Source organism: Hyperolius riggenbachi, chromosome 1 (genome assembly GCF_040937935.1).
Source record: "Hyperolius riggenbachi isolate aHypRig1 chromosome 1, aHypRig1.pri, whole genome shotgun sequence".
NCBI lineage: Eukaryota > Metazoa > Chordata > Amphibia > Anura > Hyperoliidae > Hyperolius > Hyperolius riggenbachi.
In genome coordinates, this window is record NC_090646.1 from 620,857,527 (window position 1) to 621,370,414 (window position 512,888).

Below are 512,888 nucleotides of genomic sequence, written 5' to 3' on the forward strand. Positions count from 1 at the left end.
AGTATTAGTAGCTAGGTACAGTTGCCCCCAGAATAGGTTAGCCAGGTACAGTGGCCCCCAGTAAAGGTTAGCCGGTTACAGTTGCCCCCATTATAGGTTATCCAGGTACAGTTGCCCCCAGTATAGGTTGGCCAGGCACTCTCTTCATTTCCTGTTTCACTTCTTATCAGTGAGGGTCACACTGTAGTCACTTCCTGTCTGAGTCAGGACACTTACATACCTGATATTTAACTCTTTCAGGCAGAGAAAGAAAAAAAGGAACACAGCATAGTTATTTGTGTGCTAGGCACTGTACATACCCATGTCTATCTTATCATGTCACATGTCACTTCGGGTATCCTTTAAACATCAGGTATGCAAGTGACAGTTCCTGTCTAAATAAGGACTGGGTCAGACTACAGTGTGGCCCTCCCTGATAAGAAATTACAACTATAAAACACTTTCCTAGCAGAAAATGGCTTCTGAGAGCAGAAAAGAGATTAAAAGGGTCAATAGTTCATAGATTTTAGCTCTGGCATACTTCAATGAATGTGTCATTGAGCAAAAATAATAAAACGGTAAAAACGTAAAAAGCAGACTTAATTATAAAATAAAACTGTGGAATATCTTAAAAAAAACAAACACATTTTTAGGAGCAGTGGGATATATACAATTGTTTATTTTATTAGTTTATTTTCACCTCAGGTGTCCTTTAAAGGGAACCTAAAGTGTGAGGGCTATGGAGGCTAACATTTATTTCTTTTTAAATAATGCACATTTCCTGGCTGCATGCTTGTTTCAGGTGTCTGATTTAGACCTTAATGACCAGACAGATCAGCAGGACTGCCAGGGAACTGGTATTGTTAAAGCAGGAGGATAGGCCAGGAAACAAAATGCATATATAAGTAGATGAATGCTTGATTTACTTACAAAACAGATGTATTGTACTGTCCATTTTTTTTTATTTAAGTGAATTTTATATAGTAAATGAAGAGAATTCTATTCCTGGCAGGGGCCATGTCATTTTCCCTAAGAGTGAAGCCAAATCCTGATGCAATTTCCTCCCTTAAGTTTTTTTCTTTTCTCCTCCAATCTGCAGTGTCATAGCTAGCTTACTTGTAAACACGTGTGAGCACATGATCATGTTGTAGCCTTAGCCTGTCATACTGAAGAGTGCTCAGACCAATCGGTTCGAAGCAGGAATGTGGGAGGGCAGATCACAAGCTTCCCTCTCTCTCCGTCTTCGGCATCAGCGAAACAATGGAGCTCAGCTGACTGAGATAAGATAATTACAGCAGATACATTCTGAATAGATTGCAGAGCTTTCACTGCAGGGTGAGATTCACAGTGCAGTGCATTCACAGTGCAGTGTTTATATGGAATTTTATTTTTTGTCTAACGATCCCTCTTTGAAAAGAAAATAAATACGGCAGCTCCCATAGGTCTTACACCTTGGGTTCTTTTTAAGGGATGGCGGAGGGGGTACATGCTGTATTTTGTTGCCTTTTATTGAGTAGAGATGTGGCGAACATCTCTAAATCCATGGGCCTCTTACTACTTCCGGGTCGCAATGACCCGGAGTAGTACGCCTGCGCTGCCCGGCGGAGCGCGTCCTAGATCGCGCTCCCGTTGCCGGGCACTCTCTGCGCATGTGCGTGACGTCATGAGTGACGTCACGCTCATGCGCAGAGAGTGCCCGGCAACAGGAGCGCGATCTAGGACGCGCTCCGCCGGGCAGCGCAGGCGTACTACTCCAGGTCATTGCGACCCGGAAGTAGTAAGAGGCCCAGAGAGGTTCGCCAGGCGAACTGTTCGGCCCAACACTATTATTGAGTTGAACACATTCAGCATCATGGAAAGCTACACAAGTAGCACAGCGCAGGTTCCCCTATCAACATTCGCATTACATCAGTGCAACACATGATGCTATGTAGTCGGCATAAGTAATGGAAAAATTGTTAGGGCTTGTTTCCACCAGGGGCAATTCTCGTTTCGATGCACGCAAATTCAAACAAGGATACACAGCCTTTTGAAATCAATAAACTGCCTCTGAATTCCTGTGTATGGGGGAAAAAAAGATGGTTAGCAGCAAAAAAAGACCTCACGCTTGTGAATCCCCATTCGGATTCATTCTTGTATCAGAGCAAGTGCCAGCAGGACTAGTGGAAACAAGCCCTATATGTTCTTCTGTATTTACCTTTGGTGTTATTAAATTCTATGTTTACCTCTTGTTGTTGCAACATAATGCAATATATCACTTATAGCCCAAGATTATTGGACGACACAGGAACAAAGTTCAACACAATCACAAGACATTCTTGTCAGGTAACTCATATGCATGTAAGAAGCACAAAGTGCACAGCACATTACAGACTGTCAATGCGGAAGTCCAGTCAAAAAGTGTACCGAGGCAAACCTTGGGGACAAAATCACATGACACACTTAAAGTGAACCCGAGGTGATAGTTATATGGAGGCTGCCATATTTATTTTCTTTTAAGCAAAACCAGTTGCCTGGCAGCCCTGCTGATCCTCTGCCTCTAATATTTTTAACCAGAGACCCTGAACAAGCATTCAGCACATCAGAACTGCCAAGATTATCTGCATGCTTGTTTCAGGTGTGATTCAGACACTACTGCAGCCAAATAGACCAGCAGGGCTGGCAGACAACTGGTATCGTTTTTTAAAGGAAACAAATATGGCAGCCTCCATATCACTCTCACTTTAAGAACAAGAAAGTCTCTGGATCCTATAGAGGCTTTTCATGCCCTTGAGCGGACATGAAAAGCCTCTATAGGATTCCCCCCCCCTCCCCCCCCAAAGAAATACGACAAAGGCTTGTCATACTTCTCTTTAGGTGTCTGGCCCCCAATGTTTCAGAGGGTCCCGGGCAGCGCTGGAGTTCCGGAGGGCATAGAGGGGATCCTCTGGAGGAGTAACATAGTTATTTGGGTTGAAAAAAGACATCTATCCATCGAGTTCAATCAGAAAATAAAGTCCGGCCAGGAGTTAAAGGACACCTGAAAGAAGCATAAAGTGGCTGCCCTATTTATTTGCTTTTTAAAAAATACCAGTTGCCTGGCTGTCCTGCTGATCTCTTTTGATGCAGTAGTGTCTAAAACACACACCTGAAACAAGCATGCAGCTATTCCAGTCAGATGTCAGTCAGAGCACCTGATCTGCATGCTTGTCTGGGATCTGTGGCTAACGGTATTAGAGGCAGAGGATCAGTAGTCCAGCCAGGCAATCTGCATTGTTTAAAAGGAAATAAAATATCAGCCTCTATATTCCTCTCACTTCAGGTGTGCCTTAACCTCCTTGGTGGTAAACCCGAGCTAGGGTCGGGGCGGAAATCAGCAGCTAAGAGCGGTAATCCCGACCTCTGCTCGGGGTAGCTGCCGGAGGCTGTATGCAGAGCAATGCTCGAAGCGGGAGTGTTTCTACATACCTCCCGGGGATCCCGATGTCGGCTGGCATTCTTCTTCCTCTCCTCCGGGGCTCTGCTTCCTGCTGGTCAATTTCACTTTAGAGTTGCAGCACCACCCGGAGGATGGAGGCATAACTGCAGCGCTGGAGCCAGGGAGGTGAGTGATTGCTGGAACTGCTGCAGATCTCCCTGGCAGCATGATATTTTCCAGGTTTTGGGGTTTGAAAGGGTGCAAAAAAAAAATTGCACCACTTTTGCACCCTAAAATCCGGAAAGAATCATAACGCCAAGGGGGATAAGGCAGTAGCACGGGAGCAGTATGTTCTCTATCTACTGAAGAAGGTTGGTTCGGAGGCCAAGTCTGCTGGAGCGTGATTTCTCTGGTTACTATAGATAGGACTAATAACTGGTTTTTAAATGAACAGCTTTAGTTAATAAGAAAGCTTCATTTCTTATCACTTCAGAGCAGTGAGAATAATGAAAGGAATCCTGAGGGAAGAGCAATATGGAAGGAGACATTACTGGTGGCTGATCTGGTGCCTATAATACAGCACATTCAGTGACAGGAAAGCAGGCCACTAAAAAGTTTATAGAAAGGATACTTTGAGGAGTAGCAGTTTTCATATAACTAGAGTTATATGAAAGTTTAGAGGACATCTGTTGGTAAAGTAACTGAGTAGCAGTTAAAACAAACCTAAGTTAAAATAAACATATGAGATGATTAATTGTGTTATACTAAAGGTAACTATAACATTGAACCCAGTCTTGTATGTTTATGTCCAGTCTAAGTACTACATTTTAAAACTGGATGATGCCATACAGCAGCCATGACAAATTGGCCTTGCTGAGCTGAAAAACAAACAGAAGTAATGACCCTTTTCATTTTCCAGCACAAAAACCTTATCAGAAGCCTTCTCTCGCTTACATATAGCTGTTTTTGGCTTTTATTTGCTGTCCAGGAAATAGGGCTAAAGTTGACAAGCTGTTCTATAAGCTAACTTGCTGTACTGGAAAAATGAAAGAGACTTCAGACAATTTATTAGTAGAGCTAGTACTATAGTTACTTACATTTATCTCCTCATATCACTTCAGGTGTGCTTTGAGAATACCCCCACAAACACACTGAGAAATGGTTAATATTCACCTACCCAAGATGTCTCTGGGGTCCATTTTGCTCTGGTGAGGTTGTTATATCAGTAAAGTCTGGGCAGCACGGTGGCGTAGTGGTTAGCTCTCTCGCCTTGCAGCGCTGGGTCCCTGGTTCGAATCCCAGCTAGGGCACTATCTGCAAAGAGTTTGTATGTTCTCTCCGTGTCTTCATGGGTTTCCTCCGGGCACTCCGGTTTCCTCCCACATTCCAAAAACATACGGATAAGTTAATTGGCTCCCCCTAAAATTGGCCCTAGACTACAGTACTTACACTACATAATATAGACATATGGCAATGGTAGGGATTAGATTGTGAGCTCCTTTGAGGGACAGTTAGTGACAAGATATATATATACACTGTACAGCGCTGCGTAATATGTCAGCGCTATATAAATACTAAATAATAATAATAATAATAAAGCTGCTATGTTCTCTTTTTCTAAGATGGCTACAACTTAGTTAGCTAAGGTATTTTTTGACTGGTAGAGCCATTACTTAATTCTAATTCCTCCGATTTTCTTACTTCTTGCTTTTTTACTGGCAGCAAGTCTATAGACTGAAGGTGCCTGCCGCCTATTAACAGTGCAATATTTTCCTCAGATGTAATTATTCAATATGGTCAAATTGTACAGAGAACAACTCAGTATGGGTAGAAAATCAATGTGAAATGATTCTATGGTCGATTGGAACACAGAAATTTGTCAATGGGAGTTTTGAATTTTCTGATCGTACCTGTAGGAAGTGTCCTTGACACTTTTACAGGAACAATCAATAATCACAGTTGTGCTCATCAGCTTACATGCCCTCTTAAAGAGTAACTGTTAGCCCCCAAAGTGAAATTTAAATCTCTACAGCAATGTTTTATTTAGTATTAAAGTGATCCAAAAATCCAATGCAGAACTTAAAAATCAATATAATTTTGTTACTATGTAGCCTTTTGCCCAAGCTAATGACGCAAAGCCGCATATCTGATACTGATGAGCAGGGGCGTTTCTAGGGTCCCTGGAGATCAGTGGCACCTGTGGGCACCAGGAGGGGAGGGCAAAAAATGGGCGTGGCCATGCGGTGAGTGGGCGTGGCCATGGGTGGGGCCAAATGTACATGAACTTAGCAGCGGTGTAAGCTACGGATAACGGGCCTGCCCATCGAAATATTGGACGGAGCCCCCTGTCCTTTATTTCGATCATTTACAATCAGTATAGGCATAGATCAAAGATGTATACGCACATACAATTTTGATTGGTCAATCACTGACCCCCAATTTCCCACCCCCGTGCAGTAAGTGGGCCAACAGACAATGAATTTTATGAACAGAGCTAAAATTGGCTAATCAAAATTGTATGTGTGTACCAGGCTTTACAGCTAATACTGTACATACTGAAAGTAGCAGGGATCAGCATACAATACAGCTGGTTTACAATCAATAAAGGCACAGAGTAACACCTTACACTGTACACACTGGAGGTAAATCAGCACACAGTGCAAGCACTAGAGAACAGCGTATACTGTACATACTGTAGGCAGCAGAATTCAGCACACTGCAGCTAGCGTGCCAAAAATATGACGATCACGTTGTGTGGCGTGCTTATCGCGCCACACCAAAAAATGGGTGGGCCATGGACCAGAATATAGGTGTGGTAACGGGTGGAGACAAATTTACATGAACCTAGCAATGGTGGGACATCAGATTAGGACAGTGGTGGCGAACCTTTTGGAGGCCGAGTGCCCAAACTGCAACCCAAAAGTCACTTACCGGTATCTATCGCAAAGTGGCAACAGCAATTTAAACTAAATACTGTACAAACGTTTTAACTCATACATGAACATTATGGAAAATCCAAGTTGAAAATAAACTGTGAAGATAAACAATTTCATCCATCCTACTCCTGAAAAATGTATTCAATTTTTTAGAACCTCCCAGTTTTATTTTCTGTTTTAAAACGCTAAAAAAGTAGGTTTAATGCTATTGTCTCATATGATAAGGATTCAGCTTTTCCCATAGTCTCGCAGTTAGCAATCATGTGACCCCCAACAAGACATATTCAGCAATCATGAGGCCCCCAACAAATCAGGAGGCCCCCAACAAGACAAATTCAGCAATCATGAGGCCTCCAACAAATCATGAGGCCCCCAACAAGACAAATTCAGCAATCATGAGGCCCCCAACAAGACAAATTCAGCAATCATGAGGCCCCCAACAAATCATGAGGCCCCCAACAAGACAAATTCAGCAATCATGAGGCCCCCAACAAATCATAAGGCTCCCAACAAGACACATTCAGCAGTCATGAGGCACATAAATAGACAGCATTTCACATAAATAGGCAGAATGCCCCCTTAATATGGTAGCCCCCCCAAGTTAGGTAGTGAGTGACAGGGACCCCCAGGTTAGCTAGTGAGTGACAGGCGCCTCCAGTTAGGTAGTGAGTGACAGGGACCCCGATAGTGAGTGACAGGGAGCACCTTTAGGTAGTGAGTGAGTGCCAGGGAGCCCCTTTAGGCAGTGAGTGAGTGCCAGGAAGCCCCTTTAGGCAGTGAGTGAGTGCCAGGAAGCCCCTTTAGGCAGTGAGTGAGTGCCAGGAAGCCCCTTTAGGCAGTGAGTGAGTGCCAGGGAGCCCCTTTAGGCAGTGAGTGAGTGCCAGGGAGCCCCTTTAGGCAGTGAGTGAGTGACAGGAAGCCCCTTTAGGCAGTGAGTGAGTGACAGGAAGCCCCTTTAGGCAGTGAGTGAGTGACAGGGAGCCCCTTTAGGGAGTGAGTGAGTGAGTGACAGGGAGCCCCTTTAGGGAGTGAGTGAGTGCCAGGGAGCCCCTTTAGGGAGTGAGTGAGTGCCAGGGAGCCCCTTTAGGGAGTGAGTGAGTGCCAGGGAGCCCCTTTAGGGAGTGAGTGCGTGCCAGGGAGCCCCTTTAGGGAGTGAGTGAGTGCCAGGGGAGCCCCTTTAGGCAGTGAGTGAGTGACAGGGAGCCCCTTTAGGGAGTGAGTGAGTGACAGGGAGCCCCTTTAGGGAGTGAGTGAGTGCCAGGGAGCCCCTTTAGGGAGTGAGTGAGTGCCAGGGAGCCCCTTTAGGGAGTGAGTGAGTGCCAGGGAGCCCCTTTAGGGAGTGAGTGAGTGCCAGGGAGCCCCTTTAGGGAGTGAGTGCGTGCCAGGGAGCCCCTTTAGGGAGTGAGTGCGTGCCAGGGAGCCCCTTTAGTGAGTGAGTGAGTGACAGGGAGGCCCCCTCTCTAGCCGCCGCCGCTCCCCCCCCCCTACCTCTCAGCAGACCTCAGGATCAGCGGCGACCCGACCAGATGTACGAGCGGGCGCTGGACGCACCCGCTCGATATGCGGAAGTGATGTCACTTCCGCATATCAGTGCGGGCGCTGGGTCCTAGCGCCCGCACGATTGGTCGCCGGCTCGCCGCCTGATCCTGAGGTCTGAGACGCGGCGGCGGCGGCTGGAGGGAGCCGCTGACAGAGGGGGCAGCGGCGGCCGGGAGATCCGTGGCACCCCAGGAAAGATTGGGGGCACGTGCCCCCCTAAAACAGGGCTAGCGACGCCCCTGCTGATGAGCATGCAGAGCATGCCTATGTCTGCCCGACCCCCTCTCCCCCCTCTCCCCCCCAGGACCAGGTGCCGATCTATTCGCACCACAAACAGCTGACCGCTCTGACAGGGAGAGAGAGCGGCAGCACTTCCAGCGCAGCCACGCAGAGCAGCCGCCGCCGAGTCACATGTGAGACATGTGAGAGAGATGCACGGTGGCGGCTGCTCTGCCGTGGCTGCGCTGGAAGTGCTGCCGCTCTCTCTCCCTGTCAGAGCGGTCAGCTGTTTGTGGTACGAATAGATCGGCACCTGGTCCTGGGGGGGAGAGGGGGGTCGGGCAGACATAGGCATGCTCTGCATGCTCATCAGTATCAGTTATGCGGCTTTGCGTCATTAGCTTGGGCAAAAGGCTACATAGTAACAAAATTATATTGATTTTTAAGTTCTGCATTGGATTTTTGGATCACTTTAATACTAAATAAAACATTGCTGTAGAGATTTAAATTTCACTTTGGGGGCTAACAGTTACTCTTTAAAGGGGTTCTTCCGCGAATGAGGAAAAAAATAAAAAGTGGTTTATGCATAAACTATTAAACATCCTTCTAAAATAGTGTAAAAAGTTTTTTTTTAAAAAATGAATGGTTTCATCAATACAACATGTATTGTAAATAGTGACGGATGATGGCAGGGAGGCTAATCCATTTGTTAGGGGTGTTTTTTTTTTACTTTCTTTTCACAACCATAACTGCTGCCTATGTAGTTTTCAGTGGTATAACCCACTTCTAGCAGGAATCGCTGTTATAGCCCTAACCGCTGAGCTCTGCTGAGCTGCTGAATATGTGTTTACATTGTTGCTAGGGAACCAGACCCCGGAGCAGAGACTCGTTTGTAAAGAGTCATAAGCTCCTGGGAGAATCAGTCCCATCTACACCATATGATTCTTTGTCAGATTTGATTCATTGATATGATTTGATTCAATCCGACATGTCCGATTCATGATTCGATTCAATTTGAATCGAATCATGAATCGGACATAAATAAATCGAATCAAATTGAATCGAATCAAATTGAATCGAATCTGACAAAGAATCATATGGTGTAGATGGGACTGATTCTCGCAGCAGCTTATGATTCTTTTCACAAAAGCAGTCTCTGTGCTGGGTCTGGTTGCCTAGCAACAATGTAAACACATATTGAGCAGCTCAGTGGAGCTCAGCTGTTATAGCTGTTAGGGCTATAAGGGTGATTCTAGCTAGAAGGGGGTTATACCACTGAAAATTATGTAGGCAGCAGTTATGGTTGTAAATGAAAGTTAAAAAAAAACACCCCTAACAAATGGATTAGCCTCCCAGTCTTTCATACATCACTGTTTACATTACATGTTGTATTGATGAAACCATTCATTTTTTTAAAAAACTTTTTACACTATTTTAGAAGGATGTTTCATAGTTTATGCATAAACCACTTTTTTTTTTTCCTCATTCACGAAATAACCCCTTTAACCATTTTTCATAGAATATCATTGATACCACAAAATCTTTCCTTTCACTCAGGGTTAGTGGTTGGCTGAAGCAAATTTTTTAATTTTTTTTTAATTTTTAAATCATAATCACTACACAGACTACCCAAATGACCTTGATCCAAAGTTTACATAGCCCCGTTCTTAATACTGTGTACTGTCCCCTTTAACATCAATGACAGTTTGAAGTCTTTTGTCGTAGTTGAGGATGGGGCTCTTTATCTTCTCAGATGGTAAAGCTGCCCATTCTTCCTGGCAATAGTTTGTGGCCAGCTGGATGGTGTTTGCGGGTGACGGTGGTATAGTGCTTGAACGTCCAATTACGTGCATCTGTATTGAAATGTGAGCAGAGCATGGTCAGTCACTCAGCTACTCCCCCTCCCCCCACTCCTTCTAATGTGTTAGTTTTACTTTCTCTACTGTGTGCCAAGAGAAGATTTTGTTTTTCCCGCACTGAACACACAGAGCAGTTTTCTTGTCTGTGCCAGAGAAGACAGCAAGACTCATCAGAAGGGTAGGGATCAAAGAGACAGTAGCAGAGTCTGGGCAAAGCTGCAGATCCCAACTTAATATTGGTATATTTCACTGGCTCACCTGTTCAGCGGGCTGGATGAGGAAGAGGAGAATGTTAGCAAGGAAAACACACATCACAACACCTACAGGCTTTGACGGTGGATTCATTTACTTGGATTCACAAGAGGGTCTCTTCAAATCAGTCGTTACTTCTTTCATGCTGTCTTTCAGGAAGTTTTTGAAACTGATGCAATAACGTTAGACATAAAAAATCCCGAAAGAGGAAAGAGAACTTGCGACAGACAAAAGGTTTATGAGGAACTAAACAAGCTGTTGTCACACTGACTGAGGAACTCAGATCCAGTTGTAATTTGTGCGCAACTTGGAAAAGGGGAGTAACTAGAGTGGAGCAGTCCCTGTGATCCCAGGGGGGCCAGAACTGTGGGGGGGGGGCCTAACTACTAATCCTCCCTTCCTCTGATACCGGGGTCCATCCTACAGATCAGGTGGTTTTGTGGCTACACTTGTTATGGGTGTGAAAATCCCACTTGTTTTATGACCCTTGTGAGATGGGCCCTAAGGCCATAAAGGGTATCAAGGGAAGGGGTTTAACCACTGGGCGGGGGGCTCCAAAGTTTGCTGGGGGGGCACCATGAATTGTAATTACACCCCTGAGGGGTTAATGAAATGCTGATTGTAACTGATGTGACTCCAAGCTTTACTATTATGTTCTCATGAACATGTGTATGACTGCAACAGAACAAGCAGTAATTCTGTAATCATTCGGGGGCACGCACTATGGCTTGATATGACCCTGGGTTGCAATATTTGGTCTAGGGTTGCTCGATCTGCTTTTCAGCATCATCTAATGCTCTCCTGCCATGATAAATCCACCCCTATGTGTAGTCAAATCCTTGTGTTATATAATACACACATTTTTTTCATACTTTATTGATTAACTATAACATTCTGTATATAACCTGTAAATCAATATTAATATGGTATATATATTTATATAATATACACAGTACAAGAATCAATATAAATGAATTAGCCAGTACCAAGGCCGGATTTAAGCCAAGGTCACATAGGCCTTAGCCTAGGGCACAACAGGATGGATGGGCAGCATGCTATACTGGGCAGGGAGGGTCAGCTGGCTACCTATACTGGAGGGAGGAGAAAGGGTCATCTGACTAACTATACTGGAGGGGGAACATCATCTGGCTACCTATACTGGAGCGGTCATCTGGCTACCTATACTGGTAGGGGGGCGGCTGCTGACAGTGGCCTTGGGCGGTAAAGAGTACAAAACCGGCTCTGGCCAGTAAATGCAGCCAAATCACATTCTGCTCTGCTTAGGGCTGTTTCACACCAAGATCGCTTTTACCGCTGACTCACTGCGCTCAATAGCTCTTTTACTCTGTTGCATTATTTTGAAACCATAAGGGGCTTAAAGGGAACCTAAAGCAAAGCAAAAAAAGTGTAACTTACCTGAGCTTCTTCCAGCGCCCAGCAGCCATACTGCCTTCTTTCAGCTTGGCGGTCGCTGCGCATGCACGGGCTGTGCGCATCCTTGATCGAGCTCCCATTGCTGGTGCGTTCTGCACATGCGCAGTAGTGATTTTTACGTACTGTGCATGCACTGAATGCTCCCATCAATGGGAGCATGATCAGGAGGCTCGCGGACCGGGGCCTCGCATCCTGCTGAAAATGGGGCGCAGCGGGTGACAGGAGCATCGTAGAATCATGGCGCGGGCACAGTACGGCTGCAGGGGGCTGGTAGAAGCTCCAGGTAAGTTAAACTGTTTTTTTTGTTTGTTTTAGGTTTCCTTTAACCCCAGAAACTGAGCAGCTAAATGGAGCATTTAACTATTCGTTTTAACGTCCCTGGCGGTATGATTCCTTGTGATTCTAGGGTCTAAAAGCGGAACAATTTTTCCATATGCTTTTAGACCCTAAATACACGAAAAAAATCCTACCACGAGAGAGTCTGCAGCAGCCGCCGCACTTACTGGGTTCTACGCTGGGCTCTAGCGTTGCAGTTTTCCCTCCATCCTCCGGGTGGCGCTGTAACCCTATAGTGAGATTGCCGGCTGTCGTCATGACTACAGACGGCGATCTCACCAGGGGGAAGCAGAGCCTTGGAGAAGAGGAAGAAGAATGGCAGCTGACGTCGGGATCCCCCGGAGGTGAGACGCCCGCTGCACACATTGCTTTACATAGAACCTCCGGCAGCTACCCCGAGTGTAGGTCGGGGTCAGCGCTTTGAGCTGTGGCTTTCCGCCCCGACTGTAGCTCGGGCTTACCATAAAGGAAGTTAAAGAGTGGAACATCCTTTTCAACTACCATCTACAATTCAGCACTTGATTTTCTGCTCCCATCTAATGTGATACCGGTGAGTTGTAGCAGCCCACTCTCCTTTTCAAGGTTAAAGAGCCACTCTGTATTGCGGCTGGGCGCACTGCAATGCACCACATATGCGATGTTCACAGTGCGGCACCAGCATTGGTGTAATAACTGCGTTGTAATGTACAGCATGCAGTGAGTTGCGGCAAAACGTGCGCAGTAACAGTGACAGTGAAGCATCATTGACTGTATGCAACATAACATGTGAATAATGCTGGATACACACGGTGCGTTCGCGCACTCGATTTTCCCGTCAATTCCCGTCGATTCGTTTATTTCCAACATGTCCGATTTGGATTTCGATGGATCGTTAGGTCGATTCGCATGCAAAGTATGCCGAATCGACCTAATGATCCATCGAAATCCAAATCGGACATGTTGGAAATAAACGAATCGACGGGAATCGACGTGAAAATTGAGTGCGCGAACGCACCGTGTGTATCCAGCATTACATGCAGCACCACTTTCCAGATCCTCCTGCTGTTACAGGGATCCTGAGGCTGGGTTCACAGGGGTCAGTTGCATGATGCGTGCGTTATAATGAGTGTGAACTGCAATGGAGACTTGACATAGGCTTCAATACAAAGCCTGCATGCAGCAAGTTAAAATAATGTGATCAGTTACAACGCAGTACAGTGAACAGGCCCATAGCATTGTATGGGCAGTAAGTTGCATCATTATTCTGCAATGCAACTGAGCACTGTGAGCCTAACCTTACTGCTGGGAAAACATCACGAGTTTGTTCAGCAGATAAATGACTCGATCATTTCTGACAGGTCCAATCTGATTTTGTTCATTTTTCTGATCACTTCTATACAAATCGATCAGAAAAACGTTTGAAAATCAGATTGGAGCTGTCGAAAAAATTGTCTATTGAGCCATCTATCTGCCGAAAATACTCATTGGCCTTGATTCACTAACCGGCGCTAAGCTGAGCCTTAACAGTTTATGGGCGTTAGGTGGTTTGCGCCCACACATCGCGCACAGCACCGCGCACATTGCGCGCAGAGCGGTGTACCAATAATAGTGCGATAATAGTGTTCATTTGTCAAGAAAACCAAATACTTACCACCTGCAAAGTAAAAATTAGTGACTTTACCTAAAATAAAGACACCACCACTGTTTTGGACAAAAAAAAAGGCTGCAGCCCTTTATTAAGGCTTAAATAAATTAATATAATTAACCAAAACTTGTGGGATCAAAAAACCCCAAAATTTAAAACTTCCATCACTTCAACTCCTCTCCATAAACTGAACTGTTTATTCAGGAACAACAAAAAGGTCTTAGTTGCTTGGCCCTGTAGCCCACAGCAGCCTTCTCAAACAGCTGATACCCGCCCACTTAGCAGTGGGTGTCACATCCCACATAAAGGTGCTCACAACAAAATAAATTAAACAAATTGGGGGGAGGGGGATGAGATGCAAACCTCTTGATTGAAGGCTGTCTACCCACAGAGTGAAATGTCAAGTGACCACTAGCTCTATTTATTGGCTTTCAACCTCTGACACATAAAACAGCTGACCAATCCTGATCCACGGTCAGTCAGAAGGGTTCTTCTTCAGACATCCCACCTGTTAGGCAGATAAACTCCGGTTCCATGAAAACCTGTTGAAAGGGAAAGAACAAAACACCTACCCCACCAGCACCAGCTCCACACCAAAATACAGGATCAAATCATCTCATAATCACTTACAATGTCATCACCGTGAGGTGCCTGTGTTATACACCATGACACCTGTACACTGTGCTGTACTGTTCATTCATCAGGAAAACTAAACACTTACCAGCTGCAAAGTAAACATTTGTGACTTAACCTAAAATAAAGACACCACCACTGTTTTGGACAAAAAAAGGCTGCAGCCCTTTATTAAGGTTTAATTAAATTAATATAAATAACCAAAACTTGTGGGATCAAAAAACCCAAAAATGTAAAACTTCCATTACTTCAACTCATCTCCATAAACAGAACTGTTTATTCAGAAACAAACAGTTCTTAGTTGCTCGGCCCTGTAGCCCACAGCAACGTTCTCAAGCAGCTGATACCACCCACACAGCAAGGGGTGTCACCTCCACCAGACAGGCCATTAAAGGTCTGTCCCATCTGTCACAGGAGCCCTGGTGGCTGGAATGCGAAATGCCTTCCAAACGCTTCCAGCGCACTTATCGTGCAAACTGTGGTCGCAGTCAATGCGCAGAAACTGTTGGGAATTGGCTGCAGACAAACCAGAAGGAAGCCTGTGGGTTTCGGAAATACACTTTACACACTATTTCAGGGTATATCTGCCACCACCACTGGTATGGGCCAGTGGTCCCTACCGACTGACTGACTGATCCTGCAAATAAAACGGTTAAAACACGCTGTATCCTGTCTAGATATCAATAATAGTAGCGACTCCTCAGAGACCTGAGTTCAGTTTTTGTGTATGGCTGTATAGCAGGTGTAGCGGAACAGTAAACGACTTTGAAAAAGTCTTTATTTACGTGTAATATAAATAATTAATATATACAGAAAATCGTTAAAATCAACAATTATAGAGCCAAATGATAACACAGTATAAAAGAAACTAAAAGGAATAAAAAATACTTAGATTTGTGGAAAGAGGTCCTGTTGTGGGAAAAACTTGTAGAGTTCCTTTTGTTTCAGTTCAAACTTCAAAGTTCAGACCAGGTGGATGCCAGCATATCCTCAAGCTGGCACAGATGTGATCAAGATGGTGTTTCAAGGTGGAGGACACTTGCGTTTTAGCCTGTCAATAGTTTTATCACCCATCGCTGCGGGGAGTGGCTATGACAGGCACAAGTCCAGCCTCGGGAGGATGGAGCAGGGGCTGTCCCATCCTTACAGACCCTCAGACTGGCAGAATTCTAGTTCGGCCCGTCTTGGGGTGCACGTGGGGGCAGGTAACGCCTATACCGCATAGTCACACTCAGCATGATTTTACGAATCCTAGGACATGAAATATGACAGGTCTATTATGAGAATTTAACACCCGTCTCTTCAAACCCATATTGCTATGAGAGTTTAGGGGACAGAGTCCTGGGAATTTCACAGAACCAGCACCGGGACTCATGCTACAGTTTCCCCACGTTTGGCGAAGCTGCCATCTCAGAAACCCCAGAAATATGACAGATCTGGGAAGTTATGGATTATGCTATGAGCCTCAGGTCATTCAGGGTGTGTGCTGGCAGCTGGCTTCCCTTTGATCCTTACCAGGGAGCAAGGTGTCAAGACCTCCCGGGGATTCGTAGCCTGCCTACACACCGCATCCGCGCAGCTGGTGCCTCAATCATTTTTTTTCCCCCTCCTCTCCAGGGGCACCCTCCTCCTCACCCACGGGAACCCTCACCCTCCTCCTCATCCACAGGCAGGGTATATTGTCTATATTTTTTACATTTAAAGGCCCATTGCAGTTTTATTAAAAAAAATATAAAATTCATATGAAATGTATGCTTGACCAGGGGTGTGTCAGGGGTGTGGTTGGGGTGTGGCCTAAGTGTCCCGCTTTCTCATTTCAAAATGTTGGAAGGTATGCCTGGTCTTAATTTTCATAATAAAATTCTTTGAGGGGGCTTCCCAAATTTTCCAGGGGATTATTTAATAAAAAACGATTTTACAGGAAGGAAAGATTTTTTTCTTTGATATTACTAGATAAATGGTAACCTAATGGGGAGACTTCACATACTAGTGCTTCCCTATAGCAGGTTCCAGCTATGCCTGGTCTGACAGCAGGGATGTGTTTCAATAATATTGGGAATGAGCCCCAGATAAAGCAAAAAAGGGAGCTCTTGTTAATATAACGATCCACACTTGAGCACACCACTATGCTCAGCGTAGTACCAGGTTTCTGTATAGGAGGATCGGTTTGAATAAAGTGAAGCCACAAACCAGCAATCTGCTTCCAAATTTTAGTTTCACACTTTATAATATTCAAAAAATCTTTTTTCTTCAAAAGGTAAAAAAGTTTTTTGTAAACAGCAATAAAAATATTTTGTGGTGCAAACATAGAGAATCAATGTGTTGAGCAGATCATAGACACTGGCCTCAATTCACGGAGCTTTATCAAACACTTTATCAAACGTTTGATAATTTACCTCATGGGTAAAATCTAATTTTTAATTGACTGAGGTGTTATATATTTATCAAATATTTTATCGATAAAACATTCAATAAATCTATAACACCTCAGTGAATTCAAAATTAGATTTTACCTATGAGGTAAATTATCAAAGATTTGATAAAGTGTTTGATAAAGCTTAGTGAATTGAGGCCATTGTGTACTTTGATGAGAAAAGTATTTCAAAAAAAATTAGTTCAGGCGACGACACTAGTCCGTTTCGGGTTGTTAACCCTTCGTCAGGCCTTTACAAAGCATAGAGAAAATCTTAACCAAAGAATATATATAGTCTAAATGAATTTATTTAATTCAGGGGTATCTGTTCCAACCAGACACAACTCGGCACCTGACTGATGGCTGGCATGGGGAGAATCAGCTGCAAACACAGCAGCAGGGATGACAGAGGTAGCAGGAGCAGCAGAAGATACATTAGAGGCAGACTCACTTCCAAGCCAGGATGCTGCTGGACCGTTGCCAGGAGAAAGAATAGGAGGAGGGAGAGAAGAAGGAGGGGGAGGAGGGGGATTCTGCAGCCTGCTAACAAGCTCTCTCACTGAATACAAAAATTCAACAATAGCAGCATTGGAATGACATAACTCACCAGGCTCCTGCTGAGGCACCTGAGCAATGCCAACCACTTCTTCACCTCCCGATTCATCAGCTTCATCTCCTCGGGAAGCAAGGATGGATGAGCAGGAGGAGAAATGATCTGGGGGAGTGGCCCATAGAGGCTGGAGGACGGCCTGGTAGTTGCCACAGCCTGCTTAGAGGGCTGAGAGGATGAAGGGGTCTTGCGCTGTGGGACTTGTTTCTACGCTGGCCAAAAGACACCTGTGAACTGGTCCTGCTGGGGTGAGACGACTGCTGGGAGCTGGATCTGGAGTAGGGTTGCCACCTCATCCCTTTTAAATACTGGCACATATGAATTATACATGCCTTGTGGATAGTTAGAGGCAGTTTAGGCACTGATTATGTGTGAGTAGCTCCAGAATCTGTATAATTCATGTGTGCCAGTATTTAAAGGGATGAGGTGGCAACCCTGATCTGGAGGTGGGCGGTGGAGGGGAGGAAGGACGCTTGCTGGTCTTGGAGCGGGTAGACCGGCTATGCTAGGAGTGAGGGCGCTTCCTGGTTGCTTTCCACGGGGGCCCGCCCCTTATGCGTCAGAGAGTGACGCACTATCGCCACTGCTAATAGGAGCCAGGGCCTCCCGCACCGCAAGGCAGCCCTGAGCGGTCACTGGGCAGACGATCGCTGGGGCTGCACATTAAAGGAGCAGATGCAGGCAGAGAGGGAGATGCAAAAGAGCTGGCGGCAGGCTGAGAACTGACTTGGGATCCACCGATTGGCTGCTTCTTCTTCTGAGGCGGGGAGCCACCCGGAGAGATCGCTAGAAGAGCAGAAGGTAAGCGAGAGAGAAGTTCCTTCACCCACTCTTCACTTTCCTGGGCACACCATTGCAAACAAACTGCTTCCAAAAGGTCTGACATGATCTCTGTGAAGCTGGCCGCTAACGGTCCAATTTCTAGCGAAAAATCGTTCGACCGATCAGAAATTCTGATCGGAAGTGAAATATTGTAATACATCGTTCACTACACCATCAACGAGCCAATGTTTGCTTCCTATCTATCACAACCAACAAGAAAATCCAAATTTTGGTTCCACGAAAATTCATTCGGACGACATTTTTTTCACTCGTTCATAATCGATTGTGTCCACCAACGGAGATTATTTACAACCAATCCAATCAGAATTTCTGATCGCTCAAACGATTTTTCGCTAGAAATTGGACTGTTAGTGGCCACCTTGAGAGAAAAACGAGGAGCAAACCTCTTGATTGAAGGCTGTCTTCTCACAGAGTGAAATGTCAGGTGACCACTAGCCCTATTTATTGGCTTTCAACCTCTGACGCCATAGGTCAAACATCTGACTTAAGGTGGCCATACATGGTACAATGTATCATTTTTTTTCGATTAGATAATTTAGTTTGATTATTGTGTTAGATCGAATATAAAGATTTTTCCAGCATGTCCAATCTGATTTTTCTCGAAAAAACGGGATCATCGTTTGAATTTCTTGATAAAAAAAAATATATTTTCAACTTTCATTCAATTCAATCATTTAAATCGAATAAATGGGATAATCGAACGTTTTTATTGTACCATGTATGGCCACCATAATCCTGATCCATGGTCAGAAGGGTTCTTCTTTAGACATCCCACCTGTCAGGCAGATAAACTCCGGTTCCATGACAACCTTTTGAGAGGGAAAGAACATACACCTACCCCACCAGCACCACACCAACAGACAGGATAAAATCACCTCATAATCACTCACAATGTCATCACCGTCAGGTGCCTGCGTTATACACTATGGCATCTGTACATTACACATGCCACAGACCAGGGCGTAATTACATAATGAGTGACGGAACACAATTTCAGAACAAGGCAGATATTTACACTGCTGCCTTCAGGAGTTCTTCCAAATGACAGTAGCACAGCATGAGAACTCAGCAGCACAGAGCTCTCTGCCCACATAAACCATCTCTGACACCCAGAGCACCAATCACAGCTTGCAGGGGGAGGAGAGCAGGGAAGCCTCACCCCTCTAGAGAAACTTCACCAGAGCAAACTCTAAACAGCAGCTCAGAAGTGTCTGCTCTGACATCAGAGAGAGCATGCAGGAGGCCAGCAAGGATGCCTAGAGTCAGTGCCTTTCTCTGCACTTCACTGTCTGCAGTCCTGGAGAGCACCACACACATCAGGGAGGTTCTGCCAGTCTGAGAAGTCCTGATCTCTTCATTACCCTTTGCCATTTCTGGGATTTACACCTGGCATAGACACACCTGCATGAAGAGTGGACCTGCAAGAAGACCCCCTGTCCAGCTCAAAGATCTGAAGACCACAATACAGCTCAAACATCATAAACCCTCCTTATCCAGATCAAGACTCTCATTCTTCTTACAAGTCCTCAAAGATCAGAAAGCCTCCTTTTTTATCCAGATCAAGAACTTTGTTCTACTTACAAGACCCCAAAGATCATAAACCACCCTTTATCCAGATCAAGACCCTCATTTTGCTTACTGATCTGAAGACCCCATCCAGCTCAAAGACCATAGATGTCCATGGCTCTGAACCTGAGCACGTTCAATGGCAGCGATCACTATGGGCAGGTGGTGGCCCCCAGCAGCGTGGGCAGGCCCCCCACCATCCCGGCGGTCATGTTCATTCTTGGAGTGGTGGGCAACCTGATCGCCATCATCGTGCTGTGCAAGTCCCGCAAGGAGCAGAAGGAGACCACCTTCTACACGCTGGTGTGTGGGCTGGCCGTCACCGATCTGCTTGGCACCTGCCTGGTGAGTCCGGTGACCATTGCCACGTACGTACAGAACCGCTGGCCGGGGGGCCATGCCCTGTGTGAGTACAGCTCCTTCATCCTGCTCTTCTTCAGTTTATCCGGGCTCAGCATCATCTGCGCCATGTCCATCGAGCGCTACCTGGCCATAAACCATGCCTACTTCTACAACCACTACGTGGACAAGAAGCTGGCCGGCCTCACCCTCTTCGCCATCTACGTTTCCAACATTCTGTTCTGCGCCCTGCCCAGCATGGGGCTGGGGAAGAGCACGCTGCAGTACCCGCAGACCTGGTGCTTCATCGACTGGAGGACCAACGTGTCCAGCCACGCCGCCTACTCCTACATGTACGCCGGCTTCAGCTCCTTCCTCATCCTGGCCACCGTGCTGTGCAACGTGCTGGTGTGCGCCGCGCTCATCCGCATGCACCGCCAGTTCGTGCGCCGCACCTCCCTGGGCACCGCCGACACCCGCATCTCGGACTTTCGACGCCGCCGCAGCTTCAGGAGGATGGCCGGAGCGGAGATCCAGATGGTCATCCTGCTCATCGCTACCTCTGTGGTGGTGCTGATGTGCTCCATCCCTCTAGTGGTGAGTCCGGGGAACAGTAGCCCCATCTCTGCTTTCTGTAGTTAGTGTGTGCTTCTTTTACTTTTTGGGACTAGAGGCAATATAGGTACCAGCATGCCAGAACTGCCTATTTCAATGTAGAAGTGCAGGTTCCTGCAAGCCAGGGCTACCTACTCTAGTATAGATGTATTTCAACAGTGCAGGTTCCTGCATGCCAGGGCTGTCTATTCTAGTAAAGGTATTACAGGTACCTGCATGCCAAGGCTGCCCATTCCAGTAGAGCTATTGCAGGTTCCAGCAAGCCAGGGCTACCTACTCTTGTATAGAAGTGTTTTAACAGTGCAGGTTCCTGCACTCCAAGGCTGTCTACTCTAGAAAAGGTATTGCTGGACTTCAGCTTGCCTATTGTAGAGGGCATTGTGGGACTGCAGGTTCCAGCATGCCAGGCTACCTATCTAAGTGTTGAAACACTCAACATCTACAGTACCTTATCCACCTGTAGATGTAATTGTAGAACTAAAGGTCCATGCGTGCCAAGACTGCCTATTTCAATGTCAAAGTATTGTAGAAGTGCAGGTTCCTGCTTGCCGAGTTTGCCTATTCCAGTAGAGGTATTGCCGGTGCCAGCTTTACAGGGCTACCTACTCTAGTGCAGAGGTATTGCAGGACTGCAGGTTCCAGCATGCCAGGGCTACATATACTCTTCCATTCTGTAAAAATCTGATCAAATGTTCTCATTTGAGGAAAATATTATACCGTTTATGGGAACTTTCAAAGTGCAGGTTTCTGCATGCCAAAGCTGCCTATTCTAGTAGAGGTATTGCAGGTTCCAGCAAGCCAGGCTGCCTACTCTTGTGCAGAGGTATTGCAGGACTGCATGTCTCAGCATGCTAGGGCTGCCTACTCTAGTGTGGAGATACTGAACATATCAAAGCACCTGATCCACTTGTAGATGTCATTGTAGAGGTTCCAGTGTGCCAGGACAGACAATTCATACACAACTACCTAGTATGTGAGGGGTGGCTATGCCAGGGTAGAGGTACTGGGTCATTACTCCGTATGCTAGGGCACCTTATTCCATTGTCAGGGGGGCTGACTATCCTGGCATAGAAATACTCAGTACTCAAAGTGCCCGGACAAGGTATGCCAGTGCAGTAGTACATGGGCACAACATATCCCAGCATGCCAGGGCAGGACATCAGGATAGCTGACTAGCAAGTTCATTACTACAAGCTAGTGAAATGAAGGCTGAGAATAAAACTGCTACATATTTGCATATGGCAGAATATTGCTGTGTAAAAGTATAGGAGGACTACATGTCCCAGCATGCAATGACAGGGCAGTGACAGCAGAAACATTGCAAAGCGCAGAGCTAAGCACTGGACATGCACCCTCATTTTACATACTCTTGCATGAGCTTGATGGTGTAATTACTGTTATTTGAATTAGTACTATTATTATTATTTTTTAGTATTTATATAGCGCCGACATCTTCCGCAGCGCTGTACAGAGTACATTATCTCATCACTAACTGTCCCTCAGAGGAGCTCACAATCTAATTCCTGCTGTAGTCATATGTCTGTGTATGTATCGCCATCTAAAGCCAATTTAGGGGGAAGCCAATTAACGTATCTGTATGTTTTGGGGGTGTGGGAAGAAACCGGAGTGCCCAGAGGAAACCCTGCAAACAGGGGGAGAACATACAAACTCCTTGCAGATAGTTCCCAAGCTGGGATTCAAACCAGGGTCCCAGCGCTGCAAGGCAAGAGTGCTAACCACTACGCCACCGTGCTGTAGCAGTTTTCGCCATTATCCTCATCATACGCAGCGTACATCCCATGTGTAGTTGTGTTGTAATAATGTGATTGGAAATCTATGGAAGAGCTATGACCCTCCAGCATGTCTTGACTGTATGTATGCAAAGTAACTGAAAGAATCCATTACAGACAGGCGAAATCTATTTCTTTACTTGTAATTGAGCAGATCGCTTTAAAGGGAACCTGAAGTGAGAAGTATATGGACAGCTGTGTGCTTGACACATGGTCCTCATGTTGCTCCCCTTTGCAATGCTGATCCGTTCATTAATATTGAAATTGGGTGGTGCTGTGCTGTCGACCAAATATGGCACATAAGTGGCAAAGTCAAACTGCGCTGTCTATGCACAGTCTGGTGTCCCTGCGGATCACACACCGTAGTAGACATTGCTGTGTACAGCAGAAAACGATTAAGATAAAATGAGGCAAGATAGCAGTTTCGGCCCACTGCTGATGATCACTTGGCTTTTTTAGTAAGAATTGGTGGGGGGGTTGCATCCACCACGCCCCTAAAATCTCTCCAGCCCCTAGGCAACTGCCTAGTTTTGCCTTGTGGATGATGTGGCTTTGCTGTAGAGTACCTGGCTGAGGCATGCTGTGAAGTGTTGCTACAGAGAAGCTAGGGCAGCACAAAGTACCTATCACAGCGCTATGTTACACGGGTGCAGTCTCTACAATCTTTATTTAAAAAATCTGAAACTTTATTAACTCCAGTATAGCTTGTGTAGCAAACATTCTAATTGTGCCTCCGATGCTTTAGAATCTATGTATTCAACCCTCTCTGCTGTTGAGAGTGCTTACACTCTAATGGTAGCCATACATCCAGTGATGATGGGCAGATTCGACCAAGAGACAAATCTCTCTCTGATCGAATCTGATTACAGAGAGATCTGTTGGCTGCTCATACACCAGCAGACTGATTCCCCATCAATTTCAGCATGAAATCTATCGGGGATCGGCCGAGCTGCTGTCCTAATATATAAATGTGTATGTACTGCGTGCATTTATACGTTACCTGTCGTGTGTCACAGTGCTCGTCCGTCTTCAGAATCCGCTGCTCTTCCATCGCCGCATACATGCTGCCGGCGTGCTTTGCGCTGGTGGCATGTATGGGGCTAACGTAATAGTGGGAATTCGGAAGCCGCGACACGGGACAGGTAATGCATAAATGCACACATTGCACACACATTTATACATTCTGGGAACAGCGCGGGGGGTTTGTCGCTCGATATTGCTTGCCATTACTGCCTTGCACCTAACCGGCCTCATGTCCGACCGATAAATGCAACCAATTTCTGCCTGAAATCTGTCACATTATCGGTCAGGCATGCACTTGGCGGCAGCAATTTTCTGTCATTTCTAACAATCGAATTGGATGGTCGATTGGCTGCCAAGTCGCTGGATGCATGGCTACCTTTAGGGTGCCCACTAATGATACAATCTTGATTGTACAATCTCACCATCACTACGCCTCTTGATAAAGTGCAGCACTAACACAATGTGAAGTGTATACTAATCACTGCCTGCTATACCTCCGCACATGCTGCATGCTCTGCACTCTGCATCCGCCCTGCCCGTCTGATCATTGTAAATTCTCACCTATGCTACAGTTCACACTACATGCCGACAGACGTCACTGCTCACACCACCAGCCCTTATCAGCATTTCTGCACTGCTATGCCAGCCACACACTGACAGACAGATCTGTAATAGATATCCAAGTGTATCATGGGGGGTTGAATGAAGCAAATGTGCAGATGTGGTCAGATGTTTGCTGCACGTGGCAGGGTGTTTAATTAAAGTCATCCCACTGAAACATCAGAGTTTCGCTGTATGTGTTTATATCAGCGATCATCTTCACTGTTAAAGGGAATCTGAAGTGAAAATAAACTTATTAGATAATGATTTGTATGTGTAATACAGCTAAGAAATAGAACATTAGTACCACAGATTGTTTCCAGGACAGGAAGAGTTAAGAAACTTCAGTTGTTATCCATGCAAAAGAGCTCCTTTGAGCTCTCCGACTTATTAAGAAATAGTGAAAGACAACTTCAGATAAGATTTTACTGCAGAAAAAGGTCAAAGGTTCATTAGCTCTGCTCTGTTTCATAGTTTAAAATGCAGAGTGTAGTTTGTAAACTGCAAATATTAGAGAATGATGCAAAGTTATAAAAAAGCTATATAACTGAAAATAAAAATATGAGACTCTTTTCTTTCCTACTAATGTTCTAATAATCATCTGTACTACACATATAATTCATTATATCACAAGTTTTTTTCCGCTTCAGTGTCACTCAGTGAAACAGAGAAAAATGCACCCTGTTTATTCAGAATCCAGCAGCCATTCTGGAACTTTACCAACAGACAGTGGTGTTAAGGGCAAGTGCAAAGAAAACTGGCAAAAGTGGAGCAGTTGCCCAGGGCAACCAGTCCGAATCTTTGTTTCCTTGAATAGCTGAATGACGATCGGTTGCTTGGCGACTTTGCCAGTTTGGCTCCAGTTTTCCTCACACCTGTCTGTAGATCCAGAATGGCAGTTTGTTTTCCTGATGACAGCGGAGGCCCCCCAGTGTTTTGTCACACAGCGAGGTCACATTTTACAACATCTCCCGTTGTTTTTCCTGGCCATAATGAGTAATCGCACAGGGCAGGAGGCAGAGCGGTTACAATTACTTTACATCACAATCGTCATCCTCAGACTGGAGTTTTAACATTTTTCGGTTAACCAAGAAACCCAAAGAATAATCATTTACTCCTTTAAGGATATTTGAGCACATTCTAGTGAGAAAAACACGGGTGAGACACACACTGCCTTCTCATACGTCTCTGGAACTGGCTTGTAACTGTTAGTTTACCAGATGCAGATATTGCAGCAGTGAGGCTGTGGGGAGTCTATATTATTTACATTAAAATTTACATTAAAATTGTTACGCAATTTTTAATAAAATCAAGATGTGCACATTCAGTCCCCTACTCACAAATGACTCGAGTTACAACGTTTCGGAGATACAAACAAACTTGCCTTCATGTACAATATATACAATACTGGTTAGTTATTGCATATTATTGTTGTTAAAGCGGATGTGAAGTCAGAACTTCCTCTCTGCTCTAAAAGATATGCAACAGCATATTTAAAAGAAAAACACTTGTTTGTTACAGCTGATAAATATCCTACAATAATTCTGCATTGTGTCTACTTCCTGCTTTCATGGAAGCAGACATAGGGTTAACATCCTGTATTTACAAATTAGCAGCTCTGCCGAGATTCCGGAGCTTACACAGCTGAGAGATCAAATTACAACTTGTGATTAGACACAGATGAGGGGGAATTAGACAGGTTAAACTCTCTAAATACATACAGGGTGCACTTCTCTATGTTTTCCTTCTGTCCTGTGCAAGAGTTCAGGTCCACTTTAAATGTCACATTATACTATAAACTGTTATAAGTAGTTTAAAACACTTTAAAAGTACATTGGAAACAACCAAAAAATATAGTTTATGTTATATGTCCAAATTCAAAGTTGTCCAAAAATAAATCGTTTATTCACGTTTCACCATGTGTAACGCAAGACTCGACTTACAAACAAATTCAACTTACAAACAATGTGGCATAACGGAACTTTTTAGTATGTAGGGGCCCCCGGGTATCTTTTTCAACACAGCTATACACAAGTATGTAAATAGGGGTTAGATTCACATAACATCGATAATATTACTGAGCACACGCAGCGCACCCCAATATCACCCTTACTAATGCCAGTTAGTACCACGAGTTACACTATTAGCAGGACTCAGGGAATTGTTGCCATAGTAACGAGTCACACTAATAGCGTAACTTGCGGTGCTTACAGGCGTTAGCAAGGGTAATATTACCCTGCCCTGCGTGTGCGCGGTCATATTACTGCGGTTTTGTGAATCAGCCCCTATGTAACAGTAACTTTGTCAGCAGATTTCCTTCCTTTTGGGATTCATTAAAGGAGAACTGTAGTGAGAGGTATATGGAGGCTGCCATATTGATTTCCTTTTAAGCAATACCAGTTCCCTGGCAGTCCTGCTGAGCTATCTGCCTGCAGAATCAAACCAGAAACAAGCATGCAGCTAATCTTGTCAGATCTGACAAAAATGTCAGAAACACCTGATATGCTGCATGCTTGTTCGGGGTCTAGGGCTGAAAGTATTAGAGGCAGAGGATCTGCCGGTTAGCCAGGCAACTGGTATTGCTTAAAAGGAAATCAATATGGCAGCCTCCATATCACTCTCACTACAGTTCTCCTTTAAGGCTGTGCAGGCTTTTGAAGTATCCGTCGTGCCTACGGGGCACTCAGTGATGCAATTGTGGGCTCTGATCACTAAAAATGTGGGGTAAAGTGTAACCGTTTTGTTTTCTCATGTTGCACCAGCTTGGAATTGCTGACATTCACATTGTATATCCAGTCACAGGCATCTAGCAGGGAAATCTAACGGCACTTTATTAAACGGCTAGCCAATTTGATCAGATTAATGGAATCAATCCATTTTTCAAAACGATTCAATCAATCTGATCGTATCGGTTAGCAGGTGTTCATCTATTACTGGTTCAACCGTTCGTTTCCCGTCGTTCAGAACATTGATCAGAAACGATCGATCATCTGCGAGATTGGATCGTTAATGGATGCATTTTCCCTTCCGTTGGTTAGGTCCAAAAGATCGTTTTTGACCGATCACAGCGATTGTATCAGACGGCCAATAGTTCAGTGAATTGAATCGTTAATGGGCACCTTAAAAGCGGACCTGAATTCAGAACTTCCTCTCTGCTCTAAAAGATACGCAGCAGCATAATAACCTTTAAAGAAAAACATTTCTTTGTTGCAGCTGATAGGAATCCTGCCATAAATTCTCAATGTGTCTACTTCCTGCTTTCATGGAAGCAGTCATAGGGTTAACATGCTGTGTTTACAAATTAGCTGCTCTGCCCTGGCAGAGGAGATTCCTCAGCTTAGAGATCAAATTACAGTTGTGATTAGTCACAGATGTGGGGGAATTAGGCTAAACACTCTAAATACATACAGAGTGCATTTCTCTCTGTTCTTCTTCTGTCCTGTGCAAGAGTTCAGGTCCACCTTAACATGAGGATGAGGAATGTGTCTGAGGGATGTTCTGCAAGATCTTCCACTTTACAGCAATTTTCAGCTCACGAGAAAGAAGAAAATCTATTCAAATGACCAACACCGCCCATGTGAATTGAGACAGGTACTCTTTAGCATGCAGAACTGTACAATTGTCTGCAGAATGGTCACATTCCATAGTGTCTGTACAGCCACAGCAGCAGCCTGTGCCCTCAGTGCGCAGGGAATGCTCGAAGCACGAGAGGGTAGAATAAATAATAAATACCTGTTTACAGAGCTGATTATACCCTGTGGCACTGTCCTGCCCATTCACTTGGCTTTCTAAGCAGCCCTGAGGCTGAACTGCAGGCACAAATTAAGCAGAAGCAGGACAGAGCCCAGTGACATGTCATTGCTGCCCCGGCAGAAGAAGTCAAGCTGGCTCCGCTGTTGGGTAATCAGCAGAAGCCTGTTATGTTAATGTGATTGTACAACTAATTTCCCTGTTCTGCCAGTTTGCCAAGATAATAGGAGCTCCACCTCGCAGACATGAGCGGAGGTGTGGGCGAGTTCGGGATTGCCCTGCGTTGGCGCTGGGAGAATGTCTGCAGTTCCTCAGGCAAGAGGGCTTAGAAAATAAGATTATCTACTCTTTGCCCTTTTATGGTACATCAACGGTTAAACATATATGGGCCTATTTATAAGTCAGCAAAAATATTGTCACTTTTCCGTAAAGTCTAAGGATCACCCTCTTTATAAAAGTGGTAATCAGATAATGATCACATTTTATAAAGGTTTAAGGTGACCACACACGATACAATAATCTGATGTTACGACAAATCGATAAAAAAACTGATTTCCCTAAAAATCAAAAGCTTTTTTTTAATTAGAGCAAGAATTTCCATTGAATTTCCTTTTTTTTAGATAAAAGTCGATCGGGAGTAGTGGATTTTTCTGATCAATTTTTATGAAAATTACAAACTGATGTCACCTGTAAGGGATCTGGAGCTGATCCACTTGGGCGACATCGCTGGACTGAGCTGCACACACGTGTGCTAGATGTGTAGCTGACAACGTGCTGTGTTGCTATAAGGGGTGGCAGGAGGACGAATGGCAGCACGTGCGTGACATCACACAGCGGGCAGGGGAGCAGCACGAACAATGGGATCGGCGTCGCTGGGGTTGTGTAGGTCCGTCCAGCGGATCGGTTGTGGGTCCCCGGCTGCCGTACACACGTCAATGTACAGTATAGATATAGAAAATGTTTTTGATGCTGAAACCAGAATAATTACCATAAATGTGGATATCCTGAATAATTTACTGCATTCTACTATATGTCACTACATTGCCTCTTCAAGGAATCTGAACTATGGTAAAAGAATGTCATATTTTACTCCCTTCAGTCCTTTGCCTCCAGTATCTCATATGAGTACCTTTATATCCCCCCATGTGTGTAGGATCTACAACTATTTATACGTAATCACTTGTCCTGCTTGTTTTTTGTTTTTTACTGATATGCTAGAAATACTGTTTGCATTCCCCTAGTTCTACCCCAACCCTCTAGGGGTCACTGTTGGGAGATAGGAGGTGAGCTGTCTAGTCAGCATAAAAGAAAGTTAATCCCCAAACAGCAGCCTCTGGTGGTCGGAGAAAACAGGAGCAAGCATGTTGTTGTTTACTGTTCCCCGTGGCTAAAATCTGTATGACAATCACACACATGTTTGCTTTCATAAACATGATTAAGGGGAAAAGTCCTCATTGGTTTAAAATGTTCCTGCAGTGAATGTTATTTATATTGTTTATTGATTTTTATAACTGGCGTATGCGATGGCACTGATTGTAATGGAGATGGAATTAGTCTCCACATTTCTTGCTGCAGGAATGTACAGGCATAAGTGAGTGTACCACACCAGCACAATGCCCTCATTCATGCCCGGTATTGCCTTTGGTTGCCTGAGAATTCCATTGTTATGAGTCTGATCTGACTCTGCAGAATTCCCAGCCAGACTGTTTTGGTTTTTCTTTGTTATAGCGATATGTGTGCTGCGTGGCCGTTACCATGTGAAGTACAGGGGAGATCAATGGAGTATCACTAATTTGCTCTCCATTTCCTATGCCCCTCACATGTCATTCCAATCCTTTTCGCATGTGTAATTTCAACACTTCTCAAGGGCTTCTCAAATTTTCTAAACCTCCCTTCCTTCTCCTCTTAACCCACATGCACACTCTCAACAAAAGTCTTTTAAATGCATAATTATCAAACAACTTGAAGAATTTGGACAACTTTTGTCAAGACCACAAGGCGTTATCACTGATAAGAGACGACCAATGACTGATATGACGCAGCTCAGGACAATCCAACAGTTTGAAAGACTTTTGTTGAGTGTGTGTATGAGCCTTTAGGCTTGCCTCCACCTTTGTCATATTCAAACAAGATTTAAAGAGAACCCGAGGCAATCCTGAAGCAAAAAAAAATAAAAAATGAGATACTTACCTAAGAAGAGCTTTTGGGTCCTTCATAGGTGTCTTACACCTTCCTCCAGACCAGCACCACTGCCCAGGACCTTCTAGAGCAGAGCTTCCCAACCATGTCCTCAAGAACCACTAACAGTGCATGTTTTGTGAAAATCCACAGAGGTAGTTAATCAGCTCTGCTGAGACACTAATTACCTCACCTGTGAATGTTTGTGGTTTTCTGCAAAACATGAACTGTTGGAATACCTGAGGATAGGGTTGGGAAGCCCTGATCTAGAGGTCGGCATCTGCGCTCCTCTTCAAGAACAAGCTTGGGTGTGCTGCACCTACCCTAGTGGATGAGCAGCTCCGGCTCAATCAGGCGCTGTACGGCCGCACTCATGCATGGTCAGGAGTGCGACCATTTAACATATCCAACAAGCTCTTGTCATATATTTGGGAGTGGGCATGAACAGTGGGGGGGGGGGGGGGGGGGAGGACACGGGAAGCTTCTGCAGGATCCAGAGGCTTCCCTTTTCTTAGGTAAGTATTTGTTTGTTGGGGTTTCAGGTACTCTTTAAAATCCAATCTTTTCCTCCTAGTCCAAATCCTTCATCTCTAATGAATCAATTGCCCTACCTATTATAATTTATATATGCATCCTCTTAAAGGATACCTGAGGTGACATGTGACATGATGAGATAGACATGGGTATATACAGTGCCTAGCACACAAATAACTAGGCTGTGTTCCTTTTCTTATTTCTGTGCCTGAAAGACTTGAAAACCAGGTATGCAAGTGACAGTTTCTGTCCGGGTCGGAAACTGGTTGGACATAGCATAACCCTTACTGATAAAAAATTATAGCAGAAACTGGCTTTTGAGAGCAGGATAGAGATAAAATGGGTCACAAGTTCATATATTATAGCTCTGGCATACCTCAACAATGAAACAGTAAAAACGTATAAAGTAGATTTAAACATAAAATAAAACTGTGGGATTTTTCAAAAAGTCATTTCTAGGTGTAGGAGGATAGATACAATTGTTTATCTCATCAGCTTATTTTCACCTCCCTGTTTCCTTTAAGCTATGTACACACCCTGCCATCTATCCCATTAAATTGTTGCTAAGCTATTTTGAAAGGACAAAAAGGAGGAACTTCCACTTGACACTGACAAACTTACTCCTCACCTTCTTAGCAAAAATACCGGCCTGCATTCAGTTCTCCAGAGAATAGCTCAGAAACAAAGACTTGTTCTAGCTGGAAGCTACTTTACATGCTATGTTTTATTATCCCTTTTCTGTTGCTCAGATTTGCTGCGGGGGTCCTTTTAATGTTTGTTTTGGAGGCTAATTTGTTATGTGGAGATGAGGTCTGTTTAAGGCACCATGGTATGACAACTATAGAAGAATTCTTAGTACCGTGAGTTAACACAGTTGATGAGTTAAATTACCTTTAAGTGCTGTAATCAGAGTCATTAGCCCGGTTATCCCGCTCTATTCTGCAGTGCGCTAAACAGATAGCGTGTTGTGGCATGCCAGTAAGTAGGGCACTTCTCGAGCTTCTTTGCTAGTTATCATCAGTCTGCTTATTAGTTTAATGGAACTACCTTTTGGTTTCACAGTAGAACGTTGACCACATTTTCAGCCATACGCCGTTTCCACCCATAGCTGAGTAGCTATTTGTATTTTTACATGTCTACGTTAGTCAGGAACGATCATTAAAAGAAAACATATTGCACAAACAGGATGTGGTTCTTATCACGGGTGGCTAAATATTAATCAAGTTACTTTAATAAAAAAAAAGGAAATAAAGGCCCTTATCGTTCTACCGCTTACCATCTCAAATATCCTTCTATGTGGCGCACCATACAAGTGTCCAGTCATGACTGAGCTCTGCTGCTCAACTCGGCCACCTCTATCGCTCGCTCCTCTGATACTGCTCCTCTCTCAGTCCCACATCTAGTTCTGGCTGCCAATTACCATGTTTCCCCAAAAATAAGACATTAATGTCATATTCATTTTTGCTTCAAAAGTTTTGCTAGGTCTTATTTTCAGGGGAAGTCTTATATTTCTATGAACACGCAAGTTCCTGTGCTGTGTGTCCTCCTACCTTCCCCACTGTGCCACCTCTTCCTGTGCTGAATCCACCTGTTGTGCTGCTGTGTCCCTCTTGTACCTTTAGCGTCCTCCTGGTGTCTCCCTCTGTAACCGTGTCTTCCTCTATCTCCTGTCCTTCTGTATCCCTTGTTCCCATGTCCTCCTGGTGTCCTCGGATGTCTCCCTGTATCCTGCTCTTACCCCGAGCTCCATGCCGTGTTGTCTCCCGTGATCGCCGATATCCCCCTCCATCCTCCTCTTACCCCGAGCTCCATGCCGTGTTGTCTCCCGTGATCGCCGATATCCCCCTCCATCCTCTTCTTACCCCCAGCTCCATGCCGTGTTGTCTCCCGTGATCGCCAATATCCCCCTCCATCCTCTTCTTACCCCTAGCTCCATGCCGTGCTGTCCCCCGTGATCGCAGATATCCCCCTCCATCCTCTTCTTACCCCCAGCTCCATGCCGTGCTGTCCTCGTTGATCTCCAATATCCCCCTGGATCCTCTTCTTACTCCAAGCTCCATGCCGTGTTGTCTCCCGTGATCGCCGATATCCCCCTCCATCCTCTTCTTACCCCCAGCTCCATGCCGTGCTGTCCTCGTTGATCTCCAATATCCCCCTGGATCCTCTTCTTACTCCAAGCTCCATACCGTGCTGTCCCCCGTGATCGCCGATATCCCCCTCCATCCTCTTCTTTCCCCCAGCTTCATGCCGTGTTGCCTCCCGTGATCGCCAATATCCCCCTCCATCCTCTTCTTACCCCCAGCTCCATGCCGTGCTGTCCCCCGTGATCTCCGATATCCCCCTCCTTCCTCGTCTTACCCCTAGCTCCATGCCGTGTTGTCTCCCGTGATCGCCAATATCCCCCTGAATCCTCTTCTTACCCATAGCTCCATGCCTTTGTGTCCCTAAGCCTCAGCCTATGGGGAAGAAGTAAGGCAACTTGTGTTTCTAATGGAGCTGATGGTGTGCAGTGGTCGTCCCAAAGATGGAAGCTAATTTACCATTAGCCTCATTCCAAATCAGTAAGGATTTCCAAAAATGTGAAAATCAGGCTTATTGCTCATCATTGCTAAATAAGTTTCCCAGGGGTATGACAGTAGCCCCTTTGACCCCTTTGACCGCAGTTTTAGGGGCATACGTATTGTTCAGCGTTAATTACTATTTCTCCTCCAAGTCATAGCAACTTGGAGAAATAAGCAATTCGGGGGCTGGCGATCGGCAGATCACCGAATAACCTGTGCACTGGACGCGGACTATGGCATTACTGCTATAGCCGTGCCGTCATCTGGCGCCCTGCACCTAGATGACCGTGTTTCTCTGGGGGGGAGGGGGCGGTAGTCTTGTATATAATTAATGAAGAGCAGTAGTGGTTCATTATATATTACCTGCTCCCGATGGCAGGACAAATCCTCTACACTCCACCATAGCTGTGCTGTGCAGCCAATCGCCTTGCGGCTCCAGTCTCTGCATGTCATGTGACATGCATCAAGATTGGATCCGCGGTGCGGCAGTGTGCTGGAGTTAAGGGGATCTGCACTCCGCCAGGAGTAGGTTATATATAACGCTCTACTGTCGTTCTGCGTTACGTACAGGGCCAGCTGATCTCTGCGGGGGGGTGGGGGATGCAGGGCAGTATTTGGCAGGTACGCCCCTAACTCTTCCCATGCAGTTCAGGGGTCCTTGGCTTGAATCCCACCAGGAACTTTTATCTACTAATTAAAATGTGAAAAGGTTATCAGAGCCCATCCCTCAGCCTGTTCCGCGCTGACCGCTCCATGACTTCTCCTTGCGGACAAATATTAACCCAGCCGGATGATAAGAGAGCTGGATAATGATAGTCCCATTTACTGATGTGATTAATACAAGTGAAATAACTGGCCGGCGATATGGTGCCTCTGATAGGAGCAGCACATGTTGCTGGCGCTGTGTTTACCCACATAGCCTGCCAGCTGTGACAGCTGTGTCAATCTGTCTCTTTGTCAGGGAGCAGGGCAGAGGCGAGGGCTCGGGGCCTGCAGGAATACTCAATAATCAGGCAGGGCTCAGGAGAAAATACAATTTATGTGTTGATGGCTGTGCTGAGCCGAGGACACCTCAAGGGAAAGGTTAACATTTAACTGTGAATATCTGGAATTAAATGGACGTTGGCGTGGCACGGCCCCTACCAGCCTGTTCTCAGCAGAGCTTTCTTCCATGACTACTGGATCTCTTTGGGCCATGGCAAAACATCACAGTGCCTCCTCAGTAGCAATACAGCTGATAGCTCAGTATGGATTTTTCTCCTGAGTTTTCTCCTAGGAGATAATGTTTCATCTTTAGAAGAACTTTTCAGTACTTTGCTATTGAAAAAGTTCAAAAAGTAGATAAAAAAGTACTATCGAAGTTATCGTGAGTATTTTCTTGCTTGCTAGTGGTTTAAAAGGCATTTTATGACAAGGTGGGAAACTATCACCTAGGAGAAAAAGTGAATTGCCTATAGGCCAGTGTGTCTCCTCCAGGTCCCTGCTGGTGAGATCCATGTAAAGGTGAGTGCACATGACCAACTGATGTGGCCTGTCAGGGTATCAGGAGCTAATCCCCTTGGGGAACATGGCTGGGCCGGGCTGCACACACGATGCGCTGTGTTGCTATGTGGGGAGGGGGCGGGAGGACAACGGAGGGACGACGGGCAGCGCATGCGTGACCTTACGCGGCGGACAAGGAAGCGGCGCAAACAATGGGATTGATGGAGGATCGCTGTTGCTGGGGGTTGAATAGATCTGCACGGCGAATCTCTTGTGGGTTGGGGATAGCCAGCTGTCGTACGCACACCAATGTACAGTATAGGTATAGTAAGTGTATTCGATGCTGAAACCAGAAAAATTACCATAAATGTGATTATCCTGAATAACTGACTGCATTCTACAATATGTCACGGCCTCTTTTAAGGAATCTGAACTAAGAGAGTGTCACTTGACTGGTTGCAGTGCTTGTAAACAGGGCTGTGGAGTCGGTACAAAAATCATCAGACTCCTCAGTTTATGAAACCTCCAACTCCGACTCCAGGTACCCAAAATTGCTCCGACTCCAAATCCACAGCCCTGCTTGTAAAACCCCTTTCCACTTTTTTATGCTACAGTCCCACTGTCTTGTATCCCACCACAATACAGTGATTGGCAACTGTACCACCAGGTGGCAACTTGGGTATTGTAGGTTTAGAGCTGGACTGAGGTGGACTCATGTAACAGCTTTCCAAATCGTTCTGGGGATATTTCAGAGCCGCCGGAAGCAAGGGAGGATCTGATAGCGGGATTAAACTCTGACATAATATTCAATAAAAACATGTTTTCCTACTTTTTATTACTCATACAATTACCATATTTGCTTTTGTGCACAAGTAATATTATTCATTTACAAATTACAAGTTCCCAAAGTACAGTTTATGTGCTCTGAAAGCTGCCATTGTATTTTATTGCACAGCTGCTGTATTTATATATCTAATGCCTGGTACACACCATGCAATTTCCCATCAGAGTTCGGGTAGATTCGATTATTTCCGACAGGTCCGATCTGATTTCCGATTGTTTTTCTGATCGATTTTCCTATCACTTCTATACAAAATCAATAAGAAAAATGATCAGAAATCAGATCGGAGCTGTCAGAATTAATCGATTCAACCCGTCTATCAGACAGGAAATTGCTCAGTGTGTACCAGGCATATATGTACCCAGTGAGAGTTCTCTGCTGTTTTTCCCTTGTACTATCTGTGCAAGCTGATACACTGCACAGCAATGTTTACTAATAGTAGCATCTAAGCTAAACAAGATAATGTTATCACTTGTGTTCATAAGCTTCCCACTGAAAAAGAAAGTACTTGGTTTAACTGTTTGAGTGCTGTTCTGCTACCATTTTTTTCTGGCAGTAAGTTTAATGCTGGGAACAAATTATGAGTTTTTACAGCAGATTTACTGGCCGATCGATTTCCATTCTCTTCTATGAGAAAAATGATCAGAAAAACGATCAAAATCAGATCAGACCTGTCAGAAATGATCGACTGAGCCATCTATCTGCCGAAAAACCTCATTGTGTATTCCCAGCATATGGCTGTAAATAATGTTTTAGAGCAAAGTAGAAATGCAGAGTTCCATACCACTTTAAACAGAACCTGTTAATTAGTTCTTTGTATTGGCCATAGGTGCATACAGTAAATAAGCTGTAGCAAGGAACCAAATGTCTGCCATAAATCTTACAAAACAGGTTTGTTCTTTAACAATACACATTGTTGCAATGCTGTTCTTTAGACAAAGGCCAGTGGATTTACATTAGCCTGAGTGCTGTTACCTCCAGGCGAGATGCTGGTTTCCCCTATACATTTGTATATATGGCTTAATTGTTTGTCTAGTTAGACATTCGGTTGTCAGGAGCTGGAAAAACCAAACTGTGTAGCCCTAAACAAGTCATATCTACTGTACAATCAGCAACTTACATGAGAGATACCTGCAGCCTCCGCCCATTGATGAGTTGATGGGGAAGCTTGCAGGACAAGCTGGACAGAACTGACCACAAGTCCCCTCTCACAAAAAGAAAGGAGTTTTAAGCAGTGTTGTATAAGAAAAACACCTGTCTCGGCCAATCTGCGCGGCTGCCAGGGAGATACGTAGAGGGCGCACTTCTTTTGCGCAGACTGGCTGAGGTTACAGGACTCGGTACTGAAGAGGGAGAAGATGGAGGACGGCGGTGTGGGAGCGATCTGTGCGCATGGGGCTGGAGGAAGCCCCGGGTAAGTAGAAAACTTTTAGTTAAACTCAGCTCTGGTTTCCTTTAAGATATGGAATAGTTGAGGCATACTTGCATGTAAGCACCGGCTGGTATGCTTTCCTTACTTTCAAGGGCGTCAACCGCTTTGATTGTTAGACCTGCGAATAATACCTTGATTCAGTCGGGGAGGGAGGGGCAGGAAAAAAGGGCACATGCGGCAAGTGGACTAAATAGGCGCCGCTATAGGTGCCAATAGTGGCTACTACAACAGGCAGCAGGGGGCACCAGAGAGTGGCAGGATGGACAAGGAGAGCCCGGACTCGGCAGCAGGTAGCTACAGCTGTCAGGGTGCCAGCAGGTGGCACATGGGCAGTAGCACTTCATGGGGCGTATCAGAGCCGGAGGGCTTCCACTTTACAACCTCACATATTTTACACTTTCATAGTAAAATATGGGTATTTAATACCAATGTTTTACTATTAACGTTACTGGACACCCAGGCACCCAGCAAGGGCACCAAAGCATCAAGCTAAACTGGTGCTGCATTTGCAAGCTGAAATGCAGGGAGATCAGGCAAGTGCTCTGCTGCTGGCCGCCTGTACAGCAGCCACCTTGCTCTCTGTGCACGTTTGCATTGCGGCCGGTGGCTATGGACTTGGGCAGCATTGGAGATGGAAAGGAAGAGGAAGCTTCTGCACTGGAGAGGAGCGGAGAAATGAGTGACACTGATGGCTGCTGCGGTGTGAAGGCGAGCTGGCTACCTATACTGAAGGGGGGATGGGAAAAAGAGCGATTAAGGGAGTCATCTGGCTACCTATACTGGGGGAAGGGAGGTGTCATCAGGCTACCTATACTAGAGGGAAGGGGTCATCTGGCTACCTATACTGGAGGGAAAGGGTCATCTGGCTACCTATACTGGGGGAAGGGAGGTGTCATCAGGCTACCTATACTAGAGGGAAGGGGTCATCTGGCTACCTATACTAGAGGGAAGGGGTCATCTGGCTACCTATACTAGAGGGAAGGGGTCATCTGGCTACCTATACTAGAGGGAAGGGGTCATCTGGCTACCTATACTAGAGGGAAGGGGTCATCTGGCTACCTATACTAGAGGGAAGGGGTCATCTGGCTACCTATACTAGAGGGAAGGGGTCATCTGGCTACCTATACTAGAGGGAAGGGGTCATCTGGCTACCTATACTAGAGGGAAGGGGTCATCTGGCTACCTATACGGGGGGAAGGGAGGGGTCATCTGGCTACCTATACTAGAGGGAAGGGGTCATCTGGCTACCTATACTGGAGGGAAAGGGTCATCTGGCTACCTATACTGGAGGGAAGAGTGAGGGGTCATCTCGCTACCTACACTGAAAGGGGGCGGTTGGTGACAGTGGCCTTGGGCAGTAAAGAGTACAAATCCGGCCCTGTGGACTCCCTTTTTTCCAGACGTTCTTTTTGCACCGGGGAGGGGGGAGTGGGCTGCCTTTTTTGGCCATTCTTCCCTCTGGATTGAGGTGTGTCAAGAAGCACAGCAGGCTGAGCTTGATAGAAGCAAGCATGTCTTTATTTTTTCAACCATGATAATGATGTACCTTGATAGTGTTGCTTGAAGCCTCTCTGCTTCTGTAGAAGTCGGTAATACTGGATGCAGAATTTCTAACAAGTCTAGACGAGAAAGTAGTTATGGAGCTGTTGATATGCAAATACTTCCTATGTATATGATGATTAGAGCCATACCATTCAAGCAGTAGCATGTAAATACAAATCCATTCTCTACCGTGACACACACTAGTTCTATTCACTCTATTATAGCTGATGTAAACTCTACCTCAAAGCGGACCTGAAGTTTCTCTCTGCTCTAAAAGATAAGCAACAGCATAATAACCTTTAAAGAAAAACATTTCTGTGTTACAGCTGATACAAATCCTGCAATAAATCTGCAGTGTGTCTACTTCCTGCTTTCAATGGAGCAGACATAGGGTTAACATCCTGTGTTTACTAATTAGCTGCTCTGCTGTGGCAGCCAGCTGACACAGCTGAGAGACCAAATTACAGTTGTGATTAGTCACAAATGAGGGGGGATTATACAGGCTAAACTAAATACATACAGGGTGCATTTCTCTATGGTTTCCTTCTGTCCTGTCCAAAAGTACAGGTCCACTTTAAAAGGGTTCTCAGGGGGGGCTTACCTGGGGTTGTAATGTCCCGCGCTGTCCTCCAACGATCCGCCGTTCCCCACCACCGGTCCCGGTCTCATCCAACTGTGGTGGCACGCTGAGTGCGAGCTCGCTCCCGCGCGCATCAACGGGAGCTTACTGCGCAGGCGCAATACAAGAAAACCTCATACCGCGCCCGCGCAGTATACTCCCGATGACGCGCTAGAGCGAACACTATTTGTTTTGTTAGACGAATAGCAGACCAGGACCTGCGTCAGGGAACAGCGGATCGTTGGAGAACCCCTTTAAGGATAAGGCTTTGCTGATGCGAGAGTGACAGTGCCTGGTGCTGCCACCAAAACCTGAAGAGGAAATCTTCAAATGACAGCATGAAAAATGTCTGGGCACCTTGAGGCCGCAAGTGATTGCTACTGAAGCGAGTCTTCCTGAAGCCAAGTTGCCGTCTCTGCAAGCTCTGATGGCGTCCCACTGCCTCCTTCAACAGTCAGGCCACTTTCACAGTTAGAAAATGTTCCAACACAGACTAACGCACAGCAATACTAAGTCTGTGCGACATTCACAGTGCACACGTTGCGTTTGTGTGTAACGTGTAGCGTTATTAGAAAGTGCTGCATGCTGTGCGTTTAGCAATGAATCTGCTGCGTTATTTGTGTTGCACATGCTCAGTAATGTTTTTTTATTTAAAACGCATTCGCCGTTTTCGTTCCATCACTGTGTGACGAAAACGGCGCACCAAGAGACGCATAATGAAAATTTTCAAGTTAAAGTCTATATGCGTTGCGTTAGGGCCACGTTGTGCGACCTTAACGTCGCACTGATACGCAACGTCCTACTGTGAAAGAGGCCTACGTTTTGAATCAGGAACCTAGAGATACATAAGAGTAAGCTTTTGACTCAGTCTGACGAAGGCTCATAAGCTGAAAGCTTACCCTTTTTTATCTCCAAGTTAGCCAATAAATGGTATCATCCTGGTTCAAAACTTCTTGCTTTAACTGATGGCTAACACGATGCAATATTCTACTCCTCCTTCCGTGATTCCTTTAGTATAGTAGATACACTGTAAAGCTACACACACATGCCTAATTACCGTTCATCCGTGATTGTTTTGGCTAACCGTTGAGGAACAACTGATGTACATACACAATACTTGGCTATCTGCCATGCTGCCTGTTCTGTTCTATGGAGCGCCCACTCCAGGAACTACAACAGCAATTGCAGTTGAGCTAACAGAGTCCAGCGTTTCGGATCACGGAATTAAGGGGCAACGGCATGGGACATCACCCAGCATCCGTCAGGCTTTTGTCATAGTTTGGTTGAAAAAAAGACATCATCTATCAAGTTCAACCAGAAAAAAACAAAACCATCCTGAACCTGCACATATCCTAGTTGATCCAGGGAAAGGTGAAAAACCTTTACGAGGCCTGGGCCAATTACCCTTGAAAGGGAAAAATCCCTTCCCGACTCCAAATGGCAGTCAGATAAATCCTTGGATCAACTCTCCCGGGAATTACCTAATAATTATAGCCGTGGATGCCCTTCAATGCAAGGAAAGCATCCAAGCCTCTTTAAATGCAGATATAGAGTTTGTCAGGCATTAGATGCCCAGTATGCATTTATTAACAGTAATAACCAGAGCAGGAATATATATTTCCTGAATTTACAACCTGATCTGGAAGCCCATCTGGGAGTGTAATTACATTTGTCTGTAATGCGTCTGTTATTCTGACTCCGTCATCTGCCCGTCTTATAGAAATATTCCAGCAGAAAACATCTCGCTGTGAATGGCGGAGGGGACTCCGCACACAATATAAACGGTTCGTATGGAATTTATGCAGAATTAGAATGACGCTGTTCACCGGCGAACGTGTTGGTAGCTTATGCTGGCTGTGCTCTTGCCAGTTCTGCTAGTGATTCCTCTTCTTCTGCCCCCCATCCCTCCCTCCTTAACAGAGAGGAAAATGCACCCAGGCGTCAGGTGCTCAGCGATTGTTCTGAAGTTGCCCAAAGCCACAAGCAGCCGCTCCTCTGTGGTGGATGGTAGACAACAGTCCATACTATTATCCTGTGTTGTGCTGCCTTAAGCACCAGTGAACGATGAGGTTTCTTAACACAGGCACAAGCACTTCTGTTTCCTGAATTGTTCTGCAAGGAAAGCCCTAGTTCCGCAACACAAACTGCCACTTCATAGAAAGGGTGACATGGGGGATTACAGCAAACCTGAAGCTAAAATAAACTTATGAGACAAGAAGTGTAGTACAGCTAAGAAATGTAACATTAGTAGCAAAGAAAAATGTCTCAGATTGTTTTCAAGTACAGGAAGATTTTAAGTTGTTATCTATGCAGAAGAGCTTCTCTGAGCTATTTGACCGAACTTGGTCCAGTACAGTCCGGTTTTCTGAAGCACTTGAACAGCCAAGAAACGTAAGAGCCAGCTTGATACAAGGTTTTACTGCAGGAACATTCAAAAGGTCATTATTTCTGCATAGTTTAACCACTTGAGGACCGCGGTGTTAAACCTACTAAAGACCAGGCCATTTTTCTTCTATTGGGCCACTGCAGCTTTAAGGGCTTTCAGCACACAAGTGATCCCTCCCCCTCCTCTCCTTTCCTCCCTACCAACAGAGCTTTCTTGGAGGGATCTGATCGCTGCCCCCAATGTTTGTTTGTTTTTTTATAAATATTTTTCTTATTTATTTTAAATTGCTATTTCTTTAATAATTTTCCCTCCCTCCCTCCCCCAGTCAGCCTATCACCGCCGATCACTTCTGTGTCTCCCAGGGGGACAGGCGTGTCACACGGCTGTCCCCAGTACAGCGCTGCCTTAGACAGTCTCCGAGCGGCGATCACCGCCGGGAGACTGAAGGTGGAGCGGAGCTCCGCCTTCCAAGCGGAGATGCGCGCGCATCAGTGTGCGCTCTCCTGCTAGTCCCATAGAAGGCCGTTCACGCCAATCATCGTGAAGCGTTCCTGGGGCTGCCGCCATGTTCACGCCAACTGGCGTGAAACGGTCGGAAAGAAGTTAATAGCTTAAAAGACAGAGTGTGGTTTTAAAACTGCAACTCTGACAGAATGATGCAATGTTATTGAAAAAAAAGCTATATAACTGAAAATAAAAAAGAGACTCTTTTCTTTGCTACTAATGTTCTATTCATTATCCATACTACACATACAATGCATTATATCATAAGGATTTTTGCTTTAGGTTTGCTTTAAAGTGTACCTGAAGGGGGACAAGTGCCCAATTTGGGTACTTGGCTCAGTAGAGGGAAGCCTCATGGTCCCCCAGAGGCTTCCCCCATTTCCCTACACCTCCCCCTTCCAGCACTGGGACCCCGAAGCTTTGTCAATGGAGCACGGCCACACTGGAGGCTGCCATATTTATTACTTTTTAAACAATGCAGATTGCCTGGCTGCCCTGCTGATCCTCTGCCTCTAATAGCCATAGACCCAGAACAAGCATGCAGCAGATCAGGTGTTTCTGACAGAACTATTCTTCTCACTTCAGCTGTCCTTTAAAGGCTCTACACCAGCAGGTCTGGATGGACACCTTGTTCACAAGGTTGTAAGGACATGACTGTACGTCTCTCTACTGCCCTGTCCCTCACTGAGGGTGAAATGACTGTTTAGCCATGGAAGTGAAATGTGAATACCTTTGTAAGAAATCGCTGCTATTTTGCCCTAAAATTCCCTGATGGATCAAATATCTCATCATATCCTCAGGCATGTGGTCTTCAGGGACCTGGGCCAGAACTGACCAGGCCATCCATCTAGATCAGCTGAGGTCATAAAAGTCAGAGGACAGAAGGGTGAACTGTGATCTTTTGCCGCCAGATGGAATTTCAAAGATGTGAAGAGTATCTAGAGACTGGAGGAGCAGCCAGGACTCCACCATGGTATCTGTAACCCACAAGAGCTGCTCCTTATCACAGCCATTAATTAACATTCCTCAGCTTGCCAGTTTCCATTCCAGGCACAGAGATACATGCCATACAAGTGAAGCTTCCCAACCGAGGGATATACTCACTATTGGCCCGTGAAACGTATGCGCAAAGACAGCGCATGTAAAGTTCCCAGCATATTATGCTATTATTATTAAGTATTTATGTCAATATTATGCCAACATCATACAGACAGAGTATATTGTCTTGCAACTTAACTGTCCCTCAGGGCTTGTTCACACTGCAGACGTTTTCGTTTTTTTTTTCCGGCTGCGTGCGGTTTTTAAAGACGCCCCTCGACCAAGTGGCCAATGAATGTCTATGAGAAGGTTCATATCAGCGCGGGTCGTGCTCTGTGCGGCTAGGAAAGCGGTGCGTGTTCCATTTTCAGGGTGATTCCGTCTTAATAGAAGGTATAGGAGAATCGGCGAATGCGTTCAAACACGCGCAATAAGGCGATTGTGCTCGCGTTTTTAAGAATAAATACATTGTATTTATTCTTTTCCGGGTCAAAGAGTTCACTTCCTGACTTGCATCAAGGAGCGATATACAAAACCGCTCGGAAAAAAACGCTTAGAAAACCGCTAAGTACAAAAACGGATTGCCCACCCAAGCACCGCGAATCGGAAAAAAAAGTCGCCTCAAAAAAACGCAGCCCGACGCAGATGGACACGCAAACGGAACGCAATGTGAGCAAGGCCTCAAAGGGGCTCACAATCTAATCCCTTCCATAGCCTATCCATTCTAATCTCCAATCTAATCCCTTCCATGTCTATGTATGTATTGTGCAGTGCATATGTCGTAGTCTAGGGCCAATTTAGGGGGAAGTCAATTAAATACAGTATATTTATTTATTCACTTATTTATAAAGCGCCATCATATTATGCAGCACTGGACGTTAGTTAAGGTCACAGACAATATTTAGGGGTGAGATACAGCGATAAGACAATACATATATGTTTTTGGGATGTGGGAGGAAACCTGCGTTCCTGGAGGAAACCCACGCAGACTCAGGGAGAACATACAATTTCCTTGCAGATAGTGCCCTGGCTGAGATTTGAACTCGGGGACCCAGCGCAGCAAGGAAGGAGAGATAACCACTACGCCACTGTGCTGCCCAATGCATGCAATGTAAATTACACATTACGCAGTTTGTGTAACAGGCATTACATACACAATGCATACATTACTTGTATAACATGCATTGCATTGCACACGTCACACAAGCACCATGTGTGTAATGTGAATGACGCATGATATACAAACTGCGTAACATGCATTACGTGCTCTATGTAACGCCCAGTTCAACTTATAAGGTAGCTCAGTAGGCGCCATGTCAATGTCATAGATCATATTCTCACCTTGCAGCACTGGGGTCCCTGGTTTAAAGAGGACATTTTAAACCAGGAATGAACTTATTCCTAATCAGTAGCTGATACCCTCTTTCCCAATGAGAAAACTTTACCTTTCTCAGCTAGATCATCAGGGTGCTCTGTATGGCTGATATTGTGGTGAAACCCCTCCCACAGTGTGATGTCATGACCAAGGTTCTGACCGTTTGCTGTCTGTGAACCTCGTTGCATTGTGGGAAATAATGGCTTTTTACACCTGCCAAGCCAGCAGTATCTCCCTCTGTGCATAGAACTCTCAGTAACAAACATTCCGTACAGATCACCTGGCAGAACTAAAGATGTCACCACCAAAAGATACGTTTCAGAATGTAAATCAGGGAGAGGAGAGATTTTACAATGGGCAAACACTGACTAAATCATCTATAAGGGCCTATTCACACTTAGAAACGCAAAACGCCGGCGATTTTTGCCAGTGTTTTGCAGGAGTGATTTTTCTGCAATTTCATGCGGAAAAATCCCTGAACACTGTGGCGATTTTTCCGTGATCGCGTTTAGCGCTTCTATAGCACTGAAACGCGATCGCCGGGAAATGGCCTGAAAATGGTGCAGGCTACGCGTTTGCGTTTAGCGTTTTTGGGCGATTTGCGGCGATTAGCGTAAATCGCCCAAGTAAGAACATGCCTATAGGGTTTCATTACACTAGCGCTTTTAAAAAGCGCCAGCGTTTCAGCGTTTTGCCGAAATCGCGGCAAAACGCTCTAGTGTGAATGGGCGCTCAATGAATATTGTAAAAAAAAAAAAAGTAATTTTATTCTTTATGCTATTTTCACTACCAGGGCCGGCCCGCTCATGAGGCGGGGTGAAACTTTTGCCTCAGGCGGCAAAATTCCAGGGGCGGCACCCGCCCGTCCGTGGGTGCGGGGAGCCGGCCGCCGAGCTGGAGGGGTCGCTGGCAGGACGGGGGTATTGGGCCTAGCGGCGGGGAGGGGGGTCGGACCCCCCCTCCCTCGCCTGGGTCCCCCGTGCTCCTCTCCCCTCCAGCCTTAAATACAAGCAGCCGCTATGTGTAAGAGGCACGGGCGGGTAGGACTCACCTCTTCCTCGTTCCAAGCGTGCGCTCCACTGACGTCACTTCCTGCAGCGTTGCGGAATTTTTTTTTTTTTGCCTCAGGCGGCAAATAGTCTAGGGCCGGCCCTGTTCACTACAGTTCCTCTTTAAATCTAGGCCAGGTTTTAATGTGTTGAGCGGTCAGCGTGTATATATGACATCCGCACTGAGGCAGCGACGGCGGAAGTAATTGGAGTGAATGGGCGACGCAGAAATTTCATCAACAGGAGTGCGGACCGACAGGAATCTCAGTGATGCACTTCCTGCCCAGGGAGAGCGTCACTGAGCCGGGGGAAGTACTATGCATATGACCCTGTCGACGCGCGCTCTACCGCAGGATCATATGTCAATTTTTGCGATGCAGCAGGAGCATTGCATCCCCACCACAACGCAAAAAATAAGTGTTAAACTGGCCTTTAAAACAGCAATTGTAAAACTAGTAAGCTGTACGATTTGCTACAAATCTGTTAGTCTGGCTCTATATTCTTGGCTTACAAGGACAGGTCTAGAATCATATATTCTAGATTCTCTCATGGAGGTGAAAGTTACACAGACTTTTTGTTCTAAAAAGTCAAATTCACGCCTTGCAAAACTTTCTGAGTGGAAATACATAGACGCATAGTAACTGCAGACTGTGGGCGTCAGTAATATGCATAACAAGCAGGATGCAAAGGTTTGGAGCTTGCACGGGATTCTTATCTGTAAGCAAACATCCTTGAGATGGGTGGAGTGTGATAAGTGATATTTTCTCACTTCTGTTTGTGTAGGGCATTGGATGTATAGTCACATTGCGAAGTACATTGCAGCAGAGCCCACGTGCATCACTCCCCGCAATGATCACTTTCATTTAATTAAAATGCTATATTTTCCATGCCTTGATTGTACAGAAACTGGCTTGGAGGAGGCGCCACCTACTGGTCAGAGCAAGATATCACAGTCATTTGGCAGCTGCATTGACTACAGTTTCGTATCTCTAGAGATTTACAGGAAACGTATTGGACCATGTTAGACATAAGTAAAAGCAGAAAGTTTTAAAATCAGGATGATACCATTTGTTGGCTAACTTAAAAAAATATAAGAGTAAGCTTTCCACTAATAATCCTCCTTCGGACTCAACTCCTGTCTCCTGGGTCTGAAGAAGGCTTATTACAATAACATTTCTATAGCGCTTTTCTCCTATAGGTCTCAAAGCGCTTATTAGCCACAAGCCTACTCTTGTTTTAAGTTAGCCAATAAACGGTATCATCCTTTCTCAAAACACCTTAAGGCTCGTACCCACGTCCAATAAAAGTGCACGGCCAACCCGACTACATTACCGACCGCACCAACCAACTGAATGACCAGTAACTAGCGAGGATCGCTTGATGCCAGATACATGTGCTTGCCGGTTGCTTGAGCAGCTGGCCAAAAAAGTAATCCCCCCCCATCTAATACTTACCGAACCTCCAGAGATGTCTTGTAGTCTTCCTGCAGCTCCTAACGACATTGGGTCGGGTGGCATGCCAGCTTCCATGCACGGATGCCGGAAAGCCACTAGGAGCTGCAGGAAGTCTACAAGGTGTCGCTGGAGGCTCGATAAGTATTTAATGCCTCCAAATCTGCCCCAATTTACCCCCCCCCCCCCCCCAGACACACACACACACACAAAACAGTCCCAGTTATTCCTCAGGCATGCCTGCTAGTTGAGACTTCTGGTTGCCTGAGTTCTGAACAACAGGAACGTTGCTGTATCTAAACGCTTCTCCATGTTTTCAGGTACCAATTTTTTTTTCATTTCCTGTAAGATTTAGCCACAATTTTTTTTCCTCGGTCTGATTGGTGAATAAATCTTCGTCTGGTATTTCTTTAGTACTTAAAAGACATGCCTAGAGCCTCTTTCCATTCATCTATATTTAGAGCGCAGACGGGATTCCGCCCAAGTTGAAAAGGTGATCTTATTTCATCCCGTTGGGATAAATGGTGTGTTTGGTCTATGGCAAATAAAGTCAGCCAAGCAGATGGTTATGCGTCATGCCAGTCAATATTGTAAAGTTGAAAACACCCATAAAATAAAGCCAACTTGTACGCATTCCATAGGTTGTGTATATAACGTATATGGATGGTTTTGCTCCAGAGATAATGGTCCGTCACACCGTATAAGTAAATATAAAGCATGTGCGCATTATCTTTATTCTTTTCCCTCATCAGTAATCAAAAGCATGATGTTGTTTTTTCCTTTGCTAGAGTCTACATCTGCTCTTTTTAGAAGATTAATTTGTGCTATCTTTATGTCTTCTCCAGGTACAAGTGTTCATCAACCAGCTCTACCAGCCACCCGTAGAGAAAGATATATCCAAAAACATGGATCTCAAAGCCATTCGGATTGCCTCCGTCAATCCCATCTTGGATCCGTGGATCTATATCCTGCTTCGGAAGACTGTACTGAGCAAAGTTATTGAGAAGATCAAGTGTCTCTTCTGTAAAATCGGAGGTGGCAGGCGTCCACACTCTGCAGGAAGTTTCAATTGCACAGACGGGAGGAGGGCGTCTTCAGGATTGTCTAGCCATTCCCCATCTTTTGTTTCTAGAGAGCTACGGGAAGTTAGTTCAACATCCCAGACTTTACTTTACCCTCTCGAACTGAGTGACGGTAGCTTTAGAGGGAGCACCATCTTACCAGGAGCCACCATGTCTATTAATCTTCCTGGAGCCACAGACAGGACGTTACGTGGTTCCGACCAGTCAGTGTCATCCCAAGGACCAGAATCTGAGCAGGTACTGCTTGTGGATGAGACTCAACCAAAGAGAGTCACTCAGAATGGCAACTCTCCCAAGGGAAACCCACTTCACGTCACTTTTCCTGATGAAACATTAAATGTATCAGAGAAATGTATCTAATGACTTCAGGTAGTCTGGTTTCACAACCAGCTTTTAGTAAAATATGCTATTAGCTGATGGTATAAAGCCAACATGCCATTTAAGAGGACGCCGTCCTGATGCAAGATCTCCTGGTCTTCACAAAGTGGTACTCTGCTTTCAGTTGTTCCTAAGGTGTTTAAAGAGCGGATGGGAAGCAGCACATAGGAGTAGACAATGTTCAGGTTATTGAAACCATTAATTCTATTCTTGGTAGTTTGTCATGTTCCACTGGCACTTTTGAAGACTGAGCAGGCCAACTTTCTTCGGAAGTTGCCTTTCTTTGAGGGACAGAAGATCAAGTGTCTTATAAACCTATTGACACCTTTTCTTGGACAAATCAGATTTTTGTCCGACAGATGATGAATGTTGTGTTTAGCTAAGCTTTAAATAATGTGAAATTTTTATGGATGGCTATATATGTGTGGAATCTGTAATGTATTTATTGTCTTCTCTGTGAGAAGGGTATCAGTTTTCAATGTCTACTAAATGTTAAAAACGGCAGGATCTTTTTTTTTTGTTAAGATTCCGCCAGACAGCTTTTAATTGAATGTTGTAATACAGATTTGCACTAGATTGACCTTTATCAACAACCTATGGATTGACAGTTACGGCCAGTTAGTGGAGTTCGTAAGTGTCAACACTGTACTATGACATTTTCTCTGCATAGACAGTAGAGGTGACATCATTTTGAAATAAAGGACAGCTTTACCCATTGTTATACAAAACGTGACAAGCCAGATGATCATTCAATCGACCAACGAACGTTTCGGGTCCCCGGCAGTCCCATTTGTCAAAGTTTCCGACAGTGATCACTGTGATCCTTTTGTCAGATACCTTGACAAAAGGTACCCACCGTGGCCCCAAAACATTTGTTGGTCGATTGAATGGACATCTGGCTTGTCACGTTATGCATAAATAACTGAAATTGCTGAGTGTGCGGACCTTTTGCTTTGATCATTGTGGGCCCAGCACCTCGACTACCATATGGTGGGCGACTCTCTCATGGAACCTGTTGTTATTCATGTTGTACAGTTTGTATTAGTTAAGTACTTACCGCTACTTATGAAGCTAGGGCAAAAGTTTCAAAGATGAACTCTGGGTAAATATAATAAAACATCCATTTAATCCAGTTATTTGATTTATATCCAAGCATAAGTACCTGAATAAGCCATTGCACTAGACTTGTATTGTCCTCTTAGCAGACGGGGGAGGAGATGGGGGTAGCAAAGTTCTGCCAAATTTACATGGAGGGGTTCCTTACCGCAAGAGAAACAATAATGATAATTTATATTAAGAGTAAAAGTCTCTGGATCCTAATGTGGCTTCCCATGGCGTTCCTGAGTCCCCCACTGCCGCTCATGGACCCTCTAAAGTTTACCTACAAGGGCTTGTCAGTAATCTGATCGGGCCCCGCTCCTTAAGCATGAGCGCAGAGGTATTGCACCTGCCTGAGTATGGCCACGCCTGCACAGTAAGCTGAAGCCACTTGTGCATGTTTGGCTGCGCTGGTGCTAGAAGAAGAGCATGGCCCCGATCAGCTGGAGGATCCCAGGCAGCAGCCGAGGACCGGAAAATAGAGTGGGAAGCCTCTAGAGGATCCGCAGGCTTCCCTCTCCTTAGGCAAGCATGTCTTTCGGAACCCGAGCTGTGGATTGGGTTCTTATTAATCATCTGAGGTTTGTCAGTCAGTGAAGACCTATGTCCACCAAAAAAGTTAGTGCAGTTATGTCTTTGAACGATATAATTGTGGTGTGACAGGAGCACACTGCTCTCACCTTTCTACAAATACCTATTGAACTTTAGAACGGAAGTCTGGTCAACCTCAAGCAGACATTTTGGAGAACATCTCAGCAGTCAGCACTGTGCTAAGTGAGTCAGCTTTATCTTATTATGCTCTTGTGTAGGATCTACTGATGTTAGCATTCAACATATCATATCAACACAAACATCTAGACTAGCGTCTGAAGCCTCAAGTGCAACTTACTGCCTAACTGTAAGAAGGACACTTATCAAGGGTTATGTAGGTTCTCGAATGGGTCACCACTTACGTGTTTGCTAAAATGACTATGTCAATAATAAAAGCCATAAACAAGAAAAGCAGATCTTTTCATTTTGTGAATAAGATTATGATGCCTTCAAAGATTCAAAAACCTGATAAAGGTACCAGAGATAATTTACTAAAGTATCCAACTTTAAAATAATTGTACATTCCCTCCCTCACATGCTCAGAGTGAGGAATAGTCCAAATGTGTTTCAAATGATGAGTGACTCTGATCTCCGGCAGTGCTGTGCAGTGTCATGTGTCACTAGCGAGGAAATGGCACGTGAGACGTACTTGTGCACATACTGTACCTATCTAGGACAACCAGACACAGAGATCCAATCACTGCAGCCCAGTTCCCCTTCCTCCATTCCATGCTGGCAATATCCTAAACTTTTGCAAGAAGTTGTTTTGGGTTGGACCAAGCACAATGAAAAAGAGGCGGCACACCTCTGGCTGCAAAACATTGCTTTGTATTGCGGAACAGAAGCTTCTGTTCCGCAATGCAAAGAAACATTTTGCAGCCAGTGGTGTGCCGCCTCTTTTCATTGTGGCTGGTTCCAGGACCATTTTGAGCAATACGGGCAAGGCCTGGCACCGGCAGTTTACCAGGTTTCATACACCTGAATAGCTGTTGCCGTTGTACCATACACGTGGTTGGTTTTGTGTTGGACCTCTGTTCAAATGCAGATATCACCACCAGTAGGAGACAAGTGCAAATGGGCTTTATAAGAAGTGATGATAATAGTCAAAGCTTGGTAATTGAGAACAGCCAATCACAATTAACTTAGTAGCCAAGATGCCTCCTAAATTGGACCCCAATTGGTTCTTGTGAGTTACTGCACTTTGTGCTGTATTGCCGAATAATCCCAAAAGTAGTATATACACTCACAGCAGTCATTTACAGTACAGGTTCCGCTTGCATTCAATCTTACCATTTGGTAAGATCCAGTAATCTGTAGTGCAAATCTTGCATTTATGGACTTTAGCTGTGCTTTAACACACTGGCATGCCATTCCCATTAGTTACACTGATATGACAAAATAATTCAAGTTAGTCTGCATGCACTCTGTCTCTGTGTGTGTTGAGTTGCTGAGAACAATCTGCACATGGAGGCTACTGATTGCAGGAGAAAATTTACAAGCAGGATGGTGGAAGAGGGAACAATTTTCAAACAGGGATCAAGACACAATGCAGCTAGTAGTTTACTATCAATATAAGCAAAATAAACTGCTTATATTGTACGTACTGTAATTGGCATGCCTGTATCTTAAAATGTGGCTACTATTAAAAATGCAGATATTTTCCAGTAATTATCAAGACCCCATTTTAATACATTTTAATCACATTTTAAAATAAGTGCACTGACAGCTTAAAGTGTACCCGAGGTGACATATGACATGATGACATCAAAACATATTAATAACCAGGCTTTTTCTCTTTTTTGATTTTGTTGTCTGAAAGTGTTAATTTTCAGGCATGGAAGTGACAGCTTCTGTCTTGTCATTACCTTGCTGGGAATATGGTAAACTTCACTGATAAGCAAATTACAGCCATAAAGGTTTTCCTGGCAAAATACAACTTCTGAGAGCAGGGGGGATAAAAAAATATGTCAGTAGTTAATATATTTTCACTCTGGGACTCTTAATAGGCTGCCACTGAGCAAAGACAACAACATATTCAATCTACTTTGTAAATGTTTAAATATAAAATGAAACAATGGGAAGTCATTTTTAGGAGTAGGGTGACAGATTCAAGTATTTATTTCATCAGTTTATTTACACCTCGGGTTTACTTTAAGGTTGGTGTGCGGTTAGATGGGCAGATTCTGCTGGCAAATGAGCTATAGAAGTGTTATAAATCCAACCCAGCCAATTGCTTTTTCTCTAGGTGGTGCTCTAGAAATGTTCATATGTAGGACAGATCATTGCAGAATTCTGCAAGTTAATGGTCAGGCCGTGTTCATCTGACATCTACGTTGCAGATTCTGCACATTGGGCAGTGGACCTACAAGCCCTTCTTAGCGTTTCCTTGTGAATCTATCACGCAAGATGTCACCAGAGCTCAATACTTTGGCTTGCAAGAAGTTTGTGTTTCACTTCCCATGTAAGTTGGAAAACTCCGTCTTTAAAGCAGTGGTCCTCAAACTAAGGCCCGTGGGCCGAATGTGACCCCCCCCCCCCCCCCCCCCCCAGGGTTTGTCACCCCAAACACCAAATTTATAACTTATAGATGTTGCCCACAGCACTTTTTAATATCAGTATATAGAATATCAGTGCTGGCACCACATATCCACATACTGTAGAAGCCAGTAAGCAGTCATTCGCTGGCATCCAATTCTGCATCAGGTGACACTGCTATCCAATTGGACGGCAGGTTGTCACCTGGGTATGCTTCACTGTCTGGTGCACAAAGACGTTCTTCAGGCGCTGCATGACTGAATGGCTACTGCTGGGAGGTCTCCTCCAGGCAAGATTGAGGGGTGAAATCAATACGTAGACTCAATGCAATGTTTTTCAGCATCATTTTATGTATGTTCCGCCCCCTCAGCCGTTTGAAGTATGTTGACCTCGGCCCTTGACAGAAAAAGTTTTGGGACCCCTGCTGAAGTGAACCAGAACAATGTAAAATGAGCATTTGGTGATGCGGTATATGATCACGGGTCACCTCTGGTGAAAGGTGCATGACAGAACCCATTATTGTTCCAGAGATATGCCCTAGAGCAGGGATGTAGATTTCCAGTCCTCAAGGGCCGAGGCACTCACACATTTTTGGCACAGCTCAAATTAATTGAGAGGAGTGAATCAGGAGAGTTGTGGTTCATCACGTAGAAGACATTTCTTCACTAGTCCATTCTAAACACTGGCATGGATTTGGCCTATGAGGACTGGAGTTTCACACCTGTGCCCTAAAGAATGAAATGCAAATTAGCCATGTTCATAGGAGTGTCAAGAGGAAGCTGCCCAATATCAGGAGAAAGCCCATCCCCACTGGCTGCAAGCCTCCCTGTTGGTACGATAATGTGATAGATGGCTTTACTGACCAATGGAAAAGCTCAGGAGCTCAACGCTCCAATCCTACCCTCTGCCCAAATCTCTGTTGCCTCTACCTGGGTTTTCTTCAGGATTACTTAAAGAGGAACTTTAGCGAAAAAAGGGAAAATAAATAAATAAATATATTGCAAAGTAAGAAGTTAAAAAAATAGAAGCGAGATCAAGAAATTATTTATAACCGCCATTTAATTTGTTCATATTGTTTGAGCCACCATTAGCCTGCATGTCATCATCTTTATTACTGGCAGACATGAAAAAAACAGCACCAACTGCCATTATCTATAACCACACCCACTAACAATGTGATAGGCTAAAAGGTTGTTTTTTATAGATATACATATGCACAGAGGGAGATACTGATTGCTTGGCAGTTGAAAACAGCTGTTATTTCTCACAATGCAGCAAGGCTCACAGACAGGAAATTGTCAGGACCATGGTCCTGACTTCACACTGTGGGAGGGGTCTCACCACTATATCTGCCATGCAGACCCCACTGATGATCTATTGGAGAAAAGGTAACGATGTATTGTGTGGAAAGGAGGTGTCGGCTACTCATTGGGTTTAAGCTCAATCCTCGGTTAAAGTTCCTCTTTAAGCTACAGTTTTCTCTACATTATCTTTTATCCTTGGTGTGGCGTCTTTCCATGGTCTCCGTTACTGTCTGATTGGTTGTCTGCGGTGGAGAGTAGGTACTGGCTCCTCCTCACACTGAGGTCACTCAGATGTACTGAGCACTGGTCCTCCCCTCTTCATGCATTCTTACAATGCTGTACAGAAAGTACTTAAAGGAATTCCATCAATGAGCATGTCCTGTAGATGTATGTGGCCAAGTGAGCTGCTTTCTTGTAATTTGCATTCTGAATCTGTATTTGTAAAAGTGTTGTATTGACTGATTGTTTTATGGGGTTTCTGGGGGAGGGGACAGGGGGGTAAGCATAATAAAACAACATTGCTGACAGCATTTGTATTTGTGTATTTTGTAACACACAACAGTGATTTCTTAAAATGGGAAGTATCCGGGTAGCCCCCAGAGAAATGGATAGAAACTGAATGGGTTTATTTAAGGATTCTTATTCCTCGTTCTTCAAGCTATTCTGGAAAGGTAACAAGCAATAAGGCTGCAATCCGCTTCCACACACCCAAGACATGCCACTGCTGCCCCCTACCCAGCTCTCTTAATTACATCATAGTCAGGCCTTTTCGCCAATGCAGAAGCCAGGAAGCTGTCACATAGGGAGGGGGAGGAGTTTGTAGAATGCATAGCCTTTAGGTTGTCATTTGATTTGCAGCCACTGCGGCCAGGAAGCAATCTACTTCAGTGACGCTTTAAGGTGTTTCAACAGTTTCCATATTTGTTTGTACATTTGGTCTACAGCCATCTGCGCAAGCTATCTAAATTGTCACAATTGTCACTATAAGAACAGCTCATACTATCCATACTTGGGGTGACATGTGTCTCTTAAAAATAGATAATACAAGTACAGTGTTTTAATTACCAGGGCCTTACTTGAAGAGGAACTCCAGTGAAAATAATGTAATAAAAAAGTGCTTGTTTTTACAATAATTATGTATAAATGATTTAGTCAGTGTTTGCTCATTGTAAAATCTTTCCTCTCCCTGATTTACATTCTGACATTTATCACATGGTGACATTTTACTGCTGGCAGGTGATGTCACTGGAAAGAGATGCTGCTTGAATTTTTGGCAGTTGGAAACAGCTGTTATTACTACACTGCAACAAGGCTCCCACAGTGTGATGTCAGTACATCAGTGCTGTGAGGCGCTGACATCACACTGTGGGAGGGGTTTCACCACAATATCAGCCATACAGATGTCCCTGATGATGCGTTTGTGAAAAGGAAAAGATTTCTCATGATTGGGATGAAGTTCAATTCTTGGTTACGGTTTCTCTTTAAAGAGAATCTGTAACCTGAAAACCTCCTATAAATAAACATACCAGCCTGTGGGTTTTCATCTCCTGTCCCGCTCTGTCACATTTTTGCTGCTCCCCACCAGGATCCTTGCCCAAAAAAAGCAGTTTTATAAACAAAAAATATGGCTGCCAAACAGGAAGTTCATCAAAATACTGCATGTTCCTGTAAACTGCATTACAGTTTCCATGAAAGGTTATATTATTGAACAATAAATTCAGCCTTTAAAGTTTATTTCATAGTTTAGAAGAAGTTTTACCTTGTAAAGAATGCTGCAATCTTTAGTAGTGATTACTGATAGCAGGTCCGTGTCTGCATTCTGCAATAGTCTATGAGCTATGAGCTATGCTTCCACAATTATCAGCTTTTATCAGTAGATGATACAGAGTTACAGAGAGCAGGGAATGTGTGAGCTCTGCTTTTCACAGTTTTCAGTGTCAAGACTCCAAGAGACTCAGAGCAGGGCTATCAGTGTAACCTCCTCCTGTCTGTTAACAATTACAGCCACTACCTCTTTGGGCCAACAAGTCTGACAAAGGAGAGTAAATTTAATTTATTACAGCAATGGAGCAACGAAAAAAAGTCTGCAGTGAGCCAGAGCACTTTAGAATAGATATAGGAACTTGTAGGATAGTAGAAAAAAGGCTGAACATTATGTAACAGAGTCTCTTTAAGTTATTTTGAATGCACTTTAGCAAAAGTAAACTGGCAACTTCCTGCTGTAAAATAAACCAAGGTCTGCACTGCACAAAGTATACCTGCTAATTGCTATACCATAGATTTACTTCTTCTAATGTTTAGGATCCACCAATGTCTCAAATAGAGAAACATGGAAAAAAAACAGCAGATGAAGCATGTCTGTCAGGTACGTGTGTCAGACACAGGAAGCTATTCTTTACATTGACCAGCCATGGCTGCCTGTCCGCACATCGCTGTGAGAGGTATTTATACCATTCAATCTAGCGGGCTGTTCCACTTCACTCCATCATTTGTGTTATGGCTGCTTGCAACCTTCCAGCGCGGTGAAAAATTATTAGGATGACGCCATAAACATCCAGAGGGGAGACCAGACTGGACGAACGTGAACGGGGCCAGCTGCCGGATCCTGACAGATTTTCTATAGGCGATTTCAGACATTGGCCGGCCATTCACTATACAAAAACCAATTATTGCTCTCACGGTGTGAAATTTCCATCACCCTCGAAAATGCTGCATTGTAGACAGTGGAAAAAAAATAAAATTTCAGCGTAGAGCAAATATGGCCTTTCAGAAGAAGAATGTAGACTGGCTTATCTATAATCACACACACCGGGCCCCATCCATTTAGCTTTTTCTTCTGAGTTTTCTCCTAGGTGATATTTTCACTTGTTAGCAATAAAATGCCTTTTAAAGAGACACTGAAGCGATTTTTTTGTTTTATGATATAATGAATTGGTTGTGTAGTACAGATAATTACTAGAACGTTAGTAGCAAAGAAAATATTCTCATATTTTTATTTTCAGTTATATAGTGTTTTTTATAACATTGCGTCATTCTCTAATATTTGCAGTTTACACACTACTCAGCATTCTAAATAATTTTACAGAGCAGGCCAGTGAACTTTTGAACTGTTCTCTGCAGAAATCAAAACAATACAGTGCCAAACACTTGCGATAACAAGCTTCAGAAGACATAGCTCTCTGCGACTTTGAAAGTCATGGAGCTCAATGGCTTTTTTGCATATTAAACAACTGGAGTTTCTTAACTCTTCCTGTACTGGTAACAATATTAGACTTATGTCTCTGCTCCTAATGCTTTATTTCTTAGCTGTACTACACATACAAATCAATGTATCATGTTTTTTTTTCACTTCAGTGTTTCTTTAAGCCACCAGCATACAAGAAAATAATAATTTTGACAGCACTTTTTTCACCTACTTTGTGGTACTTTTTAAATTGTAGAGTGCTGAAAAGTTATTATAAAGTGTAGCTGAGGCGACATGTGACCTGATGAGATAAACATGTATGTACAGTGCAAAACATATCAATAACCAGGCTGCCTTTCTTTTTTTTTCTTTTTCTGCCTGAAAGAGTTAACCTTCAGGCATGCAAGTGACAGCTTCTCTGTTTTTGGACCCTTGCTGGATTATAGAGTAACCCTCACTGATAAGAACTTACAGTTATAAAACTGTTTCATAGCATAGAGGAGCTTCTGACTGCAGGGGATAGATACAAAGGTCAACAGTTCCTATATTCTAGCTCTGGGACACTTTATAAACTGCCATTGAGCAGAGGTAATAGAACATTAAATCTACTTTGTAAATGTTTAAACATAAAATAAATCCATGGGATATCTTTAAAAAACATTTTTTAGGAATAGGAGGATAGATACAATTGTTTGTCTCAACAGTATATTTTCACCTCTGGTTCACTTTAAACTGAAGTTGAAAAATTATCTCCCAGGAGAAAACTTAGGAGAAAAGGTGTATTGAATCAGGTCTATTGTGTTTTTTCTCTGTTTTCAATGGTGTAAATTTCACTTCATGATATCGGAGCAACTTTAGACAACTACATTTTATCAATAACAAAAGAGATAAATATATAGAGTATACTCAATATCCAAAAAGAAGGGAAACAAAAGACCTACCCACATCAATATATGATGTCCACGTCTGATAGTGTATCCTTGCTGGATGGAACTGCAGCCAAACCCAGTTTAAGATCAATGTAACTTTCCATTAAGATTGGTTCAGACGCATCACATCGAGCAATTAAGCCGTACTTTTATTTTCCAAATATAAAAAGACACTTGTACATTACTTACTTCTTGGGCAGCACTTCAAACTATCACAACACCTGAAGAGTACCAGAATGGGTAGGATGGAGGTGCGGAGGAGGTCGATGTTTCGCCCCACAATTGGGGCTTTTTCAAGACCGATAAGCACAAGAAGAGCCGCTTTAGGTTTGTGAGCCTTTGTACCGGCTCCACCCAATACCACAACTGCGCTGGCCTTTAGCCAAAACCACTCCCTTCATCTCCCTGCCGAGTCACTGTCAAGCCATGTCCCCACTAACTGATATATTGTGGGGAGGTCACTCATTGGTTGGAAACAGCCACACCTCTCCTCCCATCTGCAGGAAAGGGAAAGGTGAGTAGTATGCGCATCACACTGCCACCTTGAAGTGACCACACAATACTAGAGCACTGGGATAGGATGTTAACCCTATGCCTGCTTCCATGAAAGCAGGAAGTAGACACACTGCAGATTTATTGCAGGATTTCTATCAGCTGTAAAAAATAAATGCTTTTCTTTAAAGTTTACTATGCTGTTGCTTATCTTTAACAGCAGAGAGGAAGTTCTGTGTACAGGTCCGCTTTAATGTAGCAATAGTTGGGGAAGGCGGGGAAGTCAGATTTAGGCGAAGCAAAGATTCTAAAAAGTGTTAATTGGCATTAGGTCAGTTAGTTTCAGAAGTTCGACGAGGAGAACGCCAGCGCATACCACTAAGGCTGCATCTGAAATGACCACCAGCTCAGTGTGCAGCACCTAAATAGATTATATTATATATATTACTAGCCGACCCGCAGCATAGCATAAGAGGGTAGAGGGCAGGAAGGGGGTAATGGGCACAGCAGCGGGGAGGGGGGTTGGACCCCACCTCAACTGGGTCCCCCATGTGTGCTCTACCTCCAGCTTAAGCTCAGCAGGAACCCCCCTCTCTCCTGGGTCCCCCATGTGCACTCCCCCTCCTGCTTAATCACAGTAGCAGCCGCCACTATTAGTAAGAGGCAGCGGGCGGGGATGACTCACCTCTTCCGTGTTCCATCGCGCGTTTCACTGTCGTCACTTCCTGCAATGCCGCACACTGTATTGGCGTAATTTGCCTTTTTTAAACAGAAGGAAATCTGAAATAATTCAGCTATAAGTGAACATTTGTGGTTACCCACAATGCACTGCTACTAAATATGCAAATTACCCCTTTTCCCCCTTGGTAAGCCAAGCAAGCATCCAGAGCTGCTGGTGTATAGCAAGCATATAGCTTTAAACTTTATACAGTAATATCAAACCCACATGTAAACAGCCTGTATCAGACTTTTGGTCCTCAGCAGTACATGGCAGGTATAGATACAGCTGTATGAGATAGGGCTTGGACCAGTACAACAGAGTAATTAAGCAGCTCAGGGTGACCCAAACCACTCGGAATGCATAGGGGGATAAAAGGGACCAAAAAGACCTCCTACTAAAAAAAGCAAAGCTTGGTGTAATTTGCCTTCCTAAAACAGAAGGAAATATGCAATAGTTCAGCTATAAGTGAACATGTGTGGTTACCCACAATGCACTGCTACTAAATATGTAAATAATTCCTTTTCACCCTTAGTAACCCTTAGTTGGGGTATAGCAAGCCTATAGCTTTAAATTTTACACAGCCATATCAAACCCACATGTGACAGCCTGTTTCAGACTTTTGGTCCTCATCTATACATGGCAAGGATTGATATGGCTGTATGAGATACAGCTTGGACCAGTACAACAGAGTAACCAAGCAGCTCAGGGTGACCCAAACCACTCGGAATGTATAGGTGGATAAAAGGGACCAAAAAGCCCTCCTACTAAAAAAAATCAAAGCTTGGTGTAATTTGTCTTCTTAAAACAGAAGAAAATCTGCAATAATTCAGCTATAAGTGAACATTTGTGATTACCCACAATGCACCACTACTAAATATGCAAACTATTCCTTTTCACCCTTGGTAAGTGAAGTAAGCCTATAGCTTTAAGTTTTACACAGTCATATCAAACCCACATGTGATAGCCTATTTCAGACATTTGGTCCTCATTAGTACATAGCAGGGATTGATATGGCTGTATGAGATAGGGCTTGGACCAGTGCAACAGAGTAACCAAGCAGCTCAGGGTGACCCAAACTACTAAGAATGTATAGGAGGATAATAGGAACCAAAAAGACCTTCTACTAAAAAAAATCAAAGCTTGGTGTAATTTTCCTTCTTAAAACAGAAGCAAATCTGCAATAATTCAGCTATAAGTGAACATTTGTGGTTACCCAAAATGCACTGCTACTGAATATGCAAAGGAATATGCAAATTATCCCTCTTTGCCCTTGGTTTGATATGACACTACTTCTTCTTCTTGCTTGGACCGGCCCTGGGGGCAGGGCGCTACTTCTTCTTCTTGCTCGAAGGTTGAGGCACTTACTCTATTATATATATAGATATACTATAATATACTTTGCACGCAAACCATATTGGAAGCTAAAGTTCCTCCTAGTTTAATAAATGTTAGCACTTGTCTTGGATGCAGGGCATGCATTTTTCAGTTTGGCAGAGGCGGTGTATGCCTGTGCGATTAACCATTCAATTGCAACATGTGATTAGGGATGCACAGCCTTTCCCCCTACCTTTCCTTAACTATGTAACTATGCAACTGTCAGGTTAGCTGCTCCCAGCCCCTCCTCCTGAGTTTCCTGTTTGCATGATAAGTAGTAGCAGATTTGCATATGATTTGCATCTGAATTGAATGCGAAGTGTGCAGAAAATCTATTTAGGTGCTGCACACTGAGCTGGTAGTCATTTCAGATGCAGCCTTAGCGGTATGTGCTGGCATTCTCCTCGCTGTTCAACCAAATGTAAGTTACACATTTTTTTGCTTAGCTGCTCCCAAGGTTTTAAATTTAGGTTAGGTCACTTGCCCGGAGATTTGCCTCACCGTGGCGCAAGCGTCTAGTATAATATACTTTGCATGCAAACCATATTGGAAGCTAAAGTTCCTCCTAGTTTAATAAATGTTAGCACTTGTCTTGGATGCAGGGCAAGCATTTTTCAATCTGGCAGAGGCGGTGTATGCCTGTGCGATTAACCATTCAATTGCAACATGTGTTTAGGGATGCGCAGCCTTTCCCCCCACCTTTCCTTAACTATGTAACTGTCAGGTTAGCTGCTCCCAGCCCCTCCTCCTGAGTTTCCTGTTTCCATGATAAGTAGTAGCAGATTTGCATATGATTTGCATCTGAATTGAATGTGAAGTGTGCAGAAAATCTATTTAGGTGCTGCACACTGAGCTGGTAGTCATTTCAGATGCAGCCTTAGTGGTATGTGCTGGCGTTCTCCTCGCTGTTCAACCAAATTTAAGTTACACATTTTTTTTGCTTAGCTGCTCCCAAGGTTTTAAATTTAGGTTAGGTCACTTGCCCGGAGGTTTGCCTCACCGTGGCGCAAGTGTCTAGTATAATATACTTTGCATGCAAACCATATTGGAAGCTAAAGTTCCTCCTAGTTTAATAAATGTTAGCACTTGTCTTGGATGCAGGGCATGCATTTTTCAGTCTGGCAGAGGCGGTGTATGCCTGTGCGATTAACCATTCAATTGCAACATGTGTTTAGGGATGCACAGTTTCAGAAGTTGTTATTATTACATTCCATGTTAGAGATCTCATGAATTAGATAGTTTATAATAATCCTAAAGATAGTTCTGATTCATGCTTATGTCATCTTTCGTATACACGTGTGTCCTTCTACATCTGGTAATGGCTTTGTTGTGAATGTGGAATTGCTGTGAACAACATTGTAGTCTGTATCTCTGAACAACATTGTAGCCTGTATCTCTGAAAACATTTATCTTTACTATCTATAGACTTTCACTAACTGTATGTATGAGAGCTTTATCTTTTACTGTAATCCTAGCTATATGCTGAAACTAATTTAAGTGGAATTACTGGCATAACATAAAATACTTATTTTCCAACTCCGTATTGCCCATGCAGTTATCCTACTTGCTTTAGTCCACAGGTAATGTCATCTGTGTTAGGGCTGGTTCACACTGGGGAGCCCTTCAGAACTTTGGTGATTGCTTGCAATCAGCAAAGCGCTATGACTAATGTATCCCTATAGGTGCATACACACGTCGGATTTTTCCAAACGACCGGTCGTTTGGACGTCAAATCGGGTGTGTGTACAAACAGTCGTTCAACTGATAATCCTGGATTTGACCGATCAGCCAAGTGGATCCGTCAAAACCAGTCTTACCAGCTGAACGACTGTACACACGCCCGATTTGACGTCAAATAGAGAGAGGGTAGGATGTTGAGACCGCCTGTAGCCTTGGGCCCTCCTGTAGTGGCTGGGCCCTCTGTGTAGTTTCACTCTTGCCTCGGTGGACTGTTGTACAGTTTGTATTTAATAGGGGTTACCTTGTTGGAGGAAACAGTCCATGTTCCCGTTGAATGTGTGGGTGACGTGTGTATGGTGGGTGGTGAAAATGATAATGCTGTCACTACAGATTGCTTGTTGCTCTGTTTTACTTATATTTGACAGAGGCATGTACTGGGATTATAGCCTAGTGGAGCAGACACTATTTTGGCCACCTATGGTTGAACCCTAAGTCCCCGGTATCCGGCACTGGTGGGTATCGCCTGATGCCGGATACATGTGCTTGCCGGTTGCTTGAGCAATGGGCCGAAATGGTGCTGCACTCACTCCTGAAATACTTACCCTATCGAGGCTCCAGCGATGCCTGCCAGTCTCCCTCTATCTCCTCAGGGGTTCGGATCGGCTTTCCGGCTTCCCCAGTGACTCGCATCGGGTCATGTGACACTCTGGCTTCCGTACAGAGATGCTGGGAGGTGCTAGGAGCCCGTGGGGAGATAGAGGGAGGCTGCTAGCCATCGCTGGAGGCCCTGTAAGTATTTCAAAGCCTGCTCGCACCCACAGAAAGCCCCCCAAAAGAGGTCCCCATTACCCCTCAGGCATGCCGTTTAGTTGAGACTTCTGGTTGCCTGTATTTCAGATAACGGGGACTTTGCAGTAGAAACAATTTCACACTGCCTCTAGTGGTAGATCCTGGTAATAAACTCTGAGTAAGCAACAATCATTGTCAAAGAAAAATGAAGGAGGTATCCCTGAACCTCACCTTACAAAAGAGTCCACTGATTATTTTCTATTAGTCGGTCACTCCAGGATATAAAGAAGAAGAAAGAAAAGTGATGACAAAAGCTGCAATTCCATTCGGCCTTTGCCATAGTTCTGGTTCTTCTGATCTCCGATGGGTGTCATCCTTAAAAGCGTACCCAAGTCGAGACTCGGGTACAAAATTAGATACTTACCTAAAGAGAGGGAAGCCTAAGGATCCTATTGAGGCTTTCCTTGTTATTCTGATGTCCCTCGTCGTTGAGCGCAGCCCCCCGAAGATTCGCGACAAGGCATTATCCCTAATCATATCGGGGCCACGCATCTTCACTTCTCATAGCGTGCCCGCCCAGTAGCCGTGCAGGCCCGCACATGTACAAGTGGCTTCATGCTACTGTGCATGCTTGGAGGGACTTGCACGGCCGCACACATGACAGAGGAGCGCGGCCCTGATCTGGAGGGAAGCCGTGCTCAGCGACGGGGGACATCAGAATACAGAGGGAAGCCTCAATAGGATCCTGAGGCTTCCCTCTCTTAAGGTAAGTATCTGATTTTGATTCCAAGCTTCGACTCTGGATCACTTTAAGCCAGAAACAGCCCTTGTGACAGTATGATTAGTACAACAGCCAGATCGTATTGTTGACAGTTCAGTGAAAGGTGACAGTGATTGTTTGTTCACGTAAAGGTGCTCTGCAAGTTTCTCTTTGCCTTCCTTAATGTGCCTTTCAATGTTTTGACACCTGCAGATTACCAGTGATGAGAGGTTACTGGACAACTGAGGCTAAGAATGCCCCATGTAACCGGATTATTCCACATCACTGACCTGAATCCCGATCTGCTGAAAACAGAAGATCAGCGGTAAATACTGACGGACACAATCACTTCCAGGATACGGAGGGCTAAAATGACGCTTCTCCCTGTCAGACAGTCCCCAGAGAAGCCGAGGATCAGTGCTGCAGCTATAAGCCATACAAATAAGCAGCACTGCGTGTATGAACAAGCTTTAAGGCATCAAATGAGGACAATTACGTAAAGCTGTCATTTCGACAACTGTCCCTCAAGCCATAGAACTTTATTGGCAGTGTTATTTTGACAACGGTGTGTTTTGGAGCTCAGGCTCTGAGCTTAGAGTTTAAAAAACAGAGGATGTAGAGAGCTGAATGCATAATAAACTGCAGGCTTGTGTACTTTGTACACTTTAAAGAACAAATTCCAGATAAGTCCTTCTACTATGGTTGTCTTTTTTTTTTCTAATATAGTTCTGGTAATCCGGTTGCCCCATACTTCTCAACAGGGCTGATTTTAGTTACAATGGGGCCCGGACAAAATTAATCCGATGCCTGCAACCGCCCGCTATTTTGCAACCAACGTTTGCATAACGGACGGTCTCAGCGCCCACTATTTTACTGGGCACCTCTGGCACCCAAATTTCCCCTCATTTGTATGGGCTCCTATGGCAGCACCCAAAATTCTGCAGCACCTTTTGCACCCAAATTTACTATCTCCGTAAGATTGCTGCATTATTATTATTACCAGGCTGTCAGGGTTCGTAATGCTGACTTCCTGTGTGCATGGCAGATGCGGCTAGACTAGAGCTAAGGAGTCCGTAGGATTGTCCATCCTGTCATAATGACACAGCAGCAGTCACGTGATGTGAATATTTCCTTCATGTGACTGAGATACTGTTACCATAGGGAGGGTCACCTGGACAACCCTATTAGATGGTTCTTGGCCAATAGTTGGGGCTATCTCTGCTGAGAATCTAGTGTGTGTCCCGCAGCCCTCAGTACCCCTTTGGTACCTCAGGGATTGATCTGCCAAGAGTAGGCTGACTCTGCCAAGTATAGGCGGAGGACATTGGTCTCCTACTCACGCCACCCACTCTGTGCTGTTCCATTGTGCACCGTGCCATCTGCCCCACCTTCCTAGCAACATAAGGTAGCAATGCGTCTGTACAGACGTGGCCCTGAACTGTCCTCCGAGGGATCTAGTCCCCACCCACCCCTGCTGAGCAGCAGTCCAAGTACATGTGTACAAGGCTTTTAAATACAAATTAAAGAGGAACTTTAGTGGTATGGGAAACAAATAAATCAATACATTGCAAAGTGAGAAGTTAAAAGATAGAAGAGAGAACAAGAAATAGTTTTTCACCATGTAATTTGTTCATATTGGTTGATCCACAATGAGCTTGCATGTCGTCATCTTTACTACTGGCAGACAAGAAACAATCTAGACAGAACCAAGCATTATTATTTTTAACCACACCCCTTGAAAGTGCGATAGTCTTAAAGTTTTTTTTTATAGATATACATACTGTATGTACAGAGGGAAATATTGGTTGCTTGGCAGTTCAAAACGGCTGTTATTTCCCACAATGCAGCAAAGGTCACAGACAGGAAACTGTCAGGACTATGGTCCTGACATCACACTATGGGAGGGGTTTCACCACAATATCAGCCACACAGACCCCACTGATGATCTACTCGAGAAAAGGTAAAGATTTCTCATGGAAAAAGGGGGTATCAGCTGCTGATTGGGATAAAGTTCAATCCTGGGTTAAAGTTCCTCTTTAACAATAGATAAGTTGGTATAGTGTGCATAAAATGACTGCTTCCATCCCAGCGAGTGCCCATTTATCTGTTAAACCTTTCCTCACATATCTGCTATCTTTTATCAGGTCTGGTGACATCATCTGCGTGTCATTTCCTCCTGTCCCTTTCTGTCATTCTTTCCAGTCTTAACTCTACTAGACATCGTATCACTTTGACACAAGTTTGCTTTAAAATTTAACAATAATGTAGTGAAAGACAGCATTGTACTTTAACAACAGCTCGCCATGACTTCACTACTGTAAAATCCCAATAATCCCAACTGCTATAAATCCTGCCTGACTAACTGTAATGATCTAAGCTTGTTAGGAGCCTTGCGGTCAGAAAGTAACTATCGACTCTGCAGCAATAAGTGAAAGTTGTGATACCATTAGAAGCCTGAACAAAAAGCCAGTGTCCACCACCATAGCCTCTCCGAACAAATCTATTGGCATAGTTCCTTATTCAATATTTATAGCTTTATTGATTGTCACAGAGACAGAGGAAGAAATGCTGGGTAAATCATTTGCCAATTATATCTTTCGAACAAACAAAATCTGTTCATTTGTTGGAAAACGTCAGCGTGGACGTTGGCTAGATCAATGCTTTGTCCATATAAGATGTTCCTTGGGCCGTATTGTATGCATCGTGTGGTACAGAGTTACCTCTAATGTTCCTGTCAGAAAGATGAGACTGAGGAGTCATCTTCGCTGCAGTGTAGACAGAAAATGAGCTTTTGCCCTTCAAATGTTCTTCTGTATATTTTATTTCATGTCTTCTCATTACTCACCCTGTACCTGTCATCCTCCATTCCCTTCTTCCAATTTACAAACAGGACCAAAAAAAGAAAAAAGTATATCGCATTGCCACTCATAATTGATATCAATGTTATGGTCACTTAATGTTGTCCTTCAAGTCCACGTCCTATTTCCATCGGCTGGAAATAATATAATGCCTTCTGAAACTTCTGCATCTCAAAAATGTGACAACGTGATGATTTTATCCCACGTGGTGCAGTGACATCATAATGCCAAGCACAAATGACAAAACTGGTGGGTCTTAAAGCAAACCTGAAGCGGAGATAAACTTATGAGATAATGTATTTATCTTTATTCATATATATATATATATATATATATATATATATATATATATATATATATATATATATATTATTTTTTTAATTATTATATATATATATATATATATATATATATATATATACATATATATATATTCATATATGTATTTATAATTCTATGTATAGTACAGCTAAGAAATAGAACATTAGTAGCAAAGAAAAAAATCTCACATTGTTTTCCAGTACAGGAAGAGTTTAAAAAAAAAACCTTCATTTGTTATCTATGCAAAAGAACTTATTTGAGCTATTTGACTCATTGGGTCTAATACAGTCCTGTTTTCTGAAGCACTTTAACAGCCAAGACACAGCGAGAGACAGCTTGAGATAAGGTTTTACTGCAGGAAAGTTCAAAGGGTCATTAGCTCTGCTCTGTTTTATAGCATAAAATACTGCGTGTGGTTTGTAAACTGCAAATATGGCAGAATGATGAAATGTTATTAAAAAAAAGCTGCATACGTTAATGGCCTGCGGCGTAACTCAAAATAAAAATATGAAACGCTTTTTCTATTGTTCTATTTATTATCTGCACTACACCTACAAAACATTATAAGTTTTCACTTTAGGTTTGCTTTAAAGAACAAGCTACATCAGAAATCCTTATCTAGGCAGTGGCCATCTTGCTAAGCTAACACTGACATCATATCCTCCCTGACTCTTGTTCCCCCGATCCCTTCTCTTGCTCATTGTGTATTCATTAGCTGCCCTCCTCCCAGAGTCTTCAGACACTCCCACAGAGGTGTATACTAGGAACTGCACTGTCTTTTTTTCTTTTCTTCTCCAATCGCTGAGTCACCTCAGCCTTGCTTGTAAACACAAGTGAGCAGAGGATCATGTTTCAGATAGGCTAGGCAGGGAAATAAATGGAAGAGGAGGAATATATTATAGATAAAAAGAACCCCCAGCATTCAACTCTTTGGCACTGACTACTAAAGGGCCAGTGCTCCTAAAGTATGTGATAACTCCAAACCATAACAGCAGAAAAAGTTTTGCAAGTTTTGAATGCAGGATTAGCATCTCTATCACTTCATACACTCAGACCAGTTGCTGTTGAAATTTGATTTTTATGGTGACGATACCGCTTTAAAGAGGAAATGTAGTGAAAAGAATGTAATGGATATTTTTTTTTCTTTTTTTACACTATTCATTTATAAATTATTTAGTCAGTGTTTGCCCATTGTAAAATCTTTCCTCTCCCTGATTACATTCTGAAATTTATAACAGGTGTTGTTGTTTTTGTTTGTTTGTTTGTTTGTATTTGCATCTGTTAAGCAACTGCCAAGACAAATTCCTTATAAGTACAAACTTACTGGGCGAAATAAATTGATACTGATTCTGACATCTTTAGTCTTGCCAGGGGATCTCTGTGCATTGAACTTTCAGCAAGTGCGCTTTCACATCTGAGAAGTCATGCAGGAGCCGATGTCCTGCATACGTTAATGGCCTGCAGCGTGAAGTTGGGGGAAGTTGCGGTGGAGTGGCTGTAGTTCTAATTTACCCGACGGGAAAACGCAGCGGCCGGACGTTACGAAGCTCCCAGATGCATTGTGACGTAATGCTCTGGAACACATTTTCACATGCGTGTGAAAACTGAAATGTGAAAGTTAACATGAAAGTCAAATAGACTTTCATGTTACCTTTCTAAATGCAAACTAGAAGCGATTAGTCAAAACACTGGGATCAGCCCCTAGTGTGTAAGAGCCCGGAGCGAACATTCCGCAGAGGGAGATATGGCTTGCTTGGTAGTTGGAAACAGCCATCATTTCCCACAATGCAATAAGGCTACACAGTAAACTGGTCCTGACATGACACTGTGGGAGAGATTTCACTACAATATCAGCCATACGGAACCCCTGATGACTTGTTCAAGAAAAGGCATAGCTCCCAACTGCCCCTCTTTTGGAGGGACAGTCCCTCTTTGGGAACCCTGTCCCTCTTTCTTCCTCATTTGTCCCTCTTTCAGGACTAATGTACAAATCTATCTAAATTGATGTATTTTTCTAGTGAAACGTGTTTGATTGACTCTAAACTTTATTCCCATCCTTTACATTGATGTATTTTGAATTTTCAAATGTTAATATGATGGAAAATGAACCAGGATAGAAAGGACTAGTGTGGTTTGACTTATAAAACAACATGTTTTTCTTATGAAATCTTTATGGTATGCGTGATTAGGGGTGTGCAAGAGGCGTAGTTAGGGGCATGGCAGGGGCATGGCTTAAAGAGAATCTGTATTGTTAAAATCGCACAAAAGTAAACATACCAGCGCGTTAGGGGACATCTCCTATTCCCCTCTGTCACAATTTCGCCGCTCCTCGCCGCATTAAAAGTGGTTAAAAACAGTTTTAAAAAGTTTGTTTATAAACAAACAAAATGGCCACCAAAACAGGAAGTAGGTTGATGTACAGTATGTCCACACATAGAAAATACATCCATACACAAGCAGGCTGTATACACCCTTCCTTTTGAATCTCAAGAGATCATTTGTGTGTTTCTTTCCCCCCTGAGGGGTGAGTTCATAGCAGAACCACAACACTGAAGAACTTGGCAGCCTTCCAGACACAGGCTGACAAGTCTGACAAGGGAAAGATACATTGATTTATTACAGAGACTGTGATAGTACAAAGTGCTGCAGTAAGCCAGAACACATTAGAATAGCTTTTGGAACTTGTAGGATGATAAAAAACAGGATGCAATTTTTGTTACGGAGTCTCTTTAAAGGGAAGGTTCAGGGACTAGCTAAAAAAAATAAAAATCCATTTCCACTTACCTGGGGCTTCCTCCAGCCCGTGGCAGGCAGGAGGTGCCCTCGGCGCCGCTCCGCAGGCTCCCGGTGGTCTCCGGTGGCCGACCCGACCTGGCCAGGCCGGCGGCCAGGTCGGGCCTCTTCTGCGCTCCATGGTGCGTTCCACGCCGGCGCGCTGACATCATCGGACGTCCCCCGGGCTGTACTGCGCACCGGAGACCACCGGGAGCCTGCGGAGCGGCGCCGAGGGCACCTCCTGCCTGCCACGGGCTGGAGGAAGCCCCAGGTAAGTGGAAATGGATTTTTATTTTTTTTAGCTAGTCCCTGAACCTTCCCTTTAAGTGTCCCTCTTTCTCATCTCAAAAACTTGGGATGTATGAAAAAGGGAAAGATTTCCTGTGGGACAGGTGGTATCAGCTACGGATTGGAATCAGAATCAGAATCAGAATTTTATTTTCCGCCATGCACGACTGGGTCGTGCTCGGAATTGGGCTTGGCACGAGCAGGGCATAGAAACAGTAAATGACACACACCAGAGATAGCAATACTTCAAAACAAATCAAATACAATACGGTCTGGTACAGTAATTACATAACAGCCATTTCCAAAAAAGAGTTCTGCAGTGCAGGCATGCTTAAAAGACTATTCCAGCTAGTGAAGCAAGCAGCCTAAGGAGGGGCCGCTCTTCTTTTGGTGGTGGGGGATGGGAGTGAGTCCAGAGAGTTCAGTGATTTGACAGCTGAGGGGAAGAAGCTGTTCCTGTGCCTTGAGGTCCTGGTGTAGATGGCCCGATACCTCTGGCCTGAACGGAGACAACAGAAAAAGCGGGAGCCTGGGTGCGAAGGATCATTTGCGATCTGCAAGGCTCTGGAGCGCAGTCTGGTGTTGAAGAGTAGGTCCAGTGGGGGAAGTGGTTTTCCGATGATCCTTTCCGCTGATCTGATGACTCTCTGTAGCTTGTGTCTGTCGCTAGCAGAGGAGCCAGCGTACCAGACAAGGATAGAAGAACAGATGACGGATTTGATGGTGGCTTAGTAGAAGCTCGTCAGAAGTTTCTGGTTCATGCCGAAGTTCCTCAGTTGGCGGAGGAAGAATAGTCTCTGCTGGGCTTTCCTCTGGATGCAGGTGGTGTTGGCCTTCCACCTCAGATCGTTGGAGATGGTTGTGCCTAGGAGACGGGCGCAGGGGACTCATGCGACTTCCGTGCCGTCGTTGTGGATTGGGGGTGGTGTGGGTGCACGCTTCCTAAAGTCGATGATCATCTCAACGGTTTTTGCGGTGTTGAGAACCAGCCCGTTTTCCTTGCACCAGTTGCAGATTTTTTCAACCTGATGACGGTATGCCTGCTCATCGTTATTGGTGATGAGGCCCACAATGGTGGTATCATCTGCAAATTTGATAACCTTGACAGAGTTTTCAGTGGATCTGCAGTTGTTTGTGTACAGGGAGAACAGGACTGGTGACAGGACGCAGCCTTGTGGGGCCCCTGTGTTGGTGGTCCTTGTTTGGGAGAGGGTAGTACCTAGCTTGACGACCTGTGTTAAAGTACCTCTTTAACCTCCCTGGTGTTCAATTTTTGCGGACATGTGCCCGCGGGAGGGAAATTTTTGTTACAAATTTGTTTTTTATATAGTAGCTAGCACTAGGCTAGCTACACATGTGCCCCAAGTCCCCCGGCACTGCTCTGATCCCCCAGATCGCCGCTGGCTATATTTACCCAGCCGCGATCCCGCAAGAACCGCAACTTCCCCGAACAGCTTCTGTCGTCGCTATGGCGACAATCGGACATGACGTCTGACATCATCATGCGCAGTCCCGATGCTCCCCATAGCGACGCCTGGAGGTTATTGGAGAGGCTGCGCCATCGCGGGTTCCTGGGGGAGGTATGTATAAGGGCAGCGATCGGGGATCAAAGGGTGCCGGCGGCGATCGGGGGACACATGTAGCTAGCCAAGTGCTAGCTACATGATATAAAACAATTTTTATATAAAAAAATAAAAAAAAAACCAGGGCCATGCGATCCTCTGCGGCGGTATGGACGAGCTGAGCTCGTCCATACCGCTCAGGTGGTTAAAGCCCATTTTCACAAAATAATTTCACAAGTAATTTTCTCTCCATACTCTCTCCCACTTTCCCATGTAACACAAAGACCTCTCCACACTCAATGTATAGATTTATGGAGTGGTGACACTACTTGTATGTCCCTATCTCTGCAGGCAGCTGCTGTCCTCTATATGTTGTTACCAACAGCATGCCCTGTTTAATCAGTAGGTGCCATCTTGGCAGCAAAAGGTGCTGTGTAACATGAGCAAATGTCAGAGCCTTAAAAGTGCATACACAACGTTGATTAATGTCGCCCATCAGGGATTGGGACCTGATCTTCTTGGGTGACATCACTAGGCTGGGCTGTACAGAAGCGAAGTCAGCTGTATAGCTGACAATGTGCTCTGTTGCTGTGCAGTTGGCAGAGAAGAGATAATTGACTGGTGCATGACGTCACGCGGCGAGCTGGGGAGCAATGTGCTCAAAAGAATGGGCCACCGCTCGGCTACTGTACACACGCTTGATTATCAGCTGAGGTGGCGACTTTGATCAAGCATGTGTATGTAGTTTAAGTGGCCACTGGTCTTCACTGCAAGTAACAACCAGGTCGTGACCTTCAGGGCTACTCCCACCAGTGGCAGGATGGCAAACCCTGCAGTGCGGAGAGGGTGAGACTGGGCTCAGAACAAGGGAATAAATAGCTGACCGGATAGAATTTGAGATTTGCCAGACTAGGCCTCTGTAGCTGACAGACAGGAGAGGACCTAGGTTAACCTCATGGTTTCAAGGACGTTGGGACAGGACCAAAGGTGAGTTTTGTTTGACTAGATAGACTGGTAGAGTGAGGTCTGAGGTAACGGCTGAGATGTGGGTTAAATGGAGCAGGCTGGGAACCAGACCGACAGGTTGGCAAGACAGTGTTTACTGGAGTAAGCTAGAGAATGGACTGACAGGACATGTCCACCCACTGTTCACAAAGGGGTCCTGAGCCCCTTCACAGGCTACTTCCTGCTATTTTCTAATCCCCCATGCATTCACTCGTACTCAAGGTGGAAGGGGTTGAAGGAGAGATATCAGGAAGTTTTCTCTTAGCTATCACCTCTTCATAGCCTTAAAAGGCATCTGTAGCATACCTCCCAACTTTTTGAGATGAGAAAAAGGGAAACTTAATCCATGCCCCTGCCACACCCCTGATCACGCCCCCACCACGCCCCTATTCATGCATACCATAAAGATTTCATAAGAAAAATATGTTTTTTTATAATTCAAATCACACTGGTCCTTTCTGTCCTGGTTCATTTTCCTTCATAGTATCGTTTACAAAATTAGTAATGTATAAATTTAAAGGATGGGAATAAAGTTTAGAGTCAATCAAACACATTTTTTAGTATAGAAATATATATATTTATAAAAAAAGAGGGACAAAGTCCTGAAAGAGGGACAAATGAGGGGGACAGAGGGACAGGGCACCCAAAAAATGACTCCCTCTGAAAGAGGGACAGTTGAGAGCTTTGCTGTATTGAGAGTATTGATAATATCTATTAATTGCGCCACAGTCCACAGAATATAATATGTTTAGATGATAATCAGTCTCTGGGATCGCTGCAGGAATTCCAACAGTGTTACAAAACTTTAAATAATACTGCTGCGCTCTCCAGAGTCTGTTAGATATAATAATTAATCAGGAGAAAATCACCCTATGTGGAGATTTGTATCATTTTTAGGAATGGCGACTAAAACAGTGCTTTAATTATTGAATTTCCTGCAGCAACCTCAAGAGTGGATGGAACATTCTGATTGAAACATTGAGGACTATTTGTAAGACAGTCTGTCTAAATTTTCTCCTGATTAATTATTATATCTAACAGACTCTGGAGAGCGCAGCAGTATTATTGAAAGTAGTGAGAGTATTGCAGTTGTTTGTTCAGAGAAGCAGTAATAGAGGGGTTTAGCTCTGTGAACATGCTTCTGAGGAAGTGGTTGTTATATCACTACACACCTGCACAGAACTGTGACAAGGAAAAATCGAATTCAATCAAAATCAGCCAGCTGTGGCTACGCACACCCCCCTTGTCTTGCTCCTGCAGCTGGGGGTGTACTGCGCAGTACTGTGCAGGCGCAGAACTCTCCTGAGCACAGCAGCGCGCTGGGAGGTGTTGCGCATGCACAGAAGCACACGACTGTCCCTAACTGGACAGATTGTCGGAGGGATTTACTAGACAACAGAGAGGACGGCGAGGGACTCCACACACTTAATGGGGCTGGAGGGAGCCCCAGGTAAGTATGAATACCCCTAAACCATCCATCTCAGGTACACTTTAAATCCACAATAATAATAATCCTCTAACTTTTCAGCAGTCTTTATATGTTCTGTGTCCCAGACAAGGCTGCCAAAAATTTGCCACTTAAAGCAGACCGTTTCACTTACCAGGGGCTTCTGCCAGCCCCCTGCAGCCGTCCTGTGCCTACGAAGTTACCAAACGATCCTCCGTTCCCTCTGCCATGGCTAAGTTTCATTTCTGGTTGTCGCTGTACACTGCGCCTGCGCCTGGCCACGCGCGTCCTCGTTCACGCTCCCGTTGCCAGGAGTTTACTGCGCAGCCGCAGTGGAGATTTTCTCGTATGCAGGGCACTCCTGGCCATGGGGGCGCATACGAGAATGTGCGTGGTCAGAGCCGTGCAGTCACAGCGGACGTCGACTTAGAAGTCAGTGCGAAGAAAAGTGAGCTGCAGCGGGGGAACGGAGGTTCATTTGGAAATGGCGCGGGCACAAGATGGCTGCAGGGGGCTGGCAGAAGTCCCAGGTAAGTGAAACTCTTTGGTTTGTTTGTTTTTTTTCAAGTCTTCAGTTCCGCTTTAACAGCAGAACATTTAGTAAATAAATGAATAAGTAAATAAATCTAGCTGTACCTGTCTCACAATGATCTTCACTGTTCTACAAATTCACTAACTTGACCCTAATGTAGGCATTGTTTAATATGAGGGTGGCATCTGATTTATTCAGACTTGCTTTGCACCAGTAAACATCCGCACACACTGAGGGGAGTATATAGCTCGGGCTGACGCAGTGGAACTTTAGGGATACTCTGTTAAACTCTTTGCTATACAATAGGACAAGCACATGGATCAGCTTCAGTGGAAGGATAAACACAGGTGAAGCTTCCATCCATCCAGGTCTGTGTCTCTGGCATACAGTGATACATATGTATTTACATAACAGAGCTCCGCTCATCCCTCATCTGCCGGCCTGCTGATCCACCTGCTCCGCTGGTCTATCCGCATGCCTTGCAGTCCTCTCAGCCCCGAGATTCACCCGCAGCCGGATGGGAAATGCAGCCCTACCAGTTCAGAGGAATTTTTAATTACGTATCATTAAAGCCCTTATTCAGGCACTTGTATTTTTACCACAGCATTTCACAGAATTGCAAATTAAAATAAATAAATAAGTAGTGTAAAAAATTTTCATATCTGCAATATAAAAATGTAGAGGTCTATTTATAGTTGAGAGGTCTCGCTCTATCTCCGCTGGAGTCCAAGGGGGAAGATGGTACTACGCATGCCCTGCATCCCAAAGGTAAATACCGCCCGTGTGCTGCAGGCGCCAGTACACCTGCGCGCATCATATTTTGCTGCACAGAAAGACTGGGGAGCCTCATTTGGATCCAGAGGCTTCCCCCTCCCAAGGTAAGTACCCCATAGGAACACTTTTTTTTCTCTTTAATCGATCTGCCACATTAAAAAATCCAACTTATGATCGTGTCTAAATTACGTGCGATCGTAACTATTGAAAAATCTGCCACGCCGATCAATCACCATTAAGAAAACTATCAATAATGCTATCGGGATTGATCGGGCCCACCAGCTTCTGTCTTTTTCTAGTTGTACGTTTAATGGGCACCTTAACGTGTACCTCAGGTGAACCTTGGGTCAAAAAACACACACTGTACTGTACTTACCTAAGGAGAGGAAAGCCACTGAATCCTAGAGGGTTCCCGTGTCCTCCTCGCCTTGCCATCTTTTGCAGGGACCTTCTGGTGGTTCTGGGTCGATCTCCTTTTCAAGCACGGCCGTGGCTGGGTAGCAGCACAGAGCCGCTTGTGCACAAGCTGCTCCGGCTTACTATTAGGGATGCTCATTCGGATTCCGCGGAAATACAATTTCCGAAATTCCGATCGGAAATTGCATTTCCGCATCGGAATGCGAAAATCGGTAATGCAAGTGCGTTAGGCAGATTTCCGCCGGAAATTTCCGCCGGAAATCGCGAAAATTCTGCCCGACTTTAACATCGTTTTTCTCAAAAACTATAACGTCTTTTTGAAAACTTTTTTTTGCATCTTGTTCAGAAGATTCTGTTTAATAAACCCTTAAAATTTGGTGTTTCTAGGACATACGGGGGCTTTGCTATTAACCTCTAAAGTCGGCGGATTTTTACTGTAATGTAAAATGCAGAAAAACTGCTTCTGCCTATACATCTGCATTTTACATTACAGTAAAAATCCGCCGACTTTAACGGTTAATAGCAAAGCCCCCGTAAGTCCTAAAAAAGATGCAAAAAAAAAAGTTTTCAAAAAGACCTTATAGTTTTTGAGAAAATCGATGTTAAAGTCGGGCGGAATTTCCGCGATTTCCGGCAGAAATTCTGCATTGGAATGCGGAAATTGGTAGCGGAAAGCGGAATCGGTATTTGGCAATGGCGGCATGCGGAATTACCGTGGAATCGGAAATTGGCATTTCCGACCATCCCTACTTACTATGCAGGCGTGGTCATACGTACACAGGCACATAACGATCTTCAATACCACAAGCTCTTGTATTTATTTGGGGGTCCACAAGCAGCAACAGAACTCTAGAGGACGGCTTGGAAGCCACTAAAGGCTTTCCTCTTCTTACGGTAAGTTTTTGAGGTTCACCTTGGGTAAACTTTAAGATGTAGCCCTATAACCTACTATTGAATCGATCATCTTCTCTACATCATGTTGCTGTGTGGGCATTCCTCTCTGCTGTGTGACGGTACTTCATGTATGTCACATGCCTTGACCAATCAAATTCCACCTTGGCAGATTGCTCCATTTTCAATCTGCATATTTTGTTTAATCCTGCCCCAGTCCTGAATTTTTCGCATCTCATCAACCATATTATATATTTTATCGGTAGTGATGAGCTGAAATTTCTCGTTTCCGTAATTACGAAATGAGATTTACAATTATGACACAAAATTGTAATTCGTAATTATCATAAAATTCATAATACCTAAATCTTGTGTTTTAATTTCGCATTGAATCGTAATTTTGTGTTTAATTTCATGTTACTTGTAATTTCTTTGAAAACAAGAAAATTACAGAATAGTAACACAAAATTGTAATTTCACACGAAAAATCATCCCGAAAAATACTGGTATTATGAAGATTTTCGTAATTCTAAAAATGTTGTCACAAAAATGGTGGTAATTACGAAAATTATTGTAATGACGAAAATTCTTGTATGGTCGAAGTCAAATATCACTTCATTTTTTTCCATTAAGTTCCTAATCGTAATTATGAAAATTAGGCTACATTTTGCGAAATTGCAATTAGCACATTACGGTCTTCTCTATTTATCAACACATTTTTTAAAACTATATTTGTAGTTCTGTGAAATGGAGGTATAAACATTGTGCATGAATTACGACCGTACCCAAGTTAAATTCTTGCTACAATTACTGATCTCACCCAAACTGCCCCGAGCTGTTTTTCTGCCCCGGAGGAAGCATTAGGAAAGAATGTGCTGAACTCCTGATGTAAATGTTGTGGGGTGTTTCCTTAGAATTCTACACGAAGATCGCTCCTGCTCATAAAGAAGAATCATTAACATTATTTGCAATTCTGTCTCTGTTTACTGACACCACCACAAACTAGTTTCCCTACCAAGACTTTTTGAATACATGTAATAAAGGCGCCTGGAAAAAAAGGCGCAGCGGATAACTGCTAGTAGAATATTAGTAAAATTTCTTCTTTATTCTGATAGTAAAATATCTTTAATCTTTACCAATACTTTACTATGACCTAAGCGTCACAGAATATGTTGGCGCTTTATAAATCAATAATACACAGAACCCTCTCTCTACTGATGCCTAACCCTTAACCTCTATCGATACTTTACCCCCAAATCCTCCTTCTACCGATACCTAACCCTTCCTTTACTGATACCTAACCCTTAACCCTCCCTCTACCGATACCTAAACCTCCTTCCACTGATGCCTAACCATTAACCCTCCCTGTCCTGATGCCTAACCCTTACCCTCCCTCTACCAATACCAAACCCTTCCTCTATCAATACTTAACTATCCTTCTTCTGATGCCTAACCCTTAACCCTCCCTCTACCAATACCTAACCCTTAACCTTCCCTCTACCAATACCTAATGCTTAACCCTCCCTATACTGGTGCCTAACCTTTAAACCTTACCTCACCTGATGCCTAACCTTTTACCCTCCCTCACCTGATGCCTAACCCTTAAACCATTCCCTCACCTGATGCCTAACCCTCCCTTACCTGATGTCTAACCCTTAATCCTTCCCTCACCTGATGCCTAACCCTCCCTATACTGGTGCCTAACCCTTAAACCATTCCCTCACCTGATGCCTAACCCTCCCTCACCTGATGTCAAACCTTAACCATCTCTCACTCGATGCCTAACCCTTATCCCTTGCCTCACCTGATGCCTAACCCTTAATCCTTCCCTCACCTGATGCCTAACCCTTAATCCTTCCCTCACCTGATGCCTAACCCTTAACCCTCTCTCACTTGATGCCTAACCCTTATCCCTTGCCTCACCTGATGTCTAACCCTTAGCCCTCCCTCTACCGATACCTAACCCTTAACCCTCCCGGTGATGCCTGTCCCTTAAACCCCTCCTTCCTGGTGGCGCCTAATCGCCAATTGCAAGAAAAATAGCTGAAAAAATCAAGAAGTGGGTACGGGCCTTTACAATCTTCCATTGGGGCCAGATCCTATGGCTGAGAACCAGGGGGTCTGGCCATGGGGAGGGCAGGCAGCAGCATTCACGGGTTCATTTTTGGCCTCTGAACAAAAAACCTGCAAGAGATGAATTTCCAAAGGATTGTCATTCCGAATGAATAAGCCATACATGTAACTGGAGCAGTTTATATACTGTATATCTTTTAATGTGACATCAGCCTTAATAAAACTGCTTTTATTGAAGATTTATATCGCTGAGGAAGAGCCGAGAGGGGAGATCCTGGCTGCCAGGAATAAATCTCGTTCCTGTTTCTGAGATCCTCCTCATTACGTGATGGAAGGAGAGGCCCAGTGGCATGGCATGATTTCACAGTAACATGTGAATCGGGAAGAAATACAGTCACTATAAACAGCCTCAGCCATAAAGTCACTCCGGAATATTTATGCGTTTATTCTCTGGGATGGATCGTGTGATTTCCTAACTGTTTTCGTTTATTTTTCCACTCCCATCTTGATAAGTGGTTTGGTCATATTTCATAACAAACATGGGCAACCAGCATCAGCGTAGGCACCTATGAATACCCAATGTGGACAGGGGCATAACTACAACTAATAAGGCCCCCCAGTAAAATTTTGATGGGGCTGCTTAATGCATCTTCTTGGTGACCCTCATAACATAAGGGCCCATCTTACTAGGGTCATAAAACAAGTGTGGAATACAGAATACTTTATGTCGCCAAGCATGACTGGGTCATGCCTGGAATTACTTTTGGCACAAAAACAGCTCAAATACAAGATAGATGAATAGGTACATAGGGCTTGTTTCACTAAGACAAATAGCATGCCTTATCAGAGTTAACCTGCCTTATCAGTTTACACACCTTATCCGAGTTAACATGCCTTATCAGAGTAGCATAGCGAGCACTCCGAACTTATACCTTCAATGATGAGAGCTCCATTCGTCCTGCCCTGAGCTCCTGCGGGTCCAACCACTTTAAAGGTCCTTATCCCCGCACTTTGACTGGCCGAATAAGCTGCCTTTCAAGTTTCCTGTCAAGTGACAGGCAGCCAATTGGGCCAATCAAAGTGCGGGGATAATGTCCTTTAACGGAGAACTGTAGTGAGAGGTATATGGAAGCTGCCATATTTATTTCCTTTTAAGCAATACCAGTTGCCTGGCAGCCCTGCTGATCTATTAGGCTGAAGTAGTGGCTGAATCACACCAGAAACAAGCATGCAGCTAATCTTGTCATATCTGTCAAAATTGTCAGAAAATCCTGATCTGCTGCATACTTGTTCAGGGTCTATGACTGAAAGTATTAGAGGCAGAGGATCAGCAAGATAGCCAGGTAACTGGTATAGCTTAATTGGAAATAAATATGGCAGCCTCCATACACCTCTCTCTACAGTTCTCCTTTAAAGTGATTGGAGCAATCGCTGTACTACTCCGCCACATTCCATGCGCGCCAGCTTAATTACACTATTACGCGGTGCAGAGTGGTACTGAAGGGGATCGGAGTGCCATAGCCTGACATCGTGCTGGACTAGATCCGGCAATGTCACCCCTAGCAGCAAGCCCAGAAGAGCCCATGTAATATTTAAATGAAATGGTGCAGCAGCAGAGGGCGGGGCCAGCAATGATCAAAGTGCCAGAAATTAGTCTGAGACTTAGTTGTAAAAGGCTGACGCTATGTCGGATATTATCCGTCAACGGCGCCCAGCGGCAACCATGTTTTCCTGTGTTGGACTATGACCTACATTGGTGCTGAACTGGAAAGTGCCAGTGTCGGACACAGTCTGAGATGGGATTGGAAAGGGTTAATTGTAAATGCCACTTATCATTCCCATTACATCCAGAGTGGCGTGGCGCGATTGAACGTCATGTGGCGGTCAGCCTGCTGCGGCACCAACTCCAAGGGATATAACGAGTTTAACCTAACTAGCCATAATTGTTTCTTCAGGCATCATTAAACTCAAATTGAACTTTGCTAACAAAAAAAAAAAAAACAAGAACAAAAACCTTACTATAAACTCACACTGCATGGAATGTTTCCTCTCTAAAGTGTGGCCGGCGTAGAACTCTCCAACTCATTGCACCAGTCATTAGCAACACTGCAGGAGTACTAGGGTCTGATGCACTATACACCTCTAAAGTTGCCCCATGCTGCCTATTAATGTCAGGCCGGTTCAAGGTCTGATGAGGCACGGGGCAAAGGTAACCTGCCCCCCCCCAGATAATTCAGCCCCCAGGGTCCTTCGAACAAGCTGCTGCCCTCTAATCTTCCCCCTTAAAGTGTACCTGCGATGGTTCACTAGAACTAATTTATAATTACTTGGAGCTTCCTCTAACCCCATAAATAATGTGGCCTCCCTCGCCTTCCTCCTCGGCCCCTCCGTGTAGCCACTATGACTCCTGGTAATCTAGGGAACTTGCGGTCTTGTGAGCATGTGCAGGCTCAGAGTGCTGCAGGGGGCACACACGCCGCCGAGCATGCGCAGAAGCCCACGACCGGCAGCGGAGACAGACTGGTTTACCGGGAGTCGTACCGTCCGAACTTAGGGGCTGGAGAGGATGGTGAGGGAAGCCACAGTGCATATGGAGCTGGAGGAAGCCCCAGGTAAGTATAAATTAGAGCTAGTGAACCATCTCAGGTACACTTTAACTCTTATGTGTTCCCCAGGGCCCCAGCACGATACCAGCATGTATATTAACTGTCCTGGTGCTCAGCACTCTGCTCCCACCTTCTTCCTGCTGTCTGCCTCTTGTGACCAGCACATGTTATACGTAAGTTTGAAGACATGCATAGGTCACAAGAGGCAGGCATCGGTAAGAAGACAGGGAGCATGTACGAACGGAACAATGTTCCAGCTGCCAGGACAGGCGAGATACCAACGCTGCAGGGTTCCCGGGGAGAACGTAAGAGTTAAGGGGTAGGTCAGGGGACCAGCAGCTCAGGGGGCCCGTCAACAGTCGGTGGCCCAGGGGAAATTTTCCTCTTTGCCTTAATGCACAGGTGTGGAACTCCAGGCCTGGAGGGCCAGATCCATGCCAGTGTTTAGGATGGACAAAGAAAGAGAGGAATGTGTTCTACCTGATGAACCACACCTTTCCTGATTCAGACCCATCAATTCATTTGAGCTGTATCAAAAATGTGTCAGGACCTCGGCCCTCGAAGGACCAGTTTGACACCCCTGCCTTAATGGAAGCGTCAGCCCTGACCAATGTTACCGGTACTAACACAGAGAGTGCACCATCAAATAACGTTAACACGCACGCTGCTGTGGTAAGGCAACTTTACTGGCGTATATAGTGTATCAAACCCTTTGTAACTAAGTTGCAACAGCTGAAGTAGTCTATTGATCGCCAACAAACTGACACTCCCATCTGATAATTTCAGTCAGGAACCTCAAAGGAATAGTATTTTATACTAGGCCCAAGGCCCGTTTAAAAATGGGCGCTAGGCTCTTGCCGCATAAGCCGCGCGCTGCACGGATGCGCGCAGGCACCCCCCCCGGCCCCGTCCTCCTCTTCTCCCAACGGCTACACAATTATTATTATTATTGATTTATAAAACGCCAACATATTACGTGGCGCTGTACAAAGTAAGAAACAAACATGGGGTACATAATACAGACAATGGTGTACACTAATATACAAGACTAGCCGACCCGCGGCGTAGCATACGCCGCATAAGAGGGTAGAGGGCAGGAAGGTAGTGATGGGCACAGCAGCGGGGAGGGGGGTTGGACCCCCCTCAACTGGGTCTCCCATGTGCACTCCCCCTCCAGCTTAAGCTCAGCAGGAACCCCCCCCCCCTCACCTCGGTCCTCCATGTACACTCCCCCCCCCCCTCACCTGGGTCCCCTATGTGCACTCCCCCTCCTGCTTAAGCACAGTAGCAGCCGCCACTATTAGTAAGAGGCGGGCAGGGATGACTCACCTCTTCCGTGTTCCATCGTGCGTTCCACTGTCGTCACTTCCTGCAATGCCGCACAATGTATTGGCGTAATTTGCCTTTTTAAAACAGAAGGAAATCTGCAATAATTCAGCTATAAGTGAACATTAGTGGTTACCCACAATGCACTGCTACTAAATATGCAAATTACCCCTTTTCCCCCTTGGTAAGCCAAGCAAGCACCCATAGCAAGCATATAGCTTAAAATTGTACACAGTCATATCAAACCCACATGTGACAGCCTGTTTCAGACTTTTGGTCCTCATCAGTACACAGCAGGGATTGATATGGCTGTATAAGATAGGGATTGGACCAGTACAACAGAGTAACCAAGCAGCTCAGGGTGACCCAATGTATAGGTGGATAAAAGGGACCAAAAAGACCTTCTACTAAAAAAAAATATCAAAGCTTGGTGTAAGGGCCTGTTCAGACTATGGAATCTATTCATAAAAAAATTGTGGCGAAAAAACTCCTGGAGGGAAAATACCGCAGCGGTATTTTAGACTTCTGGGTGGTTATTCATAAAAATGTTGGCAGCTGCGATAGCAGAGCGGAGCTCTCCCGCTGAAGGCTGGCGGTAAGCTGTCGGAAGGCATGCGGAAATACTTAAGCCGGCATAGTCCCTCCGTGCGCTGCTCTCTCTGGGAGGTCTGTCCCATTCACTTGTATGTAATCCGAACTCTTCTCGCTACATCCGAGGAAGCGGTATTTCCCGTCCACATACCGCTTCCTCTAATCTTTATGAATGGCCATTTTGTTACTTTTTTCTAGATAAATATAGAAAAACACTGGAGAAGGCGGAAATTTCTCGCTCTGCTGGGGGATCGTAGATTTTCATGCGGGAACAGCTTTTATGAATGCCCACTTTGCTAAATGGTCGGGAAAGTCCGCTGTTTTGAGCGGAAAACTTGCGGTAAAGTTTTATGAATAGAGCCCTATGTGCGTTTCTAGCCGTTTTTCCAGAACGTGTACAGGCAGACTTTCTGCATAGAAACGGCTACTAATGTTTTCTAATGGCCTCGTTCACATGTATGCGTATGAGACGCATACGTTTCTCATCCACATTGCTGCATGCAGTTCTGTGCGTCACGCATAGAAACGGACGCAATGAAAGTCTATGGACGTGTATCAAAAACGCGTACTATTGCGTTTTTAGCATACGTTTCCCTCTGCGGTTCCCATAATTCCTCTTTTTCCCCCGGGTCACGTGTGTGTGCAAAACGCAATAGAAAACGCATTCGAACGCAATAAAAACGCATGCATTTTTCAACTTGTGTTTCTTTTGATTTATACGCGTTCTACAAACGCTGACAGCCTGAACAGGCCCTAATTTGCCTTCTTAAAACAGAAGAAAATCTGCAATAATTCAGCTATAAGTAAATATTTGTTATTACCCACAATGCATCGCTACTAAATATGCAAATTATTCATTTTCACCCTTGGTAAGTTAAGCAAGCCTATAGTTTTAAGTTTTACACAGTCATATCACACCCACGTGTGACAGCCTATTTCAGACATTTGGTCCTCATCAGTATATAGCAGGGATTGATAAGGCTGTATGAGATAGGGCTTGGACCGGCACAACAGAGTAACCAAGCAGCTCAGGGTGACCCAAACTACGAAGAATGTATAGGAGGATAAAAGAGACCAAAAAACCCTCCTACTAAAAAAAAAGCAAAGCTTGGTGTAATTTTCCTTCTTAAAACAGAAGCAAATCTGCAATAATTCAGCTATAAGTGAACATTTGTGGTTACCCACAATGCACTGCTACTAAATATGCAAATTATCCCTTTTTGCCCTTGGTTTGATAGGACACTACTTCTTCATCTTGCTTGGACCAGCCCCTTCTTCTTGCTTGGACCGGCCCTGGGGGCGGGGCACTACTTCTTCTTCTTGCTTGAAGGTTGAGGCACTTACTCTATTATATATATAGATACATAATTAGTGACAAAATACAAAAAATGATACAGCATACAGAATACAACATACAGAAGTGGTAATGACAGTGATAAAAGTAACATGATGAATAAAATGTATAATGGTTACCAAGACACAATAGGGGAAGAGAGCCCTGCCCTTGCGAGCTTACAATCTAAAGGGAATGGGGGGAAACAAGAGGAGGGGTAGTATACGATAAAATATATAAAGGCAGTGTGTTTTAGGATACCTAGTAGGAGTGCAGTCTGGTCTTAGGACAAAGGGAAGTGGCCTAGGGCAGCGCATATGCTTGTCGGAACAAATGAGTTTTTAGAGAGCGTTTAAAAGTAACAAAGGTTGGCGAGTGACGGATGTGTTGTGGGAGGGGATTCCACAATGCGCAGTAGCCAAAACCCACGGACACAGGGACACATGGGGTTTTATTATATAGGATAGCATGGTCCAAACGACAAGCTAGCAGAAAGGATCACTCTTATATCTGCATGTTAGGTATGTGGCAGATGGAATACAGAATGCTCATATAAGAAAAGAACATACCTTGTCTGTAGCTCAGGGCACAATCTCTGCCCAATCTGACCACTAACCATCAGCTCAATTGATCCAAATGTAGCATTAAGGTGGCCATACAGCTACCAGTTTTGCAGCCCGATTGACCGTTAGATTTGATAATTTTATTAAATGAGATGACAATCGGTACCGCAACATCTCCACCGGCTGATGATTTAACCACTCTGCGACCGCCTAACGCAGGATTGCGGCCATGGGTCCTCCTAACGCGGGTCCTCCTAACGCGGAATTGCATCACCTCGTGATGTGCAAGATTAGCAGGGAACAAGCGATTGCTAAAGCGCCCATTCCCTGCAGGGGGACACAGGAGGCCGCCGTAATCACAGAAAAAGGAGAAAAGCGCTCTCTGGTGCATTAACTTTTTAATATTGCTTCTTGCACAAGGAAAAGAGTAAAACTTACAATGTTAAATGTAACACAAAGCTCATCACAATGGCCTCGATTCATAAAGCATTCCCGCATTCGGAAATGCAAAAAAACGCTCACTTTACCGACCACACACCAAAATATGCATTCATAAAGGCTTTTTCCGCATGAAAAGCCGACATTTGCGAGCAGAGTGATCAATCACCGCCTTGCGCGGTGATTATCACAGCAACAGTAACAAATGTCAATTCATAAAGATTAGAGGTAGCGGTATGCGGACGGGTATTACCGCTACCTCTGATGTGGCGAGAAGCGTGCGGAATCCGTTGCAGTGAATGGGACAGACCTCCCAAGCAGCTGCAGAGAGAACACCGCACGGAGGGATTCCGCCTGCTTCCCCTGTTTCCGCATGTCTCCCGACAGCCTAACGCCTGCCTACAGCGGAGTATCTCCGCACGTATATCACAAGTAGCTAAATTTTTATGAATTACCACCCTGAAGGCGGAAATACCGACAGCGGTGTTTCCCCGCTCGACTTTCCCCGCTCGCAGGCAGTTTTATGAATCGAGGCCATTGTGTGTATATCACCGTGTCCTAGATGTAATATCACCGATCTGGCCACCTCCACTCTATGGCCAGTAGTTGTGGTAATCCTAGGGATCCAGTCACGCCAGCGGGATAAGGTACACGGGGGATAGTGGCAGCTGCCCTGCGCCTAGGACGTCATGACGCGTTTCGGCGTTCCACGTGACGTGATCAGCCTGTCAGCCCGTGATCATCACGGCTGACAGGTTTTGGATTCCAGCTATGGGAGGAGATTAAAATGTAAACAGTGCTGCAATCTCCCGCAGCATTGTACAAGTGACTTGTCTCTTCACTGTCCCTCAGATGGGCGCACAGTCTAATCCCTGCCACAGTCCTATGCCGTGTAGGCATAGGACCGTGTACCGATCGCCGTCTAGGGACAATTTAGGGGGATTAAAGGGGGGGATTAAAATAGAGCTTTAAAAAAACAAACATTTTTAATCATTTAAAAAAACTAAAGGTTGCAGGTTTGTGGCAAGAAAAGGAGGTAAGATTAATTTGGCTGATAAGTTGTATGAGTGACCAGTAAACTGTTACAGCTGCAGTGTGCTGAGTTGTAAAAAATCGCCTGGTCACTAGAGGGGTGTAAACCTGTGGTCTTCAGTAGAGTTGGGCCGAACCTCCGATTTTCGGTTCGCGAACCGGGTTCGCGAACTTTCGCGAAAGGTTCGGTTCGCGTTAAAGTTCGCGAACCGCAATAGACTTCAATGGGGATGCGAACTTTGAAAAAAAAAATTAATTATGCTGGCCACAAAAGTGATGGAAAAGATGTTTCAAGGGGTCTAACACCTGGAGGGGGGGATGGCGGAGTGGGATACATGCCAAAAGTCCCCGGGAAAAATCTGGATTTGACGCAAAGCAGCGTTTTAAGGGCAGAAATCACATTGAATGTTAAATGACAGGCCTAAAGTGCTTTCAAACATCTTGCATGTGTATACATCAATCAGGTAGTGTAATTAAGGTACTGCTTCACACTGACGCACCAAACTCATCGTGTAACGCACCGCAAACAGCTGTTTGTGTAGTGACGGCCGTGCTGGACTGGTGCGCACCATGGCGAGAGTGCAGGTTTTGGTGGCTTTACAGCCCATATGGTCAGTCACCTGGCTGATGTAGCTGAATGACAGAACAGTGACTGTCCAGCTGATCAAATTTGGTCTGACCACAATGAGGCAACGACCTTATTATCGTGGGTGTGCCCCCCGAGACACTCATCTAGGCGCCGGTCATTGCTCCATTGTGATACGCAAGCCCCTTCACCACGGCAAGGTAATGATCACGAAGGGGAATGGGCGCATGTTCATGCCTTTTCTTTTGTTGTTGCAGCTGCCCGCAGTGCAGCCAGAAAAATTAGGCAGTCATGTACACGCACCCAAAAAATTATTACAGCGGCCGCTGCTAGCAGCGGCCTAAAAAATTCAGCAATCCGCCTGGAGTCCCGGACCCTGTTGGTGGTGGCGGAGAAGGTAGTGAAGCGGCCTGCAGGCAGACATGCTGTGTGGAGGGACTGGGAGCGACTTAGTCTTCTTGGGGCAGGCCAGGCAGCCAGTCACACGGCGTGCAGGCAGAGATGCTGTATGTGCGGGGACTGACTTAGTCTTGGGGCGGGCAGCAGCCCTCCGGGATCCATGCCTCATTCATTTTTATAAAGGTGAGGTACTTAACACTTTTGTGACTTAGGCGACTTCTCTTCTCTGTGACAATGCCTCCAGCTGCGCTGAAGGTCCTTTCTGAGAGGACGCTTGCGGCAGGGCAGGAGAGAAGTTGGATGGCAAATTGGGACAGCTCTGGCCACAGGTCAAGCCTGCGCACCCAGTAGTTCAAGGGTTCCTCATCGCTGTTCACAGCAGTGTCTACATCCACACTTAAGGCCAGGTAGTCGGCTACCTGCCGTTCCAGGCGTTGGTGGAGGGTGGATCCGGAAGGGCTACGGCGAGGCGTTGGACTAAAGAACGTCCGCATGTCCGACATCACCATGAGATCGCTGGAGCGTCCTGTCTTTGACTGCGTGGACACGGGAGGAGGATTAGTGGCAGTGGTACCTTGCTGGCGTTGTGCCGTCACATCACCCTTAAAGGCATTGTAAAGCATAGTTGACAGCTGGTTCTGCATGTGCTGCATCCTTTCCACCTTCCGGTGAGTTGGTAACAGGTCCGCCACTTTGTGCCTGTACCGAGGGTCTAGTAGTGTGGCCACCCAGTACAGCTCATTCCCCTTGAGGTTTTTTATACGGGGGTCCCTCAACAGGCAGGACAGCATAAAAGACGACATCTGCACAAAGTCGGATCCAGTACCCTCCATCTCCTCTTGCTCTTCCTCAGTGACGTCAGGTAAGTCAACCTCCTCCCCCCAGCCGCGAACAATACCACGGGAAGGTTGCGCAGCACAAGCCCCCTGCGACGCCTGCTGCGGTTGTTCTCCTGCCGCTGTCCCCTCCTCCTCCTCCTCCTCCCCCAAAGAAACACCTTGCTCATCATCCTCTGAGTCTGACTCATCTTCTGCACATGACCTCTCTTCTTCCTCCTCCTCCCCCCTCTGTGCTGCCGCAGGTGTTGAGGAAACAGCTGGGTCTGATGAAAATTGGTCCCATGCCTGTTCCTGCCGTAACGGTTCCTGGTCACGCTCATTCGCAGCTTCATCCGCCACTCTACGCACAGCACGCTCCAAGAAGTACGCGTAGGGAATTAAGTCGCTGATGGTGCCCTCACTGCGGCTCACCAGGTTGGTCACCTCCTCAAACGGCCGCATGAGCCTGCATGCATTTTTCATCATTGTCCAGTTGTCGGGCCAGAACATCCCCATCTTCCCAGACTGTTTCGTTCTACTCCAGTTGTAGAGGTACTGGGTGACGGCTTTCTTCTGTTCTAGCAGGCGGGAGAACATGAGGAGGGTCGAGTTCCAGCGAGTGGGGCTATCGCAAATGAGGCGTCTCACCGGCATGTTGTTTTTACGCTGAATTTCTGCAAATCGTGCCATGGCTGTGTAAGAGCGCCTCAAATGCCCACAGAACTTCCTGGCCTGCTTCAGGACATCCGCTAAGCCAGGGTACTTTGCCACAAATCTTTGAACCACCAGATTCATGACATGTGCCATGCAGGGTATGTGTGTCAGCTTCCCCATATGCAAAGCGGCAAGCAGATTGCTGCCGTTGTCGCACACCACGTTGCCTATCTCCAGGTGGTGCGGGGTCAGCCACTCATCCACCTGTTTCTTAAGAGCAGCCAGGAGAGCTGCTCCAGTGTGACTCTCCGCTTTGAGACAAGCCATGTCTAAGATGGCGTGACACCGTCGTACCTGGCATGCAGCATAGGCCCTGCGGAGCTGGGGCTGTGTAGCTGGAGAGGAGAACTGCCACTCAGCCAAGGAGGAGGAGGAGGACAGCGAAGAGCATGTAGCAGGAGGAGAGGAGGTGGCAGGAGGCCTGCCTGCAAGCCGTGGAGGTGTCACAATTTGGTCCGCCGCTTTCTGCTTGCCATCGTTCACCACCAGGTTCACCCAATGGGCTGTGTAGGTAATGTAGCGGCCCTGCCCGTGCTTGGCAGACCAGGCATCCGTGGTCAGGTGTACCCTTGACCCAACGCTCTTCGCAAGAGATGACACCACTTGCCTCTCAACTTCACGGTGCAGTTGGGGTATGGCCTTTCTGGAAAAATAAGTGCGGCCTGGCATCTTCCACTGCGGTGTTCCGATGGCCACAAATTTACGGAAGGCCTCAGAGTCCACCAGCCGGTATGGTAACAGCTGGCGAGCTAACAGTTCCGCCACGCCAGCTGTCAGACGCCGGGCAAGGGGGTGACTGGCCAAAAGTGGCTTCTTCCGCTCAAACATTTCCTTCACGGACACCTGACTGCTGCTGTGGGCAGAGGAGCAGGAACCGCTCAAGGGCAGAGGCGGAGTGGAGGAGGGTGCCTGTGAAGGTGCAAGGGAGAGAGCGGCATAAGCAGATGATGCACCTGAAGGAGGAAGAGGAGAAGGAGGGTGACTTTGCTTTTGTGTGCTGCTGCTGCTTTTGCTCAGGTGGCCATCCCATTGCTGTTTGTGCCTTTTCTGCAGGTGCCTTCGTAAGGCACTTGTCCCTACGTGAGTGTTGGCCTTTCCACGGCTCAATTTTTGTTGGCAGAGCGAACAGATGGCTTTGGTCCGATCTGAGGCACACACATTAAAAAATTTCCACACCGCTGAGCCACCCTGGGATGTGGGCACCTCAGCAGCTGATGCTGAAGGGCAAGTTGGCTGGCTGTACATAGGTGGCGAATCTGGCGATACATGGTGCCGGACTCTGCCACCAGCTGTTTCTGACGAAGAGCTGCCCCAGCTTCTTTCAGCAACTTCTATCCTCCTACTACTCTCTGACTCCCCCTCTGAACTGTCCCCCTCTTCATCTCCTCTATTGGGAACATACAGAGGATCCCTATCATCGTCATCATCGTAATCATCCTGCCCAGCTTCGCTTGCCTCAGAAAAATCCAAATGTGTAGGTCCTTCATCCTCCTTACACGTTACATCCATAGTGTTGTCGCGTAACGCAGACATATGAGCTGGTGAAAATTCATCTGGCTGTAACAATGGCTGTGCATCAGTGATTTCACCACCACTAAATAATTCTTGCGAAGTGTCAAATGCAGCGGAAGTGGTGCTAGTAGTAGCGCTGGTGGCTGAGCAAGATGAGGTGTTCTGTGTCGCTAAATACTCAACCACGTCCTGACAATCTTGGGAGGTGATGGGACGTGCCTTCTTCCGAGCACTGTACTGTGGGCCAGGTCCACACGAAATTACATTTACACGACCTCGCGCAGACCTGCCGGGTGGCCTTCCTCTGCCTCTGCCACTACCTCTTCCTCTTCCTCTACCTGTTTTGTCCATATCGGGTATGCACGGAGTGGTATATCACACTGCGTGCACTCACGTAGGTAGGTGGGTTCACTTAACTGCACAGGTATGCGCACTGATGCGGTGGGTTCACTGAACAGTACAGGTATACAGTGGCGGGTTCACTGAACACAACAGGTATGCAGTGGCGTGTTCACTAAACAGGTATACAGTGGCAGGTCCACTGAACAGAACAGGTATACAGTGGCAGGTCCACTGAACAGAACAGGTATACAGTGGCGGGTCCACTGAACAGAACAGGTATACAGTGGCGGGTTCACAGAACAGGTATGCAGTGGCAGGTTCACTGAACACAACAGGTATGCAGTGGCGTGTTCACTAAACAGGTATACAGTGGCAGGTCCACTGAACAGAACAGGTATACAGTGGCGGGTTCACAGAACAGGTATACAGTGGCGGGTCCACTGAACAGAACAGGTATACAGTGGCGGGTTCACAGAACAGGTATGCAGTGGCAGGTTCACTGAACACAACAGGTATGCAGTGGCGTGTTCACTAAACAGGTATACAGTGGCAGGTCCACTGAACAGAACAGGTATACAGTGGCGGGTTCACAGAACAGGTATACAGTGGCGGGTCCACTGAACAGAACAGGTATACAGTGGCGGGTTCACAGAACAGGTATACAGTGGCGGGTCCACTGAACAGAACAGGTATACAGTGGCGGGTTCACAGAACAGGTATACAGTGGCGGGTCCACTGAACAGAACAGGTATACAGTGGCGGGTTCACAGAACAGGTATACAGTGGCAGGATCACTGAACAGGTATGCAGTGGCAGGATCACAGTACAGGTATGCAGTGGGCTGAGGGCTCACTGAACAGAACAGGTATGCTGTGGCAGGATCACTGAACAGCTATGCAGTGGCAGGATCACAGTACAGGTATGCAGTGGGCTGAGGGCTCACTGAACAGAACAGGTATGCTGTGGCAGGATCACTGAACAGGTATGCAGTGGCAGGATCACAGTACAGGTATGCAGTGGGCTGGGGGCTCACTGAACAGAACAGGTATGCTGTGGCAGGATCACTGAACAGGTATGCAGTGGCAGGATCACAGTACAGGTATGCAGTGGGCTGAGGGCTCACTGAACAGAACAGGTATGCTGTGGCAGGATCACTGAACAGGTATGCAGTGGCAGGATCACAGTACAGGTATGCAGTGGGCTGAGGGCTCACTGAACAGAACAGGTATGCTGTGGCAGGATCACTGAACAGGTATGCAGTGGCAGGATCACAGTACAGGTATGCAGTGGGCTGGGGGCTCACTGAACAGAACAGGTATGCTGTGGCAGGATCACTGAACAGCTATGCAGTGGCAGGATCACAGTACAGGTATGCAGTGGGCTGAGGGCTCACTGAACAGAACAGGTATGCTGTGGCAGGATCACTGAACAGCTATGCAGTGGCAGGATCACAGTACAGGTATGCAGTGGGCTGAGGGCTCACTGAACAGAACAGGTATGCTGTGGCAGGATCACTGAACAGGTATGCAGTGGCAGGATCACAGTACAGGTATGCAGTGGGCTGAGGGCTCACTGAACAGAACAGGTATGCTGTGGCAGGATCACTGAACAGGTATGCAGTGGCAGTATCACAGTACAGGTATGCAGTGGGCTGAGGGCTCACTGAACAGAACAGGTATGCTGTGGCAGGATCACTGAACAGGTATGCAGTGGCAGGATCACAGTACAGGTATGCAGTGGGCTGAGGGCTCACTGAACAGAACAGGTATGCTGTGGCAGGATCACTGAACAGCTATGCAGTGGCAGGATCACAGTACAGGTATGCAGTGGGCTGAGGGCTCACTGAACAGAACAGGTATGCTGTGGCAGGATCACTGAACAGGTATGCAGTGGCAGGATCACAGTACAGGTATGCAGTGGGCTGAGGGCTCACTGAACAGAACAGGTATGCTGTGGCAGGATCACTGAACAGCTATGCAGTGGCAGGATCACAGTACAGGTATGCAGTGGGCTGAGGGCTCACTGAACAGAACAGGTATGCTGTGGCAGGATCACTGAACAGCTATGCAGTGGCAGGATCACAGTACAGGTATGCAGTGGGCTGAGGGCTCACTGAACAGAACAGGTATGCTGTGGCAGGATCACTGAACAGGTATGCAGTGGCAGGATCACAGTACAGGTATGCAGTGGGCTGAGGGCTCACTGAACAGAACAGGTATGCTGTGGCAGGATCACTGAACAGCTATGCAGTGGCAGGATCACAGTACAGGTATGCAGTGGGCTGAGGGCTCACTGAACAGAACAGGTATGCTGTGGCAGGATCACTGAACAGCTATGCAGTGGCAGGATCACAGTACAGGTATGCAGTGGGCTGAGGGCTCACTGAACAGAACAGGTATGCTGTGGCAGGATCACTGAACAGGTATGCAGTGGCAGGATCACAGTACAGGTATGCAGTGGGCTGAGGGCTCACTGAACAGAACAGGTATGCTGTGGCAGGATCACTGAACAGCTATGCAGTGGCAGGATCACAGTACAGGTATGCAGTGGGCTGAGGGCTCACTGAACAGAACAGGTATGCTGTGGCAGGATCACTGAACAGCTATGCAGTGGCAGGATCACAGTACAGGTATGCAGTGGGCTGAGGGCTCACTGAACAGAACAGGTATGCTGTGGCAGGATCACTGAACAGGTATGCAGTGGCAGGATCACAGTACAGGTATGCAGTGGGCTGAGGGCTCACTGAACAGAACAGGTATGCTGTGGCAGGATCACTGAACAGCTATGCAGTGGCAGGATCACAGTACAGGTATGCAGTGGGCTGAGGGCTCACTGAACAGAACAGGTATGCTGTGGCAGGATCACTGAACAGGTATGCAGTGGCAGGATCACAGTACAGGTATGCAGTGGGCTGAGGGCTCACTGAACAGAACAGGTATGCTGTGGCAGGATCACTGAACAGCTATGCAGTGGCAGGATCACAGTACAGGTATGCAGTGGGCTGAGGGCTCACTGAACAGAACAGGTATGCTGTGGCAGGATCACTGAACAGCTATGCAGTGGCAGGATCACAGTACAGGTATGCAGTGGGCTGAGGGCTCACTGAACAGAACAGGTATGCTGTGGCAGGATCACTGAACAGGTATGCAGTGGCAGGATCACAGTACAGGTATGCAGTGGGCTGAGGGCTCACTGAACAGAACAGGTATGCTGTGGCAGGATCACTGAACAGCTATGCAGTGGCAGGATCACAGTACAGGTATGCAGTGGGCTGAGGGCTCACTGAACAGAACAGGTATGCTGTGGCAGGATCACTGAACAGGTATGCAGTGGCAGGATCACAGTACAGGTATGCAGTGGGCTGAGGGCTCACTGAACAGAACAGGTATGCTGTGGCAGGATCACTGAACAGCTATGCAGTGGCAGGATCACAGTACAGGTATGCAGTGGGCTGAGGGCTCACTGAACAGAACAGGTATGCTGTGGCAGGATCACTGAACAGCTATGCAGTGGCAGGATCACAGTACAGGTATGCAGTGGGCTGAGGGCTCACTGAACAGAACAGGTATGCTGTGGCAGGATCACTGAACAGGTATGCAGTGGCAGGATCACAGTACAGGTATGCAGTGGGCTGAGGGCTCACTGAACAGAACAGGTATGCTGTGGCAGGATCACTGAACAGCTATGCAGTGGCAGGATCACAGTACAGGTATGCAGTGGGCTGAGGGCTCACTGAACAGAACAGGTATGCTGTGGCAGGATCACTGAACAGCTATGCAGTGGCAGGATCACAGTACAGGTATGCAGTGGGCTGAGGGCTCACTGAACAGAACAGGTATGCAGCCAGGAAGAAGTTAAGCCTAACTAATCTTTCCCTGAGAGACAGTCTGCAGCAGCTCGCCCTACTCTGACTAATGCAGGCACACGAGTGGCCGTAATGGCCGCCGCTGCCTGCCTTATATAAGGGGGGGTGGGGCTCCAGGGGCTAGTGTAGCCTAATTGGCTACACTGGGCCTGCTGACTGTGATGTAGAGGGTCAAAGTTGACCCTCAGGTGCATTATGGGGCGAACCGAACTTCTTCCGCAAAAGGTTCGCGTGCGGTACCCGCACGCGAACCACCTAAGTTCGCGCGAACCCCGTTCGCCGGCGAACCGTTCGGCCCAACTCTAGTCTTCAGCTGGTTAATTGATTTGGGGACAAAATCGGTCAAATGCGTTAATCGGACATGCTGGAAAGATCTTGGTCAAAAGTACTTAGTGCATAGTGGAGACAATGTTCTATATCACGACGGCCAATGAAGGGGATGGGCCCCAAGTGTAACTGCCCCTCTGTCTGTGCAGATTAAAATCTCCTGTCCTATGTGGCACCAGGCGCATGTGTGTGACATCACGAATGCACTGCATGATACGCACATCATGTGGTGTCACTCAGGGGGGACAGTGGAGAAGGATGGGAGTCATGGCAGTGGGACAAGTGAGATTTTTTTTTAATCCTTTTATTGAAAGTAAAATGAATTCAATACTCAAGCCCTAAGGGCTGGTTCACACGTTTTGAGGTTTTTATTCATTGCTCGCCAGGCCCGGATTTACATCACAGGAGCCTAAAGGCCCAGATGTCCTGGCACCCTAGACTTCGCCCTACATGGACCTACGGCCACCCGACAAACCTCACTACAAGTGTGCTCTCAGGCCCAATCTCCCTAACTTCCCCTGACCGATGTAGGTACAGTGGGATGCGAAAGTTTGGGCAACCTTGTAAATCATCATGATTTTCCTGTATAAATCGTTGGTTGTTACGATAAAAAATGACAGTTAAATATATCATATAGGAGACACACACAGTGATATTTGAGAAGTGAAATAAAGTTTACAGGATTTACAGAAAGTGTGCAATAATTGTTTAAATAAAACTAGCCGACCCGCGGCGTAGCATACGCCGCATAAGAGGGTAGAGGGCAGGAAGGGGGTAATGGGCACAGCAGCGGGGAGGGGGTTTGGACCCCCCTCAACTGGGTCCCCATGTGTGCTCTACCTCCAGCTTAAGCTCAGTAGGAACCCCCCCCCCCCCTCACCTGGGTCCCCCATGTGCACTTCCCCCCCCCTCACCTGGGTCCCCCATGTGCGCTCCCCCTCCTGCTTAAGCACAGTAGCAGCCGACACTATTAGTAAGAGGCAGCGGGCGGGGATGACTCACCTCTTCCGTGTTCCATCATGCGTTCCACTGTTGTCACTTCCTGCAATGCCGCACACTGTATTGGTGTAATTTGCCTTTTTAAAACAGAAGGAAATCTGCAATAATTTAGCTATAAGTGAACATTAGTGGTTACCCACAATGCACTGCTACTAAATATGCAAATTACCCCTTTTCCCCCTTGGTAAGCCAAGCAAGCATCCAGAGCCGTTGGTGTATAGCAAGCCTATAGCTTAAAATTTTACACAGCCATATCAAACCCACATATAATAGCCTGTTTCAGACTTTTGGTCCTCACCAATACACAGCAGGGATTGATATGGCTGTATGAGATAGGGCTTGGACCAGTACAACAGAGTAACCAAGCAGCTCAGGGTGACCCAAACCACTCGGAATGTATAGGTGGATAAAAGGGACCAAAAAGACCTTCTACTAAAAGAAATATCAAAGCTTGGTGTAAGGGCCTGTTCAGACTATGGGCTCTATTCATAAAAAAAATTGTGGCGAAAAAACTCCTGGAGGGAAAATACCGCAGCGGTATTTTAGACTTCTGGGTGGTCATTCATAAAAATGTTGGCAGGTGCGATAGCAGAGCGGAGCTTTCCCGCTGAAGGCTGGTGGTAAGCTGTCGGAAGGCATGCGGAAATACTTTAGCCGGCAGAGTCCCTCCGTGAGCTGCTCTCTCTGGGAGGTCTGTCCCATTCACTTGTATGTAATCCGCAGGCTTCTTGCTACATCCGAGGAAGCGGTATTTCCCGTCCACATACCGCTTCCTCTAATCTTTATAAATGGCCATTTTGTTACTTTTTTTCTAGATAAATCTAGAAAAACACAGCAGAAGGTGGAAATTTCTCGCTCTGCTGGAGGATTGTAGATTTTCATGCGGGAACAGCTTTTATGAATGCCCACTTTGCTAAATGGTCGGGAAAGTCCGCTGTTTTGAGCGGAAAACTTGCGGTAAAGTTTTATGAATAGAGCCCTATGTGCGTTCCTAGCCGTTTTTCCAGAACGTGTACAGGCAGACTTTCCGCATAGAAACGGCTACTAATGTTTTCTAATGGTCTCGTTCACATGTATGCGTATGAGACGCATACGTTTCTCATCCACATTGCTGCATGCAGTTCTGTGCGTCACGCATAGAAATGGACTCAATGAAAGTCTATGGACGCGTATCAAAAACGCGTACTATTGTATTTTTAGCATACGTTTCCCTCTGCGGTTCCCATAATTCTTCTTTTTCCCCCCGAGTCATGTGTGTGTGCAAAACGCAATAGAAAACGCATTTGAATGCAATAAAAACGCATGCATTTTTCAACTTGCGTTTCTTTTAATTTATACGCGTTCTACAAATGCTGACAGTCTGAACAGGCCCTAATTTGCCTTCTTAAAACAGAAGAAAATCTGCAATAATTCAGCTATAAGCAAACATTTGTTATTACCCACAATGCACTGCTACTAAATATGCAAATTATTCAATTTCACCCTTGGTAAATTAAGCAAGCCTATAGTTTTAAGTTGTACACAGCCATATCACACCCAGCCTATGTGACAGCCTATTTCAGACATTTGGTCCTCATCAGTACATAGCAAGGATTGATAAGGCTGTATGAGATAGGGCTTAGACCAGTACAACAGAGTAACCAAGCAGCTCAGGGTGACCCAAGCTACTAAGAATGTATAGGAGGATAAAAGAGACCAAAAAGCCCTCCTACTAAAAAAAGAAAAGCTTGGTGTAATATTCCCTCTTAAAACAGAAGCAAATCTGCAATAATTCAGCTATAAGTGAACATTTGTGGTTACCCACAATGCACTGCTACTGAATATGCAAATGATTCCTCTTTGCCCTTGTTTTGATTGATATGACACTACTTCTTCTTGCTTGGAGCAGCCCCTTCTTCTTGCTTGGAGCGGCCCTGGGGGCAGGGCGCTACTTCTTCTTCTTGCTTGAAGGTTGAGGCACTTACTCTATTATATATATAGATTAGGCAGGTGCATAAATTTGGGTACCACAAAAAAGAAATGAAATCAATATTTAGTAGATCCTCCTTTTGCAGAAATTACAGCCTCTAAATCAGTGGTCCCCAAACTAAGGCCCGCGGGCCGAATGTGGCCCCTGAGGCTTTTGTACCAGCCCCCCACATACAAAATGTTTTACTTATAGATGTGGTCAGCTACATCTTTAACCACTTCGCCATATCTGGACGCATATATCCGTCCAGATAGGCAGTGGTGCTGCAGCCGTGTGGTGCGCGCGATCGGGCGCCCCCGCTGCCTCCCGCTGCCCCCCCGATCAGTGAATGGGAATATAATTCCCATTCACCGATCCAAGTCCCCGGCAGAAATACCGACGCTTTCTCATCAGAGAGCGTGGTATTTCTGCCCCCAGGAAACAACTTCTCTTCATTTTAGTTCCTAGATGCGACATCGTTCGCATCTAGGAACTTTTTGAATGTGGCCATCTTGTGGCCAAATAGTAAACTGCACCCACATACCTGTATTGAATAAAAAATACATTATTTTACATCTAAAATTGGCTATTTACCTCCCAAACTAAAATTACCCAAATACATTTTTGTATTAAAAAAAATAATAAAAAAAATTACAATTAAAAAAAAAAAAACTACATAAATAGTTACCTAAGGGTCTGAACTTTTTAAATATACATGTCAAGAGAGTATCTTATTACATTTTTTAAAATTATAAGCTTGTAAATAGTGATCGACGCAAATTGAAAAAATGCACCTTTATTTCTAAATAAAATATCGGCGCCATAAATTGTGATAGGGACGTATTTTAAATGGTGTAATAAGCGGGACAAATGGGCACATAAAATGCATGGGTTTTAATTACTGTAGCATGTATTAATTTTAAACTATAATGGCTAAAAACTGAGAAATAATGTTTTTTTCCATTTCTATCTTAATCTTCCTGTTAAAATGTATTTACAGTAAAGTGGCTCTTAGCAAAATGTACTACCTAAAGAAAGCCTAATTAGTGGCGGAAAAAACGAGATATAGATCAATTAATTTTGATAAGTAGCGATAAAGTTATTAGCGAATGAATGGGAGGTGAACATTGCTTGGATGCATAAGATTTTCGAAGCTGTAGGCTGAAGTGGTTAAATATTAGTTGTCCGCATATAGAATAGCAGTGCTGGCACCACCCATCCACATGGAAGCCAGAAAGCAGTAATTCGCTGGTTTCCAATCAAATTCCACATCACGTGTCCATTTGGACTACAGGTTGTCACCTGGGTATGCTTTACTGTCTGGCCCACAAAGACTTCTACATCATTTTATGTATACTCCGGCCCCCCAGCAGTCTTAAGTATGTTGACCTGGCCCTCGATCCAAAACGTTTGGGGACCCCTGCTCTAAACGCTTCCTGTAGGTGTCAATGAGAGTCTGGATTCTGGTTGAAGGTATTTTGGACCATTCCTCTTTTCCAAACATCTCTAGTTCATTCAGGTTTGATGGATTCCGAGCATGGACAGCTCTCTTTAACTCAGACCACAGATTTTCAATTATATATTTAGGTCTGGGGACTGAGATGGCCAATCCAGAATGTTGTACTTGTTCCTCTGCATGAATGCCTTAGTGGGTTTTGAGCAGTGTTGAGGGTTGTTGTCTTGTTGAAAGATCCAGCCCCGGTGCAGCTTCAGCTTTGTCACTGATTCCTGGACATTGGTCTCCAGAATCTGCTAATACTGAGTGGAATCCATGCGTCCCTCAACTTTCAAAAGATTCCCAGTCCCTGCATTATTTACTGTAGGTTGCTGTGTTCTTTTTTCTCCATGCATAATGCCCCTTGTTATGCCCAAATAACTCAATTTTAGTTTCATCAGTCCACAGCACCTTATTCCAAAATGAAGCTGGCTTGTCCAAATGTGCTTTAGCATGCCTCAAGCGGCTCTGTTTGTGCTGTGGGCGGAGAAAAGGCTTCCTCTGCATCACTCTAGCATACAGCATCTCCTTGTGTAAAGTAGAAGTCGACAGTTGAAATCTCTGAGACAGCTTTCTGTATCCTTCCCTAAACCATGATAATGAACAATCTTTGTCTTCAGGTCATTTGAGAGTTGTTTTGAGACCTCATGTTGCTACTTTTCAGAGAAAATAAAAAGAGGAGGGAAACTTACGATTGACCCCATTGGATTCACCTGTGTATGTAGATCAGGGGTCACTGAGCTTACCAAGCCAATTTGAGTTCCATTAATTAGTTCTAAAGGTTTTGGAATCAATAAAATGACAACAGTGGCCAAATTTATGCAACTGCCTAATTGTATTTAAAGAGGAGCTGTTAGGTATAAGGTCTCAGAGAAAATAAACACATATATCAGTAGCTAAAGATTGGCTGTACTTACATTACATATGCATTTCACTGTCCACGTTTGGATTTCACAGAATTTTTATATAGTATATGCAGAGAATGATGCTCCTGACAGCCCATGGCAGGTTCCATGTTTGTGAAGCCAAATGTGTCGTCATGTCCTGCCTGCTTCTGATCACAGAACAGCTCGTACAGAATAACACAGTGTGCAGTGAATATTAATGAGCCATGTGGCTAGGAACAATAGCGGACTCCTGCAGAGTACTCTTCCCGGAGATTTATCTGTGCTGTGAGTTTAGAAGCTGCTGAAACTTGATCCCGTCTTCTCCTTAGCAGCCGAGGGGAGGGCCCCAGAATGCTTTGCAGTATGGAATGCGGCTTGCGTCCTCCTTAGGAGCTTAGCTTTGGTGATAAGCACACATTAAATGTAAGAGAGATTTTTATCTTTAGTAATGTCTTTTTGGCTTCTGTCTAAACTGTTTAACACAGGAGAATAGAGGTTTAAATTAGCTTCTGCAGCCTGACAGTTACTCTTTAAACAATTACTGTGCACGTCCTGTAAATCCAATAAACTTCATTTCACTTCTCAAATATCAATGTGTGTGTCTCCTATATAATATATTTAACTTACATTTTTTATCGTAACAACCAATGATTTATACAGGAAAATCATGACGATTAACAAGGTTGCACAAATTTTCACATCCCACTGTAGCTACAGGTGCCCCTTAATACTGAGGATAGCTCTGGCTACCTAATACTAAGTATCGAGGTGGCACCAACTGAAGGGAGATCTAGTCAGCGGTATACCGAGGCCAGGGTAAATACACTCCGCTCAGGACTTTACATAGTTAAGGCAGGAGGAAGGTACATGGGGAGGGGAGGGAGCAGCCTTTCCATCATGAGGCGCCTGTAGGCACGTGCCTACAGTGTCTTATGGTAAATACAGCCCTGTTGCTCGCATTTCTCAAAACGCTGTAAAAGCATTTGTGTAATGAAATCAAATGTGAGTGTTTTCACATGAGCAATAAGCTTTCTTTCCCATCGCAAACGTGGGTCCTGCACCATTTTCAGAGCATTTGCGCTTCAATGTAAGGTATTGGAAAATCACAAATCACTTTAAAAGCGTTTTGAACATTGATTTTGTGGGCATTTTTCAAGCAAATTTACTTTAAAAGGCATTTAGTTCTGGGTCAGAGTGCACTTCACACAAAAAAAAGTATACAAAATTGCTTGAAAATAAAGCTCCTCTCAAAAATATCCCATGATAGTGTTGCCCGTCCACTTCTTCCATAATTCCAAAGATACAGAGGTTAGGATCCATAAGAACGGCAATACTACCAATCTGAGCCAATCTAGAAACCACTTGTGCCCAGAAGTGGCCATCATGATCTTTACATCTACAAGTGTAGCCACAAAAAACACCTGATCTGAAGTATAGTTCCCTGAATTGGAGGAAGGAAATTGTAGTAGTTGCCCCGCCGCCCACAATCTCAAAGGCCGCTCCCCTCTAGATATGCCCCTGTCAGACTTGCCACATTTAGGATAATCAGGATTTTCCTGTATGTTTTTAGTCCTCACGGTGACAAGAGTCCAATAAACTGGAGGCTAGATATGCACTCACCTAAAGGATTATTATAAACACCATACTAATACGGTGTTTGAACCCTTTCTCCTTCAGAAGAGCCTTAATTCTACGTGGCATTAATTCAACAAGGTGATTAATGCATTCTTTAGAAATGTTGGCCCATATTGATAGGATAGCATCTTGCAGTTGATGGAGATTTGTGGGATGCACATCCAGGGCACGAAGTTCCCGTTCCATCACATCCCAAAGATGCCCAATTGGGTTGAGATTTGGTGACTGTGGGGGTCATTTTAGTACAGTGAGCTCATTGTCATGTTCAAGAAACCAATTTGAAATGATTCAAGTTTTGTGACATGGTGCATTATCCTGCTGGAAGTAGCCATCAGAGGATGGGTACATGGTGGTTATAAAGGGATGGGCATGGTCAGAAACAATGCTCAGGTAGCCTGTGGCATTTAAAGGATGCCCAATTGGCACTAAGGGGCCTAAAGTGTGCCAAGAAAACATCCCCCACACCATTACACCACTACCACCAGCCTGTACAGTGGTAACAAGGCATGATGGACCCATGTTCTCATTCTGTTTATGCCAAATTCTGACTCTATTGAGACTCATCAGACTAGGCAACATTTTTCCAGACTTCAACTGTCCAATTTTGGTGAGCTTGTGCAAATTGTAGCCTATTTTTCCTATTTGTAGTGGAGATGAGTGGTACCCAGTGGGGTCTTCTGCTGTTGTAGCCCATCTGCCTCAAGGTTGTGCCTGTTGTGGCTTCACAAATGCTTTGCTGCATACCTCGGTTGTAGCGAGTGGTTATTTCAGTCAACGTTGCTCTTCTATCAGTTTGAATCAGTTGGCCCATTCTCCTCTGACCTCTAGCATCAACAAGGCATTTTCACCCACAAGACTGCCACATACTGGATGTTTTTTCCCTTTTAACACCATTCTTTGTAAACTCTAGAAATGATTGTGTGTGAAAATCCCAGTAACTGAGCAGATTGTGAAATACTCAGACCGGCCCATCTGGCACCAACAACCATGCCACGCTCAAAATTGCTTAAATCACCTTTCTTTCCCATTCTGACATTCAGTTTGGAGTTCAGGAGAGCCCTAAATGCTTTGAAGCAACTGCCATGTGATTGGTTGATTAGATAATCGCATTAATGAGAAATTGAACAGGTGTTTCTAATAATCCTTTAGGTGAGTGTAGAAGTGTATTAATCTGTTATTGGCCGCAGGAGAAGACAATTTAACTGACATATAAATATCTTTCCGGTCATCATCTTGTATTTGAATGTTGGCCTGACCCCATTTCTTGACCCCAGACTCTTCCTGACCAGCGGTCTCTGTACCCAGAAGATGGGTGTACAGATAAAAGATAGGCCCTTGGCCCCTTGTGTATTAAGAACCCCAATCGGGAAATCCATAATAGCAAGGATAGCAGTACCAAATTGAGCGCATAGGACAGGTGAGATTTTATACTGCAAAGGCACCAGGTGGGGCATTTACACTTGGGAAGGGGGACAGGCAGGCAGGTGGCGGTGTCGCTATGCCGATAGATCTAATTCTAATAAATCTAATGGAAATCGGCCTGCATTGTGTGAACAGCCAACCAATCTCTATCCGGTCACATTTGATCAGAGAGAGATCTGTCTCTTGGTTGATCTGCCCATCAATTTAGCATGAATCAGTTTCCGTTAGATAAGTGATATGACACGCATTCGAATAGATGGGGCTGACACACGATACCGGCACACGTATAGGCCCTCTGTGGCTTATCCTTCGTCACTTGCCGTAAATCTTCATTTGCTTAGCAACACACTTATTACAAAGTAGTTGTCTTTGGCAGCTTAGCTGTTTGAACACAAAGGCTATCAGCTAAAGCTTTCTGAACAAAGCATTAGGCTGTGTTCCCAGTCAGCAGGGATTCACCCTAATGTCGGAAATAGAAGTGATTAAAATGTAATTTTACCTTTTGTTGAGAAATAAGCAAAACTTTTAGCTCCACTTTATATAACTGTAGCAATTATGGCAGCTGGCTGGTATTATTATTTTAGACTGCTTACCTTGTATACTTTGAATGAAAAACGTTCGGCTGCTGCACAGAGATTGTGTAGCCTGGGGGTTCCTGTGCTCACTGCAGGTCACTCAGTTTGTGAAGGTGTGGAAATCAGACAACAGTTCCTGCTCTGTGACATGAATTATGATACTGTAAATGGGGGAAAGTACCTGGGCTATTTGTGTTGGCAACAAGAGCAACAGAGTACAGATTCCAGACTTAACAGTTTTGGAAATTGAAAATGGGTAAACTGCAATTACACAGCAATGTTTAGCTAAAGTAGCAGTTTCACTTCCAATATTAAAGTAACCCTGAATTGGAAACAAAAATGTTAGATACTTAGCTCAGTTCTTGGAAGGCTCTCAGTGGTCCAGAGGCTTCCTGGGTGTAACAGCGCAAAATGGCGTTAGAGATTTTACGGCACTATAGACCGCAATAGGAATTACGGCTATAGTGCCGCAACATTGACTTCTTTCCCCAGTGTCAATGTTGACCTGGAGGGGGAATAGTAATTAAAGCCGCCGGGACTTTTGCAGGAGCAGGGTGAGCCATCTTTCAGCTTTACCATGTGCCCAAATTTCACGGCACAATTTTTATATGCACATCTTCCTGGGTCCTTCTACAACACACCAAACCAGCGCTGGGTCCCTCTTTATCCTCTGTCTGTGAGCGCAGCAGTGGACAAGCGAATCAGAATCATTATATTTGCCAAGCATGACTGGGTCTGGACTGGGAATTGGGTTGGCACATAGAAGGACACAGGAAGGAAATAGGACACACAATATACAGCAGAGTAAACACAATATACAGTGTATAGTGCATAATATACTGCAGTGAGCACAGGATACATTGAGTATCCAGAGACAGTCAAACTGCAATCATTGTTGAGCAAAACTACAATTAGAGTGTAATTAACGGCCAGCGACCGAAACGTTGGCGGGAACAGGGGGGCATGAAGGGAGGGTGTAAAAAGAGTTCCGGAGGCTGACAGCGGAAGGGAAAAAATTGTTCCTGTGACTAGAGGTCCTGGTGGAGATGGACCGAAACTTCCGGCCTGATGGGAGACTACTGAAGAAGTTGTGGCCTGGGTGTGTGGAATGACAGCATGTATGGACTGTACATTGAGAAAACTGCTTGTGTACGAGTTTTTACCTCAGTAGAAATCTATTTCACCTGCTGGGTCGAATATGTATAGAGGGACCCAGTGCTGGAATGGTGGAATATAGAAGTATCCGGGATGCCTCTGGACTTTTCAGAGACTTCCCACTACTGAGGTAAATATATGACTTTTGGGTTTTATTTCACTTCAGGATTTCTTTAAAGAGAACCCGAGGCGGCAATTAAGAAATAAAAATAGATACTTACCTAAGAAGAGGGAAGACTGGATCCTCCAGAGGCTTACCACATCCTCCTGAAGACCACCGCTGCTGCCCCGGGACCCTCTTTATGATCGCTCCTCTTGGTGCACGAGCACGGTCGTACCACGCCCCTTCACCTGGTAGTATAACAGAGCTGCTCGTATACAAGTGGCTTCAAGCAGAATTTGGTCATTACTGTTTACGTTAGTTCTGGGGTGCCAGCGCTGGACTTGACCACTGTTCCTTTCTCTGTATAGGTATATAAATAAGCCGACACCCTATATTGATACACTCGTACAGGACTGATAGTGTCCGAGATCGTGGAACCTGAGATGCTCATCAGGGCATATGGGGGAACCTCAGGAGTATTCGTGAACTTATCTCCGTAAGTTGAAGTCCAATTGGAACATCTGAAAGGTCACCTGTAGCGAAGTATTCACCGTACTCATTAAATGTTATATATTTTACATCCAAGTGCTGTCTTTGAGTTATTTGTGTGTGCTTTGAAGCCACAATCCCACAATGAATAACTAGGCACTTTGTTTAACTAGTTTCACAAGTTTTGAGAATTATCAAGACATCATGAAAAAAATAATTTGAGAATCGGCTCCTAATGGAGTTGATGCGCAAAAGGCCAACAACATTGCACATTGCAACGGCAATGTTACTGGCCTGTACTGAACCTAGTAATGCTCGTTGCGCCGATAATGTTACCATAGCTAGGCACATAAACAGTGTACGCGCAGTACGGGGGTAGCGCATGCTGCACTACCACCACAGGTACACTGTTTATCACTATGGTAACGCCCTTGCGCTATTGGCGCAATGAGCAATACTAGATTCAGTACAGGCCGGTCACATCGTCGCCCCGGTGAGCAGTGCTATCGGCCTTTTCTGAATCAACCCCACAAGTTGTACTGTTAGCTACAATAACTGAAGCATATACATGTGCAGTTGTTTAAAAAAACATGTTTAATACTTGCATCTGCTTAGTGACCAGGAATTATACTCAGCCTTGATGCTGAACACAGCGCACCCCTGAGCCTTCACACCCAGCACGTCGCAGCACCTGTTCTTACACGTTTAAATACACGTAAATAGCTTAATAAGTAACTGAACTTGTAAAGTTAAGTTCAGTTATTCACATCTGCCCACATTCCTTATAAGCTGATTCTTTTACTTTTACCTTGGTAGCTTCCGTTCCTATATATAAAATAAAGGGATAGGGAACCAGTTACAGCCTGGCTGCGGTAGTAAGTATATAATCAAAAAAACTAGAGATGGGATGAAGAATCCATTGGATTCCTGGAATCTTTAAGATTTGGGACTTGAGTATTCAAATCCTACTCTCCATTTTCGCAATTCGAATCCAACAAATCCAGCAGTGACGACTGTCGACTGGTGAAGTTATACCGCAGTTGCCAGAGAAAGACCCAAATAAACGTGAGCGCAAAAGAGATAGAGACCGGCAGCCTCACAAGCTGCTGCTGCTGGAGAGAGCTCCGACACCTGGCAAGCTTCTACTGCTGAAGGAGAGACCTGCCACCTCACAAGCTGCTGGAGAGAGGCCCCGCCACCCGACAAGCTGCTGCTGGAGAGAGGCCCCGCCACCCGACAAGCTGCTGCTGGAGAGAGCCCCGCCACCTGACAAGCTGCTGCTGGAGAGAGGCCCCGCCACCCGACAAGCTGCTGCTGGAGAGAGCCCCGCCACCTGACAAGCTGCTGCTGCTGCTGGAGAGAGGCCCCGCCACCTGACAAGCTGCTGCTGGAGAGAGGCCCCGCCACCTGACAAGCTGCTGCTGGAGAGAGGCCCCGCCACCTGACAAGCTGCTGCTGGAGAGAGGCCCCGCCACCCGACAAGCTGCTGCTGGAGAGAGGCCCCGCCACCCGACAAGCTGCTGCTGGAGAGAGGCACGGTCACCCGACAAGCTGCTGCTGGAGAGAGCCCCGCCACCTGACAAGCTGCTGCTGGAGAGAGGCCCCGCCACCCGACAAGCTGCTGCTGGAGAGAGCCCCGCCACCTGACAAGCTGCTGCTGCTGCTGGAGAGAGCCCCTGCCACCTGACAAGCTGCTGGAGAGAGAGGCCCGCCACCTGACAAGCTGCTGGAGAGAGGCCCGCCACCTGACAAGCTGCTGCTGCTGGAGAGGCTCGCCACCTAACAAGCTGCTGCTGCTGCTGGAGAGAACCCCGCCACCTAACAAGCTGCTGCTGCTGGAGAGAGCCCCGCCACCTGACAAGCTGCTGCTGCTGGAGAGGCCCGCCACCTGACAAGCTGATGCTGCTGGAGAGAACCCAGCCACCTGACAAGTTGCTGCTTCTCCTGGAGAGAACCCCACAACCTGACCAGCTGCTGCTGCTGCTGGAGAGAGGCCTGCCACCTGACAAGCTGCTGCTGGAGAGAACCCCGCCACCTGACAAGCTGCTGCTGCTGGAGAGAGGCCCACCACCTGACCAGCTGATGCTGCTGAAGGAGAGAGGCCCGCCACCTGACAAGCTGCTGGAGAGGCCCGCCACCTAACAAGCTGCTGCTGCTGCTGCTGGAGAGAACCCCGCCACCTAACAAGCTGCTGCTGCTGGAGAGAACCCCGCCACCTGACAAGCTGCTGCTGGAGAGAACCCCACCACCTGACAAGCTGCTGCTGCGGGAGAGAGGCCCGCCACCTGTCAAGCTGCTGCTGCTGAAGGAGAGAGGCCCGCCACCTGACAAGCTGCTGCTGCTGCTGGAGAGAACCCCGCCACCTGACAGAGACAGACCTGCCAACTGACAAACTGCTGCTGGAGAGAGATCCACCACCTAACAAGCTGCTACTGGAGAGAGGGTCGCCACCTGACAAGCTGCTACTGGAGAGAGGCCCACCACCTGACAAGTTGATGCTGCTGGAGAGAGGCCCACCACCTGACAAGCTGATGCTGCTGGAGAGAGGCCCACCACCTGACAAGCTGATGCTGCTGGAGAGAGGCCCGCCACCTGACAAGTTGCTGCTGAAGGAGAGACTCGCCACCTGACAAGTTGCTGCTGAAGGAGATACCCGCCAACTGACAAGCTGCTGCTGACAGAGACAAACCTGCCAACTGACAAACTGCTGCTGGAGAGAGATCCACCACCTAACAAGCTGCTGCTAGAGAGACACCCGCCACCTGACAAGCTGCTGACAGAGAGAGACCACCACCTGACAAGCTGCTGACAGAGAGAGACCACCACCTGACAAGCTTCTGCTGCTGAAGGAGAAAGACCACCATCTGACAAGCTGCTGAAGGAGAGAGACCCGCCACCTGACAAGTTGCTGCTGGAGAATCACCTGCTTCCTGACAAGCTGCTGGAGAGAGATCCATCACCTAACAAGCTGCTGCTGGAGAGAGCTCTGACAAGCTGCTGCTGAAGGAGAGAGCCCCGCCAGCTGACATGCTGCTGCTGCTGAAGGAGAGGCTCGCAACCTGACAAGCTGCTGCTGCTGAAGGAGAGACTCGCCACCTGACAAGCTGCTGCTGCTGGAGAGAGACCCGCTACCTCACAAGCTGCTGCTGCTGACGGACAGAGACCCGCCACCTGACAATGTACTGCTAGAGTTGCAATCTGTGTTCTGCAAAGATATCCAGTGGAAGAGTAAAATCCAAATTTCAGGAACTGAAAGATAAACATTAACTATCGAAATTACCACTACTGCCTACAGCTTCACATTGAAGCCTTCTGACTGACAGAATCATTTCCCCATTCGGAGACAAGGATAGCCCAGCCTCAGATGAACCAGCTGTTGTTAGGAGTCCTGCATCAATTTGTAGTACAGCTCCTAGTCCAGGATCAGCAGATTCCTCTTACACAACGCCTGTTCAACAGCCCTCAGTTAAACGCAAAGCAGAACCAACTAGTACTAGTAGTAACCAATGGACTATGACAGGATTTCTTGACAAAAATCACCAAACACTATCCATAGTAGAAAGAAAAAAAAAAAAAAAAACATCTAACGGCAAGGATATGTCATCCCAACCAGGAAACACTTTGCAGAAAAGGTAATTCCAGAGATGTTCAAGTAAGAAAAAACAGAAGTTAAGAAACTTTTAGGGGAAAAAAGTTTATTGGAGTCACAACAGACATGTGGACATCAACATCTTTTGTCGATTAACTTAGTTTGACAATTTACTTCTGAGATGGAAACTTTGAGTATCATCACTTGTGCTTAGAAGGTATTCACTTTCCTTATGTTTTACGTACCAGCACTGGCAGAAAAAAAGTTGTGTGTTTCATGAGATAATAGTCGTAATGTGGTATTAACTTTACGACGCAGTCCCTTTAACCCCCTTACCGTTCCAATTCTGACGGCAAGGGGGCGGCGCAGCACTTTTTTTTTTTTTTTTAATCGTGTAGCGAGCCCAGAGCTCGCTACATGATAGCCACTGACAAGCGGCATCCCCCCTCCCACTTCGATCGCCTCCGGCGATCAGAGTAAGCAGGAAATCCCGTTCATAACAGGATTTCCTGCAGGGCTTGGCGACGGGGCGGGATGACTGGACGTCGGGACGCCAGAGGGAATCCTGATCCACCCCTAAGCGCTGCCTGGCATTGATTGGCCTGGCTGCGCAAGGGGTCTGGAGGGGGGGGGGGGCGGCGCGGCGGGTAGCGGCGAATCGGCGGCGATCAGGATATGCACGCAGCTAGCAAAGTGCTAGCTGCATGCAGTAAAAAAAATTGTGAAAATCGGCCCAGCGGGGCCGGAGAAATCCTTCTGCACAGGTTACCCCGAGCTGAGCTTGGGATAACCGGCAAGAAGGTTAAACACTTGCCATGCCTAGCTTATAGGTTTCAATCAGAAAAGATGGTTTACTGAACAAGAGTGAAATGAAGGAAATGATGGCATTCTGCCAGAGTACTGTGGGACATTACAAGGACTCTTAACCCCATGAAAGCCTTACAAGCCTTTCAAGTGAAGTTAAATCATCATTTGCTACAAGATAAACCAACTGGATGGAACTCCCAGCCACACATGTGCTCTCTCATGGAACAAATGCCAGCTGTTTACTATCTGCTTCAGACTTACATTTTCAGGTAGCTCTTAGTGCTTGGCAATAGACAATTATAGAAGTGATACTTATCCTTGATGTGCTCAATAGAGCTACTTTTGTGGCCAGTTCAAGCCAAATGAGTCTCAGAAATAATTCCTTTAGTATAGTACAATCCGGGCTCTACAAAACTTCAATCAACTGAAGGTTCCATACAGAGATTCAGAAATGATTTGCTCGCATTTATAATAAGATGCTAACAGTCTGTTGAGACTGAACATTTGTATGCTCTTGGTACTATACTGGATCCCCGGTTTAAAAGAAATGTATTTTCAAACACAGAAAACCTTGAGGAAGCTAAATTAACACTGGCCATTGAAATTTCAGATATTGATATGCAAGGAGATGCAATTGATCTACATTCTTTAGAACAAGGACTAGGAGATACCATTAAAAAAAACATCACCAACTGGCCAACATGAAGGACATAGTATGTGAAGTTACTATTTTCAATTGATGATACCATCTACCAGCACTAAGCCGAGTTACGGTTTATCTCCTGAGGATGAAATAAATGCCTACTGAGCAGAACCACTGCTTACCCCATCTTAATATCCTCAAACACTGGAAGGGGAATACAAAATATCTGAATTTTGAGGAAAATCTCTAAAAAGTTCCTAATCAAACCATCGTCAGCAGTAGCTTCAGGAAGACTATTCAGCACATCAGACATCATAGTTAATAAGAAACAAAGTAGGCTGGACCTAGAGCTAGTTCAAAAGCTAGTTTCATTAAATATGGTGGAACGTTTGGGGACCCCAGTGCTGTACAGATGCACAATGTCAGCAGTAGCTTCAGGAAGACTATTCAGCACATCAGACATCATAGTTAATAAGAAACAAAGTAGGCTGGACCTAGAGCTAGTTCAAAAGCTAGTTTCATTAAATATGGTCTAACGTTTGGGGACCCCAGTGCTGTACAGATGCACATCGTCAGCAGTAGCTTCAGGAAGACTATTCAGCACATCAGACATCATAGTTAATAAGAAACAAAGTAGGCTGGACCCAGAGCTAGTTCAAAAGCTAGTTTCATTAAATATGGTGGAACGTTTGGGGACCCCAGTGCTGTACAGATGCACTTCTAGGCCCTCAACATTTATACAGTGTTGAGTCTCCAAGCTGTCGTCCCAGTGATGGCATCACTGTGGGTGGCAACCATTACAGGTGTAATTACAGCCATAAAATGCTTTCCTGATAAGAACAGCTTCTGAGTGTGTGTGGGATAGATAAAAAAGGTCAATAGTTCATATATTTTTGCTCTGGGACAAGGAACAACTGTGTCATTGAGCAGAGTCAATAATACATTAAATTTACTTTTTAAGTTTTTAAACATAAAATAAAACTGTGGGATATCTAAGAAAGAATAGGATAGATACAATTGTTTATCTCAGTTTATTTTCATTGTTGGTTCAATTTAAAGCGTACCTAAAGGGGAAAAGTGCCCCAGGTCATATTTACCTCAGGAGGGGGGAACTTTTGGATCCTAAAGAGGCTTCCCCCGTCCTCCTCAGCAGAGGGAATCCAGCACTGGCTCCTGTGCAGGGGCACTAGCAGCTTTCCCTTGGGCTCTGGCAAAAATAGTCTAGCCTGATTGTGTCTGCTCTTCTGCATCGGCGCCAGACTTGGCTATTTCCACCAGAGGCGGAGCGGAAAGCCACTGGTGCACCTACATGCAGCTGCATGTGTGACTGTTTTCTTTTTGGGAAGACTGCCAGCACTAGAATGGAGGGATGGGGCAAGCCTCATTAGGATACAGAGGCTTCCCCCTCCCGAGGTAAATATCTTACTATCTTATTTTTTTTTATTATTTAGGGCAAAAGTGAACCAGAGACAAAGCACCCTCATGTATTTTACCATATACTGTATATCAGTGGGAACATTAGAGAAAACACCTACCTTGCTCTCTGTTTCGTCCTTCACTGCTCAGCCTGCTTGTTATCAGCCCTGATAAAATCCCCGACTGAGCATTCAGTCTGGCTTTGCTCAGGAATCATTATAGCTGAGTCTGTCTTCTCTGATGTATTTTCAAGCCCAAGCCTGCCCCCTGCTGGCTCTGCTTTCCCCTTTCTGTATACTTGCAGCATCACAGAGAGCAGTGATGAGATGGGAGGAGCTGCTAATGTAAGGGTATATTGAAAAACTTTTTTTTTTAAAATCTATATTTGTTAGTCATAAGAGGTTTTTATAATAATAATAATAATAATATGCTTTTCTGATGAACTGTGTTTTGCGTGGAGTTTTATTAAAAAAAAAACCCACAAAAAACGGCACACCAGAGCGGCGAAAATACCAGGTATAGTATTTCTTTTGGAAAATCTATTGGGGGATATGTTTATGTTGTGCCAAAGCGTTCATTTCTGGTTTTCTTTAACCTCCCTAGCGTTCTGGACAGACGCTAGAGGGCACTGCTCAGGCCCCGCTGGGCCGATTTGAATAATTTTTTTAAAAAACATGCAGCAAGCACTTTGCTTGCTGCGTGTCCTACCCGATCGCCGCCGCACCGCCGCTACCCAACGCGAAAGAGGCCCCCCCCGCAGACCCCGTGCGCAGCCTAGCTAATAGCCGCCAGGCTGTGCTTTGGGGTGGATCGGGAGTCCCTGTGACATCACGACGTCGATGACGTCACTCCGTCCGTCGCCATGGCGATGGGGGAAGCCCTAAAGGAAATCCCGTTCAGAACGGGATTTCCTTATGGGCGTGATCGCTGGCGGCGATCGGAAGGGTGGTAGGGAGTCAGCAGCAAGGGGAGAATCATGTAGCTAGCGCTAGGCTAGCTACATGATATAAAAAAAAAAAAATCGGGAGAAAAAAACGCCCAGCAGGTTAAATGGCTCACACTCAATTCCTGTGAACTTCAAAGTCCAACACCTTTATGTAAACACACTTCTACTGTAATGCAGGGATGATGGAAAATGTAGTCTGGCATGTATTGGACCTACACACTTTGCATCACACCACTCCAGGGAACATAGGAAGCATGCTTTACTGCAGTAAACAAGCACATTTGGCCCATGAAACAGACGTTATTTCCTCCATTTTGCTTCTGTACCCCAGGGATGGCCAGTGATATGCTAAACCTTCCGAGTGGTTGATAATTTTATGCAAATTTACCTATCTTGGAGATGCACCAATCAAATGCAGCAGCTGGAATTACTGGCATCTTACTGGCCATCCCCACTGTATACTCTGTTTACTTATCAACCTGTTGCTATTAAAATTTTCCTTTGCCAGCTTTGGATATAATTAGGCTTTATCTATAGACTCACTTACATAAATTTCCACACAAAAAAATACAACTTTGCATTATACTCTCTAAGCCCAATCCTGGTAAAGTTCAAACTCATTGCATACTGTCTATACACCATCATTGGACTTTTAATATTGTAACACAAGCAATAATAGTGTTCAGCTTTTACCGGCTTGGGACTGCCCATTTTACAAATGCTGGTCCTTGATTTGTTGTTTCAGGTTACTGCATATCATAACTCTTTGTGTGTTATTAAAACATCTCAAACACATTAGGTGCTATATTATCGAGCTTTGATGTAAGAGGCAGACTCAGCAGACGTGGCGGTGGTGGCGTCGTTTTGCTTTTTACGCTGGCACGTCACACTTCCTGAAGAGGAAACTAGGACGGAAGTATCCCTGGAGGCCATTTTCTGCCTCTGTGATATGGCATCACAGGCCGCCACCACCTCATCACTCTCAAAGTCATAGTCCGGGATTGAATCAATCGAGGTGTCTGGGTTCGGAGTCTCCTCTTCTTCCACTTGTCTCTTCTGCTGGAGAAGTTGCCGAGCCCAGTTCAAGTCTTCTTCCCATAGTTCTGGGTGTGAGGGACACAGGTGAAGACCAATCTGGAAACTTCGTATGGCCTACAGATAGGAAGGAATAGACAAAGCACATTAATAATGGACAATGGAAAGAAGCTTGCTAAAGTTATAAAGGTGCCCATGCATCACTCGATATTGCGGCCCGATCAACTTTCTGATTTGATCATCTTGAATTGAGATGAGACGCCAATCATCCAGTGAAGTACTCACTGCTGGACAGGAAGTACATCACTGAGATTCCTGGTTATTCCCTTCATATTCCCATCGTCCGCGTACGCGGGCCGCACCACTGCCGCCAACATCTATGCGTCGCCCATTGACTTACATTACTTCCGCCAGTGCTGTGCCACAATTAACTTCTGTCCAGAATCAAATTAAAGGATCGATCGGACATGCTAGAAAATCTCTTCCAACAAATACTTGATCAGCTGCGTGACAGCAACGGTGTTCAATGTCTTGATGACCATCGTACCTCAGCCGGTATTTCTCCAAATCTAAAGTGCCCCCCCCATGTGCAGCGTAAGTCTCACCCATCTGCCCCAACCACTCCTGGCCTCTACTGTGTCCGACGTCAACGTGAGCGCCAGTACCACGTAGAACTGAGGCATGTTGCACCTGGCAGTGTTGTCCCCAGAATTTTTTTCCAGCCGGGTGGCATGAAATAGTAGCCGGGTGGCATGAAAAATTAGCCGGGTGGGGCAATATGAAAAATGCAGGGCCGGGGCTTCTGTGCGCAACCTTGCTTCTAGTATAGGAGGAGGTGAGCCGATGGCAGCCGGGTGCCCATCAAAACTAGCCGGGTGGAGCACCCGGCTAAAAGAGCCTGGGGAGAACACTGCCTGGTGCCATGTGGTAGAGGCACTCGCGGTATCAACAAACACCGGAAGAGGCCAACAGTTGAGACTTTACTGAGCATGTGGACAGGCGTGGGGGGACACTTTGATACTTAGGGAGCAGACAGGCAGGTGGCAGAGTCGCTAAGCCAATTTGTGATACACTTTATGCATCGGAAATTAGTGTGGGGTTTAAGCGCGGGGAACAGATCCCTCTCTGATCAGATTCAGTCACAGAGGCATCTGCCCCATGGTCGAGCTGCCCATACATCAATTGAACATATATAGTCAGAAGTTTGTCTGCAGTGGAGTTGAATAAGGAAATAAGGAAGAGAATCTCTTGTACGCGCTGCTACTGACAACTGACAGTAACAATGAGCATATTGCTGAGATACGGCAAGATGACATGGGGCCCTGTACACTGCAGGAGAGGGACATAATGACAGGGCTAATAAATCACCAGATCTACTGTTGTTTGTTCCAATGATGAAGGTGTTAGTGTGTGATAAATAAAATGGCAGGCGTGGTCACATACTATACACCATGAGCACCTTTTCAGATACACTTGGTTTGTTTTTTTAAATGATAAATTAACTGCCATTGGGCTTTCAAAGTTTAACTGACTCTCTGGCACAGAATTTCAGGCATGGACCCCACCCACATTACATGCCAAATTCTCTTCACACGCAAATATAGGCAGGGCCAGACTTCTGCAAAGGCCGAAGCCAGGGGCCCCTGCTGCCCAACAAGTGGGGGCGGACTTGGGGGATATGGGATGCTGGATGTGGCAGATGGGGAGCAATGCCTGGTCACGTGCTGTGGGAGGGGGTGTGGCAGAGGTCAGACCTGGCAGTTATGTAAACTGCTAAATGTCTTTATTTGCAAAGAAACCCCTTGGGTATCTCTGCAAGGTAGTGTTATCTTCTGAAAGAGGAGGCTAGCCAATCAGATTTTCAGTAGTCCTTTCAATCAGGATGCATGAGGGAAGTCTGGCCAGGAGGGGGAAGGCGTGGCCAATGTGAAGGGGAGGGAGGTGATGACAGGCTCTTGTGAGCCACCCTCCCTCACAAATTTACCTCAGGCAGCAAAAAGTCTAGAACCGGCGCTGCGTATTTTATGTAGGGGTTGAAGTGAAAATTAATTTATGAGATAATTACAGTACTTCAGTGTATATGTATGGATGATAATCCACACTCTGCCTTATTAAACTAAAAGAGAAAGAGTAGGCATGACCCTTTTAACTTTACTACATTTAAACCTCATTAGAAGCCTTATCTCACTGTCTCTCAGCTGATTTAGCCTGTATTTACTTTTCAGGAAACCTGACTGAATTCCAAAAGCTGCTGAACAAGCTCTTTTGCATGGGTATCAACTCAAGTTCTTTAAAGAGAACCCGAGGTGGGTTTGAAGAATATTATCTGCATACAGAGGCTGGATCTGCCTATACAGCCCAGCCTCTGTTGCTATCCCAAACCCCCCTAAGGTCCCCCTGCACTCTGCAATCCCTCATAAATCACAGCCACGCTGCTGACAAACAGCTTGTCAGAGCTGGCTGTGTTTATCTCTATAGTGTCGGTCTGCTGCTCTCCCCACCTCCTGCAGAACTCCAGTCCCCGCCTGCATCCCTTCCCTCCCTGCTGATTGGAGGGAAGGGACGGGGGCAGGGACCGGAGCTATGCAGGAGGCGGGGGAGCAGCTGAGACTGACACTACAGATGTAAACACAGCCTCACAGCACGGCTGTGATTTGTGAGGGATTGCAGAGTGCAGGGGGATCTTAGTGGGGTTTGGGATAGCAACAGAGGCTGGGCTGTATAGGCAGATCCAGCCTCTGTATGCAGATAACATTCTTTAAACACACCTCGGGTTCTCTTTAACACCTGCTGTACTGAAAAACAGAAAGGGACTTCAGAGAATTTCTTACTAGGGCTAGTATTTTATGTATCCATATTTATCTAATCATGTCACATGCCACTTCAGGTGTGCTTTAAACATCATGTATAGTCAGCAAGACATAACTTATGAGACTGTTGTTACTAAACATTGAAGCTGGACAGGGCTTTGCATTGGGTCTGTGCAGCCTGCTGTGTTGCATATGATTTACTATCACAGCGTGAGTCACAAAAAGGCTTACATAACCCCAAATTTAGCTGAATTAACGGTGTTGTCTCAGCTGAAATTATCTTTTGTCCGGATAAAAGCCATCCCACCCCAGAACCGATGAGGTTACCTGATTTATGGGGAGAGCTGCTTTCTCCGCACGGAAAAGTTCAGGGATGTTAATTACAACTGAGAGATACACTACTATTCAGCTTAATCCCTGGCTTTATGAATCGCTCTCGCAACAATGCTGTGTCCCTAAACAACATAAAAATTAAAGTTTAATGTGAATAATAAGCCGTAGCATTAGAACACAATGGCAGGCAGCAGTCGCGTCGCTCCAGATGACACGAGCCGCCTTCTGACATATTCTCATGGTAGTGACATCTACAGAACAATGCTTGGCTGCAGTCCTCTATTGTTATGGTAGAAGGCACATTCCTGACATGTCGCAGAGCTACAGAGCAGGCATCATCTTATTACCATCAGCCATTGCATGCAGCCACTTTCTGCTTTCACCACATGGGTAAAAGCACGACCTGTGGTTGGAAGCTCACAGGAGAAGCAGCATGTTTTGTAACAGAGGACCGAGAGCCAGCGCTGCAGGAAGTGTAAATAAATGAGGCGTAAAAGAGGCACTGTAGTGACATATAGTAGAATGCAGTACCTTATTCAGGATACCTACTTTTATGGTAATTTTCTTGTTTTCAGCATCAGAAACACTTCCTCTAGCTATACTGTATATTGCTGTATATTGGTATGTCGCTCCACCCTCCCAGTGATGTTTAGCCTAGGCTGTTTAGCTATGCAGAATTTTTAAGAATTTAAGTATTATATGATTGAATTCGTAGGCTTACACAAAACCAGCCAAGGTTAAAGAGTTTATCAGTTTTGAGGCCAGACTAGCTGGCGACGAACAACATAAATATGAGCCATTGTTATGAAAATATTCTCATAAGAACATTAAACAAATGGCCTCTTTAGAACAAGATGACAGTTCTTAGAACTAGGTGATAGGTCGGGCATGCGCAGTAAAGACCGTGCCTGTCATATCACGAGGTTTTATCAGCCACTAGGAGGCGATGAGTTCCTGCTCAGATGATGTCACATTTAACTCTTTGGTGGTTGGTACTAAAGCAGCTGATGGGCTCCAGAGAGGAACTTCTAAATACTGCTGCTTCTTCTGAGTCTGGCTGATGACTCCCACCCTTTACTTTTATTTGTAATGTATTGTCCTATTATCTAACTGTTTGCTGTATATAGGCCTACGGGCTACGTAGTATAGATTCTTACAGAATTCTCCTCCCAGAGAATTCTGGAGACCAGGGGCCATATGCAATTCACTTTTTCACCTGACTTTTCTCCTAGGAGATAATTTTTTATCTTCAAATTAACCACTTAACATCTCAGTCGTTTTCAGCTTATGCATCCGAGCAATGTTCACCTCCCATTCATTAGCCTATAACTTTATCACTACTTATCACAATGAACTGATCTATATCTTGTTTTTTCCGCCACCAATTAGGCTTTCTTTGGGGGGTACATTTTGCTAAGAGCCACTTTACTGTAAATGCATTTTAACAGGAAGAATAAGAAAAAAAATGAAAAAAATCATTATTTGTCAGTTTTCAGCCATTATAGTTTTAAAATAATACATGCCTCCATAATTAAAACCCACGTATTGTTATTGCCCATTTGTCACGGTTATTTCACCATTTAAATTATGTCCCTATCACAATGTATCGCGACAATATTTTATTTGGAAATAAAAGAGCATTTTTTCCGTTTTGCATACATCACTATTTACAAGCCTATAAAAAAAAAATAGAGAGAAATATTTCATCTTTACATAGATATTTAAAAAGTTTAGACCCTTAGGTAAATATTTATGTGTTTTTGTTTTTTTTATAGTAATGTTTTTTTTGTTTTTTTTTATTAAACATTTTATGTGGGCATTTTTGGGAGGGTGGGTTTTAAAAGTGTTTTATTTGGGGAAATATTGGTGTATTGTAATGTTTTTGGGCATTTACTTGTAGTTTTACATTTTGGCCACAAGATGGCAATCTCGATTTTTTTTACATGACGTCACTCTAAGCGTACAATGTACGCTTAGAGGGACACAGCTTCAGAAAGAGCGAAGCTTCCGAGAGAAGCTGTCGCTTTTTCAGCGGGGGAGAGGAATCAATGATCGGGCTCCCCAGCCCGATACATTGATTCCGTGGCTACCGACTCCGCGGCCGGGAGTGCGCGTGCACGCGCGCGATCGGGCGCGGGAGCGCGCCTGTCCTCCTTGACGTTTTTATACGTCAAGGAGGACAAAGTGGTTAAAATAACTTTCCAGCACTTTTTAACTAAAAAAGTACCAAATAGCAAATTAAAAAGTACTATCAAAATTATTTTGAGCATTTTCTTGCTTTATGATGGCTTAAAATGCATTTTATTGACAATTTTAAAAATATCACCTAGGAGAAAACTCAGGAGAAAAAGTGAATTGCATATGGGCCCAGGTTTATTTTCTGCTGGCTTCAGTAAACAAACATTCCGAAGAGATCACCTGGCAGGACAGCTCTTGTAATATTTTTCATAATGTAAATTGGGCAAACATTGACTAAATAATTTAAAAATGAAAATTGCTAAAAAAACAAAAAAATATTTTATTCATTGGGTTATTTTCACTAAAGTTCCTCTTTTACTTCCTATTCCAGGCACCAGAATACCCACAGATAGCTCATGGTGACCCAGAACCACTAGGAGTGTTTGAGGAGCTAAAAGAGACTGAATGGTCCTTTTACTAAAAAAAAGCAATGTTAAAATGTTGCCTACTTAACCACGTATGTGGTTTGCGATGGATTATCTACATCCTGCAGGACTTCAGTTCCTGCCCCAAACGTCCTCTGGGCTGTACTGTGCAGGCGCAGAGCTACTGCGCCTGCGCAGTACAGCCCGGAGGACGTCCGATGATGTCAGCGCGCCCCCGTGAGGCGCATTTTGGAGCGCAGAAGAGCCCGACCTGGCAGCCGGCCTGGCCAGGTCAGGTCGGCCACCGGAGGAGACCGGGAGCCTGCGGAGCGGCGCCGAGGGCATGTCCTGTCTGCCACGGGATGGAGAAAGCCCCAGGTAAGTGGATTAGCATTTTTTTTTTTCATCCACTCTGAACCTTCCCTTTAAGGAAATAACTTACATAGGGCTTGATGCTAGCATGCCTTATCAAAGTTAACATGCTTTATCAGAGTAGCATAGCGAGCACTACGAATTTATGCCTGCTAATTGGCAATGGCACTCCTCCTGCCCTGAGCCCCTGCGGGTTCGTAGTGCTCGCTATGCTACTCTGATAAGACGTGTTGACTTTGATAAGGCGTGTTATTTGTTATAGTGAATCAAGCCCATAGATTGAACAGCCAGTAAGGTCTGTTTCTCTGCGCTCCTTTCCTAGGAAACTCTCTAGCTGGATATTCCTGATATTCAGTGTCTGGCCTCTTCATAAACAGACCGATAAGGAAGGCATTTACCTTCATACTATCAGAACATTACAAATGATTGTTTGGTTAAGCAGATTCCCACCTGCCAAACAACAGCACCACTTCCTCCAGCAGCAGCTGCACCACAGTATTCAGAGATGCAATTAATTTCTCCTGTAATTCTATATTATTTATAGCCAAAGTCTGGCTCGGATTATATTTATACTGTGATTACTTCCTCTACATACAATTCACATAAATGCTTCCTTCTGTAGTCACTGAATGACTGCATTCAGGGCTGGATTTTCCATAAGGCAGTGTAGGCACGTGCCTACAGGCGCCTTATGTGGGAGAGGCGGATCCTGCTCCTCAGATCACTGAGCTCAGGAGCTTACAGTCTGATCCCTGCCTTTATCACTGACCTCAGGCACTTATACTCTAATCCTTGACTCGTGTCCCTAAGGATGATATGAGCCAGTGTTTAGAGTATAAGATTGTAAGGACAGTATTAAGCTGGCCATACACTAGGCCGATTCCCCGCCGATCGACAGCAGATTCGATCACTGGGATCGAATCTGCTGTCACATCGTTCACGCTACACACTAAATTTCGATCTATTTCGTCCCGAAATAGATCGATCCTGTCGATCGCTCCGTGCGGGAAATTACCGTTGATTGCCCGCAGGTAGGGAGCGTGTCGCTAGCGGCGTTCGAGTGCCCGACAACCGACGCAATACAGCTGCAATACATTACCTGCTCTGCCGGCATGACTCCCCAGGTCTCCGCTGTCTTCCTCGCTCTGGACTGGTCTCCGGGTCCGGCATGCTTCACTGAACTTCCTACTGGGACAGGAATTTTAAACAGTAGAGGGTGCTCTACTGTTTAAACTTCCCCCAGACAGGAAGAGGTGAAGCATGCCGGACCCGGAGACCAGACCAGAGCGGAGAAGAAGACAGCGGAGACCTGGGGAGTCGCACCGGCGGAGCAGGTAATGTATGCAGGGGGGGGGGGAACGGCGGCAGCACCACCACAGATTGTGAACGGTTTCATGCTGAAATCGATTCACAATCTGTTTGCAGTAAAGGCAGCCATACGATCCCTCTCTGATCAGATTTGATTGGAGAGGGATCTATCTGTTGGTTAAATCTGATGGCAAATCGACCAGTGTATGGCTACCTTTAGAGTTCAGAATATTTTTACTTGGGGTGTGGCCAGTGTTCAGGGGCGGAGCTTAGGGTGCCAGAACGCCTGTGCCTACAGGCATCTGAGTTGTAAATCTGGGCCCTGACTGCATTACCTTGTATTGCCAGGCTCCATCTGGAGCTAGTCAACCTGAAGCAGATGGAGCAGCTATCGCCTGCGTGAGTAAAGCAACCGTGGCTGGGAGCATTCTAAGCACACCACTTCAGAAGTGCCACTCGTGTCAGTATCAGGACCCCATAATATAGTGATTCTAACTTCTAGCATTGATGGGGTCACATAACATCAATCCTTTACTAACTCCACAGGCTACCCATAAAAGAGAATCCTCTTCAAAATTAGCATGCTAACATTCAAACCCTTACATGGATACCTGAAGGATTTGTTGCAACTGTGTCATTCCTCTCACAATCTCCGATCCACAGGATCCTATAACTTTACCACCCCCAGATTACAACTACAAAACCTTTGGAGCCAGGGTCATCTGTCATGCTGCTCCTACCCTTTGGAACAACTTGCAACACCCAGTCAAGACAGCTCCAACCCTGGAGGAGTTTAAATCAAAACTGAAAAGCCACCTGTTTAGCATGGCATTTAAGACTCCTAACTTTCTACCCTGTAACACATCACTATGTGCTGGTTGAAGACATGCTTGTGTGCTTTAGGTCCTACGGGAGAAAAATGCTTAAAGTGAACCTCCGGACTAAAAATCTACTCAGCAGAACTGAAAAGGCTTGGTGTTTGTTTAACAGTTTCACAGCATCAGAACTTTGTTTTTCTTACCAAAGCATCATTTTTAGCTGCATTTTTAGCTAAGCTCCACCCATCAAAGAGACCTGCCTGGGCTTTTTCCCCTGATGCTGTGCAAAGCATGATGGGATTTCCTATGTTGTTATTCACATTGCCTAGCAACTGGGAGAGGTGCTCAGGACACAGGACAGTTGGAACTGTGTCTCATGCTCCCTGTCACCTCCTTTCAACCAAAAAGATGGCTGCCATCATGAAATCAAACATTTGCCTGTTCTTTTAAAACAGGGTGGGTAAGATATTATATTACCTATCTATTTTAATTAACATAACTAATGTAACTTAATGACAGTATGTTTGTTTAGGCTGAAGTTCCTCTTTAACAAATGTTTTGTTAATGTTAGTTCAGGTGTGCTTTCTAGTGTACCTGTAGCTGGAAAAGTGACGCATTTAGTTACGTACCTCAGTAGAGGAATCATCTGGATAATCCTAACGCTTTCTGTCCTCCTTGCAGAGGCGGGACAAGGTCCTCCAGCACCCAAGGCTGAGACACCAAAGTGCGCCCCTCCATCCCTCCCACCCCAGCCATCACACACTGATTGCTATTAGACTAAGAGGTGCCACAGGGCCCACAACCTCCCCAACACCCTAATATCTAGTTATCTGGCTTGCAGTCACTGCTATGTATCCCCTTTTCTTATTTCTTTCTGCTTCAAACACAATTTGGAATGATAGCTGAGTGAGTTGTGCACCCCCTCCTACACTGCGCCCTGAGGCTGGAGCCTCTCCAGCCTATGCCTCGGCCCGGCCCTGCCTCCAGCGATCTAGTGATGGGCAGAAATGGATTGAAATGGGACTGATGAAATGGGGCCGTAATAGGGCGCTATCATGGTACAATTTTTTTTTTTTATTCGATAATTTCATTCCATTTTTCCATTAGATCGAATATAAAGATTTTTCTAACATATCCGATCGAAATTTTATAGAAAAAAATATAATCGTTCGTTTTTCTTGATCGAACAATTAAGATTATTTGTGACTTTCATTTGATTGGTTTGTTTTTGTCGAATAAACGGGAAAATTGAAGGTTTTTATTGTACCGTGTATGGGCACCATAAGCATTATAGCAATTTTTGCACACTGCATATGGTCACCTGGCTTTCTTAGTAAGATTTGGTGGGGGCTAGCATCCACCGGGCCCCCTAGACTGTCTCCAGGCCCTAGGCCACTGCCTAGGTTTGCCTTATACATGATCCAGCTCTGGTGCTGGGTTCCTGTGTACCTCAATGACATGGCTTGTTTAAAGTCGCACATAGCCGCACTCCCGTGCCTGAACAAGCCCGGCCGCACCTGCGCAGCAGCCTGGAGCGCCTTGAGCATGGCTGTTTCCAGAGGGTTCCAGCGCTGGATCGGTGGTTGCAAGGAGGACGTGGGAAGCCTCTGGAGGGTCTGCTGAGGTACGTATGTGACTTTCTCTCCTTTCCACAGGTTTGCTGTAAAACCTGTGATCTCTGTGCTTGTCGTACACGTGTCAGAGGAGATCCAGCCCTGTGTTGTGTGTGTTGTGTTGTTATACAGCAATAACCAGCTGCAGCTCCATCATGCCTAAACGGGAGCTCAGCAAACACAGGACTTCCCAGTCACAGTGCGGGAACTGTGTGTAAATATTGTCAGACACAGAAGGCATGGAGCTGGGAGAGCAGCAGAGAGACACACATGATGCTCTGAGAACCGCTAAGCCGATGATTCACTTCCCTGGATCATTAGACACACATCTGCAGATCATTACTAATACCAATAACCCCTTCAGGGCCATGGCAAGGCTTCAATTTTACTACTTCATCACTTTCCTACTTTTTGTGATTTCTATCTGATTTTTCTCTCATGTCGAAGTCTTTAACAAATAATTTGCATATTCAGTAGTGGTGCATTGTGGGTAACCCCAGTTGCTCACTTGAAGCTGAATTATCGTATTCTGTTTTAAAAAGTTAAACTGTAAGGAAAAAAAACCCCTCTGGGGGATACTTACCTGAGGAGCCTCTGGATCATAATGAGGCTTCCCCCATCCTCCTCTGCCCCGGCTATCCAGTGCTGGAAGTCCCTGGAACCACAGGCGACAAGGGTGTCGGCTGTGGCGCAGTAGCACCTGCCATATTTACCTTCTCCCGAATCCAGCACAGGCCCAGCAGCAGCTGTAGAATCTGGCTCAGGTGGAAATAGCCGAGCTTGATCGGGTCCACTCTACTGCTCCAGCGCTGGATCGAGGTAGATAAATATTTACAACAATCATTTAAGGATGCATGAGGCCACCCTAAAAAAGGAAAGAATTACTCACCTTGGGCCTCTTCCAGCCCCTAGAAGACTCTTTGTCCAGCACCGAAGTTCCTCCATGCTTCTGGCTGCCGTTGTCCCTCCATAAGATCCTGACCCACGGCTGGGTGGTGGTCTTCAGCTCCTCTTGTAATCGTGCTCCCGTTGCCGGGAGCGCTCTGCGTTTGTGCACTTCAAGTCTTTGTGAAGTGCGCAAGCACAGAGCGCTCAAGGCAACGGGAGCACGTTCAGGAGCGGTGTGCGACGTGCAGAAGACCATGACCCAACCGCGGGTCAAGATTTCACAGAGTGGACAGAGGCTGCTAGAAGCACAGTGGAACTTTGCCACTGGACAGATAGACTTCTTGGGGCTGGAAGAAGCCCCAGGTGAGTAAAGCTTTTCTTTTGTAGGGTGGCTTCATGTATCCTTTAATATAAAGAGAACCCGAGGCAGCATATAGAAATCCTAATAAGACCCAGAGGCATGTCATGTGCACAATGGCATGTCTCTGTGTCATTCTATCGCCACTGCCAGCCCCCTCTGCACTCTGCTGTCCCCCCTGAAAAGATCGCCAGGCTAGCGACAATCTGCTTGTTGCTAGCCTGCTTTGTTTATGTGAGGCTGTCAGTCAGCCTCCTCTGCATCGGCCCCTCGATAACATGCTCCCCCAGCCACTCTCCGCCTCTGTTAGCTTCCTCCAATAGGAAGCCAAGCCGCAACCCAGGAAGTACTCCTGGGCTTTTCAGGGGGAACAGCAGACCGCAGGGGAGGGCTGGCAGAAAAAAAAACGATAGCAGGGGTATAGCAATAGGGGGTACAGAGGTTGTGACCGCATAAGGGCCCTTGGGCCAGTATTAGCTCTCTATTGGTCCTGTGCTCATAATAGTCACTTCTATAGATACTTTGAATAGCGCGGTAATCATTAACAAACTGTTCTCCATCCCCTTCTTGCACCTCTGACACTGTAGTTGCCATTGGCAGGTTTTGGTGCGCCGTATCAATTGTTATGTCTAGATTGCTTTGGGGATCCAATGTAAAACCTGCATCGGGGCCCACAGCGCCTTAGCTACGCCACTGGGCAATAGAATGACACAGAGGACTTGATTGTGCACATGAAATACCTCTGGGTCCTATTAGGATTTCAATATGCCACCTCGGGTTCTCTTTAAGGTCAACAGTAACTGAGTGTGTGTACGAGGCTCAAAGGGAACCCGAGGCAAAAAATAAACTGAGAAACAATTGCATCTAACCTCCTACTACTATTTATTTTTAGATATCCCAGTTTTATTTCATGCTTAAAAACCTAAATACAGTAGATTAAATCTTTGATTGTCTCTCAACTATTGACCTTTTTTTATCTATCCACTGCTGTCAGAAGCTGTTCTCTGCCAGGAAAAGCGTTTTATGGCTGTAATTCCTCACCAGTGAGGGTTATGCTATTGTCAGACTGGGCACCGACTGGAGAGAAAATGTCACTTGCACACCTGAAGGAAAACAAAAGTTTACTTTCTTAAAACAGAAAGAACTAGCCAACCCGCGTCGTAGCATACGCCGCATCTATCTATCTAATAGAGTACGTGCCTCAACCTTGAAGCAAGAAGAAGTAGGCTTTCCATGAGAAAATGTATGCGTGCTCAAACACCAAGTTTAACCCTAGCAAGTCTGGCTTTGCAAATCCGGCCTAATTGGCTATTCATGAGACAATGCTCATGCAAATATGCATTTGCTTTCGCATGCCAAACTATGCAGGGTCAAAAAACCAATACTGCAAAGTGCTCTCTCGCTGCCTGGGAACCACAGCGGCACCCCGGAGTGGGAGGCTGGGTGGCGCAGCCCCCCCCCACAAGCGTGGCCAGCGCTGGGGAGAGCCGTCCGCACCCACCTCCTAATATTAAAAACAACCACTTACCTTAACGTCCATTGGGCTCTGCTACATGCGCATTAATTTTCTCATGGAAAGCATTTTGTGCAGTTTGTATCCTTTGGAGGCAGGTGGTGGATGGCTTGCTCTGGTGGTGTGAACCCTGGAGTGAGTGCGCATGTCCTCCAAGCCCCCCCCCCCTGGAGTGCTGTATGTGAGCCAGCCCTGAGCTCTAAAGCTCGGGGTGACCCATGCTTCTCTCCTTTCTCATGTGGTGCCCCCAAATTAATGCGCATGTAGCAGAACGCAATGGACGTTAAGGTAAGTGCCTGTTTTTAATATTGGGAGGTGGGTGTAGACAGCTCTCCCCGGCGCTGGCCACACTTGGGGGGGGTCGTCCACGCCACCCAGCCTCCCCCTCCGGGGTGCCGCTGTGGTTTCCAGGCAGTGAGAGAGCCTGGGACCCTGCGGTCTCCCCAGTTGTATAAAAAGGGGGCATTGGGAATCCTCCCCGTGGTGCTCCTGGAGGCCTGGAGCACACCAAAAACTGCTAGCAGATCCGCAAAATGCTAGCAGATTTTGAAACGCTTTTTCTTATTTTTCTGTAGCATTTCACCTAGCATTTTGCGGTTTTGTAAAGCGTTTTTGGTGTAGTAGATTTCATATATTATTACAGTAAAGCTGTTACTGAACAGCTTCTGTAACAAAAACGCCTGCAAAACCGTTCTGAACTGCCGTTTTTCAGAGCGGTTTGCGTTTTTCCTATACTTTACATTGGAGGCAGAAACGCCTCCGCAATCCAAAAAATGCCTCACCTCGGGAGTATGTGTTTCAGCAAAACGCCTCCCGCTCTGGTGTGCACCAGCCCATTGAAATACATTACCCAAGCGTATCCGCAGCCGCAAGTGGATCGCAAAACGCTGCCGAACCGCTCTGGTGTGCACTAAGCCGGATAGTGCTAATGTAGCATGTAGCAGGGTGACTGCTTTGTGGTATTGGTTTGTGCATGCATTTGCATGAGCATTGCCTCATGAATAGCCAATTAGGCCAGATTTGCAATGTCAGACTTGCTAGGGTAAGGCCTCTTTTCCATGGACTGTGAATAGGCAATGAAATGGCTCTCAAACTCTCACAACTGCTCACTGCTGCCTGGTAACTGCTCACTGCTGCCTGGTAACTGCTCGCTGCTGCCTGGTAACTGCTCGCTGCTGCCTGGTAACTGCTCGCTGCTGCCTGGTAACTGCTCGCTGCTGCCTGGTAACTGCTCGCTGCTGCCTGGTAACTGCTCGTTGCTGCCTGGTAACTGCTCGCTGCTGCCTGGTAACTGCTCGCTGCTGCCTGGTAACTGCTCGCTGCTGCCTGGTAACTGCTCGCTGCTGCCTGGTAACTGCTCGCTGCTGCCTGGTAACTGCTCGCTGCTGCCTGGTAACTGCTCGCTGCTGCCTGGTAACTGCTCGCTGCTGCCTGGTAACTGCTCGCTGCTGCCTGGTAACTGCTCGCTGCTGCCTGGTAACTGCTTGCTGCTGCCTGGTAACTGCTTGCTGCTGCCTGGTATCTGCTCACTGATGCCTGGTAACTGCTTGTTGCTGCCTGGTAACTGCTTGTTGCTGCCTGGTAACTGCTCGTTGCTGCCTGGTATCTGCTCGCTGCTGCCTGGTATCTGCTCGCTGCTGCCTGGTAACTGCTTGCTGCTGCCTGGTAACTGCTCACTGCTGCCTGGTAACTGCTTGTTGCTGCCTGGTATCTGCTCACTGCTGCCTGGTAACTGCTTGTTGCTGCCTGGTAACTGCTTGTTGCTGCCTGGTATCTGCTTGCTGAGCACACAGCTCAACAGTCCGTGGGAAAAGAGGCCTTAAACTTGGTGTTTGATCACGCATACATTTTCTCATGCAAAGTACTTCTTCTTCTTGTTTGAAGGTTGAGGCACTTAGTCTATTATATATATATATATAGATTTGCGATAATTCAGGTTAGAGTGAGCTTGAGATGCCTCCCAGTGCATCACTGCTGAATATATGCAAATTAACCATTGTTACCCTTAGAAGCTAAACACACCTCCAGAACTGCTGGAATGCAATGATGTGTCAGCTTGTTAATTTGTACAGAGCCATAATAATCCAACATGCATACAGGCTGTTTCGGATTGTTTGATCCTCATCAGTGCATGGCATGGATTAATTTGGCTCTATGCAGTAGGGCTTGTAACACCGAGAGATACAGACTAACCAGCAAGCTCATGGTGACCCAGAACTCATTGGGAGACATCTCAAGCTCACTCCAACCTGAATTATCGCAAATTCTTTCTGTTTTAAGAAAGCAAACTTGTGTTTTTCTTAACATCTTAGTAAGGGGGCTTTTAGGACCATTGTAGTCCCTTACACACTCCAAGGAGTTCTGGTGCACACCTGGAGGTTAACTCTTTTAGAGAGAAAAAGAAGAAAAGGAACACAGCCTAGTTATTTGTGAGCTTGGCACTGTACACACACGTCTATCTCATCATGTCACTTTAAATCTATGGAGCTATCGTATCCTTACTATACTGTAATAAGACTTGTACAGCTAGAGGAACTCTGAACAAATATTAAATATGATATTGATCACAACATACTTTAAAAAAGGGAATTGACAAATTATGGAAAGATTTCACTTTGAAACATTCCCTCATAATACATTATAACCGTATCTTCCTTCCATCTCCCCGCACCCTAACATCCCACTGTTCCCCCTATTCTGTATTCTCCTTTTCTTGGTACTCTTTCCTTGTCATCTATCATCTGCAATCTTCATTCGATTTATACTTTTTTCCTCTTCAAAGTATTTTGTGTAGTGTTACATTCTGCTTATTTCATTATGTATGTGCCTGCATACCTCTCTGAGTTCAGTATAGGTTTGTTTGTTGTATAATAGAACACACCTTTGATGATCAGTGGTGTTTTCTGAATACAATGTTGGACCATCAAATGTTTCTCTTCTAAGGATTTGTTTTGAAAACAACTTCATAAGTCAAGTGTGTACTGTATACACAACACAAGACAGAAAGAGCTGATATCATACTACAGAAAGCATTTGGTTGGCACCACTACAGCGGATGGCCCTCTCGCCTTGCAATGCTAGGGCCACCACTGGTTCAAATTTGGGCCACATCTTTTTTTTATATACAATAGTCAAATGTTTTAGTCAGTGTTAGGCCATTGTAAAATCTTTCTGCTCCCTGATTAACTAAGAACTCTTTGCACAGAAGGCGATACTGCTTGCTTGGAAGTTAGAGGCGCTAGGTGTGTACTAGACTTCTTGCTGTGTGATACTCCTTCTGCCTGAGGAAGCGGGAATATACCTGTGAAACGTGTTGCCTGTTATAATTGGAGTACGTGAATACATTTTTCGTGCTGAAAAATCGACAGCTTTTCTGTCTGTTTGCGGATGGTGAGTCCAGTCCACCACTGCCCCCCTAACATTTTTAGCATATTTTATCCTTTTGGCGCCTCTGTTCACGTTCTACAATACCAGTGTCCACTCCGTGGTGGAGGGGTGTTTATACCCTTTTTTCCTGATCTACAGAGAGCGACATCTTAGTCCTGAGTGGGGACGGGCCTAATCTTCCCACCTGCATTTACAGTGGTTGCCTATGTGGTAACCCTGGTTTGTAAGTATAATTGCTTACTATCTACTTTTCCCCTTTCTCCGATACATACTACACTATATTGGGCTCTCGGTTTGCCCTTTTTTTTCCATATTTCAGAAAAGGAAAAGATTTCTCGTAAGAAAGGGGGTATCGACTACTAACTGGGACGAAGCTCAGTCCTGGGTGAAAGTTTCTCTTTAAAGGATACCCGAGGTGACATGTGACATGATGAGATAGACATGTGTATGCACAGTGCCTAGCACACAAATAACTATGCTGTGTTCCTTTTTTTTCTTTCTTTGCCTGAAAGAGTTAAATATCAGGTATGTAAGTGGCTGACTCAGTCCTGACTCAGACAGGAAGTGACTACAGTGTGACCCTCACTGATAAGAAATTCCCCTTTTTACCTCTTTCTCGCTCTCAGAAGCCATTTTCTGCTAGGAAAGTGTTTTATAGTTGGAATTTCTTATCAGTGAGGGTCACACTGTAGTCACTTCCTGTCTGGACTGAGTCAGCCACTTACATACCTGATATTTAACGCTTTCAGGCAGAGAAAGAAAAAAAGGAACACAGTATAGTTATGTGTGTGCTTGGCACTGTACATACGCCTGTCTATCTCATCATGTCACATGTCACTTTGGGTATCCTTTAATGACTCGCAAGGTGCCCCTGCTGGGTCAGAGCATCGTCAGGTGAGGCAGATTTTACCGTGTCCAAAGTCCTCCGGATCTGAGATTTGGTAATGAAAGTCAGAGACTGGGGGTTTGGGGAGTCCGATCAGGAGAGCAGTGACACAGTTGGCATTGTTTTTAGGGGGCACTTGTGGAAATTGAGTATTCTAGTATACTGTAAAGGTGCCCATACACCTATCGACTTGGGTGCCGATTGATCATTTGATTCAGTAATTATCAAATCGGATGAAAATCGGTGCCGCCAAGTCCATGCCCAGTCGAGGTTGCGACCAATATCGGGTCGTGCTGCAAGATATCGGGCCATCATGGATGATTGGGTGCGGGGAGCGATATTAGGATGAGCAACGAACACGCCGACACGGTCCCCCCCAATGTTCAATGTGCCCCACCCCCGATGCACTCTATACATCACCTGTCCGCGGCTGCCGCTGCCTCCGGTCTCCTTCCTCCATCCATACAAGTGCCCCACGTGGTTGCCGTCGTACGCGGGCACGTGTGTGATATCACACATGTGCCTATGTTACTCCGGCAAACACGTGGGGCACGTGTATGGACGAAGGATGGAGCCCAGAGGCAGTGGCGGCTGCGGACAGGTGATGTATAGCGTGCACTGGGCACCATGGGGGCACAATGAACATCAGGGGGGACAGTGTCGGACCAACAAAGCAGCAGATGCGGCATCACAATGCCGATTCCAGATCGATTTCAGCATGAAATCGATTGGGAATCAACCTGTGGTGTACAAGCAGCCGACAGATCTTTCTCTTATCAGATTTGATTAGAGAGAGATTTGTCTCGTGGTTGAATCTGCTCATCATTGCTAGATGTATGGCTGCCTTTCGACTGGTCAAACTGCAATGTAAAGGTGGCCATACACTTATAGATTTGCAGCAGATTTGACCATCAGATACATTTCTGTCAGGTTCCTGTCAGGTCGAATCTGATGTGTGCCACACACTAGGAACAGATTGGAAATCTATCTAAATGCATTATTGGACCATTAGACCCAATGTAACTCTATGTGCCATGGATCTGCTACCAGCAGCAGATCGACCTAGATTTTACATCCTATCAGATAGATCAAATCTATCAAAATCGATTGAAATCGGCTGCAAATTGATCAATAGATTTGATCAGAATCGAATTCTGATGCTATAGAATCGGTCGATGGCTGAAATCGACCAGTGTATGGGCCGCTTAACTGCATCAGCAACCTCCCCCTGCCAGGTGTTAAAAGAAGATAAACTTTCTGAATGTTTAACAATGTGTAAAGATCTGCGCCAAATGGTTAAAATATTTTATGTTCTCATAACTACATTTTATGTATGGCTGTAATATTGTGTTACAAACTTTCTTATTCTTTGTGTTAAATATTCTTTGAAAATGTAATAAAAATGATTGAAATATAAAAGAAGATAAACTTTCCGCTTTCAGCTCGTACAAAACCCCTTAAGTCATATATGTACGGATAGCTGAGAATCAGCTCTAACGAATGGTGCCACTTTCGGTGGGGAAAAAACGAAACTCACTCTGTACGAGGCGCCGAACGCCCGCTATCGCGGCTCTATCGGCCATCTTACTTCTGTGCTGGTAATATTTTTCTCTCTCCTCATTGGAGGGATTGTTAGCTGGGGGCGTGCCAGAACAAAACAAGCAGCTACCGGCTACAGTTCCCGGCCAGGCAGGTAGTTGCCATGCTGTGGATGTATGGACACTGCAGCCCGCTGCTCATTGTGGCTCTCACTATTCGTGTCAGTTCTCATATAACTATGCTGCTGACAGTGTAGTATTGTTATACTGCTTTATGTAAACAAGTATATCCAGCTCGGGGAATAGTCAACTTTAGGGGACCCACCTTAGACAAATTTACCTCAGTGATATACCATTACAAAGCTCAGAAACAGTTCGTGGACCAATGGGAGCTAGTCTACATGTAGTCACGCCCCCCCCAGCACCAGCATTTCTCCAATCAGGATGAAGCACACATCAAAGCAAATGGCTGCTACAAACGGAAGCGCGGCGTTTCGGGGCTATTTATTTCTCCACTATGTATCACAGCCTGAAAAGGTTAAGATATTTCGATAGAGGAGATCCCGAGCTTTCTAACGATATAGCACATGTGGGGGTAGTGGCTGCTGGAAGGCGGACATTCGTTGCAGTATACACGGGGGTCAATTTGTCTATGGGGATTTGCGGTGGGTCCCCTAAAGTAGACTAGCTCCGCATCCAGGCCCTGTAACAGCACTACATGCATTCTCAGCAATCTTTGGTCTAATAATACTCATTAAGATGCATTATCTGATAATTACAGTCTTAATAGATCCCAGTGAATAACCTTCCTAAAGAGAAACAAACCACTCACGTGTGAGTGCTCTGAGATGAGTGCCTATTAATTGACCATCCATATTCATGTAATTACAGACATCCTGAGGTGTTGTATCCATATTCATGTAATTACAGACATCCTGAGGTGTTGTATGCCCTGATCTCTATCTGCAGTGTGACTACAAACAAGACATTTCAGTTTCTATGGTTAGTAAACAACTGATTTCAGTTTCATATGACCTGCAGATAAGCTGAGTCACATGACAGGCTGCAGTCTCTTTCATTGGCTCAAAGACATGCATAAAGGTGGCCATACACTGATAGATTTGCAGCAGATTCGACCATCAGATACATTTCTGTCAGATGCCTGTCAGGTTGAATCTGACAGGAATCTATCTGATGTTTGCCACATACTAGTAACAGATTTCCAATAGGTTTCAGAATGAAATCTATTGAAAATCGATCTAAATGCGTTATTGCACCATTAGATCCAATGCAACTGTATGGGCCATAGAGGCCTGCTGGCAGCAGATCGACCGAGATTGTCCATCCTGTCAGATAGATCAAATCGATCGAAATCAACCACAAATCAATCCGATCGATTTTATCGAAACAATCGATGGCTGAAATTGACCAGTTTATGGGCCCCCTTAAGAGTATTCCCGTAGTAACGATCCAATTTATAGTGTTTAAGTGATCAGATAATTCTGATCGAAAGAAAAATCGTTTACTACACCATCAACGAACCAATATTTGCTTCCTATCTATCACAACCAACAAATCCAAATTTTGGCTTGACAAAAATTCAACTGGATGACTATTTTTATAATTGTTCGTAATTGATTGTGCCCATCAACTGAGATTATTTACAACGAATCCGATCAGAATTTCGATCACTCAAAAATGTTTCACTAGAAATTGGACCATTAGTGGCCACATTAAAGCGGATCCGAGATGAAAAACTATAGCAAGTGACTTGTCTATATATCTTATCTAAAGTTTAGATGGTTTACACAGTAAATCTAGCTGCAAACAGCTTCAACGGTATATGATTATTTCTTCCTGTGATACAAGAGCAGCCATATACTGCTCGTCATCATTATACAGGCAAGCTGCCCTGCATCTCCACCCTTCTCTTCTCCTCCACTCTCCGCCCCCTTGCCTCCTCTGAAATCTTGTGCATGCTTCAGCAAAATCCTCCTCCCCAGGCACAGCTCCCATGAGCACTTGCAGCATGGGACTCAGAATGCCTAGTTGCTGGAGGAGCTGGTGGCGTGGCTACATTCATTTACATACAATCAGGTAATAAATAAAAGCATTTGGGGGAAAATGCCCAATAAACTATATGTAAGAGGCAGAAAAATGAAGGCATCAAAAGTTTGTTTCACATCCACTTTAAATGCTGTAGCCATGATGCACAGCATATGTATCGTGTTGCCACTGCATGAGTTGGGCGCACAGGAGGCATCAATAGCAGAAATATTTGGTAATTGCACTGTATCAGTGCACTATGGTTCTGAGATCAATCCCCCCAAGCCTACAAAAGTCATAGCTCTCCTACAATGTGTGCTGTTATACAAAGTGATAACAGGAACCATCAGAAGGGAGTGAAAGAGTTACTTGGAATGGACTAGGGGAGAGGAACTGCCACTTCCTCCCTCTACCCATATTTGACGTTAAGCTCAATCGGAGATTACGACTGAGCAGTGCGGGTCCACTGGGAAGACTGGAGGGTGCGGATGGACGTAAGTCAGGATTAAAAGTATGTGAAAAAACATTCAGTTCAGGCATACTTTAACCACGTCAGCCTTCAGTGTTTTTTTCACCTTATGCATCCGAGCAATTTTCACCTCCCATTCATTTGCCAATAACTTAATCACTATTTATCACAATGAATTGCTCTAGATCTTGTTTTTCCACCACCAATTAGGCTTTCTTTGGGTGGTACATCTTTTTTTCTAAATGCATTTTAAACGGGAATATTAAGAAAAAAATTCATTATTTCTCAGTTTTTGGCCATTATAGCTTTAAAATAATGCATGCTACCATAATTAAAACCCACATATTTTATTTGCCCATTTGTCCCGGTTATTACACCATTTAAACTATGTCCCTATCACAATGTATGGGGGCAATATTTTACTTGGAAATAAAGGTGCATTTTTTCAGTTTTGCGTCCATCGCTATTTACAAGCTTATAATTTATTTTTTAGGGAGGACATGAATTTTTTATTTTTTGTTCAGAAAGATTGCAGCTTCTCATAGAAGCCATTGGTCTTTCTAACGGTCACTTAGATCAATAAATGGGAACTACATTTAGAAAAGGTGTGTCAAATGCAGGTAATGTTATTTTTAGAATTGTCAGAAAGCAAGATGGTGGCACCCAAGTCTCCACCACACTCTCCATCCTCTTCTTAGCAGTGGCAATTTTTAGTTATTATTATAGTCGAGTGCTAAATAACCGTTATAGAGCTGCTAAATAACCGTTACAGAGCATGGTTGTCTTCTCCTCTGCTTTCACCTCTCTCAAACAGTCTTTGTCCTTGGAAAGCCAGTTAGCCAGTTATGGTGGTCAATACCATGCCATTATTATACATACAGTACAGAGCTGGGGCCCTGTGGTTTTTTTAGCTACTCAAGTGGCTAGCATAACTGATAAATAAATCAGAAATAAATAAATAATCAGAACTGAGGAGCTAGCTGGCTGAACTGCACGTTCTCAGGAAGACAACCATGTTCAGTAACTTCCCTTCTTGTCACGTGTGTCACGCTGCAGGACACAGCATCTGGTATAATAAAGGCCTCTGTAAATATTTGTACTGTATATCAAGCAGGTTTGAAACAGACAGACACCAGTTAAGGATCCTGCCAGCTTTGATAAGCATGCCACAAGTATATGACAGAAGTACGGCAAATTTACTGATCTGTTCAAAATGTTATTTAGTGTTTGAGTTGGAGATTAAAGGATAATTAAAAGAAAAACTCCATATAATGAAAAAAAAAACACATTTTCAGTGTGTGCCAGAAAATGTTTTGTCCTTCAATGGTTGACTGACAGCTCCAAACACATTAGAACGAGTGGGTTAATCCTTGTCTGGGAGCTTAAAGGACAACTGTAACAAGATATATATGGAGGCTGCCATATTTATTTCCTTTTAAGCAATCCCAGTTGCCTGGCTATCCTGCAGGGAACACCCACTCTGTCGCCAGCACCATGGATACTGGAGGGAGCTTTGGATCACATGACAGACTTTTCAAAAGGGAATTTCTCTGGAACAGCTGCATCAAATAAGAAAACAGTTTGAGTTAGACATTGTGGTGTTTTCCTTTAAAGAGAATCTGTATTGTTAAAATCGCACAAAAGTAAACATACCAGTGCGTTAGGGGACATCTCCTATTACCCTCTGTCACAATTTCGCCGCTCCCCACCGCATTAAAAGTAGTCAAAAACAGTTTTAAAAAGTTTGTTTGTAAACAAACAAAATGGCCACCAAAACAGGAAGTAGGTTGATGTACAGTATGTCCACACATAGAAAATACATCCATACACAATCAGGCTGTATACAGCCTTCCTTTTGAATCTCAAGAGATCATTTGTGTGTTTCTTTTCCCCTGCAGCTCACTGAAGCTGATTGTTTGTTTACTCTTGCAGACAGCTCTGCCCAGTTGTCTGTAATTCTGCAGTATGTGACTCATCAGTATGTGAACAGAGGATTTATCCAGCTTGTAAAAGATAAGAGAGCAGAGAAAAGCTGGCTAATGTAAATAACACACACACACAGGGGAGTGTGCATAGAGGGGGCATGCATAGCAGATCACACTGAAGAGTTGGCAGCCTTCCAGACACATGATGACAAGTCCGACAGGGGAAAGATAAGCTGATTTATTACAGAGATGGTGATAGTATAAAGTGCTGCAGTAAGCCATAGCACATTATAATAGGTTTAGGAACTTGTAGGATGGTAGAAAACACAATGACATTTTTGTTACAGAGTCCCTTTAAAGGGACTCCGAGTAGTGAAAAAAAACAAATCGGAACTTACCTGGGGCTATCTCCAGCCCACTGTAGGTCGGGAGGTCCCCCGGCGTCCTCCTGGCTCCTCTCCCGGTCCCTCCGCAGAAATCACGACCGGCGACACCGGAGCTGAGTGTTGTTATGACACTTCCTGAACGACGGCGCTCGTCGTCATCACGCCGGTCGGCGTGACAGTACTGTGAATGCGCAGTTTTCTAACTGTAAACCGAGCATGCGCAGTACTGTCATGACGGCCGCCGTGATGACGACGAGCGTCATCGTTCAGGAAGTGTCAGCCCGACACTTGGCCCGGGTGTTGCCGGTCGTGATTTCTGCGGAGGGACCGGGAGAGGAGCCAGGAGGATGCCGGGGGACCTCCCGAACTACGGTGGGCTGGAGAAAGCCCCAGGTAAGTTCCGATTTGGTTTTTTTTCACTACTCGGAGTCCCTTTAACCGATTGCTATGATCTGCCTGTTGCCTTCGTATGTCAGACTGGTTGTTAAAAGCTTCCTGCGCAAAATTTGCCAAGATGATTTACTCTTCTTGCCATTATCCCAAGTACATCACACTGTGCAGGTGCTGCTTTGTAATTCTATTGCTTAAACAACACATGGTTGTTTCTTAGTTCCAGCACTTACATGCATAGTTTGACTGTGTTGCTATGCCAGCAACAAGGTCTGGTTCTCTTGGTTACTTATCTGGCAGTGGGTCATTACGAGTTAGTTCAACTATTACAGGGACCGTCTACATCACAGGTGTTGAACTCCTGTCCTGGAGGGCCAGATCCATGCCAGTGTTTAGGATGGACTGAGAAAGAGAGGAATGTGTTCTACCTGATGGACCTCACGTTTCCTGATTCAGACCCATCAATTCATTTGTGCTGTGTCAAAAATGTGAGGACCTCTGCCCTTGTAGGACCGGTTTGACACGCCTGGTCTACGTGAATGTATAGACTACGAAAGGCAAGGGGCAGTCCACTGAGGATAATGTATACAGGAGGGCCTGTTCCAGTCAGATGCCTAACTACAGAGGGAAGAGATCCTGCAGCTGCAGAAGGGCTCATAGATGTGCAGGCCACAGTTTCTTACCTCCTGCTTCCAATACAGGGGCCGATCCTCCAGAGAAAGTGTTATTTAGACCACACCTGTTATGGGTGAGAGGAGTCATGGTAGCAGCACTTGTTTTAGGATCCCTGGCAGATGGGCCTGGTAACCACCATGGGAATGGTGTGTGAATTTTGGCGGGGAAACAATCAAAACTGGGAGGCACAATGATTTGTAGTTACACCCCTAATTCCAGTTCTCAGCAGTGATCATTTTTCTATAATATACAGAGCCGGCCCTACCATGAAGCAACCTGAATTACGTGAGTCATGGCTGCAGCATGTAGGAGGCAGCACATGGAGCAGAGAATGGAGAATGTCAAAGAGGCTGGTGGTGATACACAGCAGCAAACAAGGCACAGGGAGGGAGAGAGATATGGAGCAATGTGGTGAAAGAGAAAACGGCCAGTGGATGAAGACATGCCCACCGGCAGGAGGAGGCACACAACAGTTGCACAGACTCTGTGTGACAGTTTGATAGACAGTAAGAGAAGGACGTGACATGGAGGATGAAGTGGTTGATGGTCAGCAGGAGGAGACAGGAGGGCGAGTATGTAATTGCCAGCACCGCTTTGCTGGGGTCTGAGTGACTGTGAGTGACTGTGCCTGTCTGAGCATGTGCAAGATTATTCTGCTTATGTGCACTTTTGCTGGCCACCGTCCACCGGGGCTTGCCTTTTGGGTCATGCCGCCCCCTGGTCAGTCCAGCCAGCCAGCCACACTGCAAGTGAGTTAGGTGTACAGGAACAAAACGGGCAGCCAGAAGAGGTTTGGGAGAAGCTCAGCCAATGCAGCATTTATATGGTGGAGAAAAGCTGGCTGTCACATGGTGTGCCTGGGCGTGTGCTGCATTTCCATTCCTGGGGGGACTGCTGCATTTAATTTGTGGTCTGACTGTTGCATATGTGGGTTGATTGCTGCAAATTTCTACTTGGGGTCATTGCTCCAATTTATATGTAGGGTATTTTCTGCAATTCAAATGTGGGTTGATTGCTTCAATTCATAAATGGGGCAATGGCTGCAGTTTACAAGTGGGTTAATTGCTGCTGGATAAAAATATTTCTGATTCAGATTCTGATTTCTGATTGCTGCAATTTACATTCCTGGCCAAAAGTTTTCAGACTGTCAAAAATATTGGAAATTAGAAAAGTTGGTGCTTAAGTTTTTATAATAGCAATTTGCATATACTCCTGAATGTTATAAAGAGTGTTCAGATGAATTGCATAGTCCTTCTTTGCCATGGAAATTAACTGAATCCCCCAAAAACTTTTCCACTGCATTTCATTGCTGTCATTAAAGGACCTGCTGAGATCATTTCAGTAATCGTCTTGTTAACTCAGGTGAGAATGTTGATGAGCACAAGGCTGGAGATGATTATGTCAGGCTGATTGGGTTAGAATAGCAGACTTGACATGTTAAAATGAGGGTGATGCTTGAAATCATTGATCTTCCCTTGTTAACCATGGTGACCAGCAAAGAAACGCGTGCAGCCATCATTGCGTTGCATAAAAATGGTTTCACAGGCAAGGATAAGATTGCATCTAAATCAACAATTTATAGGATCATCAAGAACTTCAAGGAAAGAGGTTAAATTTTGGTTAAGAAGGTTTCAGGGCATCCAAGAAAGTCCAGCAAGCGCCAGGATCGTCTCCTAAAGAGGATTCAGCTGCGGGGTCGGAGTGCAACCAGTGCAAAGATTGCTCAGGAATGGCAGCAGGCAGGTGTGAGCACATCTGCACACACAGTGAGGCAAAGACTTTTGGAAGATGGCCTGGTGTCTAGAAGGGCAGCAAAGAAGCCACTTCTCTCCCAAAAAAACATCAGTGACAAATTGATCTTCTGCAGAAAGTATGGTGAATGGTCTGCTGAGAACTGGGGCAAAGTCATATTCTTCGATGAAGCCCCTTTCCGATTGTTTGGGGCATCTGGAAAAAAGCTTGTCAGGAGAAGAAAAGGTGAGCGCTACCATCAGTCCTGTGTCATGCAAACAGTAAAGGATCCTGAGATCATTCATGTGTGGGGTTGCTTCCCATCCAAGGGAGTGGGCTCACTCACAATTTTGCCAAAAAACAGCCATGAATAAAGAATGGTACCAAAACACCCTCCAACAGCAACTTCTTCCAACAATCCAACAACAGTTTGGTGAAGAACAATGCATTTTCCATCACGATGGAGCACCGTGTCATAAGGCAAAAGTGATAACTAAGTGGCTCGGGGACCAAAACATTGAAATGTTGGGTCCATGGCCTGGAAACTCCCCAGATCTTAATCCTATTGAGAACTTGTGGTCATTCCTCAAGAAGCGGGTGGACAAACAAAAATCAACTAATTCTGAGACACTCAAAGAAGTGATTATGAAAGAATGGGTTACTATCATTCAGGATTTGGCCCAGAAGTTGATTGAGAGCATGCCCAGTCGAAATGCAGACGTCCTGAAAAAGAAGCGCCAATACTGCAAATACTGACTCTTTGCATAAATCTCATGTAATTGTCAATAAAAGCCTTTGAAACATATGAAGTGCTTATAATTATATTTCAGTACATCACATAAACAACTGAAAGAAAAGATCTAAAAGCAGTTTAGCAGCAAACTTTGTGAAAACTCATATTTTTGACAGTCTTAAAACTTTTGGCGAGGACTGTATATGTGAGTTGATTGCTGCAAATTATATGTAGATTGATAGTTCCAGTTTATATGTGCGGCAATTGCTGAATTTCATGTGTGGCATTTGCTTCACTTCCTATGTGGGGCAATTGTAGCATTTCATGTGTGGGATACTTGATGAATTTCATAAGCAAGGTGACTGTATTTCATAAGGGGGAATAGGGAGGGTGCCCTCACAATGTTTGCTTTGGGTAGCAAAAAATCTAGAACTTGCCCTGATAATCTAGATAGAAAATTATTTACCCCCAATCTGATACTTAATGGTAAAACAACTTCTAAATGAATCAAGATGTCCAGTGGAATTTGATTACCTTCCTCTAAATACCCGATCACCAGGATAAAACGTTCTTAGACATCTATAGTGACTGTTGTGCATACTACAATCCTTATCCTTCTGTAACTATTAATGACCTTTTCGGTGTATTGTTTTAGCAGGGAAAGGTGGAGATTGCCTTCACGGGAACAGTCTGCAGAGATACCTTACATTCATTTACTTCTACCAGTTAATTTGATCCGCGTAATTAAACACTTTGTTCTAGGACCAAAACAATAGTCACATTCGCTGGAAGCAGAAGTCTGGCACATAGCAAGGTATCTGAGCGCGTACACCGAGTACTGCTGATTCCAGCAATGGGCACAGACAGACGAGGTCCACTGCAGCGGAACTCACAGTCTAGGCCCAGAAGCCATGGAGCTCCCATCAGAAATACATCAGCTCTGCTACTTACATTTATAAAATAGTAAAAATATCATCATATATAAATAGACAGACTGATTGTTCTACAGTTTGCTAATTAAGCAATACTAGCCGACCCGCGGCGTAGCATACGCCGCATAAGAGGGTAGAGGGCAGGAAGGGGGTATTGGACACAGCGGCGGGGAGGGGGGTCAGAACCCCCTCAACTGGGTCTCCCATGTGTGCTCTACCACCAGCTTAAGCTCAGCAGGAACCTCCCCCTCCTGCTTAAGCACAGTAGCAGCCGCCACTATTAGTAAGAGGCAGCGGGCGGGGATGACTCACCTCTACCGTATTCCATCGTGCGTTCCACTGTCATCACTTCCTGCAATGCCGCATACTGTATTGGTGTAATTTGCCTTTTTAAAACAGAAGGAAATCTGCAATAATTCAGCTATAACTGAACATTTGTGGTTACCCACAATGCACTGTTGCTAAATATGCAAATTACCCCTTTTCTCCCTTGGTAAGCCAAGCAAGCATCCAGAGCTGCTGGTGTATAGCAAGCATATAGCTTTAAATTTTACACAGTCATACCAAACCCACATGTAGAAAGCCTGTTTCAGACTTTTGGTCCTCATCAGTACATGGCAGGGATTGATACAGCTGTATGAGATAGGGCTTGGACCAGTACAACAGAGTAACCAAGCAGCTCAGGGTGACCCAAACCACTCAGAGTGTATAGGGGGATAAAAGGGACCAAAAAGACCTCCTACTAAGAAAAGCAAAGCTTGGTGTGATTTGCCTTCCGAAAACAGAAGGAAATCTGCAATAATACAGCTATAAGTGAACATTTGTGGTTACCCACAATGCACTGCTACTAAATATGCAAACAATTCCTTTTCACCCTTAGTAACCCTTAGTTGGTGTATAGCAAGCCTATAGCTTTAACTTTTACACAGCCATATCAAACCCACTTGTGACAGCCTGTTTCAGACTTTTGGTCCTCATCTGTACATGGCATGGATTGATATGGCTGTATGAGATAGGGCTTGGACCAGTACAACAGAGTAACCAAGCAGCTCAGAGTGACCCAAACCACTCGGCATGTATAGGTGGATAATAGTGTTGTCCGGATCATGAACGATTCGGATCTTTGATCCGAATCTCTTTTGTGAGTCGAATCATCCGGATGATCAAAATGAACAGATTCGGATCAAAAGGGGTGGAGCCAGGAGCGGCATGCCCCCCTCTCTCAGCGGGCAGCGGGTCCTGGAAGCAGAGCGGAGATGGATCGCTCAGTTGGAGGGGAGCCAGCCAGCCTTGCAGGGACAGGTAGTTGGGAGAGGGGACATGGGTGCCACTGCCAGATATGTGTGGAGCACACTACTGGCTGCAATGTGCTGCTGATTATAGGCTGGCTGTTGTAGTTGTGAACAAATGGGAAACTTTTGGCTGAGAAGCACAGCTCAGTAACTCTGCAGACAGCTTGGAACACAGGCACTGTGATTGCTGTGCAATATGATCCTCCTGCACTGCTCTAAACAGCTGCACTTATCTTCTCCCTAAATTTATGATGTGTTCAAGGTGAGAAAAGGGGAATGCTTTCTTTCACTGTGAGACGTTTGCATTCAGAGTATACAGATGAACATATAGGTGAAATATATGTAAAGCATATGATTGCAATTGGGTATTGTGTGCAAAAAAGCATTTCTGCTCTCTGCTCACCCCTCTTCGTTCACCTCCTCCCTTCTGTTCACTCCCTGCCCGTCTCTGTCCACCATCCCCCCTTCTCTATCTGTCCACCCCTCTCCCCTTCTCTGTCCGTCCATCCACCCTGCCCTTCTCTGTCTGTCCTTCCACCCTCCCCTTCTCTGTCTGTCCACCCCCCTCCCCTTCTCTGTCTGTCCACCTCCCTCCCCTTCTTTGTCTGTCCACCCCCCTCCCCTTCTTTGTTTGTCCACCCCCCTCCCCTTCTTTGTCTGTCCACTGCAGGGAAAGTCCTGGCCTGCTAGTCGTTTCACCCCCCCCCCCCCCCCCCAATGCTTCCCTAGTAAAATGATCCGAGATTTGGATCAAAGATCTTTTCAATGATCCGATTCAAATCATCCGAATCATTGAAAAGATCCGAACTTCGCATCTCTAGTGGATAAAAGGGACCAAAAAGACCTTCTACTAAAAATATCAAAGCTTGGTGTAATTTGCCTACTTAAGGGCTGGTGCACACCAAGCGGCTTTTTCAGCGTTTCTGCAGCCGCTTGCGGCTGCTGATCCACTTGGTCAATGTATCTCAATGGGGTGGTTCACACCAGAGCGGGAGGCGTTTTGCAGAAACGCATACTCCCGGGGTGAGGCATTTTTTGGATTGTGGATGCGTTTCTGCCTCAATGTTAAGTATAGGAAAAACGCAAACCGCTCTGAAAAACGGCAGTTCAGAGCGGTTTTGCAGGCATTTTTGTTACAGAAGCTGTTCAGTAACAGCTTTACTGTAACAATATCTGAAATCTACTACACCAAAAACACTTCACAAAACCGCAAAATGCTAGCTGAAACGCTACAGAAAAATAACAAAAAGCGTTTCAAAATCTGCTAGCATTTTGCGGATCTGCTAGCGGTTTTTGGTGTGCACCAGGCCTAAGTGAACATTTGTGATTACCCACAATGCACTGCTACTAAATATGCAATTATTCCTTTTCACCCTTAGTAAGCCAAGCAAGCCTATAGCTTTAAGTTTTACACAGTCATATCAATCCCACATGTGCCAGCCTGTTTCAGACATTTGGTCCTCATCAGTACATAGCAGGGATTGATAAGGCTGTATGAGATAGGGCTTGGACCAGTACAACAAAGTAACCAAGCAGCTCAGGGTGACCCAAGCTACTAAGAATGTATAGGCGGATAAAATAGACCAAAAAGCCCTCCTACTAACAAAAAGAAAATCTTGGTGTAATTTTCCTTCTTAAAACAGAAGCAAATCTGCAATAATTCAGCTATAAGTGAACATTTGTGGTTACCCACAATGCACTGCTACTGAATATGCAAATTATTCCTTTTTGCCCTTGGTTTGATAGGACACTACTTCTTCTTCTTGCTTGGACCAGCCCCTTCTTCTTGCTTGGACCGGCCCTGGGGGCGGGGCGCTACTTCTTCTTCTTGTTTGAAGGTTGAGGCACTTACTCTATTATATATATAGATGTGGGACTAAAAGTCCATAAAATAAAGAGGCACTGTAGTGACATATGGTAGAATGTAGTCAATTACAGTAAAAACCCCGTTATCCAGAACTCAGTTAATAAGAAGACTCAGAAAACAATCCTGGCCTTGCAGGATGCATAAACCTCTGTTAGATTAAAGAAAACCTGTAACGACAAAAAGTTCCCCTGAGGGGTACTCACCTCGGTAGGGGGAAGCCTCCGGATCCTATCGAGGCTTCCCCCGTCCCAGTCTCGCTCTGGCCCTCCGAACGGCGGGGATGTAAATATTTACCTTCCCGGCTCCAGCGCAGGCGCAGTATCGGCTCTCTGCTCGGAGATAGGCAGAAATAGCCGATCGCTGTTGGGCCGCTCTACTACGCAGGCGCAAGTCTCCTGTGCCTGCTCAGTAGAGCGGACCCGTCGGAGATCAGCTATTTCCACCTATCTCTGTGCTGAGAGCCATAACAGCGCCACCCACTGGAGCCAGGGAAGGCAAATAAATTTAGCTTGTCAGGCTTGTCGAGCGTGGATTGCGGGTCGCTTCGGGGGAGCCGGTGCTGGACTGCCTGCAGCTACAGGGGAAGGGGAAGGACTCTTGAGGAACCAGAAACTACACTTATCAGCCAATCCCTGTTGGTGTCGGTTAAAGGGGGTTTTACTAAATTCATAATACCCAATATTACGTTAATTATCCTGGTTTCAGCATCAGAAACTTTTCCTATATCAATATATTGCAGCATATTGGTATGTAGCGCCATTCTCCCAGTGATTCCTAGCTTAGGCTGATAAGATATGCAGAATCCCCCTCACCCCAGCATTCGGAAGACCAAGTACATTTCATACTGGCTTTAAAACTCTTAGTAGCCAAACACTCCACAGAGATTACCTGACAAAACTGAGGATTTTACCACCTGTGATAAATTTCAGAATGTAAATCAGGGAAAGGAAAAATTTTGCAATGGGCAAACACTGACTAAATCATTTATAAATTGATATTATGAAACAATAAGCAGTTTTCTTTATTGTGGTATTTTCACTACAGTTCCTCTTTAAGGATCCATCACCCAAAATACACATTGAGCATTATTATTAATGCAGGCCCCCCCAACTGTCCCGAATACTGCGGGACTGTCCCGATTTGGTGTGGGGGCACTCCCACTATCCTGCGCCACCCCCAATTGTCCCGGTCAGCTGGGCAGAGAGGGGGAAAAAATGATTGAGGCGTCAGCCGCAGGCATGCGGTATGCGGGATGGGTGGCCGCCATTAGATTCCTCCTAATGTGCCCCCCAATTTCCTCCCCTTGCAAAATAAAGTAAACAGCGGAGCGGGCTGTCATTTAATCTTACCATTGATCCTCGCTTACCAGGGAGCAGGAAGAAGAGAAGAGCCAGATGCCGGTACGTGAGGAGCAATGGTAAGATGACAGCCCGCTCCGCTGCGCACTTTACTCTGCAAGCAGGGGGGAAACTGGGAGGCACATTAGGAGGAAGGGAGGGAGGAATGTGATGCCAGACCCACATTGGCACGGCTGGTGCCTTGATCATTTTGTTTTTGCCTCCTCCCCACCCACAGCCACCCTCACCCTCCTCCCCACGCACGGCACCCTCACCCTCCTCCCCACCCACGGCACCCTCACCCTCCTCCCCACCCCCGGCACCCTCACCCTCCTCCCCACCCACAGGCACCCTCACCCTCCTCCCCACCCACAGCCACCCTCACCCTCCTCCCCACCCACGGCACCCTCACCCTCCTCCCCACCCACGGCACCCTCACCCTCCTCCCCACCCACGGCACCCTCACCCTCCTCCCCACCCCCGGCACCCTCACCCTCCTCCCCACCCACAGGCACCCTCACCCTCCTCCCCACCCACAGCCACCCTCACCCTCCTCCCCACCCATGGCACCCTCACCCTCCTCCCCACCCACGGCACCCTCACCCTCCTCCCCACCCCCAGCACCCTCACCCTCCTCCCCACCCACAGGCACCCTCACCCTCCTCCCCACCCACAGCCACCCTCACCCTCCTCCCCACCCACGGCACCCTCACCCTCCTCCCCACCCACAGGCACCCTCACCCTCCTCCCCACCCACAGCACCCTCACCCTCCTCCCCACCCACGGCACCCTCACCCTCCTCCCCACCCACAGCCACCCTCCCCACCCATGGCACCCTCACCCTCTTGCCCACCCACAGGCACCCTCACCCTCCTCCCCACCCACAGCACCCTCACCCTCCTCCCCACCCACGGCACCCTCACCCACAGCCACCCTCCCCACCCATGGCACCCTCACCCTCCTCCCCACCCTCACCCTCCTCCCCACCCACGGCACCCTCACCCTCCTCCCCACCCACAGCCACCCTCCCCACCCATGGCACCCTCACCCTCCTCCCCACCCACAGCCACCCTCACTCTCCTCCCCACCCACAGCCACCCTCACCCTCCTCCCCACCCACAGTCACCCTCCTCCCCACCCATGGGCACCCTTACCCTCCTCCCCACATTGTTTATTTGGTTTTGGGAAGTTATATTAATTAAAAAATGTTTCTTAAAAAAATATTTTTGGTGGGCGTAACTAGGGGGTGTTGGGGGTGTGGCCTAAGTGTTCCGCTTTCTGATATGAAAATGTTGGGAGGTATGTTAATGTGTATTTACATAGTGGTGACGTCTTCTGCAATTTAAAGTAATGTTCCTCACAGATAGGAGCTGCATTCTAATCTCTACTATAGTCATAGTTCAGTGTGCCTGTCATAGTCTAATGTTTGGGGGAAGCCAATTTACTTATATGTATGTTTATGGGATGTGTTAGGAAACATGAGTAGAACCTAGAACCTTCATGCAGATAGAGTCCTGGCCCGGATTTGAAGGCGAACCACTAAACACCAGGGGAATGTAAGGGACAGAGGGAAAACCTGTATAGGATGGAGGGAAAACCACTGGACATCCGGGCTCACTATATGGGGGGGGGGGGGGGACTAGACAGCAAGTAACTGTATCGGGGTGGGAAAGGGGCAACTAGACAAAAGATAACTGCACACAGAAGGGGGGCACACTAGACACCAGGGAATTGTATAGGGGAGGAATGCACTACTAGACATCAGGGATCAATGTATACGGTAGGAGGGGTGCACACTAGACAGGGATCTAGACACCAAATAACTGTATAGGGGAGGGGGGGGGCACACTAGACACCAGATTTAGGACACATGTCCACTGGGCTGTTGCTTCCATTTCAGAAACTGACCTGGCACCCATGCTGACGCGAATTCGCATCCGCATCTCTTTGCTGTGCTGTGCGTGGCTATGGGGGTTTCAGAAAACTGCAGCACACATCATTTTTGGTTTTTCCTGCAAGCAATTCAAATGCAGCCACATGCGGAAAAGGGCCACAGTTCACAGCTATTAGAAATTGGCCCATACTGTGGTAATTAAGCTAGGTGGTCACCGAAATAGCTCTGTAGTGCGCGAAGGATAGTGGCTGGATAGTGTACTGGTTAAGGGCTTTGCCTTCGACATGGGAGACCAGGGTTCGAATCCTGGCTAGGGTCAGCACCTCTTCAGTAAGCAGTCCTTGGGCAAGACTTCCTAACACTGCAGGGTGGCCCCATAGCGCGTCCCAGTGGCGGCAGCTCTTGAGTGCTGAGTCTGGCAGGAGAAAAGCGCTATACAAATGGTAGGATTCTTATTAGAATTACTAACTCTCAAACCTCTGTAATGTCCTGTGTAATGTGGTAGCATAAAACAACACAAGGCAATTGTCGTAATACACAAAGTCTAATACTAGTAATATAGTATCAGGGGCGTAGCAATAGGGGTTGCAGGGGTAGCGACCGCCTCGGGGCCCTTGGGCCAGAGGGGCCCTCCCTCAACTACAGTATTAGCTCTCTATTGGTCCTGTGCTCATAATAATCACTTCTATAGATACTTTGAATAGTGGTAATCATTAACAAGCTGTTCCCCATCCCCTTCTTGCACCTCTGACACTGTAGTTGCCATTGGCAGGTTTTGGTGCGCCGTATTAATTGTTATGTATAGAGTGCATGGGGGGCCCCATTGTAAAACTTGCATCGGGGCCCACAACTCCTTAGCTACACCACTGTACAGTATATTAAAGTCTAATGAAATAACCCCATGTATGGGCACATCTATTATTGCTCTTTTGCTCTCAGCGCTCAGCTTACTATTACTAGTTAAATAACATCTTCCAGTCATTCCCACACTCCTCCAGGATGCCTGTGAGTTTCTTCTCTTGTGGTCAGATCACTTAAACCCGGCTGGCAGAATGTTTGGCTGCTCCATCCAAGGAACCTCAAACACTTCTGGGAAACTAAAAGCCTAACTGCGGCCACACGCTGGTGACGGGGAGCTGTCAGCTGACAATGGATCGCCTAAGTGCTCCCGCTGGGAGAAGCGCCAGTGAGCATTACCAGGTTAGAGATGGAACAGGACTCACAGCTGGCTTCTAGCTATTGGTTCAGCAGCTGAGAGAAATGGCTGCACATAAGGTGTAAATGAGAGAATAAAACTCGTACAGAGACTCTTTAGACAAAGCACCCAACTTTCCCTCTTTTGAAGGGACAGTCCCTCTTTAGGAACTAAATCCCTCTTTCTTCCTCATTTGTCCCTCTTTCAGAACTCATGTACAGATTTGTGTAAACATGTATTTTTCTACTAAAAACGTATTTGATTCTAAATTTTATTCCTATTCTTTAACCTGAACCCGAGGTGAGAGGGATATACAGTACAGACCAAAAGTTTGGACACACCTTCTCATTCAAAGAGTTTTCTTTATTTTCATGACTATGAGCATTGTAGATTCACACTGAAGGCATCCAAACTATGAATTAAAACACATGTGGAAGTATAGTAAGTACATAACCAAAAAGTGTAAAACAACTGAAAATATGTCATATTCTAGGTTCTTCAAAGTAGCCACCTTTTGCTTTGATTACTGCTTTGCACACTCTTGGCATTCTCTTGATGAGCTTCAAGAGGTAGTCACCTGAAATGGTTTTAACTTCACAAGTGTGCCCTGTCAGGTTTAATAAGTGGGATTTCTTGCCTTATAAAAGGGGTTGGGACCATCAGTTGCGTTGTGGAGAAGTCAGGTGGATTCACAGCTGATAGTCCTACTGAATAGACTGTTCGAATTTGTATTATTGCAAGAAAAAAGCAGCTAAGTAAAGAAAAACGAGTGGCCATCATTATTTTAAGAAATGAAGGTCAGTCAGTCCGAAAAATTGGGAAAACGTTGAAAATGTCCCCAAGTGCAGTCTCAAAACCCATCAAACGCTACAAAGAAACTGGCTCACATGCGGACCGCCCCAGGAACGGAAGACCAAGAGTCACCTCTGCTGCGGAGGATAAGTTCATCCGAGTCACCAGCCTCAGAAATCGCAGGTTGACAGCAACTCAGATTAGAGACCAGTTCAATGCCACACACAATTCTAGCAGCAGACACATCTCTAGAACCACAGTTAAGAGGAGACTGTGTGAATCAGGCCTTCATGGTAGAATATCTGCTAGGAAACCACTGCTAAGCACAGGCAACAAGCAGAAGAGACTTGGTTGGGCTAAAGAACACTAGGAATGGACATTAGACCAGTGGAAATCTGTGCTTTGGTCTGATGAGTCCAAATTTGAGATCTTTGGTTCCAACCACCGTGTCTTTGTGCAACGCAGAAAAGGTGAACGGATGGACTCTACATGCCTGGTTCCCACCATGAAGCATGGAGGAGGAGGTGTGATGGTGTGGGGGTGCTTTGCTGGTGACATGGTTGGGGATTTATTAAAAATTGAAGCATACAGAACCAGTATGGCTACCACAGCATCTTGCAGCGGTATGCTTTTCCATCCGGTTTGCGTTTAGTTGGACCATCATTTATTTTTTAACAGGACAATGACCCCAAACACACCTCCGGGCTGTGTAAGGGCTATTTGACCAGGAAGGAGAGTGATGGGGTGCTGGGAGGCTGCGCCATAGCGGGATCCCTGGGGGTGCGCATAACGGCGGCGATCGTGGGTGATCGGAGCACAGCGGCGAAACTTGGGGGGCATGGTTAGCTAGCCAAGTGCTAGCTTAACCATATAATGCACATTTTATTTTAAAAAAATCCTCCGGTAGCCATGTGATCCAGTTGCAAGGGGACCCAGAGCTGTAAGGGGGGGGCAAAATACTACTGCACTTCCTCCGATAAAGGGGTCGATCCTTCAGAACAGGTGTTTTTATGGCTAAACGTGTAATGGGTGTGAAGATTATGATATCCAAGTTGGTTTCAAGACCCTTGCAAGGTGGGCCCCCAGGCTGTGAGGGTCACCAGGAGTAGGCATGGGAAAGGGTGTGAACATTGGGGGGCCCTACTGGATGCCCATGATGATTTGACGTTACAGGGGTAGTTCAGGAAGTCCCCCTCCATAATACCAGAATTAGGGGAGTGTAGGAGGCGTGATTATTTTAAACTAAATGCGTGTTACTCAGTGAGTAAGGCAGCTCTAGGATCAGACATTGCACCGTCACTCTTCTCCTGCCATCATTAAGGTGAACCTGAGCCGAAGCTCGGGCTGAAAAGAAGTTCTTACCCTGAAGAGAGGGAAGCCTCAGGATCCTATTGAGGCTTCGCTCTCTTGTCCGCAGCCCCCCGATGCAGAGCGCGGACCCCCTCCGGATCGGGGCAGCTTACTGTCCGCATTAATGGCCGCGCTGTAGCCTCGCAAGCCTGCCCGCTCATGCGCAGGTAGCACAGAGTCCGCCACTCTGGCTTACTGCGCATGCGTGGCAGGCGATTGTGCGGCCATGTACAAGGAAGAGGAGCTGCGCATCCCCGATCTGATTAGCAACAATGCCTTGTCACTAATCTTCTGGAGGGCTGCGCTCAGCGATGGGGGACAGCAGAGCAGGGAGGGAAGCCTCAATAGGAACCTGAGGCTTCCCTCTCTGCAGGGTAAGTATCTGGTTTTGTGTATCCGAGCTTTGGCTCGGGTACACTTTAAAGGGACTCCGAGCACCTCTCATGGGCATGCCTTTAAGCCGGACGACTTCCAACAAAGTTGTGCTATGACCCCTCGGGAGGAGCCTCTTGCAACGGCCATGCGTGTCACTTCCTCTTCCTGCTTCATTTAGTGATGCACTTCTCTAACAGAAGACAGGGGTGACCCGGAAATTATAACATAGCCAAGATGGCAGACGCGATTTTTAAATTGAACTCGAAAACTATTTGGTGTAGAACGACGATTCAGGCATCAAATTAAGAGGAGAGCACAAGCTACAAAAAGGTATGCGTCTTTAAGTACTTTGCAGTACTGGTCGGAGTCTTACTTACATACCCATGAGAGGTACTCGGAGTCCCTTTAATCACTACTTCCTCTTCTACCTACTGCCTTCCCAAAACATACTGCAGCATCCTCGGTCCTACGATCCTCAACCTCATCAACCCCAGCAGCAACACGCTGCCACATGGAACAGGGGGCGGGGCAGCCGCAGGAAGGGGCAGAGTCATAATTAAATCTTTACAATACCCCCTCATACTCTGTACAGCGCTGCGTAATATGTCAGCACCATATTAATACTAAATAATAATCTATTTATCCATTTGTTCAGAGGATTATTGGCAGATGATCTGTACAACAAATGGGTAAATTGCATTTTCAAAAAGCGAGTTGGCAACGGCACCTCTCCTACATCTCAGTTCACGTTTCCTTTAACTGCTGGTTTCAGTAACACTTATCGTCCCTAAGAAGCAGGACATGTTCTTCTTGCCTGAGAGATACAACAGTTGAGGGTTATTTGTCTGAAGTGTTGTATCCACATGATATCGTGTGGAGACCTGCCCTGATCTCCCGTCACAGATAGCAGTCACACGATATTTCATTTGCATTGGAAGGCGGGTTTGCTCTGTACAACATTGGCGGATGTACCCGGCACGCGGCATGATCTGCATACACAGGCGGGCATCAGAAATGGTTGGGAAACTCGAGATGGAGATCAGCAGAAGATGCTAAGCAGGAAGAGGATAACACACGTACCTGCAGGAGAACAAGAGCTGTTGTGTAATACAGGTAATCACAGGAAGTGTCATATAACTGAAGTCAAAAGTTTAGAAAAACAGGAAACTTCACTTAAAAAAAAATGTCATTGACAGACAAGTCATTTCATAATAGAATGTTGTTACAGGGAATCTGAACTGAACCTAAATATTCAGTCTTTTACTTACCTGGGGCGTCTCCCAGCCTCCCGTGGTCCATGAGCTCCCTCAGCATGAATAGATTTGAAAAAGTCGCAAGCTAATTTAGGCGTGACGTTAAATAATGATATTGCTAAAAATAATAATAATATCGGTAAATAACAATTTAAGTGCAACAATACATAACAAAAATGGTAAATAATGTAATTGCGGTATTACAGTATTAGTACATTTACCGATAATGTTGACCCTAAATATTACCTAACTTCTCCTTACCCTCGCACAGATCCATCCCCTGGTGGTGCCTAACCCTGAGACCCCCCTGGTGGTGCCTAATCCTAAGACCCCCCTGGCGGTGCCTAACCCTAAGACCCCCTGGTGGTGCCTAATCCTAAGACCCCCCTGGGGGTGCCTAATCCTAAAACCCCCCTGGTGGTGCCTAATCCTAAGACCCCCCTGGGGGTGCCTAACCCTAATACTCCCCTGGTGGTGCCTAACCCTTAGACTACCCTGGTGGTGCCTAACCCTAAGACCCCCCTGGTGGTGCCTAATCCTAAGACCCCCCTGGGGGTGCCTAACCCTAAGACCCCCCTGGTGGTGCCTAACCCTAAGACCCCCCTGGTGGTGCCTAACGCTAAGACCCCCCTGGTGGTGCCTAATCCTAAGACCCCCCTGGTGGTGCCTAACCCTAAGACTACCCTGGTGGTGCCTAATCCTAAGACCCCCCTGGTGGTGCCTAATCTTAACACCCCCTGATCCCCGCTGACAATAATTTGATAACTTTCAATTTAATTGCAGCCACCCGCTAAATAGCTTTCTTTTTTTTTGTATTAAAAGTGCTTTATTGAAGAGCATAAAACATCAAGTGCAAACATTTAGCACTAAGTTGAAAACAGTGAGTCAGGAAAAAAAAACAAATGCTAGACAATAGCAAAACATTAACCCTTTGCACTTGTATGTCCCGCATAGCAGGACATCGCTAATTTCCCGTTGCACTCGTAAATATAGCGGCGGTTTGCAGGCACATCAGTCCCCCAACAATGCCCGATCTCCCTCCTCTAGTGTGCCCCAGCATGTAGACTACATGCCCACACCGTTAGTACCCCCCTGGCTGAGACCGGAAGTGCGCGATCAGCGCTACCAGGAAGTGACCAATGCATTGAATTTTCCTTGCATTTTCCTTGCTGATTCTATTGCAGACTTCTTGCAAAGTTGCATAGAGGATCAATGGCATCCTATGCAATGGACGTGGAGGAGCGTCTAAATAGTAGCCAGCATTTCATGTTACTATGTTATGTTCCATGTTAACCACTTAAGGACCACGTGGATTTTTAATGATCGGTGCTGCGCGGGCTCTCCAGCCCGCAGCACCGATCAGGTAAAAGGCAGGGCGATCAGACTTCCCCCCCTTTTTTCCCCACTAGGGGGATGTCCTGTAGGGGGGGTCTGATTGCCGCCGGCTGCCTGTGATTTGCGGAGGGGGGGCTCCTCAAAGCCCCCCTCCGCAGCGATATTGTGCGCTCCCTCCCCTTACCTCCCTCTCTCTTCCCCTGTGTGAGGCGCAGGACGGATATCCGTCCTGCGCCGGATAGGATAGGCTTCAGCCTATCAAATGACGGCGATCCCCGGCCAATCAGAGGCCGGAGATCGCCGATCTCCGTCACGGCGCTGCTGCGTAGCAGCGCCGTATTGATGTAAACAGCGGGGATTTCTTCCCCGCGTGTTTACATTACGTGTGCGAGCCGCGATCGGCGGCTCGCACGCTGTTCACGGAGACAGCCTCCGTGAACTAGCATGGAAAGGCCGCTCGATCAAGCGGCCGTTTCCATGGGAAACCACTAACGACCCGCCGACGCCTATCGGCGTTGGTCGGGCGTTAAGTGGTTAAGATGGCAGAGAGAGTAAGAGGGAGAGTGCATTTCTGTAAAAAAAACTCCGAGCAGAAACGACTCCCTTTAGGAAAAAACTCAGAGTGGAAAGGGTTAAACAAATACACACAGGCGGTAGCATAGGGGAGGTGCTCCACCTGAAAAATGGGGGACTTAAAACCACCCTAATGAGATTCCAGGGGGCACCACAGGTATCAAGTTTATAAAAGTCACTTATTGGTCTGCAACCAACCTGTAGAGGGAAGACAACAGGAAGAAAGAAACAATACTACAACGGTAGGAATAGAACAACAAGGGTCCTGCAGCGTGAATACTCATCAGAGCCAGTGAAATATGAATGCAAAAGGTGGGCCAGGGGTTATAATCTGACCAGCAACATATACAGACCAGAGCCGTATCACAGATGTCTGTCAGATTTCCAGCTGTCCCATATTAGATCATATCTAGGCAAGTTTTCAAAACTGTAGTAAAAAACTCTATCCATGAGCATGAACATATCCAGTCTCTGTTTAACCAGAGAAAGAGCAAGACTGGGTGTTTTCCACTGGAAGGCAATACACCAATGAGCAGCTAATAACATGTTCCTGTATATTGTGCGGTGAAAACCAGGAACTTCCTCATTAGGAGTATACTAGAGAGCCTGAGAAGCAGACAGAGAGACCTCGAACCCAAAACCCCCGCGAATCATAGATTTCCATTCGTCCCAAAACTTGAGCGCCTCAGGGCATTCCAACGGCTTTCTATAATACGATAAATAACAATTGCGCCCACATATATCGATAAATAACAATTGCGTCCATTTTTGGCCGCAACTTTTTAAACTGCTCCTCTCAGCATCCCCTCCATTCTCCCGTTGGTGGCTCTGTTAGATGGACGACCCAAACGGCAGTGGCTGCGAGGCCTTGTCCGTGCACCCGTCTTGATCACACTCCCGTCGCCAGGAGCAGTTTGCGCAAGTGTGGTTCATTCCTCACAGAACTGCGTGTGCGCAGAGCACTCCCGGCGATGGAAGCGTAATTAAGCCAGATGAGCAGACTGGGCATATGCAGTGGCACCGAATGCCGTTCTAGTCGTCCATCTAATGGAGCAGCCAGCAGGAGAACAGAGGGGACCCCAAGAGACCTCACAGACTACGGGAGTCTGAGAAAAACTCCAGGTAAGTAAAAGACTGAATATTTAAGTTCAGTTCAGGTTCCCTTTAAAAGAGACATTTATATTTCAGTCAGTAGCTGACTAGGATTTTCAAATCAATACATACAGCTGTGGTAACAGTCCACCATCTGGTGACCAACACAAAGAAAAATCCCGTCAGGCTGGGAGGGTCACAAGGGCTTGGCAAGGGAAAGGGCACATGCGCCTTAGCTGGTCACAGGCCAGCTTTGGGGGGAGGGGAGGGGGGGGGGGGGTTTGCCGCTGCTGGCCAGAGGGACTAAGATGCATGTTGTGGGCATGGAGAAAGCCACAGGACGGTGGCAAATCGCGATAGCAGCGGTGGGGGACCCGTGGAGCAACTTTCTTACTGGTAGGATCTTTACCACATTGGTGGTTTCTGTCTTTGACCACTTTCATTGCAATCTGCACTTTACTAGCATATCCACAGCTCTGTGGTTTCTCACTTTTCTTTCCCCTCTCATTCCCTCATTCACTCCTTGTGTCTGGACTTTTTTCCACTATTGTTTATTATCAGACATTTACTGTTTATATATTGAGGTCATGTATTTGTCATCCTCAGTGTTTGCAATTTGATGGTTATGCGATTTTGCACATTGCACATTGCACCTTGTATCTCCCCTTTTTCCCTCCTCCCCCCCCCCCCTACCCCTCTGGGTAATATGCACATCCATTGACCACTACCACAATCAAGCCCTCATTTTTTCACACCCCAGGTGGTGTGTCATTAGCACTCATTGCACTTTAATATCCTCCTGGTTCTCCGACAATTTGGGTTCATATGCTATTCCCCACCTGGTTTTAATTGTGTTTTTAATTGTTTATTGATGTATAAATAAAGGATGGACTTTTTGCAACATTTTTTGTGTACGGATTTGGTGCGGTTCTTTGAGGTCATAGCTGTTTTCTTGGATTGATATTGTATCTAATTGGCCTTTCTGCACATTTCAATGCACTGTATATTTAGCTAATACCAATTGTTTGCTTATGGATGGTGCTCCACATGTTTTGTTTGGTTCAATGCATGTTGTGGGCACATCAGGACTCCAGGGGGCTGCAAGAAGCCCCAGGTCAGTTTAACTGCTTTGTTTTTGTTTTTTTCACTTAAAGTGGACCTAAATTAAAAATACAAGATTTCAGAAATAACATCTATTTTCTAAATTATAATAATAAATAGAAGCCGTTTTTCAGCTTCATGGTGACAAATATAAAATATTTTACATTTATTGGAGGAACCCCTCCCTTCCTTTCAAATTGTCGGGACAGAATGCGGCAGACTGGTGGAGTAGGAGGTGTCCAGCAAAGGAGGAATTACTAATGGCTGCCACCTGTATAACCCTAGTTATGAAAAGAGAAGGGTGAAAAGCATGCACTGAAATGCTCATAGGCTTGAAGGAGTGTTTATTTATCTTTGTATGTGTCAGAGTGGTGCAACAAAATATTTTGAACTAAAAAAAAAAAAGTTTGGTTTGGGTCCGCTTTAAGAGATTTCCTTTAAAGTGAACCCAAGCCAAAGCTCGTGTTTAAAATCAGATACTTACCATGAAGAGAGGGAGCTTTAGGATCTTATTGAGACTTCCCTTAGTTGTCGGTAGCCCCCACTTGCTGAGCACGGTTGCCCTCCACATCGGGGCCACACAGCTCCTCTTCCTCTATCATGGCCGCGCAGTGGCCGCACGAGCCTACCTGTGCATGCACAGTAGCACAGAGCCCGCTGCTCCGGCTCGCTGCGCATGCGCGCACAGTTGATAGAGGAAGAGGAGCTGTGCAGCCCCAATGCCTTGTCTCTAATCTTCGGGGGGGCCCTTCTCAGCGACGGGGAACATCAGAGCACGAACAGAAGCCTCAAGAGGATCTTGAGGCTTCCTTCTCTTAAGGTACACTTTAAAGTGAATCTGAAGCTAGGTGTGTAAGAGACTATCTTGCTGCACATATGCCTTTAGCATCAACAGCAGGAAGCAGAAATTACTTTGGTATTAATGAAGACATTTCCAGAGTTAATGAGAAAGCTGCACATAGAATTCTTGCCCTGGTTGAGCATTCTCTAGCTCTAGCCCAGTAATGTGTCAGCTCTGCACGATTTCAAAGAAAAATATTAAAACAAGGCAATGTCCAGATAAAGCAAAGGCTGATATATTCTAAGAATACACGCCTCTCCAGAAATAGCGCAGCAGCCTGATGCACGGAGAGATAGTGCAGGCTTCCAGGAGTTACTTCAGATATCGGTTCCATGTGACAGCACAGAGGGTGAGGCACACAATGCACTACTGTACTGAGCGACCTTATCACACTGTGCTGAGGAGGCAACGTGGGGAAGGTCACCAGGTGCTAACTCTTCCTGAGATACCTGCTAATGTATGTACGAGGCACAGAACAGAGTGTCACCAGCCCGCATGATCTATTCACGGGACGTCTCCAGAAAAGGACACAACATTACCTGACTGTTTTCCTTGTGAAAAAAATAAATGCACAAGGAAATACTTTTTGTTTTGAACATTTTTTTTCATCTTTGTGACAATTCTGAATCAAGTCAAAGCCAGATTTATACTTTTTCCACTCCTAGGCCAACTTTCTTGCATCTCCCCTTCCATGTGCAGCACCCCTCCTATTCCTTGTGCAGCCCCCTGCCATGTCTGACATCCATGTACAGCAGCCTCCTTCAGTTCTATACAGGTCCCTTGGGCAGCAGCTCTGTATGTCCATATTTTGCTCTTTATCTGCAACCTTTGCATTCCATTTACTGCCTCTTCTTCTATATGCAGCACTCCCTCTTCCACGTCAAGCCGCCCCTTGGTCAGCAGCCACCCAAGGCCCAGGCCTTTCCTAAAATCCGGCCCTGCTTAAAGTGAACCCTAGGTTAACCTGAGGTATTAAAGTACATACTTACCTGAGAAGAGGGAATCCTCTGGATCTTATGGAAGCTTTCCACACTGTCCTCCGGACCCCTGTTGCTGAGATTTCAACTAAGGGTTTTTGGTAGGAACATTGGGGCTGTGTTCCTCTTCGCGCACGAGTGTGGCAGTATTGCGCATGCACGAGTACGGAAGCACATGCGCAGTATGCCAGAGGCGCCGTGCTACTGTGCAGGAGCAAGCATGCTTGTGCAGGTGCAGCATGGCCAAGTCGGGAGAGGAGAATGGACCCGATGTTAAGAGGAATACAGCCCCAATGTTGTGGTCTGAAACGACCAAAAGTTGATCGAACTGATATTTTGCATTGATTCCCTGAAGATTCGATCGATCTGCAGGGAATCAATTCAAAATATCAGTTCGATGAACTTTTGGTCGTTTCAGACCACAACATTGGGGCTGTATTCCTCTTAACATCGGGGCCATTCTCCTCTTCCGACTCGGCCATGCTGCACCTGCACAAGCATGGTTGCTCCTGCACAGTAGCAACCAGAGTCAAATCTGAAAATCGATAAATGGGCACCATCCAGGATACAAACTCTAGTCTCCTATGTCAATGTCGGTGCCCTTAAAGAGGAGCTGTCAGCCATACTATCTCAGGGAAAAATAAACACATATATAAGTAGTTAAATACTTGCTTCTTACATAACATATGTATTGCACTTCCCACATTTTGATTTTAGTGATTTTTCTATAGTAAAAAAAAGAGGAAATCCTGCTTAGGATTCTCCACTTTAACTGTGTCTATCTTGAAGCCAATCCTGATGTCATTTTCTCCCTTACTCTCCTCTGCCTGATTGTGTATGCATTGCCCGCCCTTCACTATAGAAAGTGCATTGTCTCAGCATGGGAAATATTGCCATATCAGCGAGGAGCAGAGGTGTGGGAGGGAAAAACAGGAGGGAAAGAGGCTTCAGCCAATCTGGCTGCATTATTTAAGTCTGAGGGGAAAGTAAAGAAGCAAAAAAAAGACAACCCAGCATGCCCTGCAACTTCCTTTGAGCGACGATGTACAAAATAAGAGTCAGGTAAACTAGGGAATGATCATTTAACAACAATAAAAGTAATAGTGATTTTAACTTTTGGATTGCCTCATTACTTGTTTACCAGATAAAAATAAAGAATTGCTTTTTAATTCCATGCCCGACAGTTACACTTTAAAGTGTACCTGAGACAGGAGTGGGGGAAAAATTCATACATAACCGGGGCTTCCTCCAGCCCCCTTCAGACCTTTGGCTCCTTCGTCGTGCTTTTGAGCCACCTCAATCCTCCACCAGGGTCCTCTGAAGTTTCTCCAGTCGGTGCATGGCATTTCTGCTGCGCTTTTGCTGCCATCGCGCTCCCGCTACCAGGAGTGTTCTGCGCATGAGCAGTAGTACTGTGTAGGCCCAGTATGCTCCCAGCAACAGGAGCTTGATGGAGGCATGCGCGTGGCCAAGCCGCACATGTGCAGTACGACCAGACTGGAGAAACTTCAGAGGACCCTAGCGGCGGACCGTGGTGGCCTGAGAGGACAGCGGGGGAGACAAAGGCCTGAAGAGGGCTGGAGGCAGCCACAGGTAAGTATGAATTTCCCCCACCATGGTGTCAGGTTCCCTTTAACCAGTACACTATCCAGCCACTCATGAAGGGAAATCACTGCAGTCACAAGGGCGTAGAAACACCCCCACAAATGAAGCTCTTAAAAAACAACTAAAGCTACAAAAAATGCAATAACAGAAACAGCTTGACATCCAGTATTTTTATGAAAAGAAAACAAGTCAGTGTTGAACATGCTGGTTAAGTAAAACATCTGCTATTTTAATAACTTATCAGTATACTGCAGGAATTTCCAGCAAGCGGGGTGAAGACACTTGGTACTCTCGGCATGTGATCTGTTTCTTTTGGTCAGGGAGATTGTTTTGGTTAAGTGTTTTCGAGAGCATTACTTTCAGAAATGAGCAGCAAGGAGATGGGTTTTTCTCAGTAAGCGGATAACACTAAGACCTGAAATATGAAAACAGGTTTGTACGTTGTGCTTTGGATTTAGATGATCATTTAGATTGTATACATGAGGCTGGGAATTGCTGTACAGGCCAAGGAACAGTTTGTCTCGCCCCCCAGTCGTTTTTGGCACAGTTTCGGGGAACCGATATACAAGAACTCCTCAGCCCAATATGTATTGGCAATAATGGAGCAAGCAAGGTTAGGGTCAGGGGAGGTTAAATTGAGTATGAAGTTGTAAAAAACAAGAACAGATACTTACCTACTTAAGGTTCTGGGTCCTAATGAGCCTTCCCTTTCCTCTCACGGTCCCAGCGTTCCAGCACTGGATCCAGGGGCGTAACAATAGACCCTGTAAGGGATGCAGCCGTAGTAGGGCGTAGTAGGGCCCAGAAGCCGCAGGGGGTCTCGTATTGAGAGACTGACAACTAAGGGAAGGACAAAAAAAGCTTCTCAACAATTGTTCTAATGACTGACTCTGCTCAGCCACTGATAAGGAATCATACAAAGTTTTATAGACAAAGATTTGTAGACAGTCCCTATTCAGCCCGGGAGCCCAGTGATTTCTAGTTACGCCCTTGACTGGATCCCTAGTTCATATCTCCCGCCGTGGGAGGCTTTGGAATTCTTCAGGAGCCCAAGTGCTCCCGCCCAAATTTCTGGTACCCTTTTTTGAATGAACGTGAGGCTGGGAGCCTATATGTGAGTATCTAGCCCTACCTGCCCTAACTGTAACCCAAAGCCTAAAGGTGGCCACACACCATACAATTAAAAGATCCAATTTTTCACCAATTCGATAATTACGATCGGTTGTCCTGAAAAATCAAGAGCTTTTCTTTGTTTTCGATTGATAAATCCGATCGGATTTCCCACTTTTTTCGATTTTTGAAGATTGGGTATGTTGGAAGTTTCAGACCAACATTATCAAGAATGCTGATTATAGCCAATAATAATAATACACAGCCCCCCGCACAATCCCCGTGGCAGCCAGTGATATCTAATGCGGAGCGCTGCAGAAGTGCAATTACCGATCTAGCTGGCGCGTCCTCCATCTTCTCCAGTCTTCAGCCAGTGCAGTGTAACGCTATCAAACACAGCACCGGCACGCTGCAAGTCTCTTCCATACTTCCCGGTGTAGTGCGCTCTCCCTGCCTATTGGCCACGATACCTCTTCGGGTGGGACCAAGAAGCCCAATCACTACGCATTGCAGGGCTGGCAGCCAATCAGGATTGAGGTATCGTGGCCAATAGGCAGGGAGAGCGCACTACACCGGGAAGTATGGAAGAGATAGGACTTGCAGCGTGCCGGTGCTGTGTTTGATAGCATACACTGCACCGGCTGAAGACTGGAGAAGATGGAGGACGTGCCAGCTAGATCGGTAATTGCACTTCTGCAGCGCTCCGCATTACATATCACTGGCTGCCACGGGGATTGTGCGGGGGGCTGTGTATTATTATTATTGGCTATAATCAGCATTATACTGGCTCTGGCTGTGCACCGATCGCTACCGAGGGACATGTCAGCAATAACTTTAATAGACATAGACTTGCACTGGCTGAATGGATCGCTGCCACGGGGATTGTGCGGGGGGGCTGTATATTATTATTGGCTATTACAGACTCGCCCTGGCTGTGCACCGATTGCTGGCGGACTGTGCAGGGACATGTTGTCAGCAATAACTTTGATAGGCGATAGACTTGCACTGGCTGAATTATGGATTTAGGTTTTATGATTAGAGGTCATTTGTGTTAGGGTACGGTCAGCCTTGGGAGGAGATAAAGCAAGGGCAAGCTTCTGCTGCATCATCCTGGGCAGATCTACTCCACACTAGGCACCTCATCACTTGTTTGTACTCCACATTTGCCCAGAGGCACATAAATAATCCCCAAGGCTGTCTATTTAGGTCTCCCTCATTCCTGAATTGTCATTCCCTTTACATCTGCACTTGTAGCTAGTGTTGCAGGGATTCCTTTTTCAGGGATTAGTGTAGCAGGAGTTGGTATAGCTTAGATAGACAGCTTGGGGGGTATAAACTTCGCAAGATGCCCCTGCAGCATAGATGCAACCAGGTTTAAGTATATCTTTCTTTTTCCTGGATTTTGTCCTCTAAAACTAGGTGCGTCTTATGGTCCGGAGCGTCTTATAGTCCGAAAAATACGGTAGGTGTGTGGTACATTGGTCAGATTTCTGAATTGTTACAATCAGTCAGAAATTGATTGCTATTCTTGAATTGAACAGATATTTTAAAAATGGTATAGTGTGTGGCCACCTTAATACCTTAAAGGGAGTCTGAAGTCCTTTAAAAAAAACCAAAAAAACAGACACTGGATCCCCCGTCAGCAGATGGGTCGGAGACTGCTGCTACCCAAGGCTTCCGAAACCCGAGTGCTCCCAAAGACAGGCCGGTCCACACTGCACATGCGCAAGCTCGCACTCCCAGGCAGCCCAATGGGACATACTGCGCGTGTGCAGCATGTCCAGGTCAAAGGGCTCCCGCTGCGCCGACCATGATATACAGAACGTGAGGCACAGCAGGCGAACCATAGAAGATGCTGGGCCGCGGAGGGTGCGGTAAGCCTATGTGCACCTCCCCACCCACACAAGGTGTCATTTTTAGATTTAAATGAATGCTAAGTTATCCTTTAAAGGGAACCTGAAGCGAGGAAAATTATTTAAAATAAACACATGACGTAGCTGCAAATGAATATTACATACTAATCTCACCGTCAGTTCCTTTCAGAAGCTCACCATTTTCTCCTTACAATGATTGCTTCCAGTTCTGACAAGATTTTGTCAGAACTGAAATATACCAGTTGCTGCCAGTTATATATCAGCTGCTGTCAGTTACAACTGAATGTGTAAGGTAATGTCCATGGTTCCCTATGGCTCAAGTGGGCGATATTACAGTTTAACAGTGTGCTGACCAGGAAGCTGTTGTGGGGTAATGGCCATTTTTAAAATGGAGGATGGAGAAATCCATTGATCACATTGGACAAATGGGACGCAGGAGAGGAGAAAGAGATTAAGTAGAAGACTACACAGGAGGCAAGTATGACCTGTGTATGGTTATTTTGACTTTTTCTTTTCAGTACAGGTTCTCTTTAAAGAGAACCAGAGATGAAGCACCCTCTTGTATTTTACCTTATAAATCAGTGGGAACATGACAGTAAACACCTAATCTGCTCTTTGTTTCATTGTTCTCTGTTTAACCTAACTGTTATCACCTCTGATAAGAATCCCCAACTGAGCACTCAGTCTAGCTTTGCTACGGAAAAGATTATAGCTGAGTCTGTCTTCTCTGGTGTCTTTTCAAACCCAAGCCTTCCCTCTTGTGGCTCTGCTATAATGACTCAGCTATAATTATCCCCTGCAAAGCCAGACTGAATGCTCAGTCCTGGATTCTTATCACAGCTGATAACAGACACTTTTAGCAGTGAGCATGGTAAGTGTTTTCTCTAATGTTCTTAGGCTCCCTGCACACTGCAAACCCGTTTTCCGATTCTGATTCAGATTCCGTTTCCGATTTTCAATTCTGATTTTCCCTGAATACATTCAACAAAAAAAGGGATCAGAAAACGCAGCATGCAGTAAAGATTAAAAATCTGAATCAGAATCGGATGTAAAAACCGATTAAAAAGCGAAATCTGAATCGGAAATGCATGCAGTGTGCAAGAGGCCTTACTGATATATATGGTAAAATACACAAGGGTGCTTCATCTCTGGTTCCCTTTAAGCTGTAATATTGCCGAGCCATAGGGAAACATGGACATTTCCTTGCATATCAGTTGTCCTTTCAGTTGTAACTGACAGCAACTGATATATTTTAGTTCTGACAAAATCTGGTCAGAACTGGAAGAAATCATTGTTTGAAGCAAATGGTGAGATTCTGAGAGGAATTGATGGTGAGATAAGTATGCAATATTCATTTGCAGGTACATCATGTGTTTATTTTAAATATTTTTACTTAGATCAGGTTCACTTTAAGCATTAAATTATTTTGCCATAAAACAAATTTAGGTTACATAAAGAAGACATGCTGACTATAAGACAAGCAGCGCTCTCATCCTACGTAACAGCACTGTCCTACTTTGCAAATAACATTTACTTTGATATCCCGCCATAAGTTAGACGAGCTCGCACCCCAAACGCAGGTTTTGTTTTTGTGTATCACTCGGTTGCCTAGCAACGCATTCCCGCAAGACTCCGCTGACGTTCGATCTCCATAGCTCCAATCAAGTCCAGCTCTGCTGACAATTTATGTGCACAGCAGTATGGATCGTCTGCATTGTATCGCTTTGATCAATGCTCTGAACAGGAGCTCAACATCCTTATTATGTTCTAGTGTCGGCTTGTGATATATTTCCAGCACATGTTCTGGAAGATAATGTATAGAGACCGGCAAATATGTGGCACCTACATTACACATCATCCCACTGCTTCCTTCCTGCAGCTTATGAAATATTACAGCACAAAAGATATAAAGTATACAGGCTAGATTTCTCCATAAAAAAACTCCAACACATTTAACCTTTTTCAAGGAATTTTAAAGGACTGCCATAACGTTTTTTTTATGTAAAATACACTCTGCACATACAAAAAAAGAAGTACATTTCTTCCAGAGTAAAATGAGCTAAAATTATTTTTCTCCTATGTTGCTGTCACTTACAGTATGTAGTAGAAATCTGACAGGTTTTGGACTAGTCCATTTCCTCATAGGGTATTCCCTGGAAAGTGTGGGTCTTACTGAACTGGAACCACCAGGTTTATGAGTCACTTTGACTTAAAGAAAACCTGTAACAAAAAAAAAAAACCTTCCCTGGGGGTTACTCACCCCGGGTGGGAGAAGCCTCCGGATCCTATTGAGGCTTCCCCCATCCTATTTACCTTCCCGGCTCCAGCGCAGGCGCAATATCGGCTCTCCGCTTGGAGATAGGCGGAAATAGCCAATCGCTGTCGGCTCGCTCTACTGCGCAGGCGCAAGTCTCCTGCACCTGCGCGGTAGAGCGGACCCGACAGAAATCGGCTATTTCCATCTATCTCCATGCGGAGAGCCACAGCAGCGCCCCCGCTGGAGTCAGGAAAGGTAAATATATCAGCATTTATCAGCACTTGTCAGGCTTGTCGAGGGAGGATCGCCGGACACTTTGGGGGAGCCAGCGCTGGACTGCCTGCAGCTACAGGGGATGGGGGAAGCCTCATTGGGATCCTGAGGCTTCCCCCTCTCGAGTTGAGTACCCCCCAGGGGAACTTTTTTTTTTGTTACAGGTTCTCTTTAAGTAGAGACTGTGGAATCCACCTTCCCCAGTCCTACCCATATATCTATATTAGTCTATGGTTTGCAATGATGAAGGCCAACCTAGCTTGAAACAGTTGTACGTTGGACCATGTGACTCTGTAAAATTAGGTATAAATGAATGGTTTGAAGGCGTGCAGCCTCTCACTCACGTAAATCTAAGTAACTGCAAACCAGCCCCATTTCTAGGGGCGTGCAGCCCGTGCGGCCGCGCTGAGCACTGAAGGGCGGGGGGCATAATGAAGGGGGAGCCATAGTTGCGGGGAGGTCGGCCCGACTTCTCCCTCCCTCCCCTCTCCCCGGGGGCCGCCCCCCGTGCTTCCCCCTCCGCTGCAGAGTTAGCGCAGGGAAGCCTTGTATAGAGCAACTCACCTCCCTGCCATTCTAATCGCCAATCACTTGCTGGTCTCTGCATAGCCGCTGATACACGCTCTACTTCCTGCTAATCAGGAAGTAGCAGGACGCTATTGCGGGCTAGAATGTGGAAAAAGATACACGTGACTCAGGGTGCGCAGGTGCAGTTGCCGTCCTTGAAAGTCGACGGTAAGGAAATCAGCTGGTGGCGAGAGAAAGGAGGATCGTGAAGGACCGGCGCGGGACAGGAAGGCTGCACGGGGCTGGAAGAATCCCCAGGTAATGCAATCTTCAGTTTAAGAAGACAAAATTATATTTGGAGAGCTAGAGAAACGGAGATGATGCAATGTCTCCTGTGGGGACACATCACTATGAGGACACGCCCAAAGCAGCAGTTTAAACCATGATTTTGAAGAGTTTTATTAATGCTGGAAATATGTGCTGTGTAACATTTGGAGAGGGGAGGGGGGAATGATGTAAGAATAATTTTGGAAAAGACCCTCACACTTTATTCATGAGTTAACCGCTTCCGGACGGCGGTGATTGAAATCTATGTGCATGCGGTTCTGGATGCGCGCCTGGCTTGTAAGGCAGGAAGAGATTATTTGCATATTAAGGAGTCTGTGTAGGTCTTGGGTGATCCTTTCCCAAGGGAGAGGGCCATACTTGGCCTATAGAGAAGGTGAGACCGGGAGCCCTTATGGTGTAGTATCGTTAGGATGAGTGAGTGAGCAATAATGTGGGTAATACATACTTACAAAGGTGGGTTGCAATCCTGCAACCACTGCAAGTGCATGCAGAAAAAAAAAATGTTTCCGCTCGGTATCCCGGAACCCTCTGGAACTGGGCGGTCGCTCTCCTCCTATAATTCTGTCCACTGGTGGACAAAACCGCCCAGTGGTGGGGATAGCACCTCAAAGGGGTGTTAGATACACAAGTAGAAGCATGTCTTCTTTGGAGGTAAGAGACCTCCTTTATTACTATTTTGATACTGCTATAATATACTTTTGGGCGCCTCCACCGACAAGCTTCTATTTGCATATTAAAGGGAAGGTTCAGGGAGGGTGGCTAAAAAATAAAAATCAATTTCCACTTACCTGGGGCTTCCTCCAGCCTGTGGCAGGCAGGAGGTGCCCTTGCCGCCGCTCCGCAGGCTCCCGGTGGTCTCCGGTGGCCGACCCGACCTGGCCAGGCCGGCTGCCAGGTCGGGCTCTTCTGCGCTCCAAGGCCCGGCACTTCTGCGTCCCACACCGGCGTGCTGACGTCATCGGACGTCCGCCGGGCTGTACTGCGCAGGCGCAGAACTACTGCGCCTGTGCAGTACAGCCCGGAGGACGTCCGATGACGTCAGCGCGCTGGCGTGGGACGCAGAAGTGCCGGGCCTTGGAGCGCAAAAGAGCCCGACCTAGCAGCCGGCCTGGCCAGGTCAGGTCGGCCACCAGAGACCACCGGGAGCCTGCGGAGCGGCGGCGAGGGCACCTCCTGCCTGCCACGGGCTGGAGGAAGCCCCAGGTAAGTGGAAATTGATTTTTATTTTTCAGCCACCCTCCCTGAACCTTCCCTTTAAGGAGTTTAGGTGTGATGCATCATGGGAAACCACAGTTGCTCATTTAACCACTTCAGAACCATAGGCTTTCCCCGTTTTCTGTCCACCAACAGAGCCGATCAACTCAGCGTTACTTTTAGTAAGAGGGCTTTTCAGTCTCTTTTAGCCATTTATTCTTTCCTAGCAGTTCTTTGGGTCACCATAAGCTATATGGGTATTCCGAGACAATAATAACGTTAAATTTATGTTTCAAGCTTTTACACGTAAAATATGACTATTGGATTGTAGGAAAAGCCTATTTAGGAGTAGGACCATAGATACAACTCTTTATCTCACCAGTTTATTTTCAGTTCAGGTTTGCTTTAAGCCCTGATCACACACAGGTTTTTTTTACGGGGGTTATGATTTGAGCATTAACAGCATAAAAATTCTGTAATTATGAGCTTATCAGACCGTTAAAAAGCCAGGCATACATAATGCTAAAATATGTGTTGTGCAGATTGTATTCGCGTACTGCATATCATTTATACGCTGATGTGTAAAATTACATTCCCCGCTAGTTAAAATTTTAATTAACCTATCAAGAGGTTGTTTTAGACTTTCAGGACAATTATTAATTTAAAATGAAGCAGTTCTTATACCTTTGCAGCCAGTCTGTGATGGTTCATAAGCTAATGTGATCTCCACGATCGCTACCACAGACAGGAAGTCAAACTCATAATAGCTTGCCCAAACTTTTTTTACTTTCTTTTTTTTTCAATACCACACCTTGGATTTCACACCTTGGAGTATCAGTGAGTGAAGGGCGTAGCAATTTTCTTTTTTTCCCTGCCTGAGAGAGTTAGGGCCCTTTTCCAGTAGCGTGGAAACCGGGCCGAATACGCAGAATTTCCCTGCAGGCAAATCACGTGGGGAAACTCTGTCATAGGACACAATGGCACCACTGGCCAAATCGCTTCACTTAGCGATTCGGCCGACACTGTCATCAGTTTCCATACGGGGGGCTGTGAATCCCATAGCCGTGCATGGCACGTCTTATAGGATTTGTCAACGTTCCTGTAGACGAGGAAGTGCTGCCGCCATCTCCCAGCCGTGCCCGGCACTAGTGGAAACGGGCCCTTAATATTCAGCTATGGGACTGACAGTTTTTCTCCAGTCGGGACCCAGTCAGCTCACTGATAACAAATTACAGCTATAAAACACTTTCCTAAGTAGATAACTGGGCTTCTGACCGCAAGGAAAAATATAAAAAAGTCAATAGTTCAATGAATTTTTGCTCTGAGACTCTTGAGATGCTGCAATTGAGCAGAGACTTTAAAACATTAAATCTGCTTTGTAAAAGTTAATATATAAAATAAAACCTTGAGTTCTCTTTAATGACATTTCCCACTTCAATTCACTAAGCATTACTGCATTGAGTAAAGGCCCGTTTACACTAGACACGTTGCTATGCAGAAACCACTCTGAATCACAGCGCAAGGGAACTGCAACCAATTCACGTCAATGGAGTAGTTTCCATTGAAGTGAAATTACCTACGCAATACGGCGAGGTAAAATTATGGATAGCATGCTGCAGTTTTCCGCAGCACGCATCCGAGTCCACATAGCCGCCGACGCTCAGTCGGGGATTTTATCAGGTCTGCTAAGAAACAAGCTGTGCAGTGCAGATTGAAACAGAGAGCAGGGTAGGTGTTTTCTCTAATGCTCCCACTGATCTATATGGTAAAATACATGAGGGTGCTTCATCTCTGGTTCACTTTAAGCAGAAAACAGTTTGATTTTGTGAAATGTCAAATCACTAAGGCGGTTACCGGATGCAAAAGTTAAATTATTAGTGACTAGTGAGGTAAATTACCGCCTCGTAAGGTAAATACCCCAAATGAATGTAAATTCACAAAGATTAGAGCATGCAATAAAACAAGTGAGACGTTTGGTATTTATCTCCAGCCTGGAGCTGTCAGTAACTAAAGGTATGTACACACGTCTGATTTTATGCCCGATTGTCGTTCAAACCGGACTATGGAAACAAATTGTCATTCAAACAAAAAGTTGTTCAGACTCCTTACAGATGACAAAACGTTTGAAATGCTAATTACAGCTAATTTACATGTCATTTGAATGGTCAATGGACTGGATAGAACATTGGACCAGATCAAAAGACTGATCAAACGACTTGTTGTTTGAATGTCTATTAGTGTCAAAGTAATAGACTTTTCAAACAAGCCGTTGGTACACATGTATGGCCCTGTCATTTGAACGACAGTTAGTCCACGGATCCGCCAAGCGGATCACTCAAAACTGCTGCTATCAATCTAACGATCGAACGTACACACGTCCAACTGTCGTTCAGCTATATCAGACGTGTGTACGTACCTTAGAGAAAGCGTAACCAAGAATTGAACTTCATCCCAATCAGTAGCTGATACCCCCTTTTACAATGATAAATATTTTTATTTTCTCAAATGGATCTTCAGGGGGCTCTGTATGGCTAATATTGTGGTGAAACCCCTCCCACAGGTCCTGACAGTTTCCTGTCTGTGAACCTCATTGCTTTGTGGTAAATAGCTGTTTACAGCTGTTTCCAAATGCCAAAAAAGCAAGCAGCATCTCCTTCCACTGACATAACCTGCCAGCAGTAAAAATGTCACCATAATATGATGTGATAAATGTCAGACTGTACAAAATTGAAGTTTTCCACATTTTGTCACATTACTGCCACAAACATGAATCAATTTTATTGGAATTCCACATGAAAGACCAACACAAAGTGGTGTACACGTGAGAAGTGGAACGAAAATCATACATGATTCCAAACATTTTTTACAAATAAATAACTGCAAAGTGGTGTGTGCATAATTATTCGGCCCCCTTTGATCTGAGTGCAGTAAGCTGCCTATAGACATTGCCTGATGAGTGCTAATGACTAAATAGAGTGCACCTGTGTGTAATCTAATGTCAGTACAAATACAGCTGCTCTGTGAGGGCCTCAGAGGTTGCCTAAGAGAATATTGGGAGCAACAACACCGTGAAGTCCAAAAAACACACAAGACAGGTCAGGGATCAAGTTTTTGAGAAATTTAAAGCAGGCTTAGGCTACAAAAAGATTTCCAAAGCCTTGAACATCCCACGGAGCACTGTTCAAGCGATCATTCAGAAATGGAAGGAGTATGGCACAACTGTAAACCTACCAAGACAAGGCCATCCACCTAAACTCACAGGCCGAACAAGGAAAGCGCTGATCAGAAATGCAGTCAAGAGGCCCATGGTGACTCTGGACGAGCTGCAGAAATCTACAACTCAGGTGGGAGACTCTGTCCATAGGACAACTATTAGTCATGCACTGTACAAAGTTGGCCGTTATGGAAGAGTGGCAAGAAGAAAGGCATTGTTAACAGAAAGCATAAGAAGTCCCGTTTGCAGTTTGCCACAAGCCATGTGGGGGACACAGCAACCATGTGGAAGAAGGTACTCTGGTCAGATGAGACCAAAATGGAACTTTTTGGCCAAAATGCTATGTGTGGCGGAAAACTAACACTGCACATCACTCTGAACACACCATCCCCACTGTCAAATCTGGTGGTGGCAGCATCATGCTCGGGGGGTGCATCTCTTCAGCAGGGACAGGGAAGCTGGTCAGAGTTGATGGGAAGATGGATGGAGCCAAACACAGGGCAATCTTGGAAGAAAACCTCTTGGAGACTGCAAAAGACTTGAGACTGGGGCGGAGGTTCACCTTCAGCAGGACAACGACCCTAAACATAAAGCCAGGGCAACAATGGAATGGTTTAAAACAAAACATATCTATGTGTTAGAATGGCCCAGTCAAAGTCCAGATCTAAATCCAATCAAGAATCTGTGGCAAGATCTGAAAACTGCTGTTCACAAACGCCGTCCATCTAATCTGACTGAGCTGGAGCTGTTTTGCAAAGAAGAATGGGCAAGGATTTCAGACTCTATATGTGCAAAGCTGGTAGAGACCCTAAAAGACTGGCAGCTGTAATTGCAGCAAAAGGTGGGTCTACAAAGTATTGACTCAGGGGGCTGAATAATTACGCACACCCCACTCTGCAGTTATTTATTTGTAAAAAATGTTTGGAATCATGTATGATGTTCGTTCCACTTCTCACATGTACACCACTTTGTATTGGTCTTTCACGTGGAATTCCAATAAAATTGATGCATGTTTGTGGCAGTAATGTGACAAAATGTGGAAAACTTCAAGGGGGCCGAATACTTTTGCAACCCTCTGTACTAGATAGTAACAGAGTTCCAGGGTAACAATTGGTTGTGGGGTATACAAACACAATTACATTGGTCATAGTGCTCCTCATTAATTATTGTAGTATTCGGAAGTAGACACACTGCAGATTTATTGCAGGATTTGTATCAGCTGTAACAAATACATTTTTTCATTAACCTCCCTGGCGGTAACCCCGAGCTACGCTCGGGCTACCCGCCGCAGAGGATCACATGGCCCTGGGAGGATTTTTTAAAATAAAATGTGCTGTATATGCTTAAGCTAGCACTTGGCTAGCTAACTATGTCCCAAAAAGTTTTGCCGCTCTCCACCGATCCCCCCCCCTCCGATTGCCGCCATAATACGTACCCCCCAGGGATCTCGCAATGGCGCAGCCTCCCAATTAGCTCCAGGCTTTGCTATGGGGAGGATCGGTACTGCACATGACGTCGCTGACGTCAGACGTCATTGTCCGATCGTCGCCATAGCGACGAGTGATGCTGAATGGTGAAGCCACGGCTCTCGCGGGATAGCAGAGGGGTAAATATTGCTGGCGACGATCGGGGGGTTTAGCTAAGTGCGGCGGGGCTTGGGGGACATAGTTAGCTAGCGAAGTGCTAGCTAAAACATAAAAAACACATTTTATTAAAAAAAAAAAAACGCGAGGGAGGTTAAAGGTTATTATGCTGCTGCTTATCTTTTAGAGCAGAGAGGAGGTTCCAAGTTCAGGTCCGCTTTCATCCGCCTGTATAGATAGCTGGTCTTGCCTTCTTCTCCATATTCCTCACACATCAGGCTCCTTTCAGTAATGTTACCTCGTTAAAAAGCTCTGCACCTTTGTCCTATAATTCCACTGCACCACCAGTTACCACTGGATGACAAAGCTTTTACTGTGGGGTCATGTTTGCTTTAGACGTGTTAAGATTTATTGGAGAAAGTTACACCTCGTATTTATAGATCACAGGGGCTGTGTTAAAGAGAATTCCTCCGTTTCGTGCTCATTCTCCGTAAATTCTATATAGCCAAGTTATCGATTAACTAAGTCCATGCACTGCAAGTATTAAGCGATCCAACGCGATTAATATCCAGAGTGTAAATATGTGGCCAGCATATGGAGAGCAGTCTGGCGTGGCCGTCATTTTATGTTTGTTGACTGAGAGCTCTGGAGATCCCAAAGCCATTTGGAAAAGCCCTGCTACAGATAACAGCCATCGTTACGTTCAGCTTCCGTTCCTGGTCACCCCTGTTCCTGGACATGGAAAAGCTGTTATTACTTGTCACAAGATCCTCCATATCTCCTACTGGACGTCACACTATGGTCTTATTTCACTAAGCTTTATCAAACACTTAATCGAACGTTTGATAATTTACCTCATGGGTAAAAGCTAATTTTGAATTCACTAAGGTGTTATAGATTTATTGAACGTTTTATTGATAAAACATTTGATAAATCTATAACACCTTAGTGAATTCAAAATTAGATTTTACCCATGAGGTAAATTATCAAATGTTTGATAAAATGTTTGATAAAGCTTAGTGAATTGAGGCCATTGTAATCACTTTACAGCGGAGAAGCAGCCAGCAAAGCTTCCCGAAGAAAATTATTTTTGTAGTGATAGATAGGATTCTTCCAACAGTGTGTATTTACCGGTTTATGCAGGGGCGGAAGTACAATGAAGCCACCTGAATCATGTGATTCAGGTGAAATCTCGGTGCGACATTTACGGGTGCCGCGTTTCACCCAAAGGAGAAGTGGCGCGCGAACAGTGCGACGTTAAGGTCGCACCGCGCAACTTTTTGGCACACCGCACGGCGTGCGCAAAAGCTCTTAGCGCACACACAGGCACTTTAGGCGTGCTGAAGGGCTTTTCACAAGCGTGGTAACACTTAGCACCGCTTTATGAATCAAGCCCATACTACCTTCTTCATCCACGCATCCCCATCCTTATACAACCGGCGGCACCTGCTGCTCTTCCCTATGACATCATAAGCAGGCGAGGTGTCGATATTTGCCTCTTATCGAAGCATGCTAGGGTAAAATCCCGGGAGATCACCATAGCCACTGAGAGGGGAAGCTTTGGCATGCGACCAATCAGGCAGGGGAGCGGACACCAGATTGGCCAATCATAGTCCCCCACTGTGTGTGTTTGTGGGGGGAGGGGGGGGAGGGCACATCCTGCAAGGTTTACTTGGGGCAGCAGAAAGTCTAGAACAGGCTCTGATTTTATGTATGATCTTACTGTGCTTCTCTCACCAGCTTCTTCATTGGTAACATAATATTCCATTATGATTCCTGAAACAAGCTGTTCCTTTTTCACCTGGCTAATATTTGCCCAAAGGACCCCTGCACAAAGAACGTCCCATTTAAAAAGTTATTAGTGGATAATTCATAGTAAATCTATTACCTGATGAAGCGGGGCAGAGCCAAAGCGAAATGCATTGTAATACCTTTTTAATACTATAAAACACAAAGGGCTTGATTCACAAAGCGGTGCTAACCTACTTAGCACGTCTAAAGTCTTTAGACGCGCTAACCAGGGTGCTAAGTAGGTTAGCACCGGATTTCTCAATCAGATTGCGCGCTAACTTTGCGCACGTAAAGTTTTATGCGCGCAAAGTTGTACGCGCGCTAAGTCCCATAGGCTTTAATATGCACTTCACGCGGAGCGCCCTGTGCTCTGTGCAGTACGCGCGTAAAGTTTTACGCGCATGAAGTTTTGCGCGCATAAAGTTTTATGCGCGAAAAGCTTGTTTAGACGTGCTAAGGGGGTTTTCACAGGCGTGCTAACAGTTAGCACCGCTTTGTGAATCAAGCCCAAAGTGTTACTATTAAATACCATGCCACTATCTCCCAGTTGTTACATGCATGTAGCAGACACCTCCTGCATGTGAGGCTATTTGTCATCTACAGCGCAACTCTGCACCAGGATTGGATCGCTGACTGCCCGAGCCTGGTCCCCCGGGCTGAAGTGAGACAAACACAAGCACTGACTGTTCCTTATCCAAACAGCCTACGAGAACCAAGTGAGACCTGACTATTCGGCCAGTGGCTTTTTTCAGTACACACTGTGTGCGCTCCTTTCTTGTCCTTTGATGGTTTCAGTGGTGGTTTTAGCAGCACCAGTGAGTATGTGATATTACCAAATGCCACTATCGAAGGGAGAATCCATCCTGTAACAAGTTTTTCTTCCCTAGTTGTTCGTTATCCACCCAGTAGTACGGAGTTGCTCGGGCTCAGCAGAAAAAGTGGAGCCTGATTGGCTCTGTGCTGCTGCACATCCATTCACGGATGGAAGCGCAGCCACACACACGCTTTAACATGTGTGTCACAGGGAGTGGTCACAGCGTTTGATTGGTGGAGGCCAGGCGGGTGGTGGAAGCCTCTGGATTATCCAAAAGCTTCACTGTATGGGGCACTTATTTCTCTTCAGGTTCCCTTTTTAGGAAGGAACTGTAGTGAAAATAACAATGAATAAAATTGTTTATTTTTCACAATATTCGTTTATAGATTATTTAGTCAGTGTTTGCCTATTGTAAAACCTTTCCTCTCGCTAATTTACATTCTGAAGTTTATCACAGTCGGCCACATGTTTAGTCCTGTCGGGTGATCTGTATGGAATGTTCATTACTGAGAGTTCTATGCACCGAGGGAGATATTGAATGCTTTAGAGATGGAAAAAGACGTTATTTCCCATAATGCAATGAAATTCACAAACTGCAAACGGTCAGGACCATGGTCATGACATCACACTGTGGGAGGTGTTTTCTCCACAATATCAGCCATACAGACCCCCCTGCTGATCTATTTGAGAAAAGGTAAAGATTTCTCGTGGGAAAGGGGGTATCAGCTACTGATTAGGATGAAGTTCAATCTATGGTTACAGTTCCTCTTTAAGTAACCAAAGCGCATGACTTTCCATTGACCGTAGAAGAGAAGGCTTCAAATATTTCATTCCCATTTCCTACCGAGCTCCTGTGATTTATCCAGCTGTGAAGAGCTGAGTACTGAAATAATTTCTGCAGCCTTTCAACTATGTTGTAATAGCTACATTACTCTGAACCAATGAAAACCGAGCAGGACAATCAAACAGGATTAGAGCCTCTTTTAAGAGTTCGTTTTGCCTTCAGTACGTCAATCAGCAAAGAGATGCGATTTAATTCCAGTGATCGTTAAACGTACAGAGAGGCTACCGAGACAATTACAGCTTCTGGCAAAAGTTTTCATCAGATATTTGACACTCAGGATCGGATGTACAATGAATGGGAGCGTCTTCCATACAAAAGGCTTCAAAATAACACTCTGTACTGACGATGGCTTCATGCAAGTCAACACAATCACGGTCCTCTTACAGCTGCAATGAACAAAAGCAACGTTTATTTTCTATTAATCGGGGCTTCAAAGTACGCCGAGATTATAGTCCATTAGAGTATTCTGAACGGAGCTAATGTGTGGCATCTTGTGGCCTTACGTCTTCTAATGCGCCATGATATGCATTATTGGATGAGACTGACATAAACTGAAACTCGTTTATCGATCTGCAGTTGCCGGTTGAACAGCTTCATTCACGGTTATCTGCTGGTCATGAAAACGAACAGGCCGCCACATTCGTTTTGTTACCAGCCCCTACAGCTGCTTAGTATTTCACAGGCTCGGATTTACATCACGGGAGCCTATAGGCACAGATGTCCTGGCACCTTAGCCTTCACCCTCCATGAACCTACAAACACCCGCCGAACCGCAAGTGTGCTGACAGGCCCAACTGTCACGTCTCCATTACTTCCCTTGCCCGTCATAGGTAGCTACAGGTGACCCTTAGTATTAGGTAGCCAGAGGTACCCTCAGTATTCAGTAGCTAGAGGTGCCCTTGAATATTAGGTAACTAGAAATGCCCCTGGCTAAAGGGGAGATCTGGTCAATGGAATTTAGATACATGGCTGAAGACAGCCTGGGTCTTTAAGCAGTCAGACCCATGTGTGGTCATTTGGGAAAAAGGGGCTGGCTATGAGCATCATCACATGGGAGTGGGCGGAGACAATTGGCCCTAATGGATTAAACTAACCCAGAAGCGAGTGAAAAAGGAATAGATACCTATGGAGAGGGAAAGCTCTGAACCCCATAGAGCCTTCCTGGTCTTTGGTAGGTCCCCTCGTTCTACTGATGTCCCCTGTTCAAATTTCATACCTTTGGGATGCCTTGGCTGGCTTTAGAAAAACTCATATCCCCGAGTGCTTCCAAAGACGAATGCATCCATGCTATGCATGCACAAGGCTGGACTCCAGCATGTGCAGTATGGATCTGCTCATCTTTGGAAGTATTCCTATCCCCAGGGGCATTGCTAGCCCCAAAGATCAGTGGCACGTCCCCGGATCTATTCTGTGGTGCCCCTGATGTCGGCCAGGCAAAGTCATACCTCCCAACTTTTTGAGATATGAAAGAGGGACTTAAGCCACCCCCCTGATCACGCCCCTGATCACGCCCCCGCCACACCCCTAGTCACGCATACCAAAAAGATTTCATAGCAAAAATAAGTTGTTTTATAATTCAAACCACCCTGGAATTTTCTATCCTGGTTCATTTTCCTACGTATTAACATTTGAAAATAAGAAAAATATCAATTTAAAGGATATAAATAACATTTAGAGTATGCTACAGTCATTTTTTTCAGTAGAAAAATACATATATTAACATAGATCTGTATACGAGTCCTGAAAGAGGAACACATGAGGAGGAAAGAGGGACAGAGGGGTTGGGTTCCCAAAGAGGGTCAGTCCCTCCAAAAGAGGGACAGTTGGGAGCTATGCAGAGTAGAGGCACCACAGCACCCAGAAGGGCACTAGAGTGAGGTGGGTTCACTCAACAGTAAAAGTAGTTAGATGCAGTGAGGTGGGTTCACTGAACACAACAGGTAGTTAGATGCAGTGAGGTGGGTTCACTGAACAGTAAAGGTACTTAGATGGGCAGCACGGTGGCGTAGTTGTTAGCTCTCTCGCCTTGCAGCGCTGGGTCCCTGGCTCGAATCCCAGCCAGGGCACTATCTGCAAAGAGTTTGTATGTTGTCTCCGAGTCTGCATGGGTTTCCTCTGGGCACTCCGGTTTCCTCCCACATTCCAAAAACATATGGATAAGTTAATTGGCTCCCCCTAACAAAATTGGCCCTAGACTACAGTACTTACACTACATAATATAGACAAATGGCAATTGTAGGGATTAGATTGTGAGCTCCTTTGAGGGACAGTTAGTGAAAAGATATATATATACACATTGTACAGCGCTGCGTAATATGTCGGCGCTATATAAATACTAAATAATAATAATAATAATAATAATAATAATAGTGAGGTGGGTTCACTCAACACAACAGGTAGTTAGATGCAGTGAGGTGGGTTCACTCAACAGTAAAAGTAGTTAGATGCAGTGAGGTGGGTTCACTGAACACAACAGGTAGTTAGATGCAGTGAGCTGGGTTCACTCAACACAACAGGTAGTTAGATGCAGTGAGGTGGGTTCACTGAACAGTAAAGGTACTTAGATGGGCAGTGAGTGGGTTCACTCAACACAACAGGTAGTTAGATGCAGTGAGGTGGGTTCACTCAACAGTAAAAGTAGTTAGATTCAGTGAGGTGGGTTCACTCAACACAACAGCTAGGTATATGCAGTGAGGTGGGTTCACTCAACACAACAGGTAGTTAAATGCAGTGAGCTGGGTTCACTCAACACAAAGCTAGGTATATGCAGTGATGAGGTGGGTTAAGTAAACACAACAGGTACTGGGTATATGCAGTACTGGTTAGTACAATGTGCAGCTCCCTGTCACACACACAGGTAGTCACTGAATGTGCTGGGCTGCTAGCAGTGGCACACACACTATCAATTAGCAATGCTGTGCATGCAACAAAAGTGTCAGTTTGACACACAGGAAAAAAAAAAAGTACAGGATGAGCTCTGAAAAGAGCTGTTGAGGGGTGCTATAAAAGCAATAATAATCAGCCAGGAGCAAGCTAAGCATCCAAGAACCTAACTAATATGTCCCTAGAAGAACAAGTCTGCAGCAGCTGTCCCTAGTCTGTCTCTAGCAAGCACACGAGTGAGGCTAATGGCCGCCGGAGCCTGCCTTATATAAGGGGGGGGTTGGGGCTCCAGGGCTTAGTGTAGCCTGAATGGCTACAATGTGCCTGCTGACTGTGATGCAGAGGGTCAAAGTTGACCCTCGTAGTGCATTATGGGGCGAATCGAACTTCCACAAAAGTTCACATGGTGCAGGTGAACGCGAACCACCAAAGTTCGCCTGGAACCGTTCGCAGGCGAACCGTTCGCGACATTTCTACAGGGCACCACACAGTACGCAGCATGCCCCACAGAGGCACCACAGCACTCAGCAGGGCACCACAAAGTACCCAGCATACCCCACAGAGGCACCACAGCAGCCACCAGGGCACCACACAGTACCCAGCATACCCCAGAGGCACCACAGGACCCAGCAGGGCACCACACAGTACCCGGCATGCCCCACAGAGGCACCACAGCACCCAGCAGGGCACCACACAGTACCCAGCATGCCCCGCAGAGGCACCACAGCACCCAGCATGGCACTACATAGAACCCAGCATGGCATTACAGCACCCAGCATACCCCACAGAGGCACCATAACACCCAGCATGGCACCACAGCACATTGCAATGGGGTATGCTGGGTGCTATGGTGCCTCTATATGGGCATATTGAGTGCTGTGATGCCTTTATGGGGGCATGCAGGGAGCTGTGGTTCTTCTATTGGGCATGCTGGGAGTTGTGGTGCCTCAATGGGAGGCCCATGGGAGCATGGGAGGGGACCATTAGAAAGTCAGGGAATGCCATGGGGGGGGGGGGGGACTGGAAGCAGACCAGCTCACCCAGCAGAAAGCCAGACCAGCCAGGTAACTGCCTAGTTATGTTTAAGTGACACTGCCTATTTATGTGCTATGCTGCATTTGCATTAATGGAGAGGGGGGGGAGGGCTTCATCCAACATTTTGCTGGGCAGGCCTACTTAGACCGCTGTTAAGTTCATGTTAAGTTGGCTCCACCCATGGCCACACCTATTTTCCGGCTGGAGTGCCCAAAAGTACCCCGGATCTCTTAGGATCCTAGCAACACCCCCACGTATCATCAAGTGCTTCCGAAGCCCTTCACGGAGTTCTAAAGTGATATTCCACCTTCAGGTCAAATAACTTCAATGGGGCACAACGGTGGAAGGAGGGCATGGAGAGAGGTCCAGGAAGGCTCTATGATCCAGAGCCTTCCCTCCACATAGGTAGTTATCTATTATTTTTCCTCTTGTCAGGGTTGCTTTAAATCAAATTTGAGAATTTTGCTGCGGAACTGCAGTCTATGTGCAAAGTTTGGTTGATACCTATTTTCTCAGAAACTGATGAGCTGGTGCGGCCAGTGTAAATTTACATATATAATGGTAGCGCAGAATTGGCCATAAACACCTGATACATCTCAGTGGCATAAATATTCTTTATTGCACAAAGTCAACACTGTGGGTATACACCTTACCGACTCAAAACACAGACAAAAGTTAAAAACCTATTTCTGCGCAAAAACTTGGACAATTAAAACCGAGGAGCCACCTCCGCACTTCCCCAAGTCAATATTCTAGGCTTGCGTGCATGGAGTCTGTCGATGACACTGTTGCTCCATGCATTCAAGCCCAGTCCGCCCACACATACACACCACCTCTCACCATACACCCGGCAGCTGCCTCCCCCTAATGGGGACACGTCTTGTAGATCTTGGCAATGGTTGGCAAGCAAGCATTAATTTGTTAGCAGCAGTGTAGGCATTAGTGCTGTCAACTAGGGCAGTGTCATCCAGACATCATTCCTCCAGTAGTTTATGCATTCATAATATGTTATACTTGCGGTAAGTCCAGGATGTGGTACATCACAGATCAGTTTTGCTGTAATCTCTCCCCTCCTCCTCAGTGACCTCTGGTTTTGTCGGTCTTGGTAGCAAGTTAAGCTTCCCAGGTCCTTTTTATGTGTGTTTAGAAGGCCATCTTTCCAGACCGTCCTCAAGGTACATCGGGGGATGGGGTACCTTTCACAGCCGTCTACGCACTCAATCAGTTCAGTTTAGGCAGGGCACACACCTCCACTTGCTTTGAAAAAAGGTGGCTGCTGAGCGCTGAGGTGTGTGCCCTGCCTAAACTGAACTGATTGAGTGCGTAGACGGCTGTGAAAGGTACCCCATCCCCCGATGTACCTTGAGGACGGTCTGGAAAGATGGCCTTCTAAACACACATAAAAAGGACCTGGGAAGCTTAACTTGCTACCAAGACCGACAAAACCAGAGGTCACTGAGGAGGAGGGGAGAGATTACAGCAAAACTGATCTGTGATGTACCACATCCTGGACTTACCGCAAGTATAACATATTATGAATGCATAAACTACTGGAGGAATGATGTCTGGATGACACTGCCCTAGTTGACAGCACTAATGCCTACACTGCTGCTAACAAATTAATGCTTGCTTGCCAACCATTGCCAAGATCTACAAGACGTGTCCCCATTAGGGGGAGGCAGCTGCCGGGTGTATGGTGAGAGGTGGTGTGTATGTGTGGGCGGACTGGGCTTGAATGCATGGAGCAACAGTGTCATCGACAGACTCCATGCACGCAAGCCTAGAATATTGACTTGGGGAAGTGCGGAGGTGGCTCCTCGGTTTTAATTGTCCAAGTTTCTGCGCAGAAATAGGTTTTTAACTTTTGTCTGTGTTTTGAGTCGGTAAGGTGTATACCCACAGTGTTGACTTTGTGCAATAAAGAATATTTATGCCACTGAGATGTATCAGGTGTTTATGGCCAATTCTGCGCTACCATTATATATTGCTTTAAATCAAAGCCTTATTATAACAGCTGTAACAGCTATTCCTGCCAGCAATGGATTACACCAATGAAACTAGGTAGGCAGTAGTTATGTTTGTGAAAAGAAAGTAAAAAAAAAAACACCCCTAACAAATGGATCAGCCTCACAGTCTGTCATCTGTTACTGTTTACATTACATGTTGTATTGATGAAACCATACATTTAAAAAAAAAACAAAAAACGTTTTACACTATTTTAGAAGGATGTTTAATAGTTTATGCATAAACCACTTTTTATTTTTTACCTCATTCGCGAAATATGTCCTTTAAGGCCTTTTGTGGCAACAGAAGATTTACAGAAGGTGAGTTTGCCTTTTTTTAATGTCAATATGCACCCCCCAGAGTGAATGCTCTATCTTCTATGTAAACACATCGTACAACATCCGGCTCCTCTTTAACAGACTGATGTTCCCGGTTCATCGGAATATGCTGTGTCTACTCACCATGGCAATTTCCCCTAATCCCAGCTGTGCTCGTCCCAGCGTCTGCCAAGCCTCCACAAAGTGCGGCCTCCTCTTCACCGCTGTCTCAGCAGCTTGCACGGCTGGGAAGATTTCGTGAAGACACAGAAGAGACTGCAAAAAAACAAAACAAAACACATAAAACACGCTGATGAGACCGTGACCAAGCTTTAACCTTTGGGAGGAAAGGATGCTGTTTTAATGATCTCCCATTGAAAAATGTAAAAATCTGTAATGAGTCTCTGAAGATGAGTCACGCTGGATGCTATGTCACAGCACATCGGGGAATAGGCAGGAACAGTACGCGGAACTCAGCGCTGAGCACTCACAGGACACGCGTCCCCCATGTGCTTATTGCCATTTATTGAGGAGCTTTATGAAGTTGATGAAGAAATAACTGGGGGCCACAGTGTGGCACGCTACCACATCCTCGTAAAGGGAAGCTTCTGGATGTTCTCATGGAAAGCAGATCTCACGGGAGCAATCTTCAAGCTAATGGCTAAAGGCTCAATTCACAAAGTATTACCGCATGTGGTAAAGCGGAAAACACCAGATTTTACCAAACATTTTGTCAAATGTCAATTAAGGGTACACAAATTCAGAAATTCCTTTCTATCTTTTAAAGGTAACTGAGTGCTCATAATTGTAAAAAACAAGAGGAGCAGGCATGTGTAGGAAGCAGTCCCCATGCCCACCGCTCCCCCGTTCCTCTCCGTCCCCCTCCGTTATCTTCTGAAGGTCCCGATCCAGGTCAACCAGGTTGGTAAGTAGTGCGCAGGCACTGCCTGCTGATGCGCACTACATAGTCAGGACGTCATGAGCAGAGCACTTCCGGCCAGTGTCGCGTGATCAAAGGCACGCAGCGCCTGCGCATAACTCACTGACCCAGAAGTAGCTTCGGGGGGCCTTTAGAAGATAATAGAGGGGGACAGAAGAGGACTGCTTCCTACACATGCCTGCCCCCCCCCCCTTTTTTTTTTTACAATTTACGAGCGTTCACATATCCCTTATATGCATCTCTAGTAACCTGTAGTCACCAGGTGCTCAACAAACCCACAGGTGACCATCACCACATACAAGGAGAGGGCATCACAGTAAAATCATTTTTTTAATGGTTTTAAAAGCATTTATGAGTTTTCCAAAACAAAAATTTGTTAAAAGAAATCCTAAGTGTTAAAAAAATGAGTTTAACTTACCTAGGGGCCTCTTGCAGCCCCCCTGGAGTCATCCTGTTCCTGCTCCATCCTTCTGTGACCCTCCTGCCAGCAGCGGTGATCCCCGCAACGCTGGCTGGCCACGTGCCTCCTCACTGCGCTCCCGATACTGGGAGCGTTCTGCGCATGTGCCATATGCGACATTCACTACTGCGCATGCACAGAGCGCTCCTGGCAGTGGGAGTGCGATCAGGGTGTGCTGCTCAGGGCCGCACATGTGCAGTAGCCGCCACCTGGTGGCAACCAGCCAGCTTTGCAGGGGTCGTCGCTGCTGGCTGGAGGGTTTCAGAAGGACAGCGTGGGAACAGGGTGACTCCAGGGGGCTGCAGGAATACGCAGGTAAGTTAAACTCATTTTTTATATATTGAACTAACCCTTTAAATTCACTTACTGCACACAGGATCCAAATGCATAAAATTGCTACAAACAATACAAGCACTGCAACAGTGCTTACTGCAGGATCGCCCTCAGTGGCTTGCTGTACAGTAGTGTAGAAAAGTGGGCGATAAATCATTCTGTACTACTGCGCAGCAAGACACTGACAGCGATCCTGCAGTGGCCGCTGTTGCAGTTTGTGTATTGTTTGAAGCGGTTTTATGCATTTGGGTGATGAGACAATCGTTTTTTGGCTCTTCCCTGCTTCGGCGACTGATAGGAATGGGCCAGTACTCTCTATAAAGAGCAGTAAAATATGAATGCACTATGTAAATAAATAAAATTACACTCATGAATGTTAGTAACCACAGTACTAAAATTTCACCATCATGATCATTTTAATGTGTCAACGTACGCTATGCCCCACTGCATTATGGGAAAATGACAGTGCAAGTTGTGATAATTTTCAAGTGTCAACGTACGCTATTCCCCACTGCATTATGGGAAAAAGACAGAGCAAGTCGTTATAATTTTCCTGTGTCAGCCTACGCTATGCCAAACTGCATTATGGGAAAATGACAGAGCAAGTCTGACTGTTTTCCTTGCGACAACAAGATCAATTCTTTCTTCATATAACCAGCTTCATTTGTCAATAACAACTTAGCTGTCCAAAGCCAAGAAGCAGATTAAAATTTTCCAAAGAAGAAATGAATCTAATTGCTGACCGCTAGTGGTACAAACAGTCCTCGTAGTCAGAGGAAGCAGACTTTGAAACAAACCGCCTGCTATGTTTATACATTGCTTTATTTCAGTCAAAAAACAACCTCTACATTATCACGTCTGTAGTAGCAGAAATCACAGCAATTTCTACATTTCTGATGTTTGTTAGCAACCAGTGAACGTTTACATGCGTCTGCTCATATGGGAACAATTCGTTTTAAGGGTCTGTCGCCCACGCAAGTTCCTTATTCTTACCATGCGAAAAGTGTAAGGCCTCTCCCTGTCTGAACTCACTGGTACATGAAATATATGTGCTGTTTATTAGAGTTCTCATTAAATGTAAACAAAAAGCTACTGTTTCATTTCAGACTTCCCAGACAATCTTGGCATAAAATGGATTTTTTGGGGACTGTTCGCTAATGTCAGAAAATTTGTGTTAATGGTTTTACCTTTGGGGCAAACCTCATTTTTTTTAACCAAGCTTTGCTTAATGGCTGTGTGACAAACAGAGCTAATCCCTGGAAAGGTCGCAAAGGCCATGGCTTTGGGCGCTGAAAAAGCAGAAGTGCAGAAGGGCGGCAGGACTTGGGGAGAGATAAGAGGCCACACGTCAAAATAAATCATCCCTCCTGTTCCGATGCCGCCCTGCTTTGCTGCACACATAGCGTGAATTCCAGAGCTCTGTGCATCTTACTTACCTCCTGGTGTGTGATAAGACAGTGCTATCTCCTAATGATCCAGGAACATACAAGCTTCAGTTTAGTGCCAGGGTTGTAGAGAAGAATTTCTAATCGGTAAGATTTACTGTATATTCATGGGAATATCAACTTCACTTTAAAACTCAAGCTGAGCTAAACAGTATAGCTGGACAGACGCTTTTAATGACTTGAGCCATTTCTTCATCCCCCCCCCCCCCCCCCCTCCAGGCTCGTAACGGACCTTGGGCGCTGGAAAGTACAAATTCAGCCCCCTGGTGACAAACATTTCACAGAAACAAGGGTGTGTACACACATCCATTCATCCAATTTTTAATGGCTGAGTGGCCAAATATACCACTTCCAAGTAGAGATGGGCCGAACCTCCGATTTTAGGTTCGCGAACCGGGTTCGCGAACTTTCGCGTAACGTTCGGTTCGCGTTAAAGTTCGCGAACCGCAATAGACTTCAATGGGGATGCGAACTTTGGAAAAAAAAAATAATTATGCTGGCCACAAAACTGATGGAAAAGATGTTTCAAGGGGTCTAACACCTGGAGGGGGGCATGGCGGAGTGGTATACAAGCCAAAAGTCCCGGGGAAAAATCTGGATTTGACGCAAAGCAGCGTTTTAAGGGCAGAAATCACATTGAATGCTAAATGACAGGCCTAAAGTGCTTTAAAACATCTTGCATGTGTATACATCAATCAGGTAGTGTAATTAAGGTACTGCTTCACACTGACACACCAAACTCACCGTGTAACGCACCGCAAACAGCGGTGGGTTCACTGAACAGGTATGCAGTGGTGGGTTCACTGAACACAACAGGTATGCAGTGGCGGGTTCACTGAACAGTACAGGTATACAGTGGCAGGTTCACTGAACAGAACAGGTATGCAGTGGCTGGTTCACTGAACAGTACAGGTATACAGTGGCAGGTTCACTGAACACAACAGGTATACAGTGGCAGGTTCACTGAACACAACAGGTATGCAGTGGCGGGTTCACTGAACACAACAGGTATGCAGTGGCGGGTTCACTGAACACAACAGGTATGCAGTGGCGGGTTCACTGAACAGGTATGCAGTGGCGGGTTCACTGAACAGTACAGGTATACAGTGGCGGGTTCACTGAACACAACAGGTATGCAGTGGCGGGTTCACTGAACAGGTATACAGTGGCGGGTTCACTGAACAGGTATACAGTGGCGGGTTCACTGAACAGAACAGGTATACAGTGGCGGGTTCACAGAACAGGTATGCAGTGGCGGGTTCACTAAACAGGTATACAGTGGCGGGTCCACTGAACAGAACAGGTATGCAGTGGCGGGTTCACTGAACACAACAGGTATGCAGTGGTGGGTTCACTGAACAGGTATGCAGTGGTGGGTTCACAGAACAGGTATGCAGTGGTGGGTTCACAGCACAGGTATGCAGTGGTGGGTTCACAGAACAGGTATGCAGTGGTGGGTTCACAGCACAGGTATGCAGTGGCAGGTTCACTGAACAGGTATGCAGTGATGGGTTCACAGCACAGGTATGCAGTGGCAGGTTCACTGAACAGGTATGCAGTGATGGGTTCACAGCACAGGTATGCAGTGGTGGGTTCACAGAACAGGTATGCAGTGGTGGGTTCACAGCACAGGTATGCAGTGGCAGGTTCACTGAACAGGTATGCAGTGATGGGTTCACAGAACAGGTATGCAGTGGCAGGTTCACTGAACAGGTATGCAGTGGTGGGTTCACAGTACAGGTATGCAGTGGTGGGTTCACAGTACAGGTATGTAGCCAGCCAGGAACAAGTTAAGCCTAACTAATCTTTCCCTGAGAGACAGTCTGCAGCAGCTCGCCCTACTCTCACTAACGCAGGCAGCACACGAGTGACCGTAATGGCCGCCGCTGCCTGCCTTATATAAGGGGGGGGTGGGGCTCCAGGGGCTAGTGTAGCCTAATTGGCTACACTGGGCCTGCTGACTGTGATGTAGAGGGTCAAAGTTGACCCTCAAGGTGCATTATGGGGCGAACCGAACTTCCGCAAAGGTTCGCCAGCGGGACGCGAACGCGAACCACCGAAGTTCGCGTGGAACCGTTCGCCGGCGAACCGTTCGGCCCATCTCTACTTCCAAGTAATATGAGATCCAACAGATTTTGATAAGCTAGTTAAGTATGTAACCGCTCATACTACATGGAAGTAAAAAAATAGATCATTCATTAGCCAATAAAAATTTGATATGTGTACGCATCCTAAAAAGTTATGACACAGCTATGATAAACTCAGAAGCCTAGTGCAAACCTTTAATTTTAACTGGCCAATTTTACCACCTCCATGTAGTATGAGGTTCAACAGATTTTGATTACTGAGCAGATTGTGTAGGTAAACTGTCATGGAGGTGGTAAAATTGGTCAGTTATTAGTTAATCACCAGGCTAGAGTCTACTTAATGTCCCTCACTGAGGTCCATGCGTCTTGTATTCCATGAATGCCAAACAAGTTGTTTCTATGTAAACTTCAGCACACTTGGAAACCAAATGATGAACTTTCTTTGGTTGAAACTTCAATGTCCACTGAATAGTAATGGGCCGAACCTCCGATCTTAGGTTCGCGAACTTCCGCGGAAGGTTCAGTTCGCGGAAAAGTTCACGAACCGCCATAGACTTCAATAGGGAGGCGAACTTTGAAAAATAGAAAAAATTATGCTGGCCACAAAACTGATGGAAAAGATGTTTCAAGGGGTCTAACACCTGGAGGGGGGCATGGCGGAGTGGGATACATGCCCAAAGTCCCGGGGAAAAATTGGGATTAAACGCAAAGCAGCGTTTTAGGGGCAGAAATCATATTGAATGCCCCTATATTGAATGCTAAATTGCAGGCCTAACGTGCTTTAAAACATCTTGCATGTGTATACATCAATCAGGTAGTGTAATTAGTGTACTGCTTCACACTGACAGACCAAACTCACTGTGTAACGCACCGCAAACAGCTGTTTGTGTAGTGACGGCCGTGCTGGACTACTGCACACCATGACGAAAGTGCAGGTGACGGTGGCTTTACAGCCCATATGGTCGCCCGGCTGATGTAGCTGAATGACAGAACAGTGACTGTCCAGCTGATCAAATTTGGTCTGACCACAATGAAACAACGACCTTATTATCTTTGGTGTGCCACCCCCACCCGAGACACTCCTATAGCCGGAGGTCATTGCTTCATTGTGATACGCAAGCCCCATCACCGCGGCAAGGTAATGATCATGATGGGGGATGGGCACATGTACATGCCTTTTTTTTTTGTTGCAGCCGCCCGCAGTGCAGCCAGAAAAATCAGGCAGGCATGTACACGCACCAGAAAAATTAGTGTAGCGGCCGCTGCTAACAGCGGCCTAAAAAATTCTGGAATCCGCCTAGAGTCCTGGACCCTGTTGGTGGTGGCGGAGAAGGCAGTCAAGCGGCCTGCAGGCAGAGATGCTGTGTGTGGGGACTGACTTAGTCTTCGGTCATGCAGTAGCCCTCCGGGATCCATGCATCATTCATTTTGATAAAGGTGAGGTACTGAACAATGTTGTGACTTAAGCGACTTCTCTTCTCAGTGACAATGCCTCCAGCTGCACTGAAGGTCCTTTCTGAGAGGACGCTTGCGGCAGGGCAAGAGAGAAGTTGGATGGCAAATTGGGACAGCTCTGGCCACAGGTCAAGCCTGCGCACCCAGTAGACCAAGGGTTCATCGTCGCTGCTCGCAGTGTCTACATCCACACTCAAGGCCAGGTAGTCGGCTACCTGCCGGTCCAGGCGTTGGTGGAGGGTGGATCCGGAAGGGCTACAGCGAGGCGTTGGACTAAAGAATGTCCGCATGTCCGACATCACCCCGAGATCGCTGGAGCGTCCTGTCCTTGCCTGCGTGGACTTGGGAGGAGGAGGATTACTGCCAGTGGTACCTTTATTGCGTTGTCCTGTCACATCACCCTTAAACGCATTGTACAGCATCATTGCCAGCTTGTTCTGCAAGTGCTGCATCCTTTCCGCCTTGTGTTGAGTTGGTAACAGGTCCGCCACTTTGTGCCTGTACCGAGGGTCTAGTAGCGTGGCCACCCAGTACAGGTCATTCCCCTTGAGTTTTTTGATACGGGGGTCCCTCAACAGCTACTTAGCAACTTTGTTTACCTATTGGACTCCTTAAGGTAAGATTTGCCTACTGGAGATTTTACCTCCACCCAAAATTATGTATTTTTACTACAGTCTAATACGGAGGTTCCATAGCTACTCATCCACTCAGATACTTACGATAAGGTTGGGTGACTAACATATGATACAGCACTTGTCAGGGGAATACCAACTGGCCAATTGCTATGGCACCTGGACTTGTGCTCCTAAAGACTAAATTCTACCAGACATTTTTCCTCCAGTTCTGGAACCAACTGTGACACAGCAGGACCCAGTTAGTGACAGTGGAGAGCTCTCCTCTAGTGGAAAGGCATAGCATGCACCCTTACCAGGTTAGGATATACCAAACGTAAAGTGGCTTCCAAGGTACTTTTGTTAGACTCCAGATCCTTTATTGCATGCTCTAGAAGCCCTGATCCCAACGTCAGACAAAAGAGGGGCATTTTTACTATGACAAAATGGTTAAGGTCAACTTATATTTGCTCCAAGCTGTTCACTAGAAAGAATGTTCAACTGTATGCCAGATCACCAACTTTGATATGTATTGGTTATGTAACTGCTCATTCTTTCCATGCTCAATAAAATTATGTTAAAAAAAGAGGGGCATTGACTTCTCTAGACTTGGAACTGTCTTGCCAGTTTTGGTCCTCCTCTAATTAGTAAGTACTTCTCAGTTATAAATAAGTATGGTCCTGCCTAGAAAAACTCACGGAGAAGCATTTGATCAGTTTGTTCAGCTGATCAAATTGTAAGGTTCAGATTTCCTGGTCATGATCATGTGTTAAACCAGGAAGTCGTCACAGCAAATCAGAATCTTATAAATCTAACAGCTGATCAAACTGATGATCACAAGCATTTCCATGAGTTCTCCTAGACATGACCATCCCCGGTTATAAATACCAGAGCCATTACGGGTTTACAAGTGGTAGAAAGAGGCACAGCAGAGGTCAGATCAGTCATAGGATTTTAAAGAGGAACTCCAGTGAAATGAATGTAATAAAAAGTGCTTCATTTTTACAATAATTATGTATAAATGATTTAGTCCGTGTTTGTCCATTGTAAAATCTTTTAAATCCCGGATTTACATTCTAACATGTATTACATGGTGCCATTTTTACTGTTGGCAGGTGATGTAGCTGCTGCATGCTTTTTTGGCAGTTGGAAACAGCTGTAAACAGCTATTTCCCACAATGGAACAAGGTTCACAGGCAGGAAACTGCCAGGAGTACCACGGTCCTCAGTGTTTCTTGTGGGAGGGGTTTCACCACAATATCAGTCATACAGCGCCCCCTGATGGTCTGTTTGTGAAAAGGAATAGATTTGTCATGTAAAAAGCTTTCTCATGTAAAAAGCAGGTCCCCCCTCAGTATACATACCACATGAAATGGTGCACGGTCCCTTAACAAAGGAAAACACACTGTTATAACTTTTAAAAGTTTATGTCTTTCCATTAGAGAAATTGCAAAGGAAGCCAAGGTGTCATTGAGTACTGTGTACTTTGCTTTCAAACAGGCATTGGAAAACTGGAGGAGATTCTGACAGGAACCTGTCTGGCAGACCCAGAGGCACGATATAGATAACAATGAGAATGAATAATCCCGTGTCACAGACATCTGACAGGACAGCTGCTTCTAGCAACACATAACAGTTGTGGAAGTGCACACCTCTCGCTTTCAAATGTCAAAACAAGACAAGACTGCGTTGCAGTAATAAATCCATTGCTACAATAGCAAAACAATATAAAAAATAAAAAAAATGCTTGCCTGGGCAGGGAAGACTGCCAGAGGTCTGCAGAATGCTTTTGAAGTAGGTGAAAGGATGACTCCTTAAAGGACAACTGAAGTGAGAGGGATTTGGAGGCGGTCATATTTATTTCTTTTTAAGCAATACCAGTTACCTGGCTATCCTGCTGATCCTCTGTCTCTAATACTTTTAGCCACAGACCCTGAACCAGCATGCAGCAGAACAGATCAGGTGTTTCTGACATTATTGAAAGATCTGACAAGATTGGCTGCATGCTTGTTTCTCATGTGATTCAGACAATACTGCAGCCAAAAATACCAGCAGGGTTGCCAGGTAACTGGCACTGCTTAAAAGGAAATAAATATGGCAGCCTCCATATTCTTTTCACTTCAGTTGTCCTTTAAGAGTGTGAAATCCACTGTCAAACACAGAGGGGGGGGTGTTTGATAGCATTGCCTCTTCTATTGGATGCAGAGCCACGGACTTGACAGTCCCCCTGAATCAAAAGGTCAACCATAGCGCTCTGCAGTACCATCTAATCTACACCTAGTGACAAGGTATTCTTTTATTTCCTATTGTTTACTTGTTTCATGCTTTAAGTCTCCTGGCTTTCTAAACTGCATAACATTCAATAAATAAAAATCAGGATAATCTAGCTTAGTAATTTCTAATAGCAAGCCATGAAACCAATTAGTATCTCTGATTCATTTTTGGCCTAAGTTTTGTGTTGGGTGCTACTTTAAATAAAATGGGGTTTTAAGAAGCTGGTAATGGAAAGTGCTACACTGATAATGTATACATTATAAAACGTATTACACAATAAGGAAGCCCTATCCTTAGGTAAAGTTCTATTTCTGAGTAGAGGCCCTATCTTGATTAGAGTTCTTTTTGGGTAGGTGGCCCTAAGTTGGGTAGAGTTGTTTTCTGAGTAAGGCCCTACCTCGGGTAGAGTTATTTTTTTGAGTGGGTGACTCTACCTCGGGTAGAGTTCTTTTTTGAGCAAGGCCCTAGCTTGGGTAGAGTTATTTTTTGAGTATAAACCTTACTTTGAGTGAAATTATTTTTGGATAGGTGGCCCTAAGTTGGGTAGAGTTGTTTTCTGAGTAAGGCCCTACCTCGGGTAGAGTTGTTTTTTGAGTAGAGGCCCAACCTTGGGTAGAGTTCTTTTTTGGGTAGGTGGCCCTACCTCGGGAAGAGTTGTTTTTTGAGTAGAGGCCCAACCCTGAGTAGAGTTCTTTTTTGAGTGGGTGGCTCTACCTCGGGTAGAGTTCTTTTTTGAGCAAGGTCCTACCTTGGGTAGAGTTCTTTTTTTGAGTAGAAACCTTACTTTGGGTGAAATTATTTAGTTTCCTAGAAGACCTACCTCAGGTTGAGTTCTTTTTTTTTTTAGCAGAGGTTCTTCCTTGGGTAGAGTTCCTTGTTTTTAGTAGAAGCTTTACTTTAAGTGAACTACTTTTGCTGAGTAAAAACCCTATCTTGGGTTGAATTCCGTTTTGAATATAGCTTCTTCCTTGGGTAGAGTTCCTTTTTTAAGTAGAAGCCCCACTTTGGTTAGAGTTCTTTATTTCAATCCATCTAACACTTTCTACATTTGCCCCCCCCCCCCCCCCCACCACACACACACACACACACACACACACACACACACACGCACACACGCACACACACTTACACTAGTACAGGTACTAACCCCCCCCAAATGTCATCCTTAACAACCTTTAAAATCACTGCAATTTCACCACTGTACTTCTTTTAGTCATCTCATGAAGCTGGGCTGCTGCATCATCCGGTAGTTACTTATGGGATGGAGCATGGTGCTTATGCCACTTGCCTTTGCTGACTTAGGAGAAGGCATGACTGTTACAGCCAAGGATTTCACACTAGCATATAAAGCAGTAGTGGACATGGCTTTGTAATTGAGTTGGCAGGAACATCGCAAAGGTGGGAGCAACATGAAGGTTTCTGGGATGCAACACAGGAGGTTGGGAGTCCGGAATGCTGCTGCGACCCCAATAGGGTCTCAGTGGTCTTGGTTTCGACAGCTGTCCGAATGAAGAGTGGGGTTATAGGAGTGTGAAGCTGAGGTTCCTCAGAGGTAAGTATGAGAAGGAGGGATGGGGATATAGTATTAGGTTAGTTAGGGAATGAGAGAGGAGTGTAAATATTCTTTATGACATGCTCTAAAATGATTACATCTCCAAAGCACCGAGCTGCCAAGAAAAGAGAAATAATAAAAACCCTCAAAAACACACTCCTCTCATTAATTTGACAAGAGGCAAGAAAATAATAAGGTTACGAAAAAGTAAGCATGTGTGATTTACAAGGTGATACAGGGGTTACAGGCAATGATCACCAGCCTTTGGATTAGTGTCTTCCGTTTATACACAGTTTGTCCCTTCACTCCTCTCTTGGTCGCAGATCCGTGGTACGCTCTGCCCTTTGCCATTTATTGAACAATCACATAATGTAAAACCAACACAAATTAATCTATTATGTTCGTCATCGCAGAAGCCCTTTTCAGACAATGAGAAAGTATAACTGAGTTAAAGGAAGGGCTGATGCCAAGCAAGGAGGCAAGGTGCTATAAAGCAGAGCAATAACAGCTGGAATAAATCCATAGGAAAATCAATCACCCCAGAGGATTATGAGATTTAGAAATTTAGAAAGACGAGGGCCGGCGTCGCTTACAACACAAAAAAACTATATTTGCAAGCGTCTGAGGATTAGTATTATAATAAATCACATCACCTCCGAGCCACACTGGCAGCGTGGCAAGCTTTCTGTACATGGACGGCTGCAGGGGAAGTAAAGGCGAAAGTTCAGCTTCAGTGGCTAATAGGGATTAAGCGCATTTGTCCTCATTTGCCTGGCCTGTAAGTAAATAAAACAGACATTAACTACATGCACTTCTTCACTTCTCACTGTTTGGGGACTAGCAGCTTCCTCTATTTGGAGAACACAAAATTCTCTTCCAGCCACCAGAGGGCGCAGAGTAGGTTTGGAGACAGCTTGTCTCCATTCACTATAATGTCTAGAGTGAAAGTAAGTCAAACACCCTGAGACCTCTAGTGGCCAGAAGATTTCTTTATCCTTTTTTTGCCAGAAGAGAGGAAGCAGGTGGCTAAAACCCTAGGAGGGGGAATACACTGAACCTTTCACGTAATTCAGAGATTTGGAAATTTAGAAAGACGAGGGCCGACATCGCTTGCAACACAACAAACAATATTTGCAATATTACAATAAATCACATCACCTCTAAAAGAAGGAGCCTCACTGACAGTGTGGCAAGCTTTCTGTACATACACTCCTGCAAGTTAAGTACAGGTCAAAGTTCAGCGTCAGTGGCTAATTGGGATTTAAGCGCATTTGTCCTCATTTACCTGGCCTGTATGTAAATAAAACAGACTTTAACTACATGCACTACTTCACTTTCACTGCTTGGGGTCTAGCAATCTGCCTCCTCTATTTGGAGAAAAAAAAATTCTCTTCCAGCCACCAGAGGGCACAGAGTAGGTTTGGGGATAGCTTGTCTCTGTTCACTATAATGTCTAGAGAGAAAGTAGCTTTAAACAACCTGAGACCTCTAGTGGCCAAAAGATTTAATTTCCTTTTTTTCCAGAAGAAAGGAAGCAGGTGGCTAAAACCGTAGGAGGGGGAAAACACTGAACTTTTCAGGCAAGATGAACATGGCTATCTTCTCCTTTTAAAAGCACATAGACCCCATTTTGATTGTCAAATAAGGCTTCTACAGCTGAGGGTCCTTTCACACTGGTGCGGTGCAGTGGGTTATTGTACCGCACCTCACCACTATGCCAATGAAAGCCTATGGGTGCTTTCACACAGCATGCATTGTGGTGCACCGTAAGTCACTGATCTACAAGAAGCGCATAGCTACGTCGCCACTCATTCTCTTTGACAACCTGTGGCGACGTGTGGCAGACTGGAAGTCGTGTAAGCCTATGGAGACGCAGGTTTTCTTAAAAATTTACGCGGTGGTGTTGCAGCTCCAATGCACAGAAGTGTATTTTCCGTGCACTTCCGTATTTCTGAAACAGGAAGTGAGCGCCACTTCCTGTTTGGCTGTTCGCCAGAAGGGGAGTACCGCATACTAACGCGGTAATCCCAGAAGGCCTTTTTTTTTGTCTGTTTGCAGTGTGAAACCGGCCTGAAGGTTCTGATTTTAAAAAGTCAGAGCGTGTGAAAGATTTAATAGTAATCTCATTATAAGGAGCTGTTGCTTGCCTTGCATTATCCTGCTGCAAAGACTGCAAGAACAAAGTAAACATAAGAAGAATGCAGTCTATAGTTTTGAAACCTTTGGTAAAGGAAAGGGCTGGTGAAGGGGCTCTTGACCAGGTAGAGAGATAAATACACCTTGAACTACAACACATGCAACACTCTCATCTTGCTTTATGTGATACACAAGATGGGCCACATGAAACAGAGGTGGATTTGACAGGTAGCTAGATAATCTTGCATGCATAAGAATTGGCCGGTATACCCCGTTACATTTCCCTGACTGCATCAGCTCAGCGTTAGTGGGCAGAACAGGGAGCTGCAGACACTATATAGGTATAGGTAGCAAGGTAGCTCCACCCCTAGTATAGGCATCAAGAGAGCCCTCCGAATATAGGTATCAAGAGAGCCCTCCCAGTATCGATATCAAGAGAGCCCTCCCAGTACAGGTAGCCAGAGAGCACCCCAGTATAGGTAGCCAGAGAGCACCCCAGTATAGGTAGCCAGAGAGCACCCCAGTATAGGTAGCCAGAGAGCACCCCAGTATAGGTAGCCAGAGAGCCCTCCCAGTATAGGTAGCCAGAGAGCACCCCAGTATAGGTAGCCAGAGAGCACCCCAGTATAGGTAGCCAGAGAGCACCCCAGTATAGGTGGCCAGAGAGCACCCCAGTATAGGTAGCCAGAGAGCACCCCAGTATAAGTAGCCAGAGAGCACCCCAGTATAGGTAGCCAGAGAGCACCCCAGTATAGGTAGCCAGAGAGCCCTCCCAGTATAGGTAGCCAGAGAGCACCCCAGTATAGGTAGCCAGAGAGCACCCCAGTATAGGTAGCCAGAGAGCCCTCCAAGTATAGGTAGCCAGAGAGCACCCCAGTATAGGTAGCCAGAGTAGTGCTGGGCGTAATGGAAAAAACTACGCTTACGGATCATTACGCGTAATTTTACGCTATTACGCATTACGGGATTACGCTTACGGCCTAGACATTTATCTACGGTTCATGTCTGTAATTACGCATGGCCCTTACGCAATTACGCGTAAGAATACCGTAATGCAGGTTGTTACGTTATTGCCTTACGCATAATTTCCTACTAGCAATTAATGCGTAAGGCAATGCTCCCAAGCGGAAAAGTTGACGCATGGATCAATGTTAGGTAGCCGCCGACTTTAAGGGTTAATAGCAAAGCCCCCCTTAATTGCCCCCCTTAATTAAGGACTTTTTTCGTGGTTATGTTTTTTGTTCAATTAAAATAAAATAAAAAGTGTTTGTGTATTTACTTTTAACTCTTAAAGGAAATGGGTAAGAGGTACAAGTACCCCTATACTCATTTCTCCTGGGAGGGGGGGTGGGCATCTGGGGGACCCCTTTTTAAAGAGGACTCCCAGATGCCACCATGAACCCCCCCAGGAAATCGCGGCCTCCACCTCCACCGCCCATCGGAGGTGGAGAAGAGCCCCCTGTCCTTGGATTGGACAAAGGCTCGGAGGGGGAGGGGAAAGCTTGGCTGCCCCTCCCCTTCCGAGACCCCCCAATCCATGGACCATGCGGGCTGGTATAGTCAGGGTGCGGAGCCCCACGCGGCCGGTGCTCCGCATTCTGGCTATCCCAGCCTGCATGGGGGACAAGGGGTTAAAGAGGTCTGGGAGGGGGGACCCCACGTTTTTTTTTTTTATATTTCCCACACTCAGAACGAAGTAAGTAAAACTCTTCCCACTTGGGGGAATCTATGAAAATAATACACTATTGTTACCTGTGCAAAAAAAACTGACATTTTCCGCATTTAAAGGGGCACTATGGTTAAATTCTTTGTTTTTAAGTCACTGTAATATTTGTAGGTGTATGTAGAGCATAGTAGGTTACATGTAATGAGGCAGGTGACATTTTTTTTTTACACTGACATACTGCTTGATTACTTTTAGAGTCACGTCGGCAGATTTAGCTTACCGGCGCGACTCAGGGCAATCCATTTAGTTGTAGGAGGCATCTGTACCTGCTGAGTTTTGTCGTTACTGGTTACCCCTGTGTGCTGTGCTGTATGGCTTGTTCCTAATCTCAACCGCACAATCTGCACGTTACACAAATCCCCCATCCGCCGTAAAGAGCAGAATTTCATCGGCTGCGCACACTGGACTACATCATCCCTCCTTGGTGGGACGCAACTGCCGTGTGAGGAGGAACGCTGCGCAGCAAGGACCCCTGTAGCGAAGCTGGCAATGAAACGGACACCTATTGTTGCCAGCTTCGCTACAGGGGTCCTTGCTGCGCAGCGTTCCTCCTCACACGGCAGTTGCGTCCCACCAAGGAGGGATGATGTAGTCCAGTGTGCGCAGCAGATGAAATTCTGCTCTTTACGGCGGATGGGGGATTTGTGTAACGTGCAGATTGTGCGGTTGAGATTAGGAACAAGCCATACAGCGCAGCACACAGGGGTAACCAGTAACGACAAAACTCAGCAGGTACAGATGCCTCCTACAACTAAATGGATTGCCCTGAGTCGCGTCGGTAAGCTAAATCTGCCGACGTGACTCTAAAAGTAATCAAGCAGTATGTCAGTGTAAAAAAAAAATGTCACCTGCCTCATTACATGTAACCTACTATGCTCTACATACACCTACAAATATTACAGTGACTTAAAAACAAAGAATTTAACCATAGTGCCCCTTTAAAAGACATTTTTGCCCTTGAAACTTAAACATCGATTTTCTCGAAAACTATAAGGTCTTTTTGAAAAAAAATGTTTGCCTCTTATTCCCACTGATCCCCTTAATATACCCTGGGAATTTGGTGTTCCTAAATTTTAAGCAGGCTTTGCTATTAACCGTTAAAGTCGGCGGGTTTTTAAATGTATATATTTTTCCTTTGAAACTTTAACATCGATTTTCTCAAAAACTATAAGGTCTTTTTGAAAAAAAAAAAATTTCCTCTTATTCCTTCTGATCTCCTTAATATATTCTCCAAATGTGAGGCTCTTAGCACTTAAGGGGGCTTTGCTATTAAACCTTAAAGTCGGCGGCTTTTTTATATTATACGGGAGCGTAATATTACGCGATTACGGCAGACTGTGTAATTTCAATAGGAGTTTACTGTCTTACGCGTAATTTGTTAAGCGTAATAACGTAACCTACGGTCTATGCGTAATTAATTACGTGTAATACCGTAACCTTACACGTAACGCTTACGGTGCATTTGTAGTGAATTACGATGCGTAATTACGCTAATGCGTAATTTCGGCCCAGTACTGAGCCAGAGAGCACCCCAGTATAGGTAGCCAGAGAGCACCCCAGTATAGGTAGCCAGAGAGCACCCCAGTATAGGTAGCCAGAGAGCACCCCAGTATAGGTAGCCAGAGAGCACCCCAGTATAGGTAGCCAGAGAGCACCCCAGTATAGGTAGCCAGACAGCACCCCAGTATAGGTAGCCAGAGAGCACCCCAGTATAGGTAGCCAGACAGCACCCCAGTACAGGTAGCCAGAGAGCCCTCCCAGTATAGGTAGCCAGAGAGCACCCCAGTATAGGTAGCCAGAGAGCACCCCAGTATAGGTAGCCAGAGAGCACCCCAGTATAGGTAGCCAGAGAGCACCCCAGTATATGTGGCGAGAGAGGCTCCCCTTCCTCACTTCAGAGTATATAGCAGAGGGGTCAAGTATTTCACCACTTCATACTTGTGGGGGGTGGAGCATTGAGACAGTTTAGGGGAGAAGCTTCATGGCGATTTGGGGGCGCAACTTCTCAGAGATTCCTCAAGCCCTTTGGAGAAGAACATTGTGGCCCCCTAATCAACAGCTCAGGGCAAAGGCTGCCCCTGGTCCCCACACTGCAGTACACCCTCCCCTTGCACAACAAAGACATCACACACTCTTGCAGCTGTACTATTATCTGTTTATACTTCTATATGCAATATTCATTAGAGGAGAGCATCACTCTCATCTGGCTTTGAAAGTGCTTAAGGAGTAGGATAGAAATAGGAACTCTTGTAAGTATATTTCAGGGATAACAATAACTGCTTGAGGCACTCAGATGGCTGTTGTCAGACAGATGCATAGACCAGGCATGTCCAACCTTTAAAAAAAGGTTCACACACTGGAAAAGCTTCTTGTAGATAACTAGGTATAAAACAGATAAGATGCAAACCATGACACATCGATTAGCTTGCAATGAGTCGGAGGCATAAACTCCTCTACACGTATATCTGGATGATATATAGTACGAGGCAGAGGTGGAACTACAAGTCATGAGGTCCCCAAGCAAAACTTTAATGGGGACCCCCAATGGTCACACCTTTCCCTTGTCTAGCCCTGTTGACGCTCACAGACTGGGGGCCCATCTCACACAGGTCATAAAACAAGTGCGACCAGCATGATCCTCAGACTCATAACAAGTGTAGCTACAAAAACGCCTGATCTAAAGGATGGACCCCTTTTATTGGAGGGAGTGAAGAAGTAGTTGGGGGCCCCTCAGAGCTCTTCCCCCCCACATACACACGTGGATGCAGGGGATGCTCCCCTTTAGTTACACCCCTGAAGAGGCCATTTCAGTGAGCAGAACAGTTCCAGTCCCAAGAATGTTCTTCTCTTTTGCCCGCTAAAAAATAAAAGGAATAAGGTCTGCTGTTGTAACATTTGTTGATCGATCGTTATGGTGACCGTTTGGGGAATAAATCTGCCCAGTTTAACTTACCTTGAGCTTTTTTCATCCCCCTGTAGTCCTTCAGGTCCCTCCCCATCATTCCGCTCTGGTCCATTCAGGAGCTGTGCCTCCTGCAAATCTGGCTGACTGAGCAAGTCATGGGCTACTGCGCCTGCGCCTCCCAGGTCCCGCCCCTGCTCGATAGCACTCCCATAGCCAGGAGTGTTCGGCTCATGCGCAGTTGCAATAATTATGAAGTGCAAAAGCGCAGAACGCTCCCGGGCACAGAAGCGTGATCAAAGCGGGGACAGCTGCTTAACGGATCAGACCAGAAGGACAGAAATGGACCCGAAGGACTACAAGGGGCTAGAAAAAGCTCAAGGTAAGTTATACTGGGCAATTTATTTCACTTTAGGTACCCTTTGCGCTCGGCTATTTCTGCCGGAACCAGGGGCGTAGCAATAGGGGTTGCAGAGGTTGCGACCGCATCGGGGCCCTTGGGCCAGAGAAGCCCCGAGGGGCCTTCCCTCAACTGCAGTATTAGCTCTCTATTGGTCCTGTGCTCATAATAATCACTTTTATAGATACTTTGAATAGTGGTAATCATTAACAAACTGTTCTCCATCCCCTTCTTGCACCTCTTACACTGTAGTTGCCATTGGCAGGTTTTGTTGCGCATATTAATTGTTACGTATAGAGTGCTTGGGGGGCCCCATTGTAAAACTTGCATCGGGGCCCACAGCTCCTTAGCTGTAACCCATCAAAAAGCCTATACTGGAGCACCAAAGGTGAATATTAAGATGTGTTCTGTTCGGGGGCTGCCAGCGCTGGATTGCCGAGGCTTAGAAGGATGAGGGAAGCCTCATTAGGATCCAGAGGCTTCCCCCTCCAGAGGCGAGTACCCCCCAGGGGAAGTTTTCTTTATTACAGATCTGCTTTAAGAAAAGAAACCAAGTTTTTTGTGCTTTCTATTAGGATCAGCGCAGGAATGATTTTTGGCTCTGTGCTTTCAGTTTATAGCCTCTTGAACATCTCCATTATGTCTTGTCCAGCCTCCACTAAATAAATCCTGAAACCTCATGGATATATTATTAATATTTTATGGCCTTTGCATCACCTCTGGCTCACTTGAATAATGAATAACACCTCTATTAAAAATCAGCGTAGGGGCAAATGGAATATAAACTAGAACAATATAAATGTCATGCTGAGCCCTAATGGTGGCTGCAAACAGATTAAACCCAGAATATGAATCGAGAATAGATGCTGGATGTTCTGCAGATTCACTGCTCAGACTTGGAATTATGCTTGAGCACCCAGAGCACCCCCCCCCCCCCCCCCTGCACGTGCCTGACTACCTGAGATTAACACAGTTCTCTTCAACTAACTCTATTGAAAGACAGATTTAATCCCATAATGGGAGCACATACCAAATGTTACGCTGACCATACGCAACCCAATCTGTACAGGGGAGCCGCTGAATATACACATTGTATTTTAAAGTGAAGTGACACCATATAAAACTTTTCTGGAAGGTCACAATGATGACTTCTGCTCACTTTTGGACCTCAACAGACGCAGGTTTTATATGTCCCTGAGGGAAATAAATACCTAAAAAAACACATCTATAGAACAAAAAGGCAGTTGTAATATGCACGGCGTGGACACAGTGCTGCATGCGCATTTTATAAATGCCGACCACTGTGCTCAAGGTGGGAGAGGAAAGATGGGAGGGGGGTGCGCATGGCGAGGGCTATGCAAAGAATTGGGGGATTACTGGTACTTAGCAAAGAACAGGGGAGCCTCTGATCCTGTAGAGACTTCCTGTGTCCTCGTCTTTCCTCTCCTGGCACGAGCACGGCCGTGCTGCACCCATGCAGGCATGGCCACACCTGCACGGTGCCAGCTTACTGCACAGATGCGCCCATACTCGAGCAGGTGCAGTGCAGCTGCACTTGTGCCTGAGGAGCAGTGGACCAATTGGGAGACCAAGGGGCGACGTGGGAAGCTTTTAGAGCAGGGGTTAAAAACCTTTTTGGCTGAGAGACTCATAAACGCCACATATTTTAAAATGTATTCCCATGAGAGCCATACAATATGTTTCAAACTGGGACAGTGCGCATGCCCAGCAGAGGGCTCATGTCTCTGTTGCTATGGTGAAGTGTATACAGTTGATCTTCTGGGCAGCGGAAGCATCCAACACGTCTTCAGCTTCTCTCGGGTTTCAGCAATTTCCAGGAGAGCCAGACAGGAGAAATACCAACTAACAGCTTGCACAATTAGCTAGCTGACTTGGGGGTTGATTCACTTTGTAGGACATGATCCCCACACTTTGGCCCAATAGGCTGCCTGGCAATTAACAGGCAGCGTATTGAGCCAATCAAAGTGTGGGGATCTCATCCTACAAAGTCACTGGACCTGAAAGGATCCAGGGTGGGACATTTGGAGTGGCCGTTAGTTTTGGGGTAGCGCAAGTAAGTTAGTAGTGCATGCTACAGCAGTAGCGCGCCTTCTTTGAAAATGTTACTTGCGCTGCCACACTAACCTGGGCTGCTTGAGCAGTGTAGCTTAGGGAATCAACCACTAACTGTGAGCCAGATGTAGCCAGAGGCATAGGTTCCCTACCGCTGCTTTATAGGATCCAGAGGCTTCCCTCTGCTTAGAAATACTTTACTTAGTTATACATTTGGGCACACTTTAAAGCAGATCAAATGCAAAAAAAAAACAAAAAACTCCATAATAAAATGTAATCCTGTAAAGTGTCTACAAAATACGTAATGAATATTGCCATTTACATTACAAGAAAAACTCAGGATTTCTTTATCCTAGAAGATAGATTGGTACAATTGTAGAAATCCATCATTCATCAATATTAAAGAGGAACTGTAACCAAGGGCTGAACTTCATCTCAATCAGTCGCTGTTACCCTTTCTAATGAGAAATCATCAAGAGGGGGGGGGGGGGGGGGAGGGGAAATGCCTCCCACAGTGTGATGTCTAGGTCCTGACAGATTCCTGTCTGTAAACCTTGTTGCATTGTGGGAAATTTCCAGCTGCCAAGCAACCAGTATCTCCCTCTGTGCATATGTAACAACAACAATAACAATAATATTTATATAGCGCTTTTCTCCCTGGGGACTCAAAGCGCTGTGACCCTGCATTATGCAGTCTCAAAGGCTAGGGAAAAGAGGTGAGTTTTTAGCCTTTTTTTAAAGCTGTCCAGAGAAGGAGCCTCTACTACTGATTGTGGAAGTGAGTTCCATAGAGTAGGGGCTGCATAGGAAAAGGCCCGAGCACCAAATGTTAAGTGTATCCTGGGAATAACCAGCTTCATCTTGTTGGCAGAGCGGAGGGTGCGTGGAGGGGCATAAAGTTCCAATAGATCCGCTATGTATTTGGGTCCCATGTGGTGTAGAGCCTTGAATGTCAGCAGGCAGATCTTAAAATTGATTCTCCATTTTACTGGCAACCAGTGAAGAGTTTGCAGTACTGGGGTGATGTGTGAGCTGCGGGGGGTATTGGCTAGGAGTCTGGCTGCAGCATTCTGTACTAGCTGTAAGGGGCGCAGCACCTTATCTGTAGATCCGATTAACAGGGCGTTGCAGTAGTCTAGGCGGGAGGATACAAATGCGTGAACCAGGGTAGGTAGGTCTTCAGCTGGGATAAGGTGTTTGATTTTCGCTATATTTCTTAGATGGAAGAAGGAAGACTTGACGACAGCTGATACCTGCTGTCTGAGTTTTAGATTTCCATCCAGGATCACCCCAAGGTTTCGCACAGAGTCTTTATACTGTACAGTATCTCCCCCAATTGCTAGTTTGAGGTGGTGAGCGTTTTGAACTTTATCCATCATGTGTGGACCACCTACCACCAACACCTCTGTTTTGTCAGAGTTCAGCCTCAGCCAGCTGGTGTTCATCCAATTTTGTAAATCCACTAGACACGCATTTATGGATGCTGATGGGTCTTGGGTTCCAGGCTTGAAGGACAGATACAGTTGTGTGTCATCTGCATAACAATGGTATCCTAAACCATAGTTCTGGATTATTTTGCCCAGTGGGAGCATGTAGACTGCAAAGAGTAATGGTGATAGTACAGAACCCTGTGGAACTCCATAGGCAAGTGGCACTGGATTAGAGTAGTGTGTGCCCAGACATACTTGCTGTGTCCTGCCAGATAGGAAGGTCTGAAACCAGCTAAGAACAGTACCCCTTAGGCCACAGTAATTCTTCAGTCGCTGGATTAGTATTTCATGATCCACAGTATCAAATGCTGCTGACAAGTCAAGAAGAATCAGAATTGAGCAATCACCCTTGTCCCTTGCAGTAAGTAGATCATTCATTACTCGGACTAATGCTGTTTCAGTGCTGTGCCTTTTCCTGAATCCTGACTGAAAAGTATCAAAGATGTTGTTATCTGTAAGCCTGGCTTCTAGCTGGTTGGCGACTGCTTTCTCGATAACTTTTGATAGGAATGGTAAGTTCGCCACAGGTCTGTAGTTGGTTACAGAATCAGGATCTAGTGATGGTTTCTTCAGGAGGGGTTTTATGATTGCTTTCTTTAGTTCTTCTGGGAAAAGTCCACTTTGCAAGGAGCACTGAGTGATTTTGTGAAGTGCTGGCCTGAACAGCGCTGGGCACTGCATTAAGGATCCAGTTGGGCCAGGATCCAGGTCGCAGGTAGTGGGGCGGAGACTATGAATGAGAATTCCAAAATCTTCTACACTCAGAGTGTCAAAGACTTGCCATGGTGGTACGGTAGTAGGCATATGCAACGTCCAGTGGTCAATTGATGTTGTTGGTGTAATGCTGGCACGGATGGTAGACACCTTGTTTGTGAAGAAGGCAGAGAATTCTTCACACCTTTCCCTGGAGTATGTGGTTGGGGCTTTTAGGCAGGAAGGATTGCAGAGTGATTCCACTGTGTGGAAGAGTTGAGCAGCTCTGTTGTTGGCTGTAGATATTTTGTGCAAGATAAAGTCTGATTTTTTCTTGGTTATTGCTTGTTGGTATTGTCTGAGGTGTTGAACTAGGCTAGATTTGTGCTCCCCAGTCCCTGATTTACGCCACTGTCTTTCTAGTCTGCGCCCTTTCTTTTTTAGATCCATGATGGTTTTGTCAAACCAATTAGCTTTCTGCTTTTTGGTTGCTGATTTGGTGCGCCATGGGGCAATACTGTCAAGTGTTTCATATATCGTGTTGTTGTACTGGGTTACTAGAGAGTTTGGGTCCATTTGACTGTGGAGCAGATTTGTAAAATCCAGGTTGGCAGTTATCCTCTCCGGTGTTAATTTACTCAGGGGACGGGTTTTGATTGTTTCTTTAGGGAGCTGCTTGATAGGGTGATGTTCAATAGTAAACTGTATTATGTGATGGTCTGACCACACCACTGGGGTTACTGTTATGTTACTAATGTCCATTCCGAGGTGGAACAGTAAGTCTAGCGTATGCCCTCCTCTGTGGGTAGCTGATTTTACAACTTGTGTGAAGCCTAGTCCACCCATGAGATTTATTAGTTCATTTGCATCTTGTGATTGAGTGTTATCAGCCCGGATGTTGAAGTCACCAAGGATGATCCATCTCGGATAAGACAGAGCCAGCATGGCCAGAAGTTCTGGGAATTCCTGTAGGAAAGGGTCAGCATCTCCGGGGGGACGATAAACCACTAAAATTTTGAAGCCTTTACCAGCTGAGATCTGGGCACCTATACATTCAAAGGACTTTGTTGAGCCAACATTCAGGGCCCTGAGCTGCAGAGTTGTTTTGCCACAAATTCAGAATCAGAATCAGAATCACTTTTATTTCGCCAAGCACGACTGGGTCGTGCCCGGAATTGGGCTTGGCACTTGAATACAGGGCATATACATAGAAACATCTGAGACATCAGAACATAGGGCATAATAGACATCAATACAACACACATATATACATAAACCACAATTCTCCATAACTAGGTTGGTTACAGGCAGAAAGTCTACAGGAGGAGAGCATGAGCAGAGTTAAAGTTCAGCGAGTTTACTGCTGAGGGGAAGAAGCTGTTTTTGTGTCTCATGGTCTTTGTGGAGATGGACCTATACCTCAGGTACCTCCTCCCCAAGGGGAGCTGATTGAAAAACTGGTGACCAGGGTGTGAGGGGTCCTTGGCAATCTTCGTTGCTCTGGAGCGTAGTCTGGCATTGTAGAGGGAGTCCAGGGCAGGGAGTGAGTGCCCGATTATCTTTTCCGCTGACCTGATGACCCTCTGTAGTTTGCGCCTGTCACTTTCAGTGGAGCCAGCATACCAGACAAGGATGGAAGAACAGAGGACGGATTCGATGGTTGCGGTATAGAAGCTTGTCAGGAGTTTCAGGGACATGCCGAACTTCTTCAGTTGGCGGAGAAAGTAGAGCCTCTGTTGGGCTTTCCTCTGGATGGAGACAGTCCATCAAATTGCTAATTGCTACACCCCCTCCTCTGCGGTCTCGTCTTCCCTCACTTAGGACTGAGTAATTGTATGGGATGGTTGCTTCCAATGTGGGGCCCGCATTGGCATCAATCCAGGTTTCAGTGATGCATGAAAAATTGCATGTCTGAATAAGGTCCGCAATAATGGCTGTCTTATTGTTTATAGAGCGGGCATTGCAGAGCAATGCGGTGACTGCATGGGGCTTAGCAATGGCGACTGGGTTCACTGCCGGGGTGTTACTGCATCTCTGACTAGGGACATGGTAACTTCTGCTACTTTCAGCCTCTGATTTCCAGTAAACATCACTAGAGATCGCTGGAAAGTTCTTTCCCTTGAATGGGCCTGGGTCCCTGAAGTTGGACTGAGACTGACTGTGGCACTTTTTATGGGCCTGGCCGCCTTTTTTACCTCTGTGCGTTTTATTTAAAATCCCTAGAGATTCCAGCAAATTAGCTTGTTTTTTTCCAATGTGAGATGCAGCTCTCAATGGCCTGAGAGATAGTAATGGCCCGTACTCACGGGCTGCAAAACTCGCCTGTCGCCAGCACACGTGAGCGTGTGGGCGACAGGCCGGCGACAGCTTCTCGCCAGGTCCCTCCGCGTACACATGCGGAAGAGGGACCAGCGGCAAGGCGGAAGCTGTCGCTGACGTTCCTCCTCCCCCCGCCGGAAGCTCACCGGAAGGTCTGTGAACCTCAATGGAGGTTGCTGTCGCTAGTCCGCGTACTCACGCGGACTAGCGACAGTTGCGGCGGGGGGGCAGCGGCGACTGTCGCCATGCGATTGAAAGTTTCAATCGCATGGCGACATAGCGACGGGCGACAGTTCGGGGGCGCGCGCGCGTGCGACGGCCCATACTCACGGGCGACCTGTCGCCGCAACATGCGCGCGCCGCGTGTTGAGGCGACAAAAGTCCCTCGTGAGTATGGGCCATTAGAAGCTGGCTGTATAGATTAACATTGCTCTTTGGGAAGGAATGGGTTAAGTAAGCTCTTCCTTTGATTGTTGTTGTTTATCAGTGGGGGGTAGACAAAAGCAAATGCTGGCCTTCAGAATCTGCTAGAAGAGGTGTGAAAAGTCCATTGATATGCAGAAGCATGGGGCCTACTAAGGTTTACTTAGAAAGGCAATGGAGTCAATATAATTTCAGCCTCTGAATGCATTTAACCACTTAACGACCGCCCCCAGCCGATGGGCGGCGGCAAAGACCGGTCCCAAACGACCGCAATACGCCCATCGGCGGGGGCGGCTGCGGGAGTGGCTATGCGGCGATCGCGTCATTCGTGACGCGATCAGCCGCCGGGGACTGGCTCCGCCCCCCGTTCGCCGTAACCCGCCGGCCGTTCGGAAGCGCCGGCGGGTTACTGGCATCCGGATCGCCGCTGCAACAGTGTATAATAGGCTTTGTAATGTATACAAAGCCTATTATACTGGCTGCCTCCTGCCCTGGTGGTCCCAGTGTCCGAGGGACCACCAGGGCAGGCTGCAGCCACCCTAGTCTGCACCCAAGCACACTGATTTCCCCCCCCCTGCCCCCTGATCGCCCACAGCACCCCTCAGACCCCCCCCTGCCCACCCCCCAGACCACTGTTTGCACCCAGTCACCCCCCTAATCACCCATCAATCACTCCCTGTCACTATCTGTCAACGCAATTTTTTTTTTAAGTCCCTAATCTGCCCCCTACTCCCTCCTGATCACCCCCCCACCCCTCAGATTCTCCCCAGACCCCCCCCCCCAGACCCCCCCCCCCCCCCCCCGTGTACTGTATGCATCTATCCCCCCTGATCACCTGTCAATCACCTGTCAATCACCTGTCAATCACCCGTCAATCACCCCCTGTCACTGCCACCCATCAATCAGCCCCTGATCTGCCCCTTGCGGGCAATCTGATCACCCCCCCACACCAATAGATCGCCCGCAGATCCGACATCAGATCACCTCCCAAATCCATTGTTTACATCTATTCTCTCCTCTAAACACCCACTAATTACCCATCAATCACCCCCTATCACCACCTGTCACTGTTACCCATCAGATTAGACCCTAATCTGCCCCTTGCGGGCACCCAATCACCTGCCCACACGCTCAGATTGCCCTCAGACCCCCCCCCCTTATCAATTCGCCCGTGCAATATTTACATCTGTTCTCCCCTGTAATAACCCACTGATTACCTGTCAATCACCCATCAATCACCCCCTGTCACTGCCACCCATCAATCACCCCCTGTCACTGCCACCCATCAATCAGCCCCTAACCTGCCCCTTGCGGGCAATCTGATCACCCACCCACACCAATAGATCGCCCGCAGATCCGACATCAGATCACCTCCCAAATCCATTGTTTACATCTATTCTCTCCTCTAAACACCCACTAATTACCCATCAATCACCCCCTATCACCACCTGTCACTGTTACCCATCAGATTAGACCCTAATCTGCCCCTTGCGGGCACCCAATCACCTGCCCACACGCTCAGATTGCCCTCAGACCCCCCCCCCCCTTATCAATTCGCCCGTGCAATATTTACATCTGTTCTCCCCTGTAATAACCCACTGATTACCTGTCAATCACCCATCAATCACCCCCTGTCACTGCCACCCATCAATCACCCCCTGTCACTGCCACCCATCAATCAGCCCCTAACCTGCCCCTTGCGGGCAATCTGATCACCCACCCACACCAATAGATCGCCCGCAGATCCGACATCAGATCACCTCCCAAATCCATTGTTTACATCTATTCTCTCCTCTAAACACCCACTAATTACCCATCAATCACCCCCTATCACCACCTGTCACTGTTACCCATCAGATTAGACCCTAATCTGCCCCTTGCGGGCACCCAATCACCTGCCCACACGCTCAGATTGCCCTCAGACCCCCCCCCCTTATCAATTCGCCCGTGCAATATTTACATCTGTTCTCCCCTGTAATAACCCACTGATTACCTGTCAATCACCCATCAATCACCCCCTGTCACTGCCACCCATCAATCACCCCCTGTCACTGCCACCCATCAATCAGCCCCTAACCTGCCCCTTGCGGGCAATCTGATCACCCACCCACACCAATAGATCGCCCGCAGATCCGACATCAGATCACCTCCCAAATCCATTGTTTACATCTATTCTCTCCTCTAAACACCCACTAATTACCCATCAATCACCCCCTATCACCACCTGTCACTGTTACCCATCAGATTAGACCCTAATCTGCCCCTTGCGGGCACCCAATCACCCGCCCACACCTCAGAACGCCCTCAGACCCCAGCCCTGATCACCTCGCCAGTGCATTGCTTGCATCTATTTCCCCCCTCTAATCACACCTTGAGACACCCATCAATCACCTCCTGTCACCCCCTAGCACACCTACCCATCAGATCAGGCCCTAATTTGCCCCGTGTGGGCTCCTGATCACTCGGCCAAACCCTCAGATCCCCCTCAGACCCCCTTCCGATCACCTCCCCAGTGCATTGATTGCATCTATTTTCCCCTCTAACCGCCCCCTGAGACACCCATCAATCACCTCCTGTCACCCCCCTAGCACTCCTATCCATCAGATCAGGCCCAATACATCCTGTCATCTAAGAGGCCACCCTGCTTATGACCGATTCCACAAAATTTGCCCCCTCATAGACCACCTGTCATCAAAATTTGCAGATGCTTATACCCCTGAACAGTCATTTTGAGAAATTTGGTTTCCAGACTACTCACAGTTTTGGGCCCGTAAAATGCCAGGGCAGTATAGGAACCCCACAAGTGACCCCATTTTAGAAAGAAGACACCCCAAGGTATTCTGTTAGGTGTATGATGAGTTCATAGAATATTTTATTTTTTGTCAAAAGTTAGCGGAAATTGGATTGTTATTGTTTTTTTCACAAAGTGTCATTTTTCACTAACTTGTGAGAAAAAATAAAATCTTCTATGAACTCACCATACCCCTAACGGAATACCTTGGGGTGTCTTCTTTCTAAAATGGGGTCACTTGTGGGGTTCCTATACTGCCCTGGCATTTTAGGGGCCCTAAACCGTGAGGAGTAGTCTAGAAAACAAATGCCTCAAAATGACCTGTGAATAGGACGTTGGGCCCCTTAGCGCACCTAGGCTGCAAAAAAGTGTCACACATGTGGTATCGCCATACTCAGGAGAAGTAGTATAATGTGTTTTGTGGTGTATTTTTACACATACCCATGCTGGGTGGGAGAAATCTCTCTGTAAATGGACAATTGTGTGTAAAACAAATAAAAAAATGTGTCATTTACAGAGATATTTCTCCCACCCAGCATGGTTATATGTAAAAATACACCACAAAACACATTATACTACTTCTTCTGAGTACGGCGATACCACATGTGTGACACTTTTTTGCAGCCTAACTGTGCTAAGGGGCCCAAAGTCCAATGAGTACCTTTAGGATTTCACAGGTCATTTTGAGACATTTGGGTTCAAGACTACTCCTCACGGTTTAGGGCCCCTAAAATGCCAGGGCAGTATAGGAACCCCACAAGTGACCCCATTTTAGAAAGAAGACACCCCAAGGTATTCTTTTAGGTGTATGATGAGTTCATAGAAGATTTTATTTTTTGTCACAAGTTAGCGGAAATTGATATGTATTGTTTTTTTTTTCACAAAGTGTCATTTTCCGCTAACTTGTGACAAAAAAAAAATCTTCTATGAACTCACCATACTCCTAACAGAATACCTTGGGGTGTCTTCTTTCTAAAATGGGGTCACTTGTGGGGTTCCTATACTGCCCTGGCATTTTAGGGGCCCTAAACCGTGAGGAGTAGTCTAGAATCCAAATGCCTCAAAATGACCTGTGAATAGGACGTTAGGCCCCTTAGCGCACCTAGGTTGCAAAAAAGTGTCACACATGTGGTATCGCCGTACTCAGAAGAAGTAGTATAATGCGTTTTGGGGTGTATTTTTATACATACCCATGCTGGGTGGGAGAAATCTCTCTGTAAATGGACAATTGTGTGTAAAAAAAATCAAATAATTGTCATTTACAGAGATATTTCTCCCACCCAGCATGGGTATGTGTAAAAATACACCCCAAAACACATTATACTACTTCTCCTGAGTACGGCGGTACCACATGTGTGGCACTTTTTTGCACCCTAAGTGCGCTAAGGGGCCCAAAGTCCAATGAGTACCTTTAGGATTTCACAGGTCATTTTGCCACATTTGGTTTCAAGACTACTCCTCACGGTTTAGGGCCCCTAAAATGCCAGGGCAGTATAGGAACCCCACAAATGACTCCATTTTAGAAAGAAGACACCCCAAGGTATTCCGTTAGGAGAATGGCGAGTTCATAGAAGATTTTATTTTTTGTCACAAGTTAGCGGAAAATGACACTTTGTGAAAAAAAACAATTAAAATCAATTTCCGCTAACTTGTGACAAAAAAAAAAAATCTTCTATGAACTCACCATACATCTAACGGAATACCTTGGGGTGTCTTCTTTCTAAAATGGGGTAATTTGTGGGGTTCCTATACTGTCCTGGCATTTTAGGGGCCCTAAACCGTGAGGAGTAGTCTTGAAACGAAATTTCTCAAAATGACCTGTGAAATCCTAAAGGTACTCATTGGACTTTGGGCCCCTTAGCGCAGTTAGGGTGCAAAAAAGTGCCACACATGTGGTATCGCCGTACTCAGGAGAAGTAGTATAATGTGTTTTGGGGTGTATTTTTCCACATACCCATGCTGAGTGGGAGAAATATCTCTATAAATAGACAATTGTGTGTAAAAAAAATAAAAAAATTGTCATTTACGGAGATATTTCTCCCACCCAGCATGTGTATGTGTAAAAATACACCCCAAAACACATTATACTACTTTTCCTGAGTACGGCAATACCACATGTGTGGCACTTTTTTGCGGCCTAACTGCGCTAAGGGGCCCAAAGTCCAATGAGCATCTTTAGGCTTTACAGGGGTGCTTACAATTAGGCACCCCCCAAATGCCAGGACAGTAAACACACCCCACAAATGACCCCATTCTGGAAAGTAGACACTTCAAGGTATTCAGAGAGGAGCATAGTGAGTCCGTGGCAGATTTCATTTTTTTTTGTCGCAAGTTAGAAGAAATGGAAACTTTTTTTTTTTTTTTTTTTTTGTCACAAACTGTCATTTTCCGCTAACTTGTGACAAAAAATAAAATCTTCTATGAACTCACCATGCCTCTCACTGAATACTTTGGGATGTCTTCTTTCCAAAATGGGGTCATTTGGGGGGTATTTGTACTATCCTGGAATTTTAGCCCCTCATGAAACATGACAGGTGCGCAGAAAAGTCAGAGATGCTTGAAAATGGGAAAATTCACTTTTGGCACCATAGTTTGTAAACGCTATAACTTTTACCCAATCCAATAAATATACACTGAATGTTTTTTTTTTTATCAAAGACATGTAGCAGAATAACTTTCGCGCTCAAATGTATAGGAAATTTTACTTTATTTGAAAAATGTCAGCACAGAAAGTTAAAAAAGTCATTTTTTTGACAAAATTCATGTCTTTTTTGATGAATATAATAAAAAGTAAAACTCGCAGCAGCAATCAAATAGCATCAAAAGAAAGCTGTATTAGTGACAAGAAAAGGAGGTAAAATTCATTTAGGTGGTAGGTTGTATGACCGAGCAATAAACCGTGAAAGCTGCAGTGGTCTGAATGGAGAAAAAGGCTCTGGTCCTTAAGGGGCGAAAAGACTGTGGTCCCGAAGTGGTTAAAGTATTTGTACAGTCTGCAAAAACGGATTGCCAGCTGAAAGATATTACTTCTGTTTGGGGAAGGAGGATGAATTCCCTTACCTTGGGAAGAAGACTTGGGAAGGTAGGAGATCTGCTTGCTGTGTTGCATGGACATGCTTTTTATTGTGTTGGTTTGTTTGAAGCTGTGGACCTCATGAGTATCCAGTATCCATTTATAGCTACAGTATAAAAAAGCAACCTTTTAGCCTATCCTAATGTTAGTGGGTGTGGTTATAAATAATGGCAGCAGTTGTGCTGTCTAGTTTTTTTTTCATGTCTGCCAGTAGTAAAGATGATGATGTGAAGGCTGATTGTTAATAAAATAATAAGAATAAATTACATGGCGAATATCAATCATTTCTTGATCTCCCTTTTATTTTTTAACTCCTCACTTTTCAATGCATTGATTTATTTTTTTCCCCTTTTCACTGAAGTTCCTCTTCAACTGTGGCAATCAAATCAAATTTAAAAGAAAAAATATATTTATTGTAAATGGGACTATTTATTACATATTTTCTGTGAGTCCTACAGCAGAAAAGCGGTTTGTTGTTGTTGTAGACACTTTGCAGGATTAACTTTTATTGGCGTTTTGTTTTTTTCAAGACTGATCTCCTTTAAATAAAATAATGATATTGCCCATTGGTTAGCCATAAGACATTTAGCATATTGCTTCAGAGACCGCGCACCGCACACCAATCACCTTTTGAAAAGGTCACTCGCATACGTTTATAATTTCATCTTCTCCGTGAAATGTAAACTCTCATTACTTCCTCTTGAGTGATCTGCATGCTTTCCGCTCATAATTTCACAGAATTTCCAGGTGTTATAACTCATTTGCAGATTGACGTGAAGGCAAAGCCCTGCACACTTCCCGGGTCAAGCAGCGCTGAACAAATCATTTGTACTTCTTAAATTATGGAAATAATGACAGCAGAGGAGATACATGCAGGTGAACGCGTGAGTAGCGTGCAAGGGAAGTGAGAACCATGACTGTGGAAGGCGGTGAAGACTAGGGCTGCACCATAAATTGTTTAAAAATCTAAATTGTGATGACGATAACGTAATTGCGAAAAGCAGCGATTTTTGATTGCATATATTTTTCTGCGTCCCGCTGCAACCCGCTGCGTATAATTACAGTGCAACTCACCTCCTGGGATCCCCCACAGCCTCTTTGTACTTACACTCCCAGGCGTCAGTTGTGTTGGTAACAGCGCCCCCTGTGATGATGTAACCGCATGTCATCACAGGGGGCGCTGGTATCAATGCGGTGGACAACTGGAAGAGGAAGAAAATAGAAGCTGCCGGTGTCATCCCGGAAGGTAAGTTGTTACTATGCCCGCTGTCCCCTGCCGCTACACCTATGCTGCCTGGCTACCTATACTGGAGGCACCTACCTAGCTAACCTATACTGGGGGCAACTATACTGGCTGTGGCTACCTACACTGGTGGCAACTACCTAGATAACGTATAATGTGGGCAAATACACTGGCTACCTATACTGAAGGCACCTACACTTCTGCCCATAATTATTCATACCCCTAGAAAATTTTGACCTAGTTACTTTTATTCAACTAGCAAGTAATTTTTTTGATGGGAAATTGCATGGGTGTCTCCCAAAAGATAAGACGATGTACAAGAGGCATTATTATTGGGCAGCACGGTGGCGTAGTGGTTAGCTCTCTCGCCTTGCAGCGCTGGGTCCCTGGTTCGAATCCCAGGGCACTATCTGCAAAGAGCTTGCATGTTCTCTTCGTGTCTGCGTGGGTTTCCTCCGGGCACTCCGGTTTCCTCCCACATTCCAAAAACATACGGATAAGTTAATTGGCTCCCCCTAAAATTGGCCCTAGACTACAGTACTTACACTACATAATATAGACATATGGCAATGGTAGGGATTAGATTGTGAGCTCCTTTGAGGGACAGTTATTGACAAGATATATATATACCGTATTTTTCGGAATATAAGACGCTCCGGCATATAAGACGCACCTAGGTTTAGAGGGCAAAAATCAGGAAAAAAAAAAAAAACTAAACCTATGTGCGTCTATACTGCAGGGGCGTCTTATGGACATTTATCCCCCAAAAACATTTTCTAAGCTACTCTATCTACACTACACTGCCCAGTTACACTACACTATGCCCTATTTCCCCATCAGTTACACTACAATACACTATACAGCAATACACTACACTTAAACTAAACTACACTGCACTAAACTACACTGCACAAAACTACACTGCACTACACTGCACTAAACTACACTGCACTACACTGCACTGCACTAAACAACACTGCACTACACTGCACTAAACTCCAATTAACTACACTACACTACACTACACTACAATACACTACAATACACTTTCATACATTACCTGATCTTGCAGCCGCGATCCTCCCCCCGGCTGTCGGCGATCCTCTTCAGCATCCTCCTTTCACCCTGGGTCCCGCAGTGCGATCCTCTTCAGTGGCAGCGGTAGGCAGGGGCACTGGCCTACCGCCTACCGCCTACCGCTGTGCAGAGCCGCCGGGGTCCGCTGGGCCATCTCCATAAACACTTCCGGGGTCCGCTGGGCCATCTGCATAATCGCCGCTGGAGTCCGCTGGGTCCTCTGAATAATAGCCGCTGGAGTCTGCTGGGTCGCCGCCTCCATACACGCAGCCATCTGCACTAGCCGCGCACGTGCGCCAGGGGTCATGCATGACGTCATGCATGACCCCTGGCGCACATGCGCCGCCGACAGCCGGGGGGAGGATCGCGGCTGCAAGATCAGGTAATGTATAGCGGCATTTCAGCTTCCCTGCGCACTCTGCATTGATTTTTTTTTGTATCTTTAGAATATAAGACGCACCCACATTTCTCCCCAAAATTTGGGGAAGAAAAAGTGCGTCTTATATTCCGAAAAATACGGTATACATTGTACAGCGCTGCATAATGTCGGTGCTCTATAAATACTAAATAATAATAATAATAATTATTGTGAAAAAAAACAAACATTTCTCAGCTTTTATTTACATTTGAGCAAAAAGTGTCCAGTCCAAAATTATTTATACCCTTCTCAATAATCAATAGAAAAGCCTTTATTGGCTATTACAGCAATCAAACGCTTTCTATAATTGCAGACCAGCTGCATGTCTCCACAGGTATTTATGCCCATTCATCTTTAGCAATGAGCTCCAAATCTTTCAGGTTGGAGGGTCTTCTTGCCATTACCCTGATTTTTTTTAGCTCCCTCCTCAGATTCTCAATTGGAATCAAGTCAGGACTCTGGCTGGGCCACTCCAAAATGTTAATGTTGTTGTTTGGTAACTATTTCTTTACCACTTTTGCTGTGTGTTTTAGGTCATTGTCATGCTGAAATGTCCACTGTTGCCTAAGGGCAAGTTTCTCTGCAGACTGCCTGATGTTGTCGGTAAGAAATCTCATGTATTGCTCCTTTTTTATGGTGCCGTTTACTGTGATTAGGTTCCCTGGTCCACTGGCTGAAAAACACCCCAAAGCATTAGGTTCCACACCACCATTTTTGACAGTGGGCATGGTGTTCGTTAGGTTTAATGCTTCTCCTTTTTTACGCCAAATAAAGGAAACATCATTCTGACAAAACACTTCAATTTTTGTTTCATCTGTCCATAACACAGAAGACCAGAAGTCTTCTTCTTTGTCCAGATAAGCATTTTGCAAGAGCCAAGTGAGCTTTTGTGTGCCTTATCTGGAGAAGTGGCGTCCTCCTTGGTCTGCATCCATGGAACCCAGCAGTGTGCAGTGTCCACTGGATTGTCTGCCTTAAGACATTGCCACCAGCAGAGCCCAGATTCACCAGGATGGCCTTGGTGGTGATCCTTGCAATTTTCCTCCTGGCCAGCACAGGTATCACTTTTTGCCTCTGACCACGTCCTGATTTTGCACAGTGTGGAACATCTTGTATTTTTGTAATAATAGTTTGCACTGATACCACTGGAATTTGAAAACATTTAGAAATGGCCTTGTAGCCCTTGCCTGACTTGTGAGCAGCCACAATGCGCAGCCGCAGGTTCTCACCGAGCTCCTTTGTCTTAGCCATGACAAACCAACTGCAGAGAGATGCTGTTTTTCACCTGCTGAGTTGATTAAAACAGCTGTTCCCAACTAATCAGGGTAACTGGGATGCTCTAGAACAGCTTGGACTATTTGTAATGGTAGAGAACTTGGGATTTTCACACAGACTGTGACAGTTTGTGAAGGGTATGAATAATTTTGGACTGGCCACTTTTTGCACAAATGTAAATAAAGGCTGAGACTTTTTTTTACCCCACAATAATGCCTCTTGTACATCGTCTTATTAACTTTTGGGAGACAGCCATGTCATGTCCTGTCACACAAAATTTCTTGCTGGCTGAATTAAAGTAACTTTAAGTCAAAATTTGCCAGGAGTATGAATAATTATGGGCAGCACTGTACCTGGCTAACCTATACTGGGGCAACCACACTGGCTGTGGCTACCTACACTGAAGGCACCTACCTGGCCTGGCTAATACATACTGGGAGCAACTATACTGGCTGTGGCTACCTATACTGGAGGTACCTGTTAGGCTAACCTATATTGGGGGCAACTATACTGGCTACCTATAATGGATGCACCTACCTGGCTAACCTATACTGAGGCAGCTATCCTGGGTGCATTGAAAATTTAGTGCTACAGCTTGTTTTGAAGAAAATCGTGAATTAAATTGAAATCACAATTTTTGAGAGAAAAATCGCAATTTCAATGTTTTCCTAAAATTGTGTAGCCCTAGTGAAATCAATAAAAGGCAGCATGCTTACGAGATTTGCAGGCGTTTTGCTGCATAGTGAGAAACTGTGCTGCTGATACAATGTGGCAGTCAATGCTTGGGAATCATGTTTTTTTTTTTTTTTTTTTTGTGTTTGTCCATGTTCCTGTTACATCCCATTCCCATACACGATTGCAGGACTTCACTGGGCTGCCCCCACTTTCTGGAACTCACTCCCACCAGTCATCAGACTTACCCCCACCTCAATACCTTCCAACGAGCCCTCAATACTCACCTGTTCATGCTCGCCTAACCCCCCACATCAGTACCATAATACATTCTGCCGGGCACCTCTCAACCGACACACCTATCGTCTCTACCACACCCTCCAGCCCCCCCCCCCCCCCCCCCCCAGTGTTTCCAACTTGGTTATATAATTTCACTGTCTAATGCTGGGAATACGCGAAAAATGATTTTTTTTTTTGGCAGATTTATTTCCGATCAATTTTCCAATCTTTTTTTGATTGTTTTTCTGATCCATTTCCATTTGCTTCTATGGAAAAATCGATCAGAAAAACAACTGAAATCCAGTCGGACCTGTCGGAAATTATCTATCGAGACATCTTTCTGCCAAAAAAACTGATGTTGTATTCCCAGTATTACACCCCTCTAGCGAACTAGAACAGACTCTATTTTAAACAAAGTTACAGACTACCCAGCAAGCTCATGGTGAACCAGAACTCCCAGGAGTGTGTAAGGGACTACAATGGACCAAAATGCCCCCTTACTAAAATGCTATGGAGAACAAAAGTTTGCTTTCTTAAAACAAAATATTTGCAATAATTCAGGTTGGAGTGAGATCCGAGATGTCTCCCACGACGATGCATCACTGCTGAATATACTGTATGCAAATCACCCATTGATGTCCCTGTAAGCTTAACACACCTTTAACTCCGCATTTTGAACAAAGACACTAAACTACTGTTATCAAATACATGTGCATGATCTTGTTATGTTGTAAGTTCCGTGTATGTCCTACTTGTGTGTTAACCCATTTATCTGTTGTGCAGCGCTGCGTAATATGTTGGCACTTAATAAATACAATAAATAATAATAATGTTCAGTTTTTCTCTAAAAAGTTCAGACAGCTTTCTGCTTTTTTCCCACACACCACGTGCACTTACAACTATGTCGTATTTTGCTGCAAAACAATAAATCGTACATGAAAGTGAAAAATCAAACACGATAAAAATGTGATTACAGATAAATTGCACTTGTTTCAGAGAGTGAGGTTCAATCCCTTCTTATTTGGGTAGAAGGCCCAGTTCATAATGTATAGTGTCCATATTATTCTGCTCTGTGAGTAAGGTATGCCCATGACTCATGTAAACTCTTAGGCTTCTTGCACACAGGGATGTTACAGGCGCACGTTAGTGCAGCCTGTAACGCTCCCCCAACGCACAGCAATGTAACACAAGTGGGCTGTTCACACTGCCCACGTTGCGTTACATTGTAACGCAGCAAAGTGCTGCATTCTGTGGCGGCTAAGCCGCAGTTAGACTGCTTGCACATGCTCAGTCATGTTGGGGAGGAGCGGAGAGCGGCCAGGCACATGGCTAATTAATATTCACTGCACTCAGTGACGTGCAGTGTTTACTTCCTGGAGCGGCCACTCTGTGCGGCGATTGGCTGGGCGGGACCACGTGATGCCGCATGCGTCCAAGAGTGCGCATCACGGACGCCAGAGTGAGCTGCACAACGCGGCTCACTCCGACGTCCACACCAGAGAGCACCAGGCGTTAGGGGCACGTTATGTGCCCTATAACGTCCCCTAAATGCAACATCCTGGTGTGTGACTAGCCTTAAGTGACTCCTTTTCCTTCTTCTTCTTCACTTCTTCTTAAACTGTCCAAAACACAGTTGACAAATTTTGAGTGGAATGCTGTCCCTTTGTTTATTCCCTTGGTATTGGGGCATAAGAAGAGATCATTGAGCCATGTCTCCTTTACTTATACTCGCCAGCCGACAGAGGAAGATGGATCCAGTGACATCTCCCTGAAGGCACAAATTTCACAAACCAACTTCCGTCCAGCAGGTATGCACCACGTTACGTGACATTACATGCCGGGCATGAACAGGAAGTCAAGCGATCACGGTACTTTGCGCAGAGTCGGGGATCTTACAGATCTGATTCACCCTGATGGTAGTTATCGCAAGCATTGCTAAACGCCATTCATGTGCCTTTACCCATGTCCCAAAATCATGGAAATAAACGCTCGTCACTCAAAAAGTACCAGTCGTTGGAAAAATAACCTCCAAAATCGCGTAGCGAATACGGACCTTTAGTTTGAGCTATACAGTATATTATAGTGACTGCAAAGTCATCTTTGATGTTTATCTTTTTTGGACTGTATTTTGTACCATTCTTATGCAACATAGCACTATATATATATATATATATATATATATATATATATATATATATATATATATATATATATTATTTTTAGTATTTTTTTATTTCAGAATATTCCTCCTAATTTCTAAATAAACATTTTATTCTTAGAAGTATAGTTTTAAAGGAAATGACAATACATCAGAAGAAAAATTATGCAGTGATGAGTGATTGCAGAACTTGAATACCGGTAATTCAAAGAAGACAAATGTTTAACTAAAGAATGTTCAGAAATCAGCATTTGGTGGAATGGCACTGATTTGCAATCACAGCTTTCATGGGTTTTGGCATGCTCTCCACCAGTTTTTCCCAGCTTAGCTTTGCTTGATGGCTTGTGACTATCCATCTTCCTCTTGATGCAGTTCCAGAAGGTTTTTATTAGGGTTCAAATCTGGGTATTGGGCTGGCCAAGAAACTCTCTGATCCTCCATCCAGACCTTGATTCCCCTGGCTGTGTGGCATGGAGCATTGTTCTGCTGGGAATTCCAATCCTCAGATTTGGGGAACATGGTCTTAGCAGAAGGAAGCAAATGTTTTTTCTAGTGGCTTGATTCATGCATCCTTCACACAGATTCCAGATACCCAATTCCAGAATTGCTGAAGCACGCCCAAATCATCACTGATCCTCCTCCATATTTTACAGTTGGTGCAAAATAGAGTGAGTTGTAGGCTTTTCCAGGCTCTTTTTAGCCATGGAGTGACCAGATGTTGAGCAAAGCTGAACACTGGACTCATCAGAAAAAAAGGTACCCAAGCAACTCAGGGTGACCAAGAACCACTAGGAAAGTAAGGGGACTAAAAGAGACCAAAAATAATTTACTCTGTAGTGATTGTGACGGATTCACCTGCACCAGATGCGCCCCTTGCATAAAACTGCGTGCACAAAGGCGTGCTGTGGAATACCTATTTCCGTTTCCGTTTTGCTTTAAAAAGGAAAATGTGTCTATAAAAGGTGTTTACACTGTACATAGGAAGGGTTGTAAAACTGCCCTCACGGGGGAAAGCTATAAAACCATTACTTCTTCGTAGCAAGCCTGTTTCCTTCACGTAATAATTCCTCAGACATTCTCTGATCCATTTTCCAAAGAATACTGATAAGGGGGTCAGGGACCCAGAAATCAGAGCCCTGCCCTAAACCAATAGTTGACAAAGCTGCATTCCTCCCCATATCCTTTCAGGGCTCGTTTCCATATGCACGCTTTTAGCCACGCTTATGGAAACGTGATTGCAGGGGCATCAGAGAGTACATAGGCTGCACTCAAATGTTTTCATTAGGGATGGGACGAATCCACAATTTCTTCGAATCTGAATCCGGATCCGAATCTAAAAAGGTTCTCGAATATCTCGAACCTTTCGAATCCCGAATCTAACGAATCCTGCACATAAGAATTGTGCGATCCATGGTATAGTTGCCCGCAGTATAGGTACCCAGGCATAGGTGCCCGCAGTATAGGTAGCTAGGTAAAGGTGTCTTCAGTATAGCTAGCAAGGTATAGGGGCCTCCACTATAGGTTGCAAGGTATAGTGGCCTTCATTATAGGCAGCAGGGTATGGGGGGCTTCAGTATAGGTAGCACGCTATGGGGGGCTTCGGTATAGGTAGCAGGCTATGGGGGATCCAGTATAGGTAGCAGGCTATGGGGGGATCAGTATAGGTAGCAGGCTATGGGGGGCTCAGTATAGGTAGCAGGCTATGGGGGGCTCAGTATAGGTAGCAGGCTATGGGGAGCTCAGTATAGGTAGCAGGCTATGGGGGCTCAGTATAGGTAGCAGGCTGGGGGGCTCAGTATAGGTAGCAGGCTGGGGGGATCAGTATAGGTAGCAGGCTGGGGGGATCAGTATAGGTAGCAGGCTGGGGGGGATCAGTATAGGTAGCAGGCTGGGGGGATCAGTATAGGTAGCAGGCTATGGGGGGATCAGTATAGGTAGCAGGCTATGGGGGGATCAGTATAGGTAGCAGGCTGGGGGGATCAGTGTAGGTAACAGGCTGGGGGGATCAGTGTAGGTAGCAGGCTGGGGGGCTCAGTATAGGTAGCAGCTGGGGGGATCAGTATAGGTAGCAGGCTATGGGGGGATCAGTATAGGTAGCAGGCTATGGGGGGGGATCAGTATAGGTAGCAGGCTATGGGGGGATCAGTATAGGTAGCAGGCTGGGGGGGCTCAGTATAGGTAGCAGGCTATGGGGAGCTCAGTATAGGTAGCAGGCTATGGGGGCTCAGTATAGGTAGCAGGCTGGGGGGCTCAGTATAGGTAGCAGGCTAGGGGGATCAGTATAGGTAGCAGGCTGGGGGGATCAGTATAGGTAGCAGGCTGGGGGGATCAGTATAGGTAGCAGGCTATGGGGGGATCAGTATAGGTAGCAGGCTATGGGGGATCAGTATAGGTAGCAGGCTGGGGGCTCAGTGTAGGTAACAGGCTGGGGGGATCAGTGTAGGTAGCAAGCTGGGGGGCTCAGTATAGGTAGCAGGCTGGGGGGATCAGTATAGGTAGCAGGCTATGGGGGGATCAGTATAGGTAGCAGGCTATGGGGGGATCAGTATAGGTAGCAGGCTATGGGGGGATCAGTATAGGTAGCAGGCTGGGGGGCTCAGAATAGGTAGCAGGCTGGGGGGCTCAGTATAGGTAGCAGGCTGGGGGGCTCAGTATAGGTAGCAGGCTGGGGGGATCAGTATAGGTAGCAGGCTGGGGGGGGGGGCTCAGTATAGGTAGCAGGCTGGGGGGCTCAGTATAGGTAGCAGGCTGGGGGGCTCAGTATAGTTAGCAGGCTGGGGGGCTCAGTATAGGTAGCAGGCTGGGGGGGCTCAGTATAGGTAGAAGGCTGGGGGGCTCAGTGTAGGTAACAGGCTGGGGGGATCAGTGTAGGTAGCAGGCTGGGGGGCTCAGTATAGGTAGCAGGCTGGGGGGGGGGGCTCAGTATAGGTAGCAGGCTGGGGGGCTCAGTATAGGTAGCAGGCTGGGGGGATCAGTATAGGTAACAGGCTGGGGGGATCAGTGTAGGTAGCAGGCTGGGGGGATCAGTGTAGTTAGCAGGCTGGGGAGATCAGTGTAGGTAACAGGCTGGGGGGATCAGTGTAGGTAGCAGGCTGGGGGGCTCAGTATAGGTAGCAGGCTATGGGGGATCAGTATAGGTAGCAGGCTATGGGGGGATCAGTATAGGTAGCAGGCTGGGGGGCTCAGTATAGGTAGCAGGCTGGGGGGCTCAGTATAGGTAGCAGGCTGGGGGGCTCAGTATAGGTAGCAGGCTGTGGGGATCAGTATAGGTAGCAGGCTGGGGGGGCTCAGTATAGGTAGCAGGCTGGGGGGCTCAGTATAGGTAGCAGGCTGGGGGGCTCAGTATAGTTAGCAGGCTGGGGGGCTCAGTATAGGTAGCAGGCTGGGGGGGGCTCAGTATGGGTAGAAGGCTGGGGGGCTCAGTGTAGGTAACAGGCTGGGGGGATCAGTGTAGGTAGCAGGCTGGGGGGCTCAGTATAGGTAGCAAGCTGGGGGGGGGGGGGGGGGCTCAGTATAGGTAGCAGGCTATGGGGGGGATCAGTATAGGTAGCAGGCTGGGGGGCTCAGTATAGGTAGCAGGCTGGGTAGCAGGCTGGGGGGATCAGTATAGGTAACAGGCTGGGGGGATCAGTGTAGGTAGCAGGCTGGGGGGATCAGTGTAGTTAGCAGGCTGGGGAGATCAGTGTAGGTAACAGGTTGGGGGGATCAGTGTAGGTAGCAGGCTGGGGGGCTTAGTATAGGTAGCAGGCTGGGGGGGGGGGGGGGCTCAGTATAGGTAGCAGGCTGGGGGGCTCAGTATAGGTAGCAGGCTGGGGGGATCAGTATAGGTAACAGGCTGGGGGGATCAGTGTAGGTAGCAGGCTGGGGGGCTCAGTATAGGTAGCAGGCTGGGGGGGGGGCTCAGTATAGGTAGCAGGCTGGGGGGCTCAGTATAGGTAGCAGGCTGGGGGGATCAGTATAGGTAACAGGCTGGGGGGATCAGTGTAGGTAGCAGGCTGGGGGGATCAGTGTAGTTAGCAGGCTGGGGAGATCAGTGTAGGTAACAGGCTGGGGGGATCAGTGTAGGTAGCAGGCTGGGGGGCTCAGTATAGGTAGCAGGCTATGGGGGATCAGTATAGGTAGCAGGCTATGGGGGGATCAGTATAGGTAGCAGGCTGGGGGGCTCAGTATAGGTAGCAGGCTGGGGGGCTCAGTATAGGTAGCAGGCTGGGGGGCTCAGTATAGGTAGCAGGCTGTGGGGATCAGTATAGGTAGCAGGCTGGGGGGGCTCAGTATAGGTAGCAGGCTGGGGGGCTCAGTATAGGTAGCAGGCTGGGGGGCTCAGTATAGTTAGCAGGCTGGGGGGCTCAGTATAGGTAGCAGGCTGGGGGGGCTCAGTATGGGTAGAAGGCTGGGGGGCTCAGTGTAGGTAACAGGCTGGGGGGATCAGTGTAGGTAGCAGGCTGGGGGGCTCAGTATAGGTAGCAAGCTGGGGGGGGGGGGGGCTCAGTATAGGTAGCAGGCTATGGGGGGGATCAGTATAGGTAGCAGGCTGGGGGGCTCAGTATAGGTAGCAGGCTGGGTAGCAGGCTGGGGGGATCAGTATAGGTAACAGGCTGGGGGGATCAGTGTAGGTAGCAGGCTGGGGGGATCAGTGTAGTTAGCAGGCTGGGGAGATCAGTGTAGGTAACAGGTTGGGGGGATCAGTGTAGGTAGCAGGCTGGGGGGCTCAGTATAGGTAGCAGGCTGGGGGGCTCAGTATAGGTAGCAGGCTGGGGGGGGCTCAGTATAGGTAGCAGGCTATGGGGGGATCAGTATAGGTAGCAGGCTGGGGGGATCAGTGTAGGTAGCAGGCTGGGGGGATCAGTGTAGTTAGCAGGCTGGGGGGATCAGTGTAGTTAGCAGGCTGGGTGGGCTACCTTACCTACACTGCAGTAGGAAGCTGGGTCATATCCTCCTCCTCCCGCTCCTTGCAGCCTCCTCCGCTCCGCTTGCCCCCCTGCATAAATAAGCAGAAGCAGCCTCTCACCTCCAGCGTGGAGTGCAGTGCAGCAGACTTCACTTCCTAGTTCCCCCTAGTGGCCGCCTGACCGGCTCTTACTGATGACGTAGTAAGAGCCAGTCACTAGGGGGAATAAGGAAGTCTCCAGGAGGTCTTGCCGCTGCGGGCTCCACGCTGGAGGTGAGAGAGGCTGCTGCTTCTTATTTATGCGGCGGGCGAGCGGAGGAGGCTGCGGGGAGCGGGAGGAGGAAGCGGCGGATGCGCGGCGATGCAGCGTCGGGATTCGGCGAGCGGAAAATGGCGTCGGGATTCGAATCCACAAATCTCGAATATTTCCTAATATTCGAGGGATTCGTGGATTCGCTGGATTCGTCGTCCCCATCCCTAGTTTTCATACATGTGCTGTGATTTCACCACTTAATCACAGCACATTGCTGCACCAGTTTGGCATGATTGCACCATGATCCCATTCATTATAAATGAATGGGATCGCTAGCGCCACTGGGGGAATCACGTGATGCAATGCAGAGCCACGCTGACGCACGGCCACTTGCGTTGCAATGGAAAAGAGCCCTAACATTGATGTGCAACTGAAAAACGGACACAACTGCATTGGAGGGCTCAGGCCCTTATTGTTTGTGTCCTGCCGATTGGAGTCCACTTACCGGATAAGGCTGCCATGAATGACATACAGACACAAACCAGGCAATACATTAAGTACTCTGGTCATTATGTCGCTACGGCCCAACGTATACACATAACTAACAAACAAGACATCTGACCCAGCAACACATGAAAATATGTCTTAATCACGTTTCTTTTCTGCTGACAGAAAGACTATCAGGAATGTTCTGCGTCTAATTACACATCTTGTAATGATGCCTTGAATGCCATTTTTTTTACCAAGCTAAAGTTAACAAACAGAACACAGGACACATAACCATGAAATGAATGACTCAGGCTCTCAAACCACTACAAGTAAGAGACAAAGGCTCCTAGTGAACTTTTAATCCTCATCTGATTAGGTTCACCTTAGAGGAAACCTGAAGTTAAAGTGGATCCGAGATAAACTTTTACTCATTGCATAATTGTGTTCCTTTCATATAGTCTATAGGGCCTTCCTCAAGCCAAACACTTTTTTTTTTTGTTTTAATACTCTAATTGGCTATGAACTAAACAAGCCTCGCCCACAGCTTTTCCAGTGCCTTGGCCACTCAGTCCCATGGTAGCACGGATATACACAGAAGGATCCGCAGACCAAGTACTGGTAGAAAAACGCTGATGTTCTTTATTCAAAAATTCCACATGGCAATAGCAATAAAACCACAAGGCTCAACTGACGCGTGTCGGGCTTACAATCTGCCCTTAGTCATAGTTAAAGGGTTTATGGGAGCTCAGTCTTGGCAGTAGGAGGAGGAGGATACTATCCAGAGATTTCAGAGGCAGAGGGGAGGAGGAGAGGGGACTGAATTTACACACAGGCAAGCTAATAGCATCTCCAGCCCTCAGTCTGTGACAATGTGACAAACAGAACATGGCTGCCCTCGTAACACAGGAATAAATAATCATATTCTGTTGAAGCTGTTTGCAGCTAGATTTGCTGTGTAAACTATCTAAACTTTAGATAAGATATATAGTTTAATTATTATTTTAGTTTTTCATCTCGGATTCACTTTAAAGTGAACTTATGAGATAATTGAATGTATTTTACTAATGTTAAAAATACCACTAGTAACATAGAACTGAGCATCATATTTGTATTTTCAGTTTAACGCCTTCATTTTTAAGACTGCATTCTTAAATTTACCTGAGATGACTAATAAAAAAAAACCCATACATACCTGCAGCGGCGTCTTAAGGGGCGTGCGCCAAGACCTGGGGCGTCAGCGTGCCGGCAGGGGGGGAGGAATGACAACTGCCTCCCCCCCCCCCTGCAGCCTCAGTGTCCCAGCTTGTGGCCGCCGTGCACCCCGCGGCTACCCCTTATCCACTGTCTAATTCACCTTCTTCCTGTCCAGCAATGCAGACTTCCTCACACCTCTGGGCTCTCCCACTAATGCTGGCATCACTTCCTCCATGAGTTTAATCACGTGATGCAGGAAGCGGTGTCAGGCAGGCAGTAGGGGAGAGCTGAGCAGTGACAGGAGGTCTGACAGTGGACTCCAGGAACTGGGTAAAAACAGTGCGTCTTCCACTGCACTATACTCTGCATACTGGGGGCAACTATTCCAGGCTTCCTACACTGGGGGTAACTATTCCAAGGCTACCTATACTGCGGGCAACTATTCCAGGCTACCTATACTGTGGGCATATAGCTTCCTATACTGGAGCAACTATTCCAAGTGAGCTATACTGCGGGCATCTATTACAGGCTTCCTATACTGCGGGCAAATATTACAGACTTCATATACTGCGGACAAATATTCCAAGCTACCTATACTGTGGGCAAATAGCTTCCTAAACTGCGGGCAAATATTCAAGGCTACCTATACTGTAGTCAACTTTTCTAGGCTAGCTATACTGCAGGCAACTATTCCAGGTTTCTATACTGGGGACAAATATTCCAAGCTACCTATACTGTGGGCAAATAGCTTCCTAAACTGCGGGCAAATATTCAAGGCTACCTATACTGTAGTCAACTTTTCTAGGCTAGCTATACTGCAGGCAACTATTCCAGGTTTCTATACTGGGGACAAATATTCCAAGCTACCTATACTGTGGGCAAATAGCTTCCTAAACTGCGGGCAAATATTCAAGGCTACCTATACTGTAGTCAACTTTTCTAGGCTAGCTATACTGCAGGCAACTATTCCAGGTTTCTATACTGGGGACAAATATTCCAAGCTACCTATACTGTGGGCAAATAGCTTCCTATACTGCGGGCAAATATTCAAGGCTACCTATACTGTAGTCAACTTTTCTAGGCTAGCTATACTGCAGGCAACTATTCCAGGTTTCTATACTGGGGACAAATATTCCAGGCTACCTATACTGTGGGCAAATAGCTTCCTATACTGTGGGCAAATATTCCAGGCCACCTATACTGCAGGCAACTATTCCAGGCTACCTATACTGCGGGCAAATAGCTTCCTATACTGCGGGCAATTAATCCAGGCTACCAATACTGCGGGCAACTATTCCAGGCTAGCTATACAGCGGGCAACTATTCCAGACTACCTATACTGCAGGCAACTATTCCAGGCTACCTATACTGCGGGCAACTATTCCAGACTACCTATACTGCGGGTCACTATTCCGTGATACCTATACTGCAGGCAACTATTCCAGGCTACCTATACTGTGGGCAATTGTTCCAGGCTACCAATACTGCGGGCAACTTTTCCAGGGTAGCTATACTGCGGGCAACTTTTCCAGGCTACCTATACTGTGGGCAACTCTTCCAGGCTACCAATACTGCTGGCAACTTTTCCAGGGTAGCTATACTGCGGGCAACTATACCAGGCTAGCTATACTGCGGGCAACTATTCCAGGCTAGCTATACTGTGGGCAACTATTCCAGGCTAGCTATACTGCGGGCAACTATTCCAGGCTAGCTATACTGCGGGCAACTATTCCAGGCTAGCTATACTGCGGGCAACTATTCCTGGCTACCTATATTGCAGGAAACTATTCCAGGCTACCTATACTGCGGGCAACTATTTCAGGCCACCTATACTGGGGGCAACTATTCCAGGTTACCTATACTGCGGGCAACTATTCCAGGCTACCTATACTGCAGGTAACTATTCCAGGCTAGCTATACTGTGGGCAACTATTCCAGGCTAGCTATACTGCGGGCAAATATTCCAGGCTACCTATACTGCGGGCAAATATTCCAGGCTACCTATACTGTGGGCAACTACTCCAGGCTACCTATACTGCAGGCAACTATTCCAGGCTACCTATACTGCGGGCAACTATTCTAGGCTTCCTATACTGCGGGTCACTATTCCGCGATACCTATACTGCAGGCAACTATTCCAGGCCACCTATACTGTGGGCAACTCTTCCAGGCTACCAATACTGCTGGAAACTTTTCCAGAGTAGCTATACTGCGGGCAACTATACCAGGCTAGCTATACTGCGGGCAACTATTCCAGGCTAGCTATACTGTGGGCAACTATTCCAGGCTAGCTATACTGCGGGCAACTATTCCAGGCTAGCTATACTGCGGGCAACTATTCCAGGCCACCTATACTGTGGGCAACTCTTCCAGGCTACCAATACTGCTGGCAACTTTTCCAGGGTAGCTATACTGCGGGCAACTATACCAGGCTAGCTATACTGCGGGCAACTATTCCAGGCTAGCTATACTGTGGGCAACTATTCCAGGCTAGCTATACTGCGGGCAACTATTCCAGGCTAGCTATACTGCGGGCAACTATTCCAGGCTACCTATACTGCGGGCAACTATTCCAGGCTAGCTATAATGCGGGCAACTATTCCAGGCTAGCTATACTGCGGGCAACTATTCCAGGTTACCTATACTGCAGGCAACTATTCCAGGCTACCTATACTGCAGGCAACTATTCCAGGCTAGCTATACTGCGGGCAACTATTCCAGGCTAGCTATACTGCAGGCAACTATTCCAGGTTACCTATACTGCAGGAAACTATTCCAGGCTAGCTATACTGCGGGCAACTATTCCAGGCTAGCTATACTGCGGGCAACTATTCCAGGCTAGCTATACTGCGGGCAACTATTCCAGGCTACCTATACTGCAGGAAACTATTCCAGGCTAGCTATACTGCAGGAAACTATTCCAGGCTAGCTATACTGTCGGCAACTATTCCAGGCTTCCTATACTGCGGGTCACTATTCCAGGCCACCTATACTGGGAGCAACTATTCCAGGCTACCAATACTGCTGGCAACTTTTCCAGGCTACCTATACTGCGGGCAACTATTCCAGGCTACCTATACTGCAGCAACTATTCTAGGCTACCTATACTGCGGGCAACTACTCCAGGCTACCTATACTGCAGGTAACTATTCCAGGCTAGCTATACTGCAGGTAACTATTCCAGGCTAGCTATACTGTCGGCAACTATTCCAGGCTTCCAATACTGCTGGCAACTATTCCAGGCTTCCTATACTGCGGGCAACTATTCCAGGCTAGCTATACTGCAGGAAACTATTCCAGGCTAGCTATACTGTCGGCAACTATTCCAGGCTTCCTATACTGCGGGTCACTATTCCAGGCCACCTATACTGGGAGCAACTATTCCAGGCTACCAATACTGCAGGCAACTTTTCCAGGCTACCTATACTGCAGGCAACTATTTCAGGCTACCTATACTGCGGGCAACTATTCCAGGCTACCTATACTGCAGCAACTATTTTAGGCTAGCTATACTGCAGGCAACTACTTCAGGCTACCTATATTGCAGGCAACTATTCCAGGCTACCTATACTGCGGGCAACTACTCCAGGCTACCTATACTGCAGGCAACTATTCCAGGCTAGCTATACTGCAGGCAACTATTCCATGCTAGCTATACTGCAGGTAACTATTCCAGGCTACCTATACTGCAGGCAACTATTCCAGGCTATCTATACTGCAGGTAACTATTCCAGGCTAGCTATACTGCAGGCAACTATTCCGGGCTACCTATACTGCAGGCAACTATTCCAGGCTAGCTATACTGCAGGTAACTATTCCAGGCTACCTATACTGCGGGCAACTATTCCAAGCTACCTATACTGCGGGCAACTACTCCAGGCTACCTATACTGCGGGAAACTATTCCAGGCTACCTATACTGCAGGCAACTATTCCAGGCTAGCTATACTGCAGGCAACTATTCCATGCTAGCTATACTGCAGGTAACTATTCCAGGCTAGCTATACTGCAGGCAACTATTCCAGGCTAGCTATACTGCAGGCAACTATTCCAGGCTAGCTATACTGCAGGCAACTATTCCAGGCTAGCTATACTGCGGGCAACTATTCCAGGCTACCTATACTGCAGGTAACTATTCCAGGCTACCTATACTGCGGGCAACTATTTCAGGCTACCTATACTGCGGGCAACTATTCCAGGCTACCTTTACTGCAGGCAACTATTTCAGGCTACCTATACTGCAGGCAACTATTCCAGGCTACCTATACTGAGGGCAACTATTGAAGGCTACCTATACTGTGGGCAATTATACCTGGCTATCTATACTGCAGGCAACTATACCAAGCTACCTATACCGGGGGCATCTACACCTTAATTACCTGCCGTGGCACTCTCAGCACCTCGTGGATCCTCAGTTATCGCTCCTGGAAACTTTGGGAAGTTGGTGCAGTGCGGCCGCGTGTGCTCCACCGTCATGCTCCCATGGGAGCGTTTTACGTCTGCGCAGAAGTACTGTACAGAACGCTCCCGGCGATGGGAAGGCGGCGTGGCACATGGCCGGGCCGCACGAGCACAGTAGGCCCTGACTCCTTAAGCTACCGGGAGTGATAAAGGACGATACAGGAGGAAGAGGCCGGCGGTAAGGGAAGGATCGGGTGGAAGGAGGCTGGAGGAAGCCCCAGGCATGTATGGTTTTTTTTTGTCATCTCAGATTCTCTTTAACAGCAGCATGACAGTTTGATGTTAAATCTGCTTTGTTGAGCACCAAAACAAACAGAAATAATATTCTTTGAACTTTTTAGCATTAAAACCTTTTCAGATGCACTTTATCAGTCAGATACAGATTTTTTGGCTTCTATTTACTTTACAGTGAATCTTACTCCCTGTTTAACAAGCTAATTTGCATAGATAACTTCTCTAGTTTTTTAACACTTGCTGTACTGGAAAACAGAAAGGGTCTTCAGAAAAGTTCCTTATAGGGCTAGTACTATATATACATATGTAAACCTCATCAAATCACATGTCACTTTAGGTATGCTTTAAGAACATAGAAATGGTATTACTGATACTGCATAACCTAGTGACAGGGCCAGTTCTTCCATGAAGCAACGTGAACCACAAGCTTCAGGGCGGCAACAATTAGAGGTCGGTAAGAGTCGGCACCCCTCCCCAAATGTCCCCCTCCCTCTGAACTCAAAGCCCTTGCGAGCTAGCCACTAGAGCGGGCCAGGAGGGGTGCATGTGTGCGCAGAGACACTGACGCACAGCTTGCAGGGGAGGACGGGGCCAGGAGGGGTGCATGTGTGTGCAGAGACACTGACGCGCAGCTTGCAGGGGAGGACGGGGCCAGGAGGGGCGCGTGTGTGTGCAGAGAAACTGACGCGCAGCTTGCAGGGGAGGGCGGGGCCAGGAGGGGCACGTGTGTGTGCAGAGAAACTGACGCGCAGCTTGCAGGGGAGGACGGGGCCAGGAAGGGCGCATGTGTGTGCAGAGACACTGACGCGCAGCTTGCAGGGGAGGACGGGGCCAGGAGGGGTGCATGTGTGTGCAGAAACACTGACGCGCAGCTTGCAGGGGAGGACGGGGCCAGGAGGGGCGCGTGTGTGTGCAGAGAAACTGACGCGCAGCTTGCAGGGGAGGGCGGGGCCAGGAGGGGCACGTGTGTGTGCAGAGACACTGACGCGCAGCTTGCAGGGGAGGACGGGGCCAGGAGGGGTGCATGTGTGTGCAGAGACACTGACGCGCAGCTTGCAGGGGAGGACGGGGCCAGGAGGGGTGCATGTGTGTGCAGAGACACTGACACGCAGCTTGCAGGGGAGGACGGGGCCAGGAGGGGCGCATGTGTGTGCAGAGACACTGACGCGCAGCTTGCAGGGGAGGACGGGGCCAGGAGGGGCGCGTGTTTGTGCAGGGAAACTGACGCGCAGCTTGCAGGGGAGGACGGGGCAAGGAAGGGCGCATGTGTGTGCAGAGATACTGACGCGCAGCTTTCAGGGGAGGACGGGGCCAGGAGGGGGGCATGTGTGTGCAGAGAAACTGACGCGCAGCTTCCAGGGGAGGACGGAGCCAGGAGGGGCGCATGTGTGTGCAGAGACACTGACGTGCAGCTTGCAGGGGAGGACGGGGCCAGGAGGGGCACGTGTGTGTGCAGAGACACTGACGCGCAGCTTGCAGAGGAGGGTGGGGCCAGGAGGGGCGTGTCTGGGTGCAGAGACACTGACGCGCAGCTTGCAGGGGAGGACGGGGCCAGGAGGGGCGCGTGTGTGTGCAGAGACACTGACGCGCAGCTTGCAGGGGAGGACGGGGCCAGGAGAGGCGCGTGTGTGTGCAGAGACACTGACGCGCATCTTGCAGGGGAGGACGGGGCCAGGAGGGGCGCGTGTTTGCACAGACACTGACGCGCAGCTTGCAGGGGAGGACGGGGCCAGGAGAGGCGCGTGTGTGTGCAGAGACACTGACGCGCAGCTTGCAGGGGAGGACGGGGCCAGGAGGGGCGCGTGTGTGTGCAGAGACACTGACGGCAGCTTGCAGGGGAGGACAGGGCCAGGAGGGGCGCGTGTGTGTGCAGAGACACTGACGCGCAGCTTGCAGGGGAGGACAGGGCCAGGAGGGGTGCGTGTGTGTGCAGATGCACTGACGCGCAGCTTGCAGGGGAGGGCGGGGCCAGGAGGGGCACGTGTGTGTGCAGAGACACTGACGCGCAGCTTGCAGGGGAGGACGGGGCCAGGAGGGATGCATGTGTGTGCAGAGACACTGACGCGCAGCTTGCAGGGGAGGACGGGGCCAGGAGGGGCGCATGTGTGTGCAGAGACACTGACGCGCAGCTTGCAGGGGAGGACGGGGCCAGGAGGGGCGCGTGTTTGTGCAGAGAAACTGACTCGCAGCTTGCAGGGGAGGACGGGGCCAGGAAGGGTGCATGTGTGTGCAGAGACACTGATGCGCAGCTTGCAGGGGAGGACGGGGCCAGGAGGGGTGCATGTGTGTGCAGAGACACTGACGCGCAGCTTGCAGGGGAGGACGGGGCAAGGAGGGGTGCATGTGTGTGCAGAGACACTGACGTGCAGCTTGCAGGGGAGGAGGGGGCCAGGAGGGGCGCGTATGTGTGCAGAGACACTGACGCGCAGCTTGCAGAGGAGGGCGGGACCAGGAGGGGCGTGTCTGGGTGCAGAGACACTGACGCGCAGCTTGCAGGGGAGGACGGGGCCAGGAGGGGCGCGTGTGTGTGCAGAGACACTGACGCGCAGCTTGCAGGGGAGGACGGGGCCAGGAGAGGCGCGTGTGTGTGCAGAGACACTGACGCGCAGCTTGCAGGGGAGGACGGGGCCAGGAGGGGCGCGTGTGTGTGCAGAGACACTGACGCGCAGCTTGCAGGGGAGGACAGGGCCAGGAGAGGCGCGTGTGTGTGCAGAGACACTGACGCGCAGCTTGCAGGGGAGGACGGGGCCAGGAGGGGCGCGTGTGTGTGCAGAGACACTGATGCGCAGCTTGCAGGGGAGGACAGGGCCAGGAGGGGCGCGTGTGTGTGCAGAGACACTGACGCGCAGCTTGCAGGGGAGGACAGGGCCAGGAAGGGTGCGTGTGTGCAGATGCACTGACGCGCAGCTTGCAGGGGAGGACGGGGCCAGGAGGGGCACGTGTGTGTGCAGAGACACTGACGCACAGCTTGCAGGGGAGGACGGAGCCAGGAGGGGCGCATGTGTGTGCGCAGAGACACTGACGCGCAGCTTGCAGGGGAGGACGGGGCCAGGAGGGGTGCATGTGTGTGCAGAGACACTGACGCGCAGCTTGCAGGGGAGGATGGGGCCAGGAGGGGCGCGTGTGTGTGCAGAGAAACTGACGCACAGCTTGCAGGGGAGGGCGGGGCCAGGAAGGGCACGTGTGTGTGCAGAGACACTGACGCGCAGCTTGCAGGGGAGGACGGGGCCAGGAGGGATGCATGTGTGTGCAGAGACACTGACGCGCAGCTTGCAGGGGAGGACGGGGCCAGGAGGGGCGCATGTGTGTGCAGAGACACTGACGCGCAGCTTGCAGGGGAGGACGGGGCCAGGAGGGGCGCGTGTTTGTGCAGAGAAACTGACGCGCAGCTTGCAGGGGAGGACGTGGGCCAGGAGGGGCGCGTGTTTGTGCAGAGAAACTGACGCGCAGCTTGCAGGGGAGGACGGGGCCAGGAAGGGTGCATGTGTGTGCAGAGACACTGATGCGCAGCTTGCAGGGGAGGACGGGGCCAGGAGGGGCGCATGTGTGTGCAGAGACACTGACGTGCAGCTTGCAGGGGAGGACGGGGTCAGGAGGGGCGCGTGTGTGTGCAGAGACACTGACGCGCAGCTTGCAGAGGAGGGCGGGGCCAGGAGGGGCGTGTCTGGGTGCAGAGACACTGACGCGCAGCTTGCAGGAGAGGACGGGGCCAGGAGGGGCGCGTGTGTGTGCAGAGACACTGACGCGCAGCTTGCAGGGGAGGACGGGGCCAGGAGAGGCGCGTGTGTGTGCAGAGACACTGACGCGCAGCTTGCAGGGGAGGACGGGGCCAGGAGGGGCGCGTGTGTGTGCAGAGACACTGACGCGCAGCTTGCAGGGGAGGACGGGGCCAGGAGGGGCGCGTGTGTGTGCAGAGACACTGACGCGCAGCTTGCAGGGGAGGACAGGGCCAGGAGGGGCGCGTGCGTGTGCAGATGCACTGACGCGCAGCTTGCAGGGGAGGACGGGGCCAGGAGGGGCACGTGTGTGTGCAGAGACACTGACGCGCAGCTTGCAGGGGAGGACGGAGCCAGGAGGGGCGCATGTGTGTGTGCAGAGACACGGACGCACAGCTTGCAGGGGAGGACGGGGCCAGGAGGGGCACGTGTGTGTGCAGAGACACTGACGCGCAGCTTGCAGGAGAGGACGAAGCCAGGAGGGGGGCATGTGTGTGCAGAGACACTGATGTGCAGCTTGCAGGGGAGGACGGGGCCAGGAGGGGCGCGTGTGTGTGCAGAGACATTGACGCGCAGCTTGCAGGGGAGGACGGGGCCAGGAGGGGTGCATGTGTATGCAGAGACACTGACGCGCAGCTTGCAGGGGAGGACGGGGCCAGGAAAGGCGCGTGTGTGTGCAGAGACACTGACGCGCAGCTTGCAGGGGAGGACGGGGCCAGGAGGGGCGCGTGTGTGTGCAGAGACACTGACGCGCAGCTTGCAGGGGAGGACGGGGCCAGGAGAGGCGCGTGTGTGTGCAGAGACACTGACACGCAGCTTACAGGGGAGGACGGGGCCAGGAGGGGCGCATGTGTGTGCAGAGACACTGATGCGCACTTGCAGGGGAGGACGGAGCCAGGAGGGGCGCATGTGTGTGTGCAGAGACACGGACGCACAGCTTGCAGGGGAGGACGGGGCCAGGAGGGGCACGTGTGTGTGCAGAGACACTGACGCGCAGCTTGCAGGAGAGGACGGGGCCAGGAGGGGCGCATGCGTGTGCAGAGACACTGATGTGCAGCTTGCAGGGGAGGACGGGGCCAGGAGGGGCGCGTGTGTGTGCAGAGACACTGACACGCAGCTTGCAGGGGAGGGCGGGGCCTGGAGGGGCGTGTGTGTGTGCAGAGACACTGAAGCGCAGCTTGCAGGGGAGGACAGGGCCAGGAGGGGCGCGTGTGTGTGCAGATGCACTGACGCGCAGCTTGCAGAGGAGGACGGGGCCAGGAGGGGCGCGTGTGTGTGCAGAGACACTGACGCACAGCTTGCAGGGGAGGACGGGGCCAGGAGAGGCGCGTGTGTGTGCAGAGACACTGACGCGCAGCTTGCAGGAGAGGACGGGGCCAGGAGGGGCGCATGTGTGTGCAGAGACACTGATGTGCAGCTTGCAGGGGAGGACTGGGCCAGGAGGGGCGCGTGTGTGTGCAGAGACACTGACGCGCAGCTTGCAGGGGAGGACGGGGCCAGGAGGGGCACGTGTGTGTGCAGAGACACTGACGCGCAGCTTGCAGAGGAGGGTGGGGCCAGGAGGGGCGTGTCTGGGTGCAGAGACACTGACGCGCAGCTTGCAGGGGAGGACGGGGCCAGGAGGGGCGCGTGTGTGTGCAGAGACACTGACGCGCAGCTTGCAGGGGAGGACGGGGCCAGGAGCGGCGCGTGTGTGTGCAGAGACACTGACGCGCAGCTTGCAGGGGAGGACAGGGCCAGGAGGGGCGCGGGTGTGTGCAGAGACACTGAAGCGCAGCTTGCAGGGGAGGACAGGGCCAGGAGGGGCGCGTGTGTGTGCAGATGCACTGACGCGCAGCTTGCAGGGGAGGACGGGGCCAGGAGGGGCACGTGTGTGTGCAGAGACACTGACGCACAGCTTGCAGGGGAGGACGGAGCCAGGAGGGGCGCATGTGTGTGCGCAGAGACACTGACGCGCAGCTTGCAGGGGAGGACGGGGCCAGGAGGGGTGCATGTGTGTGCAGAGACACTGACGCGCAGCTTGCAGGGGAGGACGGGGCCAGGAGGGGCGCGTGTGTGTGCAGAGAAACTGAGGCGCAGCTTGCAGGGGAGGGCGGGGCCAGGAGGGGCACGTGTGTGTGCAGAGACACTGACGCGCAGCTTGCAGGGGAGGACGGGGCCAGGAGGGATGCATGTGTGTGCAGAGACACTGACGCGCAGCTTGCAGGGGAGGACGGGGCCAGGAGGGGCGCGTGTTTGTGCAGAGAAACTGACGCGCAGCTTGCAGGGGAGGACGGGCCAGGAAGGGCGCATGTGTGTGCAGAGACACTGATGCGCAGCTTGCAGGGGAGGACGGGGCCAGGAGGGGTGCATGTGCGTGCAGAGACACTGACGCGCAGCTTGCAGGGGAAAACGGGGCCAGAAGGGGCGCATGTGTGTGCAGAGACACTGACGTGCAGCTTGCAGGGGAGGACGGGGCCAGGAGGGGCGCGTGTGTGTGCAGAGACACTGACGCGCAGCTTGCAGAGGAGGGCGGGGCCAGGAGGGGCGTGTCTGGGTGCAGAGACACTGATGCGCAGCTTGCAGGGGAGGACGGGGCCAGGAGGGGCGCGTGTGTGTGCAGAGACACTGACGCGCAGCTTGCAGGGGAGGACGGGGCCAGGATAGGCGCGTGTGTGTGCAGAGACACTGACGCGCAGCTTGCAGGGGAGGACGGGGCCAGGAGGGGCGCGTGTGTGTGCAGAGACACTGACGCGCAGCTTGCAGGGGAGGACGGGGCCAGGAGAGGCGCGTGTGTGTGCAGAGACACTGACGCGCAGCTTGCAGGGGAGGACGGGGCCAGGAGGGGCGCGTGTGTGTGCAGAGACACTGACGCGCAGCTTGCAGGGGAGGACGGGGCCAGGAGAGGCGCGTGTGTGTGCAGAGACACTGACGCGCAGCTTGCAGGGGAGGACGGGGCCAGGAGGGGGGCGTGTGTGTGCAGAGACACTGACGCGCAGCTTGCAGGGGAGGACAGGGCCAGGAGGGGCGCGTGTGTGTGCAGATGCACTGACGCGCAGCTTGCAGGGGAGGACGGGGCCAGGAGGGGCACGTGTGTGTGCAGAGACACTGACGCGCAGCTTGCAGGGGAGGACGGGGCCAGGAGGGGCACGTGTGTGTGCAGAGACACTGACGCGCAGCTTGCAGGGGAGGACGGAGCCAGGAGGGGCGCATGTGTGTGTACAGAGACACGGACGCACAGCTTGCAGGGGAGGACGGAGCCAGAAGGGGCACGTGTGTGTGCAGAGACACTGACGCGCAGCTTGCAGGAGAGGACGAAGCCAGGAGGGGCGCATGTGTGTGCAGAGACACTGATGTGCAGCTTGCAGGGGAGGACGGGGCCAGGAGGGGCGCGTGTGTGTGCAGAGACACTGACGCGCAGCTTGCAGGGGAGAGCGGGGCCAGGAGGGGCGCGTGTGTGTGCAGAGACATTGACGCGCAGCTTGCAGGGGAGGACGGGGCCAGGAGGGGTGCATGTGTGTGCAGAGACACTGACGCGCAGCTTGCAGGGGAGGACGGGGCCAGGAAAGGCGCGTGTGTGTGCAGAGACACTGACGCGCAGCTTGCAGTGGAGGACGGGGCCAGGAGGGGCGCGTGTGTGTGCAGAGACACTGACGCGCAGCTTGCAGGGGAGGACGGGGCCAGGAGAGGCGCGTGTGTGTGCAGAGACACTGACACGCAGCTTGCAGGGGAGGACGGGGCCAGGAGGGGCGCGTGTGTGTGCAGAGACACTGATGCGCAGCTTGCAGGGGAGGACGGAGCCAGGAGGGGCGCATGTGTGTGTGCAGAGACACGGACGCACAGCTTGCAGGGGAGGAAGGGGCCAGGAGGGGCACGTGTGTGTGCAGAGACACTGACGCGCAGCTTGCAGGAGAGGACGGGGCCAGGAGGGGCGCATGCGTGTGCAGAGACACTGATGTGCAGCTTGCAGGGGAGGACGGGGCCAGGAGGGGCGCGTGTGTGTGCAGAGACACTGACGCGCAGCTTGCAGGGGAGGGCGGGGCCAGGAGGGGCGCGTGTGTGTGCAGAGACACTGACGCGCAGCTAGCAGGGGAGGACAGGGCTAGGAGGGGCGTGTGTGTGCAGATGCACTGACACGCAGCTTGCAGGGGAGGACGGGGCCAGGAGGGGCGCGTGTGTGTGCAGAGACACTGACGCGCAGCTTGCAGGGGAGGACGGGGCCAGGAGGGGCGCATGTGTGTGCAGAGACACGGACGCACAGCTTCCAGGGGAGGACGGGGCCAGGAGAGGCGCGTGTGTGTGCAGAGACACTGACGCGCAGCTTGCAGGAGAGGACGGGGCCAGGAGGGGCGCATGTGTGTGCAGAGACACTGATGTGCAGCTTGCAGGGGAGGACTGGGCCAGGAGGGGCGCGTATGTGTGCAGAGACACTGACGCGCAGCTTGCAGGGGAGGACGGGGCCAGGAGGGGCGCGTGTGTGTGCAGAGACACTGACGCGCAGCTTGCAGGGGAGGACGGGGCCAGGAGAGGCGCGTGTGTGTGCAGAGACACTGACGCGCAGCTTGCAGGGGAGGACGGGGCCAGGAGGGGCGCGTGTGTGTGCAGAGACACTGACGCGCAGCTTGCAGGGGAGGACGGGGCCAGGAGGGGCACGTGTGTGTGCAGAGACACTGACGCGCAGCTTGCAGGGGAGGACGGAGCCAGGAGGGGCGCATGTGTGTGTGCAGAGACACGGACGCACAGCTTGCAGGGGAGGACGGGGCCAGAAGGGGCACGTGTGTGTGCAGAGACACTGATGTGCAGCTTGCAGGAGAGGACGGGGCCAGGAGGGGCGCATGTGTGTGCAGAGACACTGATGTGCAGCTTGCAGGGGAGGACGGGGCCAGGAGGGGCGCGTGTGTGTGCAGAGACACTGACGCGCAGCTTGCAGGGGAGGACGGGGCCAGGAGGGGCGCGTGTTTGTGCAGAGACACTGACGCGCAGCTTGCAGGGGAGGACGGGGCCAGGAGAGGCGCGTGTGTGTGTGCAGAGACACTGACGCGCAGCTTGCAGGGGAGGACGGGGACAGGAGGGGCGCGTGTGTGTGCAGAGACACTGACGCGCAGCTTGCACGGGAGGACAGGGCCAGGAGAGGCGCGTGTGTGTGCAGAGACACTGACGCGCAGCTTGCAGGGGAGGACGGGGCCAGGAGGGGCGCGTGTGTGTGCAGATGCACTGACGTTCAGCTTGCAGGGGAGGGCGGGGCCAGGAGGGGCGTGTCTGTGTGCAGAGACACTGACGTGCAGCCTACAGGGGAGGACGGGGCCAGGAGGGGCGCGTGTGTGTGCAGAGACACTGATGTGCAGCTTGCAGGGGAGGGCGGGGCCAGAAGGGGCGTGTCTGTGTGCAGAGACACTGACGCGCAGCTTGCAGGGGAGGACAGGGCCAGGAGGGGCGCGGGTGTGTGCAGAGACACTGAAGCGCAGCTTGCAGGGGAGGACAGGGCCAGGAGGGGCATGTGTGTGTGCAGAGACACTGACGCACAGCTTGCAGGGGAGGACGGAGCCAGGAGGGGAGCATGTGTGTGCGCAGAGACACTGACGCGCAGCTTGCAGGGGAGGACGGGGCCAGGAGGGGTGCATGTGTGTGCAGAGACACTGACGCGCAGCTTGCAGGGGAGGACGGGGCCAGGAGGGGCGCATGTGTGTGCAGAGAAACTGAGGCGCAGCTTGCAGGGGAGGGTGGGGCCAGGAGGGGCACGTGTGTGTGCAGAGACACTGACGCGCAGCTTGCAGGGGAGGACGGGGCCAGGAGGGATGCATGTGTGTGCAGAGACACTGACGCGCAGCTTGCAGGGGAGGACGGGGCCAGGAGGGGCGCGTGTTTGTGCAGAGAAACTGACGCGCAGCTTGCAGGGGAGGACGGGCCAGGAAGGGCGCATGTGTGTGCAGAGACACTGATGCGCAGCTTGCAGGGGAGGACGGGGCCAGGAGGGGTGCATGTGCGTGCAGAGACACTGACGCGCAGCTTGCAGGGGAAACCGGGGCCAGGAGGGGCGCATGTGTGTGCAGAGACACTGACGTGCAGCTTGCAGGGGAGGACGGGGCCAGGAGGGGCGCGTGTGTGTGCAGAGACACTGACGCGCAGCTTGCAGAGGAGGGCGGGGCAAGGAGGGGCGTGTCTGGGTGCAGAGACACTGATGCGCAGCTTGCAGGGGAGGACGGGGCCAGGAGGGGCGCGTGTGTGTGCAGAGACACTGACGCGCAGCTTGCAGGGGAGGACGGGGCCAGGATAGGCGCGTGTGTGTGCAGAGACACTGACGCGCAGCTTGCAGGGGAGGACGGGGCCAGGAGGGGCGCGTGTGTGTGCAGAGACACTGACGCGCAGCTTGCAGGGGAGGACGGGGCCAGGAGAGGCGCGTGTGTGTGCAGAGACACTGACGCGCAGCTTGCAGGGGAGGACGGGGCCAGGAGGGGCGCGTGTGTGTGCAGAGACACTGACGCGCAGCTTGCAGGGGAGGACGGGGCCAGGAGAGGCGCGTGTGTGTGCAGAGACACTGACGCGCAGCTTGCAGGGGAGGACGGGGCCAGGAGGGGGGCGTGTGTGTGCAGAGACACTGACGCGCAGCTTGCAGGGGAGGACAGGGCCAGGAGGGGCGCGTGTGTGTGCAGATGCACTGACGCGCAGCTTGCAGGGGAGGACGGGGCCAGGAGGGGCACGTGTGTGTGCAGAGACACTGACGCGCAGCTTGCAGGGGAGGACGGGGCCAGGAGGGGCACGTGTGTGTGCAGAGACACTGACGCGCAGCTTGCAGGGGAGGACGGAGCCAGGAGGGGCGCATGTGTGTGTACAGAGACACGGACGCACAGCTTGCAGGGGAGGACGGGGCCAGAAGGGGCACGTGTGTGTGCAGAGACACTGACGCGCAGCTTGCAGGAGAGGACGAAGCCAGGAGGGGCGCATGTGTGTGCAGAGACACTGATGTGCAGCTTGCAGGGGAGGACGGGGCCAGGAGGGGCACGTGTGTGTGCAGAGACACTGACGCGCAGCTTGCAGGGGAGAGCGGGGCCAGGAGGGGCGCGTGTGTGTGCAGAGACATTGACGCGCAGCTTGCAGGGGAGGACGGGGCCAGGAGGGGTGCATGTGTGTGCAGAGACACTGACACGCAGCTTGCAGGGGAGGACGGGGCCAGGAAAGGCGCGTGTGTGTGCAGAGACACTGACGCGCAGCTTGCAGGGGAGGACGGGGCCAGGAGGGGCGCGTGTGTGTGCAGAGACACTGACACGCAGCTTGCAGGGGAGGACGGGGCCAGGAGGGGCGCGTGTGTGTGCAGAGACACTGATGCGCAGCTTGCAGGGGAGGACGGAGCCAGGAGGGGCGCATGTGTGTGTGCAGAGACACGGACGCACAGCTTGCAGGGGAGGAAGGGGCCAGGAGGGGCACGTGTGTGTGCAGAGACACTGACGCGCAGCTTGCAGGAGAGGACGGGGCCAGGAGGGGCGCATGCGTGTGCAGAGACACTGATGTGCAGCTTGCAGGGGAGGACGGGGCCAGGAGGGGCGCGTGTGTGTGCAGAGACACTGACGCGCAGCTTGCAGGGGAGGGCGGGGCCAGGAGGGGCGCGTGTGTGTGCAGAGACACTGACGCGCAGCTAGCAGGGGAGGACAGGGCTAGGAGGGGCGTGTGTGTGCAGATGCACTGACGCGCAGCTTGCAGGGGAGGACGGGGCCAGGAGGGGCGCGTGTGTGTGCAGAGACACTGACGCGCAGCTTGCAGGGGAGGACGGGGCCAGGAGGGGCGCATGTGTGTGCAGAGACACGGACGCACAGCTTCCAGGGGAGGACGGGGCCAGGAGAGGCGCGTGTGTGTGCAGAGACACTGACGCGCAGCTTGCAGGAGAGGACGGGGCCAGGAGGGGCGCATGTGTGTGCAGAGACACTGATGTGCAGCTTGCAGGGGAGGACTGGGCCAGGAGGGGCGCGTGTGTGTGCAGAGACACTGACGCGCAGCTTGCAGGGGAGGACGGGGCCAGGAGGGGCGCGTGTGTGTGCAGAGACACTGACGCGCAGCTTGCAGGGGAGGACGGGGCCAGGAGAGGCGCGTGTGTGTGCAGAGACACTGACGCGCAGCTTGCAGGGGAGGACGGGGCCAGGAGGGGCGCGTGTGTGTGCAGAGACACTGACGCGCAGCTTGCAGGGGAGGACAGGGCCAGGAGGGGCGCGTGTGTGTGCAGATGCACTGACGCGCAGCTTGCAGGGGAGGACGGGGCCAGGAGGGGCACGTGTGTGTGCAGAGACACTGACGCGCAGCTTGCAGGGGAGGACGGAGCCAGGAGGGGCGCATGTGTGTGTGCAGAGACACGGACGCACAGCTTGCAGGGGAGGACGGGGCCAGAAGGGGCACGTGTGTGTGCAGAGACACTGATGTGCAGTTTGCAGGAGAGGACGGGGCCAGGAGGGGCGCATGTGTGTGCAGAGACACTGATGTGCAGCTTGCAGGGGAGGACGGGGCCAGGAGGGGCGCGTGTGTGTGCAGAGACACTGACGCGCAGCTTGCAGGGGAGGACGGGGCCAGGAGGGGCGCGTGTTTGTGCAGAGACACTGACGCGCAGCTTGCAGGGGAGGACGGGGCCAGGAGAGGCGCGTGTGTGTGTGCAGAGACACTGACGCGCAGCTTGCAGGGGAGGACGGGGACAGGAGGGGCGCGTGTGTGTGCAGAGACACTGACGCGCAGCTTGCACGGGAGGACAGGGCCAGGAGAGGTGCGTGTGTGTGCAGAGACACTGACGCGCAGCTTGCAGGGGAGGACGGGGCCAGGAGGGGCGCGTGTGTGTGCAGATGCACTGACGTTCAGCTTGCAGGGGAGGGCGGGGCCAGGAGGGGCGTGTCTGTGTGCAGAGACACTGACGTGCAGCCTACAGGGGAGGACGGGGCCAGGAGGGGCGCGTGTGTGTGCAGAGACACTGATGTGCAGCTTGCAGGGGAGGGCGGGGCCAGAAGGGGCGTGTCTGTGTGCAGAGACACTGACGCGCAGCTTGCAGGAGGGTCGCGTGTGTGTGCACGGTGAGCGCATGCACGCTGACATACAGCGGTGACAGACCTAGAGCCTGTTTTTAAACGGGCTTAGGTCACCTTATATAATATGTTTTTGAAAGTTTGTTGAAAGCAGCATGTCTGCGTCTGCGAGCCTCTACAATGTGGTGTGCAGGGAATTCTCAGCTTACACCAGGGAGAGAAACACATAAATCAAATCAAAGAAAATTAAACCATGGCTTCTGACTGCAAATGAGAGTAATTGCTATAGTTGTACTCCATATGTAGAGTTTGATCCGTTTTCCATCCTATAAGATATAATGAAATCAGGAATCTTCCGGCTGCACGCACATCAAAGATACAATAAATGGAATAATGATTTCCTATTAAAAATCAGAGTAACTGCTACAGCTGTGTGCCAAGTGTATGTGCAAATCTCAGTGAATCTCTGTAGAGCACCACATTTCAGTCATCCCGGTACAGCACTTAATCTCAGTGAATCTCTGTGGAACACCAGGGGCTTGATTCACAAAGCCGTGCTAACTGTTAGCACACTTGTCATAAGCCACTTATCACGCCTAAACTCCGTTTAGGCGTCATAAGTTCCGATCACGCGCAAAGTCCTGCGTGCAAAGTTTTGCAGCACGGTGCACGTGAAGTGCCCATTCACCTCTATGCAAAGTTTTGCGCGCGGGACTTTGCGCGTGATGTGACTCACAAAACGGTGCTAACCTACTTAGCACTCTGCTTATCACGCCAAAAGGTGCGAAGTAGGTTAGCACGGCTTTGTTAATTAAGCCCTAGATCTTGGAGATCTATGCAAAACACTAAATCTCAGTGAACGCTATAGAGCATCAAATCTTAGCTATCTCTATATAGCACCAAATCTCAGTGATCTCTATAGAGCATCAAATCTCAGCTATCTCTATATAGCACCAAATCTCAGTGAACGCTATAGAGCATCAAATCTCAGCTATCTCTATATAGCACCAAATCTCAGTGATCTCTATAGAGCACCAAATCTCAGTGATCTCTATAGAGCACCAAATCTCAGTGATCTCTATAGAGCACCAAATCTCAGTGATCTAAAAAGGATACCACATTTCAGTGATGTATGCAGAGCGCTAAATCTAAGAAAATCTTGGCTCTGCCTGTTCAGTAAGCCAGCACCTATTCAGTAGGAGACCTTAGGCAAGTCTCCCTAACACTGCTACTGCCTATAGAGCGCCTCCTAGTGGCTTCAGCTCTGGTGATTTGAGTCTGCCAGGAGAAAAGTGCAATAAAAATGTTATTTGTCTTGTCCTGTCTATTCAAGGCTTGAGTTAACAACATGAAATAACATTCAAATTTAAAAGGGAAAAAAACTGATACAAAAAACCCAAGCCAAAAAAAGCCCTAAACATTCATAACGAAAATAGATTAGAACAATTACAGAAATATAAATTACTCAGCAAAAACGAGAAAACTGATGATAAACTAAAGAACAAGACTGAACCTGCAAGATCAGCTTTTAATAATATGACAAATCTACGGACTTCCAGAGAACTCGAGCTTAGAAGCCAAAATACGACTTGCTGAATGCTGCATTTCTTTCACGCTGTATTTGAAATGTGTACTATAACTAAAAGAAAAAAGAAAGTGTGAAAAGTAAAAGTCTCTGACATTTGGAAAAAATAATGAAAATTCCATGGATGAATAAGAAATCCAATGAGTGCTGGAGATGATGGCAGAAGACTTTTTAAGGGTAATAAAAAGAAGAAACGTTTAATACTGTGGATGTATTTTGCACCACGAGTGAAGCTGAAAACAAGATCTGGTGGACACTCACGTAGTCACTCTCTGGGAAGCAGGGCTGGTCCTAGACTTTTTGCTGCCTGAGGGGAACTTGTGAGGATATGCCATCCACCTACCCTGTAGGTGGTTCTCCATTCCTCCTTAGTCAGGACAGCAGTGCCACCTCCTCCCTTCTGCTGTGCAAGTCAAATGAAACACTGCTGCTCTCCTGCCTCCCCCCTCCTTACTCACTGTCAGACTCCTCACACAGCACAACAAGCTGCTTTTCCACAATGATGCTCTCCTGCCTCCTCGCTCACTGGCAGACTCCTCACACAGCACAGGAAGCTGCTTTTCCCCAATGATGACCTCTTCACCTCGCTTTCCTCTCGCTTCTCCTCCTTCTCTGACTGCATGCTGTTAGTATAAACACACATTACAAACATGCCACCCCTGTAATCTCTACGCCTGGTGCACGTGTTTCACCTTGCTTCATGAGAGAACCGGCTTTGCTGGGAAGGACATGATGCAAAAGATATACATCTAAAGGCGGCCATACATGTAAGGATTTTGTGGCCCAATCGACTATACGATTCAATAATTTAACAAATTGAATGAAAATCGGTGCTGCAACAAGCATGCCTGATTGACGATGCTGGGAAATCTTGGTATAACGTGGTCCATCAGGTGCGAGGCAGTAACAGTGCATAATATCGCAGGATCAATAAACACAACGGAACCCCTGGCCGCTCTTCCTGCTGCTCCCGGTCTTGTTTGCTGTTTCTCCCCCGCTAGACGCATGTGTGTGATGTCACACATGCACCACATGCTATACGTGGCAACCACGTGGGGCGCTGATGGGGAAGCAGCGGAAGAGACCAGGAGCTGAGGGACAGCTGCGGCAGCTGTAACAGGTGAGATATGAATGCAACGGTACCTGAGAGGGCACATTAACATTTGGGGGAACAGCAGCCAGGTGGCATCACAGGGCCAATTCACAAGAGATTACTTGCTGATATCGATGGTGTATCAACAGCCGACAGATCTCCCTCAGATCTTCCTCTTAGACACGCTATATGAAACTTGGCCAAAGCAGACGATAATAACCAAGCCTGCCGTGAATCAAGCATGTGTACAGTGGCACTCGATGCCCCCCAATGTCTTGACCAGTGATCAGCCCATGGATTGATCCGGCCAAATGCATTGTTCTCCCCACACACTGTTCCTGCTGCCTGCACACCACTCCATCGCCCCCCCCCCCCCCAAATAGCAACAGAACACGTTAGCCTTCAGTGTCTGTAGAGTGGGTCGAGTGCCAATCCCTACCGAGCGACTTGCCTCATACGTGTTTTGGAGGATTTAGTTACAGTACATGTACATGAACTCTCCATCTTTTTAATCCTAAAGCTGATTACTCAACACCTGACGGGTCCAGCGACATCCTCTTGACGACAAGCGTTCAGAGATTCCTCTTCCTGCTCACGTCATCACGCGGTGTTACATGACGGGTGCGAACGGGAAGTCAAGCGATCGCGATACTTTGTGTGGAGTCATCGGGTATCCTAAAGCTAATTTAAAGCTAATTGATAATTACCTGGTGCTTCCTCCAGCCCATAAGCACCATGGCTTTCCCCGCTGTCCTCTTCAGCCCCTCCGTTCTGGTGCTATGACTCCCGGTAATCCGGTCAGTCGCCGCCAGTCGAAGCCTTCTGCGCATGTACCCCCTGTCTCTCTGCACCTGCGCAGTACTACGGCACAGGCGCAGAATGCTCCAGGGGATGGAAGCGCGACGAGGGGAGTGCATGCAGCCGAGCCATGCATGTGCAGAAGGCCGTGACTGCCAGGATTACCGGGAGTCATAGTGGCGTAATGGAGGGGGCGAGGAGGAGGCCACGGTACTTATGGGGCTGGAGGAAGCCCCAGGTAAGTATAAATTAGTGCTTGTGATCCATCTCAGGGTCCCTTTAAAGATCCAATCTGCCATGTTGGTCATTATCGGCGCAAGTCGCTAAAAATTGAGAAATCGCATGCCTGTACCCACGTTGCGGAATCGCGGAAACAACCGATTGTCATTCAAAAAAAATCACCAGTTGTTGCAAACATCGTCGGGACAATCGTGTGGTGGGTATGGGCCTTGAAGAGAACCTGTACTGAGTAAAGATATTTAAAATAAACACATGAGGTAACTTCAAATGAACATTACATAGTTACCTTGCCATCAGGTTCCTCTCAGAAGCTCACCATTTTCTTCTGACAATAATCCCTTCTAGTTCTGACAATATTTTGTCAGATCTGAAATATATCAGTTGCTGTCAGTTATACAGTAGCTGAGAGGAAAACTGATGTACCAGGTAATGTCCATGTATCCGTATGGCTGAAGTGGGCCATGTTACAGTTTAACTGTGTGCTGACCAGAAAGCTGTTATGGGCAATGGTCATTTTAAAAATGTAGGACGGAAAATACCCTTGATCTCAGTGAACAAATAGGACGTGGGACAGGAGAAAGACACTGAGGAGTAGACTACATGAGAGGTAAGTATGACTTGTGTATGCTTATTTTGACTTAATTTTCAGTTCAGGTTTTCTTTAAGATAGTATTTTGAAGCCTTGATTTTGTCCGAGCCCTGTAGAGGTGCTTGCTGATGGAGGTCCAGATCACAGAGCTCTTAAGCAGTTGTAGTACATCATCCAGTATAAAGATAAGCGATAGCAGGAAAAGAGGCGCTTACGCCAACTATGTCAAGTGCGCGTCATTCCACTCATTCCTCTCGCTGTTGCTGTATTTACAGTTCCATGGCTACAAATCAGATCAATGGCTTTTACTGGTGGGCAGGTGTGTCTGCAGTGCTCCAAGCACACTCAGCTGGTGTAAATATAGCTCATTCCTCCTTAGATAAACCCACCACTCACACACTTATCACACCAGCTGCCTTCCTACTGTACATTATCCAAAATGACACCCTGGATCCTGTCAAGGAAAGCCACAAATCCTGCTTCGCTTTAGAGGATCAGACGTGTTTTGCGTAAGCAGAGAAATACAGCTTGTGCGATTATGCATCACCTTCATAGCTATCTGCCCTTAGCTCATAACTTGCTGATGATGTGATCCAGGCATGCCAAGTAACTGCAGAGGGCTAAAACTGCCCAATACTTACTAAGTTCCATACATAGCGCAAGTAATTACAGGCCTACCAGAATGCTCGGGAAGGTGGGGGGGAGGGGGGGGACATAGCTGAATAGCCTAAAGTAAACCTCACTGGGAGGGCGGGACTACATTTAACCCATGAGCAGCTTCAATATAATTTTATCGTCTGAGATAAGTGCATTGCTTTTGACTGCAGTCGGCAGAACTCGCTGTGCTGTAAATTCTTGGAATGATTTGATGTATCTCTGCTAGCAGTGCTAGCAGAGAATATAGAAACTGAAAGCAGAAGTCCTCTTTTATTGTCTCACACTGCCCTCTAGTGACAAGTGGCCATAAATACACATAACAACAGTACTAATTAGAAGTAAGGAAATGTAACAAAGAAGAAATTAAAAAAAAAAAAGTTCTAAAATAAATCAGTTGGGAGCACTTGTAAGCCTCTAACTAAACTGGCTGCTAAAGGGTTAATATACAACAATATATACATGTAGGAAGTGTTTGATATGGAAACCAGGAGAATTACTATAAAAGTGGGTATCCTGAACAATTTACTGTATTCTACTATATGTCACTACAGTGCCCCTTTAGCCACTTAAAGGGGAACTGAAGAGAGAGGTATATGGAGGCTGTCATGTTTATTTCCTTTTAATCAACACCAGTTGCCTGGCAGCCCTGCTGGTCTATTTCTCTGCAGTAGTATCTGATTAAAACCAGAAACAAGCATGCAGCTAGTCTTGTCAGATCAGACTTATAAGTCTGAACCACTGAAACACCTGATCTGCTGCATGCTTGTTCAGGGGCTATGGCTAATAGTATTAGAGGCAGATGATCAGCAGGGCTGCCAGGCAACTGGTATTGTCTAAAAGGAAATAAACATGACAGCCTCCATATACCTCTCTCTTCAGTTCCCCTTTAATGACAAGCTGACTTATAAAAACGTCCTGCTAGAGTCTCTTAATGGCTCCAGTATGTTTTTATAAGTCAGACAGTGCTGCTGCCGTTGCACGCGTGCACGCATGCACGCTCCCGCACGTGCACATGCATTCCCGTGCACGTGAAAATAGTGAAAAAAAAATACACCTTTATTTCCAAATATAATATTGTCACCATACTTTGTACTAGGGACATAATTAAAATCTTGTGATAACCAGGACAAATAGGCAAATAAAATGTGTGGGTTTTATGTACAGTAGCAGTGTTTATATTGAAACTATAGGGGATGAAATTGGAGAAATAGTGTATTTGTTTTTCCCTTTAAAATGCATAGAAAATAAAGTAATTAGTAATTACTGAAAACAAATATCAACCCCAAAAAGCCCAATTGGTGGTGAAAAAAACAAGATATAGATAGATCTATTACTAAGTTTTATTGTGATTAGTAGAGATTAAGCTATTGGCAAATGAAAGGGATGAGCACTGAAAGGTGAAAATCGCTCGTCCGTTAGGGTAAAAACCGCCTTGGGGTGAAGTGGTTAAAGTGACACTAAAGCGAAAAAAAAACAACTTATGATATAATGAATTGTATGTGTAGTACGGATAATTAATAGAACATTGGTAGCAAAGAAAAGTCTCATTTCTATTTTCAGTTATATACTGTAGCTTTTGTTCTATACCATTGCATCGTTCTCTAATATTTGCAGTTTACAAATTACAATCTGTATTTTAAATGATGAAACAGAGCAGAGCTAATGCCCCTTTAAACTTCCTGGCAGAAAAACCTGAAACAAACAAACAGTGAGAGACAGGTTGAGATAAGTGCTTCAGAAAACAGCACTGAAAGCTCAGAGAAGCTCTTTTGCACAGATAACAACTGAAGCTTCTTAATGGTTCCTGTATTGGAAACAATATAAGAGTCATATCTTTGCTACTTATGTTCTATTTCTTAGCTGTACCATACATACAATTCATTATATCATAAGTGTATTTTCACTTCAGATTCCCTTTAAGTATGAAAGGTTAATAATTTGTATCTTGGCCAGCATTTTCTTTACCATGGAAGGACATATATTTCATAAAAGCCACAATAATAAATATCTGTGACTTTGTATGACTTTATTCCCTTGGCAATTCCACTGTCCAAATGGCGAATATCCAGACACAAATTAATCAGGCAGGAGTGGAATACGAATATATTTCGCCATCCTTGTCTTGGACGGTCTCACATCTTTTAGGAAGGCCTCTTGGGATCACTTGCATGTTTTATTGCCTTGTTCACAGATTTCCCGCTTTCCAAAATATCAAGAAAGTGGGGTTTTCTGTCCAGCTTCAGAAATCTCAGCACCGTCTGCATCCCTGGATCAAACCAATCTGTGGATCGTCCTGTGCTGGCGCTACATCCAGGCCTTTGTCACCATTTCCCCAAATTCTGACTTTAATCTTATCGGGTGTGTGATGAATGTAGGCCGAACGTCAGACACCACCGACTGGGTGAAATGAATCAAGCCTGTAATGCCCGGCTGGCCTGGGACTTCTTGTTGTGACTGGCAGTAGTACAGTGTTGAGTTAAGGAACCCACGCAAGCATTTTCTGCTCCTAACGTACTCCTCTTTCCTGTAAAGCGGTGATATATATCGAGCAGTGCCCCATTTTCCTCACATCTTACACTTGTGGCGGCTACTAGACGGAAAGGCTTAGCTGACAACTGAAATGAAGCAGAACAAGACCGGACATCGCACGGTTCCCAATCTTTTGGCAAAATTCAAAAGCATTTCAAAAGCTGAACTAAGGTCATAAATGAAAACAAAAATATACAAAGGCCCTGATGCCATAAAGAGAAACATTCACTGAAACTTGATGGCAGACATACCTGGGAACTTTTATAGTGAGCTGAGCCCGATATTGTCTTAGGGGGAGGAGTGTGTGTTTGTGTTGGGGGGGGGGGGGGGGGGGCTAGAGAGATTCAGAGAGATAGAAAAAATAGGCAACATGTATTCCAAATTGCATAATTAGCCTATTAGCAGTACTGTATCTCCACACAATCCCTTTAAAGTTGTCTGTATGATGGATTTTGGAGACATGTTTTCACACAGATGAGAAGGTGATGGTGTAGTGGATAGCACTCTCACCTTGCAGCGCACGGAGTTTGTATGTACTCTCCATGTCTGTGTAGGTTTCCTCTGGGCACTCTGGTTTCCTCCCACATTCCAAAAGCATAGAGAAATTAAATGTGTTCCCCTGAAAAAAATGGCCCTAGACCAGTATGGTTAACCTTGGCACCTCAGCTGTGACAAAACTACAAATCCCATCATGCCTCTGCCTCCCCAAGTTATGCTTAGAGCTGTCAGAGTATTGCAATGCTTTATGGGACTTGTAGTTCCACCACCGCTGGAGTGCCAAGGTTAGCCATCACTGCCCTAGACTATGGTTGACATTTGACTAGTAGGGATTAGATTGCGAGCCCCTTTGAGGATAAGTTAGTAGAAAAATTATACACTTTGTACAGCGCTGCAGAAGAAGTCAGCGCTACATAAATATTCTATAATATTATCTGCAATAGGTGGTGTGTCACATGGCTTGCACTGCTGCTTTGAGTACTTTTCTCTTATCAGCTAAAGGAACTCTATATTCTGCTAGTGGACATTGTGGCAGAATTACCACTACTTTCAATCAGCATTTTGGAAAGGGCATGTTGTAGGACTGCCACTGACGCCCTCCTCCTTTCCCATACACTTAAAGGAATCATCAGCCAAAGTATTAAAACAACAACAACAACAAATAACATTTGTAAAGCACTTTTCTCCCGTGGGACTCAAAGCGCATAAGCATGGCTCCGACCATCGTGGTACAGAGGAAGAATTTTATAAGTCTGGAAATGCCAGGCTAAACAGGTGGCTTTTCAGTCTGGATTTGAATAGCTCCAGGGATGGTGCTGTCTTTACTGGGTGTGGCAGGGAGTTCCAAAGAGTAGGGGCAGCATGACAGAAGGCTCTATCTCCAGATTTTTTGAGGTGCACTCTGGGAATGACCAAGTTTATAAGCTGATTTAGTTACCTGGGGCTTTCTCCAGCCCCTTGCAGCTGACACGACCCACGCCGCAGCTCCGCTCTTCGCCTCCGTACCTGCACGGTGTCTCGCCAGCTGCACCGCTGTCAATCAAGGTCACTTTGTCCGCGGGTTACTGCACAGGTGCAGAACTACTGCGTCTGCGCAGTACGCCGTGTACAACGTGGGCTTGATTGACAGAGGCGGTTCGCACAGGCGCAGTAAAGGCGACCTCGAGGTTGGCCTCTGCACCGTGCGGGGACCCCGGGCCGGTGGCGGAGAGCGGAGCGGTCAGCATGGGACAGTCGGCTGCAAGGGGCTGGAGAAAGCCCCAGGTGAGTAAATCAGCTTTTTTATACTTTGGCTGATGATTTCTTTAAAGAGGAACGGTAGTGAAAATAACATAATGAATACAATTGTTTATACTCATTTATAGATTATTTAGTCAGTGTTTGCCCATTGTAAAATCTTTCCTCTCTCTGATTTACATTCTAAAATGTATGACTGGTGGGGACATCTTTAGGTCTGCCAGGTGATCTGTACGGAATGTTTGGTACTGAGAGTTCTATGCACAGAGGGAGTTCCTGTTTGCTTGGCAGTTGGAAAAAGACGTTATTTCCCAAAATGGCATGAGGTTCACAGACAGCAAACTGTCAGGACCATGGTCATGACATCACACTGTGGGAGGGGTTTCACCACAATATCAGCCTCAACCCTGATGATCTATTCGAGAAACGGTAAAGATTTCTCATGGGAAAGCGGGTATCAGCTACTGATTGGGATGAAGTTCAAACCTTGGTTAATGTTCCTCTTTAAAATAACATTGGCAGTTCTTCTGTTTGAAATTACAGCCAATACATCATTGTAATATTATTACCACTGTATATCAATCTAAATTGTTGCAACCAAAGCACTGTTAATGTTCTTAAAAAAAAATTTTCTCAATAAAAACTATTGAAACAGAAAATAACATTGGGAGGTGGTGCAGCCAGTGTGTGGGCTCTACTGTATTGTCAGAACCAAAAAGCATAGCAGAGATGCAGAAGACATGACTGTTCTCTTTACTGTGTTGGTTTTATGGTACCTGCACATTTTTTTTAATCACTTCTAACATATTATGTTACTAGCTGATGGCCCGGCGTTGCCCGGGTATGTATTTGGCTGGTGTTGGCTCCACCCACTTTTTCTAACCCTAACCCACAATTATTCAATTACTCAATGACCAAGTTTGTGAGCTTCACAGTCTTTGGCATTAATGATTTGCATTTAAATGAAACAAATCTGATAGGCTGTTTGAGGCTCCACCCCCTTTTCTGAATTTGAACCCCAGTCACCCAATGACCAACTGTATCAGGTTTGAGGCTTGTGCCATTAACAGTGCAAGAATAGCAGCAATGAAATAGTCCCTTTGAAAATCAATAGGTGAATTTTGATTGGCATTTTTAGGCTCCAACCACTTTTCTGAATATTTATCCCAGTCACCCGGTAACCAACTGTGCAGTTTGAGAACCCTGTCATTAACAGTGTAAAAATGGCTGCAGTTTACAATTTCCCAGTGAAATTTGTATTTGTCTCCGCCCAATTTTTGGTTATGGGGATAAAAAGTATCCTGTATGTTATTCCAGGTAATGTACTATGTGTGGGCCAAATTTCATTCAAATGCGTTCAGCCATTGTTGAGTGATTGAGTAACAAACATCCAGACTTTTGCATTTATAATATTAGTGAGATTGTTGCTGTGACAACAACAGAGGCCGCAGAAGACAATTAATGATGGATAAGCAATTTAACGTGAAGGTCCCAACATATTTTGTTTTTCTAACTTGTACATGTCATTTATTGCCTAGCTTACGTAAACTACTGCAGGACATTTGGTTTCACAGCTTGGTGGCGTGAAAACAGCATGGTTCCTGTGACGCTGCCCTGCGGTACAACCTGATCAATGACGCTCACATGTTGTTCTCAGTTATAGGCTTTAGCCCTACAGTTGTTCTATTCTCAGAATCTTACTCACACCACAATGGTCAGCGGAAGTGCTGCTTTCTGCAGAAGGTACATCTGTGGTCTTCCTGGCTCAATAGCTTTATTTTAGTGAATTATGTGTAAAAGCAGCTTTCACGCATTCTCCCTCATTGCAGCTTTCACACATTCTCCCTCATCTCAGTAGGTGACGGTGGTGTGAAGTCGTTTGCAATAGTCTGACGTATAATCATTGTCAGGATTACATAAATGGAAACATCTAAATATTTATAACTGATAAGTATGAAACAAAAACAAAATTAAACAGGACCTGTAACAACTCACAGCAAAATGTAAAAAATTTTCAGGATAGCTATTTTTACATTATTTATCCCTGTTTCAGCATCAGAAACATTTCCGATATCTACATTATTTCTGTATATTGGTATGTAGACCCATCCTCCAAGTGAGGTTTAGCCTGCTATGATGTCACACAGCCTTTTGCCCCAGAGCACTCTGGGAGATCAAATGACATTCCTTGCTCAGTAGAGAGAAGATGGGAAAAAAGAACAAAAACATTTCCCAGTGATTCACCTTGCCAGCAGTAAAGATGCCGTGTGTTTCAATATGGTTGGGAATGAGTCCCAGGTAACAAAAAAAAGGGAACTCTTGTTAGTATAACGATCCACACTTGAGCACACCACTATGCTCATATAATACCAGGTTTCTTTATAGGAGGATCGATTTAAATCAAGTGAAGCCACAAAATAGCGATCTGTTTCCAAAATTTTTGTTTCACACTTTATTATATTCACAAAAAATTATTTTTCTTCTTCAAAAAGGTAGAAAAATTCTTTATAAAGCAGCAGAAAAATGTGTGGTACAGACATAAAAAGCAATACAAAAAGCAGATCATAGACACAGTGTGCTTTGTTTGATGAATAAAGGTAATTTTAGTTCAGGCGGCGACCAGACACAACCCGGCACCTGACTGATGGCTGACATAGGGAAACTTTGCAGCTGAGTTTCCCTATGTCAGCCATCAGTCAGGTGCCGGGCTGTGTCTGGTTGGAACAGATACCTCTTTACTAATTAAATTCATTTTTATGACTGTATATATCCTCTGGTCAAGATAATTCTCTATGCTTTGTAAAGGCCTGACGAAGGGTCAATAACCCGAAATGGACTAGTGTCGTCGCCTGAACTAAAATTACCTTTATTCATCAAACAAAGCACACTGTGTCTATGATCTGCTTTTTGTATTGCTTTTTATGTCTGTACCACAAATTTTTCTGCTGCTTTATAAAGAATTTTTCTACCTTTTTGAAGAAGAAAAATAATTTTTTGTGAATATAATAAAGTGTGAAACAAAAATTTTGGAAACAGATCGCTATTTTGTGGCTTCACTTGATTTAAATCGATCCTCCTATAAAGAAACCTAGCAGTAAAGATGCCAGCAGCTCTGATTTTAGGCCCATACAGACGTCGGATTTTTCCGAACGATGGGTCATTTGAACGTCCCGTCGTTCAGTCGTCCGCACGCCAAATCGGGCGTGTGTACAGACTGTCGTTCGCGTGATAAGACTGAGTTTGAGCGATCCGTCGGGCTCACTGAATTTACCATCTATCACCATCCATCTATCTGCCTAGCAATTAGGCATTGTTCTACTCCGCAGGAGATAACCAGAAGACAATGCACCTGAGATAATGACCATTCTCTTCCAGTTCTTTACAGAAAATAATCTACTTACAGAAAATCTTACAGAAAAATCTAACAGAAAATTGTATGGTGTGTACAAGGCATTAGAAATGTGCCTAGTCCCGGCTGTTGCTGGGTCTTTGGAACAAATAGATAGTTGGCGTCAGTGGGGTAGAGAGAAAAACACATGCACTACACAAACACACACACTTTGATACTTTAACGGAACTAAAACACACACACACACACACACACACACACACACACACACACACACACACACACACACACACACACACACACACACACACACACACACACACACACACACACACACACACACACACACACACACACACACACACATATATATATACACACACACACACACACACACACACACGTTAACACTATACCAGAACTAAATCGTACACATACACACTTTAATACTATAGCAGAACTAAATCTTACACACAGACACACACACACATATACACACACTACACACATATACACCACACTACACACACACATATATATATATACACACACACACACACACACTCATACACACACACACTCACACACATACATACACACATACACACACTCTTTAGTACTATAACAGAACTAAATTGTACACACACACACACACACACACTTTAATACTACAGCAGAATTAAATCTTAGACACAGACACAGACACACACACTTTAATACTATAGCAGAACTAAATCGTACACGCACACACACACACGCACGCACGCACGCACGCACGCACGCACGCACACACATATATACACACACACTCTTTAGTACTATAACAGGACACTTTAATACTATAACTAAATTGTACACACACACACACACTCTTTATTACTATAACAGAACTAAATCGTACACACACACACACTTTAATACTATAACAGAACTAAATCTTACACACAGACACACACACACACACACACACACACACTACAGACATATACACACTACACACATATATACACACACACACACACACTCATACACACACACATACACACACTCATACACACACACACACACACACACACACACATACATACACACACACATACATACACACATACACACACTCTTTAGTGCTATAACAGAACTAAATCGTACACACACTTTAATACTATAACTAAATTGTACACACACACACACACACTCGTTATTACTATAACAGAACTAAATCGTACACACACACACTTTAATACTATAACAGAACTAAATCGTACACAGCTTCTCAGGTGCTCTGGATCAGGACCTCTGTCTCACAGGGCACACCTACTGACCTGAGGAAGCGGCTGTGACCGTGAAACGCGTTGTCGAATTGTGCCATACTAATTAAAGTTTGAGAAGCTTTTTATTACCACTACCTTATGTGTGAGTGTCACTCACTCAAGGTAGGCTAACCATCATCATGTTATATTTGAAATATAAGATGTAAGATATAAAGACTCCTTGCCCGGGGGCCTCCTAAATCCCTCTACCCCCAGTTACTAAATCGTACTCGTACACACTTTAATACTATAGCAGAACGAAATCGTACACACACACACACTTTTCATGGATGCATGTTTGCGTCCATGATACCGTCGCTGAATGAGCACTTGGGTCTTTTGACAGATCGCGGACTTATATTTGTTGAGGGTCCAATTTTGATGTATATACTGTATATACTGTGTGCCTCTGAGGAAGCGGCCTCAGGCCGTGAAACACGTGTCAGGCAACTTTTGTGCGATTTGGAAATCTGAAAATAATCCGCATGTCTGTCTTGTATGTTGAAGAAAAAACTTTTTACTGAGAAGAATTAAAGAGCCTCACTTATAGCTTGGCTTGGAATTAGTGTGACGTTTTTGAGGTGGGGGGTACTTTGCCTTCTGCTAGGGATCTGTTAAATATGGCTGTAAGGACGGGAGCCAGCTGGTTTACACAAGTTCTCAGGCCTGAGCCTACGCTGGTTCCTTAGTACATCTACTTCCTGGACTGCTACAGGCTCAGGGGTGCTACAGTCCATCGGTGATTGGGGGAGTTGCTTCCTTGGGTTTGGCCGCCTTGACCTTGAGCTGGTTTCTTTTTGCAACAGAGCCTACATCTTTCAGCAGTGCACCCAAAGAATATTTACACGCCACAGACGCAATAAGCCACATGTAAACTTATTGTATCTTCATCCCAGCTGGGTGCTCCAAGTCATAAACAGAAAATATAATTAAGTAATCTTAGAGATGTGGACTGAGCCCTCCTCTGCCGACAAGTTCACACATTCATCTCAATGATACATTTATAAGCCGTTACTTCATACATAGGCATCATTGATGACATATATACTCACTGCACTTGAGAGCAGACAATGAGGAAGTAGAGGGCTGACGTACGTTTCGCTCGCTGTTGCCTTCTTTACTAAGACTCCTCAGGGTCTGCTTCCAAGAGCACTGAATATACTGTATGTCATGAATAGTGTCTGTGTAGGAAGCATCAGTGAAGAGGCTTATCATTGAAATAATCAAGAGGTGAATTCATGTGGAGAGGAGTGCTGGATACAAGCTTCATCTGCTTGCTCTTTGTGTTGGGATTAGTATATGCAGCACTGTTTGTAAAAGAGCATTTTAAAGCAATATAGTAAAATGAATTAGAAGGTATTAGAAATCGGTGACAATATAATGAACTCCCTCCCACTTCACCCTCGCACAGCGCCCATCCATCAATGCCAAACTCTCTAGAGATTAGTGTTGGGTCTTGTTGTTCTGTCATCTACTGCTTACTGTGGAAACAGAGGCTGGACAAACCTCCAAGATTCACCACCATAATGTGACCAGCTCAGGTGATGGTTACTCCCCTGCTAATGACTGGCAGAACAAAAGAGATAGGTTGACATTTCTTAACCATTTTTAACCTGACCACCTATGAGAAACTTGATTTGCCATCATGACTATTCCTACCACTGCCTGAAGCTCTCCACAAGACTGGGGCAGCACATTTTAGATTGCAGGAGACCTGGGGTGGGGAGGTCTGCCCAACCAATCTGGGCAGTCACATTGCGCCTTGGATATCCATCAGATTTAATCACAATGATCAAATCTACAGGGTGGCTGGATAGTGTACTGGTTAAAGCAGTGGTCCTCAAGGCCCGCAGGCCAAATGTGGCCCCCTGAGGCTTTTTTACCGGCCCCCACACACAAAATGTATTACTTATAGATGCGGTCAGCTACATCAAATATTGGTGATCTGCATATAGAATAGCAGTGCTGGCACCACCCATCCACATGAAAGCCAGAAAGCAGTAATTTGCTGGTTTCCAATCAATTTCCACAACAGTTGACACTGCTATTCCACATCAGGTGACACTGCTGTCCAATTGGACTGCAGGTTGTAACCTGGGTATGCTTCACTGTCTGGCCCACAAAGACTCCTACATCATTTTATGTACACTCCGGCCCCCACGCAGTTTGAAATATGTTGACCTGGCCCTCGACCCAAAACGTTTGGGGACCCCTGGGCCCTGGGTTAAAGGATACCAGAGCCCAACTCACTGCTAAAAACATATTGGGCTGGTGGGAGGGTGTCAGATTAACACTTACCACTCCCTCTGTTTGTGGCTGTGTGCCTCCGTTCGGCCCATTCCCGAGCCCGTCCTGTCTCCCGACCCGAGTCGCCAAGTATGGATATACTGCGCCGCGCATGCGCAGCATTTCTTTCTTCTCCCCGTCACCCCTAGACATGCTCGCTCGCTCCTGTCTGCAGGCGTTCTGGCGTGTGCGCTCCACAGCATCTCCACATGAGGAACTGCAGAGGACTGTGGAGTGCGCATGCCAAGATGCCTGCAGACGGGAGGAAGCGGGTGAGAAGAAGAGAATACTGCACATGCGCGGGGCAATATTTCCATACTGGATGCTCAGGTTTGGAGACAGGACGGGCCCGGGAATGGGCCGAACAGAGGCACACAGCCGCAAACAGTGGGAGTGGTAAGTGAACGCTGACACCCTCCCACCAGCACAATATTTTTTTTAGCAGAGCGAGTTAGGGTCTGGTATCCTTTATGGGCTCTGTCTTTAAGTGAACCAGAGACGAAGCACCCTCATGTATTTTACCATGTATATCAGTGGGAACATTAGAGAAAGCACCTACCCTGCTCTCTGTTTCATCCTCCACTGCTCAGCCTGCTTGTTATCAGCCCTGATAAAATCCCTGACTGAGCATTCAGTCTGGCTTTTCTCAGGAATCATTATAGCTGTGACTGTCTTCTCTGATGTATTTTCAAGCCCAAGCCTGCCCCCTTCTGGCTCTGCTATAATGGCTCGGCTATAATGATTCCTGAGCAAAGCCAGACTGAATGCTCGGTCGGGGATTTTATCAGGGCTGATAAGAAGCAAGCTGAACAGTTAAAAATGAAACAGAGAGCAGGGTAGGTGTTTTATCTAATGTTCCCACTGATATATATGGTGAAATACAGGAAAGTGCTTCTCTGGTTCACTTTAAAGGACAACTGTAGTGAGAAAAATATGGAGGATGCCATATTTATTTCATTTTAAACAATACCAGTTGCCTGGCAGCCCTTATGTTTAATTTGGCTTCAGTAGTGTTTAAATAATACCAGAAACAAGCATGCAGCTAATCTTGTGAGATATGACAATAATATCAGAAACACCTGATCTGCATATGCTTGTGGATGGTCTATAGCTAATAGTATTAGAAGCAGAGGGTCAGCAGGATAGCCAGGCAACTGCTATTGCTTAAAAGGAAATAAATATGGCAGCCTCCATATCCCTCTTGCTATAGTTGTCCTTTAACGTGGGAGACCAGGGTTTGAATGTCACTTCCTATTCAGTAAGAGTTTAAGGCAAGACTCCCTAACACTGCATGGTGGCCTATTGAGCACAACCTTTGAGTCAGACATGAGAAAAGCGCTATACAAGTGTTAGGATTATTATTATAAAATCAAGCGTTTGGGCGCCTTACAGACTTAGGCAGAAGATTCTTTATCATGTAAACTGTGAGAGAGAGACGTGATTGCTAATGGCACGCTTCTCAGTGTTCCATAACTTGTACTTAACTGTTATCCAATATTTATGTACTGTAAATACCATCGCATCTAAGAGTTTAATGCTTTAATAAGCAGGGATAACGTGCTACTCCTTATAGAGAGGGGGGGGGGGGGGGGGGTGTTATGTCTCGCAATAGAGAAGGCTAATCTAAGAGACCTTCACTCTCCTGTACTTAAAGGAATACTATCAAACTTCATCAATTTCTGGCTGTAGCATAAATCAAAATTCCATCAACAGTCTGAACAAACAGCATATCTTTTTGCTGTGCAGTGTCTTTTTTTTTATTGATTTTACCTTATAGACTGCGTCCCCTGAGAAACTGACGGGGAATGGGGCAGCTCATTATGTGAGAGGGGATTCCTATATTACAGTGTAGCAGTGGATTTCAGCTTTCCCCACATCATAGCGCATTATTCAGCGCGTGACCCGCCGAAGTAGCCTGCTATGAGGAGCGAGAGACAACCGCTCTCGCTCCTACTCTGCCCAGCCAATCCGCCCCAGGAGACTTCCGTGTACCGGGCTGCCGCCGCATCATTGTTGTTTGCTAGGCAACGGCAAACATTAACTGGAGGAGGACGTGTTATTGCTCCTGAAAGCATTGGAAGCAGGAGCGGAAGGGGAGGAAAAATCATGACGCGCCTTCCTCCAGCTAATGTTTGCCGTTGCCTAGCAAACAATGATGTTGCGGCGGCAGCCCAACACACGGAAGTCTCCTGGGGCGGATTGGCTGGGCAGAGTAGGAGCGAGAGCGGTTGTCTCTCGCTCCTCATAGCAGGCTACTTCGGCGGGTCACGTGCTGAATAATGCGCTCTAATGTGGGGAAAGCTGAAATCCACTGCTACACTGTAATATAGGAATCCCCTCTCACATAATGAGCTGCCCCATTCCCCGTCAGTTTCTCAGGGGACGCAGTCTATAAGGTAAAATAAAAAAAAAAAAAAAAAGACACTGCATAGCAAAAAGACATGCTGTGTTCGCTCAGACTGTTTGATGCAATTTTGATTTATGCTACTGCCAGAAATTGATAAAGTTTGATAGTATTCCTTTAAAGAGGAACTGTAGTGAAAAATGACATGATGAATAAAATTGTTTCTTTTTTACAATATTAATTTATAGATAATTTAGTCAGTGTTTGCCCATTGTAAAATCTTTCCTCTCCCTGATTTACATTCTGAAAATGATCACTGGCGGTGGCAGCATTAGTTCTTCCTGGTGATCTGTACGGAATGTTTGTTACTGATAGTTCTATACACAGAGGGAAATATTCCTTACTTGGCAATTGGAAAAAGCTGTTGTCTCCCACAATGAAACGAGGTTCACAGACAGGAAAGTGTCAGGACCATGGTCATGACATCACGCTGTGGTGGTGGAGGGGGGGGGGGGGGTTCACCACAATATAAGCCACACAGATGTCCCTGATGATCTATTCATGAAAAGATAAAGATTTCTCATGGGAAAGGGGGATCAGCTACTTATTGGAATGAAGTTCAAAACTTGGTTAAAATTCCTCTCTAAAAAACATACTCGCTCTGAACCATCTTCAGTGTGATTTATTTTCAAGTATTGTCTTGATAAACATGATTTTCTATACCTATTCAATGAAATCAATATATAAAATACATGTATTTAAAACCATGCTTCCTATAAGGATCTCTTGGCAATGATTTGTAAATGTATCTCTATCTTTGTGGAAATGGTTCCTTCAAACCAGTAAATTACAAGTTTCTAACCAGTAAACCAGTACATACTACTAGGAGTTCTGGTTCACCAGGAGCTTGCTGGGCAATCTGTTTCAAGTCTTCCCCATAGAGCCATATTAATGCCATGCACTGATGAGCATCAACAAGTTGACACATCATTGCATTCCAGGGGCTCTGGAGGTGTGGTCAGCTATCAGGGACAACAAAGAGATGATTTGCATATTCAGCAGTGATGCATTATGGGACACCTCAGAGCTCACTCCAACCTGAATAATCACAAATACTTTCTGTTTTAAGAAGGCAAACTTCTGTTTTGCATAGCATTTTAGTAAGCAGGGTATTTGGTCTCTTTTAGCCCCTTACACACTCCTAGGAGTTCTGGTTCACCATGAGCTTGCTGGTTAATCTGTTACTCTGGATTTTTCAAGTTCTGCCCCACAGAGCCACATAAATCCATGCCAAGCACTGATGAGGAACAAACAATCTGAAACAGTTTGTATGCATGTTAGATTACTTTGGCTCTGTAATATTAACACGCTTGACTCATCATTGCATTGCAGCGGCTCTGGAGGTGTGGTCAGCTATCGGGGACATGAAAGAGGTGATTTGCATATTCTGCAGTGATGCATTGTGGGACACCTCATATACTCACTCCAACCTGAATAATCGCAAATACCTTCTGTTTTAAGAAAACACACTTCTGGTTTTTATAGCATTTTATTAAAGAGACTCCGTAACAAAAATTGCATCCTGTTTTTTTATCATCCTACAAGTTCCAAAAGCTATTCTAATGTGTTCTGGCTTACTGCAGCACTTTGTACTATCACAGTCTTTGTAATAAATCAATGTATCTTTCCCTTGTCAGACTTGTCAGCCTGTGTCTGGAAGGCTGCCAAGTTCTTCAGTGTTGTGGTTCTGCTATGCACTCCCCCCTCAGGGGGGAAAGAAACACACAAATGATCTCTTGATATTCAAAAGGAAGGCTGTATACAGCCTGCTTGTGTATGGATGTATTTTCTATGTGTGGACATACTGTACATCAACCTACTTCCTGTTTTGGTGGCCATTTTGTTTGTTTATAAACAAACTTTTTAAAACTGTTTTTAACCACTTTTAATGCGGCGGGGAGCGGCGAAATTGTGACAGAGGGGAATAGGAGATGTCCCCTAACGCACTGGTATGTTTACTTTTGTGCGATTTTAACAATACAGATTCTCTTTAAGGAGGCTTTTTGGTCTCTCTCAGCCCCTAACACACTCCTACGCTTGCTGGGCAATCTCTAACCAGTAAACCAAAGTCATTTCTTACTAATAAGTTCAACAGTTACATTTACGGCAATGTAAATAAGTACTGTAAATTTTCCCTGTGGATAGCTCGGCCTGTTTTATTTTGGTTGTGACTTACAATATAAACACCCTCAGAGGTCACGAGACCTTTGATGATTACAGAAACCACCAAATCACATTGTCTAGCGTGATGGCTGGCGGGCTGTGCATTACCACATCCAATGCTGACAGCAGGTTTGGATTTGTATATAGAAAGCGGTGGTGCAATGTCTCATGTTGGGTGCAGCTCGTTAAAAGCATTCCTCTGATAATATTTTGGTACCGATTACTCTCTGCATACAGCAGCCCATTGTGGAACTGGAGGTGTAAAACTACTCTACAAAAAAAAAAACATAACCCGGCTGGTAAGTAAATGACAGCATGACTCAGATTCCAGTAAAGCTGTAAAACAGACCCTTCTATACCGGAAAATCACTAAATCGGACCACTACAATTGTTTTCTGTATTTGTAAAACAAGACTAAGTTATTGAAGAATGAATGGGTAGCAGTGAAGGCATTACAATATAGATCTCGAGGGAATTGTATAAACCGCACAGTAACAGATCTGTGGCTATGACTGCTGCTCTAGGATGTAGTAAAATCACAGTTTGCTGGCCTGTTCCCTGTTCTCGGACCGCACAGAGACATTTAAAGGCATAGTCCACTATTGTACTAAAACTGCCATAAACCTAGAGAGGACAGCTGCATGGGTTGTTTTGATTTTTTTTTTTTGGGGGGGGGGGGGGGCAATTCCATGTTATAAAAATGTGTTTGCATTTTAATTTACAACCATGTAAGAATTAGCAAAACTAAAGTTGCATACAGACACACGGATGAGCGGGAACAGTTTGTGAAATGCAAAACTTTTCCCCAATCTAGGAACTCCCTAGGAACAGATTTCCAATAGATTTCAGAATGAAATCTATTGGAAATCGATCTGAAAGCATTATTGGACCATTAGATCCAATGCAACTCTATGTGCCATCAATCTGCTGCAAGCAACAGATCGACCTAGATTTTCCATCCTGTCAGATAGATCAAATCGATCGAAATTGGCCGCAAATCGATTAATCGATAGATTTGATAGAATCTATTTCCGATCGATTCATCAATCAATCAATCGATAGCTGAAATCCACCAGTGTATGGGCCCCTTAACTCTCTATTATCTGTCTCTTCAGGGTTGAAGGGACAGAGTACACGATCGCTACGGGTATTTACTATTGGAAGATATTTATTTTAATAGGAACAAATAATATGACACAGGAGCAATAAGAAGAGATTTGTGGGAGCGCTCATCCTATTTCCGAAGGTTATCTAATCTTCCATGATGCAAGTCTAGAATTTCCATAAGGATAAAATATAGTAATTGAGTACAATCGTGTTTGGCTAGCGTCTATAGCCTTATGTTGCGTGGTAGTTATTAACCTCCATTTATATTGGGGAAGGACATTGGAGAGGCGCAGGGTCACACAGAGGTGATATGAGTCTTCCAAAGAGCCACCATGTAAAAGACAAAAACATCTCAGAACTAAGTGTGTTATTGAGACAGCTAATCATAGGAGCCTATGAACCTCTCGCTGACTAGACTAATCACTAGTCATCATTTGTGCAACCTGCGTGGAGGGGACACTGTGCTTTTATAGTGATACTAGTAGACCTAAGCCCGTTTAAAAACGGGCTCTAGGTCTGTGTTTCTGGGGGCGCGCGAGCGCGCCCGCCACCTACCGCGCGCGCCTCCTGCCGCCACGGGCGCCCCACTCGCCGCCACCAGCTCACCCGCCGCACATCCGGCCACCCGCACACACCCGGCCGCCCGCTCGGCTCCCTGGCCCCGTCCTCCTGTCTCTGGGTCTGTGCTGCGAACACGTGAAGTAGCAAAAGCACGGACAACGCTACACAGAGACAGGAGGCCACGCAGGGACACAGGGGTTTTATTATAGAGGATTCCTGTAACAAATATCAATATAGGTAGAGTGTGGGCAGAGGTGGGTTAACCACTTCCCTACTAAGGGGTAGACCCCTTAGTAGGGGTAAAATGCATTTTAACGGGTATAATAATAAGAAGAATGGCAAAAATGCCTTATTTTTCGGCCACTATAGTTTTAAAATAAAACGTGCTGCTATGGATAAAACTCACACATTTTATTTGCCCATTTTGTTTATTTTACAGTATTTAAAATATGACCCTAGTACAATGTATGTCGGCAATATTTTATTTGGAAATAAAGGTGCATTTTTTCAGTTTTTGTGCCTGTCACTAATTACAAGCCCATATTTGCAAAAGTAATAGTATTATACCCTCATGACATACATATTAAAAACGTTCAAACCCCAAGCTAACTATTTATGTCTTTTTTAAAAAAAAAAATCTATTTTTTTTCATATATATACACATTTTTATTTTTGTAACTATGGGGGAGGTAAAGCGTGAATTTCAATGGGAAATGTATGTCTTTTTTATTTTTTATTTAAATTACTGTATGTAGGTGTCATTCTATTATTTGACAGAGAATGTGGTGGTTAGGCCCTCGGACACCTACTAAGCCCCAGGCACCTGCCTGGATTGCCTTGTGGTTGATCCTGCTCTGGGCAACCATTGATTAAGAGAAAATGGAGCCTTAGGCAAGGTAGTGGTTGTGGACCCCTCCCCTTATACTCCTTTTTGGTAATCTCAGATGGGAGAAGGTTCAGAGAAAGTAGCAATTTTTGCCCCCTAGCACCCACTAGGCCCCCGGCAGCTGCCTAGGTTGTCTTGTGGATGATCCTGCTCTGAGTGTGGCATCTCTTTATGTTCCTCCTAAAATGAGGCCCTTTGAGCATGAAGCATGTTTTGGTGCTTTGTGTGGTTAGAGACTCACAGTTGTAGGGAAGAGGAGGCACCATGACAGTAAACACTGCGGTGTGCAGAGGCAGATTAACTACCTAAAGACCGCCCTACACCAATGGGCGTGGCCGCGGCAGCAGCCACAGGACCACCTAACGCCAATTGGCGTCAAGTCCTGGGGCTGGTTACTGCAGGAGATCTCAACTCCTGCTTGGGGGGGGGGGAGGGCGGAGTACCGCCCCGCATTCAGTCTCACACATGTTGGAAATTATCTATCTGGCAGGCAAATCTTGCAGAAAATCTTATGCTGGGGATACACGGTACGTTTCTGTACCGTGTATAGACCAACTGATCCGGCCAACTGATAATATTCAGCTGGCCCGATCACGCTGCTCGACCCCCGCATGCTCGATCCCCGCCAGCGGACAATGGCAGGGAATCGAGCAGCTAATAAGGAGTGCCTGTGGGGACGAGCGGTAATCGATGCGCGTGCATGTGCGGACGAGCGGGGACGCGGTGGGAGTCGATCCGGTGGCTAATCGACCGCCAGATCGACCCGTGTATTCCCACCATTAAAGAGAATTGTATGGTGTGCACTAGGCATTAGGTGTAATTTACATAACAGTAGCACCGACACAGAGTACACTTTATTCTGTCTTCAGTGAAGTCAAGTATCCATTCCCATTCTGAAGAAATTATGCAGACAGGTCTACTAAAAGCAATGTGAAGCGCACTAGGAGTTGGTGCCGCAGTTGGCAGTATTTGGATAAACAACACTGGGGAAAGTTCCGGACCCAATGCTGTGTCTGAGCCTTTGTATAGCGATAATGATGCCGGTTGTGGTAGCCGGGATGGTGGTGGAGAGACATACACAGAGGGCACATTAGTACAATAACTTACAGACTGCTGGGATTTTTACATTTAAAACAATACGATCTTGTCACTGTATTTTGGCAACCCTGAAACACAGGAGAAGATTGCAGACAGACACAAATAGAAAAATACCCCAATGTGTATAAAGCCAAGAACAGATGAATATGTAGTGATAATTGGATGTGATTGTGATTAAAGCCCATACACAGCTCTAAAATACCACCTAATAGCTTAGTTATCAAAGTGCTAACATGTTTTCTTTTTTATTTACATGACACGAGGCTCTTGAAGCTAAACAGACTGTCCTGATATTTTGATCACAGGACCACAAGCAGCTGAGTTCTGAGAGTAAGTTTTAAGCTCTGTGGGTAGTATCGTGGCCTGAATTGCATCATCCTGCAGTTTAGACTGCAAGGGGGCAGGCACAGAATGAATCTCTGAGGAAATTGCAGGCCAATACAGGGACAGTCTGTGGTGAAGGTAATGGCCAGTCTCTGCACTCTCGTACTTCAAAACAAAAATATTTGATGTCAGCTAAACAAAGAGCGTCTATAAAGGCGAAAACAGAGATCTACAAAAAAATGGCCACAACTGTCTTCTGATGGAGAGAGCAGAGATTCACCTGTCTAATGAATTACATGCCAGTGGGTGAGTTATTAACCCAGCGATCCACCAATTCTGGCAGCATTAAGACAGCCCAGCAAAAAACACATATATAAGTAAATACTTTTTCTACATCAGGGCCGTTTCTTGGGCAGGGCGACCGGCCTGGGCGGAGACCGGCAAGTAGAGGAAGGGGGGCACAGGCAGAAGGACATAACCGCTAGGGAGCTGGTGACGCGCAGTGCAGCCAAATGGAAGAGGAAGATTCCAGCTCGATCTCATTCCTTGACTCCTCCAGGGCTGTCTGCGCCTGACGTCACGTCATTATCACATCACCACCGCGTGATGACACCCATGGAGGAGTCCATGGAGGAGTCGGCTTTCCGGGCTCTTTTTGCTTGTGTGTTTTCCTGGTCCCTGCTTCCTCCTGGGTGAGCGACTGGTCACTAGTAAGTAGGCAGATCTACTTGTGACCTGTGGCTATATGACTGTCCCTAAAGTGTAAAAGTTTGCGAGTCCACAGGGGTGGGGAGAAGGGGGCACAGTTTTTACACCCTCGCCCTGGGTGCAATTTAGCCTAGAAACTGCCCTTATATAACATATGTATTGTACTGTCCATGTTTTGATTTCAGTGAATTTTATATAGTAAATAAAGAGAAAACTGTTCCAGACATTTTCCCTCTTTATTGCCTCTGAATGAAGCCAATCTTCATGTCATTTCCTCCCTTACTCTTTTTTTCTCCTAGAAACGGCACTATCATATGTAGCTTGCTTTGTGAACACATGTGAGCACAGCATAGGTCGTATTTTAGCAGCTTCTGCAGCGGGGTGTATTTCCCTTCTCAGCCTCAGCTTGTCACACTGAACTGGCCTCAGCCAATCAGTGAGGAGCAGGAATGTGGGAGGGGACATAACAAGCGCCCCTCTCCCCAGCAATGTACCAGAAAGGAGCAAGGCTGACTGAGATAAGATTCCTTACAGCAGAAACATTGGAATGCTTGCAATGCAGACTGCATGTAGACTACATAGTAAACACAGAGCAGTGGGTAAATGTAATTTGATTTTGTGGCTGACAATCCCGCTTTAAAACAAACACAAGAGCAGCCAATCACTTAGGCTCAGTTCACACTAAAAACAGTCCGAGCAATGACACCCACCGTCTCCTCTCCCTGAGGGATATGACTGGACCCCTCCCTGAGCTCACAGTTCATTTGCAGTGTCAGGAACCCCCATTTTTACTCTTCTCTTCCACTTGACAAGACTGCAGTAGAGAGAGGAGAGAAGTTTCATGCAAAGAACCAATGGCTGTCAGGAGGAAGAGACCACGTGAAGAGGGGGGTCCCTGGCCTGGGTAGTAGTACTACTGATAGTAAATGAAAAGTGGCATTTCTAGGCTTTTTTTTTTTTTACATAAAGTATGAGGATTTTATTTGCTACTCACATAATCCTATCACAAGGTAACAGAATATCTTTTCTGTTTTGCTATGATGGTACTTTAGAGGGAATCTGCATTATAACATAGGCAGCACGGTGGCGTAGTGGTTAGCACTCTCGCCTTGCAGCGCCGGGTCTCCGGTTCAAATCCCAATCAGGGCGCCTTCTGAGTGGAGTTTATATGTTCTCCCTATGTCTGTGTGGGTTTCCTCCGGGACTCTGGTTTCCTCACACATCCCAAAAACATACAAATAAATTGGTCCTAGACTGCAATACATACACTACACGATACATACATAGATATATGACTATGGTAGGGATTAGATTGTGAGCCCCTCTGAGGGACAGTTAGTGACAAGACAATGTACTCCGTACAGTGCTGCGGAAGATGTCAGCGCTATATAAATATAGTACTAAACAATAATAAATAATAATAATTATACCATAGCTGGCCGAGAGGCCTCAGTAAGGCTATGATGATTGAGCTCTCTCTGTCTCTCCTCTTGACAATTTCCTCACTCCGCAGAAGCCACTCTAAGCAGGGAACAGCTGAAGGCTTCCTATTATTACGGACTCACTTATGAAATAGTGTGACAGAATGTGACAACGACAAACAGTCATTTATTTCTACTTCAAAAATGTGTTACTGCGTCAAGAGGCTGCGAAAAGGAAACTTTACAGATACTGAACGGAGGCACGTATAAATGGCAAAGAAAAAAACGACCGAAAAGAGACTATTTTACGTGCATCCGTGTTTACTTTAAGGGATATGGAGGCTGACATACATGTTTCCTCTTAAAGCAAACAAAGTAAAATTTAACCACTTCACCACTGAGGGGTTTTACCCCTTGACCACCAGAGCAATTTTCACCTTTCAGCGCTCCTTCCATTCATTCGTCTATAACTTTATCATTACTTATCACAATGAAATGAACTATATCTTGTTTTTTTCGCCACCAATTAGGCTTTCTTTAGGTGGGACATTATGCCAAGAATTATTTTATTCTAAATGTGTTTTAATGGGAGAATAGAAAAAAATGTGGGAAAAAAATTATTATTTTTCAGTTTTTGGACTTTATGGTTTTTAAATAATTGTACTGTACTTAACTACTGTAATTAAAACCCATGAAATGTATTTGCCCTTTTGTCCCGGTTACAAAACCGTTTAAATTATGTCCCTATCACAATGTTTGGCGCCAATATTTTAATTGGAAATAAAGGTGCATTTTTTTCAGTTTTGCGTCCATCCCTAATTACAAGCCCATAGTTTATAAAGTAACAGTGTTGTACCCTCTTGACATAAATATTTAAAAAGTTCAGTCCCTAAGGTAACTATTTATGTATTTTTTTTTTATTGTAATTTTGTTGAGTGTGGGAGGTAAAGAGTTATTTTTTTGTGTAAAACTTTTGTTTAATGCGACCTGCAAGTGTCCTTCCGGAAGTACTAGGAGGCTGGGAAAGTTGTTTTGTTTTCACAATGATCGCGCTGCTTATCGGAGAAGCAGCGGGGCTTAGATCAATGAAACGGGAATGGATTTTCCCGTCTATTGATCTCTGCGCGAGCGGCCGGGGGCGTGCTTACGAGCGGGAGTGCGCGCTAGAGCGAGCGGGCAGCGGCGGGAGCACGGAAAGTACGGATTTCTCCGTCCCTGGTAGTGAAAGGATGGAAAAAGGGACGGAGAAATGCGTACGCATGGGGGTAAAGTGGTTAAAAAAAACAACAAAACGACAAATAAACAGATACTCCTCTAAGGTGGGGAAGGCTCTAGGTCCTATAGAGCCTTGTTCCAGCACTGACCCCGTAGTTAGCAGTCTCCTGCTAACGCAGGAGGCTTTTGAAGTCTTTGGGAACCCGAGTGTGCAGGAAGATGGGCCGCTACGACCGCACTGGGGCTCCTTAAAGGGAAGGTCCAAGCAAAAAAAAAAAAATGAGATTCACTTACCTGGGGCTTCTACCAGCCCCATGTAGCCATCCTGTGCCCTTGTAGTCACTCACTGCTGCTCCAGTCCCCCGCTGGCAGCTTTCTGACCTCGGAGGTCAGGGCCACATTGCATACATTTTTACGCATTCCAGCTAGTGCAGGAACAAAACTTTACGCGTTTCACCACTAACGCGTAAAAATGTATGTGTTAATGTTCCTGCACTAGCGGGAATGTGTAAAAATGTACGCAATTCGGCCCTGACCTCCGAGGTCAGAAAGCTGCCAGGGGGGGACTGGAGCAGCAGTGAGTGACTACGAGGGCACAGGATGGCTGCATGGGGCTGGTAGAAGCCCCAGGTAAGTGAATCTCAATTTTTTTTTTTTGCTTGGACCTTCCCTTTAAGACTTCCAAAGCCTCCCTAGGCGGGGAATTCAAAGGGGGGTGACATCTCTGGAATGAGGGGACCATGAGAGGCACAGGAAGGTTCTATACGACCCAGAGCCTTTCCTCTCCATAGGTATGTTTTTTTTTTCCTTTTTTCTTTCACTTCAGGTTTGCTTTAAACAATGCAGATGGATAAAACCAGAAGGCTGCTAGATTTCTATTTTTATCATTGGGCTGTCACCCTTGTCTCTGTCAGGTGGTGGTTCACGTAACCTCCACAGAACCCTGCTGTGGCCCTGGAGGCGGAAATCAATGGGTCTTACACAGCTCTGTCCAGTCTGCCTTTTAGGGGGAGCAAGCAGATCCCTCGTGCCACACCCGATATGACAGCCACCACAGTGGTCTGGGAAAAGAGTTGCTACAGCAGCCAGGCCAGATGTTACTATACACCGCACTGTGGTTTAATCATCTGCTCAGGGAGTTCCTAACAAAGCCTAAAGGGCAGATACAGGTAGTCAGACTAAAGCAGATAGTGAAAAACAATACTCTCAAATCCTTTTCTGCTCTGCAGAGAGAATTTAGCCTACTGCAATATCATACCTCCAACTTTTGGAGACAGGAAAAAGGGACACTGAGACATGCCTCTGCCACACCTTTAACCACGCCCCAATTTTTCAAAACCACACCCCTCCCCTATACAGTTTCCCACTCCATCCTATGCAGATATTGGCGCATGGAGCGATGGTAGGGAAGCTATTTAAAGAATAATCACAGCACTCGTATGTATTAAAGGATATAAATTAGAGTATATAGCTCTACATGAAGAGTTATGAATATATCAAATAAGAAAATATAGATTGAATTGTGCAAAATATTAAATTCTTTATTTCTGGCAAAAACCTTCCCATATCAGAAATGTTAACACAGTGCCTACATGTCCATAACTCCAGCCTACAGTCCCAGGACTGTAAATGTATAAAATCACACAACTATCCCTAATTAAGGATCTTGTGCCTCGATAAGGGTTATTAATAAGAGCAATAGCACAGAGGAATGCTATGATTGATACATACAGGATTTCTAGCACTTCACAAGCATATTGAAAGATAAGATATCCACCTCACTATTCAGATGCTCTATAACCAGATAGCCAGGGTGTCTCACTCTCGAAGAAATTCCTTGCTGAGCCAGGAGTTTTATGTTGTTGTGCTGCTGATGAAGTTCAGCGTTAAGCAAGCCTGCAGAGTGTGATGTGATGCATGTATTTAATGTTCTCTGCAAAGACTCTGGGCAGTGAAACATTTAATTGCAAACTCTCCTGCTCTGTGAAGAGGTCGGGACATTTGACCAGTGCTCCGTGATGCCGTGATAGAGGCTGCAAATCGTTAGTGCCACGGAGAAACTGTGACACTTGGCCAGTCTGCAATGTATGTGATTCCGGTATCTGCAGCTACACCATTCCTTTATGGGTCGGTTTAAATCCCGAGGCAGATCATTCCTCATGTAGTCCCATGCCACCGAGGGGGAAATTGCAAAGGAGGAGCTGGATTTCTGTACTTTACCATACGGGGCCCTTCAGAGGCCAACAGAATAAAGTGTGACTGCTGCTGAGATGGCGTGAAGATATCCCAGAACTGACCAATGAAGCTTAGGAGGCGGTTCTGGCAGGGGCGTAGCTAGAAACGCCCAGGACACCCTGCAAAAATTTGGATCGCCCCCCCCCCCCCCAAACACTGACAGCAGGCGGGCGGGCGGGTGACATACCTCCATCTACCGCGGAGGTCTCTGATCTCCAAGTGCTTCACGCTACTTCCTGTTTAAACAGGAAGTAGCGTCAGACACTTAGATAAACCACCGGAGGTGGAACGCAGGAAGGTATGTGTTCCTGCCCGGTGCCAGTAATAGATACTGAAGGGGAGCGCAGAGGAAAGAGCCCGAGGTGAGGGAGGGGACGGACTGTCCCCCCTCCTCGCCGATGTCCAATGCTCTCCCCTCAAGCTACGACTCGTCCAGCCCCCCAAAAACGGCCCTGAGGTGCAAGGGTTGCATCCCCTATTGTTACACCCCTGGGTTGTGGGATACTTTTACACAGTGCCAGTTGCAGCCTGTGTTAGGTTGATCTCGCTAAAGTTCTTGCACAGGTGTTATATCGCACCCCTCCGATTACATAAAATTGATCCTGTCGGCTACGGATTATTTAATAGATGTTCACAACCCAGTGCTGATTTTGCTTTTGTGGTCTTGCATTGTAACACGGTGCAGCGGTATTGGTCTGACACCTGCAGGAGGCTGGGAGAAGCCCCAGGTAAATGAAACTTTTTCACTTACATGTGTCCAAAACCTGTCAGTTCTGTCAGATTTCTACTGACTGTAAGTGACAGCAACATAGCAGGAAAGTAATTTATGGCTCATTTTACTCTAGAAGAAATGTACTTCTTATTTGTATGGGTACACATGTATTTTACATTTTACAATTTTCACGATAGTGGTCCTTTAAAGGGAGTATGTTTCTTCCAGAGTAAAATGAGCCATAAATGACTTTTCTCCTATGTTGCTGTCACTTACAGTAGGCAGTAGAATCTGACAGAAGCGACAGGTTTTGGACTAGTCCATCTCTTCATAGGGGGATTCTCAGGGATTTATTTATTTTCAAAAGCACTTAGTGAAGGGCAGTTACTCTGTCCAACTGCCAAAAAAACTGTGTAGTGAGTAGGGAAGCTGGCCAGCATCACTGTATAAATCCTTTTTAGGGAATATCTTTCTAAAGAATAAAAGCCTTGCTGAGAATCCCCTATGAAGTGATCAGTGGTGTAAGCTAAGGAGATGAGGGCCCTGATGCAAGTTTTACAATGGGGCCCAAGCACTCTATACATAACAATTGATATGGCGCACAAAAACCTGCCACTGGCAACTACAGTGTCAGAGGTGCAAGAGGGGGATGGGGAACAGTTTGTTGATGATTATAAGCACAGGACCAATGGAGAGCTAATACTGTAGTTGAGGGAGGGCCCTTCTGGGCCCCTATGCGGTCGCTTCCTCTGCAACCCCTATTGCTACGCCCCTGGATGTGATGGACTAGTCCAAAACCTGTGGCTTCTGTCAGATTTCTACTAACTACTGTACGCAACATAGGAGAAAAGGAATTTATAGCCCATTTTACTCTGGAAAAAAAGTACTTCTTATTTGTCTATGTTTGTACATACTTTAAATTTTAAAAATTGTTCACCATAGTGCCCCTTTAAGCACATTTTTGCTTCAGAAGAAAGGATGACCTCTCACAAAAGGCAGCCTTACCTGAGCTTTCATCTCATATAACGTTGCATCTTCTGGTGTCAGCTGGATGCCTTCGTCCCACTTTTGAATAGCCTCCCAGTGCCTGCACAGAGGAGAACATGAAGTATGACACGTCAGTAAGAATAATCACACAGAGCACATGAATAATAAATACATCATTAACAGAACATGGCCGCCTGACACGTCTGGCAATTTACTAGCGGCAGCAGGCAGGGAAGCACCTCTGAGACTAGACACAAGAAGCCTGAGACTGCATACTGCTTGTTTACACATGAAAATCCAATCTGTAAAAGCAATAACCCTTCAGGTCAAACGACAGATCAGACAAGAGGACGACAGGAAGTCAAAGAGCTGCGACAGCCAAGCATGAATATTTTAAAGGATAATTATGGTATGCACTAGTGACATTCTTATTATCCTAAATCAGCTTACTCAATTGTCAAAAATCAACATTGTTGAATCAGAACAAATGCATTATATTTTAACTTGAGTGAATAGTGTGATAGTGCCAAAGCTGTTCTGCTTAACATCAAGATAACTAAAGTCATGTGACCTGTTCCAATGAACCAGGGGTGCTACTTGGTCTAGACAAACCAAGTGGCTGCTTGGAGCCTCACCCACAGCAAGGGCCTGCCATGCTGCCAGGGCCTTGCTGTTTGTGACTTGTAGGGCCACCGCTGATGACAATAACTCGCACACAGACCTCAAATCAGTGGCAAAGTAAAGAAAGGGGAGAGCAGCACAGTAACCACGGAGTACACTTCAGATGAGGAAGTGAGGTCATTGGTCATTTCCTGCATTTGAAGTGTGCCATGCTGTTACAAAGCACTGCTCTCCTTTCTTTGGGTTGCAACTAATCTGCAGGTCTGTACTGGGGTACACCTTGGCTACCTATTCCGGAGGTGGTTACCTGTACTGGGGTTGTACCAGGAGGGTTGGCATATTAACTACCAATCCAGGGGGAGGGGGGGGTGAACCTTAGGCTACCTACCTTTACCTATTTTTTTGGGCAGCAGGGACATCTTTTACTACCTATTTTTATGGGAGAAGAGGCCTATGACTGGGGGGGGGCGGCCGCAAAAGATACGCCGCTTGGGGCCACAAAAACCTTAGCAGCACCCCTGCAATGAACCATCTGCAAATAGATGGGGAAAAGGTCTGCAGATGTGGACTGCAGCCCTGAGATTAAAGAGAACCTGTACTGAGTAAAATTATTTAAAATAAACACATGAGGTAACTTCAAATGAACATTACATAGTTACCTTGCCATCAGTTCCTCTCAGAAGCGCACCATTTTATTCTGACAGTGATTGCTTCGAGTTCTGACAACATTTTGTCAGAATTGAAATATATCAATTGCTGTCAGTTATTTATCAGTTGCTGTCAGTTAAAGCTGAGAGGACAACTGATGTGCCAAGTAATGTCTATGTTTTCCTATGGCTCAAGTGGGCGATAAGACAGTTTAACAGTGAGCTGACCAGAAAGCTGTTATGGGTAATGGCCATTTTCAAAATGGAGGACAGAGAATTGCATTGATCACAGGGGACAAACAGGACGTGGGAAAGGAGAAAGAGATTGAGGAGTAGACTACACGGGAGGTAAGTATGACCTGTGTATGGTTATTTTGACTTTTCATTTTCAGTTCAGGTGGAGGGAAAGCTATGGCTAATTTGGATAGAGCTGTCACCTTACCAAAAAAGATCAGACATGGTCTCCCCAGTAGTAACTTCTATGTTGTTTTCTTCTTTTTGCCCTCCATTTTTTAAAGCATCAACGATTTCTCCAAAGTATCCAGTCTTCTTTATTATGTGGTCAAAGTATTTGAATTTTAAAAGTTATATCAACCTTTCTAGTGAACACTCTGGCCTGATTTATTTAAGTATTGACTGGTTAGATCTTCTAGCAGTCCAGGGAATGGCTCAGTAGCTTTCTCCAAACCTACAATTCAAAAACATTAATTTATCAAGTGCCATACTACTATCCATAGCGAATGCTTGCTGCTGCCTACAAGCTCCTCAGAGTTTTACAGAAGCGCAGGAGTGGTGGATCCACCGTGGATGTGAACTACTTGCAAAATGTAACATCAAGAAGGAGCCCTTGAACCCACCCTAAATTAAAGAGGAACTTTAGCGAAAAGGGAAAAAAAATAAATCCATACATAGCAAAGTGAGAAGTGAAAAAAAAATCTGTACTAAAAAAAAGGTCCTCTGGGGGGTACTCACCTCAGTAGGGGGAAGCCTCTGGACCCTATCGAGGCTTCCCCCGTCCTCCTGTGTCCCACGGCGGTCTCGCTGCAGCCCCCGGAATGCACAGGCGCCAAATCCGACAGCCTATTCAATATTTACCTTTCCAGGCTTCAGCGGGGGCGCTGTTGCGGCTCTTATGACGGAGATAATCAAAAATAGCCAATGGCCGTCGGGTCCGCTCTACTGCGCAGGTGCAGGAGACTTCGCCTGCGCAGTAGAGCGGCCCGACGGAGATCGGCTATTTTCGCCTATCGCCGTGGGAAGAGTGGATACTGCGCCTGCGCTGGAGCTCGAGAGGGAGAATTTTCGCCGCCGTCGTGGGACCGAGGAGGACAGGGGAAGCCTCAATAGGATCCTCAATAGGATCCGGAGGCTTCCCCCACCCGAGGTGAGTACCCCTCAGGGGAGTTTTTTTCATTACAGATTTTCTTTAAAAAATAGAAGAGCGATCAAGAAAGGATTGATTTTCGCCCATGTAATTTTTTTCATATTGTTTGAACCTGCACATCATCATTTTAACTACTGGCAGACAAGAAAAAAAAAACAGAGAGCATCTGCCACTATCTATAACCACACTCCCTAAAAATGCGGGAGGCTAAAAGGTCGTATATATATATATATATATATATATATATATATATATATACCGTATGCAGTATGTGTATATATATATATATATATATATATATATATATATATATATATATATATATATATATATATATATATATATATACAGTGGGTTGCAAAAGTATTCGGCTTGAAGTTTTCCACATTTTGTCATATTACTGCCACAAACATGAATCAATTTTATTGGAATTCCACATGAAAGACCAACACAAAGTGGTGTACACATGAGAAGTGGAACGAAAATCATGCATGTTTCCAAACATTTTTTACAAATAAATAACTGCAAAGTGGTATGTGCATAATTATTCAGCCCCCTTTGATCTGAGTGCAGTCAGTTGCCTAGAGACAATGCCTGATGAGTGCTAATGACTAAATAGAGTGCACCTGTGTGTAATCTAATGTCAGTACAAATACAGCTGCTCTGTGAGGGCCTCACAGGTTGTTTAAGAGAATATTGGGAGCAACAACACCGTGAAGTCCAAAGAACACACAAGACAGGTCAGGGATCAAGTTATTGAGAAATTTAAAGCAGGCTTAGGCTGCAAAAAGATTTCCAAAGCCTTGAACATGTCAAGGAGCACTGTTCAACCGATCATTCAGAAATGGAAGGAGTATGGCACAACTGTACACCTACCAAGACAAGGCCATCCACCTAAACTCACAGGCCAAACAAGGAGAGCGCTGATCAGAAATGCAGTCAAGAGGCCCATGGTGACTCTGGACGAGCTGCAGAGATCTACAGCTCAGGTGGGAGACTCTGTCCATAGGACAACTATTAGTCATGCACTGTACAAAGTTGGCCTTTATGGAAGAGTGGCAAGAAGAAAGGCATTGTTAACAGAAAGCATAAGAAATCCTGTTTGCAGTTTGCCACAAGCCATGTGGGGGACACAGCAACCATGTGGAAGAAGGTGCTCTGGTCAGGTGAGACCAAAATGGAACTTTTTGGCCAAAATGCAAAACGCTATGTGTGGCAAAAAACTAACACTGCACATCACTCTGAACACACCATCCCCACTGTCAAATATGGTGGTGGCAGCATCATGCTCGGGGGTGCATCTCTTCAGCAGGGACAGGGAAGCTGGTCAGAGTTGATGGGAAGATGGATGGAGCCAAATACAGGGCAAACTTGGAAGAAAACCTCTTGGAGACTGCAAAAGACTTGAGACTGGGGCGGAGGTTCACCTTCCAGCAGGACAATGACCCTAAACATAAAGTCAGGGCAACAATGGAATGGTTTAAAACAAAACATATCTATGTGTTAGAATGGCCTAAAGTCCAGATCTAAATCCAATCGAGAATCTGTGGCAAGATCTGAAAACTGCTGTTCACAAACGCTGTCCATCTAATCTGACTGAGCTGGAGCTGTTTTGCAAAGACGAATGGGCAAAGATTTCAGTCTCTAGATGTGCAAAGCTGGTAGAGACATACTCTAAAAGACTGGCAGCTGTAATTGCAGCAAAAGGTGGATCTACAAAGTATTGACTCAGGGGGCCGAATAATTTACGCACACCCCACTTTGCAGTTATTGATTTGTAAAAAATGTTTGGAATGATGTATGATTTTCGATCCACTTCTCACATGTACACCACTTTGTATTGGTCTTTCACGTGGAATTCCAATAAAATGGATTCATGTTTGTGGCGGTAATGTGACAAAATGTGGAAAACTTCAAGGGGGCCGAATACTTTTGCAACCCACTGTATATTATATATATATATATATATATATATATATATATATATTTATTATTTAGTATTTATATAGCGCCGACATATTACGCAGCGATGTACAGTGTATATATATATATATCTTGTCACTAACTGTCCCTCAAAGGAGCTCACAATCTAATCCCTACCATTGCCATATGTCTATATTATGTAGTGTAAGTACTGTAGTCTAGGGCCAATTTTTTTAGGGGGAGCCAATTAACTTATCCGTATGTTTTTTGGAATGTGGGAGGAAACCGGAGTGCCCGGAGGAAACCCACGCAGACACGGAGAGAACATACAAACTCTTTGCAGATAGTGCCCTGGCTGGGATTCGAACCAGGGACCCAGCGCTGCAAGGCAAGAGAGCTAACCACTACGCCACCGTGCTACCCTATATATATATATATATATATATATATATATATATATATGTGCACAGAGGGAGATACTGGTTGCTTGGCAGTTGGAAATATCCTTTATTGCCCACAATGCAACAAGGTTCACAGAAAAGAAACTGTCAGGACCCAGGTGCTGACATCACACTGTGGGAGGGGTTTCACCACAACATCAACCATACAGATGTCCCTGAAGATCCGTTTGAGAAAAGGAAAAGCTTTCTCATGGAAAAGGGGGTATCAGCTGCTGATTGGGATGAAGTTTAATCCTTAATTACAATTCCTTTTTAAACTCACCTACGAAAATTCTCAAATACAAACATGACGGTGCCTTCCTCCTCTAGGACCTTACAACAGTCACATAATTTAGAAATAAGTATATATTTCATAATTTCAGAGTTATCACCAGCACAACATTTGAATAACTTCCAATTGTGAAATTGACTGCCCCACTTACTGAGGATCCCATTGCTAAACGGCTGCGCAAGGTCTTAGTCATTTGGGATGGTTCTCAGTCACACTGCTACAACTTGGCAATAAATCTACTGGAATTTTACAGAGATTGTCTCTTGTGCACAGAGAATACCGTCTGAGCTGAGACGTCTCAGTGCGGATTTCATCCACGCCACATTTACCGTGTAATGTTTCTGGAGATAGCTCCATCTGATCCGCCGTATTCCCCAGCGAGAACATTGCGCATTCCATCTCACTGCTCTAATCGCTTTCCCAAGTCAGTCGCTGACAGAGATATCTGCATGACGGGAGTATGGAGGAGAAGTGATCCAAAGGTCCAGGAAAGGAAAAGCTTAAAGCGGAATATAACCCTGCATTTCAACTTTGCTCTAAAACATTATTTACAGCATATTATATGCAACCAGCATTTTTTTTTTTACTAGACCAGCATTGGAAGGGTTAAACACAGAGGTTTAAAGTTCCTTGGAGAGATATGCAGAAGTTCAGATAGATACATTTAACTAAATAGAATGTAACAAGTGATAAATGTTACACACTCTTTGGCTGTCCTCCAGCTCCTTCTCAGTCAGAGAGAGTGAGTCACATTCCACACTTAGATACATTTATGTAAACAAAATGTATCTATGTAAGCTTCGGATGCGTCTGCAGTTCTCTCCAGGAACTTTAAAGCTCTGTGTAACCCTTCCAATGCTGGTCTAGTAAAAAAAAATAATGCTGGTTGCATATAATATACTGTAAATAATGTTTTAGAGTAAAGTTGAAATGCAGGGTTATATTCCACTTTAACAACTTAAGTGCTTTATATAATTCCTTTATTATTATTATTTTGTATTTATATAGCGCTGACATCTTCCGCAGGGTAAATTGTCTTGTCACTAACTGTCCCTCAGAGGAGCTCACAATCAAATCCCTACCAGAGTCATATGTCTATTGAAGCCTAGGGCCAAGTTTAGAGGATAGTCAATTAACTTATATGTATGTTTTGGGATGTGAGAGGAAACTGGAGTGCCTGGAGGAAACCCACACAGACACGGGGAGAACATACAAACTCCTTGCAGATAGTGCAGTGGCTGGGATTCGAAACGGGGGCGCAGCGCTGCAAGGCGAGAGCGCTAACCCCTACGCCACCATGCTGCTCTTGGCTTTCGGTATACAGGTTAAGGAATTAACCTCCCTGGCGGTACGCAGTTTTAGAGGCTGGATTTTTTTTAAATAAAAGTTTCGCTATATGCCTAAGCTGGCACTTTGCTAGCTAATTACAGTGGGTTGCAAAAGTATTCGGCCCCCTTGAAGTTTTCCACATTTTGTCATATTACTGCCACAAACATGCATCAATTTTATTTAAATTCCACATGAAAGACCAATACAAAGTAGTGTACACGTGAGAAGTGGATCGAAAATCATACATCATTCCAAACATTTTTTACAAATAAATAACTGCAAAGTGGTGTGTGCATAATTATTCAGCCCCCTGAGTCAATACTTTGTAGAACCACTTTTTGCTGCAATTACAGTTGCCAGTCTTTTAGGGTATGTCTCTACCAGCTTTTCACATCTAGAGACTGAAATCCTTCCCCATTCTTCTTTGCAAAACAGCTCCAGCTCAGTCAGATTAGATGGACAGCGTTTGTGAACAGCAGTTTTCAGATCTTGCCACAGATTCTCGATTGGATTTAGATCTGGACTTTGACTGGGCCATTCTAACACATAGATATGTTTTGTTTTAAACCATTCCCTTGTTGCCCTGGCTTTATGTTTAGGGTCATTGTCCTGCTGGAAGGTGAACCTCCGCCCCAGTCTCAAGTCTTTTGCAGTCTCCAAGAGGTTTTCTTCCAAGATTGCCCTGTATTTGGCTGCATCCATCTTCCCATCAACTCTGACCAGCTTCCCTGTCCCGGCTGAAGAGATGCACCCCCCGAGCATGATGCTGCCACCACCATATTTGACAGTGGGGATGGTGTGTTCAGAGTGATGTGCAGTGTTAGTTTTCCGCCACACATAGCGTTTTGCATTTTGGCCAAAAAGTTCCATTTTGGTCTCATCTGACCAGAGCACCTTCTTCCACATGGTTGCTGTGTCCCCCACATGGCTTGTGGCAAACTGCAAACGGGACTTCTTATGCTTTTCTGTTAACAATGGCTTTCTTCTTGCCACTCTTCCATAAAGGCCAACTTTGTGCAGTGCACGACTAATAGTTGTCCTATGGACAGATTCCCCCACCTGAGCTGTAGATCTCTGCAGCTCGTCCAGAGTCACCATGGGCCTCTTGACTGCATTTCTGATCAGCACTCTCCTTGTTCAGCCTGTGAGTTTAGGTGGACGGCCTTGTCTTAAAAGGTTTACAGGTGTGCCATACTCCTTCCATTTCTGAATGATCACTTGAACAGTGCTCCGTGGGATGTTTAAGGCTTTGGAAGTCTTTTGTAGCCTAAGCCTGCTTTAATTTCTCAATAACTTGATCCCTGACCTGTCTGGTGTGTTCTTTGGACTTCACGGTGTTTTTGCTCCCAATATTCTCTTAGACAACCTCTGAGGCCGTCACAGAGCAGCTGTATTTGTACTGACATTAGATTACACACAGGTACACTCTATTTAGTCATTAGCACTCATCAGGCAATGTCTATGGGCAACTGACTGCACTCAGACCAAAGGGGGCCGAATAATTACGCACACCCCACTTTGCAGTTATTTATAAATTTGGAATCATGTATGATTTTTGTTCCACTTTTCATGTGTACATCACTTTGTATTGGTCTTTCATGTGGAATTCCAATAAAATTAACGCATGTTTGTGGCAGTAATGTGACAAAATGTGTAAAACTTCAAGGGGGCCAAATACTTTTGCAAGCCACTGTATGTCCCCCAAGCCCCCCAGCACCCAACTAAACCCCCCGATCGCCGCCGCTGTAATATCAGATAGTGCAGCCTGGAAGCTCCCTTCCTCACTGAGTATCGCGCATGCTCCGTGGGAAGTTAGATATTATTTTCCTGAAATATCTCCGCTTCCGCACCTCCTACACTCCCGAAATTTTTAGGGTAGGGAGGGGACCCCCCCGGTCTAGGGAGGGGACCCCCCCGGTCTAGTTCTGTGCTGAATTGCAGCTCCCGAACCCCGCTGGTTCCCGACATTGATTACAGCAAACCTATCTCTGGAACTAGCGGGGCTGCAATTCGACACAGAGCTAGATCGGGGTGTCCCCTTCCTACCCTGAAAATTTCAGGAGTGTACGTGGTGCAGAAGCGGAGATATTTAGGACGTTTTACGTGGCTGCACAGTTTAATGGGAGGCAAGCTCCTACTGCGCATGCGGGGCTGCCCAATCTGCGGGGCTGCACTATCTGTCACTACACCGGTAATATTTACCCCTCCACGATCCCGCGAGAGCTGCAGCTTCACGATCCAGCTTCACTCATCGCTATGGTGTTAATTAATTAAGGGTGAAAAAAAATATTTTTGGTTTATGCCTAAGAAAAAGTATTGCTGTATCAATAGGAACACAGCCGAAAAGCCATAAAAACCCAGGACTGAAAAGTGGGTAACCTTCCCCCTGGTGGAGGAGCATCTTACTGAACACCTCTACTCACGACAATGGGCGCTGCAAAAACTTTTCCTGGGGAAGGGGGGAGGAGAAGCTGAAAAATGGGCGTGGCCATGGTCACCGGTGGACCCAAATTTACATGAATTTATCAATGATGGGAAATTAGACTAGGACTATGGTAGGGATTAGATTGTGAGCACCTCTAACACAGGTGCTGGTGACCGGTGTCCCCCAGTTTAGGTAGTGATAGGGACTCCCACTGTTTAGTTAAAGACAGGCACCCACCAAGTTTACTGACAGGGACTCCCCTAGTTTAGGTGGTGACAAGTGTCTCCCAGTTTTAGGTAGTGCTGTATATTTTGCCTTGCAGGGTGCTTTACTTTGCAGGGCTTAGATTTGATTAGTAGGGCTTGGTGCTTTGCTTTGCTGGGCTGGGGGCTTCGCTGTACAGTTTGCATGGCTGGGGCTTTGCTGTGCTGGGGCTTTGCTAGTCAGTTTGCATGGCTGGGGGCTTTGCTAGTCAGTTTGCATGGCTGGGGGCTTTGCTGGTCAGTTTGCATGGCTGGGGGCTTTGCTGGTCAGTTTGCATGGCTGGGGGCTTTGCTGGTCAGTTTGCATGGCTGGGGGCTTTGCTGGTCAGTTTGCATGGCTGGGGGCTTTGCTGGTCAGTTTGCATGGCTGGGGGCTTTGCTGGTCAGTTTGCATGGCTGGGGGCTTTGCTGGTCAGTTTGCATGGCTGGGGGCTTTGCTGGGCTGGGGGCTTTACTGCAGCCTTTGCTGGGCTGGGGGCTTTGCTGCACAGTTTGCTGGGCTGGGGGCTTTGCTGGGCAGTTTGCATGGCTGGGGCTTTGCATGGCAATTTGCAGTGCTGGGAGCTTTCCATATGTGGAAGTAACCAATGATGTCACTTCCGCATTGAAGTGTTCGCGTCCTGTGGGTAGCGTGCGCCCTGCTCTGCCTCTCCAGTCGCCCTGATCTGAGGTCTGCGAGTTGCTGGGATGGAGAGGAAGTGGTGGCAGCTGGGGGGGGGGGGGCTGCTAGCCAGGGGCCAGCGCCTGATCCCCCTTGCCCCTATGCGCAGATGCCCATGCTCGCAACTAAATATAAAAGTGTGAAGGAGCTGGGGGGGGGGCAGAATAGAATACTGCATGCACATCATTTCTATTTACTTTCATTTCTGTGTGACTCCATAAATCATCACAGAGACATCTACACCACTGCATCAAAAAATACATAAGCACCATAATCCTGCTGCATTCCTAAGTGATAACAGTAAGCAGTGATAATGAAGTCAGGTACTCCCACTACAAAGCATGTGTAAGAGATCAGGTCATAAAACCCGCCTCCTGTCTGTGGAAATAACAATAGTTCAGCTGGCTGGGGCTCAGCAGGTCAGGTGGATGAAATAGAACTATTTCCCAGCTGTGCTTTCATCTTACATTCCAAACCATAAAGCAGTGATGTTTTATATCCCTTATTCCCTCTACTGATGTCTGCCAACCGAGCACCCAACACCAATGCCAGAACTGACTCTGCACTTTCCACTGCTGCTAGCCTCTGACCTTCTATACTTAGAACACATTTCAAGTTAAACTAACTAGGTTTGGAAAATATTTGCCATAAAATGAAATGTGACTTTTGTTTAAAAAGTTCAACTAAAGTGCTAGTACAGCTACACTATTAAAGGACCACTCCAGCGAAAAAAGTAAGCAGTTAAAATGTGACAGAACCGACAGGTTTTAGACTAGTCCATCTCCTCAATGGGGGTTCTCAAGGATTTCAAAATCATCTCCTGAACAGCAGTTCTTAACTGCACAATGTCAGGGCCATGGCTTTGACAGTTCTTTGTCTGGGAACCTCATTGCATTGTGGGAAATAACTGCTTTGTCTAACTGCCAAGTAAGCACAGGGCCAAACTGGGCCGCTGGGGGTCGGGAAAGCCATCGGTGGGCGCTTCAATTACATAGTGTCGTCACCTGTCACGTGATCTGAGTGCTCCCCTCCATCTCTGTGATGTTTGTGGCCAGCGCGTGCGCAGTAGGCGGAATGGTAGTTGTGCTCACCTCGAGCACAGCCTACTGCACTTCTCACACCAGGAGGGATGACAGAGAGAAGGCTGGGGGTGCTGGAGTTGGACACGGGAAGGTGGAGTCTGGAGAGAGCACACAACGAGGGAGCGAGCACACATGGCGGGGCAGGGAGGCCTCAGGCCAGGAGGAGTTGTACACTAGACAGTGCGTGATGATGACTGGCTAAGCAGCTGCCCCCTTCCAGGTTGCAAAAGCAATGCAGAGTCAGACTGTGGTCTGTGACTGTGAACGTCCTCAGGGGAGCTCACAATCTAATCCTACCATAGTCAGTCCAATCACATATTATGTATTCATACAGCACTGGCAGCTTCTGCAGCAATTTACAGAGTACATAGTCATGTTAATGACTGTCTTCAGAGGAGCTCTCAATCTGATCCTTACCATAGTCAGTCTAATGTCCCACCATAATATGTATTTATATAGTACGGACATCGGTGCAAAATTTCTAGAATACATGCGTATGTGAGCTCAAAATCAGGTGCGTTGGCCCCAGGCTGAAACTTTCCTGGTGGGCCCTTAGTATCTCAATCCGACCCTGAGTAAGCTGTATCTTCCTCTGTGCATAGAACTCTCCGTAAACTAACATTTTGCAGAGATGACTTAGCAGGACTAAGGATGTCGTCACCTATGATAGATTTCAGAAAGTAAATCAGGGAGAGGAGAGACGTACACGTAAATACACCAAAAATACGCATGCATCAAAAATGTATGTGTAAAAAGCCCGGAAGCGTCAACCATCGCCAATTTAGGCCTATCCATAGACATACCAATCCCATAGTGCATAAAAACGGCATAACTAGAAACATGTAGGGTTGCCAGGTCGGCTGATGGAGAAAACCGGACAGGGGGTGGAGTTAGGGGCGGAGTCAGAAGCGCACTTTTATGTAGAGTGGGGCTAAGCAATGGGCTTTTTAAAAAATGTTTTTTACAGTATTTATATCGCACTGACATCTTCTGCAGCACATTACAGAGTACATAGCCATGTCACTAACTGTCCTCACCAGTACATGCACATAAGAGACCACTTTTCACCAGTAAATGCACATAATAAGAGACCGCTTTTCACCAGTAAATGCACATAATAAGAGACAGAGCCGAAAACTATTACAAAACTGGAAAACTATGCAAATAATGCAATGCATTTATGGCGTTTTTGTACAGTGAAGTGGTCGATTTCTTGCGGGAAGTTTTAAAAAAAAAAAATTTTCCCACCTAAATTTTTTATTGAGAACAATAAAGTGGACATACATAGGCATAAAGTTAAAATATAAATCTGCGCATACATGTATGTACACATTTTGAGCAAATATAACAAATATAACAGTATAACAGTATAAATTGCGTTGTACAATAGTATGAATTCAAGTGTAAAGTATAGTAAGCAGCGGGCTCAGGCGAGATTGAATGAGATTGAAAGTCACGCCTGGACTATACGGAGGGGAGATAGAGCGGAGCCAATGCACACAAAGAGCGGAAATACAACCAGAGAATTAACAATATTTTGAAAGCGCTATTGTGGCGATACTAATCCAGGTTAAAAACATATAATAACATATGATAAAAAACAGTGAAGACAAAAGCAGTTATTAAGAGAACAGTTTTCACTGCTCAGTGTGCTAAATGAAATATTGTCCTTTGTCACAGGTGCGCTTCCATGTCAGCCGCGGCAGACTGTCAGCAAAATTTTCCAATATACAAGATAGCGCTCAACTGTGTTCTGTTTCCACCACCATACACCCCGTGTGGGATTGAACTCACCCAGCGAGTTTGACCACTATTAGACTGGTCAATAAGCGCCCAGCAATGTGCGACTCCAGCACTTTGGGGTTGCCAACTCCTCTTAGAACACGGTATCCTTAATGATGTATGTTGGTTGATGCGTACCTCATATAAAGAAGAAAGCTTCCATAGCGTAATTCAGTTACAAAACGTAAAATTTTATTAAAAAGTTACACTCACAATCTCGTTGCGGTTAATTGGGCACAGAGTTTGAAACGGGCTCTCCCCCGTTGCCTCCCGGGTAGGCTAGAAGGTGTAGTCCCGCTCTCGCCGCTGCTACCACATCACCGTTACTTCCTGGACGTCCAGGACGTCCAGGAAGTAACGGTGATGTGGTAGCAGCGGCGAGAGCGGGACTACACCTTCTAGCCTACCCGGGAGGCAACGGGGGAGAGCCCGTTTCAAACTCTGTGCCCAATTAACCGCAACGAGATTGTGAGTGTAACTTTTTAATAAAATTTTACGTTTTGTAACTGAATTACGCTATGGAAGCTTTCTTCTTTATATGAGGTACGCATCAACCAACATACATCATTAAGGATACCGTGTTCTAAGAGGAGTTGGCAACCCCAAAGTGCTGGAGTCGCACATTGCTGGGCGCTTATTGACCAGTCTAATAGTGGTCAAACTCGCTGGGTGAGTTCAATCCCACACGGGGTGTATGGTGGTGGAAACAGAACACAGTTGAGCACAACCAGAGAATTATGGGTCACTCACTCACCATATCTCCAGACTCCTGACCTTACCTTGCTTCCTTCGCAGATGCAGAATCGCATTGCAAATGACGTGAGTGACGCACGTCATGCGTGCGTTGGCAACGCAGCGTTGGCGTTGCCGTAGCAACGTCGGGAAGCGCGGGCTCGGGGGCGGTACTTAAGCTGGCGTAACTTACGCCGCGCAAGCTGGCTGGCTGTGCCTTTGACTGACAGCCAGGCAGCGAATCAGCGGTCGCGCAGCGCTGGCGGACGGGTGGCGGCAAGTGGCAAAAGGCATAAAACCGGACATCTTAATTGTCCGGTTTAACATGCCTTTTTAGACAGGACACAGCGGCCAAAAACCGGACTGTCCGGTCTAAAACCGGACACCTGGCAACCCTAGAAACATGGGTTAGGGGGATGCGCATGAATAGGACAACTATTAACATTTTTTTTATCCAGATACGATCTGTTCTCTCTGGCTAAACAGCAGGGGGCAGAAACAAGCTCCTTTGTTTTGAACACAGCAATCACATGATCACAGTGATCATGTGACCCTACAGAGCGCTGATTGGCTGGGGTGTTGTGTGTAGAATTCTGAGAAAAAAATTAATAAAGTTTGGAATAAGGCTGTGAATTAACAAAATGTGTTGAAACTAACAGTAGAGTGTTGTATCGTGTTAGCCATCAATAAAAGCAAGACGTTTTGAATCAGGATGAAACCATTTATTGAACAGCGAGGAGAACGCCTGCGCATACCACTAAGGCTGCATCTGAAATGACCACCAGCTCAGTGTGAAGCACCTAAATAGATTTTCTGCACACTTTGCATTCAATTCAGATGCAAATCATATGCAAATCTGCTACTACTTATCATGCAGACAGGAAACTCAGGAGGAGGGGCTGGGAGCAGCTAACCTGACAGTTACATAGTTACAAAGTTAAAGAAAGGTGGGGGGAATATATAATATATATAAGTATATTATATAGTATATAATATACTTTGCATGCAAACCATATTGGAAGCTAAAGTTCCTCCTAGTTTAATAAATGTTAGCACTTGTCTTGGATGCAGGGCATGCATTTTTCTGTCTGACAGAGGCGGTGTATGCCTGTGCGATTAACCATTCAATTGCAACATGTGTTTAGGGACGCGCAGCCTTCCCCCCCCCCCCCCCCCACCTTTCTGAAACCATTTATTGGCTAACTTAGAAACATTATCAGAACATTCTAAGTTGGCCAATAAATGGTATCATCCTGATTCAAAAAGTCTTGTTGAAACTAACACAAATAGATTTTTCAGCCATTGATATTGTTCCAGTCCACATGTTCTCAAAATGACTTTGAAATTACTTGTAAAAAGATTTATTTAGACGTACGCCGATCGACACCAACTTTCAGGAAAGCCAAGATAGGAAAGAACATTCTGATGCAAGAGGTGAATGCAGCCACAGAAAGCCCAGTAACCAAGTCCAGCGAAGTTTCCCACACACTCCAGAGCTGCCTGGATACAGGCATGACATGCAGCCCAATGGGATCATCCTTGTTGCCTGGCTTAACCTCCCTCCTCCTCTCCCCCAAAGGAGCGTGTGCTGTTCAGTTCTCCGGCCTACGCACCAGCTATGGGGCAGGGAAAGAAGATGCACAATGGCCCAGTCATCTCTCTTTTGGTGATCTAATCAGCAAAATAGGCGCAATACAATTTTCACATCAAAACGTGCCTAGTGGAAAAGAATCATAAAAAACAGAACCAGGTAAGATTGACAAAAGTGCAGATTGGGAGGGGGCATAGCGGGAATAATAATAAAGACATCAAATTCTTCTACTCCCAAGAGAGTCTGCTGGGAAGGCAATGGAGCTGTACGCCATAACATTACGTCAAGCAGGGTTTACATTGACTTATCTCTAACAGAAACACTAGTAGTTATCTCGCTGGCATACCATGAGCTTCCATGCTGTGTGAGTCTCATGTATACGTCTTCCTAAGAGCTAGCAGAGCCTGCTCTAATACCACCATAAATCCACCGTCTAATGGCTATAAAAACAAATCTCATTGTAGGATGTATGGGAAGAGGGGACGGGGTCTGACGTTATTTCTTAGCATATATCATTTCATGTGTTTTGAGGAGAGGAAGGCAATGTACATTGTAAGGTGATTCCTGACGTAGTTCTAGGGGCTTTCTCATAGGATCATTAATCAAATCGAGAGAAAATAAACTAAAAGATTTCCCTGGGATACAGGAATATTAAAGCCATCTATAACAGAAATGGCTGCCCTGACACTGAAAGCCCTCATTTTATGGAAAGAGTTTAAAAATTCAGATAAATGTAATTTAGCCTTCTTAAAGAAGAAGATATTTGCGATAATTCATGCAGTAGCGCCTGCAATATTTACCTTCCCTGGCTCCAGCGCAGACGTGGCTTTCTGATCAGGTTAAGGAGGAAATGGCCGAGATATACTTACCCACAGAGGCTTCCGGAGTCCTCCTTGCTCCTGCCCTGCTTGCCAAGACCCTCCATAACATCAGGACTGCGCGACTCTTCTAGCACAAGCAGTACTGCACCTGGGCCGTGAACGAGTAGCTCCGGCTTACTGCGCAACTGCGTCTGTTCTTGCACGAGGGCATCATGACCACGCTTGTGCCTGAAGGAGCGGCCCTGATGTCCCTTCCAATAAATCCTTGTTATCAACCTTTGGGAGGAGAGAAGGCAGGGTCCACGCTGGCCAACAGAGGACCGAAGGATGGTATGGGAAGCCTCTATAGGATATAAAGGCTTCCCTCTTCGTAGGTAAGTATGTATTTTCCTACCGAGGTTCGCCTCAGGTACACTTTAAATTTATATTGTCCTTATGTTGACTGTTAATATGAGGGAAAACTAATGACCATAGAAAGACTAGTGTAGCTAGAATTATGAAACATCTTTTTCTTATGAATTCTTTGTAGTATGTGTGAATAAGGGTGGGCAGGGGGTGTGACTAGAGGTACAGCAGGGGTGTGTTTTAAAGGTGACTCTTTTTCTTATCTCAAAAAGTTGGGAGGTATGGTATAGCTGGCTCATATTCGTACGTATCTAAAAGGAGCCTCTTTACAATACAATGAAACCTTTCAGCTAATATTTAAAGGAAATGTAATGAAATTAAAATAAAAAGTCAGATACTTACTTATGGAGGAGGAAGGCGCTGGAACTAATAGAGCCTTCCCATTCCTTTCACGATCCTCTCATTAAAGTGCTGTCCAACCCGTTCCAAATTGCCGCCAACAGAAGGTTTACTCCCAAAGATGGGCAGCCCTGTCCTGCGCATGCAGGAGTGCGTGTAAGGATGCACGCTTATGCATGCGCAGTATGGAGCAGCCTGTCTTCAGGAGCTCTTGGGCAACCGAATTCTTCAGGGGATACTCAGAGCTGTATGCTGCCAATTGGCCGAAAAGCTCTTGTGGGAGTGACAACACTGGAACAAGGGGACCATGAGAGGAACGGGAGAGCTCTATAGGATCCAGAACCTCCTCTCTTCATAGATAAGCATGTGCTTTGTTTTGTTTTATAATTTCACTTTACATTAACTTTAATTACAGACCTATAGTGAGAAGAAGGTAGGTGAAGACACTTCCACAGAACCTCACTGCTCATATCAGGGGTCTAATGCCAAGTCATGGGGCACCCCAGCAAAGCTTTGATGGGGCCCCTTTAGAAAAAAATCTGTAACTAAAAAAAGTTCCCCTGGGGGGGTACTCACCTCGGTAGGGGGAAGCCTCCAGATCCTATCGAGGCTTCCCCTGTCCTCCTGTGTCCCACGGCGGTCTTGCTGTGCCCCTCCGAACAGAGGGGATATAAATATTTACCTTCCCGGCTCCAGCACAGGCACAGTATTGGCTCTCGGCTTGGACATAGGTGGAAATAGCCGATTGCTGTTGGTCCACTCTACTGCGCAGGCGCAAGTCTACTGCGCCTGCGCAGTAGAGCGGACCCGTCAGAGATTGGCTATTTCCGCCTATCTCCAAGCGGAGAGCCGATACTGTGCCTGTGCTGGAGCCGGGAAGGTTAATATATATCAAGTCTTGTCAGGCTTGTCAAGCCAGGATTGCAGGACGCTTCGGGGGAGCCAGTGCTGGATTGCCTGCAGCTACAGGGATGGGGAAGCCTCATTGGGACTCTGAAGCTTCCCCCTCCCGAGGTAAGTACTCCCTAAGGGACGTTTTTTTTTTAATTACAGAGTCTCTTTAATGAATCTCGCCAAAGGACCGGCACCACTCGATGTATTTAGAAGCTCTTTGATCAAGTGCAACTTGATAAAGGCCCATGGGGGCCGAAACAGCGTCTGTCGTTGCTATCATATTGATGCCAATAAAGTTATAAAGAGCTTCTAAATACATTGAGTGGTGCTGGTCCTTTGGCGAGATTCTATGTTGTGACCCCTTGGTACTGGGGTGGGGACCTAGGCACACTTTCCTGCATTAAAGCCACTGTGAGTGCTCCTGGGCACTTGGAAGAGAGTCTCTTTAATGTTCACAACCCTTTCCTTGGCTCACCCTTGGCAACCCGCACAGCATGGGGATCCTTCATACAACAAGGGTCATAAAACAAGTGTGGCCATCAGGATCTTCACACCCATAACATGTGTAGCCACAAGACACCTGATCTGGAGTATCAGAGGAAGGGAAGGTTAGTAATTGAGGGCCCTCAGACCTCTGGGCCACCCGGGAGTCGCAGGGACTGCTGCCTCCTAGTTACGCCCCAGGCTCACATACATAACCAGAAGATAACAGCACATAATGGAAGGTAGAAAGACTCCACATGTTAATTAAAACACGCAAAGGTGAAGACTCTCAGGCTGATAAAGCATCATCAGCTAAAAGCAAACAATAACAGAGGCGATTACGCTCCGCGGTCTGGTAACGTCATTTTCCGACATTAGAAGCCCAAATGACAAGCTGCATACATAAAGCGCTTTTTATGGAACAGTAAATAGAGGATCTCAATGAGCTTTAAGTGGTTGGGTCTGTTTGAGACGAGCTCTGGACAATGCATGCTCAAGGTAACCAAACACCAGTGAGCACGCTTCCTGCTTTTAATGGAATGTTATCACATAATGCGTTAAAGTTGCTGGCTCACCCTGTGTGGGATTTACATTAGATGGAAGAGGGAGATAAGATACACAGCGATTAACATTTCCACTTTACTTACAGCACAAACCAAAACACAGCTGGAAATGTGGGCTGCTGTGAAACTGATGACTCTGGAAAAAAAAGGTAAAATGGACAGAGTGGGACTAAGAACTGACGACAAACAGCGATCTCACCTGAGGGATCCAGAGCCTCTGAGGGCCGGAAGAAGAATATCTGCCAGAGTATGGATCCCAGGGGAGGTGCGTTTAAAGAGAATCTGTACTCTAATATTCTTACACTAAAAAGCATTCCATTCTATTCCTTATTTTCTCCTGTGCCCCTCTGTGCTGTTTCTGCCACTCTCTGCTGCAATCCTGGCTTGTAATTAACAGTTTTAGGCAGTGTTTACAAACAAACTAAACAGCTTGTGATAGGCTCACATAAACAGAGTATGTGAGTCATACAGAGTGTGCAGGGGGCCTGCAGAGGGTGTGTATCGCTTCTATCCAATCACAAGCAGCCCTGCACATTCCACACATTCAAGCCTTAGTCCGACAGACACGACAGAGGAAAGAAGAACGTAGGAGCAAGTGCGCTCCTGTCCTGTGACATCACTACATGGCCACAGAGGAGCAGAACGGACATACTGCACATGCGCGGCGCAGTATATCCGGGTTTAGAGTCGCCCAGAACAACGGGACTGACCAGAAGAAACAGGAGGCGTGGTAAATATTTGATTACTGCCCCCCTCCCCAGTACAGCTTCACTTTTTACCCGAGGCTTTCGGCTCTGGTATCCTTTAATGGGAAGGTCCAAGCAAAATAAAAAAATGAGTTTCACTTACCTGCGGCTTCTACCAGCCCCATGCAGCCATCCTGTGCCCTCGTAGTCACTCACTGCTGCTCCAGTCCCCCACTGGTCGGCGGGACGCATTGCGTACATTTTTATGCATTCCTACTGGTGCAGGAACATTAACACATACATTTTTACGCGTTAGTGGTTCAATGCGTAAATTGTTACGCATTGAACCACTAACGCGTAAAAATGTATGTGTAAATGTTCCTGCACTAGTGGGAATGCGTAAAAATGTACGCAATGCGGCCCGCCGACCTCCGAGGTCGGCATGCTGCTAGTGGGGGACTGGAGCAGCAGTGAGTGACTACGAGGGCGCAGGATGGCTGTGTGGGGCTGGTAGAAGCCGCAGGTAAGTGAAACTCATTTTTTTATTTTGCTTGGACCTTCCCTTTAAGAAAGATGTTCAGGAAGAAATAATTAATTTCTCCTTTAAATAAAATGTGGTCATTATGCATTGGTAGTTTTGTTAAACGAGACAAGTATTGCTCTGTGTGTGGCTACCTTAATGCACCACAGATGTCCGTATAAGCAGAGACATATAGCGGCTGGGAAGCTCCGCACGCCTCTCGTACGTTTCCTAACATGCGTCTCCCTTTACATCCCGCTGGTTGCTATCCTCTAAATTCCGCCTCCAACATGTAAAACAAAATCAGATCTGTAAATATCAGAAGTGGCATTCCAAATATGCACAGCACACAAGAGTATCGGAAACACATCTGGCAAGCCACAACGCTGCATCCAGTAATCTCCAATATTAATGTTTAATCATAGGAAAAACAAACAACTTTCCCACCAGAGTCTCTGCTGCATCATGAGGCGCTATATAGAATCAAAGCATAGGATACGCTACACAGTAAGTGAGTTATTCCCTTATAGTGCCCTGAGAATTATGACTAGACAGCTGGCAGCAGCTGTATGCACAGCCCCTGTGACCGCAGGGAGTGGGCGGAGCTATGAAAGCCAGTCACTCTCTCTACCCCCTTTATGCAGAGCAGCGTAGCATGCACATACATATGTCACCATGGCTCCGCTCCCTCTGCTTCACTCTACAGCATGTGAGCATGCACCAGTGTTCCTCTGTGACTCCCCTATGTGTGTCACATGACATCGGGGCAAGCTGGTGCACACTACCCCTATGCAGAGCAAAGGGGGCAAAAAAAAAACAAAAAAAAAACTTATAGCATAACTTTGTACATTGTATGCAAATTCCAACTGATTTTCAATAGCTGAAAAAAAAAAAGAGCCTAAAATTTTGTATTCGAACGCAAATATTAATGTGAAAAACCGCATGCAACAAAAGTTCAGTGTGGCCACTTGAACAGCTATTCTTAAAGAGAACCTGAACTGCAAAATGAAAAGTCAAAATAATTATACACTGGTCATATTTACCTCCTGTGTAGTCTATTCCTCAATCTTTCTCCTCTCCTGTGTCCCATTTGTCCACTGTGATCAATGGAATTCTCCATCCTCCATTTTGAAAATGGCCATTACCCCATAATGGCTTCCTGGTCAGCAGACTGTTAAACTGTAATATCACCCACTTGAGCCGTAGGTAAACATGGACATTACCTTGCACATTCAGTTGTAACTGACAGTTGCTGATATATAACTGACAGCAACTGGTATATTTCAGTTCTGACAAAATCTTGTCAGAACTGGAAGGGATCACTGTAAGAAGAAAATGGTGAGCTTCTAAGAGGAACTGACAGTGAGGTTAGTATGTAATATTCATTTGCAGCTATGTCATGTGTTTATTTTAAATAATTTTTCTCGCTTCAGGTTCCCTTTAAGCGCTCGTGATTTGAAAAGCTCAGCTATGTGAGAACACGCACATAGCATTGCATTAGCCAGAGCTTTTTAAAGAGAAACTCCGACCAAGAATTGAACTTTATCCCAATCAGTAGCTGATACCCCCTTTCCCATGAGAAATCTATTCCTTTTCACAAACAGACCATCAGAGGGCTCTGTATGGCTGATATTGTGGTGAAACCCCTCCCACAAGAAACTCTGAGTACTTACTCCTGGCAATTTCCTGTCTGTGAACCTTGCTGCATTGTGGGAAATAGCTGTTTACAGCTGTTTCCAACTGCCAAAAAGCATGCAGCTACTACATCACCTGCCAACAGTAAAAAAATGTCACCATGTAATAAATGTCAGAAAGTAAATCAGAGATTTAAAATATTTTACAATGGGCAAACACTGATTAAATCATTTATACATAATTATTGTAAAAATGAAGCACTTTTTTATTACATTATTTTCACTGGAGTTCCTCTTTAAATCACAGGGTCAAATTGATCGATCGTGTCTGAAAGGAAAATCTTAGGAGTTTACTAGGAATCATGCAGAACTGCCTCAGATGTTTTAACCTCCTGCCGCCCACGCCACGCCAGGGGGCGTGGCCGCGGCGGCAGCCCCAGGACCGCCTAACGCCAATTGGCGTAAAGTCCTGGGGCTCTGTTTAGCATGAGATCGCGCGCATGGTGCGTGCGCATCTCATGCTCGGAGGGCGGAGCTCCGCCCCGCCTTCAGTCTCCGAGCGGCTATTGCCACTCGGGAGACTGTTAGACGGCGATTACGCCGTCTATTTACTAGGTGCAGCGCTGCGATGAGCAGCAGCGCTGCACTGGGGACAGCCGTGTGACACGGCTGTCCCCATGGGGGACAAGAGAGCGATCGGCTCTCATAGGCAGAAGCCTATGACAGCCGATCGCCATAATTGGCCGGCTGTGGGGAGGGAGGGAGCGAGGGAGGGAAGGGATTTTAGAAAAAAAAACCTAACAATAATATTTATTTAAAAAAAAATAAACATGGGGGGAGCGATCAGACCCCACCAACAGAGAGCTCTGTTGGTGGGGAGAAAAGGGGGGGGGGGATCACTTGTGTGCTGTGTTGTGCAGCCCTGCAGCTTGGCCTTAAAGCTGCAGTGGCCAATTTAGCTAAAAATTGCCTGGTCACTAGGGGGGTTTAGCCCTGCAGTCCTCAAGTGGTTAAGAAGGTGCAATTTCCTTCTAAAATGGTTCTAAAACCGGAGGTGATCGGCAGGATTCTCAGAATTTATGCTGTGTGTGAGAGACTCCTCTGAGTGAGGTAAGATGTATTGTGGCAGCATTAACATTAAAAGGAGACTCTCAATAGTATTTTAACCTCCCTGGCAGTATGATTATTTCTGGATTTTAGGGTCTTAAATAGGTGCATTTTCTTTAGCATGCTTTCAGACCCTAAAATCTGTAAATAATCATACTGCATAGAGAGATCTGCAGCAGCCCAGCATCTACTCGTGTTCCTGGAATCCAGCGTACAATCCTCGTCCGTGCGTCCCCCCCGTCCCGTCCCCCCCCCCCCGTCCTCTGGGTGGCGATGTAACCCTGTAATTAGATTTGCGCATGTCATCATGATGACAAACTGCAATCTCACCAGAGGGATGCAGAGCCTCCGAGGACAGGAAGGAGAATGGCTGCCGGCGCCTGGATCCCGGGAGGGAAGTTGAAACACCCGCTGCGCGCTGCACTCTGCGTCCTGGCAGCTACCACAAGTCAGGCTCGGGGTTACTGCTCTGAGCTGCGGATTTCCACCCCAAGCCTGACTCGGGGTTACTGCCAGGGAGGTTAATGGGAAAATAGCAGCAGTCACAGCCTTTCTCAGGGTAGGGTGGGCTGAATTATGTCAATCAGTCCAGATACGCGTTTCGCGGGCACAGCCCAATTCTTCAGGCAATAAGCAGGGGATAAACAACAGCAATTCAGTTATAGCAAGCAGAGCACCTCTGTCACAGAGGTGCTCTTGCTTGCTATAACTGAATTGCTGTTGTTTATCCCCTGCTTATTGCCTGAAGAATTGGGCTGTGCCCGCGAAACGCGTTGCATCTTTGGGGTATTTTCAATAAATGTGTATATCTATACATTTACAGTCCTTGGTGTCTGCTTTAACGGAGGCGAGTCCACCACTTCCTCCCAGCAATTTTTTTAAAATTTTATGTACTTTTATCCTTCTGGCGCCTCTGTTCACCTACCAATATATTGTCGTCATTAGGTGTTTATGTGAAGTTTGATGGTCTCCAGGACAACGGTTTTTATTTCATGGATGCAACCAAATAAGTGTATTTGCACTTGATTACCAGTCTGAATTCTTCCTCATAATAATGTGTACACAGTAAAACTATGTTAACGTACTTATATGCAATATTTGCATTCTCACACATTCAGGAGCTCTGTCAATATTTGGTCAATTTTAAAATATCTAAAAAGGTTCTTCTCAGAAAAGAATATAAACATGCTAGCTCCCTGATTGCACACGCACAGCAATCTACAATTTGCACAGTAAGGATTAAGCCGAAGTGAAAGAGGAATTTTAACCCAATCAGTAGCTGATAACCCCTTCCGCATGAGAAATCTTTACCTTTTCTCAAATAGATAATCAGAAGGGTCTGTATGACTGATATTGTGGTGAAACCCCGCCCACAGTGACCATGGTCCTGACAGTTTGCTGTCTGTGTTGCATTGTGGGAAATAATGGCTTTTTCCAACTGCCAAGCAACCAGTATCTCCCACTGTGCATAGAACGTTCCGTACAGATCACCTGGCAGAACTAAAGATGTCACCACATTTCAGAATGTAAATCAAAGAGAGGAAAGATTTTACAATAGGCAAACACTGACTAAATAATCTATAATTGTATTTTGTAAAGAATAGGAAATTTTATTCATTATGCTATTTTCACTGCAGTTTCTCGCTAACATTGTGACAGCCTAACAGCTACTGTGACAGACTGCAGCTTCTACTGGTCCAGAGATGCCACCAGTCCACAGTGACATTTAGCCGACAGGCGCTCAGCTCTGCTACATACATATCAATTATTGGCAACTCGCTGAGCATCCCTAGCTACACATATTAAGCAGTACAAGAAAAGCAATGTCTGTAGAGCAGCCTTTCTCAACCTTTCTACCCTGGAGGAACCCTGCAAATAACTTTTAGATCTCGAGGAACCCCTGCATTTACTTTGCAGAAGGCGAGGTCTTTAAAAGTAGGTGAGGCTGTTTATTTCACTACATCTATTACACTGCCACTCATTATACTGTCTCCTTATCCTAGTGCTTCTTATTCATTTGTTCATTATTATTCTGACACCAAATTTAGTGCTTCTTTTTACCGAACGCTCTATTATAATGTGCTCTAATATACTTCCCCCACGATGGGAGAAAATGCCAGGGAACCCCTGCAGAGTACTCAGGGAATCCTGGTTGAGAAAGCCTGCTGCTGTAGATTCTCTCTTGTTAAAGCAAACCTGAACTGAAAATCAACTCAAAAGAGAATTATCTGTTTACCGGTGTATGGCTATTTGAACTCTAATATTTCTCTAAAAGGAGACATATTATTATGGCATGTATCTAAAGCTAAACACGACAGGTACCCTTTGGTTAAATATCTATATTTATGGTCCAGTGACCGAAAAACATAAATCTGCAAACAAATTATCAAAGCATCCTCTATGCTACATAAACTTTCTAGATGCTCTCAACATAAAGAAGTCTTTTATAAAATACTTCTAAAATGGTATCATACGCTAAGGAGATTGGCTCTGTTAGCAGATAACCACTCCTCACTATGTTGGAGAGAATGCACAGCACTGGGTACCGTATGTTATATATTATGGGATTGTGCAAAACGTTTTTGGTCCCAAATCTCTAAAATAATAACAAAAGTTACTGAAACGCAGATTACACTCTCCTCTAGAGTGGCCCTTCTACATATTGATGTTGTCCCAAAGTGGGCCGAAATTGTACACAAGGACCTAGTCGCGGGCCAACCTCAATGTCTACTGGCCAACTTCCGCATTTATAAAGTTCCCTGGTGTCTAATGGCTCCCCTCCAATCCCTATACAGCTCCCTGGTGTCTAGTAGTCCTCCGTCCCCAGTACAGTTCCCTGGTGCCTAGAGGCTCTAATTCTCCCCTATATAGTTCCCTAGTGGTTAGTGCTTCCCCCCTACCTCCTCCATATTGCTACCCTGGTGATCTAGGGCCTCACCTCCAATATAGCTTCCCTGGTGGTCCAGAGAGGGCCAAGCATAATGCAAAGCGGAGAAACCACTTGAGGGCCACATTTTAGATTTGGCCCACGGGCCGGCATTTGACATGTATGCTCTAAATGATTAATGAATAGTTATCCACATACTGTGCGCTACCAGAAGCTTAAGAATATTCCACTGCGGGAATGTTGAAGTTCCTGATAAAAGATAGATAAAAGATCTATTTTTTTAAACCTTGCGATGCAAAAATAAGAATAATCATAAAAAAGGCCATTAGTAAGACTGGTACTATGTGTTTATGTCATCCTGTTAGCTCAGGTATGCTTATAAATGATGAAAGTTAACATACATCTTTGAGCCTAAAGGGCGACTGAAGTGAAAGGATATGGAGGCTGCCATATTTATTTCCTTTTGAACAATGCACTTTTCGTGGCTGTCCTGCTGATCATCTGCCTCTAATACTTTAAGCTATAAACTTTGAACAAGCCTGCATCTCTGACAAGATTAGCTGCATGCTTGTTTCGGGTGTTATTCAGACACTAATTCAGCCAAACAGACCAGCAGCACAACCAGGCAACTGGTATTGTTTAACAGGAAATAAATATGGCAGCCTCCATATACCTCTCACTTTAGTTGTCCTTTAAGGTACTGGAGATACAGAAAAATTCGTACACTAACTTGGTCATGTTTGGCTGTTTTGTATCTTTTGGGGTGTGGTATTGTGTCAGGTTGTATACCGCCATAAAGTTGATCAAAAAGTACCAAATCAGGCGAAAGCTCTGGACAAAAACACTTCCAGCAAGTGATCATTTTTTAAAAATATTTCTTACTAATGCCTTATTTTGTCTAGCCTGGTTGGATCAGTCAGTTGGAGCAATTACTCAGAACCCGGATCCAAAGAAAACATGGCGGGAGTTTAGGTATGTGAGGTCAGCTGACCGTGTAGATGGGAGGAACATCTCCTAAGTCTGACAATTTATCAAGGAAAGAGGATTCTTGCTTATCACAACTCCTACAGGTCTCACAATCTGTAAAGGATGGTGGGGGGGGGGGCTCTGATTACACATATGTAAGATCTTACAGCTCGGTATCTGCTTACGCATTCAGAGGAAACACAGATCCGAACAGTAAATTATATAAATTCCCTGAAATAGGCAAAACATCTTAAATTATAGATGGTAATAAATTATACCAGATCATGTTCTTCTACATCAGATTATTGGATGGAGAAAGGCTTTAAAAGTCAGATCCGCAGGAATGTTGAATTACATCACTGTTATTCTTGTTTAAATAGGCCTCCTATCACAAAATGAACGCTAGGATTGAATTAAAGGACTACTGTAGGGGGGTCGGGGGAAAATGAGTTGAACTTACCTGGGGGTTCTAATGATTCCCCGCAGACGTCCTGCGCCCGTACAGCCACTCGCCAATGCTCCGGCCCCGCCTCCGGTTCACTTCTGTAAATACAGACTTTAAAGTTGGAAAATCACTGCGCCTGCGTGGCCATGTCCTCGCTCCCGTTGAAGTCACCAGGAGCGTATTACACAGGCACAGACTGCACTAAACCTGCGCAATACACTCCCTGTGACGTCAGTGGGAGCGAGGACACGGCAGCGCAGGCGCAGTGGTTTTCCGACTTTAAAGTCTGTATTTCCAGAAGTGAACCGGAGGCGGGGCCAGAGCATCGGTGAGTGACTGCGCAGGCGCAGGATGTCTGTGGGGGACCATTAGAAGCCCCAGGTAAGTTCAACTCATTTTCCCCCGACCCCCCTACAGTACTCCTTTAAAGTGATACTGAAGCAAAAAAATAATAATTTGCATGCGCCGTATGGAGCAGCCAATCTTTCGGGCGTACGAGAGGAATCGGCGCCGGACGACTTGGGCCCAGGATACAGCCGGTATATGGCTGATCCTGCTGCTGCACAAGTCCCGGCCGTGTTAAATACTATTATCCCTCCAGGCTGCCATGGATAGTGGGGGAATGAAATAATTCGGCTTACAGCAATTTCTGGAAGCCGAATTATCGTGTTTTAAAAGTAAATTCAACTCCGTCTTCTGACGGCGCTGAAGTTACTCACTGTGTGCCCAAGTCTCCTGCGCTGGATTCACGGTGTTCGAGCTTTAACAATTGGTATAATCTTCAATTGTGACAGCACCAATGTGGCTTGACGTGCAGCGATCAACCCTGGAGTGCACAGGGTATTACATCACATAGGATAGCAGGATCCGCACCGTCTAAAATCAAAATTTATTTGAACATTTAAAATCTATAACAGGCATTACTGAGTGTGAGCCGAGTCGCCATGACGCACGGCGTTTCAGAATTTAGCTCTTTCCTCAGATGGCTGTAGCACACACTCTAACATTCAAAACCTCACTGCTGTTATATATAGCCATGGAGAGGACCTGATGGAAGACTTCGTAAATTCCAAAGGATTTGCATATATACATATTCATAAGCTATACATATTGCACATACCCAATGATATTCACCATCTTATATATACTTGTCTATGTACATAGAGGAGACAAGCGCCAGAGCGTAGAACATATGTACACTCAGACTTACTTTCCGTAGTAAAATCCACAGAGTTCAGTCCCTCATTGTGTACTTCTCTCTTACACGGTGTCAGCCAATCAGCAACAAGCCGACACCGTCCGCTCAGCTTAGTCTCTCCTCCTCCAGCCGCTAGCCAATCACATACGCGGCTACAACGTCCGCTCAAAGACTTAAATCATGCGTACGTAATGACGCCTGGCAGCATGTGAAGACGCATGGAGACGCCCACACCCCCACCTCCGCCAGCCAATGAAAGTAAGAGCGACAACGTCCGCTCTAACGCAAGTAAACACAAACACGTGTACTGAACTGCATAAACACGGCGAAAGATGACTGTGCGAGCGTCCCCAGCCGCCCCACAGCTCGTCAAAAACGCCACAATAGTGCAACAATGTAGCCTTTAGAGTCAGTCGGTCTGGAAGTACACCCTAAGCTCAAAATGCATCACAATGCATATAATATGCAAAAAAAATGTACAAAAAAAGTAGTCTTTATCAAAAATACAAAAATATGAAAACTGTACATAAAGAGCCCAGGGCGTAACCTCCAACCCACCGACCACAAAGCTTAATACTCAAGACCTCCTAGGTCATCACATTTGTTACATCATATTCTCTATTTAAACCTTTAGGCTTCAAAGTCTCTAGTTTCTTAATCCAATAATGTTCTCTTCTCAGTAACTGTTTTTGTCTATCACCTCCTCTCCTCAATGCAGGGACCCCCTCTAACACCTGTACACGTAACTGTGATAAGCCATGATTGAAAGTAGTAAAATGATGTGAAACTGATAACTCTAAGTTTTTATTTCTAATCGAGGATTTATGTGATGCTATCCTGTCTCTCAGGGCCTGTGTAGTCTGACCCACATATCCAATCCCACATGGGCAGTTTAACAAGTAAACAACGTATTTGGAATCACATGTATAATGGCCTCTTATTTTAAACTTTATGTACAGTTTTCATATTTTTGTATTTTTGATAAAGACGTTTTGCATATTATATGCATTGTGATGCATTTTGAGCTTAGGGTGTACTTCCAGACCGACTGACTGTAAAGGCTACATTGTTGCACTATTGTGGCGTTTTTGACGAGCTGTGGGGCGGTTGGGGACGCTCGCACAGTCATCTGCCGCCGTGTTTATGCAGTTCAGTACACGTGTTTGTGTTTACTTGCTTTAGAGCGGACGTTGTCGCTCTTACTTTCATTGGCTGGCGGAGGTGGGGGTGTGGGCGTCTCCATGCGTCTTCACATGCTGCCAGGCGTCATTACGTACGCATGATTTAAGTCTTTGAGCGGACGTTGTAGCCGCGTATGTGATTGGCTAGCGGCTGGAGGAGGAGAGACTAAGCTGAGCGGACGGTGTCGGCTTGTTGCTGATTGGCTGACACCGTGTAAGAGAGAAGTACACAATGAGGGACTGAACTCCGTGGATTTTACTACGGAAAGTAAGTCTGAGTGTACATATGTTCTACGCTCTGGCGCTTGTCTCCTCTATGTACATAGACAAGTATATATAAGATGGTGAATATCATTGAGTATGTGCAATATGTATAGCTTATGAATATGTATATATGCAAATCCTTTGGAATTTACGAAGTCTTCCATCAGGTCCTCTCCATGGCTATATATAACAGCAGTGAGGTTTTGAATGTTAGAGTGTGTGCTACAGCCATCTGAGGAAAGAGCTAAATTCTGAAACGCCGTGCGTCATGGCGACTCGGCTCACACTCAGTAATGCCTGTTATAGATTTTAAATGTTCAAATAAATTTTGATTTTAGACGGTGCGGATCCTGCTATCCTATTTGTGTTCGAGCTTTGGGAGCACTCGGGGACACGAGTGTCGGAGTCGGGAAGGGTTTGTTTCCCTTTTGGGGCTGATTGGACCATGCCTTGTGGGGTTTTTTTTCGCCTTCCTCTGGATCAACAGGGATATGTGAGGGAGCAGGCTGGTGTGTACTTTGTTCTCTGGTTGAACTCGATAGACGTATGTCTTTTTTTTTAACCCAAATTACTATGTAACGAATGCTCCTGAAACCTTCTGAGGGCTCACGGAGCCGATGTCCCTTTACTGGGGGTCAGCACTGGAATGAGGGGACCATCACAGAAGCCTCAATAGGATCCAGAACCTTCCCTGTCCAAAGGTAAGTATCTGACTTTTTTTGGTTTGCTAAGCTTTGCTTTAAAGGGAAAATGTCGGCATTATTAGTGGTAGTCCTTGTAATGCTGGGAATACACAGTTCGTTTCTGCGCTCGATCATTTTTGCCGCTCGATTCTGCAGTCTTATCTTCGTTTTTCTTATCTTTTTCTATTCACCATTATAAGAAATCGAGTGGTGAAATGATCGAACGGGAGATTGGACAGTGACTGTTGGTGCTGTAACCTGCAATCTTGTTACAAGGATTCAGGCTGTGCTAGTCCCCTTGAAGTGTGAAGAGTGGAAATTATGCAATCAAAACACCAGAAGCAGCCACACCCACACGCCTGAAATAGGACACTCTCTCACGCCAGCTTCTGAGCTTCTGGTCATGTGATCAAAATTTCAAGACAGGATTTTTAGTTGTAATAAGTTCTTTTCACATGCAAAACGTTAAATCTGAATAATTTCATTACTAAACTATTAGATGGTGTTCTTCGATCAGTTCCGGGGTGATGGTCTCTCTTATGGTGGCTATACATGGTACAATTTTTTTCATCCACTCTTACCATTTTTATGTAATATAAGGGAACTGCCTAAATTATCCTTTCAGTATATTCACTTAATTTACCCTTATACTACATACAAATGGTAAGATTGGATGAAAAAATTGTACCATGTATGGCCACCATAAGCAAGATGAAATAATGTATGCCTTGAATACTTGAGTGAATATTGCTGAACTTCAAACATTTTCTTTATCAACAAAAACTAGAATTTCACTTTTCATTCCTGTTTGAGGCAATGCCAGTTCTAATATACATGTAAATACCAGAAATGAAAAGCACACAATACCGTGCTATTAATATTCAGGAGGAGAGAACCAGGGACGCGTTGGTCAACAGCAAGGGACTTGATGAAGTTCAGGATGTGAATATGATTTCCAAGAAATTATTAGAACAGAGTTGGTGCTGGGCCACGACTCGAAGAAAATGAAAAAATGATGTTACAAAAATTCTTAGATGATTGTTTTTGTTATGAGCTGTGCAGAAAATGTTCAAGATAAATTGTTTAGGGACTTGTTCACACCTTCAGACGCTGTACTGAATGGGGCTGCACTGTTCAGTATCAGTATGCTGCCAAAGGCAGCATAAGGGCAAGTGGAGTAAATATTAGGCTGCATAAGTACAGATCATTAAGGGCCCGTTCACACTGCACGCGTTTCCAGCCGCGTTTTGGAAACGCGTGCAGGTGGCCAAAACGCACGACATCAGACATTGCATAGAGTGCAATGTCTGATGTTCACACAGCATGCGTTCCGGACCTGTGCGGTCCGGGAACGCATGCTGCACGCAGATTTTACAAAAACGCGCGGCTGTCCCATTCACTTTTCAGTGATGGGATCAGCCACGCAACGCATACGAACGCGGACATGCGTGCGTTCGTACGCGTTGCGGTCCGCATGCGTTGCGGTCCGCATTTTGTAGTCTGAACGGGCCCTAAAGAGAATCTGTATTGTTAAAATCGCACAAAAGTAAACATACCAGTGCGTTAGGGGACATCTCCTATTACCCTCTGTCACAATTTCGCCGCTCCCCGCCGCATTAAAAGTGGTTAAAAACGGTTTTAAAAAGTTTGTTTATAAACAAACAAAATGGCCACCAAAACAGGAAGTAGGTTGATGTACAGTATGTCCACACATAGAAAATACATCCATACACAATCAGGCTGTATACACCCTTCCTTTTGAATCTCAAGAGATCATTGTGTGTTTCTTTCCCCCTGCATCTCTTATGCACTGAAGTTTCAGGCTGCTTGTTTCTTCCTGCAAACAGCTTTGCCCTTGTCTGAATTTCCTCAGTATGTGAAAGCCCAGCCAGCTCAGAGGACGATTTATCCAGCTTGTAAAAGATAAGAGAGAAGAGAGAAGCTGCTCTAATCCTAAATAACACACAGGCAGTGTGCATAGAGGGGCCTGGAAGGGGGAGTTCATAGCAGAACCACAACACTGAAGAACTTGGCAGCCTTCCAGACACAGGCCGACAAGTCTGACAAGAGAGAGATAAGTTGATTTATTACAGAGATGGTAATAGTAGAAAGTGCTGCAGTAAGCCAGAACACATTAGAATAGCTTTTGTTTACTGTTCAGCTTACTGTTCAGTATCAGTATGCTGCCAAAGGCAGCATAAGGGCAAGTGGAGTAAATATTAGGCTGCATAAGTACAGATCATTAAAGAGAATCTGTATTGTTAAAATCGCACAAAAGTAAACATACCAGTGCGTTAGGCGACGCATTAAAAGTGGTTAAAAACGGTTTTAAAAAGTTTGTTTATAAACAAACAAAATGGCCACCAAAACAGGAAGTAGGTTGATGTACTGTATGTCCACACATAGAAAATACATCCATACACAATCAGGCTGTATACACCCTTCCTTTTGAATCTCAAGAGATCATTGTGTGTTTCTTTCCCCCTGCATCTCTCATGCACTGAAGTTTCAGGCTGCTTGTTTCTTCCTGCAAACAGCTTTGCCCTTGTCTGAATTTCCTCAGTATGTGAAAGCCCAGCCAGCTCAGAGGACGATTTATCCAGCTTGTAAAAGATAAGAGAGAAGAGAGAAGCTGCTCTAATCCTAAATAACACACAGGCAGTGTGCATAGAGGGGCCTGGAAGGGGGAGTTCATAGCAGAACCACAACACTGAAGAACTTGGCAGCCTTCCAGACACAGGCCGACAAGTCTGACAAGAGAGAGATAAGTTGATTTATTACAGAGATGGTAATAGTAGAAAGTGCTGCAGTAAGCCAGAACACATTAGAATAGCTTTTGGAACTTGTAGGATGATAAAAAACAGGATGCAATTTTTGTTACGGAATCTCTTTAAAGCGGACCTGAACGCAGAACTTCCTCTCGGCTCTAGAAGATAAGCATCAGCATAATAACCTTTAAAGAAAAACATTTCTTTGTCACAGTTGATAGAAATCCTGAAATAAATCTGAAGTGTGTCTACTTACTACTTTCATGGAAGCAGACAACATGGTTAACATCCTGTGTTTAGAAAATAACTGCTCTGCTGAGGATTGACAAGATTCCAGAGCTGACACAGCTTAGAGATCAAATTACGCTTCTGATCAGTCACAGATAAGGGGGAAATAGAAAGGCTAAACTCTCTAAATACATACAGGGTGCATTTCTCACTGTTTTCCTTCTGTCCCATGCAAGAGCTCAGGTCCACTTTATACAGGTGAATTCCAGGTTACATTAGTTAGTACAAAAAGAGAGGAAAAGGGTTTCTCAGCACTTCGGCTAGATGGAGTGAAGGCTGTCCAGCAGGGAAATTAAAAAAAAAACCTCACCCTTGCACAAACATCAATGGCGTTGAGGTTACAGCAAAAGGGACGTGCATCCGCTGTAATTGCTTGAAAAACACTTGTATGAATATAGTACATTGAGATTAGCATGGACACGGTCTCCTTAAATTGCTTTTATTTCCATTCTGCCATAAGTGGTATACATACAACGTGACCAGTATACATGAAACAGCAAACCTTAAAGAGGAACTTCAGCCTAAACAAACATACTGTCATTTAAGTTACATTAGTTATGTTAATTAAAATAAATAGGTAATATAATCCCTTACCCACTCTGTTTTAAGAGAACAGGCAAATGTTTGATTTCATGAGGGCAGCCATCTTTTTGGTTGAAAGGAGGTGACAGGGAGCATGAGACACAGTTTCAACTGTCCTGTGTGCTGATCACCCCTCCCAGTTGCTAAGCAACGTGAACAACAACATAGGAAATCCCATCATGCTCTACACAGCTTCAGGGAAAAAAGCCCCTGGGCTTTTTTCTTTGATGGGTGGAGCTTAGCTAAAAATGCAGCTAAAAATGATGCTTTGGTAAGAAAAACAAAGTTCTGATGCTGTGAAACTGTTAAAGAAACACCAAGCCTGTTCAGCTCTGCTGAGTAGATTTTCAGTCCGGAGGTTCACTTTAAGTGGCTGGATGGTGTACTGGTTAAGGGCTCTGCCTCTGACATGGGAGACCTGGGTTCGAATCTCGGCTCTGCCTGTTCAGTAAGCCAGTAATTCAGTAAGGAGTTCATTGGGCAAGACTCCCTAACACTGCTACTGCCTACTGAGTGCGCTCTAGTGGCTGCCTCGCAAGCGCTTTGAGTCTGACAGGAGAAAGGCGCTATACAAATACTGCCATTATTATTATTAAGTCTGTTGCGGTGCTCGGGTGGGTGCGGGTCGGGTGACCAGGGGGTGGATGGACGGCACAGGTTACATTATTCCCAAATGACATACAACCCACCGATAAAAAGGTAACAGAGAACTGTGTAGGAAATTTTCGATGATAATTTGACTGTAAAGGAAACCCTGGTGGCACAATGGGTAACAATGACGGCGCTGAGAGTGGGGCCAGCTGCGACTAAAGGAGTCACAGAGGGAGACAGTGGTGAGGCACAGAGGGGAACAGTGGAGAAACAAGAGGGAGGCACAGGGGGACAGAGTGGTGAGGCACAGAGGGGAACAGTGGAGAAACAAGAGGGAGGCACAGGGGGACAGAGTGGGGCACTGGAGGCAGAGGGGTAGCACAGAAGGGGACACTGAAGGCATGGGGGGGAGGGGGGGCATTTGAGTCTGTCATAGGATCTGTATTTTTTTTTACTGTGACATGCATGTTGCTTGGTTATGTTATTTGGGGAATGCGCATGCCTAATTTTATTTAACTGCCTGTTATTTGGGGCTCAAGTATATGCTGACCTATTACCATAATGTATCCTTACAAGCTCTGCTTCACTTCCACACAGATAATTCAAGGTCAGAGATGTTCATTATCTAAGCCTTCCTTCCCATTGAGCAGTTCCATTGTTTTCCCCACATAGGCCACTGTGCAAGGATATACCTCAGGATTACTAACACATTCGTTTAGTACAGCAGATCACACGGTTCTGGTCCAAGCCCAGCAGTCCAGAGCAGAGGCATGGACCATGTGCAGCAAGTAATCAAAACCTGATATTCAATCCAGTGTTCTCCTCAGGCTCTTTTAGCCGGGTGCTCCCCCCGGCTAGTTTTGGTGAGCGCCCGGCTGTCATCTGCTCACCTCCTCCTATGCTGTAAGTAGAGTTGCACACACAAGCACCGGCCCTGCATTCGCTCATCTGGCCCCACCCGGCTACTATTTCATGCCACCTGGCTGGAAAAAATGTCTGGGGAGAACACTGCAATCCAATATCTAAAAAAAAGAGGAACACTTTTGGCTGGGGTTCCACTTAAAATGGCATTACATGCACTCCTTTAGTTTATACAGTACATCAGAGAAACCGACACAGCCGCTTAAAGGGAACCCGAAGTGAGAGTGCTATGGAGGCTGCCATATTTATTTCCTTTTAAACAATACTAGTTTTCCGGCAGTTCTACTGATCCTGCATCTCTAAAGCCCAATCTACATGATACAATTCTATTTACGATCGGATTAAATCCGACATGTCCAATCAGGATTCGATTCAATTCGATTTGCCATTGCAAAACAATGGCAAATCAAATTGAATCGAATCGAATCCCGATCGGACTTGTCGTATTTAATCGGATTGTAAATAGAATCGTAATCGAATCGTAAATAGAATTGTATCGTGTAGATGGGGCTTAATACTTTTAGCCATACACTCTAAACAAGCATGAAGCAGATCAGGTACTCTGACTCAGCTGACTCAGGTTTGAGTCAAGGTTATGCTTGTTCCAAGGTTTTGACTCAGACACTTCTTATGCCAGAAGATCAACAGGGCTGTCAGGAAACTGGCATGGTTTACAAGGAAATAAATGTGGCAGCCTCCTCCTGTTGATCCTCATTTCACGACTTCCTCGAAGTCGATCGTAAGACGATGCAAAAACCCAGCACAGCTCAACCATCTCTGTTTCCCCCATTATCATTTATTGCAGTTCTGAAAAGCAGCCTATCTGGAGAACCGCCCAAAATGAATGAAGATCCCGATATAACCCTCAGATAAATCCTTCGGGGATGATTCATTCCTGTTTTGTTATACGCAGAAAGGTTAAACGCTGTGAAGTGGCCGCCCAGTCCATGAAGCTGATGTTACACTATGTAATAAACTGATGCTTGGCAGATCGACGTGTGAAAGTCACTGCAACCGGCACAGTGGGGGGAAATCAATGAACAATACGAGGTACTGGTGAAGGAGCAGAGACGAGCTCTTGACAACAGGGCCATAGCATCATGTATAATGAATTGACTGTACCTAATGGATGTTTTATCTGTGAGGGAGGCAATGGAACAAGGCGGAGGATGTGCATCTACGCTGTCTTCAGAGCAACGTAACCTTGTTTCATTCTGTTCCTCACAAAAAGACACAAAGAAACAAAAGATGAAACACCACACAGGGGCTCTCCAGTCACACACTAAACGCTGCCTTCTTAAAGCAGACCTGAACTCAGAACTTCCCCTCTGCTCTAAAAGATAAGCAACAGCATAATAACCTTTACAGAAAAACATTTCTTGGTTACAGCTGATACAAATCCTGCCATAAATCTGCAGGGTCTACTTCCTGCTTTCATGGAAGCAGACATAGATAGGGTTAACAACAAAGTTACCTGCTCTGCTGAGGCAGCGAGCTGACACAGTTGAGAGATCAAATTACGCTTGTGATTAGTCACAGATGAGGGGGAATTAGACAGGCTAAACTCTCTAAATACATACAGGGTGCATTTCTCTATTTCTGTCGTGACCCGGACAGAAACTGTTACTTCCATACCTGATTTTTAACTTTTTCAGGCATAGAAAGAAAAAAAAGAAACACAGCCTCATTATTTGTATGCTTGGCACTGTACATATACATGTCTATCTCATCATGTCACATTTCACCTCAGTTGTCCTTTAAAGCGGGATTGTCGCCATAAAAATTAAATTGTCTGAGTGTATGAAGTGATAAGGATGCTAATCCTGCACTCAAAACTTTCAAAACTTTTTCTGCTGTTATGGTTTGGAGTTATCACATACTTAAGGAGCACTGGCCCTTTAATAATCAGTGCCAAACAGTTGCATGCTGGGGGTCCTTTTTATCTATAATATATTTCTCCTCTTCCATTTATTTCCCTGCCTAGCTGTCTATCTGAAACATGATCCCCTGCTCACTTGTGTTTTGAAGCATAGGCTGAGTTGACTCAGGGATTGGAGGAGAAAATAAAAAAAGTAAAGGGCAGAAATGACATCATGATTTAGCCTAAACTGTGGGCAAAAGACATGGTTCCCACCAGGAACAGAATTCTCTTAATTTACTATATAAAATCCACTTAAATCAAAACATGGACAGTACAACACATGTGTTATGTAAGTAGATCAAGTATTTATCTAGTTATGTATGTGTTTTTTTCCCTGGCATAGTATGGCTAATCCTCCTGCTTTGAGGAAGACTATACATTACTCGATTTTGCGAGCGAATCGACCTCTTGATCCAATCATTTTATGGAATCGAGGAGAATAAATATACCACAACATGGGCACTCGATCGGGAGCTGCGCTAATGGCATTCCATTTCCAGTTGACCTTCAGACCTCCGGCTGGTGTCCGCCAACTGTATATGTAATCCCCATGCCCATGGCGAGTGTTGATAGCTCACCTGTCCTCTGGCGTGACTCCTGGCCTCCAGTGTCCGGCGTCACCGCAAGCGCTTGATCCACATGACCCGATGCATGTAGGGACGCCACGGACACATATACCCATGAGGGCAGCAGTGGCAGCGCTAGGATGATTTCTGATTCGGAAATTGATGTGCAATGTGTAAGCAGGCAATAGATCCCAGATTTGATCAGAGAGGGATCTATCCTTAGCAGGAAGTAGTGAGAGTAACGGGTGCTGCAGACAGAGGAGACCAGCGGCAAGTGAAGGTCGCTTGGAGCGGGGAGGGAGGTGGGTTGTTTCTACGAGTCTTCCACGGCGCTTACTCTGCAGTGGAGGGGGAGGAGCACCGGGGAGAGGAGGGAGAAGTCGGGCCTCCTCTCTTCGCGGCTGAGTCCCAATGTGGCCGCGGCGCCCCCTCCCTCATTGCGCCCCGGGGCGGACACCCACCTCCCCTGCCCCTAGAAACATGGTTGCGCTATTGAATACCACAAGTACTGTATGCTACAAGTAAGGCAATGGTGTCCCCTTTGCCAGCCCAAAATGCTCTGGCCAGCTACCGCCTGTGTGGCCTGGTGCACACCAAAAACCGCTAGCGTATCCGCAAACGCTAGTGGTTTTGGAAGAGGTTTTTCAGAGCGATTCTAGGCATGTTTAGAGAGATTTTCTAAACATGCCTAGCGTTTTTTTGGAGTGTTTTTTATATTTTGTTACAGTACAACTGTATCTGAACAGCTACTGTAATAAAAACACCTGGAAAACCGCTCTGATCTTGCGTTTTTCAGATCGGCTTTCCACGTTCCTATACTTTACATTGAGGCAGAAACGCCTCAGAAATCTCAAAAATGCTGCAGGACCCGAGTTTGCACTTGGGGGAAAAACGAGCCGCTCTGGTGTGCACCAGCCCATTGACTAACATTAGCCAAGCGGTTTCCCCCCTGCAAGCGTTTTACAAAAAGGCACAGAACCACTCTTGGTGTGCACCAGCCCAGTCTCTGTGTTTGATCTGACTGAATCTGGTGCCGGTCGCTGGTGGTGCCATTTTTGCCATCGATAAAAAGAAAGTTTGTAGAAGAGTCTACTTACACAACAACCTTAAAGTGACACTGAAGTGTAAAAAAAAAAAATTATGATATAATGAATTGTATGTATGTGTAGTACGAATAATTCATAGAACATTAGTAGCAAAGAAGAGACTCATATTTTTATTTTCCGTTACATACCGTATTTTTCGGACTATAAGACACTCCTGACCATAAGACGCACCTAGTTTTAGAGCACAAAAACCAGGGGGAAAATTATATATACTAAACCTGGTGCATCCATGGTGAAGGGGCATCTGGTGGATTATGCCCCTTTGTACCTCATGCCCCCTTGTACCTCTTGTGTCTCCCTGTGTCCTCCTCTTTCCCACTTGAGTCCTCCTTGTGTCCGCCTCTATGCCCTTTTGTGTCCTCTGTTTGTCCCCCTGTGTCCTCCTCTGCAAGGGCACAGTACAGGGAGTCCCTGACATTGCGGCGGGTTGGAGGTTCGTATTGGCAGATGTACACAAGTCAGGAACTCCCTGCATTTAGACTATAAGATGCAGTGACATTTTTTCCCCACTTTTGGGAGAGAAAAAGTGAGTCTTATAGTGCAAAAAATACAGTAGCTTTTTTCTATAAAATTGCATCATTCTCGAATATTTGCAGTTTACAAACTACACTTTGTATTTTAAACTATGAAACAGAGCAGAGATAATGACCTTTTGAACTTCCTTGCAGTAAAAACTTACCTGCAGCTGTGTCTCACTGTTCATTTGACTTGTAAGTGCTTCACGAAATAGGACTGTCTCCAACCCAAGTTTGGTTGGCTAGCTCAGAGAAGCTCTTTTGCATAGATAACAACTGACGTTTCTTAACTCTTCCTGTACTGCAAACAATATGAAACTCTTTCCTCTGCTACTAATGTTCTATTTGTACTACACATACAATGCATTATATCATAAGTTTATGTTCACTTCAGATTCCCTTTGAACATATTATAACGGCCTCAGCACTCCGCGGAAATGCAAATCTATATTTATATACAAATTAAATCCGCCGCGTTCAGATCCGACTCATCCGCAATTTTCAATTATGCATGTCATGGAATGAACTCATTCCCACCGCTGGTAAGTTTAATTCTCCTCCGGCAGAAATATAGACACTTCCAGTAAGTTTTTGAAACATAATGTGGTTTAATTAACCATTACCTCCTACCAACATAACATGATTAAATATTTAACACTAAACACATTTATAGGGAGTTTCAATTATTGCAGCAGCAGCAGCATTCATTAACTGGTTGGGGATATATATCCAGCAAATGAGCAGGAGATGTTACAGAGGAATGTCTCAGTATCGGGAACGGTGAGGAGCAGTTCATCAGCCTGTGATTCAGACTGGAGCAGGCAGGGAAATGTCACTACTGACCTTGCGGACCAGTGAATAATCTGCTTCATTAGCATGTGAAGGGGAACCCACCGCCTCTTTGGACAATGCGTGTAATTGGCAAAGTGCGTCAGATTGGGCACACAGGAAGCTGACAGTCAGATATGCAGTACACTGTGCTCATCCATTTTTCTGCTAGATCAGCTCAGCAATGCTATTTTGCCAATGCTTTTGGCACTTCTATACCATTATATGGCTTAAAGAGACTCTGTAACAAAATGTTCAGCCTTATTTCTTTTATCCTATAAGTTCCTATACCTGTTCTAATGTGCTCTGGCTTACTGCAGCCTTTCCTAGTTGCACAGTGGCTGTGTTATCTCTGTTATATAATCTAATCTTCTCTCTTCTGTTGGGTTCAGGCACTCAGGCTGGAATGTGCTGGTCTGCTTGTTATTAGATAGAAGCTATACACACCCTCTCCATGCCCTCCTCCAAGCTCTGTATGACTCACACTGAGCTACTTTCAGCCTATTACATGCTGTTAGCAGCCATGTCATATGTTTTTAAACACTGCCCAAAACTGACAATTACAAGCCAGGATTGCAGCAGGGAGTGGCAGAAACAGCACAGAGGGGCCCAGGAGAAGATAATGAATAGAATGGTATGCTTTTTATTGTAAGGATTTTAGAGTACAGATTCTCTTTAACCCAACCAATCCCATGTATTGTAAATCTCCCTCCTGACACCTAACCTTTCTCTTACAGTTAACCCCTATTTTGCCAACCTTCCCCCACATGTGCAACTTTAAGAACTTTCCCTCTAAAGCTAAACCCTTCCCTGACAACAAACTCTATCCTTCTATCCTCCCCCTTCACCCGACAATGATAGTTACTGATGGATAAATTATTATTATTTACTATTTATATACCGCCAACATCTTCTGCAGCGATGTACAGAGTACGGTATATTGTTTTGTCACTTAACTGTCCCTCGGAGGGGCTCACAATCTAATCCCTACCATAGTCAAATGTCTATAGTGTGCAGGGGATGTATAGTAATCTAGGATCAATTTAGGGGGAAGCCAATTAACTTATCTGTATTTTTTCGGAATGTGGGAGGAAACCACAGTGCCCGAAGGAAACCCACACAGACACGTGGAGAATATACAAACTCCTTGCGAATGTTGACCTGGCTGGGATTCGAACCAGGGACCCAGCGAGAGCGCTAACCACTAGGCCACCATGCTGTCCTATAAATAAATAACCTCACCTAAAAAAATTGAACTAGCTTTTGATACCTAACCAGTGTCCTGCTGCTCCTCTGTCTCTAATACATTTAGCCATAGACCCTGAACAAGCATGCAGCAGATCGGGTGTTTCAGACATTATTGTCAGATCTGACAAGATTAGCTGCATGCTTGTTTCTGGTGTGATTCAGACAACAAATAGATCAGCAGGGCTGCCAGGCAACAGGTATTGTGTAAAAGGCAATAAATATGACGGCCTCTATATTCTTACTTTAGATCCCCTTTAACCACTTGCCGACCGCGCACTCATAACGCGCGTCGGCAAAGTGGCAGCTGCAGGACCAGTGACGCAGACATGCTTTGCCGGCTGCAGGCTAATTAATCAGGAAGCAGCCGCTCGCGTGAGCGGCTGCTTCCTGTCAAGCGGGGGGCTCCGTGAATAGCCTGCGGGCCGCCGATCGCGGCTCGCAGGCTAAGTGTAAACACAAGCGGAAATAATCCGCTTTGTTTACATTCGTACAACGCTGCTAACAGTAGCAGCGTTGTACCAGATCAGCGATCCCCGGCCAATCAGCGGACGGGGATCGCTGTCACATGACAGGCAGGAGCCTGTTAGAGGCTGCACAGGACAGATCCGTTCCTGTGCAGCCTCGGATCTCCGGGGAAGCGAGGGAGGAGAGGGGGGGAATTTCGCCGCGGAGGGGGGCTTTGAGGTGCCCCCCCCGCAACACCCAGGCAGGCAGGAGCGATCAGACCCCCCAGCACATCATCCCCCTAGTGGGGAAAAAAGGGGGGCGATCTGGTCGCTCTGCCTGGTGTTTGATCTGTGCTGGGGGCTGCACAGCCCACCCAGCACAGATCAGCTAAAACAGCGCTGGTCCTTAAGGGGGGGTAAAGGCTGGGTCATCAAGTGGTTAAAGAAGCAATAACATTGAGGAAACCAACGTGTTATAGGAGAGATTATCTTCCAGAGTCATTTCTTAGATCCAAGGAACAGTTTATGGTTCTTCCAGAACTCAAATACCCATCGGAAGAGCAGTTTAAACAGATGTATTCTGATTTGTTATGTGATAAACAGTAATGACTAAGGCAAATAATCCCACTGAAGAGCCTTTACTTCTTCTAATGGACTTTTGTTTATAAAGCTGTGTTAGGAAAAAACAATACTTTTGCTGAACTTATTTCTGTAAACTGACCCCCCAAATCTTCCGACGTACGTAAGACCAGCAGCAGATGCTGTCTTATCCTGGAGGAGAAATCATAGGCTTCACTGGAATGTGGTTCAGAATGGCCGCTTATGCAGAATCGGTGAAACGCTTCTTTAACCACCTAATGACAACTGGACATTTATACACGTCCAGTGTATTTGTGGAGAGAGCACCATCAGTTTGCCACTAAATGAGGCACACGTGGTATCATTTTAACCAAGACGACTTGTAGAATACATTTCGGTGGGTCTTAACCACTTCAGGACCAAACAATTTTTCACATATCAGCACTGCTCCAATTCATTTACCAATAACTTTATTACTACTAATCACACCTAAATGATCTATATATTGTTTTTTTTTAAGGACAAATTAGGCTTTTAGTGTGAAATAATTTTATTTAGTAATTACCTTATTTTCAATGTATTTTAAAGGGAAAAGAAGGAAAAACAGAAAAAAACCCTATTTCTCCATTTTTATCCATTATAGCTGTACAATAAACAGTGCTAACTATAAGTCAGAAATTGTATTTACTTATAGCAACATTTAGATTATGTTCCTAGCACAATGTATGGTGACAATATTGTATTTGGAAAAAAAGGTGTCTTTTTTTCTGTTTTTCGTTTTTATTTTCTCATTGTACACTTTTGATGATTATAAGACCTTATTTTCAAAAATAATAGTAATATACCATCATGGCATACATATTTAAAAAGCCAAGTTCCTAAGGTAACAATATAAGTTGGTTCTTTCATATTCTGTTACTTTGTTTTCATTTTGTAAGTCTTTTATTTTGAACAGAATATACAGAATATGCAAACATGTAATTGCCTTTAATTCAGTTTGTGACTACAAAGAATATCCAAGACATGGGCCTCAATCCTAAAACTTTCTAAACACTATTCTACTACTATCACAGTTAAAATGTTAACACATACAGTATGTCTCTTCTAGTTTTGCTAAAACTCTCCCAAATTTGATCATAATTTTGAAAATGACTTTTTTTTTTACTTTGGATTGAGTTTGTCCTTACCTATTTTTTTACGTGATTTGTGTCCAAGCTTTAATTACTTAAGTACCACAGTGATTGAAATTTACGTCCTGTTTTGGTGGGCTACTGGCTGGCCAGACGTAGATTTCAATCACTGTCCGCAGCGCGCATTCGCCGTTTCCGGGGATCGCGCAGCTCAAACCCGACGTTTCTCACCGCAACTCAAATTTGGTTAACCACTTAAGTACCAGCGATCTCTGCCCCCTTAAGCACCAAAGACCGCTGGTACAAGAATGATGGAATCCCAACGAATTGCAGCGCATACCCGCCGCAATCGCCGTCACCGCCACTCACCGGGATCCTAAGGATCCCTTACCTATTTTTTTACGTGATTTGTGTCCAAGCTTTAATTACTTAAGTACCACAGTGATTGAAATTTACGTCCTGTTTTGGTGGGCTACTGGCTGGCCAGACGTAGATTTCAATCATTGTCCGCAGCGCGCATTCGCCGTTTCCGGGGATCGCGCAGCTCAAACCCGACGTTTCTCACCGCAACTCAAATTTGGTTAACCACTTAAGTACCAGCGATCTCTGCCCCCTTAAGCACCAAAGACCGCTGGTACAAGAATGATGGAATCCCAACGAATTGCAGCGCATACCCGCCGCAATCGCCGTCACCGCCACTCGCCGGGATCCTAAGGATATAGATTCTGCCTGTCTCTATGACGGCAGGGCCATGTGAGCCGGTCAGGAGCCGATTTAATTGGCTCACTTGACTCTGCCGTCATAGAGACAGGCAGAGTCTATTTCCTTAGGATCCCGGTGAGTGGCGGTGACGGCGATTGCGGCAGGTATGCGCTGCGATTCGTCAGGATTCCGTCGTTCTTGTAGCAGCAGTCTCTGGTCCTTAAGGGGGCAGAGACCGCTGGTACTTAAGTGGTTAAAGGATATCCGAGATGAAATAAAATTAGTTAAGCTTTACTTACATGGGGCTTCTTCCAGGCCCTAGAAGTCTATCAGTTCCAGCACTGCAGTTCAGCCATCCTCCATGGTACTACTCTCCTGTCCGTAAAATCGCTGACCCTAAGCTTGGTTGCTGGCTTCTGTGCCCTACTGTATTCACGCTGGCTAGGAGCGTTCTGTGCTTGGGTCAGCGATGTTATAGACTGGACAGCGGCAACTTGGAAGGTGGCCAATATGCAGTCACTCTGCTATCTGTTCTAGGGGTGTTGTGCTGTGTAGAGCCTCAGCCTCTGATTGGAGCTGGGGGTAGAGCTCTGTAATGTACACAACAGAAGACCCTGACTCACACTTAGGGACTTTCTACATACCTTTGTATGAATGCTTATCAGTGGCTAAGCAGACGTAGTCATTAGAACAATTGCACAGATAGCTTTTTCTCTCTGCACCCTTAGTTGTCAGGTTCTCTGGACAGGGAGAAGAAACTTTTTCTTCCTGGACTGCCGGATGATTTACAGCCTTTCTAGACAGCTCTGCACTCCAGAGGTTGTCAGGAAGGTCTGTATGACAGACGAAAGCTAGTGCTGCTAATGAATAACATTCAAAATCTACATTATACCAGCAAGCATCCCCCTCAGAACTTTCAGATCTAGTTAAGTGTCTGATAAGTGCCTTCATGTGCTTCATGGTAGGACCCCCCTGGTGGGGCCCCATACACCGGTCCTCCCACATTTAAGCTCTGGCTAAACGTATTAGAGGCAGAGGGTCAGCAGGGCTGCCAGGCAACTGGCATTGCTTAAAAAAAATAAACATGGCAGCCTCCATATACCTCTCCTTTAAAGGATGGATGTAAAGTTTAGTGAGAATTTTACATCTTTTTTTAAGTAGAAAAATACATATATTTACATAAATCTGTACATCAGTCCTGAAAGAGGGACAAATGAGGAAGAAAGAGGGACAGAGGGACTGGGTTCCCAAAGAGGGACTTTCCCTAAAAAAAAAGGGACAGCTGGGAGCTACCGGTATGTTATTGCTGTTCGATAAAACGTGAGGGAAACATGTCTGCCCCCACATATCCTCACTTCAGGTTCCCGGTTTCATCTCATCAGGGCTGGGCCGAGGCATAGGCTGGAGAGGCTCCAGCCTCAGGGCGCAGTGTAGGAGAGGGCGCACAATTCATTCAGCTGTCATTCCTAATTGTGTATGAAGCAGAAAGAAATAAGAAAAGGGGATAAATAGCAGTGACTGCAAGCCAGATAACTAGAGATTAAGGTGTTGGGGAGGTTGTGGGCCCTGTGGCCCTCTTAGTCTAATAGCAATCAGTGTGTGATGGCTGGGGTGGGAGGGATGGAAGGGCGCACTTTGGTGTCTCAGCCTTGGGTGCTGGAGGACCTTGTCCCAGCTCTGCATCTCATTTCTCCTCAGGAATGTGCAGAGCCTGGTGAGCTGCGTCACTTTGTGAATTAGCAAGCCATGTGTGATGAGGTGATGGCAGTTTCCGCCTGTGTGGCATTATTAGTCCCTCCTGTATATGCGAGGCCTCTGAGCTCACATCCAGCTCTCTGGAAGCCAGACCAGTGGTAATAATATCGGCTGCATCCTGCCCGACACCGCATTGATCACAGCACTGCTGACAGTCTCTGAGGAAACAGACACTTGTTGATGGAGATAAATATTGCAATGACACGTCTTCCTCAGTCTGTGGAGAATCTCCAGCATCCATGTGCAGAAAATAATGTCTGCTTCCAATCTGACTCTCAAGCACTATGGTCATAGTTTCCAACTGTCCCTCTTTTGGAGAGACAGTCCCTCTTTGGAAACAAAGTCCCCCGTCCCTCTTTCTCCCTCATTTGTCCCTCTTTCATGACTCATGTACAGATCTATGGAAATATGTATGTAGTTTTCTACTGAAAACTCTGTTTAATTTAGAGTTGGTTCACATGGGTTTCTGCCGAGCTTCCGCTCGTTGCCACGTTCAAACGCCGGCATTTAGACGCTAATTTTTGAAGGCTTTCAGAAGCCTTCAAGGCTAGCGGTTCGGGTCCCTACACTGGTTACCCGGCGTTTACCACAGTGTTCTCCGCACAATTTTTTTCCAGCCGGGTAGCATGAAAAAGTAGCTGGGTGGGGCAAGATGAGAGAATGCAGGGCAGGTGCTCCTCTGCTTACAGTATAGGAGAAGTGAGCCGATGACAGCCGAGTGCTCACCAAAACTAGCTGGGTGGAGCACCCGGCTAAAAGAGCCTGGTGAGAACACTGCACCGCCTCTGAAAGCTGCATGTCGCTTTCAAGACGAGACACCGGGATCTACCGCTAGGCTTTCATGAAAGCCTGCAAAAGCTTGTCCCGAACGCTCCCATTCACTTAAATGGGACGGCGGTAGATTCCAAAAACCGTCACGTCTAAACGTCGGCGGTAAACGATGGGAAAGCATCCGTGTGAACCAGCCCTGACTCTAAGCTTAATTTCCATCCTTTAAATTGATGCATTAGTAACTATAACTGTTAATAACACTCCCATAACTTCATTTCCCAAAGCACGGTGCTTGGGGGTAATATTCGACTTTTCTCTCTCTTTTATTCCTCATCTTAACTCCATAACCAGCTCCTGCCATCTCCAACTCAAAAATATATCTCGCATCCGTCCCTTTCTCACTCAAGACACAACCAAAATGTTAATACATGCTCTTATAATTTCTCGTCTGGACTACTGCAACATACTACTTTGTGGACTACCTTCTAACAGACTGGCCCTGCTCCAGTCAGTACTGAACTCAGCTGCTCGTCTCATTCATCTTTCGTCTCGATCTTCCTCAGCTGACCCTCTCTGTCAAGCTCTTCACTGGCTGCCAATTAACCAGAGGATTCAGTTCAAACTCCTAACCCTAACCTACAAAGCTCTCCACAATCTCTCTCCCCGGTACATATCCTCACTAATTTCCAGATACAAACCCAATCGCAATCTCAGATCTGCACATGATCTTCTGTTGTCCTCCTCTAGAATCACCTCCTCATATTCACGCTTACAAGATTTTGCACGCGATTCACCCCTTCTCTGGAATCCCCTCCCACAACACATCCGTCACTCGCCAACCTTTGTTACTTTTAAACGCTCTCTAAAAACTCATTTGTTCCGAGAAGCATATGCGCTACCCTAGGCCACTTCCCTTTGTCCTAAGACCAAATTGCACTTCTACTAGGTATCCTAAAACACACTGCCTTTATATATTTTATCGTATACTACCCCTCCTCTTGTTTCCCCCCATTCCCTTTAGATTGTAAGCTGGCAAGGGCAGGGCTCTCTCCCCCTTTTGTGTCTTGGAAATCATTATACATTTTATTCATCATGTTACTTTTATCACTGTCATTACCACTTCTGTATTTTGTATTCTGTATGCTGTATCATTTTTTGTATTTTGTCACTAATTATGTATCTTGTATATTAGTGTACACCATTGTCTGTATTATGTACCCCATGTTTGTTTCTTACTTTGTACAGCGCCACGGAATATGTTGGCGCTTTATAAATCAATAATAATAATAATAATTTCAAATGTTATTATGAAGAAAAACTTGACATAATAGAAAAGACCAGTGTGGTTTGAAGTCCAATAATTTGCTTATTAAATTTTACTGTGATGCGTGGCTAGGGGCGTGGTGTGGGCATGATTAGGGGTGTGGCAGAGGTGTGTCTTAAAGTGTCAATCTTTCTCATTTCAAAAAGTTGTGAGCTATGACTATGGGGTACATACAGCACTCGACCTTCTGATTCGATCATTTTATGCCACACTATGTGCCTGTATGGAGTGGGTGACCGCACAGAATCATACCTAAACGTAGTCTTTTAGGAGGCTGAACTTTGAATAGGCTGCCTATATGCAGCTGCAGCTGCTGTGCACCACGCCTCTGTGTATTTATGAGTGTGCTGATAATAATGCCTGCTGACAGTACAGGTGTCTCTGGGAGCCCCCAGGTCGCCCCAGCAGAGAGAGGCTGCTGTGATGAGGGTGCATCGCATGGTGCTGCTGACAGGCATTGTAAGCCCCATCACTCACCGCCATTCATATCTGTGACTGCAGCATCCTGCCACAGTAAGCATGACAGAAAGACAGAGCAGCGGACGCAGCAGTCGCGATCCAGCGACACGAGACACGTGCGCACAGAAGCAGACGCTGATTGACAGATAATTGGACGTCTGTTCCAGTGATCAGCAGAATTACAGGCTGTCTACGGCCAAACAGTCAGTAGCTGCCTTTCCGACATGTAATCTGTGTTAAGCCCTCCACAGGAAACAACTACCATTCTGCGCACAAGTATACGGTGTCTTAATGCAAACTCCATCCCTAGCCCAGCAAGGGTTAAGCTGGGGAAACAGATGCATTTTAAATAAACTCTTAATTAAAAAAATAAAAAAAAAATAAAATAAGGTTCAGATCCAAGCACCGTTCCAAATAAATCATATGAGGGATTAAGAGGTACGACTCCTAATGTTACATTTTTCTTTCAGATGTTGCTTTTGCAAAAAACTTGAAATAGCTCATTTGAAGGAGTTAATAGCAGAGAACAATATTAGCCAATCAAGGTGCAGCAATATCTGTTCTTTGAAACTACTGGACCCGCCGGGCTCTGGGCGAGTTAAGTGGAGCAATCGTTAGATATAACAAAGCGCTCTTTAAACACAGCCTAATTGGCTGCGAACGCTATGGGCTTGATTTAACTTTGTAGAGAGGTTGAGGTCTGGAGGTTGTACACAAGAGGCTGCTGTGCACTGAATAAGGACTGTCTACAAATCTTTGTAGGATTCCTCATCAGTAGCTGAGCAGATGCAGTCATTTACATCAATTGTGCAGAGAGCAGAAGGTGTTTTTCTCCCCTTGCCCTTAGTTGTCAGTCTCTCAGGACAGGGAAAAGAAACTTCTGCCCCACGGGGCCCCCAGTGGCTTTTTGCCCCCCCCCCCCCCCCCTGCAACTGCATCCCTTGCACCCCTGCACAGAAGGGACATAAGACTACATCAGACAGATAAGCTAGAACTTCTCTGTTTTATACCTGAATAAGGCAGTGATCGGGAAATATTATCACTGTAACCAGGGCTGGTCCTGGCAGAATGCTTTCTCTGTAAAAAATAGCATTAACATTTTAGACTTGGAATTCTCTTGGTAAACTCCATGCCAGAAAAAGACTCAAGTCCTCTGACTCTACCTCAGAGGAACCCAAATATTTACATATTATTTCTGTTAGAAAATATAAAAAACATGGAATAAGCTGGCATCTGTCACTTGAGCGCCTGAGCAGGAGGCAAAACTAGCTCTGTATATGGCTGGCGGATTTTTAAATGTCTCCAGGGGAACTTGAGGAAGAAATGTACAAATCTCCCTTCACAATTATTTGTACTCGCTGAGAAACATTCTCCAAACTGCAAAATGTCCAGAGAATGGTATTCATGTTTCTAAGTCTATCTCCTGAGCTGGAAATAGGACCAGACTAGGATGAAATCTGCCAGTCTGTTATCACTGGACTATGCTAAAAACACTGGTGGAGGCGTTCTCCAGGATATTATTATTATTATTATTATTATTTAGTATTTATATAGCGCCGACATATTACGCAGCGCTGTACAGTGTATATATATATATATCTTGTCACTAACTGTCCCTCAAAGGAGCTCACAATCTAATCCCTACTATTGCCATATGCCTATATTATGTAGTGTAAGTACTGTAGTCTAGGGCCAATTTTTAGAGGGAGCCAATTAACTTATCCGTATGTTTTTGGAATGTGGGAGGAAACCGGAGTGCCCGGAGGAAACCCACGCAGACACGGAGAGGACATACAAACTCTTTGCAGATAGTGCCCTGGCTGGGATTCGAACCGGGGACCCAGCGCTGCAAGGCGAGAGAGCTAACCACTACGCCACCGTGCTGCCCACAAATAGACATAGATAAACAAATAGACAAATAAAGCTACTATATAGGTGAGAAGTGTAATTGCTTACCTTCTCATAAGGACAAACCAAAATTTAGGGAAAAAGTATTTATACATGCACAATAGACAACGCGTTTCACAGGTCTCTGCCTGCTTCATCAGGTCAATAAAAATACCTGAAGTGCTGTCGGTCACAACCGTGAACGACAGCATTTCAGCGCTCATGACTGACAGCATTTCAGCGCCCATGACTGACAGCATTTCAGCGCCCATGACTGACAGCATTTCAGCGCCCATGACTGACAGCATTTCAGCGCTCATGACTGACAGCATTTCAGCGCCCATGACTGACAGCATTTCAGCGCCCATGACTGACAGCATTTCAGCGCTCATGACTGACAGCATTTCAGCGCCCATGACTGACAGCATTTCAGCGCCCATGACTGACAGCATTTCAGCGCTCATGACTGACAGCATTTCAGCGCCCATGACTGACAGCATTTCAGCGCTCATGACTGACAGCATTTCAGCGCCCATGACTGACAGCATTTCAGCGCCCATGACTGACAGCATTTCAGCGCCCATGACTGACAGCATTTCAGCGCCCATGACTGACAGCATTTCAGCGCCCATGACTGACAGCATTTCAGCGCCCATGACTGACAGCATTTCAGCGCCCATGACTGACAGCATTTGAGCGCTCATGAATGACAGCATTTCAGCGCCCATGACTGACAGCATTTCAGCGCCCATGACTGACAGCATTTCAGCGCCCATGACTGACAGCATTTCAGCGCTCATGACTGACAGCATTTCAGCGCCCATGACTGACAGCATTTCAGCGCCCATGACTGACAGCATTTCAGCGCTCATGACTGACAGCATTTCAGCGCCCATGACTGACAGCATTTCAGCGCCCATGACTGACAGCATTTCAGCGCCCATGACTGACAGCATTTCAGCGCCCATGACTGACAGCATTTCAGCGCTCATGACTGACAGCATTTCAGCGCCCATGACTGACAGCATTTCAGCGCCCATGACTGACAGCATTTCAGCGCCCATGACTGACAGCATTTCAGCGCCCATGACTGACAGCATTTCAGCGCCCATGACTGACAGCATTTCAGCGCCCATGACTGACAGCATTTCAGCGCCCATGACTGACAGCATTTCAGCGCCCATGACTGACAGCATTTGAGCGCTCATGAATGACAGCATTTCAGCGCCCATGACTGACAGCATTTCAGCACCCATGACTGACAGCATTTCAGCGCCCATGACTGACAGCATTTCAGCGCCCATGACTGACAGCATTTCAGCGCTCATGACTGACAGCATTTCAGCGCCCATGACTGACAGCATTTCAGCGCCCATGACTGACAGCATTTCAGCGCCCATGACTGACAGCATTTCAGCGCCCATGACTGACAGCATTTCAGCGCTCATGCCTGACAGCATTTCAGCGCCCATGACTGACAGCATTTCAGCGCCCATGACTGACAGCATTTCAGCGCCCATGACTGACAGCATTTCAGCGCCCATGACTGACAGCATTTCAGCGCCCATGACTGACAGCATTTCAGCGCCCATGACTGACAGCATTTCAGCGCCCATGACTGACAGCATTTCAGCGCCCATGACTGACAGCATTTCAGCGCTCATGACTGACAGCATTTCAAGTACTTTTTCACTTCTGCCCTTTTCTCTTTTTTAGCCCAGCTCTGTGTTTATTTGCCCTCCCTACTGCCACAGATTACTGTCCTTCCCACTGAAATCATAACCTGTACATCAGGATTACATCACTATGTAAACTCTTCAAGGAGTGAAGGGGGTTATTCAATTACCTTCTGGTCATACTGTAATTATCCTAATCAATATAGGAAGCTTTCTGTTATTTGCATGCTGAAATAAGCTTGTTATTTAAAGAACTACTATCGGGAAAAAAGTAGGCAGTTAAAATCTGACAGAACTGACAGGTTTTGGGCCAGTCCACCTCCTCATGGGGGAATCTCAGGGTTTTCTTTGTTTTCAACAGCATTTCCTCAACAGCAGTTTAACTGCAAAAATAGCAAGATACCAGCCGGCAGAGCCGGGACAAGGTACTCCAGCACCCAAGGCTGAGACACCAAAGTGCGCCCCTCCATCCCACCCACCTCAGCCATCACACACTGATTGGGCCCACAACCTCCCCAACACCTTAATCTCTAGTTATCTGGCTTGCAGTCACTGCCATGTATCCCCTTTTCTTATTTCTTTCTGCTTCAAACACAATTAGGAATGACAGCTGAATGAATTCTGCGCCCCTCCTACACTGTGCCCTGAGGCTGGAGCCTCTCCAGCCTATGCCTCGGCCCAGCCCTGCCAGCCGGGCTCCCTACTCACTTACACACTATCCCCCATGAAGAGATGAACCTGTTGGTTCTGTCAGATTTTAACTGCCTACTTTTTTTGCGATAGTGGTCCTTTAAGCTTAAAAAAAACAAACAAAAAAACCTTCCCATAATCCCGCTGGCACTGCACAGTTCCTGCAGTTAGGCAAAGGTACTAGGACAAGGTGAAGAGGAAAAAAATTAAGGAAAATAGGAACCTATTTTAGAAACAAAAAACAGAGGTTTACATATATTTTTGGCCACTAGTTTTGGATGTTCGAACCGCTTTTAGGCCTCGTTCACAATGCGTTGCGCTCGCGCTCTCACCCGCACTGATCAATTATTTTTTTTTTTTCAAAACGCTCTGCTCTGTGTGTTGTAAGCGCTTTTATAAGCGCTTTAGCAAAGCAATTATTTAAATCATTTCCAGACATAAGTCAGGATTCAGGAACTGATTACTTTGCCCTCGGGAATGAATAAATACAATGTATTTATTCATTAAATCGTTGGGCATATCGATATACAAAGCGCTTTTTCAAGCGCTTTGCGTTTTCCCTATAATTTCCATTCAGGGCAAATCGCACTGAAAATGGTACATGCAGCACTTTTGTCTGTGGCAATCAAACGGAACGCTCAAATGAGAGCTATCTCATTGGAAAGCATAGTGTAAGTTCTTTTAGGGCAATTTGTACAAATCGCCTGAGCTTAAAAAATCCCAAAAAACACCTCTATTGTAAACGAGCCCTTAACTCCCTTGGCGTTATGATTCTTTCTGGATTTTAGGGTCTAAAGCTACGTACACACATGCGACAACGATTGTTCGTTGTCAACGATGAACGAACTTTTAATTGACGAAAGAACGACCTAAGTAAAGTTAGTTTTAAAAGGTGTGTAACGATCAGATCGTTAGAACGAACGTTACATCACGTAAAAGCACCTATTGCGCCTGCGCATAAAAATGAAAAGTTCCATGGAGAAATAGTGAAATGCGCATGTCAAGCCTACTACGAACGACCGTTTCCTACGATGTACTACTTTTGCAAACGATCGTCATTGGGAAAAATCTGCCAAGCTAGATCGTTCGTTTTTAACGATCTAGCTCGTCCGTCGTTAGAGTTAATGGTCGTTGGCTGCTTTTTTTTTTAAACGATCGTCGCTTGAAATGATCGGGGAACGATCGTTTCAAACCACTATAGTCGCATGAGTGTACGCACCTTAAAAGCGGTATTTTTTTGCACCCTTTCAGGCCCTAAAACCTGGAAAAAATCATGCTGCCAGGGAGATCTGCAGCAGTTCCAGAAATCATTCAGCTCCCTGGCTCCAGCGCTGCAATTATGCCTCCATCCTCCGGGTAGCGCTGCAACTCTAAAGTGAAATTGCCGGCTATCGTCATGACGACAGCCGGCGATCTCACCAGCAGGAAGCAGAGCCCCGGAGGAGAGGAAGAAGAATGGTGGTCGACATCGGGATCCCAAGGGAGGTATGTAAAACTGCCCACTGCACGCTATACTGTGCACACAGCCTCCGGCAGCTACCCCGAGCTGAGGTCGGGATTACCGCTCTGAGCTGCGGTTTTCCTCCCCGACTCTAGCTCGGGATTACCACCAAGGAGGTTAAAGCCCTTGATAAAATTATCGGTATTATTATTATTGATTTATAAAATACAGTAGTACTTTGCTGCGTTCTATTGCGTTTCCTTCTCTGGAGGTATCTGGTTCAGCCATGAAAACCTGGTTATACTTCCTACCACCTGGACAAACATTGGCTAATGATATAACACATCACTCATTCCTAGAGTGGGCCCGGGCCACTGGAGCCAGGATCCCAGCGCTGTGCACGTGCATTGATAAAGGCAGGAAGTGGAAGATTACCCGCGAACGTACTGTTTGATGTATCTACAGAGCATATAGTGTGTATGTTTGTGGCCGGCGGAAATGTTTGTCAAGGTTAGCTACATTTACGGCTGTCGTTTTGGCTTTTATCAAAGTATGAAGAGGCGGGGGGTAAACAGTCTGGTCTGAGAATCGTGTTAAGTGAGTCTCGAAAGATTGATTTACTTGCTGCAAACAGGATGGTGAGTCATCCTGGATTATACCTACTCACTTCTTTTCACGAGGAGCACAATGCCGGAGACTGAACACTGGATAGAAAAGTTTTGGTGACGGTCACCTTAAAGAGAACCTGTACTGAGTAAAAATATTTAAAATAAACACATGAGGTAACTTCAAATGAACATTGCATAGTTACCTTGCCATCAGTTCCTCTCAGAAGCTCACCATTTTCTTCTGACAATGATCCCTTCCAGTTCTGACAATATTTTGTCAGATCTGAAATATATCAGTTGCTGTCAGTAAAATATCAGTTGCTGTCAGTTATAGCTGAGAGGAAAATGGATGTACCAGGTAATGTCCATGTTTCCCTATTGCTCAAGTGGGCGATGTTACAGTTTAACTGTGTGCTGACCAGAAAGCTGTTATGGGTAATGGCTATTTTCAAAATGGAGGACGGAAAATTCCCTTGATCATAGTGAACAAATAGGACGCAGGACAGGAGAAAGACACTGAGGAGTAGACTACATGGAAGGTAAGTATGACTTGTGTATGCCTATTTTGACTTTTATTTTCAGTACAGGTTTTCTTTAAAGTGAACAGGACTAAAAATTATGATTTGTAGGTTAAAGGGAACCAAGCATCACTTTTAAGTCTCAGGGCAGCTCAATAGTGCATTAAAAATGCATGCTGAAAATGTGGCTCATTTTACCTAATCTTTTTACATGTTAAGGGGCCCATACACCTAACGATTTTCCCGCCGATATACAGCCGTTTCAGCTGTGAAATCGCCACGCACACCGCTGACAGAACGATCGATTTCCGTCTGAATTCGATCGTTCCCGTCGACCCATCCGTGCGGAAGATTTTCCTCTGTCGCCGGCGGGTCGGGAGTGTGTTGATAGAGGCGGTCGAATACCCGATGACTGACGCAATACAGCGTGTATATATTACCTGTTCCGGCCGGCGCAAGTCCCCTGGTCTTCTTCTCCGCTTCGGGCTCCAGACCATTTCTTCTCTGCTTCAGGCTCCAGAGCTACACAGAACTTCCTGTCCCGGCAGGAAGTTTAAACAGTAGAGCGCCCTCTACTGTTTAAACTTTCCCTGGACAGGAAGTTCAGTAGCCGGAGCAGAGCAGAGCCGGAGGGGAGAAGAAGAGTGGGGACCAGGGGACTTGCGCCGGTCGGAACAGGTAATGTATGACGGGGGGGCGGCAGCAGCGGCAGCTCCACGGATTGTGATCGGTTTCAGGCTGAAATCGATTCACGATCTGTTTGCAGTAAAGGTGGCCATACGATCCCTCTCTGATCAGATTCGATCAGAGAGGGATTTATCTGTTGGTCGAATCTGATGACAAATCGACCAGTGTATGGCCACCTTAAGGGTTAATTACAGGCAGTATTCTTCTACCTCCTCTACTCCTCCGTCCGTAAGCATAAGCCGTCCACAAGCAGTAGACAATGGAAGGCAGGTAAGGACTCTTCTAATTAGACTTAATTGCCGAGAAGCTGAGATAAAAAAAAACAATTCGGCATAAGGGAGGGGGACACTGTTCTTCAAACAGATAAGTTAGGTCACACTTGATGAACTTCCCATTAACCCTGGATGATGGCAGTGAAAAGGGAGCAGGGGGAGTTAACTTCTCAAACATGTCAGCCCTTTCAGCTAATTGAAACCACGAGCTGCTAACATCCCTTTAAATCCATGGACAGGTATAGTGAGGGATGATATGGACTTGACTGCTGTGTGTTTTTCGTGGTCAGTAAGTTTTTCTTTTTTTTTTAATTTGAGATCCTCAGAGTAAAGCCCCTTCCCCTCTTGCACACAACACAGATGACTGTAGAAACGCTCAGAACTTGCGTTGCTTTCCAATTCTCTACAATGTGGTGCAGATCTCAATTATTGATAATAAATGGATTCGCACTGCGCTTGCACAAGGTTGTGTTAGGGCTGGGACCCGCTAGAGCGATTTTGGCAGCATTTTTGGATTGCTAGAGATTCCAAAAAATGCTTTGCCAATGTATTTAAATGGTGGGGAGCCCACACGTGTGATTGCGATTAGGGGTCATTTTTAAATGAAGTTAAATATACTTCCCGATGACCGCCTTCATCCCGTAGCCACGCCCCCTAGCAGTAGAGGTTACGCTTCTCTGATTGGTCCTAGAGAAGCTATGGCTACGGACGGAAACCGGACATCGGGACACATGGTAAATATAATAACGTTTATTTAAAAAGAAACGCTAATTGGAAGAGCTGTACAGTTTACTGTACTGAGCTTCAAATCAGAGGGAAGCGCAATCAGCGTAGGAATCGCTGCTCTGGAGCATAATGCATGGTTGGTAGCGTCACACAGTGCAGTCTATGCACTTCTGGTGTCTTGCATACCGCACACACCCGGAGATCAGCAACACAGATGTGAGGAAGAGGCCTTCAAGCGCACATACACTTATCAAATTGTATCAGCTGTAACTGTATTTTCTGTAAAGGTTATTATGCTGTTGCATATCTTTTAGAGCAGAGAGGAAGTTCTGAGTTTAGGTCCGCTTGAACTATAGAACCAATCTCAGATAGCAAGAGAGGAGGCTAAATAAAAGGCTACAGACAACTTGAATTATATTTGCATGAAAACATTTGATCATGTTAAAGAGGAGCTGTCAGCCATACTATCACATATATAAGTAGATAAATACTTGCTCTACTTACATAAAAGATGTATTGCACTGTCCACATTTTGCTTTTTCTAATTTTTTTATAGTAACAAAAGAGAAAAGCCTTCTTAGGATTTTCCATTTTAACTGTGTCTATCTTGAAGCCAATCCTCCCATCATTTCCTCCTATCATTTCCTCCCTTACTCTGTCTGTGTATGCTTTGCCTGCCCTCCTCCCAGTCTTCAGACACTCTCACCCAGCTCTGCAATAGACAGTGCATTGTCATTTGCCTCAATTCACTAAGCAGTTTAGACTAGTCTACTAATGGTTTTTAGTCTACTGATGGTTTTTAGTCTACTGATGGTTTTTAGTCTACTGATGGTTTGGTGTAAATCAGTTGCAGCAAGAGGGAATTCACTAATAATTACTGAATGTTTTAGACCTGTTTTTAGACCTGGTCTAAAGCATTCGGTAATTAGGTTAGTACAGCAGGGGAAATGATCAAAAGATGCAATTCACAAAGGAACTGCTTAGTGAATTTAGGCCTTTGCGACTGCGGAGCTGGTTTATTATTATTTTTTTCCGCTTTTCAGCATGAGAAATATTGGCCAATCAGAGAAGAACAGAGCTGTGGGAGGGGAAAACCGAAGGGAAAGAGGCTTCAGCCAATCAGGCTGCATTATTTAAGTCTGAGAGGAAAGTAAAGAAGAAAAGAAGAAAACCCAACATGTCCTGCAACTTCCTTTGTGTGGCAGATGTACCAAATAAGAGCCAGGGCAACTGGGGAATGATCTTTTATGGAGAATCAAAGTAAAGGTGCCCATACATTAGAACGAATATGGGCAGATTCGACCAAGTGAAAAATGTATCTCTAATTGAATTTCGTTAGAGATAAATTTGTCTCTAATCAAATCTGCCCATACAGTACAAGCCGATTCCCGTCCGATTTCAGCATGAAATCATCAGGGAATCGGCTGAGCCGCCACATCCGCCTCGCCGCTGCCCCCAAAATGTATAAATGTATGATGTGTAGTGCATTTATACATAACCTGTCCTGTAGCAGCTCGCCGGGTCCATCCATCCATCCCGCTGGGTAAGCCGCATACACGCTAGCGGCACATTGTGTGTGACGTCAGCCACTATGCGCCTTCGTGACGTCAGACATAGCGCCACCGGCGTGTATGCGGAACCCGGCGGGACGGACGGAAACTGCGTGGAGGCTGACACCGGACAGGTAATGTATAAATGCACACGCTACATACATTTATACATTGCAGTGGCAGCGGAGGGAGTTTCGTCGTCTCGCCGCTCGTTCGCAATTCGGCCACCGTACCGAGGCTCACCCGACCAACCTACCTCGGCCCAACATTTTCCAACATGCGCGATCGACTGTGCGGCCAAGTTCTGTCCCGAAATTGGTCGCTTTGTCGGTCAGGCATGCACTTGGCAGCACCAATTTTCATCCAATTCGATTATAATAATCAAATTGGATGGTCGATTGGTTGGTTGGTCGCCTAGTGTATGGCCCCCTTAAGAGTGATTTTTAACTTTTGGATTGCCCGGTTAGCATCCTTATTACTTGTTTCCCAGATAAAAATAAAGAATTGATTTCTGATTTTATGCCTGACAGTTACGCTTTAACAATAAGACAGCAGCTGAAAGAATAATAGGAAAAGCATCAACGAGAGGATGGAAAATTCCATTATAATCCTCCCACTAATTCCCAACATTGCAACCACAAAGCCACATGAGCATGATGGATCCCCACTGATCACAGCAGATGGGGCAGGTAAACAAGGAGCATATTTGATTCCAGCTACAGCTAACGACATGCCACTAAATGTCACGGCTAATCCCCATCCACCTAACAGGACATAGAACAATAGACGACCATCTCAGTAGCTGATGAGTCAAGTGAAATTAATCGTACGGTGATAATTGTTCCATCACCTCGAGTTAACTAATGAATATCAGGCAACTGCTTGTTCTCCGGATAGAACGCTAAACGTTTCATTTGCTGCGTCCTAGGCAATCATTCTGTTCTGCGAAGGTTCTCATTTATCCACATCGTTGTATAGAGAAGATAAAGCAGACCTGCCTGAACGTCTCTTAATGTTCTAGAGTGATAAAATACACCAATCAGCCACAACCGGTAAAGTGAGTAACGGGGATTATCACACTACAATGCCATCTGTCATTGTGCAGCTTGTGAACTGAGGAAATTCGGCATAGCCCAGGAGATTCTGAGAAATTTCTACTCCGCCACCATTGAATCGATCCTCTGCTTTTCTATCCTTGTCTGGTATGATGGCTCCATCACCAGTGACAAACATAAACTACAGCGGGTCATCAGGTCATTGGGGACCCCTCCCATTACTTGCCCTCCTATACAACACCAGGCTGCAGTCCAGAGCACTGAGGATTGCCAATGAACCCTCTCACCGCTTCTTCAGCCTGCTCCCATCAGGCCTGGAGGCTTTGAGCCATCTCCATTAGGACCGCCAGGCACAGGAATTCTTTCTTACCCTCGGCTGTCAATCTCTTGAACTTCCTGCATATACTCTCTCCCCCCCCCCCCCCCCCCCAGTGCCCACCCCCCGAACCCTTCTTGAGCTGCTACCAGGGTTGTGTTTTTCTGTGGTCAACTAAACAGATTAGACTTTTGTGTCACAATCTGGGATTATGCTTCATGATTTATATTATCATTTCTTCTTTTGTAAACTGCATGTTTGTGCGTCTATCTATCTATCTATCTATCTATCTATCTATCTATCTATCTGCCTACCTCTGTCTTCTACTTGAGCTATGTATTGTGCCAAACGCAATTCCGGGCATGATCCAGTCATGCTTGGCAAAATAAGCGTTCGAAGGGGATAAATAGGCAGGCGGAAGGATTTGAGCGACTTTCCAACAGGCCAAATTGTGAAGGCTATAAGTGGCTGGATCATGACATCCTCACAACATCGGGTCTTGTAGGGTGTTCTTGGTATACAGTGCCCAGTACCAACCAAGAGTGGTCCAAGGAAGAACAACCAGTGAAGCAGTGACAGGTTTATGGAAGCATAAGACTCCCTGATGCACATGGGGTTGCAAGACGACATCATTGGGGGGACCTGTTGCCATACGGCATCATTTTAAGACTATGTACACACTCTAGACTACCTTTATTTGAGAAGAATGTACATGATCGAGAATGGACACTGGTGTTCCTAATGCTGCTGGCCGCCCCTTCAACAATCTGCCATATTTGATTATCTAGGGTGCCCATTATTTTAGTAGTCTCAAATAGGTACCTCTTGTTCATCCTGCTCCATTCCCTCTCCATAAAAACAAACAGGGTGCTCAGGAGATAGTCAGCTTGTTTGTTCAGTACTTGTTTCTAAACGGTCACCCAAAACAATCACAATCTGTTGTGTCAGGTGACAGGGGTACATGGCTTAAAAAGCAGCCAGCATGGAGAGGTAGGCAAGGCCTGCTTCCATACTCATTACGGGCTCAGGGGGTAGAAATTACATGGGGGAAGGAGGGTCCCAGAGGTGGCGCTAGGTAGACTTCCATTAGATTTTAGCAAATCATTGTGCAGTGTGTGGACAGGTAATAGATCCCTCTCGGATCAGATTCGATCAGAGAGGGATCTTTCAGGCATGCCTGTGGAGTCGGAGTCGAGTAGTCAGAGCAATTTTCGGCACATGGAGTCGGAGTTGGTGGTTTCAATAAACTGAGGAGTCGGAGTCAGATGATTTTTTTAACCATATCCATAGCTTTTCTAAAAATTAGACTAAGGAGTCGGAACAATTTTGGGTTGCTGGAGTCAGAGTCGGTGGTTTCATAAACTGAGGAGTCGGAGTCAGAGTCGCATAATTTGTGGTCAGACTCCGCAGCCCTGCTTTCAGGTTGTCTATCTGTTGGTCTCAAGTAAAGTATGGCCTTCTTAACAGATCTCTACTTTCCTGCACATTTCCAACGCCTAGAACCTCGCAGTCCACACATCTCCAGAGATTCCCTGACATCTCGATCATATCTTGCTGGAGAACAGACAGACCTAGTGGGTATTTTGCTCCTAGCATGTTGGTAAATGACTAACTCATCCTTGGCCAAGATCACAGGGAGGGTTCTTCTAAACAGCCTGGCATAAATCACAAAGTATTTATATGTCATCTTTTGTTCTCTGGGGAGATTCTGCTCGAAAAAAAATTCTAGCTATCTGGATTTCATCTGACGTATTTCCCACAGGCCACATCAGTCACTGCTCAGTGTAATTTGCAGAGCTGTCAGAAGCATAACAAATTATGTTGGTTGCATTGGGAAGGGGGAACTAACAACAGGGCAGTGCCTTCTAAATAAGGATGTAATTATTGCAATACGGCTAATGTAGCTCTGGACAGGTGATGTGTGTCATACATATGACATAGCAACGTCTGTGTATTAAAGGGCAGCTCTAGGCAGGAGGAAAACTGTTCACCAAGAAGTTACAGTGCGTATAGCAAAGAAACAATTAAGAGAATATGACTTTCCTCCCACTTTTCTGTCTGTCCATCCCTTATGCTCTCCAACTTGATCACCTGCTCCAACTTGATCAATGTGTGTTAAGCGTGGTGCTTGCGGTAACATGCTGTTGCCCTTGCGTTGGATCAGATACTTCCAGAACACTGCAATGGACCACAATAAGTGTGAAAGTCTCCATAGACTTGAATTGCTTTTATGGCCCCTTGCGGTAAAATAGGGTAACACAACATACCCTACTAGTGTAAAAGGGGCTAAAGGGCAGGGGCGTTGTTAGCCCTAAAGATCAGTGGCACGTGCCCCGGATCTATTCTGGGGTGCCACGGATGTCTCCCAGGCAGAGCCAGCTGTGGTACCTCAATGGTGGGTATGCTGGGAGCTGTGGTGCCTCTATGAGGGTAACTTGGTGCTGTGATGCCTTTAGGGGGCATGCAGGGAGCTGTGGTTCCTCTATGGGGGCATGCTGGGAGTTGTGGTGCCTCAATGGGAGGGAGGCCAGTGGGAGCACGGTAGGGGGTCCACTAAGTCAGGGAATGTTATGGGGAAACTGCTAGATAACCTGGCAGCAGGCCAGCCCGCCCAACAGAAAGCCAGACTAGCCAGCATTGAAGCCAGGTAACTCTGCCTAATGCTGGGCATACATGGGTCGATCCAGCGGCCGATTAGCCGCCGGATCAACCCCAGCCGCGTCCCCGCGTGTGCGTGGATCGGTCCCCGCCGGCGGTCCTTATCAGCTGCTCGATTCCCTGCCATTGTCCGCCGGCGGGAATCGAGCGGGCGCAGGTTGAGCGGCTTGATCGAGCCAGCTGAATATTATCAGCTGGCTGGATCAGCTGGTCGATACACGGTACAGAAACGTACCATGTATCCCCAGTATTAGGCTCAACACACACCATACAATCTTGATTGTTCAATCATACCACTTTTGTGTAGTATAAGAGCTTATCCAATCAATTATTCAAGGTATTTTCAATCTGTTGGCCTTTATACTACATAGATTTGGTAAATCTGTACAACCGAGATTGTATGGTGTGTGTTGAGCTTTAATATTAAGTAACACTGCCTACTTATGTGATATGCTGCATTTTTTAAAATTTTTAATTTTTTTTTTTTTTTGCATAAATGGAGAGGGGGCTTCATGCAACATTCTTCTGTGCGAGCCTACTTAGAGCGCTGTTGAGTTAATGTATATTTTGCTCCACATATGGCCACACCCACATTATAGTGCATGGCCACACCCATTTTCCGTCTGCAGTGTCCAAAAGTGCCCCGGATCACTTAGGATCCTAGCAACGCCCCTGCCGAAGGGTTTGGTAAATACATTGTTTTAGAAATCCTACCGCGTAAATATTTCAGCAAATGTACAGTAGATATTTCAATGCATTTCAATGATGGTGATCCCACTAGTGTGACGGCGACTAAAGAAATGACAGGACAGGCAGCATTTTGGGTGCATTCGCGCTCAATGTAAAGTATAGAAGCGACATTGGGGAGATTTGGGGGCCGAATGTTTTGTTTTTTAACTCTGGGACTTATATCCCTTTCACACAATATAGCGCAAAGAAACGATGCAATTGTATTTCCTGTGCGCTTGCGCTTTGATTTTTAGGTATGACTGCAACTGAATGGTATATTATAAGCTGCTATTGCACCCATAGTCACCCTGCTCCCTCTTGGGTGAGCTCTAAGCTGCCAGGGGAACACCACTGGCCATTGTACCAAACGCCCACATGAATGAAGTCTCAGTCACCACTGCAGCTCTAGTCTGTACATAATTGATTATTTTTGGCAGGTTGAGGCAGATGTTGTGTATTTCTGTTAAAAATCCAATCACTCATACAGGCTCCTCCTCTCTTAAGAAAACAGGGCAACTCCTGCGGAACTAGTGGGGTCTGTCGGGGAGCCCTTTGTCCATCTCTGCCCACTCTGCATCTGGTTATCCTCCTGGGCTGAGTATCCTCCTTCCCTATGCACTTTATGGGCTGCTCCCCGGGCATAATTCAAGTTTGGTTTGCACACGCTGAGAGATATATTTGTAATGTTTGATATCTTGTTTTGCACATTGATTATTCTCTCTTTTGTGATGATTATTTCGCTATAGCATTCATGCATTGCATCAGCATCCTATTACTGTGAATGTCATCATTACTGAACCAGGGTTCAATCACACGGAGGATAATTATGAACCTCTGATGTTGACAGTACATTGTAGTTGGGCAGTATAATTATAATAGGTTACTGTGTCATGGCAAAGATTTTTATTGTTTTTTTTATCATATTGTACTAACATAAGGTATTGAATTATCAAGGGCGACCCTACCATGAGATTGTATGGTGTGTGTTGAGCTTTAATATTAAGTAACACTGCCTACTTATGTGATATGCTGCATTTTTTAAAATTTTTAATTTTTTTTTTTTGCATAAATGGAGAGGGGGCTTCATGCAACATTCTTCTGTGCGAGCCTACTTAGAGCGCTGTTGAGTTAATGTAAATTTTGCTCCACATATGGCCACACCCACATTATAGTGCATGGCCACACCCATTTTCCGTCTGCAGTGTCCAAAAGTGCCCCGGATCACTTAGGATCCTAGCAACGCCCCTGCCGAAGGGTTTGGTAAATACATTGTTTTAGAAATCCTACCGCGTAAATATTTCAGCAAATGTACAGTAGATATACAGTAGCTGTAGAAAAGAGTCACTGCTTCAATATATTCACATTTGTTGGTTTACAGATGGAAATGAAGACACACCTAATAAAAATAAAAATCCGTTGTATTTACTCAGTGAATTAATAGCAGGATGTCGCTTTGACAGTCACCCAGCCTGTTACCGTATTTAAGAGGCAGGCTGTCTCCCTCTTATATCACTAGTTACATTGCAATCCCTGGCCTGAAACTGGCTAAATACTGCTGGGGCAAAGCGGTCTGTATTTACCAATGTAGGTATTGTTATGTATTGAGTGGTCCCAGTTCCATATATTTCAAAATGAATTTCCCATCCAGCAGTATGGTAAGTATGTACATGAGTGTGAGATACAAAGGGGGATGATTCACTATAACAAATAGCGTGCCTTATCAGAGTTAACATGCCTTATCAGTGTAGCATAGCGAGCGCTACAAACGTATTCCTGCTAATTGGCAATGACATAAGCTCCACTCGTCCGGCCCTGAGCCCCTGCGGGTCCAATCACTTTAACCTGCTGGGCGGTCTGGACGAGCTCAGCTCGTCCAGTACCGCCGGAGCCTGCCGCTCAGGCCCTGCTGGGCCGATTTGGCTCAAATAAAGTGCAGCACACGCAGCCGGCACTTTGCCAGCCGCGTGTGCTGCCTGATCGCCGCCGCTCTGCGGCGATCCGCCGCGAGCAGCGGCGAAAGAGGGTCCCCCCAGCCGCCTGAGCCCAGCGTAGCCGGAACAAAAAGTTCCGGCCAGCGCTAAGGGCTGGATCGGAGGCGGCTGACGTCAGGACGTCGGCTGACGTCGATGACGTCACTCCGCTCGTCGCTATGGCGACGATATAAGCAAAACAAGGAAGGCCGCTCATTGCGGCCTTCCTTGTTTATTCTGGGCGCCGGAGGCGATCGGAAAAACGCCTCCGGAGCGCCCTCTAGTGGGCTTTCATGCAGCCAACTTTCAGTTGGCTGCATGAAATAGTTTTTTTTTTATTCAAAAAAAACCCTCCCGCAGCCTGCCTGGCGATCTTAATAGAACGCCAGGCAGGTTAAAGGACATTATCCCTGCACTTTGATTGGCCCAATAGGCTGCCTGTCCAGTTTCCTGTCAAGTGACAGGCAGCCGATAGCGCTCGCTATGCTACTCTGATAAGGCATGTTAAAGGGGAACTTCAGCCTAAACAAACATACTGTTATTAAGTTACATTAGTTATGTTAATTAGAATAGATAGTTAATATAATCTCTTACCCACCCTGTTTTTAAAGAAAAGGCAAATGTTTGTGATTCATGGGGGCTGCCATCTTTGTCATGGGGTAGCCATCTTTTTGGTTGAAAGGAGGTGACAAGGAGCAGGAGACACAGTTCCAACTGTCCTGATTACCCCTCCCCGCTGCACACGCTAGGCTTCAAATGTCAAATTCAAAAAAAAAAAAATTGCACCAAAACAACAGAACGAGAACAACAAAATCAGAAATCCCATCATGCTTTGCACCGCATCAGGGGAAAAAAGCCCGGGCAGTTTTCTTCTGTGCAGCTAAAAATTAGGCTTGTATAAGAGAAACAAAGTTCTGATGCTGTGAAACTGTTAAAGAAACACCAGGCCTTTTCAGTGCTGCTGAGTCGATTTTTAGTCCGGAGGTTCACTTTAACCCTGATAAGGCATGTTAACTCTGGCACACTTTTGTTATAGTGAATCAACCCCAATATGTGGGCTATGCAATCAGACCGCTTAGGATTGAGGACTGCTGAGTTTTGTTTAGAGGACCTCCCCAAATGTCATTGAGATGCAAAGAATTCCAAGCTGACTCAGAATCATGCAAATTTTGTGTGCAACTATATGCAACTTAAAATATGTATGCAGCTTGAAAATGGACTAATCAAATTCTACCTCGGTGGCATTTGAAGGGGCGTTATCTAGTCCAAAACGTATCAGGTGTTTGCTTGCTTGCACATCTTCCATAAGGCCTGGGACCCACTAGAGCGATTTTGGCAGTGTTTTTGGATTGCCGTCAATTCCCAAAAACATTTGCCAATGCATTTCAATGATGGTGATCCCACTAGTGTGACGGCGACTAAAGAAATGACAGGACAGGCAGCATTTTGGGTCCATTCGCGCTCAATGTAAAGTATAGAAGCGACATTGGGGAGATTTGGGGGCCGAATGTTTTGTTTTTTAACTCTGGGACTTATATCCCTTTCACACAATATAGCGCAAAGAAACGATGCAATTGTATTTCCTGTGCGCTTGCGCTTTGATTTTTAGGTATGACTGCAACTGAATGGTATATTATAAGCTGCTATTGCACCCATAGTCACCCTGCTCCCTCTTGGGTGAGCTCTAAGCTGCCAGGGAAACACCACTGGCCATTGTACCAAACGCCCACATGAATGAAGTCTCAGTCACCACTGCAGCTCTAGTCTGTACATAATTGATTATTTTTGGCAGGTTGAGGCAGATGTTGTGTATTTCTGTCAAAAATCTAATCAATCATACAGGCTCCTCCTCTCTTAAGAAAACAGGGCAACTCCTGCGGAACTAGTGGGGTCTGTCGGGGAGCCCTTTGTCCATCTCTGCCCACTCTGCATCTGGTTATCCTCCTGGGCTGAGTATCCTCCTTCCCTATGCACTTTATGGGCTGCTCCCCGGGCATAATTCAAGTTTGGTTTGCACACGCTGAGAGATATATTTGTAATGTTTGATATCTTGTTTTGCACATTGATTATTCTCTCTTTTGTGATGATTATTTCGCTATAGCATTCATGCATTGCATCAGCATCCTATTACTGTGAATGTCATCATTACTGAACCAGGGTTCAATCACACGGAGGATAATTATGAACCTCTGATGTTGACAGTACATTGTAGTTGGGCAGTATAATTATAATAGGTTACTGTGTCATGGCAAAGATTTTTATTGTTTTTTTTTATCATAGTGTACTAACATAAGGTATTGAATTATCAAGGGCGACCCTACCATGAAGCAGAATTAATCATTTGATACAGGGCAGCAAACTGTAGGGGGCAGAATCAGCTCTACACTCTTTTTCAGTCTCTCCCTCTGCACTACTTCTGACTCACAGAGCTTGCCTGACGTGCAGAACACAGAGCTTGCCTGATGTGAGTCTGTGTGTGCTGGAACACCCCTTAAAGTGGACCCAAATTAAAAATACAAGATTTCAGAAATAAAATCTATTTTCTTAATTATAATAATAAATAGCAGCCTTTTTTCAGCTGCATGAAGACAAATTTAAAATATTTTACATTTATTGGAGGAACCCCTCCCTTCCTTTTATATTGCCGGGACAGAATCCGGCAGACTGGGGGAGTAGGTGGTGGAATTGCTAATGGCTACAACCTGTATAACTCTAGTTATGAAAAGAGAAGGGTGAAAAGCATGCACTGAAATGCTTCTAGGCTTGAAGGAGTGTAATAAAATATGCACTGTTCTTTGCTGGCCCCGCCTCCTCTCCTTGCACCTTCTGCCCTCTGGTCTTCCTGCTGTGCATGTATGACTGAGGAAAACATGCAGTGTATTCCTGGGGATAGGGGCGCATCCTCACAAGTTTGCTTCAGACAGCAAAAAGTCTAGAACCTGCCCTGTAAATTAGCATTAATCATGTTATAATAAAGATCCTGTACATAATGTTTTCAAACCTTACAGTGCAGTCCTGAGATGTGGGGATTTTGAAAAAATTATAAATACCTGGGGCTCCCTCCATGCTGATCGCTCCCTCGCCGTCCTCCTCCACCGTCTGGATCCTCCGCAGTTCGGCCCAGAAAGTCCTTCAGTCGGGGACAATTGGCGCCAGGGGCGTTGCTAGCCCCAAAGAACAGTAGCACGTGCTCCGGATCTATTCTGTGGTGCCCCGGATGTCCCCTAGGCAGAGTCAGCTGTGGTGCCTCAATGGCAGGCATGCTGGGAGCTGTGATGCCTTTAATCGGGGGTATGCTGGGTGCTGTGGTGTTTCTATGTTGGCATACTGGGTGCTGTGGTACCATGCTGGGCGCTGTGATGCCTTTATGGGGACATGCAGGGAGCTGTGGTTTTTCTATGGAGTGATGCTGGGAGTTGTGGTGCCTGAACGGGAGGCCCGTGAGAGCATGGGAGGGGGTCCACTAGAAGGTCAGGGAATGCTATGGGGGAATTGCCAGATAACCGGGCGGCAGGCCAGCCCACCCAGCAGAAAGCCAAACTAGCCAGCCCAGAAGTCAGGTAACTCTGCCTAGTTATGTTTAAATTACACTGCCTATTTATGTGATATGCTGCATTTTTGGGGTTTTTTTGTATTAATGGAGAGGGGGCTTCATCCAACATTTTGCTGGACAGGCCTACTTAGACCGCTGTTAAATTCATGTAAATTTGGCTCCACCCATGACCACACCCACATTCTAGTGCATGGCCACACCCAAAGTGCCCCAGAACTCTTGGGATCCTAGAAACGCCCCTAATTGGCGCAGATGCAGTCCAGTGACGCATGCTCCCTCGTCACACACTCGAAGCTGGGAGTGTACTGCGCAGGCGCAGAACTCTCCCGGCAACAGGAGCATGATGGGGGCACACATGCGGCCAGGCTGCGCATGCGCAGTACGTCCAAGTCCGAGGACTTTCCAGCCCAAATTACAGAGGATCCAAGCGGTGCAGGAGGTCAGCGAGGAAGCGATCAGCATGGAAAGGGCTGGAGGAAACCCCAGGTATGTATAATTTTTTTTAAATCCCCCTATGACTGAGTGGTGCTGTTTTTTAGGGCTTTCTGTTGTTCTCTGGGTGTATATATGTTTCTAGCCCTGGGCCAGGGTGCGGACACCATTTCTTGCCTGTAAAATTCAATCACTGTTTATATCTGTGTCTCTTAGGGTTTAAAATCCACTCCTGGCCTTTCTAAGGTGAGGACATGAAAATATATTGGCATCGTAAAGTATGGGAACTGCGTATTTACCCAGCAGCTGACATTTAGCAATCAATTCACCACTCTGCTGATTATACTGTAACAACATTCTAACAAGGCTTTCCAGGCTTTCAGATCACAGCCAAACCTCTGGGGACGTCACACAAGGAAGTCAAACGTCTTGTGATTGTCACTGTCCTTGTCGCCGGGATATATTTAGTTTAGTGCACCTGTTAACACCTCTCTGAGGGAACATTTCCACACAGAATGAGATCATGCAGCGGGGCAGAGACACTTCAGGTGAGGACAGCGGCTGCATTCTGTCTGGCGAGAGAAGCTTCTCACGCGGGGTCAACAAGTAATATCTCCATTCTTATTTTGGGCTGTCAGTGTTGGGCATGCGACAGGTAAGCGAAAGCACATGTCCACGTGAACGCAAAATAAAGTCGCCAGGAGATTCGGGTGCCCCAATATCGCCTTTAGTAGAAAATCCGTAACGTTCACAGAAATACTACTAGTTTACAGTGGTAATTCCGATTGTAAAATATTGATTAAGGTTACCGACATTTTACTACAGCTAAACCTAACCTTACTCTCACACAAAACCTTCCCCCTCCAATACGTAACCCTAATAACTCCCCTGCCGTTGCCTAATCCTACAACCCTCCCCACCGCCTAACCTTACAGCAACTCCACCCATTTTAAAAATCCCTAGCTGGCACCTTACATTTATACCGCCCTTCCTGTTGCCTAACCTTAACCATCCCCCGCCTCCTCCATAAAAACTAAAACTATTGGGTGCCCCCTAAAAGTTTTGCCAATATTTATATGGGCACCTACAGCGGCGCCTAAAACTTTTGAGCCGCCCCTGACGCCCAAATTACTTCCCCTCTGCAAACCAACACTATTGTAGCTTGTGCGGTTTAGACAGTAGGTAGGCCACAGCCAAGCACGCTGCAGGCTCTCATGCTATGGACTCAATTCTCTAATGGTTGTTCGGTAAAAAAAAAAAATAAGCCGGTAAAATACCACCATATTCAAATTCACTAAGGTTTCCCCACATGCGGTAGTAGTCTGGTAATTTACTGAAAAACTGTTGCTTCAATTCAGTAAGCCCTGCTCGGTAATGTAGAAGTCTTACCAGTGGAGTAGGTTCTGCTGCAAGCTGTGCAAACTGGTCTGCACCAGCCTTCCCTGTGTCCTGTGACAGCTTCTTAGAGAGCAAGAGGCTTTCTGCATTCCTTTAGATGTGCATGCATGCCACTAGAGGTCTCTCTTCTGTGTATCACTATATAGATCTGCACTTCTAAAGGGATACAGAAAAGCCTCTTTGAATGTCTATTTCTCCTGCTCTGTCATTCTCATGTCCCGCCCATCAGGGCATCAGATCGAATGGGATTAGAAGCAGGAGGGGGAGGCTCTTCTTATTGGCTCTCCTCTTTAGTCTGTCTATCTTACTGCATGTTGATTGCTAGTTTAGGAAAAATCAGAGCTGGTCAAAATACCGTACAGCTCACTTGGCTTTGAATTGACATATTGTTGAGGTGTTTACCGTACAAGTCAGTAACTTATCTCAATGGTCGTTAATTTCAACTTGCCATGCGGTAACAGCCTGAGGCTGGGTTCACACTGACAACGGTCACTGTAGCAGGGTTGCGTTGAGACGTTCACATCGAAACCACAACACTGAAAATAGCCTTTTGGGGATTACCGCGACAATGCACGGTAATCTCCCTTCTGGCTGCAAGGGAAGCAGGAAATCTCTCTAGTGCTCACCTCCTGTGGCCGAAATCTGAATTACGCAGAAGTGTATTGAAAAAAATACACTTCCACGCATGCACACCGCAACGTGAACCCCCAAAAATTAAAAAAAACCTTTGTCGCCATAGACTTACATGACTTCAAGTCGCTGCACGTCGCCGCACAAGTTGCCCGACAGCGAGCTGTTGCTTTTGCAGCAAATCAGGCACTTGTGGCACATCGCATCACACCTCACAGACTTTCATTGGCATAGTGTTACCCTGCGGCAAAACAGGGTAATACAACGTGCCAGTGTGAAAGGGGTCTGAATGAATTGACATTTGGTAAAATCATCTGCTTTATGCATTACCACATGCTTAGTGAATTGAAACCTCTGTCTCGACCCTTTAACCTACCAAGACAGCTATTGGCTGACAGAGGAACGGAACAGGCGGTGCAGGCACAGCTGTATCCACAGCCCACATAAACCGACCCCATATTTAGAGGGAAGGTAACAAGTTTGCTAGAACTGCACAATCATTTTTTTCTGATGTCAGATGTGCTGGCAGGCTTCAGAAGCTGGCCACGCGTTGATGGGAATAGAGCGTACTTTAATGCCCATAATATCCTCATCAAATGAAATTGTCACGCCTCATTAGCTAAATCCCCAGTAGCCAGATTCCTAACAAGTATTTCCTTTCCATAACGGCCTGCACAGAGCCGTGCTATTTTCCAGCGGAGAGCGATATCAATGAGTGGCCGTCAGATGTTACCATTTGTTTTAGTGTGTCTGAAGTGCACATGAGGAACCATGTTTAGCCTGCACTGTTCAGGAGGAAGACAAATGGCTCGCACACCGCTCCATAAATTATGGTCAAGACTGCTTCTGTTGTGGTTTCAGAAAGTAAAGGGGGGTAAAAGGAAGAACAACGAGATCTGGCTTGCTTCTCTTATGACAAGTCAAGAGGGTCGTATTTCAGGGCAAAGGAATGAAATAAATTAAGGGTTACAGAAAAAGCCATTTATCTTTCATGCTACAGTGTGAAGAATCGGCTACAATGATACAGGCCAGACATCGAGAGGTTGTCCGCAGACAGGAAAAGATTTCTTATATTGAATCACTACCTACACATAAAACACTGGCTGTGGAAAAAGATTTCCGCAAATGAAGGTCAACCGCACCATATTGTGTAGCTCCCAGTTGTCCTATATAAAGAGGTCCCTTGTTTGTGTTGGCAGTATCAAGATAATTACTTTAAACTGCAGTATAGTAAATCAACCACAAGACGTCACTGTCTGTAAAGTGAGGTGAAGATCTCTATGGTATTGTGATTTCCTGTATTCATTCTGTGTTCCTCTCTGTTCTAAGTAAGCTGCATTACCTGACAGTGGTGTATGTTTTATCTCTACAACTTGTTATACTGGGTGCCTATCTGTGTGTACAGACCACTCTGCTTCATCATTTTGCACCCAAATCAGCCTTTCCTCATTATTTTTCCCATGTGTCCCATTTTTAGGTCTGCAAAAACATTTTTATGACGACTTTATTATTCTCTTCAGAGAAATTGATGTATTTATTGCAGTAGAATCACGGTTATCTGGAACTCGACTAACCAGCAGTCTCCAAACAGCAAAACACCAGCAGTACTCTCAGTGGTGAAGGCCAACCTCTTAGGCTGTTTGTGGGCTCTGCTGTGCTTAAAGGCTGCGTTCCACGGCTCCCTCAAGGTTAATATACATTTATAGCTCCCAACTGTCCCTTCTTTGGGACCCAAATCCCTCTGTCCCTCTTCCTTCCTTATATGTCCCTCTTTCAGCTCTGATGTACATCTATGTACCGAAGATCTGTCTATGTAAATAAATGTATATTTCTACTTAAAAAATGTGTTTACTGTATATACTCCACTATAAGTCTAGAAATTTAGGTCTGACTCACTAAATAAAAGTATGGTGGTCGACTTATACATGAGTCACGAGCAACACTGTACACACTGAGTAATGTGTGTACTATTAGCGACATTCACATTTGCAGCAATTTACCCAGTGCTAAGTGACACTTTCTTGATAATGGGAATGCCAATAAAACAGGTCTGAAAGTCCTGGCCCCAACAATTAACAAGGAAGGGGCAGGGGGGACATACTGGGCTGCAGGAAGAGGGTGAATAATTGCTAAACTTGGAAGCCTGGAGGAATTATTGGCTGCACTTGAGGGACATGAGGGGTTAATGGCTGCAATACTATATGCAGTGTAGTCATTAACCCCTTCTTATCCCCAAGTGCACCTGTTAATTCTTCCTGGTCCCCAACTGCAGCCATTAACGTAGCTTGGTAGACTTATACTTGAGTCAATAAAACATTCCAGCTTAAGAGGGTCAAATATTGGAGTCGACTTCTACACGAGGTCGTCTTATATTCGAGGATATACGGTAAGTGACTTCCTATCATTTAAATTGATAAATGTCTTCTTTTTACATGTTAAAATGAAGGGAAAATAATGAGAATAGACAGAAGCAGGGTTGTTTGAATAATAAAACTGCGTCTTTGGCTAAATTCTTTGTGATATGCAACTTTTTTCTTACCTCAAAAAGTTGGGAGCTATGTTCTTTAAGTTACTGTACTTTAACATTTAAAGGGGAACTGAAGAGATAGGTATATGGAGGCTGTCATGTTTATTTCCTTTTAGACAATACCAGTTGCCTGGCAGCCCTGCTGATCCTCCGCCTCTAATACTATTAGCCATAGCCCCTGAACAAGCATTCAGCAGATCAGGTGTTTCAGTGGTTCAGACTTATAAGTCTGATCTGACAAGACTAGCTGCATGCTTGTTTCTGGTTTTAATCAGATACTACTGCAGAGATATAGACCAGCAGGGCTGCCAGGCAACTGGTATTGATTAAAAGGAAATAAACATGACAGCCTCCATATACCTCTCTCTTCAGTTCCCCTTTAATACAGAGTGCATGGTATGTACCGTATTTTTCGGACTATAAGACGCTCCGGACTATAAGACGCACCTAGGTTTAGAGGGCAAGAACCTGAGAAAAAAAAATATACTAAACCTGATGCGTCCATGGTCCAGGAGCGTCTTGTACATGTTCTCCCCAATTATTTGTATCTCACCGGCCCCTCTGTCCCATCTGCCCCTTTGTGCCCCATCTTCCCCCCTGTGCCCTCCTGTCTCCCCTCTGGCCAGTGTCTCTTTTCTCACTGGTCCCCTGCTCCCTAATGTGTCCACTCTATCCCCCTGTGACCTCATGTGTCCCCCTAAGATCAGTCTATCCTCATCTGCTCCCGTGTCCGGTGTCCCCCTGTGCCTCACCAACCCACTCTGTTCCATTTGCCCCTATGATCATGTGTGTACGTGCGTGCGTGCGTGTGTGTGATCAGTGGTCTATATCTGCCACTGTGCCCAGTGTCCCTCTGTACCTCACTGGCCCCCTTGTCCCATCTGCCCACTGAGACCTTGTGTATGTTTGTCCCCGATATCAATCCAGCTCCATCTGTCGCCATCCCCCTGTACATCAACAGCCGCCTGTGTCCTCTTACTTGCCAAAACAATGTTGTAGAGACCCGGGACCTCCGTGGCCATGCAGCCATTAAGTGCCTCGCTTGCTGGAGCCTCCAGACGTCGTGCAGCCCGCTGTACTTTACCAGCCTCCTCTGTCCCATCAGTCCTCCTAGTAATGTACTTTGCAAGTACCGCGGCGTCCTGGGTGTAAAGACCTCTATGCAGCCATTCAGTGGCTCACTCGCTGGGGCATCCAGGCACCGTGCAGCCAATCAGAGGGAGTGCTGCTAATTAACCACGGCCACCTAGCATTCTGACTGGAGGCGCTGGTCTCGGAGGCGGGACCGTGACTCTGACATTGGGCCAATCACAGCAGTGATTCACTTGCAAAGCTCCCTCTGATTGGCTGTCAGCGTCTGGAGGCTCCAGTGAGGGAGGCATTGAATGGCTTCACAGAGGTCCCGGTCTCTACTCCCGGGACGATGCGGTACCTGAAAAGTAAATTACTAGGATGACTGATGGGACAGAGGGGGCTGGTATGTACAGCGGGATGCACGGCGTCTGGAGGCTCCAGTGAGTGAGCCGCTGAATGGCTACACGGAGGTCCCGGATCTCTACACAGTGGGACACCGGACACAGGCAGATGTGACAGAGGGGAGCAGTGAGATGCAGGAGGACATGGGACACTGGCCAGAGGGGAAACTTGAGGACACCAGAGACACAGGCCAGCAAGAAGACAGAGGGGGCACGTATTGTGGACACCTTTGGACTATAAGACGCACTGACTTTCCCCCCCCCCCCCCCACTTTTGGGGGAGAAAAAGTGCGTCTTATAGTCCAAAAAATACGGTATATAGAGTGGGGTGTAGCACTGTATTAGCTACAATATGGATGAAAGAGGCACCCTGGTGTGTATAAAATTCTTTAAAAACAAAAACGAAAGAAGGGGAGGTAGCTTACCTCAAATAACAAAATGTTTGTAATAACAAAATATTTTTATCATTAAGCACAGGCAACGCATTTCACGATGTCACGGAACAGCCGTGAGAAACGCAGGCGAATCAGGAAGATTCGCACAGTCGATTTTCTGATCACTTCCCGGTTAGATTTGCACAGTCATTGCAGCGATCAGAATGACATTTTTTTTCTTTTCCTGAAGTATGTTTGTTGACCAGTGAAGTTAATGTTTGTGTAAATTAACTTGATCAAAGAGTCCCTTTCCTGGCCTGTGACTTGTTAATTAGCCAGAGGTGTAAAACTCAAAGGTTGTTCTAGCTGGTCACGCTTAGATGATAATTAACACACCAAAAGGGTGGCTTTCATCCAGGGGAAGCTAAAGGAAGCTAGCTCCACAGGGGTCCACTGACGAACTCAGACACATTGGCACCGCTGGGGAACAGATTTAAATACATGTGGTTTATGATTTCGGTCTGTTAAATGAAAACCGTGTAGAGCACAGCTATGAAATCCATATAGTCTTATTCGTTAAAATCTGCTCAATGCGCTGATATAAAATTCATAACAATAACCCGTCTGGTTATTGGTGTACGACCCTTCTCGGGGACAGGACAGCCTAACGCACTCATCCGAGATGTCATATTAATCGGCATTTTCTGACAATTATGAATCTGCTATCCACCCAAATATGACATGTATCGTTTATGAGTTACAGTGTTTTACAATTTAAGCTCAAAATCCTCCTAGGAGGAGGTGGGCTGTCATTGGTGGGTAATTCAGAGGGGGCAGGCGTTGCCACACCCCCAAACCAGCTTCATCAAAAGCACATTTCCAGCAGGCGGACTTGAGTCCTCCATCTTAACATCATCTGGATTACACCTAGACCTGCTGCTGGGCAGAAGACCACCCAGCAGCCATCTTGGAACTGTAACATCTGCTTGGATTACAAAATATGCTTAAAGGCCTATGATTCTGAAAGCAAGGACTTTGCATTTCTTTTCCCAGAAGGACATATTTCCACGAACTTAAGTATTTTCGCCCTTTTTATTTTGATACTGGCTACTAATGTTTCTATAATTGTTGATTGTAATGATTTTCTGTATATATTAATTATTTATACTGCATTTTTAATAAACGACGCTAACGTCATTTGTTCGGGTACACCTATTATTCAGCCACACAAAACTGAACCCTGGCTTCTGAAGAGTCGCGACTATTGTTGATAGCTAGATAAAGTGGAGTGTGTTTAACCGTTTTCTATTTGCAGGTCTAGAATCGGCCAGTCAGTGAGCTCCCATGTCCCATGGTAACAGAGGTGGTGGCAGTTATACCCTGAAATAGTGTGTAAACTGTATTACCGTTACTCACAGGCTTCCTACTAGTCGGTCTGCTGCCAAATTCCCAGTGGTTTCTACGCACCGATTGCGACCACAGATTGCATGATTTGTGTGCTGAAACCGATTGGAAGGCATTGTGCGGTCCGGCCACTAGGGGGCTTGTGATACACGGGTCTAAGCCCGCTTCCTCAAGCCAATAACAATGCCTAAAATAATAATAATTAGGACTCCTCAGTACAATCATATACAAAACCAATAAATAAATCAATACTCAGTATTGACTAGAAAACATATAGTTGGAATTATGTTCAGACAGACTGCATGTGGTTCACACCACAGGGGACAACTGTCGATTTTCCTAAGAGAGTGACCGCCACCAGGTCCGGCTGGACCACCCCAAGTGGAGTCGGGTTTATGGTCTCCACCTGCGTCTTGCGGTCGGTTGCCCCTCTGCAACCCGCCTTTGTGAGTAGTTTTCATTATACCACTTACAGACCTTATACGTAAACGTATTACGCTATTGGGCTCCCGTCCTTTTTGTGTTTCCTGTGTCTTTTCTCCAGGGAGTCAAGACACCCCTACCATACCACTGTATTAGCTAGGCCTATTTTTAACAATGAGTCTCAAGCAACCAGAGAGCACACTTAGGCCTTTTGCACACTGCCTGCCATTCCGTTTTTAATATGATCCGATTCTATATTTCGATTAAAAAAGTACTGCATGCTGCTGATCGGATCGGATAAAAAAAATCAGGGGGTGAAGCCTGTGGTCCTTAAAGCTAATGCCTACAGCGAATGTATAGGGAGTTTGTGATAATTTCCAGTGACAGTACACACTGCTCCCCATTCTATGTTGCTGCCTCTTCAGCAGTCAGCCATGCTGGATTTATTAGGCCGGTTGCTTTTGCATTCCCATGCTTGCAGTGCCTTCTGCTCATCTGTCAGACCTGTCTGTACAGGAATCACTGGCAAGCTGTCGCCTTTAAAAAGTGTCAATGGAAAATAATGCAGAATTTTTAGAACTGGGAAAAATGTTGATGCTGGAACAGCTAATAGAATCTTTCAAACCGCTCTGCGGCTTTTCAGACTTCACAGCTGCAAAGTGACTGAAGCATTAGAGCTCACACATTCCAGCGCATCTGACATGAGAAGGTGTGAAAATCACGGAGAACAGAAAAAGACGCTCAACCGACACAAAGCATGAAAAGGCAGCAGAATGTAGTACCGCCACGCATTCCATCCCCAGTGCGTGTGTGTATGTCTTTGTGTCTATGCAGTGTCTGTGTGTATGCAGTGTGTGTGTCTGTGTGTATATCTGTGTGTAAATATGCAGTTTGTTTATGTTTGTGTGTGTATGCAATGTGTGTGAATGTGTGTGTGTGTGTGTATGTGTGTCTCTGTATGACTGTGTCGTTGGAACTGGTTAAAGAACACCCGAAGCAAAATAAACTATTGAAATAGATGATTATATCTATCTTCCTTCTCCCAAAAATGACTTTTTAAGATATTCCATTCTTAAATCTACTTTTGAACTGTTTTATTGTTTTTGCTCAATGACACATTCATTGAAGTATGCCAGAGCTAAAATCTATGAACTATTGAACCTTTTTATCTCTTTCCTGCTCTCAGAAGCCATTTTCTGCTAGGAAAATGTTTTATAGTTGGAATTTGTTATGAGTGAGGGTCACACTGTAGTCACTTTCTGTCAGGACTGAGTCAGTCACTTACATACCTGATATTTAACTCTTTCAGGCAAAGAAAGAAAAAAAGGAACACAGCATAGTTATTTGTGTGCTAGGCAGCTAGGCACTGTACATACCCATGTCTATCTCATCATGTCACATGTCACTTTGGGTATCCTTTAACCCTTTAGTACCACGTGCGGTAGAGACCTGCGGCAGGTCGGGTACCCGCGTGTAACCCGAAATGCGGATCGGTTTCGGGTACCCAAATTGATTTAAGCTGCGGGTGCGTGTAGGGTTGCGGGTAGCAGTCTGCGGGTGCGGGTCGCAGGTAGTGAAAGCAAGCATGTTAATTCTGACTGTCTTTTTTGCTTCCCAACATTCTGTGATAGATGCTGCAAGTGGAACCAGAATACTTGTTTGCTGCTGCTAATTTTTAATGCCAGAGCAGACTTCTTCCTGCTCCCAACCTGAGAGACTCCCTGTCCCCTCCCTCATGCTAATTTCTACTAGAACAAGTTAACTGGGAACAGTAATACAGCTAAGTATGTGTTTTTTTTTATAGCTGGACAGAACTAACATCCTAGAGCATGCTCAGTTTGCTCAGTTGAAATTAAAGGACTTACGAGGCCAAGTATACAAAAAAAAAAATAAAAAAAGTTAGCTACCTGGATCAGCTTGTAAGGCACGGAGGACGCCGTCCGCGCCCTCCGTGCCGTTCCGCCTGGTCCCCGCCGCTGAACGGCCCCCCGAACGGTCCCCGACCGTGCGGCCCGGGTTGTGCTCCCCAGCCTGTACCAAGATGGCCGCCGGAGCTGGCCGCGGCTGCGCAGTCCGCATAGCCGCGAGTGCGGCTGCGCAGCTCTAGGGCCAACCCCCCAATCCACGCTACTGTTAGACCTTATAGTTTTTGAGAAAATCGATTTTAAAGTTTTGAAGGAAAAAAGTATACTTTTAAATGCGGTAAATGTCACTTTTAGTAGCAAACCTAACGGTAGTGTAATTTTACATGCATCAAACGAAAGCGCAATAAATTTCCTGACGGGGTTTCCAGGGGGTCTATACGCAGCCGCAGCGCTTTGGCCAGGGATCGCTATACAGCCGCAATATGGTTGTAAGAAGATCCCTGGCATTTTTTCCTATTTTCCCAATTTTTTTTTTATGTTTAGAGTGTGGGAATTTTTTTTGCCCCTGGAGCAGGGTACAAGGACTGCCCCTGGAGCTTGGTACAAGAACTGCCCCTAGAGCTGGGTACAAGGACTGCCCCTGGAGCTTGGTACAAGAACTGCCCCTAGAGCTGGGTACAAGGACTGCCCCTGGAGCTGGGTACAAGGGTTCATGCTCTCAATATCAGTAGTCTGAAATTATCTCGTTATCGTTTCATGCAGCAGTTACAGCACAATTATTATGTATAGCTGACCAGCCTGTTCCCCCTTATCACGATAACACACATACAAATGGTCAAAGTCCATACATATATAATCTAATCAGGTTACACCCACATATGTCACCCCCACCAACCCTCATTAACCCTTATAAGTCCTCAAAATGGCTGAGCTAGTGGACTCACTGTTCAACCAAGTGTCCCCTCATTGCACCCCGAAGCCCCAATCATTGACCAAATCCCACGGCCACATGGGGTAGTAATATAGAGGCAAAACTCTCCTTTGCAGGAAGGCCTACTGGATCTATATGTTGGACACAGGGCTAAACAGTTACAATTCATTGGTTTGATATTTCAATGAGAGAGACCTATGACACCTATGCCATTGACCAGGAACAGGGAGGTATCAATACGCAGTGAGGTGGTAGATGAAAATATAGTCCCCTATCACCTGCCTATCTCACTGTGCACAACCAAATTAGTGCTTCTCGAAGGGGCGAGGGGGATGGCAGAAGGAATTATTTTAACCATTGAAAAAAACCTGGTGATCCGTTTCAGGATTGGTGGTAAAGTAGCGTTGCTGGCAGGCAAAGGATGCCAACAGAGAGGGCTCAGAGTGCCCCCTCTGGCATGCATGCTATACGTTCGCCACCACTGCTATAGAGTCCTCCCAGCCCTTGCTCCATCTCCTAATTCCAGCACTGTCCCCCCATTGCAGGTATTCGCCCACTGGTGGAGTATGCCTTCGGAGATCCTCGGAAGGCTTTGACTCATGTCCCTAAGTGTGTCTGAAAACGGGCAGCTCCATACTGCACATGTGCAGCGGGGACACAAGTGCTTCTAAAGCCTTTCAAGGGCTCCCGGAGGCAGGAAATCTAAACAGGAGATAGCGGGAGAATGAGGATACTGAGAAAGTACCACGAAGGCTCTATGAGATCCAGAGCATTCCCTCTCCATAGGCAAGTATCTAACTTTTTTTTCTTAATTCCACTCCAAATTTGCTTTAACTAAGCTTATGCAAAGAGTAAGATAATTAAAAAAAAACTTTAAAGGGGCACTACAGCGAAAAATTATAAAATTTAAAATATGTGCAAACATATACAAATAAGAAGTACATTTTTCCAGAGTAAAATGAGCTATAAATTACTTTTCTCCCATGTTGCTGTCACTTGCAGGAGGTAGTAGAAATCTGACAGAAGTGACAGGTTTTGGACTAGTCCATGTTTTTATAGGGGATTCTCAGGGATATATTTATTTTCAAAAGCACTTAGTGAATGGCAGTTGCTCTGTCCAACTGCCAAAAAACTGTGTAGCGAGCAGGGAAGCTGGCCAGCATCATTGTTTAAATCCTTTTTAGGGAATATCTTTATAAAGAATAAAAGCCATGCTGAGAATCCTCTATGAAGAGATGGACTAGTCCAAAACTTGTCACTTCTGTCAGATTTCTACTGCCTACTGTAAGTGACAGCAACATAGGAGAGAAGTAATTTATGGCTCATGTTACTCTGGAAAAAGTGTACTTCTTATTTGTATATGTTTGCATATATTTTATAATTTTTCGCTGTAGTGGCCCTTTAAAAAGAGCTAAAAAGCTTCAATTTAAAGTGAACCTGAGATGGGAAATAGCGTGTATTTTTACTTACCTGGGGCTTCCTCCAGCCCCATGAAGACCGTAGCCTCCCTTGCCATCCTCTTTAGCCTCTTCGCGCGCGCCCCTCATCGTGCTCACATGGCCAGGAGCGTTCTGCGCTGTGCAGAATGCTCCCGGGGTCGAAAGGGCGGCAGGGGTGCACGTGCGGCCGAGTCGCGCATGCACAGAAGCGCACAACTGTTGGCGACTGACTGGATTACCAGGAGTCGTAGTGCCAAATCAGAGTGGCCAAAGACGATGACGAGGGAGGCCATAGTCCTCATGGGGCTGGAGGAAGCCCCAGGTAAGTATAAATAAGGCCCAGCGTACCATCTCAGGTTCACTTTAAAGAGAGTCTGAAGCCAGATTAAAAATGGCTTTTCAGCTTATATTCAGCAGGGGCATGTTTGCCCCTGCTAAATGCCGCTATCCCGCGGCATAACGAGGGGTCTTTACCCCCCCCAAATCCCCTCTGCTACCTCCGGGGAGTGCTTCTGTGTGAGGCAGGGCTATGAGCTGCAGTGGTGGATCTCCGCCTCTTCCCCGCCCCTCTCAGTCTGCCTTCGCTGAGAGGGGCGGGGGAGAGGCGGAGATCCGCCGCTGACAGACGCGTGTGAGGCAGGGCTGCAGCTCATAGCCCTGCCTCACACGGAAGCACTCCCCGGAGGTAGCAGGGGGGATTTGGGGGGTAAAGACCCCTCGTTATGCCGCAGGATAGCGGCGTTTTAGCAGGGGCAAACATGCCCCTGCTGAATATAAGCTAAAAAGCCATTTTTAATCTGGCTTCAGACTCACTTTAAGTCAATGGCCCATACACAATTCACTTTTTCTCCTGACTTTTCTCCCAGGAGGAAAATTCTCATCTTCTATTTGAAATAACTTTTCAGCACTCAAGCAATTGAAAAAGTTACAAAAAGTAGGTAGAAAATTACTGTCTTTTTTGGACTGGGGGGGGGGGGGGGGGGAGTTCCTGACTTGTTGACATCTGCCAATACAAACCTCCAACCCGCCGCAATGTCGAGTACTCCCTGTATTGTGCCCATGCAGAGGAGGGCACAAGGAGGACAGAGGCAGACACAGGAGGACACAAGGGGGACAGAGGAGGATACAGGGCGACACAAGAGGTACAAGGGGGCATGAGGTACAAAGGGGGCATAATCAACAAGATGCCCCTTCACCATGGATGCACCAGGTTTAGTATATATTTTTTCTCCTGGTTCTTGTCCTCTAATCCTAGGAGCGTCTTATACGGTAGCATCTTATAGTCCAAAAAATACGGGTACTTTCAAAAGTATTCTCTTACTTGTTGGTGGCTTAAAAGACAGTTTATTGACATGTGTGAAAATATCAGGAATACTCAGGAATGAAAGTTAATTGTTTATGGGCCAATATCGGTTTGTGGTTTCTTGCAGGTGCTAAGCAAAAAAAAACAAAAAATCTAGGGGCAAGGCTCTAAAATCTGGCACTATCCCTGGGAATGCATTTGCATGTAAGTATGTAAGTGAGCAGCCCCATAATTTGCCGTTAGTGCTCATTAGCGCAGGAATAATCCTCACCCTGGGATTTCTGCCTCCTCTGACAGGTGGAAGTCATCTGCAGTGGAAAGCGGGAAAAGAAGAAAGCCAAAAACAATTATGACGGCTTACTGAGTAAAAGTCCCACAAAGTGTTTTACCATATAAGTCTCTGGCTTCTACAATGATATTATTATCCCATTGTCTGTAAAATTAGCCGTCCCGCTGCAGCCTTGGAACTAATTAAAAATGGACGTCATCGTGAAATGTTCAGATTACAGACGCATTTGTTAAAGCTCACTTTCTGAGCGCCTTGGAAGCCTGAATTATAACCAGGCCAAGAGAGAACAATAACCGCTAATTCATACAACCAACTGAAGGCTCAAAAGTATGCTGTCGAGCAGCTGCCTCTTGCTGTTAGGATAATGCAAGCTCAGTGATATGACATGACATGTTTGGGATAGTATATAGAGGCCGTCATTATCCGTGTTTGTTCAGTGGCCAGGATGCTATTCACGTGGAATTCTTATGTTCTCTCCATGAGTTTCTTCCGAGAACTCCGTTTCCCACCACATCCCAAAAACATAATGTAAGGTTAGTTGGCTTTCACCAAACCTGGCCCCACACTATGGTAAAAATATCAGGTTGGGAGCCTTTTTGATGTAGTTAGGATTTGCATATTCAGTTGTGACTTTAGATGGAACACAAGATAAGAGGGATATGGAGGCTGCCATATTGATTTCCTTTTAAAAAATGCAAGTTACCCGGGCTGTCCTCTTGATCCTGTGTCTCTAACGTGCTCTGACTCAAGTCTGACTAGAATAGCCACGTGCTTGTTTCAGGTGTGTTAATTCAGACACTACTGCAGCCAAAGAAAAGGATGCCAGACGACTGGTATTGTTTAACGACTTCCCGACCGCTCATAAGCGGCAGAAAGTGTCAACACACGTGCAAAGGTGGGCCTAAAGCATGGGCAGCACGTTAGTATAGTGGTTAACTCTCTTGCCTTGCAGTGCTGGGTCCCCATTTTGAATCCCAGCCAGGGCACTATCTGCACAGAGTTTGTATGGTCTCCCTGTGTCTGCGTGGGTTTCCTCCGGGCACTCCAGTTTCCTCCCACATCCAAAAAAACAGGTAAATACAGATAAGTACATTGGCACTAGACTACGCTACATACACTACGCGATACACACATAGACATATGACTATGGCAGGGATTAGATTGTGGACCCCTCTAAAGGCCCATACACATGGCATGCATTTGTCTGTAGTTGTGAAGCAACGACAAACAGACAAGAGACAACAGCATATTTATGGCAGCGACAATTCGAGTTCACAACAGTTGTACACACGTGACAACAGAAAGAGTGAAGACACAACGGAAACTGTCTGCCACAGAGTAGTACTATGGTAGCGACTAATGCTGCGTACACGCTGGCGACTATGGTCGTTTGAAACAGCTCATTAACGATCGTTCCGCCGACAATCGGGGAAAGAACTTTACCAAACGATCATTAACACGAACGACAAAAGAACGACATCGGGAAGATGGAAATATCCAACCTGACGGATCATATCTATCGACAATCGTTACAAAACTATAGTGTGTACAGACATCGGCCGAGAACGATCGTTACAAGGGCCAATGCGCCTGCGTGGAATTCTGCCCAGCTTCAGTACTTCCTTTGTAGTGCGGCCGTAAAGATTGTTACATTGCTCATTTCAATTAAACTTGGTTTTCAAGTTAACAATCATATATTTGTATCTATTGTAACCCCATGTTAGTGGGTTTTTTAATTTTATCTAAATATGTACGCAACATTTCCTTCTGATCGTTCTTTTCCGCGAGAACTATCGTTACAATGTGTATGATGATCGCTGCATCCCATCGTTGCATACCAATCATTCCAATATCGTTCGTCTGGTAACTATCGTTCCTTGCAAACGATAGTTATCGCAAGTGTGTACGCAGCATAAGTGACGGTTTGTGAGACAAAAGTCACAAGAGATTCACCAGTTGAATCGCTCAAACATGGCTGTGTCTGTAGACAGTCTGCTGACAGCCTTTGTCACTTGCCGTGTCCACACAAACCGTCTTACAAACCATCGCTCAACACTTCTCTGTACAGACATTTGTATGCTGTGTGTATGGGCCTTTAGGGACAGTTAAGTTACATAGTTATTTTGGTTGAAAAAAGACATACGTCCATCGAGTTCAACCAGAGAACAAAGCACAACACCAGCCTGCTCCCTCACATATCCCTGTTGATCCAGAGGAAGGCGAAAAACCCCCACAAGGCATGGTCCAATCAGCACCAAAAGGGAAAAATTCCTTCCCGACTCCAGATGGCAATCAGATAAAATCCCTGGATCAACATCATTAGGCATTACCTAGTAATTGTAGCCATGGATGTCTTTCAACGCAAGGAAAGCATCTAAGCCCCCTTTAAATGCAAGTATAGAGTTTGCCATAACGACTTCCTGTGGCAATGCATTCCACATCTTAATCACTCTTACTGTAAAGAACCCTTTCCTAAATAAATGGCTAAACCGTTTTTCCTCCATGCGCAGATCATGTCCTCTAGTCCTTTGAGAAGGCCTAGGGACAAAAAGCTCATCCGCCAAGCTATTATATTGCCCTCTGATGTATTTATACATGTTAATTAGATCCCCTCTAAGGCGTCTTTTCTCTAGACCAAATAAACCCAGTTTATCTAACCTTTCTTGGTAAGTGAGACCTTCCATCCCACGTATCAATTTTGTTGCTCGTCTCTGCACCTGCTCTAAAACTGCAATATCTTTTTTGTAATGTGGTTCCCAGAACTGAATATCATATTCCAGATGTGGCCTTACTAGAGAGTTAAACAGGGGCAATATTATGCTAGCATCTCGAGTTTTTATTTCCCTTTTAATGCATCCCAAAATTTTGTAAGCTTTAGCTGCAGCGGCTTGGCATTGAGTACGATTATTTAACTTGTTGTCGATGAGTACTCCTAAGTTTTTCTCCAAGTTTGATGTCCCCAACTGTATCCCGTTTATTTTGTATGGTGCTAGACCATTGGTACGACCAAAATGCATGACTTTACATTTGTCAACATTGAATTTCATCTGCCATGTATGTGCCCATATAGCCATCCTATCTAGATCATGTTGCAATATGACACTATCTTCCTGAGAGTTGATGATTCTGCACAATTTTGTATCATCTGCAAAAATAGCAACATTGCTCACTACTGCATCTACTAGGTCACTAATAAATAAATTGAAGAGCACTGGACCCAGAACAGACCCCTGTGGTACCCCACTGCTAACAGTCTCCCATTTTGAGTATGATCCATTGACCACAACTCTTTGTTTTCTGTCCATTAGCCAGTTCCCTATCCATGCACACAGACTCTTCCCCAGTCCTTGCATCCTCAACTTTTGCACCAGACTTTTGTGGGGAACAGTGTCGAAGGCCTTTGCAAAGTCCAAGTATATCACATCTACAGCATTCCCAATATCCATATTAGCATTCACTACCTCATAAAAGCTGAGCATGTTAGTCAAACAGGACCTGTCTTTAGTAAACCCATGTTGATGCTGAGAAATAAGATTATTTTCTACTATGAAGTCATGTATAGTATCTCTTAGTAACCCCTCAAATAGTTTGCATACAACTGATGTTAAGCTTACAGGTCTATAATTTACTGGATCTGATTTTTTGCCCTTCTTAAAGCGGTCTAACACCCAGCATTTCAACTTTGCTTTAAAAGATTGCTTACAGCTTATAAACTATTATGCCAGATTTTTTTTTTAGCAGAAATTCACTGAATGGATTAAACATGACATTTTAGTGCTGCATTTAGCTAGAAATCCTCCTCAGTGCTTGCTTGTTTAGTTACAAATGTATCTATCTACAATGTAACAAACAAACACTGCTCTGAGAGAACAAAGAGGGCTTCCCTGGCAGGCTTTTCAAAGGTCTATTTGTATTCCAAATAAAGATACATTTGTAACTACAGATAAGAACGGATGCGGATTCCTAGTTAAATCCAACACTAAAATGTCATGTTTAACCCATTCAGTGAATTCCTGCTTAAAAAAAAATCTGGCATAATACTTTGTAAGCTGTAAGCAATCTTTTAAAGCAAAGTTGTAATGCTGGGTGTTAAACCGCTTTAAATAATGGGAAAACGTGGGCTGTACGCCAATCCACTGGGACTCTGCCAGTTGAAAGAAAGTCACAAAAGATAAGATAAAGGGGTTTATCTATAACTGAACTTAATTCCCTTAGGACCCGAGGATGCATGCCATCCGGGCCAGGTGCCTTGTCTATTTTTAATTTATTTAGTCTTGCCTTCACTTCTTCCTGCGTTAAGTATTTAATATTACAGTTAGAAGATTGAGACTCTTCTGTCTCTGTAATTTGCAACAGTGCTATTTCCTTTGTGAAGACAGAAGCAAAGAAAGCATTTAATAACTCTCCCTTTTACCTTGGTCATCCACCATTGAGTTCCCACCCTCATCCTTTAGGAGTCCTATACAGTCAACCTTTCTTTTTTTAGAGTTGATGTACTTGTAAAACTTTTTGGGGTTAGATTTGATATCCCTAGCGATTTAATTTTCAGCTTCGATCTTTGCCAGCCTAATTTCTTTTTTACAATTTTTATTGCACTCCTTATAATTGCTTAGTGCAGCCTCGGTCCCCTCCTGTTTTAGGACCTTATAGGCATTCTTTTTCCTCTTCATTTTATCTTTAACCTTTCTATTCATCCATAGAGGCCTTTTTTTTATTCCTAGATATTTTGTTTCCATATGGGATATACATACTACAATATCGATTGAGTATAAGTTTAAAAGCTTGCCATTTCCCTTCAGTGTCCTCCCCTTGTAGTACATTATCCCAGTTCACCAAACTTAGTGCCTGCCTAATTTGATTGAACTTTGCTTTTCTAAAATGTATAGTTTTAGTGGTGCCCCGTGGCTTATCAGTCACCAGATCAAATGTTATCATGTTGTGATCACTATTTCCCAAATGTTCTTGAACCTGCACATTTGATACATTATCTGGTCTATTAGAAATGATCAGATCCAGTAACGCATTCCCCCTAGTTGGTTCCGTTACCATTTGAGTCAAGTAATTGTCCTGTAGTGCTGCCAGAAATCTGCTGCTTTTACCAGAATGGGTAGCCTCAATACTCCAGTCAATGTCTGGAAAGTTGAAGTCGCCCATAATTATGACCTCATTTTTACTTGCAGCTTTTTCAATCTGCTGTAGTAATCGCAGTTCTGCAGCTTCATTAATATGAGGTGGCCTGTAGCATACCCCAATAAGCAATTGGCAACTTTTATTTCCACCATGAATATTTACCCAAACGGACTCCACATCTTCGCAGTGGCAAGATTTTACTAGGCAACCACGTGGGGCGTGCGTGTATGGAGAGTGGTGTGCACCCGGAGGACAAGCCAAGGCAGCGGACAGGTAATATATAACTAGCACTGGGCACCGGGGGGGACATTTAACATTGGGCGGGGGGGGGGGGCAGCGCCGGGGGTTTCGTCGTGTTCGTTGATCATCCCAAAATTGCACACCGCTACCGACGTGCGCCCGTTCAAGCAAGTCGGCCCAACATCTTGTGATCAACTTTTGTTTTCGTCCTGAAATTGGTCGCATTGTCAGTAGGGCATGCACTTGGCAGCACGGGGTAGGTTGCATTGTAGGTCGAGCATGCACTTGGCAGCACCGATTTTCACCCAATTCAATTATAATAATCTAATTGGATGGTCGATTTGCCGCCAAGTCGCCTTTATTCAGTCAAAACATCCCGTCTCCCACAGATCACAACCTGCCAGCTCCTATTCTCCGTCTACACAATCTAGTTTCAAATTTAGACACAATACAAACCTGTGTACTATCAGTGTCAGACAGATAAAGAGAATAATCGGCAGCGTCAGGCGCTGGCTGTACCCAGACGGGTCATGCCCAATTAACACCATCCGTTTACTGTCGGGCATGAGCTAATCCTATTTAGCTGGCAGATAGCGAAATCGAGATTGTTTTTGTAGCTCCTGCAACATATCACTTGGATTAAACCTTATTTGCTAAGCCAGGATAATGCGGACATTTGTTGTTACCGGGAGGACGCATCAGCTTCCTTAATGTGATAATGTTGTTTGCTAAATAATCATCCAAGTGTGTTTTACATTCTCTACGGATCATTGGTCAATTTAGCACAAGTAAAATTGGGGTGTGGGGAGGAAGTACGGTGCCTTCATCAGGAAGAAGCATCAGGTCCGAATCTTGGCTCTTCCTGATCACTAAGCCAGCAACTATCCAGTAAGGAGTCCTCGGGCCAGACCTATTCAGTAAAGAGTCCTTGGGCCAGACTCCCTAGCACTGCTATTGCCTATAGAGCACGCCCTAGTGGATGAAGCTCCCGTGCCTTGAGTCCGGCAGGAGAAAAGCACCATATAAATGTTCTGTGTCTTCTCTTTTAACATTCATAAGTGGTTAATTTTGGGGGAGGGGCTAAGTTGATCATTTTGAATAAGTATCAGATCCCTAAAGGCTGCCATACACTGGTCGATTACCACCAGATCGACCAACAGATCGATCCCTCTCTGATCGAATCCATTCAGAGAGGGATCTATTGGCTGCCCATACACTGCACACAGATGTTGAATAAATTTTAGCATGAAATCCATGCACAACCTGTGGAGCTGCCGCTGCTTCTGCCTGCCTCGCCTCCCTCGGCCAGCAGCAATGATATTACCAGTCCGAGCGAAATTTTCCGCCTGGACTGATCAACCTAATTGATCCATTTTGGGTGGAAATCGGTCGATCGGTCAACATTTCAGTTAACGATTTCACAGCAGATTCGATCACAGTCATCGAATATGCTGTATATCGGCGGGAAATCGACATAGTGTATGGGTACCTTAAACAACCAGTTTTGGCAGATTGTTAGCCATATTTCGAATTTCTGGCTCACACATAAATCTGTACATTTCCGGTCCCGTCCTGTCAGTTTTGTATGTGTTTCTATGATTGTGTTTACACATAAAATGTGTACATTTCTGGTTCAGTCAGGTAAAACTGATAAAAAAAACTGATGCATAACTGACAGGACAGGTCAGTACCGGACCGGACTGGAATGTGTAGATTTATGTGTGAACCAAGCTAAAATGAGTAAAAGTCACATATCTGTAAATGCTGTTTGCCAGGAAATACAGTGATATAGAAAGGTCTAAAGGAGAGAACTCATAGACTCTATTTTGTTTACTTGGAGGCAGCCAGTCTGTCATCTTACATAAAAAAATCTAGATGGTTTATATAACTGAAATTTCATCAAGTAAATAGACTGAGAAAATTGTGAAGAAAGGAATACAACAGAGACCTGAACGTGCGTAAGAGGGATTTAGAATCCGCACAGTCAAACTGGTGGCCAAAAACTAAAGTGTAAATCAGTTTTCGATAAAAGGGAGGACAGATTTCAAAACAAAAACATGAGAATTTCTGAGGGAAACATCTGCACCCAAATGACTGCAGAAGGACCTAAAGGAGGCCAAGGCCATACACTTGCAGATTGGCAGCAGATTCAAGCATCAGATAGATTCCAGTGAGATGCCTGTCAGGTCGAATCTGACAGGAATCTATCTGATGTGTGCCACACATTAGGAACAGATTTCTATTATAAATCGATCGAAATGCACTATTGCACAATTCGATCCAATGCAACTCTATGTGCCATCGATCTGCTGCCAGCAGCCGATGGACTTAGATTTTCCATCAGCCGATCGATAATGCTTCCTGCTGCATCAATTTCTAGCCGATTTGATCAGAGCCCTTATATTACAACGTTAAACGCACATCTGTATAGTTCAAAGAGTCAATTATATTCCACTTCTCACAACTTTTCTTCTCTTGTCACCAATGCGTATATGCTTATATCCTCCACCACAAGCACCCTACTGTGAATAGACTCACCAGATATCTCTGACCATTCTTAGATTGGTCAGATATGCACAATATCCAGGGAGCCTTGGACCCGGACCAATCGAACAGCGGTCAAAGATATCTGGTGAGTCTACTCACAGAAGGGTGCTTGTGGTGGAGGATATAAGCATATACGCATTGGTGACAAGAGAAGAAAAGTTGTGAGAAGTGGAATATAATTGACTCTTTGAACTATACAGATGTGCGTTTAACGTTGTAATATAAGGACTTATGATAAGGCTTGTCAGGCCTGGATGTAGCGCACTCTGGTGTTTTTTATAAGTGGAGATTAACAGCTATAGCGCTTTGATATACAGTATGTATGATTTGATCAGAGCGGTCGAATTGGCCGTTGATCGATGGCTGAAATCAATCAGTGTATGGTCCCTTTAAAGAGAACCTGTACTGAGTAAAAATATTTAAAATAAACACATGCGGTAACTTGAAATGAACATTACATAGTTGCCTTGCCATCAGTTCCTCTCAGAAGCTCACCATATTCTTCTGACAATAATCCCTTCCAGTTCTGACAATATTTTGTCAGATCTGAAATATATCAGTTGCTGTCAGTAAAATATCAGTTGCTGTCAGTTATAGCTGAGAGGACAACTGATGTGCCAAGTAATGTCCATGTTTCCCTATGGCTCAAGTGGGCGATGTTACAGTTTAACAGTGTGCTGACCAGAAAGCTGTTATGGGGTAATGGCCATTTTCAAAATGGAAGACGGAAAATTCCCTTGAACACAGTGAGCAAACAGGACGCGGGACAGGAGAAAGACACTGAGGAGTAGACTACACGGGAGGTAAGTATGACTTGTGTATGCTTATTTTGACTTTTAATTTTCAGTTCAGGTTTTCTTTAAAGAGAATCTGTATTGTTAAAATCGCACAAAAGTAAACATACCAGTGCGTTAGGGGACATCTCCTATTACCCTCTGTCACAATTTCGCCGCTCCTCGCCGCATTAAAAGTGGTTAAAAACAGTTTTAAAAAGTTTGTTTATAAACAAACAAAATGGCCACCAAAACAGGAAGTAGGTTGATGTACAGTATGTCCACACATAGAAAATACATCCATACACAAGCAGGCTGTATACAGCCATCCTTTTGAATCTCAAGAGATCATTTGTGTGTTTCTTTCCCCCTGCAGCTATCTTCCACTGAAGTGTCAGGCTATTTCTTCCTGCAGAGTGCAGACAGCTGTGCCTGTATGTAATTCCTCAGTATGTGAAAGCCCAGCCAGCTCAGAGGAGGATTTATCCAGCTTGTAAAAGATAATAGGACAGAGAGAAGCTGCACTAATCTAAATATCACACAGGCAGTGTGCAGAGAGGGGGTTCATAGCAGAACCACAACACTGAAGAACTTGGCAGCCTTCCAGACACAGGCCTGACAAGTCTGACAAGAGAGAGATAAGTTGATTTATTACAGAGATGGTGATAGTAGAACGTGCTGCAGTAAGCCAGAACACATTAGAATAGCTTTTGGAACTTGTAGGATGATAAAAAACAGGATGCAATTTTTGTTACGGAGTCTCTTTAAGTGTGAGAAATGCTAAGGTAGACAAGACAACACACAGAACATCTACTGCATATCGTGCTTTACTCCTGGTGGACTCAAAGCGTCAGAGCTGCAGCCACTAGGGCACGCTCTATAGGCAGTAGCAGTGTTAGGGAATCTTGCCCAAGGATCCTTACTGAATAGGTGCTGGCTTACTGAAGTGCCGAGATTTGAACCCTGGTCTCTGGTGTCAGAGGCAGAGCCCTTATCCAGTACACTATCCAGCCACTGCAATATTAGGTAGGCGATATTACCCAACTACAAGGAAAAGTGATAGGCCGCCCATTTTTCCTCTCAGCTATATTATTCAAATACTCCAATAGAGAACTCACTAGTGCTGGCAACAGGAACTCAAGCTTTCAAGTGTACCCGAGGTGACGTGACATGATAAGACAGACGTGTTTGTACAGTGCCAAGCATACTAATACTGTAATTAGGCTGTGTTCCTTTTCTTCTTTTTTTTGTCTCTGGGAGACCGTGGGCAAGTCTCCCTAACACTGCTACCGCCTATAGAGCGCGCCCTAGTGGCTGCAGCGCTGGCACTTTGTGTCCTCCAGGAGAAAAGCGCAATATAAATGTTGTGTCTTGTTTGTCTATAAAGCAAAGTTTGCAATTTAACAGGTGGAGATCGGGTTCTTTCTTTGATCATGGTTCTCATTTGGTTCACCAGGAATCTGGGCCATACTGGTTTGACATAGAGGACATATTGTGCTATCGACTGAGTGGGGTTGATCATTCTCACACTACCACAAACAATTATTCTAACGGGTCCCCAGACTCCCCCTTTTCCTCCTCAATTTCCTTACCTGCATCCAGAAATGTGACAGAAACACCAGACAATGGGAAAACTTTCTATCTGGGGCTGACAGAAATTGCTAGAGGTTTGACCCTCTCTCATTCCCCAAAACTTACAGCCTGTGTTCAGCTTCATGGAAGGAGGCACCCCTAAAATGTATATAAACCAATTAAAATCATTTTATTTCAAGAAGCCCAAGCCCTGAGTGTTTTACCTAAAGGTGGTCTGATTCCCATCATTGGTACGAGCACCAGGGCTATGGAGTCAGTGTGAAAATCAACCAACTCTGACTACTCAGTTTATGAAACCACCGACTCTAGGTGCCCAAAATTGCTCCGACTCCACAGCCATGACTAGCACTACACACTTTAGGAAACAGTGACTTAAGATCCATACAGGCGCTGCATAACTTTTGCCTGAAATTATAGTTGGTGATAGTTTCAGCTTTATACACAATCTATAAAACTCTCGGAAGAAAAAAATCATTTTGTGCAGCCTCAGCCTGGCCTGAGGATCTACAGTTTCATTACTATGGCGCAAGGGATCGCTAAATGACAAACAACCCACAGTGCTCTTACTACCACATGTCCCAGGATGCCTCTCGCACCCACAGCAGGAACTCAAGAAAGGAAAAAAGTCATTTAGGCCTAGTGCACACCAAAAACCGCTAGCAGATCCGCAAAATGCTAGCAGATTTTGAAACGCTTTTTCTTCTTTTTCTGTAGCGTTTCAGCTAGCATTTTGCGGTATTGTGTAGCGGTTTTGGTGTAATAGATTTCATATATTGTTACAGTAAAGCTGTTACTGAACAGCTTCTGTAACAAAAACACCGGCAAAACCGCTCTGAACAGACGTTTTTCAGAGCGGTTTGCGTTTTTCCTATACTTAACATTGAGGCAGAAACGCATCCGCAATCCAAAAAATGCCTCACCCCGGGAGTATGCGTTTCTGCAAAACGCCTCCCGCTCTGGTGTGCACCACCCCATTGAGATACATTGACCAAGCGGATCCGCACCCGCAAGCGGATCGCAAAACACAGCCGAACCGCTCTGGTGTGCACTAGGCCTAATAGTGCATTCTACTCTGGGAGGAATGTATATTTTACACGTATGTAAAATGTTACAATTATTGAACATAGTGGTCGTTTAAAGTGGAACTGTAGGGAAAATCGCATAATGAATAAAATTGCTTATTGTTTACAATATTAATTTATAGATTATTTAGTCACTATTTGCCCATTATAAAATCCTCCTGATTTACATTCTGAAATGAATCATGGGTGGTGACATCTTTAGTCTTGCCAGATGATCTGTACAGAATGTTAATCACTGAGAGTTCAATCCTCAGAGGGAGATGCTGCTTGCCTGACAGTTGGAAAAAGCCGTTATTTCCCACAATGCAACGAGGTTCACAGACACCAAAATGTCAGGACCATGGTTATGACATCACTGTGGGAGGGGTTTCACCACAATATCAGCCATACAGACGTCCTTGATGATCTAGTCGAGAAAAGGAAAAGATTTCTCGTGGGAAAGAAGGTATTAGCTACTGATTGGTGTGAAATACAATCCTAGGTTACAGTTCCACTTCAATATGAAATCCTGATTTTATTTATTTTGTTAAAGTAAAAGCATTAATCCAACTGTATTTTAATGCAATTGTAGATTGATGCCATACCCCCCCCCCCCATTGCATGCTGGGGCAACTGCTATACAGGCTCCCACAATCACAAAACCCATTTGCGTTTTTAACCACTTCACCACTGAGGGGTTTTACCCCCTGACCACCAGAGCAATTTTCACCTTTCAGCGCTCCTTCCATTCATTCGTCTATAACTTTATCATTACTTATCGCAATGAAATGAACTATATCTTGTTTTTTCCGCCACCAATTAGGCTTTCTTTAGGTGGGACATTATGCCAAGAATTATTTTTTTCTAAATGTGTTTTAATGGGAAAATAGGAAAAATGTGGGGAAAAAAAAAATTATTTTTCAGTTTTCGGCCATTATAGTTTTTAAATAATGCATGCTACTGTAATTAAAACCCATGAAATTTATGTGCCCTTTTGTCCCGGTTATAAAACCGTTTAAATTATGTCCCTATCACAATGTTTGGCGCCAATATTTCATTTGGAAATAAAGGTGCATTTTTTTCAGTTTTGCGTCCATCCCTAATTACAAGCCCATAGTTTATAAAGTAACAGTGTTATACCTTCTTGACTTAAATATTTAAAAAGTTCAGTCCCTAAGGTAACTAATTATGTATTTTTTTTAATTGTAAATTTTTGAATTTTTTTTTAATTACAAAAAAAAAAAAAATGGGGAGTGTGGGAGGTAATGAGTTAATTTTTTGTGTAAAAGTCATTTATTTGTATGTGAAAAATGTGTAGGGTGTAGTTTACTATTTGGCCACAAGATGGCCACAGTAACTTTTTGCTTTATTGCGACCTCCAAGCCTCCTTCCGGAAGCTTGGAGGAAGAATAAGGAGGCTGGACACGTGAGTTTCTTCTCACAATGATCGCGCTGCCCATAGGAGAGCAGCGGGTCATTGTGGGGCTTAGATCAACGAACGGGAATGGATTTTCCCGTTCATTGATCTCCGGGCGAGCGGGCGGCGGCGGTTTTACTAGCGGCGGGCGGCGTGTTTACGAGCGGGAGCGCGGACAGCGTCGGGAACGCGGAAAGTACGTGTTTCTCCGTCCCTGGTTTTTAAAGGATGGAAAAAGGGGCGGAGAAATACGTACGCGCGGGGGTAAAGTGGTTAAAGATGGCGGTGGCCTAAATTAGTTGCAGCAACCCACTTATCGAAAATTGTAGCCAATGGTGGAGGAGTCAGCGAGCGATGGGCAGCGTTCCTAGGCTGCAAATGAAATGAAACCTACAGAGATGCAGAGTCCCCCTGAGGCTAAATACACACCTTGAATACAAATCAGTTGCAAATGATGTACTAATCACTATTCTAAGAATTTGAATGCAAACTGAAGTCCATGGAGGCAGCTAGCCTGAAGTATACTTATGTTTTTTGTACAGCAGAAAATAATGGCAGTGCTTCAAAACAGACGCTGCACCTGAATTGACTACCTGCACAAGTATGCAGAGTTTGAATAACGGGCAGATTAGTGTTTGAATTGTGCTTTATTGTTTGAATTATGCTTCACTGTTAGACTAGTGGTTAGGTCTCTCCCATGGGGGAACGCCATTGTCGTGGGAGAGTCTAGTAGGGAATAATTGGTGCACAATTTATGCTGAAGCTAACGCCCTCCTTTTAGTGCACCTGTTTTGAATGCAAGGTGTGTAATCTGCCCCGTTATTCGTGCTCTGCATAATTGTGCAGATAGTCAATTCAGGTGCAGCGTCTGTTTGGAAGCCATTCCCTTCTGCTGTAGGTAATGGTGGAGGAGTAGCTAGATAGTGTTGTTGTATTTTCTGTTTTTCTAGTAATAATGTTGTGGGTGCGATATTGTCAAAGGTTTGCTGTTTTTCTTTTTTTACCTTACTCTAGTAACTCCAAGAATTACTTACAGTTATTATTATTGATTTATATAGCGCCGATCCATTTTCCTGGCGCTGTACAAATAAATATTATATGAACAAGTTACATGAACAAACAAGGTGAGTATAGATTAAAGCATAGATTGTGATTAGACTGCACATTATGTTCAGAGACACATAAATGGGTCAGAGAACAAGCAAAGTATTACAGAGGGGCAATAGAAGAACAGTCCCTGCCCACATATAGCTTATAACCCAATGAGATAAGAGGTGATTACACCTGATAGATTCACCTGCACTGCAATGCTACTCATTGAAGTCTGTAGCCTGCTCAGGAATCTCAATCTCTGGGTGTTTGCCTAACCTCTGCACATTTTTCATTCCATTAAAAATTGTTTGTTTGTTTTTGAATCTTTTTATTGTGGCAAGATATAAATCGGACAACCTTCTGCTTTTTTTCTGCAATATGCGGACATTTTCAAATACAATTTAGAGCTGGTTCACACTGACTTCTGCTCAGCATCTCGTTCAAATGCTGTGGGTTTTTTACTTTTTCCAAGAACCCCAGCGTTTAACAGCTAAGCTTTCAAAGGCTTCTGAAGGCTTTTAATGGCTTTCAGGAGAGCGTTGTGTTTTCTGGGCTTTTGCAGGAAGTATAGGGAAAGATCTGGGCTTTTAGTGGCATTTGCTGGCTTTTAAATGCTACGCCAGCAGCAGCAAACGCCTTCTAGAAGCTGCATGTTGCTTTTGAGACGAGACGCCGGGATCTACTGCCAGGCTTTCATAAAAGCCTGCAAAAGTTTGTACTAAATGCTGCCATTCACTTGCATGGGAGGGCAGTAGATCCCTAAAATCGTTACTTTTAAAATGCCGCGTTTAACACCAGCAAAACGTCCGTGTGAACCAGCCCTTACTCCGCCGCAATCCAGAAAATCGCAAAGGTGGAAAATTGCATGCGGATCCCGCAATCAAAAACGCGATTGCAGAATTTATAAAAAAAACTGCAATTGCACACAGAAACGCTAGGACTGGTGTGTACCCCGCGTAATGGGTGAACACAGGAGGCAATGGGGGAAGGAAGAGGCAGCAAACTGTGTATATACAGAACTACTGTACTTACTTTATACCAGGGCTGTGGAGTCGGAGCAATTTTGGGTACCTGGAATCAGAGGTTTCATAAACTGAGTTGGAGTTGGATGATTTTTGTACCTACTCCACAGCCCTGCTTTAGGGCTCGGCCACATCATACGTGCTACTGTGTGCATATCAGCAGGGTATATGGTGTGTGACATGAAATAACGGCAGAAGTGCATAGACAGAACTTCTGCCATTCAGATCATGTGCGCTGTGCAATGCGCTATCGCACTGTTGCATGCATTTTTTTTGCCAAGCGTAGCGCTTCTGTGCACTGTGCTGCTGATCCCATTCACTACAGTGGCGTGCAATTGGGCGCATTGTGTCCTGATGGCACGGGCAGTCTGCATGAATGATGTGAAAGAGCCCTTATACGAAGTTGGAGGCAGTAGTGGTGAAGTATCCAGCTAAAATAGCCTAGTACAGACTGTATGCTAGCTTGAAAAAGTGGGTTTTTAGTTGTGTATGAAAGTTACCAAAGATGGAAAGTGTTGAATAGAGAGAGTATCAGAGAAGGGGATAAGCACGTGAGAAATCCTGTAGAGAATCCTGGAGGAAATCCTGGATAATAAAGCAATATTGCATAGTTGGGTTAAAAGAAGACATCCTTCCATTGAGTTCAAACAGAAAATAGAGTACACTAGCCTGCACCCTCACATATACAGTATCAGTTGATCCAGAGAAAGCGAAAAAACACATACTAGGCTTTGACCCAGTGTTCTCCCCAGGCTCTTTTAGCCTGGTGCTCCACCCGGCTAGCATTGGTGAGCACCCGGCTGTATCGGGATCGGAAGCTAAGCCGCAACTCCTGGGTCGCAGCTTAGCTTCTGATTGGAGGAAGCTAGCGAGGCGGAGAGCGGCGGTGGAGCTACGTTATGGAGGAGGCGGGGGAAGTGATGCTGTAAAAAATGATTGACAGGCTGCCAGGTAAACATCAGGCTAACGACAAGCAGATTGTCGCTAGTCTGTCGATATTTTCAGGGGGACACAGAAGACCCTGGGGGGGACTAGTGTCGGCAATAGACAGACACACAGGCATGTGATTGTGCACAGAACATGCCTCTGTGTCCTCTTAAGATTTAAAAAAGCCGTCTTGGGTTCTCTTTAAGGTAAGAGAGAAATATATTATATAGTACATGATTTCTCATACCGTGATCTACTGTAGCTGGAGATCTATGGATGCCTCCAGTTTTCTTCAGACAAGGTATTCTCTTTAACATTACCCAAACCAGCATAAGGTTCACTTTAAGTATATAAAGGCTTAAAGCTTCTTGCCAGGAAAAGTTGGTGAAAATGTTCATATTTTTCATATTTTTTCACACAAGCTGAGCTGGTTTTTCAATTAAAAGTGTCAAGCGAATAAACATCTGGGGACTTGATTCTTATGGTAAATGGCGGGCGGAGATCCAGCTAAGCCACAATCTGAATAATCATTTCATCCACATCATAATTTCACTTTCCAGTAATAGAGTTTGCAGGAATGTTACAAGGTCAGGTACACACAGCTCAAAACTTAATAGTTTCCTTTCTGCATCATTGTAAATTGACAGGACGGCAGCAATTGAGGGATTTTCACGTAAAGCTAACCCCCGGTCAGGGTGAACCTTGGATGCCATTGTTGCTGCTGGAAATCCAGCACTGTAAGCTGTCAGATCATACCACAAAGGGTTTACTATACATCTGAACAAAATCTACCGGTATATACAGCAGCGTCCCTAGTATCAGGACCCAGCGACAGGGCAAACCCAGGATTTTCAAGGAAGGCAGGATTCCTGAAAGGTCTGTCTCAGCCATGCACAATATAATATTACTAGTGACCTTAGCCCATTAAAAAACGGTTAAGGTCTGTCACTGCGCATGTGCACCCGCCGTGCGCGTGATTGCACATGCCTGTCGTACGCACACGCCCACTGCTTCTGGCCCTGTCCTCTCCTGCAAGCCTTCAGTGTCTCTGCGTCCCTGCAAATGCACAGTGCAAAAAAGCACTGACACACGGACAAAGCAGGACGCAGGGACACTTGCAAATTATATATAGAGATGGGAGGACATTAGACTATGACTGTGGTAGGGGTTAGATTGTGAGCTCCTCTGAGGACAATCAGTGACATGACTATGTACTCTGTAAAGTGCTGCAGAAGATGTCAGTGCTATATAAATACATAATAATAATAATAATAATAATAATAATAATAATAATATGATAGGACAGACTATGACTATGGTAGGATTAGGTTGTGAGGTTCTCTGAGAGCAGTCAGTGACATGACTATGTACTCTGTAAAGTGCTGCAGATGATGTCAGTGCTATATAAGTATATAATAATAATATGGTAGGTCTTTAGATGTGGCTATGGTAGGATTACACTATGATCTCCTCTAAGGACAATCAGTGACGTGACCATGTACTCTGTAAAGTGTTGCAGAAGATGGCAATGCTATATATAAGTACATAACAATAATAATATGGTAGGACATTAGGCTATGACTTTGGCAGGTATTAGATTGCTGCCCAAGTTATCAGTACTAAATAAATACATAATACTAATATGGTAGAACATTAGACTATGACTATGGTAGGGATTATATTGTGAGCTGAGCACCTCTGAAGACAGTCAGTGATGTGACTATGTACTCTGTAAAGTGCTGCAGAAGATGTCAATGTTATATAAGTAAATAATAATAATATGGTAGGACATTACACTATGTCTGTGGGTGGATTAGATTGTGAGCTCCTCTGCAGAGCCACTTCTACACCTTTTTGTCTAAAAAGAAGGGGGGCGGGCAGAGATTTCCTGCAGTGGCAATGCCGCCTGATGAACCTGCGTCATCCGGCGTCATGGGCCAACCGGCCCTACTCCTCTGAGGACAGTCATTGACATGACTATGTACTGTGTAATATGCTGCAGAAGATGTCAGTGCTATACAGTATAAATACACAATAGTAGTTACAATGTTTAATTTTTTTATTATAAATATATATTTTTTTATAAAAATATTATTATATTTATTATTATATATTATATATTATTATTTTTAGGGGGTGAGGGGGGGGGAGTAGGAGAGAGAGTCACAGGGCAGGGGGAATGGATGGCACATAATGCAGGCAGCAGCATGATGCTGTGAGCTGCAGGATGCCTGCAGAGTGTAGACATTCTGGAGTCTCAACTTGTGCCATTCCTCAGACACTGCACCAGCCCCGATCTGAGGGGGGATTCTAGGCACCAGTAATACCTGCCTAAACTTGCTTATGGGCGGGGATCACTTGAACAACCAGCCCAAAAACCCCAAACTTCCCCTCTAAATAGTAACCAAGCCTCCAGCGATGTCTAGCCGCCTTCCTGCAGCACCTAGTGCGTTCCTAGAGTCTTTCCGACTTCTCCTGTGCATGCAAGCAGACAAGCAGGCGCGTCACCTGACTGTCATTTGGCCAACTTGCGTGCACGAATACCGGAATCCAATAGGAGCCCACTAGGTGCTGCAGGAAGGCTGCTGGACATCTCTGGAGGCTCAGTAAGTATTTATATGAATAGTGTGCATATGTAGATATAACTCCCTAGTGGGGGTAAAGCAACAGGGGTTGGGTCATGTTGTGATAATTAATTAGGATGAAAAGAGAAAACGATCAAACGTTATGACCCCCACCCCATGGTAAACATATGAAAGAATCAATACTTCCACATCAGCCTCCGAAGAAGCTAGGTATCGCACCTGTGAAATGGTCGTCAGGCTTGTGCACCTCTCGACGCCCACTACCACCGACTTCAATTCAGTGAGGATTGGATGCTCACTTAAAGTGGCCATACATGATTAAAAACATTTTTCTTCCAGATAAATTTTTCTGCTTGAAGAACCAACTTGAAAAAATGAAAACTGCTGAACTAGAACATTCAGTTTTTGTATCTTCCAACACATGCTATCAGTTCAGTGGCGGCTCCAAGATTTTTTTTGGGGGGGGGGGGGGGGTGCTATGCAGGTACTGGACCAACCTCTGGGGTAGCCGATGACCCCCCAAAAACAGGCGTGGCCATGACCGGATGAGGGCGGAGCTAGCTGTAATTTAAAAGTGCACCGCAAAAACAGTGGGCCCAAGTTTTGGTGACCCTTTCCCCAGAAAATTCACATAATTGTGCAGGTTTTCTCAAGAAAATACACGTAATGTGTGCAGATTTGCCCAGAAAATATGTTCAATCATGTCAGCAGATTTGTCCAGAAAATACAGTCAATCATGTGGCAGATTTGACCAGAAAACACGTTCAATTATGTGGCAGATTGGACCAGAAAATACGTGCAATCATGTGGCAGATTTGACCAGAAAATATATGCAATCATGTGGCAGATTTGACCAGAAAATATGTGCAATCATGTGGCAGATTTGACCAGAAAACACGTTCAATCACGTGGCAGATTTGACCAGAAAACACGTTCAATCATGTGGCAGATTTAAACAGAAAACACGTTCAATCATGTGGCAGATTTGACCAGAAAACACGTTCTAACACGTGGAAGATTTGACCAGAAAACACGTTCAATCATGTGGCAGATTTGACCAGAAAACAAGTTCAATCACGTGGCAGACTTGACCAGAAAATACATTCAATCATGTGGCAGATTTGACCAGAAAACAGGTTCAATCTCGTGGCAGATTTGACCAGAAAACACTGCAATCATGTGGCAGACTTGACCAGAAAACACTGCAATCCCCAGAAAATACACAATGTTGGCAGCAGATTTGCCCAGAAAATACATCTGCTAATAAATAAAATAATAATAAAAAAAAAAAACATTTTACATCACCTGCAGAAGACCTCCTGTCCAAAGCCTCCGTCCTCCGACCCATGATCCTCTGCAGTCAGCCACCAATGTCCCCGACTTCCTGAACTGAAACTCCTGCGCTGAGAGCAGTGCTACGGTAAAATGGCGCCCGAAGTCCTGCACTGCAGACTCGAAGTCTCCAGAGCAGGGTTTTGGACGCCATTTTACCATAGCCCTGCTCTGCCGCTGCCGGAGCTGTGCTATGAGCTGCGGGCTGCTGCTGCCGGTGAACTGACGCGGCGTCTATTAGACGCCGAAAGTCAGTTCATGCTGGCGGTGCTTCGGCACCCCAAAGTACACACCTGGCGCCGCTTCTGGATCAGTTATTTATTGAAAAAAAAATAGGTGTAAACTAGGCTTTAAAGGTAACCTAAACTGAACCTATAAAAAAAAGCCAGCCCCCTGCAGCTGGCCTGTGGCTGCGCTGTCATGGAAGGATCCTCAGATAACCCGCAGCAGCTGTTTTTCGATTTCATTGACTGGGCCAGTCGTTGGCCACTGCACCTGCGCGCCCCTGGCCACGGGTGTCCTCAAACACGCGCCTGTTGCTGGGAGCATCCTGTCTATGCGCAGTACGATATTTTGGCGCAGGTAGCACCTGCAATATTTACCTACCGCAACATGGCGCAGTAGGGTCTCTCCGCTCAGGCTATGGCGGAAATAGCCGAGGATCGGGTCCGTTCTACTAGCAGTAGAGCGGACCCGATGCTCGGCTATTTCCGCCATAGCCCTGTTGGGCTCAGCTATTTCCGATAGAGCATGTATGGAGAACCCCTACTGTATTGCGGTAGGTAAATATTTACCTCTCCGACATTTGGGGGCTTCCAGAGGTAAGTATCCCCAAAGAATTTTTTTTTTCCTGATGGATTTTCTTTTAAGTGCCTCTGGTAATTCACACAAATGGCCAGCACAGCACATGGTGTAACTCTCATTTCTATCCTTCCCAGTCAGCCATATTCCTGGAATATGAATTATGGTTGTCCAGTACAAATGACTGCAGGGAAAACTGTACCGTAAAGTGGGATCATCAGTGTGGAAGAGCAAATACAGCCGAGTTCAGTTTCATTTAGCTGAGCAATTTGATAAGAAACAGCCCTGATGGCGAACAATAAATGTATTCACTCCTGATAATAATGATGTTTCCTGACGGCCCACATATTTTACTGTAACTTTCACTGGCACGGCTAATGCAATGCGATACGAGGACAGCACTACTGCCAATACAGCAAGCCTATTACAATGAATTCTAATAAGGCTCTTGCAGTGAATTAAAGGACGCTTTCCGCTTATGGAAATGTCTTCATAAAGATGTGTCAGTCCATTTGAGGTGCAGAAAATCATCACTACGCACTACTCTTCCCTACATGATAGATGGTAAATCATGTGAGCAATTCCTGCTGCTTTTAAATCAACTTTAACCGTTTAGCTTCCAATTTACTTAGAGGCTTGTATGTACTCCAGGCCAATTTATTTTAGCACTTTTTTATTTCTTACTTGTTACAATTCCTTGCTTCTAATTAGTACTGTTTTAATGTATATTTATAGCCAATTGACACTCGGAGGCAGTGTAGGACAATAACAGTGGACCTTCTGCTTTCTGTATCTATATTTTCTGCTAGCAGATAGAGATCAAAGCATTCCAATAATTTACAGCACGAGTTCTGCCCACTGAGGTCAAGAGCAGTGCACTCATCTTAAATGAGATACTCTTTTGAAGCTGCTAATGGGTTAAAGGATACGCAAGCTGTAAAACAAAAAGTTCATTAGTAATGTTAATTAAAATAGATAGGTAACAATCGCTTACCCACCCTGTTTTAAAAGAACAGGCAAATGTTTGATTTCATGATGGCAGCCATCTTTTTGGTTGAAAGGAGGTGACAGGGAGCATGAGACACAGTTCCAACTGCCCTGTGTCCTGAGCACCTCTCCCAGTTGCTAGGCAACGTGAATAACAACTTTTTTTCTTTGATGGGTGGAGCTTAGATAAAAATGCAGCTAAAAATGATGCTTTGGTAAGAAAAACAAAGTTCTGATGCTGTGAAACTGTTAAAGAAACACCAAGCCTTTTCAGTTCTGCTAAGTAGATTTTTAGTCCAGAGGTTCACTTTAAGCATTTCTTACCTGCGCTTCTTCCAGCCCCTAGGAGCCTATCTGGTCCATCGCTGCAGTTCTGCTGCCCTCCAGGTTGCCGCTGTCACCTCTATAAGATTCCTGACTCCAGCTGGGTCATGGGATTCGCCGCATGCGCGCCTCTCCCAATCACGCTTCCTTGGCCAGGAGCATTCTGCGCTTGTGCAGTTCACAAGGACGTAAACTGTACAAACGCATAACGCTCCCATCCACGGAAGCTCTTGCTCAGGTCGCCTTACTGCTCATGCGGAGGATGCAACATGAGCGAGAGAAAGGACCTAGGTGCAGTGGCCATGAGCAGGACAGCATGGGCACACTCCAGGACAGCAGGGGCACATGGTGGCTGCAGGCGGATGCGAGAAGCACAATGCAAGTGAAACTTTTTTTTTTAAGTATCTTCAGGTACCTTTAAACATCAGGTATGCAAATGACAGTTTCTGTCTGGGTCGGGACTGGGTCAGACTATAGCATAACCCTTTCTGATAAGGAATTACAGCCATAAAACTCTTTCCTAGCAGAAAATGGCTTCTGAGAGCAGGAAAGAGATAAAATAGGCAATAGTTCATAGATTTTAGCTCTGGCATAGTTCAATGAATGTGTTATTGAGCTGAGACAATGAAACGGTACAAACTTAAAAAGTAGATTTAAATACAAAATAAAAAATTGTGCGATATCTCAAAAAGTCATTTTTAGGAGAAAGAGGATAGCTACAATTGTCTATCTCATCAGTTTATTTTCACCTCATGTTTCTGTGTTCCCACTGCGGAAGGGGACAGTAAAATGTCTGCTCCGATGGTCCGCCATGGTCCGGCCGTAGCCGGGGGCGGATGCATTACCTACATAGGCTATATGGGGGAATGCATCCGCCTGCCTGGGATTATCCCGGATTGCACAGAAGTGCGGTCCATTTCCTGCACCATATCCCGCGGATCCGTTGCAGCGTGACAAATGAGAACGACTACTATGTGTAACGTAAGAGCCGTTCACTCTCCGCTTAGCAATGAGCGGAGAGCGGACAAAACAAAGTCCGTTCTCCGCACCAGTGGGAACAGAGCCTAAAACATTAGTTTGTGTACAGGCGAACTGCATTTGCTGGAGTACATGAACCTTCGTCTTCAGTACATGAGTTCAGCTTGAGTCCAGATTCTCATTTACTTTTACAGCTGCGGAATTAACGGACGTTAAAATGAACGGAACATGTAGAATACAGGTTTAGATACCCTTGACCGAAAATGATGCGGCTTTCATTCACAATAAACTTTTATTGAAACAAAAGTAGCGACGTAGAATTGGCAATCAATATAACAAGACCTGCAGCTGCGGGGGGAAAGGTATATGAAAGCACGAGGGAACTGTAAACTGGACCTGCACAGAGCTCTTCAGTCACCTATAGTAAAAACGTATATACTGTATATATGAAAACTGGTACTGTAGCATTAATTGACTAATCATAACAGAAATCAAAACATAGTTACATAGTTTCCTTCCTGTGGCAATGCATTCCACATCTTAATCACTCTTACTGTAAAGAACCCTTTCCTAAATAAATGGCTAAAACGTTTTCCTCCATGCGCAGATCATGTCCTCTAGTCCTTTGAGAAGGCCTAGGGACAAAAAGCTCTTCCGCCAAGCTTTTAATTACATAGTTATTTAGGTTGAAAAAAGACATACGTCCATTGCGTTCAGCCAAAAAACAAAGTACAACACCAGCCTGCTCCCTGAAATATCCCTGTTGATCCAGAGGAAGGCGAAAAAACCCTTACAAGGCATGGTCCAATTAGCCCCAAAAGGGAAAAAATTATTTCCTGACTCCAGATGGCAATCAGATAAAATCCCTGGATCAACATCATTAGGCATTACCTAGTAATTGTAGCCATGGATGTCTTTCAACGCAAGGAAAGCATCTAAGCCCCCTTTAAATGCAGGTATAGAATTTGCCATAATTACTGACAGAGTCATAGTCAAACTCATATCCCAACGTCAAAAATTAACATAGAGACAGATAATCTTGCATTTACAGTTAAGGCGATATAAAGCTTTAAAGAATGCTAAAGATAGCACTATAACGTTATACAAAGATGTGTTATACTAAATCAATACAAGGGTAATGGCATATAAGTAAAACGTAAAGGACTAGGCGGAGTCAAAGTAATTTTTGGGTACCTGCTGGATGATTTTTCTACAGATTCCAAAGCCATGATAGGGCTGTGGAGTCGGAGCAATTTTTGGGTACTTGGAGCCAGTGGTTTCATAAAATGAGGAGAACATTTTTGTACCCCCTCCATAGCCCTGCATGGGCTGAGGAGTCGGAGTCGAGGAGCCAAAAATACAGAGTCCAATTCACCAGTTTATATGTTCTCATCATCTTCTAATTGCATCAGTAAAGTCTACTTTTTCCATGTAGAATTTTAGGTTTATCAGGGAGTACCGTAACTTTCCTCCTGTCTTAAAGCAAACATGAAGCAAAAATAAACTTATGAGATAATAATATGTATGTGTAGTAAACAGAACATTAGTAGCAAAGAAAAAAGTCTCATTGTTTCCAGTACAGGAACAGTTAAAAAAAAAAAAAAAAAAAACTTCTGTTATCTATGCAAAAGAGTTTCTCTGAGCTCTACGACTCACTGAGTCGAACACAGTCCTGTTTTTTCTGAAGCAGTTAAACTGCCAAGAAACAGTGAGAGACAGCCTGAGATAAGGTTTTACTGCAGGAAAGTTCAAAGGGTCATTATTTCTGCTTTGTTTTATTGCTTAAAAGGGAGAGTGTGGATTTAAAACTCTGACAGAATGATGCAATGTTGTAAAAAAAAAACAACAACTTTATAACTGAAAATAAAAATACGAGACTCTTCTCTTTGCTACTAATGTTCTATTCATTATACGTACTACACATACAATACATTATATCCTAAGTTGGTTTTTTTGTTTGCTTCAGGTTTGATTTAAAGCAGCAGGGACTGCCATACTTGCCAGGAAAAAAAGCACATATATAAGTAGATAACTACTTGTTCTCCTTACAGAACATATGAATTGTACTGTCCACGTTTTGATTTCAGTGAATTTTATATAGTAAATAAAGAGAATTCTGTTCTTGGCATTTGCCCTAAGACTGAAGCCTATCCTGATGTCACTTCCTCCCTTACTTTTTTCCCTCCTAGAATCTGTACAGTCATAGCTAGCTTGCTTTGTAAACGTGAGCACAGCAAGATCAGATTTCAGCAGCTTCACACTGCACTGCCCTCAGCCAATCAGTGAGAAGCGGGAATGTGGGAGGGATGATGACAAGCTTCCTTCTCTTCAGCGAAGGCAAAAATAGAGCCCGGCTTTCTGAGATCATATTTATTACAGCAGAATCATTTCTGAACAGATTGGAGTGCTTGCAATGCAGGGTCAGGTTACAGGCTGCGTAATAAACACAGAGCAGTGGGTAAATGGAATTTGATTTGGTGGCTGACAATGTTTCTTTGTACCAGCCGCCTCTGGTACATTATAGCATTTATTCTAATGGGTTCAGGTTTACTCTTCCCAGGGCAAAGATCACCCTGCAGGACTTACACCATCCCAGCAAATGTCATACTGCCCCTCTGTAAAGCATTTGGTGCCAGGAACAGAGTGAAGCCCCTGGCAGCACAGGATGGGTGTCTGATTCCTCTCTGCTCATAATGAAGCCGCTCGCTGCCTATGTTACAAATCGGAAGGTTAAGAACAAAATGGCTCAGCTTAATCTATTTCTGTGAAAGCGAAAGAGGATTTAAAGAGAAGAAAGTGAATTAGTGTGAGCAGCGGAGAGAGTGTGCCAGACTGATGAGAGGATGGATGACCTGTGCCTGGTACAGAATGCTGTGTGCTACCTGCGGGGACAGCCTCACATATCGCACAGACAGCTCCACTCATCTCCGCTGAAGAAAGAGATTGTTTCTCAGCAATTGCAGCTACGTGCGCCAAACTCATATACAACGCTACAGCTAAAGAGGCAAAAACACTAAAGCTACATACTCACCACATCGATCAACTGATGTCCCCCAACAACAAGCGCTCCCGGATCCATCTACCTGTAGGCAAGGTCACGTGACGCTACAGACTCACCACAACGATCAAGCGATGTCCCCCAACAACAAGCGCTCCCAGATCCATCTTCCTGTAGGCAAGGTCACGTGACGCTACACACTCACCGCAACGATCAAGCGATGTCCCCCAACAACAAGCGCTCCCGGATCCATCTTCCTGTAGGCAAGGTCACGTGACACTACATACTCACCATATCGATCAACCGATGTCCCCCAACAACAAGCGCTCCCGGATCCATCTTCCTGTAGGCAAGGTCACGTGACACTACATACTCACCACAACGATCAAGCGATGTCCCCCAACAACAAGCGCTCCCGGATCCATCTTCCTGTAGGCAAGGTCACGTGACACTACATACTCACCACAACGATCAAGCGATGTCCCCCAACAACAAGCGCTCCCGGATCCATCTTCCTGTAGGCAAGGTCACGTGACGCTACACACTCACCGCAACGATCAAGCGATGTCCCCCAACAACAAGCGTTCCCGGATCCATCTTCCTGTAGGCAAGGTCACGTGACGCTACACACTCACCGCAACGATCAAGCGATGTCCCCCAACAACAAGCGCTCCCGGATCCATCTTCCTGTAGGCAAGGTCACGTGACACTACATACTCACCACAACGATCAAGCGATGTCCCCCAACAACAAGCGCTCCTGGATCCATCTTCCTGTAGGCAAGGTCACGTGACACTACATACTCACCACAACGTTCAAGCGATGTCCCCAACAACAAGCGCTCCCGGATCCATCTTCCTGAAGGCAAGGTCACGTGACACTACATACTCACCACAACGATCAAGCGATGTCCCCAACAACAAGCGTTCCCGGATCCATCTTCCTGTAGGCAAGGTCACATGACGCTACACACTCACCACAACGATCAACTGATGTCCCCCAACACCAAGCGTTCCCGGATCCATCTTCCTGTAGGCAAGGTCACGTGACACTACATACTCACCACAACGATCAAGTGATGTCCCCAACAACAAGCGTTCCCGGATCCATCTTCCTGTAGGCAAGGTCACGTGACGCTACACACTCACCACAACGATCAACTGATGTCCCCCAACACCAAGCGCTCCTGGATCCATCTTCCTGTAGGCAAGGTCACGTGACGCTACACACTCACCGCAACGATCAAGTGATGTCCCCCAACAACAAGCGCTCCCAGATCCATCTTCCTGTAGGCAAGGTCACGTGATACTACATACTCACCACAACGTTCAAGCGATGTCCCCAACAACAAGCGCTCCCGGATCCATCTTCCTGAAGGCAAGGTCACGTGACATTACATACTCACCACAACGATCAAGCGATGTCCCCAACAACAAGCGTTCCCGGATCCATCTTCCTGTAGGCAAGGTCACATGACGCTACACACTCACCACAACGATCAACTGATGTCCCCCAACACCAAGCGTTCCCGGATCCATCTTCCTGTAGGCAAGGTCACGTGACACTACATACTCACCACAACGATCAAGTGATGTCCCCAACAACAAGCGTTCCCGGATCCATCTTCCTGTAGGCAAGGTCACGTGACGCTACACACTCACCACAACGATCAACTGATGTCCCCCAACACCAAGCGCTCCTGGATCCATCTTCCTGTAGGCAAGGTCACGTGACGCTACACACTCACCGCAACGATCAAGTGATGTCCCCCAACAACAAGCGCTCCCAGATCCATCTTCCTGTAGGCAAGGTCACGTGATACTACATACTCACCACAACGTTCAAGCGATGTCCCCAACAACAAGCGCTCCCGGATCCATCTTCCTGAAGGCAAGGTCACGTGACATTACATACTCACCACAACGATCAAGCGATGTCCCCAACAACAAGCGCTCCCGGATCCATCTTCCTGTAGGCAAGGTCACATGACGCTACACACTCACCACAACGATCAACTGATGTCCCCCAACAACAAGCGTTCCCGGATCCATCTTCCTGTAGGCAAGGTCACGTGACACTACATACTCACCACAACGATCAAGCAATGTCCCCCAACAACAAGCGCTCCCGGATCCATCTTCCTGTAGGCAAGGTCACGTGACGCTACACACTCACCGCAACGATCAAGTGATGTCCCCCAAAAACAAGCGCTCCCGGATCCATCTTCCTGTAGGCAAGGTCACGTGACGCTACATACTCACCACAACGATCAAGCGATGTCCCCCAACAACAAGCGCTCCCGGATCCATCTTCCTGTAGGCAAGGTCACGTGACACTACATACTCACCACAAAGATCAAGCGATGTCCCCCAACAACAAGCGCTCCCGGATCCATCTTCCTGTAGGCAAGGTCACGTGACACTACATACTCACCACAACGATCAAGCGATGTCCCCAACAACAAGCGCTCCCGGATCCATCTTCCTGTAGGCAAGGTCACGTGATACTACATACTCACCACAACGTTCAAGCGATGTCCCCAACAACAAGCGCTCCCGGATCCATCTTCCTGAAGGCAAGGTCACGTGACATTACATACTCACCACAACGATCAAGCGATGTCCCCAACAACAAGCGCTCCCGGATCCATCTTCCTGTAGGCAAGGTCACGTGACGCTACACACTCACCGCAACGATCAAGCGATGTCCCCCAACAACAAGCGCTCCCGGATCCATCTTCCTGTAGGCAAGGTCACATGACGCTACACACTCACCACAACGATCAACTGATGTCCCCCAACAACAAGCGCTCCTGGATCCATCTTCCTGTAGGCAAGGTCACGTGACGCTAAACACTCACCGCAACGATCAAGTGATGTCCCCCAACAACAAGCGCTCCCAGATCCATCTTCCTGTAGGCAAGGTCACGTGATACTACATACTCACCACAACGTTCAAGCGATGTCCCCAACAACAAGCGCTCCCGGATCCATCTTCCTGAAGGCAAGGTCACGTGACATTACACACTCACCGCAACGATCAAGCGATGTCCCCCAACAACAAGCGCTCCCGGATCCATCTTCCTGAAGGCAAGGTCACGTGACATTACATACTCACCACAACGATCAAGCGATGTCCCCAACAACAAGCGCTCCCGGATCCATCTTCCTGTAGGCAAGGTCACATGACGCTACACACTCACCACAACGATCAACTGATGTCCCCCAACAACAAGCGTTCCCGGATCCATCTTCCTGTAGGCAAGGTCACGTGACGCTACACACTCACCGCAACGATCAAGCGATGTCCCCCAACAACAAGCGCTCCCGGATCCATCTTCCTGTAGGCAAGGTCACGTGACACTACATACTCACCACAACGATCAAGCAATGTCCCCCAACAACAAGCGCTCCCGGATCCATCTTCCTGTAGGCAAGGTCATGTGACGCTACATACTCACCACAACGATCAAGCGATGTCCCCCAACAACAAGCGCTCCCGGATCCATCTTCCTGGAGGCAAGGTCACGTGACACTACATACTCACCACAACGATCAAGTGATGTCCCCCAACAACAAGCGCTCCCGGATCCATCTTCCTGTAGGCAAGGTCACGTGACGCTACATACTCACCACAACGATCAAGTGATGTCCCCCAACAACAAGCGCTCCCGGATCCATCTTCCTGTAGGCAAGGTCACGTGACGCTACACAACGGGTGTGAACAGGAAGTCAAGCGAACGCGTTACTTTTCTGCTGAATCATCGGGGATCTTAAAGATCCGATGTGACCGTCGTTATCACGCAATTCGCGAGATCACGCACCTGTACCCGCATCGCGAGATCATTGAAACGATCAATTGTCGCTCAAAAAAACGCAGGAAAAATGATTGGGGAAATGCGTGGTGGGTACAGGCCTTAAAGCAATGTGCTGAAATGGTTAAAGTGGAGCAGAACTCTTGCACAGGACAGAAGGAAAACAGAGAGAAATGCACCCTGTATGTATTTAGAAAGTGTATCCTAATTCCTTCTCATCTGTGGCTAATCACAAGTGTAAATGGATCTCTCAGCTGCGTCAGCTGGCTGCCTTGGCAGAGCAGCCAATTTGCAAACACAGGATTTTAACCCTATGTCTGCTTCCATGAAAGCAGGAAGTAGACACACTGCAGATTTATTGAAGGATTTGTATTGGCTGTCACAAAGAAATGTATTTCTTTAAAAGGGTATTATGCTGTTGCTTTTCTTTTAGAGCAGAGAGGAAGTTCTGAGTTCATGTCTGCTAAGACTCTGGTATAAAAAAATGTACTTAAAACCCAAGTGCTATTATTATTTTACCTTTGAATGTGAGAAGAGTAAAGGTGCCCATAGTATTTGTTTCTCCTGTTTGACTATTCTAATTGATAATTTTATCAGATCGGGGAAGAATCGATTATGTTCCATTCTGCTCAATCGATGGAAATTGGCCAAGATTTTAATGGAAAATCAAGTAATGTATGGGCACCTTTTAATCATTTCCTTAAGGGGGTGTTGTGGAGGGGAGGTATTTGACTGTGATCCCACTGGAGATATCCTCGCTCACTTCCTGTTCCGAGGACCTCCACTGAGCTCTGTGGCCAACCGGTAGTCCTTGACATGACAAAAAAATGGAGCAATAGAAACTAGTCAGGGGAGGAGCTTGGGCAGGTGCCAGACTGATATTCAGTCTTGCAAAACAGTATACATTAGCACGGAAAGTCAGTGTAACAAACCCACAAAGCAAGGCATTAAAAAAATGAATACTGCAAAAATGGTTCACGTGCAATGCACATAACATTGTGCATTAAAGAGACTCTGTAACAAAAAAAAACCATCCCCTGGGGGGTACTCACTTCGGGAAGGGGAAGCCTCAGGGTCCCAATGAGGCTTCCCCCACCCTTGTAGCTGCAGGCAATCCAGCGAAGCATCCCGGAATCCTCCTCCGACAAGCCTGACAAGCGCTGATGTATTTACCTTTCCTGGTTCCAGCGGGGGAGCTGTTGCGGCTCTCAGCACGGAGATAGGCGGAAATAGCCGATCTCTGTTGGGTCTGCTCTACTATGCAGGTGCAGGAGACTTGTGCCTGTGCAGTAGAGCAGACCGACAGCGATAGGGTATTTCCGCCTATCTCTGAGCCGAGAGCAGATACTGCGCCTGCGCTGGAGCCGGGAAGGTAAATATTTACATCCCGCTGTTCGGAGGGGCACAGTGAGACCGCCGTGGGACACAGAAGGACAGGGGAAGCCTCGATCAGATCCGGAGGCTTCCCCCACCCGAGGGGAGTACCCCCCAGGGGAACCTTTTTTTTTTGTTACAGGTTTTCTTTAAAGGAAATCTGAAGTGAAAATAAGAGATAATGAATTGTATGTGTAGTACAGCTAAGAAATAGAACATTAACAGCAAAGAAAAGAGTCTCATATTATTTCTAGTACAGGAAGAGTGAAAAGATTTCAGTTATTATGTATGCAAATGAGTTTCTCTGAGCTCTCTGACCCAACTTGGGTGGAAGACAGTGCGGTTTTCTGAAGCACTTATACATCAAAGAAACAGTGAAAGACAACTTCACATAAAGTTTTACTGCAGGGAAGTTCTAAGGGTCATTCATTAGTTCTGCTCTGTTTCATAGTTTAAAATGCAGAGTGTAGTTCGTAAACTGAAATAAGATAGAATGATGCAATGTTATTTAAAAAAAAAAAAAAGCTATATAACTGAAAATAAAAATATGAGACTCTTTTCTTTGCTACTAATGTTCTATTAATTATCCGTACTGCACACACAATTCATTATATCATAGGGTTTTTTTTCACTTTAGTGTCATTTTAGGCCTGGTTCACACTGCAAGAGCTTTTTCCAAGCCCTTGTGATTTTAAAAGCTCATGCTAATGTAATGCTATGGGAGATTTTTACAAAATCAAATCGCTTCAGTGAGCAAACTCATAGCATTACATTAGCAAGATCTTTTAACCTCCTTGGCGGTAATCCCGAGCATAGCTCGGGGTAAGAATTCCAAGCTGCGAGCGGTAATCCCGAGCTAAGCTCCGGGTAGGTAAAAGACAGCCGTAGCAGCTAACCTGGGTCCCGGGCGGCGATCGGCACTGCTGTGCGGGACTCCAGGATTCTTCTGCCGGCCACCGGGATCTCCTCTCTTCTTACTCCTGAATCCCGGCGGGCTCGGCGGCCAATCAGCGGCGGTGTGGCGTGACATCATTGGCAGGGGCGGCACAAAATTTAAATTGGACCCAAAACCTTGCACAGGACGGAAGGAAGTCGGAGAAATGTCCCGTATGAGAGTTTAGCCTGTCTAATTCCCCCATCTGGATGTGAACTTTTGCACAGGATAGAAGGAAAATGTAGCGAAATGCAGCCTGTATGTATTTAGAGAGTTTAGCCTGTCTAATTCCACCTCATTTTGTGTCTAATCACAAATTGTAATCTGATTTCTCCACTGTGTCACATGACTGCCATGGCAGAGATGGCAGATAAGCTCATTTGAAAGCACAGGATGTTATCAATATAGCCAATTGGTTCCCAACTGCTTCTGAGCTAAGTGCTTCTGCTGATCTGCCTCACTACCCGACGGGTCCTGCGACGTCCCCTTGACGACGGTCGTCAGCGACGCCTCTTCCTGCCGGTGGGTATGCACAACGTCACGCAACATTTCATGTCAGGAGCGAACGAGACTTCAAGCGATTGCGGTACTTTGCGCGGGAGTTGTTAGGGATCTTAGCGATCTGATCCGCTGTGACGGTCGTAATTGCGGCGCATTGTTTGCACGGTTGTGTGTCTGTACCCACGTCGCATTATTGCGGAAACGACCGTTCAGCACTCAACCAAAAATTATCGGTTGTCAGCAAAATCGTCGGTAAAATCGTGATGTTAATACATAGGGCCTGATTCACAAAGCGGTGATAACTCAGTTATCATGCCTAAAAGACTTTAGGCGTGATGACCTTTGCACCGCTGAGTTAGCACCGTTTTGTGCTGGTTATTGCGTGCAAAGTCCAATCGCGCAATTCCGCGCGCAGCGCCCATAGGGTTTAATGGGCGCACTGCACCGTGCGCCGCGCGATTGCGCGCGCAATACTTTGCACGTGGGAATTTTGCGCGAGTTTCATTTTATCATGCCTAGACTGAGTTTAGGCGTGATAAAGGGCTTTTCACAGGCGTGCAAACACTTTGCACCGCTTTGTGAATCAGGCTCATAGGTTTACTGTTACTGATTTTTGCCTGGATTTTGACTACTCTCTGCCTGCCGCCTAAGATTGATAGCAGAGGGGAAAAAGTCTGAAAGGAATCACACTACTACTTCCTCGTTGTGATGTTGCCCTCTGTGCCATTCCTAGTTTCAAAATATACCTCATGCGGGAGGAGTAGTAGGTATATATGTACATACTGTATAGTCTGGTGCCTTATTTGTACAGTTTCACTATTTTTTAAGTTTATTCATAAATGTAATTACTTCAACAATTTTGTGTTCAAGTCTTTTATTATATGCGGGATGTCTACAAGACCTTTAAGGGGCCCATACATTCAGACGATTTTCTGGCCGACCGATCGATCCCGATCGATCGATCGATTGATCGTTTGCAAATCGGTTGGTCAATCGACCGATCGATGGCCGATTTCGATCGATTTCGATAGATTTCCATCGAACTGGCTGGGTGGAAAATTTAGGTCGATCTGATGAGATTGCTTATCAGTTTGCATTGGCCTTAATGGAAATCTGATGGCAAAAAAATGCCATCAGATCGAATTTCAATAGATTTCAAACTGAAATCTATTGGAATTCTATCCTGGTAAAAAATGTTCTAAAAACGCATCAGATAGATCATCAGATGCATTTCTTATCTATCTGCTGCCAATCTGACGAGTGTATGGGCACCTTTACTCTGATATATTTTGGTGAGTAATCACTTAAGAAGTGGAGGCCTAAAATTCTTGAAAAAAAATGTACCGCTTTCAGACCCATAAATCCAGACAGAAATAAACTACCAGGGAGGTTAAAATCACAAGTGCTTAGAAAACACTCTTGCAGTGTGAAGCAGCCCTTAAAGAGAACCAGAGAGATGAAGCACCCTCATGTATTTTACCATATATATCAATGGGAACATGCAGGGCGCGAGAGAGGCTCTAGCCTCAGGGCGCAGTGTAGGAAGGGGCACAACTCACTCAGCTATCATTCCCCTATTGTGTTTGAAGCAGAGAGAAATAAGAAAAGGGGATACATGGCAGTGACTGCAAGCCAGATAACTAGAGATTAAGGGGGTGGAGGGGTTGGGGGCCCTGGGGTGTCCAAAAGCAATCAGTGTGTGATGGCTGGGCTGGAAGGGATGGAGGGGCGCACTTTGGTGTCTCAGCCTTGGGTGACGGAGGACCTTGTCCCGACTCTGGGAACATGACAGTAAACACCTACTCTGCTCTTTGTTTCAATCTTCTCTGCTAAATCTGCCTGTTATCAGTTCTGATAAGAATCCCCGACTGAGCATTCAGTCTAGCTTTGCCCCGTAATGATTATAGCTGAGTCAGTCTTCTGTGATTTATTTTCAAGCCCAAGTCACTGTCATGTTCCCATTGATATATATGGTAAAATACATGAGGGTGCTTCGTACCTGGTTCTCTTTAAACATTATGACATATTCATTGCAAAAACACAAAAGCTTACACACTGAGGCTTTGTTCACATTGCGTTCCGTCCGCGTTGGCCGGTTATTGAAGCGTTTTTTTTTTCGATTTCTCTGCGTTGGACGGCTTTCTTAAGCGCTTTTCTAAGTGCTTCTGCAGAGCGACTGCATTTTTTCACTTCCTGAAGTCAGTCAGAAAGTGAACTCTTTGATCAGGAAAAGAATAAAAGTATTTATTCTTACAAACGCGAACGCAGTCACAGCACAAATCGATTTTGTGAGCGTTTTGCGTTTTTCCTATACCTTCCATGGCCCAAGCACCGCTTATCTGAGCGGATCGGAATAAACCGCTCAGATGTGAACTCTCATAGGGATTCATGGCAAAAGCGCTTTCAGGGCAATTTTGAAAATCGCCAGCGCTTAAAAATTGCCAAAAACGCCCCTAGCGTGAAAGAGCCCTGAATGCATTTTTTCTGTACAAAATGAATCAAGTCATTACTATTGGCACAGGTTGTATTTCTGAGTCTGAAACGTGCTTTGCTCTGAAATTACTAACAGTAGCCCAATTCACTGACTATATGTGACCAGCCACAAGTAAAGCAAGGCAGCTATTAGGCTGAACTGATCTCTAACACCTTCAAGAGCACCTTTCCCATATCATGCAGTGTTTATGAAATATTTATTTCCACGATCAAATCTCGATTGCGAAGAAGGGAAGTAAAGGCATCTCAAGTGCAGCAGGGCCACAATGCCACTTCTTACAATGTTACTCTTACAGGACTTTCCATTTTTTGCTAATCTCTCTCTATAAACACAGCTCTAAAAAGGGAAGCCAATGTCTCCCTCTGGGTGCTTCAGGGGCCTTCTTCTTCAAATAAAAACAGTAAGTGCACTGTAATTGGAGCAATTGCAGGAGTTGTTGTTTGAGTTGGAACAGATTATGAGTCCAGTATGTTAACCTATTAACAAGTTTCAGTGCAATGCCACTTTTTTTTGTTTTTAGCTTGGCTTTAATGGGTCAGATTTACCATAAGGCACTGTAGGCACGTGCCTACAGGCACCTGATGATGGAAAGGCGGCTCAATCCCTCCCCCAGTGCTTCCCACTTTCCCTATTCAGAGTCCCGAGCTTAGTGTAGATTAGAGATTACTCACCCTGCTCTCAGCATTCCACTGACAAGATCTCTCTTCAGTCAGGGGCACCTCCAGCTACTTAATACAGAGGTTCCTAGCTACTTAATACATGGGGTACCACTAGCTACTTAATATTGAGGCTGCCTAATATTATGGGGCACCTAGCTACCTATGTCGGGAAAGGGAAGTAAGGGAGAAGTGACAGCTGGGACAGCCAGCACACTTGCCATGCGGTTCGGCAGGGTTTGTAGGTTCATAGAGGCAGAGGTCAAAGGTGCCAGAACATTTGTGCCTATTGGCTCCTGTGATGTAAATCCGGGCCTGGTGTGATAAAGGACTTACCTGTAATGCCATTTACAGGAATAGAAAGGATAGCACCCAATGTGACTCCAATGTTCACCAGGGATGAGCAGGTGAAATGCGTGCAAGACAAATTTTCCCTTAGGCCTTGTTCACATGTAAAATCGTAATCACAAACGCAAGCGTTTTGCGATTTTGTGCAGCGTCTTTTTTCCTTCCCTCCCGGCGCTCCACTGTGCGCTGCGTTTTTGGTAAAAGCTCTTTTCTAAGTGCTTTTCCAGAGCGGTTTTGTCATTCGCTTCCTGACGCAAGTCAGGAAGTAAACTGTTTGACCTGGAAAAGAATAAGGCCCCGTTCACACTGCACGCGTTTCCTTACGCGTTCCGGAAACGCGTGCAGGAGGCCGACACGCACAACATCAGACAGTGCATAGAGTGCACTGTCTGATGTTCACACTGCATGCGTTCCGGACCTGTGCAGTCCGAGAACGCATGCTGCACGCATTTTTTCCCAAAATGCGCGGCTGTCCCATTCACTTACAGTGAATGTGATCAGCCACGCAACGCATACAAACGCAGATTTGTATTTGTAAAATATCGCCCCCTATGCTGCTATTGCGGCCAGGAGGTCGCAATAGCAGCATAGGGGGCGATATTTTGGCTGGGAACGCGAAGAATCACTCGCGTTCCCATGCCTGTCGGGTCCTGACGGCGAAACTGGAAGTGGTCGCCGGCGGGGACGGGAGGATCAGAGAGACACGGCGTGGGCACCGATCGGCTGCAGCCCCAGGTGAGTAAAACTCATTTTTTTTTCTTTTTACTTTTTCACTTTAAAGGATGGGAATAAGGGTTAGAGTCAATCAAACATTTTTTTTGTAGAAAAATATATATATTTACATAGAAAGAGGGACAAAGTCCTGAAAGAGGGACAAATGAGGAGGAAAGAGGGACAGAGGAACAGGGCTCCCAAAGAAGGACTGTCCCTCCGAAAGAGGGACAGTTGGGAGCTATGGCTTCAGGCAAATGTTGTACAATAACGGAGCTGACAAGCGCAGGGGCCCCAACCGTCCCGATTTCGCCGGGACCGTCACGGGTTGGGGGAGGGGTCCCGCTGTCCCGGGATAGCCCCCCTTTGTCCCGGCTGGCAGCAGAGGAGGCAGCGGAGGAAAAAGAAGGATCGAGGCGCCAGCCGCGGCTGTGGTGTGCGGGATGCGGTGTAGCTGCCCGCCCAAGCCAATCAAACATCTGAACAGCATAATTCATAGTCACTGCTAATAAGAGAGGTTTATAGCAATTTAGTGCTAGTTTTCTGTACAGAACAATACATATATACCTATATAGGTCTGTTGTATGATAAGCAGAAAAGTTAGCCTGCTGTTAAAGTTTATTTGTGTGTAGAGTAACAGCCTGCAGCATCAGCTACAATATAGCTAGCTAAGCACAGGACATTACAGGGTTAATCTGAGTACTCCAGTCACCTGACACTCTAGTCCAATCAGAACCCAGCCTCACTCTGAGATCTTCTCGAATCTTCTATCCAGACATGCCAGCAGCCATCTTACAGACAGAATCTTCAGAGCTTATGAGAGAGACAGAGCAGAGAAACTGCCCTTAAGATCCTATGAGGCCAAAATAGGTGAGCTATCTTGTTTTATGTGTACTGATTCATGCTGCTAATGACAATGTTAGTGGTTATATGTTAGAGTCTATACTGAATACTGTTTTGTATGTTTGCCCCCTAGTTCTACCGCACTTACGCTTTCTGTGCTTGAAATCGCTTTCTACCACTTGAAACTGCTAAGATTGCATTCTACCATGTTCAGCCACCAATAATACTAAAACTGTGATCATCTTTATTCCTGATTCCCTATCCTGATGATGTTACCAATAAAGAAAGTTATTTTTGTACCAGCGGTATGTTCTTAAAGTCTTTCAAGGATCCGAGGACAGTTACAGTAGAACTATTACCCTCTGAGGAGGCGAGAAGACGCACCTCATCAGAGCTAGAGCAGAAGCCATACCAAGTGTGCCTCAGAGTGTAATTGCAAAGCCCTTAAAGTGACAGCGCACAAAAGGTCAAAAAGCACTTTAAAGCTAACCTGCCTTCCCTGTGGCCACAGAGTTCACAAAACACCACAGTAGAAGCAGAAATAGAGCCAAGTATTGCACCCAAGTAGATGTATGCCTTTCCTGCGGCCTTCAGAGTCACAACATTGCCACAGTGAGAGTGCACATATCGACAGGCGCGCCACCACACAGAGTGAAACAAGCACATGCTGCAATTTACCTCGAGCAACCGCACACAATCAGAGCAACAATCCTCACAGCTGCATCTCTGCAAGTAAAGACACAGACAGTCTGCATCCTGTAAGCAACTACAAGCAAGTCAAAGTCCCTCACCTTGCATCTACATCTGCAAAGACTGATCCTGAGTGATTCCTAACATCTGTTTCAAAAGACACTAATATTAAATCAGCAGTAAAGTCACTGTATCCTGCTCTTCATAATAAGGTCAGAGTTTCCTGTTTATTCCTTATTGATGATTATGTGCTGAATTTGGCACATCAAGAGACATTTGCATTATAAGGACTTTATGTGTATTTGAAAAAAGTTATTATTCCTTTGTGTTTAACTGCTATTTAACTATTTCAGGTCACAATGTCTGTTTATAGTATTTCAATGCCATTGTTAGAGGGTGAAGAGTTAAATAGTGAGAGATATTCCTTACAGCAGAAGGTATTAGAGTTGAGGGAAACCTTAGAGGCAGAGACAAATCCTAAAGAGATAGAAAGGATAAATTGTGACCTAAAAGAGTACCTGTCTAAGATAGAGAATTTAGAGGGTGAGCTTAGGGAGTCTCAGGCAGTCTCAGAACAGATAAGCCAGTTGAGACAGTCATCTCGTGAGAGAAGACCTACCCCAAAAATGCTAGAATATATGCAACAAGAGGCTGCACAAAGAGAAAGGAAATTCAACCAAATGTACATAAAATGGAAGACGCACACCAATGAGGTTCGCATGAAGCTAAAACAAGAGTGTGCAGAGGATGAATTATCCAACATGATGGATGCTGTACAGAAGCATGAGTTAGATATGAAGACAATATATGATGAGCTAAGGTCACACACAGCACCCTCCCAGGACATTAAGAGGAAGATCGACACCTGCATTGCAATAACAGCAGATTTATTAGAGCTTATGAGAATACGATCAATTGAAACCGACTTTGATGCAGAGACAGAGAGGACAAGGCTACTACAGCTTTATAAAAGGGATTATGCCAAGTCTGTATATGGATCAACAGTTTCAAGAGTAACCTCTTCTAGCAAGCATTCTAGCCACTTATCTAAGTGCACAAGTACCTCCGCCAAAAGGGTAGAAGCATCTGCACAACTTGCCGCTAAAAGAGCTGAGATTGAGATGGAAGCTGCAATTGATGCACAACGTCTACAATTAAAAAAGTTGAAAAACCAAAGAGACATTGAGGTCATGGAAGCTAAACGTAGGGTGTATGCTGAGGAGGAAATAAAGGAGAATTGTGATAGATCCAGAGCAGCACTACATGAGAGAACAGATCCCTGTCCTTCTGTCCTCACTGAGGAAAATAGAAAGAAATCTAAATCAGTGTGCAGTGAGAGAACAGATTCCTGTCGTTCTATCCCCACTAGTCATCATAGTGACCAAGAAAATGTTGCAGCTATTGCTCAAGCAATACATGAGACAATGGTTCTTACAAGACTTCCAACTCCTGAACCCACTGTATTCTCAGGAGACCCATTGAAGTTCATAGAGTGGAGTACAAGCTTTGAAGCACTTATTGCACGTCGCTGCCCCAATTCAGCAGACAAGTTGTTCTACCTACAGAAGTATGTTTGTGGAGAAGCAAAGAGTGCTCTTGAAGGTAGCTTCTACAGGAAAGATGAAGAAGCCTACAAACAAGCATGGGAAAAACTGAATGCAAGGTATGGTCATCCCTTTGTAGTACAGCGAGCCTTCAGAGAAAGACTTAACAGTTGGCCAAAGATAGGCGCTAAAGAGTATGTTAAGCTTAGAGAGTATGGTGACTTCCTGCAAGCATGTAGCAACGCCATTCCACACGTAAAGGGTTTGCAAGTACTGAATGACTGTGAAGAAAATCAGAAAATGTTACTTAAGCTACCTGACTGGGTGACCTCAAGATGGAATCGTCATGTAACTAAACAGTTAGACCAAGGCAAGGAGTATCCCAGCTTTGAAGAGTTTTCTTCGTTTGTCAATACAGAAGCACGCATAGCATGCAATCCAGTGTCATCCCTCCACATTCTGAAACCTTTGGAAGGAAAGCCAACAAGAGAGGTAAAGCGTGCAAAGGCAACTTCATTTGCAGTCAATGCAGTGAATAAAGGCAATGATACAAAGGAGAGTAAGCCTAAGGTCACTGATGTGAAGAACAGAGAGAAAGTACAGACGGATAGTCGCACATCTCTTCAATGCATGTTCTGTGGAGAGAACCACACCATCTACAAATGTCAACAAATGAAGGAAAGGTCTGTAGAGGAGAAGAAAAGATTCATACTGGATAACCAGCTCTGTTTTGGGTGCCTACGAAAGGGACACAATGCTAAGGACTGTAAGAGAAAAGCCACCTGTGGCATTTGTAAAGGACGTCACCCAACCCCATTACATGAGGAGCACCCAAAGAAGGATAAAGCTTCAACACCCAGTACTCCAATTGAGGGAGAAAGCGTATCCACACTATCCTGCTGTATGGTTGAAAGTGAGAGCAAGAATACTTCAATGATCATCCCAGTGTGTATCTCATCTCCGGGTACAGAAAGTAAGGAAGTACTTGCTTATGCACTACTAGACACACAAAGCAGTAACACTTTTATTGACCAAGAGGTCTGTCAGAAATTGCAAGTAGCCATGGAGCCAGTGAAGCTTAAGCTCTCAACAATTATGGGAAAAGACTCATTGGAAGATAGTCAAAGAGTCACAGGACTAAAAGTCAAGGGACTTTGCTCAGATGTCAGAATAGATCTACCTCCGGTCTATACAAGAGACTTCATACCCCTTGATCGTGAACACATACCTACCTGTGAAACAGCTAAAAAGTGGAAGCACCTATCAGTAATCTCTCATAAAATACCCCCTCTGAAGGAGTATGGTGTTGGGCTCCTGATAGGTTATGACTGTTCTAAAGCACTGATGCCACGACAAATTATCGCAGGAAGGGATGATGAACCATATGCCATCAAAACTGATTTAGGATGGAGCATTGTTGGAGGGGCACAACAGGCTGCAAGCTCAAGACAAGTAACCGGGTTATGTCATCGCATATCTGTCAAGATGTCACTAACTCCAAGTCCTGCTACAGTAATCAAGATTCTTGAGTCTGACTTTGCAGACACCAGCTCAAAAGAAAGGAGCATATCTCAAGAAGATATAAAATTCCTACACATCTTGGAAGGAGGCATTGAGCAAAACCAACAAGGACATTTAGAGATGCCCTTACCTTTCAGAAAACACCCTTACCTTCCAGACAATAGGAATCTTGCCTTAGTACGACTAAGACGTTTGGAGAGGAAGCTGGGAAGAGAGCCAAAATTCAAAAGTGACTATTTTAAGTTTATGGAAGGCATCATCCAAGACGGAGATGCAGAAAGAGCTGACAATCAACCAGACCTGGGAAAAGTTTGGTACATTCCACATCAAGGTGTCTATCACTCGAAGAAACCAGACAAGATCAGAGTGGTATTTGACTGCTCAGCAAGGTATGATGGTGTTGCATTGAACGATTATCTGCTAACGGGACCAGACCTCACGAATATGCTGTCTGGAGTTCTCTGTAGATTTCGGAAATACCCTATTGCTGTCATGTGTGACATTGAAAAGATGTTCCATAGGTTTCACGTGAAAGAAGAAGATAGAGATTTCCTGAGGTTCCTATGGTGGGAGAATGGAAATACTAATACAGAGCCTGTAGAATATCACATGAAAGTTCATCTGTTTGGAGCAGCATCATCCCCAGGTTGTGCCAATTATGGTATGAAACACCTTGCCAGTCAAAACGAAAGAAGTTATCCATCTGCAGCAAACTTCATTAAGAAAAACTTTTATGTCGACGATGGACTTATAAGCCTGGAATCTGCTGACTCAGCGATCAAATTAGTGAAAGAAACCCAAGAGTTGTGTGCAAAGGGAAATCTGCACCTTCACAAATTCATCTCAAACAACAGAGAAGTGTTGGAATCCATTTGCGAATCTGAACGTGCATCAGCAATGGAAAATGTAGACCTCAACTATGATGATCTTCCAGTCCAGAATGCACTTGGCCTGAGGTGGGATGTTGAAAAGGATGAGTTCTTCTTTAAGGTCTCAATTGAAGAGAAACCAGCAACAAGACGTAATATTCTCTCCATGGTAGCTTCTGTGTATGATCCATTGGGATTCTTAGCCCCAGTGATCCTCAGAGGAAAAGGAATACTCCAAGAGCTGTGCAGGCAGAAGCTAGGTTGGGATGACTCTATAACAGAAGAACTGAGGCCAAGGTGGGAGAGTTGGATTAAGGATTTGCCAGATCTTGAAGGGGTCAGAATACCGAGGTGCTTCGCACCCTACAACTTTGGAAAGTATGACAGAATTGAACTGCATCACTTCTCAGATGCTAGTACTTACGGTTATGGCCAATGTTCCTACATCAGGGTGATAAGAGATGAAAAGGTACATTGCTCCCTTGTTATGGCCAAGACCAGAGTTGCACCTACCAATGTTCTCACAATACCAAGACTGGAACTAGCAGCTGCTGTAGTTTCTGCTTCAATGAGCAAGTTCCTGAGAGATGAATTAGAGTTCAAAATAGATGAAGAGTACTTTTGGACAGACTCACAGGTGGTTCTAGGCTACATAAATAATGAAGCTCGAAGATTTCATGTCTTTGTGGCGAACAGAGTTCAAAGAATTAGAGAAATTACTAATCCAGACCAGTGGTACTACATTGAGTCAGAAAAGAACCCAGCTGATCATGCTTCAAGAGGTCTTAAAGTTTCAGAAATGAAGGACTCAAACTGGTTCACAGGCCCAAAGTTCCTATGGGAAAGCAAAATAGTACCCAAGAAAGGTTTCCTAGAGCTATCAATGTGTGATCCTGAAGTGAAAGTCATTCAAGCCTTAAACACAACAGCCAAGTGCCAAGATGACATGCTCGAAAGACTATCCCGATTCTCTAAATGGACTACAGTAGTAAATGTAGTTGCACGAATTCAGCGTCTGGCAAGACGAACTAAGAAGGTCGAACCCTTGAACGTTGAAGAGAGAATGAGAGCTGAGGATACAGTCATAAAACTCATTCATAAGAGATTTTACAAGGAAGAATTGAAGATGCTCAGTCAAGAACCTGGAAGGCTTCCCAACAACCACCCTTTGCATCAACTTAATCTTATCCTACAGGATGGTATAATAAGAGTAGGAGGAAGGTTGGAAAATGCATCTTTGCCTTTCAGAGTCAAGCATCCAGTGATTCTTCCAAAGGATTCTACTCTTACAAGCCTGATAATTGATCATCATCACACAAGGTCCTCACATCAAGGCAGAGGTCTAACATTGAGCTATTTGAGAGATGGTGGTTACTGGATTGTGAATGGCAGTAAAACTGTAGCTAAACACATAAAACAGTGTGTAGTGTGTCGGAAGACTCGAAGGCCGACAGAAGACCAAAGAATGGCAAATTTACCCATTGATCGTGTGGAACCATCGCCACCCTTCTCTTATTGTGGCATGGATTGTTTTGGTCCCTTCTACACCAAGCAAGACCGTAAGGAGCACAAAAGATATGGTTTACTTTTCACGTGTCTAAGCTCCAGAGCAATCCACATAGAGATGTTAGAGAATATGTCAACTGATGTGTTCATCAATGCCCTTCGATGCTTCATAGCCATAAGAGGTGCCGTAAGAGAAATCAGATCTGACCAAGGTTCTAACTTCGTTGGAGCTAAGAATGAGTTGAGAAAGGCTTTAGAAGAAGTAGACGAAGAAAGGATAGCCATATTTCTGTCAGAGAGACAATGTGACTTTTGCATGAATGTTCCAGATGCAAGCCATACAGGAGGTGTTTGGGAGCGTCAGATAAGAACTGTAAGGAATGTTCTGAGTTCAGTACTGAAGCAGAGTGCTGGAAGAATTGATGATGCCTCTCTGAGGACTGTATTCTATGAGGCTATGTCAATCGTGAACAGTCGTCCACTGACAGTTGATAATATCAATGACCCAACAAGTTTGGATCCCTTGACTCCAAATCATCTGCTTCACCTAAAGTCCACCCCCATACAGCCACCGCCTGGCAAGTTCCTGGAGGAAGATTTGTATGCCAGAAAGAGATGGAGACGTGTACAATATCTGACCGAACAGTTTTGGAACAGATGGAAAAAGGAGTACCTAGCTAATCTCACACTCAGACAAAAATGGCATACTCCTAGGAGAAATGTTCAAGTAAACGACATAGTGATGGTCAAAGAAGAGGACATACCCAGAAATCGATGGAGAATTGCTAAAGTTCTTGAAGTCCAGAAAGACAAAGATGGAATGGTGAGAAGAGTGAAATTACAGATGGGAGATTCCAAATTAAGTAAGAGAGGAGAACGTCTCACCACTCCACTCATACTAGAATGTCCTATCCAAAAACTGGTTGTACTTATCGAGAATAATAAAGGCCATTCCAAAATGCCTAGCAAGAAGGAAGAAGTAAAATTCCCTTAATTTATGCAACCCAACTCAACAATTAAAGCATAAATTTGAGGTAATTTGGTGGGAGTGTAGCTGCCCGCCCAAGCCAATCAAACATCTGAACAGCATAATTCATAGTCACTGCTAATAAGAGAGGTTTATAGCAATTTAGTGCTAGTTTTCTGTACAGAACAATACATATATACCTATATAGGTCTGTTGTATGATAAGCAGAAAAGTTAGCCTGCTGTTAAAGTTTATTTGTGTGTAGAGTAACAGCCTGCAGCATCAGCTACAATATAGCTAGCTAAGCACAGGACATTACAGGGTTAATCTGAGTACTCCAGTCACCTGACACTCTAGTCCAATCAGAACCCAGCCTCACTCTGAGATCTTCTAGAATCTTCTATCCAGACATGCCAGCAGCCATCTTACAGACAGAATCTTCAGAGCTTATGAGAGAGACAGAGCAGAGAAACTGCCCTTAAGATCCTATGAGGCCAAAATAGGTGAGCTATCTTGTTTTATGTGTACTGATTCATGCTGCTAATGACAATGTTAGTGGTTATATGTTAGAGTCTATACTGAATACTGTTTTGTATGTTTGCCCCCTAGTTCTACCGCACTTACGCTTTCTGTGCTTGAAATCGCTTTCTACCACTTGAAACTGCTAAGATTGCATTCTACCATGTTCAGCCACCAATAATACTAAAACTGTGATCATCTTTATTCCTGATTCCCTATCCTGATGATGTTACCAATAAAGAAAGTTATTTTTGTACCAGCGGTATGTTCTTAAAGTCTTTCAAGGATCCGAGGACAGTTACATGCGGGTCAAGCTTGTCCCCCCTCCCTCCGAATGTGCCCCCCAGTGTCCCCCTGTATGGCGAGATACGAGCGCAGCAGAGCGGCAGTCTTACCATCTTCCTCGCGTACTGGCATCTCTTGCTTCCAACTACTTCCTGTGACGTCACAGGAAGCGGAGAAGACGAGATGCCCATATGCGAAGAGGAATGGTAAGACTGCCGCTCTGCTGCGCTCGTATCTCGCCATACAGGGGGACACTGGGGGGCACATTCGGAGGGAGGGGGGACAAGCTTGACCCGCATCCCGCACACCACAGCCGCGGCTGGTGCCTCGATCCTTCTTTTTACGGTTTACCTCCACACCCATGGGCACCCTCACCCTTCTCCCCACTATATATATATATATATATATATGTATATATATATATATATATATATATATATATATATATATATATATATATAAAATTTTGACTAGGGATGTGTCAGGGGGTGTGGTTGGGGGCGTGGTCGGGGCATGGCTTAAGTGTCCCGGTTTCTCATCTCAAAAAGTTGGGAGGTATGCAAGCGGGATCAGGAGAGAAGCCAGGGCGATGCCGGGAGACCTCGCGGCCTATGATGGGCTGGAAGAAGTTCCAGGTAAGTGGAAATTCTGATTTTAGAACCTGCTCAGTGTCCCTTTAATCTGGGGACCCAGCGATGCAAGGTGAGAGAGAGGGAGCAGGAGGATTTCAGGAAGCTGGAAGGAACTCCAGATTTTTTTCACTTAAAATTTCCTTTAGGAAAAGAGAGCTCTTTGTGCATCTAGTGTTACAGACTTGTAAAATGACATTTATTTTAAACAACTTCCTTACAGCCGGGTTCTGTAGGTGTTATAACAAGTGCAAATAAACTTGCTCACTGTTCATGAATGCAGCACTTCTGTATTTCCTCGTATTGTAATGTCAGGCGCCACACAACACGCCCCAAGTGTGGAACATCTTGTCCTGATAACAGCTATATATGGGTATGTAAATTTACCCTATATAAGTTCACACGTTTTACAAGTCTTACTCCATAACAAGAGACGCATGACCCAGTTATTGTCTGTCTGTGGAAGTCCTCAGTACAGCTTTGTACACTATCATGCCCTTGATGAGTCAAATCATTGGTGAGTCATTGGTGATTTCTGTGTGTTAAAGTAGCAGGGTCAGCCATACTATGCCAGGAAAACAAAAACACATGTAAGTAGCTAACTACTCGCTCTATTTATATAACACATTTATTATGCTGTGCATGTTTTGATTTCAGTGAATTTTATATAGTAAATAAAGAAAATTCTGCTCCTGGCATTTGCCATTTTGATTCCCTCTGACTGAAGCCAATATTGATTAATTTACTCCCTCACTTTTTTCCTCCTAGAATCTGCACTGTCACAGCTAGCTTGCTTTGTAAACATGTGAGCACAGCAAGATCAGATTTAAGCCTTGTGTCACACTAAACTGCCCTCAGCCAATCAGTGAGGAGCAGGAATGTGGGAGGGGAGATAACAAGCTTCCTTCTTGTCAGCGATGTACCAAATAGAGCCAGTCAGACTGAGATGGGATTGATTACTGCAGAAACATTTTTGGAGTAATTACAAAGCAGGGTGAGGTTCCAGGCTGCATAATGAACACAGTGCAGGGGGTAAATGGAATTTGATTTTGTGTCTTACAGTCCCTCGGTAATGCTGCCTTTCAAAAAAATGGATAAATATCTCCATAGAATAGATTATTAATGCTGAATAAAAGAGGAACTGTAGTGAAAATAACCTAATGATTAACTACCTAACGACCGTATCACGCCAATTGGCATGAACGTGGTGGCTTCCCCAGGACCGCCTAACTCCAATTGACGTAAAGTTCTGGGGGCGGAGATTGCAAGGGATCGCATGTGCTGACGCGCTCGCATCCCCGCTTGAATGACGGAGCGGAGCTAACAGACTGTTAGACGGCAAAACCGATGTCTATTTACATTGCACAACGCTGCAATCTACAGTAGTGCTGTACTGGGGACAGCCGTGGCGCTCGGCTGTCCCCCTGAGAGAGTAGGAGAGCGATCGGCATCCCATAGGATAATGTCTACGAAAGCCGATCACTGTGTTTGACTGCCGGGGGAGGGAGGGGGGAGGGAAAATAAAGAAAAAAATAGTACATTTTATTAAAAAAAAAAATACATTTTACAAAAAAAAAAGACAACAAATTAAACAACCAACTTAAATACTATGCACGCACGCTGAACTACAAATTGCCCCACATGCCCGCATTCAAAAAAAATAAAGTTGTTCAAAAGATTTGTGCACATGTTCCAACCTGCATAATAGTTGGTCAGATTGAAGCACCAGTTGGATCTGGCAAACAACCTGATATCAGTTGGTCATCTGGCTGTTTGCCACCCGTACACACACCCAACTTATCTTTCAACAGACAAGTTTGGAGGACAGTTTGATGCTACATGTGTATGAGCCTTTAGAGCCGTTTTCTACTACACACAATTTCCTAGGTTTTGCGATCCATTTCTAATTGTTTAAGCTGCAGAATGCAAGGACACAGGTCAAACGACAGAAAAAAAATAATCGTGGTGTAATGGTAGTGAGTATCCTATTGACCTCTTTACTGAGGAGAGGCAGAACTCCCAACTTTCTGAGATAAGAAAGAGGGACACCTTAAGACACACCCCTGCCAAACCCATAGTCATGCATACCTCAAAGAATCCGTACGCAAAAGATGTAGTTTTAATTCGAACCACACCGGTCCTCGGTCCTTTACATCATCATTAGGTTTCCATAAACATTTGAAAATAAGAAAGGCATGAGAGCAAAGTTTAAAGCTGATTAAATACAGTTTTAAGTAGAGAAATACAAACATTCACATAGAGCTTTACATCAGTTCTGAAAGAGGGGCAAATCAGAAAGAAATAGGGACAGGAGGATTTGGTTCCCAAAGCGGGACTGTCCAGCCAAAAGAGGGACAGTTGGTAGCTATGGGTGAGGGCTTCCCAGAGTGGAGAGTGTAAGTGACCAAGAGTCTCCACCAGAGCAACACAAGGGTCAATGGACTTTGTTGCCAGGTTTAAAAATGGGTTCAAGCAGACAGTCTTTGCAGGCGGAGTTCCATCATAACGTTAGACAGACTGGGATAGGGGTAGGCAGCACGGTACAATAAAAACTTTAAATGTTCCCGTTTTTTCAACCAAAACGATCAAATCGAATGAAAGTTAAAATTAATCCTTTTTTTTTTGGGGGGGGGGGGGGGGGCATCTTAAGAATAACCAGTAACAGGTGAGGTCAGATCAGAAAGTCAGGATTGAGAGTAGTCAAAGATAAACCAGGTCGAGAAAAAGAATCAACCAGGGTTGATAACAAACCACACAAAATCTAGAACAACCACTAGCTGACAGATTAGCACTGGGAGAGGATGCCTTTTATAGGCAGGAAAGGGCTTTTTGGGCGTGTAATTTTGTATGCCACATATGCATGAACAACAAATGTCACGCATGCGCATGCAGAGATTAAAACAGCATCACCCATGCTTGCAATGTCCTTCCTTTAACTTAGATTCTCACGTTACATGCAAGAAAGATAAGACATATGCCAATAGTGTAAATCCATATCAAGCTACAGAGCAGAGCTACATGCATATGATCAGCAAAGAGGATACTCTTCCAAAGACGGGAGGATTTAAAGCAGTAAGTGGTGTGAGTGTTTCTCCAGGGGCCTGGTTTCCACCTATTGCTGAATACGCTTGATACTTGTGGTTCTTTGTAAGTGCGATTTTAAGCTTATGTATTAAATTGATGTTATTACACGATCAAAGTCCTCTTGAGTTTTCAGTGATGGGAGGAGGCTCAGAAGAACTTGCAACTGTTATACCCGTGTTTTCCCCCCAAGGCTTTAATTCCCGCCTCCGGATACCTAGGAGGAAGTCAGGGTAAGTGCGGGTACATTGGGGGCGTGTCTTAGCACTAGTGGTTACAGTTTGGTATAAGGTGTTGGTGATTGGTTTTACACCAGGAGAGGTGGAGGCACAGCAAGCATAATGGATTTACACTATTGGCATATGTCTTATCTTTCTTGGATATAACGTGCGAGTCTGAGTTAAAGGAAGGACAGAGGGGGTCTTCTCTGGACAATTCAGAACTGGGAGCACTTGCCTGAAATGTCAGTCCTTGAGATTTGTAAGATTGAGAGCACAGTCTGTTGTGTTACCGTTACTCCAATGTACTTATAATGGGGCTTGGTTGGGACCTGAACATTTAGTTTACTATACCCGAAACTCTACTATATCAGTGTTTACTATAACGTGATTATACTGTATAGAAAATCCTGCTACAGATTCATGTTGCCACAAGTGCACTACTAGCCCATTATTGGTACCAGGTGGGTGTGACAGCATGTGGAAGACTTGTGGACCTTGGCCTTATGTCAAGAAGGGTAGCAAACAAGCCACTTCTTTCTGAGAAAAACACCAAGAACAGACTGAAATTCTGTTATGCCTGGTACACACAATGCATTTCTTGTCAGATTGACAGGATCGATTTCTGATAGTTTTTGTATAGAAGTGATTGGAAATTCAATCAGAAAATCAATCGGAAATCAGATTGGACCTGTTGGAAATAATCAATTCGACCGTCAATCTGACAGGAAATTGCATGCTGTGTACCAGGCATAAGAAATTTGTTTCAATAGCAGAAGACTGGTCCAAAGTTATTTTCTCTGCTGAATCCCCCTTCCAACTTTTTAGGACATCTAGATAATCGATTGAACAGAGAAAAGAAAAGAAGGACAATGTGGACCCAGTGATGGTATGTAACATTTGCGGAGTCATTTCCGTGGTCAGCGCACAAGATGCGCACTGATACAGTGGAAATCCTCCACAGACGTGTAATTTGAAGAACCCAGGCTAGGTGCAATGCACCAGCAGAGGGCAATTCCCACCGGCAGATGGCGCTGTGGAGTGCAGACGAGCACAGCCTCTGCACGGCCACAGATGCCAGATGGGAATTGTACAGATCTAAGACAATGCAGGGCTGAACAGCCCTTAAAGCGAAAGAGCACAGAAACAGGATGAATGCGTGTCAACCAATCTAGTCGCCACCCAGCGACGGTGAACACACATTAGCAGAAACAAAAGCACGAAAGCAATCGCAAGAGATGCGATTGCCAAAAGTGATAGAAAGGCAGAACAGAACAGAGAACGAGAATAGCAAAGGCACAGCAAAACAATAAGAAGATAAAACAACAAACGCTAGCTAAACGCGAACACCGCACTCATTCACAACAGCGAACGCGTTTACGGCGCAGTCTCCGCACGAAAAGCACAACAGAGACAAGCATGCCACCCTGACTAACCAATGACGGACAAACACGAAAAGAGAGAACGTGAACGCTTGCTAAACGGTTACCTCACCGAGCCTACAGCAAGCGTTCGTATCAGACAAGACAGACAAAACGGAAAACAGGAATATGAGAGATAAGATCCACTGCTCTTTCCGCCAGAGCAAGTGCGATCCGGGTTCAGGGACAGGATAGGAAAGATCCACTGCTCTTTCCGCCAGAGCGAGTGCGATCCGGGTTCAGGGACAGGATAGGAAAGATCCACTGCTCTTTCCGCCAGAGCGAGTGCGATCCGGGTTCAGGAACAGGAAGACAGATCAGAAGGTTCCACAGCCGCTACTGCTAGAGGCTAGTGCGATCCAAACAAACAGACAGACAGATGAGGTAGCCAGTAGCAACCGCTGCTCCAGCTTACACTCCAGGAACATAGATCAGAAGGATCCACAGACAGACAGACAGATGAACAGAAGGGGCTACCAGTAGCAACCGCTGCTCTGGTTAGCACCCCCAGACAGACAGAACGATTTCCTGACGACCACCGCTGGCGACAGGACAATCGCAGCAGAGAGGCAACACAGACAAAACAGATAAGCAACCTAACGGCACCAGAGAAGCTCCCTAGTGCAGTCCCAAGAATTACTCTAAGATAACTTTAACAAACCAACAGGGAAGGCTGACACTCAAGGAGTGTTTCTCAGTAACAAACCATGAAAGGCTGACCAGCAAAGGATTCTGGGAAAACATGGCTTTTATACTGCCAGCCTTCAAAGGAGGCAGCTAGGTGATTTGCATAACAAATGTATGCAAATTCCTCAGCAGCAGAGCAGGTCAGAAACTTGCAAAGGAAAGACAGGTCTCTCTTCCAGAAACTTGCAGCCCACAGACTAGAGGAATGGTCAAACAGCTGTCTGCCTGTGCAGCCAGCTGAGCGGATCATTACATGGTAGACTCAATCACGGCAATGAATACTAAGTTGTGAGAACGACTGAAACTATGTCCCAGGAAGAAAAGAGATCTCTATCCGGCGGAGAGCAGTGCTTGGCAGAGCCCTCCCTTCAAGGATACCTGTAGCCACCTAAGAAAGAAAAAAGTTACATACTCACCTAAGAAGAGGGAAGGTGGTTCCTTAGAGCCTTCCAGATCTTCTTTACATTCCCATGTTCCCCTGCCAGGCCCCCGTTGCAGTGATACAACTTTAATGTTGAAGAAGCCCATGGGACTCTGCGGAAGGCTTTGGAAGTACTAAGGTCTCCGAGTACTTTCTGAAGACAAGCAACTCCATACTGTGCAATTGCGGACTCCCAAATGTGCAGTATGGAGACGCTCATCTTTGGAAGTACCTGGAGACCCGAATATACAGCCGGCAGGAAATTTGAACAGGAAGCCTGCCGAAAGGAATGGGGATACTGAGAGGGGACCGTAAAAGGTTCTATAGGATCTGAGTCTTCCCTCTTCTTAGGGGAGTATGTAACTTTTTTATTAGGTGGCTACAGGTATTCTTTAAGCTCCAAGGCCTCTGGTAGAGACTTCAAGGTTAAAGAGAACCTGAGGTGACGTACAATAAAAAAATTAGATACTTCCCTAGGAAGAGAGAAGCCTTTGGATCCTACAGAAGTGTCCCACATCCTCCTCCAGGGACCCTCTAGAGGTTTGCGTCTGTGCTCCTCTTTGTGCACGTGCGCGAGTATGCCTCTGGCTTACTGCGAAGGGCAGACATACTTGTATAGGCACAGTATGGGCACACTCTGTGCCCAGCAACGGTAGGGGCAAGGAGGATGTGGGAAGCTTCTGCAGGACCCAGAGGCTTTGCTCTCCTTAGGCATGTATCTGATTTTTTGTTTAGGTTCCTCTAAACTAAATGCTAAAGAAAATACAAAATACCCATATGCTGAATGAGAGATGTGTTTTGTTTTCTTACACGCACGCACGCACGCACACACACACACAGACACAGTAATTGTGTATTTAGCTTTTTCTTTCAGCTGAAGTCCTGTTTCTGCTGAGCAGAAATGCCCACAGAGAGATGTCAGGGAGGCTGGAGACCTGAGGTGAGGAAGAGAAGAACATCAATGAGAAACGTCTTCCCGTGATGTATAACACCATCTCTCAGCTCCACTGTGTTATTTTAACACAGCACTTGAAACACCCTTGATAAATTAACAAGAAGGAAAGGCAGCACAAGCCTGTCCCAGATATATTACACAGAAACCAACGCAGAGAAGAAGAGAAAAAGGAGAATTAAAAAGTACATTAAAGCAGTAGAATTAGCCATACTATGCCAGGGAAAAAAAACACATACACAGTGGCTTGCAAAAGTATTCGGCTCCCTTAAATTTTTCCACATTTTGTCACATTACTGCTACAAACATGAATCAATTTTATTGGAATTCCACGTGTAAGACCAATACAAAGTGGTGTACACGTCAGAAGTGGAACAAAAATCATAAATGATTCCAAACATTTTTTACAAATCAATAACTGCAAAGTGGGGTGTGCGTAATTATTCGGCCCCCTGAGTCAATACTTTGTAGAACCACCTTTTGCTGCAATTACAGCTGCCAGTCTTTTAGGGTATGTCTCTACCAGCTTTGCACATCTAGAGACTGAAATCCTTGCCCATTCTTCTTTGCAAAACAGCTCCAGCTCAGTCAGATTAGACGGACAGCGTTTGTGAACAGCAGTTTTCAGATCTTGCCACAGATTCTCGATTGGATATAGATCTGGACTTTGACTGGGCCATTCTAACACATGGATATGTTTTGTTTTAAACCATTCCATTGTTACCCTGGCTTTATGTTTAGGGTCATTGTCCTGCTGGAAGGTGAACCTCTGCCCCAGTCTCAAGTCTTTAGCAGACTCCAAGAGGTTTTCTTCCAAAATTGCCCTGTATTTGGCTCCATCCATCTTCCCATCAACTCGGACCAGCTTCCCTGTCCCTGCTGCAGAGAAGCACCGCCAGATCATGATGCTGCCACCACCATATTTGACAGTGGGGATGGTGTGTTCAGAGTGATGGGCAGTGTTATTTTTCCGCCACACATAGCGTTTTGCATTTTGACCAAAAAGTTCCATTTTGGTCTCATCTGACCAGAGCACCTTCTTCCACATGGTTGCTGTGTCCCCCACATGGCTTGTGGCAAACTGAAAACGGGACTTCTTATGCTTTTCTGTTATCAATGGCTTTCTTCTTGCCACTCTTCCATATAGGCTAACTTTGCACAGTGCACGACTCATAGTTGTCCTATGGACAGATTCCCCCACTTCAGCTATAGATCTTTGAAGCTCGTCCAGAGTCACCACAGGCCTCTTGACTGCATTTCTGATCAGCGCTCTCCTTGTTCGGCCTGTGAGTTTAGGTGGACGGCCTTGTCTTGGTAGGTTTACAGTTGTGCCATACTCCTATTTCTGAATGATCGCTTGAACAGTGCTCCGTGGGATGTTCAAGGCTTTGGAAATCTTTTTGTAGCCTAAGCCTGCTTTAAATTGCTCGATAACTTTATCCCTGACCTGTCTGGTGTGTTCTTTGGACTTCGTGGTGTTGTTGCTCCCAATATTCTCTTAGACAACCTCTGAGGCCGTCACAGAGCAGCTGTATTTGTACTGACATTAGATTACACACAGATGCACTCTATTCAGTCATTAGCACTCATCAGGCAATGTCTATGGGCAACTGACTGCACTCAGACCAAATGGGGCTGAATAATTACGCACACCCCACTTTGCAGTTATTGATTTGTAAAAAATGTTTGGCATGATGTATGATTTTCATTCCGCTTCTCATGTGTACACCCACTTTGTATTGGTCTTTCATGTGGAATTCCAATAAAATCGATTCATGTTTGTGGCAGTAATATGACAAAATGTGGAAAACTTCAAGGGGGCCTAATACTTTTGCAAGCCACTGTATAAGTAGATAAATACTTGATCTACTTACATAACACATGTATTGTACTGTCCACGTTTTGATTTCAGTGAATTAAGAGAATTCTGTTCCTGGTGGGGGCCATGTCTTTTGCCCACAGTTTAGGCTAAATCCTGATGTCATTTCTGACCTTTATTTTTTTTTCTTTTCTCCTCCAATCGCTGAGTTACCTCAGCCTTGCTTGTAAACAAGTGAGCAGGGCATCATGTTTCAGATAAGCAGCCAAGCAGGGAAATAAAGGGAAGAGGAGGAATATATTATAGATAAAAAGAACCCCCAGCATGCAACTGTTTGGCACTGACTACAAAAGGGCTAGTGCTCCTTAAAGGAGTTGTCCAAGCTGCCCAAAAAAAAAAAAAGATCCACTAACCTGGGCTTCCTGCAGCCTGTGGCAGCCGTCCTGTGCCCCCGCCGCGGCTCCGGTGGCTCCCAGTCTTCTCCGCTGGTGCAGCTGACCTCGCCAGGTCGGCTTCTTCTGCGCTCCACCGTGTGGGTAACGTGGTCCCTCCAACGTCATCAGGACGGTACTGCGCAGGCGCAGCAGTTCTGCACCGCGCAGTGGAGCCCAGAAGAAACCGACCGGAACTCGACCTGGCGAGGTCGGCTGCACCAGCAGAGAAGACCAGGTGCCACCGGAGCTGGGCGAGGGCACAGGATGGCTGCCACGGGCTGGGGGAACCCCTTAGGTAAGTGGATGTTTTTTGGGGGGGGCAGCTTGGACAATCACTTTAAAGAGAACCCGAGGTGGGTTTGAAGAATATTATCTGCATACAGAGGCTGGATCTGCCTATACAGCCCAGCCTCTGTTGCTATCCCAAACCCCCCTAAGGTCCCCCTGCACTCTGCAATCCCTCATAAATCACAGCCACGCTGCTGACAAACAGCTTGTCAGAGCTGGCTGTGTTTATCTCTATAGTGTCAGTCTGCTGCTCTCCCCGCCTCCTGCAGAACTCCAGGCCCCGCCTGCATCCCTTCCCTCCCTGCTGATTGGAGGGAAGAGACGGGGGCAAGGACCGCAGCTATGCAGGAGGCGGAGGAGCAGCTGAGACTGACACTACAGATGTAAACAGAGCCTCACAGCATGGCTGTGATTTATGAGGAATTGCAGAGTGCAGGGGGACCTTAGTGGGGTTTGGGATAGCAACAGAGGCTGAGCTGTATAGGCAGATCCAGCCTCTGTATGCAGATAACATTCTTTAAACACACCTCGGGTTCTCTTTAAGTATGTGATAACTCCAAATCATAACAGCAGAAAAAGTTTTGAATGCAGGATTAGCATCTTTATCAGTTAATACTCTCAGACCAGTTGCTGTTGAAATTTGATTTTTATGGTGACAATACCGCTTTAACAGTACTTGAAAGAATACTGAGCTCTACCTACATTACAGCTGAAAGGACACTATTATTTATAAAATGGTTTCATTTGTACTATTTGATGTGATTGTTGTGCACTGCACGGAATGATTACCCTCGACCAGGGGTGTCAAACTCAAATACAAAGTGGGACGAGCTTGAACACCAGGAGCCACATGCAATTCACTTTTTCACCTTAGTTTTCTCCTAGGAGATAATTTTCATCTTCTTTTTAAACTATTTAAACTAAATTTTAAGCATTTTACATTTCAAAAAGTACCCAAAAGTTGTTGAAAAAAGTACTATCAAAATTATTTTGAGTATTTTCTTGCTTGTTGGTAGCTTAAAGTGAACCTCCAGACTAAAAATCGACTCAGCAGCACTGGAAAGGCCTGGTGTTTCTTTAACAGTTTCACAGCATCAGAACTTTGTTTCTCTTATACAAGCCTCATTTTTAGCTGCACTGAAGAAAACTGCACGGGCAGTTTTCCCCTTATGTTGTGCAAAGCATGATGGGATTTCTAATGTTGTTGTTCTCGTTCTGCTGTTTTGGTGCAATTTTTTTTTTTTTTACATTTTGAATTTGACATTTGAAGCCTAGCGTATGCAGCTGGGAGGGGTAATCAGGACACAGGATAGTTGGAACTGTGTCTCATGCTCCCTGTCACCTCCTTTCAACCAAAAAGATGGCTGCCCCCATGACAAAGATGGCAGCCCCCATGAAATCACAAACATTTACCTGTTCTTTTAAAACAGGGTGGGTAAAAGATTATATTAACTATCTATTCTAATTAACATAACTAATGTAACTTAATGACAGTATGTTTGTTTAGGCTGAAGTTCCCCGTTAAATGGCATTTTATGACAAGGTGTGAAAATATCTCCTAGGAGAAAACGTAGGAGAAAAATAATTGCATATGGGCCCAGGGTTACAGTATATGCTATAAACTTTTTCTCCTAAGTTTTCTCCTAGGTGATATTTTCACATCTGATCAATAACGTGCCAGAGATTTCTGGTTCCAGCGCCTGGATGGAAGGAGGCTGAGGGCGGAGCTCCGATAGCCGAGTCACATTCCAGCAGTCAGAGCAGCAGTGAAAGCACCCCCACTCACTTCGCAGTGCTCCCAGAGGCAGCCTGGAACCCTCCGACACCGCAAGTCACCCTCATGGATATCCATTGGAAATCACCCTGCTTAACTCCCCCCCCCCCCCCCCCCTCCATATGCCAGCATGAATCATGGCCTCCTCCGGTGTGCGCAACACCGCTAGTGCCTATGCTGGTGGATCCTTTCAATTTTTTACTGATTTTTCGATTAGGTGACCGTGTTGTGATACTGATTGTCCTGCAATCGGATAAAATTGTAAGATGAAAAGGTCGATCAGCTTACAGTATTAAACAATGTATGGTCACCCTCACAAATCATCTCATCAAATCCATCTCTTTAAAGTGAATGTTTACCAATTAAAAAATAAAAAAGTCAGATACTCACCTAAGGAGAGGGAGGGCTCGGTCCTAATGAGCCTTCCCTCTCCACTCCCGGTGCCCGGTCCCGCGCAGGATCCCCCGTAGCAGTATTCGACAAGTTCGGTCAAATACTGCCACTTCCGCAGCCGAAGGGAGCTTTCGGAAGCCTTCGGGAGCACTCGGGCTCCCGAAGACGGGCCGCTCCATACTACGCATGCGCGAGCGCCCTCTATGACGCACTTGCGCGTGCGTAGTATGGAGCGGCCCGTCTTCTGAAGCCCGAGTGCTCCCTAAGACCTCCGAAGTCCCTGCGGCAGCGGACGCGAATGGGGGAGCCAGCGCAGCACCGAGGGCACCGGGAGAGGAGAGGGAAGGCTCATTAGGACCGAGCCTTCCCTCTCCTTAGGTGAGTATCTAACTTTTTTATTTTTTAATTGGTAACCACTGGCTTTAATTTTTCTTTCTGAATTTTCCTGGAGGAAAATTTTGCTGAAAAAAATGGATTACCTGTTCTGGGAAGCTGCACACTTGAGCTTCCTCTTCCTCACATGTGGAAGCTGAATTTACATACCCTGCTGGAAGGTGTCATTGCATTTACATGGTTACATAGTTATTTTGGTTGAAAAAAGACATACGTCCATCGAGTTCAACCAGTATAAAGTACAACTCCAGCCTGCTCCCTCACATATCCCTGTTGATCCAGAGGAAGGCGAAAAAACCTTACAAGGCATGGTCCAATCAGCCCCAAAAGGGAAAAAATTCCTTCTCGACTCCGGATGGCAATCAGATAAAATCCCTGGATCAACATTACTGGGCATTACCTAGTAATTGTAGCCATGGATGTCTTTCATTGCAAGGAAAGCATCTAAGCCCCCTTTAAATGCAGGTGTAGAATTTGCCATAACGACTTCCTGTGGCAATGCATTCCACATCGTAATCACTGTTACTGTAAAGAACCCTTTCCTTAATAAATGGCTAAAACGCTTTTCCTGCATTAAGTTGGACTTAACTGCTTCCCGACCGCCGTATAGACAAATGGCGGCCGGGAAGCTGACGCCGCAAGGACCGCCGTATTGACAAAATGCGGCGGTTCTTGTATGGGCATGGGCGGAGCGATCGCGTCATCAGTGACGCGATCCTCCGCCGGGAGTCGGAAGCCCGGCACTTTGCCTCTGCTCGCCGGCCACTTAGCAGCGCCGGCGAGCGGAGGGATCTCGGGGATCCACCAATCAAAAAGTATAAGGCACTTTGTTAGGTAAACAAAGTGCCTTATACGTGCTTCCTCCTCGCCTCGTGGTCTCATTGTTGCAGAGACCACCAGCGAGGAGGAAGCACATTGTGAGTATTCACCAACACTGCTTTTTTTGCCCTCAGCCTCCCTGATCACCCACCCCAGGCCTCATACCCCCCCTGATCACCCCAGCAGACCCCTGCCTAGCACCCTTGCACCCCTACAAAACCCCCACCCCCCCCCCACCTGCCACTAACTAGCGACGCTGCCCCTTAGTTTAGGTCCCTAACTGCCTCCTAGTCACCCCTGATCCCCCCCCCTACCTTTAGATTACCCCCAGACCCCATCCCAGACTACCCCCCTGTATACTGTATACATCTGTATACAGCTACCTTACCCTCTGATCCCCCTCTGATCACCTGTCTATCACCTGTCCATCACCCCTCGGCACCCCCACCCATCAGAGCAGACCCTAACTGCCCCGCGGGGGTAACCGATCACCTGCCCAGGCCCTCGATTGCCCTCATACCCCCCTTCTGATTACATCCCCTGCTCTTTGTTTACATCTGTCCTCCCCAGCAATCACTAACTGATCTTTGATCAGTAACCCCTGTGTCTGCCTCTCATCAGATCAGGACTCAGTCTGCCCCGTGCAGGCTCCTGATCAACCCCCCACCCCCTCAAATCGCCCTCAGACCCCCCCCCCCTAATCACCGTCCAAGTGCATTGTATTTGACTGTGCTGCGCTTGTATTCGATTGTGCTGCGCTTGTATTTGATTGTGCTGCGATTTTATTTGATTGTCCCGTGATCTGCTTCGATTGTCCCGTGATTGTTTGATTGCCTGAGACCCCACTTCCCACCACACCCAACCCCCCCTCCCCCCCCCCACCACACCCAACCCCACCCTCCCCCCCACCACCTCCAACCACCACCTTCCGAGTGCATCAGATTTGCTTGTGCTGTGATTGGAGTCGATTGTGCTGTAATTGTATTTGATTGTCCCGTGATCGGCTTCGATTGCCCCGTGATTGTTTGATTGCCTGAGACCCCACTTCCCGCCACACCCAATCCCACCCTCCCCCCATCACCTTCCGTGTGCATCAGATTTGATTGGGCTGTGATTGGATTCGATTGTGCTGTAATTGTATTTGATTGTCCCGTGATCGGCTTCGATTGCCCCGTGATTGTTTGATTGCCTGAGACCCCACTTCCCGCCACACCCAATCCCACCCTCCCCCCCATCACCTTCCGAGTGCATCAGATTTGATTGTGCTGTGATTGGAGTCGATTGTGCTGTAATTGTATTTGATTGTCCTCTGAGACCCCACTTCCCACCAACCCCAATACCTCTCAAATACTCCCTTTTTGCTAGGTAGGTGCTCTTTTTTTCTGGGTAGTCTCGGAGGAAAACCCCATAAATTTAGCAATCCAAAATGGCAAGAAGGGGGCTTTCCGATGACGAGGTATACAGGTACATGGACCAGTCGGATGAGTTATTTTGGGAAGAATCATCCGTCGAATCTTCCGGGTCCGAATTTGAACCTGTAGAAAGCAGTGGTTCCCTGACCGATAGTGATGACGAGGCTATGGTCCCGGCTAGAGCCAGGCGTACCAGACCCCAAGTCGTTAGACCGCAGGTGGCGCAGGATCCGCCTCAAGGGCAGCAGGGTGGTGCTAGCGCTGTTGATAGTTTTCTTGGTGAGGCAGGCATCAGCAGCGCAGCATCTCCTGGACTTAGTGCCAGTGCTTCCGTAGACCCTGGCGAAGTGGTGAGCGTCAGCATGGAAGTTGAAACTGGTACGGTGGCAAGTGCAGTAGTACCCCCGTCGCAGCCACCAAGAAGAAGACGGGCCCGTAGTACCCATAGACTCCCAAAGGTGCTGGCACAACCAGATTGGCAATCCCCTGATTCCGCCGCACCCGTAGTGCCCCCTTTCACCGCCCAGTCTGGAGTCCAGGTGGCGACAGCTCATCTAGGAACGGCCCTAGAATTTTTGCAGCTGTTCATCACCCAGGTTCTCTTGGACTTAATTGTGGTTGAGACCAACCGTAAAGCCACACAATTCATCACCGAGCACCCGGAGAGCATGTATGCCCAGCCTTTCGAGTGGAAACCAGTCCAAGTTTCCGACATTAAAATCTTTTTGGCCCTTATCCTTCACTTGGGACTAATGAAACAAAATGTATTGCGGTCGTATTGGTCTACGAACCCAGTACATCATGTTCCCTTGTACCCTGCTGCCATGTCCAGGACACGATTTGAGTCCATCCTGCGCTTCCTGCACTTCAACGACGACAAAACCTGTCATGAAAGGGGAGACCCTGCTTATGACCGGCTCCACAAAATTCGGCCCCTCATAGACCACCTGTCCTCAACATTTGCAGATGCTTATATCCCTGAACAGAACATCTGCGTAGACGAGTCCCTCTTACGCTTTACCGGGCGCCTTGGCATCAAACAGTACATCCCAAGCAAGCGCGCCCGGTATGGGGTGAAACTGTATAAGCTCTGTGAAAGGGCCACAGGCTATACATGTCGTTTTAGGGTCTATGAGGGAAAAGACTCAAAATTGGAGCCGGTCGGATGCCCTGACTACCTGGGGAGCAGTGGAAAGGTTGTGTGGGACTTGGTGTCACCCTTGTTCCAGAAGGGGTACCATCTTTTTGTGGACAATTATTACACAAGTGTGGCCCTCTTTCAGCACTTAAAGTTAGAAGGAATCCGATGCTGTGGCACTGCGCGGCCTAGTCGCCAGGGCTTCCCCCAACGGCTCATTAACACCAGACTTCAACGGGGGCAGAGGGCCGCCTTGCGTACTGAAGACCTGCTCGCGGTGAAATGGAGGGACAAGAGGGACGTTTACTTTCTGTCCACCATTCACACAGACACGACAGTCCAAATTCAACGGGCAACTAAGGTCATTGAAAAGCCCCTTGTCGTCCACGAATATAATGTCAACATGGGAGGGGTGGACTTCAATGACCAGAGGTTAGCGCCCTATTTAGTTAGCCGGAAAACAAGACGCTGGTATAAGAAAGTGTCTTTTTATCTGATTCAATTGGCAGTTTACAACAGCTTTGTTCTCTACAGTAAGGCTGGGAGAACTGGATCTTTCCTCCAATTTCAGGAACAGATCATTCTGGACATCCTGTATCCAGGAGGTGCCAGCTCCCCCCCCCCCCCCCCCCAGATGCAACTAGCCGACTGCATGGTAGGCATTACGCCTATCAGATTCCGTGTGCCCCAGGTCAACGCATCCGAAGAAAACGTTGTCGTGTCTGCAGCAGGACTGGAAGAAGGAATGACACCAGTTTTTATTGTCCCAGCTGTCCTGACCAGCCTGGCCTATGCATAGGGGAGTGCTTTGAGAGGTACCACGAGCAGGTACACTATTAGAACCTAGGGAACTCCAGACACAGGAGTAGGCACACACTCACTGGTCTTTCGCACAATGTCCCAGGTGGAGGAGAGGTGAGCTTGAAAACCAAAAAAACGGGTAAGCATAAAAGTGGGAAGAAGGATCGGTTTCCATGCTTGATATTGCTGATCTGTCCTGGGTTGGCGATATAAGACGGCATGTTTGAATTTCCCTTGAGTGTGGACACCCCCGGTTTATATGTGATTTGGGCCTATGATGATGCTTTAATGCCACACAGAGTCATCTCTATTGGCAGGCATATTGCTGTATCCTACAGGCATAATGCTGTATACTAAAATTCTGAGGCCCAGTCACATAAGTTGGTGGCTCACCCTGAGTGCAGGGTGGCACGGGGTGTCTCCCTCCTGAGGTTATCACTGCCATTGATGTGGAGCAAGGTATGTTTGCCGTTCATTTTTCCTTTCAGCCCAGAGTGCATTACTTGTATACCCAATATAAGGAGTATAGCAGAAACTCCTAATACTGGCCATACATGTAATGATTGCAGAGACCCTAAAATGCCAGGACAGACTCCACAAATGACCCCATTTTGGAAAGAGGACACCCTAAAGTATTATGTGAGGTGCACGGTGAGTTCATAAAAGATTTTAGTTTTTGTCACAAGTTAGCAGAATTTTTTTTTTTTTTTTTTTTAACAAAGTGTCATTTTCCGTTTACTTGTGACAAAAAATAAAATTTTCAATGACCTCACCATTACCCTCATGGGATACCTTGTTGTGTATTCTTTCCAAAATGGGGTCATTTGTGGGGTGTGTTAACTGTCCTGGCAAGTGGGCGGGGTGCTAAATTGTGAGCACCCCTGTAAAGCCTAAAGGTACTCATTGGACTCTGGGCCCCTTAGAGCAGTTAGGGTGCAAAAAAGTGCCACACATGTGGTATCGCCGTACTCGGGAGAAGTAGTACAATGTGTTTTGGGGTGTATTTTTACACATACCCATGCTGGGTGGGAGAAATACCTCTGTAAATGACAATCTTTTGATTTTTTTACACACAATTGTCCATTTACAGAGTTATTTCTCCCACCCAGCATGGGTAAGTGTAAAAATACACCCCAAAACACATTGTACTACTTCTCCAGAGTACGGCGATACCACATGTGTGGCACTTTTTTGCATCCTAACTGCGCTAAAGGGCCCAAAGTCCAATGAGCACCTTTAGGATTTCACAGGTCATTTTGCGGAATTTGATTTCCAGACTCCTCCTCACGGCTTAGGGCCCCTAAAATGCCAGGGCAGTATAGGAACCCCACAAATGACCCCATTTTAGAAAGAAGACACCCCGAGGTATTCCGTTAGGAGTATGGTGAGTTCATAGAAGATTTTATTTTTTGTCAAAAGTTAGCGGAAAATTGATTTTTATTGTTTTTTTCCACAAAGTGTCATTTTCCACTAACTTTTGACAAAAAATAAAATCTTCTATGAACTCACCATACTCCTAACGGAATACCTTGGGGTGTCTTCTTTCTAAAATAGGGTCATTTGTGGGGTTCCTATACTGCCCTGGCATTTTAGGGGCCCTAAACCGTGAGGAGTAGTCTGGAAATCAAATTCCGCAAAATGACCTGTGAAAGCCTAAAGGTGCTCATTGGACTTTGGGCCCTTTAGCGCAGTTAGGGTGCAAAAAAGTGCCACACATGTGGTATCACCGTACTCGGGAGAAGTAGTATAATGTGTTTTGGGGTGAATTTTTACACATACCCATGCTGGGTGGGAGAAATATCTCTGTAAATGGACAATTGTGTGTAAAAAAATCAAAAGATTGTCATTTACAGAGGTATTTCTCCCACCCAGCATGGGTATGTGTAAAAATACACCCCAAAACACATTGTACTACTTCTCCCGAGTACGGCGATACCACATGTGTGGCACTTTTTTGCACCCTAACTGCGCTAAAGGGCCCAAAGTCCAATTAGCACCTTTAGGCTTTCACAGGTCATTTTGCGGAATTTGATTTCCAGACTACTCCTCACGGTTTAGGGCCCCTAAAATGCCAGGGCAGTATAGGAACCCCACAAATGACCCCATTTTAGAAAGAAGACACCCCAAGGTATTCCGTTAGTAGCATAGCGAGTTCATAGAAGATTTAATTTTTTGTCAAAAGTTAGTGGAAAATGACACTTTGTGAAAAAAACAATAAAAATCAATTTTCCGCTAACTTTTGACAAAAAATAAAATCTTCTATGAACTCGCTATGCTACTAACGGAATACCTTGGGATGTCTTCTTTCTAAAATGGGGTCATTTGTGGGGTTCCTATACTGCCCTGGCATTTTAGGGGCCCTAAACCGTGAGGAGTAGTCTGGAAATCAAATTCCGCAAAATGACCTGTGAAATCCTAAAGGTACTCATTGGACTTTGGGCCCCTTAGCCTACTTGGGGTGTAAAAAAGTGCCACACATGTGGTACCGCCGTACTCGAGAGAAGTAGTATAATGTGTTTTGGGGTGTATTTTTACACATACCCATGCTGGGTGGGAGAAATAACTCTGTAAATGGACAATTGTGTGTAAAAAAAATTAAAAAATTGTCATTTACAGAGATATTTCTCCCACCCAGCATGGGTATGTGTAAAAATACACCCCAAAACACATTATACTACTTCTCCTGAGTACGGCAATACCACATGTGTGGCACTTTTTTGCAGCCTAACTGTGGTAAGGGGTCCAAAGTCCAATGAGCACCTTTAGGCTTTACAGGGGTGCTTACAATTTAGCACCCCCCAAAATGTCAGGACAGTAAACACACCCCACAAATGACCCCATTTTGAAAAGTAGACCCTTCAAGGTATTCAGAGAGGGGCATGGTGAGTCCGTGGCAGATTTCATTTTTTTTTTTGGTCGCAAGTTAGAAGAAATGGAAACTTTTTTTTTTTTTTCTCACAAAGTGTCATTTTCCGCTTACTTGTGACAAAAAATAATATCTTCTATGAACTCACTATGCCTCTCAGTGAATACTTTGGGATGTCTTCTTTCCAAAATGGGGTCATTTGGGGGGTATTTATACTATCCTGGAATTCTAGTCCCTCATGAAACATGACAGGGGGTCAGAAAAGTCATAGATGCTTGAAAATGGGAAAATTCACTTTTTGCACCATAGTTTGTAAACGCTATAACTTTTACCCAAACCAATAAATATACGCTGAATGGGGTTTTTTTTTATCAAAAACATGTTTGTCCACATTTTTCGCGCTGCATGTATACAGAAATTTTACTTTATTTGAAAACTGTCAGCACAGAAAGTTAAAAAAATCATTTTTTTTGCCAAAATTCATGTCTTTTTTGCTGAATATAATAAAAAGTAAAAATCGCAGGAGCAATCAAATAGCACCAAAAGAAAGCTTTATTAGTGACAAGAAAAGGAGCCAAAATTCATTTAGGTGGTAGGTTGTATGAGCGAGCAATAAACCGTGAAAGCTGCAGTGGTCTGAATGGAAAAAAAGTGGCCGGTCCTTAAGGGGTAGAAAGCCCTAGGTCCTCAAGTGGTTAAAGCAACTCTAAAGCGAAAAAAGCATGCTATAATGAATTGTATGCATAGTGCAGATAATGAATAGAACATTAGTAGCAAAGAGAAGAGTCTCGTAATTTTAGTTATATAGCTTTTTTTGTTTATAACATTGCATCATTCTGTCATGTTTGCAGTTTAGAAACCACACTCTGTCTTTTAAGCTATAAAACAAAGCAAAAACAATGACCCGTTGAACCTTCCTGCAGTACAATCTTATCTCAAGCTGGCTCTCACTGTTTCTTGGCTGGTTAAATGCTTCAGAAAACAGGACTGTGTTTGACCCAGTGGGTGGAATAGCATAGAGAAGCTCTTTTGCATAGATAACAACTCTTCCTGTACTGGAAAACAATATGAGACTCTTTTCTTTGCTACTACTGTTCTATTTCTTAGCTGTACTACACACATAGTTACATAGTAACATAGTTACATAGTTATTTTGGTTGAAAAAAGACATACGTCCATCGAGTTCAACCAGAGAACAAAGAACAACACCAGCCTGCTCCCTCACATATCCCTGTTGATCCAGAGGAAGGCGAAAAAAACCCTTACAAGGCATGGTCCAATTAGCCCCTAAAGGGAAAAATTCCTTCCCGACTCCGGATGGCAATCAGATAAAATCCCTGGATCAACATCATTAGGCATTACCTAGTAATGGTAGCCATCAATGTCTTTCAATGCAAGGAAAGCATCTAAGCCCCCTTTAAATGCAGGTATAGCATTTGCCATAACTACTTCCTGTGGCAATGCATTCCACATCTTAATCACTCTTACTGTAAAGAACCCTTTCCTAAATAAATGGCTAAAACATTTTTCCTCCATGCGCAGATCATGTCCTCTAGTCCTTTGAGAAGGCCTAGGGACAAAAAGCTCATCCGCCAAGCTATTATATTGCCCTCTGATGTATTTATACATGTTAATTAGATCCCCTCTAAGGCGTCTTTTCTCTAGACTAAATATACCCAGTTTATCTAACCTTTCTTGGTAAGCGAGACCTTCCATCCCACGTATCAATTTTGTTGCTCGTCTCTGCACCTGCTCTAAAACTGCAATATCTTTTTTGTAATGTGGTGCCCAGAACTGAATTCCATATTCCAGATGTGGCCTTACTAGAGAGTTAAACAGGGGCAATATTATGCTAGCATCTCTGAGTTTTTATTTCCCTTTTAATGCATCCCAAAATTTTGTTAGCTTTAGCTGCAGCTGCTTGGCATTGAGTACGATTATTTAACTTGTTGTCGATGAGTACTCCTAAGTCCTTCTCCAAGTTTGATGTCCCCAACTGTATCCCATTTATTTTGTATGGTGCTAGACCATTAGTACGACCAAAATGCATGACCTTACATTTGTCAACATTGAATTTCATCTGCCATGTATGTGCCCATATAGCCATCCTATCCAGATCCTGTTGCAATATGACACTATCTTCCTGAGAGTTGATGATTCTGCACAATTTTGTATCATCTGCAAAAATAGCAACATTGCTCACTACTGCATCTACTAGGTCATTAATAAATAAATTGAAGAGCACTGGACCCAGTACTGACTCCTGTGGGACCCCACTGCTAACAGTCTCCCATTTTGAGTACGATCCATTGACCACAACTCTTTGATTTCTGTCCATTAGCCAGTTCCCTATCCATGCACACAGACTCTTCCCCAGTCCTTGCATCCTCAACTTTTGCACCAGACTTTTGTGGGGAACAGTGTCGAAGGCCTTTGCAAAGTCCAAGTATATCACATCTACAGCATTCCCAATATCCATATTAGCATTCCCAATATCCATATTAGAATTGATAACACACAATTCATTATCTGATAAAAAAATTTATTCACTTCAGGTGTGCTGTGAAGCAGGAGGATTAGCCATACTATGCCAGGGAAAAACACATCTATAAGTAGATAAATACTTGATCTACTTACATAACGCATGTATTGTACTGTCCATGTTCTGATTTCAGTGAATTTTATATAGTAAATGAAGAGAATTCTGTTCCTGGTGGGAACCCTGTCTTTTTCCCACCGTTTGAGGCTAAATCCTGATGTCATTTCTGCCCTTTACTTTTTTTCTTTTCTCCTCCACCTCAGCCTTGCTTGTAAACACAAGTGAGCAGAGGATCATGTTTTAGCTAGGCAGGGAAATAAAGGGAAGAGGAGGAATATATTACAGATAAAAATAACCCCCAGCATGCAACTGAATGGCAATGGCAATTAAAGGGCCAGTGCTCCTAAGGTAAGTAATAACACCAAACCATAACAGCAGAAAAAGTTTTGAATGCAGGATTAGCAGCTCTATCACTTAACACACTCAGACCAGTTGATGTTGAAATGTAATATTTATGGTGACAATCCAGCTTTACTATCGTCCCCAAAATCCAGCAAGTGAAAAGAAGAAGGTCAAAGCTTAGTCTTACAAGTGTGTTTGATTTCCTGAGATGTATTATCAGTGTTAAGTTGAACTCTTCCCTGCCATGCATTTTCCATCCTATCTTCTGCACAGTAATCCGACGCGTCTCTCCTGCCCTGCAGGCATTGCTGAGGGCTCAGAGCACAGCAGATGCCCATCTTAATTAATGATGTGATGGAGCCTGTGGAGACACTGGCTGCCGAGTCAGGAAATTAAACGCTGCAGCAGCCTCAGTAGTTTGGTGTGAAATCTGTGATAGCGAGAATTACACAGGAGGCTCAGGACAGCGCAGAGGAGGACATCCAGTGAATGGAAATTACCACTGTGATTTGTACTGATGATCGCAATGCGCCCATTTCACTTATGCAGAATTTCACAATTACGATTTTGAAATTCACCCCTCAGACTGCCGCCAGCGTCTTTAGACGTTTCCAAAAGTTCGTATCCATACATTGCCAACATCTAAAGGCGTGTCTTCAGAAGTAGTTTTGTGAAAGATACGCCCTCAAGTTATGGGGGCAAAGATTTGTTAAAGTGGATCTGAACTCTTGCACAGGACGGAAGGAAAACAGAGAGAAATGCACCCTGTATGTATTTAGAGAGTTTAGCCTGTCTAATTTACCCTTATCTGTGACTAATCACAAGCTTGATCTCTAAGCTGCGTTGCCTCAGCAGAGTAGCTGATTTGTAAACACAGGATGTTAACCCTATGTCTGCTTCCATGAAAGCAGGAAGTAGAAACACTGCAGATTTATTGCAGGATTTGTATTTCTACAAAGGGTTAAAGTTAAAAACATAACATCGAAAAAGTATTTTATTGTTCTTAAAGGACTACTGTAGAGGGGGTCGGGGGAAAAAAAGAGTTGAACTTACCCAGGGCTTCTAATGGTCCCCCACAGACGTCCTGCACCTGCGCAGCCATTCACCGATGCTCCGGCCCCGCCTCTGGTTCACTTCTGGAATTTCAGACTTTAAAGTTGGAAAATCACTGCGCCTGCGCAGCCGTGTCCTCCCTCCCGCTGCTATCAGCAGGAGCGTACTGCGCAGATGCAGACTGGTGACATCAGCGGGAGCGAGGGCACGGCAACGCAGGCGCAGTGGTTTTCTGACTTTTTAGTCGGAAATTGGAGAAGTGAACCGGAGGTGTGGCCAGGGCATCGGTGAGTGGCTGCGCGGGCACAGGATGTCTGCGGGGGACCATTAGAAGCCCCGGGTAAGTTTAACTCTTTTTCCCTTTACCCCCTACAGTATTCCTTTAAAGAGAATCTGTAAGAACTCCCCCTGCCCCCCCTCTCTGGGGGATACTTACCTTAGGAGGGGGAAGCCTCTGGATCCTAATGAGGCTCCCCCCATCCTCCTCCGTCCCACCGATCCAGTGCTGGCTTCCCCGAAACCACAGCCGACAAGGATGTCTGCTGTGGTGCAGGCGCATTATTTACCTTCCCCGGCTCCAGCGCAGGTGCTGCTTTACGATCTGGCTCAGTTGGAGATAGCCGAGCGTAGAGTGGACCCTATCGTAGCACCGTGGAATATGTTGCCACTTTATGAATCAATAATAATAATTTCTGCCAGAGTCTGATTGCAAAGACGCTAAAGGCTGCAACAGAAATGAAGACCAGCAGAGGCATGCAGAGCCCCACAGGGGCTAAATACATGCATTGAATGCAAATCAGATGCAAATTATGTACTAGTCCATAATCTAAAATTGGAATCCAAGTTGAAGCACATGGATGCAGCTATCCATAAGTATACTTTCATGAGTTTTATACAGCAGGAAACATTGTCAGCGCTTCCAAACAGAGGCTGCACCCGAATTATCTACCTGCAATAGATGTGCAGAGCTCCACAATATGGACAAAATCACACAACTTGCATTCAAAACAGGTACAGTTAAAGTTAAATACTGCGCCTGCACAAGGATGTCTGCTGTGGTTTCGGGGGAGCCAGCACTGGATCCCTGAGGCTTAGGAGGAAGGGGGGAGCCTCATTAGGATCCAGAGGCTTCCCCCTCCCAAGGTAAGTATCCCCCAGAGGGGGGGGGGGCAGGGGGAATTCTTACAGATTCTCTTTAAGAACAATAATTCTAGAGAAATTGTAGCTCGACAAAAGTGATTTGTATGTCACAATTACACAGACATCTCCTCCCCGATATGCTAAACTCCGCAGAGCCGAGATGTTCATTAAATCAGAACTTGTCAGTCGATGCCAGCTTTGGGCTTTGTTTTCTAATCATGTCTTCTTGTTCCAACCATGTGTGACAACGATGTGACAAGTATGACAACTGTGGCGGGGACGGTAATGACAGGATTTATCTCATAGGGCTGCTCCAGCCACGTATCTATGAAATCCCCCTAGTAATTCCAGTTCTGTCTGCTTAGTGCTGTGTATTATCAGTGCTCCTGGTTTATTTCCCTGCAGATGAATTAACAGTCCTGGAGAGACTTGACAATTTTAAATCAGGATGACACCATTCATTGGCTAACTAAAAATGAATAAGAATAAGCAAGCTTTCGGCCTTCGTCGAAGGCTGCAAGGCCGAAAGCTTGCTTATTCTTATTCATTTTTAGTTAGCCAATTAATGGTGTCATCCTGATTTAAAACTTCTTGCTTTTACTAATGGCTAACACGGTACAATACCCTACTGCTACTACTAAAACTAAAAACTGGCCCCTCAACACCAAAAGAAAATCTAATATAACCTGCTCTGGCGCAAAATATTATTCCCCTCTTCAAATACTAGCATATGATCTCTGAACATATTAACACCAGAATAGATGATAAAACTGAATCCTTTGATAACACGTGGCTTCCATGGATGACCTTTAGAGGGCCTGCTGCCTCAAATATCTAAAGCATTCGTGAACCACTTTGTTTCCTTTTGGGACCCCTAATTTTTCTCCCTTATGTGTTATTAGCTGTATACTCTAAATAAATCCTAACTGAGGCCCAGTGCACACCAAAACCGCTAGCAGATCCGCAAAACACTAGCGGTTTTTGAAGCAGATTTCAGAGCATTTCTAGGCATGTTTAGAGACATTTTCTAAACAGGTCTAGCATTTTTAGGAGCGTTTTTGTGTAGCAGATTACAAATATTGTTACAGTAAAAGCGGTTATTGAACAGCTTCTGTAACAAAAATGCCTGGAAAACCGCTCTGATCTAGCGTTTTCCACAGCGGTTTGCGTTTTTCCTATACTTTTCATTGAGGCAGAAACGCTTCTGCAGACCGCAAACATGCAGCAGGAGGCACGTTTGCGGTTTGCTAAAAACCTCAAACCGCTGGTGTGCACCATCCCATTGAAATGCATTAGCCAAGCGTTTTCACAGGCGGATGCGGTTGGCGGATCGCTGCTAAAACCGCTCGGTGTGCACTGGGCCTGAGACTGTACTACTACCTTCTCCTGTAATATTGTGATTTCCATGAACATAGTTATAAGCATAACTACCCTGGTTTCTATGTATGTTTAACATGCTACTTTCTATTCTGACATTTTATATAATGTTATGTTGCATTTTCTTTTTTCTTGTATTTACATTTAATATGTTCATTACTAGGACCATTGTGTCCTTTTTGTTGTTTCTCTATGAAGTATGCTGTACCATTGCACTGCTCCTTATTTTGCTAAATAAAGAGATTTGTGTTACCTAAATACTAGCATAACCCCACCCTACCGTGCCAAATAGTATTTCATCCCTCACCTAGCATAACACAACCCAACAGGGCCAAATACTATTCCATCCCTCACCTAGCATACCCCCATCCTACAATGCCAAATACTATTCCATCCCTGACCTAGCATAACCCTAGCATAACCCCGCTCTACCATAACCCCGCCCTACTGTGCCAAATACTATTCCATCCCTGACCTACCATAACACCACCCTACAGTGCCAAATACTATTCCATCCCTGACCTAGCATAGCCCCACCCTACAGGGCCAACTACTATTCTATTCCTGAACCAGCATAGCCCCATCCTACAAGGCTAAATCATATTCCATCCCTGACCTAGCATAACCCCACCCTACAGTGCCAAATACTATTCCATCCCTGACCTAGCATAACCCCGCTCTACCATAACCCTGCCCTACAGTGCCAAAAACTATTTCATCCCTGACCTAGCATAACCCCACCCTACAGGACCAAATACTGTTCCATCCCTGACCTACCATAACCCCACCCTACAGGGCCAAATACTATTCTATTCCTGAACCAGCATAGCCCCATCCTACAAGGCTAAATCATATTCCATCCTTGACCTAGCATAACCCCACCCTACAGTGCCAAATACTATTCCATCCCTCACCTAGCACAACCCGCCCTACAGGGCCAAATACTATTCCATCCCTCACCTAGCACAACCCGCCCTACAGGGCCAAATACTATTCCATCCCTCACCTAGCATAACCCGCCCTACAGGGCCAAATACTATTCCATCCCTGACCTTGCATAACCCCACCCTACAGGGCCAAATACTATTCCATCCCTCACCTAGCATAACCCGCCCTACAGGGCCAAATACTATTCCATCCCTGACCTAGCATAACCTCACCCTACAGGGCCAAATACTATTCCATCCCTGACCTAGCATAACCCACCCTACAGGGCCAAATACTATTCCATCCCTCACCTAGCATAACCCCATCCTACAGGGCCAAATACTATTCCATCCCTGACCTAGCATAACCCGCCCTACAGAGCCAAATAATATTCCATCCCTGACCTAGCATAACCCGCCCTACAGGGCCAAATACTATTCCATCCCTGACCTTGCATAACCCCATCCTACAGGGCCAAATACTATTCCATCCCTGACCTAGCATAACCTCACCCTACAGGGCCAAATACTATTCCATCCCTGACCTAGCATAACCTCACCCTACAGGGCCAAATACTATTCCATCCCTGACCTAGCATAACCTCACCCTACAGGGCCAAATACTATTCCATCCCTGACCTAGCATAACCTCACCCTACAGGGCCAAATACTATTCCATCCCTGACCTACCACAACATAGCATTGAACACTTTTGCTGAACTCTTCTAAAGCTGTGTACCCACCAAACCATTTTTACACTGATGATTTTTCGTGACGAACGATCTTTCGCAATATCATGCAACTTTAACAAAAGTTTGTTAAACGATCTGTAATGACAGGCGTTCACTTTGAACGACCGACATGATGAATCCAATCGTGTGCGGTTGGAACAGTCACCATTGACCCCTGCGCTAAGTACCATGATCGTCTAACCATACATCAGCACCCGTCGTATGTACTAACGTTCGTGATCCCGGAAAAAAGATAGGGGAACAATCGTTAGTCGGATCGTTTGTCGGCGAGCATCTCCCCGATCCATCTTCCACGGTCTTCTGGTGGGTGTAAATGGTGAATATGTATTGTGGGCATTTCTTTGAAACATCAAAATAGAATTTACATTGTGTTTTTGTCTCACATACGGTATGCTCCATTTGCATTATGCAGCGGGGAAGGGAAACAGAGGTAATGACATCTAATAAAATTATTCATACAATTTAACCCCCTTGCCGTTCCAATTATTGCGGCAAGGGGGCAGCGCAGCACTTTTTTTTTTTTTTAAATCATGTAGCTAGCCTAGCGCTAGCTACATGATAGCCGCTGAGCAGCGGCATCCCCCCACCCACTCCAATCGCCTCCGGCGATCTGCGCAAGCAGGAAATCCCGTTCAGAATGGGATTTCTTGCAAGGCTTCCCCCGTCGCCATGGCGACGGGGTGGGATAACGTCACCGACGTCATGGACGTCGGTACGTCAGAGGGAATGCCGATCCACCCCTCAGCACTGCCTGGCACTGATTGGCCAGGCTGCGCAGGGGTCTGGGGGGGGGGGGGGCGCGCGGCAGGCGATCGCATACTACACGCAGCTAGCACAGTGCTAGCTGCGTGTAGGAAACATTTTTTTCGAAAATCGGACCAGCAGGGCCAGAGCAATCCTCCTGCGCGAGTTACCCCGAGCTCAGCTCGGGATAACCGGCAAGTAGGTTAAAGAGAACTTGCAGTGGCATAACTAGGAAGCTTGGTACCCGGTGCGAGTTTTACATGGGGCCCCAAGCACTGTATAGATATGGAGCCCCAAAACCTACCAAGGACAGCTGCAGCGTCAGAGAGGTGTAATCAGAGGAAGGAAATAGCTTGTTCAGGATTAACACTATTCGATGCACATATAGAAATGTTCATTACCAGCATAGCAACAATGAAAAGCCGATAAGAAAGATGGATTAAGGAAGGCCCCTCTAGCCCAGGGGCCCCAGAGCAGTTGCAACCTCTGCATCCCCCTTTTGCTACGCCACTGAGAACTGGTATATAAAAGTGGAAAAAGTCCCCAAACACACCAGTGTCCCATCCAGTGTCAGTGATGACAGATGCTTGCTGTCCCTGCGAGCCGTCCTCAACACATACTGAAGGCTACATCAACTACCTAACAACCGGTGTGAACACAGCTGCAGCCCCAGGACCGCCTAACGCCAATTGGCGTGCAGTACTGGGGCGGGGTTTTGCAGGAGATCGCGCGCGCATCTCCACTTCAATGACAGAGCTCAGCTCCATCATCAACCTCCCAGCGTCGATCATTGCTAGGAGACTGTTAGATGGCGAATCCGCCATCAATTTACATTGTACAGCGCTGCGATCTAAGGCAGCGCTGTACTGGGGACAGCCGTCTGTCACGGTTGTCCCCCTGGGAGGCACAAGTAGTGATCGGCTCTCATAGGCTGATGTCTATGAGCGCTGATCACTGGGATTGGCTGCCGGGGGGAGAGAGGTAGGGTGGGAAATAAAATAATTAAAAAAAATGCCCACATTTATTAAAAAAAAAAAAAACAACAACACCCTAGCAGCGATTAGAGCCCACCAACAGAAAGCTCTGTTGGTGGGGAGAAAAGGAGGGGGGATCACTTGTGTGCTGAGTTGTACGGTCCTGCAGCGAGCCCTTAAAGCTGCAGTGACCTAAATTGTAAAAAAAAATAGCCTGGTTACTACTAGGGGGGTGTAAGCCCACGGTCCTCAAGTGGTTAAAGCAAACCTCCATACACGCAATAGGATCTCTGAAGGTTCTAGTAATGGGGTTACACTGGGGCTTTAGTCTGGGTACTCCATCCACATCTGGAGGTGGGTGCACTGACACTTGGGAGGAGGAGTCATCAAACTTACACCATCACTTCACTGCTGATTTGAAATAGGAGAGTTGTGGCTGCCTTAGCCACACCCCTCTCCCTGCATATTGAGCAGGGGGACAGGGGAGGGAGCAGAAGTGCAGTAAACGGTCACATCATGCAGGAGCAACACAGGGGTTCTTGGAATGCAGCACTTGGGGTGGAGTCTGGAAAGTACCAATCAGAGCTGAAGTGGCTTGGAGCACCTACCATGTGTTGGGATGGCAGGGTAACATAACCCCAAGACCCTCGGAGGCGAGTGTAGTGGGGGTTGGGGGTCCACAGTTCTTTTAGATGGGGGGGAAGGGGGGTACTGCTTCAAAAAAATAGGCTTGTGGACACCAGCTTAAAGAGAAACTCCAACCAAGAATTGAACTTTATCCCAATCAGTAGCTGATACCCCCTTTTACATGAGAAATATACTGATTTTCACAAACAGACCATCAGGGGGCGCTGTATGACTGATTTTGTGCTAAAACCCCTCCCACAAGAAGCTCTGAGTACCGCGGTACTCTGGGCAAACTGCCACAATGTAACAATGTTCACAGACAGGAATTAGCTGTTTACAGCTGTCTCTAACAGCCAAAACAGCTAGGAGCAGCTACATAACCTGCCCACAGTAAAAATGTCACCATGTAATACATGTCAGAATGTGAATCTGAGAGAGGAAAGATTTTACAATGAGCAAACACTGACTAAATCATTTATACATAATTATGGTAAAAAATGAAGCACTTTTTTTACTACATTATTTTCACTGGAGTTCCTCTTTAACATAAAACAAAACAAGAACCAAAAAGAATCTGCATAACAATTTCTGAAAATAAAACTTCAAGAGTTTGTAGAATGCTGACTTGACCTGAAAGAATCTCAGCAATTTCATGTAGACTATTAATAATTTTTTTACATCCCCTGAAAATAGAAAATTCCCTGTTGCTGCATTTGTAATAAAGAACAAAAACCCTGAGCAATACAGCAATCATAACAGAAACTTACAAAAGAAAACAGGACTTATAGGGTGATGATTCACAGCTCTGATCTCAGATGGAATACTTTAAGGGAAAACCCTGTATTTACCCCCATTTCTCATAAAACCCTCCTACACTTTCTAATATTCCTTCCCGAAAAGATTAGGGTTATTTCCAAAGGTCATTCTCCATTCTGTGTCACAGACCAAGCTGTCTCTGCATCGTAAGGGCTCATTTCCACTATGCAGCGGAGCAGCCATGCGTCAGCACGGTTCTGCGTTGCAAGTGACTCCCCTGGGGGCGGAGCTTGCGACTCCATTCATGAAAATGAATGGGATCGTGGATGCAATCGCCCCAAACTGCAGGTGACCATGTGCTGCGATTCAGTGGTGAATCGCAGCGCATGTAAGGAAACATTACACAGTGCAGTCTATGCATTCTCTGATGTCCCTGAGATTGCGTTTCCGTAAGCGCTGCCGAAGGCGTGCGTATACGGTGCATAGCACGCGGCCCATGTGTGACGTCACACGGGCTGCGCCATTGCCGCGTATACCGCTAATGGAAGAGCGGCAGATGTGGAAGATGGACGGGAACTACGACACTGGACAGGTAATGTATAAATACACACAGGGGTACATTAATACACTCGAAGGGGGGGTAGCAGCGAGGCGGCAGGTGCAGCGGACTTGGACAGTTTCAGATTGGGAATTTTCCTGTGGAGTATGGGCAGCCGACAGATCTCTCTCTAATCAGATTTGATCACAGAGGGATTTGTCTCTTGGTCAAATCTCCCCGTCATCGCCAGATGTATGGCATCCTTAACCACCCTGGCGTTCTATTAAGATCGCCAGGGCAGCTGCGGGAGGGTTTTTTTTTAATTAAAAAAAAACTATTTCATGCAGCCAACTGAAAGTTGGCTGCATGAAAGCCCACTAGAGGGCGCTCCGGAGGCGTTCTTCCGATCGCCTCCGGCAAGCAGAAGTAACAAGGAAGGCTGCAATGAGCAGCCTTCCTTGTTTGGCTTTCCTCGTCGCCTTGGCGACGAGCAGAGTGACGTCATGGACGTCAGCCGACGTCCTGACGTCAGCCGCCTCCGATCCAGCCCTTAGCGCTGGCCGGAACTGTTTGTTCCGGCTGCGCAGGGCTCGGGCGGCTGGGGGGACCCTCTTTCGCCGCTGACCGCGGCGGCGATCAGGCAGCACACGCGGCTGGCAAAGTGCCGGCTGCGTGTGCTGCTTTTTATTTCATCAAAATCGGCCCAGCAGGGCCTGAGCGGCACCCTCTGGCGGTAATGGACGAGCTGAGCTTGTCCATACCGCTAAGGTGGACTCCGAGCAGTACAGAAATTATGGAAAGCTGCATATCATTTTAAAGCTCTCTTTCTCCTCTTTCCAATGATATATAAACCACCGCCCTATGCCTTTTAGTTTTCGCTATTTTCGCGATCGAAATTGCCGTGGCCGCGACTTCGATCGCGAAAATAGAGAAAACTAAAAGGCGTAGGGCGACGATTTAGGGGTCGCCAGAAAGAGGAGAAAAAGAGCTTTAAATTGATATCCATCTTCCCATAGTTATATTGTATTACACAGGGCGACTTTTTCCTGCTGAGTGGAGCTGCTGACTTTGAGAAAAAGTCGCCCTGTGTAATACAATATAACTATGGAAAGATGGATATCATTTTAAATCTCTTTTTCTCCTCTTTCTGGCGACCCCTAAATCATCGCCCTACGCCTTTTAGTTTTCTCTATTTTCGCGATCAAAGTCGCGGCCGCGGCAATTTCGATCGCGAAAATAGCGAAAACTAAAAGGTGTAGGGCGGTGGTTTATATATCATTGGAAAGAGGAGAAAGAGAGCTTTAAAATGATATGCATCTTTCCATAGTTTCTGTACTGCTCGGAGTCCCTTTAAAGGGAATCTGAAGTGAAAATAAACGTATGACATAATGATTTGTATGTGTAGTAGAGCTACGTAATAGAACATTAGTAGCAAAGTCTGATATTGTTTCCAGTACAGAAGCGTTAAGAAACTTCAAGGAAAACTAAAGTGAGAGGAATGTGGAGGCTGCCATATTTATTTCTATTTTAAAAATATCAATTGCCTGGCATCCCTGCTGATCGTTCTGCTCAGCAGTGCCTGCATAACACCAGAAACAAGCATGCAGCTAACCTTGTCAGATCTGACAAAAATGTCAGAAAAACCTGATTTGCTCCATGCTTGTTCGGGGGCTATGGCTAATAGTATTAGAGGCACAGGATCAGCAACTGGTATTGCTTAAAAGGAAATAAATAAGGCAAGCCTCTATATACCTTGCTTCAGTTGTCCTCTCAGTTGTTATCTATGCAAAAAAGCTTTTCTGGGTAAGAGACAGTCCTATTTACTGTAGCACTTATATATTAAAAAAAAAAAAAAAAAAAAAACAGTCAGAGACAGATTTGGATAAGGTTTTACTGCAGGGAAGTTCAAATGGTCACTAGCTCTGCTCTTTTTCATAGTTTAAAACACAGTGTGTGGTTTGTAATTGCAGATATGAGGGAATAGTGCAATGTTATGAAAACAAAGCTATATCACTGAAAATAAAAATATGAGAATATTTTCTTTGCTACTAATATCCTATTCATTATCCGTACTACACATACAATTCATTATATTATAAGGGGTTTTATTTCACTTCACTGTTAACACTTATTTGGTAGGAAAAAGCCCTTAAAGGACCACTATTGTGAAAATTGTAAAATTTTAAATATATATAAATACGTACAAATAAGAAGTACGTTTCTTCCACAGTAAAATGAGCCATAAATTACCTTTCTCTTATGTTGCTGTCACAGTAGGTAATAGAAATCTGACAAAACTGACAGGTTTTGGACTAGCCCATCTTCTCATGGGGGATTCTCAGGGTTTTGTTTATTTTCAAAATCACTTAGTAAATGGCAGTTGCTCTGTCCAGCTGCAACAAATAAAGTGTGCAGCGAGCAGGGAAGCTGGCAAGCATAACTGTATAAATCCTTTTCAGGGAATGTCTTTATGGAGAATAAGAGCCTTTGTGAGAATCCCCCATGAAGAGATGGCCTAGTCCAAAACCTGGCAGTTCTGTCAGATTTCTACTAACTGCTGTAATTGACAGCAACATGGGAGAAAAGTAATTTATGGCTCATTTTACTCTGCTAGAAAAATATTTCTTATTTGTATGTGTTTACATGCATTTTAAATGTTACAATTTTTCGCGATAGTGGTCCTTTAAGTATCTGAAGTTTAGTTTCTATTTGAAAATTCTTGTTATAAGATTCAGTTAGTTTATCCTTGCATGCCACCTGGCATCACAATACAGAGGAAGACTGAAATGTACTGAGGAGTCAATCAGCCAATACAGAGCAGGAAACCCATTTAGTCTCCTATGAGACGGTAACTATTGAACCAATTAGCAACATGAGACATATCCCGATATGAGGAATGAGAGATCGAGGGGGAAAAAGTGTCAAGTATCCAATATATAGAGCTGAGTAATTAGAAGCCAGTAATGGAGCACTCCCCTATACCGGAAGGACTAATTACACCGCAGACCGCGCAGCCTGCGCTTACATCACCATGGCAACAGAAGTTACATGAAACATCCTGCATGGAGGACGGCTGGGTCAGAGCAGGGGAGCCGCGGTGACAGACAACGAAGGAATAAAACTAACAATCCCGCTTATGTGTTACTGACCCTCATTAGATGCGAGCCAAGAATCGCAGCAAGGGATTATGGGAGCTTCGCATGAAAGACAAGGAGAGCCGTTTTCCCAAGACACCGAATGTTTATAAAGATTTTACAGATGTTTGGCAGTCTGCGGTGCGCAATCACAGCAGAGATTTACAGGCAGCAAAACAAATGCTAAACCGCTTTTATGTTCTCGTAAATATTCAGAAGAGGCAAAATGGTGGCAGGGACCTTTGTTTTATGTCTGTTATTAACTTCAAATGTTGTTAAAGGGATCCTGAAGTGAAAGGAATATGGGGGCTGCCATCTTCACTCTCTAATAAACAGCACTGGTAGCCTGACTTCTGTGCTGACGCTCAGCCTCTAATACTTTAAAGAGGAATCCAGCCTAAACAAACATACTGTCATTAAGTTACATTAGTTATGGTAATTAAAATAGATAGGTAATATAATCTCTTACCCACACTGTTTTAAAAGAACAGGCAAATGTTTGTGATTTGATGGGGCAGCCATCTTTTTGGTGGAAAGGAGGTGACAAGGAGCATGAGACACAGTTCCAACTGTCCTGTGTCCTGAGCACCTCTCCCAGTTGCTAGGCAACAGGAACAACAACATAGGAAATCCCATCATGCTCTGCACAGCATCAGGGAAAAAAAGCCCAGGCTTTCTTTCTTTCACGGGTGGAGCTTAGCTAAAAAATGCAGCTAAAAATGATGCTTTGGTAAGAAAAACAAAGTTCTGATGTTGTGAAACTGTTAAAGAAACCCCAAGCATTTTCAGCGCTGCTGAGTAGATTTTTAGTCTGGAGGTTCACTTTAAAGTGAAAAGGAGGTGAAAATAAACTGTTGAGATAAACGATTGTATTTATCTTCCTACTCCTAAAATTATTTACATTTAAACATTTACAAAGTCGATTGAATGTTTTGTTGTACAAAAATGTGGAATTTGCCATGGAGCTGGAGCACACATGCACAAGATGCTCACTTTGAAAGTAGTAGATCAACAAAACTGGTGAATTGGTGCAGCCAGTATTGATTCATATATAAAGGGGTAGCACAAAATTGGCCATATGCACCTAGTACATCTCAGTTAGAAAAGTGATGCTTTATTGAACATACAAAGTCTGCCGCTATACACCTTTAACGACCAAAACACAGAGTATTAAAACATATTTCTGCGCAGAAATTTAGAACATTAAAACCGAGGAGCCATCCCACACATCCCCTAGATCAATGCTCTAGGCCTGTGTGCATGGAGTCTCTCAGGAACTCCTCTGCTCCACTCACGCAGGCCCAGCCCACCCACAACACACACACCGCCCTGCACCATGCATACAGCAGCTGCCTCCCCCTATTGGGGATAAGTCCAATGTTAGTGCGCAGAATGCAGCAAGCAAGCGTTAATAGGGGTAGAGGGGCATAAGCCAGGATACCATTAGATGGAGCACTCTCCCATATATCATCTTATGCATGCTCTATTTGATTATACTTGCAGTATTCCCAGACTTGGATTAGTTCAATTTTGCCACTCCTTTCCACTCTTCTCCCATTGGCCGCATGCCATTCCACTGCTGCAATGATTCCTCTATCTTGTGTCACCTTCTGATCCACTCTACTCCGGCAGTTACCATCTATGCATTGCACGGAGGGGTGAAGTGCAGGACATTCCCATTCACAACTCTGGAGGGATCAGCTGGACATACCACGCACTGCCATCAGGTTTTTTGATTATGATTGTCTCTATGTGCTGGCTGCGCACCGGCTCTCCATGTTAGCCTAAGATGCTGCAAGGTTGTGTGCGCATGGTAGGTGCCTCCGCTTTGCCTGGCTATGCCAAGACGCGGCTAGCGGGCACTCTCCGGCTGTAATGTTGCGGGCAGCGGGGAACCCTGAGGAAGCGTCATGTGACGCGAAACGTCGGTGGGAGGAGCCTATCGCCACACCACGCGTATTCAGCGTTCCCCGTCTTTAGTGCAGGGTCGACTTATGGTCCTTTCTCCCCCAAGCTGTCAATCTAAACTACATTGCCCAGCTAACTAACCTCTGCTGCCCCACAAGCGACACTACACTAAGCCCTGCTGCCCCTACAACCTACAGCCTCGATTCATCATTGTCTTTGAGATAACTTTTTCCAGTTCGTTAAATTATCAAATTCGAAGTTTATCGATTTCTAGTTGTATTCATCAAGGTTTTTCCGCATTCGGTGTGACTTCGATAAAATATCGATAACAATTCGGTAACCATTCGGTAACGTGTCGATAGTTCCATTTTACAGTGGTAATTTAACACAAGGCCATAAGATTCCCGTGGAATTGTGGGTAAAATGGCAGTCCTTTGAACACCACGTAGCAACATTCTGAATAGGGCTTAACACCTGTACCAGGATTCTGGAAGTGGCTTGGGGCAAGCACACACACACATTGGGCAGCTCGATTGAAAATATGTCTTCACACAGAGACAAAGTAAGTACACACACACACACACAGCAGCTTGATAAAAAAAAAATCAGGATGGTAAAACACTGCATACGGTATTTTAGGGCCCGTTTCCACTAGTGCGGTGCGAATCGCTGGGATTCCACCGCTGACAAAATCGCATGCGGATGCGATTCCGCATGCGATTTTTGCCGCGATTTCGCATGCGATTTCGCATAGGCAGGCTATCAGCGATTTTAACCATGTCACTGCCTGGCTCAATGTACATTAGTTTTAGTGCGATTTCGCACGCGAAATCACGGCAAAAAACGCATGTGCGTTTTCCCTATTAAGTACATAGCCTGCGAATCGCCTGCATTCCTCACGCAGGCGAATTCTGCAGGCCCTACCGTGCAGAAAAATCCTGCACAGAAAAACGCACCAAAAAAGTAACAAGTGGAAACAGTCTCATCCACTTGTATTGGTTATGCGAATCCGCATGCAGACAACGCATGCGGATTCGCTCTAGTGGAAACGGGCCCTTAGACTTTTTTGGGGCAAATCATAAAGCTTTTCACAGGTGCTGTAGAAATTCGTTAATTTACCCCAAAAAGTGGCTTCAATTCACAAATATCTGTTCGGTAACAGAACAGCTGGAGTAGGTTTTTGTTTTTGCTACATGATGTTCTCTGCCTTCTGTGCAATAGTAAAAGGCAGTCTCCACATCCCTTTAGATGTACATGTTTGTTAGACGTACATGAATCCGTCTATCAGTCTTTATGGCCAGAGTTTAGATGAAATTTCAAGAAACTTTACACATGCCATGCTTAGTTGATTTCCCCACTAGCTCCTCCGAATCTTCAAACAGGAACCTAAAGGGTTACATGTCTGAAGGGTTGCAGGGGAAATCTCTTTTGTGCGGTTCTATCCTCTGCTGCCTGTTGGGGTAGAGAAATTCATCCCTCCCTAGAACATATCGGAGACTATTAGAGGGACTAGTAGGAGGGGGGAGGCTGTTCTTATTGGCTCTCTGCTTCTGTCAGTCATGTGCCATCGCATGCTGAAGCTGGTTTCCGACACAACAGAGCTGGAGGTAAATACCGAACACGTCACTGGGCATTTCCGCATGCTCAAATCTTTTTTTTTCATTATAATCCAATTTTATTGCATTTTTGAAAAGGTAAAGAGTACAATGCGGTAACAATTCAAAAATAACCGATCATCAGATACAGCAGAAAGTGTAGAACACACAAAACATTGCAATTAAAATATATAAAAAAATATGTGATTGTTGTACAGGTAAAGGCAGACCAACCAAGTCTAAATGCTTATCAGTACTAAGTCTATTCAGAGGATTATTATCCTACCCATCACTGTCACCCATAACCTATTATAGACTGACAGAGAATTGGTAGAAAAGGAAAACTAACCAACGCTGTCCTGTCAGTTGGACCTAGGAGAGGAGCCCTGGACAGCAGTTACTGCAATCAAGACTGAGAGTATCATATAAGAGGTTGGCAGGTGAGAGGTGTAACTCGAAAACCTCTCGAAAAACTCTTCCTAAACGAAGCTCGTCTAATATGAGCAGATATGTAGCTGAATATGAACACTGAAAAAGGTTTAAACCCTCTAGGGTAAGGGGGAAACAAACTGTCAATAACTAAACAAGGTGGTTATAGTTAACATCAGATATACTCTTATGATAGGTATCCAAATGAGGAGGTATAGTAGTTAAAGTGAACCTCCGGACTAAAAATCGACTCAGCAGCACTGAAAAGGCTTTGTGTTTCTTTAACAGTGTCACAGCATCAGAACTTTGTTTCTCTTATACAAGCCTCATTTTTAGCTGCACAGAAGAAAACTGCCCGGGCATTTTTCCCCTGATGCTGTGCAAAGCATGATGGGATTTCTGATTTTGTTGTTCTCGTTCTGCTGTTTTGGTGCAATTTTTTTTTTTTTACATTTTGAATTTGACATTTGAAGCCTAGCGTGTGCAGCTGGGAGGGGTAATCAGGACACAGGACAGTTGGAACTGTGTCTCCTGCTCCTTGTCACCTCCTTTCAACCAAAAAGATGGCTGCCCCCATGACAAAGATGGCAGCCCCCATGAATCACAAACATTTGCCTGTTCTTTTAAAACAGGGTGGGTAAGAGATTATATTACCTATCTATTCTAATTAACATAACTAATGTAACTTGATGACAGTATGTTTGTTTAGGCTGAAGTTCCCCTTTAAGACCCACTTTTTTTTTTCCTATTTGTTGTTAAGCTGTGTAAGCAGCATAAGCAGAGGTCCAATTTATAGGCAGAATAACGTATTTACTATTAATGGCAAGCCTATTCCTAATCTTGATCTCCATATTTATATTTTTCTTGACTAGAGCCAATAGATAGGAAATGTCAAAGTCTTCACTAGATTTCCAGTTTGAAGTTATCAAGTGGAGAGCTGCTAGCAACGTATGACAAACTATAGGCTGCGTTGGGACTGGAAGTTTATCTATGTCGAGCAATAATAGTGCCAGTTGAGGGGTTATCTGAAATTGCTGGTCTATTAAAGTGTTAATTAGTCTATCAACTTTTTGCCAAAGTTTGGTGACTATAGGGCATTCCCAAAACATGTGGTAATAATAGGTTCCTACTGCTGTGCCACATTTCCAGCAGAGCGGGGAAGTATCCTTAGCAAAGGATGCAACCCTCCTAGGGGTAATATACCACCTATATAGTACTTTTCTCATTGTTTCCCAGTGTGCATTGCATTTTGAAAATTTAACAGTGGTGCAACCTGAGTAAACTAATTGTTCAACCGAAATTGTTAATTGTAAGTCTTGGGACCAACTTTGGGCGTATCTTATTAGAGGGGAAGATGGTCAAGCCACTAGTCTGTCATACAATACTGCGATTCCTCCCTTAAAATGACCCTTGTAGTTGAGCATATTTAATACAGAAGAGGTTAATTGAGGTATTTTTAAGTTTCTTGATTTAATTAAATGATATATATCCTGTGGTATGTGTATAACTGGTTAGGGGGAGGTGGAACTCTTGACTTAGATTGCTGAAGGATTTAATGTTGTTATTTCCATATAGTTGGTTTAGCGTGTGTATACCTGCTTCAAACCATTTACGGAGATCAAGATGAGGAATAAAGTATGAAAGGACCGATAGGTTCAGTTTGGGTGTTGAGGCATTCTTCGTGTCGGGGGGATATTTAGTCATGTATTCCCATGCTTGAAGTGTTGCCTGAATCCTGGGATAAATTATAGTTTTAGTGTGGGTATACCCTAATAATATGGCAGAAATGTAGTTCTTGAGGTCAAGTTCCAGGATATCTTGTTCCAATTTGGCCCATGTCTTATGAGATGGGGTCTCCCACCAATGTTTTGACATTTCTAACACAATTGCATTATAATATGTATACATACAAGGTAGGCCCATACCGCCTCTCTTTTTTTGTAAGACCATTGCATGGAAGGGTAACCTTGCTTTCTTGCCGTTCCAAATGAAACGGTGGATACATTTCTGAAGGTCTGGCATGCTCAAATCTTTATCAATTGTCAGTCAGGGCCGGTTCAAGTAATAATTGGGCCCTAGGGCAAAATTAGCCTGGGGGCCCGCCAACAGACACACCCCGAACCAAAAAGCGTCATTAGGGGCCCTTTGTTTCAGCCAAATGTCCCTCCTGGGCCCCTGAGTTGGCTGCTGATCCTCCCCCAATCTCCTCCCAACTTAACAGACTCTGCAGAGTCCCTGGGGAGCAACAGTTAAGATAGGGAGGGACAACTTTGGGGCCCCTACAGGCTCTGGGGCAATTACCCATTTTCTCCTATGGTAGCTCCGGCCCTGTTGTCAGTTACTGACTTGTGTTGAGGTATTTACCCAAAAAGTCGGTAATTTACCTCACTGTTTGGTAATCTCAGCTTGCCATGCGGTAACAGTCTTTATGAATTGACATTTTCCTAAATGCTTGGTAAAATCAGCTGTTTTCTGCACGACCACATGCGGTCATGCTCTGTGAATTGAAGACATTAAGCATGATTCACAAAGCTTTTTCACCTGTTTTTACCTCATCTATGTTATTCTCCCCCTCCTGCAATTATTCGTGGCAGCAGTGGCGGCAGACAGGACACATGCCTCCATCCACCATGGAGATCTCCAAACTCTAAGTGCTTCATGCTACTTCCTGTTTAAACAGGACGTAGCATGAAGCACTTAGAGATCGGAACGAAGGCGCGATGGAGGCAGGTGTCCTGCCTGCCGCTGCTGCTGCCACGAATAATTGCAGGAGGGGGATCGCTGAGAGGAGAGCCCGATATGCGGCCACGCTTTCCTCTCATGTTGCGACCCCTTCTGCCCCGCAAAAAGGCCCTGAGCATCCCCCATCACAGGTGCAGGGGTTGCATCCCCTACTGTTACGCCCCCGATTAAATGGAAGGTAATCAGGAACAAGTTACTTTGAGTGATTATTTTGCTTGTAAATGTGCTGAAAGGTTATTTTTATCAATTAGGTGAGAAATAAGTAATTTCTGAGACCTTTTGTGAATAGAGCCCATTGTGTTAATAATTAAATCTAATATAATCAAAGGGTAATTGTCCATTGGTCCCATAAAACTGTTCGATCTGAGTAATTTTTTTTACTTCATATACAAGTGTAAAATGCAACATTTGGATCGATACAATTCTGCAAATCAATCGACCAAAGAAACGTTTCATGATGAACACTTTAGATTTTCATCTGAAGTGTTTGTTCAGTGGTGGAGGTTAAGCTTGCTGAATTCACAAATGCAGTAACACTAATACACTGACAGGCTTTCCCTAGATCTTTATGAAGCACTAAGAGCAATAATTATCAGTAAGTAACATCTGAAGCACTTTGGTCTGTTATCATCACTTGCTCACAATTTATGGTATATTAAGGCAGCGATGTAACAGACTGCAACACTTCAGGGTTTGGAGAGGAAACCAGGCAGACCATAAAACCATTACAAAGTTCTGGTGGGTAAATAATGAAATTATACGGATGTGGAACGTGCTTCCTCCACAGACATTCATTCACCTCAGACTTCAGAGAAATCCCCATTACTGCTGTGTGTTCCTACGCTATAACCGAGCATCTGTACCATCAGGGCTGCAGACCTCTCCGGGCCACTCTCCGTCTGTTTCCTTTGCTCAATGCAAAGAAATGGGGAAGGGGGGGATTAACCAATTCACCGCTTAAGTCTCTTGGTTAAGTCAGCTTTTCCATTTCTTGGTACTGTTTATCGGTAAATGAAGATGGCCAATAGGGATGGAGTTTGGTGTGATGACCTCACTTGTGCCTGTGGTAGCTTTGCCTAGGGTCAGTTAAGTTAACCATTTCAGCCCGCGGGTTGTTTTCACCTTATGGACAGGAGGAATTTTCACATTTCAGTGCTCTTCCCATTCATTCCCCAATACGTTTACCATTACTTATCACAACGAAATGATCTATACCTTGTTTTACTTCGGAAGTGACGCAGGCATCTCATTGGTGCCAGCGATCACGTGGACCTAGAAGGGAGATTAATGAATGGAAACTTTGTTTCAATTTATTCATCTAATGATCAGCGTCAGCTGCGGAACAAAAACAGTGCTCATTCTCGCCGGACAAGCACGGATTGGCTCAGCTGACTTCTGTCCCCTGCCACCAATCTTCCAATCTTCCCTGTCGCCGGGACCATCGCGACCGCAGGCTTCCGCCCGCACAATCGCACACGCAGCCCTGCAGACTGCACGGACTTGAGTCTCGCATCCCTGCGGCTACAGCAGCACCAGCCGCGGACATGAGACTTACGTCCATGTGGCAGTAATGGTTAAAATAAACTTATTGTAGAATAAAATATACTTATGTGAGTGGAGGGAAGCCTCTGGATACACCATAGGCTTCCCCCGATATCCACCACCCTTCTGCTCCCAGCCAGGATAATCTTTGCAGCTGTGCTCCCTTAGGTGTACAAGTGTGGCCGCACTGCACCAGTGCATGTACAAGCCTCGCCTGATTTGAACCAGGGACCCAGCGCTGCAAGGCGAAAGTGCTATCCACTACGCCACTGTGCTGCCCAAAGGGAAGGCGATAATCGTCTCTCTGGCCGCCATTCACAAGTACAGGCATTACAAGTTAGGGTTGGGATCCACTAGGTCAATCGGCAAAGCACTTTGCCAGTGGATCCCGAGGGTGGTCCCACAAGCAACATTGGGATCGGCAAATTGGTGCTTGCAAGGAGTCCGGTAACGATCCCATAGCGATAGTGTCAGTGGCTACAGTAGCCAAATCCCAATTGCTCTGGGAAATCTCGGCACTTCTGCAATTATGCAAACTATGGGCACTTTCCGCTTCTGCAAAAGGCCTGAAGTAGGTACAGCCCAGGCCCGGATCTACATCACAGGAGCCTATAGGCACAGATGTCCTGTCACCCTAGATTTCACCCTCCATGACCCTACAAACCCCCACCGCAAGTGTGCTGGCTGGCCCAGCTGTCACTTCTGCCTTAGTTCCTTTGACAGTCATAGGTAGCTACAGGTGCCCCTCAGCATTAGGTAGATAGAGCTGTGCTCAGTATTAAGTAGCTAGAGGTGCCCCCAAGTATTAGGTAGCTAGAGGTACCCCTGACTGAAGGGAGATCTAGTTACTGGGATGCAGAGACCCAGGTGAGTAACCTCTTATTTACACTCCGCTTAAGACTCTGCATAGGGAAGGAGGAAGGAAGGCACTTGGGGAAGGGAATGAGCCGCCTTTTTATCTTCAGGCGCCTGTAGGCACGTGCCTACAGTGCCTTATGGTAAATCTGGCCCTGTCCCAGCCTGTATACATGCCTGACAAACCAAAGGCTTAAAACTCCTGGAACATGTCTGTTGCCTTAGTAAGCAGAGCTGTGTGTCCAGACGTTGTTTTTTGAATTAAATGACACTTCTGGGCACAGCACGGTGGCGTAGTGGTTAGCGCTCTCGCCTTGCAGCGCTGGGTCCCTGGTTCCAATCCCAGCCAGGTCAACATCTGCAAGGAGTTTGTATGTTCTCCCCGTGTCTGCGTGGGTTTCCATCCGGGCACTCCAGTTTCCTCCCACAACCCAAAAACATACAGATAGGTTAATTGGCTCCCCCCTAAATTGGCCCTAGACTGCAACATGTACACTACACAATACATACATAGAAATAGGACTATAGTAAGGCATTAGATTGTGAGCTCCTCTGAGGGACAGTTAGTGACAAGACGGTATACTGTGTACAGTGCTGCGGAAGATGTTGGTGCTATATAAATACTAAATAATAATAATAAACTCATACTGAAAAAATATGGATCAAATAGCCATGCTGAAGAAGTTAACAACAGGAGGAACGGAAGAATAATCCGCTGTGCACAGGTACTTCCCTCCACTGGGCATGTGTGGACTGTTCTCGCACATGCCCAGTGCTGATGCACACGGCCACATCCACAGCCAGCAGCTAAAGAGGGACCCAGCACTGGAACAGAGGTTTGGAGAAGAATCTGGAAAGCCTCTGGACTGTCTAGAAGAAGCTTACCACTACTGAGAAAGCTTTCCCTACTAGTGTTGCTACTTTCGATTTCGAGAAAATATGGTCAAATAAATCAAATTATTCTTTCAGATTCGAAAAATCCATATTTTTACAGCGAGGAATGTTTATTTTAGCAGGAAAATTTGTGAAAAATGACACACTTATTACAAAATGATTGATGATTCAATTTTACCTTTTGTTCATGAAAATGAATGCAAAGATAATATTGGCATTTTGGCTCATCCACTCTGGCGTTTGTTCAACACCAGTTCTAGACTTCTTGCTTGTGAGGATGCACCCCCCCCTCCCCCATACGAAACGATCGCACAGCACCCAACAATATACAGTACTCTGCTTCATTTAATGTTCTCACATGACATGCTGCAGCTCAACGCAATATCACACTGGCTGGCTGTGAGTCTGTGACAAACGTATTGCTCACCCTCAGCCACTCCATTCCTCCTCAGTCAGGACAGCAGTGCCACCTCCTCCCTTCTGCTGTGCAAGTCAAATGAGACACTGCTGCTCTCCTGCCTCCACCCTCCTCACTCACTGTCAGACTCCTCACACAGCACAACAAGCTGCTTTTCCCCAATGATGATATCTTCATCTTGCTCTCCTCTCGTTTCTTCTCCTACTCTGACTGCATGTTGTACATGTAAACACAGCACAAACATGCTGCCCCTGCAATCTCTGCGCCTGGTGCAAATGTTTCACCTTGCTTCATGACAGAACCGGCCCTGGGTCTTAGACTTCAGGATTGCTTAGTAAAGAGTTGAATATATAAGCAAGATATAAAATGTGTGAGCTGTACACACAAATATCACTTAAAAAATCCAATGAATAATATGGGCAAACTGGGCGGAGTTAATAGAAAACAAATACATTGGGATGAATAAATCTCTATTTTTTATAAAACAGTGTAAACTGAAGATATGTAAAACAGCCAAAAAGCAGCCTCGAGGGAAAATCCACTTTACTTGATGGAGGGGAAAAAAAAAAAAAAAAGCAGTTGCTCAAATTTTTCTCTCTGTACACTCCAAGGATTTCTGCTAACATTATTTATTATGTGCATTTCTCTATCCAGCTCAAAATGCTCAAAATGTTCCTAGCACAAAATGACGGATGGGTGTACTGCCATCACTCGTCCAGCTCAGATGTGCAAAGAGAGTTATGGTGGCCCTACACATATAAGGCTCATACACACATCAGACCATAGTGTTTGGAAAATGAAAGATCACAGACCACTTTTACCCCCTTCCATGTAGTATGAGAGCCATACCTACACAGTCTATTCTATGGAGCTGAACTTCCCATCAGACAGAAATCTTTGCAAGATGCTGCACACACAGATGCTGTAGACATTCAAAAGATCAGTATCTGCAAAAGATCTGTTCCTGCAAAAGATCCGTTCCTACAAAATGCATTCATAGTCTATGATACCTGCAGATCCTCATACACACCTTGTTTAACAGACATTCATCTGCAGATCAGATCCACCAGGATGGGTTTTCAGATCTGCAGATGATTGTCTGATCTGCAGATGATTGTCAGTTAAATAAGGTGTGTATGATGATCTGCAGATCTCATAGACTATGAATGCAATTTGCAGGAACGGATCTTTGGCAGGAACAGATCTTTTGCAGATACTGATTTTTGTGTCTGTGCAGCATCTTTGTGTGCAGCATCTTGCAAAGATTTCTGTCTGATGGGGAGTTCAGCTCCATAGAATAGACTGTGTAGAAATGCTCTCATACTACATGGAAGGGGGTAAAATTGGTCTGTGATCTTTCATTTTCAAAAGACTATGGTCTGATGTGTGTATGTGGCCATAGACTGCCAGCTAATGTGGCAAAAAGATCGATCCCTCACTGATCTGATTCTAATTAGGCATTGAATCCCCCCATACACGAATTTTCATTCAATGTCAGCATGAATCATCATAGCGTTGCACTGCTCAAAACAGTTAAATCCGCCAATTAATCAATATTTTCCATCCAATCAATAATGAATACGTAATCGATTTTAGGCAAAAATCAATCAAAAATCCAATTGATGTGACATGCTGTGGAATAGGATCAACTAAAAAATCAATGTGTGCCTGACCTGTTAACTCACTTTGGATCAAAGCCTCTAGTGCCTTTTTCCACTTCCTGATTGCTGTGCTTGGCTCACAGTGACAAGGAGGTCAGGAGGCAATGAAAACAACTCCTGACTGATGCACGGAACTCTGCTTTCTTCAGACAGCGGAGATCTGTGCAGGCGGGCACGTGCTAATGTGTCCAGTGTTCCTCAGACAGCGGAGATCTGTGCAGGCGGGCACGTGCTAATGTGTCCAGTGTTCTTCAGACAGCGGAGATCTGTGCAGGCGGGCACGTGCTAATGTGTCCAGTGTTCTTCAGACAGCGGAGATCTGTGCAGGCGGGCACGTGCTAATGTGTCCAGTGTTCTTCAGACAGAGGAGATCTGTGCAGGCGGGCACGTGCTAATGTGTCCAGTGTTCTTCAGACAGCGGAGATCTGTGCTGGCGGGCACGTGCTAATGTGTCCAGTGTTCTTCAGACAGCGGAGATCTGTGCAGGCGGGCACGTGCGAATGTGTCCAGTGTTCTTCAGACAGCGGAGATCTGTGCTGGCGGGCACGTGCTAATGTGTCCAGTGTTCTTCAGACAGCGGAGATCTGTGCAGGCGGGCACGTGCTAATGTGTCCAGTGTTCTTCAGACAGCGGAGATCTGTGCAGGCGGGCACGTGCTAATATGTCCAGTGTTCTTCAGACAGCGGAGATCTGTGCAGGCGGGCACGTGCGAATGTGTCCAGTGTTCTTCAGACAGCGGAGATCTGTGCAGGCGGGCACGTGCTAATGTGGCCAGTGTTCTTCAGACAGCGGAGATCTGTGCAGGCGGGCACGTGCTAATGTGTCCAGTGTTCTTCAGACAGCGGAGATCTGTGCAGGCGGGCACGTGCGAATGTGTCCAGTGTTCTTCAGACAGCGGAGATCTGTGCAGGCGGGCACGTGCTAATGTGGCCAGTGTTCTTCAGACAGCGGAGATCTGTGCAGGCGGGCACGTGCTAATGTGTCCAGTGTTCTTCAGACAGCGGAGATCTGTGCAGGCGGGCACGTGCGAATGTGTCCAGTGTTCTTCAGACAGCGGAGATCTGTGCAGGCGGGCACGTGCTAATGTGGCCAGTGTTCTTCAGACAGCGGAGATCTGTGCAGGCGGGCACGTGCTAATGTGTCCAGTGTTCTTCAGACAGCGGAGATCTGTGCAGGCGGGCACGTGCTAATATGTCCAGTGTTCTTCAGACAGCGGAGATCTGTGCAGGCGGGCACGTGCGAATGTGTCCAGTGTTCTTCAGACAGCGGAGATCTGTGCAGGCGGGCACGTGCGAATGTGTCCAGTGTTCTTCAGACAGCAGAGATCTGTGCAGGCGGGCACGTGCAAATGTGTCCAGTGTTCTTCAGACAGCGGAGATCTGTGCAGGCGGGCAAGTGCTAATGTGTCCAGTGTTCTTCAGACAGCGGAGATCTGTGCAGGCGGGCACGTGCGAATGTGTCCAGTGTTCTTCAGACAGCGGAGATCTGTGCAGGCGGGCACGTGCTAATATGTCCAGTGTTCTTCAGACAGAGGAGATCTGTGCAGGCGGGCACGTGCGAATGTGTCCAGTGTTCTTCAGACAGCGGAGATCTGTGCAGGCGGGCACGTGCTAATGTGTCCAGTGTTCTTCAGACAGCAGAGATCTGTGCAGGCGGCCACATGCTAATGTGTCCAGTGTTGGGGAACGGGTGACATTTAAACTACGCCACATCAGGCTAAGGCAGCCACAAGTGTAGCGTAGTTTTTACTATTGGCGGTCCCGAGTCGGTTAAAGCAACCCTGAACAGAGAAAAAAGTTATATACTCACCTATGCAGAGTGAAGGATCTGCATCCCACACAGCCTTCCTGGTCCTCTTTGCGTTCTCCAGTAAGAGATCTGCTCTTTTTTAAGTTTTTTGTTTTTAAAAAAAAAAAACATTTTATTTAGCATTTTTCAGACAGACATAACATAGTAGGTAATAAGACCCCATTGAGAGAGACACACAGCAAGATATTAAAGGCCAATCACCATAAACAAATCTCAAGGTAAAATAATTTGGTAACCAGTTCCATCATAACATCTGCCTGAGGACAGAGGCTAATGATGGTTATAGCAAATATACATCAGAATAATCAACATAGAACACCCCCCCCCCCCCCCATTCAAGGAAAAAACCCACCCCACATTCAAGAAAACCGCTCACCCCACATTTCATAATAGTTCCAAACCGAAGTCTCCAGAGCTACGGATGTCTATTCTAGAGTATTATCTGCTATTTCCAGCCCACCAAGAGTGCCACCCAGCTGTTTATAAGCATACCATTTTGAGTATACAAACTGTTCCATAAAAGTATCGATTTCTGAAGCTGGTATTGTGTGAAGGATGTAAGGTTTCCATTTTTCAAAGAAACGTTTAGTGCCTTTATCCACACGAAGAGAAGCTTCCAGTCTCTCAAGCTTTAAAGGACTTCCGAGGCTAGGGGGATTAAACTGGTTTTACTCACCTGGGGCCTCTTCCAGCCCCCTAGCAGTAGCCTCAATCCTCTGCATTGTCCCACTGGCGGGTCAGTCTTCTGTGCCTGCGCGGGCATTCGTGCCCGAACGTCCACTTCATCTGGCGCGTAGTGCGCAAGCGCACAACTACTGCGCAGGCGCAAGTACGCACCGGATGTTGTGGACGCGCAGGTGCAGAAGAGCCGACCCGATGGCGGGGTCGCGACCTTTACCGGTGGCCAGCGGGGACACCGAGGAGGACGGGGGCTGCAGCGAGCGACTGAGACTGCTTCTAGGAGCTAGAAGAGGCCCCAGGTGAGTAAAATCTGTTTACTCCCCCTAGCCTAGGAAATCCTGAGAAAGTTCATCATGCACATCTTGTATGGAGGGTGGAATGGAGTAGATCCACAGATTGAATATGGCTTTCTTGGCTGCCATAAGTATCAAATGTGCTATATCAGGTATGGAAACTTTTTCTCTGTCTGCAAGTGCAGCTGCTACATAATGAAATAAAAACAATAAGGGTGTATTATCTATCTTTTTTTTTCATATTTACCTCAAAAGATGGGACACCTCCTCCCAGAATTGGGATGAGGTTTGTTTTTATATAATGCAGATTAGTTACAATCCGAACATTTTTTTTATAATCCGAACATTTTATATAGCGCTTTTCTCCTGTCGGACTCTAAGCGCTCAAGAGCTGCAGCCACTGGGACGCGCTCAAGAGGCCACCCTGCAGTGTTAGGGAGTCTTGCCTTGAACTCCTTACTGTATAGGTACTTGACGTAGCCAGGATTCGAACCCTGGTCTCCCATGTCAAAGGCAGAGCCCTTAACCAGTACACTATCCAGCCAGTTACAAAGGTAAAGTAATATTGTTGGTTTCCCTCAACAAATGAAGACTCCATTGGGGACTCTCAATAAACATGGCAAAGGGCAGAGGAGTGGTTCACCAGTGACTGACATGTGCCAAACCCTTGTGCAACACACACTGCTGAGCTCAGAAACATCATTCTCATGAGTCACGAGAACGCAATCAGGACTAGAAACATCCAATATCAACGCTACAAGCTAATGACATCTGCCAAGAATTATATTCACAGAGGGCAAAGGAAGCTGTCTGTGGCACATATGTCTGGTCAGTTATTAACTACCCCTCCCTCCCCCCTCCCCCCATAATAAACCCAGCTGCTTCCAAAATGGTAACTAAGATGTCACATGACAATCCGGACAGGATCTAATGGTTCTGCAGTAGTAATTTATTAGTGTTATTGGGGAGGCAACGCTCGTTCTGCTGGTACAAACTTTCCATCCGTTCTGCAGAGAGCAGCTTATTTTTATTGAGGGGATTTGTCCATGAGAATGATCATTGCTTCCATCTGTAGATTTGGTTAACAGGGCCAATTCATTTTATAGCATTTTACAGAACCAGGGAGTGGAAAAAATGTGGAAAATATGGTGATGCGTCATTAAATCATGACTTTTTACAAACAGGCACCCTGATGTGTCCGGCAGGCCCCGCCCTACAAAGTAAAGTTTCCTAGACGCATGCAAGTCACCCGGCGGGATCAGGACTTGGTCTCCCAGGCGACAGCGCAGGATTGAGACTGTTCTGTTGCTATGCGGAGGGGAGGAAAACTGAAGGAGTGGCAGGCAAGAAGAGTGACGGAGGGGGTTGAGTAGCGAACCGTCGAGGTGAATCAGGGGGTCTTTGTACACACGCTAGCTTCTCAACAAAGGTGGACGTTATTGGCTGCCTCGGTCAAGTTTCATCAAGCAGCTGTACATAGCTTAAATAGAAACTATAAGAATTGAACTTCATCCCAATCAGTAGCTTGAATAGATCATCAGGGGGCTCTGTATGGCTGATATTGTGGTGAAACCCCTCCCACAGTGTGATATCAGCACACTATAGGAGCCTTGTTGCATTGTGGGAAATAACAGCTGTTTCCAACTGCCAAAAAAGCAGCATCTCCTTCCACAGACATCACCTATCAGCAGTAAAGATGCTGCTATGTGATGTCAGAATGTAAATCAGGGATAGGAAAGACTTTACAATGGGCAATCATTAACTAAATACATTTATAAATAATTATTGTAAAAATTAAGCAATTGTTTTCATTATGTTATTTTCACTGGAGTTCCTCTTTAAATCTTTACTATTGGCAGACATGAAAAAAACGGCAGCACCAACTGCCATTATTTATAAGCACACCCCCTAACAATGTCATAGGCTAAAAGGTTGTCTTTTTGATATACATATGCACTAGTTGCTTGTCAGTTGGAAACAGCTGGTATTTCCCACAATGCAACAAGGCTCCTAAAGTGTGATATCAGGACCTAGGTCCTGACATCACACTGTGGGAGGGGTTTCACCACAATATCAGCCATACAGAGCCCCCCTCATGATCTAGTTGAGAAAAGGTAAAGATTTCTTGTGGGAAAGGGGGAATCAGCTACTGATTGGGTGAAGTTGAATCCTTAGTTACAGTTTCTCTTTAAATAAGATGATTCCATTTGGCAGCCATGTTGTTTAACCAGCCCATGTAAATGGGCCCTGGATGCACAAGGGTTTTACGACACACTATGACTAAGAAAGTGTGTTTCATCCCCCCAAAAAATGAACACTGCCAAAACAAAAGTAGTGTTTTGCCAGATGAAACCGCAGTGTTTGAAACTTTCTTCCTCATGTTGGCTGAACAATGGAGCATATGCATACGAGTCTGTTCTGAGGAGTCTGAAATCATGCTTTCAATTAACTTTACTGCTCCATAAAGCTAAATGCTAAAAATACAAACATTTCACAGACACCATCGGGCCTGACACCCGTAGTGTCATAAATAGAGTGTTGATTGTTCATGGATATTAGAGGAAATGAAAGTTCAGTGTGCTTTGGATCAATGGCAAGGCCACAGAGGTCAACGGGCGTGGCCTGTCTGCTGGCCGGCGTATTGTGACTCCTCGATCGGCCAGGGGCGTAAAAAAAGCCATTCAGAACTCCCAACATTTTCCTTCTATGATTCAGCAGCTACATCCAATGTAGTCCGAAATAAATTACCCTATTAGCAGCTTCAATAGAGTTATCTCATTTGAGATAAGTGCATTGCTTTTGACCTCCGTTGTCAGAACTTTGTGCTGGAAATTCTTGGAATGCTTTGATCTCTCCCTGCTAACAGAAGATACAGAAAAGAAAACCCGAGGTGGTTTTCTGACATCAATATAAGGACACAGAGGCACATTCTGCATACTATCACCAGCCTCTGTGTCCTTATAGTATGTCCCCCTCCAAGCCGATTGGAGGTGGCTTACGGAGGTGGGGAGGGAAGGGACGCAGGCGGGGAGCCGCGCTATAGAGGAGGCGGGGGAGCGGCACTGAGTGGCAGCCTAAAGGTAAACAGGCGACTAGCAACAATCTGTGTGTCGCTAGCCTAGCGGCTTTTATATTGGGGACAGCAGAGCACGGGAGGAAGCACACTATAAGGACACAGAGGCTGGTGATTGTATGCAGAATGTGCCTCTGTATCCTAATATTGATGTCAGAAATCCACCTCAGAAGTCCTCTATTACTGTCTCACACTGCCCTCTAGTGACAGATGGCCATAAATAGCAAGCAGATGTAACAAATAAGAAATTAAAAAAAAATGTGCTTAAAGAGACACTGAAGCGAAAAAAAAAATATGATATAGTGAATTGGTTGTGTACTATGAATAATTACTAGAGGATTAGCAGCAAAGAAAATATTCTCATATTTTTATTTTCAGGTATATAGTGTTTTTTCTAACATTGCATCATTCTATAATATGTGCAGATTACACAACATTCAGCATTCAAAATGAGTCTTTCAGAGCAGTCTGTGCACTAATGACCTCTCCTCTAGCAGAGAAAAAGAAAACAGTTGAGATAATAAAAGTCAGATAACAGCCCTCTCCATGACTAAACTTAGTTGGAGAGTTAATGGCTTGTTTGCATAGAGATAACAACTGGAGTTTCTTAACTTTTCCTGTACTGGAAACAATTAGACTGATGTATCTGATCTTAATGTTTTATTTCTTAGCTGTACTACACATACAAATCATAATATCATAATTTTTTTTTCGCTTCAGTGTCTCTTTAAATAAATTGGCCTGGAGTGCTTGCAAGCCTCTAAATAATTTGGATGCTAAAGGGTTAAAGGATAAAGTCCATTTCCAGAAGAGAGTTAAAAATGCAATTTAATACCTTAGTAATCAGTGTTCAAATGTCTCTTTTTTGCGTAACATAAGGCTTCTGCAGCTAAATCTACAGTCTTGATATTATGAACAAGTGACCACAAGCAGCCGAGTACAGAATGTGAGTTTCAGTCTCTGTAGGCGGGGTTGCTGTTTACATTGCATCATCTTACTGTTCAAAAAGAAAGGGGCAGGACATACACTGAAGGTTTCTGAGAAGACTGCTGTCTATAACACAGACAGTCTGTGGAAGAGGAAGTGGTCAGTGTCTGGCTTCCTTCCTTATCTGGTACTTATAGTACACCTGAATTGGAGGCAGTCATATTTATTTCCTTTTAAACTGTTGCCTGACATCCTGCTGATCCCTTTGGCTGCATTAGAATCTCAAACAAGCACCCCTTGGAATAAGCATGCAACTAATCCAGTCAGACTTCAGGATGAAACATCTAATCTGCATGCTTGTTCATGGTCTATGGCAGAGGATCAGCAGGTAAGCCAAGGCATTTAGGCACTACGTTTCCCCCGCATTATGCTTCCCCGCCGCAAGGGCCATGCAAGCCTATGGAGACTTGCAAACTTCAGGCAATGCGACTGTGCACTGGAAGTATCAAAATCGCTGCAATCCCAATACAAGGTTTGCAGCACGTTACCGCATGATTCGTGCCTACCGCATGAATTATGCAGTAATGCAAGTCAATGGGTGACGCAGTAAGTGTGTACGACGGGAGCGCAGTGTGACGTGCCGCGCATGTGTGTGGACTGACAGGAATTCTAGTGATTTCCTTCCTGTCCAGCATATACACAGTGTAAATATATATATAACAATTATTCTATGCAGAAGTATACTGTAAATTGTTAGCCAAAGTACCGTATACTTTCATACTGCACTATTCTTTTTTGTTTATTTGTTTGTTTGTTTACAATAGTCCTGCTTGAGGAGAGACTATGGCTGGGTTCAAACATAAACCTAAGTAAGTAATAGTAGTTATGCATATGATTTGCATCTGAATTGAATGCGAAGTGTGCAGATAGCTTATTAGAGGTGCTGCACATGTGAGCTGTTGGTCATTTCAGATGCAGCCTTTGTGGTATGCGCTGGCCCTCTCCTCGCTGTCCATTAAAATGTAAGTTACACATTTTTGCTTAGCTGCTCCCAAGGTTATACATATGTTGTTTTTAATTTAGGTTAGGCCACTTGCCCGGAGGTTTGCCTCACTGTGGCGCAAGTGTCCAGTATATTATACTTTGCATACAAACTATAGTAGAAGCCAAAGTTCCTCCATAGTATAATAATTGTAGCATTTGTTTTGGACGCAGGGCATGCATTTTCAGCCTAATAGAGGTGGTGTATGCCTGAGCGATTAACCAGTCAATTGCAGCATGTTTTTAGGGATGCACAACCTTCCCCCCTTTTCCTTATTTTTCAAACATAAACCTGTACATTTCCAATCCAGTCCTGTCAGTTTTACATCAGTTTTCTATCAGTTTTACCTGATAGGATTGGAACTGTACACCTTTTATGTGTGACCACACCCATAGAAAACTGATACAAAACTCAGAATCATTTATTTCGCCAAGCATGACTGGATCATGCCTAGAATTGTTTTTGGCACAATACATATAGCTCAGGAAGAAGACATAGATAGGGACATCGATAGATGGCAGCGAACAGCAGAGGCTTCAGTTAACATTACATTGCAATATACATCACAGTCCCCAGTATGACACTGAGATGTCCGATAGTTAGTCTTGTGGGTTGGTTGGTTTGGTTGACTGATCGGCCGTAGCACAGCCCGCCCCGCAGCTCGTTGGGGCTTGAATTGATGGTAGTATGTGGAGGGAATTTAGGAGGCTGACCGCCAAGGGGAATAAAAAGTTTCTGTGTCTCGCGGTCTTTGTGGAGATGGCCGTAGCCTCCTGCCCGATGGCAGCAGGCTGAAGTAGCGGTGGCCTGGGTGTGACGGATCATTGGCAATCCTCAGTGCCCTGGATTTCAGTCTTTTGTTGTGTAGTAGCGCAATGGAGGGGAGGGGGCACCCAATGATCCTCTCTGCTGAACTGATGACCCTCTGTAGTTTGTCCCTGTCACTGGCAGTGGCGCCAACATACCAGACCAAGATGGAAGAGCAGAGGATCGATTCGATGGTGGCGGAGTAGAAGCTGGTCAGAATTCCTTGAGTCATGCCGAACTTCCTCAGCTGGCGAAGGAAGAAGAGTCTCTGCTGGACTTTCTGTTGGGTGGCAGTGATGTTGGGCTTCCAGATGAGATCACTGGAGATGGTAGTACCCAGAAGCCAGGCGCAGGGCACTCTGGCTACCTCAGTGCCATCAATATAAATTGGAGGTGGGGTGGGAGCAGACTTCCTGAAGTCAATGATTAGCTCATCAGTTTTTGCAATGTTAAGCACCAGCCTGTTCTCCTTGCTCCAGTTGCAAATTCTCTCCACCTGCTGACGGTACTCCTGGACATTATCCTTGGTGATAAGGCCAACGATGGTGGTGTCATCGGCGAACTTGATGACCTTGACAGAGTCTGCCTCAGATCTGCAATTGTTCGTGTAGAGGGAGAACAGCAGGGGTGAAAGGACGCAGCCTTTGGGAGCACCAGTGTTCGTGGTCGCTGCTTAACTCAGGACAGCACCGGAAATGCACACCTTTATGTGTGAACCAAGCCATAGGGAACTCTTACAAAACTGATGCCAACTGTCAAAAACTGACAGGACTGGGTACCTTTTAAGTAGGAACCCAGCAGCTATCACAGTTTACAAATAGAACAGTTTTTCTAACAGTTTAAGGTGAACCTCCAGACTAAAAGTCTACTCAGCAGCACTGAAAAGGCTTGGAGTTTCTTTAAAAGTTTCACATCATCAGAACTTTGTTTTTCTTATCCAAGCCTCATTTTTGGCTGCACAAAAGCTAAGCTCCGTCCCATCAAAGAAAACTGCCCCGGGCATTTTTCCTCTGATACTGTGCAAAGCATGATGGGATTTCTAATGTTGTTCTTGTTGCCTAGCAACTGGGAGGGGTGATCAGGACACAGGACAGTTAGACCTGTGTCTCATGCTCCCTGTCACGTCTTTTACACCAAAAAGATGGCTGCCCTCATAAAAATCACAAACATTTGCCTGTTCTTTTAAAACAGGGTGGGTAAGAGATTATATTACCTATCTATTTTAATTAACATAACTAATGTAACTTAATGACAGTATGTTTGATTAGGCTGAAGTTCCTCTTTAACCAGATGAAGTAGTTTTGATTCAACATTAAAAGATGTGAAGACACAGAAAGAGCACAGAGGGAAAATATTACACAGACAAGTCAAAGCGCTCATATGTCTCCTAAGTAAGCAAATGTTTCTGTAGGTAGCCAGGGGAACCTGATCCAAACGTTCTCAAAGCTGAGCACTGTTTAATCTGGAGAGCTCCAGAATTCTGATATCCCCGCTCTCCCGTCAGCAGGCGATTAAGGGGACTCTGCTTGGATCTGTTCACATCCGAAACCAGATTAGCGAGTATCGGAATAGCGGGATCAAAAGATATTCCTTATTCATAGGATAGCCTTCTTAAAACAGAAGGTATTTGCAGGTTATTAGTACCATGGCTGTAATAGCAACACCCATAACGCATCACTGCAGGTCACTGAGCAGAGCAAGGCAAATAATTTCCTGATGTCCGTGTAAGCCAGGTATAGATCCAAGGTTTATCGCACACCCATGGGAATTTGCAGCGTTTTTCTATAGAGGGCTCTGAGGTCATTTCAGGCTCTCCATAATTGAACTGGACAATAAATATTAGAGGAATACTATCAATGCCCAAGTGTTTTAAAATTACAATGTACAAATAATGTCTAAGTAGCTGTCTAAACATTTTCCTACTTTTCATGTTAAATATCAGAGGCAAAAGCTTTAATTTATTTAGAGTAGGATTTAGCTATATTGGGACAAATCAATTGCAGAAGGGGTGTCTGCTTCAATGCACAGCCAGTGTTGCACATCAGACTACAGAGTATTTTTCATTGAAAGTAAAGACAGTATCAAAATCTTTGACAATTACAAATGTTAACAAGTTACATTTCCTCTGCTCTCTTCACACACTTCAGTCAGAAACACAGGACACAGAAGCTGCAGCTGTTTGGAGCTCTCTCTCTCTCTCTCTCTCTCTCTCTCTCTCTCTCTCTCACACACACACACAGAGTTACACACAGGGTTAACCGATCAAGTGTGAGGGGAATTTCCCCTCTCCTCATGGCTCATTCTGCCATCAGTTTTGGTGTCAGTAAAGTTTGAAAGTATTTTGATAACAGTAAACAAAGAGGTTGCTAGTGAAATGTATACACCAGTACTTAGCAGCACTTCCCAAACAATTCCCATCTCAATTGAAAAAAAAAATATGTAGATCATTAGTGTTCCTTTAAATTGTGTCCCTAGTACAATGTATGGCGATAATATTTTATTTGGAAATAAAGGTGTCTCTTTTTCTGTTTAGTGTTTTTTTTTTATATTATAATAATAGTTACAAGCTTTTATTTACAAAAGCAACAGTAATATACCCTCATGACACATGTTAAAAAAAAGTCCCTAAGGTAACTTTTTATGCAGTTTTTTTTTTAAAGATGTAATTTTTTAACAAGCGTTTTATTTGGTAACTATGGCGTAGGGGTGGAAGAAGTTAAAAAAATAATAAAGATGTATTTTATTTTTCTAAATGACAGTGTATTGGAGTGTATTTTTACTTTTTTGGTCACAAGATGGTGCTACCCTTTTAGAACACTGAACCAAGTGTATACACCGTGTTTACATGTTTTTGGTTTTTCTTTTCAATCAGAGCTTACGTTGCTGCCGGAAGCTCTGATTCATCACAGGCACAGTGATTGGGGTTGGTAACAGCTGTTGCCCATTCCCCGATCACGGAAGGGCAGGATTGCGGCGAATGCGAATGGGAGACATGCACCGACCCTGAGCGGTGGCAGTAAGTAAACAATATCCATATCTACTCCCCTGAGCCTGAAGTGAAGTTTACAGGGGTGTAGATATGCAAGGGAGTTGAAGTGGTTAGCCTTCTCATGATGGCACCTGTCAGACAAAGGGACATAACTAAGGCTCTTGTTATAAAAAGGGGCATTTTGGTTTCGGTCGTAGGGCAGTATCCAATATAGTAACACCTGATGGGGTGATGGAAACCCAGCAGACGTTACCTGCGACAACTATAAACTTCCCGTCAGCCACCAGGCAGACAATGAGTGTTGCATTCTACATTAAAAACTTAAAGTGGTATTAAACTCTGACATAGTATCCAATAAAAATGGGTTTTCCTACTTTTTATAACCCGTACGGTTATCATATTTGCATTTGTGTACAAGTGTTATTATTCATTTAGAAATTACAAGTTCCCAAAGTACAGTTTATTTGCTCTGAAAGCTGCCATTGCATTTTATTCATAGCTACAGTATATATTGTAATGTACCCAGTGATTATTTCTTAGCCGTATCTGATCTGCACACATTAGAAGGGGTTTCAGCACTGGCAGGGAATGTTTACATTCCTCTCTTGCTACAATTAAGTTAACACAAGATAATGATATCACCTCTTTGGATTTGGATCTCACTGCAGGGAGCTTTCTATTGAAAAAGTAAGTCCTGTGTTTAACTGTTTGAATGCTGGTCTGCTAAAAAAAAAATGTGGTAGTATTATATTATATGCTGTAAATAATCTTTTAGAACAAAGAAGAAATGCTGGCTTTCATACCACTTTAAAGAATTTTAATACAAAATGCAAAATCATAGTTATCAAAAATGTTATTTGGACAGGCCCAGCACCCTTTATTTATAAGACACCCACATTTCTGCTTTTGGCGCCCAATAGCCGATATTTGGCATCTATGGCAGTGCCCAAATTGTCCATTAGCCGCAAGTGCCCAAATTTCCTGCTTTATCCATGTCTCCATGAAAGAACATTTTAATTTTGATACAATAAATGGACTGATTTTACAGCAATTTAATAAAAACGAAAGGATTTTCAGAAAAATCGAAAGCTTTTTTTTTTTTAATATTCGAGCAAGAAATATGATTGGATTTCCCATTTTTATTCTAATAAAGTCGATTATCGGAAATGCTGGATTTTTTTCTGATCAATTTTTTAATGAAAATTGAATGGTGTAGGGTAGATTGTCAATTTCCTTATATATAAACCCAAGCAATTTTCTCAGAGTTTTCAATCATTTTTTTTTTCATAATTGGGTGTAAATTGAACACGTGTGTGTGGTACATCGGTCAGATTTTTTAAATGTTATAAATAATGAAAAAAATTAATTGTAAACCTTGAATTGAAAAGAAATGTAAAAAATTGTATCGTGTGTGGCCACCCTTACAGAGGCTACACATATGCACCTCGGTAATAGAGTCCATTTTGTACAAAAAACAGAATCTGCACAGAATTTTAAAACACAAAGGCATTTGAAGATCAATTTAAAGTTTCTCAAGCGCCCACGCTAAGAATGAAGGAGGAATTGATTCACTCCAAATACTAATGAAGTCCAGCGCAGGGAAAAGAACATCTCAGGAAAAGTGTTACTGAAGGATTCTAGCGCCACCATGTGGTGCAAATGTCAAACAACACCTTGCACACTTCCCAGGGCATTTTTATCGCAAGAATGAGGAAAATAAAGAACAAAAAAAGAGGGGGGAAAAAGAAATCAGTCTTTTTTGGTTCTGCACTTTTTCAAATCTGACTGAAAAATGTATAACCCATAATCAAAAAATGATCATATATACCATAGTGATGAAAATTGCAGCAGGCACGGAGATTGCGATTGAGGAAATTGTGTCGCAAATGCAACACACTAAGGAAAACATCCCCGCATTGTTTTAATCAGTTTAAAGTGTCCCTAGCGTTTTGTGATCTGCAAGCGATGGCAAGCGCATTGCAAAATGCTGCTAGTGGAGCTACCTAGAAAGAGGCAGGCCACAAAACGGTCAATTCATAAAAGGCTGTGCGAAAGAAAAATCTTGTCGGGAAAATACTGCATTCAGTATTTTAGACTTTTGTGTGGTAATTCACAAAAATTTTCACAGGTACGATAGAAGTGCGGTAAATTCCCGAAGCCCTTTGACAAAAACCTTTGCGGTAACACAGTGAGGCCATTGGGAGGCATCCGAACATCTCTTTAGGTGTACATGTTTTGTTATACTGCCTCTGCTTGCTCTGATTCTGATCTGAATCTGTCAATTAGTCTTTCTTAACATTCTATATAATTGTCACAACTTAGAAGAACTTCAATGTGCAGCAAAGACCTAATTGGTGGCCCTTGGAAAGGGTAAGTCTAATTCCAATTAGGGTGAGGTGGTGGTATATTATTATTGATTTATAAAGCGCCAACATATTCCGTGGTGCTGTATAAACGAACATACTACTAGTACATAATACTACAGAAATGGTGTACACCAATATACAAAGTACAGAATTGGTGACAAAATACAGAATGCAAGATACAAAATTGGTAAAAGTAACATGATGAATCAAATGTATAATGGATTTCCAGGACACAAAAGGGGAAGAGAGCCCTGCCCTTGCGAGCTTACAATCTAAGGGAATGGGGGGGGGGGGGGACAAGAGATGGGGTAATATACAAACAAACATATAGAGGCTGAGTGTTTTAGGATATATCTAGTAGGAGTGCAATTTGGTCTTAAGACAAAGGAAAGTGGCCTAAGGTATCGCATGTGCTTGTCGGAACAGTGGAGGGGTGAAGCGCGTGCAAAATCTTGCAAAAGTGAATGTGAGGATATCATTCTAGAGAAGGACAAGAGAAGGTCATGTACAGATCTGACATTGCGATTGGGTTGGCATCTGGAAACTAGTGAAACTAGTGAGGAGATGTACAGGGGAGAAATTGTGGAGACCTGTGTAGGTTAGGGTTAAGAGTTTGGTTCCTCAGGTTAATTGGCAGCCAATGAAGAGCTTGACAGAGAGGAAGATCAATGAGACGAGCAGCTGACTTCAGTACCGACTGGAGCGGGGCCAGTCTGTTAGAAGGTAGTCCATAAAGTAGAATGTTACAGTAGTCCAGGCGATATAATATAAGAGCAGGTATTAACATTTTAGTTGTGCATATGGAACCAGAGATTGATCTCTGCAAAGTTTGAGAGGGAACTGAAGGAACTCTATTGCTGGGAACTGTGTTGCACTACCGTTGTTTCTTTTTGATACTTGGTTCATCATTTTAGCTGAATGTCACTTATATAAATATGGGGATAAGGAGAGGGGCACTATTCTCCAGAAAATAAGGCACTTTTCGGACAGTTAAGCTCATCTCCCGGTTTATAAACGCATCCTTTAAAGAAAACCTGTAACGAAAAAAAAAAACTCCCCTGGGGGGAACTCACCTCGGTTGAGGGAAGCCTCCGGATCCTATTGAGGCTTCCCCCATCCTCATCGGACCCACGGCGGCGGCGATAAAGCTCCCGAACAGCGGGGATGTTAATATTTACCTTCCCGACTCCAGCACAGGCGCAGTATCGAAGAATCAGAATCATTTATTTCGCCGAGCATGACTGGGTCATGTCCGGAATTGTTTTTGGCACAATACAGTACAATACATATAGCTCAGGAGAAAAAAAGGAAAACATAGATAGATAGATAGATAGATAGATAGAGACATAGTTAGATAGCAGCAGACAGCTGATGTGACAAGTTAACATTGCATTGCAATACAGTATACATCACGGTCCCAGTGTGACATTGATATGTCTGACAGTTAGTCTTGTGGGCTGGTTGGTACGGTTGACTGATCGGCCATATCGTGGCTAGCCCCGCTGCTCATTGGGACTTGTGTTGATGGTAGTATGTGGAGAGAGTTTAGGGGGTTGACCGCCGAGAGGAAGAACGAGTTCCTGTGTCTCGTGGTCTTAGTGGAGATGGTCCGTAGCCTCCGGCCCAATGGCAGCAAGCTGAAGTAGCGGTGGCCTGGGTGTGACGGATCGTTGGCGATCCTCAGTGCCCTGCCTTTCAGCCTTTTTTTTGTGTAGTAGCGCCAGTGAGGGGAGGGGGCACCCAATGATCTCTCTGCCGACCTGAAGACTCTATGTAATTTGTCCTTGTCGCTGACGGTGGCGCCAGCATACCAGACTAGGATGGAAGAGCAGAGGACCGACTCGATGGTGGCGGAGTAGAAGTTGGTTAGAATTCCTTGAGTCATGCCGAACTTCCTCAGCTGGAAGAAGAGTCTCTGCTGTGCTTTCCGTTGAGTGGCAGTGATGTTGGGCTTCCAGCTGAGACCACTGGAGATGGTAGTACCCAGAAACCGGGCGCAGGGCACTCTGGCTACCTCAGTGCCATCGATATAAATTGGAGGTGGGGTGGGGGCGGACTTCCTGAAGTCAATGATTAGCTCCACGGTTTTTGCAGTGTTCGGCACCAGTCTATTCTCCTTGCTCCAGTTGCAGATTCTCTCCACCTGCTGGCGGTACCCCTGGATATCATTCTTGGTGGTGAGGCCAAAGATGGTGGTGTTGTCAGCGAACTAGATGACCTTGACAGCGTCTTCCTCAGATCTGCAATTGTTTGTGTAGAGGGAGAACAGCAATGGAGACAGGACGCAGCCTTGAGGAGCACCCGTGTTCGTGGTCGCTGCTTGGGAGTGGATATCTCCCAGTTTGACGACTTGGGACCTGTTGGTGAGAAACTCTGTGATCCATAGTTGTAGACTCGGGTGGACTCCAAGTGCAGCCAGGTCCCGTTGGAGAATGCGTGGGCAGATGGTATTGAAGGCCGAGCTGAAGTCCAATAGCAGTATCCTGATGTACGTGTCTGGCCTGTCAAGGTGATCGTTGATGAGCTCCATCCTGGCATTTAGTGATGATAAGAGGCGCAGTACCTCGGTCTCACACACCACCGAGGGAGAGGGCATGCTCAGGATGTTGTTTGCAGGGCCCAGAGGTGGGGTAGCTGGTTCCAGGTTCCCCTCCGGGGCTTCCTGATTCTCGAACCTGCAGTAGAATCTGCTGAGTTCTTCTGCTAGTATCGGGCTGGGAGTTGCATGCTGGGGCTGGGGCTTGTAGTTAGTGGCAGCCTTCAGCCCCTTCCATACAGCACGTGAGTCGTTTGAGCACAGGTTGTGTTTAATTTTCTCAGCGTACTCTCTTTTGGCAGCTCTCAGCTCCCGATTAAGGTCGTTCCTTGCCCTTCTGTAGTCCTCCTGGTTGCCGGACTTGTGTGCAGCCTCCTTGCACCTCCGCAGCTGCCGTAGCTTGTTGGTGAACCACGGCTTGTTGTTCGGGTACACCTTGAAGGATTTTGTTGGTACACAAGAGTCCTCGCAGAAACTGATGTATGAGGCGACGTTGTCTGCCCATTCATCCAGGTTTGGCGCTTCTAGGGACTTCCAGTCTGTGCATTCAAAGCAGGCTTGAAGTTTCAGTTTGGCCTCATCCGACCACACCTTGACAGACTTCACGATCGGTTTAGCTGATTCTAGGCGCCTCCTGTAGGTTGGGATAAGATGGATGAGACAGTGATCAGAGGAGGCCAGGGCTGCCCATGGAACCGCTTTATATGCCTCCTTCAGTGCAGTGTAGCAGTGGTCAAGGGTGTTTCGGCCCCTGGTGGGGCAGGCTACATGCTGATGATAACGTGGCATCTCCTGGCACAGGTTGGCTTTGTTAAAGTCGCCCGCGACAACGAATAGCGAGTCTGGGAAGGATGTCTCCCACTGCAAGACGGTCTCGCTTAGATCCAATAGGGCAGATTTGACATCCGCATCGGGAGGGATGTACACTCCGGCAAGGACGTATGAGGAAAACTCCCATGGCGAGTATGGCGGCCTGCAGTTGATTAGCAGTAGTTCCAGGTCCGGAGAGCACTTCCTATCGAGCATCTCCGAGGAGGGGCACCATGCGGAGCTGATGTAGAAGCAGATGCCACCCCCTCTTTTTTTCCCCGGAGAGGACAGGGTCTCGGTCTGCTCGGATGATGGTGAAGCCCGGGAGAAGGAGGGCGTTGTCGGGGATGTTCTCATGTAGCCATGTTTTTGTGAAACAGAGGGCCGGGGTGGTGCTGCCGAGGTCTCTCCTGTCGCAGAGGAGGCGCAGTTCATCTAGTTTGTTAGGGAGGGATTGGACATTTGCCAGGAGGACTGAGGGGATGGCTGAGCGTAGACCCCTCTTCCATAGCCTCACGCAGGCTCCGGTGTGACATCCTCTCCTCCGCTGACCTGACCGGAGTTTCAGGGCTGGGTCCAGGACCTGTTGTATGTGGTCCCAGACTAGAGTGGTCAGGAGCCTGGCTTCAGTGGATGGGGGGCCATGTGGTGGTGCATGTGGCGGGGAGCGGCATGGGCAGGCCATGGCCGCCGGCGTGAGGGGTGGTGGGAAGCCAGCGGTGGGTGGGGGAACATGGCATCCTAGTACCTCCAGCTTGCTCATGGGATCCGACAGCTTGCTGAAACACAGCCTGGTGCCTGCAGCCTGCTTAAACACAGCCCAGCACCCCAAAGTTAAACACCACAGCACCCCAAAGTCAGGTCTCAGCACCACAAAGTCAGTCGCTGCACCAAGACAGCATAGGTCAGCAGAATGCATGCAGGCAAGGCATAAGCAGGATAGGCCAGGGGTTAGCAGGGTTGGAGGGCAGAGAGGTAGAAACCGCTGTGGGTGAGCAGATAAGCAGGCAGTCAGCAAAACCGGCACAGTAGAGGCGAGGTCTTACCCCTGACGAGTGGCAGTCTGATGGACGGGTGACACGTGGTTTTGGGTGCTTCTTGTCCTGCCGCAGCTGCGGAGTCAGGGCTTTGATGTGGCTCCAGGAGTAGACGGTATATCGTTCCCTGTCGGTTTGCAGAAGGGAGAGGCAGCCGTGGAGGTCAGCTTCAGTGCGTGAGCTTTTCCGCTGCTGCAGGTCCACGTGTGGGGCCTGGCAGGCCCGAGCGATTCTTGCCTGGCGCTGGGCACGGAGTGGCTTCTGCAGCAAGCGCCCAACGTGGCTACAGGATGGTCCCTGGTGGTGCCGCCTTAGCGGAGGTGGCGGGCTGGCGGGGATCGGCAGGCGCGTCCTCAGTCGGCACAGTATGTGCAGCGTTCCGGGAGTAGGAGGCTGCGGTGGAGAAGATGCCCGGGAGATCGTCAGGCGCGTCCTCAGTCGGCCCCAGCATGTGCGGCGTTCCGGGAGCGTTCCAGGAGCAGGAGGCTGCGGTGGAGAAGATGCCCCCCGCGGTCCGCCAGGGCTTGTCTGTGTTCCGTGGGTTCGGCTCTCCACGTGGGTAGACGGAGATGTGTCGGGCAGCAGGCAGTGATCGTTACACCGGCAGCAGAATCCGTACAGGCTGAGTCGGAGGTGAGCGTGGGTACGCGGTACGTGGTACGCGGGGACTCACTAGATGTGGCACAGACTAACTACAGCTACGGTAAACTAAAGGTAGAAAAAGACAAAAAAAAAAGCAAAATAAAAGCAAAAAAATGTGGAGCTATGTGCCGTGGCAGCTGGTCAGCGTCATCTTGGGATAATACCGGCTCTCCGTTCGGAGATAGGCGGAAATAGCAGATCGCTGTCAGGCCGCTCTACGGCGCAGGCACAAGTCGCCTGCGCGGTAGAGCGGACCCGACAGAGATCGGCTATTTTTGCCTATCTCCGTGCGGAGAGTCGCAACAGCACACGCTGGAGCCAGGAAAGGTAAATAATTCAGCGCTTATCAGCCTTGTCGAGGGAGGATTCCGGGACACTTTGGGGGAGCCAGCGCTGGACTGCCTGCAGCTACAGGAGTGGGGGAAGCCTCATTGGGACTCTGAGGCTTCCCCCTCCAGAGGTGAATACACCCCATGGGAACTTTTTTTTGTCACAGGTTCTCTTTAATACTTACAGCCTGTTCAGCTTTACAGCAAGTTGAGCTGCTAATATGAAGGCAATGACCTATCTAATAAGCACTGTAATAAATGCAGTCATCATACATGATATAGATCACATTTCTACGTGTTACATTTGGTTAAACTTAGGAGGGAGTTTCTGTTTCATTACATAAAAATATTATTAATACTGACAGATGAAATTTTTAATTTTAGTATCTGGCACCTATTGTAAAATGTGCACATTTAAACTGTAAATACAGTAAAACCTTGGATTGAGAGTAACTTGGTTAGATTGCTTTGCAAGACAAGCAAAAATGTTCATGACAATACCTAGTTATGCCTAACCTTAAAGACCCACACACCAATAAGATGAAAATTATTCTGTGCTGCTGAAGTTTGGGGCCACCATAGGCACTCAACAATATTCCAGCTGTTAGGTGAAATTCCGGCACTGAAGGCCTATGGCTGCACCCAAATTCCTGCGGCGCCACTTGCACCCAAATTTCCTGCTTCCAAATCCTTCCCTCCCCCCCTCATCCTTAAAAAAACAGAAACCGCCATATATCTCTGTCACTCCTGTGCTACAACCCACTATAAAAGACCAGACTAACATTAGTTGTGTAAAGAGAAGATGACTGCCAGTCCTACCTGCCATTCAGAGCCAGCAAGGCCCCCTCATCTTTCAGGCGTTTGCTTTTGGTGATGTTGTCCTCCAGCAGAATGCCTTTCTTCCGTTTGACGGAGTGAAGCCAATCCACATCATCGTGGTCAATGATTCCGTCCTCTCCAGCTGACTCTTTTTCAAAGTTCTGTGAGGTCTCCTTAGACACCTTCTCCCCAATCTTTCTCTTCCAGCCGAAAGAAGCCATACTGAGAGAACAACAGATGGAGGTGATGTAGCTATTGTACTCCAATACATACTGAACGGTCTATATAACAAGTATAGCTTTCTATTCAGCCAAGAAAACATAGAACCAACCTGCAATCAGGTAACCATGTAAATTTACCAAACAGAAATAGATATAAGCCCAAAAAAGTAGGGTGAAAAAATATAACTCATAATAGCCTAGCGCTCAGCACAGATATTGGAAACCCTGCCCCCTATGGGGTTACATCTGACATGCGTGGTGTTATCACATCCTGCCATTCAGCTGCATGTAACTCCACCTAAAAGGTGCTTGTTGCTGGCAGGCAGGGCGGGTTCTAGTAAAAATGGAGCCCCCGGGCAAAATAAATCTGGGGGGCCCCCTGAGGGACACCCAAACAAGAAAGTAACATGAGGTGCCCTTTGTTTCAGGCATATTTCCCCCCTGAGCTGGCTGCTGTCCCATCCCCACCCCCCAACTTAACTGAGCCCCCCGGGGGTCCCTGCAGAGTCTTTGGCAGAGTGGCGTCTCACCTGTTCTGGCGGGCATGCGCTTCTGTCTGTCCATGACTCCATGTACTGCCATCTTCATCCTTACAGGGGCGCTTCTCCTCCATGACCTAGTGCATGTTATTACTTAATATCATGCCAAAGGTCACAGAGAAGATTCATCCAGCGGTGGATGAAAACAGGAGTGCACAGAGCCAGGACAGGTGAGAGCCCACTCTGCCGAAGACTCTACAGAGCCCCCAGTGAGCAATAGTTAAGTTGGGGGGAGACACCTTGGGGAGCCCTGACAGGCTCTGGGGCCCTGGGGCAATTGCCCCCCTCGCTCTATGGTAGTGCTGGCCCTACCGCCAGGCTGAACTGCCCAACATGCGCACAATTCAGCCATCCACAGAAAAGGGGCCTTATTTGTGTTGTGAGAACAAAATACATATATCCAGGCACATCGCCTCTAGTTAGGACATTAAATAAGTTAAGGAAAGGGAGGTGCTGAAGGGGGTGTGGCTAGAAAACAGCAAAAATCTATTAACCCTTCGCACTCTCACATGCAAATGTTCAAACAAATGCATTCACAGATTCACTCATCCAGGCACAACTGTTATTCCTACAGCTAAGTTAAAAGCCGGGGTTTTAGTTCACAGAAGAATGCATTCTTATGCTTAGTCGCCTATACTGCGCAGAAGTACCCAGGTAAACATAGGTGTCCTAACTCTGGCCCTGTAACATGCATAGTGCAGACATGCAAACACATTCATCCCCACTGGCACATAACATTAGCTCCCTTGTGCGATTGGTAAGATGCACTGTCTGTCCCAGGAGAGGACGTCAGGATGTGTGCTCCTAATCCATTGATAGGTTTGATGCAATGAATGTGTTTGCATGTCTGCACTATGCATGTTACAGGGCCAGAGTTAGGACACCTATGTTTACCTGGGTACTTCTGCGCAGTATAGGTGACATAATGAATATGTTTTGTTTTAAACCAGTCCATTGTTGCTCTGGCTTTATGTTTAAGGGTCGTTGTCCTGCTGGAAGGTGAACCTCCGCCCCAGTCTCAAGTCTTTTGCAGACTCCAAGAGGTTTTCTTCCAAGTTTGCCCTGTATTTGGCTCCATACATCTTCCCATCAACTCTGACCAGCTTCCCTGTCCCTGCTGAAGAGAAGCACCCCCAGAGCATGATGCTGCCACCACCATATTTGACAGTGGGGATGGTGTGTTCAGATTGTGCAGTGTTAGCTTTCAGCCACACATAGCGTTTTGCATTTTGGCCAAAAAGTTCAATTGGTCTCATCTGACCAGAGCACCTTCTTCCACATGTTTGCTGTGTTCCCCACATGGCTTGTGGCAAACTGCAAACAGGACTTCTTATGCTTTTCTGTTAACAATGCCTTTCTTCTTGCCACTCTTCCATAAAGGCCAACTTTGTACAGTGCATGACTAATAGTTGTCCTATAGACAGATTCCCCCACCTGAGCTGTAGATCTCTGCAGCTCGTCCAGAGTCACTATGGGCCTCTTGACTGCATTTCTGATCAGCGCTCTCCTTGTTCGGCCTGTGAGTTTAGGTGGACGGCCTTGTCTTGGTAGGTTTACAGTTGTGCCATACTCCTTCCATTTCTGAATGATCGCTTGAACAGTGCTCCGTGGGATGTTTAAGGCTTTGGAAATCTTTTTGTAGCCTAAGCCTGCTTTAAATTTCTCAATAACTTTATCCCTGACCTATCTGGTGTGTTCTTTGGACTTCATGGTTTTGTTGCTTCCAATATTCTCTTAGACAACATCTTAGAGCAGTCACAGAGCAGCTTTATTTGTACTGACATTAGATTGTAAACAAGTGCACACTATTTAGTCATTAGCACTCATCAGGCAACATCTATGGGCAACTGACTGCACTCAGACCAAAGGGGGCTGAATAATTATGCACACCCCACTTTGCAGTTATTTATTTGTAAAAAAAAATGTTTGGAATCATGTATGATTTTCGTTCCACTTCTCGCGTGTACACCACTTTGGATTGGTCTTTCACGTGGAATTCCAATAAAATTGATTCATGTTTGTGACAGTAATATGACAAAATGTGGAAAACTTCAAGGGGGCCGAATACTTTTGCAAACCACTGTATAAGTGGTCGTGAACCAAACTGCCACAAGTATGGAGTGGCCAGTGGTCTACTAGGTTTTCTTACTGGGTCTCCTCCTGGACTAGTGGCCCAGAAACTTGCAGGTCAGTATTTACTCTTTTGGTGAAGAGAGTCTGCAAGGTTAGGGCCAGAAAGGCAATGCAGGAATTTGTCAGGAACATATATCGCACGTTTGTGCTCTTGCCCTCCATCACACTCATTCCATGACTCAGTACCGTGCAACTTCATCCTTCTGGCCAAAGGAGGAAGTGCACGGTACTGAGTCGTGGAACGCGTCCCATTGGGCGCGCGCGAGGCTGTGATACGCATAGAAGAGGCGAGCAGCTGGGTAATTAACCCCCTCTCTCCCAGCCGCACACCTGAGGAAATTCAGCCTCATTAGAATCTCAAATTCGAGTAGCTAGCTACTGATAATTACTCATGAGCACATCCCTGATCCCTATGCCACTGAACACATCAGCAAGAGATATTATTTTTAGCACAATGCTGCAGATATAGTCTGTCACAAATATCACATGACCAGAGATGGCAGCAGCTAGCCAATGGGGAAGCCCAATAAGGGCTGTGGAGTCGGTACAAAAATCCGCCGACTCCGACTCCTCAGGTTAGGATTCCACCGACTCTGACTCCTCTAATTTGCATATTACAATTTTGTTGATTGAAAGTATGTAACACGAAGTGCATCTCTTAACTGCCAACGCTTAGGAATTTTAAAAGAGAACTGAAGTGAGAGGGATATGGAGGTTGCCATATTTATTCCCTTTTAAATAATACCAGTTACCTGGCTAGCCAGCTGATCTTCTGACATACACTAAAACTAGTCCTTGGTAAGAGTACTTGTAGAAGACAGGAACAAAGAACATCTATCAGGTCCTAGACAATGTGACTGTGGGTACATGTAAGAGTGATGTGCAGGTACTCTGCAGGAGAATGAGGGGATTCTTCCTCCATTACACATTCTTCATGTACAATCTGAACCAGGTTTATGGGTGATAGACAACACCTCTGTGTTCAATGTGCACAACATTCTCAGTGGATTCCCTGCAGCTCTGTGGAGAGTGCATATGTAGAGTATAGTACTACTGTGTAACAAAGTAAACCTGAGACAGATAAAATTAAAGTTTTACATACCTGGGGCTTCCACCAGCCCCCTTCAGGCTAATCAGTCCCTCGCGGTCCTCCTCCGCCACCTGGATCTTCTGCTATGGATCCAGGTACTTGAGCCAGTCTGGCGTAGTGCGCATGCACACACCGGTAGCGTACTACACCTGCGCAGCACTATTGCGCAGTTGCAGAATGCGCCTGGCTGTGGGAGCGGGACACGCGGACGGACTGCGCTGACTGGCTGAATTACCAGGACTCATAGCAGAAGATCCGGGTGGTGGAGGAGGACAGCGACTGAATTATCCTGAAGGGGGCTGGAGGAAGCCCCAGCTATGTATAAAACTTTTCTTTACATCCGTTTTCATCCTTTTCATTTAACAACATATGAAATGATTTGATTTTATGAGCAAAGAGAGTGCATACACCTGCATAAACCAGCATCAACGCAGAATTATTTCCATCTCATTGACCATTTCTATTAGTGATACAGCTACACATCAGGCTTTATTCTTACAGCATAGATGTTATTTAGTGTAATATATATATATACATGATTCCTGTGTACACATCACATATACTGTACAGTCACAATCAGATGTGTATATCTGACTTAAAAAATAACGGGGATTGCTTTATTGAAGCAGCACAAGTAACAATTTTTTTATTGGTTTCTTGCATTTTTGTGAACTAAGCACAGCTATTACTGCACATATAAATTATTTATGATGACTATAATCTGAGAAATAGAACATTTTATCATATTTTCTATTTTAATTACAGTTTAAATTCATTAGGAGTCGGAGGCGGTGCATTTTCTCCCGACTCCGACTCCAGGTTCCCAAAAATTGCCCCGACTCCGACTCCACAGCCCCGAGCCCAATACAACATAAACACCAAGATTACTTTAATACTTTACAACGTGGACAATAAGCTTACATAAGTCAGTCTGTTCCATGACTTAAAGAGACTCTGAAGCGAGATTAAAAATCACTTTTTACCTTATATTCAACATGGGCATGTTAGCCCCTGCTAAAACGCCGCTATCCCACGGCAAAACGAGGGGTCTTTATCTCCCAAATCCCCCCCCCCACCTTTGCAAACTTCACAACTTTCTTGGTCGAGGATATTGCTGCTCATGGAGGCAGAGCTATGAGCCGCAGCTCTGCCTCCATGCGCGTCTATCAGCCGGCGGATCTCCGCCTCTCCCAGCCCCTCTCAGTGAAGGAAGACTGAAAGGGGCGGGGAGAGACGACGATCAGCGCTGATAGACGTGCTGAGAGGCAGAGCTACAGCCATTAGCTCTGCCTCAACAGGAAGCGCTCCCCGGGCACCACGGTGGGGATTTGGGGGGTAAAGACCCCTCGTTCTGCCGTGGGATAGTGGCGTTTTAGCAGGGGCAAACATGCCCATGTTGAATATAAGGTAAAAAGCGATTTTTAATCTCACTTCAGAGTCTCTTTAAGTAAAATCTTGAAAAAGGCTGAAATGCATATGTTTATTGTCCACGCTGTACCTGATTTAAGAAGAGTGTGAATCTATAAATAAGGCATCTTACATATTATGCACTTCACATTGTGATAGAATCACAAGACAATGGTGATGAAAAGTCACATTGCACGTTAGAAGTGCAATGTGAAGCATACAGTACTGTCTGGTGAACGCATCACATGCTGCATGTTATTCCAACAGAAAACATTACACCGCTGAGTTGTAATCCTATACAATAAAACGCAAGTGTCCCTGCGTCTGTCCCTGTGTCAGTGCTTTGCGCTACTGCGCATGTCAAGCACTGACAGCCGTTGGGACAGGACGCAGGGTGGGCCGGCCAAGCACGAGCGGCGGACGGGGGTGCGTGTGCACACTGACTGGCGGTGGTGGTGGCGTGAAGAGACCTAGAGCCCGTTTTTAAATGGGCTTAGCTCAACTAGTAGAAATATAATTGTGCTGCACTGTGATCCGATTATATTGCTGCAATAGATGCAATGTGAAAGGAGCCTCAGGGTTTAGAATAGGCTGATACACACAAATTTATGTATGCAGCTTAAAAATGCACCAATCATATTCTACTTTGGAAGGATTTGATTGGTCAGTTTTCAAGCTCCAAAACTTTGCATACAGAATTTGCATAATGCATCAAGTCAAAACCTCATACACGTGCTCCACATGCTATAATGCCGGTAGTCACGTGGTGCGCCAATGCAGAAATACAATGCGGACACAGCCGCAGACACTCGGGGGATGGCGTGACAGGTAAAGTATAAATGCATGGGCACATAAAATATTTAGGGGTGTGGCAGGGGCGGAGTCATGAGGCTGATTTCCCCAAAACTTCTTGCTGAAATCGATCGGGAATTGGCCTGCGGTTAATGGCAGCCAGCAGATCTCGCTCGGATAGGATTCGCCACACTAGGCAGTGCAGCGGATCCGGTATTGGATGATAATCTTGGGCTTTCTGGGTTGCTCAGTGCTATTTTTGCAACAACATTTCAACGATTATCGCTCATGAGTTGTTTATCATTCAGTTTCCAATGATTATAATCAAGCATGTGCACGAGGCTTTAAAGAGCCAGCATGCCATGTCTTTAGCAACTCGTAGTGACTTGTTCTCCACACTCAACCTCCCTGAAGAAGCCACTCATGTGCCACGCATTGACCCTCCTAGCCTTCCATAGCCATAGAAATTTTGCCAGATGGATTGAGTCCCAGTCCCTGCCAAGCAACACATGACTTAAAGCCGAGGTGAGAGGTATATGGAGGCTGCCATATTTATTTCCTTTTTAAGTAATGCCAGTTTCCTAGCAGCCCTGTTGATCTATATGGCTGGAGTAGTGTCTGAATCACATACCAGAAACAAGCATGCAGCTACTCCTGTCAGATCTGACAATAATGTCAGAAACATCTGATCTGCTGCATGCTTGTTCAGGGTCTATGGCTAAAAGTATTAAAGGCAGAGGATCAAAAGGACAACCAGGCACCTGGTTGTCCTTCACAGTACACAGTGCCGTCCTGATGACGTCGGAGGGACCACGTGACCCACGCTGTGGAGCGCAGAAGAAGCCGACCTAGAACCCGACCTGGCGAGGTCGGCTGCGCCAGCGGAGAAGACCAGGAGCCACCGGAGCTGCGGCGAGGGCACAGGACGGCTGCCACGGGCTGGTGGAAGCCCCAGGTAAGTGGATTTTTTTTTTTTTTTTTTAAAGCTTGGATGTATCCTTTAAAAGGAAATAAATATGACAGCCTCTATATACCTCTCACCTCGGGTTCACTTTTGTCTTAAGACAACCTAGGGCCTTTTTACACTAGCCTGCGATTTGATTCTGATCGCAAATCGCAAGGTACATTAAACTAATGGAAACTGCAGCAGCAATTTCCATTAGTGTGATCCGATTGCGATGCGATTTTGGTCAAAGCGCAATCGTCGTCCTGCCGCGTTTTGTATGCGATTAAGGGCCTTTTTCCACTACACAACTGAATCGCAAAATCGCTAGTGATTTTAAAATCGCCCGGGTTGCTACTTTATTATAGAAATCATGAGAAGTATTTTCCACTATAGTGATTCGATTTGCAAATCGCAATCGCTTTCTGGAGCGATTTTATAAAGATAATGCAATGCAAATGAAAAATCGCAATCACATAACAAAATTAATGAAAAATCGCAATCGCTGGCAAGTGATTGTTATTGCTACTGGAGAAGGGTCCATGCTGTCAAAACATCAGGCTGCTGATCACATTCCGCTGCCTGATGAAGGCAGCATCATCTGACAATGGCTATCATTCATAAAGCATTTCCGCATGCGGAAATGCTAAAAACAGCTGACTTTACCGACCACTCGGCAAAGTCAGCATTCATAAAGGCTCTTTCCGCATGAAAAAATGACACTACCGAGCAGAGTGATAAATCACCGCCTTGTGCGGTGATTATCGGAACAAATGTAGCAAAATGTTAATTCATAAAGAATACCGCCAGCGGTGCAACGTCGGAAAGTCCCGCTCCCTCTGATGTGGCGATACCAATGTAAGTGAATGGAGACACACAGACCTCCCAGGCAGCTGCAGCAGAGCGGAACACGGAGAAATGTATCAACTCGGCAGCTTCCGTGTCTCCGCAAGCCTACCGCCAGCCTAGTTCGGGGAATCTCCACACTGCTTCCGCACATGGATACTTCTTTATGAATGCCCACCCAGAAGTCTAAAACACCGCCAGCGGTGTTTTTCCGCATCGATTCCCCTTACCGACAGCCTCTTTATGAATGATACCCAAAATAACTGAAATACAAGGGATTGTCTTACAGGTGGAGCAACAGGACTGAGGCCCCTGTATATGTAGCTATGTAAAGTCCCAGGATAAACAGCTCCTGTGCCTAATGCAGGATAACAGGAGAATCAGGCACAGGACATGCACTGTATGTTCCCTTTCACAAAGCACACACACTATTCTTCCATTATACATACAAAGAGCACACACACACTATTCCCATTATACATACAAAGAGCACACACACTATTCCCATTATACATACAAAGAGCACACACACTATTCCCATTAGACATACATAGGCACACAATATTCCCCATATACACATTACTGAGTGCTGATTACCTGCACTGTGCATGAGCTGCTCACTCTTCCTGTACTCAGCACTGCTGGGGGCGGGGCTATACAGACAGGGGACATACATACATATCCCGGGGCAGCACAGGAACGCCGCTCTCTGCAGCGGAGATCCCTCATTCTGTCCCTGGGTTATATCATATGTGGCCAAAACACCACTGAGCCTTGCTGGATTGGCTGAACTCTGTATGACCCGCCCACTGTCACTAGCTCTGCAGACCACTGAGACCAGGTTCCAATCACATGCAGCGGGCTGCTCTACGTATCTCCTTAACCCTCTGGCTGCCACGGTCCAATCGTTTTCCCCTCTCACGTGTATTGAAATGTAAGATTAGGTGGACAATTTATACATGTGGAGGTCACCCTTATTGCTTTACTAAGGCCATTGCTTCTGTGGAATTTATTTATCCAAGTGGATATCTTGGATAAATATTATCACCACAGGATTATTATTATTATTTATTATTATTTTTTATTTATATAGCGCCAACATATTCCGCAGCGCTTTACAAAGCACAATAAGACGACAAGGGGAACATAGATACAACTAACAAATATACAGCAGAGTTCCAAGCAGCACAAAGGTGTGTTTTAAGAATGCGTTTGAAGATGTCCAGGTTTGGAGCATGACGTACAGGCTGTGGAAGAGAGTTCCAGATAAGGGCTGATGCTCGTGTAAAGTCCTGGATGCGAGCATGAGAGGAGGTGATCAGCTTAGAGGCCAGGAGAATTTCTTGGGAGGAGCGAAGGTTGCGGGAGGGACAATATCTTGAGATTAGTGAGGAGATGTATGGAGGAGACAACTCGTGGAGGGCTTTGTATGTTAGAGTCAGGAGTTTGAACTGGATCCTCTGGGTAATGGGTAACCAGTGGAGAGAACGGCACAGTGGGGCTGCATCGGAAGAGCGTGTGGAAAGGTGAATGAGGCGGGCCGCTGCATTTAGAAGGGATTGGAGAGGAGCTAGCCTGTTTTTTGGTAGGCCACAGAGCAGGGTGTTGCAGTAGTCTAGGCGGGAGATGATTAAGGCATGAACAAGCATTTTGGTGGCCTCTTGTGTGAGGAAGGGACGGATACGGAATATATTTTTGAGCTGGAAATAGCAGGTGGTGGTTAATGAGGCAATGTGAGGTTTAACCAGCTGCCGCCCGCGTCACGCCAGTAGGCGTGGCCGCAGCGGCAGCCCCAGGACCGCCTAACGCCGATTGGCGGAAGGTCCTTTCAATTAGAAATGCGGGCGATCGCGCGCGCATGCGCGCGCACATCGCCCGGCATCACTTAGGGCCCCCCTGTGTCATCAGCCCGCCGGCCAATTAGCAGCGCCGGCGGGCTGCGATCTTTCAAACGGCCCAATGCAAAGCGTATAATACACGTTGTTATGTAAACAACGTGTATTATACTGGCTGCCTCCTCCTCTCCTGGTCACAGCGCGCCCGGACCACCAGGAGAGAGGACGGCAGCCCTGCTCAGTAAGCCACACACGTTTCCCCGCTTGATCCCCCACCCGATCGCCGCTGATCACCCCCACAGCCCCCCTCACTGGCCCTGCCAAGGCGTCTGACTGAGGTCTGAGTGTCATCTGGTCGCCTGTCACAGCTCTGATCGAGGTCTGTGTGACATGTGAGTGGCATGTGAGTGACATCTATTGCCTGTGAACAGTTTTTTGACTTCTGATTGATTGATTGATTGCGTTGTGATTATTGATCATCTGTGATTGCCCTGTGTTTTCAATTGCTGTATACATTGGTTGGCATCTGACAGCTGCACTGTGATTGATATCTGGTCGCCTGTCACAGCTCTGATCGAGGTCTGAGTGAGATCTATTGTCTGTGCACTGATTTTTGACATCTGATTGATTGATTGATTAGTGATTGGTATTTGATCATCTGTGATTGCCTGAGATTCCAATTGTTGTTTACATTGGTTGGCATTTGACAGCGGCGCTGTGATTGATATCTGGTCGCCTGTCACAGCTCTGATCGAGGTCTGAGTGACATCTATTGTCTGTGCACTGATTTTTGACGATTGATTGATTGATTAGTGATTGGTATTTGATCATCTGATTGCCTGAGATTTCAATTGCCGTTTACATTGGTTGGCATCTGACAGTGGCACTGTGATTGATATCTGGTCGCCTGTCACAGCTCTGATCGAGGTCTGAGTGAGATCTGAGTGACATCTATTGTCTGTGTACTGATTTTTGACATCTGATTGATTGATTAGTGATTGGTTTTTGATCATCTGTGATTTCCCTGTGATTCCAATTGCTGTTTACATTTGTTGGAATCTGACAGCGGCACTGTGATTGATATCTGGTCGCCTGTCACAGCTCTGATCGAGGTCTGAGTGACATCTATTGCCTGTGCACTGTTTTTTTGGCCAGTGAGTTAGCTAGGCCCCTTTTGTTAGGTAGTTAGCGCCCAGCCCACTACACCGCAATCACTATAAGTCGCTAATTAGCGTCATCACTGTCGCTAATCTGCATTGGTACTATATAGTATCTGTAAGTGATCAGTACTGATCACAGTCAGATCTATATAAGTACGTTAGGGTCACCTTAGAGTAGGCTCCACTAAAAACGCAGTGTTTGCCCGATCAGGCCTGATCGTTCTGCCGCACTTGCGTTCAGCCCTCCCCACCAAGTGAAAGAAATTTTTGTTTTCTGATCACTGCAAAAAAACACAATAGCTGCGACGCTATAAAGATCAGTTTTGATTTTTTTTTTTTAAATCAAAACTGAGCGATCGCAGCTCTTTACTTAACAAATACTCCCATTTGCTAGACAGGTGCATTTTTTCCTGGGTGGTCTCAGAGGAATACCCCCTAAATTTAGCAGCCCAAAATGGCAAAAAAGATGTATTCCCTGCAAGAGGCCTACAGTATTATGGCCGAGTCGGGTGAGAGTGATTGGGACTTCTCATCCGATGAATCCGGCTCAGAATATGAACCTGTAGAGGACAGTGACTCTCTGACCGATAGTTCTGATGACGAGGTTGTGGTCCCTGCTAGCACCAGGCGTTCCCGACCCCATGTCAGTGGACCACAGGTTGCGCAGGATCAACCTCAAGGCCAGCAGAGTGGTGCTAGCGCTGATCCAGATTTTGATGGTGAGGCATGCACCAACAGCGCAGCACATCCTGGACTTGAAACCAGTACTGACGTAGACCCTGGTGAAGTGGCGAGCACCAGCATGGCAGTTGAAACTGGTTCGGTGGTACGTGCAGTAAGACCCCAGTCGCAGCCACCAGAAACACGGGCCCGTAGTACCCCTAGGCTCCCAGAGGTGCTGGCAAACCCTCATTGGAAGTTCCCTAATTCCGCCGCACCCGTAGTGCCCCCTTTCACCGCCCAGTCTGGAGTCCAGGTGGAGACAGATCATCTAGGATCGGCCCTAGACGCTTTTCATCTGATCTTCACCGAGGATCTCTACGACTTAGTCGTGGCAGAGACCAACCGTAAGGCCACACAATTTATCACCGCCAATCCGAACAGCTCCCATGCCCAGCCTTTTCGGTGGAAACAGGTCACAGTTTTCGAATTTAAAATCTTTTTGGGCCTTCTCCTTAACATGGGTCTAACTAAAAAAAATGTATTGCGGTCCTATTGGTCTACGCACCCAATACATCACATGCCCATGTACTCTGCTGCCATGTCCAGGTCACGTTTTGAGGACATCCTGCGCTTCCTGCACTTTAATGATGATACAACCTGTCATGAAAGAGGCCACGCTGACTATGACCGGCTCCACAAATTTCGGCCCCTCATAGACCACCTGTCATCCAAATTTGCAGATGCTTACACCCCTGAACAGAACATCTGTATAGACGAGTCCCTCGTACATTTTACCGGGCGCCTTGGCATTAAGCAGTACATCCCAACCAAGCACGCCCGGTATGGGGTCAAGCTGTATAAGCTCTGTGAAAGGGCCACAGGCTATACATATCGCTTTAGGGTCTATGAGGGCAAAGACACAAAATTGGAGCCGGTCGGATGCCCTGACTACCTGGGGTGCAGTGGCAAGATTGTGTGGGACTTGGTGTCACCCTTATTCCACAAGGGGTACCATCTCTATGTGGACAACTACTACACAAGTGTGGCCCTCTATCAGCATTTGAAGATACTCGGAATTCCTTGCTGTGGCACCGTGCGGCCTAGTCGCCGGGGCTTCCCCCAATATCTCACTGCTACCCGACTTGCACGGGGGGAGAGGGCTGCCTTGTGTAATGACGACCTTCTTGCAGTGAAATGGAAGGACAAGAGGGACGTTTACCTTCTGTCGACCATTCACGGAGACACGACAGTCCAAATTCAGCGAGCAACTGAGGTTGTTGAGAAACCCCTCGCCGTCCACGACTATAATTTAAACATGGGAGGGGTGGACTTCAATGACCAGATGTTGGCTCCCTATTTAGTTTCCCGAAGGACCAGCCGCTGGTATAAGAAAGTGGCTATTTACTTGATTCAATTGGCAATGTACAACAGCTTTGTTCTCTACAGTAAGGCTGGGAGAACAGGATCCTTCCTTAAATTTCAGGAAGAGATCATTTCGGAACTCCTGTATCCAGGAGGGGCCGTGGCCAATCCCCCTGATGTAGTTAGCCGGCTACATGAAAGACACTATGCTTATGTCTTTCCGAGTACCCCAGGTCAACGCACCCCAAGAAAACATTGTCGTGTCTGTAAGAGGGATGGAATGAGGCGTGACACCACTTTTTATTGTCCCTACTGTCCTGACCAGCCTGCCCTATGCATAGGGGAGTGTTTTGAAAAGTTCCACGAACACATTCGCTATTGGAGTAGGGAACGTGAGACACAGTAGTAGTCTCTCAAGGCTCTTTCACACTGGAGCGATGTGTTGCAGCATATTGCCTAGCGAAAGTCCCACTTTGCGGTCCCCCCTTACGCCGGAAGTGGTTGACTTAAAGCTAGTGCATACCTACGCTACTGCGCGGCTCCTGTGTGTGAAACCAGACATCTGCTTTTGAGAGACCCAAATACATTGGAGTGATGGTTGCAGCATATTGCCTAGCGAAAGTCCCACTTTGCGGTCCCCCCTTACGCCGGAAGTGGTTGACTTAAAGCTAGTGCATACCTACGCTACTGCGCAACTCCTGTGTGTGAAACCAGACATCTGCTTTTGAGAGACCCAAATACACAGGGCTGCCAGAAACCTCTCCTTTCACTTGGGACAAAGTGCATAGTGTACTTTGCTACATCTCTGTGCGATTTGCGCTTTGCACACTGTCCCATGGGGAAGGAGAAGTTTGTCCTCGGAAGGTAAGTTAAAAAAAAACAAACAAAAAAAAAACAGGTAAGCAAAAGTTCCAAATGTTATTGTTTGGTTAAAAAGGTTTAATAAAGTTTACGAATGTTAATGTTAATGAATTTCTTGCATTGCTGCTTGCTTGTTTTTTTTTTTGTATGTTTTTTCTCTCTCTCTTTTTCCATCCTTTATCCTTCCAGGTGGACCGAGCGAACGACTGATCGACCAACCAGCTGCAGCACTGATGGTGCATCCTGACAGAAGCATTGCGCGTCTGTCAGATTACACACAAGTCGGTGCATGCAGCGCTGCAGGACGAGATTTCTCCTCCGCAGTAAGATACGTTTGTCAAGGCATATGAGCTGAGGGGTGGTGTTGGAGCTCCTATGCTTTGGCAAGCACTTTGTATCAAAACTGGCAAAAGTTTTTTTCATCCACATCGATCGATGTGAATGGATTAATCTGGTTTGCCAGGGCATAGGAGCAAAGTGGGTTTGGAAAATTTTGTGGGCGGTGCTCCTATGTCCTGGCAAACGCCATGCCCCCCTCTTTTTTCACATATTTCGGCAGATATTTTTTTCATCCACATTGATCAATGCGAATGTGAAAATCTTTGCCGTTCATTTTTCCTTTTATGGAGCAAAAAGTGCATCACCCGTATGCCCAATATAAGGAGTATAGCAGAAACTCCTAATACTGGCCATACATGTAATGTTTGTGGAGACGCTAAAATGCCAGGACAGACCCCCACAAGTGACCCCATTTTAGAAAGAAGACACCCCAAGGTATTCGCTGAGGGGCATGGTGAGTTCATAGAAGATTTTATTTTTTGTCATAAGTTAGCAGAAATGGATTTTTTTATTTTTTTTCCCACAAAGTGTCATTTTCCGCTAACTTATGACAAAAAATAAAATTTTATATGAACTCAGTATGCCCCTCGTGGAATACCTTGGGGTCTCTTCTTTCCAAAATGGGGTCAATTCTGGGGTGTTTTACTGTCCTGGAATTGTTTGGTGGGGGCCTAAATTGTGAGCACCCTTGTAAAGCCTAAAGGTGCTCATTGGACTTTGGGCAAGTTTGCGCAGCTAGCCTGCAAAAAAGTGTCACATATGTGGTATTGCCATTCTCATGAGAAATAGTATAATGTGTTTTGGGGTGTCTTTCCACACATACCCATGCTGGGTGGGAGAAATATCTCTGTAAATGACAATTTAGTGTAAAAAAAATGGAAAAAATTGTCATTTACAGAGATATTTCTCACACACAGGATTGGTTATGTGTGAAATACACCCCAAAACACATTATACTACTATTCCTGAGTACAGCGATACCACACGTGTGACACTTTTTTGCAGCCTAGCTGTGCAAAGGGGCCCAAAGTCCAATGAGTACCTTTAGAATTTCACAGGTCAATTTTAATTATTTGGTTTCCAGACTACTCCTCACAATTTAGGGCCCCTAAAATGCCAAGGCAGTATAGGAACCCCACAAGTGACCCCATTTTGGAAAGAAGACACCCCAAGTTATTCCATGAGGGGTATGGTGAGTTCATAGAAGATTTTATTTTTTGTCACAAGTTAGTGGAAAATGACACTTTGTGAGAAAAAAACCTAAAAAATCCATTTCCACTAACTTGTGTCAAAAAATAAAATATTCTATGAACTCATCATACCCCTCATGGAATACCTTGGGGTGTCTTCTTTCCAAAATGGGATCACTTGTGGGGTTCCTATACTTCCCTGGCATTTTAGGGGCCCAAAACCGTGAGGTGTAGTCTGGAAAACAAATGAGTAAAATTGACCTGTGAAACTCATTAGACTGTGGGCCCCTTTGCACAGCTAGGCTGCAAGAAGGTGTCACACATGTGGTATCCCCGTACTCAGGAGAAGTAGTATAATGTGTTTTGGGGTGTCTTTTCACACATACCCATGCTGGGTGGGAGAAATATCTCTGTAAATGACAACTTTTTCCATTTTTTTACACACAATTGTCCATTTACAGAGATATTTCTCCCACCCAGTATGGGTATGTGTAAAAATACACCGCAAAACACATTATACTACTTCTCCTGAGTATGGGGATACCACATGTGTGGCACTTTTTTGCACCCTAACTGCGCTAAGGGGCCCAAAGTCCAGTGAGTACCTTTAGGATTTCACAGGTCATTTTGAGAAATTTGGTTTCAAGACTACTCCTCACGGTTTAGGGCCCCTAAATGCCAGGACAGTATAGGAACCCCACAAATTACCCCATTTTAGGCAGAAGACACTCCAAGGTATTCAGTTAGGAGTATGGTGAGTTCATAGAAGATTTTATTTTTTTGTCACAAGTTAGCGGAAATTGATTTTTATTGTTTTTTTCACAAAGTGTCATTTTCCTCTAACTAGTGACAAAAAATAAAATCTTCTATGAACTCACCATACTCCTAACTGGATACCTTGGGGTGTCTTCTTTCTAAAATGTGGTCATTTGTGGGATTCCTATACTGTCCTGGCATTTTAGGGGCCCTAAACCGTGAGGAGTAGTCATGAAACGAAATTTCTCAAAATGACCTGTGAAATCATAAAGGTACTCATTGGACTTTGGGCCCCTTAGCGCAGTTAGGGTGCAAAAAAGTGCCACACATGTGGTATCGCCATACTCAGGAGAAGTAGTATAATGTGTTTTGCGGTGTATTTTTACATATACCCATGCTGGGTGGGAGAAATATCTCTGTAAATGGACAATTGTGTGTAAAAAAAATCAAAATATTGTCATTTACAGAGATATTTCTCCCACCCAGCATAGGTATGTGTAAAAATACACCCCAAAACACATTATACTACTTCTCCCGAGTACAGCGATACCACATGTGTGGCACTTTTTTGCACCCTAACTGCGCTAAGGGGCCCAAAGTCCAATGAGTACCTTTAGGATTTCACAGGTCATTTTGAGACATTTGGTTTCAAGACTACTCCTCACGGTTTAGGGCGCCTAAAATGCCAGGGCAGTATAGGAACACCACAAATGACCCCATTGTAGAAAGAAGACACCCCAAGGTATTCCGTTAGGAGTATGGTGAGTTCATAGAAGCTTTTATTTTTTTGTCACAAGTTAGCGGAAATTGATTTTTAATGTTTTTTTCACAAAGTGTCATTTTCCGCTAACTTGTGACAAAAAGTAAAATCTTCTATGAACTCACCATACTCCTAACGGAATACCTTGGGGTGTCTTCTTTCTATAATGGGGTCATTTGTGGTGTTCCTATACTGCCCTGGCATTTTAGGGGTCCTAAACCGTGAGGAGTAGTCTTGAAACCAAATGTCTCAAAATGACCTGTGAAATCCTAAAGGTACTCATTGGACTTTGGGCCCCTTAGCGCAGTTAGGGTGCAAAAAAGTGCCACACATGTGGTATCGCTGTACTCGGGAGAAGTAGTATAATGTGTTTTGGGGTGTATTTTTACACATACCTATGCTGGGTGGGAGAAATATCTTTGTAAATGGACAGTTGTGTGTAAAAAAAAATCTAAAAAATCTCATTTACAGAGATATTTCTCCCACCCAGCATGGGTATGTGTAAAAATACACCCCAAAACACATTATACTATTTCTCCTGAGTACGGCGATACCACATGTGTGACACTTTTTTGCAGCCTAGGTGCGCTAAGGGGCCCAAAGTCCTATGAGCACCTTTAGGCTTTACAGGGGTGCTTACAATTTAGCACCCCCAAAATGCCAGGACAGTAAACACACCCCACAAATGACCCCATTTTGGAAAGTAGACATCCCAAAGTATTCAGAGAGGGGCATGGTGAGTCTGTGGCAGATTTCATTTTTTTTTTGTCACAAGTTAGCAGAAATGGAAACTTTTTATTATTATTTTTTTTGTCACAAAGTGTCATTTTCCGCTAACTTGTGACAAAAAATAAAATCTTCTATGAACTCACCATGCCTCTCAGTGAATACTTTGGGATGTCTTCTTTCCAAAATGTGGTCATTTGGGGCGTATTTATACTATCCTGGAATTTTAGCCCCTCATGAAACATGACAGGTGGTCAGAAAAATCAGAGATGCTGGAAAATGGGAAAATTCACTTTTTGCACCATAGTTTGTAAACGCTATAACTTTTACCCAAACCAATCAATATAGGCTGAATGGGTTTTTTTTAATCAAAAACATGTTTGTCCACATTTTTCGCGCTGCATGTATACAGAAATTTTACTTTATTTGAAAAATGTCAGCACAGAAAGTTAAAAAAATCATTTTTTTGACAAAATTCATGTCTTTTTTGATGAATATAATAAAAAGTACGAATCGCAGCAGCAATTAAATAGCACCAAAAGAAAGCTGTATTAGTGACAAGAAAAGGAGGTAAAATTTGTTTGGGTGGTAAGTTGTATAACCGAGCAATAAACAGTTATAACTGCAGTGGTCTGAATTGTAAAAAATGGCCTGGTCTTTAGGGGGGTTTAGCACTGCAGTCTTCAAGTGGTTAAAGGAGAGCTCTGAGTCAAGTATAACCCCCAAGCAGCGGGCCTTAGTGGTTGAGGTTATTGGGGTGTTGTCTACCGTTATGGTTGCAATTGGTGGGGGTGTAGATAGCAATGGTGGAAAAATCACAATTTCCGTTTTAGTCATGTTGAGTTTGAGGAAGCGGGAGGACATGAATGCAGAAATGGCACGTAGACAGTCGGGGACTCTGGATAGTAGTGAGGACAGGTCAGGAGCTGAGAGATAGATTTGGGTGTCATCCGCATAGAGGTGATACTGGAAGCCAAAAGAGTTAATTAGTTGTCCCAGGCCACGGGTGTAGATTGAGAAAAGAAGTGGCCCAAGAACAGAGCCTTGAGGTACACCAACAGACAGTGGGTGTGGAGAGGACTTGGTGTTAGAGAAGGAGACAGTGTAAGAGCGTCCAGAGATAAGAGGAGATCCAGGAATGTGCTTGTCCCTTGATTCCTAAAGATGACAGTGTCTGCAGAAGCAGAGCATGATCAACCGTGTCAAAGGCAGAGGAAAGGTCAAGGAGTATTAGAATGGAGAACTGGCCTTTGGATTTAGCTACCAGTAGGTCATTAGCAACTTTCGTGAGGGCAGTTTCAGTGGAATGGTGTGTGCGGAATCCAGATTGAAAGGGGTCAAGTAAGGAGTTGGTAGAGAGAAAGGCAGACAATTCTGAATGGATGTGACGTTCCAGCAGTTTAGAAGCAAAGGGGAGGAGCGAGACAGGACGGTAGTTGGATAGAGAAGTTGGATCAAGAGAGGGTTTTTTGATTAGTGGTGAGATGATAGCTTGTTTGAATAAGGAAGGAAAAGTGCCAGTGGAGATAGAAAGGTTGAATAGAGTTGTTAGAGCGGGATTAAAGGAGGAGGAAAGCTGGGGGATTAGATGAGAGGGAATGGGGTCCAGGGCACAGGTAGTGAGATGCGCTTTGGAGATTAGTGAGGAAAGACACTGTTCAGTTAGTGTGGTGAAAGATGTTAGAGTGGGAGACTGGTCTTGTGGAGCGGGGGGAAGGCAGTTAGTGGAGGGTGAGGGTGCAGGCGGACAGAAGGAATTTATAGGTGACGGCTGTGCTGGTAAAAATGGTTGCGCGTTGAAGCTATTACGTATTGCATCAATCTTGCTTGTAAAGTATGATGCAAAGTTGTCGGCTGACAGACATGTGGTAGGGGGAGGAGGTGGGGGACGAAGTAGGGAGTTAAAGGTGTTGAACAATTGTTTTGGGTTGTGGGACTGTGAGGAAATGAGCGAGGAGAAATAAGACTGCTTAGCAGAAGTGAGGGCATCCCTGAGCTCCTGCATAGTTTGTTTATAGTGATTGAAGTCTTCTACAGCAGCGCTTTTTCTCCAGCATCTTTCTACCACCCTGGAGTGCCTTTTCAGCTGTCAGTCAGGATTGTCAGTTCCCACATGACCAGTACCAGCCACCATGCTTATAAAATAGGCATGGTCAATAAGCTGATGCAGAATTTTGCAAATGTCAGGGGCGTATCAATAGGGGGTGCAGAGGTTGCGACTGCATCGGGGCCATTGGGCCAGAGGGGCCCCAAGGGGACTTCCCTCAATTGCAGTTTTAGCTTTCTATTGGTTCTGTGCTCATAATAATCACTTCTCTAGATACTTTGCATAATAGTAATTATTAACAAACTGCTCCCCATCCCCTACTTGCACCTCTGACACTGTAGTTGCCATTGGCAGGTTTTGGTGCGCCGTATCAATTGTTGTGTATAGAGTGCATCGGGGCCCACAGCTCCTTAGCTACACTACTGGCAAATGTACATAGCTCCCAACTGTCCCTCTTTGGGAGCCCTGTCCCTCTTTCACGACTTTGTCCCACTTTCTATGTAAATATATGTATTTTTCTACCTAAAAATGTGTTTGATTGACTCTAAATTTTATTCCCATCCTTTAAAATTGATATATTACTAATTTAATAATGTTACCATGAAGGAAAATGAACCAGGATACAAAGGACCAGTGTGTTTTGAATTATAAAACAACATATTTTTCCTATGAAATCTTTATGGTATGCGTGACTAGGAGTGTTACGGGGGTGTGGCAGGGGCGTGGCATAAGTGTCTCTTTCTCATCTCAAAAAGTTGGGAGGTATAAATGTATGCTATTAAACATAGGCAAGTTGTATTCCACCTTTGCGGAATTAGATTGGTAACCCTATATAATATATCACCTTTATATGTTTTCTTAGTAAAGGATAACTATAGTTAGAGGTATGTAGAGACTGCCACATTTACATAGTTCACAACTGTCCCTCTTTTGGAGGGACTGTCCCTCTTTGTGAACCCAGCTCCTCTTTCCTCCTCATTTGTTTCTACTGCAAAATGTGTTTACTTGATTCTAAACTTTATTCCTATCTTTTAAATTGATATATTTCTTATTTTCATGTGTTAATATGAAGGAAAATGAACAAGGATAGAAAGGACCAGTGTGGTTTTGAATTACAAAACAACATATTTTTCTTATGAAACCTTTAAGCGACTAGGCTTGCAAGTACACACTACACGCTGATAGGAGAACGCTGACACAGGCGCTGGAAAAATGCCGGTTCGCCCACTCTGTTTAAAATATGGGTACTTTTCCGTTAGCTGGGCGCATCCACTAGGTGGCGATAAAACTCCACCAGAATTACATCTTTCCCTGCTATCCATGGCGGCCTGGAGGGGGAATAGTCATTATCGCCACCTAGTGGATGCGCCCGGCTAATGGAAAAGTATCAAAATATGTAAATCAAATCACCAGAGGTGGCGCTCACAGCAATGTCACATCTATATTACAGTTCAGATGCCTAAGGCAAATATAAGCAGAACGACACAATTCCAAATTCCACCATCCACTATGACAGAGAAGCATACACCCCACAGTATCTATGCTTCACTGTGGATATATACATACACCACCTATCACAGAGTCAATGATCAAATAAGATAGTCCACTTCCAAACTCCACATTAAAAAGTTAAATTTTGAGAGAAGCATATACACGAGTCTCTATGTTTCACTGGATCAAAAATTTTCATATTCAGCATATAATTCCTATTTCTTCCTGTGATACAATGACAGCAGCCATGTTGTTTGTAAACATTACACACAGGGAAGCTTATCTGAATCTTGAGCAAAAAACCTAATCCCACCTCCTCCCCTGTGCCTCTGAAATCTGGCTAGTAATACCTCCCCCTCCTCCTGCCCAGAGTGAGCTCCCATGAGCCCTTGCTACTGTCTGAAAGTGCCTTGGCTCTCTGAAAACCTGTGGGCGTGGCTTGTTTAGTTTATAGGGAATCAGAGTATTAAAACAAAAACAAAAAAGTATTTGGCTTGAGGAATGCCCTTTAAACAATAGGAAAGGAACACATTTATGCAATGAGTAAAAGTTCATCTCGGATCCACTTTAATTAAAACTTTAAAATACAATTGCACTTACAGATTCCATATGGGTATTAGCGCATAGAATTTCCCGGGCTCTCCCCCATTATGCAGGCCGGTAGGCAAAACAATCCCTTGAGCTGGAGGGGCGTTACTGCTAGGGATGTTTCTGAGTTGATGCAAATCTATGCAGCTTGAAAATGGACCAAATAATTTAAACCTGGGTTTAAATTCATTGGTCCGTTTCCAAACTGCATACATATGCATAAAAATTTGCATAGATTCAGAAAGATTTGCATCTCATTGATCATCCCTAGTTACTGCCGCGCGCACGGTACCATCGATCCCCTCCACTCCTGTTCACGCCGCCCTACACGTGTAGATCTATTCCCTGTCTGGCTCCGCCTTACTAGTTTTGTCAATCAACGACTCATCAGAGGTGATAGGTGGCGTATGTATATATCCTCAGTTAAGCATAGATACTGTGGGGTGTATGCTTCTCTGTCATTCATTAGTGAAGCATATATATATATATATATATATATATATATATATATATATACATATACATAGATATACATATACACACACACACACACACACAGTATATACATTTTTGATCCAGTGAAACATGGAAATTTAACTTTTTCATGTGGAGTTTGGAAGTGGACTATCTCATTTGATCATTAACTCTGTGATAGGTGGCGTATGTATATACCCTCAGTGAAGCATAGATACTGTGGGGTGTATGCTTCTCTGTCATAGTGGATGGTGGAATTTGGAATTGCTTATATTTGTCTTAGGTATCTGAACTGTAATATAGATGTGACATTGCTGTGAGCGCCACCTCTGGTGATTTGATGCGCGACTAGGGGCGAGGCAGGGGTGTGATTAAGTGTGTGGCATGGCTTAAGTGTCCCTCTTTCTTATCTCAAAAAGTTGGGAGATATGCATTTATTTCCTTTTAAAATAATACCAGTTGCCTGGCAGCAATAGGGAGGATAGAAAGGACCAGTGTGGTTTTGAATTACAAAACAACATATTTTTCTCATGACATGTTTATGGTATGCTTCCTTACCTCTTACTTAAGGAGAGGGAAGGCTCTGGGTCCTACAGAACGTTTCTGCTCCTCTCCTCATCCTCTTGCTCCCCCGCAGGCTCCTACGTTTAAATCTCTCACTGCGGGAGGCTTTCAGAAGTCTTTGCGATCCCGAAGACAGGCGGCTCCATATTGTGCACGCGCGAGTGCAGTATGGAAGGGCCGTCAGGAGCCTCAGTGCTCCCAAAGCGGAAGAGAGCAGTCTTCAACCCATCGATCGGAGGCTGCCGTACAGGAGAGCCAGTACAGGAATGAGAGGATGAGGAGAGGGCCGTGAAGGCTCTATAGGAGCCAAAGCCTTGCCTCTCCTTAACCTCCCTGGCGGTAAGCCCGTGCTGAGCACGGGCTATGCCGCCGGGAGGCACCGCTCAGGCCCCGCTGGGCCGATTTGCATAATTTTTTTTTTGCTACACGCAGCTAGCACTTTGCTAGCTGCGTGTAGCATCTGATCGCCGCCGCTACCCGCCGATCCGCCGCAATTCCTCTCGCCGCGGCCGCCCCCCCCCCCCCAGACCCCGTGCGCTGCCTGGCCAATCAGTGCCAGGCAGCGCTATGGGGCAGATCGGAGTCCCCTCTGACGTCACGACGTCGGTGACGTCATCCCGCCCGTCGCCATGGCGACGGGGGAAGCCCTCCAGGAGATCCCGTTCTTTGAACGGGATCTCCTGATCTCCGATCGCCGGAGGCGATCGGAGGGGCTGGGGGGATGCCGCTGAGCAGCGGCTATCATGTAGCGAGACTTTGTCTCGCTACATGAAAAAAAAAAAAAAAAAAATTAAAAAAAAAGATTTGCTGCCCCCTGGCGGATTTTTTGCAAACCGCCAGGGGGGTTAAAGGGGAACTTCAGCCTAAACAAACATACTGTCATTAAGTTACATTAGTTATGTTGATTAAAATAGATGGGTAATATAATCTCTTACCCATCCTGTTTTAAAAGAACAGGCAAATGTTTGTGATTTCATAAGGGCAGCCATCTTTTTGGTTGAAAGGAGGTTACAGGGAGCATGAGACACAGTTCCAACCGTCCTGTGTCTTGATCACCCCTCCCAGCGGCGCACGCTAGGCTTCAAATCTCAAATTCACAATTATTTTTTTTAAATTTGCACTAAACCAGCAGAAATAGAACAACAACGTCAGAAATAGAGTTGGGCCGAACCTCCGATTTTAGGTTCGCGAACCGGGTTCGCGAACTTTCGCGGAAGGTTCGGTTCGCGTTAAAGTTCGCGAACCGCAATAGACTTCAATGGGGATGCGAACTTTGAAAAAAAAAAAAAATTATGCTGGCCACAAAAGTGATGGAAAAGATGTTTCAAGGGGTCTAACACCTGGAGGGGGGCATGGCGGAGTGGGATAGATGCCAAAAGTCCCCGGGAAAAATCTGGATTTGACGCAAAGCAGCGTTTTAAGGGCAGAAATCACATTGAATGCTAAATGACAGGCCTAAAGTGCTTTAAAACATCTTGCATGTGTATACATCAATCAGGTAGTGTAATTAAGGTACTGCTTCACACTGACACACCAAACTGTTCACTGAACAGAACAGGTATGCAGTGGCGGGTTCACTGAACAGGTATGCAGTGGCAGGATCAATGAACAGGTATGCAGTGGCAGGATCACTGAACAGGTACGCAGTGGCAGGATCACTGAACAGGTATGCAGTGGCAGGATCAATGAACAGGTATGCACTGGCAGGATCACTGAACAGGTATGCAGTGGCAGGATCAATGAACAGGTATGCAGTGGCAGGATCAATGAACAGGTATGCAGTGGCAGGATCAATGAACAGGTATGCACTGGCAGGATCACTGAACAGGTATGCAGTGGCAGGATCAATGAACAGGTATGCACTGGCAGGATCACTGAACAGGTATGCAGTGGCAGGATCAATGAACAGGTATGCAGTGGCAGGATCACTGAACAGGTATGCAGTGGCAGGATCACTGAACAGGTATGCAGTGGCAGGATCAATGAACAGGTATGCACTGGCAGGATCACTGAACAGGTATGCAGTGGCAGGATCAATGAACAGGTATGCAGTGGCAGGATCACTGTACAGGTATGCAGTGGGCTGAGGGCTCACTGAACAGAACAGGTATGCAGCCAGGAAGAAGTTAAGCCTAACTAATCTTTCCCTATGAGAGACTGCAGCAGCTCGCCCTACTCTCACTAATGCAGGCACACGAGTGGCCATAACGGCCGCCGCTGCCTGCCTTATATAAGGGGGGGTGGGGCTCCAGGGGCTAGTGTAGCCTAATTGGCTACACTGGGCCTGCTGACTGTGATGTAGAGGGTCAAAGTTGACCCTCAGGTGCATTATGGGGCGAACCGATTTTTTGCGAACTTTTGCCGCAAAACGTTCGCGTGCGACACCCGCACGCGAACCACCTAAGTTCGCGCGAACCACGTTCGCCGGCGAACCGTTCGGCCCAACTCTAGTCAGAAATCCCATCATGCTTTGCACAGCATCAGGGGAAAAATGCCCGGGCAGTTTTCTTCTGTGCAGCTAAAAATGAGACTTCGGTAAGAAAAACAAAGTTCTGATGCTGTGCTATTGAAAGAAACACTAAGCCCTTTCAGTGCTGCTGAGTAGATTTTTTTGTCTGGAGGTTTACGTTAAAAGGAAACCAGAGACTAAATAAAAAAAAGTTTTATACATACCTGGGGCTTCCTCCAGCCCCATGTGCACGGATTGCTTCCGCGCCACCGTCCTCTGCTGCCTGCAGCTCTGGTACCGGAACCCGTAACTTCCTCCAGTTGCGGCCAGTCTGCGCAAGAGACGTGCGCCCTCTACGCATCTCTCCAACCAGCCGTTGGAGAGGAAGCCTCAGGTATGTAAAAAAAAAAAAAAAAAAAAACACCTTTTTTAATTTCGTCTCTGGTACACTTTTAAGTATCTGTTTTTGTTTTTAATTTTCGCTTCAGACTTCATTAAAGGACCTCTGTTGCGAAAATCTTAAAATTTAAAATACATGTAAACATATACAAATAAGAAGTAATTTTTTTTCCCAGAGTAAAATGAGCCATAAATTACTTTAATAAGTAAATCTTAAAATTTAAAACGCATACAAATAAGAAGCATGTTTTTTCCAGAGTAAAATGAGCCATAAATTACTTTTCTCCTATGTTGCTGTCACTTACAGTAGGTAGTAGAAATCTGACATTACCGACAGGTTTTGGACTAGCCCATCTTCTCATGGGGGTTTCTCAGGGCTTTCTTTATTTTTAAAAGCACTTAGTGAATGGCAGTTGCTCCGTCCAACTGCCACAAAAAGTGTACAGTGAGCAGGTAGGCTGGTCAGCATCTTTGTATAATCTTTTTCGGGAATGTCTTTATTAAAAATAAAAGGCCATGCTAAGAATCCCCCATGAAGAGAGGACTAGCACTAAACCTGTTGCTAATGTCAGATTTCTACTACTTATTGTGACAGCAAAATAGGAGAAAAGTAATGTATGGCTCATTTTACTTTGGAAGAAATGTACTTCTTATTTGTATGTGTTTTAATTTTTAAGATTTTCGCGACAGTTCCTCTTTAACCTCCCTGGCGTTCTATTAAAATCGCCAGGGTGGCTGCGGGAGGGTTTTTTTTAATTATAAAAAAAAGTATTTCATGCAGCCAACTGAAAGTTGGCTGCATGAAAGCCCACTAGAGGGCGCTCCGGAAGCGTACTTTCGATCGCCTCCGGCAATCGAAAGTAACAAGATAGGCCGCAATGAGCGGCCTATCTTGTTTCGCTTTCCTCGTCGCCATGGCGACGAGCGGAGTGACGTCATGGACGTCAGTCGACGTCCTGACGTCAGAGCCGCCCGATCCAGCCCCTAGCGCCGGCCGGAACTGTTTGTTCCGGCTGCACTGGGCTCGGGCGGCTGGGGGGACCCTCTTTCGCCGCTGCACGCGGCGGATCGCCGCGGAGCGGCGGCGATCGGGCAGCACACGCGGCTGGCAAAGTGCCGGCTGCGTGTGCTGCTTTTTTCAGATTGAAAATCGGCCCAGCAGGGCCTGAGCGGCGACCTCCGGCGGCATACCCCCGAGCTCAGCTCGGGATTACCGCCAAGGGGGTTAAGTTACTTATTAATTAAAAAAAAAAAAGGATGTTTATGTAAATTTGTTTACATTTTTATGCAAATATGCAGCTTGGAAATTAAACAATTTAAACCTCGGTGGGACTTGATTGGTCCGTTTTCAAGCTGTATATATTTGCATAAAAAAAATGCATAAACTTAGAAATATCATCTCATCTATCATCCCTACTTGCTAATGTAATGCTATGTGTGTGCTCTCACTTAAGCTATTTGATTTTCAAATCGAAAAGAAAATCCCCCATAGCATTGCATTGCTTTAGCAAGCGCTTTTCAAATCACTATGGATGATGCGGTTTATTTCCTGTTGTTCGATTAGCAGCATGCTTATTTCAGGTGTGTGATTTTTGACCCTACTGACCAGAAAGATGAAGATTGCCAGGCAACTGGAATGGTTTATTAGGAAATACATATGGCATCTTCCATAGGTCTTACACCTTGGATTCCTTATAAAAGTGTAATAAAACTGACAGAACATTCAATAAAAAAATGTGTTTTCCTACCTTTTATTACCCATACAGTTATATTTACTTTCGTGAATAATATTATCGGTCTACAAATTACCAAAGTACAGTTAATCTGCTCTGAAAGCTGCCATTTATATATTAAAATCTATTTAGTTATCACTTCCCATCTCAGTACAGTTCAGCTTTAGCAGTTTGCTAAGGTTTACTAAATGTATCTGACAAAGGAATGCAAACAAAAGAGGTTATCACCTCTTTGGATGCGGCCAGAAGCTGCCCACTGAAGCAAGGAGTTTTCCACTGAAGGACAAAGTGCTGTGTTTAAAGAGAACCCAAGGTGTGTTTAAAGAGTGTTATCTGCATACAGAGGCTGAATCTGCCTATACAGCCCAGCCTCTGTTGCTATCCCAAACCCCACTAAGGTCCCCCTGCACTCTGCAATCCCTCATAAATCACAGCCATGCTGTGAGGCTGTGTTTACATCTGTAGTGTCAGTCTCAGCTGCTCCCCCGCCTCCTGCATAGCTCCGGTCCCTGCCCCCGTCCCTTCCCTCCAATCAGCAGGGAGGGAAGGGATGCAGGCAGGGACTGGAGTTCTGCAGGAGGCGGAAAGAGCAGCAGACTGACACTATAGAGATAAACACAGCCAGCTCTGACAAGCTGTTTGTCAGCAGCGTGGCTGTGATTTATGAGGGATTGCAGAGTGCAGGGGGACCTTAGGGGGGTTTGGGATAGCAACAGAGCCTGGGCTGTATAGGCAGATCCAGCCTCTGTATGCAGATAATATTCTTCAAACCCACCTCGGGTTCTCTTTAACTCTTTGCTGCTCTGCTTTTTTTGTGGTAGTGGATTTTATGCTGTAAATCATTTAGATCAAAAAGAAAATGCCGAGTTTCATACTACTTAAATCTATGGACTGTACGAGTCAAATTGCACTGGTAACGTGGTGTGATTTTTCCACAATGTAGCGATCCTAAGGAAAGGTTTGTATATAAAAGTGGGCTGTAAAGGTGGACGGGGATGTCAGGCATCATGCGCAGATTCAAGATCCCAGGGCACAGGAACCAGCCCCACAAAAGGTAAGGAATGCCAAGCAGCCACCCCCTCCCTACACAATTTACAAACCCACTGCAAATGCTCATTTCAGATATTTAAGCATATGAAAAAAAACAGGCACAAACTTGGTAGGTTACATATTTTATTCAAAGTTCATATCAGTATACACACAATTTCTTCTTGCCATAGTTAACAAATCAGCTCTGCTGTATTGCACCAAATACTGTTAACATCCCTTACATTGCAAGTCTACACTGAAGTATACATCCGCCAACACCACCAAGTTGGTGACAATCTAATCTACACCAGCCAGGTGCAGGGCTGAGATTTCCAATGTTGGGGATTGGTCACTTACAAGTTGAATGTCTAGCAGAAGCCAAATTCTACTGCCATTTTACCAACTAGTCCAAGTGGCCTCTTCAGATGAGGAAGCACCTTGATCAGTAGTCAACAATCTACATTGCTCGAGTGTGGCTGAATTTGCCTGCTTCTACTAGAGATATTCCACGACCTGCAGAAGACAAGAACCTCGAGAGACACTAGGGATTCTCAGTTTCTCTTAGGGCCAGTACACACCAAAAACTTTTAGCAGATCCGCAAAACACTAGAGGTTTGTGAAGCAGATTTCAGAGCGATTTTAGGCATGTTTAGGCCCTGTTCACATCTAAAAATCGCAAACCGCTAGAGTTTTGTGGTAGTTTTTCCCACGATTAACGCGGGAAAAAAAAATCACTGGACACAACGGTTTTGATGCGATCAGCGGTGCTATGCATGCTAATCGCGATCGCTAATCGCCGGCAAACCGTTTTTTAGAAACCGCTGCAGCATGTAACACATGGCAGTGTTCTCACGATAACCACAAACGTGTTACATGCTGCAGCGGTTTCTAAAAACCACTAGCGGTTTGCCTTGAGCTGGCGGGAATCACGTGATCCCGCTCAAGTGTGAATGGGCCTTTAAAGAGGTTTTCTAAACATGCCTAGCGTTTTTTGGAGTAGCAGATTTCAAATATGGTTACAGTAAAGCCGTTACTGAACAGCTTCTGTAACAAAACGCCTGGAAAACCACTCTGATCTAGCGTTTTTCAGAGCAGTTTTCCACATTCCTATATTTTCAACATTGAAGCAGAAACGCCTCAGAAATCTAAAAATGCTGCAGCCCCCGAGTTTGCGTTTGTGGTAAAAACAAACTGCTCTGGTGTGCACCATCCCATTGACTTTCATTAGCCAAGAGGTTTTACCCTGCAAAAAAAAAAGCTATATAAAAAAAAAAAAAAAACTCCAGAACTGCTCTGGTGTGCACCAGCCCTTAGATGCATTTCTGCTGTAGAAGAAATTATGGAGAAGCATAGGACCAAACCTTAAATCTGATTGTCTGTTTGGTGACAATTATGTGTAGGCTGCAACTTCAAGTTTGAATGCAGTTACATGATCCTGTCTCCTACATACCAACTAATCACATGCTTTGCCAAGATTTCTCCTATAGGAGAAATGAAGATAGTCTACGACTTAAAGATACAAACTGAATAGCTACAGACCAACAGGAGAGTTTTCTATACCAAGAGCCACTACAAGTAGCCTCACTTCAGGACATCTCTAGAACATGACAAAATATAGCCTAAATATATAGTTTTGTGTACTTAAAGTGGATACTTCAGCTTTGGATACACAGTATGTCAAATGTCTTCAGGGTTTTAAAAGCCAACTAATTGCAGTTGTGTTTCCAGCTCCTACCATTCCACCCCCACCAAGTATAAAGCCCTTTCAGATGAGATCTCACTGAAGATGGTAGTGATAGATGGAACCAGTGAAGGAGTTGGCCCACAGCTGAAATACTTTGGGTTGTGTTCATCCCTTTAAAGCAGGGGTGTCAAACTTAAATACAAAGTTGCAAAAATTGAGATCTAGGACAAAGTCATGGGCTGACCTCAATGGAAGTTCCCTGGTGTCTAATAGCCACCTTCCCCCTCCATTCCCCTATACAGTTCCCTGATATCTAGTGCTGCCCCCTCCCCATATGGGGATCTAGGGCTTACCCTCAAATATAGCTTCTCTGGTGGTCTAGAGTGGGCCAAACATAATGCAGTGGGGAAACTACCTGAGGGCCAAATCTGATGGCTCCAAGGGCCAGATTTGGCCCAGGAGCCAGAGTTCGATTTGTATGCTTGCAGTGTTCTCCTACCCGGTCCTCAAAGCCCACCAACCATGCATGTTTTGTGGAAATCCACACAGGTAGTTAATCAGCTCTGCTGAGACAATAATTACCTCACCTGCGTGTGGTTTTCTGCAAAACATGTACTGTTGGAGGGCCTTGAGGATAGGGTTGGGGAACTCTGCTTTAAAGGATCTAATATTGATTGAGAATGGCTTTGTGGTTCCTGTATTCGTCAGACAACTAAAACCCACTAGTATACAATCTTCTTAAACTTTCTAGAGGAGGACCGAAGGGTGGCCTGACAGTAAGCTTACATGTTGGCAAAGCAATCCAGATGACCTCATTTACAGCGCTCCTATGGAACATGCTCCTTTACTCAAAGTCACACTGACTATATACACCACCTGTTAGCTATAAACACCACCTTGCTATTGGCCCATCACTTTGAGCAGAAAGGCTTCCCATCAGTCAATGGCTGAAGAGGCAGGAATTGAACATACACCTAATACACACAATATGTTTTTTCCGCTCGATTTTCCACCCGATCATTTTTTTTTTTCTGCACTCTATCCTCTTATCTTCCGCTCGTTTTTATCTTTTTACATTCACTTCCATGAGAATAAGAAAAGAAAAAAATCGTGAGCACTGAGGGAATTTATCAGTCGGATGTATCGTACGAAAAAACGCAACATGTGTACCCAGCATTAGGAATGTCTGACGTTAGTATTAAAAAAAAGCATCATTGTATGTGGCTGCTCATGCAAAACCTAGCCATGGTCTTGAGACTTGAGCTATGTCCACACTTTCAATGTCAGACAGTTATCCTTATCCCCTTATAACGGTGGAAGGCAAAACCTGGTCAGGAAGAACGGGCTATTTCCTGATAGGAACAGCAACCTGACTGTTGGAATAAGGTGCATTTTACATTGCGGCCTAGGCAAAAACCTTATGTGCATTTTTGATGTAATCATGGTCAATGTGCATGGACCCTGGATGTGAGTATTGTTTTTATATCTGTATATGTTTTATGCATTTTAATAAACTAATCTCCTGCTTGCAAACTATTGAGAAAGCCTGATTGTGCTTTTGTGCCCTGGTGGTGACCATAGATGTTTGAGCACTTTGGTGACTGCAGGCTAACTATTGGGGATCTTAAAGTGACAGCACTGAGGATTTTATATTCTACTTGTCTTCTCCAATTGTGGATTAGGAACCTCTGGCAGCTAACTGACTGTTGTCTAATGCTCATATTTCTCTACATCTGCAAGTTGAAGGATGAAATTCAGCATTTAAGGCTCGTGTCAATCAACTAACTATAGAAACTGCATGAATTGGCAGGTAGAAAAATGTCATAAGTATCAACTATATTCATTCTATAGACAGAACTGCTTTCATCAATATGCTCTAGCAATTGTGAACAATTACACATTTTTACATTATGCAGGAGACCAGAGGCGCCCAAAGGATAAAAGGAAGCTAAACGAGCTTAAAAACCAAATTCTTGGTAAATAGAGGAGGCAGTAGTGGACTTACTTCCTCCAAGTAGACACACAACAACTGTAATAGCGTCTCACAGAGGTGCCTGGCTCTCCTACTGACCACATATGCTATTGCTCAGTTATTGCCTGATGAAGCAACATGTTGCATATTTGGAGTTCATAAATAAAATATATTGACTCTTTACTACAGTCGTCATGTGTCTACTTGGAGGAGGTAAGTCCACCACTACCTCCTATTTACCAAGAATTTGGTTTTTAAGCTCATTTAGCTTCCTTTTAGCGCCTCTGTTCTCCTGCATTATATTGAGTCCAGCCTGGGTGGAGGGTTGAACCCCCTTTTTCTCATCTACAGAGAGCGACTTATTCCTGAGTGGGGTCAGGAAAATCTCCCCACCTGCCTTTACAGTGGTTGCCTAATGGTAACCCTGGTTTGTGAGTATTAATATTTCCTCTATCTAGTAACCATTTACCAGTATATATTACACTATTGGGGCTCTTGGTGTTCCTTGTTTTTACATTTTTACATTAGTGTATTTTTTTTTTATATACAAGAGTTAAAAAGCAGCAACATCTATCGGTAGTTGAATTGAAGCATGCAATGTTCGTGGGCTTTAAGGAGCAGTTTAGTTTTCTGATGCGATTTCCTGCAAAACAATCTACAGATTTGCGTAATCCAAGCCATAAAAAAAAAACTCATACTAAACTGATTCCATCCATCAGGACACCCTTTATGTGTTAACCTAGCCTAAGTGAAATGCATGACAACTAGAAGGCACCCACAAGAAATTGCATTTCACCGCAAGTTCTCTAGGATCGGAGAAGCGCATGTGACATCTTCTGCTAGGGGGCAGGGCTACAGAGAGAAGCCAAATCCCAGCACACATGGTAGGTATAAATTTAATTACGCTCAGCCCCCAAATCGCTGCAAAATCCATTTTCAAAGCACACGGCATTAAGCACAAATGCATTTAAAATGTTGCATGTCCCACGATTGCAATTAACCCTAATGGTAATCGCACTGATGAGTTCAGCCCCATTTTGGGCTGGAACCCACTAGAGCGTTTGAGCATTTAGGGAGCGCTTTAAATAGTCACCAATTTCCCTCAACACTATGCCTATGTAAAAAAAATTCCACAGTAGCGATTGCAATCAAAATTGCAAATTGCAGGACATGCAGCATTTTGGGAGCTTCAATGTAAAGTATTGAAGCGCTGGCAAATCGGTCATGAATCGCTACACATAGCGATTTGTGTGCGATTTTAAATTACTGCAAACAAAATTTGAAAGGGCCAATCAGAATTAAAATCGCTATCATAAATCGCTGGCACAAAGCTTACAAAAAACTCCCAAAATCAACAGAAAACTCATGAAATTGCTTGCAAGACGCTAATTAAAAACGTTTGTGATTGCACTTTGTAGTGGGTTCAAGGCCTCAGATACATTGGCAAAAGCGGGGTTTTTTTTTGGGGGGGGGGGGGGGTTGGGGAATTGCTGGCAATCCCAAAAAAAAAAAAAAAAAATCCTAGTGAGTCCCAGCCCCCATGGTGATTCGCAAAATAATTGCCCTGTGTAATTGTGCACACAGCTTTCTTGTAGGCTTAAAGGGAAGGTCCAAGCAAAATAAAAAAAATGAGTTTCACTTACCTGGGGCCTCTACCAGCCCCATGCAGCCATCCTGTGCCCTCGTAGTCCCTCACTGCTGCTCCAGTCCCCCACTGCCAGCTAGTTCTGCTTCTCCCAGCCCCATGCAGCCATCCTGTGCCCTCGCAGTCCCTCACTGCTGTTCCAGTCCCCCACTGGCAGCTTGCCGACCTCGGAAGTCGGCAGCCCGCATTGCATACATTTTTACGCATTCCCGCTAGTGCAGGAACATTGACACATACATTTTTACGCGTTACTGGTTCAACGCGTAAAAATTTACGCAATAAACCAGTAACGCGTAAAAATGTATGTGTTAATGTTCCTGCACTAGTGGGAATGCGTAAAAATGTACGCAATGCGGCCCCTGACCTCCGAGGTTGGCAAGCTGCCAGCGGGGGACTGGAGCAGCAGTGAGTGACTACGAGGTCACAGGATGGCTGCATGGGGCTGGGAGAAGCAGAACTAGCTGGCGGTGGGGGACTGGAGCAGCAGTGAGTGACTACGAGGGCACAGGACGGCTGCATGGGGCTGGTAGAAGCCCCAGGTAAGTGAAACTCATTTTTTATTTTGCTTGGACCTTCCCTTTAATATGAGTTATTGTAAGTAAAAAAAAAGTTAGATTCCTAGCTGAAATTCCCAAACTCTTCCAAAATATGTAACCTCATGCATTTTTGACACCCACTCTGCTCCACTGGTCATCTATAACAGCTATTTTTTTTTTAAAATTCGGAACAAAGTCAAAAACTCCATACAGTGTTAAAGCGAAAGCTCCACTTTAATTACAAAATCTGTTATAAAACACCTCTTGCGCTTGGTGAGAATGTTTGCCTGTCAATAAGGCTGAGTGGTAGCAGCATACAAACAAACGTTAACATATTAAACATGGTCAAAACAGATGCAACAATTTTTCACCAAGACAGTACATGCAATATTTGTCTTTTATTTCTTATGCAATAGAAGACTTAACATTTAGATATTTTGAAATTTTGACGTCTGAGTCCCTTAAGAACACTGCATAGGTATGTATGGAGTACTAAAGTTTCACAGTACTGATAATGTGGGAATGTATTAAAAAAAATAGCACTCATAAAATGGCCTTCCTTCAGAAACATTGGTGTATGGGAAACAGCCTGCTGTGATCGGGTGCACCATCCCCATAGGTACCACTACTTGGGGCACTTACACACCAAATGCGCAAAGTTGCATAAAATTGCATTAAGCCAAAAGTAATTGGGAAAAAAAAAAAAACACGGAACAGCCATGTATGGGAAGCTGTCCCTATGCTCACCACTAGTGATGGGCTCACAAGTCCTTAAGGACTCAAATTTGTGATTTAAATGAGGCTTAATTGCCTCAGCTGTGCAGCTGGACGACAAGGGGTTAGTTACCCATAAGTCGGTCATCCTTCCTGCACTCCAAACAGCTTGCACACATCCTATTGGACACGTTGCAAGCCTCACTACACACACTTCCTCCTTCAAGCCGGAAGCAGGAAGTGCATGGTGGTGAGGCTTGCAACGCGCCCAATAGGACGCGTGCAAGCTGTTTGGAGTGCAGGAAGGATGACCGACTTATGGGTAACTAACCCTTTGTCGTCCAGCTGCACAGCTGAGGCAATTAAGCCTCATTTAAATCACAAATTCGAGTCCTTAGGGACTTGTGTGCCCATCACTGCTCACCGCTCCCCCTCCGTCACCTAAACCACACAGGCGCTGGCCCAGCTGCAAACCTCTTAGATCTCACAGCTGGAAGCTGTAGTAGTGACATGCGTAGTATGCAGTAATGCGATGCAACTCCCCCCCCCCACACACACACCAATTAGCAGCCCACACCTACTGCATTGCATTAATAGGGTACACAGGAACCCATGAGTCATTACGCTCTAATGTTAAATACCAACACAAGTTTGCCTGAAAGAATGCATTTTTAATTACGTTGCACATGCACTTTTTGTGAAAAGGCAGATACATATTTTCCAGCATGCCTTTCCCACCAGTGACAGGAAACAGTCTCATATACAGAAGGGAAATTTGTGTTGGACCATATGCAACTTTTTGGAACCTTGTTGTGCTGAGACTTTTCACTGCTCCTTTAACAAGACGCAGTCGGTGTGTAAGAACCCTAAAGGACTCTGCGGTTGTTGAAAGTTAATAAGGAGCTTGGGCATAAGTAAAAAGGAGTGTGTAGCAGATATTACAGGCATACCTTACTGTAATGGAAACATCAGAGGCTATGGAATGTTCACAAGTTAGTTCTTTGGACAGCAGCCTGACAGAACATACCAATTGTGGCTTGCACTCAAACTTAGCGCATGCAGCTTGAAAACTGCCAAAAGACAATCAGCAGCAAGTTAAGACAATCAGCCCAGTTGCAAGCTACATACAATTCTCATTGACCAGCTCTGTGGAGAGAAAAACATTTGCCATACCAGAAGATTGTGACAGTAACAACCTTGGTGTCAGATGTGCACCAGGCCACTAGGGGGCAGCAGGCTGAAGCACAAAATGTACTGGTTATATAATTTCTAGATGCTGGTTACCAGATATTCTGTAATACAGTAAAAAGTCCACAAAGCGGTGGAGGGTTTCAGCGTTAGTGTTTGAAAATCCACTTTAACAAAGCTTTATGAAGAGTAATGGATATACTACAGTAACAGCTGCCAGGGTGTTTAGTTTAACATAAAAACAGGGCTACATTCCTTTTATATTGAATACTAAAATGATTTCCCTTTATGCAGACAGCACTGGCAACCACCACTAGGTGGCAGGAAACAAATGTTTTGTATGGCAAGGACTCTATCCCAGGTTAATGAAGAGTACATATGACCAACTCAAGTCTCCAAGATATGAGCAGATAAGAGCCAGTCCACACTAGGTCCGGAAACGTATCCGTGGCTGCATTTTTCAAACCTGATGAAAAACGGAGTCCCGGATACTAATGTTGAAAATAGCAGCCAGCCTCACCCAAGTAAAAAACGGATCCGTCTGCGTTTGCGGGGATCAGTTTTCAAAACCTGAACGGAAGGTCCTTGAAAAATGCAAAGGAGAGAACCGAGAGCCAAATATAGTGTAGTATGTTTTGTCAAATGGAAAGAGTTAAAATAACAATAAGAAATATACTCACAAGTCAGGGTTACCACTAAGGCAACCACTGATGGTGCAGGTGGGGAGAATTATAACCTGACCCAACTCAGGTTTAAGAAGTCGCTCTCTGTAGACAGGAAAAAATGGGGATATACCCCTCCACTAAGGGTGGACTAGATCAATGAAGGAAAAAGGAGTAACAGAGGCACCAGATTAGTGTAAAATGTTTAAAAACCGCTTAAAAGGAGGGGGGTTGGTGGTTACCGCCCTCAGGTAAAGAGTGACCAGCCAATGAGTCATATATAAATGAACAATGAAATTTATTTTAAAATCTCCAGGCAAGCAACGCGTTTCACGGGTCCAAAGCCCGCTTCATCAGGCAATCAATTTGGAGACATACACGACTGTCAGTGGAAGGAAAAGCGCCTACTTTCCTTCCACTGACAGTCGTGTATGTCTCCAAATTGATTGCCTGATGAAGCGGGCTTTGGACCCGTGAAACGCGTTGCTTGCCTGGAGATTTTAAAATAAATTTCATTGTTCATTTATATATGACTCATTGGCTGGTCACTCTTTACCTGAGGGCGGTAACCACCAACCCCCCTCCTTTTAAGCGGTTTTTAAACATTTTACACTAATCTGGCGCCTCTGTTACTCCTTTTCCTTTATTGAACGGAAGGTCCGGATCTGCTGCATTTTCACGCAACGGATCAGGACCACGGATACACACGGGGGGTAGTAAAAGCAATGAGAAAACGCATCTCCAGCTCCACAGGCAAAACGGATGTTAAAAACGGATAGCCTGAGCTTTATGATTGGCCCAAAAAAATCCTCCTACTCCTTCCTAATGATGGAGACGTTTTCTGTCAGGGAAAAACCTGAACGGAAACTGATGCAAAACTGATGCACTTTCATCAGTTTGCAGTATGGTGGGTACTTCCCCTGATCTGGACTGCAGTGTCCGTCCTGCAACCGGGTCTAGTGTGGACCTAGCCTAAGAGGACAGGGCAGGCCTGCACTCTAGCAATGCATCAGTGTTTAGTCAGATAAAACAAATGTTTTTATTCTTCAAAACCTCCAGCTTGGAAGAACCTTTATGTATGGGATATTGTGCCTAATGTTCAAAGAACCACTGTACCTAGGATGGTTTATTAGGAGGTTCAGACAGTGAGCAACATACAAGGAAAACCGATTGTAGCTGTACTTTAGCCTGTCAAATGTGTAATCCAAACTAGTGTATAAATTCCTTGTAGACTCTGATCTCCCCCAGAATGCCTCAGAGTCAACATCATGTAGGCATAGTCATGTGACCACTGCCCAGGGGATAAAAATTGTTACTAACAATTCTGCAACACAAGTAAGAGCATTCAGACAGTATGTGGTGGTTGTAGTAGGGTGTAGAACAGGCAAGGGCAAACTTGGCCCTCCAGCTGTTGAGGAACTACAAGTCCCACAATGCATTGCAGGAGTGACAGCCAGTCATGACTCAAAGGCAAATGTATTGTGGGATTTGTAGTTCCTTAACAGCTGGAGGGGCAAGTTTGCCCATAGCTGGGGTAGAACATGCTTCCCTAGGTAGAGGGAAGCATCTGGATAAAACAGAGGTTTCCAGTGTCATCCACACCACCACCAGAATTCTCTGACAGTTTGCAGCTAAGATCCTCTTGAAGCACACCCATACTTGCACGGGTGCAGTACAGCCATGCCTGTTGGAAGGGGGAACACAGTCACAAGACCACGTCCAACAAGTCGCCAGATATTTTCAGAGCAGCATCCATGCGAGGCAACTGAGTAGAGGAGCTGGGAAACCTCAGGAGCATCCATATGCTTCCCTCTACCTAGAGCAGGGGTAGGGAACCTATGGCTCGGGAGCCAGATGTGGCTCTTTCAGACAAAATCAGTAGGCGTTGATTCCCTAAGCTACACTGCTCAAGCAGCACATCTTAGTGTGGCAGCGTAAGAAACATTTTCAAAGTATTGCACGCTACTACTGTAGTATGCACTACTACTAACTTACTTGTGCTACTCCAAAAGGAGCAGCTGCTCCAATTGTCCCACTCTGGACCCTGTCAAGTCCAGCGACTTTGTAGAACGAGATTCCCGCACTTTGATTGGCCCAATTGGGTGCCTGTCACTTGAGGTGATCCCCCCCATACAAAGAGAATCAACCCCCCCCCCCCCCCCCCCCCCCCCCCAAGTCAGCTAGCTAATTGTACAAGCTGTTAGGGCTGGTGCACACCAAAACCCGCTAGCAGATCCGCAAAATGCTAGCAGATTTTTAAACGCTTTTTTTTATTTTTATGAGGCGTTTTGCGGATTGCTGCTGCGGTTTTCAGTATAGTAGATTTCATATATTGTTACAGTAAAGCTGTTACTGAACAGCTTCTGTAACAAAAACGCCTGCAAAACCGCTCTGAACAGGCGTTTTTCAGAGCGGTTTGCGTTTTTCCTATACTTAACATTGAGGCAGAAACGCATCCGAAATCCAAAAAATGCCTCACCCAGGCATTTTTCGTTTCTGCAAAACGCCTGCCGCTCTGGTGTGCACCACCCCATTGAGATACATTGACCAAGCAGATCCGCAGCCGCAAGCGGATCTGAAAACTCCCAAAAAGCCGCTCGGTGTGCACCAGCCCTCAGTCTGTATTTCTCCTGTCTGGCTCTCTGGGAAATTGCTGATGTTGCTGAAACCCAAATGTTGAAGACTCATCTGACGCTTCCGCTGCCCAGTGGATCAACTGTATACACATCACGGCAACAGGGACATGAGCCCTCTGCTGCGCATGCACACTGTCCCAGTTTGAAATATTGTATGGCTCTCACAGAATTACATTTTAAAATGTGGCGTTCATGGCTCTCAGCCAAAAAGGTTCTTTACCCCTGACCTAGAGGTATGCAAGTAACTTTTTTAGGTGGAGACTACAGGTTTATTTTATGATGGGATAACTGGAGCACGCGTGAAATCGTAGTAAATTAGGACTGTTGATTAATTGTACAATTCTATGACACGCAAGGTTAAATTAAGGCTGCAGTGTAGTCGGGCATAGCGCATTCCAATTTCCCACTTATCAAGTTGCTTTTCTGTTGTACCAGTT

General features: G+C 45.8%; 2 protein-coding genes and 1 long non-coding RNA gene across 4 annotated transcripts; 1 reads left to right on the plus strand and 2 right to left on the minus strand.

The window, feature by feature from the left end:
* Positions 1-19,257: 19,257 nt before the first annotated feature.
* PTGER4 (prostaglandin E receptor 4) lies at positions 19,258-50,698 on the plus strand. The gene is made up of 2 exons (XM_068250863.1): positions 19,258-20,576; positions 47,595-50,698. Exons 1-2 carry the CDS (start codon positions 19,749-19,751, stop codon positions 48,189-48,191), a joined length of 1,425 nt encoding a protein of 474 aa, XP_068106964.1. The 5' UTR covers positions 19,258-19,748; the 3' UTR covers positions 48,192-50,698.
* Positions 50,699-109,447: 58,749 nt separating this feature from the next.
* Positions 109,448-481,647, minus strand: TTC33 (tetratricopeptide repeat domain 33). 2 transcript variants are annotated; one of them, XM_068250872.1, is made up of 5 exons: positions 481,586-481,647; positions 473,018-473,239; positions 277,367-277,448; positions 182,991-183,122; positions 109,448-114,322 (listed from the first exon to the last, which is right to left on the minus strand). In XM_068250872.1, exons 2-5 carry the CDS (start codon positions 473,236-473,238, stop codon positions 113,978-113,980), a joined length of 780 nt encoding a protein of 259 aa, XP_068106973.1. In that variant the 5' UTR covers position 473,239; positions 481,586-481,647; the 3' UTR covers positions 109,448-113,977. The 2 variants fall into 2 exon arrangements, 1 of the variants encoding a protein (XP_068106973.1); XR_011023558.1 differs by lacking the exons at positions 182,991-183,122; positions 277,367-277,448; positions 473,018-473,239; positions 481,586-481,647 and adding an exon at positions 133,465-133,628 and having other exon boundaries at positions 114,232-114,322.
* On the minus strand, positions 161,018-162,343 carry LOC137529017 (uncharacterized). The gene is made up of 3 exons (XR_011023560.1): positions 162,239-162,343; positions 161,473-161,638; positions 161,018-161,213 (listed from the first exon to the last, which is right to left on the minus strand). It is a non-coding gene; the product is annotated as an uncharacterized lncRNA (long non-coding RNA).
* Positions 481,648-512,888: the final 31,241 nt, after the last annotated feature.

Bases quoted from the DNA above. Each gene is read 5' to 3' on its own strand.
- TTC33 (XM_068250872.1), bottom strand. From the start codon at position 473,238: ATGGCTTCTTTCGGCTGGAAGAGAAAGATTGGGGAGAAGGTGTCTAAG. The intron at 183,123-277,366 runs GTAAGGCTGCCT...GTTTTTTTGCAG, and splicing joins TATATGAGATGAAAGCTCAG to TCTCTTCTGTGTCTTCACGA. The intron at 114,323-182,990 runs GTGAGTAGACAC...TCCTATCTGTAG, and splicing joins GATTAGGGGAAATTGCCATG to GCCATACGAAGTTTCCAGAT.
- PTGER4 (XM_068250863.1), top strand. From the start codon at position 19,749: ATGTCCATGGCTCTGAACCTGAGCACGTTCAATGGCAGCGATCACTAT. The intron at 20,577-47,594 runs GTGAGTCCGGGG...TGTCTTCTCCAG, and splicing joins TGTGCTCCATCCCTCTAGTG to GTACAAGTGTTCATCAACCA.